The 562,054-nt window shown below is 41.0% G+C and overlaps 1 protein-coding gene and 1 long non-coding RNA gene across 7 annotated transcripts; both read right to left on the bottom strand.

Annotated features, from left to right (window-relative positions):
* Positions 1 to 114,423: 114,423 nt before the first annotated feature.
* LOC142068444 (uncharacterized) lies at positions 114,424 to 117,356 on the bottom strand. The gene is made up of 3 exons (XR_012664275.1): positions 117,180 to 117,356; positions 115,765 to 115,841; positions 114,424 to 114,648 (listed from the first exon to the last, which is right to left on the bottom strand). It is a non-coding gene; the product is annotated as an uncharacterized LOC142068444 (long non-coding RNA).
* An 8,481-nt stretch (positions 117,357 to 125,837) lies between these two features.
* GALNT13 (polypeptide N-acetylgalactosaminyltransferase 13) lies at positions 125,838 to 486,294 on the bottom strand. 6 transcript variants are annotated; one of them, XM_048869443.2, is made up of 12 exons: positions 485,447 to 485,757; positions 460,227 to 460,473; positions 351,015 to 351,183; positions 309,270 to 309,436; positions 307,118 to 307,325; positions 304,401 to 304,571; positions 291,036 to 291,153; positions 276,331 to 276,511; positions 198,428 to 198,567; positions 183,411 to 183,509; positions 153,940 to 154,074; positions 125,838 to 130,588 (listed from the first exon to the last, which is right to left on the bottom strand). In XM_048869443.2, exons 2-12 carry the CDS (start codon positions 460,366 to 460,368, stop codon positions 130,448 to 130,450), a joined length of 1,671 nt encoding a protein of 556 aa, XP_048725400.1. In that variant the 5' UTR covers positions 460,369 to 460,473; positions 485,447 to 485,757; the 3' UTR covers positions 125,838 to 130,447. The 6 variants fall into 6 exon arrangements, with proteins under 6 accessions (XP_048725400.1, XP_048725399.1, XP_048725397.1 ...); XM_048869442.2 differs by lacking the exons at positions 125,838 to 130,588; positions 485,447 to 485,757 and adding exons at positions 137,237 to 137,445; positions 486,102 to 486,294; XM_048869440.2 differs by lacking the exon at positions 125,838 to 130,588 and adding an exon at positions 137,237 to 137,445 and having other exon boundaries at positions 485,447 to 485,767.
* Between the last annotated feature and the right edge of the window lie 75,760 nt (positions 486,295 to 562,054).

Below are 562,054 nucleotides of genomic sequence, written 5' to 3'. Positions count from 1 at the left end.
AAATCCTCAGAACACTGAACAGCAGCATCTAGCTCAAATATTGCCACTAAACTTTCAGAATTGAGGCCTGCATGAGCCCAACATGTTACACTAATGGTTTTTCCTTCAGGGATAATTACATTCCTTCTCCCTACTTTAAACACATAAAGAAAAGGAGTACTTGTGGCACCTTAGAGACTAACCAATTTATTTGAGCATGAGCTTTCATGAGCTACAGCTCACTTCATCGGATGCATACCGTGGAAACTGCAGCAGACTTTATATACACACAGAGACCATGAAACAATACCTCCTCCCACCCCACTGTCCTGCTGGTAATAGTTTATCTAAAGTGATCATCAAGTTGGGCCATTTCCAGCACAAATCCAGGTTCTCTCACCCCCTCACCCCCCTCCAAAAAACACACACACAAACTCACTCTCCTGCTGGTAATAGCTCATCCAAAGTGACCACTCTCCCTACAATGTGCATGATAATCAAGGTGGGCCATTTCCAGCACAAATCCAGGTTTTCTCACCCCCCCACTCCCATACACACACAAACTCACTCTCCTGCTGGTAATAGCTCATCCAAAGTGACCACTCTCCCTACAATGTGCATGGTAATCAAGATGGGCCATGTCCAGCACAAATCCAGGCTTTCTCACCCCCCACCCTTTTTCCCGGGGACACACACACACACACAAACTCACTCTCCTGCTGGCAATAGCTCATCCAAACTGACCACTCTCCAAGTTTAAATCCAAGTTTAACCAGAACGTCGGGGGGGGGGGGGGGGGGCGCGGGGTAGGAAAAAACAAGGGGAAATAGGCTACCTTGCATAATGACTTAGCCACTCCCAGTCTCTATTTAAGCCTAAATTAATAGTGTCCAATTTGCAAATGAATTCCAATTCAGCAGTTTCTCGCTGGAGTCTGGATTTGAAGTTTTTTTGTTTTAAGATAGCGACCTTCATGTCTGTGATTGCGTGACCAGAGAGATTGAAGTGTTCTCCGACTGGTTTATGAATGTTATAATTCTTGACATCTGATTTGTGTCCATTTATTCTTTTACGTAGAGACTGTCCAGTTTGACCAATGTAAATGGCAGAGGGGCATTGCTGACACATGATGGCATATAGCACATTGGTGGATGTGCAGGTGAACGAGCCTCTGATAGTGTGGCTGATGTTATTAGGCCCTGTGATGGTGTCCCCTGAATAGATATGTGGGCACAGTTGGCAACGGGCTTTGTTGCAAGGATAAGTTCCTGGGTTAGTGGTTCTGTTGTATGGTATGTGGTTGTTGGTGAGTATTTGCTTCAGGTTGTGGGGCTGTCTGTAGGCAAGAACTGGCCTGTCTCCCAAGATTTGTGAGAGTGTTGGGTCATCCTTTAGGATAGGTTGTAGATCCTTAATAATGCGTTGGAGGGGTTTTAGTTGGGGGCTGAAGGTGACCGCTAGTGGCGTTCTGTTATTTTCTTTGTTAGGCCTGTCCTGTAGTAGGTAACTTCTGGGAACTCTTCTGGCTCTATCAATCTGTTTCTTCACTTCCACAGGAGGGTATTGTAGTTGTAAGAAAGCTTGACAGAGATCTTGTAGGTGTTTGTCTCTGTCTGAGGGGTTGGAGCAAATGCGGTTGTATCGCAGAGCTTGGCTGTAGACGATGGATCGTGTGGTGTGGTCAGGGTGAAAGCTGGAGGCATGTAGGTAGGAATAGCGGTCAGTAGGTTTCCGGTATAGGGTGGTGTTTATGTGCCCATTGTTTATTAGCACTGTAGTGTCCAGGAAGTGGATCTCTTGTGTGGACTGGACCAGGCTGAGGTTGATGGTGGGATGGAAGTTGTTGAAATCATGGTGGAATTCCTCAAGGGCTTCTTTTCCATGGGTCCAGATGATGAAGATGTCATCAATATAGCGCAAGTAGAGTAGGGGCTTTAGGGGACGAGAGCTGAGGAAGCGTTGTTCTAAATCAGCCATAAAAATGTTGGCATACTGTGGGGCCATGCGGGTACCCATAGCAGTGCCGCTGATCTGAAGGTATACATTGTCCCCAAATGTAAAATAGTTATGGGTAAGGACAAAGTCACAAAGTTCAGCCACCAGGTTAGCCGTAACATTATCGGGGATAGTGTTCTTGACGGCTTGTAGTCCATCTTTGTGTGGAATGTTGGTGTAGAGGGCTTCTACATCCATAGTGGCCAGGATGGTGTTATCAGGAAGATCACTGATGGATTGAAGTTTCCTCAGGAAGTCAGTGGTGTCTCGAAGATAGGTGGGAGTGCTGGTAGCGTAGGGCCTGAGGAGGGAGTCTACATAGCCAGACAATCCTGGTGTCAGGGTGCCAATACCTGAGATGATGGGGCGCCCAGGATTTCCAGGTTTATGGATCTTGGGTAGTAGATAGAATATCCCAGGTCGGGGTTCCAGGGGTGTGTCTGTGCGGATTTGATCTTGTGCTTTTTCAGGAAGTTTCTTGAGCAAATGCTGTAGTTGCTTTTGGTAACTCTCAGTGGGATCATAGGGTAATGGCTATTACCAGCAGGAGAGTGAGTTTGTGTGTGTATGGGGGTGGGGGGGTGAGAAAACCTGGATTTGTGCTGGAAATGGCCCACCTTGATTATCATGCACATCGTAGGGAGAGTGGTCACTTTGGATGAGCTATACCAGCAGGATAGTGAGTTTGTGTGTGTGTTTTTTGGAGGGGGGTGAGGGGGTGAGAGAACCTGGATTTGTGCAGGAAATGGCCCACCTTGATTATCATGCACATTGTGTAGAGAGTTGTCACTTTCGATGGGCTATTACCGGCAGGAGAGTGAGTTTGTGTGTGGGGGGGTGGAGGGTGAGAAAACCTGGATTTGTGCTGGAAATGGCCCAACTTGATGATCACTTTAGATAAGCTATTACCAGCAGGACAGTGAGGTATTGTTTCATGGTCTCTGTGTGTATATAAAGTCTGCTGCAGTTTCCACGGTATGCATCCGATGAAGTGAGCTGTAGCTCACGAAAGCTTATGCTCAAATAAATTGGTTAGTCTCTAAGGTGCCACAAGTACTCCTTTTCTTTTTGCGAATACAGACTAACACGGCTGTTACTCTGAAACCTTTAAACACATAGTTTGTCTGAATTGTTGTTTCTGATGGTGTTCCATTCTAGGGGCTGGTGCCTCATTAAGTACATTACAGTGGTGGTATTTGACTATCTCCTCAGTAACATTGTAGCTAATGATCAAGTTCTCTAATTTGTGTGAGTAGACCAGCACAGGAAAAGTCAAGATTTCATCATCTTTGCTTAATTGGAACTGGACTTAAATCCACCCTTTGTAAAGGATTTGGCAGCTTTAAGATCAAGCCCATCTTCTATTTCCAATAACCCTTCAAGCTTTCTAAAGCATGTCCCTGGGAGATTATCTTCCACCCACTGACTTGAGACCATGCCCACAATGCTCCAGTGTCCCATCAATCTTGACTGTTTACTTTATTGAGGAAACACCATGCTTGCCATACATCTCTTTCCAACTAAATTAGCTACTCTGGTTTGCTGTTTGGGTATTTGGTGGCAAATGAAGGCCGCTCCTGGTAAATCAGATGCAGTATCAGTTTGGTCTCTGCTTTCTTGTGATTTTCCTGCATGATATCCTGAGTGGCAGTGGTCTTTCCTGCCACATCTGAAACAGTGGTACAAGTATTGCCTCTACCAGATTGCCTACAGCTAGCACATCCTGTCTGCATGCCTGTTCATACCATTATCAGTTCCTTTGTCATGCACCTGGACAGCTTGCTCATATATTAATTTGAGTTTTCACACCTTTGATTTAATCAATTCTGGCCTATAGTTCCCATATCTCATTCATCAGTGAGTCACCTTTGGAGACTCCTTTTCTCTTGGGAGGAGGTGCTGCTTTACTCTGTGACCTGTGCTCTGTGTAGGGTGATTGCACAGACCTACAAGTTACTGCCTTAGTACATGCTCTATTCCCCAACTTCTGTTGTTTCTCTACTTCCTCACCTATGGCTGTGTGTAGCTTCTCAAACAAAGTCTCATCCGCAACCTAATTTTTTTTTTTTAAGTAAGGTCACATTACAGTCCGAATGTTGTCATTCTGCAGGCCTGTCAGGCCTGAAGGGAGGAACACGTTTTGTACAGGGACAGGGTCATATCTTGGGTCAGAGTCAGCTTCTTATGAGGCAAACAATACTTTTGTCTCAAATCCAGTGCTCAGGCTAGGAAATCCTGAGGTGTCTCTTCCGGCTCTTGTACTGCTTTTGAGAGCTACAGGAAAAGTTGAGATGCACCTTTTCCCTGGTAATAGGACCTTAAGATGCACCTCAGTTTTGGCAGGCTCAGATCAGTTTTGCCTCCAAGCCCCTGAGGCTCAGTCCTGGACAAACTGCCCTGATCATAGCTTCCATGATCTCTGCTTCAGGGTACTCCTTTTGAATGCCACTTTCAATCTCATACATCAAAATACTTAGGTGGGAGTCCCCACTCCATCCTGTTATTTTAAAGTCTTTCTTTAAAATTGGTTCTGTTTTCTGTGGTGGTGGTAGTGACAGATTTTCCATAATTTCTGTCATGCTTTCCTGAAACAGTATTTCAAGCAATCTTCATTTTTCAACATACCATTTCTAAATTGTCTGTACTTCAGTTGTTCCAGTTTGCTCCTCTTCTGATGTAGCAACAAGGTGTAAAATCTTATCTTTTAATGCCAGCAATGTAGACAACCTCTGATCTTCCAATTTTTCCTGCCTATTTAAGTAGCTTCTTATATATTTAATTACAGCAAGATAGTTTTTTGCTGCAGTTTCACTGCAACGTGTCCCAGAAATGCCCAGAGAGTCAGACTTCTCTTAAATGTTCATCCATTAACTGGTATAAAAGTCCTCCTACCTCCATATGCAGGTCCTTTCTTTCCCAGCAATAGTGCTTGCAAATAATTACATTTCCTCTGGCATCTTTTCCTGGAACAGTTTACACCAGCTTCAAGTAGGCTTTTCTTTTGGAGAGGTCAAATCATTGCAATGTAGCCTCTCCTGCCTGTGCTTGCCAAATATTACACTGGTGTTAAAACTAGAATTTTATTAAACTTAGTATTAAAAAAACAAACAAATACAGCTTTCACAAGCCCTATTGCTGCTCAATCCTTAAAGCATACACAACTTTGCTGCTGCAACCAGAGCCATCCCCTTTTACTCCTTCTCAGCAGAACTTCAATCATTAAAGGGGCTGGGAACAGGTAAATATAACCCTGACATTTCCTTATGAGTGCTACAATACCATCTGGTTCAATGGGTCTGATCTCTCTAAAACTACTATGAACTATTTTAACACTGCACATTTAAGTTACACTTCATCAGCAAAATTAATGGAATGTCATTTTCAAGACCTGCAGTGCTTTTCACGCTGGTTCAGCAGCGCAATTGTTTCCCAAAGGTCATCAGCGCCGTAACATCCATTTTGGATAAGTTAGAGGTCAGTCTGAAGTGCAATATCACATTTAAAGAGTCTTATCCAATTTTTTGACAAGTGATGATTTATTCCAACCATAGCACATTCAGTTCATTATCCAACAACAGATTACCAGCCTGTCTCATGATTTAGAGAGTCTGATGGATGGTAAGAAGTACAGCATTTACTGTACATAGAAATAAGTTTAATGAAATGAGCTAGCTTTTAAAAGACAAAGAACAGAACAAAAGCAAGGGTAGTCAGTGGAGGAAGAAGGCCTCATTCCATTAGGTGCTGTGTTTATTTCCAAACAGCCAGTGGTTTATATGACAGCTAAATAGATTAATACATACTCTCTTTTCACATTTATCATTTCCTCTTCAGCTATTTCAGCTAGTTTAGATTAATGCCCCCCAATACACACACTCTTTCTCTCCCCCGCCCCCATTTCTGCCCTATTGAGATCTTGGATATTCTCACTATTTATTGCTGATTGTATAGGAATATTCTTGAACAAATATACATCCTGCTAACAAACTAAATCAGTGCATATTCTATGAGTGGGACATTCTTGTACATAGCAGCAAACTTATACTAAAGAAAAATCATGTTGAATTTAATATTTTTAACAGCATAGGATGTTTTCAGACACTTAGTTTAGACAGCACCTTGTTGGAGAAGTGAATATTATCCATCTACATTATCTGGTTTTGTGTTGTGCAGTAGTAGACAGATGTTAGTTTTTCTTTAGTCAGATGATTGGCTATATTGAAATCACTGTGCTTTTGTAGCACATTTCTAGTTTTATTCAAGTGTCAACACATGCTTTAATTATGAAGGGCAAACAAGCAGCCATCTGCATCACCACACATCTCTCCATTTACAATGACTTTTAGACCAAATTCAGTCATATTTCAGTGCTAAATTTCCCTTGCATTAAAACTTTGTTGCAGACTAAATCAGAAGTATTATGATATGGGGGAGGGTGAGGGGGGGACCACACACTGAACCTGGAATTTTTTCTGTGTATCATGACATTTGTCCTCAATAGACCATAAAAAATGGCTTCTGAGATAACATGGTAATAAACTGCTACAGGCTGGAGACAGTGGGCCAATCTTTCTCTTAACACCTTGTGTAGTCACATGGAACTCAATTTGATGGAACTACCCAGGATGTCAGTAAAGGTAAAAATTGGCTGTAAACAATGAAGTGCCTTGATGTCTATCAATTCTAAATGTCTGCCCTGTAGCTATGGCTCTATATCATACTCTTATCCTATTGTGTGCTTTCATTTATAGTCATGCTTAATTTTTTTTAAACATTGTGATTCGCTATACTAGGAAAGTGTTTTGAATATTCACCTATAGGATATGGGAAATCTTTTATGCAACAGAAGGCCCTTTTTGGCTGAAATAAAAGATGTCAGCTGTGCCAGTTTAGTATCTCATATAGAATACTAATCAGCAGCTCATAAACATCAGTGCTCTGAGCTATTTTGAATATGGATACCTTTTTTAATGCTGGTCAGCAGCAGTAGGCAGGCAAAATGAAGGCCAAGAATCCAAGAACCACCAGACAGCTTGAGCTCAAAGAACATCAGTCATTCTTGGAGCAGTTATAGAATTTCTATATAGTTTTCCATTTTATAGAGAGTATTTCACATTCAAGCTCTTTGATTTTGCCTGTTTACAGGTATAGAGCACCACAAATTGAATAGTACCGGATTGTGATTTTAGCTACATCCATATAAAACTGGAATAACTCCACTAACGTCAATGGAGTTACTTTGGATTACACTGGTGTAATGGAGATCAGGGTCTAGCAAAATAGAATGCTGGCAACTAGTGCGTCCTTTCTTCAGTTGCTGTCACCACCTCGTTACAGGCTTGGCTGAGCATAAGCTCATTCCACTAGGTCAGTTTGTATAACTGCACAGAACACAATGCCACTCAACAGTGAAGACAGAAAAATATTACAAACTGCAACTTTTGAAGAGAATGTCATAGACCACAAAGTCTGGCTCAACTCCACTTGGAGCAGCACCGTGGGTGGCAGGGGAGGGTGCCACTTTCACAGCTTTCATACCTGCTCCCCCCCATTTCAAGTCTGCTCTAACTTGCATTTTCTGTCCATGGCCTCAAGAGGCTATTCAAACAGCTGGGGATCACCAGAGAACAGCAGCATTCTAATCACACCCCCTAGATTGGTACCAGGAAAGAGAATAATGTAGAACTGATATGCCATTAGTGACTTCTGCTATACCAGAAGAATCAACAGCTAGCTGCTTAAGCTGACTTTCCCCCTGCAATGCACTCTGTGCAGTGCCCAGAGGCAGAATCTGGCCCCAAATCTCTGATGCTTTAAGAGGACAGACAGTGTAAATGTTGGAACACTTCATACTTCGACATGGAGCAGGACTCCTTTGGTGACAGACGAGCAAATTAATTTTGTCACATAAATGCACATCACTCTTGGTGATATAATCCATCTTGTGTGGGAACCCAAGTTATGCCTGGCTATCAGAAGCTCACAGCCAAGATAAGTTGCGTGGATTTATCTGGCAAGCCTGACAAGGTTACATTTTCTTTCAAACAAAAGTATTAAATGTCACTGAATCTCCACAACTTACCTTGTAAAAACTGCATCACAGGCACTAAGTGAGGAAAGGGAATAACTCTGTCACTCAGAATACTAAACCATGTTTTGACATTTGCACAGAAAAAGAGCAAGAGATAGAGAAAGGAATCTAACATCTAACATCTAACACTTGAAGTATTGTCCTTTAAAATGCAAGCCTCAGTAAGATGTCATTTATCCTTTAAGCATGCAGGATGGTAAATAAATTGTCTTAGATAACAGTTTTATTTCTCAAATGCAATGACTTCTATGCTGTGAAAAGTAAATGGCAATGCAAAGCCACCTCTTCACCTGCAGTCAAGCACAATTTCCCCAATCTGCTTCGATTTAGCCAACTGTAACTAAAGGGATTTCCCCAACTCTCAGAGGCAGGTTCCTCTATGTCCCATCTGAAGAGCTTATGGAGAAAGATAAAGAAAGCAAACAGACTGGACAGAAAGCAGCATAAAAAGTCACTGGTGAGGTGCTGAAGACGGCTAAGTCAGAGAGCCAGGACAGCACGAAGTTGTGGAAGCTAAGAGAGGGGAGGAAAAAGAAGAGAAAAATGATGACAGCAGAGAGGCTCAAGGACAAGAGTATGGAAGCAGGAGGACATCTATGATCTTAAGTCAAAGAGTTTTGGTGAACTGGTGAGTTTTAAGAGACAGCAGTGCTTTCCAACAGTGAAGGCAAAAATCATGACAAGTTACAACCTGTGAAAAGATTGGTTACATCCTTAGATCTAGCTGAGATCTGCTTGGTGCAGGACCCAAGACATGGTGGTGATCAGGTTCTACGCTGCCTTTACGTTCACCCTGTAAAGAGACAGCCAGGGGCTGGCTCACTGCTGTCATAAATTAGAGTAATCTTAGGTTTGACAACACTTGAACCCAGATGGGTACGCTAGACCTTCAGAAAAACTGGGGATGAAGAAAAAGGATGGTGTCTAGAGAGACAAATGAGACTGAAGCACAACTTTCCTCCAGGACAGGTGAAATAAGACTCTAGCTATAATACTTGTTTTTTCTAAAGCATATATTAATACTGTAGCGATGTCACATCAGTTAAAAGACAATTTAGTAGAAACTTCTTTTATGTAAATTCTGCTGCTGCATGAGAGTAAACATAAATAAATTATCTGAATGGGTGAAATGTATTGTTCATTACTACAGCCCTGTTTCAAACTAATAATTCAGATTATTTCACAAACAATGTTATAAGAAAACCTGTTTTTCAGACACTGAACTTGATACACACACATTACATTTGTGTTTAGAATTTCAAAACCTATGCAGAAATTATACTGAAAAATATCAACAAACAGAAAGCTGAGTTGTTGTTTTTTTCAATTGGTTTAGGTCTGTGAAAGCAGTATGTCCAAACACCATCAGGTCAAGCAGGCCCGTCAATAGAAAATTGGGGCCTCAGTACATCATGTTCGCTGTGGCTCCACATCCTTCCATTTCACTTTATTTACACAGACATTACAAATGTTTTGGGGGGGGGGCAGTGCTCCGGGACTCACTACTATTGTTCCCATTTCTCCCGTCTCATCAGCCCGAATAAGACTTAAAGAGATGGTTTTGCAGTTCAGATATGTATGAATCTTAATTACTTCTTGATTTAGCAACTTTTATTTTTTTCTCTTTGAAAGGAGGTTTTATATGGGAGATTCCTCCCATTCTCCATATTTTACCTCCTCTCAAGACCCTGGTCCAAGTCCTCAAGTTTGGCAATACTGCGTTCAGCCCAAAAACATGAGGCAGGTGAGGGGATGAGGAGGATAGTGGTGGAATTAGCATTTTAGGGCGTCTCTACACGGGGACACACAGGAAAGTTAATCTGAATTAGTTGAAGGTGTGAATTTGAAGTGGACTAGTTAAACTGGATGAAATCCCTGTGGGGACATTGTTATTCAGAATTAAAGTGGTCTTAATTCAGTTTAGTTGAATTCATTTCCAAAGTGAGTTATTTTGGTGGCAATGGAAGAATTGTAGAAGGAGCCATTATAGTGTCAGTCAAGGGTTATTAGGAAAAAAGTTTTCATCTGTATTTTTTTTTATTTTTATTGTGAATCTGAGCTGGTAGAAAGTCAATAGAAATGGTTTCAAAGAAACCACTGCAATGTCAGTGCAAGTTCCAGTTCAGAAGTGTCTCTTTCTCTCAGTTTTGTCCTCTAGAAATGTGCCAGAGAATGGTGTATTCTCTTCATGCACAAAAACAAGACAGCATGGGCACTGACTGTGTAATTATCCCCCACAAAACCCTACCCATCAGTCTCATCCTTAATCTAAAGGGACCATATATCTAAGCTTGAGAAAGTAGTTCAGGTGTATTGCCTGTTTAAGGCCTGATCCAATGCCCTGTGAATTCTGCGTTTTTCCATTGATTTCAGCAGGCATTGGACTAGACCTTTAGTCCTCATCTTGACTGACACTGCTGAGAAAGTTTCAGTTGGTGCCAACTGTGCTGATGTGGATGGCTATCCACCAGGAAATGGACATAGCACCAAAGTCTTTCCTTACAAGCCATTGAAATGTCAGTCAGAGGTAACAATTTTCTGCTCAGGATATGACCTGGTGGTGAAAAGGTCTATATCTCAACACCAATTCAAAACAAAAACAAAAAACAAACAAAATAAACAGTTCTTCTAACTTTTTATTAAAAAAAAACTTTAAATATCTGTTTAATTTTACCTTAAGTCAGTGAAAGTAAAGAAAATCTCAGTGTTGCTAGGACTCTGGCTTTATTACACTCAGTGGTACTTACCAGCCTGTTGCTGGGCAGGCTGCAGTATCCAAGGTGAACCACTGTTCTGGGCTTGATTCTGATCTTGCTGACACGGGTGTAAAATAGAAGTGTTTGCAATGAAGTAAACAGAGCTTCAGGGCATAAAACAAAAATAGAGTAAGCGAGATCAGAATCAGACTTAGGGCTAGATTGTCAGAGTATGAACTGTCCAGAGTAAAGGGCAGTGCACTCTTGTGCTGCTTCTGGAGCCGCTTGGGCTGTGACAATTGCAATCTCCCTCCTAGTCTCCCAGTTGGCCTGGGGAGTGAGTGAACTGCACTAAGTCTCTATCCTACACATCTGACATAACTATCGTAAGGCTGAGGAGTTACCTCCCACCCTTTCCGGCCCACTTCCAACAGGTGGGATGTAGTGGCTGTTCAGAACCTACTCCTCCTCCTCATGTGCTGCAAACACATGAGGCACAAAGGAGTAAAGAGACACTTTACACTCAGCTCTTTTCCCTTGCACCAGTACATTGGAAGGGCCAACATCTGGCTAGTAGTGAGCTGAGGTAGGGACAGAATGAGCAGCTTAACCTGGAATTTCTTTGGTTCTCCAAGTTGCAGTTTTCTTGGAAAGAGATTTTAGTTTGGCTGCATAATAATAATCTTTAACATTGGCTCCTGCATTTAAATAATGTCTGTTTCTTTTTACTAGTCCTATCTGCATTGTTAGATTCCAATTTGTTTATCATTTCTGTTATGTCTGTGGGAGACAATCTATCTTTCCCAGTATACAAACTGAAAGAAAAAAGAGAATCCATGGCACAATGTACTGCAAAACAAAACAAAACATAAAACAACAACAAAAAACCCTTTTAACCCCTCCCAAATTGTTTTATTTATTTACTTAAATCCTCTTTTGTTTTCTGGTCAGCTGCACTGATTGCTGTTCTATATAAGACTCTGAACAGCTCAGAGCATCAGCGTGTGTGCCCTTTACACATTACATTTCTAATAGTGAACAAAGGACAAATTTCCCAGTTCCAACCCTCATTCTTCTGAACTTCTGCCAACTGCACCATCTTTATAAATGAAATGGAAACTACAAACAAAAAATTACTTTTTCCTAGGACACAGCTCAATAAGACATATAGGACCAAATTAGTAAATTAGTCTCTGAATGGACTTCAGTAGAGTTTTGATCCATATTTATTGGATAAAACCGATGTCCTTTATGAGGGCAGGGAAGAATTTTTACTGGAAGTCTATGCAGTTAAGCTAGCAAAGACTCTGGTTACTAAAGTTTTGTTATCATCAATTATTCTTACTCATGGAACAAATGAGAGAACAAACACCACATGGCAGATGTGTAGTCATGTTGTTGAACACAACACTAATGGAAGACACTATAGTAATGAGTACAATATAAGCACCTATATAGAATACAATGGAATAGAATAATGAAGAAATAAATTAAAAAAATTAAAGTGAATAATTATAATTAATTTATCAGTTGAAGTTCATGGTTTAATATCTGTCAATTTCAAAGTAGATCAAACTAAAATTTGGTTTGAAAGATGTTAGTTCTGATGAAAGATTTAATCTGATATAAAGACATAGATAATTAAAATCTTTCCGTCTCTAATACTTCTAAAAACATATCCTACAACTTTTGAGGCTGCTCTCAGTTGTACCTAAGGATCATGGAAGTACAAACGAGGTTTTAACTTCACCCGCTACACAAGCTGCATTGAATATTTGCCCAATATTTTGACCCAAAAACAATTCTAAAAAAAATTAAGTCACAGTGCTGTAAAATTAGCTACTGGACACACACACCAGATAACTTTTGGAACATTTTTGTAACTACATAAATCTCTGCTGAAACGGAAGTGCTGGCAGTATTCATTTTTGAGTGGAATTAATATACTGGTTGTCATACAACAATCCTATTTACAATGGATTTTCTCCTGGCACAATGAGCTTTCAGTTGAACTGGAAAGCACTATTATTTCACTAGACGTTTCAATCATAAAAAATATCATGTAAGCAATCTGATGTAAGAAACAACTTAAAGAGAGTCAGATATAGTCCAGCTGAGAGAGCACCAGACTAGCAGTCAAGAAACCATTGCTTTGGTGCAAGTCAAGCTCTGTCATTGATTTATTGTGTTACTATTGTCCTCTGTGCTTCTCCATTTCCTCATCTGTAAAATGAGAACAATACCTGAACACCTTTAAGAAGTACTTTGTTATCTAGAGTTGAAAATCAATACATAAGTGCTAAACATTTTTATTATTAAAGCTACTTTAAAAACCGGCATAGGGAATTTCATAGTAAGAAATATAATTACTCATGAGACCAAAGAATCGATATAAGCAAATAGATTCTAAATAATGATGGCACATACATGAGTGTTTCCATTAGAAAGGACTGTAACAAATAGAGCTGAACATGACCTAGAATCCTGGATCCTAGCCCTTCCCCCTGAATTTCAGAAAAAAATCCAATATAGATTTAAATTTTGCATTTTGTATTAATCTTTGCAATAACTTCAAACCAGATCAAAGGATGCTAATTCCTAATCCAAAGTCCGTAACTCAGAGTTTCCTAATTGCTACATATCCTATGCACTTCAATGCACAGTGCAACACAGTATATATTCTTCCAAGTGCTACAACATCTTGATAGTCTGGAAATAGAAACAGATAATGAAGAAAAGAGACCTTTTGCTACTGTGTTCAGCTGCTAAACAGTGTTCCTTTACATTCTCAAAAATGAAGATCTTGGCAAACATTGTGACAATGTCTACCTACAATATTTAGTAGCTTGTAATTATTGATCATGTTTGAAGCCCTGGTGAATTTCTGAAAAACATGACATAATCTATATTGAGAGTCACAATATTTGGTTAGACTCAGTGTAATATAGTAATACAGCTGTCAAGCTTAGGATAGAAATAGATACACGGAGCTACATTCTGATCTCAGAAAATGGAAATCATGAGTAACTCTATTGATTTTCAGAGTTGCTGAGTACCTGCAACAAACATTTAAGACAACAGATTGGAGGCTGTGGCTTCTTTGTCACTGCTGAAAATCAGCTCACTTATTTAGGTGCCTAAATTTGGACTTGGATGTCCAATTCTAGGCACACGTTTCAAAATTTTGACCTAAGTGCTTGTGAAAGGTGTTAGTTTATTATTATTATGTATATTGTGGTAGCATCAAAGACTATCAGTTATTGTGTTAGGCGCTGTACAAACATAATACAAAAAGACTGTCCCTGATCCAAAGAATTTATAATCTACGGCTGACTTTCTGTCTTCCTCTCTGAATCTGCAGGACCGGCACAGCAGAAACAACACTGCAAGACTTCTCCCCAATGCTCCTCCAATGTGTCTCAACCATCACCTTAATGGTGGGAAACTGTCTCCATTATCTATACACAATGTAGAGAAGAACTCACTTAGACTATGTCTACAGTATGGGGGTAAGTCGACCTATGTTACGCAACTTATTCACGTAGCTGGAGTCGACATAGCTTAGGTCGACTTTCTGCGGTGTCTACACCATGCTAGGTTGATGGGAGACACTTTCTTGTTGACTTACCTTACACTTCACATTCTGGTGGAGTACTGGAGTCAACGGGAGAGCGATATGCGGTTGATTTAGCGGGTCTTCGCTAGACCCGCTAAATCGACCCCCGGTGCATCGATCGCCACAGCATCAATCCCCAGTAAATATAGACATGCCGTTACACATGCACAATGCACTTAATTTATGCATACATATAAAATGTGTGTACCTTTGGAAGTCACTATGCTCTAAATTCATTCAAAAGAATTTTCTTTCATTCCGTTTCATTTGATTATATGCTCACAGTACATTCCATTTACTTGCTCATAGCAGAGTTTGTGACCCAGAAAACAGTGCATTTACAGCACAGCAGCCCTGTCACCTATCGTTTCATGTAGCAGCTTAGACTGGAATAAAAAAGACTCTGTCCTTGGGCCTTCAGATTGTCATCTGTTTCTCTCATGGTTAGTGTGATAGTCCCTCGCATACTGTGTTCTCTTTTTAGACTCTCCCTCTGTATTTAAAAATAACTAGCCCTGAACTTGGGCATTCAGCTGGTCCTGTGTTTCCTTCTCCTAATCCCTAACTCCTTATGGAAATCTTTCCTCGAATTCAGGACCTGGATTTATAAGTAGAATTTGAGCCCACGTACCCTCAGCTCCTTCCAGTTTGGCCTCAAGTTTCCTATGGAATGTGGTCATGGACTTTGGGTGATTCCCTCGGTAAACAAATAAAAACTTTGGGCCCACTATTCAGCTACGACACAGCTTTAGTAACTGCAGCTGTGGCAAGAGAGCTCAAAGGTGGCTTTACATCCCCTTTACACTCCCCTGCTCCTTGGGACTGCCAAGGATCCAAATGGGTTCAGTTTAGTACTTAGAGCTCTTAATTGAATGACTTAGAGCTCTGGCTTGAATGACTCCTAAGGAGTTGTTATATTGTTCAGAGATTGCTGGAGTGCCGCGGAATCCGGCCACGCCCCTGAAACATCCTTCCTGGGGGAAGCCTCAGTTATCCAGTTAGGACCGTTCTCTGGCCTCTTTGCAATGCCAGAGTGGGATAAAATGGCTGGAAAAGGAGCAGAATCTGGCCCCTGGACTTCTAGCCTATTCTGTAGATAGCTAACATGCCACAGAGTTTCCACATTTTACCAGAAATGGCTGGGTTGTTTTTGTTTGCCAAAATCATGGTACACACAAGTAAAATGTGAAAAAGTTGCTGAAAATAAAACCAAACAAACTTTAAAAAACCAAAAAGAACAAGGAGTACTTGTAGCACCTTAGAGACTAACAAATTTATTTGGGCATAAGCTTTTGTGGTCTAAAACCCACTTCATCAGATGCATGCAATGGAGAATACAGTAGGAAGATATATATATATACAGAGAACATGAAAAAATGGGGGTTGCCATACCAACTCTAACGAGACTAATCAATTAAGGTGGGCTATTATCAGCAGGAGAAAAAAAACTTTTGTAGTGATAACCAGGATGGCCCATTTCAAACTGTTGACAAGAAGGTGTGAGTAACAGTAGGGGAAAAATTAGAATGGGGAAATAGTTTTTAGTTTGTGTAATGACCCATCCACTTCCAGTCTTTTTTCAAGCCTAATTTAATGTTGTCCATTTTGCAAATTAATTCCAGTTCTGCAGTTTCTCGTTGGAGTCTGTTTTTGAAGGTTTTTTTGTTGAAGAATTGCCACTTTTAGGTCTGTAATCGAGTGACCAAAGAGATTGAAGTGTTCTCCGACTGGTTTTTGAATGTTATAATTCTTGACATCTGATTTGTGTCCATTTGTTCTTTTGTCCGATTTGGCCAATGTACATGGCAGAGGGGCATTGCTGGCACATGATGGCATATATCACATTGGTAGATGTGCAGGTGAATGAGCCCCTGATGGTGTGGCTGATGTGATTAGGTCCTGTGATGGTGTCCCTTGAACAGATACATGGACAGAGTTGGCAACGGGCTTTGTTGCAAGGATAGGTTCCTGGATTAGTGTTCTTGTTGTGTGGTGTGTAGTTGCTGGAGAGTATTTGCTTCAGGTTGGGGGGCTGTCTGTAAGCGAAGACTGGCCTGTTTCCCAAGATCTGTGAGAGTGAGGGATTGTACTTCAGGATAGGTTGTAGATCCTAGATGATGCGCTGGAGAGGTTTTAGTTGGGAGCTGAAGGTGACGGCTAGTGGTGTTCTGTTACTTTTTTTGTTGGGCCTGTCCTGTAGTAGGTGATTTCTGGGTACTCTTCTGGCTCTGTCCATCTGTTTCTTCACTTCATCAGGTGTGTATTATAGTTTTAAGAATGCTTGATAGAGATCTTGTAGGTATTTGTCTCTGTCTGAGGGATTGGAGTAAATGTGGTTGTATCATAGATCTTGGCTGTAGACAATGGATCGTGTGATGTAGTCTGGATGAAAGCTGGAGGCATGTAGGTAAGTATAACGGTCAGAATTCCGGTATGGGGTGGTGTTTATGTGACACTTATTAGCACTGTAGTGTCCAGGAAGTGGATATCTTGTGTGGGCTGTTCCAGGCTGAGGTTGATGGTGGGATGGAACTTGTTGAAATCATGGTGGAATTCCTCAAGGGCTTCTTTTCCATGGGTCCAGATGATGAAGATGTCATCAATGTAGCACAAGTAGAGTAGGAGCATTAGGGGACAAGAGCTGAGGAAGCGTTGTTCTAAGTCAGCCATAAAAATAAAAACCAAAAACTATTTTTAGGATGTCTCACACAGACACCACAGCCCCCCACCCTCCATATTAACAGAAATGCAAGTTCTATTCTGTACCGCCTACTGCGGCCAAATGCCCTCAAATATGTAAGAGCATGAGCATGCATTTCAGTGTGCACTCAGAGTACAAATACAGACCCTTAAAAACTGTAGGGCACTTAGCCTTGGGAGGAAGTGGAGTGTTTGGGTGATTTTGTGGCTAATTTGCTCCACAGATACCCCAGGAATCTCATTGCATCTTATACAAGGTTTATGCAGTATGCAGTCTGGAGCTCTGATGATAATGAAGCCTTTGAATTGAACTGCAGAAGCAACATCAGCCGCAGGGAGAGAGCCCATCAACAAAGAGTAGTGGGAGAAGTGTTCCTTTCCAAGTAAGTGCAAATGTGCAGGCTAGTTTTTTTTTAGACAAACAATCTTGGCCATTCTTAAATATAAAGTATATGTACCAGGGGCTAACCTGGTGACCCCCATCTGATTATTTCTTGGTGCAAGTCTCTGTGTGTTTGATTCTTAGCAGTAGAGTGACAGTGCCTCTTCAGTAACTATGAATCCATTTTCTTTTTGCAGTGAGGATGTCAGTGTAACTTATGGCTGCTGCTGTTTTCTAAATCAGAACTTTTAGTAAAATTACATCGGACAATAGCAAAGAATTAGGACCTAAATTTTCAGAAGGTTTACTGTAATTTGGGTATGTTATATAATATTCAATAAAGTTATTGCTCTTTTAATATTATTTTTAGTCCACATTAGGAAGGACTGCTTTGTTTTTATCCATTTCTTTCTTGCCCTGTAGCATGCTGAAAAATGACATCTGGTCCTATTGCTCTCAAGTGGGTTGCTTGACATGTTCCAGAATGAGTACAATTATTTAAACATTTCTCATTCAAGCCAGCATGAGATATTGTTAAATGTTTTGCTTTGTTGGTCCTTTTAAAAATGAACTTAAAATAAGCCTTAAATTTCAAAGCAAAATTATTTTAAAAAAGCATGTCAGAAAGCCACCCACAGCAATGTCACATGAAACAAAACTTTGTAATATGAAACTATCACCAAAGTGGCAAACAGGTCACCTTATGCAATCAGATTTTGTATTATTTACAAACCCCATCAAACAAATACAGCATTAGGAAGGACTGCTTTGTCAGTGAAGTGAGCACAGGGCTGGGAGCTAGGGACTCCTGAGTTCCTTTACTGCTTCTGTGGACTTTGAAAATAATTGACTTTAATGGGAGCAGGACTGGACCCTTAATGTTTGTAAAGTGTTTTGAGGATGTAGACAGACAAGCACTCAGAAAAACAAATATACAAAAGTGCCTAAAGTGCTCAGATATTTAGCCCGTATCACCATAGTAAGTAGATAGATGGCTTGTGAGAAAAGGGGAGGAAAGGTGATATCAGAAGATAGATGAAAAAAGAGTGGGCCGAGAGAGGGGACCTATTCCTGATCACACTTATCATAGTAAGTTCACTGACTTCGGTGCAGGGACTCCTCATTTATAGAAGTGTAAGTGAGATCAGAAACTGGCCCAGAAATTGTAATGGGAAACATACACAGTGCCAGGTTCTGATCTCAGTTACATCCATGCAATTGCACTGAAATCAGGAGGGTACACAGGAGTAACGGAAGCCATAATGCGGTACCTTGGTTTAAACAAGGTGCAAAGCTAACTTGGTCCCAGCAAGTCTTTGAAGTTTCATGTCCATAAGTATATGTCAATTTTTAAATTTAATCTCTCTCAAACAGTCTTCTTAACCATTTGTTTTCATTTGCAAACACACCATCCATTGATTTATCTGTGTATTTATTTTGAGGACCAAGGTGGCCAAACAGCAATTTTCAGTGAGCTCCATCCTGTATATACAATGAATTTGATATGGTTGTTTCTACAGGGAATTAGTCCTATTCTATCTTATGAAAAAAGACAAGGCTTAGAAGAGAAATTGACAAGTATGTACATGGTGAGAAGTTGTACCTTTCATATTCTTAACAAAGAAAATACAATTTGTTGCTCCACCTTTAACATATAGAATATTTGATTTTTGTTCATAGATATGAGAATCATTTTTCAAAGAAGCTTAGCTATGTGGATTTTTTTTCTTAATCTTCTCTCTCTGGGATAGGCTCAAAGTGATGCACTGTACTGTGGGTCTGACCATATAGTCCTTTCTCACATAAAACTCAGTGAACAGACCCCATAGAGAACATAAATATTATTGGTTGCCAGTACAATGGAAATGGCAGTCAGAATCTTAACAATTATTTGCAAAGTATGGTTAAAAATGAAAACAAAGCATCAATAATGTGGAAACCTAAAAATAGGCACTTAATTCCACATCAAGGCATTCATTGTAGACACCATTTGTCTCAATGGGAGCCTCTGGGTGTTCAGAACCTTTGAATATCAGGTCAATTAATTAGTATTACATTCATATATTGTGTGTTTGTGTATATATAGTTGGAGCTTAGCATTAGAAACAAAAATGTGAGCGTCACTTGGTTTTATATAAATACATATTACCAGGATCAGCTTTAGAATATTGTCTCTGCACTCCCCCACATACCTAGCAGAGAAGCCAGAAATAGTTTATATTACTCCTCCTCTTCTCCCTATAAGTAAGTCCATGCCTAGTTCATAGCATGCAAACCTATATGCTCAGACACAGGCAATCTCACATTAATTGTGTCATAAGAATGTGTTTCATTGCCCCCAAAACTGCCTTTGCATAGTAGGTAGAATTAAAATCTACATGTACACAGCCAGATTTTGACCACTGCAAAGCAGCTTCACAGCTAACGTAACTAGCATCCTACAGCTTTCCACAGCATGGAGATATCTCTGGATGGTGCAGGACCTACTCGAGTAGCTTTATTTTATCCTCTTTGCTTCCTCCTTGCATAGAAGATATTTCAAGGGAATGGCTATGGGGAAAATGAGTGGAACACCTAGAGCAAAGGCTACAGGATACTTTTCACTGAATGTACAAATCAAAATAAATAATCTTCTGAACATTTTAAACAACTACAAACAGATTGGATGACTTAGGTTTCTGAAAACAGCCCTCCCGGGTGACATGGGATCTGTTACAAAACTCCCACTGACTTTAGTGGGAACAGGATTAGGCCCTGGATCACTCAGGGTCTGATCTTGGGAGATGCTGAACTCCTCTTGCAAGTTGATGAGTTCTCTCAACTCCTACTGAAGTCAAGTCACATCTCAGAGGAAGCACTCAGCACCTCTGGACTGGGCCAATACACAATAAGAAGAGCCATATTAAAATAGCTTTGAATTGAAATCAGACCAGAGATAAAAATCTTACTATGCATAGAAGAATAAATATGCCCCTGAAATGATTAAATTGGTAGGCACTCTGCTTGTATTATCTAGGAAGTAGTTTGCTAGGTTATTGCCTCTCTTGTAGACACTGTGGCCCAGATCCTCAGCTGGGTATATTCCATTGAGCTCTGAAACGGAGACAGTTTACACCAGTGAGGATCTGATCCCATGCTTTCTTGTACTGTGGTTGTCAAGTGTTAAACACAGACTCAGAAAGATACTGACACTTACCTGGCCTCCTCATTTCTGGAAAAATTGTCAAAACTAGAATATAGTCATAAAACTAAAGAAAACTACCTCGTTATTCCAAGAACTGCTCAGTTACTTCAGAAAACTGAACTGGGTTCCATATTTTCATTACACCAAGCTGAGAAAAAGTCTGTAAAAAAGTATAAATTACAGCCTGCCATTCTGACCAAACAGTATAGATAACAAGATATGAGAAGATACAGGCTTTCCCATTTTACAACGAGTTCTAATATTATTGATATGGACGATAGTATAATACTTTGCCCTTTATAGTGCATCTCAAAACACTCTACAAATATGCAATGGAGTATACCTCTCAACACCTCCATTGAAGTAAAGGACTATTATTAACCTCATATTGCAGATGTAGAAGTGGAGGCAAAGAGAATCAGTTCATCATCTTGCCCAAGGGCAGAAAGAAAGGCGGGTGTAAGTCCTGAGCGAGTCACAGAGCTGGTCTCTTACTAGGGTGACCAGATGTCCTGATTTTATAGGGACAGCCCTGATATTCAGGGCTTTTTCTTATATAGGTGCATATTATCCCCCACCCCCATCCCGATTTTTCACATATGCTATCTGGCCACCCTATCTCTTACATGTTCTACGAGTATGTCTATACTGCAATTAAACACCCACAGCTGTCCTGTGCCAGCTGACTCAGGCTTGCAGGGTTGGACTAAAGGGCTGTATAATTGCAGTGTAGATGTTTGAGCTAAGCCCCCAGGAGGGAGAGGCTCTGGGACCCCAGGACTGGGATGGGGGAGGGGTCCCAGGGTCAGTCCAAGCCTGAATGTCTACTCAGTAATTAAACTGCCCTGCCACCTGAGCCCCAGTCAGCTGACATGGGCCAGCCACAGGTGTTTAATTGCCAGGTAGACATCCCCTTACTGACTCAGTAGGCTATTTTAGCAGAAGTGCATCAGCTGGAGGTTGCAGTTCCCTGGCCACAAAAAATACAGTTCTAAAACTGTAAAAAATACAGTTATAAAACCAGGCTACTGCTATAACCCTAGTTTTCACCAATAATTAACACATATATCAGAAAATATGAGCTTTACAATCTCCCACAAGATCCCTCACAGTCCCTCATAAATGGTTCTTGAAGAATGTACTACTGAAGGTTGATAAGCTATCAGTGTTTCAGACTGGGAAAGCAAGTTCCAAAGCTGACAGGGCCTTAGGGAGATCACCCTCTGCTCCCTCTCGCTAATTCTGATGGGGATCTGGCTGGGGTGCCTCTGCTAATTACCAAGACATCAGTATTGTACAGGGAAGAGAGGTAGTCTTTCCAACACATAAATCTCAGGCTATTTAAAGCTTTATAGGTCAAGACCAATAATCTATGCTCAGCAACATAGGACTAAAAGTAGTAGTTATATATTTGTCTATCTAGATGTGTATATGGTCCCCTATTAACATATATGGTCCCCTATTAACATAGTGTCCAAGCATTAGAATTTGGGAGGATTTAAAAAACAAATAAATGTGGAATATAAAGGCCGGTGGTGATTATCTCTTCTCATTAACATAGCGATAGATTGAAGACACACAAGGTGTGCTATAAAACACCTTACAGAACAAATGTGTGCCTGCCGACATTACTGCAGTTGAGCATTGGTGAAAAAGGGACTTCACAGGCCATTAAGTCTATATTTTCCCACTGTATCCAGAGACAGAAAACCTGTGCTATACAATATTGTATTGATTTACTGGGTAAATTCATACAGCTAGCTTCTGCTCTCAGTTACATAGGCTAAGAGTTATTCAAGATTTACACTCATTAACTGAGAACAGAATTTGCCTTTTAGTGTTCAATAGTCCTCAAAATGTTTTCGTACTTACCTGAGAATGGATGATCTATCATTGCAGAGTCAGGTCAGAACATAAAACATGCAGCTGCATTTAGGCCGTGATTCAGCAAAGCACTGAAACAAATGCTTAACTTTAAGCATGTCTGCAGTATCTTGTGCTTAAACACACGTTTAAGTGTTTTGCTATACTGGGGCCTTAGATCAAGTCCCCTTAAATGAATATACTGCTGGCGAGGTACATGTATAATTAAAGTAACACTATATATTATGTCTCATCCCTTTTTTCAAATAAATGTTTTGTGATGCTATTGCTATATTTATATAAGAACACTAAGGTTCAGAAAAATACTTAAATCAGGGAGCAAAAATACAAGTGCTGGTTTAGAGCTCACCCAGTGATCACATTAGTCTCTTCTGAAATGAAATAAATAAGGCTGTCATAGCTTGTCTATTCCTGGCCTTTGTTGAACAATTAAAACAAGGGACCGTAAGCTCCACCTGGGTTATCATAAAACTGAGGAATAATTACCTAATTTATATCGCAAAAACAATAATTTTCTGGTTTCCATCCCTTACATTCTTTGTTCCTCTGTCTAGATAAGCCATTCCTTTCCATTTAATCTTTTTCCTGTTTATCTAGAATAGCCAAAAGAAACAGTTACAGTTATGTGTCTGTGCCAGAAGGATTCAGTCACTGCTGTTCAACCTCCTCCACAGGCTTTATAAGGTATCTTGCTTTCAGTTTATATTTTCCCAGTCCAAAATTGAAAAGCTGCTCAGGTTTTTGGTGACTAGGGCTCTCAGCACAGCCTCATCACTGTTCTAATTTTAATGAAAACAGGTATTGCATCTTTATGTGTATGTAGATAGATAGATAGTGAGGAAGCTGTTCCACATATAGTTACCTAGATAGATAGATAAATAGTGAGGAAGCGTGTTCTTGGACATACACCCCATTTGTAATATTTTTCTATGTTGAAATACCTTGACTGAATAGTTCAATGATTTATCTGTCTAACTATGCACCACCTTACTTCTAGTTCTTTTCTACCTATGGCTCTCCACAGAACAAGTTTTAGACATGTTGCTGGACCACATCCGTGGCTGGACAACTGGATAGTGATGCTCTCATATGGTGGAACCAGTTTTACAGCCAGCCTGCAAGCCAGCCAGCACAGCACAGTGTCACACAAACAAAATCTGCATTTGGTAAAACAGACAGGGCTTGGCATATGAAGGCTGGTTACTAAGCCATCTACAAAAATATAGATTATGTGCCCATGAACGTTTATACACACACAATTTTGGGGGTTTAATTTTGAAGACTGACATTGAAAATTGAATTATCGGACATGTATAATCTGGAAATGTAATATAAACAATGTATGAAATATTTTACTATTTTACACACTTAACACATATTTGTACAATAAAAAATTACTAGTAGTATTTCATACTGTGTTATCTCATCATATTATGAAAGGAGTGCATATGCAAACAGCAACAGGCATATAAAACCATAGCAACCTTAACTCTGAATTTACTTTATAAATCCAACTTGGCTAGTCCATTATAATAGCTTCTTCCAGTGAATTAGAGCTGTATGCAGATCATCTTAGTTTGTAATGGAAATGCTAATACCAACTGAAAAGAGTTACAGTTAGGCCACAGAAATTAATTCCTTATGGACACTTGGATTATCGGGGGGGGGGGAGGAATAAAATTTGAAAAAAAATGTTGATTTGGATATTTTAGTGTTAAAAGGCCAAAATGTGAATACGTAGCAAATGAAAAGCCTGATTCTGCTGTCAGTTGCACTGGTGTAAATCAGGAGTAGCTCCATTGAGTTCAATTGAGCTGCACTGTTATAGAACCAGTTTAAGTGATATCAGACCCAGAAGATTCACTAGAGAATGAAAGTCTAAAAGAAATGAAGTCAACCCTCCACTCCAAATTAGGACTGTATTCCTTAACACAGTACGCTATCATATCCATTTTGGAGCCATTAAGATCTACTGCTTTCATCCTAAGAAGCAGCCAATCAGAGCTGGTAATACTGTTCTTTAAATCCTGCCATTCATCACTGAGAAGACATACATCTTTGTAGTTAACAATTGCTGCCTGTGTTGCAATACATGTGGTATATATGGGAGATCTTGTAAATGCAAAAGCACAACTATAGGAGAAAAGCACTGAATAACAGAACTAATTGAATTTCTTTGCTTTCATGCGTTTAAGTGACAATTTAAGCATCAGACTGTTTTCTGCCTGTAAAACTGAAAGACAGTTATAGTTGCTCCTTAGTTGATCCATAAGAAGACATTCAAGTCTACACCCTGTCCTAAAGATACATGAGCTGTAATTATGATTACATCTGTATTTGCTCTGTAAAAGCTCAGAAAGCAACATTCTTTCTTCTACATTTTAAATTAATAACTATGTGTCAGAAGAATGATAGAACAGTAGTGATCGATGGAGCATGTGAAAAAGCTCCCTAAAGGTGCTGTACTGGAGGTACTGTTGTAATAATTGGGACTAAAAATTTACCCTAATTGTAAGCTCAACCGTAAAACGTACATAGAAGTTCATAAAATGTCACAATAACCTATAACAAAATAAGGTACAAAAGGGAGACAGAAAAACTGAATTAGTCTAAACAAAAAGGCCTACTGATACAACTCAATGACTATCCTAAAATCCTACTTGGTAAAAAAACAACAACAGAAGATGTGGAACTGGAAATTAATAAACCAAAATAAGTGTGTCAGATATTAGGACTAATTGGTGGGTAAAATAATGAGGGGTGGGCTATTCCACTCTCCACTCCCTTTGCTCGTCCTTAAATAAAGACATTTTGAGGGGGAAAAGATGGAGCCTACTGGAGCAAGATTCACCATCTTGGGGTCATGGCTGCTACCCCCACTGTTTCTTGGGATCCTGGGCTTTCATCATCCTGATCTTGACAGATGTCCTGGCCAGACCAGGAGTGAGAGAGGGATCCAGATGACATCACCACCTCTACCAGTACCGGCTGAATTCCAAACACCCTCTGAGACCGTATGGAGTTGGGCTCTAACACTTATGGGAAGTGAAAAGGACCATGTATGAATAGTGTAAACTTTTACCCTACACAAAGTTTAGGGTACCATTTCACCAGTGTTTACAGATAATCAGTGAGTGGATAGGGGGAGAATATACCTATGTTGCTGAAATCAGAAAATGGAATGAACAGAATAAACGTTCTACAAACATTGTAGTAGAATTAATATTAGTTGATTCCAGTTGAGTAAGTAAAGCTGAAATGGAGTGAAGAATTTTTACCTGGGAAAAGTGGGGTGTAAAAGACTATTAGCTGAACGCAGGTACTCAAATACTCTCCAGTTCTCACATCTGTTATATTAGTAAGCATTTTCCCAATTTACCTTAAGATAACAAGTGCAGGTACTGAGAGATCATCTTATCACAAGAAAATGCTGTTGGCTAAAGGAAGGTTGTTACTGAGGCTGAAAAATAGTAGATATTTTCTTCCAGTGACAGTAATAGCATCCTTGTAGGTCATGTACAATGCAAAGCAACATCATTTCAAGGCACTCTGGACATTGCTTTGACAATGATGCCTGAGTAGAATACTACCCTGTGAAGTCAGTTAACAAGAATGACCATTGCCTGAAACGAAGCTTCATATCTGTTAGTCTCTTGTTTAGAGTCTGTAGATATTCCTGAAAATTAAAATTAAATTGCTAGAAGTTAAGCATAAGCAAAAACATTTCCCATAAAAAAGCAAAAAGAAAAGGAGTACTTGTGGCACCTTAGAGACTAACCAATTTATTTGAGCATGAGCTTTCGTGAGCTACAGCTCACTTCATCGGATGCATACCGTGGAAACTGCAGCAGACTTTATATACACACAGAGAATATGAAACAATACCTCCTCCCACCCCACTGTCCTGCTGGTAATAGCTTATCTAAAGTGATCATCAGGTTGGGCCATTTCCAGCACAAATCCAGGTTTTCTCACCCTCCACCCCCCCACACAAATTCACTCTCCTGCTGGTGATAGCCCATCCAAAGTGACAACTCTTTAAAAACTCTTTTAAAAGTGACAACTCTTTTAAAAAAGCAGTACGGTTTAGACAAAAAGAGTAGAGTTTGTTAGTTTTTTTTTTTTATTTTGATTGCAAAATCTTCTAAATTGACTAAGTAGTCTCTGGCCTCTTATAATTTAGGTAGTTCAGCCTGTTTCATGACATTAACAATAAAAATATTATCTTTGTAATAAATGGGTCTATTTATCTGAAAGAAGTTCTGTAATATTTAAAAAAAAACTCCCACAGTGCGCAGTTACCACAGTAGCTGCCATTAAAAAGTCACCATTTACCAACAGTTACCAAAACTATCTGGTTATTCAAGTCCGAGAAACACCAATGGTATCACGGATTCCAGCATGTGGTGGTGAACACGCCTTGGCACCCTTGCTATTCCATCCAATAAATAGCCTTGTTTCCTTTCTTATGAACTTTAGTCATAAAGCTATATTACTCGTTTAAAAAATCCCTACATAAAAATATACATTGGTTGTAGAGACACAGCTGTGAATATATTATGGATACATTACACCCTCCCAGTCACATGCTATGTGAGCTCCTTCACAATGCACTTTATGGTTGTTAAAAAACAGATTTATTCCATTATATTTTTCATACATTTGGTTTCTCTCTGTAATTCCTTAGCTGTAATCCCTCTCTCTGTGCTTGTTTGTTGTGTTTGTGAAGTATGATGGATGTCTTTTTTAAGAGAAATTTGTCATCAGACTTTTCCATTCATTGAAATAATGTAACAGTTTACCACATTGTCTGATGTGGCCATGTTCTGCTTTTAGTTGCACTCATGGTAAACCTGGAATAATTCTACTAGTCCTGATTTTCTTTTCACTTAAACTAATTTTACATCCCAGGAGTTATTCCTGAATTGCACTGGAAAAAAAAGGCATAATACTTAATGTTCCCATGAAATGTAAAAATACTTTATAAAAACATATTTTATGGATATTCCCCCCCTTTTTTTTTTAAAGTGCATAAGTGCATTTGTGCCCACAAAATGGAGGCATCAGCATTACTTTGAGCCAGGTATAGTGGGCAGGCAACATATGCGAAATATCTATCCACTCCCAAAACTCTGTAGGATTTAAACCACAGGCCAAATTCTCTTCTCCTTCATATTTGTGTAAGTCTGGAGTAACTCCACTGGAAGCAAATAGACTTACTGTGTGTATACACAGCTGAAAACAAAAGCCGGATTTGTCTCCATTTCCAAATATAAAAGGCTAGTGCAAAAGTCCAATGCGTGACCTAGACCAGGAGTGGGCAAACTTTTTGGCTGTGCCTCCCCAAACAGCCAGCCATGGCTCGGCCCCCGCCCCCATCCAACCCCACCCCCCACTTCTCTCCCCCTGATGGCCCCCTGGGGATCCCTGCCCCATCCACCACCTCCCACTCTTGGGCCCCTGATTGCCCCCGAATCCCTGTCCCTAACTGCCCCCCGCCGTCCCATCCAACCCCCCACTCCTTCCTGACTGCCCCGCCAGGCTCCCTGCCCCATCCAACCACCCCTTCTCCCTGACTGCCCCTGGACTCCTTGTCCCTAACTGCCCCCTGCCTCTCACTGTCCCCCACCACCCCATTCAACCCCCCCCCCGGCTCCCTGCCCCCTTACCTCGCTGTCTGGAGCACCAGTGGCTGGCAGCGCGGCTGACCCAGTACAGCCGCACCGTGCAGCACAAAGCACCGGCTCAGGCCGGGCTCGGCAGCCCTGCCACCCAGAGCATTGCGCTGCACAGCGGCGTGGCCGCGGGGGAGGGGGAACAGCCTCCCGGGCCAGGAGCTCAAGGGCCGGGCAGGACAGGCTCGCGGGCTGGATGTGACCCGTGAGCCATAGTTTGCCCACCTCTGATCTAGACTTTGATTCCAAGAAAGTTCTCTCTTTCTTTAGTAGAGTAGGCAGTTTTACAGACCCCTGGAAATAAATATGCACAGCTATCAGGAGTAATCTTGCTTTTTTCCTCACGAAAAATAGAACCTAGGATTAAATTTCATTTTTATTATTTTGTTTTCTTCTAGAATAGTCACAAAGAAACCTCCCCTGGGGTACACCTACAATAGACTATACCTAAGTATTCCCTTTTCTCTTTGATGGAAGTGTACAGTTTTTGATCAAAAATAGAAGTAGAAAGAATATAGGTGGTTGTATCCCTGCAGTGCAGCTACATGAGTTTCCTCTGGAATGAGAAATAAAGAGTAGTATTTGAGTGATGTCTAATCTAATCTAGGGATGCCAGGGGGCATGCTACCCTAGAATTTTTTAAAGTAGTTTCTTGTATTGTGAACTATAAGTACTCATTTTAAAGCAGGCTACTTTGTGAACTAGGACAAAAGCAGATTTTTTTCCCCCTTTGTGTTTATATGGTATTTGGTCTTCTCCATCACTTTTCATAGAATCATAGAACCATAGAATATAAGGGTTGGAAGGGACCCCAGAAGGTCATCTAGTCCAACCCCCTGCTCGAAGCAGGACCAATTCCCAGTTAAATCATCCCAGCCAGGGCTTTGTCAAGCCTGACCTTAAAAACCTCTAAGGAAGGAGATTCTACCACCTTCCTAGGTAACGCATTCCAGTGTTTCACCACCCTCTTAGTGAAAAAGTTTTTCCTAATATCCAATCTAAACCTCCCCCACTGCAGCTTGAGACCATTACTCCTCGTTCTGTCATCTGATACCATTGAGAACAGTCTAGAGCCATCCTCTTTGGAACCCCCTTTCAGGTAGTTGAAAGCAGCTATCAAATCCCCCCTCATTCTTCTCTTCTGCAGGCTAAACAATCCCAGCTCCCTCAGCCTCTCCTCATAACTCATGTGTTCCAGACCCCTAATCATTTTTGTTGCCCTTCGCTGGACTCTCTCCAATTTATCCACATCCTTCTTGAAGTGTGGGGCCCAAAACTGGACACAGTACTCCAGATGAGGCCTCACCAATGTCGAATAGAGGGGAACGATCACGTCCCTCGATCTGCTCGCTATGCCCCTACTTATACATCCCAAAATGCCATTGGCCTTCTTGGCAACAAGGGCACACTGCTGACTCATATCCAGCTTCTCGTCCACTGTCACCCCTAGGTCCTTTTCCGCAGAACTGCTGCCTAGCCATTCGGTCCCTAGTCTGTAGCTGTGCATTGGGTTCTTCCGTCCTAAGTGCAGGACCCTGCACTTATCCTTATTGAACCTCATCAGATTTCTTTTGGCCCAATCCTCCAATTTGTCTAGGTCCTTCTGTATCCTATCCCTCCCCTCCAGCGTATCTACCACTCCTCCCAGTTTAGTATCATCCGCAAATTTGCTGAGAGTGCAATCCACACCATCCTCCAGATCATTTATGAAGATATTGAACAAAACCGGCCCCAGGACCGACCCTTGGGGCACTCCACTTGATACCGGCTGCCAACTAGACATGGAGCCATTGATAACTACCCGTTGAGCCCGACAATCTAGCCAGCTTTCTACCCACCTTGTAGTGCATTCATCCAGCCCATACTTCCTTAACTTGCTGACAAGAATACTGTGGGAGACCGTGTCAAAAGCTTTGCTAAAGTCAAGAAACAATACATCCACTGCTTTCCCTTCATCCACAGAACCAGTAATCTCATCATAGAAGGCGATTAGATTAGTCAGGCATGACCTTCCCTTGGTGAATCCATGCTGGCTGTTCCTGATCACTTTCCTCTCATGCAAGTGCTTCAGGATTGATTCTTTGAGGACCTGCTCCATGATTTTTCCAGGGACTGAAGTGAGGCTGACTGGCCTGTAGTTCCCAGGATCCTCCTTCTTCCCTTTTTTAAAGATTGGCACTACATTAGCCTTTTTCCAGTCATCCGGGACTTCCCCGGTTCGCCACGAGTTTTCAAAGATAATGGCCAATGGCTCTGCAATCACAGCCGCCAGTTCCTTCAGCACTCTCGGATGCAACTCGTCCGGCCCCATGGACTTGTGCACGTCCAGCTTTTCTAAATAGTCCCTAACCACCTCTATCTCCACAGAGGGCTGTCCATCTCTTCCCCATTTTGTGATGCCCAGCGTAGCAGTCTGGGAGCTGACCTTGTTCGTGAAAACAGAGGCAAAAAAAGCATTTTTCTATTCTTCTTGTCTTCTTTTCTTTGCTCATGGAGTCCTGATCTCCCAGCTTCATTATGCATGCAGCTCTGGTTTCAAAGGGTATGTCTACACTACGGAATAAGGTCAAATTTATAGAAGTCGGTTTTTTAGAAATCGGTTTTATATATTCGAGTGTGTGTGTCCCCACAGAAAATGCTCTAAGTGCATTAACTCAGCAGAGTGCTTCCACAGTACCGAGGCTAGAGTTGACTTCCGGAGCTTTGCACTGTGGGTAGCTATCCCACAGTTCCCGCAGTCTCCGCTGCCCATTGGAATTCTGGGTTGAGATCCCAATGCCTGATGGGGCTAAAACATTGTCGCGGGTGGTTCTGGGTATATATCGTCAGGCCCCCCTTCCCTCCCTCCCTCCATGAAAGCAAGGGCAGACAATCGTTTCGCGCTTTTTTTCCTGAGTTACCTGTGCAGACGCCATACCACGGCAAGCATGGAGCCCGCTCAGGTAACCGTCACCGTATGTCTCCTGGGTGCTGGCAGACGCGGTACGGCATTGCTACACAGTAGCAGCAACCTATTGCCTTCTGGCAGCAGAAGGTGCAATACGACTGGTAGCCGTCATCGTCGTGTCCGAGGTGCTCCTGGCCACGTCGGCTGGGAGCGCCTGGGCAGACATGGGCGCAGGGACTAAATTTGGAGTGACTTGACCAGGTCATTCTCTTTAGTCCTGCAGTCAGTCCTATTGAACCGTCTTATGGTGAGCAGGCAGGCGATACAGATTGCTAGCAGTCATACTGTACCATCTTCTGCCAGGCAGGCAGGAGATGAGGATGGCTAGCAGTCGTACTGTACCATCTTCTGCTGAGCAGCCATGAGATGTGGATGGCATGCAGTCCTTCTGCACCATCTGCTGCCAGCCAAAGATGTACAAGATAGATGGAGTGGATCAAAACAAGAAATAGACCAGATTTGTTTTGTACTCATTTGCCTCCTCCCCCGTCTAGGGGACTCATTCCTCTAGGTCACACTGCAGTCACTCACAGGGAAGGTGCAGCGAGGTAAATCTAGCCATGTATCAATCAGAGGCCAGACTAACCTCCTTGTTCCAATAAGAACAATAACTTAGGTGCACCATTTCTTATTGGAACTCTCCGTGAAGTCCTGCCTGAAATACTCCTTGATGTAAAGCCACCCCCTTTGTTGATTTTAGCTCCCTGAAGCCAACCCTGTAAGCCATGTCGTCAGTCGCCCCTCCCTCCGTCAGAGCAACGGCAGACAATTGTTCCGCGCCTTTTTTCTGTGCGGACGCCATACCAAGGCAAGCATGGAGGCCGCTCAACTCACTTTGGCAATTAGGAGCACATTAAACACCACACACATTATCCAGCAGTATATGCAGCACCAGAACCTGGCAAAGCGATACCGGGCGAGGAGGCGACGTCAGTGCGGACACGTGAGTGATCAGGACATGGACACAGATTTCTCTGAAAGCATGGGCCCTGCAATGCATGCGTCATGGTGCTAATGGGGCAGGTTCATGCTGTGGAACGCCGATTCTGGGCTTGGGAAACAAGCACAGACTGGTGGGACCGCACAGTGTTGCAGGTCTGGGACGATTCCCAGTGGCTGCGAAACTTTCGCATGCGTAAGGGCACTTTCATGGAACTTTGTGACTTGCTTTCCCCTGCCCTGAAGCGCATGAATACCAAGATGAGAGCAGCCCTCACAGTTGAGAAGCGAGTGGCGATAGCCCTGTGGAAGCTTGCAACGCCAGACAGCTACCGGTCAGTTGGGAATCAATTTAGAGTGGGCAAATCTACTGTTGGGGCTGCTGTGATGCAAGTAACCCACGCAATCAAAGATCTGCTGATATCAAGGGTAGTGACCCTGGGAAATGTGCAGGTCATAGGGGATGGCTTTGCTGCAATGGGATTCCGTAACTGTGGTGGGGCCATAGACAGAACCCATATCCCTATCTTGGCACCGGAGCACCAAGCCGCCGAGTACATAAACCGCAAGGGGTACTTTTCAATAGTGCTGCAAGCTCTGGTGGATCACAAGGGACGTTTCACCAACATCAACGTGGGATGGCCTGGAAAGGTACATGACGCTCACATCTTCAGGAACTCTGGTCTGTTTCAAAAGCTGCAGGAAGGGACTTTATTCCCAGACCAGAAAATAACTGTTGGGGATGTTGAAATGCCTATATGTATCCTTGGGGACCCAGCCTACCCCTTAATGTCATGGCTCATGAAGCCGTACATAGGCAGCCTGGACAGTAGTCAGGAGCTGTTCATCTACAGGCTGAGCAAGTGCAGAATGGTGGTAGAATGTGCATTTGGATGTTTAAAGGCGCGCTGGCGCAGTTTACTGACTCACAGACCTCAACGAAACCAATATTCCCACTGTTATTACTGCTTGCTGGGTGCTCCACAATATCTGTGAGAGTAAGGGGGAGACGTTTATGGCGGGATGGGAGGTTGAGGCAAATCGCCTGGCTGCTGGTTACGCGCAGCCAGACACCAGGGCGGTTAGAAGAGCACAGGAGGGCACGGTGCGCATCAGAGAAGCTTTGAAAACCAGTTTCATGACTGGCCAGGCTACGGTGTGAAAGTTCTGTTTGTTTCTCCTTGATGAAACCCCCCCGCCCCTTGGTTCACTCTACTTCCCTGTAAGCTAACCACCCTCCCCCTTCTCCCTTCGATCACCGCTTGCAGAGGCAATAAAGTCATTGTTGCTTCACATTCATGCATTCTTTATTAATTCATCACACAAATAGGGGGATAACTGCCAAGGTAGCCCAGGAGGGGTGGTGGAGGAGGGAAGGAAAATGCCACACAGCACTTTAAAAGTTTACAACTTTAAAATTTATTGAATGCCAGCCTTCTTTTTTTTGGGGCAATCCTCTGTGGCAGAGTGGCTGGTTGGCCGGTGGCCCCCCCACCGTGTTCTTGGGCGTCTGGATGTGGAGGATATGGAACTTGGGGAGGAGGGCGGTTGGTTACACAGGGGCTGTAGTGGCAGTCTGTGCTCCAGCTGCCTTTGCTGCAGCTCAACCATACACTGAAGCATACTGGTTTGGTCCTGCAGCAGCCTCAGCATTGAATCCTGCCTCCTCTCATCATGCTGCCGCCACATTTGAGCTTCAGCCCTGTCTTCAGCCCGCCACTTACTGTCTTCAGCCCGCCACCTCTCCTCCCGGTCATTTTGTGCTTTCCTGCACACTGACATTATTTGCCTCCACGCATTCGTCTGTGCTGTCTGTGCGGGAGGACAGCATGAGCTCGGAGAACATTTCATCTCGAGTGCGTTTTTTTTTCTTTCTAATCTTCACTAGCCTCTGGGAAGGAGAAGATCCTGTGATCATTGAAACACATGCAGCTCGTGGAGAAAAAAAAAAGGGACAGTGGTATTTGAAAAGACACATTTTATAAAACAGTGGCTACAGTCTTTCAGGGTAAACCTTGCTGTTAACATTACATATATAGCACATGTGCTTTCATTACAAGGTCGCATTTTGCCTCCCCCCACTGCATAGCTACCCCCTCAACCCTCCCCCCTCCCTGTGGCTAACAGCGGGGAATATTTCTGTTTAGCCACAGTCAAACAGCCCAGCAGGAACGGGCTCCTCTGAGTGTCCCCTGAAGAAAAGCACTCTATTTCAACCAGGTGACCATGAATTATATCTCACTATCCTGAGGATAACACAGAGAGATAAAGAACGGATGTTGTTTGAACGCCAGCAAACATACACTGCAATGCTTTGTTGTACAATGATTCCCGAGTACGTGTTACTGGCCTGGAGTGGTAAAGTGTCCTATCATGAAGGATGCAATAAGGCTGCCCTCCCCAGAAACCTTTTGCAAAGGCTTTGGGAGTACATCCAGGAGAGCCGTGAATGCCAGGGCAAAGTAATCCTTTCACATGCTTGCTTTTAAACCATGTATAGTATTTTAAAAGGTACACTCATCGGAGGTCCCTTCTCCGCCTGCCGGGTCCAGGAAGCAGCCTTGGGTGGGTTCAGGGGGTACTGGCTCCAGGTCCAGGGTGAGAAACAGTTCCTGGCTGTCGGGAAAACCGGTTTCTCCACTTGCTTGCTGTGAGCTATCTACAACCTCATCATCATCATCTTCTTCGTCCCCAAAACCTGCTTCCATGTTGCCTCCATCTCCATTGAAGGAGTCAAACAACACGGCTGGGGTGGTGAACTGAACCCCCTAAAATGGCATGCAGCTCATCATAGAAGCGGCATGTTTGGGGCTCTGACCCGGAGCGACCATTCGCCTCTCTGGTTTTCTGGTAGGCTTGCCGCAGCTCCTTAAGTTTCACGCAGCACTGCTTCGGGTCCCTGTTATGGCCTCTGTCCTTCATGCCCTGGGAGATTTTGACAAAGGTTTTGGCATTTCGAAAACTGGAACAGAGTTCTGATAGCATGGATTCCTCTCCCCATACAGCGATCAGATCCCGTACCTCCCGTTCGGTCCATGCTGGAGCTCTTTTGCGATTCTGGGACTCCATCATGGTCACCTGTGCTGATGAGCTCTGCATGGTCACCTGCAGCTTGCCACGCTGGCCAAACAGGAAATGAGATTCAAAAGTTTGTGGTTCTTTTCCTGTCTACCTGGCCAGTGCATCTGAGTTGAGAGTGCTGTCCAGAGCGGTCACAATGGAGCACTCTGGGATAGCTCCCGGAGGCCAATACCGTCGAATTGTGTCCACAGTACCCCAAATTCGAGCCAGCAAGGCCGATTTAAGCGCTAATCCACTTGTCAGGGGTGGAGTAAGGAAATCGATTTTAAGAGCCCTTTAAGTCGAAATAAAGGGCTTCATCGTGTGGACGGGTGCAGGTTTACATTGATTTAACGCTGCTAAATTCGACCTAAAGGCCTAGTGTAGACCAGGGCAAAGATCTTATTTTTTTCCTTCCCCCTTTCACTTGTTTCTCTTTTCATTCTCTCTGGTGTTCTTCCCTTAATGGTCTTCATTTTTTTCTCTGTGCATCATTTTTTTTAAAAATGCCCCAGATAAGTTCTTCCATTTGCCTTTACATTTTCCCTATCACTTAGCAACATTAAAAAATTTAACTCATGTAATCTGTAAACCTAAACAACTAAAGTTTCAATATACAAGGAAATACACAGGTGAGGTACTCAGTTCAATATATGGTTGGGACATCTCCATATGTGTATGTGCACAAACATATGAGCCACGGGAGCAGAAAAGTGTTTGCCTTCTGCCTGGACATTGCTGTTGGGCTGAGTTTCCTGAAAGAAGGGATTGCTCTGCATGTTATTTTTGAGCAACTCCCTGCTTTCACCCAGCAGCTTGCTACCAGGTGGAGAGACCATGAAACCTGAAGGTACATTTGGAGGCTTCCCTTGGGCTTTGATTGGAGGAACACCAGAACATCTGACTGGCCAGGGCTTCCTACTTAAATCCAAAGAGTGGCACAGGAAGTTGTCTGAACAACTGGGCACTACTGGGCTGATGCTTGGACCCCTTGCCTGGCACTACAGATTCTGACCTGCCTGATTCCTAGTATTCTGACTTTAGCCTGACTTCTCATGCCCCAAGTAAGTGCCTGGCCCCATGCCTATTTCCCAGGAACGTGAACACAACTCTTCTGAAGTAGGTTACAAACCACTAGACCCAGCCTCCTACATGCCAGCCATGACATCCTATCCCTTAAGAAATCAATAACAATACTCCTAGCTGACAAGGAGTTTAAAGTCCAGAACACAGGAGGGAATAAGGTAAATCAAAGACTCACTGAATTGCGCTCTGTCTCTCAGAGCTTGCAAACTCAAACTCTCTTTCTTTGTTTCTAAAGTCAGGCTGCCACTTCTCCCGTCAACAAGCTGGGGCTGTGCAGCCCTGACTTGTCATTGGTCCAGTGGGCTGTTCATCCTGATCCCCCAAACAGAAACCTCTCTATTGGCCCCAGTAGGGATTTCCAATTCCTTCTGTCCCCACCATTGACATCAAGCACGCTGAGTATAGAGTCAAGGGGCTTTGGCTGCCATCTTAGTTGTAGAGAGCCCCCTACACACTCAGCCTGGAGCTCCAGGAGCTGAGAAATCCCATGTGGGGGTTATGATACTACCGACCCTGATCCAGCTCAGCACTTAATTGTCAAACACACAAGTAATCCCCTTGACGTCAAAGCCAATAGTGTTGAGTACTTGCCAATGCAAAGACTGCCAACACCATATGTGTTAGTGGTATTATTATTATGTGACTACAGGAACTGACATACTTGATCAGACCACATGTCCATCTGGCCTAGTATCCTGTTTCTGGCAGCAGCAAGTACCAGATGCTTCAGAGGCAGGTGCAAGTAACTTCACAGTAGGCAGTAAGCCCTGAGGCATGAGGTTCACCTCATGACAAGGAACCAAAACTGAGACCACCAAACTCATTGTACAAAGGCCACCAAAAGCCAGAATAATGGTAGGCTTTTAAAAAGTGATTAGCTGGACTCTCTCACTCCATGCATTTCCATAGATCATGTCTAAAAATAGCACATAGCAAGGGATATTTTATTGTGAACGGTCTTGGAGATAATTCATTTAAAATAAGTTTGAAGACAAATGAGAACGTCAGCATTTCAGCAGTGATGCTGCTACTGTACATTGCCTCCATGTTAGGCTGTTACAGCTGCAATGATGACAGATCTTTCTTCCTGGTGTTTATCCAGTGAGCTGGCTATAATACTTTATATCAGGACCAAACCTAGGATCTAAGATTTCCACAAAGAATGATTTTGGTGGTGGAGTGAGGATTATATTTGGGGTTTGTCAGTGTCCCTGTAAGCTAATTATAGTATTTCATTTTAACAAAGGAATCAGCATACCCTGAGTACCCTTGAAATGTGAGGCTGAAATTTTCAAATGGGCTGTAAGGCTGTTGCATATTCAACTCCTATTAACTTTGATTGGGACTTGGGCATCTAACTCCCTTAGGCTCCTTTGGAAATCCCAGGCTAAACCATTAATAAAACACTCCAGCTGCACTCCCTGGCCACTTTACATGATTCACTTTCTCTAAATAAGAAGTCTAAGTAGGATAGATACCTAAGACTGTGTTATAAAAATGAAATCTACTTAACAACAGTCTAGGATTATTTAGTCCTGCCTCAGCACAGATTTGATGGATTTGGGGCTGGATTTGATGACTTCTCAAGGTCCCTTCCAGCTCTACATTTCTATTATTCTATGACTGGACAGGTTACATTATAAACTTACCTGTTCTCAGAGCCTTCAGGCAAACTATAAATCTATATAGTACTTTCAGTTTTCCAAGGTCAGTGATTTCTCTTTCCTTTCAGTTCATACCTTGTGCACTGTAGGTTTGTTGTACTTGTACCTCATTTTCGTTTGGTTCACTAATTTTTTTCCCTTTTTGTTTGTGTTGTATTTTGTTTTCATACTTCATTTTGATTTCTCTGTATTTCATTTTGTTGTTGGTTTTCTTAGTATTGACTGTACTTTTTCTTCTTGCCCTTGAGAAGCAAACTGAAATGGAATCTGATGGCATGGATGAAACAATTCATCTGTATGGCTCATTGCAGTTTTAAAGGACTCTAAGTTCTTACATTCTCTGAAATTAGGAGACAGCATTGTTAAACTATGAAAACAATTACTGGGAAGAGAAAAGCAATATCTAGATATTCCTGATCAACTCATGGAATGAGGTCATAGTATTCTCCTACACTATGATAAGAAAACAGACTACCTCAGGATTTTACACTGTCACAACTCTTGGTGTGGTTCACAGGAAAAATATATTAAAATAATAAGTAACCCCAATTGGATATTGTAAGGTGATAAGTCACTCCTGTGCTGGGCTCAAGCCAATCTGCAAGCCAGGAACTGGTCTGGTGACTCCCAGGGCAGGTATATAAGCCCCACAGGAGGAACAACAGCTCAGTCTGCTCAATGTCACTCCAGGGCTTGGAACTCACTCCTGCCTGATGGTGACAATAGACTCCCCAAGCCTTAGGCTGCTCCAGCCGTGCTCTTGTTGCTGCCCTGGTCCAGCCTTGCTGTCACTCCAGCCTTGCTACAACCCAGCTCTGGACTCCTGATTCCAGCTCCAACCACTAGGCCCAACTGCTATGGCTCCAATCACTATATCTGACTATTCCCATTATGGTTTCTGACAGATATGATGCTGGACTATTTCATAGAAGCAAGCAAGCAAGCTGTGTGGTACATAGCAGGAATAAGAAGAATGTGAATAGTGGTGAAAAACATGGATATTAAATATGCATAAAGAATAAAACAGAATAATTTAAAGAACTTGAGAAGGTTGCAATAGAACCATCATTTCCGCTTGGCCATCAGAACAAAATATGTCCTGCTTATAACTAACATTATTCTCACCTTCCTGTAGCAGGACCAAGGATATAGTGTAAATTAAAGGAGGCAAGTTCCCTTTCTATCTATCGCTTTTCCCTCTACCTCTGTTTAATCCCCTCTGCTAGGGGACATACTTAAAATCTGGCTATTAGAAGCAAAGCTGCAGCCATGGATAAATATTAGTAGTATGAATGATCACAGCCATAGCAATACTTCGAGGCACAGAAAATTTATTTTAACATGAAGCAGGAGGGCTCATTACCTCTGCTCCCCTCTGTCTCTCCCCTAGTAAATTGTCTTAACTTAGACAAATCTAAATTTTCTACTGCCAATTTTATATTGAACTCATACTTTTAAGTAGCATCATGAGCTGCCTCTCCTAGTCTGTAAAGTTCAGCCTTGTCCTGTTTCCTTCCTCTGAGTCTGTAACTAATTATATGAATTAAATCAATATACTGCACTGAAGGCACGAGAGATGGAGAAATTAATTCTGCAAATACTGGATTAAATGATCCAACTTTCAGTCAAGCGAATGGGAAAAGTTAAAACAAAAATAGCCAAGGCTTGGGAACTGTAGAATTGCCTCCTGCTGAGGGGAGTGTTAAGGCCCCCATGGAGGGGCTAGAGGATTTGCCTTATGGCCAAGTGCTGTGGGTAATTCAATCCCCATCTGCATTGCCCATGCATGGAGGGCCATCCTCTCCATGTGGCTCCTCAGATTCCCTGCCCCCAACTGAATGACCCCATTAAGTGGAGTAAAAAGCTGCACAGCAGGCATTAATGCTGAATCTAGCAGCGTTAACTACCACAGGAAACTTTGTCTCCTTGTTTCAGAGTAACAGCCGAGTTAGTCTGAATTCGCAAAAAGAAAAGGAGTACTTGTGGCACCTTAGAGACTAACCAATTTATTTGAGCATAAGCTTTCGTGAGCTACATCCGATGAAGTGAGCTGTAGCTCATGAAAGCTTATGCTCAAATAAATTGGTTAGTCTCTAAGGTGCCACAAATACTCCTTTTCTTTTTGTCTCCTTGGAGATCTGCAGGGCTGCACGAGAGGCATTCCCACCTTCCTAGCTGTGTCCCCCAGTAGCTGGCCATTTAACTTCCCCAACCCCACAGGGAACTCCAGTGTTAACAAGGAGGGACATCCAAAGACTTGGATGGAAAAAAGGGTGATTCCCCACTCTCCCATTATGTGTGGACCATTTGCCATACCATTGTTAACATTACTTTCATCTGTGCTTTGCACGTGTGAAATCAGCGCAGAGGATCTGGCCAATTAATTCCAATTTCTTTTATCTAATCCAATATTGTTATCTCTGGTGTTGAAGCAAAAGTAGCACACTTCCAGTATATCTTATACAAGAGTCTCCTCTTAGGTTTTTTTTAAACTTAGTCTTATTTTTTATTCTTATATTCACAAAAATCAAAATATCCCCTATAGACCTGCAAGAATTTGACTTGCACAAAGGTTTTTGGTTTTTAACAAAGGCTCAAGATATTTCACAGCTTGAGTTTAAAAATTATGATTACAGTCTAATAAACAAGGAATTATATTTACCACAAACAAAAGCAAGGTATATGGGATAAGACATCATTGTGACGTGAATCAAAAACATATCCCCTTTCCCACACTTAATTGCATGGTAGTGATACATTGAGGTCAGTGTTCTCCTTGAATTACTCCTAAAAACCAGCACTGCTGCACAGGATTGTTGTAAAAATAAAGCATACTGATAAGTGCAGTAGATGCATATGTGAACAGTAATATGCTAGTAGATGATATCCCCTAATAAGATATATAATGATTCTCCAGTGGCACATTCTGCCAAAAATACACAGGGGGCATTTGATATACTTTTGCAAAACAAAAACTATTTAATGTTATTTGAATATTTTTATAAAGCCAAACTATTTTAAAGATATATTAAAAGAGTTTGCATTTCTTTAATGAAAACAGGCAATGAACAACCTGCATGAAATGAAAATTCACAAAGGCAATAGATTCCTGTTACAGTATACGTAACACTTCTCATCTTCAGATGCTTTACAAGCATTCATTAATCCTCCCAACCCCCTGGGGAGTCACGGTTGGTACACTAGTGAGCACTATTTATCCCATTTTATATTTCATATTTCCGAAGTGGTCAGTGAAATGTCCAGATTTAAAATTCTAGCCATTCTGTAAATTGAACAATTCTGCAAATTGTACCCATTCTGCAACGAACACAAGTGTGGGTGCACCCATGGACCTGTGTGGAACCCCATGATGTAAACACAGCTGCACTGGGACGTAGAGATCCACCTGAAAAGAACTCATTGTAAGGTTGTGGGCCCTAGTTCTTAATTCATAACTACAAACCACCTATTTGATTGTTTCAAGCACCATTCACACCCTGTGGCTGAACAAAGAGTGTACAACAGGTATTTTTCAGTTCCTCATGTAAACTAATACATATGTTTATTCAATAAATACATATTTAGTTGCCCTAGTGCAATTCTTACAATTTTTAGAAATATTGATTTGCTGCGAGAACTAATGTAACTATCTGTCATTGTCCACTGGAAACCTGAGATAATTATTATTGTTACCACCACTGTTGGAAAAGTAACAACTGAACACACGGTTTTCCCCCACGTAATATCAAATCACACTTCTTTGCAACTCTGTTGCTGAGGAACAAAGATTTAACTTGTTACTAATAGCAACTGTATATGCCTATGCCAGAAGCTATCAGTGCTATGTTCATAGATGCTTAGGATATATACACAGCAGAAGAAAAAGGCCCTGCAACAGTAAGTCTCAGAGTCTGGGCTACAGACTGAGGCTTGAACTACGGTGCTAAAAATAGCCATGTAAATGTTTGTGCTTGGTCTGGAGCTCCAGTTTTTTTACAAGCTTTTTAAAATGTGGACATGAGAATTCTATGCACCATCCCAGTATTGGTGTCACCAATGCCATATACAGAGATAAAAATCACCTCCCTACTCCTACTCCTGTTTATACATCCAAGTATCTCATTAGCTCTTTTTTCACAACATTGCATTGAGAGCTCCCACAGAGTTGCTCTCCCATTATAATCCCTAAATCCTTTTCAGAATCACTGCTTTCCAGGATACAGTCCCCTACTCTGAAGGTGTAGCAGTCCTCAGAGGGCTTGGGGGTGTGGGGGAGGGGACTAGTGGTTAGGATCCACTGAGGCATAGGGTAATGGTAGGGCACTCGGGGCCCAACCCACTCCACCAAGCCCTGATCCAGGGCCCATGGAGAATGGGGGTGTACCCTCTGAGTTACCCTCCCTCTGCTTCTGATCCCAGATAAGGAAAAAGAAAAATGGAAAAGGTAACTAAACCATCAGCCCCAACCAGGCTCAGCACACAGTCCTGGTACTTCAAGAAGGTGACTCTAGCCACTTTTGGCAAGAGCCTGCAGGGTAGAGTTGTACTCCTCCCAAGCCTCCATCCTTCTGAGTTGGGTAGGTCCTTTTTCAACTCTGTCTCCAGTTGGAGCATGCTCTTCAGAGTTGGAGGGGTAGGTCTAGCTGGACCCAGTGCTGTCCTTTAACCCCTTCCATCCCAGTGTGGGGTTTGTAGCCCCATCCCATTAGGTATGGCCTGCATTCCTTGTTCCTGGATGTATAACTTTTTATTTGGCTGTATTAAAATACACTTTGTTTTAATGGGTCGATTGTACTAAGTGATCCAATTTGCTCTGTATGACAGGTTAGACAAACATGTCAGGCATAGTCTAGGCATATTTTGTTTTGTCTCAGTGCAGGTGGCTGGACTAGATGACCTCTGGAGGGGGCCCTTCCATCCCTCCATTTTTAAGATTCTGTGACTGCAAAGTTGTGGTCAACATTGCGTATTAACTTAGCTCAACAAGGTCATGGTCTAACTTGATGAAATTTTGTAGTAAAGAGAAAGAAACACACTCGGCAAGAACATGACCCTGTTCGTCATACGCTAAAGGGGGAAATTTTGCATCTTGATAAAACATTGGAAGCACATCACTACAGTTTGCTTACTTCACAGGATATTTGAGCACCGATTAAGTAGTGTTTGAAAAGCACGGTTTAAATGTTAAGCATTCTCATGATTCAGAATATCACGTTTGTATTATTAATATGTATGCTCAGCACATAGATGGAGGTGCTACCCATGTAATAAATTGCACAGTCAAGTGATTAATTTCTTTATCATAGACTCTGGGCCACTTGTACTAGCACTTCACCCACTAATCCATCTCTCTAAGATTGATTTCTGCCACCGTGCAGAATCTAGCCCATTGCAATTTCCCAGGATCTAGAAAGTTACGCTATCTGGGTGTACACATTTTGGTTTCTAGTACGATGTTGCCTTTATTTTGCTTTGGACATTATTCCTTGAGGACGATTGTTTGCGATGCTGAAATTTCTGAGAAGTCAGGAGAAAACTAAAAGAGTAAGCTGACAAATATGTGGAATGTATTGTGAGGAAGAAAAAATCCATCTCCTGGTTGGGATGTGGATATTCATTGCCAAGACCCAGAGAAACAAGATTACCTACGCCTTAATTCCCAGTAATCTATGGGTATGCCTATGCTGCAATGAAAGACCCGTGGCATAGCCATGGCTGGCCTGGGGTCAGCTGACTGGGGCTGATGGGGCTTGGGCTTTGGGGCTAAAAATTGCAGTGTGGACATTCAGGCTTGTGCTGGAGCCTGGATCTGAGACCCTGCAAGCACCTGGGCTTAGGGTGACCAGACAGCAAGTGTGAAAGATCGGGACAGGGGGTGAGGGGTAATAGGAGCCTATATGTGAAATAGATGCAAAAATTGGGACTGTCCCTATAAAATTTGGACATCTGGTCACCATACCTGGGCTCCAGCCTGAACATCTACTCTGCAGTTTTATAGCTCCGCATCCCAAGCCCCGTGAATACAAGTCAGCTGACCCAGGTTCTGAACCTCAGTGCCATGGGTTTTTTTAACTGTAGTGTGGAAGGAGATGTCTACATCATGCTGCAGTGCAGACTACAAGGGTCTGAATTGCAGAGCAAACCAAACTGTTGTACTCTATCTGCCCCATGTGGATGCTGCTGCCACAAACTAAAAAGGACTTCACATTAATGTAGTCTTCTGGTCTATGCCAGGAGTATCCACATGGGGATTAACCAAGTCCAGAATTGGTATGAGAGGGAAATGGCGATGCATCCTTATCAGGCTGTCTCTGCCTTTTCTCAGGGAGGAACCTGTGTGCAGTTAATTAGGGAGAGATTCTGCCTTCCCTCAGCTCTTCTCTCCTGAAGCTGCAGGTCTGCTCTCGTCTCTGATCTGTCACCAAATGAGCTGCTCCCCTGCCTTTTAACTCCTCCTCCAGTTGGCGCATTTGCTACAGGTGTGGCGGGATGAGGCTGGCTGGACCGAGAATAGTTCCTTAACCCCTTGCTGCCCAATAAGGGGGTTTGAACACCCCATCACAGGCAACTCTTCATACGGAAGTTTATCCACGTCACTAATATTGCTTGTTGCTTGTCTCTGAGCCACCTCTGGTTTCAACTACATCATTTTCGTGATAGGAAGGTCCAGCCTGAAAACAGTACTCCAGATAAAGACATAGCATATTAAGATACAATGGCATTATAGTATTTTCAGTATTATTTTTCCATCCTGTTCATTATGCTTTGTAACATTTTGTTTTGACTGCTGCTGTCTGAAATGGCATTTTTTGTGCCCCCTTTACAATAATGTTACACCATTAACACTAAATTTTGTAAGAACACTGCTTGTATTTAACTGATTAATAACAAAGATACATACATATTACAGAGAAACTATATTTTTAACACAAAGTTTGCTGTCTTAGTCATATACATTTATTTTGTAAGTTATAGAGCTTAAGCCTAATTTTTGAAGCTTCAATTCTTTAACTCTTTGTCAGATGAACTTAAGACTCTGACAAAGATGTACAGTTCCCTTTTTTCTGGAATGTAGGCTGCTAAATATATATCCAATTATGTTTGTCTGTAAATGTCAGCAGAAGCGTGTCTGGATATTATTCCTTTCTTGTTCCACCTTTTATTTTCAGATAACCTACCATGGTTTTATTGTCTGGCAGAACTTATTTTATTTGTTCAGGTAACCTAGGAGTGGAATTGATTGAAGATCTTGCCACAGCTTTGGTGTCCTTTGAAAAGTATTTAGGAGGAAAGGACAACTCCTCTTTATGTCAAATACAGATTAAAAGAGAAGTTAACCTATCACTGGTTCAGGTCACACCCTTAAGGCCATGCACAAAGGGTAATATCTGTGTGTGAATCATATCTCTCCTGTATGGGTTGGAGGGATAAGAGGAATGGAGTGTACGTTGCTTCCAGGTCACAATTTCCACAAAGGGATCCCCACAGGGTCAGGATCCATGCAGGGTTACGGAGTGGGTAGCTCATGGTGCTGGGGCGCACACTGTCCCCTGCAGTTCCCACAGAGATTATGTAGAATAACTACTACTGAATTTATACCTTTTCTGTAGAACCCCTTTAATGCTGGAGAACCTGTTTAAAGGCAATCTTCCAGGGACAGCCATGGAAGGGAAATCCTTAGTTAGTGGGATGCCAGCCAAGCTATCCTGTCAGGGAACGGAGTGGGGCATGGAAGGTAAGGGATGTGGAAAGCCCCAAAACCAGAACAGAGGCACAGGATCAATATGCAGATGCCTTTACGCACTTGTCAAGCAGTTCACAGAATCTGCTGCATTCATCCCAGACCCACAGCTTATTTGACAGGGGGACAAATCCACCCTCTTGGAATTATGTGGATGGCATTGTGCAAGTAAATCTTCAAGCAGCTTCTCTCACATCAACCCCTTTCTGGCCTTTGACCCTAACATCTTTCATATATCCTCCCCCACTATCAATTACTGTATCAGTCTCTGCATTGGCCAATAAACAGTAGATTCAGGATACCTAGCTCTATGACTGATCATCTTGCAGTCTAGCAAGCTATAACAAATCTATATAATACTTAATTATCCACAAAGAAATCCACTCAACCCAGATCACAAAGTAGAACAGCTTTGGAGTTTTGTATAACACCTGGCATTTCCACAGTACCTTTCTTTTAAGGCCCTCAAATCATCTTACAAACATTAATTAAGCCTCATTTTACCCTTGTGAAATAGATAAGTATTATTATATACAATTAATAGATGGGTAAATTGAACCACATCCTTTGATTTTGTGTTTTTTCTGCTAAATGTAAATGATTAACATTACCTTAAGGAAAGGGTATTTTCATATGCTAATAAAATGGGAGAGGACAGGAGAGACATGCTCCCTGCTCTCAGTTCGGGGGTGGGGCTCAGTGGTTTGAGCTTTGGCCTGCTAAACCCAGTGTTGTGAGTTCAATCCTTGAGGGGGCCATTTAGGGATATGGGGCAAAAACTGGGGATTGGTCCTGCTTTGAGCAGGGGGTTGGACTAGATGACCTCCTGAGGTCCCTTCCCATCCTGATATTCTATGATTCTATGTGTCCAGACCCCACATGGTCTGCTGTGGCTCACAGCTGCAATTGTAGAGAAAGTCATGCTCAGTGTGGATGGAAGCTTTGGGGGGAATTTATCTGCTAAAATAAGTCTCTGAGCATGTGTGAACTGTGATTTTTCAAAAGCTTATGACTTGGACGGATTTGGACAGATTTTCATGGGCACAGCAAAAGGTACATCCCAGACAAAAAGATCTCCCCTGAAAAATTTCAAGTCCCTGCTCCAAAGCACATAGAAAAGATTTCCAGAATTTGTTAACATGAGAAAAACAATGTCTTTGTCCCAAGTTTTGTTCTTAGAAGTGGCTGAACCAGTTTGGCTGAAATTTTCCAAAATCTTACTCAAATCTTACTCAATTTCAAGAGAATTTTAGAACTAGACATTGAAGATTCCATATAGGTAGCCTGTTTAAACAATTTTATATGATTCAAAGCTTGCTGACATCTCTGAGTCATGTTCAGATTAATGTGATGGTAACACTTTAAATTAAGTGCCCCATGTGAAAGTATTTAATTTAGATTTAATAGATTTTTGGGTGAGTTCTTTTCTTTGAAAGACTCACAGTGTAATGTGCATTATGAAATGTGGTTTCTGAAGCTTACAGCTAGCATTCAATCTTATATAATTTGTGTCAACATACCCTGTTTAAAAAATGCTTTTTCTTTGACAGTCAATACAGAAATCTTATACAATATGTTTTGCATGTATGACAGTAAGAGTATTCAGAATTCTTCAAAACCTCCAATTTCTCTTTTTGGTGCTTCTGCAACTCCCCCTTTAAGTTTAAATAAATTATAGCCATGACTCATCCTTAAAAGCTTTCCTTTGTCCTTTGAATTATAAAATAAATGTACATCACATGGAAGAGTAAAATGGAATAAAATGTTATCACTGCTTATACTGATAGAAAAAGGAGCAAAACAAAGATACTCTTTACTCTGGATAGGAGCCTGGTTAATTTAAAATATTTTGAAACTGTAATTTTCTTTAAATATTATTTTGGTGATTCCCCATTAATTTTGCCTAGCATTTCTTTATGACTGTGGCTGAATCTCTATCCTTCACTTAAGATTTAGGTTGTAATAACCTATTCAAAATATTTTAGCAGTTTTTCCTCTTGAACAATCTTTCATCTGCCTCCTTTCCTTACTCAATGTGTTTCAATAGCATTCCCAAGAAAATAATGCCATAATAAAGCTATCATGCAAATCTGATATATTGTTACTTTAGTAACCTCATAGAAACATTACAGACAAAGCCATAAAACATTAGAATGTTGAACTAATATTGTAGTAAATTCAAGTTATTCATGGAAAGAATGCAGTCAAAGCTTTAGGAACTGGTAAAGTTGTATAGTTTTATGTAGAGTATGAGTATAGTTACAGCGCCATCAACTGAAATCAGTGAAAAGCAAAAGCTAAACATTTTGTAGGTGTAATCTCCATTAACTGCACACAAAATGCCACAGAAAACGTACATGAACTTTTATGCCCAAATCCAACAAAACGCTTAAATACATGCAAAACTTTAACCACCTGATAGCCTCATTGACTTTAAGGGGACTACACACATAAGTACATTGATACTTTTAAATAAGTCTTCACTGGATCAAGGTGGAGATTTTCAAAGGTGAAAATGTCAGTTAGGCCCTTATCTCCTGTTGACTTGCAGTAGGAACAGGTGCCTAACTACCATTTGTGCCTCTGAAAAAAATCTATCCTCCAGGCCTTTGTCAAAGACTATATGGTGTTATAGGTGGGGCTGGTAGCACCCCTTTTTATTAAGATTGCCCGACACTTCCCATTATATATCCTTGTTTCCAGTTGCTTTTAACTTTGCAAATTTTAACTGTTTTATTTGAAATTTTATGTGCTGGATGAATTGTTCTGAAAAAGTTCAGCCAAAACAATTGAGCAGTTTCTGAAAACAAGGCTGGGGGAAAATACTTTGTTTGGCCATGTTAAAAAATTCTGGAAACCTTTCCTTTAAAAGAACAGGAACTTTAAATTTGTCAGGGGGTGGCTTTTGCAATCTCCATGAAAATCAACCCAAATTTGGTCAGGTCATAAGACACTGAATAATTGCCGTTTGCACATGCTTAGTAGAGACTTGCTAGCACTTGCTGAAATCTTCAAATATTTCATCCTCACTGGGCATGCTCAAGCCTCTCACAGCTCCTATATGTGACTGAACTGTGCATGCACCATCCACACCGAGAGACTGAGCATGTTCAGTCCGAGGCTATGGGGGCTCAAAAAGACTTTCCCTGTAATGACTGCTCCCACTGCTCCCAGCTGCTCTAAGTCAGAGGGTGGGGCTGGGCACTGGCCCTGGGGGCATGGAGTATGTATCTTCTGTGTTCACAATGATCCTCCTGCTAGTGCCCAGGCAGCATGGAGAAAGAAGCCATCTTATTCAAATGCAGAGGGGACCAAATGGGGGAGGGAAAGGACAAGGAGTCTGGTGAGACTGGGACTTGAAGGGGGAGAAACTTGGATTGGGAGTTGTGGGGGGTGGGAGGCTGGGACTGACTTGGCAAAGAGACTGGGAACTCGGGGGGGGGGGGCAGACAGGTTGGAACTGGTTGGGCAAGGAGACTGGGATTGGGAGCTACACGGGAGGAGACTAGATGGCGAGCTGGTGAGGGAAATGGCAGGGAGGGACTTGGAGCCAGCTGTCGGGTGGTGGTAAGGAGAGCACTGAGATTGAACAATGAGCTGAATTGTGAGGGGAGAAATGTGGCTGGGCAAGAACGCAGGGAGAGGCTGGGGGTGTGAAGTGAGAGAATGAGGAGCCCAGTGGGTAGAGATTCTATTGGGAGCCAGTGAGGTAGGAAGGGAGAGGAAGAGAGATTGGATAAAGAACCAGGAGGGGGCAAGTGTGACTGGCTGATCAAGGAGACTGGGCGCAAGGACAAGGACATGGGATGGGACTGTCAGAATTGGGACTAGCTGTGCAAATTGACTGGGATTGGGTAGGCTCTGGGACAAGGGGTTGGGTGCAGAAGAGACAGAACTGGAACAGGGACAGGTGAGAGAGGATGGGGCAGAAGGAGAAAGCTTGGAGTACACTGGCAGAAGTGTCTGTGCTCACTAGAGCTCACCCTCCTCAAGAGCCTGGAATAGAACCCACGATTCCTGAGTCTCACCATTCCTCAGATGCCAGCAAATATCTTTGAAACCCACTGGCAAAGTGTCTCTCTCATCCCCTTTGAGTGCTGGTTCACAGAGGATGAAATCCTGCTATTGCTGTCACTTACTGTTAGTTCAAGTGGCAGAGGCCCGTTCAAGGGACCTAAAGATTCCCAGCCAGTGGACAGACCATGTGGGTGTCAATATAATGGAATTTCTCTTTTTTCAGTTTGCTTTTTTAAAAACTTAGAAAATGACACACACAAAAAGAGAACATTATTAACATATATTATAAAATATCATTACAAACATTATTAAGTTTGTAAAGTCAAACACTCAACAGTTAGGAAATTCCAGAACTAAGTTTGGCTGTTCAACCATAGCTTGGCCCCCCCTTATAGATGCCAAGGACCAAAGGGACCACTGTGATTATATAGTCTGAATTTCTGCATAGCCCAGGCCACAGTACATCCCCAAAATTATTCCTCCAGCATATTTTGTAGAAAAACACCCAATCTTGATTTTTAAATGGTTATTGATGGATAATCCACCACAATCCTTTGTAAATTGTTCCAATGGTTAATTACTCTGACCGTGAAGAATTTATGCTTGATTTCAGTCTTAATTTGCCGCTGAATCAGACGATCCTTTTTCTGTTAGACTGAAGAGCCCATCATTACATATTTGTTCCCCATGTAGATGGCTTGTCACCCCTTAACCTTCTGTTTGTTAAGCTAAATAGAATTGAAATTGCATTTAGGTCTGTAGCACTGTTAAAAAATGTGTGGAAAGAAATAATGACAAGGCTGAATAATTTAAAATAAACATCCATCCTGTCCAGTAGATGGCAATCTAGAGAATAGCAAGGTGTTGAAAAGAATGTCCACCACTTTTTGGAAATGTAGTAAAGAAGATGAGACTTTAATGCTAATGCTCTAGGACTGTGAAAAGCTTTTTTATTAAAAAAAAATCTCTTTAGAGGATAAACTTATTTGCTGTTAATATTTTTGTTTCTCCACAGCAGCCTCTACTGCTGAGAATAGTGTAATTTTTCACAGCATATGTTATTGCAGTTGTAACACTTTTTTTCTGAAAATGTTCTTCAGTTACATAAAATAATGAGTGAACCATAATAGTGTATTCTAGGTTTACTGCAATGTTTTTTCCTTCATGACACTTTCATATGACCTAAGAGATATTATCACAGCAGGAATCTATAATGTTGGAATTTGCCAATGTGGATTTACATCTGAGGAATCAATATGCTAGCTCACCATTTTCTGATCCCTGGGATATCCTTTTTTCTGAGCTTTCCACTTTTCAAGTAGTAATTGGTTGAGGGAATGATTGCCATTACCTAGTATAGAACTATCTGGTGTTTTTCTGCTTGCTGCAGTTCCTAAACTTAAATTTGACTGGCACAGACCAAAATTAATTTGATTTTCTTTAGAGCGCTGTATTTTTTTCTGAAAACCTCATCAAATTGAAATCCCTTTATGAGCTGTAGTGTACATATATTCACATGGACTCCCTGAACAATTACAATTTAAATAACTGTTCTAAATTTACTGATGTTTTATGAAATATTGAAATGGTCAATTTTCTGTCTTTGTAATTTATCCAACTCTTTACTTTGGCTAGACTGATAAGTTCAGAATTAATGTATTATATTATATCTTTGCAGATTCACAGGATCCAGAATTGAACGACTTATCTGTTAGAGTACAACAAGCACTCAATGAAATGGAAACATAATGAACAACAATAGCACTTATACGTAAGTATACACATATTATATTATAGTAAAATATATATTCACACTACCTCTATGAAGAAGGGAAATAAGTATCAAGTGTATAGGTTTAGCTCTTTACTACTAACTGCTATGCCAGAAATATTTACACTGTAATGAACTAATATACCACCATTGTGTCAAATGCTGTTCCATATTCAAAAGTGAACTGTACAAAATTTTATAACTGCATTTTTAAACCTCTTTAAAATGCTAAACCATGAACACAGTTTATGTGAAGCCTTTACAATCGCATTGACATTTGAAAATAAAATCATATTTAAGAAGTAATTTCATTTTTACTCACATCGAAAGTTCTGCTCTCGGGACAAGATGAATCTGCCCCCATCTTATGTTTCCTGATGGTTTCCCTGGAAAAAATCCATTGTGTCCATGAAAAAACTGGTGATAACTGTTGGATGGGTCATTGCGAATCTAATGGACATTGTTTTGTAGCCGGTCCAGTAGTATTGTCCCAGTTTCTGTGGGCAAGCTGTTTGGGGAAAGGCCTGAGAAATCATAAAGGGTTTACGACATCCATTTTTGACCTTTCATGTTTAAATTCTAATATTCTAATGTTAATTTACCCTCTTTAGTCTATAAAAATGGTCAGTATATTTGTTTATTTTGTTAGTAGCAGGAGCAAGCAAGTCCACTTTGCCACACTGCTTCTGAAACGTGTGTCTGCAGTAACCCATACTGGGCAATATACAATGGTGATTTGTTGTAGTCTCCAGCAAGGCAGAGCAGGAGTTGTGGCACCATACCATTGGGGTTATGGCATTTCACTTAGCCGTTTGTTGTGTAATTGCTGAAAGAAAGAAGGAATAACTGCAAAAGGACAAGGAGAACAGAGCAGAGCCTCTTCCTTTCTTTCCCCTTGTTGTCTGACCCATTCCTCTTCTTTTCTGTATCAGCAAAGGGACACGAGGGTTGCTATTGATGGGGGTAGGGGTTAAGTCTTCAAAATGGGTTACAATGTCTTTAGAAGGATTAAATGTCACTCTGTGCCTGACATATTATTAAACTGGTCTTCTGGATAAAGGTCTCCCTGTGACTAATTGACAGGAGTTTCTGCTTCCAGCAGAGCTGATTCAATGGTGATTAGGCCAGACAGATAGATTGGGTCATTACCAAGAAGATGATTTTAAAAGGACAAATGCAATAGTAAGAGACGAAGCTGTGTATTACTCTGGCTATAACTATACAGTTGGTACACAGTGTCTTTTCTGCTGAAAGAGAATGTGATGCATACATACCTGGGTGTGTCTACACTGGGAGCTGGGGATGTTATTCCTGGCTTGATGAGACATACCCATGCTAGCTCTGATAGAGCTAACTTGCTAAAAATGGAGTTTAGCTGCAGCAGTGGGAGGAGCTAGCTGCCCCAAGTACTGTTCTGTGTGAGACCATAGGCACATACTTGGGGAAGCTAGTCCCTCCCGCTGGTGGCCGCTGTGGCTACATTCTGTGTTTAGCCAAGCTACTGGGAGAACGTCTCCTCCAGTTTGGAATCACACCCCTAGCTCCAAGTGTTGACATAATGTCCGTGTTGGGTGTTGGGTGGGGAGGAAGAAGAGGGGTGGTAAGCACCCTGGAAGAAGGCAAGCTAATAGACTACTAGAGCATAACAATAACTTTTGAGAGTATCTTCACAATTAATATATCTGTGGATTCCACTAGTGTGTAACTTACATTCTATAGGAATAATGCAGATAAAAGACCAGATTCCCACTTAGTTGCACCTTAGTCTTCAAGTAATCCCATTTCATGGAACTACTTGAGCAATAAGGTACTACTCAAGGTACATACGGGTATTAGAATCGGGACCAGCAGAAATAATCTTTTTTTTATTTTTTGTATGCTTTACTTTGTTGTATCTTAAAATAAGTGCTATGTGTGACAGATTGGGGGTATGACTGTGTCAAATTATGAAGCCAGGTTTGCTTCAGGGCTCTGCATTGTATTGTAACTTCCTGTGATCCTCATGTTGTATTGCAACTTCCTGTGTGGATTAGAGCAACCGTTTTATAGTTGGGCTTGACACCTAGTAGAAAGAATAGGTCCGAGAAGATATGGTAGAGCCATCAAAACCCATTAACATTGAATGTCCCCTATTGGAACAATGGGTTTGCTAGTGGTAGGGCCATTGACTTTGTTTGACTCTCTACACAGAAGCTGAGCCCAGAATTTCCCCCAGCTGAAGCACCAGGGAAAAAAAGAAGACAGATTCTGTTTTCAAGATGGATGTTTATCTGAGCTAAGGGGGCCAGACCGATGATACATGCAAAAAGACAAGGCAGGAAGAGTTGCCTGGCCTAAGGACACTGACCAAACCCAGGATGCACCAGCAAAGTGAGATAAGATATGAGGACCACCCCAATCCCACCTCTACTTCCTCCCTTTTCAAACCTTACTACACCTTTAGGGAAGCTTTAAATCTATTTCATACCACCAGAGTGGCACAAAAGGGACCTAAAGGGCCAATGGTCTGGCCATTTGATTCAGAACTCAAATATCTTTAACTAAAGGAAAATGCAGAGAAAACTCACTTCTGTTTCCCCCCAAGATGTTCTGGCGTGAAAGCCCTACTTTGAAGGGGTATTCATTGACCTTAGTGTCTGACTCATGAAGAATTAGTCTAATTTTTCTGGAAAGACTAGCTCTTTCCAATCACTAACAACAAACATACAGCAATGCAAATGCCAAATCTTGCAAAGAACATTTTGGATTCCTCCCCATGGCTATGAATGTGGACTAAATAGGAATGCTTTTGCTGGAGATGTGGCAGAGTAGGCAGCATCCTGACTAATATTATTGGATCATGCCCCAAAGGAAATGATTAACATAATCGAAAAATAATTGGATTATAAACCTACACTTTATAGCAGATATTCTTACCACTTTTTTCAGCACTAATAGATACAGCTAAATGATGGATTTTATTGCACTCTCTCAATCTTGGAGGTTTAGAGCGGTACTTTTCCTGCAATTAAGGATTGGTATCTGGAGATGGCTGAGGTGGTTCCTTATGAGCACTTGATATAGAAAATGAATGATAAAATGTCAGATTTTGCATGTTTATAAGTCATCCTGGAATGGAATCATGAAGGGGTCAGAGAGTGAAGCACAGAGGAAAATGGAGTCAGGGCAACATGCCCTTGATTTTCTTCTTTCCTGTGGGCTGGAATGAAAGATTGCCAAGAGTTTGAGTTTAAACCCATGAAAACAGTTTTGCCCACTCCAATTCTCTCTCCCCTGAGTCCCCCTCCTCCTCCATTCCATATAACTGCATTCATTCATTCCCTCTCTCCTCTTACTCATTCCATACCCCATATTTGTTAACTCTCCTCTTAACCCTCATTCTCAACCTCCTCATCCTCCTTTTCAGTTTCTGCCTTTCTCCCCTTGCTACATAATCTCCCACTGTTTGGGTGGGAAAAGGAGAGAGGAAGTGGAGACTAGAGAAGGGGAGACAGAAATTGAGAAAAAGACAAGGGACAGAAGGAAAAATAGTTCTGGAAGCCTCCCCCCTACACCAGCAGCATGATAAATGGAAGCGAGAACTCTTGATTCCCTTCCCTCTATCCCCAGACCACCAGCAGCAGAGATGACTCAGAGAAATGTGATATCTCCCAACCTGACCAGTGTTACGAATTACACCTTGTAGGACACACACACAAGTGCTACGAATTACACCTGGTAGGACACGCACACAACTGCTGTGAATTATACCTGGTAGGACACGCACACAAGTGCTACGAATTACACCTGGTAGGACACGCACACCAATGTTACGAATGACACCTGATAGGTCACGCACAGTTCGAATCTAGGCTGAGGCACAGAAATAAAGCCCACAACTGCAGAGTTCCCAAAAGACACTAAGTTTATTACTCTCGAGCGTGGTGCCCCCCTGCTAGCCAGGAGGGGACCCTGAATGCAGATTATACAAAGGTTATACACCTTTTAGCAAAGCATGTTGCCCTCGTGCATCGGAAACCTTAGCCAATAAACAAACCCTTGTCTTATCTACCACCTATCCCTGCTTGGTGCATTCCTCGTGCTATACCAGTATGTTAATTACACAGCATGGTCTTAAAGCCATGCATCAGTAACTTTTATTATCAGGATGAGAGGCCTCACATCAAGGCCAAGAGACAGGGAGTCAGAGACTGACAAAAACCAGATACTGGGAGTCAAGGCAGGCTGGAGACAAGGAGGAGGATTTTCACAGGGATTCAGTATCTAAGGATTACTCCTCCTGGTGTATGATGTGCTGGCATTTAAACAACGGTGGGCCCCAAACCAAAATGGAGTCACATGTGCTAACTTTTCCTTAACACCAGCAGCATCAGAAGTCACGGGAGAAGGAGGAACTTTGAGCCCTTGCCAGCTGTGGTACAAGAAGCTGCTGTGAAAGGGGGGACCCCTAGAGTTCTTTGCCTTCTTCCTTGATTAATGTCACCCAAGTGGCAGTAGGAAAGGGGGTCCCCATGAATCCAATAGCCGGACTCTCCTCTGGGTGAATCCTGACTGTGTGATGGTGAACTGGAGTTACCTTGTAGGAGGAGTGCTATATCCTGGGCAGTAACTCCGGGGCCATCTCTCTCTGTGCTTGCTAAGTGTTTTGCCATTGTCTGTTGTCCTTTATCTGTCTGTCCTGACCCCTGATTGCATTAACATTTTTCAGAATGTAGCCCTCAGCTGCTGCTGCTGTGCCACAGGGGTTGTTCTGGGAGTGTGGACTCAGCAACACAGCCTCATTGGGGAGTGTCACAGTTCAGGGCAACTGCATGTCTAGACCCCTTCTTCAGCTGTTTGTAATTCATTTCCCGTCTTTCTTTTCACTATACATTTAAGAACATAAGAACATAAGAATGGCCATACTGGGTCAGACCAAAGGTCCATCCAGCCCACTGTCTACTGACAGTGGCCAATGCCAGATGCCTGAGAGGGAGTGAACTTAACAGGTAATTATCAAGTGATCTCTCTCCTGCCATCCAACTCCACCCTCTGACAAACAGAGGCTAGGGACACCAGTCCTTGCCCATCCTGGCTAATAGCCATTAAAGGACCTAACCTCCATGAATGAATCTAGTTCTCTTTTAAACCCTGTTCTAGTCCTAGCCTTCACAACCTCCTCAGGCAAAGAGTTCCACAGGTTGACTGTGCGCTGTGTGAAGAAGAACTTCCTTTTGTTTGTTTTAAATCTGCTGCCCATTAATTTCATTTGGTGGCCCCTGGTTCTTATATTATGCGAACAAGTAAATAACTTTTCCTTATTCACTTTCTCCACACCACTTATGATTTTATATACCTCTATCATATCCCCTCTTAGTCTCCTCTTTTCCAAGCTGAAAAATCCTAGCCTCTTTAATTTCTCCTCATATGGGACCCATTCCAAACCCCTAATCATTTTAGTTGCCCTTTTCTGAACCTCTCCTAATGCCACTATGTCTTTTTTGAGATGAGGGGACCACATCTGTACGCAGTATTCAAGATGTGGGTGTACCATGGATTTATATAAGGGCAATAAGATATTCTCCATCTTATTCTCTATCCCTTTTTTAATGATTCCTAACATCCCGTTTGCTTTTTTGACTGCTGCTGCACACTGCGTGGACGTCTTCAGAGAACTATCCACAATGACTCCAAAATCTTTCTCTTGATTAGTTGTAGCTAAACTAGCCCTCATCGTATTGTATGTATAGTTGGGGTTATTTTTTCCAATGTGCATTACTTTACATTTATCCACATGAAATTTCATTTGCCATTTTGTTGCCCCATCACTTAGTTTTGTGAGATCTTTTTGAAGTTCTTCACAGACTGAGCAGACTGCTTTCCCGAGCAGACTGAGACTTTTCTCTGGGCTTTTCCCTTTTAGAGTACTTGCTTTTACTGGCCTTGGCATAAATGACAATTCACAAGGTCAAAGATCCACACATGCTCCCACCATATATGTCACACTTCAGAGCAGCTGCACCGGTATGCCCCCTCTGTGGTCAACCAAAGGCACCCAATCTAGGCTCCCATCTCCTTAGCTGTCAGCTCTGTTGGGCAGAGATCTGCATCTCTCCCCATCCTGACTTGGATTTTTCCAGGCTGCACAGTTCTATGCTGACACTGAGTTCCCCTGAAAGCCAGACTGCCTAAACAGGCCTGTGTTGGTGCTTTGCTTTCTCCTCAGAGGCTATGAACAGCTGTAATTGCCCACGGTTAAAAGTTACCACATGGCTCTTTCTAAGCAAGCACATTTATTCCCAAGGTGAAAGCATTACCAGAGATCACCCGCAACTCCAATAAGAGCCCTGATAGGTGAAAAGTCGTTCAGCCCTCTCACAGGGTTCTTCTGTGGTTACCAGTTTGTAACTGCTTTTGCTTAGAACAAGAACACACATGGATAAGTCAGTCTTTCCTTTATACAGCTTTGGCCTCTGGTTTTCATGTTTAAGAATAGGTAATCAGCAGACAATGGTTTTCTGTGCAGGGCATAGCTTTAAGAGGTGGGAATTTGCATTCACCTCCCCCCCCCCCAGGTATTTCCTTAACTTTGTTTGTCCCAAAAGTTCCATCTTGTCTGGCACATTGATTAAAATAGTTTTTGAAGCTCATAACACTTCACAAGGGTAATGCTGGCCACATCTCTCTCCTGCAATCCCACAATAATACATAAACTTTGCATTCAATACAATGGACTCCAAAGATACTTAAACTTATTCAGTAAGGTTTTTCAAGGATATTGAAGTAAATTGTCCTGTCACATGGAGAGAAAGGCACCAGGAGGGCTGCCTCCCTGATAGCTCTGTATGGATCTGTACACTTCAACTTCCTCTGTGTGTTTCACACTCACTATCCTCACTGGATCCTGTCTCATGTATGGCTGATAAATCACTGCAAATGGAATAGAGATAGATAGGAAATATATCAGATGTGATTAGTGATCCTATAGCCCAGTGTTCTGTCTCCTACAATGGTCACTATCTGATGATTCACAAGAAGCTCTGCAGCGGACAATTGTGTAGTAACCTGCCCACAGTGGAAGTCTCTTCCTAACCACTGTGGTTAGAGATTGGCTTATATCCAGAAGGATAAGGTTCCCATCTTATTTCTTTTAAAATCCTATGGCAAGTGCACTTGATTCCTATTAGAGAGAGAATGTTCTCTTCAGGTGATGTAACTACTTATTGTTGCTCTTTTCTCTACACACCTGCAGAGAGAAAAATGTTCTCATTATGTGACCATTTCATGGCATCTCTTACTTTTGAAGAAAGAGTTGGAGAAAGCCAGCTGGGATTGTGGAATAGGGAATCCATGTAAGGGAGTTGGCATTTTACCCACCCGTGTGCCCTTATTTTACTTGCACACACCACATATATTTTTTATGAACACAAAACAAAAAAATTCCAACCAGACAAGATGCGTGGGCACTTGTATGTATCAATTGATGTAATAAGACTAATTTAAATGCAGCGTATATGTCTGAGACATATAGTGCTCTCTCTACATGTAGATTTTAATTTAGGAACTGAAACAAAACTGCTAGTTTGACTATTGTGACTGTGTACAACAGATCAGTTTAACTGAGTGTCAATACTTCCAGTAATCAAACTAGCAATATTTTGTCTTAAAACTGGTCTCCCTATAGTGGAGTAACCACATTAATCTTCTTATCTTTCTCAGAGAGCCAAACATTATTAAAACTGACCTGGTAATGCAAACTCAGGGATACATATAGTATTCTGGCAAAACAGGGATTGCAAACTATATAAAGAAGAAAGACTACTTTGCAAAAATGCTACCACCAGATCATATTTCATAGGCCACATTTTGCCCTTATTTACTGACTAGTAGTTTGCATAAGTATAAGTGACAACTGAATATGGCCCTTTATCTCTCTCATGCATTTGGTTTTGTTTCCCTGGCCATGAGAGAGAAACTTTTACAGTATATGTCCAACTGCCATTCATGGCCTAATGGATTGTCACCACAGATTCTATGGTATTAAAGGACTCATTCTTAACTTGTTTGGAAAAATGGCTATTTGGAAATGAGACAAATCACATATTTTTCTAATTTAATATGGAAAAGGAATAAAGCAAATGAAAGCACACAAGCTAATGTAATTTCATAATTTAATTTGTAGCTCTTTTAATCAGAAGCCTAGAAGAACTTTACAGACATGCTTCACTACATCAGTGATTAACCACTGGACCAAACCTCCAAGGAAAGTAGTGGATTCTCCATAATTTCTAGATGCTTTTCTGGAAGATATGCTTTTTTTCAAACACAAGTTATTGAGCCTAATACAGGGGTGCCTGAGTAACAGGGGTGCCTACATTAAACAGGAAGTCAGACTAGATGATCTAAGGGTCCTTTCAGGCCTTAAAATCTATGAGGAAGTTAAGTATTATTGGTCCCAGTTTACCAAGGGGTTGAGTGGGATTCTTAAAGTTGTACAGCAAGTCAATGGCAAAGCCAATAATAGAACCCTGGAATATCAACATCAGATGCTGTGTTCTGAAGAATACTCCCAGAACTCTATGTAAAGAATAGTAGTATCTGAACTGAAATACCAATTGTAAATTTTATGGTTGAATTTGAGGCATTATGCACAACTGATCAAATAACCAATTTCCTTTCATAATAATTGAACTGCAAGCCTGCACACAAAGTAAACCATTTTTGGACTGAATTATCTCTGTATGTGCTGAATAACTCCAGTAGCCCTTATGCACAACAATTACAACAGTTTTTTACTATAGCAAATGTCGATCCACTTAAAAACCTCACAAACTTCACCCTCCAGCTGACAATGCTTGTTTGGCAGCGTGGGACTTGCTAGAACTCAGTATCTAAAACCATCAGCTAATGGATACTGAAGGAGAAATATACTGCTTGCTTGGTGGTACTTCTCTTCACTTAGTGGACCTGATTCATTTCTGTATTACTCCAGATTTATGTAGGTGTAACTTCACTGAAATCAATAGTTAAACTTGTCCAAAACAGAAGTAACACAGTGGCGAATAAGATCTAATAGGTTGTTAAAACGGGTCTACTATACTGCAGCCAAATTATTTTCTATGCGTTTTCTCCTGTAAATTATGCTGTTCTTCAAAATTAAATCATTTAAAGGCTATTACTAGAGATGTTTTCATGTAATATTCAAAAGACTATATATTTCTGAATTCCTCTGAAGCAAAATACATCACCTGTAGCACTTACATTAGTGAAGTCCTGAAGCCTTAAAATTCCACCTGACCTGCAGAATGAATGCCATTGAACAACAACAAATTCCTGTAAAAGAGACGCTAACTGGAAGATGTAGTTTGAGGGCTCCAGGCCTGCATAAAGCTTTTCTGGTGTAATGGGACACAGTGTGACAAGGGGGGCAGGGGAGGAGAAGGGGAAAGTCTCTCAAACAAAATAAAGAAACCTTTAAACTTTTAAAGTTAATTTTTTATTAATATGGTAACTGAAAATATTAATAAAGAATCTCCAAAAATCCTGTTAGGATACAAGAAACAATGATGCTGCACAGTTAGCACAAATAAAGATTACAACAGAAGACAGGAAAAGAGAATGGGCCTATTGCTCTATTGTATTGTAGTCCCTTCACATCACTATAGTGGTCCACAGTATTCATAAAGCCAGTGGATATGGCTACTAGGGAATTATTTGGGGTTGGGGTTGAGATTGGCTGGGAGTAAGAGTGGATTCCACTCCTTGATCCATTAAATTCTGCTTCACTTCTCTTGGTTCCTAATGTTTTATCTATATAATAGGTCTAAGGTGAGTGGGGGAGGGGCACAAAACAAAACAATCCCAAACCCACCCAAATGATCATCCTTTTCCCATGAACTATATCTTTATCTTGACTCTTCAAAGGGGTAAGACTTTTCTGTTAAAACATAATTAGCAACTAGCTACCACCGCAAGAGGACCATTAGAAATGCATACACAGATTAGATTAGATGATGGCTTGGATGTAAAATCCATGTAAAACATTCCCAAAATAACAAATGGCTTCCATCAGTATATCAATACCTATCATGACAGGTTTCAGAGTAGCAGCCGTGTTAGTCTGTATCTGCAAAAAGAAAAGGAGGACTTGCGGCACCTTAGAGACTAACAAATTTATTTGAGCATAAGCTTTCGTGAGCTACAGCTCACTTCATCGGATGCATGCAGTGGAAAATACAGTGGGGAGATTTATATACACAGAGAACAGGAAACAACAGGTGTATATAAATCTCCCCACTGTATTTTCCACTGAATGCATCCGATGAAGTGAGCTGTAGCTCACGAAAGCTTATGCTCAAATAAATTTGTTAATACCTATCATATGTACTTTGCAGGAGAACATTCACTCTCTAATATTTTTACCTGCCTTCCCAGCAAGATATTATCTTCAGTAACATCTTTGGATTTGTGAAGTAATACTCACCAACAAAAAGTTAACTCCTGAACCTTTAAATCACCTTGCTCAGCTGCCTGTGGGGTTCTGCCAGTTTTCCCTTCCAAAGTATTTTCATGCCTTCAATTTTTTTCTGTCACAATGCATATTCAGAAGGGGGTTGGATTAAGGCTGCACAGGCAACCTTAATTCTGGCATTTCCTAATTTGAATGTTTGACTTTGCAACGTTAATGTCCTTTTAACATAGCCTGTTTTGTGTTACATAATAACAGTAACACTTCTATAATGCCTGGAATGGGAGGATTGCAAATTGCTTTGAAACCAAGTCTTACAATGCCACAGTGGCTCATGTAAGTGTTCCTTACTTTATAGGTAGGTAAACAATATGGAGATGGTAAGTGGCTTGCCCAAATCACAAAGCAAGACCGTATCATCAGGGACAGACTCCAGAACTTTTGATTTTCAGTCCTTTGCTTTATCCACTAAATCATGCTCTCTGGACCTAGTACATGAATCATTCACAGACAGCCTGAACAGGGCAATTCATATTCAGACAGCTGGGGAAGAAGCACAGAGGCTGAAAGTTAATTTGGGTTTTAATTGAATGTGCTGTTAGAGATGCACCAAAACATATCAAAATGGCTCACATTTAATTTCCTATGGGGACAACTTGCCAATTTAGCCAATACAGAATTAACATCTCCTATCTTTCTTCTGCTTTTACTTGTTCCTTCTAAACAACACTGCAGTAGTTGCTGGCTAGCAAGGTTAGCCAAGGGACCAGCTTCCCTGTCGCTATTCTCCTTATTCTGTCCCTTACTAGGCTGGTAAAAACACGTTAGGCCTGGAGGCATGTGCAAGTATTAACAGAGGGGTGGGGGGAGAAGTTTATCTGTCACTCTTGCATCCGTTCATGAATAGCAGGGTAGTGGTGCAGCTTCTTCTCATTCACAGTAATAGTATGAATATGTATTACATGCTGTTACTGCATTATTAAAATTCTATTAAGGAAATTTATTAATTTGATTTCTGCAGGAGCTTTGAGCTTAGATTTTTTTGTAGAAAAATGAAACATCTCTTTTCTGCTTGTTGGTTGAAAAACCACTGTGAGTATAGAGGACGTGCAAATTTTTATAACAATAATACTTTGTAGCTTCACTTGGGCCACTGGTAGTTATTCAGCACTTGACAACTTGGACTATATAAGTACATGAATGGCCATTGTATTGTGTGTTTGATACATTCCTACAGACTGCATTGACTTTTGATTCTACATGAGTCTCTAATTTTTTAAAATAAGTTTTTTGACAATTAAATCACTTCTTGTCCTAATCAAAATCTCTCTTCCCTCATTTGGTTTAAGCCATTTGACTAAAGAAGATGTAGTAAAATATACTGCTTCAAGTACTTTGCCCTTCCCTTATCACGAGTGACAAGTAGCCATTAGAAAAGCAAACAAAACAATAAAGAACCCTGAACATAATTTCAGACCTGGAACCTTATACAAGCATAACCATCAATATTATTCCATCCTCACCATCAAGAACCATTGAACAATAGGATCTTATTGTAACAAGACAGAGAAACCATTACTCTTCAGAAGTCCAAAAGATGCAGATGCAGTAGCAGCAGTCCAGCCACCCAAGCTTTGCAATGCAGTTGTCAGGCAGAAGCAGATCCTTTTGAAATTTGGCCCTCCATTCTTACCAGCACTTCTCTGGTTGCAGAATTTCAAAGAAAATGGTGCATTTGATCTTCCACCTGGGCACTGAACTCTTTGTTCTACTTCTGAAACATGAGAAAGTATACAGCTAATTTTTTTTAAAAGTGCAAGGTGAAAAGGGTGACCATGCTGTGACTGTACATCACCTTTTCTACTACTTTTAATAAAGAGTTAAGAAAAGGTGTACATGGTGGCTTCTCTTTCATTATGTTCAAATCCAAAAGCATGCACATATATCTTTAAGCCTCCTTTGTGCTTCCCCAATCCTGAGCTATTCTGGGGGCTGCAGGGACTCATGGCATAATTTAGACCAGGGGTGGGAAATTTTTTTGGCCTGAGGGCCACACCTGGATATGGAAATTGTATGGTGGGCCATGAATGCTCACAAAATTGGGGATTGGAGTGCAGGAGGGAGTGAGGACTCCAGCTGGAGATGTGGGCTATGGGGTGGGGCCAGAAATGAGTTCCGGGTGCGGGAGGGGGCTCCGGGCTGGGGCAAGGGATTGGGGTGCAGGAGGGGGTGAAGGCTCTGGCTGTGGGCTCTTGGGGGGGGCAGGGATGAGAGGTTCAGAGTGCAGGAGGGGGCTCCAGGCTGGGGCAGGGGGTTGGGGTGTGAGGGGTGAGGGCTCTGGCTGGGGGTGCGGGTGCAGGAGGGGGCTCCGCAATGGGACTGAGGGGTTCAGAGGGTAGGAGGGGGATCAGGGCTGCAGCAGGGGGTTGGGGTATGCTAGGAGGTCAGGGATGCAGGCTCTGGGCAGCGTTTACCTCAAGCAGCTCATGGAAGCAGCGGCATGTCCCCCCTCTGGCTCCGCACGCTGCCCTGTCCGCAGGTGTCACCCCTGCAGCTCGCACTGGCCATGGTTCCCAGCCAATGGGAGCTGGGAGCTTATACTTGGGGCAGAGATAGCGTATGCAGCCCCCGGCTGCTCCTACACATAGGAGCCGGAGTGGGAGACATGCCACTGCTTCTGTGAGCTGCTTGAGGTAAGCGCTGCCCAGAGCCTTGTGACCTTGTGCAGCCATGTGGAGCTGCGGCATGTGCAGAGCGGGGCAAGCCCCCAACTTTGCTCTGTGGCTGGAATGCCAGAGCTCAAGGGACAGATAAAAGGTCTCATGGGCCAGACGTGGCCCGCAGGCCATAGTTTGCCCACCCCTGATTTAGGCTGCATGCCTAAGATATGGCAGCCTCCCTGGGCTGCCCTGAGGATCATGGAGCTGCTGCAAATTTCTGCAGCACTGCATGCTACAAACCCATGCCCAACACACCCTTTATGCAGTACTTGCAAGGGGGTCCTCAGAAAGCAGCCATATTGCGATCTTCTGCAGTAGCTGAGCCTGGGGGATCTTCCCACAGCCAGAGCCAGCACTTTGAAAGCCCATTTACACTGTTCTAGCCCTTTTATCTGGTGTAAAGGTGCCAGAGTAGGGGGTGAGGACCTCACATGTAAGGTTGAGTATGAATCGTCAAACCTAAAAACCAAACCCAAACTCCTTCCAAATACAGATCCAAACTAGCAAAGAACTTTTTTTTCCTTACTTTATCAAAGACAAGACAAAGAGGACATGGTCTCCTTAGAAATACAAAGACAAAGTACTTGTAGGCTTAACTTACAGAGGCACTTCATCAGTACAGGAGACATTCAATATAATTACACTTTGGAATGGATGGGAAATGGGTATTGATACAAAGCTGGATTGTGACTCGGAAGCAAGGTCCAATGAAGAACAAAAGCAACAAATTAAGGTGTCATTAATGGAAGATAGAGTGAGAAAGGTGGCCTGGGGAGAAGAATCTAAAAAAGCAGAAACTACAAAGGTATGAGCCACATTAGTAAAGGTATCACAACAATCACTTAAGTAGCTTTTGGAATAAATGTAATATTGAAATCCCTTGAAACAGAGCCTTTAATTCTCACTGATTTCCCAAAGTGGCTCACCAACTGTATTACAAACAACATTTTGTCAGATGAATTTCAGTTTAAGTAGCTGTTCTAGCTACTTTGGGCCAAATTTAACCTAAGTGCAATTCCACTGACTTCAGTAGAGTTATACTGGAAATTAACTGGATAGTTCTTTAAATATCCCAAAGGGTCTATTTGTAAGTGACTCATGTTTTTTTACACAAGATTTTTCGTATAATTTACATGGGGGAAAAAAACTTTTAAATTGCCTCTACCAAATAAGTTAAATAAAACAGATTTTCATTTTAGAACACATGCTAGAGGCCCTTCAGTCCATTAAAAGATGGACAAGAAGGAAAAAGGGGAGGAATTATCATGCACCAAGAGTGTTGTATTGATTTATGAGTGTGAAATTCACTAATTATGGGAAGAAATTCATAAGAGATTTAAATCTGTTAAGGTAGTGAAATGTGGATGATCACGATGGCCTCTTCTGACCTTAAAGTCTATGTGCTATTAAGGCCAACCAAAGTTATCTGCCCTATAATTATACCACAAGCAAAATGAAAGAATCTAATATCTGATTGTGTCTTTAAAATCAGCTAATCTGGGACTACAAACACTATTAACCATTATTATAAATGTATGGTTATTACATGGCATCACTACAAATGCAGAGCTATGGTTGTCTGAGTACCTTGACTATCTGGACTATTCTCTTCCACACTTGAACATGTTTGAATTTCTTTTAGGTTGAACCTTCATGCTGAATTTCCTATATTTATAATATTTATAATATTTGTTATTTTTTGATAAAGGTAGAAATATTGCAGGGATGTCACAACTAAATTACTGATTTGTACAAAACTTTATGTTAACACAGTATAATTCTAGGATAAAAACTAAGGGACCTATGTTTTGAGAATGTGTGTGAATTTGTAAATTCATTTTAGGTTTATAGTTATACTGTGTCCAGCTTTTGATAGTTGATTTAAAAAGAAGTTTTGTCTCAGATGCTTTGTAGCTGGTCTGGTTGAAGTCAGTGGAAGTTTTATCGACTTCAAGGAGACCAGAATTTGATTGTTGGAATTCATCCCAAAATAACCTAACAAAAAATATAGAACTGCAGGAGTAAGAGCAATAACAATGGAAAAATATGCAGGTATAATGAGATCATATCAATTTTATCTCATTTCTGAGGCATACATGAAGAGAAATGCATTATAGTGTTGCAGACTATGAATAGTGAATGGAATGCTGCCATGTAATGATTATGTAATTTAAGAATTTTGCATTAGAATTATTAAGCAATTTTCTCTGATGCTAATGTTCAACACTGGGAGGCAAATTTTCCTTTCTGTGTTTTGACTAATCAACATCAACTTTCATACTTTTTTAAGCCTTTTGCTCAAATTGTAATGAAGCTCGTTAGTCACCACAATAGACTAATATGATACTAGTTATGAGGCAAGGTAAACAGAATGACATATTGCACAAGACGTGCTGATTCAGATACAGATACAGCCGGGCTCATATTTAATGCAGATTGATTGTGTTCACTGCGAAGACTTTCTACCTTAGAGTTCATTTTTAATGCAACAATATAAAAAAGAATATTGTACCTATTTATGTCTAAGGAATGTTCAAATCAGCTGATCTTTTCCCTACTTAGTTTTCTCTATATAGTAGTAAAAAATTATTTCATTTCCTGGGGCCATAATGTGTGTCATTCAGTTAAGATATAATTGGAAAGAGCACACATATTCTGGCTTCCCCCCCGGTGCTGAGGCCAAGTCTTATTAGTTAAATTATTAACTCATATTTCCCCTTAAGAAAAGCCCCTTTTAGAGCAACACACTGGGGGCAGTAGTTGTGTCCCAAAAGTTGTGAATGCCAAGTGGCATTAGATGCTACTACTGCTTCAGTCCTTCCTTCTGCTTCTTTAGTATCCCTTCCCCTGCATTGTAGTGGGGAGGAACAGTGCATGTTATGTCTGAACTCTCCTTTCATTTTAAATTTTGAATTAGTTTGCCCAACTACATAGGTTGATGTGTTCACAGAGCTCAAGGATTTTCATGAAAAATTCATTTTCACTCAAGCAAATTGATAAAGCCAAAATTGGCAGCATTACCCCTCACCAACAGCGATGTTTTTTGCAGCAACAGCAAATGGAGGATCGTTTGCAAGAAAAGCATCTGTAATCCCTGTGCAACATAATGCTTTATCTTTTGGTCTTCAAAACAGTTCTATGTTACTTCTGTGTGTCTCCTCCCGCAAGTAATTTGAAACAAAGGGACACTTGAATATAAGTGCATTGGTTTAATAAACATTCAGCTGAAATAATTAGTGTTGTTTTTTTCCCCAAAATCAAGGTACAAGCTGTTCCATGTTAGCGTAAAATGCATAAAGCAACAAAATTAAGCTGAAGGCACAGACTGCAAACCTAAACCAATGGGTATTAAAATATTCTGCTCTCAGAAGTGGGAGTGGCAAGGCTAATTATATATGATCCTAAGTGACAAGAACAGGCAGAACAGAGTGATGAATAAGGAAAAACAATTTTATATTCACTACAGCAAAATCAAGAGTCTGGTGCTCTGATAAGCACAGGCAGAAGGGAGCATTGCCAGGGGATTTAATAATTTTATTAAGATGATGTTAAAGTAAAAAGAAAATGGTACAGAGTTTAAGCATAGAAGTTTCTGGTTATCAGGGAATAAGGTACAGATTATCAAGAGGTGCAAAATTCGGTTTAGGAACGGGTGGCGTAAAGAATACATAATCTGCAATCTCCCCGATTGGGGGTAAAAGGTTAATGGGTCAAAGTACAGACATTGAGATATGGGGGTATGTTGTTCATATAATGGCTATGTGTGTGGAGTATAATGAGTGGATACGATGATGAGGATGGATTTACCCTCATTTGGTGGGATTTAATGTTCAGTGAGTTTATGGTTCTAGTTCATATGGTCCCATGGAAAAAGTCTCTCAGTCCCTTTCCCATAGTTGATGCATGATGTCGTACCGGCTCCCTGCTGCTCTTTCTGGTACTCAATTGTTATTCTGGGGTGTTGGCCAAATCTCACTGAAGCTGGTGGGCATAACCACCGCCCTTCAGTCAACATAAATGTAAGAAACAATCAAGCTTCTTTTCAAATAAATGTGTTAGTCTCTAAAGGGCCACAATAGCCCTTTTCCTTAAGCTTCTTTATGTAACCAGATGGATGAAACAATAGAAGCCACCACCCAAAACACAGGAACATGGAGAAGTTGACCCACATGGCCCAAGAGGTTTCCCTGGAGACTGATATACCAAACACAGGGACTGAGGCATTGACTAGCGGAGGTATGTGTGTGAGAGAGACAGAAAGAGAACAGAAACACACAGCAGTACTGAAAAAAGAAGCCAAAAAGCCGAAACACATGCAGAGAAGCCCTGGTACAATAAACCTGAGGGAAAAGTTGAGAGCGTGAGCTTAGGGGTAAAGTACTGGCTTAAAAGGGCTTGGAGCTGTGCGCAAAGACACTGGTTCCTGTTGTATTCAAGGAAACAGGATTTTGTGCTTTCTTTGTGAACAAAGAAGATTGCATCAAAGAAATATCTATTCCATCATCAATTTATCCTAACAGAAGCAGCCTGCTAGCCCTCAAATTTGGCTAGCCACTGGGGTAAAAAAGGGGTAACAATATGTTGACCAGCAAGCGGGACTCCAGCAAACACTTCCTCACTGGGGATGGCATTACCTGTTCTGCCGACTGGCGGTTCATCCACCGTGCCCAGCTCACCTGCATCCCGCTTAACGGAGCCATCTGCCACGGGAACCAAGACAAGTGTTGCAGGAAGTGCGGCTACTCCAACAAGACCCTGCCCCATGTCCTGTGCAGCTGCAACCCCCACTCCAGATCCTGGCAGCTGTGCCACAACGCCATCCAGAACCGCCTGGTGAAAGCCATCGCACTGCACCTGGGGGAGGTCACCGTGAACTGCGCCATCCCCGGTACTGACAGCCAGCTGTGACCTGACATTATCATCACCGATAAGGCCCAGAAAAATGTCAATGTCACGGTCTCCTCTGAGAACAGGACCCCGGCCTTTCGCGAAGCCCAAGCTTGTAAGCTGGAAAAGTATGCTCCCCTGGCTGACACCCTGAGAGCAAAGGGCTATGAGGTGCAGATGGATACCCTGATCGTCGGAGCCCTGGGCGCCTGGGACCTCTGCAATGAGCATAGAATCATAGAATCATAGAATATCAGGGTTGGAAGGGACCCCAGAAGGTCATCTAGTCCAACCCCCTGCTCGAAGCAGGACCAAATCCCAGTTAAATCATCCCAGCCAGGGCTTTGTCAAGCCTGACCTTAAAAACCTCTAAGGAAGGAGATTCTACCACCTCCCGAGGTAACGCATTCCAGTGTTTCACCACCCTCTTAGTGAAAAAGTTTTTCCTAATATCCAATCTAAACCTCCCCCACTGCAACTTGAGACCATTACTCCTCGTTCTGTCATCTGATACCATTGAGAACAGTCTAGAGCCATCCTCTTTGGAACCCCCTTTCAGGTAGTTGAAAGCAGCTATCAAATCCCCCCTCATTCTTCTCTTCTGCAGGCTAAACAATCCCAGCTCCCTCAGCCTCTCCTCATAACTCATGTGTTCCAGACCCCTAATCATTTTTGTTGCCCTTCGCTGGACTCTCTCCAATTTATCCACATCCTTCTTGAAGTGTGGGGCCCAAAACTGGACACAGTACTCCAGATGAGGCCTCACCAATGTCGAATAGAGGGGAACGATCACGTCCCTCGATCTGCTCGCTATGCCCCTACTTATACATCCCAAAATGCCATTGGCCTTCTTGGCAACAAGGGCACACTGCTGACTCATATCCAGCTTCTCGTCCACTGTCACCCCTAGGTCCTTTTCCGCAGAACTGCTGCCTAGCCATTCGGTCCCTAGTCTGTAGTGGTGCATTGGGTTCTTCCGTCCTAAGTGCAGGACCCTGCACTTATCCTTATTGAACCTCATCAGATTTCTTTTGGCCCAATCCTCCAATTTGTCTAGGTCCTTCTGTATCCTATCCCTCCCCTCCAGCGTATCTACCACTCCTCCCAGTTTAGTATCATCCGCAAATTTGCTGAGAGTGCAATCCACACCATCCTCCAGATCATTTATGAAGATATTGAACAAAACCGGCCCCAGGACCGACCCTTGGGGCACTCCACTTGATACCGGCTGCCAACTAGACATGGAGCCATTGATCACTACCCGTTGAGCCCGACAATCTAGCCAGCTTTCTACCCACCTTGTAGTGCATTCATCCAGCCCATACTTCCTTAACTTGCTGACAAGAATACTGTGGGAGACCGTGTCAAAAGCTTTGCTAAAGTCAAGAAACAATACATCCACTGCTTTCCCTTCATCCACAGAACCAGTAATCTCATCATAAAAGGCGATTAGATTAGTCAGGCATGACCTTCCCTTGGTGAATCCATGCTGGCTGTTCCTGATCACTTTCCTCTCATGCAAGTGCTTCAGGATTGATTCTTTGAGGACCTGCTCCATGATTTTTCCAGGGACTGAGGTGAGGCTGACTGGCCTGTAGTTCCCAGGATCCTCCTTCTTCCCTTTTTTAAAGATTGGCACTACATTAGCCTTTTTCCAGTCATCCGGGACTTCCCCCAAATGTGCTGCGGACCTGCGGGATCGGTCGATGCTACGCATGTTCATGCAGTGCCTCATGGTCTCAGACACCATCCGATGGTCCAGGGACATCTACACCGAACACATCACCAGCCACCGACAGTACCAGGAGGCATGAGCTGGAGCGACATCGTGCATCGACTACAAGAAAGGGACCGAGAGATTTTGCCCATTGGACCATATGAACTGGAACCATAAATTCACTGAATGTTAAATCTTACCAAATGAGGGTCTATCCATCCTCATCATCGTATCCACTCATTATACCCCACACCTGAACATAGCCATTATATGAACAACATACCCTCATATCTCAATGTCTGTACTTTGACCCATTAACCTTTTACCCCCAATTGGGGATATTGCAGATTATGTATTCCTTATGCCATCCGATCTTAAACCGAACTTCGCACCCCTTGATAATCTGTACGTTATTCCCTGATAAACTTCTATGCTTAAACTCTGTACCGTTCACTTTTTTTTTTTAAACATCATCTTAATAAAATTTTTAAACCTTTTCTTCTTAATGGCCACCTCTGAGAGAAGCTAGCTAACAGCCAGAAATATTTCTTTGTAACTGATTCAGGGGAGGCTCACTGTAAGCAAATTCTGACAGAGCCACAGGTAATACAAAGTATGGATTTTGTCCTCCAACTTCATTTCAGCACAAAAAATTTCAGCACAAGTGGGGACATAGCCTCCGTCTCGTATACCAGATGATTTTCTGAGAAACTGGACAGTGCAGTGGCCACATGAATACTGCTCTGACAAATATTGGCATTGCCAGCACCCACTGGCCTAGCTCTAGACTAAAAAAATCACTTGAAGGCATAGTAGCAGTAGTGCGGCAGCTGCTCAATCTCAAACTCACTGTTGAAGGATTCCCTTCTACCTCTTTTGTTGAAAGACTAATCAGGTGTTTTGGACACTGCTCCTTGCAAATCTGAGCAGGATGAGCAAAGCAGCCATCATCATGCTGCTGGCCACTTGAACATGGACAATAAACAGCCATTGTTCAGGTAACATTGTTACAGTCAGTCTATGAAGCGAGAACTACATTTGGTGCATGTGTGCATTAATTGAGTTTTGGAACTACTCACTTTCAGTCAAAAGACAGGGGAACAGCTCTTTTATTCCAATTCTGCCGGCCTAATCCTAGAAGTGCAGAAAAGTTAGCTCAACTTTTCATATGTTTACAGGTTCAATTCAAGTTTTAACTGAAGATTTGTATATAGAGGCACTTATAATGGACACATGCTAGTCTCTGTATAGGTGAGAGAACTTTACCTGAACTTGCTCATCCATTACTAGTGACAACATTGTAAGAGCTAAGAGCTTTTGGCACCACTTGAGTAACAGGTTGATTTCCCAGCAAGGCCATATTTTCAATAATTATATCATTATAATATATTCAAGTAATGCAAATACATTGTGATGGGCAGAACAGGCACTTTGGGACCACAGAGGGGGCCAGCATCCTCCTGGTGCACCAACATCACAGGCACTGACTTTTGTTTTTGCCGGTGGGTACACCCTCGCTCCACCCTGAAGCCCTGCTCCCGCTTGGTCTTTCCCTGAGACCCCACTCCCACTTGGCCTCTTCCCACTCTCTCTCTGACCCCTTGGCCCCACCTGCCCACCTACCGCTCGCTCCTCTTCACCCCCTCCCCTGAGGCTTCCCTGCGCACCCACCGCTCTCTCCTCTCTGCTCCCTCCCCCAAAGTTCCCCTCCCGCCTGCCCGCCACTTGCTCCTCTCCAACCCCTCCCTCTAGCGCCTCCCACCCACTCCTCTCTACCTCCTCTCCGCCCCTTCCCTCGCCTACCTGCAGGGGAGGTCTGGGCATACCTGAGTCACAGGCCCTTTTTCCCAGATGAATTGTCACCAGCCTTCCACACTTGCAATGTGAGAAAGCCAAATGGTGTTGTTAAAACCTTGTGCTTTTAGAAGTGGAGAGAGGAGTTGTGTGACAAAAGTAGCTATAACTACTCTGTGAGTGGTCCAAGTAACAGATTTCTGTTCTTAGGAGGGGGAGTTTCCAGACAGGATACAAGTTATTCTAAAGTTTGGAAGAACTAGCATGCACATGGGACTGTCATCAAAACCTAAGGATGGAGACCAGAGCTGTCAGAAACAAAAAGGGAAACACAGGGGCCCACTGGAGGTGTCTCTGGCAAGATCATTGCTAGCTGTCAGTCCCCAGGGCAGGGACACTAGTCTCACCAGTCTACTGAACTCATTGCTGAAGGCATTAAAACATTTGCCATCAGCTTTGAGGTGCCACCTCTTTTGTGCCTTAGGAATAACCATAAAAAGTTGGTCGCCAATTAAAGTTTTCTGCCAAAGCTCACTTTATATACAGCACCTGTGGTGTCGGAAGAACTGTGGCAAACCATAAATAAAATTAAAGCCTCAGAGTGGGAAGCGTAAAGTATTGTGTCCATTATGATTATTAGAAAGAAATTGCTATCATTTTCTCTTTTACTTTCCACTTATGTTATAGGAATTGTCTAGAAGTGGGTGAATATTTCACAGCATGTTTGAGGAATATAGAGCCCTATTTGAATACTCAAATAGTCATGTATTCTCTTTGGCTATGTTCATCTTTTTGTGTTTGCTTCCCATGAATAGTCTAATGAACAAGTTTACAGGCAGGAAAGTTTGCCAAAACAGCACATTTTAAGAAGTTATTAGAAAATACTCAGCGAAGACAAGTTTTCAACCAGTAAATTTGAGTATTTCACACCAGAACAGGGATTCTGGCCCAGGTTCAGCAAACCAATTAAGCTATGCCTAACTTTAAGTATATAAATAGTGCCACAGAAGTCAGCAGGTTACTCACATGCTTAAAGTTAGACATGTGCATAATTGCTTTGCTGAATCAGGACCTCGAATGGAGTTACAGTCATATAATCTGGGAACAGAAACAAAATAATATGAACCTATGTGCTCAGTGAGAACTAACCAACACAGATTTAATTTCAAGTGTAGAACACTCACATGATCAGTCATGAAATTATTTGGTGAACAGTATGTCATGAATAAATTTGAGACAACCACAAGCTGTTCATAGATAATTTACGAATAGAAAAAGATAGCCTACATTTGCTGAATAACTATTTCCTACAAGACGCATAGAGTCTGAGGTCAGAGAGACCTTCCTGCACACTGCAGGCCACAGAACCTCACCCACCCACTCCTATAATAGACCTTTAACCTCTGGCTTTGTTACTGTCTTTTAGCATGGACCATGATTATTTACAGGGGAGGAAGAGGCAAGAGCTGTGTAGGTTTGCCACATGCAGTTTTGTCAAAGGAAAATCAAGGTCTAAATTTTGTATTATATTGTGGTAAATATCTCCCAGACTGTATTGTTATAGAAACAGAAAGGAGAGGGAATGAATGGAGTTCTACAGAACAATACTGATCAAAGGAGAAATTTCACCATTTATTCTCTTGAATATCACCACCTCATAAGCCCACACTGTGATGACTGGTACATGAACACAATAGCTTCTGCTTTCGTTGCTATGAGAACATTGATTATATTTGTTGTCTATTACATATTGTAAGTTTCTCACTGTACTGCTTTAAATATTGATAAAAGAAAAGCCGCAGGACTGCATATTATTCATTTGTACCCAAGTTCACAGCAGGAGAGGTTGTTGGCCAATGCAATGAAGCTTATGAGTCTGTAATGAACAGTTGTTCCTTTGAAATAGTTTATGCATCATGTTAAATGTTGTCTAGGAAACAGTGATACCTTGAAAACCCTATAGAGAAATGAGCTGAACTAGTAGCAAAAAGGAAAATAAAAATACTTAATTTCCTGTTTCGGAGTTTATGAGTGTCTCGATAAAGGTTTCTGAGTTACCGGCATCTATCATAGCTACCTGTCTATATCAGGCCTCAAAACAGGCAGGGAGGGGAGAGAGCACAAGTATTCTCCCAAACTCCATCTTTTTGAGACAGATACCAAAATGGGACATACGATACCCTAGGCTTTGTTGGGCTTAACTCCCCAGGTGGGGCTTGAATGTTCTGTAGGTAGTGTTGGACTAAGCTTACCATCAGTAGAGCTTGGATACCCCTCAGCTTGGCTCCTCCATGGTGGGCTGTAAGTGCCCTCACCCTCAGCTCTGCCAAGCTCAGCTCCTCCTTGGGGAAGTGGGGGTTGGGGTAGCTGGGAGGCCTTACTGGCCTCTGGATGAAGTTCTGGGTTGCTGCCTATGCAGCTGCTCCTGTTCCTCCTGCTCTGGCTCAGCCACTGTAGCCCCTGATACTTTTCCCATCCCTCACCACTTCCATTTCCCATGCTGCTGCCACCCCAAGGTTGTTTCTGTTCCCTTTTGTGGGAGGCAGCCCTTGGGAAGTGGTTTTTGCATTTCCTTTCTCTGTCCCATCTGGGGTTGCTGTGTTTCCTTCATCATCACGCTCTTGCCAGGAGCTGGGGTGAATGAAGTGGTGATGAAAGAACAGGCATCATGAAAGGGGTCTGCTACCCTCAAGGGTGGGGCATGCCCAACCCTGCCTGAAATCTGCGGGGGCATCAAGGAGACCTTACCGGCAGATGACCAGGAGTCCATGGACTCGGTTGAGTCCACAGAGATCATGGCTCCCAACACGCTACAGAATGAGCTGTGCCTGTTCCTGTCAGACACGTGTGGCTCCAAGAGAAAGGTACAGCTTGCGCTCCAGCGATGGGGGGACTTCCATCTGGTCCTTCAGGCCATGAGAGCCATGTTAGGGGACAACAGGGGGACCAGAAAGCAGGATGCTACAGCCTTCCAGAAGGCCTGCAGCTTCAATGATTCCCTGCTCACCTTTGGGGTTGACCACAGGTTGTTGTGAGGCTCTGTGGGGATGGCTGGCACTCCTGGCCATGAGGCTCCTCTACCCCACTCCCCAATGAAACACACCAGCTTTGCCTCCCTGAACACCCAGGTCTGTAGAGTGGGTCTCTGCAAATGCTCTTCTTCCTTTGGGTGGGGGTGAGAGGGTACTCTGTTATTTTCCTGTAGAAGACCCACACAGACCCAGCTGCTGAAGGTGGCTGGAGTGAGGGGACATAGTCTATTTCAGCCACCTCACTGTGCTCTCTGGTGGGGTGGCCACCCTGCTCTCCCTGGACCTATAGCCCAGGGTACTAGAGGGGTCACTGAGGTTGTGTTAACTCTCCTGCTGCACCTCCCATCCTGCATGGAGGCGCTGATGCTCAACCTCATTAACATCAATGCCCCGATACTAGGTCCAGAGACGGTGTGTTTCTTCTGGCCGGCATCTGCCTTCCTCAGCGCTCTAGATTCTCACAAGTACCTGGTCCTGGACAGGGACTTCATGACCACACTGACTGCATGGGACCCTCTCAGAGCCGAGGGGGAAATTAGTTGTTGGCTCCTTCACAGAACCGTGAGCATGGGCATGTATCTAATGTGGTTCATGGCCTCACTCCACCTCTGCTTTTCTGGAGCAACACGGAGACCCTGGGGCACATTTATGGAGGGTGTGCTACACTGCAACCCCTTTTCCGGCTCTTCCAGAACCTCCTCCTGAAGTTCCAACTGCACTTTCCCTCACACCTCCTGCTCCACGCATTCCCCATCCATGGCCTCACAAAGTCGCAAGACCGCCTCACCAACCTCCTCCTGGCACTGGCCAACATGGCCTCCATGCAGGTTGACAAGGAGGAAGCTGGATGGGGTGGCATTGGCGATTGTGGGGCCTACTTCCAATCCCTCCTTAACTTATGTCTCCAGGCAGAGTTCCTCTAGGTGGTGACCGCTGCCTCCCTGGATGCCTTCAAAGAACAGTGGGCGCTGCCTGGGGTACTCTGTTTGGTGTCCTCATCTGGCTTCCTGTGACCTTTATTCCCACCCCAGTTTTTTTCACTTGTTGTCCCCTTGGGGTTTGTTGGGGTCTATAGCTCCTCTCCTTATGCTGAGGTGGGGGTCTGTCTTTAGCAATGGGCAGGCTCACACCCATCCACCCTCAGTGCCACAATAGGTGCTCCTCCTCTTCCACTGACACCAATACCGCCTTCTCCCAGGCAGAAAGAATTGGTAGTGTATTGCCTAGCAATCAGAAATTAATGACAGCAATGAATAGCAACCTCTACTGAGGTTGCAGTTAGTAGTAACAGAAGGACCTGGCATTGGTACTTCAGGCAACAGCAGGGGACCCTTCAGATTGTCAATGACTCCCCCTCGCCCCCGGACTTACAGCTAGGTCTTTAAGGTCAGGTGTGTCTTTGTAGTCAGTACCACTGGAATTCTGGTGAACCAAAGGCACAACAAGATCATAAGATGGCTCCAGAGTGACAGCCAGGCAGTGGGGCAGGATTGGGAACAAAATAAAAAAGGTAGCCCCAAAAAACCAAGCTCACTGAGCAGACTTGAGCTGTCCCAGTGAAAGCTGTGACCTAGGTATTTATAATGCAAAAATCACTGCAAACCTTGTGGTAGCCTAGCATGTGATGGACTGGACATTGTGATAATTGTTCCACTGTGTCATAAACTACAGCCAAGTCAAAATCCCTTACCTTCCCGCTCTGTTTGGCTCCCCGGCCCTTCTCTGTCTTTTTCTTCATCTCCAGTCAGCACTCTTCCCTGGCTCCTTGTCCTGCTCAGCTCTGGTTCCATGTCCAGTCTCTATTCCCATCCCACAGAGCTCTTCACAGTTCTCCCTGCCGTCCTAGAGACTGCGCTCCCTTAACCCCCCCCATTGGGGGGTCTCTTCCTCGCCCTTCCCAAGCTATTTATGCCAGTTCCAGTCTCTTTACACCTCTGCTAAATGTTTAGTCCCTACTCCAAGTCATAGAGACTTTAGAGTTTCACAATACCAAATGTAAGAATTTTTTAACATTGGCAAAACAATGGATTTTCCCCAACCTCATTCTGACAAACAGTTGAACCATTTTAAGCTTAAAAAAAAAGTCAGCCAGAAGCAGACACCTGGCACAGAAGACATTAGCTGAAACACCAGAAGTCTGTCAGAGTTCTAAGCAACTGAAAACAGTTTTACATGGGAAGTGTCACGCAACTTCAATTATAGGCATCTCTACTTGCTCTGCCTATAATCGTGATGGTTATCCACATACACAAGGTTTTGCATTTTGTTTCCACCTCCTCCTCAAGTTCCTCCTTCCTCCTGAAATACAGCTTGTCTGTGAGAATGTGAGATGATGCTGTGTAAACTTTCTCATTCTCTCCAAGACACATAAATCTTGACATACCTCTCCCTACCCGGTGAGTAAACAAGTTGCCAAAATATCTGCCCAAGCAGCTGGTTCCAAGTAATTGGAATTTAAGACCCACAGGGAGTGCAGAGGACTTGAAAGCATGCCTGTTATACTGCAGCAACCACAGGAGAAGAAATGAAGATAAGGTGCTCATCTTCATTCATTTTTAGCTGAGTTATACACAGTCCATACGGAATTTATTTTTCAAGAATGATGATAATCCAGGTATAAACATGTTTTTACAATTTATCCAGCTACCATACTTGTTGGGAAAAAAGGTAGAGCATATTTCAAACGTACAGGAAATGCAGCTGTAATCTCGCTGATAGGAAATAGAAATTCTATGCTATCCTTAATGTTCAGAATCATTGAGATGTCAGGAAGGGAATAATACTGACAATACTGCATGATTCATATCTAGAAAACAGAACACTTTGCCTTATTCAAAATGATATCAATGGAGGCAGCTGAAAACATATGCATAACTCCTGAAGATGCTGAAAGGATTTTCCCATAAACCAAGTGCTAGAAGACATAGCATCATTTTACTCTGCCTCCTACAGAACTCTCCAGGATCCAGTCATCCCTATCTTACGACACAAACTGAGATAAGGAGTACCTGAAATCTCATCACAGCAACATTGGTGTAAGAGAGATAATAGTAATAACTGTCACAGTATCTGCTTCTAGGTGCTTAAAAAGCTTTGTTAGGTTGTGAAAAAATATACAGCTACTACGAAGGAAGATTCTTCTTTATCCTCCTCATCTTTTGTTGCTCTGACCATCTGATTTTTTACAATAGAAAACATACAGGGCTCACTCCCAATTTCTTATTCATATGAGCAGTATAATGATTGTGTGTATATTGTATATATATAGGTTGCAGGATAAGCCATAGCATGCTGAGCACTCTTTGTTGGATTTGTTTTAACTCGGTAACTGTTTTTAACTCTCAGTCATTTATTTTGGAATTGCCAAGTACCAAATCCCAAAAGTGTAATGATGGTGTGAAAATAAACCAGTTTTAGCTGAGGGGGAGGGGAGCAGTGCATCTAAAAATGATAACCTCCTATATCACTTCTGCACTCCTGATCATCTTGATGCAGTCACATTATTTATTTAAATTTTACTGGAAAATCACATTGGAGATGTGATAATATCAGTTGAGTTCTGGCAACATTTTTAACAGCAAAGCTATGAATCACTGTGAATTAAATATGGGCCCAAGCCACATAGTTCTGAGCCAGATGAGAAGTTCCCCAAAGGGGTGTTTGGATCTAGGCTTTGGTTTTGCCTAACACAGATAAAGTGGTCAACTGAAAAGTTTTAATCCAAATCTGAATTTTCCCAAAAATCATTGGTATTTGGATCTGGTAATTTTTTCAGATCTACCTCTATTGAAAATTGAGGTTTTGAACAGACGTTAAAACATATGTAATTATAACACCACTGTTTTACAATGAGCACTGTCCTGACCAGGCTGAGCCAGAAAGAGATGACACGACCACCTCCACTCACTCCAGCTAAATCCTGAACACTATCTGGAATGTAAGACTTTGTCATCACCACCCTTGATGTGTCCTTTTCCTTCCCCACATTATGTCTTCTCTTTCCTATCTCTTTCCTTTTGCCCTCTGTTTAATAACAGTCTCACTTAGCCTGCCAAGAATTTTTTGGAACCCTGGTATGAGCCTGTGATCAGAAAGGCAGTTATAAGCAATGCCCTAAACAGCCTGATGCTGGTACAGGTTTGCCAGGTCTTGAGACTGGCTGATAGATCATGTCCTGTGCCTGTGTTTTTACAGCAGTGAGGTTGCAAGTGAGAGTTATCACCAGAGACAGAAGCTGCATTTTCTAGCTTTGCTGTTTTTCTCTTCCCCTTTGTGTGTTTGTCTTGTGTTCAAGAAAAGAGGATCAGACTTTAACATGTCCAGCCCATCTCAATAAATTTCTTCTCTCTTCTTCTACAGTACAGTTATTACCATCTTTAATACCATTTAAAAGACTTGCAAATGGGGGGAAAGGGTCCTTTCCAGCTAGAGGGAAAGGAAAGGAGAGATGTTGTTAAAATAAAAGCCTTACTTATTACTTTACATTTCAAATGCTTACATGTTTTTTCTTCTATAATCCCACTTAATTTTCAATGTTCCATAGGCTCTTCTGATTAAAAGAAGGAAGGCAAGACTAGATATTTTTATTGGAAAAAAAGAACAATCTTTTTTGGAATAAAAACTCAAGAAGAGCAAAATACCTTTAAGTCCTTCTCCTTTTATCATTAAACAGAAAAAAGGGGTTTTGTGTTTTTTTTGGTTTTTTTTTTTTTTTTTTTTTTTTAAACTAACAATACGGTATTTGGCATTTCCCCTTTACAGTTCTTGTGGACAGCTGACATATAGGAAATCTGAACAGCTTGAGAATAAAACTTTTTTTTTAAACAAACCTCCAAAGACAGGGCTATGAGGAAATGCATAAGAACTAGTAAAATGTGAGGGAGGGTCTACATGGTGGGGTTATGTGCTCCACAGGGGTATGATTTTTAAAGTGAACTAAAGTGGTATGCATTAATTGGTCCATGTAGACCCTGCTGGTGTGCTTTATCATAGTACTATTTGAAGCAGTACTAAATTAAAGAGCACTAGGAGACCTTTAGTGCACCACCATGATCTACATGGACCAGTTAATGTGCAACACGCTAGCGTGCTTAGAAATCATACCCCCAAGCCCTAAGTCCTTGTCATCACCTTCCTCCTATGAACTTGACTGTGTTTTCCTCATCATAACCTGCAACAAATACTATACGCAAAAGCAGTAGTCCTGGAAAAGGTGCTGAAGCACTGAAAGAATGCTCAGCTGGCATTCTGACTGATAAAGTGTTCTGTTAATCAATGGTGTACAAGATAATGAAGTTATTATTAAAGCTGGCTGTTATCTTTTGGCTAACATTATCGCAGTAAGATTATACAATCATGCACTCACAGAACAGCTTCTGCTTCTTGGTTATGGTTAACTGCTCTAATGATAACTAAAATAGACACCATAAATCATTTGCTGGGAACCTAGGTTCAAATCCTGCTCTCACTGAAAGCAATGGCAGTTCTGAGTCCTTGGATGTCAAATCTAGAGATTTATGTTAGTCATAAGTGCAGCAAACAGCTTTCTAGGCACCAGGAGCTTAAAAGATTAATCTCTAAATCAGTAATTGTATGCATCCCCAAAAATATACTGGGCAAGAAAAATGTTCAGGGGGAAGGGGCAGGGGCAGAGGACCCATGGCCATGAAACAAAGTTTTACTTTAATAATTTTAACCCTTATATGTGGATGTAAGTGAAGCACATTTCCACTAGACCCACACACAGAGGGTACTGTTACTGTAAATGACTATAATAGTATGCAGTATCTATTTAGCTATTTAACTATCCTAAAGGATGTAATGGGCCTCCAACAAATTATGAAAGCCATTTTGATCCAATATCTAGTTTCAGTGTCCATAGCCGGCAGGCAGATATCTGAGCTAGCCCAAACATAGCCTAATTTTTGGAATGGGTTGTGTGCATGAGTGTGTGTGTTAATGCTTACTTTGCAAAAGCACACAGCATTGGCCTAACTCCCCTTGACGTCAACAGGAACATAGTTATGCCAACAATGAGCATTTAACTGAGCCTCCTTGAGCACTTTAATCTGTAGTCAGCCTCACTTCCTAGTCTTCATGCAGTAGCATAATCCTGCAGTGTCTGGGCTTCTGGAGAAAGTATAAATACAAAGAGTGAAATTCTGTGCTGCACTTCCAGGAAGCATGGCACTGAAAGCACAGTCCAGGGGGAAGGATGCCAAAGGTGGCTTTAAATCAACCTTTGCACCCTCCGGATTCTGGACTGCTGCAAGGGAAGCAGGGTCCCCCAGGGAAACTTGAACAGGCGTGAAGGCTACTTTAATTTATGGCAGCCTCCCTGATGTTGTCTGTAGCTTGCAGTACATGCCAGAAGAGCCATAGCAGGTGTGCTATGACCTGATACCTCTGACTCCTGGCTTGTCCTCTATTCCAGATCTTGCATTCGAGTGGTCTAACAATACCTGCACTAAGGGAATTCTCCCTGCTCTTGGCATGATGTTTACCCCTTTTCAATGCCATCATATCTAGTTCTTAAATAGCACTTTTCATCAGTAGTTGTCAAAGCATTTTTCAAAGTAGTTCAGCGACATTATCCCCATTTTATAAATGGGGAAAGTGAGGCAGAGAGAGGTGAAGTGACTTGCCCAAGGTTGCCAGGCAGGCCAGCAGCATAGCTGGGAATAAAATCCAGGTCTCCTGAATCCCAGCCCACTGCTCTAGCCACTAGGAAATACTGCATCCTTTATAAGTATGTAGGCACCTTATAGGACCTGGGGGGAGGGGGGAACAGCAGAACCTCTTGCAAACTATTTTCATTTAAATTTTCAAAAAGAAAAAAATATTAGCTTTGATAAAGCCTATGTAAAAGTTTCGAATAATGCCAATTTAATCAGCCACAGTAGCTAATATGCACAGCTAACTTTCTGATATATGGCCATAAACAGTTCAGAGCTAAGGCCATAGCATAAACAACAGCAATGAAGCTCAGCATGGCAGAAAATAATAAATGATGTATGTCTGAAATGAAAGAATTGCTGCTTACCCAGGGAACATATCAACAGTGCTCTACAATCATGGCTCTACCAAGTTGTTTGCAGTAATGTTTAGCTCAGATGTAACCTAAAAATCCCCCCTGAAGTTTTGAAGACTGATAATAAACAGTAACAAAGAGCTCTTGACCCTCTATTTTTCCTCTCCTTCGCTTGCCTTTCTGTCAGACTTCACTGGAGATGCTGATTTTTTGCATTAGGTGTTGAAAAGGGTAGAAATGGCTCCTTTCAATGCACACCTAGGCCCCCCTTCACAAAACAGTGTCTCTAAATAAAATGCTTAATTATAGAGACCCTGTTCCTCCAGTTTATTAGTTCATCAGCTTGTAAAATTGGTGTTAACTATTGGTCTCTTCTGCATTATGATGTGAGAGATGATCACTAAACTCAGCCTTGGCATAAGTGGGTGCAACTTGATTGACGTCAATGGAGTAGTTCCCATGTACACCAGACTGCCCTGGACCCTAAAATTCAGTGACAGACTAAAGTGATTGTAGAATATTTTGCATCTCCTTAAGTAATTACCAAGGTTGGTTACTTCCATATCCTCCTATTCTGAAGCCCAGACCCCAAAAGAAGACAAAACCAAAACCTAGTATGTTAGTTCCCAGGTAAAAATAATGTAATTCCCCCAGCATACCATCCACACCACATACAGAATACTTTTAATGACGTGGGCCCTTACCTAAAAAACTTTAAGATTGAAGGGAAAAAATTGGTGTCCTTACTTTCCCTTTTGAATTCTCTCCTCTCAGATACATGCTAGTGTAAACTTGTCAGCAAAAAAAAAAAAAACAACAACACACACACACACAATTTCAAAGGGAAGAAATAGGTAGATATTGGATTTGTCAATCATTTCTTTCCATGCAGAGAAAACTACAATCTGCATAAAATGAGTTACCAACCATGCTAACATCATCCAACTCCCTCATTGCTGAACTAAAGCTAACCTCGGGGTAAAATAGCTCCCAATAATAAGGACTGAGGAAAGAAATAATATCTTAGGTGTTGTTAACTTCCACAGAGTTTAATCCTCAGATGTCCAAATGAAAAATTTCGGATATCCAACCTAGAACCTGCTCTCATTTCAACATTGTTGATCCCACAAGAGAATTAAGCACCAAATATCCATGAAAAAATGTATCAGAGCCACAGAGTGAGACTGAGACCATGTGGTAGTGAATGTACACCCCATCTTCTTCGGGGTGGATTGCGGGTGTGGTGACACCGTGGTTACAGTCCACCAGACTGTCCTGGGACTCACAACAGCACAACTCAATGGCCAGAGTCAAAGCAACTAACCTTGGGTTCTGTGCTGCATGGCCTAATGGACCAAGACAATGTGGCCATCCAGGATTGCAGGGCTGTGTGGCCTAGTGGTGTCAATATGGTGGCCCCCGAGTGCAGGGCTGTGCAATTTAGTGGCCAGAGTCAATAGGGCGGCACTCGAGTGCAGGGCTGCATGGCCTAGTGGCCAGATCCGGGGGCTGCCACCAAAGTGGGGGTAGCAGCTGGGGAAGGTGTACCCAGGTCCACCCGACTCCACCGGGTCTCAGCCCAGGGCCCTAACTGTGGCAGAGTGATCCACTACTGGGTCAGTGGGGAATCCAGATATAACATGCTGACTTTGTGCAGGTGGGAGATACCACTCTCTCCACCTCCCTGGGCACCTTCCTACCATGCTTCCTGCAGCTGTAGTCTGTACGACATCAGTCTCCTCGGCGCAGATAGCTCCCTGTGACTCCAACTCCAGCCATTCAGCTGTAGGCGACAGGTCTCCACTCTGGGTCTCATGGCTCCTGCATGCAAGGGCTGTAACGACTCCTGGGCTGGAGCCTCTACCAAGCATCTTTCCTCCTTGGTGGTCAGCCACAACTGAGCTGAGCTGCTCTCCCTTATATTAGCTCAGCACAGTTTGGGGGGCGGGACTTCCTCTGCCCACAGTCTGGGGTTAACCCTTTCCTGCCTAGTGTGGAGTATGCATAACCTGTCACATACACCTATACATACAATATGTGGAGAAGATTCATAGAATTCTAATTTTATGAAATGCAGCTTGATGCAAAATAAACCACAGAAAAATAGGGTTTTTCTGCACCAATTTCTACTCCTTTTTCAGAAAGTAGAGAGGTAGCTGTCCTTGGAAGAAGATACCTTTCAGATGATAAAGTAAATTAGCATTTTTAAAATAAAAATATTCAACACTTCTTAGCAAATCTGTCTTTAATACTGTCACGGGGTAGGTACACTCCGTCACAGGGTGTCAGGCCACATGTTCACAAGCGAGGAAAGAGGCTGTGCTGCAGCCTATTAGGTCCAGTGCTAATGATCCTTACTATGAAGCAGGGTAATACGGCCTAGTGGCCAGAGTCAATAATGTCGCCCTCCCACACAGGGCAACATGGCCTAATGGCCAAAGTCAATAAAGCAGCCCTTCCGCTAAGGGCAGTGTGGCCCAATGGCCAAGGTCAGCAAATGGCCCTTTCACTAGGGCAGTGTGGCCTAATGACCAGAGTCAGTAAAGTAGCCCACCTCTGCCTGGCCTGTTTGCCCGCAGAGGGAGTGGGGCCCCACTCAGGGGAATGTGACACCCTGGGCAAGGGGACTCGGGCCCTTCCTGCTCCTCCGAGTCACAGTCCAAGGCACTGGCGATGTTGGGAGTGCTCACCACTGAGTCAGCAGGGGTCCTCCTGAAACAAGCTGACTAGTTTCCCAGATCGCTCACTGGTAAAAAGTTTTAAGTCCCCTGGGCTGCTTCTTACCCTTTCCCCGTCGTCAAAGCTCCCCAATACCTCTGGGTCTCAGGGGTCCTCAAATGGCTGGGCTCCCACCAGTGCAGTCCCTTCTCGGGGTTCGTCGGGCAGCCTGGAGTCTGTCTGTCACTCTATGAGCCGGGGTCCCACCATCAGGGCCTGTAGCAACTTCCTGGAGAGAGCTTACAGCCTTCCTCCTTCCCCTCCAGCAGCCTGCCCAGAGTCAGCTGGGCTGCCACCTTTTATATGCTGCCTCCAGGCTGAGCATGCCCAGCAGGTTCAGAGGGGTGGGGCTTCCTCAGCCTGCAAAGCAGAGTTAACCCTCTTGGGGCTGGTGCGGAGTAGGTATGTCCCGTCACACATACTCATAATTTTACTAGGGGATCTTTAGTAATTTTGAGCTAGATTCTCTGCTCCACCTTGTTTCCACTGGGCACAGCAAAAGAGGAAAGGGACTGCAAGAGACCAGATTGCAGCTGCCTAATTATCAGGCTAATTCTATGCCAGTTCCACTTCCAGTGTAGATTAGTGGCAGCTTGCTATAGTCCCCAATGGGCCATCCACCAATAAGGGATTACTGAAGAACAGTACACTCTGACCACATGCTCTCCACTGGCACACTGACTACACCTGAGGTTACAGAGTGGAAAGATGGTACAGAAGCCAACTACAATGGCTCTGTGTTTGCTGGATAGTCCCAGCTGCTGAGGGAATCCTCAGCTTGGGAGATCCATTAGTTTCTAGTCCCTGGCCCCTTTGTGCCACTGGAGAAGACCAAAGAGGACAGACCATGCTAGGGAATCTTGCCCCCTATTTTAAAGTAGAAAATTCTTCCTACTCCACCAGAAATAGGATAGAATATAAACACTTAAAATAAATCCAAAAGCAGCTATTAGAGCTAAAGTTCTGTCAGCTCTAATAAGAACAGGATGTCTGACCCACAGGAAATTCCTACATTTCAGCATTTGTTTTTGTCCAGATAAATAAAGAGGTTATGAAGGAGTTCATTAATTATTAGAGTTATATTCTTTTAATGGCTGAAAGTGGCATGGTAAGGAGTAAATATTGGTCTACCCTACTACTTGTTAACTGCTGTTACAGTTAAATGGTGAGCTGTACCTTTGGTCTGTCTTTCAGTGGGCACCCTTTCCAAGTGACAAGCTGTGATGCGGTCTACCAGGATGCCACCTAATTCACTCAAATGCTAATAGAATTCAAAGGAGTGTCACAAGGTACTGTAGTATAATCAGGTCAATTCACTTGTGTGTATAATTCAAAGGAAATGTTATTCGTATTGTCTTATCTATAACCCGTTGATTGCTATCGCATTACATTATTTATATCCTGGTAATTAGTTTACCACAGGTCAAAGGTGTGTTGATGTAAGAATGTAGTCGGGTGTTAAAACTTCATGAAAATTAATGGAATGTTACCTGTCTTGTTTTCACTTATCTATTCCTATTATAATATAATGGCAGGCATTTAGATTCTGTATATCCTTGAAACTAAATAACCCATTAAATGCAGAGGAAGCCTTGGGGAAATGCAAATGAAGAAGAGTGCTAACTTCAAAGCAAGGGCCAATGTTTGCGACAATGGGAGTTCATAGACTCTAAGTGTATTCCTCACTCACCATCCTCAAAAGAAATGCCCATGTAGTGAGACTGTTGGTCGGCTGGCTGTGTGAAAAAGCTATAAAATGAATTTCAAGGAATGAGCCTTCATCACTGGACTGTTTGGATTCTAATAGGGTGTAATATCTGGACAAAAAGAGAGAGATCCCCGGAATTATTCTGGGTAACCCCGAAAGACTTTTGTGAAACTGGTAGTTTATTACTTCTCCGCTATCATTTTGGACTTACAAACTTTGACTCACCTGTTAATGAATTTTACTTGCTTTAACCTCTCTCAATAACTCTCATTTCTTTTTCTTAGCTAATAAATCTTTAGTTTATTAGAGATTTGACTTCCAGCATTGTGTTTGATGTGAGATCCAGAGTACCAGTTGATCTGTGATAAGTGACTGATCATTTGGGATTGGGAGTAACCTCATGTGGTGTGATTTTTTGTTTTAATAACCTTTTATCACAAAGTTCAGTTTGTCTGGGTGGCAAGATAAACTGGAGATCCTAAGGGGACTGTCTGTGACTCCATGGTAAGGCTGATAAGTGATCCATTTGCAACTGGCTTGGTGAAATCTAATTATAGAATACACCACCAGTTTGGGGTGTCTGCCCTGTTTCTGACCGTCTGTTTTAAGATTGGCACTCACAGCTGTGAGCCTCTCCAGACAGTGTGAGAATTGGTGTAGTTGGCAGGATTCACATGCCACGGGTCAACTGGGCTTAAAGATCAGAACCCAATGCTGTTAAAAAATTAAATTTGATATTGAGAGTTTTAAGGGTTAAAGATTAGTCACAATGGGCGAATCACAATCATATGTGGTCTTGACTCAAAATAACTTAAAAAACTATATAAAGAAAGGGGGAGATCTGTTAAGAAGGAAACTTCTGATCAGGAACTGAGTGCTGTGCTCTTGGACTATGACCATAAAGCAGGGTCTGGACACCCCCATGACCCAGATGCTGTAGATGCAGAAATAAGGATGCTGGAATTCTGAATAATGGAGAAGAAAGAAACTGCTGAGATGGAAGGAAGCTGTGGAGAGAGACAGAGTAGCCCACTACAGCTGCATGTAGCAGCTCGCAGCTGAGAAAGAAGCTCATGTGATGCAGCTGGAAATTCACACAGGCCTATAACATCATCTCTATTTTTATTATCAGAATATTTCAATAGAGAACATTTTGAAAAGTTATATTAATTTGTAGCCTGATCTACCTGACTCAGGGCAGTGTGAGTTTTGCCATTGCTTTCAGTGGGAGAAGGAGTCAATGTTGTGTGCTGAGGTTAATGCTTAGCCAGTCATGCATTTTAGAGCCCATTGGGAACATTTCTAGCAACTCCAGTTGGAGTTGGCTGAAGGCCTTATTGATGAGTTGGCTTATCAAATTATAGTTAGTCTTGGAATTATTAGATTTTATCAGTAAATGTTGACAGAGATCAATTTCACTGTACACACAAACAAATGAAAAAATATTTCCATTCATAACAATCAATATATACAGACAGACAAAGAAAGGAAATGCTGCTTGAGAATTTCGAGTCTGATTTAAGGCCAACATTTTGACATATGTTGACAGTTTGTGTTTTAATGGTTATAAAGCTTTTAACTTTTTGAATCTCAACCTCTGTTATTAAATAATTATTGTCTGTTCCCTCCTTCCAAATTCCTGCAACTGTGAAAATTTAAATAGAAAAAATGTTTATAATCAATATTATCCACCAAAATGATAATGAAATAAATACCTAGTTAAAATAAAAACTGCCACATCTACTTATACAGTATTTCACATGGAAAGAACTCTTTCCAATACGAAGTCCTTTTCAAATGATTCAGCAGAGTTAACAAAGTAGTTAATCCTGTAAACTTTGTGTGCAACAAATTACTGACTTGTGTCTAAAAACCAGCATTTGATACTAGCCTTGACAGAACTTTTTAGCAAGTTTTCTGGAGATAAGGTCTTCTGCAGTAGAAACAGGATACCTGTTTCAAATTGCCAGGGAGCTTTGAAATGAAATATTGATTGACTTAGTCATACAATACCAGGGCAGGTCAAGAGATTGCTGGAATTCTTTGTAACTTGTAATAAAAAAATATTGATCTTGTTCAATATTTCAGAAATATTTATGAGATGGTTGAGGTTGATTTATTTACATTCCAGTAACATTTGTTACCAACTATTTCAGAATCTTTAATAAAAATTCCAAATTAAAAAGTGTACTATTTTTTTCCAAGCCACAAGAAAATCAAATCATAACTGTTTGCAGGTTTGTCTATGTATATGCTTTACTTTAATCAGGTAAATAATCTCATTGACTTCAGTGGAACTAAATACAAAATTTCTTTGGGATCTGCTAGCATGGGTCCCAATGATTGTGTAGAGTCCTGCCGGGCATGGGGATCCATGCTAGTGGATTCACTGTGCATGGAAATCAATGGTAGTGGACTACCTTTGCATTATCTTAGGTAGCAGAGTGTGTTGGATTATGTTTGTGCCAACAAACAGTGTGCAGTTTGTTTGATCAAACTAAGACTATCACCAAGATATCAAACCACTAAGATGCCATGGGAATTAAAATAATTTTCACAATATGTGCATTAAGTAAAAAAATGGGTCAAATGTTCATTCTGTTTACTCCTCTTGAAGATGTCCATAATCAGTGCAGCATTAATAATACCCTGATGCAGCTATAATTCTAACCTCTTAACATTGTTTGTCCACATATATATAATTTATTGAAGACTTTCTCCAAATGAAAAACTTCTCTCTGGCTATGTATATTTCCTTATTTTGGTCACTCTTTTGTTTTCTGAACTTGTTAACAATAAGATGAAACAGCTGCAGGGGGCAAGAAGAGGGTCAGAAAAGACTCATTGGTCTTCTTGTCTTTCTGTTTTCTTATGTACTTTCAAATCTGTAAAGAAATTAATCATCATATGGAACTCTGTTGCAAAGGCCCAGTGGGAATACCATTTTGATAGATTTTAAATCTGATATCACCACGACTATACAGGTAACCTGCATTGACTGTGCCATATTTTCTTCAAACTACCTTTTAATATCTACTATTTTTTCATTAAATACATACTGCATACAAGCCAACGCTGTCCTACAAAAAATCCAAAATGAAAACAATTGTTGCCAAAACACAAACCACATGTTTCCAAGTAATAGCAGAGATGTCTTTCATATTGTCTCAGATACCTAAATATTTAGACCATACTCATCTCCATAGTATCTTATCTATCTCAAAATGGCAGATTAATCAGTGGATTATAATATTTCTGAACAAAGAAAAAAAATACAGACACATAGTTTGTTTCAGCAGGGTATATTCAGTTACCGTGTAAGTTTTAGTTTCTATTGAATATATGAATTGGTTTTGCAAATATTGTTCAAAATATTCGTGTTACAATGTTCAGATGCCATATTACAAATTTGATTAAAGCAGCTCTTTATGTGCTGCAGTCACATTCTTTACGTTTTCTTCTGACAATGAAAAACTGAAGATAGGGTTTTTTCCCCCTAAACTATGTAAAGCAGAGCTGTTATTTTAATGATTCCCACTAAAACTGTCATTTATACAAATTTACAGGACTTATAAAAGAGCCTAAAGTCTTATAATAAAATCCAAGTGTTTTAAAATTGCATTCTTGTAAAAGAATTGGTATTTAGTTAACATAAGAAATAATAAAACATTCAGCTGATGAAGGCATTTCCAGGAATTGAAGATAATTAGGGTACAAGAAGAAACTTAGAAATCAGACAGCTTTGAGTACCAGTTTTAAGTTAGCTGATAGAATGTAGTTTTGTTTTGAATTGGCTCTTCATTACTTATTTTACAGGCAGATAGGATTCAGGAGTTGATATGAAGAATAGTCTCTTCACCTCACATTGCCAGTGATCTCCTCCCCCTTGCATGTAACCAGTGTCTCTATCACATCGAACATAAGCCATCTGTCTTGACTTTCAAGGCCCTTCATGGCCTATCCCCTCCCTGTCTGTCATCTCTCATTCACTATGGAGATATCAGTTCCTGCCTCCAGTCAGCCCAAGATACCAGCCTCCTTTGCCTACTTGTTCCATTTTCAAACAAGCATCTTTGTGTCTTCTGCTGTGCTGCCCCTCACACTTCGGAGTAGCTCTCTGTAAACATTTGCAAAGCTACCTCATTATCCATCCTCAATCTTTCCTTTTCTGTGATGCCTACGAAAAATCTGACAGTTGGTCTGCTGGTGTGCTGAGCCCACTGCTTATTCAAGCTGACCAATATTGTCTCATTGTTCACTTGCACTTCCACATCTATCTGTCTGTATCCATCTCTTGTCTCTTGTCGTGTATATTTAGACTGTTAGCTTCTTGGGGCAGGGACCATTCTTTTCATTTTTAGAGCTTGTCCAGCAACTATCACAATGGGCTTCTTGTCCTGACTACGGATCCTAGGTGCTACAGGAATATGAATAAATAATTTCCTTTCAAACTAGTCTCCCAGTAAACACTCTCATAATTCCCTGTCATTACAACAATGGTCGGATCCACCAGTCTCTTGTGAAAGACAGAATCATTCTAACATTCAATGACAAACAGCTAAACAAAATTGCTCAAACAACAGGGAACTGTGCATAATTTCTATCAATTCTAATGGATGTTAAGCTTTTTCAAACAGACAATCTATTTTCTTTGTACTTTAACTCGAGGCCAGGAATGCATTATTTCATTTGATAAAATATATATGGAGAAGTGAGAAGTAACTGACTATAAGTACTGTAGATTTGGTAAAGTACATGTCATATTCGGTTTCTTACACCCTCATCCTGCAAAGATTTATGCAGATGCTTAACTTTATGTACCGTGAGTTGTCCTACTGGCTTCCATGGAACTACTCACACGCATAACCATTTGCAGGATCTGAGCCTTAATCCTTCAGAAGAATCCTGTTTATAAAAGTCCGCCCCAAATTTAGGCTCTGTAAAATCAAGGAATTTTCTACATACAGAATTTAAGGCTGATAGATTTTTTTTAATGTTTAATTTCTACAGAAGCAGTTTCTAAAACCAAATATTTCCTTGTAGAGTTTGCAGCTCCAAATTGCAGCACTGTGCTCCTTAATGAAAACCTGAAAGTGAACATGTATAGGAACTAAGGTAGAAGGCAACAAAAGGAAGGTCTATTTTGTTTGCTTAAGAAGAGGCAAGTTCAAATAAGAATGTGAGCAGTAAAAATCATGGAAGAATTTAAAATATATTTTAACACTTAAAGTTATTAGTAACATTGGGCAAAACTAAGGTAGGACTTGCACCTGCCCAGGAAAATGAAGTGGAGTAATACCCTTCCCCTCCCCTCACCTCTTACTTCCCTGCATGACTACCCAGAGATTGGGCTTGGGGCCTGGTGCACAGAGTTAAGGAGCATTTACTACCCTCTAAGCCTGTGGGCTGGGAATGATTCCACCACCAAACCCCCATTACTTTGGCCAGTGCTAGTGTGCTGGAGGTAGTAATTTACTGCTGGCACATTGCCAGAGCAAGGGAGTGGAAGATGTGGAGTGTGTGGGGGTGCGGGTTGGGGGGGTGGGAATTGTGGCTCCTGGTATTTCCTCCTGGAGCACTACACAAACATGCTACCCCTTTCCAATAGTACCTGATAACAGAATAATATAAATGAGACACTGAAAGATCAGTGAGGTTATTTAATTCATCCACCCTGCCAATTCAGGCATTTATCTTAATGTATATTTTCCGGTACCTTTTTCCAATCCAATTTTAAGTGACCCAAATGACAGGATTTCCACATCTTCCACTGGGATACTATGCCACTTAAGTCTCACTGTTAGGACATGTTTCATTCTTCCCATCAATCCCTCCATCTCATTAATAATTTTCCCCTCTTTATCTGCCTCTTTTGAGATATACACAGTATTTGCATGGAAATATGTGCTGAATTCAAGGTTTTCACCAGTGCTGCCATAAGACAACTCTTTCCTCCTTATAGCATGATGACCTAATGCTTTTACATATGTACCCAAATTTACATTGGCTTTTTTATGCCATATTACAATGCAAACTCATGCTCTTTGCTGTCCTCTCACTCACTTAAACCTCTTTTGTTTTTCACATTACTGCTTTTCAAATGTGTCATTTTAATTTAATACAGGTAAATTCCAGTTTTACAAAGTGGACATCTAAAACATTGGTAAATTGGAGTTTCCAGTGCATGACTGGCATTCTACATCAATTTCAGAAAAGAGGGGAAAACAAATTTTGGATAATCAGGGTTCAGAAAAATTAGGATTTACCTATATTTATCTTCCTGATCATTTTCTACCAGAAAATAGCTGGCATTTAGTCAGGTTGAATATAATCATTTTGTTGTTCCCTACCTATGTTTTCCCTCCTGCATCTCTGTGAAAAATGGTGCTGCATTTCTGTGCCCTAACTACTGTTTGCAATGTCTCCCAGCGTAGGATCACCATAACTTTCATTAATATGTCTGTTCTTTATTTGTTTACAGGCTTTTCTGTGGCACTCATAGTATCTGAGAACCTCACAAGCATTAGTAATTTACCCTTACAATCCTCAGTTTCTAGATGGAAAAACTGAGGCATAGAATATGTAATTATGACCAGGATTTCACCCAGAGAAATCAAATGACTTGTCCAAGATCACACAAGAAGTCTGTGACACAGCCAGGAATTGAACTCAGATCCTCTTAAGGTCCCAGTCCAGTAGCTCTACCACAAGAATTCTCCCTTCCACTTCAGATAAAAAAATTAAGATGTTTAATAAGATTGGACCACCATACACCAATCACTGTGATGCCCCACTAGAACCTCAATTAGAATCATTGTCTTATACCTTTGTTTATATTACTCTAATCAGTTGTCAGTCCATGATTTCAAACCGATAGAAATGCTTAAAGATCACAAATTCAAGCGGCTCTGATGAACATCCCTGTAATTACCATAAAATCCATATCTAAAACTATATTTTAAAGCTGATATGAAAACAAAATTGGCAGATTTTTAGTTACTTCAGCACCGTATGCTGGGTAACCTCACAAGCCAAGGCTAGGAGGGGTGCTCAGCATGAGAACAACTGAAAGTTTACCTTCCCTTTTAGAATGCCTGAAGTCACAGTGGCTGGTCTGTACTCAAAGTGCATCAGGCTCTGAGAGCTGAAATACTAAGGAAATTCTGCTTGTCCATAGCAACTGCAGTATATGACAGGCAATGGCTTTCAAAGCTTCTTTACCAACATTAATAAGGCACTCTAAAATCCACCCCATTAGTGGAGGCATTCAGTGCATATCGCTGAAGAAAATGAAATGTAGCATGTTGTTTGTAGATCACTTAAAAATAAATCCTGATCAAGAGACTCCCATCATATGTAGAGTCCTCACCACAGCTTTACGTTAGTTTGAGTAATGATGTAGTGCATTCCAGAATTTCACCGTGGACTCTAGGTGTGCAGAGAGCAGGGTACAATTTGATAACAAGCAGGAAAGTGATTGCTCTTGCTCTTTTCCTAATACAGACATTAAACAGATTTCTTGATTTCTGTCTTATAATGAAGGGACATTATAGACCTTTCCCTGCCAACATCAAAGCTTCTTCAGATTTTGTTTTCTTCTTCCCCCCAAATATTGCTTAATTCCCCCCTCACAATACTTTTGCTAATGCGGAACGTGATGACAGAACCAACACTTGTCATACACCAATGGACTTGTAAGTCCCTGTTCCGCAAATGTTTGCTTACATTTACATGCAGGCATAGTCCTATTGACTACTCCCTCAGACAAAAGTTACGTGTGTAAACTGTTTGCAGGCTGAAGACCTAAAGCCCTGTCTACATTAAGTATGCACCAATATAAATTTGCACTGATGTAAAGTTACTAGAGTAAGCCATGCTGGTGGAGTCAACCGCACTTTACCTCAGTGCAGAGTTTACACTAAGGTAGCTACACTAGTGCAAATTTCTGTATTATAGACAGGGCCTAAGAGGCAGCCGGTGTTTGGTAACAAAGGGAATGGGATTATTTATCTACATAAAGTTAAGCATATGCATAAATGTCTGCATGTACAGACAGCAGTGTGGCAAACACCTAGGTTTCTAAGGAGGCAAGCCTCACCTGCATGAATCGAATAAAGGAGGAAATTCCAAACTGCTAACTGCAATCTAATTTAGTTACTGCAACAGCATGCAAGTCTAATGTTTGCACATTTCAATTAGTGTTTACTTTCTAGTTACTGCATTTCCTTCTCTGCTGTGTGAGACCCTGTACGTATTCAGGTCAGATGTATGATGCTCTATTTGTCTTTTTTTTATATAAAAATGGGAGAGAGGCTGGATATGTGAATACAAATATTACAGGGCTTGGCACCTTTAGGTCACTGGTTCAAGTTCATCCCAGTTTAGTAGTGACCAGTTATTAAAAGTGGGTGGCTGTTCAGTGGCCTGTATTAAGGGAGTTGATGGTCATAGTCCTGTGTTTTATCTTAACATTGTCTGCTCAATGTATCAAAAAATCACTGGAACCAGTTGCTACAACAACACTGCAAATCATCAAAAAGTGACATTTGCTGGCCATCACAGGCAGTTCTCTAGAGATGGCTTATTCAAACCAAGGTTAAGTCACGTTGGAGGGATAGTATGGGGGAAATTACACTTCATAGGCCAGTACTACTATCTATTCTAGAGCTAACCATTGAATAGAAGGTTTTAGCCTTTATTGCTAGTAATCCAACACTTTTCAAACATACCAAATGACTAAAGAAATAGTGGGAGGAGGGAAAAGAAGCTAGGGGTACAATATCCTTTGTTCAGGAAGGCAGTGGCAGACCTGAAGGCAAAATTATCCTTCAGCCATATGCTGAGATCCTGCAAGCCTCAGATTCCCATTGACTTTAATGAGCTGTAGATCAGGCCCTAAACCCTGGAAATTCCATTTACTAGGGGATAATTCTCCACATAAGGCCTGATCCAGAACCCAGCGAAGTCACTGGAAAGACTAAATACTGACTTCGGTGGGCTTTGGATCAGGCCCATAGTGGCTACCCACTAGAACCTCACCTCCTCCAAGCTGACTCATATTCCTTCTGAAAATGAGTAGTGCCTCACTACACTGATTTTGGCCTGGGAATCAGTGGGCTATGTGGTGGGGAAGAAGCAGCCTCTTTCACATTTAGCAGGCAGATTTGTCCAATAATTGAATTTTATTCCCTCCATACTGAGGGGTGATATGGCCTTGAATGCTTTTCAACACTGTGTGACTTACTCATTTTCACACACACACACACACACACACACGTGGAGGATAATATATGCAAGTTTCATTGGCAGTAGTCTGCCAATGCATCTTTTCTAGTGATGTGAGCCAATTCATTTGTGGTAACAGACCTCCCACACTATTTTTTCTTCCCTCTCCTAAGGCAATGTGGCGACCTCCTTTATGAGCAAGTCCCCCACTCCAGGATAATGCCAATCCAAACCAGCAGTGCTGATAGTTCTTAATTTTTTTCTTTGCCACATGGAGAATGTGGGATATTTAGGAACCAGCTGCAAAGAGTGCAAACACAAAACCACATTCTTATTCTTAAACAGCATTCAAACTGTTTGTTCCTTACACTATGCAATTTGTCACCGATCATAACTGTGGCCAGAATCAATTACAGGCATAGGGATAAAACTTATGGCTGTTGTTAGTTTATTCTTAAGTCTCCTGCCATATTTAGTAGAGACCTTGGAGAGTTTAAAAGACTGAGAATCATTATGTTTTCTTTCTGCAATATTGAATATGTGAAAAGCACACAAAAAATGTAATTATTGTGGCACTTTAGTTTCAATATGCTAAATTCTTGTAGCTTTTGTTGAATGACAAAACAATGTCCCCAAGTAAATACATTGTTACAGTTTATCAATTGAATTGGAAATACAGTTTTTGCTAGGCAAATAGAGTTTTGTTTGAAAGAAACATTATTTATCTACAACTTCCAAAGGAGGAACAATATAATGCAAAATAAATTGTGCCCTTCTCCAGGAAGGGATCTTATCAAGAGTCCAAATTTTTTAGCGTGTGCCTGAGGCAGAAGAAAGTGCTTTTCTCAACAGTATTTTAGAACTAAAAAAAGGAGCCTGGTAGAATGGATTTCGTCAGGAATGTGTTGAAATGACACAGGCATCATGTAAGTTTTTTTGAGCTAACTTGGTTATTCTTAATATGTAGTTACACTTACAAATTATTAACATTTTATTATCTTTAATTCAATGATTTTATAATTGCTACTGAATATATGGGTGCTAGGAAAATGGTGTTACTATCTTATTTGTTTTAAGCACAAATTTCAATGCAACCTTAAATATGGAGTCTCCATAATTAATGTGCATACTATTATCATACTAAAATCTTGTTCAGAATCCTTCAATGGCAAATACATAATAGATTGTTACAACTTAGAATATAGGTACTACAACTGCCATTTAGATTCAAACAAAATGGATCTCTCACTAAATTCCATACAGAATACTACATTAAAATTGTCAGACAATATTAAGCATTAAATAGTCATGAAATTATTTTGAAGTTTGCACATGCAAGCTTAACTCTGTTTCATAATGCATACAGCATGTATACGATAGAACAATCTGTAGTTACATGTTCATGTGCTATTTCTCAAATAGTAGCTTAAAATCATAGCAGTGTTGAAAACAATCTACACCTTCTGCTATAACAGCTCATAAAGCAGCTCAGTTTAAGATGTAGCAAGATATTCTGAAGTATAGTGTCCAGTGACAGTTCCTCCCTAACAAAAATGATGCCTGAATTTATAATAGGAGAGTATTGACATGAATCTACACAATAAAGGAGAGATTTTCTAAGGCACAAAGGAAAGTTAGGGACCCAACTCCCATTAACCCCAATGCTCATTGGATGTTGTGTATCTAGCTGCTCTTGGTGCCTTTGAAAATCATCCACTAGCACAGCAAAACTTCACTTACAGGACCTGATTTTAAAAAGTCCTTAGCACCTATGATAGGAGTTATATATTCTCAAAAGATCTCAGCTCACATTTAGCCTCTTCAGTACAGGCATCGGGTTTTCAAAAGTGCAACCTGCTACTCCCATTGTGATGTTTATGGGCAGATTTTCAAAAGAGTCCAGTGCACTTGTCTTTTGTGTGTATTCAACATCTAACCTGGTTGGGAAGGGGATACAGGAGCCATTCTGAATTGAGAAGATTTAAAATTGTGCTAGGATTCCTTTCTGGAGAACAAGGACACATTTTATTTTGAGCAAATTCTTGCCCCTCATTCAGGACTGAATATTAATTTATACACATCTTTCCATTCTCTCCTTCATGCCCCCCCCCCCGATATCATTTTTAAAAGAGTAAACAACAGTTATAATGGAATATTCTACCAAGATTAAAAATGATCTAACTTAACTGCCAAACACTATTCCTGAGTGTTTTGAGAGCAGCATAGGTTGCAAAACATGGAAAGTTAAACAATCCTTAGGAAAGAAGGAAGATCCTTTCATGGATTAAGAACTAGTTAAAAGACAGGGAACAAAGGGTAGAAATAAATGGTAAATATTCAGAATGGAGGGGGTAACTAGTGGTGTTCCCGAAGGGTCAGTCCTAGGACCAATCCTATTCAACTTACTCATAAATGATCTGGAGAAAAGGGAAAATAGTGAGGTAGCAAAGTTTGCAGATGATACTAAACTGCTCAAGATAGTCAAGACCAAAGCAGACTGTGAAGAACTTCAAAAAGATCTCACAAAACTAAGTGACTGGGCAACAAAATGGCAAATGAAATGTCATGTGGATAAATGTAAAGTAATGCACATTGGAAAAAATAACCCCAACTATACATACAATATGATGGGGGCTAAATCAGGTACAAATAATCAGGAGAAAGATCTTGGAGTCATCGTGGATAGTTCTCTGAAGAAGTCCATGCAGTGTGCAGAGGCAGTCAAAAAAGCAAACGGGATGTTAGGAATCATTAAAAAAGGGATAGAGAATAAGACGGAGAATATTTTATTGACCTTATATAAATCCATGGTATGCCTACATCTTGAATACTGTGTACAGATATGGTCCCCTCATCTCAAAAAAGATATACTGGCATTAGAAGAGGTTCAGAAAAGGGCAACTAAAATGATTAGGGGTTTGGAATGGGTCCCATATGAGAGAGATTAAAGAGGCTAGGACTTTTCAGCTTGGAAAAGAGGAGACTAAGGGGGGATATGATAGAGGTATATAAAATCATGAGTGCTGTGGAGAAAGTGAATAAGGAAAAATTATTTACTTGTTCCCATAATATAAGAACCAGGGGCAACCAAATGAAATTAATGGGCAGCAGATTTAAAACAAATAAAAGGAAGTTCTTCTTCACACAGTACACAGTCAACCTGTGGAACTCCTTGCCTGACGAGGTTCTGAAGGTTAGGACTATAACAGGGTTTAAAAGAGAGCTAGATAAATTCATGGAGGTTAAGTCCATGAATGGCTATTAGCCAGGATGGGTAAGGAATGGTTCCCTAGCCGCTGTTTGTCAGAGGGTGGAGATGGATGGCAGGAGAGAGATCACTTGATCATTACCAGTTAGGTTCACTCCCTCCAGGGAACCTGGCATTGGCCACTGTCGGTAGACAGGATACTGAGCTGGATGGACCTTTGGTCTGACCCAATATGGCCATTCTTATGTTCTTAAAATGACAGTCCTTCAAAACAGTGGCAAATCCAGACTACTAGGGTGTTAGGGATTTACGAAAATTCAAATCCCACCTGCTTTTTTTTTTTAAATAAAGACTCAGTAAAGTAAAATACATCTCAGCTATTGACAGCACATTGATCTTACTCATTAGTTCATCTGGGAGAAAGGGAGTCCTTGCCTCAAAGTGACAATTTTTTTTTAGAACAGACCCTATAGTGGGAATAAATAATACATTCATAGCTAGTCATTTCCATGGTCAACCATTAGTTTTCATGCTCACACTGACTGAGAGGTCATGAACTATGGGAGGGCGTGAACCTGAAATTACACTTGTAAATGGTTTAGTTATCAGCTGTAGATCAGCTTTTCTCAAAGGTAAGGGAAAACAAAGAGCTCCTTAGTATGCCCTGAAAGTCAGCAAATCTGGGGTGATTTCCCCACTGATGTCAATGCCCCAGGCATTTTGGGCCAGGAGCTGGAAGACATTCCAGAACTCCAGGGCTGTTGTGGAGAATGTGCTGCCAACTACATTCTCTGTATTATATCAGTGGTAACATTCATCAGAATCTCTCCTGGCTGTAACTGTGTCAGTGTATCATGGAAAAAGAGGGAGCCTCTCAGGCAGGCTGTTCCCAGGCCACTTAGGGCTTTTATAGATCAAAACCAACATCTTTAAATCTATCCAGAAGCTTACAATGCAGAGCCCATGGCACAGGTGTAATTCTCTCTCTACAGGGCACCCCACTTACCAAACAGGTGGCTTCTCATATACCAGTTCCAGCTTCTGAATCAGTTTAAGATGTAGCTCCACATTCAGTGCATTGTAATGGCCTAATTTTAAAGTGAGAAAGGCAGGGGTGATGGCAGATGATTCAATATATCATAACGTGTTTACATCACAATATTTAATTATAACTTTTTTCATTTTAAAATGTCTATTATTAAATTGGTTTTGATCATGCTACAAGGATGAGGATGATCATATGGAGTAGGGCAAGCATTCACTTAAGGAGATAAATGGAAAATAACTGAAAATATTGTAAATAAAATAATTTTAAATGAAGTCACTTATAGTGCTCTAGATTCTATCCCCCTTTCTCCCGATTGCCAATACCATTGAGAGAGGTAGAATCAGTGGAATATTGCTGTCACTAGCAAGCCTTTGATAAAGTTTTTACAATATTGTCATGTGACATCCCTGCCACAGAATGACAGTGAGAAATGCCGTTAGACAACCATTTGAACATGATGCTCTTAGACATAGGCTGACATGATCAGTTTGCTTCAACAGAAACAGCCAGATGGACTTTATAAGTGGTTTTGTTTTCTTCAGTACAACCCTCTCACCAGCCAGTTTTTGTAGCAAGGCTCCTCCAGGCTAAAGATGAAGTGAAAATACCCCCTGTCCCAGTCCAGATGTGGATTATTCTCCTTCAGACATCAACCCTCTTCCATAAACTCTAAGCTCTGCAAGGGGAGAGAATGGAGTCAAATTGGGCTGGGGTGGGATTTATGGAGTGAGGACTCCACTCCAGCCTAGTAAAGTTAAACAGAAAAGCTAATAACTTCACACTGGATTAGCTTTTCTATGGATCATTCTCTCTCACAACAACCATTTTTCATGGGCGCGCTTGTGGACAGGTGGAAGTCTATAGTAATTAGTGCTTACTATTTGATTAGTGTATTTAATTTCAAAGGAGTTACTGATTTTATGATGGCAGAGATACTTTCAATTTTTTCATTCCTTATCCCTTTCTCTCTCTCCCTTTTTATTATTTTTTAAAAGTTGTTGAATTTCTTTGTGCCTTGCTATACCAACAGCTTTTCCTTTCACACCTAATTTCCCCAATCTGTGTAAGTTACCTTTTGAATACCAAGTGTTCACACTGTCTGGAAAGTACAGTATGAGGAATTTTGGACATTATGCTGGAGCTTTTCAAAAGACCTGAGCCAATCTGGCTTTGTACTGGTAGGATGAGGATTTTTACCATGTTGAGCTTGTCTCTTAATCCCTGATTAAAATAAACTCTTCTTCAGCTAAAATAGATCAATTACTATTTCTCCCTGCATTCTCCCCCCTTCCCCAAAAAATAATGCTCCTCCAGCTCAGAGAACAATTTATGATTTTCTGGATCTTTGTTAGCTTTGTGAAACTGACCAGATGTTCAAATAATGCTGTAGTTCCTATAGCACAATTCTCCATTGTGTTGCCGTTAGAATCCCTTTCAGATCCACTTCACAAGTACTGAGAAAAGATAGCAGAAAGCACTCACGGCAGGCACACTTTCCATCCAGTTCTAGAGAGCCTGTCACTATAGTATTTAGGTGCTGACTTTCACCCAAGAACTAAGCCAAGGCCAGTTCTTGAATGACTGACAGATTGAAGGGAGAATGTTTTGTGTACTGTGGTATTAGGATGAACAAAATCAAATCTGAATCCCATTCCTGTAGCTCCTGCACAGTGCTTGGGGCACAGACATGCAGGGAGCCTTACAGAACCCACTGCTGCCAAAGGGAAAGGAGAGTTAGTCTCCAACAACTGCCCCTCATTTGTAATTGTCCTACTTCTCCTCCATAATGGGAAGGAGGGCAGAGAAGTAAGGAAGCCCAGCGAAGAGAAGTAGTATAGAAGAATACTCAGTAGCTGCTGGTCTAATAAAGAGCAGGGTAAAAACACTGGAAGCTAGAGGGGAGGAAGTGGAGAGAGAGACACCAGGGTCTAGGAGATGAACAGCTAATGCAGTTTAGGATGCACATTTTGGACACAGTACATTCTTCCCTGCTATGGCTCCATTATGGTTCATAGAGAGGTGAGAGTGGCATAAAGGGACCTTAAATGCCCATAACCAGCAGGAGGGGAATTTCCCCAGCAAAGGCACAGCAAAACACAGCTGTAAGCTTCCCTCCTGAAGACTCCCTTGCAAGCCCAGGTGGGAGAGATGTACCACAGGGCAGGGCAGTGGCCCAGAGGGCAGCTCAGGGAGACTATAGTTTAAATCCAATAAACCATTATGGTGGTTTTAACATGGTGGCTTAAAGCCACCACAGCGTCCGCCTCCCACCCGTCTTCTCCCCAGCTGAGAGTTCTAAGAGGTGCAGCACAGAATCTCACCCTTTGTGTGCTTTGTATGGGTGACAGAGGACAAAGTGTGTGTGTGTGGGGGGGGAGAATATTTCAGAGGATTGTGAGTGTGAAGAAAATCCCACTTTGGCTTTTTGTTTGGGTCCTTTCTAACTTTGCTATGCAGTGGACAATAGAGTCAAAAGGGAGGAGTGCAGCTCCCCTTCCCTAGCTAGAAAGCACCCCCTTCTCTTCTTGTGCACGCTCACTGCTACAGCTGGCACCCCTTCTTGCCTGGCACACAGAGTGCTCCCTTTCCTTTTGCACTATGGGATACACCTCTGACTTAGGAAGGGAAAAATAAAGTTAAATAAAATTACATACATTTAAAAAAAATTCACCCTAGAGTCTGAGGAAGATTCCAGTATAACTCCCCTCCTCCCGCACACACACACACACACACACACTGCAATAACAACATGTTGGACTGCTTGTTTATCCACTTCTGCCACAGCCATTTTTCACATTTCCCTTTACACATAACTTTCACTCCCTGAACTAGCCCTTAAGGCCATTGTTGTCTTTTCATTCCAATTCCTCCTCAAGACTCCCTTGGTATCTCCAGGAAGCCAGGCAACAAATAATGACTAGATCAGGGGAAAGAGAGAAACAGAACTCCCACCATATTTGTAGTGGATTCAGAACCATCAGGTAGAGGACATATCACTAGCCTACAGGACTGCAACATTCCCCTTCTCCTTTGTTACAAGAGACAATACGTGAGTGTCTTAAGAGACATTGTACGCTTTTCAGAATAGGAACCACATCTTTTTGCAATACAAATAATACATAAGACAACTGAAGCAAATCTAAAAGGATGGAATTTAACCAACAGCAAACACAACTATAAATAAAGTTAAATAATCCAGTTTATTTAAACTAAACCCCCACACATTAAATAAAATAAGAGAATAAATTCAGTCCAACTATACATCAATAGAGGTTAGTTCTCTTAATTAATAAGTCTTACATCCTTTTAATTCCCTTCCGCTCTGCCTGACAGAAGGCTGCCTAGCAACCACCTGCTTTATACCCTGAAGTGGGTTCCCCTCAGGCTCTGCTCTTGGAGGGGTACTCACTCTTTCCCACAGATAACTCACCCCTGTTTTTCCCTATTCAGAATCACTGAAAAAAGGGAAGATGGAACAAAACAGAAGAACAAGAAAAATGGTTTGATGAGGAAAGAATCAGTAGTTACTGCAATATAGACACCAAAAAGCATTTTAAAAGGGAAGCAATCTTATCACAGTCACCACACATCAACTAGAGGCTCAGATAATTATTTTCACCTGATTATTTAAAGAAACAATTCTGACAAAATTGGGACAATCACAGTTAACAACAATACACTAGCAAGAGTAACTTTTTGTAAATAATCTGTAAAAGGGACCTTGACAATTTAGTTTAAAAAAATACTACTCCACAATTTTTTTTAGAACAAAGGTGTTTTTTTAAAAAATAAATAAGATTATTGTGGCACCTGGCACCATTTCTAAATAAACAGCTAAATATTTTTTACCTATTTGATTTCCCCATGCATTTTAATATCAGAAGTGAACAGATTTGTGTCCTGTAATTATATAATATTTGGTGTAATCCTATCCAAGCAGAAAAAAGTAATCTTTTAATTATATTACTGATCCATTAAAATTACATGACTTGATTTCTAACCACTTCCTACTGTATTTTATAACTAGATAGTAATCTGAAGCCCATATAATTGGTAAACTGCAGAAATCTCTCTGCATTCTATATAGAGGAAGTAAATGTGAGATCAGTGTTTTTAGCAAATATGATTAATTATGTGCACACTACAGAAAGAACTTAGTAGAGAATATGCACATGCACGTCAAGGGCTGGTTAATAACATTATTTAAATACATACAATAAAATAAAGTCAAGTCAAGTCAAGTGAAAAAAACCTGCCTTTAAAAACTGCTTAAAATAAAAATTCAGTTAGCATAAAATAAGGTGGTCTGCCTACTTACTGAAGCAATTTTGATCAAATAAAGTCCACCTGTGTGCAGTGCACTGCCTTCTCTTCACAGATGGGTACAATTCAAGGTCCTGTTTTTAACTATAAAGCTCTTCATGCTGCCAGACATGACTTCATGAGGTAGCATGACCTGTCTCACCCTGCCATCAGGATGACTGGAACCTTCTGAAGTGCTCATCTTGATAGTCTGTAGATATGGTCTTTTGAGAAATGGAGGGGGGGGGTTCTCTCTGAGGAGTCTCACTCTGTAGAGCTCCCTCCTTCACAATCTTGAATGTATTTATGATGTAGGGAAGAGTTATCTCCATTTTACAAAGGGGGACTGGAGGCACAGAGAGATTAAGCCCTAGATCCTATTTAGGTACCTAGCTCCTATTGAAATCAGTGGAAATTGGGCACTTAAATATTTGAAGATCTTGGCCTAAGTGACTTGCCCCAGGAAGTCTGAGACTGAACAGGAATTGAACATGGGTTCCTTGTGGCCCAGGCTAGCACCCTAACTACTGGATCATCCTTCCTCTCTAAGCATCACTTGAAAACCTGTGCATTCCTATTTAATAACTGTCATCTGAAACATGCTGTCCCATTATGATGTGAGAGTCTTCTTTGGCATCTTCCCCTGAACCCCTGAAATTAAAATAAAATAGCTAATGTAACTCTTACCCATGCATGCATACATGCACTCTCTCTCTGTGTATAGAAAACAATGCAAAAATATTTTAGACAAAGCTCTCTTCAACTTGCATTATCAAATGCTCTCTTAGAAGTTTTGGCTGTCAGCTGTTTTTAAAACTTTCCTCCCCAGCCTCAGTAGGGGTGAAAAAAATCTCTCAACAAAGGATGAAGTGCATTTGGAATTGTTCTGTAGTGTTATACCTTCGTATATAGCTTAGCTCTAATGGTAAGAGAGACAGTTCTGAATTATGGCACACCTCCCGTGAGCTGCATGAATTTTCATTAACTGGCTCACTGGGTGATTCACTTCAAACTCACTGATCTCTTCTCCCAGGATTTTAAATGCTCTCTCTCTCTCTCCTTGCTTCCAAAGCTCCATTTTCTCTTCTCCTTGGTGCTCTCTCTCTCTCTCTCTCTCTCTGATTACGGGACTTAGTTTCTCCCTTCACCCATGGTGGTTTCATCTAATTCTTCACTATTTTCTGGGCTTGTCTCTCTAGTGTCAAGAAAGTATATCTACATACAGTATTAAGATTCCAGTGCCCACCATCCAGAATACACAGATTCAGACAGACAGACTCTTGAACTGAAGAAATATGTCATTTATTTGCTACTTCAGTGAGATTCTGACAAAATTAGGGTTAAATGCAAGTGCACCCCCACACTCGGATGCTTGCCTTAAGTACACTGTTACAAAATTATTCATTATATATTGTATAAACACTTTTTCTGCCTACCACTAAGATTAGTATGCTGACCTATCTGTTTTCCTGACTGTTCTCTTTCCTTGCCAGAAAAGCAGGAATCTTTTCACATGTCCCAATACCTAAAGTATACATTCCAATTATTACATCCTAAATTTAGGATTGTCACCATATGTCACTCAGAAGCCTAGAATGCCTGTTGAGTCAGTGTCATGTGAAGGAAACAGCCACACGCATGGCTGAGAGCTCTTTTCTTCAGAATATCACCAGGTTCAATCATCACTGGGATTCACAGTCTCAGCCATTTTGACTTTATCAATTACTCCAGTGTGAGCAGAAGGGCATGTATCTATTCCATGCCAAGAGTCCTCGACCATTATAATATCAGAGGTAACATCAACCAATGACTACCCTTCACTACAGCTAATTTGCATGCAAGAATCCACTAGCTGTATGAGCAAGACTGCACAGATGGTGGATTACTTGGCCCAACTGCCACTCCCATGTGACAGCATGAGCTTTCAGCTGCTAGTTAGTAAATAAGATTTACATCTTCTAGAGTTAGGAAAACCCACTAGGGTTGAATCTGTAGACAACCACTTGGAAATGCACTGAATGTCTGACCTTTTGGGACTCATTGTTTTCCTTTTTTGCTCATGTCCTCCTAAAATCTCCTCTCTACTCGTAGGAGATATCTTTCTTCCCAGGGACCAATTCCTGTTACAAACTTTCTCACTCCATTTGTTGCATTTTATTTTCTGTCACACCTTCTGGCTCACACAGAGCTCTTGAAAGGACTCCATGTAAACTGAAATGAAACCTTAGTGTTTGTTTTAAATGAAATCCCAATGAACTGTTGCAATTTGTGTGGTTTAAAAACATTATAAAAAGCAATTGCCCTGGAACAGAGACCCAGGGGATGAGCGGAGACGCATCTGAGAAATAAAGTAGCTCACATATTGTGTTAGTGTCACTGACCTTTATTTCCTTTGGCAATATTAAATGTTTGACTGTGGAGTTCCATTCCAATGTTGCTTTAATGCCTAAGCCTACCCAGCATGAAAACCCGATGAAGTGAGCTGTAGCTCACGAAAGCTTATGCTCAAATAAATTGATTAGTCTCTAAGGTGCCACAAGTACTCCTTTTCTTCTGCAGCAGTATCTTTAGCTACAGCTAATACATGCAGGGTGCTAGCAATACTGTATTATGATGGGAAATTGAGTCTCTTGCAAATAACTACATTTTTCCTGATGCACTGAAGAAAAATAGAACTTAACAGTTCTGGTTCCAATGCTCCCATAGGGACAAATAAAAGCTTTATTTTGTTGACTATCATCATATCAATAGCAGAAAACTGTGTTATTTCTTATTTGTCTCAGAAATCTTCCCCCAATGATAATAATGGATCAATTGCTATTGCCATTATAAATAAGAAAAAGGATACTTCTAGTTTAGATACCTAAATGTCATAGTACAGTTGCATTTGCTAACTTATTCTGCACCATACAATTCAGCACTACCTGTAGTGCATTGTAAGTTATTCCTCAGCTATTACTTGATTTTGATATGTCAAAAGACAACTATTGTACGACTTAGTATTGCCATACTGTGCAAAACATGTCTGAGAATTTTGTCCTAAAATAGGAACTGCACAAAGGATATTTTAAATGAAAGTAAAGCTGCCTAGTAAAAGCCAAAGAATAAGTCCTTGAAAGATACTGTAACTACCTCCTACATATGATTAACTTCTGAACTCTGAATAGATTACTCAGCAAAAGCTTACTTGCTGTCAGTGTAATTACCTCCTAAATCCATCTCTGTATTATGTTGTCCAGCTCTTGAGCCAGACATTCTTATTGACTAGGTGACAAGAGCAGGAACTGGAAACAAGACAGGATGGAAGGATAGTAAAATAGCATCTGTGAGACTGGAAAGAGAGGCAGAGATTCAAGCAGAAGGACACGTATGACTTACAATTGAATGTAAGTGATCAGAGATGTAAGAATTCCACATAACAAAAACATATCCTGTTACCCTACACACAAACTTGTAGGTAAAGTTTGGATCCTCATCTAGTGTTCAACTCAGTGAGTTTGGTTCAGCCCATTACAAAAAGCAAAGGGTTAGGACACTTACAGAAATGGGAGGCTAAGCCAGACAATGATTCACACCCCAACCAAGCCATTCAAACAAAAGAAAATCAGAGACTAAAACAAGACCGACAGAAACTCTCACTGTCCTCTCACCATTAGCAATATAACAAAAACAAATAGCCAGAAGTATTATTTCACCATAGACGCAGAGTGAAGAACCATAAAGCCACAAAGAGCAACACAAAGCATAAAGCCAAAATTTGACAATGCTCTAAAAACACAAACCCCATTGAGGAAGCAGGGAAAGGGAAACCAAGCCCTGCCAAACCTAGCCACTAGTCCTGCCGCAAACAGCCATTGCTCAGGAGCACCTCTTTGGTTATGTGGTCTGATTCTATGCGCTTTCCTGAGAATCTGCGGCGCAACAGCAGCCGAGCTCAGTCACATGAGGTCCTCCTCTAAGCAGGAGCTTGGCTTTTAGTGGCTACCTCTTTGGCAATGGTATAATAAAGCGACCTCTGTCAGGCCTATGGTGTGCTCCTCTAGACAAGAACTTGACTGTTATGGGTTGTCCATACAGCCACAGCAGGGCAAAGCCATCTCCGTGAGGCAGAGTAACCTCTGGGCAGGGCCCTGGCTTTTTACGGGTGTGGTCTCAGTCACCCCCACACAAGGGGGCTGGAACAATATGTATAGTGGGGGTGCTGAGAGCCATTGAACCAAACTGTAAACCCTGTATATAATGGAAACCACTTCAAGCCAAGGGGTGCGGCAGCACCTCCCACACCCCTAGCTCCAGCACCTCTGCCACTGAATGTGCTAATTCCTCCCTCCAGAGGTTTTGTCACTACAGAAGAGCAGAATGGGGGGGAGGGGTGGAGGTGGCAAGATAAAGGAACCACTTCATCAGGTCCCAACTCAGAGACAGCAGGAGTTTATTAAAGCAACTAGCCCAGTTATTGGGCTACTCCCAAATTATATTTGCCCCAGGTCACTTCCTAGAGCACCTCAGTTTGGGACATATTTTCTGGCTTAGCAGACTCTCCTTGGTCTCTTAGTGTCCTGCTCAATCTCTTTTAGGGCTTTAATCTTACAAAGAGAGGGAGGAAATCCAAGCCCCTTCCATTAGAGCAGCCTTCACAAGCCTGTTGCCACTTCTGACACAGCGTCAGCCTTGCTTCCAGATGTCACATACAACTGATTTCACCCTTTTCCCCAGGCTACTAATGTCCTTTTAAACTGTTCCTCCATTTGGACTAGACCCTGCACCTACTGAGGGGTGGGGCCTCTCTCAACCAATATTGCTCTACTCCCAGGCCTAGTTTGGTGAGGGGCCCATACACCCCGTCACAGGGCTCCACTGAGCTAAGCATAGGACATAATGAGACACTCCCCCTGTCCTGGAGAATTTACAACCTACACAGATGAATATCAGTTTTCTGTGAAGGAAAATATCATCTGAGACTGGGAGGCTACATGAATTTGTATGCAGGTTTTTCCAGTACTTAATCTCTGTAATAAAGAATTCTTGTATTAAGAGAATTGAGACACCTGAGAATAGGCAGGAGATTCCAGGTCATTTGACAGTGCGCCTCTTGCACATTACTCATTAAAACCATCACAAATTGTCAGCATTGATAAACTGGTTACATGTTTTTTCAAATTGTTCACAGTGTGCTTTGTTTGTTCAAATTTGACATAATCATCAATAATCTTGCTCCATTAGTAGGAAGCCATTCAGGGCAGCTATTGAGTAGAGTACATATGTAGGAGCTGAAGAACCTGCTCTCTCCCCAAAGCCTTGAGTCTGTCACTTGTGGCTCTGCTTCTAATACTATTATTCCTCCCCAGAAAAAGCATTACACTTAAACTCCCACTCTCAAGCTGCAGCAGAGAGATCACCACATATTATCAAGAAATATATGTATAAAATGGAAGGATAATAATTCAAGAAGCAAACTCCTCTATATTAATGAAAGATGAATTATAGAGCACTAACTTCATAATTTCCAACTATGACTAATTCCTTCTGGTAGGCATAACCTCATGGAATATGAAGGAGATATTACCATAGGAGCAGCAAAGAACTGAATTGTTCAGATTAAATGTCTAGTACCTACAGACAGAAAATTTGGTTAGATGCACAGAACTGAATTTATTACTCACAAGCTCCTATTGAATGGAATGCATGAGGTTATTAATTTAAAGAGAAAAAAAAGATTCTCAGGGTCAGATTCAGAGGGGAATCTAATGTATTTTTATTAACAGCTTCTTCTGGATCTTCAGCATAACTAAAACTCCCCTTTCACTTACATCTGGTTACATAAATCCTCTGAATATGGAATTCAGTCTTTGTCAAGGTCCCATGCTTTTAAATATGTCTCCTGTAATGTAACCTGTCTACTTCCCCAGACTTGCTTTCTTACCTTTCTTAGGGTTTTTATGTCCATCACTGTAATACCAAAGTACTTCCCAGCTAAGTTTGATTGTCCACTTGTATGAACTATATGGAGTTGTCTGTGCTCTGCCTTTCCCTGGGTACAGGAGGTTCTGAATCCATCTAGGCCCAGGTTGGGGCATTGTTTGTCTATCTACACAGTTACTGTGTGAAAGCTTTCTCAATGAAGAGGGTCTTGCAATCTGTCTTAAAGGTAGTTACCTCCCAGAATAGTCTGAGTTCCTGTGTGATTAGCTCACACCTCACATGCCCCCTATTCCTACATTGGGCTTAAATGTAAATCAGGAGTGTTCAATATTTACAGCAGCCAGGGATACATCTTACTTTGCAAAATAGCTGTATTCCATTTGTCATCTATTTCTTATTAGGACACTGCTGTTTTATCAGACATTGTTTATTTGCTACCCATTCATCTGCTCTGTTCTTTTAAATTGGGTTTATTGTCCATTGTGTGTAAACTTTTGTTCTGCAGTGGAAGTTTGTTCTATTTATAATTGTATTCCTTTAAATTTTATTACTTTAAAAGGGGGCCTCACTATATGTTGTCTATTTATGATTTAGAGCTTGTCTACATGGGAGTTAGCATAGAGTAAGCTAGGTTGTGAATTTAAAGCACACTAACTATTCTGTACTAACAACCCATATGGACACTCATAAGACACCGTAAAAGTGCTTGTGTGTGTTTTACCTTAGTACACTTTGAAGTTGCTACAGTAATACAAATTAGTTTAAATTATACTAAGCTAAACCACACAAAGCTACTTTTAGTGAGCAGAAAGAGTGTCTATGCAGAGAGCAAGTAAAGAATAGCTAGTGCCAGCTTACTCACCAACTTCCCACGTAGACAAGCCCTTAGTTGGACATAGCAAAATAAATTTCTATTAATGTCAGTTCGTCTCTTAGTGGAACTTACTGTTCTACAAAAATCCCTTTTTTTCTGAGTTTAATGGACTAAGATCTGCCATCACACCCTTCTTTACATTTTCTTCTGGCTGTGGGGCACACACCCATAATTCACTAAAGTCCAGATCCAAAGCCTGCTACAGTCCATGGAAGGACTCCCATTGACCACAGGGGGGATCTGGATTATGCCCTAGGCTGAAAGTGCACTGCACTGCAAAAGTTCCAAGTTAAAACAAAGAAGGTAGAACATTGGAGGCTCCGTGCAAAAATCATTGTAGAGTTATTAACTCTAGTTAATATTAATATTATGATTTACTACTTGTATTCCTGCACCAACTAGAGATCAAGATCTAAATTAAGGCTCCATTTTGCTGAGCACAGTATATGCACACAGAAAGAGAGTCTATACCCCAAAGAATTTACAGTCTAAATGGAGACAGGAACTAAGGCATATAGGGTGAAGATGATCTGGATGATGGGATGGATTGCACCCTCAGCAAGTTCGCGGATGACACTAAGCTGGGGGGAGAGGTAGATACACTGGAGGGTAGGAATATGGTCCAGGGTGACCTGGACAAATTGGAGGATTGGGCCGAAAGAAATCTCATGAGGTTTAACAAGGACAAGTGCAGAGTCCTGCACTGAGGATGGAAGAATTGCATGCACTGCTACAGGCTGGGGACCGACTGGCTAAGCAGCAGTTCTGCAGAAAAGGACCTGGGGATTACAGTGGACAGGAAGCTGGATATGAGTCAACGGTGTGCCCTCATTGCCAAGAACGACAATGACACATTGGGCTGCATTCGTAGGAGCATTGCCAGCAGATCAAGGGAAGTGATTATTCCCCTCTATTCGGCACTGGTGAAGCCACAACTGGAGTACTGCATCTAGTTTTGCCCCCCTCCCCCCACCACTACAGAAAGGATGTGGACAAATTGGAGAGAGTCCAGCAGAGAGCAACAAAAACGATTAGGGGGCTAGGGCACATGACTTATGAGGAGAGGCTGAGGGAACTGGGGTTATTTAGTCTGCAGAAAAGAAGAGGGAGGGGGGATTTGATAGCAGCCTTCAACTACCTGAAGGGGAATTCCAAAGACAAAGTAGCTAGGCTGTTCTCAGTGGTGGCAGATGACAGAACAAGGAGCAATGGTCTCAAGTTGCAGTGTGGGAGGTCTAGGTTGGATATTAGGAAAAACTATTTCACTAGGTGGGTTGTGAAGCACTGGAATGGGTTACCTAGGGAGGTGGTGAAATCTGCATCCTTAGAGGATTTTAAGGCCTGTCTTGACAAAGCCCTGGCTGGGATGATTTAGTTGGGGTTGGTCCTACTTTGAGCAGGGGGTTGGACTAGATGACCTCCTGAGGTTTCTTCTCACCCTAATCTTCTATGATTCTATGATTTTGAGCTGTGGTTCTGAGAAGCGCAGCACAGAACTCACAGCCAAGAGGGAGGGGGACTATGGTTAAGTCACCAGTATGACCTCTAGGATGCTACAGGCCAGAGACATAATTTAGGCAGTTTCTTAAAGCTAAGTTAGAGCAGCCTGTCCCCACATGACAATGAGTAGTAGCACTGCCCAGAATCCCCATAGCCCTATGTGCTGTTGCAGTGGCTGCAGCCTCAAAATACTCTTCCCCCCTCAACTTTTCACCTGATAAGTCCTATATGCCAGGGCTTGCTAGGGCTTCCTCAGAGGACAGCCTTTGGCTGTTTTGGCTGTTTTTGTGCCTGATGAATTCTCTCCCTACTGGATCCAGGGCTTTTAGCACCCCTTTGCCTGGTGTATAGGGGCCTGAGGGGTGATGAACATCTCATCCACGGAGAAAAGAGTCTTCCTGTGTGACCTGGGCAAATCTATGGCAGAACACTGAACTGAACCCAGATCTCTTGAATCCCAGTGCCTTAACCAGAAGACTGTCCTTCCTCAAGAAATTCTCTTTTTCTTTTGATTGGTGGTGGGGGCATTTGCCAGGGAATTGGGGGGAAAATGGACTAATCTGGACCTGGCAAAGAAACAGGAAGTAGTGGCTCAGGAGTTTATATATATTTATTTAAACAGAAGATCGAGGGAGCTTAATCAAAAGATAGAAAAGATACTGTAGGTCTGATGCTGATCTGACACCAGGTCCACACTAGTCTAATTCTATTGACGGCAGCAGAATTATTCCAGTGTAAATGATAGCGGAATCTGGCTCTTTATGTACTAACTCTAGGTCCTGTGATAAGGCTGATAAAACTGAGAACAAATCTAAGACAAAGATTAAAAAATAGTGTTTGATTCACACCTCCCTTCTGCCTCAAAACATTAGACTGTTAAATCTCTGAGCTTAGAATAGACATAGGACCTAAGGATACAGGAGGATTCATCAGTGTTGGTTAACTGGGTGCATCGTCCAAGTACCTGCTGGAGTCCTGGTGATTGGGTGGTACAGTATGCTGGATGGTACAGATCTCCCAAATGCCCATAGATTTCTATGAGAATTTCTGTACATACATGGAAAGGCTGAAGTCTTGTGTCTTGGTTAACTGAAAAGGCAAAGAATGCAATTAAAAACAGAATTAAGGACAGGAATTATATCCAAGCTTCAGAAAGTTATGAGTGACACTTTGCCCATGTTGCTTCTATCTTTGCTTATATCATTAATTTCTTGAAATCAACTCTATTCAAAATTATTTCTAGCCCTGCTTTGTAAAATATTCCCTTGAACAAACATAGCGAGGACAGCAATGCCTTAAGCTCTGAGATGTGAATCTTAGTACCTAAGGCACTGTTTACAACATGGTTTTGTTTAGTGGGTTATAGGCATGGCCCAGTTATAGTACCTGAAACAAAATAAGAAAGGGCATATTTTCAAAGCAATGTGCAAGGTTTGCACAGTGCATCTCCCACTGCTTCTGTCCTGTGAAGTGCTGGGAAAAATTATACCCCTCATGGACTCCAATGACAAACATACACTAGCTTCAAGAACCTATCAAAAGTCAGTCAGTGCTTATCAAAAGGATTTTATCAACATGGCAGTAGCTTTTAAAAAGAAAATTTAAAAATACTGTTGAATTAAATTGAAAGCTGTTTAATGTTTCTAGATTCTCTTTTCTTCATACAGAAGAGCTAATGGTCGTGAGTGAATCAATATTGAACATTGCAGTTTCTTTAGTAAACCAATATTTAAAGATGGCCAAATATATACAAAACTAGAATCTTTTAAAAGAACCAGGTGCCAGGCCATTTGGGTCTGAAACTCTTTTGCCATGTCACCACAAGCAGCCACTTATCATATAGGTGGGCCAGTACACACCAATGGCCTGAGTGGCTGGCTAGTCTGAGCTGAAAGCTTAGGCCTCTGCCCCGTGTATCCAACAGAAATAAGAGGGCAATCTATGCAGAGTGTGAAAACTGACAGAATTTATGATGGTGGCAGACAAGTCTGATATCCAGACCGGGTCCTCTTATCTCTTGAGAGTCCAATAAAAGACCCGGTGAATCAGAGAGCAGCTTCACCTTCACCACCATATTCCACCAACTGGTTAGCCCACTTGCCCATTTGTGGGTATTTGGGATGTGCAAGAATCATAGATGGTCGAGTACCTACAGTAATTTATCATGCATTGCCTATAGTAAAGGATGCAGCGTTAGGCACTTACTATAGAATTGTTGCGCAGCTGGTTTATGTGGAGCATAACCCATCCCCCGTTGCATTTCCAGAGCACAGACGGTAGTCCTGGGGAAGAACAGGAAAGTTAAGCAGTGTGAAAGAAGTTCTAAGTTACCTCTGACATTTCATATGCACTTGCCTGGTCTACAGTAGAAAGACAATTGGGGTAAGGGCTGACTGGTACAGCATTGAAGGAGAGCTGGTGCACCTGCAGGCTGCCACATTTTAGACCTTAGGTGACAGACCCAGATCCTAGGAGCCTATAAGTGCAGCCTTTGCCCTACAGCAAGGGAGTCTGAGGCTGGGAGGTGACACAGGCCAATGGTGACCAACACCCATAAAATTCAAAGCCCTATGCTGAATCTTCAATTCAAGATTTCCAAAAACAGGAGTCCACTTTTGAAAGTCAGGCCACTTAACTAGATTCCTAACCTAGTATTTAGGTGACTAACTTTAATTTCCCATTTTTGAAAATCTTGTCCTCCATTCTTAACGACCGACTACTGCATCCTTCCCTCTTGAAGATATTTGTATTGTTAGTTTCAAACATTTTTCCCCATGTCACAGATTAGGTATAACATTTGTTCATTTCCCAGATCATAGGAGATACATTTTGATTTGGTATAAAAAGTTGAGTCCAAGTTTGATGTTCTGAGTGTCAGAATGAGGGAAATATCTGGCTCCACCCAGAATTCTGTCACTTGTAAAAAAGAGCCTAGACTGGTACAACTAGTGGTAGCTTTCATTAAGCCCTGCATCCTTGATAACTAAAGGCTATCCTGTTTTGGAAACATGATTTATGAGTTTTCAAATGACTAAGTTTCCACTTATAAACATTTAGAATCCCTTATTGACCTCTGAAATCAGTCATAAAAATACTGCTGTCATTATTCCCCCCTGAAAGGCTACATGTTAATGCAATACAGGATAGGCAGACTACATTCAAGTTTAAAAGACAGTGTTACCTGCTTTATTACAATACAGCAAACTATTCTGACCCCCCCGACTACAGATCTGAATAAGAAAAGATTATTTATTAGTAATTGTTTGTCACAGTCCTACCTTCTCCTATCTTACCTGATACCCATTATGCTCACTATGTCTCCATCCATCAGGAAGGAGGAGGTAAGTAATAACTGGCAATCTATGTGTTGACCTCTGCCTGCTTACTTTCTACTAGTTAGGCACTTCCAGTGTGAAAGAGTTTGTTCGAATAAGAAAAAAATATGTTAAGAGATACTTATGACTTAAGTGATACTGTCTAGGCACATCGGGGTGGATGTAGGCTAGGAGAAGAGAGGACTATGACAAGTAATTTTCTTCACTGTATAGCCATGTCTTCACGTATCCTGCATGATAATTATTACACTAACTGAACACATAGAACAGTGGCGGAGTACTTACCTAGTGTGGCACTCAGAGCATTGACCAGCTGAACTCTGATTCTTCTGTAGACAAGAGGTCCAGTTGATAATGGCAAGTGAACATAGGTGGAGATGACCCAGGGCTGCCTAGCAGATGGAGGGGATGGATACTTTAGCCTTCCAAGCCTGTGAGATGGCCACAGTGGAGTCCAACCTGAGAAACTGCAGAATGATTGTATTAGCTTGGTCCTAAGCAAGGAAGATATAGTCCTTCATCTACCTGGCTAGGTCCAGGAATTTTAGGTTTAGCTGAAGCCCCATGTTCACTCGCAGAACAATTAGTACTGGAAACAAAATCCCCAGTTTTTCTGTCAGGAGTGGTGGGATGAGGCAGAGGGATATTTTGATAAGAAGAGTTCCAATAGTTGCCTCCTGAGCTTGGGTTTATTCCTGATCATATAGTCAGGCCATTGGCTGGGAATCTGTGGACAGGGTGGCAAAGAAACTGCTAGCATGCAGAGATCACTACTGTTTTTCAAATCTAGAAAGTTAATGAAATTTCAAATTTTGAAAAAAACAGGGTGTTTTTTTTCAGAATATCCCCATTCCTTCCCTGTTTAACCATCTTTACTAGCACACTTTAAATTGATCTCCTTTTGCATCCAGTTATTGGAAGAGGCATTGACTCAGATCCCTGCTCTGAGATGGCTAAAAGAAGGAAGGTACAGTGCTTTCCTTATGTTTCCCTATGCTTTCTTGATGTAGAAAGCAAAAAAGTGGACTGGGGTATATCTAGATGATTGACATTTCTTGCTTCTTGATACAATAGATGGAGCTGTAATACTGAACATAATGGCTACTGGTTCGGATAAGAAGACAGAATGACATATGACAAATAATGAAATTCTTTGTGTAGAATGTTTAAATCATCCTACAGAATGTAAGAGATAATAATATCCTTGCTATCAGTTAATTGAATAATTCTACAGGAAAAACAGCACTCTACAAAATTCTGTTGGACTTTTTCATTCGGGCGATAACAGGCTTTAAAAAATAATAAAAAAAGTTCAGAACACTATACTTTCACTATAAAAACTATAAAGACTGAAAACGGTTTGGGTATCATGTTACACAATGCTTGTTTCGTCTGTCTCTGAATAGTATAGATGAAATTAAGCTTTCTTATACATTTGTTATATTCAAGTATACACTGGCTATAATTATAATCAAAGGATTGAGAGTTGAACCTGTTGTTGATGAATCAAAACTGGAAGTTTTACTGTTAATGGGATTGGCTTGGGCATTTAATTTACAATTATGATGGCAACAAAAATGATTAGGGGTATGGAATGGCTGCCATATGAGAAGAGATTAATAACACTGGGACTTTTCAGCTTGGAAAAGATGACTAAGGGGAATATGATAGAGGTTTATAAAATCATAACTGGTGTGGAGAAAGTAAATAAGGAAGTGTTATTTACTCCTTCTCATAACACAAGAACTAGGAGCCACCAAATGAAATTAATAGGCAGCAGGTTTAAAACAAACAAAAGGAAGTATTTTTTCATACAACACACAGTCAACCTGTGGAATTCCTTGTCAGAGGATGTTGTGAAGGCCAAGACTATAAGAGGGTTCAAAAAAGAACTGGCTAAATTCACAGATGATTGGTCCATCAATGGCTATTAGCCAGGATGGGCAGGAATGGTGTCCCTAGCCTCTGTTTGCCAGAAGCTGGGAATGAGCGACAGGGGATGGATCACTTGATGATTACCTGCTCTGTCCATTCCCTCTGGGGCACCTGGCATTGTCACTGTCAGAAGACAGGATACTGGGCTAGATGGACCTTTGGTCTGACCCAGTATGACTGTTCTTATGTTACATTACCCTGTAACGATGACCTTTTGCTTGACACTAAGATCCAGTGGGATTCAATCAGTACTCTGACCTGTGCTTTTTCATCTGGGGGTAGTTTGCATGTGCAGAATTGCATAGGGAACAAGCTGAAGAATGGTAATGTGGTGCGTACCCTCGGCATCAAACACAAGACATCATTGCCTGCTGGAAAGCTACCTTAGTCTACGTTAAGATCCTGATTCAGCAAGGTACTGAAGCATATCAGTTCAATGGAACTACTCAGATGCTTAAAGATGGATGTGCTTAAGCCCTTGGTTGAACTGGGGCTAAAACAGGAGAGTTGATACAAGACAATTGGAGCAGATCAAAGTACATATTGACTCCAACGCTTTAGCTTTAAGATGCGTGCTAGCATCTATAGTAGTTAAGTGGAAGGTTTAATTAGAGATTTCTCAGCACACTAGTGCAATAGCAATGTGGCAAACACTGATGATTTAGGCAATCTAAGAGATCAGAAAAATGCTTAGTACACAGGCTGGTAAAATATCTTAAATTGCTTTTAGAACTTTTTGTACCCCCAGAGGATGCCTCTTTACAGAAAATAAATGGAAAACCATGTACTATTGCCCTCCAGGGCGGGTACTTATGCTGTGAGGTTGATTCTACTGAAGTCAATCACTTGCAACAAAGAGGCAAAAATGGCCAAGGAAACCTTGAGAAAGAACCATCCCCACATCCTCTGTGTCGATGGCAAATGTAAAATCGGTCCCTGGATCTGCAAAGCGGCTATATCCCTTTGGGATTTGCCTTGATGATGATGTGCTACTGCTTACTTAGATTAGAGGGCTCAGTCATTTCAGAGAATACATGCTAGAAACTACATTTTTAAAAGAATAATGTATGTGAAACCAGGGGTTTCTATTTCCAAAATCACAATAGTGTGATGGTATTTGGCAAATTAGAGTATGTAATTATGAATTTGTGACTCATGTAAACATGGCTGCAAATTTCATAAAAAGGAGGAAATATGATTAATTTACATAATTTCTTTAGGATTGACATGTTCTCCTTATTCCTTAGAATCTCCCTTATGGTAGCCATAGGGAACGTATCTCCATTTTCCCAACTCAGGGCTCTGAAGAACTGCATTAGAAGTTCTTGTGGCTAATATCCCTGCTTGGGTATGATTTATTACCATAAACACTCAAACAGTCCTCAAAGTCCCAAAATACCATCCATTAATACAGCACATATTAAGTTCCTGAGACTTCTGCCAGTCTCAGGGATGTACTTCAGTTCCAGTCTGGTTGTTTATTTGTTGTTGGTTTTTTTTTTTGCCAAATAGCCACCCTGGCCCCATCTAGCTGGAATACTTCCTTACTTTTCCCAGCAGGAACTCCCTGGTCTTCCAACCTGCTGTTCTTTTGTTCCCCAGGAGGGGGTTCGACACTCTCCTGGTTCTGTCTATTCTTTGGCTTGGACAGGTCAGTAGGCAAACCCTCTGCTGCTTCCCTGGCTCTCAGCTTTCTCCAGCCTCAGGAGTAGCCCTAGCCATGTTGCCAGTGAGGTAGAAAATGCTTTTGTGCCGACCCTCCACGAATGGCTGAGCAAAAAAAGCCAAGAGGTGCAGCAGTAGGGCTGGTGCCTCCTGGAAGTTATACCCCTGGGCCATCACCCTGCTCACCACCTAGAACCAGTCCTGTCCAGCCCCATTCCTGCCTCTGGCTCTGCAAACTTGGGACTCTCTCTCACTCTCATTTCTGTCTCCCTTGAATAGCCCCAGATGCCACCTAGCCTTCCTAATCAGGTCCAGCTAGGGAATATCTCTTCTAGCGCAGGAGAGCTGGGTCTGATATTTGAACAAGGCTGGCTGGCCCTGGGGCCTTAAAGGGGCAAACCACTCTATTACAAGGTCACATTACATTAGTCTTAGGTGAGACTTCATCAGTTGCAGGATTGGAGCCCAAAGGCCTGATACAGCACCTTGGAGTCAGTGGGAGTTCTGCCATTGGCTACAATGAGTGCAAGATCAAGCTCTAAGCCAGTAGAACCATTTGTGTGAATAAGGTAAGATTTGGCCCTCCAATGTTTAATTGACACATTAACATGACTATACATTAACTATCTGTTACCATGTGTAGTGTAGCTGGAGTTACCTAGAGAACAGGTAAACAGTATAAATAAATAACATTTCAGTAATAAATAAGTTTTGCAGCTTGAGTTTATCTTTGTTGGTTGTAGTAAATCTGTATTAAAATAATAGGAATTGATACCTTGTGACTTAAGACTAAACATCAAATGCAAGTCCTTAGTGCAAATCTAATTAAATTTATGGTATAATCACTCTAGAGCCTATTTTATGTCTGCTTGCCTGCATATTACCTGTAAGGAGAATCTTACACATCACATTACAGTGAGAACAAATTGTAAGTCAGATTCAAGAGCCTATTGAAAATCTAGGAAAAATTACCAACATATGGCTTTTCTAATTGTAGTCCAGGAGAAGTTCAAGGCTGATTGTTTGCACATGTATCATGTATTTTAGTTCAAGCAATGCTGCTTGGGACATTTAAAACAATATTGGACAAAAACTAGTAAATAATCAGCATGCAGCCATCCTGCGGGGGGCAGGACCGACTGAATGAAATAATGGATCCTTCCACCTCTAATTGATATGGTTATGAGAATGCCCAAATGATATTTCCAATACACTGTGGAACACCATGGCAGTTATCACACTAAAGGTTCCTCCAAGGATATTTTCAGTGAGTAGTCTCTTTGCAGCAATTATATCTTGGGGGGGGGGGGAATGGTGTGGGTGGTAAGATAGTTGGGAAGCGCTGAGCCATTACTGGCATGGATTGTCAGTGCCCACTTGAGGGAGGGCAAGATGCCAGCTTTTCTTAAAGAAGGTATTTTTATACCTTCCTCAACAAACTGACAAACTCTCCAGCTCTCACTGTCTTCAATGTTCCTTTTCTGGGGGGAAGATTTTCCAGGTACTTGTGGTGAGGACAGCCATCAGAATTAGGGTTCCTCTGTCTTCTGAGTCTCAATCAGTTTAGCTTTAGGTCTGAGCCATAGATTCTACTGGTTATGCTAGTTGATGAACTCCTGCTACTGATGTATGAAGATTAGAAGGTGAATGTCTAGACCTGTCAGCTGTATTCGGTATCGTTCACCAGAGGTGTAAATGCACTGGCAGGCCCCAGAAGGGGGAGATGAAGTCAATCTGGATTGTTTCCACTACTTTTTTGCTGAAAGATCTGAGGTTGTTAGCACTGGGTAGTTGCTTACCCGCATCTACCTTTTTCTCATTCAGGGTTCCACATTCAGTCACATCTCTTCAGTGTGTACAAAGGACAGCAAAGAAGGGTGGTGAGGAAGTACAATGTGGGCTGGCAGCATCTTCAGCATGTGGAATACTCTCCGCATTCTATTTCCATTTTATCCACTCTTGTTGATGCAACTGAGGGATTAGCACTCCCAGGGAGCTTAAATTATGCCCTTACAGAGTGCAAGCAACAGTGGGAAAGGGAGTCTAACACATTAAGTAAATTCAGGAGTCAATTGCTGCACCTGCTGCCTTGTCCCACTTGATCGTAGATCCTGGATCAGGATCAACAGGCTACTCACTCTCTGGCTTCATCAGGGTTGCCACAACCATGCACCAGGTTGTCTTAGAATGTATCCCTAGAGGTCATGTAGTCCAGCCCCCAGCACTGAGGCAGGACCACATACCTAGACCATCCTTGACAGGTGTTCGTCTAACCTGTTCTTAAAGATGCGTATTCAAAAATAAAATCTATATAAGGAAATTGTAAAATCTATATAAGTAAATAATTTAATTCTGTTCCATACTTACAAACAGAGACCCTAATCCTGCATGTACCTTTTTATGATGTTCCATGGACTATTCACATGGGATCATCCTACATAGGATCAGAGCATTAGGGCCAAATGTTGCAGACCCTACTCAACAAAACTCCTATTAAAATAAGTTTTCGGACTGAATTCTGAGACCTGCAGAGTGTCTGTGGAATAGAGACCTGATCATGTGAGTTGCTGAGTGCCCTCACCTCCACTAACCCCCTCAGAGGAGTTTTGCCAGCATAAGGACTTCAAAATTTGACACATTGTGCCGGGACGAGAGAAAATATATATTTTTATTAAGGAAAACAAATTGTTGACTGTTGCTCCTTCTCTAATTTTAGCATTAACTTATTAACTTTTTGAGTGCAGAGCAGAAAAGAAACATACCTCAATTTCTACATTCATTACTCACAAATAGATTATTTGGTGACTCATTTATCAATTCACATACTGTAATTAACATGAGCCCTACAGTTAATTGCATCTTTACAAAATAGTTTCATAATCACTGTAGTGGTTTCAAAATCATCTATTAATCTCATAGATGTGCTGAATGTTGTATATAAACAAGCGTTCATCAGAAATAAATAGATGAGTAAACATTTCTGAGGCAGTCTAGATAATTTGAGAATGAGAAAATACTGATGGTGGTGTACTCTGACAAAGAGCTGTTTAAAAGATATTTCTGCCTCTATATTTGAATAGACAAGGGTGCCAGCATTCAGGGAGATATTTTGTTAATTGGGATGATAAACTACGAAGAAATCAGTACAGTTTATAATGTCTGCATTATTATACTACAAAGGGAAAGTCTGAAAGAAGGATTTTTTTTTTGTTAAATCCATTTCTGAAATTGCTGCTATTAAAAAAATCTTCAGCAATTCTGTATAAATAACTCAAATTATTGCTGATCAAAGCTAAATAAATAAAAAAATAAAAGTATCACTTTCCCTTGACATTTCAAGAGGTTAATACAAGGAGATTTGGGTTCATCAAGCAATTAGAATTCACAATAGAATTTAAAATAATCTAATAATGGTTTGCCATTATTCCTCCTAAAATTTATTATGAATCACTTTCTCTACAGAGTAGGAGATTATTAACTGGACTAGTATTCTTCCTCTCCTAGTCTCCTGAGATGGATTTAATTTTGATTTTATTCACAAATTCTTTCTTTTCTGATAGCCTCTCTCTTTGCCTCTTGCTAGAAATTATCCTGTCAATGCACCATCAAAATGTTGATTTTTTTACCTCTGGTCATTAACATAGACTATACTGAATATCTGTTGCTTTAAGTATAAAAAGATTCCAGATTTCCCTTATTTCTCTGTAATCAGAGACTATTGTTATGAGCTATGGATGAAAAGCATCATAAATCAGCAATCATAATTGTGGTATAAGATTGTCCAGCTTGGTCCCTTTGCCAGAAGAAATGAGAAATAACACATGCATTTGGATGAAAACTATTTCCTTCCCATTGACAGAGTTTTTGAAAATTGTACATTTGATTAAATATATGAACAGGATGTGCCATGCAATTTGGATTTAGGAAAGTTGATCTATTAAGAATTGATCTGTATGACCCAGACTTTTATATATTCCTTTATTTTGGTGCTATTACAATTTTAATCATGGACCATGTAGTGGAGAGTTCACTGTGCTTTGATGCTGCAAGCTGAACCTGGAATTGAGCTATAAGAAAAGAGGTACTAATGTATGTCTTGATTTCATTTTACCAGCCACCCTTTTTGAATAGCAGAAAGGAATGACCCTCTGGGACATTGGCAGGAATGCATGTGACAGACTGCCAGTGTCTGTTATGATGTTAAGGCAGGGACAGACCAGAACAATCCTTATGACTGATTATGATCACCCTTTTGTTTTAGGATAAGTTATAATGTCTACTCTGGTTTCCTATATGTATTACAAATTAGGCACTCTCGTTAAATATACATTTCTTTGTTTTAAGGTTTAATAAGTAAAAGACTGGATCTTGTATTGTGTCTATGTTAAGGAGATTCAAAATAAACTGACACTGTTTGTATTCTCAAAGGTCTCTGTAAAAAGACTGTTTGTGTGAATGAGGAATGTATGCATCAGGACAAGATAAGGTGTGAAGGCCATTTTTATATCCAGATGGTCAAGGAAAAAGGAGTAAAGAGACTTAACGACACCAGAAAATCATCAACACGCATCCATAATGAAGGAAGGGCACATTGATGACCCTGAGGTGAAGGCTGGCACCCCTAAAGACGGGACAATTGATTAAATCGGAACCAGTACAGGATAACCCTCTCAGAGGTGTATTGGAATGTTTACATCAAAAGATACACCAATTAAGAAGTAACCGGTCACAAACTGACACAGCAAAATCCATAGACTTCAATAGAGAAAAAAGACTATAAGAACAGAGTGCTTGCCCATGGGACTTTGGGTTTGTCTTGCCACACTCCAGGAGCATCGGATTGCAACCGACAGAGCCCTGCTTCCCTCTGCGACCAATTTGGCTGGCCACTAGATTGATCCAGACTCTGGACTGGTAACTATCAACACCAACGGGCAGGACTCTCTCTCTCTGTGTGTGTGTGATTGAAAAGCATATGCTAACTGTTGTATTCTCAATAAATGCGGCATGCTGCCTTCTTCCCTATAAAGATCCTGTGTGGTTCTTATAAGTATAACAGAGGGTTAACAGATCTATTTCAGCTTCCAGGACTGGGGTCTTGGATAGTACAACATGGACAGTGCCGGCCATTTTTGACTGAGACAGTTTATATGCACTTCTTTATAGTACACCCAGATAGCAATAACCATTCTGGATATTTCTGTGCAAATTTACGATGTGCATAAAGGGCCTTAATGTAAATAGTATGTATTTGAAAATAATAGTCTAGTTCATAATATAGATCAACAATTGAACATGAAAGACATAACTGTACAGCTATCAAAAGACAATATACACCAGAAGAAAACTAAACTGGTATATTTTTATTCTACAAAAATGTATAAATATTTAAATTTACAGCAAAGAGTACCAGACCATTAAATAACTGTTACAACATTTAAAATGTGTAATTCTTTATTCACAATCTACCTTTGTAAATTTCATTTGAGTTTGTGTCTCAAGCACTTCTTCAGGATGCTTTATAAGTGAGTCCTCTAAATAAACTGACATCCCAGCCTCTTCTAGTTCACAGAGAACAGAAAATACACAAGAGTCCATACTTTATAGATAACTTTCTTTTTAAATAGAGATATACTATTTTGTATACTTAAAATCATAATGGCTATGTTTGAAAAGAAACACACTTATCAAGCTCTCCTGAATATATGCTATCTGAGAATGAAATGGGGGCTTCAATATATAAGAACAAGACTTGATTTAAGAAGTTATTGAATGTAAGAAGAACACTGACACTAAAATTCACATAACCTAGTTAAAACACATTGCTGGTGTTCATTCAACACCTTAAGATCATTCAATAGCTTATATTTAGTAGCAGTTTAAACATGGTGTAATCTTACCAGATGTGTTCTGATACCATACAGTATAACAGCTAACTTTATCTATTCCCTATATTGAAATACAGAAAACAGAATGATGGTTAGTGGTACACAAAGAGAATTCTGAAGTGATAGCTGTCACAATAGCTAATTAAATCTTTGATGTCCTGCTCAATTATGGGCATTAAAGATTTTCAGATGATGGATATAATGCGTAAGGATTTATGAATTGTGACATTTACCAACACTTAAGTTCTTTTTATTTCCCCACACTGTTCATACCATTGAAAGCAATACAATCTACAGTATTTAATAGCTCTAAGCTTAAGCATCTGACCAAGGATTGCTGAGGACTGTATTCAGCATCTACAAATCAGATGCAACTAAAATGTATGTGATCAGATATGATCTTTGCTTTCAAGTGCAAAATGCAGAATACGTAGGTTAGAAGTACAGTACTTGTCCTTTCTTAGATATGTTATTCATACTAGTTTGCAATAAAACAAAAATCAAACAAAGAAACTAACAAAAAATATTCCAAGGAATAGGGCATTACATCAGTCCAGATCGACCCTTCCAGTCAAAACTAACTCAATCTGTTTTATAATTTAACTTGTTCTCATATTTTACAACAGTTCTCTCCTCCCCAAGTAATTCCTGAAGGTACAGGAGTAATGAGAAACTGCAGCACTTTTGTCCTATTTACAGTAATAACCTGCCCTTCAAAACGCCCACTTTGTTCAATGCTGTTAACATGTTGCTCTAGCCTTGTGTCCGGCTTTCATTCCCTGAAAGCAACTCTTGGAAAATATGAGAACTGGAATTTCTGTTCCACTAGTAGTCATAATAATATTCAGCATTTATATAGCTCTTTACATTTTAAACACACTGTACAAACACTATTTGTTAATCCTCACAAGACCCTGGGAGGTAGGGAAGAATTAGCTTCATTTTACAGATAGGGAGACAGATTCAGAGGTTAAGGACTAATTTTTTCAAATATGGCCTTTAATTGTGGGTGCCTCAATCTGTGGGTATCCCACTTTGGATAGCACAAATGTATGCAACCAAAATTAAACACCGCTTTTGAATAATTTTGGCCTAAATGACTTGCCAAGGCCAACAGAAATTCAATTGTAGGATTTGGAATTAGAACCTAGAAAGTTCCTAGTCTTATGCTCATTAAACTACCCTCAGTACTAAGGACACGATATACCACTGCTGTGCTGAGAGACCATCTCTCAAACTGCATGAGAATTTAAGATGGCCCTGGAGTATCTCAAAAGCAACACAATAGCCAGTTGGTGAGTGGCAGGACATCTCTCCTCAGCCAAGTTGCTTATATTAGATTTCCTTTTGGTGGCTTATTTGGTTCCTATACTCCTTAAATAGGGAATAAAATTTAGGGCTTAATCTCACTGAAGTCAAACAGCATACTTACAGCGCGTAAAGCTAAGCACATGTGTAAGTGTTTGAAGAATGAGGCCTTATGTTCTAGCTGTAATGCAAGTCTGACAAGCCTTTGAACTATATTTCTGCTCTAAACATGGTACTGTGCTCAGTGTCATTATCCATCAGGAAGCATAAAATAAAACAAACGTATTTTTTTTCTTTTTTCGAAGTCAAGCAGCTCATATATAATAGAGCAGTGCAGTTGTTGATATAATAAAGGTGCATCAACTGTAACCAAGGAGTATAACAGTCCATATTCATTGCCACAATCCACTTTATACAGAGAAAAAGTATTAAACACTGTAGTACAGCATGCCTAGCAAAGAAAAGTCTAACAGTTTCATGATCTGTATTTGAGACTCAGCTCTTGAAATCAACCTAGATATTGTACCACTCTCTCATTACTTTCCAATAATGTCAATAATACTGCGCAATCAGAAATGTATAGTGCAACTGCACTTAGCAACCTTTGCAAGTTGCAGTTAGATAAGTGAGATATTATTTAATAAGAATATTAGAGGTTAAAAAAAGATGGCAGGCACCATCATATGCACTCCTCTGATATTGCTAAATGGTGTTAGACATGATAGTAGTTCCCACCAGCACCACTATTGTTACAGGGGCACTATCAAGGTAAGTAGCCAAATAAGTGATCTATCAGCATGAATTTCAAAATAAGGGTGTGAATGGGCCAACAGACCTTTGAAAGGTGACGACTGAAAAATGCAATAATTTGTTCTGCATTAAGCTTGGCATTTAAATGATTTTGTTTGTGATTTTGTAATGTTCCTTTCATGTAGTAAAATTATAGCCCTGTTCAGTTTTGATAGCTGTTAAGCTATAATGTGAACAATTTGTGTGTGTGTGTTAAAAAAAGACAAGATATGATGGCTTGAAAAGCAGCTACTGGGTATGCATAGTAATGATTTTTCAAATTTAATATGCATTTGGTATTCATTTAATGATCCATATCACGAAAATGTGCATGAAATATCAATCCATAGTATGCAAATACATGGTACTGGTAATACACATTCACCAAAGGAGCCAGTACACAGAAAATGAAGTCAGTTTCATCTTCCCGCTCCTAACACAATGCAACAGGCTGTGTTTGGGGAAGTGTGGGTGGTTGGTTGGGATAGAATTTATCCCCTATCCCTGGGTAGGATGCTGCCCATATTGCTCAGCAGCCTTTCTGTGGCTGCTGCTCTATTCCCGGCTCTGCTGTGCTGGGACCTCCCATGACCCTTATGCCCCTGGGCAAATGACATACATTAAGCCTATTGCACAGAGTCCAAGCATTGTAAAAGCCGATCCATTATGTGGCGATACGCGCGAGAGGGTTTAGCTCAAATGTCGGTGTTATGAACATGTATTAAAACAACACAAAACACTTTTGCAAACTCTTACTGTATTTGTTGATATGGGATTGGTTCCTATGAAGCCTTTGATACTACAGCTTGTCAGCAGCACATTTTTAATATCCATGTTAAGAAAAGAGAATAAAAGAAATTAAGAGACAAACTATTATTTTAAAATATAAATAAGCATCTATCATAAACCTATTAAAGCAAGAAAGTTCAGAGTCCTTCCATAGCCTGTTCCTTTGTGCATAGGTATTTTAGGGATCTCCAAACTTTGGATCCCCTTGTATACATTAGGCAGTCTGCTGCTATATTTATGCTCAAAGCAAGAGGCTACAGATTGAGCTTCAGCCTAACTTTTGACTCAGATGGCCAAATTCTGGTACCAGTTCCATTCTCCATCCATGAAACCATTTGGGGTTAATGGAGGTGCACACGGGTAAATGAGGCCCATAGTGATTTGTCTTCCTATTGTACAGGATACATGGGTAATTCCATCTGCATTAAACTGGGTTACTCATGTATGTTGCCCACTTTCTTTAATATCATTCAAACATTTTTTGCTGAAGTTTCATTTATGATACAGTTTCCATTTCTTACTGCATTCTTTGTTCAGTTTTGCTGCTTTTATAAAGAACTGTTATGTATAGCGATTTCATTGTTCCTGGCACAAAACATGAAACATTTGTTATGTACAGTAAATTTACTGCTCAGTAACCCTTTCAGTTTAATACTTCATTGAGTACCAAATGACACTAGATAGCAACTAATATTCTCATCATGTTGCTATGGAGGGCCAGAACAAATACATTACATTTATAAAACAACTGATATAATCTTTCACAATTAAGTTAGTGTCATAAGGCATTTTACATCATGTCACTTTCAAGCAATATTTTGTGACATAACCAGAAAACAAAACTCCCAAACCTTTTGATATTAGGCTCAAAGGTTTTTCTGGAATTACTTTTCCAAGTGCGTCTGGTATTGATAGTAGCATATATTATGCTATTTATAGCTTCTAATGTGCTTCTTTTGAATGGACACAACTTTCAAAGGGGCATGTGGAAACATGCCATAACAAGCAAAAAACCAAATGACTTTGCTCTGATCATTGGACTTCTAAGAGGGCTTCAAAGCCTTTCATTTCACCAAGAACAAAGGAAGGGGAATATCCTTTCCTCTGATTCAAATAAGTGAAGAATGAAAGCCTAGACACGTTACAAGGCCTGAGGGAACATGGGAAGTCTCTTTAGCTTTAGGCACCCAAGGTCATGTTACGTAGCAGCCACTGCTGGGAACGCCTTTCACTGCAGTCCTTCATGGTTGGAACCATTTTGTCCTCCTCAGATGGCTCATCGAGGCACTGGTTACTGTTGACATGCCGCAATGTGAGCCGCTGTAACAACAAACAAAAATAAATGAAATAATTGTCAAAAGATAATTAATGTTGTGAATTGAATATTTAATAATTTTAATCTTAATCTAGCTACTTTAATGGTCATGAAAAACAAGTGTTTCATCCTAAAGCATATGTCCCTGTTCAAACTGTGTGTCATCCACTAAGTAACCACTACCACTTGTACAGCTCTGACACAGTGAACACCAACACCCTGTATCATGCCACTTTTCACATTTTTGATTAAAATAACGGGCTCACCTTTTTTAGATGTATGTCAAGGCCATCCCACTTAAGGAGTGAGGGACTGTGATGTATGTGTAAAAAAAAGTTCAAATTAAGTGCAAGTGAATATTATTACAAAGCAATTATGTTTAGGTTCAAGGAATCAAAGGTCCAATCCAAAGTCGTGTCTCCCTTTCCATATTCCTCACCTTTACATTTGTGGGGATTATAGCATGTGCAACTGAGGGTGGATTTTACACACATCAGCAGTCAACCATTGTTTCCAAAAAATTAATCCTTAAAATATTTTTCAGTTCTCTTCTCAAAAAGTTTGATAATGCAATCACAGTGCACTAAAATGATTACCACTACTATAATACTGAGCAGAACCCCAGAGCCAGCACAGTGGCTCAACAGGCCAAGGTAAAATGTCTCTGGATTGCAGTGCTGTCCAAATTGCATTCCCCCAAGGATTTTACTTCGTGTGATTGTGGTAGGTCTTTGGTTACGGGGGGTTAGTCAAGGTAATGGCAGGGAACTAGATTTGGCAGCATTCCTTCACACACTGCTGATCTGGAGCTAACATTGATATGACGGCAGTCACAGGGAAGTGCAGTATGGCTCCAAGCATATTCCATCCAGGAAATGTTTCCCTCACATCCCCTTCACAGGAAGGTGCCAATGGAAAACTCTGAGTGAATTGGAAATTATTTGGGGAGGCCCCAAAATACGTGATCAGTCAAAATATCTGCATTTGATTTCTGATTACAACAGACTGTCTTACTTCATAGCATATCAAATCAACACCATGTGTACAATGTTGCTTACACACACACACACATACGTGAGCAAGAGAAAAATTAGGTACACTTCAAGTGTGTTACATGAGTGAGCATACCAAGTGCTGGACGCTCTGTGTTAAAGTACCTCCTAAGGAAAGCAGATAGCCTTTCCTCCCTTGAACTCTGTGTACAAACTTTTTAAAATATGCAGCATCTTCCTATCTAAAGATCATATATTTCCTTTGTTGGGGGAGCTAAAGGAGACTGAAACAAAGCATTAGGAAACTGTTGTACTTACTAAAGAACTTGGTACCAGTTTTGAAACACCTAGTACTCTATCCACAGATGAGGTAACATTCAAAAGCAAACCTTCATCTCCATGCATACACATAAATACATCCTAAATTTCTCATCTGTGGGAGAATTATGTAATTCATATTTTAAAATGTACAGTAGCAACCCCTGACTGTAATGTTGTAGAACAGCAGTGTCAAACATATGACCCAAGGTTTCAGAGTAACAGCCGTGTTAGTCTGTATTCGCAAAAAGAAAAGGAGGACTTGTGGCACCTTAGAGACTAACCAATTTATTTGAGCATAAGCTTTCGTGAGCTACAGCTCACTTCATCGGTGAACTTCACCGATGAAGTGAGCTGTAGCTTTCACCGATGAAGTGAGCTGTAGCTCACGAAAGCTTATGCTCAAATAAATTGGTTAGTCTCTAAGGTGCCACAAGTACTCCTTTTCTTTTTGCGATGACCCAAGGTGAAATTTAATCTGTCCTTCCAAGAGATTAAATATCAGCTCAGCTGTCCCCCACAGCAATGGCTCATTCAAAATGTCAATAAGCGTCTTGCTCCAGAACTTACTGGAACACTGGATTATTGGATAGAATCCTATCCCTCCTCCTCCCCCAGAAATCAGCATGTAGATGGGAGAGGGATTTTACTCAAAAGAAGCTTAAGATCTCTAATTTAGACCAATCATTATATCATGTATTGTTAATTATCAATGGCCTTTCAAGGTTAGTGTTTATTATGAACTCAATACTTCTCCAGTAAAAGACCCCCTGTTTGCTGAAGTGCCTGAAAGAGAAGTTCTCTTCAGTTTATGAAAATAAATGTAAAGGCTTTCCCCACCTTTTTGCTCTACAGTATTGTATAAAGCATTCTGAAATGCTTATGTGATGTGATCAAACAAGGCTAGAACCATTCAACCTTATACCAGCTAAGGGATAGAATGTGACTAGCCCTAATGAGGCCACACATGGAAACAGGGGCAAGGGATTCTTTCCTTATATAACCACGTTAAGGCTAGCAAGATCTTGGCATTAGGTCGTCAGGAGAGTGCAGGGGTCATGTGCCATATGATCCCCAAGGGAGCAAGTGACAATGGATTTGGTTAGCAGAGTTATCTGGCCCAATGGGGGGAGGGGGGAAGTAAACTGCAGCTTGATAAAATCTGTAGCAAATTACATCCCTTCCTACACACTGTCAGGAATCAGGGCTTGCAATGCACCCAGTCTGCAAGCACGGCCTGCAACATAGGATGTCTCTGGGCAATCTATGGAGCACAGTTGACCTGGAGTAGGCAACCTGATTGGCTGCACCACCTGATTGGTTGGAAGAGTCAGCAGACTGGCTCTTAAGCCCAGCAGCAGCAGCTCAGTGGCTGCTCAAAACATCTACCTGTGGCTGTGATAGTCTTTGCTTGTTCCCTGTTGTCCCATTCCAGGTAACCCAGTTCCGATCCTCAACTCTGTCATCTGGCCCCAGAAAAGTAACATACAGCACAACCAAGACGCCCAGGAAGAATTTTTCCTCTGAGATACGATGCCTCTAGAGCTGGTGCTGCTATGTAATGACCCTCACTCAAAGTGCACAAAATGTACAATCGAGCCCCAAATTTCTCCTGTTAAATGTAATGTTAGAGGGTGGCCAACATATCAAAAAACACACAGTAGTTGTGAACCAAACAGGAAATTTGCTCTGTGTTTTGGGCATGCACAACCCTTTCCCTAAGAATAAAATCAGCCCTACTGTGACTCCAACTTGTGGACAATCCCAAATGAGAGAGTAATCTGAGGATATGTCCTCACTCTCCCTTTCCTCCCCCCAAAGTTAAAACAGCAGTAAAGACACAACAATTGGGCTGCTAACTTAGATTAGTAGCTTGAGTTCAACCTCCAGCTTCCTTATAGGCTTCAGCTCAAGCTGCTAATGTAAGTTAACAGCTGAATTGCTGGGTCTTCACTGCTATTTTAACCTGAGTTAGTTTATGCAAATTAGCAAACGAGTTAAGAACACACCTTTATTTTTTTGCCATGAAGACTTATCCTGGGAAACAAATGACCCTGCTCAACCATTTCTTCCCAGAAAAGTACACACAAAGCTTTGAATAAGTTATGTCTTATTTTAAATGGGGGTGTGGGGGTGTGGATAAATGAACTATCATCCAAAGCTACATCTAAATTGCTGCCTGGAAGTTTGTATATTGTATGCTGCCTTCTGCAGTAATCAGTGTACAAGAGCTCTTACAATGGTAACCAATGTATCTCAGAGATGCCTGCAGCATCTCAAAAAGCTACTTAATAAAAATCCAGCAGCCAATAATATTTTACATTCTCATAGGGCTTTTCAACCTTACGGTTCCAAGGTGCTTTACAAAAACCAGCATTTTCATACACCACACTGGATCACAGAGAGGAGAGTACCAACCAATTGGAGCATAGAAACAGTGTGTGTTGAGGGGAAATTTTGGCCAAGCACCCGGGACAAGCCCTAAGTCATACAAGAAATGCAATGGGAGCTTAAGTGTCCACATGAAGCAGTTAAAACCTGTTTTTAAAGTCTTATCTAAAAGACCTTCACACATTAAACTGCATTCTCAGCGTATTTGCCTCAGAAATATGAAGGGCTGAGTCAGACCTGCTGAAATCCAAGCCTAGTTCTAGGGATGCTAGATATTTCCAAGGCCAAAAACAATCCCCACAACTCAGGTTCAATGTGCTATGGTGCAGCTGAGCTGACACGGCATCAGGAGAATGTTGTGGGACAGCATCCAGCTTTGTATTGGGACACAAAGTGCTGGAAACTTGGTGGCAACATCACTGCCAAGGATGGACCCTATTATTGGGTACAGGAATGAAGACCAAGCTATGTAATTCTCCCCAGGGGGCAAAACTGTAAAAAGAGAGACTTCTGGTATGGGGTAGGATATCTCTGGAAGCTGGGCCACTGAGTTGCTCATAGGCATGCTGGGCCACATTGATTAAGGGACCTCATGGATTTAAGCTGCAAGTTAATAATAAATAATGGATTATTTACTGGTTGATCACAGTAATGAAGTTGTTGTCAATGGTCTTTAACTCAGAGATTTGTATCATATTCTGCACCCTCCTTAGGTGGCCCTCAGGAACCACAGTATGACATGCTGCCAATTACAGTACCTTGACAATGTATATGAATTTCAGTATATCCTTGCCAATTCTATTTGTTAAAACACTTTTTTTTTAAAGATGCTATTTTCTCCTAAGACTTGAGCAATAGCAGTAATTATATTATCCAAACATCTCTCCACTCTACTGCAGAAGATAATATTACTTTACAGTTCATGCTGGATTGACATATGTCACATTTCAACATTTTATGCAGTGCATGATTTCTCCTGGGTCTATTCTTTAAGTAAAGCTTCCCCAGAGTCCTGCTCTTCAGTTCAAAACAAACTGTTATACAATTCCCAAAGAAAAGCCTACATCTGTTTTACTAAATCATTCAGGGCCATTTAATACTCATTCAGTGCTGGGAGATAAGCCATCTTTCACTAATCACAAGAGGAAAGAATTAGTAATGTTAACAGAAGTAGCTTGTTTATTAAATAACCCTCTTCAAAGCATTAAAGATATTTCACTTATATGTTTTTAAGATCAATTAAGCTTCTGTCATTCTCTACTATAAACCAGAAATGCAAACAAATCTAGAAATGATACTGCTGCCTTCATCAGCTGTTCCTTTTTATTCAGTGTACAATTTCATATAAGGCTAGCATATCACTGAGCTTTTCAATTGTCTCCTAAAAGCATTTTTCTCCATTCTATCATTATTAATGCTATTACAGAAAAGGCTCCTTTGTTTCGAAAACAATCAATTACACTGGGTAATATACCACACATACAAAACAGTCTGGATTTTCCTTTTAATGTCCAGAATCAAAGAATGATTACACTGAAGTAGCTTTAGTTATATAAACACTCAGAAGCTTAAGAGCAAGTCTCTGTATGTTCTTACTCACCAAGTATATGTAAACAAATATGTTCTGATGAGCATACAATTCACATGCATTATGATAAACGTAATAAAAATTGAAGTTCCCTTTACCCTAGCAGTTCTAGCATGTAATTATAAACATCAAAGTGATGGAAAAATAGTTAAGTGTTATCAAACTGCTTAGAGGAAATGATTATTATGAATCATTTTACTTGAAAAGATACCAATGAAATGTTATTTAAATGAAAGGTGAATTAACATTTAGAAATATTTTTAAAATGTAATACTGAGAAACACAAACAATCTCAACAATTTTTTTTGCTACCCAGCTGTTTTATATATATACACTGAGAAAAAACATCTCAGTATACTACTGCAAAGCCACTACATAGCAAAACATTTTTTGCAATGACCCATTTATTTTGCTGATGGAACATATACCTGAGTCTGCCTTCTGCTCACTCACAAACACTGTACACTATAAAATCTTAATTTTTTGCAATAATGAAAATTAACCTTCTCCAGAGACTAAATCTCAGGAATGAGATTCTGACAAAATAATATTTTAAAACAAGATCAGTTAAACATAAATGGATAAAATTCTGGAATCTATCATCAAGCAACACTCCCATATACTTTAATGGGAGTGTTGTCTAAATGAATAAATACTATAGCCCTGGTTCAGCAAACTCCAATGCCCATAACTTTAAACACATGAGTAGTGTCATAGGGTGAAATCCTGATTCCATGGAAGTCAATGGGAATTTTTCCAGGACTTCACCCAGAGATTTCAAAGATACTACTCTTACGTTTAAAGGCAAGCATATGCATGTTTGTAGGATCAGGGATGCATGTAAGAAATTAGGGCCAAATCCTGCTCCTGTTAATGGCCCTACTACTTCCAATAGGACCTCTTGGTGAGTAAGGCAAGGAGCATTTAGCAGGTTTGCTATGACTCAGTCAATGGCAAATGGTTACTTAAATTATCCATTTTGATAACCGAAACACATTTTGCTCACATTTTGATAAAAGAAACATTTAAAAATAAATATGAGTTTCTGAACATATTTGTCTGTAACAGAGACTTTTTTTTGGTAATAAGTAGTTCCTGTCTATGTTGGAATATACCTCTATAAAAGGATCCAGATCCTTAGCTGGTGTAAATTGTCAAAGTTCCATTAAACTCAGTGGAACTCAGATATTTTAACGCATCTAAAATTGCATTTAACTAATAATAATCAACTTTGTCTCTCTATAATATTAGAATATTTATGAGTATAAAAACAAAAAAAGGACGTGAGATGAGTTAACAAGTAGAAAATGAAAGACAGCATTATTCAGGGAAAATCTTAACTGAAATACATTTATTTTGCTCTTTAATACCAACCTCCAATAATTTGCTAAAGGAAATAGTCAGTGGGGCTGTAAAAAATATTCCTAAAAACTTCCAGCCTTGTGTAGTTTCTTAGCATCCACATTTGTAAAGGGCTACCATTACAAGTCTCCACGGTGGGACCATGGGTGCCATCCTCTATTTTGCTTATTGTCAGACACGATTGGGTGATTATATGAAGAAAGGTGTGGGTCTGCATGACAGAAAAATTTTAAAAGCAAATATAAAGACAGCAAAAACAAATAAAAGAAAATTAAAAACTGTACTATTATGCACCTATAACAGTACATCAGGGAAATTATGAGAAAGTGATACTCTCAAGTCTAGCTGCATCTGTGAGCACTGTTTTATTGTTGGAGGATATTCTTAAAACTTACAGCATTTGGATAGTTTTAACCCACAGACGAATGTGCACAACCACAAGTTTAGGGTCTGATCTTTTCATGAAGCTCTGGGTCAGCAGACCCTTCCAATGGGACTTTTCTTGATCTCAGGAACCTGTCCACACAGAGCTCCATGCAAGAGCTAGGACTTGGTGCAAATGAACTGGGAGCAATTACCATGAGGCACAAATATTAGAACAAAACACTTGACAATGCTGGGCAAGTGGCATGCTGAGACCACTGCTCACTATACTTATTTCACTTGTTCTCTCTCCCCCAGCGAGAGAGAACAAGTGAAATCCACCTGTTGTCTCATCATATGCTAAGACTGGGGTAAAGATTTTTTTTTAATTGCATGTCTCCAGTGCCTAGCACAGTTGGTCCTTGATCCGTGATTGCTACTGAAATGTAAATAATAAATACTATAATTACTAATATGTGCATATGTTTCAAATAAAAATGCTAGATGAGAAGAATTTGACTGCCAGCCATAATTTTAATTCTTGGCCCCTATATTTCCATACAGAATCATAGTAAATTGAGATGGGAAGGAGCTATTATGGTAACAAGTCCATCCCCTGATAAAACTGCAGGATTTAGCATATTATGAAACACTTGCAGGACACAGTACAAAGCTTTTTATCTGGTACTTTGTATTAAATTACTGTAAATGTTGGCGCCGATCCTCCATCATGATATTATGAAAAATATACATTTTCCCATAATCTACTGTTTAAGTAGTGCTCAACAAGGAGCTTTATAGAGATGCTATTCTATTTAATGAATGCACTGAATATGTATTTCCTTCTGCCTCATGTTAGCATTTGTTGTCCCTCTATAACAAACTCATGAGGCTGTCTTCCAGCAGAGTTCATACTTCAGGGATTTGCTAATCAACATAACAGTGAGCCCACTCAGACTGAGTCCAGGTTTGATGTGTTTTGCAAAGCTGGAGGTAGGATGTTCACCAAGTGGAGAATTCAGAGAACCCTGCCTCCTTCTCAAGCAGCTAACTGGCTTTGCTGCTTTCAGCTACCAACCTAATGACTGCTAGACTGCTCCTGTCATCCTGGTGTGGGGAAAGGAGCAATCCTTCCCTCCACAGACTCACAATAACCTCTGGGGAAGTAGATTCTCTGTTTTGACTACAGTCAGGCAAAGCTTAGTGGATTTTACTAAGTTTCACTTCTACTTCTTGTGCTGTGTTAATCTAAAATTCAAAACTCAAGTGGTATGAAACCCCATGAGGGAACATCCTGCAAACCTAAACTTATGAATTGCAGATTGTTGGATGGATGAACAACAAGTTTGTGCAGCGTATATAGAAGACGGGTATCCTTTTTTGAAACAAACAAGAGAATTTAACTTTTACTGGGAGGAAAATGTTCATGAATAGCTCCCATAAATATATAAAAGTTGCACCTTAAATCTACAGAACCATAGCCTTCTGGAAACCTGTATAGAGTTCTGTGCATGAAGAGTTTAAATAGCTGCTTTACTTTTTTTGTCACTTGAAATAAAACTGACTAGAATACAGTAAAGCAACTTTTTAATGTCTTGAACCAATATACATTGCATACATCTGTATAGTATGTTGGGAGAGTCAATAATATAGAGTTTATATAGGCTCTGGAATTTAATTGCACGTTTTTTAAAAATTAGTTTAATATTAATAGAAAGTACTGTCATTAAAAACAGAAAGCGCAGTACTCACATAAATTACAGCTAGTCCTGAATGAGACCTTTCTTTGAAGTTATATTTCATATAACCCCATAACAAAATGCTACTTAGTATTTTATGTATAACTCATTGCAGCCATCCCAGTTTTTGTTCCAAAGTAAAAAATAAAATATATGGAGGCCACAAAGAAAATTCAAGAACAAACGTCTTTATAATGTCACTTTGAGTAACCAGCATGAACATCAATTTTTGTTTCATTATGTATCATTGCTTCATGTTCATATCCCTCTCATTTGTCTACTTCTCTATTAAAGGAAAAACAGTGTTACATAAACAAATTAAGGAAAAGATTTAATATTCTCAATGTATTACATGTTTAAATGTACATACTATATATTTGGCAGATTCAATGGGAAGTACATATACAGTGATGCATTATTTTAATGGACAGACCAATGTATTTGATTTTCTCCGACAAGCAGGGTCAGAGCTGGCAGCTGGTGGAAATCAGCATAGCTTCATTGTCTTCAAAAGAGCTATGTTGACTTATGCCAGATGAGTGTCTTCCCCTATTGTTTTCCTTTCAGTTAAATGTGTCCTTTTAAAAACATAAGAAAGAAGTGCAAAATCTGGGTTTTCTTTCCTTTCAAAAAATGCATGGGTCCTTTTAGATCAATTGTAATCAGACTGCAATTTACCTAAAGATCTGATTTATGGGCCAGATCCTCAAGCTGGTATAAGTTAGTATGCCTTCATTGACTTCAGTTTATGAGCTCCATACATTTACAAAGTGTCAGATCAGCAAAGGCTATAGTTATTTTAATGATGCGCACTGGTAAATGTGAAGTTAATGACACATCACTGCATGTTAAGTCAGTCATGATTGCAAAGGCTTATTAGACTATTCAGTCAATATACGAATAGTTGCTTAAATTAATTGGAAAGATATGCTTCTAAATTTCTCCACTGTCACTCTTTATGTTGTATTGTTGGGAAAATGTATTGTTTTAGAACAGTTTGTGCTTGCTCTTGCATCACTGAAGTCAATGAAAGCTTTGCTACTGACTTCTGTAGCCATTAAGCCCTAAATGGGGTTTTGTTTGGCAAAGTCAGTTATGGTTTCCAAAGGACATAATTACTGCATTTGATTGGAGAGAATCAGACTTGATATATAAATCTACTCCTCATGTTCCAATAATCAACCAAATTCTGTTCTCTGATACATTCATAGGGCCCTGACTAAATTCTGCTAGGTGCCCTGGATGCTTATGTGAGGGAACAATTTGACTCAGTACACAGGCACTTGTGTGTACATCTTCCATCAACAACAGATTTTGAAGTTGTACCCCTGAGTTATCAGTCTCTCTAAAAACTAATGCATTCCACAGAAAACATTTACACATATAGGTACTATACACTAACTGAAAAGTTAAGATCTATCATCTTGAAACACAGTCTACTGACAGATACCAAGTAAAGGTCACTTTTGTACCATACTGCTACAAGGACAGGGAGATACTAAACTAGAATTTATTACAGGAACTGCAAGCGTTAGTATACTTACCTCAAAACTATATTCCCATTTACCTACATACTGACGGAAGCACAGAAATATGAAAGAAACAATGACTCAGGACAAACACGTCTTTTTGCAAATCCCTCATCTTTCCAATAGGTTTATACAATGCTTATCCTATAGGTTTATACTATACTAATGTCAGGTGATGCAAACTTACCACAAAAATCTTGAAATCTTTATTCACGTGCTATATATATAAATAATTATATTTATAGTTATTATTTTCAGAAAGTATGGCAGGTTTATAATAGATAAAGGTTTACAATTTTTTTCTTGTACATATTTTCATATATTGTAAGAGATTCCATACACATTACAGCCACCTGGATTTTTGGGTAGAAATGCCATTCTGTTTGCCAGTTATATGAGCACAGGTACAGATGTGTTTCATGTGGTTTTCATACGTATTTCATGAGCCTGAATGCTACTGTAATATAAATATTATATAATAATTCAAGCCAGGAATGCCAGAAGCTCTTGAAGATTGTGAGAAGTTCAGATAGTACACTAATATGGGAACGAGAGAGGGAGAGAGAAGTTATGGGGTTTGGCTTGACTCTGCAAGCCACAATATAAGATGAAGCATCAGAGCTCGCTTCAAATACAGAATAAAACAAAGCAAGAGAGATATCTATTTAAATCTATCACCATTATAACATTTATTAGATGGTGTATTTTAGCCTAAATTTTGTAGGATAGCCCAAAGGAAAACTGGGAAATTCTATTTTGTCTCAACCTATGCATATAGCATATGGTGAGGTTGCCCTTGTAATTAAATAGTCAGATTTCAAAGGGGAAGGAGTGCAAGAATCTTAATGTGCTTTTTGAGAAGTGCGAAATAACAGCATTAAGAAACAATGAAGAAAAATAATGGATTAAAAAAATCAAATCAAACGAGTTTCCTGCCAAGATTGAATTCGCAGAACAAATAAACAAAATACTTCATGAAGAAATTAGAAATTAAGTAGATTGCCCTGCCTAGCATTGCCTTCTTGGAGAATAACTTTTTCAAGTAGTGGTCTGCAAGCTGCAAGTTTACTTCCATTATTGTTTTCAGTGGCCTCAGACTCCCCTAATTTGGAATGTTGCTCTCTTAAAATTGAACTGTGTCCCTATGATCAATTATGCAGGTAAAGATTTTTTTTAACTTCCAAAGAAAAGATTTAATGTTGGACTTTTGTTCTGTTTTTATAGGAAACATTATCTACATGAGCTGCTTTTGCCCATAAAGATGCCAACTGGAATGAGTCAAAATGATGATGTTCAGTGAGGATGACTTTCTGGGAAACAGCACACAGCCTAAATAAAAAGGTTGTGTTCCTGTGTGCATGCATGCAGGTCTCAGAATTCCCAGTCCCAACCTGTAGCAGCCTGCATTGTATGGACAGTAGTAGTGTCCACAGACTGATATTTCCATGCATATATTTTTGTGGGCAGTACATGCATGCGATTCATGGCCCCCCCGTCTATAACCCCATTCTGCCCCACCATGCTGTCTCCTTCTTGACTCTTCCAATGAATGAGCCATGATGGCACTTGTCCCTAGCCCAGACAGTGCCTAGTCTACACTCTCACTGGAACCATGCCAGTTCTGTGTTTTTCACAGCCATGAGGATTTCATTCCAAGCATAAGAGGCTTATAATAAACATTATAATTGTTTCACAATAGGGATGGAAACAGCTTCGGACAAACAAAATGCCACCTGGGGTGGATGGTCTGTGAGTGCAATCACTCACTCAGTCTTACAGGAGGTTGTTTGTTTCTTTTGATCCTGTCTGGAAGCTGCTCTGTTTCTTTTTTCTTTTCAGTCACTGCAAAGAAAAAACAAGGTGACTCTCTCCATTTTTTTGAGGGTAGAGAGAAGAAAGGGCCTGTTTCAATCACCTCTGACTGTTCACTTAATTATAGGACGTGAAAATAATCTTTGTAACTGCAGACGTAACCCCAAATGTTAGTGTTACCGTGATCACTGGGGTGCTGGTACTACAACATGCTTCCAGTGACTGGGAGAATGGGTTGACAGCAATGGAGTGTGCCTTGCACCTGGAAAAGAATGTGAACCAGTCACTGCTTGATCTGCACAAGCTGGCAACTGACAAGAATGACCCTCATGTTTGGGACTTCACTGAAACTACAGCATTCAGCGATCACTTTCCAGTTTTTAAACAATTGGTGATGACAGCTGTGATGACAGTTCTTAGGAGGAAAAAATCCTGTCCACTGGCTAATATTTGATAGATCTTCAGTCACCCTTTGGTCCGCTTTGTAAGGCAGTATTTAAACTCAGATTTATCTTCTCTCCTCAAAAGGTGTGCATACCAGGTCAAGCACTGCAACCTGTGTATGAGATGCTATGACACTTCCACCAATTCAGCATCCATTATTATTGATCACTTTAAGCTACTGCATTTTTGCTAGGCTCTAATACATGCTATAAAACATTGTAATTGGCCCCACTCAATGGCTGGGCTGAAGTGATGTGATAAACCAACCTGTAGCAGTTACTTGGTAGCCTGCCAGGTGAATCTAACCTTGAAGACAGGCTCGTTAGGTGCTAAAGCATATAGGGCCAGATTTTTAAGGGAATTGGGAAGCTTTTAGAATTCCCAATAGGAACCTATCTACATCTTAGATGCCTACATGCCTTTAAAACTCTGGCCCATAAGGACGAGATCTTCAGCTGGTTCAAGTCAGTCTTGGCTCGTTGCAGTCTATGGAGTGAGGCTGATTTACACTAGCTGAGGTTCTGTCTCAAGGGCTTTAGCACCTTCTGGGTCACCTCTAACACACACATGCATGGCTCAAACAAAAGGATTATTCCCTAGGTCTAGCAGAAAGGAAAGGGTGGAAATGCCTTGGTAGACTGGCTTAGTCAGTGTCAATAAAAGATAGATACTGTAATTCCTAATTCAGGGCAATCCAACAGATGGTGATTTTACTTGGTCTCAGAGTAGCAGCTGTATTAGTCTATATCCGCAGAAAGAACAGGAGTACTTGTGGCACCTTAGAGACTAACAAATTTATTAGAGTGTAAGCTTTCGTGGGCTACAGCCCACTTCATCGGATGCATAGAATGGTACATATAGTAAGAAGATATACATACACACAGAGAAGGTGGATGTTGCCATACAAACTGTAAGAGGCTAATCTCACATACAGGTTGCAGTACTTGACCTGGTATGCACACCTTTTGAGGAGAGAAGCCCACGAAAGCTTATGCTCTAATAAATTTGTTAGTCTCTAAGGTGCCACAAGTACTCCTGTTCTTCTTACCTGGTCTGACTGTTCTAATCCATCCGTCTTTTAAAGAGCAATTGAGTATTGGCTTGTAGGTCCCACAGGCCAGGGTTCAGTCCCATCCCTTGTCTGTGATCAGAGTTGGCAAACCACCAAAGTTCAGGCTGGTGTAATTGAGTTAAAAAAAATCCTAGTTTTGGCTCATCTCTAGAAGTCCAGTGGCCTACGGTATAAAAAGGGTGATACGTGGTGTGTGTGTGTGTTGGGGGGTGGAGGTCCATCTGATGTGCACCCAATAAGCAGGCCACATAAATAGATGTGGAAGGAAGGTTTCTTAGGTTCTAGTCTTCAGAGAAGGACTTAAGTGATTAGAGGAAAGAAAATGTACAGAATTTGAGAGGTGACCACAAAACACATGAAACTGCATGCCGGTGATCAGAGTAGCATAAAGAACAACTTTGCAAATGTCCAGGAAAGGTACTTCTTGAGGAGACACCATTGATGTTGCTTGTGCTCTTTTAGAATGAGCCCTCACTCCAGGAGGGGGCGGACAATGTGACAACATATAGGGTAAGACACAGCATGAGATCCATTTAGAAGTCCTCTGTGAGGATGTAGCTTGCCCTTGGACTCATTCAGCTACAGTCTGAATAATTTTCTGATTAGCTTTGTCCTTTGCAGGTGAAAAGCTAAGGCTCATCACAGGTCAAGGTAATAAAGTCTCCTTTCTTCTCCAGATGCATGTAGTTTCAGAAAGAAAAAAAAACACAGGTAAGTGGAGCACAACTGGATTGACTGATTCAGGTGAAACTCCAAAACAACTTTGTGGGTGAAAACTCAGGATGTAAATGTAATGAGACTTTGGCTTTATGGAATATGGTGCAAGGTGGATCTGCCATCAGTGCTCTGAGCTCATCTACCCCTCTGGCTGAACTGACAGACACAAGCCATGAAACCTTACTGGTGGAAAAGATCTGATTAGCCCTCTCCAGAGCCTACTACTCAGGGGCTGAGCAAAAATGGAATATCCATGTGTCATAAATATAAAGGGAAGGGTAAACCCCTTTGAAATCCCTCCTGGCCAGGGGAAAGCTCCTCTCACCTGTAAAGGGTTAAGAAGCTAAAGGTAACCTCGCTGGCACCTGACCAAAATGACCAATGAGGAGACAAGATACTTTCAAAAGCTGGGAGGAGGGAGAGAAACAGAGGGTCTGTGTCTGTCTGTATGCTGCTCTTGCCAGAGACAGAACAGGAATGGAGTCTTAGAACTTTTAGTAAGTAATCTAGCTAGGTATGTGTTAGATTATGATTTCTTTAAATGGCTGAGAAAAGCATTGTGCTGAATAGAATAACTATTTCTGTCTGTGCATCTTTTTTGTAACTTAAGGTTTTGCCTAGAGGGGTTCTCTATGTTTTTGAATCTAATTACCCTGTAAGATATCTACCATCCTGATTTTACAGGGGGGATTTCTTTATTTCTATTTACTTCTATTTTTTATTAAAAGTCTTCTTGTAAAAACTGAATGCTTTTTCATTGTTCTCAGATCCAAGGGTTTGGGTCTGTGGTCACCTATGCAAATTGGTGAGGCTTTTTATCCAACATTTCCCAGGAAAGGGGGGGTGCAAGTGTTGGGAGGATTGTTCATTGTTCTTAAGATCCAAGGGTCTGGGTCTGTAGTCACCTAGGCAAATTGGTGAGGCTTTTTACCAAACCTTGTCCAGGAAGTGGGGTGCAAGGTTTTGGGAAGTATTTTGGGGGGAAAGACGCGTCCAAACAGCTCTTCCCCAGTAACCAGTATTAGTTTGGTGGTGGTAGCGGCCATTCCAAGGATAACGGGTGTAATATTTTGTACCTTGGGGAAGTTTTGACCTAAGCTGGTAAAGATAAGCTTAGGAGGTTTTTCATGCAGGTCCCCACATCTGTACCCTAGAGTTCAGAGTGGGGGAGGAACCTTGACACCATGAGAAGATGGGTGGTATGCACTGACTGCTGCCAGGTGAACCTGTAAAGAGCTGATGGAGACACCAGTCATTCTGAGGTACAGAAGATAGTCTAAAATAAGACTGCTGATATCTGCTGACTCTGTGGATACAAATTTTTGTTGCACCCAGATGGAGAAATGCTTCCATTTGGTCAAGTAGCATTTCCTGGTGAAATCTTTTCTTCTACTAATAAGGAACAGGAATCTCTGGACACTGGAGATTCTAACTCAGGACATGAGATGGTAAGAAGGAAGTGGAGAGAGATGATCTGTCCTGTCCACCTTTTATCCCTTGGTTTGGAGACACAAGGAGAGTTAGGGTGCATGCATGGACCAACGGATACTGCTTTCAAAATTTATCTGACTCCAGACACATGGAGTGCATCTGTACACCCAAAGTGGAACACACATGGGAACTAGCACTCAAAGAAGAAAGTATTTTATAAATAAATATATCATAAATTAATTCCTGCTTTGTCCGCCCCTGATCCTGAGAGGTCAGTAGTGGACCTTTTCAGTCCTAGAGCCAAACTTTATTTCAGAAAGGTCAAGGGGCCACAATCAATACTTTAAAACAGATTCTCAACCCTGTTGTGCTCCCTTTGCACCACTCAGGTGCAGATGGTGTATGGTTTTTATGGGTCTGTCTCCAGCTGCCCACAAAATTCTTCAACTTGCCTGGGGTAGAGAAATAGGGAGCCAAAATTTGTTGTTAGTCTCAGCTTCTCTTTCTTTTCCCCTCTTCTGGGTTGCCCTGGGTATATATGTGGGATAGGGCAGTCATTGTTCACTATGTAGTCCCCTATGATCAGGCAGTCAGTCCAGCTTCTATCTACTCTTCCTAGGGTTCCCACAGCCCAGCAGGGAGGGCAGCAATGGAGCTACTCTATCTTCCCTCTTCTACAACACAAGAGAGGACCAGTAAGAGAGCTGCTAAGGGGCTGTGATAGGAACCACAGCTCATGACACTTACAGCTAACACCAAAGCTGTCCCTGGAGCAGCACCCTGGAAATGGTGCCCACTATTACTTCCCACAGGAATGGGGCTGATTTAAACACTTCCGTCTAACAGCCACAGTGTGGGGCTAAGGGAGCACATTTTCAGTTCATATAATCAAATTCACATTTCCTTGTTAACACAGTTGTCCTCGGGGTGACAATTTTTTAAAACCTTGAGGGCAATGAGTGGCCCCTAAACACAGGCTGGCTGTCAGTGTGATAGATGCTGAGTACCATGGCTCCAGCCTTGGCAGAGCCTGAAGTCCTGCTCACTTCTTACTCAGGCACAAGTGAACAGGGAAGGTTACCGAGTAAGGACTAAAACAGGACTTCAGTATGTGTCCTGCTGACTTGCAGGTTGCAGGTGCTCAGTGCCTTTCCCAATCAGGCCTTTTAAAACAAAATTCTACTTTAATCCCTTTAGGAGCTAAGACGTCCTATCTTTAGTTCACATCACCTATTGCACTTTAAAGAGTTTGGGAGTGAATTTAGGGCTCATGAAAGTGATGGTCTCGTAGTGCTGAAGTGACGGTTAGTGCTGTGCAAGATAGCTCATACAGCTTAGCCAATGCACCACACACCTGACTGCAACACCCATGCTATGCCTTGTCCTCTGTTTCTCTTAAGCAAAGACTGTCTATTGTGTCACACTGTGTGGCGTGTCTTTGATTGTCACCTCGCTCCACTTTTTCATGTACACTCAGTGTAAAGTGGTCTTACTAAGGAGGGGCAATACATATGACAATTCCTAACTTCTGATTTATATTCATGATGGGCATTATGTCCTGAGCCAAAGGTCAATTATTTCATGAACATTGAGAGTTACGTTTATATCATCATAGTGGGTACTTTGATGCTTTCTACAGAAGACATAGAGAGACATATGTTTAGATAGCAATTTTATCCTCAAAGATTTATATGTTAAGCCTAAAGGGCAATACCCTTTTCTTTCAGCATTACACACAAACAAATAATAGATACTGCATACAGTCTCTGTAGCTTTTGGCTACCGTTTTTATCCAACATTCTGATATTGGGCTTTGGAAAATGTGTAGTAAGGAAGCTTCTCAAAGCATCGAAGTACCCACTATGATGATATAAACGTAACTCCCAATGTTCATGAAATAACTGACCTTTGGCTCAGGACATAATGCCCATCATAGTTACCTTTTCCCAGGTTGTAGCACAAAATCATGCAGTATTGCTTAATAATATTTCATTAGTAAACACATGGAATACAACATGTAGTACTAGGGGGCCCAATCCTCCCCACAGATATCTAGGCTGGGGAGAGAATATTCAATTTAAAATGTACCAAAACCCACTCTCATAAGGCATAGAGGAGATTGAGAAGAGAACTATGTCCAGTATCACAAAGAATCACATAACCTGACAGATACTGCAATGTCTTCTATAAAATGGAGTCCATGAAATAAATCACATAAAAAAATTCTATTTCTCTACTTAATGTAACTGATTGTGTTTTACATGTAAAAACAGATGGCAAAACAAAGCAGTTTTCACAAAGTTCTCATATAAAACTGATCAAGAAGCATGGTGAATATTTCTTTTTTATTAGCGCCATCTAATGGTTGATTTTGTTTTATAAGTAACTTATTAATTCTTCTATTATGGACCTTTTATGTTAAATCCTTTCAAATAGAAAAAGATAGCATTTTAAAAAGCAAGTGATAGCATTTTCTGTAGTATGGAAGATATAGAGAATAAGCTATAAAATTTATATGTAGAATAATGAATAGAATCAAAATAGTTTTCCAAACAATTGTTTAGGGTGTATAATAATGAATAGAATCAAAATAGTTTTCCAAACAGTTGTTTAGGGTGTTATAAATCCGATATTTTTCTAGCCTTACTCCAAAAAAAATCCAATTTGCCTCTTGTTAAAGCTCAGAAGAAAGTCACAAGCAATGCTCCCTTGACTCTAGCTAATCAGATTAAGAACCAGATTCTGATCTCAGATCTGCAGAAATGTATCACTCAGTAATCTGTTAAATCAGCTACTGTTGTCTATTCATATACTAGGAGGGGGAACAAAATTAGGGCCATTGTCTTTGTGGAAGCTTATTTTAGGCCAAAATATTTGGGAGGGAAGGTTCCATATTTATTAACAAAAAATGCCTCTCTGAGTTTGATTTGGGGAATAAAATATTTTCTCTGAAATAAAATCTATTTACAAAAGAGAAGTGAAGTGAGGGAGGATAGACTTAGAAACTTCCATGGCACACTTGGTTATCAATATGAATGCTAGGCACTATGGGTACCTCACCAAAATCAATGGGAGTTTTGCCATTGACTTCAATAGGGTCAAGATTTTATAATATGGGTAATGTGCTCTCAGTATTTTTCAGATATTAATGAGAAAGGGAACATACTAAAAGTAAGTTCCAGGAAATACACAAGTGAAGTTTGGATCCAATTAATACACATTAATTTGTTAGCCTCTGGCCTTGGATAATTTAAATTGCCTTCAAGGATTCACTAAAGATCCAGCCTGGTTGAAGTTAAATTATATGCACAGATTGCAAACACATTTTTTCAATACACCAGTTGGCTTGGATTAACTAGGTCTGACTGCTTATGCGCATGAAAAAGAAAACACATAAAATGATAAAATAGGTCACTGTGAGCATCAGGAAGTTATATCAGAAAATTCCCCAGAGGTTTTGCTCTTCCTAGCTTCAGATTCACTCATGGACAGAGAGCTCCTTTTCAAAAATAAAACAATTAAAGTTAATGACAGAAAGTCTGTTTTACCATTTGAGCTGTGTCTCAGATGAGCCTGAAAAACCTCAATCCAATAGCCTGAAAAACTGACATTTAAAGTAAAGTGATTAATGTCACTGTACTTTAAAACTAAGAATCATGCACATCAGTGGACACGGGTTAATACTGCTGTGATTTGAATAATACTGATACAAAGTGCTTGCTATGAGAATGACAACACGAGCCAGACCTGATAAAATCAACATCAGTGATGAAAGAGCATCAGCGCAGCACAAACCTTTAATTGGTGGGCCTACCCATGATTGCTTGTCTAGTGTCTTATTCTGTTTTTTTCCCCTGCTAATAATTCTCTTTTGTCAGTGAAGGAGTGAACATCTAGTATATCCCTACTCACTCCCCCTGTCCTGCAGACACACTGAATATAGTCAAAAAGGGACCCTGATACCAAGTGGAAGACAACGGGACATAACTCTAACCAAAACCTAGCAAAGATAATAAAAGCATCATCCAGAGGGAAAATCCTATATGAGTAGAACAATAGGAGGCTGAGCATACTTTGTCCACAGTGCTTTTATGCCTGTCCCCCTGGGGCATTTAGGACAAGAATCACCATAAAGCACTTAAACGCTGAGGCCACAAGCTAGCACCAGGCTGCTCTTGAGTCTGTTACCCAATTTATAAATAGCTATAAAGGAATTCATCATCCATTTGGATATATCAATTAATATAACTAAGGTGGAGTTACTTTGTGTCATCACATCTTGGGTCTCAGATATTATCCATGTCACCTCAGTGCGTGAACACACTCCAAAATGTAGCTAAATAGAGATCCGATTAGAGAATCTTTAAATATTGCTTATATGAACAAAATGATTCCCTCCTAATGAGGGGACAGTGGGTTTACATTCTGCTGTTATACTATAGAGTATATTTATGACATCAAAGACCTATGTAAGTTAGACCTCAGCCAAGATCAGTTCTACAGTAATTTTTCTTGTTACTGCTTTAATTGCATGCATTGGATGGCCTATATATTCTTTGCATGCTGCCTTCTACGGTCTTGGATTAGACATTTTTTTTGTAGAAGCAAATTAAATTCACACTTTGGTGAATTTCACTCTGCAAAACTGAAATGTACTATTACATTTTTAAGAACCTTCCCCTGGAAAGGTCTTTAGGAAACTTGTGCATAAGATTCTCTGCACAGGCAGACCTCTAGATCTGTGTGAAGTAGGGTTACCACCTGGCTGATATTTGACTGGCCTGGCTGGTTTTTTTATGGATTTGCCTGAAAAATAATTTGATCTGCCTTTTTTTTTCACATGGGTCTCAGTATTTGCACTATCATCACAATATACCATGGTATCTAATGTTAAAGGTGTCTGAGTCCAGCTAAAGATGCTAAGATGTTGCCATTAAAAATAAGAAATTGCTGGAAATAGCAAAAACAAACAGCAAATACAAATACAAGAAATAGACTCATTGGATTTTCTTTACGTATAAAGTTCCCAAACATTCACATTCGAGTACATAGTTAAAACACAGAATCAGTGCAGTTTGGGAAAAAATAATCTCTGTGACAGATACAAACAAAGCAGCTTCGAGAAACACAACCAAGGTGAGAAAATGATGTTATCAATCTTATCTGTGTGTGTTTCTGTATCTCCCTAGACACTATAAGTGTCTGTTCAAGGGGTGTGGGGAGGAGCTAGGGGTTGCAGAGCTACCCTATGGTTGGGGTTGTAGCGGGCTTGCCTTGTCTGTGGAGGATGCCTGTTATTTTGCATTTCAAAGATGGTAACCATAGTGTTAAGCCCCATTTACTTCAATGGGGCTCCACACAAACTCAGGGTTCTACACATGGGGAACCGCTGCAGGACTGGAGCCTTTATTTGCTATTAGAGTTGGTCACAATTTGTCAGATTGCAATATTTCAAAATTGAAAATGAAAGGGAGAAACGTTAATGAAGTTTTCATGATCCCCTTCATTTTTTGACTAATTATAAAGCTGATCAACACTTTCCAAATTTGATAATATTTCTATCAGGAATCAGGGCCTGCAGCTGAGCCTGGCACATGCAGTTGAACATCCTAATCAGCCAGACTCTCCGATTGGCTGGAGGGGGAATCATAGGGCCTGCTCTTAAGCCCAGCAGCAGCACTAGGTTATGTCTGCAACAGTGACTGCTTCCATGACTGCCTTCTTTCCTGCCTTCTTGCAGGCCTGCTCCACCCTACTCCCTTGGCTGAGGCTCTGACCCTTGGTTCTGACTCTTGGTCCCGGACTCTGAACCACTAGGCTTGACCACCTACACTCTGGTTCTGCCAATTTCAAATTTCAAAACAAAACAAATTTTTGAAACAAATTTCAATAAATTTCTTTTTATTAACCAGCTCTATTTGCTGTTTCAGTAATATATTACCACTGAGATCCAACCCAATTTACTCTATTTTGTACTGAAATAAAAACAGCATCACAATCTGGCCCTGAGTCTCCAAAAGTCTCATCAGTTTTGAGAGCTGAGCTCCCTTTCAAACCAAGTGAGTCTCGTTCCACTACATCCTCACAATGTTTTAAAGACCTAGTCATCTTAATTTTATTTCCCCACAGCTAGTCCTTCACACTCCCACAAAGAGGACATGTCCCATGCTCTGGGAAGGTGTTAAATATTGCAAGTAAAGCACTGCAGATGAGGGAGAGCAATATGATCTCAGAAGAGTTCTTCTGGGTATGAATGGAATTTTAGCAAGGAAATAGCATTAAACACAGGCACTTCTAGCTTGCTGTGAAAGATTTAATAAGTTTATACTTAGAATAGTTCAGAATTTTTGCATTTGTTTCAGAGCAATAAACTTTACCAATTTTCACTTCAGTTTTACAAGTCTATGCTCTATATCTTGCATATAATTTATAACAATTTCAGAGATGAGACTTTAGATTTTTAGTATAATCTAAGACATCTTCTAATCTCAGTTACTCTATTGATGCAGTTCTCTATATACTGGTGCAACTAATAGCAGAATCTAGCTATAAAACTTTACTGTATTGCGTAACTTCTGCTACATGACAGTTAAAGCATTCTTGAAATATGGAACAAAAACTCATAGCTTAACAATTTTGGGAATAAGATAACATTGGAAACTAAGGTAAATCTATTGCCTAACAGAGCAACTGATCCAAATATAAATGACCATTTACAATTTGCAGTCCCTTAAATTGCAGAGATGAGTGTTAGATCAACTCTTACAACAAGCAGCCTACATTTACAAAAGGTATACCAAACAGTAGACTATGCTGGAAAAAATTAACACTAAGGACATGATTATGCAAGATATTGAGCATTCCTTTTGAATGTTCGCAGAACTGAGTCCTTCAAGTGTTTCATCCACATTATGGGACTGATCCTGTGAGGTGCTTAGCACCTTCTGCAAGGTTCTGTCCCTTTTCAACTCCAACTGACTTCAATATGAATTGAAGATGTCCAGAATCTCTCAATCTGTTGCCTACCATGGGACTGCTCACACTGTGTAAAGTTAAAGGTATATCATTTTTTTCAAGGTCAGAGTCTTATAAAGAAACCTGCATATCACAGTGTTTCAGTCACTAAAATCCATATCCAAGCATCTTCCATTTAAGAACTGGTAGAAAAACAAGTAAAAATTTCAGAATTTTACTGTGTTTTTAAATATTTAACATTTCAATGAAAATTTTTGAAAATCAAAACATTGCATCATGCTCTATAACCGTACAAAAATTGAAGTTAATTCTCATCTTATTTTTATTTTTTTGTAGTTTTGAATGAAAAATTGAAATTTGAAAACTTTTCAACCAGCTCTATTCATTTAGCACTTTGCATTCCTGAACTGGAAGGACACCATCACATCATGATATAAATATGATAAAGTCACTCCACCGTCAGCTATCACACTCACAAATTATCTTCTGTCACAAAAAACTGACAAAGATATACTTATTGCATCCCTGTGTCAAACAAATCCAATTGAAATTAAAATGGGTAACAATAGATATGAAACACTGGACCTGTATTTTTCTGCTCTAATTATGAAATAATTATATACCTCAGCATCATACTCCCAGAGCTGATTTCCTCTCATATGATGGCACTTCAACATGACCACAGGGCCATTGAGTCGAGAAACATCCAAGCATAAATCATCTGTGCGGATCTCTTTATCAGCAGTAAAAGAAAATACCTGAAAACAGAAAATGATTAAAGTTATAGGGGATTAAAGACACACACCTATTTAAACGATTACTGACTTGTAACATCCATCATTTTGATTTAAGTTAGTGACCTGCCAGCAGTTCCTTCTTCTACACTGAGAAGGACTAAACAATGTTGTACTGTGTTTCACAGAAGTTTACATAAGGTTCACAGTATGACTTTAAGAAATGAATGTTTTATAACAGAAAACTAGTATAAAGCCCTTATCCAGCAAAGACTTTCACATGTGTTTAATTTTGAATCAAAGGGACAATTCAGTGGATACAGTTAAATAAGTGTGTGAGTCTTTAAGCTGAGAATAGTACAAAAGGACAAAGTAATAATACATGATCCTATATATGGATATTTCAGAAAGCATTTCACAGGATTTTTTTTAAAAAACAGGATTTAGATATTGACCCTATCATTTGAAGAATCAGCGTGTTCTTAGCCGAAACACTCAACTTCCCAATTTACTGTACCAAAGATTATCATGTATGTATAGAGGGCTATATCTTGGAATAAGAAATATGGGGTACTTTGATAAAATTATGGTTGAAGAACAGGAAAATAATGGGTCACCATGAACAAAACTATTTTAAGCTAGGTTTCAGTACCTGCATTAGAGGAAGTGCTGTTTTACAACATCTTGAATAAAGGATAGCGAAATCAATTTTTACAACTTTTTAGATAATAAAAAAATGGTAGAAGCAGTAACTGAATAAAACTATTACTCTATAAAGTCTTGCACAGCATATCTCTACTTTTTTGCTCTTTAACTGTGGATATCTTCAGGTAGGAACAAACAAAAGGCTCCATGTTTTGACATTATGATTATTAACTCTTGTGCATGAGCAAATATGTAAAACAAACCATGCCTATACTGGCAACATTTACCATAATTATTTTCACATCACATTTTAATACACAAGCAATGATCTTTAGCAGTACACTTCAATAGTTAAGATATGGGGTGAGATTCTGTTGCTGCACCTCTAAGGGATTGTGTACATGCTGACTTAGAGCATGGCAAGCCGGGGTGTGAATCTATGCTGCTCTAGCCTGCTGTGCACTAACTGGCCATGCAGACCCTGTTACCATATGCAGAAGTTCTGTAGCGCGCTTTGATGTACTGCTGTTTCAAGCAAAATACTGTGAATACCACGCTGAGTAGTAGAATGATTTGGTCACATAAATGTCTATACAGAAAAGTAATGTTTTATAATTATATTGGATAATGTCTAATAATGCAGTTAAAATCGTATAGCATTAAATGTTTCACTTAAAAAGGGCAAATGTAACTTAACAGATATCAATACAAATGATTAGAGTATATTCAAAAATATCAAATTTTGATGAAACATGGAGGTATGATACATAGCTACTAAAAATGTTTGCATAGTTACTGTAGGACAATTCCTATGGGATTAAACCCAATGTGTTAAAGTAGGGAAAAAGTTAAGTATGATAATGTCATGCATTGCCAGGGGAATACAATCCAAATCAAAAAGTTGGGATTGGTATACAAACCCCAGATAACTCTCACCTAGTACAATGCTGTATCTATTGGGAAGGCAAGTGTACTTCCTAAATTATGTAATTGCCCTTGAGATATCTAGCATCATACATCAGAATGAAACCATTTTTCAATGAATTATGAGAAAGATTGAAAAAGCTGGCCAGATTCTATTAGGAAACCATGAAGCTTTGCTGTGACTCAACTGAAGATTTTAAAACTAGGACAGGCAATTTCATCTAACTGACTTTTTGCACGTAAACACACTACACCAAGTGCACAAGAGAATAGGGCTCAAACTTGGGAAATTGAAATTTAGGCAAATTTATTTTACACAGATGGTAGTAAATCTCACAGTATTAAATAAACAGCCAAGGGGGACACTGAAGCAGCCAGATGAAGAGACAACTAAATGAGTTTCTAAGTAAAGAGGAGAGAGAAGCAGGTTTAGAAATAGGCAACGGGGAATGAGGAAAGCTAAGAAGGACCAGACATGATGGGGATCAGTGACCTTTTCTACTTTTTCAAATTTCATATTCTCAGACACATGTAATAAGCAGTGTTCTTTGTATGTTGTGTACTGGCCAACCTCAAACCACTGATTAATACCATATTTACTGAAGGACATGTTATGCCCTGCAGAAGATCATGGCTCACATATTCATAGTCAAAGGCAGAATTTGCCCCCTTTTACAATATAAACATGTTAAACAAGTTCTGCATTTTGTCTGAGAATTTGTCCTTTCAACTATGTCTGTGCAAACTCCGCAGGCTTCAGTTTATGCATGTCATATGAATTGAAAACTGCACATTCGCTTTACTTTGGGAAGGCAGTGGACTAACCCTTGCAGGTTCATTTTGGAGGTTTGCCCAGAGAGTCTGTGGTAGGGACAGAAGCAACTCCTAACTAGATTATTTGCTCCTTATTTATACCTTCAGCAATAGACCATGTGAAACCAGATATTATAATATGGTTAATTAGGAAGTGGGGAGGGGAGTGGGGGGTGTTGTTTTTGGTTTTTCGTTTTGCAGGCCAAAACACTAGGTTACCCCTTAATCATTTGGAAAAGTATCATGAACTGTTGAACTTTCACCTAGAGTCAGGTAGAAAGGACTTTGGTTTAACATCAACTGTGTAGAAATGCACCTTAGTGTAGCATCCCCCAGACTTTATTTTCAGAATCTGCCATGAGTCCATGAGGGACTGCCACAGGGAACTTCAATTTACAGCTTCTGAGTTTTGGTTTAGCAGCCAAACTATATCAACGGGATTGTTCTGTGACCCATTACAATGGGAGATACTGAATCATGGTTCAGTGACAAGGAATTAATTGTGCCTCTGCTATTTAAGTGGATTAAGAGCTTCCAGGATCCTGCAGGTGTTATAAAATACCAGCCACCATTTGGGAGTTACTGTTTGACACACAAATACCCTAAGCCACTTCTGAAGTGTTAATAGTCTTATTTTCACTTGAAAACACATATAAGCACAGGCAAATGTTCAAATATGTTTCCAAGCCCTACAGATTACCAGGTCCAAATCACTTCAGACACTGTTTAACGTCAACTAGAAATACATAGGTACAAGAAATATGACAAACCCCTGTTAATAGATATTTGAACATTGTTCATAATGTGCTTTGTTACATTCTCAAAACTAAGAAAAGCAATGCACTCAGCTACTCGCTACAAGGCTGTCTAATGCTCACCGCTTTCTCATTAAGACAATTTCTTCAAGGGAGGTAAACAAAAGTCCACATAATGGGCTAAAACCAAATCTGGAGCTTTTGAAAAATAAAGCTATTTGCATTATCAATGTACAACAAAGCATATGAAAAATACTTGTAAATGGGTTAAAAAACAACAACTTCCCCAACCCCTCTTCAGTAACACAAAAATGACTGCAGAAATTTCTAAATCAGCACAACCACCTGCAAATCACTTCTAAACTAATGCCCACATGAGAAATTTCAGCACAAAAGGTACTTTTTGGATAAACTTATAAGCAACTAAAAATAGGGGTTAGAATGAAAAGGATATTGGTGCTATAAATCTTAATAAGTACTGATATAAACATAGCACTCTTTTGGCAGAACTGGAACTGCAGCATGGCCTGTAAATTCTAAACAAAATTATTCCAATTATAGGTGAAATATTCCTTACTTATCCAATGGTGCTATTCGTATTGAGAATATTCTTCATAAATTTCATAGATATAAATTTAATTCCTTTCCCCCCGCACCAAGACTGGAATCCATCAAAATTGGACAGATTTTGTTTGACAGGGCTGGATAGTATGTATTTAAAATGTTACAGACCTGCCTTTAAGAATCATTCATCAAAATAAGCTATCCTAATATATGCCTTTGATGGCCAACACACATACATTTGAAACCAAGCAATTATATATACATACAGGGAGAGAAACTGATTACTTTGTGTTGGCCATAAAATGCAATAACTGAAATAAAACAGAATGGTTGTCTGTTTTGGATTTATCTGAAAAAACACTGGGACTGCTCATGACATAAAGGTACTACTTACCGAAGGTAATGCTTGTATATTCCTACCTCAGAAGCCCTCTTGTACTCATATAGAATGCACACGAGTTTTTATTATGTTCATTACCCTAAAATTCATTAACTCAGTTGATGTTGTTAATTTTCCAAGAAACAAAACCTTTAGCCCAAGGTAGCTGGGTAGCATTAACTGTAATTATAAAACACTGACACTTAAAAAAAAATAGTTAAAAAGGGGAACTAGCATGAAAAGTGTAGATCTAGATCCAAACATTCCCACAGTTTGGGGGTACTGAATGGCAAAGCTTCAGCTTCGGCTCATTTAACCTGAAAGCAAAACATCTCAGTCACTTTCATCTTAAAACCCAAAAATCTGTTTGAATTTGGCAATTTTCTTCTCACTTCTAAGAGATTTTTGTATTTGTGTTTTATGAAAAGGAAACCATTATATTTTGAAGTCAATTTCTAGGTGCATTTTTCTGTTTCCTTTTTTTATGTTCAATAATCGCAATACATTGTTTAAAAACATGCGGTGTGAGAAAGAAAACGACGTACCAATTATTGTTTCAAATTATCAGTCAGTAACAGTTTACTAACACGTGAATTAATTTCATAACATAAAAAAATGTAGGGCTAACTGGAGCCTTTAGCCATGTGGAATGGATGGTGCATAGCTGTCTGTTCCAAGAGGAGCCCATGGAGTGATTCACACTCAGGCACAATTCCTTCCCTGCCTGTGTTGCCACAGGAAGCCATTTGCTGTAGCCCTTTTTTCCAACGTAACTTACTTGTCAGTGCATTGGATGCTACGGTAGGGTTATCACCTGTCCAGGTTTTCCCAGGGTTGTCCCTTTTTTTGGAGGTAGGTCTCCCAGGAAATCTGGAAGTGCACTCAGTACACAAAGCCATCTGTCAAGTTTTATTGGCTAAGGATCAACACAGAACATCCTAGTTTTTTGTACCTCTGAGATGGTAAGCCTATGCCAGAGCATGACTCCGAGACTCCGTCTATTCCTCATCTACATGCTCTGTGAATGTAGGTGGGGAGATGAGGGGAAGAGTACTGGGCACCAGGGGCATGCCCCCCAATAATCATCGGGGGGGGGAGGGGTTGGTGGTAAAGGGCAAGCTCTTCCTGGCCCCGGCATGGGCCATGGCAGGGGCACAGAACGTGCCCTTCCAAAAGGGACCCAATTTAAATGCCTGCACTTGCCCCTGCTGGGTACACAGCCTCTACACTTACCCTCACCCGCAGCTGTGAAGTGGAGAGCACTAATGTGACTGCACATGCGGGTGAGGGGGATCTTACTCTCCCTCACTCACTACGCAGCTGTGCAAGTCTGGGTCACAATCCAGCCCTTACTTTCTAAGAATTCATTTCAATGTACTGAACATATAAATAGGGCCAGATTCTGCCAGCCTCACTCTGATGAAGTGAGCTGTAGCTCATGAAAGCTTATGCTCAAATAAATTTGTTAGTCTTTAATGTGCCAAAAGTATTTCTTTTCTTTTTGAGGATACAGACTAATACGGCTGCTACTCTGAAACCTCGTTAAGTAGTAACTTACCAGACAAGGAGTCCCACTGAGTAGTCAGCCTGAGGTCAGCAGAATCTTGCCCATAATTAGGAAAATTTTACAACTGTGCATTATGCACACCAAAGACCAGAATGATATCTCCCCCGCCCCCAGTAAATAGTTTGTTTCTGTGGCTACCAAATATGCTAGAGATACAGCATGCAGTAGTCAGAGGAAGAAAATTAAATATTATAATTGATAAATACTTAGCAAAAGCACAGACATAACAAATGTTATTTTGTTGGTTTTCTCAGACATCTTTTTACAAGGATAAAATATTTAACTAAAATAATGGCATGCTGCAATGTCTAAAAAGAAGATTTTAAATGTTTTGGTATTAGTGAGGCTCAAGTGCTTTACCTATTGCTCATAAAGCTGTCTTGTCTGCCAGATGCATAGATTAAACTGTGCACATATGGTATGGCACCTATCTATACAGGACATACTTCTTGTATTATCAAAAGTCGCACAATTTCTAATCCAGTAACCATCTTTACTGCTTAATAGTAACAAAACTACTGGAGGGAAAATTACTACAGTGCCAAGAGAAAAATCATGTGTCAAATAATAAACAATAGCAAGTAATTACTTAACAAAGAAATTAAAGGAACTCAAGTCTGAAAACTTATATCTCAGAAATCTCCCATAAAATTTTTATTTTGTTTTGTTTTGCTGCTATGTAAGGGGTCATTAGATAGTACTTTTACACGTCGCCCCAAGTTCTTTTCCTTAGCATGTGAGCCAGCTTTTAGACTTGAAAGATAATGCTGTGATGTTGCTGATTTTCTGATGCAGTTTATTTGCAGGAGCCAGCAAGAGCAAAGAAGCTTGGCCTCTACCTCAATCTCACTAACTAGAGATGCTCTCTGGGAACATATATTTGAACAGAATTACTTTTAAAAAGTTTAATTCTAAGAGGTTTTCCAGGATATTTTAAGATTAAAAGTTTTTCCACATGGAAATATTTGGGTTACTAGAAACTCACACCTATTTCACTGTAGGGCTGAAGCACTGTTATTCCGAATGCAATGACTGTCGTCATCTTATTTTGGTAGAATTCTTCTTTGTTCCTCAGATGCTAATCACATCCAGTGGAATGGAACTGAACCAAATGAGACATAATGGAACAGAACAAGATTATCTGGAAAAGAATCACAGCATTCATTTCCCAGTCCAGGTTCTAGTGATTGTATGTGCTGGTTTGTTGCCCAAGAAACCTTACAGTCTGTTACACACATAATAATATGATATGGTAGGAGTTATATAAGGTGATATAACAATGATTTACATCTAAATCACTCATGCTGAATGATTCCAAATTGGCAAGAGACAGAATTCCTCCAAAGACAGTTCCAAACAATAAGATATTATTCTGATATCCCTGGTGATATTACATACCTGTACTGCCAATTATATCACTAATCTCCCACAAAGGCGATTCATCAATTTATAATTTTACTTTCACCTTCAACAACTATTCAGTTTTTGAACTTGTCTACGAACAATTTTTTGGCCAGGGACCAATGTTGCATCATGGGTGCAGATAATAACTGACTGGGTACCTGAATCTACAGAATCTATGCCCAATCCATCTGTAAATTAGCAGACCACAAGAAAGAAGCAGTTGTTATTGGCCCTACCCCCCAAAACCCAAGTTTTTCCTGGAAACACCTCCTGTCTCCCCAAGATCCCCCCACCAAACAGCAAAAAATCCCCACGGTACATATCTGCACAGTAACAGTTCTTCAAGAGGTAGATGCCGATGTGTATTCAATTCAGGGGTTGTCCATCTTTGGCATGCTGGGCACGTGCACACCTTGGTGAAACAGACATCTGCAATCACTTGAAGAACAAAAAATAGATAATTTTCATTGCTCTCCTAACAGCTCATAAAGGAATAGAGCTGACACAAACACCAGAAAGGAGGAAGTATGGTCAAAGTGCAGATTCCGAGAGTCAAGTTTTTATACAAGCATCTTAGTTCTCAGATGAAAAAAAGGATAAGTTTCTAACCCTCACAGTGGTGAAGAAAAGCTTAAAAATGAAGCATACAGTTTCCAGCATCAGAAGGCAAATAAAAAGAACCCAACATTTATTATTTTTAAAACCTCTGGTTTTTAAGCCAGTCTCATGATTTTGGGAGCCTGATCCATGATTTTTAGTTATTGGAGCTGGCAATATGCAAAATATACAAATGTGAAAAAAACTGTAAAATGTTATTTGATGTTGTTGACTGGGGAGACTATAAAGCAAGGAGGGAGGGAGAATCTGCGTGTGAGGGTGGATACAGGATGGAGTAGGAATTGAGAGAAAGTGACGGTTAAAACGCGTGTGTTGGGCAAATGATAGAGGAAACACCTTGAAGTTTTTGCAGGTTCACAATATTTTGGTGGAGCCGGATCCTATTTAGGTTTAATCCTTGTCTGGACTGCAAAGGAAAACATGAGAAGGCAACAACACAGAACATTCAAACTCTTGTGAGGCTGGAACAACATTCTTGTTTTCTCTTTTTGGTGTGTGTTAACTCTTGCTTGTTTTTCTAATCAGTACCCCTGCAAAAATGCCCTTGAAGGGTCCACATCGCTGAATAAAAATAAACCCCTTTTTATTCTTTGTATAAATTAGAAGAACTACTCTAAACTAATAACTAACAGGCCCCACAACTGAGGATAATCAGGAACATTTTGAGTGGGGTTCAGTGGCACCCCTCTTCAGCGAGTCTAACTGCCAGGGCTTGTACTAGTGTGTGCAAGTGGCTCACATGCTCCCAGACAGGAGTCCCTTCCATGCGGCGGACTGTGTCTCCTGTCCAGGAGCATGCGAGTCGCTCACGCACACTAGTGCGACCAGGTACAGCTGCCGGTGAGCCTGGTGCACACCCCAGTGGGCAAGAGCTGCGGGGGAGTGGTACAGCCATGCCGGAAAAGCTGCCCATGTGGGGTGCTAGCTCTTGCGAGCGTCGGCCCAACGTGCTGCTGCTTTCGCTGCTGCAGTTCCTCGTAGAGTTCTACAGCTCCTCGGATATCCACTTTATATCTGTGCATATCAATTTTGTGTCCATGCAGGGCTCTACTAGTAGGCTCTAATTCTACTGATTTCAAACTGCAAAGGAAAGACATTTCTTGAGGGGACCCTCTTATTGAGTTTTGGAAACAGGTGGTGTTTTTAGGCAACCATTGTCAATGATAAGTAACAGTCATATCTAATTACTGAAAGAAACGGACACAACTGTGGACTCTGCATTTATTTGCAAAGACAAATGTTGTTGATGAGAACATGTGAGTCACTTGAGCCACAGTAGTGCTAACAGATGTTATAATACTCAAATGGCCAGAGAGGAGACTAGACTCCGTGCATCTCTCTCACAACTACACACACATTTCATTTGAAAGACTTGACTATGAAAGGTTCAGTCTGGATCATAGACCTAGTGGGTTTTTCCACTCAATACAGCACAGTGGGAATGGTCCTGGGTTGTAAACTGAAATGCTTCCTTAATACATATCTAAGAAAAGCTCAAGACATGGAGCATATTTGAACTAATATGCCAATGTTCCATAATACTGGAGAATTTTTTGAATTTGCTTCACAGCACTCCTTTATGAACATTTGACATTTCAAAGTAATACTCCATGTTTCTTGTTTACAGTAATTAAATAACTGTTTCCCCGTCTTACTTAGGTTATCCATAGCTATAAGCTAAAAACGCGAAAAGGTATTTAATTTTTAAAGACAACAGCTAGAAGAAGCCATTTTCAGGGGTATGGGGTAAATCATCTACATTTTTGTAGATTCCAAGGGCCGAAAGAACCATTCTCATCATCTAGTCTGACCTCCTGCACATCACAGGCCACAGAACTCACCCACCCATTCCTGGAATAGACCCATAACCTTTGTCTCAGTTAGTGAAGTCCTCAAATCATGTTTTAAAGACTTCAAGTTACAGAGAATCCACGATTTACTCTAGTTCAAACCAACAAGTGACCCACGCCCCATGCTGCAGAGGAAGGCAATCCCACCCCCCCTCCCAGGCTTCTGCCAATCTGACTAAGTGGAAATTACTTCCTGACCCCAAATTTGGCCATCAGTTAGACCCTGAGCATGTTGTCGAGACCCACCAATAGACACCTGGGAAATAATTCACTGTAGTAACTCAGAGCCCTCCCTATCTAGTGTCCCATACCCAGCCACTGGAGATATTTGCTACTAGCAGTCATTGTAGGCAATCATACCATCCCTTCCACAAACTTATCTAGCTCAGTCTTGAAACCAGTTATGTTTTTTGCCCCCACTATTTTCCTTAAATGGCTGTTTTGGAATTTCAGTCCTCTGATGGTTAGAAACCTGTGTCTAATTTCAAGCCTAAACTTGTTGATGGCCAGTTTAGATCTATTTGTTCTTTTGTCAACATTGGCACTTAACTTAAATAACTCCTCTCCCTCCCTGGTATTTATCCCTGTGATGTATTTATAGAGTACAATCATATCTCCCCTCAGCCATTGTTTGGTTAGGCTAAACAAGCCAATCACCTTAAGTTTCCTCTTATAAGGTAGGTTTTCCATTCCTCTGATCATCCTAGTAGCCCTTGTCTGCACCTGTTCCAGTTTGAATTCATCTTTCTTAAACATGGGAGATCACATTTCCACACAGTATTCCAGATGAGGTCTCACCAATGCCTCTGCTACTTCGAACACAGATGTCCCCACCTTATAGCAAAAATTCTTGTTATTAGTCCCTAGGTACATAACCTTGCATTATTAAATTTTATCCCATTTCTATTACTCCAGTTTTCAAGTTCATCCAAATCTTCATGTATGATACTCCGATCCTCCTCTGTTGAGGCAATACCTCCCAACTTTGTGTTATCTGCAAATTAAATTAGTGCACTTCTACTTTTTGTGCCAAGGTCACTAATAAAAATGTTAAATAAGATTAGTCCTGAAGTGGTTCCTCAGTCTCAAGTGGGGAGGGAGGCCACTCCGCCTCGCTGTATGAGGCACCAGCGCTTGGACCGTGCTGGCAGGGCCGAGTTGAAAGCAATCTATAGTTCTGTGGCCGCCTAGCAGAGGCAAACAAGTAGCAATAATCTAAGGCTCTTGCCCTCCTTCGGATGTGCTAGGCACCGAGCAGTCTTTAGCCTTCAGCCTGGCAGTAATTAACTATCTAATGCTCTGGCCCTGTGGGTGGGGCAGAGCAGGGAGCAGGCTTCAGCCTAAGCTTGTGGGCTAAGGCAGCCTGCAAACACACAGTCTGTGGCTCTGGCCCTGTGGGCAGGGCAGAGCAGGGGGCAGGCTTTAACCTGAACTTTCTGGCTAAGGCAGCCAACAAACACTCAGTTCAGGATTTGGGTAGGAAGAGCACCCACACAGTCTAGGGGCTCCGGGGGAGGGGGGGGCACCAACCAAGTCTAGCATCCTAGTTCGATGGACAGTAGGTTCACACAGGCCTCCTGGCCTATGGTGGGAAGTCGGCCACCCCAGGGGTGGGGTAGCAGGGGGACGCGGGCCTGCCCGACTCCACCACATTCCAGCCCCGGGCCCTAACAGTGGCAGAGTGGTCAGCCCCGGGTCAGCTGGGATCCAGCTGTAACATGCTGACCTTGAGTCAGTCAGCAACATAGCCGGACAGTCATCGGCTGCCCCTGGGCTACTTCCTACCTCCCGGGGGTTTGGTACCTTTGTAACCCATAGGTCCTCTGGTTCCTCCGGGTACACAGTGGGCGTTAAAAATCCTCGCTATTGGGCTTGCAATTTCATGCGCCAGTTCCTTTAATATTCTTGTATGGAGATTATCGTGTCCCCCCGATTTGGTCCCATTAAGCTCTTGGAGTTTGGTTTCCACTTTGGTATTTCTACTTCCGTATTCTTGTTTTCATTAACCGTAATGCCACTGCCCCTCAACTCCTCATTAAAAACCAAGACGAAGTATTTGTTTAGGTGTTGGGTCATGCCTAGATTATCTTTAATTTCTACCCCATCCTCAGTGTTTATAAATCCTATTTCTTTCCTTATTTTATTTTTATTTGTATGATTGAATAACCTTTTACTATTGTTTTTAATTTCCTTTGCAAGGTCCAAACCCACTTGGCTTTTGGCAGGTCTCACTTTTCCCCTACACTTTTTAACCTCCAAGAGATAGCTTTCCTTGCTGATCCATCCCTTCTTCCATTTGTTATAGGCTGTATTTTAATAACTTGGTTCAGATGCTTGCTCATCCAGTTTGGTCTGCGATTCGTCCCTACAATTGCTTGGTATGCAGGCTTCTGACAGTTTCTGTAACTTTGACTTAATGTAATTCCTAGCTTCCTCCACATTCAGATCCTTGAGTTGTTCAGTCCAGTACACTCCTACTTCTCTTATTTTTTTTAAGTTTGCCCTGTTGAAATCAAGAAGCCAAGCTGCAGACCTATTTTTGTTTATCCTTCCATTTAGTTTAAGATGAATTAACTCACGATCATTTGAACCAAGATTGTCTTCCACAACCAGTTCTTCTAGGATGGTCCTCACTACTTATCAATACTAAATCTAAAATGGTGTCACCTCTTGTCGGTTCTATGATTATTTGGTGAAGAAATCTGTCAGCTATCACATTCAGGAATATCTGGGCCCTACCATTATTAGTAGCACTTGTCCTCCAATCTATATCTGGAAAATTAAAGTCTCCCATAATCACATAATTCCCAGTAGGATTTATTTCATGAAAATACTAAGGAGGTCTCTATCCATATCCAAATTGGATCCTGGCAGAATTTACAATACCCCAAGCACTGTGTTAGTGTAGGGATATATATATATATTTTATAGTTGCCTTCACTTCTCTTCTAAACCAGGTCAGATTTTTAACCAGTACAGCCCTCTTCCTCAATTGTACCTTTTTGGGAATCTAATAAGGTGTTCTTACAAGATTCCCATCATTTACATTTTTTTGATTAAATTCTTCCTCCCAGTTGACTTGGTTCATAATTGGTTTTCAGCTTTTCATCAAAATTTCTTAGACTGTAAGCTCTTCAGAGAAGGGACGGTTTCATCCTCTGTGTGTTCAGTGCATAGTTCATTGTGGACACCATCAGAATACAATAATAAATAACATTCATATTTCATCCGATTATTTTAAGAAGAAAGAATGACACTACTTTATAAAAAGGTTATCTCACGTACCCAGAAAATAAAATCTATCAATTAAGTTATGCACCAAGCAGAAAGTGAAGAATCTTCTGAGTGCCTAAGTATTATTCTCTGAAGACCTAAGGAATGGTAGGTATTTCCTTTTATTTAATAATAATTCTAACCCAGCTCTATAAATTACAGAGTATTATCAGTAACTTTTATATACTGAATTAGGGTTAGTTTAGCTAATTAATACTTTTTGGTAAATTAAGAAGACCTAATTCTATTCCCTGATACCACAGATACCCAGATACTATATCTGAAAAATGATGTCGCCGAGGGCTGACAACATCCATTGATCCTGTCCCCCACATTTGTGAAGCCAAATCACTGAAACGGCAGCCTACTTAACAAAAGAAGTCAGTTTTAACAAAACCCATAAATTCTGTTTTGCTGTATAAAAATCACAGTTTTGAAAGCAGTTAGTAATGTAAATTATAAGTTTGCCTCTGGACTCTTCACTGATGTGTAGCTAGTAAGGAGTTCTCTATATACCTGAAACGTTACATATAATTCAGCAAAAGCAGAGATCCAAATGCCAAACTGAGCTTTTGTGGATTTGGTTAGTGATGAACCACCGTCCAAAGGCTTGTTTCTGATGTGCACCCACAAGTTTAGATGCTAAATTTAAATACTTTGGTCTAGAAATTTCACAGGATCACTGCCTCACAAGATGTTTCAAGTAGGACTGACAGGGCACAAATAATGGTTCTTGCTGCTCTTTCATAGTATTCCAACTTTGCATTTTGTGTTGCAATAACAATAAAGAACTGGGGATAAGATCAGCGATGTTAGATAATGTGATGTAAACACACAAAGAGATTGGGCACAACAATTTCCTACCATTAGTTCTCCATTTAGAAATGCGTTCAGTCAGAAGAAGGCCATACATGTGTTTAACTTCCTGGGTCTTTACCTTGCAAAATTTGCTTTTTGTGAATATTTCTCAAATTCCTTTTTGAATATGTTTACCCTTTCAGCTTTTGCTGATGCCTTTGACAGTTCATTCCACACATACATGACCCTCTGTAAAGACATTTTTGTTAATATCCATTGTTGCCCAGGCCTTTCATAGCTTCAGTTCATGTTTTCTTGTTTTTGAGCCCGTTGAATAGGCAGTTTGAAGAGCAGCTGGCTAAAGCTGAACCGAGGCAAGACTGACTGGATACTAGTAGGAAGATGGAAGACCTTTGAAGAACTTGCTACCTCTATACTATACTCTTCTATTGAGGACATCTGCCCACTGAATGTTAAGCCAGGTTGCTGCAACATTGGGCTCCTTTTGGAGATCTGAGCATTTTTAGATGCTCAAATAACAATGGCAGCACAGAACATCCACTTACTACTGTTAGTGGACAGAAGAATACCACTTGCCAACAGACTCAGATCTAGCCACAGTGATACATACATTTGTGACTTCTGGGCTGGATTATTACAATTGATTATATCTGGGATGACATCACAGACCCTGAAAAATCACCAAATAGCACAAAACACAGCAGCTCGTTGTTTAGCAACACAGGTCACTGTGCACAAATCTCCTAGTTGCTTTTTTCTATACACTGACTCCCACTGAAAACAAAGTCTAATTTCAGGTCTCTGTCCTCATATTCAAAGCCCTCAATAGGAATGGGTCTGTATTCCTCAGAGGCTGCCTCTCTGTGCAATCATAACTTCCCATGATAGCTAGCCTCTGCCGGAACCATGAAAATATCAACAAATAGAGACAGGCTTGTGAGTGTAGGAGACAAATCTATCACAATTGAACCTCAGGTAAGAATGATTTGGGGCCTTCTTAGTTCAGGACTACCTGCAAAACTTTCTTTTTTTCTTTCTTTCTTTCTTTCCATAAGGGCTTCATAAGCACATAGACCCACTCCTTAACACACACATGACTAACTAAGCTATTTTTCCTATAGGCTGTGAAGAAAGAAAGAGAAAGATATATATTTTTTCTTTTATTTTTAAAACAGAGCTTATCAGAGAAATGGAAAAAAGCTATTAACATTTTCAACCAACTCTAAATTTTAAGTATTGTGGGGAGGAGCATACAAGTACGTAGATAAGATATAATAAGATAACTATTATTCTATGAAATGGCTTCTACCTTTTCTACCCCTATCTGAATAGCCGATAGCTTTTTCTAATTAATGCAGTTCTGACCCAGACAGTAGCTATGCAAACATACCCAATGGCTTTATTACCTGGAAGCTTCTGTGATCAATGTGATTATCTTATGTACTTTTCTCAATGTTTAAATATTACCCCTGTAATGTGACACCTAGAACTGTTCACAGAACAGCAACTACATAATCAGGAATGACCGCCATGAAGCCACAAGCATGTCAAAGCCTATGCTTACTGCTCACATACCAGCATGACTATGAAATGACAGAGTCATTTTGTGTATTATTGACATACAAAGAAGCAGACCAAGTATTCCACTCTGCTTGAAGTGAAAGTCTGAGAAATTAACTTGATTGGTCAACACTGGTAAAATTCAAAGCAACACAATTAACTCTTTATCCAGTCAAGTATTGGTACACATTTGTACCAATTTGCCTATATTGGGATTTCAAGCAATATTTAAAATTCTATTATTATCTTTCTGTTTGGACTATGAAACCTGGTGTTTATTATCTTCTGCATTGAACATCTACATCAATAGCACATTTACCTCCACAGACCATCTTTGGTGGGTGCAGTCTCTAAGGGGAAAAGAATATCAATTTAAATGATCTAGAGTTCTTAACACACAGTAAAACAAAATTAATGTGATTAAATTGATTATGCCTTGATCTGCATGCTATTATGTTCTAAAGATTGTGACAGTAAGATTATTCTAACTAAACACTCCTGCAGAAATATATAAAGTTTCTGAACTTGGTAATATGGATAAGTACAAATGGTTTGTACAATCATAGGATCAGATTTAAGATTAACATATACTTGTATTTCCTTTTGCCTCAGGATGGACAAACCAAAAGATAAAGGGAATATGATCCCGCAATTAAATGCAGTGGGTCTTTATCTGGGCAGATGAAAAGGAGTGATGGCCCTTTGAAAAGTCCCCACTGCCCTGGGTTATGAGAGGAAGTAAAAGGGGGCAACACCTGAGGTGAGCAAGATAGAACCAGAACCCCAGCTCAGATGAGATAGCACTGACCTACCAGAGGGAAGGATATTTATATCTTATGCCCTCCAGGTGGAAACCTTGACCTGCCGACTACTGAGAAGGAGGTAGGACAAATGCTGATGGCATGATGCAGTGCCAAATAAGCATGTAGCTTCAGTCATTTATGAACAAAACTCTCCTCTCAGATCCACAAGACATTACTGTATGGATCTGAGGGGAGATTTCTGGCAAGTATATTTTATCGGTTCTCTGAGGATTCCATAAAATAAGAAGTCTAATGCCCAGGATAGGAAATATACTTTTTAAATACTATGTGGACTCAAACAGTGAAGAAATGTTCTCTCTAAAAAAAAGTGTCAAAATCAAGGAGCAGGTAAGGGTATTCACTAACTGGACACCTCTCAGAAAGAAACACTGCATATGGGCCTAATCACATTTATTCTTACTGCCATATTAACTATCCCAAGCTTCCCAATTATTTTGCATTCACCTTTCTTAATTGATTTAAAGCATTCTAATAAAAGCTACAGGGAAAGTGCTTTCTCTTCCCTCTCACATTATGCTGATGCACAAAGACATTAATTGATGAAAGCCACCTTAGGCAAAGCATTCAAACTGAAGTTGATTATACTACCAATTAAAGAATACACGCAAATGTTACCAAGTTTCCAATTAGGACATTTTAGGGGGCAAAATGTTACAGCAGATTTATGCATACTCTGCTTATTCATTTTCAAACTCGATAGTTAATTATGAAAATCTTGTAGTTCACTGAAGTATTTTAGCATATGGACAGATCCAAAATATAAATGTAAATATTTGCGATTGAATAAACGAGACAAAGCATAATCACATATTTGGCTTCATTTTACAATAATATCTTAGTATGTTTAGTAACCACGACTTTTGCAACACTATGTTGTTCAATGGACAAATCAGTCAAGTGCCGTGTTGAACCAGGAACTATGCCAGAATATTTAATTGCATGAAATTAACTCAGATCTCATCTAACAGATTTTTGTACCAATAGCAGTGATCTCAAACTTCATCAAAGCAGAGTTCATTTTGCAAAAAAGACTCATGGAAAATTTATTTCACTGTTTTCCAGCTCCAATAATAATCATGAATATTTGTTTGTTTATTTAGTTATTTTTGGTGTTCATACCCAGATGCTTCTAAGCATATTAAAAACCTAAAACCAATCATTACTGTAAGGTAACAAGGCCCAATACTCAGAGCCAGTATAAAGTATAAAAATATTAAACAAATAACATTAAAATAAAAAATATCCAGTTTACACTTTTTGTGAGGTAATTATTATCAGTTGATGACTTTGGAAATGTTAACTATATAAACAAGATTCTTTCCTTTACCATCTGAAACAGATATGATGCCTAAAGACCAACCAAGAACGGAGCCCCTTTGTGCTAGGTGCTGTACAAACACAGAGTATTAGGCAGGCCCTGCCTTGAAGAGATAACAACATAAATAGATCAGACAGCCACAGTGTGTGGAAAGGGGTGTACGACACAAGTGGAGTGAACAATGTAATAGCAGCTGTCATGAATATAAAGGGAAGGGTAAACACCTTTAAATCCCTCCTGGCCAGAGGATAAAACCCTTTCAGCTGTAAAGGGTTAAGAAGCTAAAGATAACCTCGCTGGCACCTAACCAAAATGACCAATGAGGAGACAAGATACTTTCAAAACTGCAGGCGGTGGGGGGGGGGAAGGGCTCTCTCTGTCTGTGTGATGCTTTTACTGGGAACAGAAAAGGAATGCAGTCTTAGAACTTAGTAAGTAATCTAGCTAGATATGCGTTAGATTCTGTTTTGTTTAAATGGCTGATAAAATAAGTTGTGCTGAATGGAATGTATATTCCTGTTTTTGTGTCTTTTTGTAACTTAAGGTTTTGCCTAGAGGGATTCTCTATGTTTTGAATCGGATTACCCTGTAAGGTATTTACCATCCTGATTTTACAGAGGTGATTCTTTTACTTTTTTTCTTCAATTAAAATTCTTCTTTTAAGAACCTGATTGCTTTTTTCATTGTTCTTAAGATCCAAGGGGTTGGGTCTGTGTTCACCTATGCAAATTGGTGAGGATTTTTATCAAGCCTTCCCCAGGAAAGGGGGTGTAGGGTTTGCGGAGGATTTTGGCGGGGGGAGAAAGATGTTTCCAAGCAGGCTCTTTCCTGGTTATATATCTGTTAGACACTTGGTGGTGGCAGCAATAAAGTCACTATTCTGTGATACTTTCTCTTACGTAAACTCTGCAAAATCACCAGCATGCCTTTCTTTGACATATGACAAATTTCTTACTTTAATGTCCAATTACGATTAAATAAACTATTTTGCCCTTTTGAATTAATGTGTTTAAAATACATTTAGATGATTGTATAAAATGTTAGAATTATTGCTACATAATTAAAATAAAATATATAAAATGTGACTAATTATTACACTTATAAGGACATATTGTGATTTTTCAGCAGAACTCTCTATTCAAATTCAGTTTCTCTTGTGCTTAAAATCAATGGCACAATATGGCTCTTAGTCTTTATGATTTGGCAGGGTATTTACTGAGTAAAAAATTACTCCACATAACATACCTATAATTGAGAATTTCTATTGTAGAAAATTCTCTAGAGCAAGATAAAACATACATTTATAGTTATAGTCAAAATTGAGCAGATTCTCAAAGCCAAGCATATCTTCCAAGCATCAAGATTTTTTTTACATGTAGTTGTGTAGAAACCCCTCATACTCACTAGCATGTTACAATTACCTATCCTGTTGTTAAGTGTGCATAGAATGAGAATTCCACAGATGGATAACAATCCCTAAAGATTTGTTACTTAGAATTCTACGTTGAGAAAGGGTTCTGCATCACTTCCTTCAATAAACTATATGCTTTTTGTCATTCAGTTTCTAATCTAAGCGGACAGCAGACATAGGGGGAAATGGTTATCTCATATATATGGTAGCTAAAAAACCACATAATATGCCTGTTCTAATGTCACTCTGCAACAACTGTTACCATGTGATGTTTGATTACGAAAAGTAAAACTAGGGAAAAATCTGGCTGTTTTCATTTTGGATTCACTAAGAGCCCAATTCTGCCCCACAGAGGAAGTACTCAGCATCTTGAAGAATTGGGTTCTAACTGCCAATGAACCAACAATGTCCCTGGGCTCAGTCCTGCTAGGCTGTGAGTGCCCTCAACAGGAGTGCAGGGCACTCAACACCTCACCTGCATGGAGAGTACTCAGCATTTTGCAGGATGCAGCCCTAAGTGACTGAAACTCTCTTAGCTGTATCTTGCTTTTATATTATTATTCATAAAATATTCTTCTTGGGGAGGGTGGAATCATTTTGAAACTGGAGAATATGGTTTAGATATAGGCTATACCTGTGTAATGAAATAGCATTTTTAATTGCTTTACATTGCACGACTTGCATATTATGCTGGCCTGTTCCCACTGCTGCCCCTTCTTAGGGCACTGACATTAGTGTACTGTTATGACACTAATGTTGCCCGTCTGCCAAGTGGCAACAGATCTCCAGGCCAAGACCATGCAGGTCACCTTACCTGTGGAGGAGCAATCAGTCTATTATATATATAACTTGCTATACAAGAACTAGATATTATTATTTTATTACACGTATACACCAATCCTGGAATAGAGGTGGTCAAATGGCAGGTAGGTCGTCTCTTCTTTCAGGAATCTCAGTCCAACACCAATGCCTGATTTCCAGGGGGCAACTGTGCCTCAGAGACTCTGCCTCTGACTTGGATCAGAGACCAAGACAGAAAGCAAACTCACCTGCTGCTCTCACAGATCCCTCTCCAAGGCCCACTACCTTGGAACAGAACTGTGCATAATCAAACTTATCAACACCACAGCATGTCTTCCAAAAACTGAACATTTTTTCACATACTAAGAAGAACATGAAAGACCATAAACTCCACCTGATACCTGCCAAAACACTATGTTCCTGTGTTCATTATTTCACCCCGATATCCTAATTAAAAATAAATTGCAAAAGGCTAAATGCTAACAAAAAGGTGCTTAACAAATCAAACATACTACGTATTTTATGGTCATCCTTTAAGATTATATGTAGAATATAAGTGAAAAAGGCAATGGGGACATTTGCAGGTTATTTTTTTATTCTCGGGCTCTGTTCAGCTTTTAATTGTCTGCACAGCTCACAGAAGATTTCTGAGAGTCGTTGCTTTCATAGCCATCAATAACAATGAGGAGTCCTTGTAGCACCTTAGAGACTAACAAATTTATTTAGGAATAAGCTTTCATAAGCTATAACCTACTTCATCAGATGCATGGAGTGAAAAATACAGCAGGCAGGTATGTGCTGTATATTTATACCTGCCTACAGAATTTTTCACTCCATGCGTCTGATGAGGTGGGTTCTAGCCCATGAAAGCTTATGCCCAAATAAATTTCTTAGTCTCTAAGGTGCCACAAGGACTCCTTGTTGTTTTTGCTGATACAGACTAACACTGCTACCCCTCTGAAACCTATAGCCATCAATGTTGCCCTTTATTCTAAAGGTTACCCCCCTCTCAGAAGCAGCTGCATATAGCTGAATCCAGTCTTACATTGCTCCTTAATTCTAACTTTTTCTGTACAGGGCAGTGGAGCTCAATGAAGGCACCACAGAGCAATTGACAGTCAGTTCTGAAAGTGGAAGTTCTGAAATGGAGCTGGAGCTGCCAGCAACCGGCTCAAAAGTCTGTGTTCTTCCTCTACAAATGGTGATCACCAAGGAGGGAGCCCTATATGGAGGGAAAGAAGGCAAGATTCCCCTCACCTTGTCTCCATAGCCAGTGAAAGGTGCGATGAGCCCCAAACCTCTGCAGCCAGTAACTTTACTGGGTGAAGGAGATCCAAGCCTCAACATGTATGGTCACTTTTTATTTTTTTAAATGTAAAAGAGGTCCTGAATAGAAGCAGATTTCTCTGGCCACACAACTGGGTTGACTACAGCTCCCCACACTTCTCTTCCATAGCCAGCACTGTTTACTGACCCGGTGGGTAACCTCGCTTTCTGCATGGTTAACCTGGAGCATAAGAGCCATATGAAACCTTTTAGAGCTTCTGAGCCTTAGTAGCACTATAATGCAACTTTTAGTCAGAATAAAAAAACTTTCTTTTTCAGATTTCACTTAAGGAAAATATCCAGCTCAACCTAGACAGCCCTTGGGACCTAACTTACAGCAGGTTCTGGGGCTACTCTATGGACTGCAGCATGGCCAAAAGTCTCCACAATGTTGCATACTGCGACCTCACCCCATATTGTCCCTCCTCCCCAACCTATACACCTGGCAGGTCCCCTACATCAGTGCTGGTATAGGAGTCCTCAAAATGCAGACTTCTGGATCCTTCTATAGCTCTTGCACCAGGAGAAACCTCCCTAGGCTGGACATGGGGCATTTAGGGCTCCTTTATGCCTCACTGGCTGGTTTACCTGAAGTAAAAAGGCTAGAGCAGAAGTGAGGATCTCACCTGCAGTCTCCAAACTCAATTTTTTTTTAGTTCCTTACAGTCTGACTCTACAAGGGGCTGCACATTTCCAGAGATGAACTGAATGCTGCTCACAGCACCATGGAGGAAGATCTCAACACCTTGTAGAACTCACTCCAAATCAGCAACTGTAACGTATAATTTAAGTTGACTATGCATTTATTATTCTTAGAAGAAAACAAAACCCCAACTGACGAACTGAAAGAATTAAAAAATTGAATAGGGCAATTGCTGAGGAGTGGTTCAGTTTACCATATTTATTCCCTCATTTGGATAGCTCAAATTTTTACCTGGATGCAACAAAAAAAGGATTTTTATCTAAAGCTTACATAGCCCTATTATATGGGAATAGTCATTTTCTGCTTTTGCTTTTACTAGTCTCAGATTTACAGTCAGCTATTACATAAAATATCCTTCTTATTCATGAAATTTAGGAAGAGTACTTTGCAAGGTAAAAAGATTTGGTAAAAGCATCAATCTCTAACATTGCATTAAAATAAAGCAGAACATCACCTCGAATAAGCCAGCATCTTTAGAAGAAATCAGCTTTCAGAATTACCATGTAACACTCGTGATGTTCCATTACAGCAGGACAGGATAGAGCTGAGCAACCATGACTAAAGATTCCCAGAATAACGTTCTACAATATGGTGGAGTGAATGCCAAATAGGAAAGGATTGCCGAACTGTGAGGTTAAAATGGAGAAACAGGGATTGCAAAAGTCACCACAACATCACTGCATAATACCTTTAGAGCAGTGGTTCTCAAAGCCGGTCCGCCGCTTGATCAGGGAAAGCCCCTGGTGGGCCGGACCTGTTTGTTTACCTGCCGTGTCCGCAGGTTCGGCCAATCGCAGCTCCCACTGGCCGCGGTTTGCCGCTCCAGGCCAATGGGGGCTGCGGGAAGGGCGGCCAGCACAGCCTTTGGCCCGCGCCGCTTCCTGCAGCCCCCATTGGCCTGGAGTGGCGAACCGCGGCCAGTGGGAGCCACGATTGGCCGAACCTTCGAACGCGGAAGGTAAACAAACCGGTCTGGCCCACCAGGGGCTTTCCCCGAACCAGCGGCGGACTGGCTTTGAGAACCACTGCTTTAGAGGACTTTAGAAACACTGGGTCAAATTCACACTGATTTACAACAAACAGCAGGCCTTTGGCAGTGTTTTGCAAGGAAATTCACCTCCTTTCACCATCAACAACTTCCCTGGAGTTTCATGGTGTGAGGTGAGTTATGTACATATTATCATCTGCATTTTTCTGGTGGGGAAGCTGAGGCAGAAAGGTTAAGCGGCTTGCCTGAGGAGAGAGAGGGGTTCAGTGTTAGAAATGGAATTAGGACTCATGAATTCCTGGTATGTGAGCCTCACCTCTGCTCCAGACTCTTTCAACTAGGGAAAAGGACCAGAGTGGGGTAAAAGAGCCCTAAAAGTATCATATACAGCTGGGGAAGGTGACCCCAGTGCCAATACTACAGAGATAGCTGTAAGACTCCAAGGACCTCACTGCAAACCGTGGCATGGGGGAAAGTTGAAGAAGGGCTGGAGGGCAGGAGGCAGTGCTTTATTTGTGCAGGGCTGAGTCCCGGCACCTCTAGACTTAGCAATCCACAGCCCCTGGGCTTGCTGCATCAGTTATGAATGCAAAAAAAAATTGCTTGAGCCCTGGCACCTCTTCCATTACAAGTTAAGCACTGGCAGGAGGTCTTTGCTGGGTGGGGGGGAAGGGGTGGGGGAAGGAATGGAGAGGGGGAGATCTTTAGCACTAAGCAGAATTGAGAGTCTGGACAGCCATATGGCAGCCCAAAGAAACTGCTGTAATTTAGACAGTCCCTTGAAGCTGTGTAAATTATGTGCAGCCTCTTGCACCTAGAACAGTCCAGGATTAGGAGAATACAAAGGTGTCTTCAAGCTACTTTAGTCACTACCCCGGAGCTGTGAGTTCTGTGCTGTGCTTCTTAGGGTATGTCTACACTTCGAGCTGAGTGGGTGTGACTCCCAGCTCAAGGTGACATACTTGTGCTAGCTCTAATCGAGCTAGCATGCTAAAAATAGAGTGTAGCCACAGCAGTACCCCGAGTATGTGCCTAGCGTCTCGGAAGGGCATGTACTCAGCGGCTAGTTTATCCTGCAGCTCATGCTGCTGCAGCTACTCTCTATTTTTCGCAAGCTATCTCAAGCATGCCTCCTTGAGCTGAGAATCATACCCCCACTTTGCCACTTACATAGCTGAGTTGCAACTGTAGACCAGGACAAAACAAGTTCAGCACAGTTTCAGAAAGTCATCGTTTAAACCAGCTCCAGCATAAAATTAAATATGTAGCAAAAGAAAAAGAAATGCATTTATCTACTACTGTGTACATTTCATAGCTCACTTGGATTTTTCACTGTTTTTCTCTCATTGCATTTGCCTTCACCGTTCCCCCTGTCAATCCGACATCAATCTGTGTTTATATTTTGAAAATATAAAATCTCACTCCTTAATTTTAACCTGCTGCTAAAACTCAGAAGACTGGGGGAAAAAAAAAAAAAACACGGCACAGGGTCTCTTCTAATCTAGGCTTCTCAAAAGGTGACCTCTTTTGTTCATTTAGTTCTGAAGATTTAGTGATTAAAAAGAAAAGCTAAGAGGTATTACAAGAAATGTCTGTTGATGGTTTTAAATTTATTTTTATTAAAAACAGCTCACTGGGAGAAAGGCAGGCCTTTTTGCTATTATACTGAATGTGTCAAACACAATACAACCACTGGATCTCAAGAAAGGAATTCAAAATAAGAGAAATGAATGAATGATGAACCTTGAAATTCAAGCTTTTTTGTTTATTTGACTTACCTTTATAAGAGAAAAAGAGTGATTGATTATATATTCTTGCTCTTCCTACAAATGTGTGTGGCTAAGGGAGACATTTCCCATCTATTACCATAGAGAGCCAATATCATTAAATTTTAATGTTTAAAAAGAAAGCTTCTTTTGGTAAAGCTAACATATAGGAGTAGCAATTGTAAACTTCCATTAATCTCCAGTTCAGGCTTCTTTTATTTCTTTTTCTTGGGTGTGAATGAAGGTAGGATTAGATTATTGTTATGAGCAGAGGCTCTATTTCTGAATATACACAGTAACAGGAACCGCTTCCATGGTAACATAATACAAGAGTAGCCAAAGCCATGATGCCTATGGAGATGATTCCAGCCGGGCAAATCACATGGCTGACTCATTCTCTAACTGACCAGTAAAATCAACTGATTTAAACTAAAATAACAAAAATCCTAGAAGTCAGCTATTGCAAAAGTGGAATGACAATGAAGGGGCTTTACCTAATGTCTGATTTTGATAAGCATTAATAATTCATTTTCCTGTGTGACTCACTTATTGCCAGTGTTCCATCGAATCAAAAATCTATCTACAGGTACAGATTTAATTGCCACCTCCCTCCCTCCCCGCCCACCATCAAATGGTGAGAAACTTAATGGGGCCAGCAATGAAAGGGATACAGTCCCAGGAGTAAGGAAGAGAGACATTTGTCAAGGTATAATAGGTAGCTCCTCCCCCTGGGAGTCTCTGGCACCCACTGGCCAGCTAAGGGAGACGGGTGCTGATTGGCCAGCATTCCCCAGGTTCCAGGATTAGCCCAGCACAGGGGCCACATGGACCCCTTTCAGGTCCAGTTCAGCAGCCCACCCTACCCATCTGAACTAGGAATGGGAACCCAGCCTGACAGATGCTGCAGGGTCTAGCCAATTGCCTGTTTAGGGAGTCAGGAAAGAATTTTTTTCTCCCTTGGGCCAATTGGCAGACGACCAGGGAGATTTTTGTCTTCCTTGCAGCACCTTCAAGCCACAGTGGGTTAAGTAGGAACATGCTTAGTACCCAGCTGAGTTACTGGGGTGGAGTTGTTTATTCGTCACAGCATGCAGCCGGTTTCCAGTGCAGCTAAGAGAATAAAATGAATGGTTTCCAAAGGTAAAAAACCTAATATTTTGATGATGGTCCTTGGGCTCATGTGACAGGGTGAGACCTTTTGGCCCTCGCAAGCTGAGGTCCCCACCCTGCTGTACAATTTGTCCCCTTCACACGGGTTGGGGGGGGAGAGGATGCTAGGATTCAGAGAACCGAGTCTTGGGGGGTAGTCTGGGGAGATCCTACCCTGTGTTATGGGTTATATGGTACAGAGCCCTGTAACCTTTCCACTGGAACCAATTAAATGCCTGATATAAAAGAGGATGGGTGATGGGGAGGTAGAGCCCCTCCTCTGTTTTAAAGTTTAATACAAGTTGTGGCCTGCCACTTAATTTCATGCATGTGTCCTCATTTTGCTGCTGTGTCCATGTCAAAGTGTATATGCTCTTTCCACTCAGACATCAGTACACAAAATCTATTGACTTTATTTAGAATCATTTCCCCATAGCAGAGGGCAGTATTTGGCCCCAGACACTTTAAAGTTTTTCCCTGGCACAGAGGCCAGTTTTAAAGTTGCAGTAAGTTGTTGTCATAAATATAAAGGGAAGGGTAAACCCCTTTGAAATCCCTCCTGGCCAGGGGAAAGCTCCTCTCACCTGTAAAGGGTTAAGAAGCTAAAGGTAACCTCGCTGGCACCTGACCAAAATGACCAATGAGGAGACAAGATACTTTCAAAAGCTGGGAGGAGGGAGAGAAACAAAGGGTCTGTCTGTCTGTAGTCTTCTTTGTCGGGGATAGACCAGGAATGGAGTCTTAGAACTTTTAGTAAGTAATCTAGCTAGGTATGTGTTAGATTATGATTTCTTTAAATGGCTGAGAAAAGAACTGTGCTGAATAGAATAACTATTTCTGTCTGTGTATCTTTTTTGTAACTTAAGGTTTTGCCTAGAGGGGTTCTCTATGTTTTTGAATCTAATTACCCTGTAAGATATCTACCATCCTGATTTTACAGGGGGGATTTCTTCATTTCTATTTACATCTATTTTTATTAAAAGTCTTCTTGTAAGAAACTGAATGCTTTTTCATTGTTCTCAGATCCAAGGGTTTGGGTCTGTGCTCACCTATGCAAATTGGTGAGGCTTTTTATCCAACATTTCCCAGGAAAGGGGGGGTGCAAGTGTTGGGAGGATTGTTCATTGTTCTTAAGATCCAAGGGTCTGGGTCTGTAGTCACCTAGGCAAATTGGTGAGGCTTTTTACCAACCCTTGTCCAGGAAGTGGGGTGCAAGGTTTTGGGAAGTATTTTGGGGGGAAGGACGCGTCCAAACAGCTCTTTCCCAGTAACCAGTATTAGTTTGGTGGTGGTAGCGGCCAGTCCAAGGACAATGGGTGGAATATTTTGTACCTTGGGAAAGTTTTGACCTAAGCTGGTAAAGATAAGCTTAGGAGGTTTTTTCATGCAGGTCCCCACATCTGTACCCTAGAGTTCAGAGTGGGGGAGGAACCTTGACAGTTGTACTGTACAATTTGCAGCTTTTTAAAAAAGCGGTTCGTAGTTAACTCATCAATGCACCACAATTAGTGGTTAGCAGTTATCTGAAATGCACAGGTCTGCATGACCATGAAGCCTATCAAAGTATTATATCCTGGCAACATTGCTAAAATGTAGGATCAAATAAATCTAACATATAGTACTATACATGGCTTCATAATCACCAGAGCTCATTTTCTTAAGACTTTAAATGCAACATTTTTTGTTAAAGAAATGTTAAAATATATGGTCTTTTCTAATATTTTAGCCTTAAAGTCTCTTGAAATGCTTTTGACATGTTACAATTACAAAATATTTTTAGCAAGATTTGTGAGCCATGAGATATTTGTCTTTGCCTCAAGCTGGGAAAGCTTGTATACTTTTTGTTCAGAAATTCTAACGAGCCTGGTATTATTTTTGACATCCTTTTCGATCTGAAATAGTTCAATTTCATAGCTATATTTTGTTAGCTATACAATCCCTCTAGCACTTACATTCTGTCCTATTTTTCTGTCTCATTATGAACTCCCATTAATGATAATAGGAGTTATGTATGAGTACTAAAGGATAACGGACCCCTATATTAGGTCAAATATGAATGGCTCAGCAAAAATAACACCAGAAATATAAGATAACTAATTTGCATAAGCAAACATAGGGATTTGAAAGTGCAACGGGTAAATGCACACTCTGCATGTGCATCCACTGTGCTTACTTTGGAAATGTCGCCCCTAATGTGCATGTATGAGGGACAAAAATAATCTGGAGATTTAAGAATCCTTCAGTGGAGTGTGACACCAGCCCAGGGGAGCTCAGAATCCGCCATTGCCATTCATTAAAGAAAAATATTAGAGCCCAATCCAGCAAACACAACTACCAGGCAAAGCTTTGACTGCCCTGAGTAGCCTCATGAATGCTAGTGGGGGTCACTCATAGTGGTAAGCACTGTTGTGATAATTGGGTTTACAGATTTACCCTAATTGGGAGTTCAATTGTAAAAAGTCAGTGCTAGTTCATAAGCTGTAACAATAACCTACAACAACAAACATTGATGGGAAAAAGTATGAAATAGTCCAAACAAAAAGACTTATTGATCTAACTCAAAGACTTTGTTAAGATCATGCTTGGTTAACAAGAAAAGTGTAAAACCAGAAATCAGTGAGTCAAAATTGGTGTGTTAGAAACTAGACCTAATTGGTGGACAAAATAATGAGGAGATGGGCCATTCTCTTTTTGGGTTCTTTAAGAAAGACTTTGGGAGAAAAACTGGCTACTGGAGTGAGCTTCATCATCATGACTACTATACCCTCACCTCACTTCTCTTTTCCCAAAAGGGACAGTTATTACCCTCTGATACCATCCCAGAGACTGCCAGACAATGGTTTTTTTTCCCTTCTAAAAGCTCTCTCCAGCTAAAGGGAAAGGGAACAAGGGATGTTGTTAAAGTGAAAGCTTATTTAATACTTTATATTTCAAATGCTATAACTGTTTTCCTTCTTCCTTTATCTTTAATAAAAGGTTAATATTTTTAATGCTGTGTTTGCCCTGGTACTACGCAGGCTGAGGTCTCTGTATACCAAACCCTGGACCTTGTTTAACACCGTTTAATGCTGGACAGTGACTGGGTTATATTAACGCCTTTAGCCCATATATTCCATTTTAATTAATACAACAGCACACATTTTTAAAAATTATGACTATGAGGTTGTAAGCCATCCAAAGTCTCATCCATTTCCATAAAGGATATTTTTTCCATAAGCAAAAAAATAAGTAAACATTCAGGACCAAATGTTCAAAGCTGGTGTCTACATTGCACCTTAAGGTCTTTGTTTGCTTACAAAGAAGAAAAATGTATCCACTCAAGAGTTTGGCCAGAGCTGTAAATGGTGGTCTGTGTGTACAATTTATAGGTGTTCAAAGGGTACAGACACTATCTGAAAATTAGGCCTTTTGAGTATTGTTAAAATTCATAAGTGGCAGGAAGTTAAGAAGTAAGTTTGGAACTCTGTCTTTATCTTTCATTATTTTGCTCAATAATTGCAACTATAGCTTTTGTTTTGTAACCTCTGAATACCGGGTGATTCTACACACCAACATTTCTGCTGCAATACCAAAGCACAATTAGGTAAGTAAACTGTTTCAATGCTGCCAAAAATAAAAGGTACATGGGACAACACATGTTGTTGCCCTGTGAACATGAAGCATAATATTTAAATACCAGCACTTAAAAATACCATCCCATTCTGCATCAGTGAAGAAGCAACAGTGAAGTACTGAAGGGAGAAATTTTAGCTTTGACTCTTTTTCAGCCTCAGCATTACCTTCAGTGAATTTAAATCAGGCTGTTTATATTATTTAGATGATTGTTGTGCCTTAGTTTCCACACCCGCAGATTAAAGAACATCATTCTTTAAGCAATTACTGTGTAGCTATTTTTTTTTTTACCTGATTTCCTCCCATGCCATGGCAGTTGAATATACCCACTTTTTCATTTTCCTTGCGGCCCATGTTATCCAAACATTGGTTGGTTTCAACATTTCTGATCTGAAGAAAACATAAAGGTGAAAACAAATGCAGGTAGTTAAAAGGAAGAGAAAAAGAAAAGAAACCAGAAGACTCTGCAAAAAACATTAGGATTAAATTTGTAGACCTAGATACTACAGATGCTCTTTGAAAAATGTAATTCCAAACCTCACATTTATGTGTGAAAATAAGATAACTGCATGAGCAACTACCCGTCTGAATGTTCAGTTACATGATCCGAATGCACCAATGTTTTAACCTGCAACATGTATGTGCATTCCCAGCTTTGAACAAAGAACATCTCCAAGCACATGAAAAATATCACAAAGCAGCGCATTGTGATTTAAATGTGTTACTTGTATGTATAAAAATTCACCTCTCCTTCTATGTCAATGGACTGTTTTGCCTTAATTATCTAATAAAATATTACCTTTCCTGAAGAAAGTGATATAGGACAAAATTATTTGTCTTCAAAATTGGTTGTTGTTTTTCCAAGTGAAGCAGGGCTGACTCAACTCTCCATTTTTCCCAGGTAGATCCGCTGAGTAACACACAGTTCTGTGTGTGGTCGTTTCAGATAAGACCTTAAAGACTGAGGCCCCACCTGCTCTGCACAGACTTTAACAATCTTATGGCACTTTCATAAGTGTAATGGTTTGCCTTAATGCCCTTTGACTAAAAGTGGTTTTCTCTCCCCCACTGTAATACAATATACTGTGCAGTGGGTTGTCACCAGCATGTGTTGCCCATATTTTAACACGGGGCTCCAACTAAACATTCCCCCTTACTCTGTGACAACCCTTCCATCTTCATAGGCACACACAATTATAGAGGCCTGAGAAATTTGGAAATCTGTTTATTTTCTCCATTTAAACAAAACCATACGATCAGAGCAATAAACATGGAATAATGCACTAAATGGGAAACTTTTCTTCAATGCACTTTAACAGCATATTTTATAGTTTGCTCCTGAAAATACAATGATGGCTTGACTTTCCGTAGTGCTGAGCATACAGAGTTCCCACAAGAGTCAGTGGGAACTTAAGGTGCTCAAATCTCTGAAAATCAGACCATGAATATATTGATAGTTTATCACAATGTCTAACAAATGCAATTGTGTGTGCACGTGCATGCATGTAATAAAGCAAACGTAGCAGATACCCCATATAGAATCTATCACCCCCCCCCCCCCGGGAATACTTTTTAAAATATAGTTGGCACAATCTGGTGTATTCCTAAGGCAAAAATATTTGCTCTTCAAGAATTCTGGTAAGATGATTTTCTAGTATCTGGGTATCTGTCTAGGTCCTTATATTGCGTCCATCAACATGGTGCCTGTGTGCCTACTTACCAGACAAGTGGGTGAATTCAGAAACAGTCTCCTCAACCCTTGCCTTCACTTTGCAGACAGAACTGAAACAAGTGACACTACAATCCCTTTTGAGGCCCCATCAGCACACCACGTGATACTGTCTGGCACCCCAAAGTTTCAATGAAGCTGCATGTACAAAATGTGTAAAGTTCTCATCATACACAAAAGTTATTCTTTTATTTATTACCCTTCTTCAGAAGAAAGGAGCTCAGACCCTAAAGAATGTGTCTTACAAATAAAGCGTTTTTTCCCCTTTCAGTAGGAGAGGGGGAATTTCCAACAGCAATACACAAAGTACAAATGCATCTTTAGCTCTCATGCATCCTTTATGAAAAACCATTGTGATACTGCATAATTCCAAAATACTTCAATGTCTTGATTAAACATTTACATGTAATACAATTATACATCAGCTGCAATTACAAATACCACTTACTGATGCCTAACTGGTATTGTATGTACGGGATAAATCCAGCTGGAATGTAATTAAATCAGAATTAAATCACCGATACAAGTAAAATCAGATTATTTTAATATATTACACAATACCAAGGAGGATTGGAAGGGGACGGTCTTTACAACCTAACAACATTGCTTCTTAATCAGCTAAAGGAGGTCACTATTCACAAACACAAGGCTCTCATTCAGATGCTCAGTGGACTTATTTTACAGCCCTCTTAGGCCTTACTGGCCCAGGGGAAAAGTGGCTCTGACAAGAAATTCAACTAGGGAATCTTGCATGGTGACAGGCTTATCACTAAGATATTTGAGATGATAAAGATATTTCTGTTTTTAAATTGCTTTCCTTCCCTCAGAGAAAACCATCAGGGTGTTTGTTCTTAAACAGTTTATTTATTTTATCTCAGGCTTGTTTAAATCTCTTCTGTGCAAGTTAGATGTGTGGCTTTCTGGGGATCTGAGATCCCTAAGGCTGTGTAATATGCCCACACATCAGCCTGATCTCTTTAGGGACAGGTTGATCTGGTGTATATGGAAACAAGCCATCTGCTCTGGGAACAGGAGCTATGAAGCTGCTTGGGGGATTGAGTTCATTGATAAGTAAGTAGTGCTACTCCCAGTTCTAGCCCTATCCTTCTTCATTGGCAGTCCACAAAATGATTGCAGTGCAAAGTCTGTAGCAGGCTTCATGTCTGACTCCAATGAGGGGAAAGGGAAGGTTCCAGGACTAGGTTGTTCTATTATTAAAAAGCAGAAGCAGCTTCAGCTGCTGGAGACTGGGGACTACTCCTATCCGGAGACTGGGGCAATTGGAAAATCTGTTCTCCATGTGTGGTGGGGGAGAACCCTCTCTCACATGGTTGTTGAAGGAGGCTCTCTGTCCAAGCTTTATTTGCCTTTTCACACCAGCATTACATTATTCACTCATATTAAATGTGTGATCCGCTAGAAAGGCTAGACCCTTTTCTGCAGTACTTCTGCCTAACCAGTTATTCCCCATTTTATATTTGATTTTTCCTTCCTAAGCATAGTATTTTGCATTGTCATTATTGAATTTCACTTTTGATTTCAGACCAATTCTTCAGTTCATCAAGATCATTTGAATTCTAATCCTATCCTCCAAAGTGCTTGCAACCCCTCCCAGTTTGGTATCATCAGTAAATTCTATAAATATGTTCTTGTAACACACTGCTGGGAATACCGACAGCTGGGAGCCACTGTTACCTCTCTGCCTGAGCAAGAGTGAGTTTTGCTGGTGATTAGACTGTGTGTCAGCTCCCTGCCACACCAGAATCCATCACCAGCAAACTCCTTAAGGGCTCTCCTGGCCCAAGCCTTGCCTAGCAGGCAACAATCAGTGAACTCCAGACACCAAACTCTGCAGATATGTTTCTCTGCAGTGCATTGCCCCTGCCATTGTGCATTCACAGAAGATGTTGAGTTCACTGTTCAGTACATCACTGCTCATTAATTTAACTGGGGTACATATAGCCTTCCCTTCAAACAAAGCACTGAATTGGTTTATAGTAAAAGTATACAAAAGAGCCCTGATTAAATGATACCAAGTAAAAGGGATCAAGATAGAGATGTCACAAGCAAATACAAGTGAAAACATGCATCCAAAAGTCTAAAACTTAATCTAGCAAAATACAGTCTTTGTTCTAGATGGTTTCTCTCACCACCATCTCCGTTCCAGCTTTTACTGGCCAGCCTGGCTAGGACCTATCACAGAGATCAAATTGTTTGGTTTCTTTGTCTCCTAAGGCAGAGGATAAAGATAATCTCTCTCGCTCTCTCTCTCTCCTCCTTATATCCCCAAAGGGATGTTTTTGTCTTATAAGTCAGGAAGGCCACCGGGGGATTCAGTCTCCTCTGCAGTCCGGGGGATTCAGTCTCCTGTCTGGGGTGAAGAAGCCCTATTAATTATCTGCATCTCAGGTTCAGGATCTGGATAGGCCCTGCTGGTTTAGCTTGATGGCTTTGTTTACTGCTAATTGAGGTAAACCCATATTCCTTTGTCTGGGACAGACCTGTTTATCACTTTTACCTAGGCTAGGCTATCTGGCCTTAAACAAGTTAGTAACATCATACTAAGGGAATTCATAACTCACATATAATGTTAACATATGCATTTTACAATGATATTAATAATCAGCATGTTAGCTTTCATATGACACCTCACAAAGCATAATTTGTACAATTATTATTACGGTAGTGTGTATGCTGTGAATACACGGGTGCCTAGCATCACAACGCTCAACTCCATCAAAGTAATTAATGAAAATATTCAATAGTAGTCAACCGAGGACAGACCCCTGCAGGACCCCACTTGATATGCCCTCCCAGTTTGACAGAAAACCATTAATAAGTACTCTTTTAGAATGGTCTTTCAATCAGTTGTGAACCCACCTTAGAGTAATTTCATCTAGACCATATTTTCCTAGTTTGTTTACGAGAATGTCATAGGGGAATGTGTCAAAAGCTTACTAACATCCAGGCATATCAAATCTACTGCTTCCCCCATCCGTTACCTTGTCAAGAAGGAAATAAGATTGATTTGGCATGATTTGTAATTCACAAATCCATATTGACTATTACTTACCACCTAATTATCCTCCAGGTTTGAACAAACTGATTGTTTAATAATTTGTTCCAGTATCTTTCCAGATATCAAAGTTAGGTTGACTGGTCTATAATTCCCCATATCCTCCTTTTCTTCCCTTTTGAAGATAAGAAATGTTTGCCCTTCTCCAGTGTGTTGGGCCTCACTTGTCCTCCACAAGTTCTCAAAGATACTCTCCAATGAATAGTTCAAAGATTGCTTTAGCTATTTTTGTAAGTACTCTAGGGTCAAATTCATCAGGCCCTGTGGATGTAAATACATCTAACCCAGCTAAACAGCCTTTAACTTGTTCTTTCTGTGTTTTGGCCTGGGATCCTTCCCCCGGTTGTTGTTGTTAATTGAGTTAAGCATCTGATTACCATTAACATTTTTAGTGATGAATGAAACCAAAAATGACAGGTTTCAGAGTAGCAGCCTGTCAAGTTTCCTTCCCCACTCTGAACTCTAGGGTACAGATGTGGGGACCTGCATGAAAACCCCCTAAGCTTATTTTTACAAGCTTAGGTTAAAACTTCCCCAAGGTATAAACTATTTTACCTTTTGCCCTTGGACTTTATTGCTGCCACTACCAAGCATCTAACAAACATATAACAGGGAAAGAGCCCTCTTGGAAACGTCTTTCCCCCCAAAAAATCCTCCCCAAACCCTACACCCCCTTTCCTGGGGAAGGCTTGATAAAAATCCTCACCAATTTGCATAGGTGAACACAGACCCAAACCCTTGGATCTTAAGAACAATGAAAAAGCAATCAGCTTCTTAAAAGAAGAATTTTAATTGAAGAAAAAAAGCAAAAGAATCACCTCTGTAAAATCAGGATGGCAAATACCTTACAGGGTAATCAGATTCAAAACATAGAGAATCCCTCTAGGCAAAACTTTAAGTTAGAAAAAGACACAAAAACAGGAATATACATTCCATTCAGCACAGCTTATTTTATCAGCCATTTAAACAAACAGAATCTAATGCATATCTAGCTAGATTACTTACTAAGTACTAAGACTCCATTCCTTTTCTGGTCCCGGCAAAAGCATTACACAGACAGAGAGAACCTTTGTTTCTCCTACCCTCCAGCTTTGAAAGTATCTTGTCTCCTCATTGGTCATTTTGGTCAGGTGCCAGGGCGGTTATCCTAGCTTCTTAACCCTTCACAGGTGAAAGGGTTTTTCCTCTGGCCAAGAGGGATGTTAAAGGTGTTTACCCTTCCCTTTATATTTTTGACATACCCCCCAAATCACAGATAGGATGAAACGCTGGCTGTGATTTCTTCCTGGAGCTCTAGGAGAAAACAGAGTTAATAAGACACATGCACTTCTAAATATATGACCAAGTATATAAAGACTAACAATATTTTCCACCTCTCAAGGACGATTTTAACCAGTTGATTCTGGGAAACTTTCACGGGAGAGTGCATCAGCCACTTTGTTAGAAGCTCCTGAGATGTGTTGGATGTCGAAATCAAAATCTTGGAGAGCTAAACTGCACCAAATAAGTTTTTTGTTACTTCCTGCGGCGGTACAAAGCCACTGTAGCACAGCACGGTCGGTTTGCAGGTGGAAACGCCATCCCCAAACATATGGGTGTAGTTTTTCCAGAGTGTAGACAATGGCGTAACATTCTTTTTCACTGACTGACCAGTTGCTTTCCCTCTCAGACAGCTTCTTGCTGAGAAACACTACAGGGTGGAATTCTTGATCTGGTCCTTCCTGCATTAAAACTGTTCCTACACCACACTCGGACGCATCTGTGGTTACTAGGAACGGTTTGTCAAAGTCTGGGGCCCTTAGTACAGGGTCAGACATGAGTGTCAATTTAAGCTGGTTAAAGGTCTTCTGACACTCTTCGGTCCACTGAACAGCATTTGGCTGTTTCTTTTTGGTTAGGTCTGTCAGTGGGGCGGCGATTTGGCTGTATTGAGATACAAATCGCCTGTAATAACCAGCCACGCCTAAGAAGGATTGAACCTGTTTCTCTGACTTTGGGACAGACACTTTTGGATAGCATCCACTTTGGCTTGTAGGGGGCTGAGAGTTCCTTGACCCACCTGGTGTCCAAGGTAAGTCACTCTGTTTAGGCCTATTTGACACTTCTTAGCCTTAACAGTTAGTCCTGCCTCCCTTATGCGCTCAAGGACTTTTTGTAGATGTTCCAGGTGTTCTGCCCAGGAATCCAAAAATATGGCCACATCGTCAAGGTAGGTGACTGTATATTCTCCTAATCCCACTAGGAGACCATCTACAAGTCTTTGGAAAGTGGCGGGGGCATTTCGCAGCCCGAAAGGGAGTACATTAAATTCATACAGCCCGAGATGTGTGGTGAAGGCTGACCTTTCCTTGGCGGATTCATCTAGCGGTACCTGTCAGTACCCCTTGGTTAAGTCCAAGTTAGAGATGAACTGGGCCCGTCCCAGTTTCTCTAATAGTTCATCTGTGTGTGGCATTGGATAGTTGTCTGGGCGAGTTACAGCATTTAGCTTATGGTAGTCCACGCAAAAATGTATCTCCCCATCTGGTTTGGGAACTAGAACCACTGGAGATGCCCATGCACTGCCAGAGGGGCAGATTACACCCAGCTGTAACATATCCTGGATCTCCCCTTCTATAGCAGTTTTAGCTTGAGGAGACACCCGGTAAGGTTGGACTTTAGTTGGGTGAGCATTACCTGTGTCAATGGAGTAGTATGCCCGTTGAGTCAGTCCTGGGGTGGCTGAGAACGTCGGCGCATAGCTAGTGCACAACTCCTTGATCTGCTGTCACTGTGTATGCCCAAGGGTCATGGAGAGGTTCAACTCTTCCACGCCACCAGCACTTTTCCCTTTGTAGTAGACACCTTCAGGCCACTCAGCATCATCTCCTCCCTGGGCTGTAAACTGACAAACCTTTAATTCTCTGGAATAAAAGGGCTTTAGAGAATTAATATGGTACACCTTAGGCTTTTGGTTTGAGGTGGGGAATGCTATGAGATAATTAACAGCTCCCAGGGGCTCCTGGACCATGAATGGCCCTTCCCACGACAATTCCATTTTATGGGCCTGGAGCGCCTTTAAGACCATGACCTGGTCTCTTACTTTGAAGGAACGCTCTCTGACATGTTTATCATACCAGGCTTTTTGCTCTTTTTGAGCATCCTGTAGGTTTTCTTTCGCAAGGGCTAGAGAGGTTTGGAGGGTGTTTTGTAGGTTGGTTACAAAGTCCAGAATGTTAGTTCCTGGAGAAGGTGTAAATCTCTCCCATTGCTGCTTCACCAACTGTAATGGCCCCTTAACCTCACGGCCATATACGAGTTCAAATGGTGAAAACCCTGAACTGGGATGTGGTACAGCTCTGTAGGCAAAGAGCAACTGCTGCAACACTAGGCAAAGAGCAGCTGCTGCAACACTAGGTCCCAATCATTGGAGTGCTCATTTATGAATTTACGTATCATGGCCCCCAAAGTCCCATTAAATTTCTCCACCATGCCATTTGTTTGATGGTGGTAAGGAGTGGCAACCAAGTGATTTACCCCATGAGCTTCCCAAAGGCTTTCCATAGTTCCTGCCAGGAAATTAGTCCCTGCATCTGTGAGGATGTCGGAGGGCCAACCTACCCTGGCAAAAATGCCTGCTAGTGCCTGGCACACACTTTTAGCCCTGGTGTTGCTCAGAGCTACTGCTTCCGGCCATCGGGTGGCAAAATCCATGAAAGTCATTATGTACTGCTTTCCTCTGGGTGTCTTTTTCAGAAAAGGACTCAGAATATCTACAGCTACTCGCTGAAATGGAACTTCAATGATGGGGAGTGGCTGGAGAGGGGCTTTGACCTGGTCTTGGGGTTTTCCCACTCTTTGGCATACCTCACAAGACTGGACATAGGTAGAAACATCCTTGCCCATTCCCTCCCAGGGGAATGACCTTCCCAAACGGTCTTTGGTCCTGTTCACCCCAGCATGGCCACTAGGATGATTGCGGGCTAAGCTCAAGAGCTTGACCTGGTACTTAGTTGGAACTACCAACTGTCTCTGAGGATGCCAGTCTTCCTGGTGTTCACCAGAAAGAGTTTCCTTGTATAAAAGTCCTCTTTCTACAACAAACCTGGATCGATTAGAAGAGCTGAGAGGCGGTGGATTGCTCCGTGCTGCCGTCCAAGCTCTCTGGAGGCTTTCATCTGCTTCCTGTTCGATCTGGAACTGTTCCCTTGATGCTGGAGACTTCAGTTCCTCATTGGATTGTGGACCTAGGCTTGGTCCCTCTGGAAGCGATGTAGGGATGGGGCTGCTTCCGCTGACTGTGAATCGCTCTCCGCTGGTGCACTATGTTGGGGTTCAGGCTCCGGCTGAGCCTCTTGTGTAGGATTATCGGCTGCTGCCGGTTCAGGTTTGGTGGGGCCCTCTGGTGTTGGGGTTGCAAGTACTGGATTCAGTGCTGGCAATGGGTCTGGTGCTGGTTGTTCCGCCGGTTCCGGTTCCGGGACTGGTTCCGTCTGGGTCTCTGGGACTGGATCCACTACTGCTGTTGCAGACATTGGCTTGGGGTCCGGGTCCACCTCTGACTGGGTCCTGGTAGAAGTTTCCGGAACAGACCTAGGCATGACGGCTTGTTTAGCCTGGCTGTGGATGACATTCCCACCCTCTTGGCTAGCTTCACATGATTGGCCAAGTCTTCCCCCAACAGCATGGGAATGGGATAATCATCATAGACTGCAAAAGTCCACGTTCCTGACCAGCCCTTGTACTGGACAGGCAACTTGGCTGTCGGCAAATTGAAAGGAGTACTTGTGGCACCTTAGAGACTAACCAATTTATTTGAGCATGAGCTTTCGTGAGCTACAGCTCACTTCATCAGATGTTTACCGTGGAAACTGCAGCAGACTTTATATACACACAGAGAATATGAAACAATACCTCCTCCCACCCCACTGTCCTGCTGGTAACAGCTTATCTAAAGTGATCAACAGGTGGGCCATTTCCAGCACAAATCCACCTGGATTTGTGCTGGAAATGGCCCACCTGTTGATCACTTTAGATAAGCTATTACCAGCAGGACAGTGGGGTGGGAGGAGGTATTGTTTCATATTCTCTGTGTGTATATAAAGTCTGCTGCAGTTTCCACGGTAAACATCTGATGAAGTGAGCTGTAGCTCACGAAAGCTCATGCTCAAATAAATTGGTTAGTCTCTAAGGTGCCACAAGTACTCCTTTTCTTTTTGCGAATACAGACTAACATGGCTGTTCCTCTGAAACCTGGCAAATTGAAAGAGTTGGACTTGAAGGGTTGAATCGTCACTTGGATCTCTGGGTTAATTAAATGGAAGCATGGATAGCTGACACCTGTGCTCCGATGTCCCTCCACGCGGTGACCTTCTTCCCGCCCACACTCACAGTTTCCCTCCGCTCCGAGGCTATCTGGGAGGTATCTGGGCCTGAGGACCTCTGGTGTGATTTCGGTGCAATGAACTGTAATCTGTTGGGGTTCTTGGGGCAGTTGGCCTTTACATGCCCTGGCTCGTTACATTTAAAACACTGTCCAGCTGACGGGTCACTGGGGCGAGGTGGTTTTCTGGAGAATGGTGTGGCAGGACGATAAGGTGGCTGGAGGGTTCCTTGGGGGGTAGTTGGGGCCTTGGGCTGCCCCCGGTAGTAGGGTGTGGTCTGAGGTTGTCCCTTCTCGTATCCGCTCCAACTGCAACCAGTTTTTTTCTTTTCTGCCACCTCCACCCATTTGGCTCCAATCTCCCCCACTTCGATTACAGTTTTGGACTTCCCATCTAGGATGTATCTTTCTATTTCCTCAGGAACACCCTCTAAGAACTGCTCCATTTGCATTAGGAAGGGCAAATCTACTGGAGATTTAACACTTGCTCCCGATATCCAGGCATCCCAATGTGGTAGGCATGTCGGGTAAATGACACGTCTGGTTTCCACCTTAGGGCTCTGAACTGCAGACTGGAATGCTCGGGTGTTAGCCCCATTCTGATTCTCGCCTTGGTTTTAAACAGTTCATACTGGTTCATGTGGTCCTTAGGCATTTCAGCCGCCACCTCAGCTAAGGGTCCACCGAGCTGCGTCTGCAGCTCTACCATGTATTGGTCTGTAGAGATGCTGTACCCAAGGCAGGCCCTTTTGAAGTTTTCTAAGAAGGCCTCGGTATCATCGCCTGCCTTGTAGGTGGGGAATTTTCTGGGATGGGAAGTGGTACCTGGAGAAGGATTGCTAGGGTTTGTTGGTATATTCTGCTGAGCCTTTGCCTTCTCCATCTCCAGTGCATGCTTCCTCTCTTTTTCCTTCTCTTCCAGTTCTTTGTCCCTTGCCTCCATTTCTTTTTCCCTTGCCTCCATAGCTCTCCTGTGGGCAGCCTCTTGGTTCTTTTCTACCTCCATAGCTCTCTTGGTTTTTTTCTGCCTCTTTCACTGCCTCCATTTCTTTGTCCTTTGCCTCCATAGCTCTCCTGTGGGCAGCTTCTAGGGCTTTTTCTGCCTCTTTCACTGCCTCCAGTCTGGTTAACTCCAATTTGTGTTATGTCTTGGTTTCTGTCATGTTTGCCTCTCTGTTTTTAACTAACTTTACACCCTAAAGTTAGAAATAAAACAAACAAAAAACTTGGCTTGTAAAATTTTGCTCTGCTGTAACCGGATACCTATGTTCTCTGATAGTGATTGTCAGCCTACAGAAAAATCCTTAAAAAAAACAAAACAAAACAAAACAAAACAAAAAAAACTTAACGCCTTTGTCTCCAGGCAAATAGACGGAAAATCCCTCTAGTTGCTCTTAGGTTAAAAAAAAAAACAACACTTCAGGTCTGTGAAGACTTGTGAATTTCCCTGCAGGAGGTTAACTACCCTGCCCTTAGGTAGAGAGAACTCCAGCTCACCAAAGACAATTCCCTTTTGTCTCTGCTCTGGCCCCCAAGCAGAGACAAAAAGAAAACTAACTGCTTTCAGCTCAAAACCTGCTTTCCAGCAGCCCAAAGGAAAAAAAAAATCCTTTTAAAATCTGTGCTTCTGGTTCAAAAAATCAAAATGATTTCAAGTTAATCCCACCGCTCTGCCACCATGTCAAGGTTCCTTCCCCACTCTGAACTCTAGGGTACAGATGTGGGGACCTGCAGGAAAACCCCCTAAGCTTAGGTTAAAACTTCCCCAAGGTACAAACTATTTTACCTTTTGCCCTTGGACTTTATTGCTGCCACCACCAAGCATCTAACAAACATATAACAGGGAAAGAGCCCTTTTGGAAACGTCTTTCCCTCCAAAAAATCCTTCCCAAACCCTACACCCCCTTTCCTGAGGAAGGTTTGATAAAAATCTTCACCAATTTGCATAGGTGAACACAGACCCAAACCCTTGGATAACAATGAAAAAGCAATCAGCTTCTTAAAAGAAGAATTTTAATTGAAGAAAAAAGCAAAAGAATCACCTCTGTAAAATCAGGGTGGTAAATACCTTACAGGGTAATCAGATTCAAAACAGAGAATCCCTCTAGACAAAACCTTAAGTTACAAAAAGACACAAAAACAGGAATATACATTCCATTTAGCACAGCTTATTTTATCAGCCATTTAAACAAAACAGAATCTAACGCATATCTAGCTAGATCACTTACTAAGTTCTAAGACTGCATTCCTTTTCTGTTACCGGGAAAAGCATCACACAGATAGAAAGAGCCTTTGTTTCTCCCCGCCCCCCCCCTCCAGCTTTGAAAGTATCTTGTCTCCTCATTGGTCCTTTTGGTCAGGTGCCAGCGAGGTTATCCTAGCTTCTTAACCCTTTACAGGTGAAAGGGTTTTTCCTCTGGCCAGGAGGAATTTTAAAGGTGTTTACCCTTCCCTTTATATTTATGACACAGCCGCAAAAAGAAAAGGAGTACTTGTGGCACCTTAGAGACTAACAAATTTATTTGAGCATAAGCTTTCGTGAGCTACAGCTCACTTCATTGGATGCATTCAGTGGAAAATACAGTGGGGAGATTTATATACACAGAGAACATGAAACAATGGGTGTTACCATACACACTGTAACAAGAGTGATCAGGTAAGGTGAGCTATTACCAGCAGGAGAGCGGGGGGTGGGGGAAAAGTGGACACTACGGTGCTAATAAGGTGAGGCCATTTCCAGCAGTTGACAAGAATGTCTGAGGAACAGCCGGGGGAAGGAGGGTTTTACTTTACCAGTCCAGACAAGAGATCCACTTCCAGGATAGTCACATAAACACTATCCTATACCGGAAACCTACTGATCGCTATGCCTACCTACATGCCTCCAGCTTTCATCCAGACCACACCACACGATCCATGGTCTACAGCCAAGCTCTACGATACAACCGCATTTGCTCCAACCCCTCAGACAGAGACAAACACCTACAAGATCTCTATCAAGCATCCTTACAACTACAATACCCACCTGCGGAAGTGAAGAAACAGATGGACAGAGCCAGAAGAGGACCCAGAAGTTACCTACTACAGGACAGGCCCAACAAAGAAAATAACAGAACGCCACTAGCCGTCACCTTCAGCCCCTGACTAAAACCTCTCCAATGCATCATCAAGGATCTACAACCTATCCTGAAGGACGACCCATCACTCTCACAGATCTTGGGAGACAGGCCAGTCCTTGCTTATAGACAGCCTCCCAACCTGAAGCGAATACTCACCAGCAACCACACAACAGAACCACTAACCCAGGAACCTATCCTTGCAACAAAGCCCGTTGCCAACCGTGTCCACATATCTATTCAGGGGACACCATCATAGGGCCTAATCACATCAGCCACACTATCACAGGCTTGTTCACCTGCACATCTACCAATGTGATATATGCTATCTTGTGCCAGCAATGCCCCTCTGCCATGTATATTGGCCAAACTGGACAGTCTCTACGTAAAAGAATAAATGGACACAAATCAGACGTCAAGAATTATAACATTCAAAAACAAGTTGGAGAACACTTCAATCTCTTTGGTCACTCGATTACAGACCTAAAAGTAGCAATTCTTCAACAAAAAAACTTCAAAAACAGACTCCAAGGAGAGACTGCTGAATTGGAATTAATTTGCAAACTGGATACAATTAACTTAGGCTTGAATAAAGACTGGGAGTAGATGGGTCATGACACAAAGTAAAACTATTTCCCCATGTTTATTTCCCCCCCTCCTAGTTTCTCAGATGTTCTTGTTAGGTGCTGGAAATGGCCCACCTTGATTATCACTACAAAAGGTTCCTCCCCGCCTCCTGCTCGTAATAGCTCACCTTACCTGATCATTCTCATTACAGTGTGTATGGTAACACCCATTGTTTCATGTTCTCTGTGTATATAATCTCTCCACTGTATTTTCCACTGAATGCATCCAATGAAGTGAGCTGTAGCTCATGAAAGCTTATGCTCGAATAAATTTGTTAGTCTGTAAGGTGCCACAAGTCCTCCTTTTCTTACTTTTTTTTTTAAACCAAAAAGGCATTCAACACATCAGCTTTGTCTGTTTCATCCATTATTTTCTCTCCTTCCCCATTAAGTAATAGACATATACTGTCCTGTGTCTCTCTCACTTCTGCTTTTTTCAGATTTCCAGTATTATTATCTATAGGTGCAAAAATCCACCTTTGCTGCTCAGCAGGCAGCCAGCAGCTGAAATTGACAAGCAAGAGTTTTAGTTCACAGATGCTGCCTGAGTTTTTGTTCCCGTTTCCATAGAAACTGAGGCCATATTGATGAAAATATGGTGTTTTTAATGACTATTTTATAATTTTCACATACCCAGGTTTACCATTCTGACATTCTCTTCCAAAACTCTATTATTTCATGCTTATTAAGTACGTTCTCTCTAACACCATGTTTGACTTACTTTTTAAGTAGTTAGACTAAAAAGCTTACTGTGGATTTTACTTTGCATAGCAATTCCAAATTCTTACAATGTTGAGGTTACTTTGCTGAATGTAAGAAAAACACAAACCCTTTTGATTGCTGTTCTACCAGTAGTTATCTTTTTGCACAAGTATTTAGAGCTTTTAAAAGTCAGCTCAGATAAAACATAAAATAATATTTCAAATAGTAAATTATCTGACATTTAAAGAGGTCTCTGCACTTTGTTGCATTAAAATCTGCTGTTTGTTAGGAATGTTTGTGATACTCACCTGTAAACTACACCACCAGATGACAGGGCATAAACGAATAAACCGATTTGTCAAAAATGACCTCACTTATATTACCACATAAATGCTACTGGAAAGCATTTTCTCCAACTAATGCACATTATTTTCATTTTAAAAGTATTAGTCACAAGCATTATTTTTCCAACATGCCATGCAGTTAAAAATATAAACCTTTAGATCTGAACATTTATGAAGAGGCATCCCCTTATGAAGCATGCAAAAGAAAAGCAGCAGTATGTTTAAAATAAAAAGATCGGGTGTGGGGAACATTTCAAAGCATTTAATTGAGAATGCTACAGAAATTCTAGCTATTTAGCAATGCCCCCATATTCACAATGTATTTTAACTTAACCAAAAGAAATAATTCATACCTCACCAAGTGAATAATAGCGTCTTGGAATCTGGGAGTCTGGATAGATGTTTTCTAGGTACCATGAAAAGGGTTTACACTTCAGATTTTCTCTTAGTGCTTTTCTGACTGACACATCACCATAATCCACTTTGACAACACCTGGAATTTTTCAGAGAAATACATAATCAATGTATAGTATTCTATACAGCCACACAAATATGTCACTGATCATTTTATCATTTTCTAATTCTTATAATTATAGATCAACAAGATACAATTGTATGTAGCAGCTGTTACAACACTGATATTTTTGCTGCCATCCACTTTAGGAAATTAAGGGCTAATAAAAACAATATTTGTTCTATTTATAATTTGCTAATATGGAAAAATATAGCCATACAAATGTCTTGGTTCCCATGTTGGATAGTTAATTACATATGGCATGAAATATTATTAATTTACTATCTCAGAATCAAAATTAAATTTGAACTAACCTAAATGACTGAAATCAATATCAATTTATCCAGCTTCATTTTATATAAAAAGATTTCAATGCAGATTATTTTAAGTGCTACGGTTTTCTTTTGCTTTAGTTTACCAGTGGTTCTATGTGCTTTGATTTTCTAAGAAAGAAAGAAAAAAATAGCCATCTAATTTTTAAGTACAGATTTAAAAGGCATCTTGCTGGGGTTTTAAAATTTAACTAATTGTTTTGAGAAAAATAACTTGAAAGGAAGATGGATTATTTTATCAAACCCTCAAAAATTAGTTCATTGTCTTTAAAAAGTTGACCAACTGTCATAAAGAACCCACTCTCTTACTACAAGTATGGAAGTAACAGTGCTGCTTTTTTCAATCAATTTTGTTATTTCTATGGGAGAAAATCCTGCCTTTCTTTTCCGCTACTCTATGGGTGCATGCAGCCCATGAGGCACTGAGAACTAATGCTCCACACCTGCAACATAACAACCAGCACAAGCTGGTGCAGACAGTCTCATAATTTGCTCTTGTTATAAACCAACAGCAAATTACTACCCCTTGGAACAAGAGAAACAAGGAGGAGATTGTGCCTTAAAGAGGTGTCCCAGAGGCACAATGCCTTCTGGTGCTACTGTGGCATGGTGCAGTGTACACATTGCCCCTTACTCACGGATGAGCCTAAAGGCACAGTCAAGTGCTAATATCTGTTCATTAAAATAAACACAATCACGATACAATCTGCTTTTCTACTCTATGATCTTTCTTTCTGCTTACAGTCAATATATGCTCAGAAAGTCATGTTCTCAGCAATCTAATTTGCATCTTATTTCCATTTTTCTGGTTATAGGATTTGACATTGCTATTGTCATTCACAGAAGTTATAACACAAGAAAGTGATTTCAATGGTTGTGGGATAAATTAACATTCCTACTTCTTAAATTTTACACTTTTATGTTTGCAATCTAAATCTGGTTGTTATTATTCATTCTCCCCTCTCCCTTTGTGTTTGACTGTTTCTAAAGGACTTCTCTGGAAAGAAAAGAACGGACCAATATACTGACAGGTTCTCTGGAAACTATACAGGTCCCAATTTCTTCTCTCTGTTACATCTATGTAAATCCAAAGTAATTCAATTGATTCATTTACTACAGGATAATAAGAAATCAATAAGATGAAATTCAATAAAGACAAGTGCAATGTACTACACTTAGGAAGGAAAAAAATCAAATGCACAAACACAAAATGGGAAATAACGGGCTAGGCAGCAGTACTGCAGAGAAACATCTAGGGGTTATAATGGATCACAAATTGAATATGAGCCAATAATGTAATGCTATTGCAAAAAAGGCAAATGTCAATATAGGGTAGTATTAACAGGAGTGTCATATGCAAGAGGCGGGAGACAATTGTTCCACTCTATTTGGCAGTGGTGATACCTCAGCCAGAGATCTGTGTCCAGTTTTGGGTGGTATAGTTTAAGAAAGATGTGGACAAACAGAGTACAGAGGACAGCAACAAAAATAAGAGGTTTAGAAGACATGACCTGTGAGGAAAGGCCAAAAAAAAATTCATATTTAGTCTAGAGAACAAAAGGCTGAGGGGGAACCTGATACAGACTTCCAATACGTAAAAAGTTCTTATAAAGAGGATTGTGATCAATTGGCCTCTATGTCCACAGAGGGTAGAAGTGGTAGTAATTGGCTTAGTTGGCAGTAAGGGAGATCTGGGTAGATATTAGAAAAAAACCCTCTCTCTTTGTAAGGACAGGTAATCTCTGGAACATGTTATGTAGGGACGCTGTGGAGTCCCCGTCATTGGGGCGTTTTAAGACTGGTTAGACAGACAATGGTCAGGGATGGTCTAGGTATACTTAATCTTGCCTCAGCATTGGGAGATGAACTAGATGACTTCTGGAGGTCCCTTCTAGCTGTGCATTTTTATGACGCTAAGATCAATGTAATTATTCAGTGAAATTTGTTCCACTGCTGCTAAACAGCTATACTGTTTCCTGAGGCTCCCAGCTTTAGAATGGTTGATAGCTATTTTTTTTTTAGGTTTAGAGTTTCATGAGATAATCGATTTTAAACTCACAACATTCTAATTACCTTTGTCTCTCCCCTTTGATTTTGACATGCCTTTAGTACTGGTTATCTTGAGAGCTATTAAACACAGAATCAGTGGTGTAGACCATACAAAAGCTTGTAACCTCAGCTTTCAAATGGTATAAAGCATAGCTCTCTATGCCCTGGTCTACACTAGGACTTTAGGTCGAATTTAGCAGCGTTAAATCGATTTAAACCTGCACCCGTCCACACAATGAAGCCCTTTATTTCGACTTAAAGGGCTCTTAAAATCGATTTCCTTACTCCACCCCTGACAAGTGGATTAGCGCTTAAATCGACGTTGCCGGCTCGAATTTGGGGTACTGTGGACACAATTCGATGGTATTGGCCTCCGGGAGCTATCCCAGAGTGCTCCATTCTGACCGCTCTGGACAGCGCTCTCAACTCAGATGCACTGGCCAGGTAGACAGGAAAAGAACCGCGAACTTTTGAATCTCATTTCCTGTTTGGCCAGCGTGGCAAGCTGCAGGTGACCATGCAGAGCTCATCAGCACAGGTGACCATGATGGAGTCCCAGAATCGCAAAAGAGCTCCAGCATGGACCGAACGGGAGGTACGGGATCTGATCGCTGTTTGGGGAGAGGAATCCGTGCTATCAGAACTCCGTTCCAGTTTTCGAAATGCCAAAACCTTTCTGAAAATCTCCCAGGGCATGAAGGACAGAGGCCATAACAGGGACCCGAAGCAGTGCCGCGTGAAACTGAAGGAGCTGAGGCAAGCCTACCAGAAAACCAGAGAGGCGAACAGCCGCTCTGGGTCAGAGCCCCAAACATGCCGCTTCTATGATGAGCTGCATGCCATTTTAGGGGGTTCAGCCACCACTACCCCAGCCGTGTTGTTTGACTCCTTCAATGGAGATGGAGGCAATACGGAAGTAGGTTTTGGGGATGAAGAAGATGATGATGAGGAGGAGGTTGTAGATAGCTCACAGCAAGCAAGTGGAGAAACCAGTTTTCCCGACAGCCAGGAACTGTTTCTCACCCTAGACCTGGAGCCAGTACGCCCCGAACCCACCCAAGGCTGCCTCCTGGACCCAGCAGGCGGAGAAGGGACCTCTGGTGAGTGTACCTTTTAAAATGCTATACATGGTTTAAAAGCAAGCATGTGAAAGGATTACTTTGCCCTGGCATTTGCGGTTCTCCTAGATGTAGTCCTAAAGCCTTTGCAAAAGGTTTCTGGGGAGGGCAGCCTTATTTCGTCCTTCATGGTAGGACACTTTACCACTCCAGGCCAGTAACACGTACTCGGGAATCACTGTAGAACAAAGCATTGCAGTGTATGTTTGCTGGCATTCAACCAAAATCCGTTCTTTATCTCTCTGTGTTATCCTCAGGAGAGTGAGATATAATTCATGGTCACCTGGTTGAAATAGAGTGCTTTTCTTCAGGGGACACTCAGAGGAGCCCATTCCTGCTGGGCTGTTTGCCTGTGGCTAAACAGAAATGTTCCCCGCTGTTAGCCACAGGGAGGGGAGAAGGTTGAGGGGGTAGTCACGCGGTGGGAGGAGGCAAAATGCGACCTTGTAACGAAAGCACATGTGCTATGTATGTAATGTTAACAGCAAGGTTTACCCTGAAAGAGTGTAGCGACTGTTTTATAAAATGTGTCTTTTTAAATACCGCTGTCCCTTTTTTTTTCTCCACCAGCTGCATGTGTTTCAATGATCACAGGATCTTCTCCTTCCCAGAGGCTAGTGAAGCTTAGAAAGAAAAAAAAACGCACTCGCGATGAAATGTTCTCCGAGCTCATGCTGTCCTCCCACACTGACAGAGCACAGACGAATGCGTGGAGGCAAATAATGTCAGAGTGCAGGAAAGCACAAAATGACCGGGAGGAGAGGTGGAGGGCTGAAGAGAGTAAGTGGCGGGCTGAAGAGAGTAAGTGGCGGGCTGAAGACAGGGCTGAAGCTCAAAGGTGGCGGCAGCATGATGAGAGGAGGCAGGATTCAATGCTGAGGCTGCTGCAGGACCAAACCAGTATGCTCCAGTGTATGGTTGAGCTGCAGCAAAGGCAGCTGGAGCACAGACTGCCACTGCTGCCCCTCTGTAACCAACCGCCCTCCTCCCCAAGTTCCATAGTCTCCACACCCAGACGCCCAAGCACGCGGTGGGGGGGCCTCCGGCCAACCAGCCACTCCACCACAGAGGATTGCCCAAAAAAAAGAAGGCTGTCATTCAATAAATTTTAAAGTTGTAAACTTTTAAAGTGCTGTGCTTAAAGTGCTGTGTGGCATTTTCCTTCCCTCCTCCACCACCCCTCCTGGGATACCTTGGTAGTCATCCCCCTATTTGTGTGATGAATGAATAACGAATGCATGACTGTGAAGCAGAAATGACTTTATTGCCTCTGCAAGCAATGATTAAAGGGAGGAGGGGAGGGTGGTTAGCTTACAGGGAAGTAGAGTGAACCAAGGGGCGGGGGGTTTCATCAAGGAGAAACAAACAGAACTTTCACACCGTAGCCTGGCCAGTCATGAAACTGGTTTTCAAAGCTTCTCTGATGCGTACCGCGCCCTCCTGTGCTCTTCTAACAGCCCTGGTGTCTGGCTGCGCGTAACCAGCAGCTAGGCGATTTGCCTCAACCTCCCACCCCGCCATAAACGTCTCCCCCTTACTCTCACAGATATTGTGGAGCACACAGCAAGCAGTAATAACAGTGGGAATATTGGTTTCGCTGAGGTCTAAGCGAGTCAGTAAACTGCGCCAGCGCGCCTTTAAACGTCCAAATGCACATTCTACCACCATTCTGCACTTGCTCAGCCTGTAGTTGAACAGCTCCTGACTACTGTCCAGGCTGCCTGTGTACGGCTTCATGAGCCATGGCATTAAGGGGTAGGCTGGGTCCCCAAGGATACATATAGGCATTTCAACATCCCCAACAGTTATTTTCTGGTCTGGGAATAAAGTCCCTTCCTGCAGCTTTTGAAACAAACCAGAGTTCCTGAAGATGCGAGCATCATGCACCTTTCCCGGCCATCCCACGTTGATGTTGGTGAAACGTCCCTTGTGATCCACCAGAGCTTGCAGCACTATCGAAAAGTACCCCTTGCAGTTTATGTACTCGGCGGCTTGGTGCTCCGGTGCCAAGATAGGGATATGGGTTCCATCTATAGCCCCACCACAGTTAGGGAATCCCATTGCAGCAAAGCCATCCACTATGACCTGCACATTTCCCAGGGTCACTACCCTTGATATCAGCAGATCTTTGATTGCGTGGGCTACTTGCATCACAGCAGCCCCCACAGTAGATTTGCCCACTCCAAATTGATTCCCAACTGACCGGTAGCTGTCTGGCGTTGCAAGCTTCCACAGGGCTATCGCCACTCGCTTCTCAACTGTGAGGGCTGCTCTCATCTTGGTATTCATCCGCTTCAGGGCAGGGGAAAGCAAGTCACAAAGTTCCATGAAAGTGCCCTTACGCATGCAAAAGTTTCGTAGCCACTGGGAATCGTCCCAGACCTGCAACACTATGCGGTCCCACCAGTCTGTGCTTGTTTCCCGAGCCCAGAATCGGCGTTCCACAGCATGAACCTGCCCCATTAGCACCATGATGCATGCATTGTCAGGGCCCATGCTTTCAGAGAAATCTGTGTCCATGTCCTGATCACTCACGGGACCGCGCTGACGTCACCTCCTCGCCCGGTATCGCGTTGCCATGTTCTGGTGCTGCATATACTGCTGGATAATGCGTGTGGTGGTTAATGTGCTCCTAATTGCCAAAGTGAGCTGAGCGGCCTCCATGCTTGCCTTGGTATGGCGTCCGCACAGAAAAAAGGCGCGGAACGATTGTCTGCCGTTGCTCTGACGGAGGGAGGGGCGACTGACGACACGGCTTACAGGGTTGGCTTCAGGGAGCTAAAATCAACAAAGGGGGTGGCTTTACATCAAGGAGTATTTCAGGCAGGACTTCACGGAGGGTTCCAATAAGAAATGGTGCACCTAAGTTATTGTCCTTATTGGAACAAGAAGGTTAGCCTGGCCTCTGATTGATACATGGCTAGATTTACCTCGCTGCACCTTCTCTGTAAGTGACTGCAGTGTGATCTAGAAGAATGAGTCCCCTAGACAGGGGAGGGGGGGAAGCAAATGAGTACAAAACAAATCTGGTCTATTTCTTGTTTTGATCCACTCCATCTATCTTTTACATCTTTGGCTGGCAGCAGACGGTGCAGAAGGACTGCATGCCATCCACATCTCATGGCTGCTCAGCAGAAGATGGTACAGTACGACTGCTAGCAGTCCGTATCGCCTGCCCGCTCACCATAAGACGGTTCAATAGGACTGACTGCAGGACTAAAGAGAATGACCTGGTCAAGTCACTCCAAATTTAGTCCCTGTGCCCATGTCTGCCCAGGCGCTCCTGATCGACCTCACAGAGGTGACCAGGAGCACCTCAGACATGACGATGACGGCTACCAGTCGTACTGTACCGTCTGCTGCCACAAGGCAAGGGGTTGCTGCTACTGTGTAGCAATGCCGTACCACGTCTGCCAGCACCCAGGAGACATAGGGTGACGGTTACCTGAGCGGGCTCCATGCTTGCCATGGTATGGCGTCTGCACAGGTAACTCAGGAAAAAAGGCGCGAAATGATTGTCTGCCCTTGCTTTCACGGGGGGAGGGAGGGAGGGAACGGGGGGCTGACGATATGTACCCAGAACCACCCGCGACAATGTTTTAGCCCCATCAGGCATTGGGATCTCAACCCAGAATTCCAATGGGCAGCGGAGACTGCGGGAACTGTGGGATAGCTACCCACAGTGCAACGCTCCGGAAGTCGACGCTTGCCTCGGTACTGTGGAAGCGCTCCGCCGAGTTAATGCACTTAATGCACTTAGAGCATTTTCTGTGGGGACACACACACTCGAATATATAAAACCGATTTCTAAAAAACCGACTTCTATAAATTCAACCTAATTTCGTAGTGTAGACATACCCTATTTCTAGCAGTTAATGAGAAAAAATGGCTGCCAAAATATGCTGTAATCATGCACAAACTACCTTTCTACTTGTCAAAAACTATGTAGGGTGCCTTTCTGTGCAGAAGCTTTAGTTCCAAACTTGATAAAGCACAAGGAGATGCGGTTGACAGGCAAGTCTCTTTGCATTTGGAAAAAGAGAATGGGTCCTCGGTCTGGGGGTAATTAGCAGAAGATAAATAAAGGTTATAATCCACTACAAGATACATTTGCCTCTCAGTCACAGTCTAGATCAGGTTTTCCTAAGGATAGAGATGTCTGGAGGCTGCAGTGGAAAATATTTTAATAGAGCTCTGGCTTAAAAGAGTTTAGTTGTTCAAAAAAAGTTTTGGATAATTTCTTAAAATGAAGACAATCTGTATAAACCCAGAAAAATGAACTCTGACAATATATTAGCCATCTAATTTTTTATCTTTTGAGTTCATTAACAAAAGTGTGTTTCACAGCTACGAAAATTTTCTTGACAGTTATCTGATCATATTAATGATGCACACCAATGGTAATTTTCAGTTTATACAAAAATAATCTTGCTGAGTTTGCATTTCATCAGCTTTCCTATTTGTTAATACAAAGAGAAAGCCTAATCATGAACGAATGAAATAAAAAATACCTAATGTGACAGTGGAAAATTACTACTACTCTGTCTCATCTTATCTGAGAAATAACGTTCTAACTGACTTTATGGCTCACCTTTATTTGGAATAAAAAGATAAGATATTTTGTGAGGTTCAGACTTGAATGAATAAATGTTTCTATTTGTTATTTTATTTACTGTCAAAATTTAACAGCTGTTCAAAGTGATAATTACCTCATTTTTGCACGTATATTTGGAAATTAAAGAAATAAGTTTAGCATTTTGTTCGGAAAGTACTAAGGCCCGTTTTCATTCTCGACTTATCTGTTGTGAGAGTAAGTTCTATAGTCCAGGGCTAGCTCCTTTATCGTCCACTAATGAGCCTTGCTCTTCTGGTCAACACTTTCATGGTTCCAATGGAATCTACCTGGTGTGAGTAGTCATAACTGAGGAGGGAGAGGCACTCCCTCAGATACCTAGGGCCAGTTCCATGGATGGCTTCGAATGTTAGGACTGAGACCTTCCAAAGGCCTCTCTATGCAAGAGGAACCCAGTGCAGAGAGCATTGCTTGGCTGAGATGTGTTCATAGCAACCCATGTTGCTAAACTGGATTACTGAATTCTCTACCAGTTGGTGCTTTTCAGGGTGTGCTGCTTCATCCCTAGAGATAATGGGTTGGAATACTCAAACGTACAAGTCATGTAGCCAAATCTATGTCCAATAGAATGGGACAATCTCTGGTCACTTATACATGGCTATAGGTTTGTTTTTTTGCCACCGTGGTTATATTGACTTCAAGAGGGTTGTGCATGGCCATAGGGGTCCTCCCATGCAGATCAGATTGTATGATTGGGACCTAAAACAGAGGTTCTCAAACTTCTTTACAGTGTGGGATACAACTCAATAGGCAGACTGCCTCATGGATACCTTCCTTCCTATCGACCATGAGATAGCATCCATCTGGCAATGTCAGTAATTAATTATATGTAACGGCATTAACAGATAAGAACTCAAAGCATTTCAAATGAGCTATAGTGAGCAGCACAAGAGCATGCAATACTCTGCAGAACTTCAACAAGGGATCCACAGCTCAGTTTGAGAACTGATGCACTCAAAACACAAAACAGATGAAGGGATAGGGGGAAATCCAAACAAGTAAGGTGGCCAGATGGTGGCTGGCTACATCCTACTAGTAGATTCCCATTCAAATTAAAGGAATATATAGACTGTCTCCAACTATCTCACAACTTCGCAATATTTAGTCTATTGATTTCTTCTGGATATCATGGTAGATGAACATGTACAGGAAGGATCTGAATAAGAAGGCGATAGTCTTGTGAACCAGATACAGGTGGGTGTTCCATATGTAGGAGACAGCATGGAAGAAACCACATAAATGTCTGCAGTCAAAGCAAACAAATATATATTATGGGCCTTCTGCCCTTGATAGCATGCAAATTAAGAGAGAAGTCCACATCTGAGAGCAAAATATGGCCCCAAATCTGAGTTATGACTTCACAAACAAGGAATTTCAAGGCTTGCAAGTGTTTCTACAGCCTGTGATTACTACTCCCTTATTTAAATTAACTGTTTTATTTCAATTAGTTTACCACATTGCAGACTAACATTGAAAAATGAGGCATTAGCCACTTGAACCGATTATTTTGTTTGCAACACAACAATCTGAATCTTCATTTTTAAATAGCTGTACAATAGTATATGCTATTGTAACTGCCAATGTATTGCCCAGTTGCATTTAATTTCCTAACTATAATGCATCTGCAGAAGTGACACTACCCAGAGCAGACTGGCAATTACTGTAGCCTTTACATGTTCTCACATGGTTACTAGAAAGAAATCCACACTGTAACATTCATATATGTTTCACGGAATAAGCTTCCTGACAATCAGTCAATCTCAGTAATAAACACATTTGATGCTGACTATTGACAAACTATGCAATACAAATTGGAAAAGGAAGTATAAATGTTTTCTGATTGAAATTTGATTTCAAAAAGTTAACTGCACATCTCTTGCTATAAGAGCAGGCTGTGTATGCTATTAATTGGCTAGCAGGGGATGTTACGCAAACACGTATTGGAAACTTCTTTTTGGAAACAAAGCATGCCATTCCTTTGATATGCCCGGGTACAAATGGGGAAGACGGAAGAGTCCTAAACATGGGTCTTAGGATAGTAATTGTGGTTGTATGCTGTTCCTTGACTGGGCAGTAGCAATATAATATTTCATCCCCTCTCAACATTTTCTACTGTCAGATATTCCACAAAGGGTGGTAGTTGTAAAAGCACACAGTGTTGGCCCAACCTTGCTACCATTGCCTTCAATGGGGAAAGAGTCAATCAACCCCAGAAGCTTTGGAAAAGCCCACCCAGAACATATGCTGAGACTGTATAAGGTACAACTGATGAGGTAATGTGCACACTGCTCAGCTTTAGAACTTTTCAACAGCTAGTCAAAAGAACAAAATCCAGTCATAATGAGAAAAGAAGTGTGTCAGGCATATAATTTTAGTACCAAAAGGAGGGAGGTTTTATATAGCCAATATCTTAACCTTTACACAGGGAAATGTGATAAGCTGACATTCTTTTCATTTTCTACTTCCTTATCAAGTTGACTTTTTTTGCAGGTTTGCCTATAATTTGTCAAAGACGACCACAATAGTCATCTAATGACAGGCATTGCCAGTTCTGCTGGCACCCTTCTAGGCCTCAGGGAAAGAATGGGCCAGTCAAGGTGCATTGAAATAATGGGAAGAAGCATGCAGGCCATTCCAATGACACCGTCTAATTTGAGTTATTTTAAGACCGGGAATTAAAAACAAAAAAACCCAATGACTGACTAAAGCTCATGCTGAAGAAGTAAGTGCCTATATTCTTGAGTCTACTCTAATTTTATATGCAGTACAGTTATAGCTGTGTCGGTCCCAGGATATCAGGGAGACAAGGAGCGTGAGGTAATATTTTTATTGGACGAAGAAAAAGAAGAAGCTTGTGGCTCGAAAGCTTGTGTAGCTTGAAAAGCTTCTCTCTCTCGCTAACAGAAGTTGGTCCAATAAAAGATATTATATCAGCCGCCTTGTCTATCTAATTTTAGATGACACCTACTAGTGACTGGGCTTCCACTGTACCTCTTGAAAAACTATTTGTCTGTTTAATTACACGCAGTGTTACCAAAAGTTTGATTCATCATCTTACTCTCAGTCAGAACCCCTTGGACTACCCCAACAATCAATTCTTTGGTGTTTGCAGCCTTCAAATACTAATAGTTACTATAATCACTTGAGTCCTCATCTAGTCAAGTTATACTTGTTTAGCTCAATTATTTTTGTCCTTGTCTGAATTTCATCCACTCTCTAGATACCATGGGGTAGTGAGATGTCTAGAAAATGTTTTTTTGTTGGAAAATGCAGATTTGATATTTCCAACACACCTCTGAACAACATACTAATCCACAGAGACCTCCCTACCAACACTACAAAAAGAAGGATTCTAGGTGGACTCCTCCTGAAGGTCGAGACAGCAGACTGGACTTCTACATAGAGTGCTTCCACCAACATGCACGGGCTGAAATTGTGGAAAAGCAGCATCACTTGCCCCACAACCTCAGCCGTGCACATCACTGCCATCCACAGCCTCAGAAACAACTCTGACATCATAATCAGAAAGGCTGACAAAGGAGGTGCTGTTGCCATCATGAATAGGTCAGAATATAAACAAGAGGCTGTTCGGCAGCTCTCCAACACCACTTTCTACAAGCCATTACCCTCTGATCCCACTGAGAGTTACCAAAAGAAACTACAGCATTTGCTCAAGAAACTCCCTGAAAAAGCACAAGATCAAATCCACACAGACACACCCCTGGAACTCCGACCTGGGATATTCTATCTACTACCCAAGATCCATAAACCTGGAAATCCTGGGCGCCCCATCATCTCAGGCATTGGCACCCTGACATCAGGATTGTCTGGCTATGTAGACTCCCTCCTCAGGCCCTACGCTACCAGCACTCCCAGCTACCTTCGAGACACCACTGATTTCCTGAGGAAACTACAATCCATCGGTGATCTTCCTGATAACACCATCCTGGCCACTATGGATGTAGAAGCCCTCTACACCAACATTCCACACAAAGATGGACTACAAGCCGTCAAGAACACTATCCCCGATAATGTCACGGCTAACCTCGTGGCTGAACTTTGTGACTTTGTCCTTACCCATAACTATTTTACATTTGGGGACAACGTATACCTTCAAATCAGCGGCACTGCTATGGGTACCCGCATGGCCCCACAGTATGCCAACATTTTTATGGCTGACTTAGAACAACGCTTCCTCAGCTCTTGTCCCCTAATGCCCCTACTCTACTTGCGCTATATTGATGACATCTTCATCATCTGAACCCATTGAAAAGAAGTCCTTGAGGAATTCCAACATGATTTCAACAATTTCCATCCCACCATCAACCTCAGCCTGGTCCAGTCCACACAAGAGATCCACTTCCTGGACAGTACAGTACTAATAAATGATGGTCACATAAACACCACCCTATACCGGAAACCTACTGACCGCTATTCCTACCTACATGCCTCCAGCTTTCATCCTGACCACACCACACAATCCATTGTCTACAGCCAAGCTCTACGATACAACCGCATTTACTCCAGCCCCTCAGACAGAGACAAACACCTACAAGATCTCTATCAAGCATTCTTATAACTACAATACCCACCTGCAGAAGTGAAGAAACAGATTGATAGAGCCAGAAGAGTTCCCAGAAGTCACCTACTACAGGACAGGCCTAACAAAGAAAATAACAGAACACCACTAGCCATCACCTTCAGCCCCCAACTAAAACCCCTCCAACGCATTATTAAGGATCTACAACCTATCCTGAAGGATGACCCAACACTCTCACAAATCTTGGGAGACAGGCCAGTTCTTGCCTACAGACAGCCCCCCAACCTGAAGCGAATACTCACCAGCAACCACATACCACACAACAGAACCACTAACCCAGGAACCTATCCTTGCAACAAAGCCCGTTGCCAACTGTGCCCACATATCTATTCAGAGGACACCATCACAGGGCCTAATAACATCAGCCACACTATCAGAGGCTCGTTCACTTGCACATCTACCAATGCGATATATGCCATCGTGTGCCAGCAATGCCCCTCTGCCATGTACGTTGGTCAAACTGGATAGTCTCTACATAAAAGAATAAATGGACACAAATCAGATGTCAAGAATTATAACATTCATAAACCAGTCGGAGAACACTTCAATCTCTCTGGTCACTCAATTTCTGATCTCAAAATGACTATCCTTCAACAAAAAAAACTTCGAAAACAGACTCCAATGAGGGACTGCTGAATTGGAATTAATTTGCAAATTGGATACAATTAACTTAGGCTTGAATAGAGACTGGGAATGGTTGATTCATTATAAAAAGTAACCTATTTCCCCTTGTTTATTCCTCCCCCCACCGTTCCTCAGACGTTCTTGTTAAACTCTGGATTTGTGCTGGAAATGGCCCACCTTGATTATCATACACATTGTAAGGAGAGCGATCACTTTCAATAAGCTATTACCAACAGGACAGTGGGGTGGGGGGTGGGGAGAAAACCTGGATTTGTCCTGGAAATGCCCCACCTTGATTATCATACACATTGTAAGGAGAGTGATCACTTTCGATAAGCTATTACAAGCAGGAGAGTGGGGTGGGGGGAGAGAAAACCTTTTGTAGTGATAAACACCATTTTTTCATGGTCTGTGTGTATAAAAACATCTTGTGTATTTTCCACAGTATGCATCCGATGAAGTGAACTGTAGCTCACGAAAGCTTATGCTCAAATAAATTGGTTAGTCTCTAAGGTGCCACAAGTACTCCTTTTCTTATTGTAACCTGTGTTAGTTAAAACATGTTAGCTAATTTTAAGATGTGTTCGCTATCTTTCTAGTCTATAAATGTCTGAGCTGTAGGTACATGGTATTAAGATTCACACTTGGGATCCATTCACTGCCTAAATCGGAATGGAAAAAAATGCTAAAACAAGCTACTGAACAACTAGGATTTAGACCAATTAATCCTGGAACATGCTCAGTAGAAGTACAAAGATAATGTTTAGAGCAGGGGTGGCCAATCTGTGGCTCCAGAGCCACATGCGGCTCTTCAGAAGTTAACATGCAACTCCTTGTATAGGCACCAACTCCTGGGCTGGAGCTACAGGTAGCAACTTTCCAATGTGCTGGGGGGGAGGGTGCTCACTGCTCAACCCCTGGCTCTGCCACAGGCCCTGCCCCCACTCCACCCCTTCCCGCGCCCTCCCCTCAGCCTGCCGTGCCTTCGTTCCTCCCTCTCCCTCCCAGAGCCTCCTGCATGGAAGGTGTGGGGAGGGAGGGAGGGTGAGGCTGATGGGTGGGGGAGCTGATGGTGGGATGCTGATGTATTATTGTGGCTCTTTGGCAATGTACACTGGTAAATTCTGGCTCATTCTCAGACTGAGGTTGAACACCCCTGGTTTAGAGAAACTAAATAGTAGGCCTGGTTGAAATTTTTCCATGAAAAGTTCTTTCATTGAAAAATACCCTTTATTTCAAAATCAAAAGTTGCACAAAATATTGTCAATATATTTCATGCCATGAAAAAATGTGCTTTCACTCCTAATATTTTGTTTTCCATTTTCTTTTTTATTAAAAGCATTATTGAGAATATTATCAAGAAAATTTGTTTACTAAAACTGTTTTTTGTGAAACAAAAAATTTCAATAACCATTTTGATAAGTGTTTTGGAGAGTATTTTTGATCATTTGGGGGGGAATATTAAAGAAAAAAGAGGGACAGTTGAACGTGTCAAAACAAAAACAACCTAGAAGATTTTTGTGAAAATATGTTTGGCCCCTAACTAGCAATGGTGCAATCACCAAAGCTAAATTCACCTCTCTGTGGAAAGCTGGGGTAACACCCTCCACACCTGAAGTGTGGCTGTGAGGGAAGCTACCTCAGAACGGCCCATCAGGGTGACCTCTCCCCCTGCAGAGTACTGAATAAGGGCTATACATTGATCCTATATATAGGCCTCCATAGAGGGAAACATTGGGGTCAAGTCAGGATGGAAACCATAAAATATGCTATCAGGCAGGATCAGTGACTCTAACACCTAAAAGTGGTGCACAAAGGTTAGTGGTGCTGCACCAGACAGCAGAATGGAATAGTAGCTGAGATGATTGGCTGGGATGGGAAGGTGGCTACCCTGTGACCTCCTGGCTCTGGATCCACACATTGCACACCTCACCTGCATAAACTCTCCATTTCTGTGAATGAATGTGGGTAAAGTGAATTTTACCCTGACAGCAGGTAATAAAAATAAAACCTGTAAAAAAAAACTTAAATAACATTGTGCTTCCCTTATACATTTGAAAATATGCATTATGCTTTGATTATTTTTGTTCACTTATTCGTTAGTTAAATCCCCCAAATAAATATATCCTAGATAGGTCAGCATTTAGAAAACAGAAAACTCTAGATAGACTATGTAGCAGTTCTACACTACACGTATAGTGCTTACTTAAATACATAAATGCACTTGTGGATACAGTGAATTGTACACCGTCCTTTACACACAACATCCAGCAGATGGAACTGTTTTCCCATTAAAAACTGGAGCCTGGTAGTCAAAATTCATTAGAGATGGATGGAGATGAAATACATGCTACTGGTAGGTACTGCTACTATATACGCAAACCTGTAGGTCTTACTCAGGCAAAGCCATTGAAGTCAATAGGATGAATCCTGCAGTCTTTATTGAGCCAAAATTTTGACATGAATTCTCAATGAGGATTGTTGGATTAGATCGTATGCGTACAGCTAATGCGGCAATGAGTCTCTGCTCAAGCGTTCAGCTATTTTATATCTAACCCATACAGTAGCAATGCCAAATGTAATACAAGCCTCTCAATATTTGAGGACTTTCTTAAACTCCCAAGTCCTGGAATCATGTTATTATCTGATATTCCTTTCTTCATACTGTCCTTCCTTTAAAGTACATTTCTAGGCATTACAGTTGTGGAGAAAAGCTCAGGCAAACAAAAAATTCAATTAAAAAAACTCATGATTGTTAAGCTAATCTTACAATTGCTTGTGGTTGACTAATAATATTTGAGCACTTAGGGGAGGAAATACCGTCGTGATGTTCCAAAAATACAAGAGTATAGCTTTTCATTTCAATTAGATTTTGTTGGGGCGGGGGGGGGTGGAAAGAGCGAGAGAGAGCGTGAGATAGCATGCGTGCATGCACAGGGTGTCATGGTGAAAGAAAACTAACAACATCTTTGAGTTGTTAATATAATGATCACTGAATTCTCTTGTGCTGAGAAAGTCCTGTCACCTCATAGCATATAAGCTTTTATGTGAGAAAAAGGACCATGTCCACTTGCATTTTTATTTTATTTTATTTTTAAATTTGCTGCTCTCTGTGCATCTTTGTTCTCTATGTGTCAGACTCTCAGGTCTGTAAATGGAGGACACAGCTAAATGAGGGAGGAGGTTCAGCAAACCAGCGTATTCCATCCCCACTCCCTAGGACTTGCGGAGGGAGGGCAGTAAAAGGATCTGCACAGTGGGGCTGGGACTGAGATTGCTTGAGAATAGGAAGAGAGCTGTGGGGTTGGAACCTGACAGGGCCTCTGGCCCCAGGGTGATTCTCTGGGAAAGGCAATACAGCCTGTGATAGTACTACCTGTTCTGCAGAACCTCTTTCATGATAGTGAACTCTAGGGCAACCAAAACCAGGGGGAGACCTTGGTAGACCAGCTCCCATTTGAACTGTACTGTTGGGGAATACAGAGAATGTAGAGCCAGAATAAAGACAGTGGCGTCTATGTAGATTGTCCAAGCATCTTGCAGATCCATGCATCTTGCAAATCCTCCAGATTTGAATGTGAGCAAACCACACACCCAACTGGAACAAGTGAAGATAACTCCACCAGTGGACTCATGCAGAGTTTTCCTGCTGTTGAAGGGAGCAATCTGGCCCTGTGTTACTTAATAACTGATCTGAAAGTATAGTTGATATCATGGCTATGGTTTTGCTCTTTTTCCTGAGCTTTTGGTTTCCTGACTCAAGTCTATTTTATTTGTTCTTATTATTTTACCTGTGAATTTGTATTTTAAAATGCATTTACAGTTTGGTGCACAGAACAATGGCTAATTAGGTACATGGGTCAATATGATCATATATGCATGGTAAATATACGGCTAAATGCTATATCATGTTGCTTTTGGAACAGCATCATCATATACAAGTTGGTACCAAGGGATAAACCAACAACTGCAACTGGACACCCACCCCCCACCTTTTAATTCATACATAATTGTGATGAGAAGAAAAACACCAGAAATTTGTAAAGAAAATATTGCTTTTTGCTCCAAAGTTAAGTGTTCCTTTGTGGGATTGCATTCAAAGCAAAGACATGAACAATGAGTTGTTCCTAGCTTTAGAACCCAATAGCATTTGAGCATACATTCTCAAAGCCAGGCAAATATAAGAAAAGAAATGGAAAAAAAGGGAATTATCAGACAAACTCTTATTCTGCTAAATAAATCCCTGCCAGTCAACTTCTTTAGTTCTGTAGCCATTATACTTAGTCCATGACACATTTTCTGACATTAGGACTCTGAGAATAAAAAAAATCCACAGAGATGTGACAACAATATTGACTACAAATTCAGACTGATGGTACGGTGTCATCATACATACGTTTTTGTAGTGAATTCAATGTGTGAAAGGTTTGAGAGTTTTGCAGAACAAAGTCCTTTGTATACAGGACAGTTAGACCTAGATTTTCAAAAGTGAGTGGTGCTGAGGAGTGGGGGTGCTCTGTTAGGATACCTTAGAGGTGATCTGATTTTTCAGAGGGAGGGTGCTCAGTGCTCTTTGAAAATGAGGGACCAATAAGGTGTCTCAAAATGGTTACCCAAAAATGGAGGTACCCAAAGTCATGAATCATTTTGAAAATCTGAAAGACCTTATATTATGGTCAACAGGGGTATTGGCTTCCCCCATACTTCCCCACTTATAGAAGGTGAAGAGGGAATTCAGTCTCCATCTCTGTTCAGTCATTAGTATTTCTGCTAACAAGAAATGCCACCCACCCACATCAAAGTGTGGAGGAAATTGATGGGGCTGGCGCTGAAAGGGGAACAGTCCCAGCAGCAAGGAAGGGAGACACTTGCCAAGGACAATACGTAGATCCTCCCCCCGCCCCTGGGAGTCTCTGGCACCCATTGGCCAGCTGAGGGAAAGGGGTGCTGATTGGCCAGCATTCTCCATATCCCAGGACTTAGCCCAGTGCAGGGGCCCCGTGGAGCCCCTTTTAGCTCCATTCCAGCAGCCCGCCCTACCCACTTGAACCAGGAATGGGAACCCAGCCTGACAGATGCTGCAGGACCTAGCTGATCTCCTGTTTAGAGGGTCAGGAAGGAATTTTTTTCTCCCATAGGCCAATTGGCATAGAACCAGAGAATTTTTTGCCTTCCTCACAGCACCTGCAAGACACAGTGGGTTCAGTAGGAACACACTTAATACCCAGCCAATTTACTGGGGTGGAGTTGTTTACTTGTCACAATTGGGGCCAATTTCCCATGCAGTTAAGAGAATAAAATGAACAGTTCCCAGAGGTAAGAGACCTGGTATTTTGGTGATGGGCCTTGGGCTCATGTGACAGGGTGAGAAGTCCCACCCTGCTGAACCCTCTGTCCCCTTCATATGGAGAGAGCTGAGTCCAGGCTGGGAGGGTAGGCTGAGGAGAGCCTACCCAGTGATATGGGTTATATGGTAAGGAGACCTGTAACCCCAGCACTGGAACCAATTAAATCCCTGGTATAGGACATTATGGGTGATGGGGGGAGGGGTAGCGCCTCTCCCTTGTGTTAAAGTTACCGCCTGCTGCTTAATTCCAAGGATATGGCTGTGCTCATTTTGTCACTGTCCACATCAATGCCAGTTACAGTCCATTCTGAAGGTCATCTTATGATGTGGAAACTTGTCCAGGAGATATATTTTAAAGCTCCAATTTATAAGCAGTTCCATGAGGTAAAGGGGTGCATAAGTACACTTTCCCTCATTAGTCTCTGATGGGTTTAATGTTTCCCAAATAGGTTATTATCCTAGGATAACTGTTCCTTTGCAGCACACTGAGAGCCTTCTCTTTCACCTCAGTGCTTAACCCTGTGATTCAGTTAATTAGCATCTGGTTAGTGTGTATTTCTTTTGCTGAAGTTCTGATTACACATGTTGAAACTCCCTTGTCAGGAAGCCTGGTAATATAACTACTGAAAGGCAAACTACAATTATGGTTCTTCACCTCCAAGACCATGCAGTTATTTTTGACAACCGTTTAGAATGAACGTAGAATCAAGTCTAAGAAGAATGTCATGTTCAAATGTCTGAGCTGTTGCTTGGGAAGTGAAATGTTCTCTTCTGCAATTTTCTATGCTAGATCAGAGCAGTGTATTCAAATATGACAAAAATGCCATTTAAGGGAGTTAGCCCAGACCTAATGGTAACGTGAGGAGCTATCACATTGGAGACCAAAGCTTATCTTGGAGATTGTTTCCTCACTGTCAGACTGATATGGAAACAGGAAATGCTCATGTTAGCAGCAGTACCAGTATAGCCCTCAGACAGCCTCTGGGAAACGGAGACACAGCTAAGATATAGATTAGCTTTGCTTTAATTTTGCGAAACATCTGTTGACTGACATACTGACCACTCTGCACCTTTAAAGCAGGTGGTTTTTTGGCTGGTCTGGCCGAGTGAAGGGAACCGGGCTTTATGGCTGGGGGTTGGGGGAGTATGAAAACTCCTGCAAAAGGGGCAGGTAGAGTGGTCACTGACTCATCCCCTGGGAATGCAGGGTTTGAAAAGGAGTAGCAAGGCCTTCCTTTTACATGGACCAAGGCTGAGGCAGGACCCACCCTCCCTCCTTTTTAGGTGGCAAAATATCCAGTTTAGACAACACCTGCTGTAGGCATTACACTAGCTGTCCCTTTTTTAAGGGGGCTGGGAAGGAATTTTTCCCTTACCACCATATTGGCTTGGGTGCAGTTGGTTTTTTTTCCCCGCTTTCCCCACAGCAAGTTTCAGAAAGGGCTTTGTTCATGCATGGCATGACGGCAGGTAGGCCATATGTCACAACTCATTATTTAAGTGTATGGCAATTGTCCAGTGCAGGTACTCCATAGAAAAGGTATAGAGTGACTGGATAAATGGCTTGGAAAAGAACTTAAAAAGAGGTGTTCATTAAAGGAAGGAACAGGGGAGTGGTTGGGGACTCCTATGGTTGGTATGGCAGGGAGCCAACCCCCCATGCTTATAGCCTACCTTAGCCCTCCTACGAGCCAGGTGTGGATGGTAAGTTCCCAGCAATGGATTTGCTGGAGGAACATGGATGAAAAAAGAGGGGGAGCTGGTAAAAGCCCCCCAGGTAATTATGGAATAAACATGGGGGTTACCTGCACTGTACACTGTTATCTGCTGGGTAGTCCCAGACATCTAATAATAAAGTTGCAGCCTAATTAAACCGATGTCAAATGTCTCATGTCCTCCTTTCGGCATAGCCAGACAATTAATATCCAACAACAAAAGAAAAAATATTTATGCTTTAAGATGCAATATTTTGTGATGCAGCAGGTCAGGGAAACTGTATAAATACATTAGGAACAATAAACTTTTCCAAGCATTGTTCCTGGGTCAACACTCAAAAGGAAAATGCATTAGTCACCTAGTGTCAGAAACACCACATGCCAGCATGCTTACTTATCTGCACCCAGAAACTACAATCCCTAAGCATTCTTACCTGCACCCACTAACACCTACCAATCCCACCTGCCAGCTGAAAGGCCACCATTTAAAATGCAGTATTGCTCTGAAAAGGAACTCTGTAGAACAAATCAGACCTTGTGACTTTACTGACTAAAATAAGTATCATTTTTACTCCTTTTACCACTAAAGAGGCAAAAGAATTGAGAGTGTATGGATTGGTTTCTACTCTGGCTCATGCATCATCAACAGAATGGTTAACTAAATTCTGTTTGCAAAATCTTTGTTGTTGATAATCAAAAAGAACCCATCTTGAGATTCAGAGCTCTGGTGGAATTTGTAGGCGTGGCAGTTTGAGAAGCCTCTTGTTAATTGTAAACTCTGCACATTTGACGGGGAAACCACCATTTTCACTTTTTGAAAAAAGAGCCACTTTTCAATGTCAAACAACATTTTAAAAGAAAGTATCTGATTGTATTGGGGTTGGGGGGTGAAGGAGAGTGCTTATTTGACTACTTCAGGGAGAAGGCATGCTTGTAGTTCTTTTTCTTGTGGCTTAGAATTCTGGTCTGTGACCTAGCCAGCCCACTTTCGGGCAGAGGCCTCAATTTTAGAGACTTAAAAGCAAAATACAAATATTGTTTTTTTCAGTGTTTTAATATTTGCAGATAACACATTAAAGCTGAACATCAAGGAACAAAAGATATTTAAATGATTATAACATTTAAGATCACAAGCAATACAGGAGAAGAAACTTTGATGTTGTTCTTTTTATGATCCAAATCAGAAATGCTGCCTCTCAACTCAAACACCATGTGACTTATAGGAACGACGTCTAGTTTTTGTTTCACTGGATGTTTCATGCTTTGCCTTTTTTCACTGTGATCTGCTAATCTCCGATTAACTACATTCTCAGTGTGATCTCACTCACAAATTGAAAATTCTACCACAGTACATACAATCAGGAGATTTTGACAGCTTCTCCTTTGTATTCATAGAATCATAGAATATCAGGGTTGGAAGGGACCCCAGAAGGTCATCTAGTCCAACCCCCTGCTCGAAGCAGGACCAATTCCCAGTTAAATCATCCCAGCCAGGGCTTTGTCAAGCCTGACCTTAAAAACCTCTAAGGAAGGAGATTCTACCACCTCCCTAGGTAACGCATTCCAGTGTTTCACCACCCTCATAGTGAAAAAGTTTTTCCTAATATCCAATCTAAACCTCCCCCACTGCAACTTGAGACCATTACTCCTCATTCTGTCATCTGCTACCATTGAGAACAGTCTAGAGCCATCCTCTTTGGAACCCCCTTTCAGGTAGTTGAAAGCAGCTATCAAATCCCCCCTCATTCTTCTCTTCTGCAGGCTAAACAATCCCAGCTCCCTCAGCCTCTCCTCATAAGTCATGTGTTCTAGACCCCTAATCATTTTTTGTTGCCCTTCGCTGGACTCTCTCCAATTTATCCACATCCTTCTTGTAGTGTGGGGCCCAAAACTGGACACAGTACTCCAGATGAGGCCTCACCAATGTTGAATAGAGGGGAACGATCACGTCCCTCGATCTGCTCGCTATGCCCCTACTTATACATCCCAAAATGCCATTGGCCTTCTTGGCAACAAGGGCACACTGCTGACTCATATCCAGCTTCTCGTCCACTGTCACCCCTAGGTCCTTTTCCGCAGAACTGCTGCCTAGCCATTCGGCCCCTAGTCTGTAGCGGTGCATTGAATTCTTCCGTCCTAAGTGCAAGACCCTGCACTTATCCTTATTGAACCTCATCAGATTTCTTTTGGCCCAATCCTCCAATTTGTGTAGGTCCTTCTGTATCCTATCCCTCCCCTCCAGCGTATCTACCACTCCTCCCAGTTTAGTATCATCCGCAAATTTGCTGAGAGTGCAATCTACACCATCCTCCAGATCATTTATGAAGATATTGAACAAAACCGGCCCCAGGACCGACCCCTGGGGCACTCCACTTGACACCGGCTGCCAACTAGACATGGAGCCATTGATCACTACCCGTTGAGCCTGACAATCTAGCCAGCTTTCTACCCACCTTATAGTGCATTCATCCAGCCCATACTTCCTTAACTTGCTGACAAGAATACTGTGGGAGACCGTGTCAAAAGCTTTGCTAAAGTCAAGAAACAATACATCCACTGCTTTCCCTTCATCCACAGAACCAGTAATCTCATCATAAAAGGCGATTAGATTAGTCAGGCATGACCTTCCCTTGGTGAATCCATGCTGGCTGTTCCTGATCACCTTCCTCTCATGCAAGTGCTTCAGGATTGATTCTTTGAGGACCTGCTCCATGATTTTTCCAGGGACTGAGGTGAGGCTGACTGGCCTGTAGTTCCCAGGATCCTCCTTCTTCCCTTTTTTAAAGATTGGCACTACATGAGCCTTTTTCCAGTCATCCGGGACTTCCCCGGTTCGCCACGAGTTTTCAAAGATAATGGCCAATGGCTCTGCAATCACAGCCGCCAATTCCTTCAGCACTCTCGGATGCAACTCGTCCGGCCCCATGGACTTGTGCACGTCCAGCTTTTCTAAATAGTCCCTAACCACCTCTATCTCCACAGAGGGCTGGCCATCTCTTCCCCATTTTGTGATGCCCAGCGCAGCAGTCTGGGAGCTGACCTTGTTAGTGAAGACAGAGGCAAAAAAAGCATTGAGTACATTAGCTTTTTCCACATCCTCTGTCACTAGGTTGCCTCCCTCATTCAGTAAGGGGCCCACACTTTCCTTGGCTTTCTTCTTGTTGCCAACATACCTGAAGAAACCCTTCTTGTTACTCTTGACATCTCTTGCTAGCTGCAGCTCCAGGTGCGATTTGGCCCTCCTGATATCATTCCTACATGCCCGAGCAATATTTTTATACTCTTCCCTGGTCATATGTCCAACCTTCCACTTCTTGTAAGCTTCTTTTTTATGTTTAAGATCCGCTAGGATTTCACCATTAAGCCAAGCTGGTCGCCTGCCATATTTACTATTCTTTCGACTCATAGGGATGGTTTGTCCCTGTAACCTCAACAGGGATTTCTTGAATACAGCCAGCTCTCCTGGACTCCTTTCCCCTTCATGTTAGTCCCCCAGAGGATCCTGGCCATCCGTTCCCTGAGGGAGTCGAAGTCTGCTTTCCTGAAGTCCAGGGTCCGGATCCTGCTGCTTACCTTTCTTCCCTGCGTCAGGATCCTGAACTCAACCAACTCATGGTCACTGCCTCCCAGATTCCCATCCACTTTTGCTTCCCCCACTAATTCTACCCGTTTGTGAGCAGCAGGTCAAGAAAAGCGCCCCCCCTAGTTGGCTCCTCTAGCACTTGCGCCAGGAAATTGTCCCCTATGCTTTCCAAAAACTTCCTGGATTGTCTATGCACTGCTGTATTGCTCTCCCAGCAGATATCAGGAAAATTAAAGTCACCCATGAGAATCAGGGCATGCGATCTAGTAGCTTCCGTGAGCAGCCGGAGCTGTATTGTATTAAAAAAAACCAGAACAACTCAGCTATAAATACTTTTCATTTCACACTACCTAAACAGACTGGCTTATCCAGAACTACATCACACTATACACATGCACACACATATATTCTTTTTACTTTGAGCAAGAAACTAATTTGTATTGATTTTGAGTAATCCTTTATATTCCCCTCTGCTCAACTTAAAACCAAGCTATTATGAATCAATACATTAATGTCACTGTGCACCAAATAATCAAACCTGTCCTTGCTGGCAGCAGAGTGAAAGCATCGCATGATTTGAACATAATATTTGAGGCTATAGAAAAAGTATAGTTTGTAAAAGAATGGATTTGAATATTTCAGGAAAGAGCTGTTTAGATGAAAAAGCAGATGATTTTCAAGTGGTAACAAACTAGATGATATGGGGCATTGCATTGCACCTACTTTTGTCTAACTGGAATATACTGCAAATGGTTGGAAGGAGATATAGTTTCAAAATTGGCTAAATGTACTGTTTTTGTGAGACAAGATGGCATAAACTAATTCATAATGATAAAGATAGAAGTGACATGCCTTTGAAACAAAGTACAAGGTGATGAAGCTGGGGATTTTACTATTTATTACCATAGTGCTTAGAGCAGTGGCTCTCAAAGCCAGTCTGCCGCTTGTTCAGGGAAAGCCGCTGGCACGCTGGACCGGTTTGTTTACCTGCCACGTCTGCAGGTTCGGCTGATCGCGGCTCCCACCTGCTGCGGTTCGCTGCTCCAGGCCAATGGGGGCTGTGGGAAGCGGTGCAGGCCAAGGGACGTTCTGGCCGCCATTCCTGCAGCCCCCATTGGCCTGGAGCAGCAAACCACGGCCAGTGGGAGCTGCGATTGGCCGAATCTGCGGATGCAGCAGGTAAATAAACTGGTCCGGCGCGCCAGGGGCTTTCCCTGAACAAGCAGTGGACCGGCTTTGAGAACCACTGGCTTAGAGGATTAGGGCCCTGTTGTGCTATGATTTGTACAAAGAGTAAAAGACAAGCTTTGTCCCAAATAGCTTATATTTTACAAGTCTCAAATGGAGAGCAAAAAGGAGGGGGACAGACCAGGAATGGAATCTTGGGATGGAATCTTGGGGTGATTTTGCAACTTATTTAAAGGCATCTGCACAATACTTCACAGCATTTATTATTTTTAGTGAAATCTGTCCCCTTACTAAGCAGCCTGCTGTCTTAAGAGATGCATGTGAGGAGTGGGGAGTGGTATGGGATGTATCAACATTTTGATGGCATGATTTTAGGGCAGTTGTAATTCCTCATGAGTGGCTAAGGTACCAGCAAGTGATCCAGGTCATTATTCAAGTTTTTCCCCCAAAATAATTTCCACTATCCCACACCATCATGTAATCTGTGTATGTCACATATTTTGCAGAAAATATTATTTAGAAATCTACTGGAGAGTTTTAAAACTTGATTGACACGGTCTGCAAACCTGAATTCAAAAGGAGAGGAAAGTTGGCTGAAATGATCTTTAGAAACTAAAAATTCTTCACACTAGCTCTTTGATTCATAATAAGTATACTCATTTGAAGATATGATACATTAGAACCCACCAGAAAAAGAAGTGTCATATCCCACTGGAAACACTTGAAAGCTGGTATAAGCAGCAGTGGAAAGCTCTTCTTTTTTCTCCCTCTGAGTCAGAGAGTAAAGTTCTGCAGTAGAGTAATCTACAACCACCACCCTTTTTTGTTCATGAATATTTGTCAAGAGATTTTGATATTTATCAATTTATTCAGTAACATTTAACAGTGTTTCATGCACATAAATGTCAGTTTACAGTTTGCATACAAACAGCGTTTACGTCTTTGCTATTTGCTATTACTACTATGGCTGCAACTAATTGTTTATGTATCTCTCTTTCTCTGTCTCACACTCCTCCTACCCCCATCATGGGATGCATACATGAAATTATTGTATTTAAATGCATGGCAAATATTTAAGTTAAGATTCCATCTTAACTTAAACTTGAATGGTTTCAGAGTAGCAGCCGTTTTAGTCTGTAACCGCAAAAAGAACAGGAGTACTTGTGGCACCTTAGAGACTAACAAATTTATTAGAGCATAAGCTTTTGTGGGCTTCAGCCCACTTCATCGGATGCATAGAAAGGAACATATAGTAAGAAGATATATATACATAGAGAGAAATTGGAAGTTTCCATACAAACTGTAAGAGGCTAATTAGTTAAGATGAGCTATTATCAGCAGGAGAAAAAACTTTTCTAGGTGATAATCAAGATGGCCCATTTAGACAGTTGACAAGAAGGTGTGAGGATACTTAACTTAGGGAAAAAGATTCAATATGTGTAATGACTCAGCCACTCCCAGTCTCTATTCAAACCGAAGTTAATGGTATCTAGTTTGCATATTAATTCAAGCTCAGCAGTTTTTCGTTGGAGTCTGTTTTTGAAGTTTTTCTGTTGCAAAATTGCTACCCTTAAATCTTCTACTGAGTGGCCAGAGAGGTTGAAGTGTTCTCCTACCAGTTTTTGAATGTTATGATTCCTGATGTCAGATTTGTGTCCATTTATTCTTTTGCGTAGAGACTGTCCGGTTTGGCCAATGTACATGGCAGAGGGGCATTGCTGGCACATGATGGCATATATCACATTGGTAGATGTGCAGGTGAACGAGCCCCTGATGACATGGCTGATGTGATTAGGTCCTATGATGCAAAAAGAAAAGGAGTACTTGTGGTACCTTAGAGAATAACCAATTTATTTGAGCATGAGCTTTCGTGAGCTACAGCTCACTTCATCAGATGCATACCGTGGAAACTGCAGCAGACTTTATATATACACAGAGAATATGAAACAATACCTCCTCCCACCCCACTGTCCTGCTGGTAATAGCTTATCTAAAGTGATCATCAGGTGGGCCATTTCCAGCACAAATCCAGGTTTTCTCACCCTCCACCCCCCCACACAAATTCACTCTCCTGCTGGTGCTAGTCCATCCAAAGTGACAACTCTTTACATAATCAAGTCGGGCTATTTCCTGCATAAATCCAGGTTTTCTCACATCCCCCCCACTTTGTTACTTTGGATGGAGAGCAGGAGGAGGGTGGAGAGTGAATTTGTGTGGGGGGGGTGGAGGGTGAGAAAACCTGGATTTGTGCTGGAAATGGCCCACCTGATGATCACTTTAGATAAGCTATTACCAGCAGGACAGTGGGGTGGGAGGAGGTATTGTTTCATATTCTCTGTGTATATATAAAGTCTGCTGCAGTTTCCACGGTATGCATCTGATGAAGTGAGCTGTAGCTCACGAAAGCTCATGCTCAAATAAATTGGTTATTCTCTAAGGTGCCACAAGTACTCCTTTTCTTTTTGCGAATACAGACTAACACGGCTGTTACTCTGAAACCGGTCCTATGATGGTGTCACTTGAATAAATATGTGGACAGAGTTGGCATCGGGCTTTGTTTCAAGGATAGGTTCCTGGGTTAATGTTTTTGTTGTGTGTGGTTGCTGGAGAGTATTTATTTCAGGTTGGGGGGCTGTCTGTAAGCAAGGACTGGCCTGTCTCCCAAGATTTGTGAGAGTGATGGGTCGTCCTTCAGGATAGGTTGTAGTTCCTTGATGCGTTGGAGAGGTTTTAGTTGGGGGCTGAAGGTGACAGCTAGTGGTGTTCTATTATTTTCTTTGTTGGGCCTGTCCTGTAGTAGGTGACTTCTGGCTCTGTCAATCTGTTTTTTCACTTCAGCAGGTGGGTACTGTAGTTGTAAGAACACTTGATAGAGATCTTGTAGGTGTTTGTCTCTGTCTGAGGGATTGGAACAAATGCGGTTGTATCGTAGAGCTTGGCTGTAGACAATGGATAGTGTGGTGTGTAGCTGGTGCCCCGCAGCTCCCTACCACTCCTAACTGGTGCTATCCGAAGTCACGGAGGTCTTTGGAAGTCATGCATTCCGTGACTTCCATGACCAAATTACAGCCTTAATCATCAGTGATGTTTAAGCCCTTCCCAGCACTGCAATACTGTCTGCTACCACTTAAGCTCTAAGACTCAAACAGGACTAACTATGTTAGCTGGCAGCAGCAGAAGTCTATAGAGGGAGAGACTGTTGGGTCCAGGTCTGAGTCTGAGTCTGAAGGGTGATTTAGGTGAGGGGATGGAACCCAGCCCAGCTCTCTTCTTCCCTCAATGCCTTCTGCTACAGCTGTTCTAGCAGCTCCCATGTGTTCCCAGCACATTGAGTATTGCTGTTGCTAGGGCACCAACCCAGCTAGATAAAAAGTTTGTGTGATCTGTTATTCCGGTATGCTGCCAAAAATTTCCCAAGGAACAAAATCCAGAAAAAGGAAATGGCAATTTTTAGCATTTTGTCTGAATGGAATTTCATGGAACAAAAAATACATTTTGGTAGCCTGAGGGCCTCCTGCCGTACACACAAAAACCGCACACAAGGAGGTGTGAAAGCTCCTCAAAGAACAAGTCACAAAAATCTTTTATAATGGAAAGTGGGAGGCAATTTAAACATAAAGGACACTACCAATTCCTCCTATAAGATCATTTTCCTTGGTAGCCTAGTTGACTGCCTGCGTGAACACATAGCAGGAACTTTTTTCTTTTATCTATATTTTTCCTGTATTATATCTCTGATACTCTTGTGGTTTGGCATTACAAATAGCTAGAGTAATGGGATTGATATAATCCATTTTAGGCCTGTCCTGCAATTCACTTCAGCTATGCAGAGGACTACAGAAATCAGTGTGCCTCCCTGGAGGTGGAGCAGTGTTTCCCATGTGCAGTGTGCTGCAAGATCCGGTTCTTAATTATGTTAAAGACAGAGAAAAGCAATATCAGGGGAGTGCCTTCCCTCCCCCAGCTCCTTTCTTTGTGATGTATGAAGAAGGTAAGAAGTTTTTGCTTTAAAAACATATACTTATTCTTTATAAATTCAAGTCTTGTGTACCTTAGCCAATGAAAAATGCTGATGTAAGGTGTGTACTTTAAGTCCCACCACTCTCATGGAGTTTGGCACTTAAGTCCAGGCTGAAGGGAGGTGCCAATCCCTGCTGGCAACTCACAGCCAAGAATGTCTCTCCTGGAGTCAGGCAACTTAGGTGCCTACGGCTTTTCTTGTGGGGCAGGTGGCAGTACCTATCTTACAGCTTTTAGTCCCGTGACTGGAGTACTCACCTGGAATGTGGGAAACCCAGGTTCAATTTCCCCCTCTGCCTTAGGGGAAGAAAGGATTTGAACAGGGGTCTCCCACCTCTGAGGAAAGTGCTCAGAGGCTGGGCTATAAGATATTCAGTAGCCACTGGGCTATAGGATATTCTGACATGGGCTTCCTATTTTCCAGTTTCTCCTATTGACAGTCTTCCACTCTGTATAAATACTTAGAGTCAAGGGGCCAGATGACAAGAATGACTCAATACTGTGGTAGTTAGGAGACCCAACTGGGAGGAGTTCAGTCCCCCCAATAATTCCAGTTATTTGAAGCTGCTCCACTGTGCATAAAGGAGACTAAGGAAGCCCCATATCCCATAGCTCAGTGTTCTTCTGAGATGTGTGGGAGACCCCTGTTCAAATCCTCTTCCTCTCCTCACGCAGAGGGGAAACTCAAGCCCTGGTCTCCCACATCCCAGGTGAGTGCTCTAACTACTCTGCTAACAGTTATAAGGTAGGCTCCATCTCCTGCTTCTCTGCCAGATTTTGAATTAGACCCATTAGGTAGGTGGCCTCTGAGTATACCTAGCAGATCAGCCCACCCAGGCAAGATATATCTTCACTCAAAAAAGAACTAGATAAATTCATGGAGTATAGGTCCATCAATGGCTATTAGACAGGATGGGCAGGGATGCTGTCCTTAGCCTCTGTTTGCCAGAAGCTGGGAATGGGCGACAGGGGATTGATCACTGGATGATTGCCTGTTCTGTTCCTTCCCTCTGGGACAGCTGGTATTGGTCACTGTCAGAAGTCAGGATACTGGGCTAGATGGACCTTTGGTCTGACCCAATAGGGCCGTTGTTATGCACTCACCTATCTTCCCACAGTTTGCTCTGGGGTTTAGGTGCCCACACACCTAGAGTAAGGCAGAAGCATGCATACGCATTAGCAGAAACTAGGGCATCTAGGGAATTTTTACTCTGGAAACTTAGGTGCTGAGTGAATTTAATTTTCTATGGGGCTAGGTGGCAGATGAGTGAGAGTATTGTGGATCACAGTGAAGCCTAAAAATGGGATTTAGGCACTTAAGTACCTTTGTGGATATGGGTACTAGTGACCTACAAGCACATCCCATTGAAAGACTTGTAGTCCTAGGTCACATAGGCACTTTTGAAAATCTCCATATTAGTTTGCTTTTGTCAATATTATTTAACGCTAACAAATTTAAAATGCCTTAAGAATAAAGAGCTAACATGGCAAGATTTTATGTGAGAACAATAAGGTTGTAAAACTTCAATTTAACTTTTAATATTCCCTCAATGTACTTTTCCATGGGTGCTTGTGCAGCAAACACACCTGTACAGAATTTACAAAACTGGAAAAAAAAAAACCTGAAGAAATTTAAGGGCCTAATCCTGTGAATCTTCCAACATGCAAAATCCCATTGGCAGTCCATATAAGTGCCATGTGTAGTGAGCTTGCAGGAATAAGCCCACAGTCTACAAAATTGTACTCATCACAGTTCTCACCCTTTCTATCTCAATCTGCTATGCTTTTCTCCTTGTGCTCATAGCTGCCTTCCCCTTAACTTATAGCAACACCTGATTGTGACAGTTTGGGTTCCATTGCAAGGTCTCACTGAGCAGCCCTGACTGTGAAGACAGAGGCATATACTGAGCTGATTATGCAAAGTTTCTCTTAATTTTTCTCTCTCCAGTTTATCTATTCACTTAATTGGTACTACCTGCATGAGTAAGGATTAAACGTGAATACAAGTTTAATATCAGGCCTTAAGACACTGATTTTATCTTTCGATAGGATAAGTGGAAAATCAGAAGAGTTTCTGTTGCAGGCATATGTCATTATAAACAGATGGCAGTACATAGATGGTTCAGGAGAACAACTATTCAAGACAGTTTATGGTAAGGGACGATCATGGCCCATGAGATATTTTAGGCCTGATGCAAAGGATAAGCAAACTGAAGAGTAATTTGGAAGCAATTGCTTTAAGTAAATCTGTTCAAACCTCCTCACACTCAATCACAGAAGTAAAACTTCCTACAAATCTCAGGCCTGACAACTGAGTCAGGTTAATGAAGACTAAATAAATATTTAGTGGCCAGGTGGAGAAGACAACCACCCTCTGAGGGGGGAAAAAAGTCAAGGAATAACAATGCCGCTCCTCTTCTTGCTGAAGGGATAATGAAAAGGGAAACAGAGAAGAAAGGAACAAATTACAGTGGAAAAAGCAACCAAGTCAGGGCTCGTCTACACTAGAAAGCTTTGCCACTTTAATTATACTGGTACAGTTACAGCAGCAAAACACCTTTAGCGTAAACACAGTTATACTAGTATAAAAGTGCTTACTGGTGTAGTTTATTTCACTTCAAAACTAAGAATAAACTATAAATCAGTAAAAGACATCTTTATACCACTCATAGCTGCATCCACACAAGGCCTTATACTAGTATAAAACTATACGGGTAAAAAAAAAATAAGAATAATAATCACACCACTAACTGACATAGTTTTATACCAGTATAGCTCTTCTAGTGTAGACCAGGCCCTAGAGTTAAAAAAGCAACCCAACAAGCCATGATTACAATTACTAACCTAACTGTTAATGCCCAGAGTTGTCATTTCCTACTTTAAGTCCATAAATAAATAAATAAATAAAACAAACCTTACCGAAGTTTTATTACTCAGAAATGTATATAGATGCTCAATGACAAATTTCAAGCCATTTTTTTAAAATCTAAAAATATTACAGAAATGCATGTCAGTGCATCTCTCTGTTTACCACAATGCTCTCTTAATTTGAAGTCGCAGTTCATCTTGCATTTAATTTTTCAGTATGAAAAAAGGTTTTATCAGGAGACTACTCATAGCTTCAGCGACATGTACGATGACTTATATAGTTCTTGAACAAACTAAATTTTATGCCAAAATCTTACAAAGATATGCCCAGAACCCCATCTTTGGGAAAATTAAAATAAAACATACAAATTATACTGTATTTCCTATATTTGTGAAATGCAATTTATTAAATATCATCAGATGCAAATCATGTCCACTTAAAAATCCAGTGCATTACAGAGCAAGTGTGGCTCAATGCCATTGCTTCTAATCCCTCAAATTCAGTACTAGATTTTACTTAGGTGGCATCTTACTTAAGAGAGGCTAGACTGGCTTAATTTTCAAAAGTGACAAGTTATTTGGAGTGCCTCAGTTTTGGGGCAAGCAACATCCAGTACCTTAAAGGGGCCTGATTTTCAGAGGATGGTTACTCAGCATTTTCTAAAAATCAGGCTCCTTTAAGGTTTTGACCAAACACAGAGGCACCCAAAGTCACCAGTCACTTCTGGTCACTGCACTGTACTTAGATCAGGAAAGGATATACACAATCTGTCACATTAGCGCACAGATAGAGCACACGATGTTGGATATTTTGACAGAAGCTGGCAATGGGTGATGGGGGATGGATCACTTGATGATTACTTGTTCTGTTCATTCCCTCTGGGGCACTTGGCATTGGCCACTGTCAGAAGACAGGATACTGGGACAGTTGGACCTTTGTTCTGACACAGTATGGTCATTCTTATATTCTTATTTCAAACTTTGGGTGACACATACAGGAGATTATCATTAATATTGTATGAGAAGATCGTATTAAATGTCATGTCTGAAACTTGTTTTCCGGAAGGAGTATTTGTAATGTAGTCTCAGTGAAGGTCACGTGAATCTTGCCTTAATGGAACATTGGACTTTTTCCACAAAAATCCATGTGACATTATCAAGGTGAATCTTTGGGTAATATTACACCATTTGGGTTTTCTACCGAACTGCACATAATTAACTACTTCTTTTTATTATAGTAAGTGACTTAATCTTTGCAACCAGGTGTATTTTAATTAGAAAATGGAAATTACCTTCATCTCAGCAGAACAGAAAACTGAATTAGGTCTGGCATACTGCAGAAATGCAAAAGATAACCCTAGAACTCAAAAATAATCACCATACATTACAGGATACATGGTCTAACTCAGGAGTCTCAAAATCGCAGCCTGCAAACCTCCCCAATGTGGCCCGTGGGGCTCCAGCAATTTTGAGGCCAGGTCTCTCCCTTGGCCTCACCTGCCACTCCACGTATCTGCCGGTCCCTCCCTGCAGCCCCTGGGGAGGACAGAGCTGTGCCTCTGCGCGCTGCCTCCGGCACAAGGGCCCCTGTGGCCAATGGGAAGAGGCACCTGGGGGTAGCAGGGAAGTGCTGCAACCCCCCCCACCCCGAGCCTGCACCCCCTCCCACATGCCCCCTTCCATCCCCAAACTCCCTCCCAGAGCCTGCACCCCTCCTCCTGCACCCCCACCACTTGCCCCAGCCCAGAGCCTGCACTGAGCACCCAAACTCCATCCCAGAGCCAGCACCCTAGACCCTCTCCCTCACCCAAACTCCCTCCCAGAGCCCAACCTCTCACCCCTTCTGCACCCAAACTCCCTCTCGAAGCCTGCACCCCAAGCCCCTACCCCAGACCTCCTCCCCCACCCAAACTCCCTCCCAGAGCCTTAGGTAGGTGGGGGCAGAGTTTTATGGGGGCGGAGTTTTGGGGGGTGGTTCTGGGGGGGCTTGAGTGACATTATTGGCCCGCTGGGAGGATTTGAGGACTGGCACTGGCCCTAAGGTAAATTGACTTTGAGACCCCTGGTCTAATTCATTGAAATCATGTGCAGAGTACAATGATTTATTGCAATATGTCTTTTGTGCTTCTCTGAAACTTTATACGAGGTGGCTCAGTAAAGAATAAATTTAAAGCAAATTACACACACTTCTGAAATCCAGTGACCTTTATTTCACACCTGTATCAGAAGCAGACATGTTAATTGGCAGCTCATAAACATTCCAATCAGGGAAAATACTAATGAACTTGGCTGTGGAATTCTCAGTTGTGCTTCATTTGCACTGCGCAAAAAATATGCCCAACTGACAACAGAGTCCAAAATACCTGTCTGAATGGTTCTTAGATCACCCTGTGAGCAAAACAATATAAATGATTGTAGTTTAATTAGTGTGAAATGTAGTGACTTAGGCAGATTCTAAATATATGAGAAAATATATGTATTAAGCTATACAATTTTAGAGACTTTTTAAATTCTTTGTCATTCTAAACTACTATTACTCAAGAAAGTAAATGGAAAATGTCAGTACTTCTTTCTACAAATAAAGCAGCAGCAGCATCTTTCATACTTATATAGTGTCTTCTATCCGAGCTTCTGAACGCACTTTAAAACATTAAAACATTCATTAATCCTTGCAACACACCAACTAGGAAGGTTAATATCATATTCCTCTTTCAGGTAAGTAAACAGAGGCTCTGAGAGGTGAACTGATTTGCACACAGTACTAACTTTGGCTCAGATCCTGCAAACACTCATGTACTTAATTTTACTCACCTGAGTAATCTCTTTGAGGTGAATGCATTATTCATGTCACCAAAATTAAGCGTGTGTGTTAATAAGCATCTGCAGAACCAGGACTACAAAGATCCAGTTCCGGAACATACTTAAGATACGCTAAACTTCCCTATTTAGAAGAGCACTAAAATGTGCATTTAACTTTAAATATGTGCTTAAATCTGATTATGAGATTTAAGGATGTCTCATGTAGGCCCATGGTGACTAAGTGGCAGAATAGAAAAAGAACTCAGGAATCCTGTTTCCCTGTCAGTCTTGTAGTCCTTACTCATGTGAGCATTGTTAGTGACATGAGTCATGGTTGCAGGATTGGCACTAGGTTAGGGGCATGATGGAGGGCTGATTTATTTAAAAAGAAATATGTTTCAAAGAACATAATCAAGACTGAAAAATAGTACAAAAATCTATTTTCTCACTATTTGCACATTTATTTTCCACTGCTGTTCACTGGAGGGTAAAACATCTTATTGCTAGTTGTGTTATTGATCCATGTGGTTAGAAAGACAATATTTTCATGTAATAAATACATATGAAGCTATTCAATTTTGCAAGAGATTTAATGTATACATTTTTAAACACTCCTTTAAATTATATCCAATTTTTAGCTAGGTTCTTTGGTATTTCTCTTAGGCTCACCCATGAATGACTATATTTAAATATCTAAAATAGCCTTATAATATCTAAATATCAGCCTACACATACTCCCTAAAACTACAACAGAGGGAAACCTGGGGCTGTAAGAAGCTTTACTCTAGCCTAAGAAAGTGATTAACTTTCAAACCAACAACATACTATACACAGACTGCAGTTATTTAAGAGAACTTTCTGTCGCTACTACCCTCCTTCTTTTCAACTATTTTTTTTCTGCCTCTTCAGCCCCATCCTCTCTCTTATCTCAGCCTCTGCACAGTAAACTTTCAACTATATCACCAATAGGGATTAAAAAACCTCAATAGATTTGTCTTTGGTTCAGTTGGTCCAGGAGTCTGCATGATTATCCAGAACTTATTCAAATTTTCTACAAAACAGGAATTGGAAAAATTGCACTGGACAACTCATCAGAATCGCCACGTTGCTAAGATTTCCAGAACTTTCAGCTTCTGTTCAAGCCAAAATAACAACTCAACAAACAAAGAAAACAATACAACACAACACAACAGCAGGCTACTTCATGTTATTTCCCCCTTTATCATTCTGATCTTAGATTAGACTAGGAAGTTTAGAGATTAAAAGAAACTGAAAAATAATGGACAAAAAGTAATCTCACTTTTTGCAAAACTCCAGCAAAGTCTGAATCCATCCCTGTTCTCAATTAAATGGTTCACTCATCCTTAAAAGCCCTTTTTCTAACTGGCCCCACAGCCTCAGAGATACAAGTCTGCATCTGTCTACGAGTGACCACCTCCAGAATCCTATGTTCCTGTGTACAAGTACCATCGCTATTGTGATACACCGCTTGCAAGGATTCTGGGATCAATATGGAGCAGTCTGAACAGCAGCAAGACACAGACCACAAGCTTTATTATGAAGGGGACAGAATGACAGATGATAGGAAGAAGAAGTTATAAAATTGGAACATTTTGCATACCTTCTAGTGAAGTCTCTCAAACTGCTTTCCAACAGTTAATTAAACCTTACGGTGGCTATGAAATTGGTAACTATCACCATCCCTGTTTTACAGGTGGATAAATGGAGGCACCAAAAGTGACTAAGTGACTGAGCTGGGAACAGAACTGACTCCCTGTCTTCTGCTCTGAATGCCAAGACTCTGATCTTGCAATTTGTTCCACGCGAAGGAACACCTGGACTCCCGCAAAGCTCCAGTGAAGTCAATAGGGTTTGATGTAGTGTCATTGGTCTGCCTACCTGGAACAAGTTCCAGGATTAGAGCCTACATTTCTTCTTCTCTGCAGTTTTCCATGACATCTAAGTCTTCCCCCGAGGTTTTCCCATCTCTAAATTTCACCTAAAAATAAGTACACAACTTTGATAGCAAAGTATTAATGGTATGCAACTAATAGAATGCATTATTATGATAGTGAACATATTAAAACAGTCTAATCAAACAAGTGTGCTGAAGTAACTTATATGTCTGAGCATCCATGCAAAATAGGATTTTCTTTTTTTCCAAATCAGGCTGATACATTTTAGTTTAAAACCCCTCAATATATTCCAAATATTTATTTCATATTATTTTATACATTACTCTCTTGCACACACTCCTTCCATGAACATGTTTTTACTCTTCTTTTACTCTTGTTTTTTTATGCCATTCTGATTAGGGAAGTAACATACTTTTACTTATATATCCTTAAGCAGGTAAAATCTGTTATTTATCATTTAAGAGATAAAAGGGAGCACAACATGATGGCTTGTTAAATGACTGTCATATAAAGCAATAAACATCTATTCATAAAACATATGCATACTGCATGGTCTAACTTGTTGCTTTCAAAGTTGTAAGTGCGAAGGTTATTTGATCAGATAGTAATGGTAAAGCAAGTTATTTATATAGTAACATGATGGTGACTCAAGTTATCTGCATTTGGGGTATATAAAAGAGGGATTTGTACAAAAGAGGGTTTTGTACAGTATTGCCTTGAGGCCCAAAACGAAATTGGGCCACACTGTGCTAGGCTCTGTACAGCCATCATAAGAGGCAATCTCTGCCTCAAAGATCTAGCATGGCAGACAAAGGACAGCAATGGAAACTGAGGCACAAACAGGTGAAGTGTCTTGTCCAAGTCACACAGGAGGTCAGAGGCAGACCCAGTAATAGAATGTGTGTGTTGTCCAACTCCCAGTACAATATCCTAGCCTCTAGAACAAACTGCCTATAGTATGAGTAAAAATAACGAGGAGTACTTGTGGCATTGTAGAGACTAACAAATTTATTTGGGCATAAGCTTTAGTCTCTAAGGTGCCACAAGTTCTCCTCGTTGTTTTTGCTGATACGGCTACCAACCTCCCCTATCAGCTAACAAGCTACATGAGATCTGAGCCCTTATAGACCTTGCTATGTAGCTCATGATAGAACACCAAACTGAAAAACAAATTCTAGAATGGTCTTGTTTCCCCCATAAGCAATGATCTGGGAATCTCCTCTCTCTGATTTTACTTTACTGGAAAAGTAATTGAGTGCTCTTTGCAAGCACCAGACTGTAGTAAATGACACACAAGATAAAATAAGATTTTGGGTTTTTTTGCTTCATGTATATTTACTATGTATTGTGTCACTTCTCTTTTTGATGTACAAATGTCATGTTCGTCTTGTAAAACATTTTAAAATAACATGATAAATGAAACAGGAGCACCTACGAGAAAGAAAAGTTTTAAGCTCTGTTTTTCAACTGATTGTGGGTCAACAACACAGATTGCATGAAGTTAGGAAGATATGGACAAGGGTAGGATCATGAGAGTAAGTGGGGGGTAAAAAAAAGCTAAACTTTTACACCCTACATTTAATTAAACTTGGCTGTGAATTAAATCTGTTGAGAATTAAAGCAACAGTGAGGCAGTTGCTGGGTTAGATAACTGGGTACACAAGTACCAGAGAAAGAAGTGGATGTAAGCCAAAAGGAAAGGGGAGAAGAATATTTCATGGTCCAACAATACTCAAAATATGGCATCATTCAGTCTGGGGATGCAATGCCAGCTCTGGGTCTTGCATGTTTTTCCATCAGGAAGTAAGGCAGTTTTAACCACACCCTCACCCACCAAAATAAACATCCTGCTTTACATTTGAACAACAGAGACTTGCCAGTTCTTTTAGTTTCATCACTTGTCTCCCATTTTATCATTTAGTGATCATGAAATGGTAGAGAATGCAACTATAAGGACTGGTAGGAGGCAAAACAGCACAATAAAGACAATGGATTTCAAAAAGGCAGACTTTAGCAAACTCTGGGATTGGGTAGGTAAGTTCCCATGGGAAGCAAGTTGAAGGAGAAAAAACAGTTCAAGAGTTTGCAGTTTTTCAAAGAGACATTATTAAGGGCACAAGAGCAAATTATCCCACTGCATAGGAAAGATAGGAAATATGGCAAGAGACCACCCTGGCTTAATGAGGAGATCTTCAATGATCTGAAGCTCAAAAAAAGAATCCTACAAAAAGTGGAAACTAGGTCAAATTACAAAGGATGAATATCAACAAACAACACAAGTATGTAGGTACAAATTAGAAACACCATGGCATAAAACGAGATTAAACTAGCTAAAGAAATAAAGGGTAACAAAAAACATTCTATAAACACATTAGAAGCAAGAGGAAGACCAAGGACAGGGTAGGTCTGTTACTCAATAAGGGGAGAAAAACGATAACAGAAAATGTAGAAACGGCAGAAGTGCTAAATGACTGTTTCAGTTTTCATTAACAAAGGTTAGTAGTGATTGGACGTCTAACACAGTGAATGCCAGTGAAAATGAGGTATGATCAGAGGCTAAAATAGGGAAAGAGCAAGTTAAAAATTACTTAGACAAGTTAGATGTCTTCAAGTCACCAGGGCCTTATGAAAAGATATCTGAACCATTAGTGATCATCTTTGAAAAGTCATGGAAGACAGGAGAGATTCCAGAGGACTGGAAAGGGGCAAATATAATGTAAATCTATAAAAAGGGAAAAAAGGACAACCCAGGGAATTACAGACCAGTCAGTTTAACTTCTGTACCCAGAAAGATAATGGAGCAAATAATTCAGAAATAAGTTTGCAAACACCTTGAAGATAATAAGGTCATAAGTAACAGAGTCAGCATGGATTTTTCAAGAACAAATTGTGCCAAACCAACCAAATAGCTTTCTTGACAGAACAACAAGGCTTGTGGATGGGGTGGAAGCGGTAGATGTGGTCATTCTTGACTTTAGTAAGGCTTTTGATATTGTCTTGCATGACCTTCTCATAAACAAATTAGGGAAATATGACCAAGCTGGATGGAGTTGCAAGTGCTTTGGAGGATAGGATTAAAATTCAAAATGATCTGCACCAACTGGAGAAATGGTCTGAAGTAAATAGGCTGAAATTCAATAAGGACAAATGCAAAGTACTCCACTTAGGAAGGAACAATCAGTTGCATACATACAAAATGGGAAATGACTGCCTAGGAAGGAATACTGCAGAAAGGGATCTGGAGGTCATAGTGAATCACAAGCTAAAAATGAGGCGATAGTGTGACACTGTCACAAAAACAGCAAACACCATTCTGGGATGCATTATCAGGAGTGTTGTAAACAAGACACGAGACGTAATTCTTCGCTCTGCTTTGTGCTGATTAGGCCTCAGCTGGAATACTGAGTTCTGGATGCCATATGCAGTTCTGGATGCCATATGCAGTTCTGGATGCCATATGCAGTTCTGGATGCCATATGTCAGGAAAGATGTGGACAAATTGGGGAAAGTCCAGAGAAGAGCAACAAAAATGATCAAAAGTCTAGAAAATAGGACCTGAGGAAAGATTGAAAAAATTGTTTAGTTATTTACTCAGTTCTAGTAGGGAGGCTCTATTACCTCTGTATCTGGCACCACTAATGGAATACTGTGTCCAGTTCAGAATTCCAGGGTTCAAGAAGACTATTAATAAATTGGAGAGGGTTCACAGAAGAGCCACAAGAATGATTAAAGTATTGGAAAATAGTAATAGACTCCAGGAGCTCAACCTATTTAGCATTACAAAGAGTAGGTTAAGGTTAACAGAGAAGATCAGAGGTTATAAGTACCTACATCAGGAACAAAAAACTTGACAATAGGCTCTCCATTCTAACCGGACAAAGTATATCAAGATTCAATGGCTGTAAACTGAAGTTAGACAAATTGAAACTGGAAATCTGATGCAAGTTTTTAATAGTGAGAGTAATTAACAATTGGAACAATTTACTAAGGGTTGTGGTAGACTCTTGGTCACTGGCAATTTTTAAATAAAGATTGGATGTTGTTCTAAAAGATATGCTCTAATTCAAAAGGAATTAAGGGAAGTCCCATGGATTGTGTTATACAAAAGGTCATACTGGATGATCATAATGGTCCCTTCTAGCCTTATATCTCTGAATCTTTGTTTGGAATCAAGAAATGTACATAATTTGTTTGGAATCAAGAAATTTACAGTAAATAATCATGTACTCTACTGAGGGTATCTAAACCTGCATGTTGCTCTGTAAGACCATGTTTTAAACCAGTAGCTTGTGGATGCAATATTACACACTGATTATTTCAAAATAGTGGATTGCAAACATACCAGTCTCATTACTGCCTATATGACTGAAATTTAAGTCAAGACAGCTATTGTTAAAATCAGAGTTTAATAAAGTCAACCTATTCTGAAAGCAAGAAAACGCATGTAAACTGCAATTTACAAGGTATACTGAAGCAATGTGTCAAATTTCTAGCCAGCAATAAGCTTTGAGCATTGTGAACATACAAAGCCCTTCCAGGCATTCTGGAATGAGCCATTAATCTGAGCTGCTTCTCCTTGTTTACGCAAAAGGAGAGAGGGTCAGATAGCATAACTGATCAGCAAAAGGAGAATGTAATGCTGTTCAAATCTGTTCAAACAAGTTTTTTGGGACCTATAATTTATATCAAGATATTTTCTGAACTCTGGTAATTCAATTTCCACTGTTAATATGTGTGAACCTGTTTTTGTTTAAACTGGATAGGATTCAAATTTAAATCCTGTGCTGAAACATTTAGTCTAAATTTTTATTTTCTCAGATAATTGTTTCATGGATAGCAAATTATTTACAAAGACAGTTTATGCATGTGAACTAAATATTAGCACATGTATGAAATGTCAACATTTGCTTTTCAAACTGCAGGCAAATTTTTAAACATAAAGGCTGATGCCTGGCAGACTGACAGATCTTAAGAGAACAAAACTCACTATTGCCTGGCACAGTGCAATATTCCCACTCACCTTTCCAAAGAACAACACTCCCCTGAAACTCCAGTAGGGGACTCACTGAAAAAAAGGATTGCTACTAGTCATGACAAATCACCACATTATATGTCATGGTTTTGTGCTATAGACAACTGAGATGACCAAACTGATTTTACTTGTAGCTTATGCCAGTTACTCCATTCCTCACTCTGTGAAGATGGATGACCTTCCAAGCATTGTTTCATGCATGATGCAGCAAACAAGAGTATAGTTTTCACAACTTCATTCTTGTATTAGAGATTAAGCTTTAATGTAATTACATAATTCTCTCTGTATGCATATCACTGTATTATATAGTGTATTAATAGGCACACTATTCAGGAGAAGAGCAGATACCTACAGTATCTGGGAGAAGTATGTTCTAGTGATGTGAGCATAATTCTAATTCTGAGCCTGACAGACTCCTTCTATGACCTTGGGTAACTAACTTTGACACTACCTAGGGCACGAGTGGCAGAAGCTCCCTAAAACCAGGGGGATTATGTGGACACCTGGCTGTTGTGTTGGCTAGCCTCTTGCCTCTGGGGAACTGATTTGTGCCTGCTTTTCTAAACTTGGAGCATAACTCAGTATAGTCATACAGTAGAATCTTATAACTTTACATACAATAAGAAAAGGAGTACTTGTGGCACCTTAGAGACTAACCAATTTATTTGAGCATAAGCTGTAGCTCACGAAAGCTTATGCTCAAATAAATTGGTTAGTCTCTAAGGTGCCACAAGTACTCCTTTTCTTTTTGCGAATACAGACTAACACAGCTGCTACTCTGAAACTTTACATACAATGTTGCCACACATATTTTACCATGACAATAATGGTCAGCAGATTATGAGTTTTCAAATGATACTTCACAAGGTATACTTTGTACAAAGTTTATCAGAGTCTTGTATAAAGACTGAACATAGAGATACAGACGGTCACACTCACTCAACATCTCTGCCTCAGTTTCCTTTTGTTTAAAATATAGATAACACTCAACTACCTCAAACAGGTCTTGTAAAAGAATAGTTAATCTTTATAAAAAGTGTTCTGGAGATAAAAAGGTACTATATAAATGCTACTCTTTCTTTTCTTAATGTCAAGTAATTCAGTCACATAAGTGAATTTAAAGCTTAACTGAACAAAGAACTAGAGAATATACTGTAGGGAACAATTCTGGAAGTGAAATGAAAAGATGACCTAACAATTTCCAACCCTAAATCATTAAACCTTTTCCATCCAGTGTTTTTATGATTTTATTATATCTGCTTGACATGTCATTACTGTATTTTTCTTCCTTTCTTTACCATATTAGGCAAAAATGAATTAAAATGTTTTTGCTGTAAAGTACACCTTATTTCTGTAGTTATTAACCTTTCAGCAAAGGATCTGATATTCATATTTTCCATATAATTTATATTCTTTTCCACTTAGAATATATCAGAGTGTCAACAACAAATGAAAGTCTTAATGGAACAGCATGGACCTTTATTCTAACTAGACCAGGTGAAGAATATGTAATATATATTTTATTCGAAGAATTTAACCTTTTTTTCCTTCTTCATGAACAGATTGAGAGAATGCAAACCTGTATTGTTAGAGAATTAGAGGTGATACTAATTGTATGTGTTTACTTATATCTTGTTAGATGTTAGCCAGGTAAACAGACAGTTCCTGTCTATTACTATAGCTATTGACTCAGAGATCAAAACGGAATATTACATTTACATGAATCTTGGGTGAAATATCACTGTGTATATGTCTCTTTAAAGTTTGTGATAAACTGCTTAATGGATAAATTGCCTTATGTTAATCCATGTAGTTAATTACTGTGATGTATGGTAAAGAGGCTGCTAGAAAACTGTATAAAAGACTCTTGGGACCTGATCCTTCCATCTCAGATCTGCTTGATGCTTTATGCAGGGGAAGCCTAAGTCGTAAAACTGAGATCTCCAGTCCCACCTGGATCACCCTGAATATGAACACTGGACTAATAATTTATGGACTAATTATGAAATAACTCTTTGCAACTACAAAGTTCACCATCTCGTCTATAAAACTGATCTTAGAATTGCACTCATCTCTGTATATATACACTGATCTTTTAACCAATACTCTTCTTTTTTTAATAACTTTCAGAATTTAAAAATAATAAATTTCAGATCATAAGAATTGGCTGTTAGTGTGTATTTGGGTAAAATCTGAAATATTCATTGACTTGGGAGGTAATGTGTCTGATCCTTTGGGATTGATAGAACTTTCTTATATGATTAATATGATTTTCAGTAATCATCATATTCGACTTGGGTGTCTGGGTGGAAACCCAAGGCTGGGTTGCAATAAGGGAACTGTGTTTTGGCTTCTGTGCAACTAGTAAGGAATTGTAGAAGCGGTTTTGTGCTGGCTTGGTAAATCTAAGTATTGGAATATCCAGCAGCTTTGGGAATTATCTGCCCCATTCTTTGCAGTTTGCCCTAATTGAGTAACCTCAGTGTGGCGCCCCCCCAGACACAGACACAAAAAGATTCTGATATGAACAGTTGCATATATGAACTCAGAATTCACTTTCCACAAATACTTTCAACTACTTGTCTAAATGTTTCTGTTTCCACAAACATTCCAGCTAGTAAACTCATTTTTAGAACATTTGCTGGAAACACACAACGGGGCCACTCCAAGTGACTTAATTTAAAAATGCAAACACAGAAATATGCTGCACAGCTCTAGTTTCACTATCCTCTCCACCACTCACATGTTACTTAAGTATGACCTTTAATAGCAAACTGTAATTTTTTTTAAAAACAAACAGGTCAGTAAGGTCAAGGAGGATTCTGAAAATCAGAGAAGGTTCAGAGAAGAACCACCAGAATGCTTAAGGATTAGAAAATCAGCCTTAGACTCAAGAAACTCAAGCAGTATATCTATTTAGCTTAACAAAGAAGGTTAAGGGGTGATTTGATTACAGTCTAAGTACCTACTTGGGGAACAAAAATTTGATAATCGGCTCTTCAATCTAGCAGAAAAAGGTATAACAGTCCAATAGCTGGAAAATGAAGCTAGACAAATTCAGACTGGAAATCAGGTGTATATGCTTAACCGCGAATGTGATTAACTACTGGAAAAAATGACCAAGAGTTGTGGGGGATTTTCCATGACTGACAATCTTTACATCAAGATTGGATGTTTTTCTAAAAAATATACTCTAAGAATTATTTTGGGGAAGTTCTATGGCCTGGGCTATACAAGAGGTCAGACTAGTTCAGTGGTTTTCAGCCTTTATTCATGTGTGGATCCCTAAAAAAATTCAAATGGATACACGGACTCTTTGGAAATCTTAGGTATAGCCTGAGGACACCCAGAGGTCTGTGGACCACAGGTTGAAATACAATGGACTAGATGATCAGTGTTCCCTTCCGGCATTGGAATGTATGAAGTAATAGCCACTCTACAGGAAATACTGAATAAGCACTATATTAATAAAATGTTTATACAGTTAGGCCCAATCCTGTGAGGAGCTCCATGTGGGTGCAGAGATCCACCTGCATGCATGCATGAGTTCTGGATGCCAGTACCAAAAAATGTGAATATATACAGAAATAATTTTCATGCTATGTAATGAAGTATACTTCCAGACATAGTGATGGCCTTGAGACAATTAAATATGCAGAACATTTTACATGAAAACTTGAGTGAAATATATGCCATTAATTCCAAAGGGACTTACTCTCCCCTTGGATATGCATGCACACTTCTCATGGGACTTCGCTGGGAGTTACATGGACATAATCAAGGGCAAGATTGGGCTTTTTTATGTGTGTAGTTTGTCAGGCAGACAACACTATACGTTTAGAGATAGAATTATATGAGTATATCTCAAAGTGTCTCATTTTCAGTGTGGCACAAGGGGAATTAGTTGTGTGACTTCTATGGAAATTAATAGAAACCAAATAGCCTTGAGCAAGCTGAAACTGTGATTGGACTAAGAAAAGGAGTACTTGTGGCATCTTAGAGACTAACAAATTTATTTGAGCATAAGCTTTTGTGAGCTTCAGTTCACTTCATCCACTCCAAGTCTCTATTCAAGCCTAAGTTAATTGTATCCAGTTTGCAAATTAATTCCAATTCATCAGTCACTCATTAGAGTCTGTTTTTGAAGTTTTTTTGTTGAAGAATTGCCACTTTTAGGTCTGTAATCGAGTGACCAGAGAGACTGAAGCGTTCTCTAACTGGTTTTTGAATGTTATAATTCTTGACGTCTGATTTGTGTCCATTTATTCTTTTACGTAGAGACTGTCCAGTTTGACCAATGTACACGGCAGAGGGGTATTGCTGGCACATATCACATTGGTAGATGTGCAGGTGAGCAAGCCTCTGATAGTGCGGCTGACCGTGATTAGGCCCTATGATGGTGTCCCCTGAATAGATACATCGACACAGTTGGCAACGGGCTTTGTTGCAAGGATAGGCTTCTGGATTAGTGGTTATGTTGTGTGGCTTGTGGTTGCTGGTGAGTATTTGCTTCAGGTTGCGGGGCTGTCTGTAAGCAAGGACTGGCCTGTCTCCCAAGATCTGTGAGAGTGATGGGTCGTCCTTTAGGACAGGTTGTAGTTCCTTGATGATGCATTGGAGAGGTTTTAGTTGGGGGCTGAAGGTGATGGCTAGCGGCGTTCTTTTATTTTCTTTGTTGGGCCTCTCCTGTAGTAGGTGACTTCTGGGTACTCTTCTGGCTCTGTCAATCTGTTTCTTCATTTCCGCAGGTGGGTATTGTAGTTGTAAGAATGCTTGATAGAGATCTTGTAGGTGTTTGTTTCTGTCTGAGGGGTTGGAGTAAATGTGGTTGTATCGTAGAGCTTGGCCGTAGACAATGGATCGTGTGGTGTGGTCAGGGTGAAAGCTGGAGGCATGGGAATAGCGGTCAGTAGGTTTCCGGTATAGGGTGGTGTTTATGTGATCATCGCTTATTAGCACCATAGTGTCCAGGAAATGGATCTCTTGTGTGGACTGGACCAGGCTGAGGTTGATGGTGGGTTGGAAATTGTTGAATTCCTCAAGGGCTTCTTTTCCATGGGTCCAGATGATGAAGATGTCATCAATGTAGCACAAGTAGAGTAGGGGCATTAGGGGACGAGAGCTGAGGAAGCATTGTTCTAAGTCAGCCATAAAAATGTTGGCATACTGTGGGGCCATATGGGTACCCATAGCAGTGACGCTGATTTGAAGGTATACATTGTCCCCAAATTTGAAATAGTTATGGGTGAGGACAAAGTCACAAAGTTCAGCCACCAGGTTTGCAGTGACATTATCGGGGATACTGTTCCTGATGGCTTGTAGTCCATCTTTGTGTGGAACGTTGGTGTAGAGGGCTTCTACATCCATAGTGGCCAGGACGGTGTTTTCAGGAAAATCACCGATGGATTGTAGTTTCCTCAGGAAGTCAGTGGTGTCTCGAAGATAGGTGGGAGTGCTGGTAGCATAGGGCCTGAGGAGGGAGTCTACATAGTCTACAATCCTCCTGTCAGGGTGCCAATGCCTGAGATGATGGGGCGCCCAGGATTTCCAGGTTTATGGATCTTGGGTAGCAGACAGAATACCCCAGGTCGGGGTTCCAGGGATGTGTCTGTGCGGATTTGTTCTTGTGCTTTTTCAGGGAGTTTCTTGAGCAAATGGTTTCACTCGATTACAGACCTAAAAGTGGCAATTCTTCAACAAAAAAACAGACTCCAACAAGAGACTGCTGAATTGGAATTAATTTGCAAACTGGATACAATTAACTTAGGCTTGAATAGAGACTGGGAATGGTTGATTCATTATAAAAAGTAACCTATTTCCCCCCCCCCCAACCCCCACCCCTCACTGTTTCTCAGATGTTCTTGTCAACTGCTGGAAATGGCCCACCTTGATTATCACTACAAAAGGTTTTCTTCCTCCTCCCCCCCCCCCACCCCCCGCTCTCCTGCTGGTAATAGCTTATGTTAAGTGATCACTCTCTTTACAGTGTGTATGGTAACACCCATTGTTTCATGTTCTCTGTGTATATAAATCTCCTCACTGTATTTTCCACTGAATGCATCCGATGAAGTGAGCTGTAGCTCACAAAAGCTTATGCTCAAATAAATTTTTTAGTCTCTAAGGTGCCACAAGTACTCCTTTTCTTTTTGCAAATACAGACTAACACGGCTGCTACTCTGAAACCTGTGATTGGACTGTTATTTTAATGTTATTGCTTTAATTCCATTTCTATTTTTGTCAACCAATACAAAGCTGTAGACTAAAGAGCTGCACCTGAAAACACTAAACTTCAACTGAACTATACATATATGCACAGACTGTTACAAGAGTAAGGGACAGAGCCTTAAAAGAACCAAGAATATTAACAAAGTGTAACTGGGCACAGGAGTAATAACAGATCCCAACAACAACAAATTAATTATAGTTCAGTTTTCCTCTCCTCTTTTACAGGTGCCCAAAAGAAGGGCTGCAAGAGTGGTCTTTGGGAGACGCACTATACACTTGGAGTCAAAAAGCATCCTGTGAATTTTGGCCCTAAATAGTAGTAACTGCATCAATGCATTTAAATTTTGTCTTTAGTAAAAGTAACTCCTAACAGCATGACGACTATTACCATTGTGGATTTGATCTTGCTTTCATTATATATTCAAAATTCTCAGTACAGTCAAAGGGAGATTTAGTTATATAAGAATGAGCCCTTTTGGTGGCTAGAATGTGGAATAAGTAGTGTTGAATTCTGTCTCACATTCTCCATCCACAGCATGACTACTTTTCATGGAATCAAAGGACTGGAAGGGACCTCCAGAGGTCATCTAGTCAAGTCCCCTGCACTCATGGCGGGACTAATTATTATCTAGACCACCCCTGACAGGGGTTTGTCTAACATACTCTTAAAAATCTCCAATGATGGAGATTCCACAACCTTCCTAGGCAATTTACAAAAATTGTGGTGGTTAGAAAGCTTTTCCTAATGTCCAACCTAAACTGCCCTTGCAGTAATTTAAGCCCATTGCTTCTTGTCCTATCCTCAGAGGTTAAGGAGATCAGTTTTTCTCCCTCTTCCTTGTAGCAACATTTTATGTACTTGAAAACTGTTATGTCCCCTCTCATTCTTCTCTTTTCCAGACTAAACAATTTTTCAATCTTTTCCCATAGGTCATGTTTCCTAGACCTTTAATTACTTTTGTTGCTCTTCTCTGGACTTTCTCCAATTTTTCCACATCTTTCCTGAAATGTGACACCTAGAACTGGATACAATACTCCAGTGGAGGCCTAATCAGCACAGAGTAGAGCAGAAGAATTACTTCTTGTGTCTTGCTTACTACACTCCAGCTAATACATCCCAAAATGTTTCCTTTTTTTGCAACGGTTTTACACTGTCAACTCATATTTAGCTTGTGATCCACTATGACTACCAGATCCCCTTCTGCAGTAGTCCTCCCTAAGCAGGCATTTTCTGTTTTGTATGTATGCAACTGATTGTTCCGTCCTAAGTGGAAAACTTTGCAGTTGTCCTTATTGAATTTCATCCTATTTACTTCAGACCATTTCTCCAGTTTGTCCAGATCATTTTGAATTTTAATCCTACACTCCCAAGCACTTGCAACCCCTCCCAACTACATATCATCCACAAACTTTATAAGTATGCTCTAGGCCATTATCTAAATCTTTTATTAAGATATTAAACAGAACCTATTTCTTACTATACAGCCCATTATCAGCAACAACATGATTAAGCAGTAAAAGCTAAGAATGCTTTGTACATGTGGAGTAGCCACTCGTATGCTATGCAGTTGTTTTTAAACCTGAGTCAGTATGTTAATGTCCTGCTACAGAGGTACACAAGATTAGCCCTACATATCCCATTACAGGATCAGGCCCTATTGCCACAGGTTAAAAGTGTTTACTTTGGAGTTATTTCACTGCATAACTCCAGCAGTCTTTAACACAAAAATTCAAAATGGTTGAAGAAAGAGTGAAAATGTTTATCAAGGTTTCTTGTTCACTAAACTAATACAAAAAAAGAAAAGGAGTACTTGTGGCACCTTAGAGACTAACCAATTTATTTGAGCATGAGCTTTCGTGAGCTACAGCTCACTTCATCGGATGCATACCGTGGAAACTGCAGCAGACTTTATATATACACAGAGAATATGAAACAATACCTCCTCCCACCCCACTGTCCTGGTGGGAGGAGGTATTGTTTCATATTCTCTGTGTATATATAAAGTCTGCTGCAGTTTCCACGGTATGCATCCGATGAAGTGAGCTGTAGCTCACGAAAGCTCATGCTCAAATAAATTGGTTAGTCTCTAAGGTGCTACAAGTACTCCTTTTCTTTTTGCGAATACAGACTAACACGGCTGTTACTCTGTAAACTAATACAGTCATCATCAACCTAATTATGTAATTACATTTGAAAAAAAGCATTGCACATCATCTGCTGAGTAAATCTTGGTAAAACACGAACTCATCTTGCAATCCCAAATTAAAACTCTAAAATTAGTATATTTAAATTTCCAATAACACTTTATTTACAGTGCTCTAAAAACACAGTACCTTTGTATTTATCTTAGATTTAACAGGCTAGGTACTATGTGTTAATTGTATACTAACTGATTATTAAGAAGATAAAATGGCTTAGCTACGCAGCAAGGACATACAGGGACTGAGCTGTTACACCTTGAAATATTATGCGCCGGATTTTTCTAAATTGCCTCTGTGCAAATGTGTACATAAAAATATGCAATTGCCTGCACAAATTAGGTATCTACACACACACAAATAGTCATTGGAGGCATAACTGTCCATTTTTAGGGTCACAAAGGGTGAATGGAGTGAGTCATGGCGAGAGTGACTGGTTGAGAAGATAAATGGTGATGACTGACAGATGGTGAGTGAGATGATTGGGGGAGAGAGACAGACGGACATCTCACAGTAGAAAAAGACATACAGCACAAAAAGACACTCCTGGACTTTAATTATGACCTTATCAGCCTGCTCCCTAGCTGTACCAGCTGTCCTTTCCCAAATCATTTTAGTTTGGATAATCTATTGAGTGGGGTTGTCGATTAATCGCAGTAAACTCACGCGATTAACTCAAAAAAATTAATCGCGATTAATCGCAGTTTTAATCGACTGTTCAACAATAGAATACCAATTGAAATTTATTAAATATTTTGGATGTTTTTCTACATTTTCAAATATATTGATTTCAATTACAACACAGAATACAAAGTGTACAATGCTCACTTTATATTATTTTTACACTGTGAAATGAAAAAAGAAACAGTATTTTTCAATTCACCTCATACAAGTACTGTAGTGCAATCTCTTTATCATGAAAGTGCAACTTACAAATGTAGATTTTTTTTTGTTACATAACTGCACTCACAACCAACATAAAACTTTAGAGCCTACAAATCCACTCAGTCCTACTTCTTGTTCACACAATTGCTACGACAAACAAGTTTGTTTACTTTTATGGGACATAATGCTGTCCGCTTCTTATTTACAATATCATCTGAAAGTGAGAACAGGCATTCAGCTGGCACTTTTGTAGCTGGCATTGCAAGATATTTACATGTCAGATATGCTAAACATTCGTATGCCCCTTCATGCTTTCGCCACTGTTCCAGAGGGCATGCTTCCATGCTGATGACACTAGTTAAAAAAAAATGCATTACATTTTTGACTGAACTCCTTGGGGGAGAATTGTATGTCTCCTGCTCTGCGTTTTACTCACATTCTGCTATATATTTCATGTTATAGCAGTCTTGGATGATGACCCAGCATGTTGTTCATTATAAGAACACTTTCACTGCATATTTGACAAAATGCAAAGACGGTACCAATGTGAGATTTCTAAAGACAGCTAAAGCACTCGACCCAAGGTTTAAGAATCGGAAATGCCCTCCAAAACCTGAGAAGCACGAGGTGTGGAGCATGCTTTCAGAAGTCTTAAAAGAGCAACACTCTGATGCAGAAACTACACAACCCGAATCAGCAAAAAAGAAAATCAACTTTCCATTGGTGGCATCTGACTCAGATGATGGAAATTAACACGCGTCGGTCTGCACTGCTCTGTATCTTTATTGAGCAGAACCTATCATCGGCATGGACACATGCCCTCTGGAATGGTGGTTGAAGCATGAAGGGACATGTGAATCTTTATCGCATCTGGCACATAAATATCTTGCAACACCGGCTATAACAGTGCCATGAGAATGCCTGTTCTCATGTTCAGGTGACACTGTAAACCAAAAGTGGGCAACATTGTCTCCTGCGCATGTAAACAAACTTGTTTGTCTGAGCGATTGGCTGAACAAGAAGTAGGATTGAGAAGACGTGTAGGCTCCAAAGTTTGACATTGCTTTATTTTTGAATGCAGTTATATTTTTATGCATAATTCTACATTTGTAAGTTCAACTTTCATGATAACGAGATTGCAATACAGTACTTGTATTAAGTGAATTGAAAAATACTATTTCTTTTATTTTTACAAGGCAAATATTTCTAATAAAAAATAAAAATAAATTGAGCACTGTATACTTTGTATTCTGTGTTGAAATTGAAATCAATATATTTGAAAACGTGGAAAACATAAATATTTAAATAAATGGTATTCTATTATTGTTTAACAGAGCGATTAATCGTGCAATTAATTTTTTTTAATCGCTTGACAGCCTATTCAGTAATAATAATCAGAATCACAATAGGAATATGGCTACAAAAACATATAGTTACAAACTACTTAAAATACATGAAATAATTAACATTTTTGATTAACTGAGCTGATAAAAAACAGGTATGCGAATGGGAGAAGAGGGAGCTAGTGAAAAAATAGAACAGGCAGAGCACTGCTTATATATTTTGTCACACACCTTGTATATACTCATAGCTACTTACCTACCAACAAGATACATTTCTTTGCATCCCCTTTGACTGTTCAGTGACTAGACTATTCAAACTTGCATGGAATTTTACTGATATTATGTATAGGATTTACAATAACTATTGCATAAATATGACAGAAATATTATTATACCTCAGTAAATGTGACCTATTTCCTCAGTCATCCAATGTTAAGCTGGTAGGATGCCAAAAATAGATGTACTTGGCATAGAAAGGTTAGGGCACTAATCTTCTGAGGCAGATAATTTGTTAAAAAAAATAAAACTTAATCTACTTATTTAGATTTCACATAAACTGTGCGTATTCTTTCACATTAAGAACTATAGATCTGGCCTGACATGAGTAATGAACACATGAAGAGAGGCCTCCTTTTTTGCAGAATAGAATTAGGGAGGTAAACAGATCATTAGGCTGAAATAAATAGGTCAGCGGGCTAAAAAGACAATGTCTGAGCCAGCTAAAATAAAAGGGAGAATACCCAGGGAAGCATTTATTAAAAATGGACAATATACTTAGGGATGTAAAGAGGAGGTCAAGCATGGACAATGCATGAACTGAGCATGTTGTACAGGGATTGTTTCCTGCAAAGAGACCAAGCCAATCAAAAAATGTGTGATGTAATACTTAGTAAATGCAATGAGAGCTGCATCTGAAGGGAGAGGATTCTGCGTAACTTTGGGTGTGTGGTACACCCTATGCTCAACCCTATGCTTCAGTCTGATCAACTCAGCATAGCTTTGCTGTATGCCAAATAAAAAAAACCTGAGAGTGACAAAATGTGGAGTCAAACTGAGTTTTCTGGATCTCAGAGAACTGGATGAAGTGTTCTCCCAGAACTGTACCAGACGATCTGGATAAGCCAAGTGGAAAAGGCATTGGAGGGAATCCCAACAAGAACCTACATCATTATTAACTTAGACCTAGTGTCATCTAAAGTTTAAAATATTACAGAAAGTTGTCTGAAGGTTATTAACTTCTAATAGAAAAAAAATTAGCTTGTGCAAACGTGAAGGCACACAAAACTATTCCTTTCCCTTGGCATTTTCATGAGAAAATCCAGATCTTCAACATAATTGCTTCTTTTCAAGGGAAATCAAGGGAACTCATTCAACTACCTACAGTTCAAACACTGAGTAAAGGCTTGTATATACAGTTTGTTCCACTATGACTAGATCATCTTAGGACTTGGCTACACTTGGCATTAAAGCAGCAACCTAACTCCCAAGGCACGTAGAGCACCTAGACTCTGAAGCTGGAGCGCTCCTGGTAATCCACCTCCAAGAGAAGCATGAAGCTTTCTGCAGCCTGGCTGAAATGCCCAGGTGTCAGTGTGGATGACATGTTGCATTACTGCACTGTGACTGGCCTCTGGAAACGTCCCATAATCCCCTGAAGACAAGCGGCCACTCTTGTTTTGAACTCGGCTGCAGGCATGCGGATATCCCCTTTCAAAGCTCCGTTTCTGACAGCTGGCATGCTCATCTGCTCTGGGACAAGGCAAACCATTACTGTGGAATGCTGCTGCTGTGAGTGTGTGAGAGAGAGAGAGGCGGGGGAAGAGGGTCTGCTGCCGTCTGAACTTACAAGACAGCATGCTGACACACTCTATGGCCCCCAAAACACACTGTCTCTTCCCCCACATACACACAACACACTGTCTCTTCCCACACATACACACAACACACTCCGTCACATTCCACTCCTCTCCCATTTGAAAAGCACGCTGCAGCCACTTGTACACTGGGATAGCTACCACAATGCACTGCTCTTTGTGGCGTTGCAAGAGTTGCTAATATGGCCACCCCAGTGCCCTTGCAGCTGATAGTGTAAACACAAGAGAGCGTTTTCCCTACTGCGGTCTGCAAAGGCTGGTTTAACTCCCAGCGTTCTACATCTGCAAGTGTAGCCATGCCCTTAGACACTCACATAGTTAAAGTGGTACAACCTCCCACTGCAGATGCAGTTAGAGCAGGATAAAGGTGCCTCACAGGGAACAAGATATAACGATAAGCACCCTTATTCTGTATTCACACTAAGGGATTGCAACTCTTTAAGTTGGTTTCTAAACAGATATAGTCACAGTGATACAAAAACTGCCTGTAGACGAGACCTACTGGAGTTGAGACCAAATTAAGCCAGATATGCAAAGACCTGCATTGAGTCAGTTTAGAGCCACCCATCCACAAAGGGAACATGGGGAGCAATTGTTCCTCAGGATATGTAATCCCTGTCTGAGCTGCTGGTGACTATGGTAGGTGCCCACATACCATCCCTTTGGGTGCTCCAGTGTCTTCCCAATCACCATATATGGCTAACACTGTGGGTCAGTAGGGCATGCTAGGGCCATTACCCCACCACCTCTGTCATAAATAAAGGGAAGGGTAAACCCCTTTGAAATCCCTCCTGGCCAGGGGAAAGCTCCTCTCACCTGTAAAGGGTTAAGAAGCTAAAGGTAACCTTGCTGGCACCTGACCAAAATGACCAATGAGGAGACAAGATACTTTCAAAAGCTGGGAGGAGGGAGAGAAACAAAGGGTCTGTGTGTCTGTCTATATGCTGGGGGTTTCTGCCGGGGATAGACCAGGAATGGAGTCTTAGAACTTTTAGTAAGTAATCTAGCTAGGTATGTGTTAGATTATGATTTCTTTAAATGGCTGAGAAAAGAATTGTGCTGAATAGAATAACTATTTCTGTCTGTGTATCTTTTTTGTAACTTAAGGTTTTGCCTAGAGGGGTTCTCTATGTTTTTGAATCTAATTACCCTGTAAGATATCTACCATCCTGATTTTACAGGGGGGATTTCTTTACTTCTATTTACTCCTATTTCTATTAAAAGTCTTCTTGTAAGAAACTGAATGCTTTTTCATTGTTCTCAGATCCAAGGGTTTGGGTCTGTGGTCACCTATGCAAATTGGTGAGGCTTTTTATCCAACATTTCCCAGGAAAGGGGGGGTGCAAGTGTTGGGAGGATTGTTCATTGTTCTTAAGATCCAAGGGTCTGGGTCTGTAGTCACCTAGGCAAATTGGTGAGGCTTTTTACCAAACCTTGTCCAGGAAGTGGGGTGCAAGGTTTTGGGAAGTATTTTGGGGGGAAAGACGCGTCCAAACAGCTCTTCCCCAGTAACCAGTATTAGTTTGGTGGTGGTAGCGGCCAATCCAAGGACGACGGGTGGAATATTTTGTACCTTGGGGAAGTTTTGACCTAAGCTGGTAAAGATAAGCTTAGGAGGTTTTTCATGCAGGTCCCCACATCTGTACCCTAGAGTTCAGAGTGGGGGAGGAACCTTGACAACCTCTCCACTCCCTTTGGGAATGGATATTATCCTGGGTGGAAAGACTCCCTCCCCTCATCCCCCAAGAGCACCCATGCTAGTGCCAGGCCCTTAGTGTAAATGAAATAGTGTGCAATACACCTAATCCTGTTTCCATTGAAGTCAATGTCAAAACTCCCACTGATTTCAGTGGTGGCAGGATTGAACCCATAATCAGCAGCCCATCTGTTTTCCACCGTAAACTAAAGTAATGAATACTGTTTCTACTAAAGAACATACATTAGTTTTTCTTTAACCAGAGCTGCAGAGACATTTGGTGCATTTTCTGAGAGCACTGTAAAAACCATTAACAAAAAAGTATTTTGTTCATGAGTTGTTTGGGCACTAACCACTGACCCTAAAAAGAGAAGCTCAGGAAGCTCTTTATCTACACTACAGGCACCTTTGGGAGCTTCAGAGACAGCTGTGCTCATCATTTTGGTGTTGTTAATCATGATGTTGTCCAGTTATTTTGCTTTTGAACACTCTTTGCTAGGCTCTCTCATTGAATTTTTTAAAGGTTTGTTCACTTCTCTCTCTCTTCTATGAATGATATTTTGAATCATCCCTATATGGTTTCCTAAGTATGTTATCAACATAATTCTTCAGACCAATCTTAGTTTTCTTAGTAAACAGCATATTTGCAACACTGATAATGGCATTCTAATGTGAATTGCCCTTTTCTTTGTGTTTTGTGTCTGGAAAATAACACTATGGATATACAGAACAACTTCCCTTTTCACTAGATGAAATGAAACTGCTATTTTTAACTTAAAGTAGTATTGTTAAATTACCATATACAGTATCCTTTTATACAGGAATTGCTGCCGTAACTTAACACACAAGAAAATCTGTCAACATTTTCTCCCTAACAGGTATTGTGTCTATAAGGAATCAAAGCTCTCTCATTTTAGACAGCTGGAGGAGGGAGGCTTGCTGATCAGACAGGAGAAATTATCGTTTAAAGGGTTTTGAGTGAGCTACACTTCAGAGTCAGTGTTACTAGATGTATCTATACGGGCTCAGTCTTCAAATTTATGAGGGAACTATAGTAGAACTCAGTACTACAATTAGGTACCATTGGCCAAAGTACATTAGAAGCAGCTTTTATACAGAATCCTGGAAACATTTAAAGGTCTAAATGTCTGTGAGGCCAACTAAAGAAATTGCAACTTCTATAATTGATTGTTCCTGGGTTTCTGGAAATTATGGATTTCCCTTAATGGGGGTAAAACCTAGTTTGTGATAGCAGAATTGATATCTGGCTACGCAAATTATAAAGCATACCTCTCTGGCCACCTGGATCATTTTAACAGTCACTCAGCAAAAAACAACAGTTTTGGCTGCATAATGGCTGCAGGATCAAACCCTTAATCTGTGACACCAGCACTATGCCTGAATTTACTAGAGTTTATGATCTAGATTCCATGTTTCTTAAGGCCCCAATGGATATAAATAATGGGAGACTGTATCATCTCCTCCAGAATCGGAAAGGGAAAACATAACTGGAGTCAAGAATACTTACCAGCTGAAAGAGTGAGATGCAGGAAGTGGCATCAGTAGTAAGGCAGCAGCTGCATAACTTTGCCAGTTGAAAGGGCCAGACTCTAAGAACAGCATGCTGGGGGTAAGTTCCTGTAAGAGGACAACCCTACATTGGGTAAAGTCAGTGAAGACCAGAGAGTTGCAAAGGAAGGGACTGATTTGATTTAGTGCATGTCACGTAAATAAAAGCTAGTAGTTGAGAGCCTGAGCTGTCCCAAGGGAGTGTCAGTTGGGCCAAGTAATTCACCATCTGTGCAATCTCCTTCATTCAACTAATGAGATTGTTGCATGCAAATTAGCTGTAAAGTAAGGTGTGGGGGGGGGGGGTGAAGAGTTGAGTTATTGCTGATATCACAATGATCTAGGTCTCCTGGCACAGCATAGATGCATGCCTTATTGTAGCTGAAAGCCAGTGCTTGATAAAGTCAAATGACCAAGAACTTAAAAATTGGAATGTAAGAGATTGTGAATCCTAGTGAGAATTCAAGCTGGTGATATTCCAAACAAAAACACCTCTCCAACCCTGTTTGTTGCTGTTTCCATCATTTCATACCTCAGATATACTTGTCTTCAGAATGAGACACAAAGTGACAATCCTGGAATCTTATTATATAGATAATATGTATTTGACTGTTTTTCTCCCTTGCTATTTGTTTTTAGCTTGGTTGCTTAAGTGGGAAGCTTTTTTATATCAGGAAAGAACAACTTACCTTTGTTTGTCCAATGCCTAGCATTAGAGAGTCCTGACTGGGGACACTAGATTTATTGACTATTTATCGTAAATATGTTACTCAACTTAGAGACTACTTCCTCCTCTGAAACATTTTCCATTTACCAAAACTATAACAAAAGAGTGCATCCTTGGGCTTTATTGTTTATGACCTCAGTATGGTAGCATACAAGAGCTTACTCTATTTGAAATGTCACTAAACCAGAACTCCATATGCACTGTCTACAAAAGCTTCCAGCTGATCCATGATGGCTTCACAAAGAGTGTTGCTTCTAGGGATGTGTAGCTTTCTGGAAGTATTTGTTCAATCAAAAAGAAAATGATACATGTTGCTGAGATGACCTTTTAGAAAATTCCTCCAGTTCAGACACAAGATTTTCTCATAGAAAGTTGTCTCACAACTGCAGTTAATTAACAATACTGATCTTTACATTTGAGAGACTGCTCAAATTATACACCATACCCATGCACTGAAAATGATCAGCCATAAAAACTGTATTTTATGCATTTAGTGCAGGATCATAATTTCCAAATAATTATATTATATAAAACTATATACGTGAATACTTTAAATATATTTATTGCACTCTGCAACAAACAGCATCCCACTTTCTAAAAGAGGAACACAAAAATGCCTTATTTACCTTTAGGAGTATAAGGCACTGAGGGTGGGATTGCAGAAAGCAGCAATAGACATCACACTCACAGGGTGGCTCAGACAGATCGGAGAGTAACACATTCCGCTGGATCCCTAACAGCTGCTCCGAACAGTGTGAAGTGCCTATCCATGAAGGTAATGTAAGTGCAGGGAGGTATGTACCTAATCCTTATGCGTCTTAGACTCTGACTGCATTACATGGAAAACTTGGCCTACCTTGTAAGCCACAATGTTTTGTCAAGAACTTGACCTACAAAAATTCATAATCGGAATTTTCTTTAAATCTTTTAAAACTGTGCTTATTTCAAAACTCTGGTTCCTACAGACCCTACATCACATACTAGGTGAGGAGAGCTATTTTATCTATAAATTGAGCTAATAGGTTGTGGTTATCAGTGGAGTCATACTTCTCTGGTACACAGCCACAAAACAGGTTTCAGAGTAACAGCCGTGTTAGTCTGTATTCGCAAAAAGAAAAGGAGTACTTGTGGCACCTTAGAGACTAACCAATTTATTTGAGCATGAGCTTTCGTGAGCTACAGCTCACTTCATCGGATGCATACCGTGGAAACTGCAGCAGACTTTATATACACACAGAGAATATGAAACAATACCTCCTCCCACCCCACTGTCCTGCTGGTAATAGCTTAGCTAAAGTGATCATCAGGTTGGGCCATTTCCAGCACAAATCCAGGTTTTCTCACCCTCCACCCCCCCCCCACAAATTCACTCTCCTGCTGGTGATAGCCCATCCAAAGTGACAACTCTTTACATAATGTGCATGATAATCAAGTTGGGCCATCTCCTGCACAAATCCAGGTTCTCTCACCCCCTCACCCCCCTCCCAAAAACCACACACAAACTCACTCTCCTGCTGGTAATAGCTCATCCAAACTGACCACTCTCCAAGTTTAAATCCAAGTTAAACCAGAACATCTGGGGGGGGGGGGGATAGGAAAAAACAAGGGGAAATAGGCTACCTTGCATAATGACTTAGCCACTCCCAGTCTCTATTTAAGCCTAAATTAATAGTATCCAATTTGCAAATGAATTCCAATTCAGCAGTTTCTCGCTGGAGTCTGGATTTGAAGTTTTTTTGTTTTAAGATAGCGACCTTCATGTCTGTGATTGCGTGACCAGAGAGATTGAAGTGTTCTCCGACTGGTTTATGAATGTTATAATTCTTGACATCTGATTTGTGTCCATTTATTCTTTTACGTAGAGACTGTCCAGTTTGACCAATGTACATGGCAGAGGGGCATTGCTGGCACATGATGGCATATATCACATTGGTGGATGTGCAGGTGAACGAGCCTCTTCAAAACTTCAAATCCAGACTCCAGCGAGAAACTGCTGAATTGGAATTCATTTGCAAATTGGATACTATTAATTTAGGCTTAAATACAGACTGGGAGTGGCTAAGTCATTATGCAAGGTAGCCTATTTCCCCTTGTTTTTTCCTATCCCCCCCCCCCCCCCCAGATGTTCTGGTTTAACTTGGATTTAAACTTGGAGAGTGGTCAATTTGGATGAGCTATTACCAGCAGGAGAGTGAGTTTGTGTGTGGTTTTTGGGAGGGGGGTGAGGGGGTGAGAGAACCTGGATTTGTGCAGGAAATGGCCCAACTTGATTATCATGCACATTGTGTAAAGAGATGTCACTTTGGATGGGCTATCACCAGCAGGAGAGTGAATTTGTGTGGGGGGGGTGGAGGGTGAGAAAACCTGGATTTGTGCTGGAAATGGCCCAACCTGATGATCACTTTAGCTAAGCTATTACCAGCAGGACAGTGGGGTGGGAGGAGGTATTGTTTCATATTCTCTGTGTGTATATAAAGTCTGCTGCAGTTTCCACGGTATGCATCCGATGAAGTGAGCTGTAGCTCACGAAAGCTCATGCTCAAATAAATTGGTTAGTCTCTAAGGTGCCACAAGTACTCCTTTTCTTTTAGCCACAAGACAGCAATTCATAGCTCAATTCAGCAAGATTTTGCCTCGAGGCATAATATTTGGTGTATTCCATGCTTATATTAAAGGATATATTTAACACCTTACCAGTGTGAATAACCTCAGTACCTCTCTCTCTCTTAAGACATAATGTAAGTATTCAAGTGAATCAGTTCCCAAAGAGAGCAGGGTAGATAAGCATGTGCCCAATAGATAATCGCTTCAGAGAACTAATTACTAATGTAACCCTCTTTGTTCTCGAACAGTATTATCTAGAAACCTATATTATACAGACTAATGAACTATGAAAGATCTGTATTGGATATAAGCATAAAAAGAATTTTAATAATATTGATAATCTTCTGACATCCAGAAATGACCTATAAAAGAATAAGCTATAGTTACTTAATATTTTATCTACACGTTTCTTATAGAGAAGGTCATCTTATAATTGGTAACTTTATTTTCAATTTTCTACATGAACTTGATTACTTTTTTGCTCCATTTGCAGCCATCACCCTGATGAAATATGATGATCACATTGTCTGCTACTAAAAAGAAAAGGAGTACTTGTGGCACCCTAGAGACTAACCAATTTATTTGAGCATGAGCTTTCGTGAGCTACAGCTCACTTCATCGGATAAATTGGTTAGTCTCTATGGTGCCACAAGTACTCCTTTTCTTTTTGCGAATACAGACTAACACAGCTGCTACTCTGAAATCTGCTACTAAAGGGGAGCAGTGCCAAGTTGGTGAAACAATCCCTTAGCGACATGTGGATTAATGAGTTTAACAGTTCAACTAGAAGAACCTCTTATACAGGCCCTAACTCCTCACTGACTGTTCCCGCAAAGTTAAGGGCTTCATGGTGAGGTCTTGACTCCCAGCATATTTGATTTTGATGCACAGGAAAGACTCCCAGGCTGGCAGGCCAGTGTTTCTGGAAACAAACCACAGGCTTTTTTCTTGCTGTATAGTTTATGGCTGTATCCTCAAGCATGATTTGCATCCAGCAATTACAATCCTACCTTATTATACTTTACCAGTGAGGGACGACAGCTGGAGGAAATGTTCTCCATGGATTTTTTTTCCTGTGACATTTGCCAGGTTTTGAGTTTGTAAAAAGGCAGCAAACAAAATGCTTGGAATAAAAGAAATGGGTAGAAATTTTGATCAGGAGTAGAACTGGGAGAAAACATGTGTGTGTTTTGTTCTGACATTTTTAAAATGAAACATTTTTATCTGAAAGGCCATTTCATATTGAATTTTACTGCAATGTTTTTTTTTTAAAAGTTAAAGAACCTGAAAACATTTCATTTTGGGTCAAAATGTTCCGTTTGACTGAAACTTCTTAACTTTTTCAGATCACTGAAAATTTTCTAAAAGTTTAATTGGCACTAAAAATTAGTTATTTGCATAGCTCTAATTAGCAGTACTAATGTTAGCATTTTAGATCAATGAATGATCAAGGTAGCAATCTCTATGCCCACGCTAACATTATCTGTACTTATCCCTGGCACCATTCTCCCACCTTGAAGTTTTGCACTACTTCATTGATCAAATTTGTGAGCTTTTGCTTGCTTTGCTATGAAAAGCAGTCTCAAAATTTTGTGAAAAATAAAACTTTGGGGTGGGAGTGGAGGAAGCAAGTACAAAATTGAATTAAATGAACAGCCAAAACAACACCACATCACTAAAATATTTGTGAAAGAGTATTAGCTAACTTGGGCTGGTTCTCATCATGACACACTCACTATTATAGATATATCTTTCTATTGCCCAATGACTACTGGGATTCATTGGATCCTGCAGAGATTATTAAATTCGCTCCAATGCAGGAATCCCAAACCATTTAAGCCTGACATAAAAGGCTTAAAGTGATGTGGGTGTTATTGTGCAAGGCCCTCTACGCTGGAATGAAGAATTGCACAAGTTAACATACAAAATCTTGTATTCAGCTAGTCGTAAAATTCCTCCATGGAAATTTGTTTTGGAAGTCTACCTGTTTATGGTGTTGTACATTTACTTATCCTACCTGAACTTAAAAAGGCCACATCTATTTAATTACTGAACTATCTGAAAAAAAGATGGGGCAGATGGGATGAACTGGTGAGGAAAAATAATAGATATAACTTTTAAAACAACAGTATCTATATTTGCTGCAGTTCAACCTTGTTGCCTCAGCTCTGTTATGTTCCCTTTTCTTTTATGGCTGAAGTCAATGAAGAGATTCCTGTTATATTTGCCGCTCTTCTTATGTAAGAAAACTATGCTTATTTGCAACAATTCTGCTTGTATTTTTACTTTGTTAACCATATTTATTATAATTTTATTATTTATATTTAAATGGACTTTTAAAAAGACTATAAACTAGTGAAAATTCATTCAAAGATTAGTTTTGTCATATGGTATTTTTTCTTTGTTGTTGAAAATGTGTTTGAATACAGACCTTTCCCTACAAAACCAATCTCTTCCTTCACTTGAATCCTGCAGCGATCTCCTATTTCTGATATCACAATGTTAAAGTCTGTGACTAGTTACGCCAACGTAAATCAGGAGTACTTCTGCTGATCTTGGGACTTACACCAGTATAACAGAGCAGAATCAGGTCCAGTAGTTTTTAGAAATGGTTATTAACAGTGCAAGTTTTCTGCAGGACCAACACATGTATCTTTGGCCATTCAAAAACACGACTAAAATAACATTTGAGGCCTATGGGAGGTAAATAAATCAGTTTCAAAGTATTCCTCAATATATAAGTATTGTAGGGTTTTTTAATCCAAAATATAGTTCAGAGTTTGATTCCTCAGTCCTCCATAGATGCTGGAGCTACGGGTGCTGAGGATGCTGTTGCACCCACTGGCTTGAAGTGGTTTCAATTATATACAGGGTTTACAGTTTGGTTCAATGTCTCTCAGCGCCCCCACTATACAAATTGTTCCAGCACCCCTGCAGTCCTCATGCAGCCAAAATCCCACAAATTTCAGAGTTCCTGCATGTCTTAAGACTGCACAATTAGGTACTTTAATGTTGTATTCACACTTCTACTTTGATTTCTGTATTTAAAGTATGTGAAAGGCCATGTTCGAAAATAATTTGAAAACTAACAACATTGCATGCCGGGGGAGGAGAGGACAAGGAGAGGGTGGTGATTTTCAGAGTGAGTGGCATTTTTTTCAATACAATTTTAAGAGAAAGTAATTTAATGATTATAAATGCTTACATAGGAACATAGGTTTGTAATTAAACATTGTGTCTAAATAAGCCTGAAAGCTAGATTTGTATTTTCAATATCCATTTACTTAGCCTAAAGCATTTGCTTTGTTTCTGAAGTAATTAATAAATCTAACCTCTACTCTCTGCTTTAGAAAGCTGCAGCTCTTATAAACTTACTATAATTAAAAACTTCATCACAATGTAAAATTCTGCAAAAGCAAATCACAATTTAACACTGAATTATACAATGTGTAAAGCTACCCACTCATCCTAATTTTCCTAGCACAGAAGTAGTAATACAAATTGAATCTTTAAGTGATAAAAAGCTTTATAGAACAATATTGTTATCCAAAGTTTATCCAAATCGTTAAACACATAAATAATCATTTGAGAACAATACTGACCTAAGGGTTAATATCCTGGGCCAAATTCTAATTTTGAGACAGGGACATATTTGCACAAAGCAGATGCCATTAATGAAAATCCACTGAGCTCAAAGTAGATTTTGCAGGTGCCTTTTGTAATGTAAGATGTTGAGAGTCGCAGGCAGATGTTTGTAAGCCAGCTAGCTCATTTGGGGTTGGGACAGTTTGACAGCAAGATCAGGGACGCTTGCCCTTATGGAGAGGTAGATGGAGGAGCTTATCATTTCATCATCTAGAAGGGGATAGATGAGTGATAACCAAGAAGAAGCTGGATCCTCACGCTTTTTCAAGATATGGACAGCTCCTTGTAAGTCTACTGTGTTGGAAAGGTTGCTTCCTTGTAGGGGAGCTGAAAAGGTGAGCCCCAGAGCGGTGCACTCCACCCATTGGTCTGTGGAGGTTACCTAGAGCTATATTAATGTTCCCACAGATTCCCCCCTCTGGTGCGGACTTTAAGGGAATCCCACGGACCAATAAAACAAGGCGAGTTCCAAGTGGTTGAGTTCCACTGGAGCCAACTGACAGGCATTGTTGGGATTCCCTCCAAGACCTCTTCTACTTGGCTTATCTAGAACACCTTGTCCAGTTCTGGGAGAATACCTCATCCAGATCTCTAGGATCCAAAACACTGGATTTCACCATTCAGGTTCCTTTATTTGGCATACAGCAAAGCGACAAGGAGTTGATCAGACTCAAGAGTAGGGGGTGGCTATGTGCATACCACACATCCAAAGTTAGACAGAAAGCCTCTTTTATGTACATTTACACATTACATTTGCTATCCATTACACCACACATTTTTGGATTGGTTTCCCTGTACACCTACTGTTCATGTGGAACCTGATCTTTACTCTTGTCCATAGTCCCTAGCATCAGGCTGTTGCTGCTTATCTTAGCTAGCACACACATCCTGAGTCCAGCATACTGTTTCTCAAGAATTTACAATTTAACCTTCCATTCACCTTCCCACTTATGCCCAATAAGAAATGAGGCAAGTTACTTATGTCAAGCAAGGTCTACAGGGACTGGGCCCGGGTTAGGAAACTCTGGGGCTCAAGGACCTTGATTCTGGGATTTCCCAGGCCCCATAGTCCATTTTGTGAAGGGGGAAATAACTCCCCCTCACATAATGAAATGATGTTGGACACCACATAGTTGCCACTCCTTTTAGCCCCTCCTGAAGAGTTTACTGCAGAAAAGGGCAATCCAGCCCCTGGGCATCAAGCTAAGAGACAGTACACGGAACAGCATTATGCACTGAAGACAAACTCTTATTTATACCTATCTTTGGGCATCAAAGTACAAGTCACTTGGCTTGCAAGGGCATGGGATTCCTGCAAATCTCAGTTATTTCAATAGAATTAGTGAGTGCTTATCACTTCTGAAAATCTGGTGATGTATATTTATGTGACTAAGTATGGATTTGGGTGGTGAAAATAACTTCTCACCCTACATGCTGTATTCTGCAGGATTGTAAGCGTTGTCACAAAAGGATCCAAACATGACACCAGAAGAATCTCTTTTGTTTTTCTCCTTGTCCAAGATAGAAGTTCCTGTGAGGAAGCTCTAAAACATTCATTCATTTAAGCTCTTAAAGGACAGGTGCTCCACTACAAGAGCATCACTCAATGGCTGTGTGTGTCAAAACTTTCAAATAAGCCATTTTCTATTTAGCTAAATAATGGGATTGTTAAACAATTCACAACAATGGAGGCTCATTAATGTTCCCCCATCCTGCCTAAGGCAGGATATCATCTATCTACTCAATATATTGTGAAAAGATCCATACACTAAATATATCACCACAGGACCCAGCATTAAGATATCCTTATGAATAATTCTGTTGCATAATGGGGTAAGGTGTCTAATTCCGTATACCAATACTTCCTACTGTACTAATCATATCAACATTCAAAAGCAAACCTTATATCCCAAACACCTAACTCCACAGAGGTTTCACAAGACTGGGAAAAAAAAATCTATAGAGATAAATTAGGATATACAGTGCATGAGGTACTTTTCAAACACATGCTCTGAGGGAACGAATTAGGCACTTTTAAAATACATGTTGTGAAAAAATAGTGTAGTTCTTTTGCAGAAAGAGATTCTAAATCTAATTAGCATCCCAATTGTATGCTGCTTCATGCTTTGGGGTCTCCTGAGTATTTGAGACAATTCCCAGTGAAAAATATGTTTGCCTCTTGCTCACCCCTTGAAATACATACTTCTGGCAGCAGATCTCAGAAAATCTATTGATTTTATCCCTTGCTTCCTAAAGTGGGGCACTTGGCTATTAAAACTTACCAGAATGAAACACTGAAGCAACTGCAAGGTTACACAGTCATTTGACATTACCAACACCCACGTTTTTAATACATCTACTTTCTAAAGGGCTGCATCCATTTTTTAAAACATTATATTTTGTCTTCTCATATAAAAACATCTAAGGCAAATAATACTCTTGGTTTTTATGTGATACTAAACTATCAAACTACCACCTTCGGGGTATTAGTCCCATTTTCCATTGCATTTGTAGACAAAAGGCTGGATCGATGAGGTGCAGACTGAGAAAGCACCACATAGTGTAGACACTTTGGGCCAGCCCTATTAAGACTGGCCAGAAAATATTCATTTTAGTCAGTAAGGTTTAATTGTTCTATTAACTATCTTTGATTCCACATGAACATTATTTTGGGAGTCTGACAATTGGCCACATGATTAACAGAGGTCACAGAGTGGGAAGAGTTTGGAAATAGGGCACATACAGGTTTGGGGAGCAAACAGAGAACAAGCTGAATTTGTGAAAAACAGGCAAAATTTGGATCTACTTTTCCATTCCGCTTTTTTAATTAATTTGTTTATACTAGTGACCTCCTTGGGAGGGAGGCTCAAATTACTACATTCCCCTATCACCCAGTTCAGTTAAATTCAGTGGGAGAATTATGTAAGAAGGTATACAAAATAAAACCCAGTGTGGGAGTCTACTGTAATCAAGATGCCCTAAATATTGAAATCCCCACACTAAGCAGAGAGGCAAGGGAAGACAAGTAGAAAATAAAACAGAATGGGGGACAAAGGAAATCATCAAGGCATGAAACAGTATGATGGCATGAAGAGATCCTACACTAGCTCTGGCAGATATGGAATTAAACCCTCTTCCCAAAATATCCAAGTGCCGCTGCACTCTGCTAGCCAGGATCAGTGAAGAGGGGGTTGCTTCTAGGAGTAAAATAAAAATGGCACAGGTTGGCTAGTCTTCATAACTGAAATGCTGACAGACTTGTCTTTAGTACTAGGAATGACTATCACCATTGCTAGGCTGCAATTTCATTCCAGGCCCTTTTTGAAAAATAGAATAATTTAACTATTCCATTGTCTATATCACTATCCCAAACACTTACATAATGAAGCTTTTTACCAATAATGTATCCACTTCAGAATGTACTTTCTAAAGTATTTTAGAATAAAACGAAGGTTAATGTGATTTTCTAATACATTTTCAGTGCATTATTTCACCGAAATGCATTAAACAACTAACCCCAGTCAGCCTTGAGCACCTGCTGGTAAGATGTAATGCAAAAGCAGCTAGAATGTCAGACACCTAGGATCAAGGTATTATTATTTCCTTGTTTCATACCCCTATAAACCAAACTGTATTCTTAATTGATATTATTAAAACCATTTATTGTAACAAGCTCAGGTGGCCCTTGCAATGGGATCTTTGTATTATCAAACTGTATGTGAAAAGAGAACTTGGAATTATCCATTCTTTTAGAAAATATACCATGATACAATAGGTGATTTTTTTTAAAAAACTACCTTAATTTGGTCAAATGCACTGGTAAATCATATCAAAGAGTCCTTTCCCTAGCACAGCATCTTTATTGTTCTCAATCCATTACATCCTCTTCCATTTTTGATCAGAAAAACAAACATAAAATAACAAATACAGAAAAACCATAGCTAGTCTGTTGCAAATATGTTGATGTTGATTGGTGGGGAATTTTGTTGCTTTCTAAAAAATATTTTGGATGATATTTTTACTGGGTGGCAGGGTGAATAAGTATCTTTTAGGATGTTTAAAATGAAATTTAAAAAAATTAAGGGGTTGAGACTATTCTCTCTCACTCAGCATACCCCTTTTTTGCACATGCATGCCATGGCAGTCATAGGATACTCATGTTAACTCAACCACAAATCAAGTGTCTTCAGATATCATGAGAGCCACCTGGGGCATGCTCAGAGTTCCTGGAGGCCAAATTTAGGCTGCTAGGTAAGAGATTAACGTCCAAGACCTCCATGGTAGCATTCTCTGAAATGCTTCCAGTTCCATATACAAAGCCAATTAGACAGGCAGAACCGCAGGGTTTCAGTGCATGGATGAGATGCTAGTGTAGGAAGGACAACTTTAGGTTTATTATGAACTGGGAAACCTTTTGGAAAAAGGAGGAGCCTATATAGGATGGATGGGCTCCCCTAAACCAAAACAGAACCAGATTACGACCTTTTTAATTTTACATGCCAGCAAACTAGAGGCTGGGGGAAAGCCAACAGGTGTGGAGGAGCACATGGTTTGGACAGAGTCATCCCATGGGAAGGATCCATTAACCAGGATTCTCTGTATCTTAGTAAAGAGGATAGAAGTTGATAAAATACAGGTAGGAACTGAAGAGAAACAGTCAAATGAAAAAGAGTCCCCATTCAATTACATCATATGATGGCAGACAACTAAAAAGTGACAAATTTTAGAAGTGCTTGTATACAAAGGCTAGAAGTCTAAATACTAAGATGGGTGAATTTGAGTACCTGGTATTAAATGAGGATATTGATATAATAGGCATCACAGAAACTTGGTGGAATGACCATCAATGGGACATGGTAATACTAGGATACAAAATATATAGGAAGGTCAGAATAGGTTGTGCTGGTGGGAGGGTAGCACTATATGTGAAAAGCATGGAGTCAAATACAGTAAAAATCTTAAATGAATCAAATTGTACCATGGAATTTCTATCCATAGAGATGCTATGTTATATGAGTACAGTAGTAGGAATATTATACCTGCCACCTAACCAGGATGGTGAAACATTCAGGGAGATTAGAGGGTCTATAAAAATAGAAAACTCAGTAATAATGGGGGATTTCAACTATCCCCATATTGACTGGGTATATGTGACCTCAGGACAGGATTCAGAAATAAAGTTTCTGGACACCATTAATGACTGCTTCTTGTAGCAGCTAGTCTTGGAACCCACAAGTGGTAATTCTTGATTTAGTCCTAAGTGGAGAACAGGATCTGGTCCAAGAGGTAAATATAGCTGAACCACTCAGTAATAGCAACCATAATATAATTAAATTTAACATCCTTGTTGGAGGGGAAATACCAAAGAAGTCCACCACAGTAGCATTTAATTTCAGAAAGAGGAACTACAGAAAAATGAGGAACTATCGTATACACTCGTTCATAAGCTGAATTGTTTTAGTAAGAAAGGGAAGCATCAGAGAAGGCGGTCGGCTTATGAACAGGTATAGAGAGGGAGAGGTGGGACACAACCCCTCCCCCCAACGGGGGGGGGGCAAGGAGAGGCAGCAGAGCTAGAAGCGAAGAGGCCGGGCCAGAGTCTCTCCGTTTCTGGCCATGCTGTTCTTCCCCAGCCTCCGAAGCAGCTGCAGCTCCGGGGCTAGCAGCCTGCGGCCGTGCCGCCCAACCTGCCAGAGATAAATGCATATTGGAAAACATAATCCCAACTTTACATACAAAATGATGGGGTCTAAATTAGCTATTTCCTCTCAAGAAAGAGATCTTGGAATCATTGTGACCAGTTCTCTGAAAACATCTGCTATATGTGCAGCAGCAGTCAAAAAAGCTATCAGAATATTAGAAACCATGAGGAAAGAGAGAGATGATAAGACAGTAAATATCATAATACCACTATATAAATCTATGGTATGCCCACACCTTGAATATTTCACGCAGTTCTGGTCAGCCCATCTCAAAAAGAGATAGATTAGAAATGGAAAAAGGTACAGAGTAGGAGAAATTAAACAGACTGGGACTATTCAGCTTGGAAAAGAGATGACAAAGGGGGGAGAGATGATAGTGGTACTCTCTGATGGACCGCAACCTTGTTGCGGTGGAGAGGCTTCCGTGGGCTAAAGATCCTCGTCTGGAGTGTTTATACTCCTGATAGGGTCCCCCTTGGTGAGCAGGTCTGAGGCGAGGCTCCTGACTAACCGTGGTCCAAAATTCAAAAGACCCCAACAGCAGAACAGGCACATATAGAGGACCTAATAGTACCCTGCAGCTGTGAAGGCTGCAGCAGGAAGGAGGCCCTTGGATCTCCTTGCCACTGGATCAGTGTTTTCCTCCTGTCAAGTTTTCTGTGGTCACTGCCTGCGCACCGGTTTCCCCACGTTAAAAGATTTCATGCACAGGCCTCTGCCAAAGGGTTCACACCCACACAAAGTCCTATGGCGACAGACAAGTCATGGTCATTTTGTGCTTGGTTGAGACAGAAGTGCATTTCGACAGCAGTGGCTGTGACTGAGCAGGACTTTTCAGGGGGAGGGGGTTAGAAAAGGTGCTCCAAACACAGGCTGTCTCTCACTCCTCTGACTGGATGGCCGTATCCAGTGCGATCACTCAACTCTGCAGCTGAAACAAAAGATACAAGACAATGAATTTTGCCACCTGGACTGTCCACACCCTTATGGACTCTTAGCACAGCGAATGTCCAGAAAGAAGAACTGACATAATTGCCAGAGAACTGACAAGACTCAACATTGGCATTACAGCTCTTAGTGAGACCCGCAAGGCCGATGAGAGCCAATTAAAAGAGGATGGAGGTGGCTACACCTTCTTTTGTAAAGGACAGCCACCCGAAGAGAGATACATTCACGCGATTGGATTTGCCATCAAAAATAAGATTGCCAGTCAGCTTTTGGAGCTTCCCGGGAGGATCAACTAGCATCTCATGACTTTTCGGCTCAAGTTTAGCAACAACCAATATGCCACAGTCATCAGCGCATATGCCCCAACACTCGATGACGAGGAAGACAATAAGGAGAAGTTTTGTAGAACTCTTGATGCAGTCCTCACAACCACACTTAAGGCAGACAAATTCATCCTCCTGGGAGATTTCAGTGCCAGAGTCGGACGGGATTCCCAACTCTAAAGTGGCACAATAAGCAAATAAGGGGTGAGAAAGGTAAACCCCAATGGTATTCTCTTCCTCAGTATGACCTCCTCATCACAAATACCATCTTTAGGCAGAGTAATACATTTAAGACCACTTGGAAACATCCTCTGTCCAAACACTGGCACCTCCCTGACTATGTTATAGTCAGAGCCAGAGACTATACTGACATCATATAACACAAGGTCTGAGAGGTACCGATCGCTGTTGGCCAGACCATCAATTAGTAAGATCAGTCATAGAATATCAGGGTTGGAAGGGACCTGAGGAGGTCATCTAGTCCAACCCCCTGCTCAAAGCAGGACCAATCCCCAACTAAATCATCCCAGCCACGGCTTTGTCAAGCCTGACCTTAAAAACTTCTAAGGAAGGAGATTCCACCACCACCTCCTTAGGTAACGCATTCCAGTGTTTCACCACTCTCCTAGTGAAAAAGTTTTTCCTAATATCCAACCTAAACCTCCCCCACTGCAACTTAAGACCATTACTCCTTGTTCTGTCATCTGCTACCACTGAGAACAGTCTAGATCCATCCTCTTTGGAACCCCCTTTCAGGTAGTTGAAAGCAGCTATCAAATCCCTCCTCATTCTTCTCTTCCATAGACTAAACAATCCCATTTCCCTCAGCCTCTCCTCACAGGTCATGTGTTCCAGTCCCCTAATCATTTTTGTCAGGTACAGCAGCTTGCTCCACCACACCACAAACACCCAAAGACTAAGCAAAAGCGATATAATGTCAAAGCACTTCAAGACCAAGCCAGCTGCAAGACATTCCAGCAACATCTGACAGAAACTCTCTAACCTGCCTGACAAAATCATTGACATTCAAGAGCGCTGGGATCAACTTAAACACCATTCACAATGCATGTGCTGAAATCAAAGGATATTCCACTCATCAGCACCAAGACTGGTTTGAGGAAATCCTAGCATTAATTCAACAGAAAAGAAATACATTTTGTAACTGGCAAATTGATTCCTCTAACAAATGAAAACATGAGGCCTATCACCTGCTTAAAGCCAAAGTCCAAAGGAAGCTACATGACATCAAAAACAAGTGATGGCAAGAGAAGGCCTCTGAGTTCCAGGGTTTCGTAGACCAGGATGACATGAGAAGCTTCTTTCAAGCAACCAAAGCTATGTATGGGCCAAGCTCCAAAGGCCCAATCCCCTTACATTCTCAGGATGCCTCCACCCTCCTCAGGTACAATGCATCCATTAAACAACTCTGGAAGGAGCACTTTGAGAGTCTACTAAACCACAAATCCATGGTCTCTGAAGACACCATTGAGTTTATTCCACAATTCTCAGCAATGGAACACCTTGCTGATGCCCCATCTTTTGAGGAAGTCCAGCATGCCAGCACTCAAACAAAAAAAAATCACAAGACACCAGACCCAGACAGCATCCCAGCTGAGGTTTTTAAAGTTGGTGGAACAATGCTCCAGCACAAACTTTGCCAACTCCTCGCCAAAATCTGGACCTGCGAAGAAATTCTACCTGACTTTAAGAACCCAAACATTGTTACATTAAAGAAAGGGGATATATCTTTGTGTGCGACCAACAGAGGTATTACTCTCCTCTCCATCACTGGAAAGATTCTTGCCCATATCCTACTAAACCGCCTCCTCCCCCTTGCTAAGGGACTCCTCCCCAAACCAGTGTGGCTTCAGGCCACCCCAAGGCACAACCGACGTGATCTTCGCAGCACAACAGATTCAGGAGAAGTGCAGAAAGCAACACCAGGAACTGTTCATAACATTCATCGACCTAACCAAGGCCTTTGACTACCAATCGTGATGCCCTCTGGAAGGTGCTATGTAGGTTTGGCTGTCCACAGAAATTCATTTCCATCATCGGACTACTCCGTGATGGGATGACTGCCAGCATTCTGTGCAATGGCTCAGAGACCGAACCATTCATCATTCGCACTGGTGTCAAGCAGGGCCATGTCATTGCTCCAACACACTTCTCCATTTACCTTGCCGTGATCCTGATTCTCATTTGCGACCGCCTTCCTGATGGAATCGGGATTGAGTATCATATGGATGGCCAACTTCTCAATCTTTGATGTCTCCAAACAAAATCTAAGATCACAAGAATTAGCATCACTGACCTTCAGTATAGAGATGAGTATGTCATTCTTGCACACAGAAGAGGCTGGCCTGCAAAGTACCCTAAATCTTCTTGCAGATGCCTATCACAGCCTAGGTCTCTCTCTCAACATTGGGAAAACCAAGGTACTCTACCAGCCCTCACCTGCACAAACTACCTGTGGACCATTTTGCATACCTTGGCAGCCACCTCTCAAAAACAGGCAACATTGACACAGAAATTGAATACAGGATCCACTGTGCCAGCACATCCTTTGGAAAACTACTCAAACGAGGATCATAGTGGTCTATAAAATCATGAATGGTGTGGAGAAAGTGCATAAAGAAGTGTTATTTACATCTTCACAGAACACAAGAACCATGGGTCATCCATTAATAGGCAGCTGGTTTAAAACAAACATAAGGAAATATTTCTTCACAGAATGCACAGTCAACCCGTGGAACTCATTGCCAGGGAATGTGTGAAGGCCAACACTATAACTGGATTAAAAAAAAGATTTAGATAAGTTCATAGAAGATAGGTCAATCAGTGGCTATTAGCCAAGATGATCGGGGATGCAACCCCAGGCTCCAGGTGTCCCTTAGTCTCTGACTGACAGATACTGAGACTGGACAATGGGGGGCTGGATTACTTGATTGCCCTATTGTGATCAATTCCTTTGAACCACTTGGCATTGGCCATTGTCGGAAGACAGGATACTGGGCTAGATGGACCACTAGTCTGACCTAGTATGGCCATTCTTATGTTCTTTTTGACTGAACTCCTGAAGTCCTGGAATATTCAGGCAGTGAAAGCGTGTGTGGCACCAATTAGGCTTTTAAAATGAATGGATTTGGTTAACAGTCTAATACATGGTGCAGAGGATTAGACACAAAACTCCCACTGATGATAGGATTTTGGAATCAAATTCTTCATGAACTATTGTGTAAATTTTATCCCGGGGATTCTGTTGCTGTAGACTCAAGGTACGTTATCAACACGAGAGTGGGGAGACTACTGAGAGATTCATGATAAAACATAGGAACAGCACCTTCAGTTTATGACTAGCCAATTCTTTCAACATTTTAAACAATGATTTCTAAAAGCTGCAAAATATAATGGGCTTCCAGATGTGAGGTTCTGGCTTTAAACAGATATGATTTGGAATCTGTGATTTTAAGGTATTAATAAAACCATAAAACCAAGCTTGTCTAAAATGTAAACCACCTTACACTGGCATTAGATTTTATACAAAAAAAATCTTAAAAATGTATTATAAAATAGATTTTAACTACCCTTATTTTTAGGGGGGGGGGTTTCAGCCAAAAAATGAAAACACAGGTTTAAGCTCACTAATACTTTAGTTCATAAAGCCTGTGGCAGCTTTCAGGAGACTGGCTACTACCAATCAAGAAACTATTTGAAATAAAAGAGGGGAAAAAACCTCTTTATCTGAAACATTGACTTGCTGGTAAACACTTATTTTTTCTGATCACAGCCACAATTTAAAGTTTTCAATTATTGTCTTTGATGAGGGGGGAGGGAGGGAAGAGTTTTCCATCTGAAAGGTTGGCAGTTCTGTAAAAACTAGTTCCTTTTTGAACCACTAGGTTTAAGCTGAGACAGCCAATATGCCGAAAACCGCCACAAGCTTTAAGAGGCTACAGGGTTGTTATATGTTTTATAAAAAGCTATGGTAATTTAATATTTTCATAAAAGAAACTGAAAATGGAATAAAAGGGAAAACAAAAATATGAAATACATTTTAAAATCACAGGGGAAAGAAAAAAAAACTTATGGGACTTCACAGGTACATCTTTTATGCACACCAAAGCAAGGGTTCTAATCTGCCTAGATACAACTCATCTCAATAAAGGACACATTATATTGACCAATCATACATTTAGTATGTCTGATATTCCATAACAACAGGGCTGCATGATAGGAAGAAGAAATTTCCTAGGATAACTTCATTATGGAACTCAGTAGGGGAGCAGAGAACGGGGTCTATCAGGTCAAAGTTTCCTCCTTTAAAAATATAAATAAATCAAAAAGCACTATGATGGAAGAAGGCATGATTGCTCATGCACTTGCACAGACAGAGTACAGAAAAGCCCTGTCTTAAAGGTGGCTGAGGATGGGGTCCTCCAGCGTCATTACTGGTACCAAGGTCAGTAGCACCTGAAATGGTCTTGAATTATTATTTTTTGGTCAAAAAATTGCTGATTCATCAAAACCTAAGCTTTTCACTGGAACATACCTGTTTTGACAAAACTTTTGTCAGGAAAGGTTTCTCAGGTCCAGGACGAAATTTCTGGTCATACTGAAAAAGAGACAAAGACCCATCCCAGAAGATCCAAAAGTCTAGAGGTCAGGGCACTCACCTGGGATGTGGGAGAACAGCATCCCAGGTGAGTGTCCTGATGACCTGGCTACTGTGGATTGGGTCTCTCTCTCTCTCTCTCTCTCTCGTTTTTCACAAAACACTTTGAAAAGTTGCTGTTTCAGCCTGATGTGGAATGGGAACATTTCTGAAATCCTGAAAAGTGATGTGGGACAGGAAAGCCTTATCCTGATCTACTCTAAAAGCACTTCCCCTCCAACCCAAATCTTCTTGGGATGAGAAGGGGAAGGACAGGGCAGAGGCTCGACATTCATTCCCCCATCACATACTGTGCACCTGACAGCTTTGCTACACCAGTGTGTCAGGGAGAATATGCTGTGTTGGACATAGACTTGTCACAATGCACTCCTTCCCCATGGCAGTGGTGAGACCAGAAAGGAGACTGTGTAACAGTCTCCCTCTGGGCTTCTCAACAGAGCTGCGCTCCTTGCTTGAGGCTTGATTTTAACATCACAGTCTAGCCCTTAATAAATGCAGTAACACTGAAGATACTATACCTTCCAGGTGCTATAAACACCAACTCTTCAGCTGATGTCTTAAATGACATTTTTGACACGCTTTAGTACTTATGTCCTTATATTCTTATTTTTGCTATTTTATATATTTTTGAACCAATAATTAAGTGACTCTTATTGAAAAATGTTGCATGTTTTGTTCATAAGGGAAAAAAATACTGCATATTTACTATCTGTATACTCTGTGATCCCTGTCAGTTGATTGTAAATGTACTTACAAACATTTGTGCAATTATTTTTACATGTTACTGAAATATAAAAATCATAAATACAAGAACATGTTTAAAATACAATAGTTTACATACATTACTCATATCTGTTGTACAGGCATTTCAATTTCTGTATGATAAGTTATAGTAAGATATGCATTATCTTAGAATCATTCCTTCATTTCATGATTTTCTTGAAGTTCTTACTCTGGACTAAGTGAAAACATGAGTCTTTTCCTTGACATGCATAGAAGAGAGAAATATTAATGGGAGCTATGCATGTACATCAAATGGAGGAATTAGACTCATGTTTTCACTTTTTAATATTTTGGCTCCCTGATTGCCAGGCCACTGAGTACTGCTATAGTCCAGTGAGCAATGCAGAACAGTTCTAGAGCTGCTCTAACTTGCACCAGTTGCAACTACTTCCAAGGGATCACCAGAATGCAAGACTGATCTGACTACATCCTCTTTTTCTTAGAGTTAATAGAGCCAAAGAACTTTCCCACTGGTTTGAAAATAACATGCTAGAAATTATCTCAAACAAGACTTCTTAAGACCTTCAATTTTTTCTAGACTTAAATAGGCAATATTTTTTCTTTAAAAAAAGAATATAGAAGGATTTGACACTTGAGAAGGAGATGCAGAAAGAACTCTAACTATACTCTCCCACGCCTCTCACTCACATACATATATATGCATATTCATTTTTCAGATAGATCCACATTTCATAAAATGATCACAAAATGGTTTCTTACCTGGGGATATTATATAGAAGAAGTCTTTAAACTCATCCATCCAGACCTCTGCTAGTCTCCTGTTGTTCTTGTTGATTACATGTCCGGTGCCACCAGGAAAAGTGTAAGGTGTTGCCTTACGGAACACATGTCCAACATGAGAGCATGTTACAATCTCCAGGGAGCCTCCACACTGCCAAATCTGAAATTAGGCAAAATATTTTAAAACTGTGTATGAAAAGTATCCTGCAAAAATTCTGTTCCAAGAAGCAGCCAGCTCTAAGAAAACATTTGACAGATGACTCCTTATTTTGTTTTTTCATCCCAGAAGTGTATAGAGATTTACACGTCAATTTTTAATGTAATTATACAGGTCAAATTTCACTAATGATAAAGTACGTGCAAGACCATAGACTTCTGTCATCTTGTGCAAGCTTACCTGACTTGTAGACTCAGCCCTATCATTTTAGACACACACACACACACACTTTTTCGAGCACCCTACACTATAAATGGTGTAATTATGCTATGCACTAATATTCAATTCAGGATGTCAGTTGTTCTTTTCTTTGTAATGATTTTGAGTTTCCAAGAATTTCATTCTGCAATTCATAGCGTTTTATAACAATAGAAAAGAGCATTGGTAATTTTTACTGGCATCGTGTTTTTTTGGCTATTTAGAAGATGGTACAATGGTCCTTGACTGTAATATTATAGGTATAGATATGCATATACACAGTCACCATGGCCATCATCCTGCTACATACATGAAGCACTAGGCCCAAATGTATGCTCTTTGGCTCCAAAACCAGTCCCTATCTGTGGTGAGATAGGCAGCTTTGCTACCATAGACTAGCAAGAAGAAACCTATACACACAAAAGAAAATCTGATAATCTCCATGCAATGGAAATTACTGGTTTACTTAAGTCCTGGAGCCAAATTCTACATTCAGTTACATCAGTGTAATTCCACTTATTTCAGTGGGATTGCACTGGTATAACTGAGGGCAAATTTTGGCCTCAGGCTTTCAATAGTCCATCAGACCTGCAGACGTAATTACACTGAACAGCAGCAAGTTCTCACAAAACAAGATCCACCTGCAGGACCAAAGTAATTTTAAAGTTCCAGGACTATACATAGGTTAGCGTATTATATGCTCTTGCCTGTAATCTTGCTGTTCCTCCCCAGTCTCCATGCAGGCGACTTGGGGAGATAATAAATTCTTCCTGTCTGTCTCCTTCTGCTTCCCAGCAATGTCTCTGGAGCTGCCAATGAGCCAAAATTAGGGCATCAGCTCTCAATGACTCATGTATGTTCCTATTTAAAATGTTAACTTTTTAATATTAGAATCTAATAACCTAATATTTGATTCTGTGCAATAGACCTCAATGAGAACAGTCCAACAAATCAGATTTTTCCCCTTTCTACTTCTTGTCTTTTTTGGCTACCGAATAGTAAAAAAAGCACTGGAAAAATTCAGAAGTCTTTAACATCTCTTTCTGGGGACTCAGAATTCACTCCTACGTTTCAGCATCCAGTAGCCCTGTAATTTGGTAAAAAAAATATTCCACGCGGGTCACAGACCTTGCCGACCAATTTTGAAACTGTTATTCACAGAAGCACGGAGTGGGGGGAAATGAAGGGTAAGGATGTATCAACAGAAACTTATCGGCAACCTTCAGTATGTAGTGCTACTGCCGCTGAATAATCTGGACTGACATGATTCCAGAAATGGCGCGAGTTTAGTGGGGTCACCATTCCAATGTAGACATTTCACTCTATCTACTAGTTACCTCTGCATAAATCGGTGAGGTGGTTACTACACGTATACTTTTCAGTTTTTCACCTCACAATGCACTTAATCATATCCCTCAGAACTACTCCCTTCTCTATGTTACCTATATTATGTAGTTTCTTTGGGGCTCATACTTAATTGACATTCATTCCCTTTTTTGCTGTAAGCAAAGAGAGCGGCCACCGTCGAACCCATCCACCTTCTATGTCCACTGACAGTATAGTTTATGAAGTCAATTTACAGCACTTCCTGATCACTAAAAAAAAAAAAAAAAAAAAAAATACAAAAACTTTCTGGCATCTTTGACAAGAAAACTGTTACATTTTTGTATTTAGTACTCCTTGAAATAGACATAACATTTAAGAATGAACTGTATGAATAGAAATGTTGTTGCCATAGTAACAATATAGCTCTTATTTAATTAAAGCTAAACTCTTTTGTATAATTTCATTAGTATGCTAATGAATGTATTCTGGTGGGATTAACAATGACAACAACAAAACATTCTTGCGTTTAACATCTTGTGTTTTATATTCAGTGACAATTAGTCAGTATAGATGAAACTTCAAGCTGACATACTACAGAACAGTTGCGAACTTTTTTAAGAAAGGGAATTAAATTTACATTACTGTATATATTTACAAACCATCACCAAAACAATATATTTCATGTATTTCAACATTATGCCTCTCATTAAGCAACAACACTGAGATACTTCTCTAGTATCAGATTTTCCATTCCTCCCCCTGCTGATTATACTGTCCACCAGGAAATTCCCAAAATATTTGTTTTAAATTTATACTCCTAACTTTTCATTGCTCCTGATACAACCTCCTCTCCAGTAAACTTGTTACAGGACTACAGAGGTGTCTAGATTCCATTGTGAAGAACAGCATTTTAACCTTTCAGTCTTTTTTTTTTTTTTTTTTTGTAAACTGCTTTTAAGCATTCATAGGGAAATTGACTACTATTAAAAATGTAGTATTTAAACTATATGGAATCTGTGTAGACATGACCAAAACTGGGGTGACAAGCAACCTGTTAATATTTTGTTTTGATCACTGGTTAGTCATATAACTGCACATGAACACACCTTTGAGTTGGAAACAAATATGGTATTCATGTGCAATTATATGACTAGCAATTGAACTCTGCTTCACAATACAGCAATTATATTTTGCTGACTAGCTACAATTCCTTTTAACTTACTGTATAGCAGGCCTTTAATTCAATTTTTTTTCTGGGAGTGCTGGAATTTGTATTCTACAGCTTCCTTCAAGTGAGGGCATGTAAAAATGTAATAGGAGAGAGTCTATTCTTGAATTTGTTGTTGTTATCAATCCTATTAATGCCTTGCCTCCATTACTGTAGTATCTAAGTTCCACACAATCTTTTAAAGTATATTTATCCCCCCAACATCGTTGTGAGGTAGGGAAGTACTATTATCCCAGAATCTTTTATACGAGAACTGACTATTGTATTAACAGTGAGAATTGACTGGATCAATAAGTTAATCCATTTATTCATGTTTGAATATTGGTGACATCATAGCAGAATTTTCAGAAGCCTTCATGAGCCATCACTAATTTTGAACACTTAGCAGTGACCTTTCACTGATCTGCCGCATACCATCCATCCATCCATCCATCCACCCACTTGCTACTCATCCCCTACTATGAAGGCCCTTCACCATTCCTTCCATAACAATTTTCTCAAGGTTATTTCCATCTCTGTGCCTAATGTGACCAAAGTTTTTATGTTTGTATCTGTTGATTTCCGACATCAGGGTTTGCTTCTCTCCAACAACATTTCTAATATAGGCATTCATTCTTTTTTTTCCCATCCAAGAGATATACAAGAGTCTTCACCAAAACATTTCAAAAGCTTCAGTTTTCTTCTTATCAGCAGCATTAACTTCCCACTATGCACATCCACAAATTGCTATGGAAAAAGTTAGCCTTTTCACCAGTCACACCTTTGTACATTTTGAGATGTCATGGTTTTTCCACACTTTCTTAAGGAAGGTCAGCCCAGGTGGTCTTCTGATTTCTTTGGAACTGCTGCCTCGGTTGTATAAATATGATCCCAGATAATTAAATTCACACCTCTATAGCTTGTCCATTAATTGTAATGTCTGCTTGCATCCTGTTTTTGTTAGTCATGTTTTGTAATGGCAAGATGCTATAAACAGTACAGTTTAAGGCTAGGAGGGGAGTAAAGTCCAAAATCAAGAGTCCTCAACTGAGACATCCCTGCTGCTGGTGTCAAAGAACATCTAAGCCAAACTCACCTGCGTGCTAGTGTAAGAAGTGACCTTTCAGATGTTTAAAGATAATCACAAACACCAGGAACGGTACTGGGAAGCAAATAAGAATCCAATGCAAAAAACTTTGTCTACTGTTATATGCTCATCGCTGCCTCACCTCCTCTTGAGAGGCAGACAGCTAGATTCCACACTGCCTGAAGCCTCTTGTGGTCTACAATATAGCACTATAGTGTTTCATCCTGAAGGTGACAAACGTGTGAACGACAGTGGTAATGCCCATATTAGGAATGACTGCAGTTGCATAGATGATAAAAGACATTTTGGGCCAAAGCTGCTAAGTGAAAACAGCACGGGACCAAAGCATCCCAGAATACAAACCAATTTGATAAAAGATGTGCACATCTTGCTGATAAATGATGGAGATCCTGACTTATCCCACCACTTCGTGTTTTCTCCTTCCACAAAGCTTCATTTCTGTCTTGTCAATACCAAGTCAAAGCAAGATCACTTACATTCAGGTCCCTGTGTTTGCAATATACACACCAGCAACCAATCTATGGATGCCCAGAAGTGAAATATCTCCTACAACCATTTGTCCTTTATAGCATAAATTACTCTGATCTATTTAAAAAGTCACATGATTTGATTCCATTTTTTAAACTACCCTTATAGTTGCTGAGAACAACAATGATACTATTGGTCTTTGTACTGACTATTGCACTGCAGGTAGAATATCCAGGTCTGACAGTATAATCATAGTTTAGGCTGCTATAGAATTCTCCAACAGTTACCATGGATACTTAAACTTGACAATTTAATAAAAATTCAGTAGATATTTGATGTCTGGTAGATCACACTGGGGCAAGCAAGGCACAGTCAGCTTCTTACTGCCAAATACTCATCTGTTGATACAGCTGCTTTACGAATTGACCATTCTAATTTCCAACCTTTTAAAACAGAATCATATGACTGAAAACAACGGAGGTTATTAGAAATAACACGTCTTAATTGTTGGTAATTCTTGAAGTCACAACTCTTCTGCATGCTTAATTTCTCTTTTCATGGTGAAAAACGCATTTTAGGTTAAGATTTCAAGAGATCCGGATAATGAAAACATTTTACATGCATCAGTAATCTGTTTCACAGGATTTTAGAAAGGGAAATTAATACTTTTTTTTTTACTTGAACATGTTTATCAGAGCATGTATTGATGGTTCAATTAGATCATTCATCAATCACAGTTTACACACAGGCATTGAAATCACAGTACAAAAAGACATGTTTTCCATCACATGAAAATGACTATAATCAACACAAGAAACAGCTGCTTTGATAAGGAAATATGTAGAAAATTTATTTGAAAATAGCCATTAATAATAATAATTAAAATATGCTGTAATAATGAAATTAGCTATTTCAATGTCCTTTTGATACTTCCAGCTAACTTTTCACAAAAATGAATCTGAGGATGAAGTATAGATAGCGGTGCACAAATTTACTTTTAGAATAGAGCTTAGGTGCACAAACCTTATTGCATGCCCAAAGGAAAGAGCAAAAATAAGTGGGAGTCCTGAGTTCAGGGATGTATATTAAAGCATGTAAGCACATGTTCAGTGCGTTCTGGGTACAAACTGTGCTCCTAAAATTAGTCAGCAGAGTTGAACACTTATGGAATATTGAAAAACCCTTTGGGCTAGTTTTTTAGAATGACTGTTTGACAGGTAATTAGAGAATCAAAATTACACAAACACTTAAAATAATTTTCAGTGTCACCATCTACTTTAGTTTTACTTCTGAAAAGTAAGCATGCATGCAACTTTTCCAGCCTGACTACGAGTTACACTGGCTCACATTATTTTGTCCATAATTATATAGTGCGGCTTAGGTCTTTTCGACAGCTAAATCAGTGACTGTGCCTAAAATAGTGTATTTAAACATTTAAATCACCTGTGTAATCACTGCAATTTTTCAGGTGCAAAAATAAAGACTCAGATAAAGTCAGATTAAGGATCTGGAATTAATAATCCTTTCTGCACATTGGGATAAGCATTACCCACATTAGTCAATGGTTGTATCAGGAAAGCAAAATCCAGTAAAGTGGTGCAAGCTAAGAAGCAACATATAAAAGAGCCTGAACACGGTACAGCTGTCAGACATGTCCTTGGGCATCTGAACAGTGGTCATGTGTTTTTCAGTGTTTGCCATAGTTAGGCATATAGTAAATGGGGTGGGTTTTGGTTATGCAGACCCCCTTACTGTTTTTCTGGAAAAGGCTCTATTCTGCAGTGCTGTGTGGCTGTTGCATAGTGATTTTGATGACTGCTATAATGTGAGAGAGGTATTACCCAAGTAACACAACTGAATTAAACATGCTTTCCCCTCATTGATTTATTTGGATTTCTACAATAATAAAAAAGGTGTCTGTACAAATCTCTAGGCACACACAATACTAGGCACAAAAACAAGATTAAAGAATATCTTATTCTCAACACAGTATGAGTTTAATTTTCTTTAGCCTTGACACGCTCCATTTTTCTAAAGGACAACCCGTTTTCTGGCTTAAACTCCCTATTTAATGCTCCACTCACCTCAGAAAAGCCCACCTCCTGCTATTTAAGGCTCCTTTTCCACTATGAGGGGGCTCTGGGCATTCCCTTATGAAAAAAAAAACCCTACAGAACTGAATAAAAAATGAAAAATATTTGAAACATCCTGTAGAATTTAAGGGAAATAAATCCTTGCTATAGAAATTCCCTAGAATGGATTTTTAAAAAATCCAAAGAAAGAATGTAATATAGAATAAGATCCTAACAGGCTTTAGAGTAATTCCTATAAAACTCTATTAAGTGTCTTCAAAACACTGGTGGTTTCATCCTTACTAAATTGCTTAGAACTTTTTAAGAAAGGTCTCAATTATGCACTTCGGCCAGTTACACTATTTAGGTGCTTAATTACACTCACCTAACTGGTTAAAAAATCTTTTACACCACTGGACTATTTACTCCTGAATGGCTAAATGTTCCACTTTATTTTTATATGGTGCAGTGAGCAAAGTGAAAAATTAGCAACTCCCAAGCCTTCACTGTATGCAATCCTCTTGTAACTATAGCATGTTGTTTTACAGCCCAAGGCATTTAGTGAAAGATGAATGTGACAACTCGTGATGTGTATACTGCTTTGTTAAATCAGTATCAGAAAGCTATACAGGAGACAGGTGGGTAAAGCTGTAGGCATAAACTGTACACTACAGCAGAGAGACAGAGGGATAGATTTAGGGATATTTTCTTTTGTTAGACTAAAGTTCTTTATTCTGTGTGAAAGGAGATATTGCATCATATTTTGCCAAATTGCCATTGTTCTATGACTTGCTACAAATAAAATCATTAAAGAGAAAGTACCAAAGATCAGTAGCACAGCTAAACGATTATATTGATTTATTTGAAAATACAAAAGTCATATTTAGTAACTTGCATTACCATTATCTTGTGGAATATTTTATGTGGAGTTGTGTGACTGTTTTCCCAACAGAATACCTACACATTTCATTATGTATCATTAATCTGTATTATCTGAGCTAAGCCTTGTATTGTTACTGCAAGTAATAAGGGAAATAGGATGGCTCCAATCTCTATTTTTGTGGAAATGAAAACTTTGTGGAACCATTCCATTTGCACACATTCACTCCACAGCTCAAGGATCTCTGTGCAGTGCAAATAACTCCAGCTGGGTAATTCAATATACTAAATATTAATGTCTACTGATTACACTCCTAAGCCTTTTCTGAAGTGATGAAAACACTAATCCCAGTTCCTCATCCATCAGGATAAAAGCAGGTTATTGAATACTGATGCACCTTCTTGAAGCCAGTTGAATAACAGAGAAATCAGCTTACAAATTAGCTGTAATATCTAGTCTAGATTTACTGTGGACAAAGTATTGAGTGAGAAAGAAGCCATATAGTCCAATTAATCCATTTAATATTTGTGCTTATAGATGATGCCATCTTCACCAGGAAGTGGGTGGACAGGCAATGGGACTCAAGAAAGCAGTTGTAGACATCAGCCCAAAAGACAATTGTAGTCTGCAAAACTTTTATAAATAACCATTAGAGGAGATATTTAGTGATCCTGATCCTTTTGTGTTTGCATTCCTAGGGTGGTGCCTTCTTAGTCAGAAATGACACCAAGAATGCACAGTTTGTTCTTGTGATTTGGGAAGTGAAGGACCCTCAGGGTACCCTTTCCCTCTCAACTCGAACATTGGATGAAAAGAGAGAGAGGTATTAGAAGATCTGAGAGATGTTAACAATGCCAGTTGTGGCTGACTCCTACTCACAAGACTTTTCTCAATTAAATGTTTGGTTTTGAAGTTTTCCGAGGATAACACAGGCTCCTGCAGCAAACTTCCTGCTTTACTATCATGTTCATCATGCTTCTGGTTGGTACACACACACATATCTTTGACTCTCTTGGGACAGAACAATAATTAGTCTATCTTTGATTTCCTACAGCTTTTGAAAAATGTTCTTATCCACCACAATTTTGTTTTTGAAGTTTTGCTGATAATTAATACATGTTGAGCTTCAACGGGAGCTAAAGCCAGTCTTTGGTAACAAAAAGTCTGCTAAGGGAATATGCCCACATCCTACCCTTCAGAATAATTAACTTTCAAGTGGTCTTGTTTCCATTTTAGGCTCTATGGGATCATTTTCTGACAAAGAAACATTAAGGAAACTGTTTTGCCAAGGCACCTTTGAGATTGAAATCTCTATGCCAAGAAAAGCAATGTAGTGCATGCTTGCTCTCATAGAATGATACAACCATTACCTTAATGATGTCTCAAGTGCACAGTAACGAACAAACTAAAAAAAACAACCCCAAAATATAAGTGCTCCTTTCATCTGAGAAGTGTTTTTATTAGAGTACAGTCTGCATACTATGGAGTGCATTATTGAATTAATAAAATTTGTCTCTCTCTTCAAATAGTTTTCTAACATCTTGACTCCTTCATCTGTACATTGTGGCAACCTTTTGTTCATTCAGATCTAAAAAAGAAATCAGCTTGGCCACCTCAAACATGGCCGTAGGGACTCTTTTTCTAGAGGAGGGATTCCAACATAGCCACGACGTTATAACCAATTGGTACAAGCATGAATAAGTCAAATGAACTGTAAGAATTCTCCAAGTCTATGGCAGAAAGGGAAACAATGGATGGCAGTAAGAGATTACCATTGGTAAATTATGAAGGATGTTCATTCAGGAGAAAAAGACGCACACACAAAAGAGTATTAACCCCCTTGAGGCTGCAGGAAAATAGTGAAGTAACAAGAAAATCATGTCAAGCGTCTATCAAACCAGGAGTCCCAAAAGTACATTTGCACTAGGACTCTGCATTTTTTGCTCATTTTGCACCAGTGCAACTCAGACCACGGTTAGATGAGGCAATGATAAAGACGCCTGAATGCGCCGTATTAGTGCTTCCACTGATGCTAGCACCGGTGGAGCTGAACTGGGGCTGGAGAAAGTGAAAAACGTTGACAAGCCTTCGAAGTTTGCCATCTATTTCCAAAATGTATTACATGCTGCATCAATCGGCGCTTACAAAGATGAAGCATAACAGGATAATATGCACAGTGACAAAATTATCTTGAGTGTAAAAACTCTTCTACGCAAAAGGGAATGGATGCGCTTTATGAAAGAACAGACCAACAGATTCCCAGTTCTGTAACTGACAGGTAACAGTTGGTAGGTGTCAATGGGCACCTATTATTATCATATTTTGCATTTGAAGAATTAACAGGCATGAGTCAGCACAAGGTTAACTAGTGTTAACTCTCCTAGTGTTGCAGAATGAATGACCATACCTTCATATGTACTAGCATACACCTTTCTAAGTGTATATGAGTTGAGGTAGTCCCAAGACTTACAAATCTTATCCATTCTTAACTTCAAAAGGAAAAAAACCACTTTATTTTTCAAACTTGTCTTGATTATTGGTAAAGCAGGTCAAAAAATTTCTAAGTTTCAATTTTTTGACGAGAGAGAAAGAGAGAGAGAGAAAAGGGGATAAACGTTTTGGAAAAAAAATTTCACGCACATTTCCCCAAAATTTCAACCCATTTTAAGCATGTGCTTACATGCTTTCCTGAATGGAGTGTTTGACTTCGTTTGGACTACTCAATACTTAAATTCTTTCACTGAAGCTATGTTGATTTACCCCAGTTGAGTATCTGGCCCTCAGAGTGTAACTCTTTTTGAGTTATACCTATGAAAACAAAAAGGTAGCCAGAATTTTATTTTTTTCATATCCAGAAAATTGTATATTTCTAACCTTTCATGACTCCAGAAGAGCTGAAATGATTTTTATTATTTAACTTATAAATGTTTACCTTTGGGTAAACAGCCTCTAAAACACCTGCCCCCAAAGTGACTGTTCTGTTATGATCTTAGATCTGACTTCTCCTTTCTTAAGCCTTTCATTTTCCTCCCTGTCTTTGTGGAGACAAATTCTCTTATGCATCCGATGAAGTGAGCTGTAGCTTATGAAAGCTTATGCTCAAATAAATGTGTTAGTCTCTAAGGTGCCACAAGTACTCCTTTTCTTTTTGCGAATACAGACTAACACGGCTGCTACTCTGAAACCTGTTAAATATATATATGTAACTCTGATTTGGGGCCTGATCCTTTTGAAGCCCATTGTTTTCAGTCCCTTTTGTCAGAGAGATGGACAGACATTGTAATCTGATTTTCAAAGGTAATGAGTATCCCCAGATCCTATTTAGTTCAAGTGCTCAGCATTTCTGAAAACGTCCTATTGTTTGAACATACCATGCTCACCTCTTTGTAATCATCCAATTATTGTTCTTCATAAAAAAAATTCTATGGAGCTTGCTTCCCCTCCAATGTGGCAATATAGGAGTATAAAAGGGATATACAGGGCTAGTGAAGATTTATCCCTTAAATTTATTCATAAGAGTGATGCCACAGAATGTCCATCATGGGGCAATAGGATAAAAAGGGATTGTTTGGTGGTAGGTTTTGAACCACTTACCATTAACTTTTAGATGCTAGCTAAAACTAAGCTCTGGGACATGTATTCCAAAAATAACAACATAATTAAATAGTATGACACCAACTGGTAAAAGCCAGAAAATTCTAACTTTGGATTGACGCTCCACCTTTTCATTAGGTTGTGCATCTGTTTTCAGCTTTAAGTGGGGATTCCATTCACAATTTTTAATTTCTTAGATTCTGATAGCAAGAGTGTCATCATTAACATTATTCAAGCCTACTGCTTATTATGTGTTGGTAACTATTCACAGACCAAAAATAACTCAATGGCAGGCACCTGTAGGTCTTGAGATACCCAGAATATAGTTTTACATTCAGCATAAATTCCTCAAACAATAACATGAGGAGTCTATAATCAGAAGCTTGCAAGAGGAGAACCTATATAGAATTCTGAAAACTTCCTCGACAAAACTACATCCTGGTGGAATTCTCTAGAGGGAAAGTCCACCACAGATTTGAGAGACACAATGTGCCAACACATATTACTGCTAGATGACACAAAAGCTTCAGATTATGAAATATTCTTTTAAGAAAATGAACAAACATTCACCACTATCCCTGGCTAGTTGTCTTCACAGACAGGCCAAGCATTTCACAGGTGAGGAGACTAAACTTCGCTCTCACCATAAAAGGTAATCCCTCCAGAACAGATAGAGAGAGGCACATTACTGAGCTAACATAAGCGAAGGTTTTGTTGTCTCTTACCATACTGTGCTCATTTTGTGACTAAATACTGATTCAAGCCACCATAACTATCAGTCTGGCATCTTCCAGAAAAAAAAACACTTGCATAAAATAAATACTGTAAACCTTGGTACCATTAGACAAGGCCTCACCTGCTGGTACCCGTACCATGGTAGCTACATCACTAGTTTTGAACAGAGCTGGTCAAAAAGTACAGAAAACGTCATAGAAAAAAACTGAAACTAGAAATGTTTTCACCAGCTTTAGTTTTTAATTTGTTCCCATTGGTATTTTATTAATCAATTCCTGCTTGAGGTCTAAAAACTTTGTTTTAATTAGGTCACACTTTGCCTTCTTTTAAAATGTAAAGGCTCTGAATACCGAGAAATAGCATAGTATTAATGCTTTCCATTTCCATGGTAATCTCATTGCATTGAAAACATATTATTTTATTTCTATTCTTGATACCTTGCTCTCATTAGTTTGTTCTTACTTTTCAAACTGGTGATTTTTCTTGAAGTTTAAATGTCTTCTGAAGTAAGACATGAAATAGCTTTTCCTAATGTGATGCCTGGAGAGTTCATCAGAAAATTCATAAGCTTATTTTGCCCAGTTTTAATGAGTAAGGAATATAGCTCTGTTTGCGAAGCTCCCTCTTCTCCTTACTACCAGTGCATCTTTTAAAACTAGCACTTGCGTTACTGCCTTTGACCATTTCAAATATTCTGGAGTGGCATTTTTAATCTGAATTTGGAATTTAGTGTCTAATGAAATAGTCCCACAATTTATATACCATGGGCCAAATGCTGAGGTCTTTACTTAGACCAATTCCTATTAACTTCCCTGAATGGGAGCAAAATACAAATTGAGCAAGGACCTCAGGATTTGATGGTATATGTCTAAAGAAAGTATTAAAAGGGGGAAAAAATGCTATAAACTGATGCTCTGCTCTCCAGAGAATGGAATATTCTAAGACCAGCCAACTCACATCACAAACCTAAACACACAGGGTGAAATCCTGGCCCTATTGAAGTCAATGGGAGTTTTGCCCTGGCCCCATTGAAGTCAGTGCGGCCAGGATTTCACCTGATAGGTAGTCATGTTCTTTAAAACAATTCTCAGTTTAAATAGGGTTATATTTCCCTAGGGACATCTGTTAGGGAAAGAGTTATTGACTAGTGCACTATGGTTCAAAGCAGCTAAATCCTCGGAGTTCTTGACCTCTGTCTGGGTAAATACCACAGGAATACCCCAACTGCCTGCCAAGGAGCTGGGAAAGGCAAGGCAAGGTAGAATCAGCAGAGGATGGAGACCACCATTTTTAAGACATTAAACCCCTAGGAGCAAGTTTTTAAAATATAGGGCCCTGATTCAGGTAAGCACACACTAAGTCTATCTTTATTGAAACTGGTTCTTAAGTATGTGCTTAAAGCTAAATATATGTGTATGTGCTGTCCTGAATTGAATATTACACTTTTCTTGAGAGGTAACAGGAGACAAAAAAAGCTTTTATCAAATGTCTAGGATTAGAGCTTTAAGGAGCTAGATGCTGCAAGATGAGGGGCAAGCAATTTTTCCAGGTTTCCCTCTTGACAGACATTACAAAGAGATCCATGGAGAGAATCTTCCTGAATAACAGGACAGAGTCCTTCTCAAAGACAATGGATGAAATACCCTGAAAATAGAACTTCAATAGGTAGAGCCCTGCAAATCTGCAGATATCCACAAAAATGGTCTGCGGATCGGATGCAGACACAAATTTTGTAACTAGAGCCCTGCAAATCCAAGTATCCGTGGACCACTTTTGCGAATTGGATGCGGACACAAATTTTGTATCCATGGAAGGCTCTAACAATAGGCTGTTCCTGGACAATTATAGACTATTGTGTCCAGGTTCACTGGGACATGGTTTAATTTACATCAAAAACTTTAGTTTTAAAATGCTCATCATAAGTCACAGACATTCATTTACTTTTATACCCAGCAAAAAGTGAACTGAATTAACAGGTACATTTGAACACACGCGCGCGCACATATACACACAGTATTGTACATCTGATACTTTAAAGCAAAAACACTCAAGGCAAAAGAAGTTTAGGAAAAAAGTCTCTATCCTTCTACTTCACTGAACAACAATGTATGCTTTCACTATGTAGTTAAGATACTGCAAAGCCTCAGCTGATTTCTTCTAAAAGTAATAATAATGTCTGCTTGTGTTTTATGCGTAGAAAAGGGGTTTATTTAGTTTTATTTTGCGAACTACTTTGCCTTGTAAAGATTGCAATACATCATATAATATTAAGTCATTTTTCACATCCTTCCTAATCATTTATTCATCAAAGCCCCACTTTTCCAATCTTCATTTGATTTTAAAAGATAATTTATAAAACAAATGCATTTCATTTTATTCTTGTCAGGGGCAATATGCTGATAGAAATCAAGTCACTATTCTGCAGGATATTGAATTCCTTAGAGAGTAGGGCTCTCATATGTAAAAACAATAGAAATCCCAGTCATAGCTTGCAAATCCATGAGAATATACATAGTTGAAAGCTTCTGTTGAAAAGCATTGCAGTATTGAAAATCCAACTCACTTCTTTACTTAATTTATGTCAATTGGCATCCCTACTGTTTCAATGAAAGCCCTGGGTTTTTAATACAAATATATTAGTAAACCTTATGATAACTTTAAAATCATTATCTAAAAATCTTTCAGAACAAAGATAAATGTTGCATGCAGTAGAAAAAGAGCCCCTGAAACACTATCACGAGGCATCTCTAGTTATTTTTAGAATTTTAAATTAATCCAGAACTTGCATTTTAGCTAAAACAAAAGTGCCTCATCTGCAATGTACATGTCATTATAGTATAACTGTTGGTTGTCAGAAAATGAAGTAAAATGGGAATTACCCTAAAAGACATTTCAAGATTCTCGCCACCCCAGATATCCATTCCTGCATCGTAAGTTCCTATCTCTTCAAAGTAGTTTCTGTCAATAGAAAATAGGCCACCAGCCATAGTAGGGGTCCTAGTTGAAAACAAACAGAAACAAAAAAAGAAAAAAGAAAAAAAAGAAAAATACCTTTTGAAAGACACTGAAATTTAATAAAATGATACTATAGCACATATGCCTCCAGATCTTTTGAATATAAAATATATTCCAAGTACATTAATGAAAATATATAAAATAATAATATGGTTTAGAATTTCTACAGCTCTGCTCCAGCTGTGGGCCAAATAATGCAGTTCTTATTCAGGCAAAACTCCCACTGACAACAGGAGTTTTACTGAGGAAGAACTGCAGCATCACTCTGTACGTGAAATTCCACTTAATATGATGCACCTAAAAAAATAATCAATTTAAATGGATGGAATATTGGCCTTTTGCATCTGGAATAGCAGTTTAAATCCAATCTGAAATGCTTAGTGAAGAGAGTTTAATGCCTTTAGCTCTTTCCTTAGAGAGAGACGCTAAACGTTCATAAAATTACCAGGCATAATCTCCCTTAACAGGATTATAAATCTTTACAACAGGCAAATCCAATCAGAGTGCAAATTCACTATGAGTAAAAATATCCTGTTTCCCTGGAAAGATTTTTTAGAGTTTAAATCTACATTAATGACAAATGTTTATCTGAGATAACAGAAACATACATTATTGAAACGGTACTAATTTCAGGCTTCACGGACACTTGGCTTTGGGCTTCTCTTCCCATCAGAATAAAGGCTGAGATAATTTCATAATCAATGCTTTCATTAGTGCATCTATAATACTGTTAACCTAAATACTAGTGCACAGCTAAGGGGGGGGAGGACAGAACTAGCTAGCATGGAATCTAAGTTAAAACTTGACCCTACAAACATGGCTATGCAGAACTTTAGTCATATGTTCTAGTATTTATGTTCTATATTCTCCCTCACTGAAAAATTGGCCCTCCACACTTTAGTTAATCTATTTGTAAATTCCTTAGGGCAGGATTGTAACCTGTTCTTACAACACCATACAAGGGAATAAGAAGGTGCAAGGCTCTGCGTTAATCCTCTGCATGGGTTATCTACATGGTGGGGCAGTGTGGGAAAGAGAGCAACTATTGTGGAAATGCTATTCCACTATTGTATAGGTGAGCAGGCAGGGGGTGGGGAGATTGGCAGGGTGTTCGCTCTGACCCTCTCCTGCAATCCACTAGTCAGCAGATTCGAGTCAGTGTGGAGGCTACTGGTATAGACCAATAGCAGATTACTTCCCTCCAGTACAAAAGGGAAGGCAGAGAGCAAATGATGGCAACTAATTCTCTGATCTGCTCTGATGGTGTAGCTAAGCCCTGCCCCTTACTGAAGGCAAGTTCTAATGTTACATTCTAGTAATGTAACCCTTTCATATTTAAGGTGCTGATGTGACAAGGCACTTAAGCTTGAGCTTAACTTTAAGCAGCCCCATTAAAGTATTGAGGTCTTATGTGCTTTGCTGGATAAGAACAACTGAGCACAAAAAAATTAGAACTACTATTAATTAGGGACTGGTGTTCAAATTTGGAAATTGAATAGTGGTTTTATCCTCAGAATTAAGAACAATTACAAAATGAATGACACTTAATTAGTGTTTAATTTTGAAACTAATCTTTTCTATTACTCTGTATACAAATATGTATATAGACGCACATACAAACAGCTTTATTATTGAGCTGAGTCAATAATTTAGTAATTCATAATTAATTTATTCAGCAATTTTTCTTTTATACAATGGATTATTTGTAAAGATTGAATATCAGATACTCAAGTACAATGTTTAAAATTTGTAGTTTCCTCCTTGTCTTTTGTCAGCTATGTCACAGGCTTCTCTTCCCTGAATGGATAAGCAATGCAACTTCCAACACAAATACCTGTGTGTGTGAATTTAAAATTCAGTTTCCATGAATGCTTGTGAATGTGACATTGCAGTTGGCTTTGTGAAAATGTGGATGTCAATTTGATTGCTCAAATGAGCATAGCTCAACAGAATTCATTCAATAATATGGGTGAGTATTCAGGGAAATTGTTTGCCTTACTCATCCAACTCTATTCAACCACATATATTTATACATAGACAAATATCTGGAAACACATACACCCTTGTGCACACCGAGGGACCTCTTCCACTGTTATTTTAGCACCAGCACAACTTCACTGGTGTTTAATAACATTGGGAGCACTAGTGTGCATTAGCCACCTCTTTCTAACCGTTCCGGTGGTAAAGAAAGCTGGCTACTGGTCTACACTAGCACTCCCGCCATTGCTAGCACCAGTGAAGCTACACTAATAAGAGATTTCCTTGAAATCCTCCATGTTACTCTATAGTATCAGCTGTATATGTCGTACAAAATATATGTATAGGTACATAGTGTATAACTGACCATATTAAACATAACTGTGCCAGTAATAACCTCTCATTTAGCAATATATTTAATGAATCAAGGAATTTGCCTTTGCATAATTATTTCCTCTTCTGCCAGAGTTTACTATCATAACTCCTAATAAGACAGCATAGTTCAGTGAAGAGCAACCAAATGATATGGAACCTCTGCATTTAGCTACATTTAATAGGTCTGTTTTTCTCCCCATGCTCTCTACACTGTAAACTCAGATAATTAACTGTCTGTCATTTCAATATACTTGAGCCTTTCTAGGTCTCAAAGCTGCTTAACTGCCCTCAATCTTGCTATATTTCTGCCACAAGTAATATCGTTGACCCTCTGAGCTATAATGAGGAACAATAATGAAACTGAACAGATGGTAATGATTTTTGGCTATGGTCCCCTACCTGATTGGGGCATTTCATTGTACGATATTGTAATACTATAGGTGAGTATCATCAAGCAGGAGAAGAAACAAAAAGTCTTGTAATTTGTATACACTTCTTATATATACACTTCTTATTATATTTTGGAGAGTGCTTACCAATTTAAAAATATTAGCTTTAAATGACAATTATATTAGTGGTTAGTTAAAGATCTCTATTTCTGAGTGAAACCACTACACTGAAACCTAAAATCACTGTTTGCTGGGCTTTATTTACATATATGAAACTTCATCAACTTCGGATTCATCAAGAGATCACCAAGATTCACAAATGTTTTGCACAAACCTGAATGTTGCAATGCATGAACAAATGTGGGCCAGCATATGAGCCCTGTTTTGCAAACATACATATAGGAGACTCTCTTACTAAAATGAGTAGTCCCATTGATTTCACATAAGTAGAGTTACTCATCTGTGCACGGGATTGCAGTATCAAGCCCCGGTGTTCTGCATCAAAATCATGTAAAAATTTTCATTTCTGCAGATTAGTTGTGAAAGCAGGTGACTCTTGGCAGTTTCAACTGAGTTTTACTTTGAGATTTGTGGGGCTTCTGAAATTTGATGGCGGGGTTGTGGGTGTAAGCAATATTCACCTCAATCCTTACAAACTGAAACTACTGAGTATTGTACAGGTGTACTGTAAAATTTACATACACATCAATAAAGGAGTTACCTAAATAAAACATGACAGCCAAAACTATCATCAACTATGTAAATTGAACTTGTTACCTAAAAAATTGCTGTGCAGCTGTCATTATAAAAACAACTAAAATAGTGATAATAGAAAGAATAAAGTCCTATTGATCCTTGTTGAAATTCAGCTGCTGCCACTGTATGATTATCAATTTTTGCCCCAAATGGCCCCCTCAAGGATTGAACTCACAACCCTGGGTTTAGCAGGCCAATGCTCAAACCACTGAGCTAGTGCATTGTGTGTGTTAGGTGTTGATTGTTTAAGAGTAAAGGTAGTATATTATGATTTTATTTTTCTGGTCTTATTTGGTTTGGTCTTTTCTGGTCTTATTTGGCTTTTTTGGTTTGTTCAGTTTTTGCCAACCCACTGAGATAGACCAGGGAAGAAGATCTGGCTCCTTGATGCTGGGTAAAAGGAGCAACAAGCATAAAAGCACCCTAAAAACCCCATATCCTGATGAGGGACAATTAGTCAGTGCAGGGCCAGTGGAAGACTGCCCCCCAATGATCACCTCGCAAGCTAGGGCATCGGGACAGAGAGGCATGCTGGTGGGGAGGCTGCAGAGATTCCAGGCAGCACTGTGGCCACTAGGGGAGCTGCCAAAAATTAGATAAGGCCTCCAGGGCTGTCCAAGTTATGTTGGGAGTCTCCTCAAGCCCTGGAGCAGCCTAGAACGGGGAGGGAGGAAAGGTGGCTTAAAGCTGCCCTACGCCCCCCTGCTCCTGGCTGTGAAATCTGTGCTGTACCTTTCAGAAGAGCAGCACAGAGTACTACCCATTATATTTAACACTGGCTTCAAGAATTCTAAGAGGCAATTAATGAGTTACATATTTTTACACTGACAAGATGGGTGAAATTGTATCTTTTACTGAAACAACTTCTCCTGGACAAAGAGACAAGCTTTCAAGCTTCTTCTGCAGACCTCTGGAGAGGAGCTCTGTGTCAGCTTGAAGCTTGCCTCTTTCTCCAGGAGAAGTTGGCTGAAAAAAAGATATTACTACATCCAACGTGTCTTTCTAACATACTGGGACCAACTTGGTTACAACAACTAGGGTGACCAGATGTCCCGATTTTATAGGGACAGTCACGATTTTTGGGTCTATTTCTTATATAGGCTCCTATTACCCCCCCTTCCCCACCACACTTGCTGTCTGGTCACCCTAACAACAACACTGCATACAACATATTTTACAGTCGTAAATTGCATGACTCACATTTCGCAACATGAGGGACTGCATGAGGGAATATGGACAAGTCATCATTTTCCATGATTCTAGGAATTATGAATGAGACATAAAGCTTTTTGTTCCAAAGTCATTAGTTCAACGTTAGCATGACCAACAGTCCTTTTCATCTTATGGCCGTGCCACTCTATGCCATATGATTTGGTGGTCTCAGTCCAATTATTAATGAGAAGGTGTCCACAACCCAAAAAACAGAACTATAGTTTCACCAACTAGCATCCTTGTTGACTGCCTCAACAGACAGCCAAAAGTGAAAACTATATACCACCTTAAGGTATGTAAGATAAATAAGGACATTATATGTAATCTGGAATAAGGATTCTATTTATATAGGTTTTTATTAGTATCAGACATCATCCAGTTGTTGGGATGGAGAATGAGAAAGGGATAAACAAGGTATGCTCCCTACTTTCTGTATATGTTAGTTCTCTTATTTTTATTCATAGTAGTTGGCATAATAATAAAATGCTTAGGAAGAAAGCAAAAACATCGAAATAAAGAGTGACTCAATAGATTTTAGCACCTAGTGAACCGAGCTTTTAAGAAAGGATGGTGAATATGGTGACATCCAGTAAAGATGTACTGGCGTGGACAGCTTTAACATGCACAGCACAAAAACATCTGGTATGAAGACACAAGCTGTGTTTAAACTGTTCTCAGCACAGACAGTATTCTATTGCCTGAAGGTTGATAATATGTTGGCACGCTGACAGAAGGAGGAATGAATTTTCTCAAACACACCGTGAGCTCTGCAGAGTACAAATAGTATGCAAAGCTATTTAAAGGAAAATATTAAGGAAGTAGTTCTGCTTAGCAAGAGTATGTGATTTGGTTAACCCTCTCCTTCATCATTTGTGCAGTGGTGGGATACAACAACCTGACAAAGGTGCACGGTTCAAAATTCCCTGTGGTGTTTGTTACTCCATTTTAATTAGTCACAGATAGTTGTTGGCTTGATGCCTGTAATTAGTTACATGAAGCTCTGATTTGTACTTTTTCCATTTTGTTATCTAGAGCTAAAAAAGAATAGTGGTTTGGAAATTACTATAACTGCCCCTCAAACATGCTCCCATTGTCTTTTGATTTCAGAACTCCTTCTAATGTCCAGTACATCCTTTCAGCCAATGGCTGCTAGTTTTATAACCACCACATTGGTTGCAATCATCAGTGGAGTGAAACCAATGGCTGTCAGAGAAAATGTTGAAAGACAAAGGTATAGACATGGTGTAATGCATGCAATGTGGCTGTAGTCTAAAGCCTGATGGCTGGAGAAGGCTACAGAGGGCCATATTTGATCACACCTCCCACTTGTAGGGCAGAAGATCTACATATCAATGCGTCCTCCAGCCACACCCCTTCCATTTTTCAAGCACAGCCATGAAGGGAGCTTAGTTGGAGAAGAGTTCTGTGGCTTTTCTCCTCTTATGTGCCCCTGGCATCTAGCCACCCTCTCTCTCATTACATAGCTTAACCCCACTGGTTCTGTAGCCTGAGCAATCTCTATACTCATGGAAGAGGGAACTGTGTATGACACTATGTGTATGTATAAAAATAAAGCATTTGGAAAAGGTCCAATAATCTATTGCAGCTCTACTGGGCCTAAAGTTATTCCAGTGAAAGACAATGGGAGTTTTGCTATTTACTTAAATGGGAGCAGGATAAGAACTTTGGAGTCAAATAGAAGCTTAATTAAGAGATATTGATTGACCGTCCTTACAACTTATTCTATTTCAGATAAACAAAGCACCTTTTTAAAGGAAGTGTCCTGCAGTAACTTCCACAGGCTGCCTGGGCCCAGACAATATTTGCAATGCTTGTCTAAACTACTTTGTCTCTGGAAATCAATCTACTCTTGGGGATTTCCTCTCTCTCTCGCACCCTCCCCCCCTCCCTTTTTCCTCTTCGCTCTGTAATTTCAGCCACAGATTTTCTGTTGGTGTTGTGGTGCTTTTGTTACAGACTAAAATAATTACATCTGTGGAAAAAAATAGATAACAACCAAGCCTGAGAAAAATCCAGCTAATTCTTCTTGAACTTTAGAAAAGGTTCTGATTCATTTCTCTGTTTGAATTTTGGTAGAAAGTTGGTTGATTCTTATTATTATCCAAAAATGTTTCTTTGTCCCAGTGCAAACCTATAACCTTTACCTCACTCCCCAGCTGAAAGAGAAATAAAGAATTTGTTTGGAATCATGAACAAAGTAACACAGCTTAGTAGATAGTGTAGAGGACAGCAGGTTGAGTGAGCTGGATTCTATTCCAGGTTGGCTGTGTGGTTTTAGGCAGGTCACTTACCACCTATAAACTGGAGATGGTATCCACCTTTGTAAAAGTGCTAAGAGTTCTTAGGATGAAATGCACCATTTAAGTGCAAAATTATTATTGGAGGAGATAATATACTATGGTGACCTTATAAAAACCTAGATAGGTAGACTTCTTGACTATGGTGAGGAGGAAGCAGGAAAGGGAACAAGGACACTGGAGCAGTATTTTGGAAACAAAGAAGAAAAATATGGGATCAAAACAACAGGGACACATTTGTGAAGAACAGTGACAGCAGTGACTGTACATCAGATCAGGATATTTTAAATTTGCTGTAACTGAATTCTGAATCTTTGTTTGCTACACTAAGCATCATTATTTAATATAAAATAAGAGACTTATGAATTCCCACAGCTACTATTCATTGCAGGTGATTTTTTTTTAAAAGCTATCTGACTGAGCTTCTTTTTCAGTTATAGTTTACACTAAGAAAGTTCTCTTTACAACTGTATTGGATGACAATTATCTGTAGGCTTTTACAACAGTCATTGAATTAATTAACCATTTGCTATAAATTCTAGAAACTTCAGCAATGGCAGATATTTCTGTTGCTTCACCTCTTCAATCATCTTACAGAATTAAATTTCATGAAACAGTTTCTTGTAATTTCTAGGGCAAACAAAGCAAGTGAGTCTAGTGCTTATTTCCATCGACTGAAGAAAAAGAACCAGATAAATTCTACTGCTTAGAGTTTACAGTAAATTTCACATTCAGCGTATCAGGATTAATATACACAAAATACAAGATGACTGAGCTCTGTTAAGACTCATCTTCATGAGCAAGTTGAGTGACTTATGAGTGAATTATCCAGATCTTTCTTACTAAAGGTGGTAAAGGTCTTTGTTGATCAATATTGACTTATTATAGATAATAAATACCCTGGGAAACATTCTTCTTTCAATTATATGCCTACAACCCCCTTAACTTTCAGTGTGCCAAAGAGAAGAACTTGGGTGCAATGACTATTATACACATATTCAAGAAAACATAAAAGTCAGTGGTGTTATATACACCTATTTCATCAGTTGGACAGAAAAACAGATCTAGATACACACTCAGTACTTAACCCAGATGCTTATAGAATGAGAAAATCAACCAGAAGAAATGGTTTGTTGCTAAGATTTGCAGTTTGAGGGTCTTTTTTGGGGGAGAGGGATCCCCAGTAGCTTCTGAAGTAGCAGTGGTTGCCAAAAACACTTTAGGCTATTTGGCTAGAATATTGCATCATTTTCTTTTGGATTCAGACCTTGTTACTGCTATCCATGTCTTTAACATCTACAGGTTGATTTACTGCAATAAGCTCCATATGAGGCTATGCTTTAAAATCTATTTGAAAATTGCAGATAGCATCAAATACAACAGATCACTAATTAAATGTTATTTCCAGAGGAAGCCCATTGTACCTGTGCTCAGGACATGCACTAGCTGCCAGCTGATTTCCAGTTTCACATGCTGTTTTGACTTATGAAAAAAGAATGGGGTGAGGGTAAGGGTCCTAGCTACTTGAGACAGCCTTTCCCCCACATGGAACATCACAGCAGCCATGCTCACCTGTGGTGTCTGAGCTAACATTCACTTAGTTTAAGTAGGAGTAACTGGTGGTAGGTGTTCTTGATAAGAGGCCCTTGCCTCTGAAACTCTCTTCTCCTGGTACATCGGGGCCTGGATCAGGTGGTCATCAGAACAAGATGCAAGACTCACTTGTTATCCCAATTTTTTCCCCAAGGCACAGGCAGGAGGGGAATGGGGTGGATAATTGAGGAATATTTTGTTTTGAAGCTGGGGAGGATTTTAGGCAGGTTAATATTTTTAACATATTACAAATTCAATTGTTTGTGAATTTTCAAACATGTCTAGAGTTAATAATTTGTTTGTAAATCAAAATAAACCCACATACTATAATTTACTCTTATCATGTACCTCTGCCTATACTTTGCTCATTAATTATCTCCAACGGGCCTACTTTTAACATTTCAAGCAACCTCAGCTAAAAAAAAAAGCACCTGCCAAATAAGTATCTTATTCTGTCTCTTCCCAACCTCTTCAGGATTTTTATTTTAATAAAAGGATTTTTTAAAATTAAAATCCGTTGACTAATTTTGGCTCAGGACCAATCTATAAAATAATGCTATTTGACTCCAAGAGAGGGAAATAGGATATCAGTAGTGAAGTCCTACACAGACCAGCCAACATACCAGCAAGTTTCTCACAAACACTTTCTCACTAAAGAAGCTGATAACCATGGAGAGGAGAGCTGGTGCCACTAGCATTTTTTGAATTTCTTGAAATTCCCCACAAGTCAGTGCTAGGAGCAGGGAGAGTGGATAAGTCGAGTGAGGTGGTTGACACACAAAGCACCAAGCAGGGATGTGAGGGAACAAAGATCCAGTACAGGAAGGGGCATGGAGGATGGAGCCACCAGGTGAGGAGGAAAAGAGGCTGAGCCAGTAGGGGTAGTGGTAAGAATTAACTCTTGGGATTTTACACAAACATCTCAACATTAGTGAACAGCTATTGAGGGGCTTTTCAGATAATAGCAGTAAAATTTGACCTGGGGGAAAATAGTTTCCTTGTTTGTTGTGTATTTCCCTCACCATTCTAATTTTGCTCTTTCAGACAATATTTGCTCGAGGCCAGTCCATCAATACATGTGTACACACACGTGTGTGTGTACGTGTGTGTGTGTACACACACGTGTGTGTGTGTACACACACGTGTGTGTGTGTACACACACGTGTGTGTGTACACACACGTGTGTGTGTACGTGTGTGTGTGTACACACACGTGTGTGTGTACACACACGTGTGTGTGTACGTGTGTGTGTGTACACACACGTGTGTGTGTACACACACGTGTGTGTGTACGTGTGTGTGTGTACACACACGTGTGTGTGTACACACATGTGTGTGTGTACGTGTGTGTGTGTACACACACGTGTGTGTGTACACACATGTGTGTGTGTACGTGTGTGTGTGTACACACACGTGTGTGTGTACACACATGTGTGTGTGTACGTGTGTGTGTGTACACACACGTGTGTGTGTACACACATGTGTGTGTGTACGTGTGTGTGTGTACACACACGTGTGTGTGTACACACATGTGTGTGTGTACGTGTGTGTGTGTACACACACGTGTGTGTGTACACACACGTGTGTGTGTACGTGTGTGTGTGTACACACACGTGTGTGTGTACACACACGTGTGTGTGTACGTGTGTGTGTGTACACACACGTGTGTGTGTACACACACGTGTGTGTGTACACACACGTGTGTGTGTGTACACACACGTGTGTGTGTACGTGTGTGTGTGTACACACACGTGTGTGTGTACACACATGTGTGTGTACGTGTGTGTGTGTACACACACGTGTGTGTGTACACACATGTGTGTGTACGTGTGTGTGTGTACACACACGTGTGTGTGTACACACATGTGTGTGTACGTGTGTGTGTGTACACACACGTGTGTGTGTACACACATGTGTGTGTACGTGTGTGTGTGTACACACACGTGTGTGTACGTGTGTGTGTGTACACACACGTGTGTGTGTACACACATGTGTGTGTACGTGTGTGTGTGTACACACACGTGTGTGTGTACACACATGTGTGTGTACGTGTGTGTGTGTACACACACGTGTGTGTGTACGTGTGTGTGTGTACACACACGTGTGTGTGTACACACATGTGTGTGTACGTGTGTGTGTGTACACTATATACTATGCAGTATGTATACATTTCTAGAACATTTGTGTGGGGTACCTTTTAACTACAAACAGGTCATTTACAAGTCTACATTATGGGCCTGAATCTCCAGCTGAGCTATAGCCCTTTTGCACCATTTAGGTACTACAAAAGGAGCTATAATCCAGCTGCAAACACCCAAAAGAGAATTCACCTGACAGAGGCACATCTGCACTACAGTCAGGCCCTGAACCTCTGGTCTCCACACCCTCTAAGGTCAGGCTTGACAAAGCCCTGGCTGGGATGATTTAGTTGGGGATTGGTCCTGCTTTGAGCAGGGGGTTGGACTAGATGACCTCCTGAGGTCCCTTCCGACTCTGATATTCTATGATTCTATGATTCCTGGGGAGGAGGTGTATCATGGGCGGGGATGGCACCTGGCTGAGCTTTGCTCTGCCACTGTACTCCTCGACTGCTGTAGGGTCCATAAGGATCCATCACTGGCACATGCTAGTGCCGCCAAGGAGCATCTTGACATAGCCTTGGGGCTGGAATTAGCTCCAAGAATCACAGAGCCAGAATCAGCTCCCTGACAGCCATCCCCGAGCCCACGCCACACCCAGCAGCGCTGGAAAGCATTAAGCCCTAAATGTGAAGTATGGCTAACATTTACAGTGGTCACTATTTTAAAAATCAACATTTATCACCTATGGTACTCATGGTACTATTTCCCTACCACAATTATTGCCTATTTCTAGTGTATCCCCAATATCATGTTGTGGTAATCATCAAAAATTGCTGGCAGTTTAAATAGGGCCATTATATACTCTCCAGCATCCAATTCCCCAAAGCAATTTCCAAACAGAATTTGGTGCATGCTTTCTAGTCAAAGATTTAAGAGCCATATCCTGGTCCCCTTAAAGCTTGAGAGGCAACTGGCATGGAGGAGACCCCAGGTGGTACAGAGCAGCGACAGCCAGCCCTACCCCGCTTCTCCTGGCCCTGGCATAAAGGTTTACTCACAGGTATGGTCAATGCACTGGCTCTTCTGAAGAATAGACCCTTGGAGGTTGGCTGCAGCAAGGTGCAGTTTGGACTCAGATTGAGGGGACAGAAAGGTGTCTGAAAGCCACCTTTGATCCTCCCCCTCTCAGCTGTGCGAAAGCATTTAATCCTTATATTCTACATACCAACATTCTGTAGTTTTTCCTAATAAATAAGTGGAAGAAAAGATGGTACCTGATAACTTCATTGTCAAGCAGAAATATATTAAAAAATCTAAACCCACAAAAACCCAAGACTCTGAAGAAAATAGATTTCTGCCCTTTCAGATGTACATAATTATGAAAATGTCTCTAATTATCCATTGTCTTGTCTGGAAACCTTTCTTTTGGCTGCATTGTGAACTATTTCAACCTGAGCTGGCTCTCTCTTTATCTGCCTGTTGCACGCAGTAATGGGACATGCAGGAGGGGAATTTCCCCAACTTCTTTATGCCTCAGACATGTTTGAAATCATTATTTCAGCTTTTCAATACTTTCATTAACTATCATAAGGACCATTATAGCTATCAGGACTGAGCAAATAATCCATAGCAAATAATTTAGTCAATGAATGTCACCTCTTTTTTCTGTTCCCAAATTTTCTACAAGCTGATAGCAAGTTTCTCAAATGTGTTACAGTGAGTCACCAAATACTTTTTGTGACTAATTCTTAGTCTGTAGCTCATTCATGAGCAATTCATTGACAGGTTCAATACTAGAATGGGAGATATGTTTGTTAGATTTGATAGGACACGTACTGTAGGTATCAATTCTGTTCCCTGACTGGAAGAGCATGAATTTTAGAATCAAGTTTCTAGGGAAAATATTTGAATTTTACAAGTTCAGAAGTTATTCTCCACAAGTACTTTCTAATATTAGCTTAAAATTCATTGTTTTCATGAACATGCTAACCAATACACTTCTTCACTAGAATATTTGAAGAAAAGTAATGCAAAGGGGACAAACACATCCAAACAAATTCATTTTGTATGTTATTGAATACTCACAGAAGAACTTTAAGGCATTTGCTCAGTTCTGATAACTATATTGCACACTGTGAATAGGTGAGAAAATGGTCTTCTATTGTTTTAATCTAAAAGGTTTCAGAGTAACAGCCGTGTTAGTCTGTATTCGCAAAAAGAAAAGGAGTACTTGTGGCACCTTAGAGACTAACCAATTTATTTGAGCATAAGCTTTCGTGAGCATAAGCTGTAGCTCACGAAAGCTTATGCTCAAATAAATTGGTTAGTCTCTAAGGTGCCACAAGTACTCCTTTTCTTTAATCTAAAAGGTGTACCACACCTTTATGCTTTTTGGATATGTATACATTTGAATTTCAGTAAAGTCTTAATAATTAAAAATGATTATCCACAAATAAAACACTGCAATGCTCACAATTATGCAATGGAGTCAAAGACAATACAATAGCATCCTTTGCTCATTCTCCTTACCTTACAGGCAAGGTTCTGTCCCCTTTCCTTCTGTCCATCTCTCTCTGAGGAACAGGATACCAGCGAAAATTAAGCTTCCAGTTAAACCCTCCATATGTCATGTCTGACCCAGCCATGTATTCAAATGTGTCATCACTGATCACATCAATGATTGGACAGACAACAGTTTTTCTATAAGAAAAAAAGATTACTTTTTAAAATATGCTAGAGACCCCTTTCTGTTGTGGCTTCGCAGCATAGAAATCAAGACCCACACCAGAGATTTTATTTGGAAACAAGATTGTGCAAAATTAGTTTTCTCAAATTGTCAGATTTTTTTTGCAAACCCTTTTTTTTCCACCATTTTGGTTTACATAGATAGGCTTGCACTCCCTGAGTTTCACTCCAAGTTTAGCCTCCCAATTTCAAATCACAGACCAGCTTTAAGCTACCAGATTTCAGGACTAACTCATGGTAACCAAATAGGTGGTCCCCACAGTTTCCATCCAAATGCATTAAGTTGATGCAGGTTAGGTTAGGTGCAGGTTAGGTCAAAAATTCATCTAGGTTCACTCAAACCTCAGCAAATCTGTCATGAATTTCAGATTTGGAATAAAACCTGAAACCTTAATGAAACATTTCATTTTCATTTCATCACTTACTCTGTAAAAGTATTTTTCCAGGGCTTTTGTACATATTTCCATTGTTCAAGGTTCTATAACACAGTGCGTTAATTGACTTTCAAGCTGATGTTCATATTAATAAAACATCAGCTTAGAAGGTCAAACATGTTATAGACTATATAACGGCCATAAACAGCATAATCTGTGTATTTGCTTGAAACCATGCAGAGTAACAAATGTGTTTCTTAGTGTCCTCTGCATCAGTATGGGCTCTAGCTAAAGAGACAACCCACAGCTGAGCCAGGCAGATTTTGAAATACACCTAAATTTTGCTGCTGATGTGCCAAGCTGACCTCCGTACCACATAGCTTTAACTTTTCTGCAGCGGGTGCCATATTTTATTTTATCCCTAGTGAGATAGCTTTTCTCTTTTGCTATGCTTGATGTTTTATCAGTTCATAATTTGTAACATTGTTTATAACATAAGGGTCACAAAGCGCAAACTGTAAAAATCCCCTATATATTAGAAAAGTCTTAATGAAACATTAGAAGATGCAGTTAGAGCACCACAATTTAAAATATTGTGCATTTCCCTAACACTCCAATAACAGTTCCGTGCAAGTTATTGTAAACAATTTGTAAAGTATATTATATTAAACTGGATCCATAAGGGTGCAGCAGTCAGCTCTCTTTCATGCCTCTTGTGCATTTGTGATCTTCTTACAACAACAAAATTATCTTTAAATTGGTTTGGTTCGGACACACGTGATTTCATTATCTCTTAGCACTGAGATGATGATGCTGGGGGAAGGCCATCAAACGAGAAGCATCGAGCTTAGATGCACTACACAGTGAGTTATGCAGCCTTGGCACCCCCTCCTCCCCTGCCCTCAGCAAACACCAGGTCAGACTGCTGATTCCTATCCCCATGCACAGACATCCCCCTCCTTCAAGTAAGCAGGGACATTGCTGTCATTTCTTACCCCAAGAGTAAAACTGAACTGATATTGTAAAGTTTCTCCATTTCTTTGCTCTCCACTTATACGCACAGTTCCCGCCCATCTCCTTTCCCTATACCCTCTCCTCTGTAGAGACACCCTCCACATAAACCCATACCCTCTCTCTACACAAATAGCAAAATAAACTCTTTAGTTGTTGCTGCAGCATTCAATTGATGCTGTGAAGCTGCTTTCCTCCAATGGATAGCCCTGCCCCCCCCCTCACTCTGACACGTCTGCCCTCCTCCCCACAGTCACCCATCATCCTGAAAACACAAGAGACACTCCACCCATCTTTAACCCCTGAAGCTGCTGTAGTAACTGGTTGCTGTTGCCCCTCTGCTCTCTGGGTCACTCAGGGAACATTTTGTGGAGACCTCTTGCAATCCATCTGCTTCACAAATAGAGGCAAAGAGTCTTTTTTGGCCTTGAACACAACAGCATTTGTAGATAGGTAGGCAGGCAAGCAGGTATTACACACACACACACACACACACACACTTGCTTCCTCAACATAAAATATAAGTGTATGGAATTTGCTTTTTAGAACAATAGCAAAAAGTGATGATAGCAAGGCTTTCTGCTTTGATTTCTGTTTGTGACTGGACATTCACTTATGCACATAAACTGAGCAGGTACACATTGCACCATCCACTTGGAAGACAGGATAAGCATAAATTCCAATTGCTTGTGAGCTCACAAGAGAACAGATGGGGAGAGTGGAGGAATGCACCGCATACACAAGCACTCATGAACCAAACAAAGGTGGTGGGTTAGTTTGCCAACCAAAGATTGGATAAAAGGCTTCATTTATTAACTATTATTACCAGTTACACTAACAGAGACCCTGTAGGAAGAAAGATACAATAACTATTAAAGCATCTTATCCTGACAAAAATATTGATTGAAAAATTACTGAACCATTTTTTTAAAACTAAAAAACGCTGTTGGGTTGATGACTTGTTTTCAATGTGTTCAGGCCAAAGAAGATTCTTTTTATAGCCAAAATATAATCACACTGAAAATAAAGGGTTATAAAGGAAACTCTGACAGACCCTTAACTAGAGCAGTGTAGCAGGCATTGTCATCATGCAGAAGGACATATATCAGCCCTTACCTGTCTTCCTTTATTCTTGCCAGTAGGGGCTCAAGCCAGCCTAAAGTGCATTCACAGTGTGCATCCAGGAAAGTTATGACCTTGCCCTTAGAAGCCGCTGCTCCTCTGAGCCGAGCACGGATCAGTCCTGACCGTTGTTCCATCCTAATAATTTTTACTGGCACTTCCAAATTTTTCACATAATTTTCTAATGAGGCTTTCAGAAAATCTGCCAAATGCAATTTAAAAATACAAGAAACCTTTTGTTCAAACTAGATTCAGTAGTCAGTGAGGAGTCAAAATAGAACTGTATGGTTAATACATCATACTGGTCACTCAGGTAATTCTTGGACAATATTCTCATGCATGAATATTGAAAGACCAAAGGTCCTGAAAGCACAATTCAGGAAATACAGTCTGAGACATGTTTGTCAATTTTCTGAAGAATGAGAGATAAGTTTCCAGGTCATGGAGATTTACATTAGGACACTGCTCACATTCTAGGATTGCAATATAGTTCTGGTTAAATGGGTCCCATGAGAAGACCATGCAAATAAAAGATTTCAAACGGAAAAAATTATGATTAATTTCCTACTTATAGCACTGGTCAGTCAAAGCTTAGTATAAATTCAATCCAGAAATGTGTACTTTGATTAAATATATGTTTTTGCTATTTTGTTATAGAGTCGAAGTTTAGTTTTCAAATATATCCATTTTAATAAGCTTCTTCAGCAGTTTGGGAGCTTCCATAAATACCCTTTCCCTATGTATGAGGGTCATGTTAAGTACTTTGACCCCGTGCTTCTCTTTGATGTCTGATTTGGAAGGGAGCAACAAAAAGTACCGTTGGGGGAAAAACCCAGAGCAGTGGAAGCAAGGTATAGTGAAGCCAGTGCAGCATACTTTTCCCTCCCCCCAACCCCTTAGTAACAGCTGCACATTGTGAGTGTGAGCAAGAGAGAGCATGCTTCCCCTCTACTCTTTGAAACGGGGATATCTAGTTGGGTAGCCATGTGGATGTTAATGCTACTTAGGGCAGCATTAACATCAGCTCTGTACCTGCAATCCCTCCAAGGGGTACCCTGCACAGAGTAGAGGAAGCCAGTACAGGAGCCATACTGCATGGTCTGAAGTTTTCAGTCACAAAAAACAGCTTTTGACCACTTTAATAGTTTGGAAGAAAAAAAATCCTAAAAATGTGGAACAGGGGAAAACCAAAAAAATTCAGCTGCTTGGCATGTCACATCAATGGCACAGCCCTGCCCCTGATATTAAGCGACAGCTCTATAATGCTGAACAGGATATGATGCTGTAGCTAATCAGTGGATTACAAAAGACAGTACCTTTCATACTGTGCAATAAGTTTCAAATTCCCCTGCATTTATTTTTACACAGCTGCAGATACAGTAACGTATGGTAAAACCTCCATGAGGAGGACAGAAGACCTAGGGAAATCTTTGAGGTGCACCTTGCAGTGTTTGCTGAAGGTTTCCCTCAGGGGACAGGTTTTGGCACCCGGAGAGAAATCAGGCAACACAGCTTCCAAATCCTCCAGTCCTCATGGTGCCGTGCTGTGCAAACATTTTGACATCCAAAGCAAATACATTGACATTTTTTGGCTTTTCACCAGTTCCATTATTTTAGCATTTTTTTATTTCTAAAACATTAACATTATCAAAAGCAGTTTTTGTTACTGAGCAAAAGCAGTTTTTGCTTTTTCTACCCTCAAATAACCTCAATTACTAGTTTAAAAAAACTATGTGAAACTCGGGCTCAAAATAAATTAAAAACAAAAACCAAAGAGTAATCTGAGGAAACTGTTCAAGCTTCTGACATTTAAACAAGTTTAAACCTCAAGAGTGAGTCATTTCCTTGTTAGGAGAGAAATGAGCGACGGAGACATAGGACACTATATTCTTGATATTCTTTATCGGGAATATTGGCACAGCACTCATAACATGGTCACTGAAAAGCACCATTATCACTGAGCTACTTAATCCAGAAAACTGCCCCTCTCTGAGTTGGGGGGTCAAATTCATTACTGGTTAAAACTTTATTGATTTACAATCCCTTCTGCAGGCTTCTCAAATGTGACACTAACAAAATATGTACATTTTAAATCTCTATCAAATTATTATAACTATCCACAAGAAAATTAGAGCAAGGGTCATACCTCTTTCACTGGCATCATCCACCAAGATAACCTCAGAAAGCAAATGGTGTGGGGATCTGTTTATAACACTGTAAACAGTTCGAAGCAAAGTACTCCAGGCTTCATTATGAAATACTATAACTACACTTGTATTTGGGAGTTCATCAGGGTAGACTTTTGTCTTGCATCTGCCAAAGAGAAAAAAAGACAAGTTAATCTTTTTTATAAATTCATTCTCCAGTGCTATGTAACAACATGACGGGTTATCAAATTCTGGAAATTGAGCTTCAAGATTGCTGGACAGCTCACCATTCAGTAAGATATGAATCTCTCCAGACGCTCCCCGCCCCCCCATCCATGCCCCCCTCAAAATACAAAACAAAACAAAAAATCACACGGAAATTCTCAGGCATGGGGTTTTGAATACTGTACTCTGGCTAGGAAAAACTATGAGTAAAAAGACTAAAGCTGCAAATAAAATTTTGTACCAGATCTCCTAAATGAAGAATTAACATTTACATCTAAGAAATAATACAGTGCACACACATATATACATACATACACACACACCCAAACATGTGAGTGACGACCCCTCAAGTCCTACAGCTTGGATAAAATGGGACCCAGCACTGAGCAACACTAGAAGTTTCTTAAAACTAAAACCTAAAAATGAATATTTTTTAAAAAAACTCCAGTTTGCTCATAATACAGAAGGATGGAACTAAAACCTTTTATCTCTGTCCTCTAAAATTTGGGGCGAGGTCATGTAATGGTACCCTAAATACCAACCACTCCTGGTTTGAGTAAAGAAAATTCACCTGCGGTGTTTTGCAAATCCCAAATCAAAATACAGTCTCCTCATCCCATCCCCAATACATGCACTTCACGTGCACAGGCAGCTATTATAAAACCAGCAGTACTTGTTATCAAAGCCAAGATATTTCATTCTAATATTTTCAGCATTGCTACTTAAAAAAATCTTTTAGATATATTGATAAATGTCAGCTATGTACTTAAAATCATTTTCTAGCTCTATTTTCATCTTTGTGATCCCGATTTCAAGAAAGCACTTAAACACATGCTTACCTGTAAGTTCAGTGCTTACTTACAGTGACCACCCATCCCTAATTGGGTGGCACAGTCCCAAAATGTAAATTTCAAGTTCTGGGCTGAATGACTGTGGGACATCATTTGGTCTGGATTCCCTGTAGTGCCTATCCTGGCCTGCCTGAGCCTCAGGGGCATTGCCAGCCTCTTCTTGGTGGGGCTGAGGTGGGGCCTTTGGCCCCCCTTGCCATAAGACCCTGCCCGTCCTCCTCTTCCCCCCAAGGCCCTGCCCCTGGACACAGGCCAGGGGCTGCTCTTGGACACCCTGATCCCACACCCAGGGCAGGTGGAGGGTCCAGGGCTCCCCACAGCAGCCCGGGCTCCCTGGGTGGCTCTTACCACTGCCAGGCTTCTGACCTGGTCAGGGGGCAGGGCTCCTGCATATGTCCAATTTTTGCATTTTGGAAAGCTGGTCACCCTATGCTTACCTATCCTGAGGCCTATACGTGGTATTTATTTTTTACTAAAGATAAGCTAAGAACATGTTTATACATTCCTCTTTAAACATTTTCTTTTAAATGTTTTAAATCTGAAAATGTATGTTAACTAATGTTACAAGCAGAGAAACTCTTTTGTAGTCTACTGGCCTTTTCTGACTTGGTGTCCTGTAATTCTCACACAAGAGCAATGTATCACTGTGGTCCATAATATTTTAATACTCACCATGCTGCAGAAAATCAGTACAACTAGAACTATATGTTGTGCTATCTCCCTAGTATTTACACTGGGTTAGTCTGTCAAGTTACTTTTTGATTTAGGAGTCAGAAGAATGACAGAATTGGGGCACTGAAGAAACATTAAATGGACCTTGAACTCTTCCCCCCCCCCCGCACTCATCATAACAAAACTCTGTAAAACTTTCTATTGCTTCACTGACATGAAAACTTACATAAAATAGAGTCACAATGACAGCCTTCAAAATTTAAGGGTGACATTTCCAGGTATGAAATATAGAAGAAAGTCTATTAGTTCACTGGTTTCCATATTATAGTCACAAGTCCATAGTGTGCTCTAGAAACCAGAGCAAAGAACCTCTCTTGATTGCTTGTCTTATCCATGTGGTACATCTTGCCCATTATTGCAGGAGAGTAAAACCAGGAGCATTGTGATAAGTAAGCAGCTCTTCTGCCAGGTGAGTTTCAAAAAGAATCTCCTCCCAGCCGAGCCAGGGGGAATCATGCTAAATTTGTATGAACTGGAAATTGTTCTTTGCAGATTTTATAGCAATGTACAATTTGGAAGCAATCACTGAGGAAGTTAGTCAAACAACATGGCCTTAGAGCAGTAAGCTATTCATTTGCTTAATGAGCTTTAAAATCCATGGAGGAAGGTGGTACATATTGTTTTCCTAACTACTGCGGGGGCCTAATTAACTATACATTTGGGCATCTATTATGATTTAGATTTACAGGGTTCATGAATAATATGGCTATTATATTATCATCTGTGGGGATGGTGGTAGTTTAGTTAGTGTAACCCAAAGAAATGTGACCAAAACGGGGCAATGTCTCAGAAAGGGAACATTGTTTCCTTTGCAGAAGTTAGTAAATGTTTTCCTAAAAACATATGATGTTCAATTGCCCCCCGAAGATATATGGTGGCCAAACCTGATAACTAAATTCAGTCAATGAAGTGTGAAATGGAAGGACTTCAATGCAAAACACAATACAACTTTAACAACTAGTGCCCTCATAATATAATGTCATTGTTGAAGGGGTTATTTCTGTACTGTTTTTTTTTCCTTTTTCAGATATTGTTAAACATTTTTTATTATTTCAGTAGTGATTGGTATTTGATTTTAAACAAAAACAAACTAGATTAAAACTACTTGAAGTGAACTATTAAAATGAGATTGTATAGTCTAAAATATTAAAATATTTTTATCATGGTTCTAGAATGGCAAAAGCAATAAGAAAACATATCCATGTTTTTATAAATTGCCTTCATGGAGGTGGATATTTATTTGAAGGATTTTTCTCTTCCATGTTTTTAGCACTTTATTTTACAGTATATATCCCCTCTGCTAAACATTCAGTTTGTATAATTATACAGTATTAGCCAGGATCATGTAAAGAACTCCTTTACTATTAATTACTATTCTAAAAGATCTGCTGTAGCTCAACTAGAAGTTATAGGCTTAATGTAGAAATTACTGGGTGAAGTCCTCTGGCCTGTGTTAAAGCCAAAATGTTTTTAAAAGAATATACATTATCTCCGTTTATGTTGTAAAATGTTAAAGCTAACGAAACATTTCAAATTTGTCTCCCAAGCACAAGAAAATACCATAGACGTATTACTCTCAACATGTGTACATAAACCTGCACTTAAACTTCATTTTGTTTTAATTTTTATACCATTTTCTTCTGTGTTGTGTTTTAAAAAAATTGGTTATTAAAGTTTATGCTTGAATATAAGAATGGCCATACTGGGGCAGACCAAAGGTCCATCCAGCCCAGTATCCTGTCTACTGACAGTGGCCAGTGCCCCATAGGGAGTGAATCTAACAGGTAATGATCTCGTGATCTCTCTCCTGCCATCCGTCTGCACCCTCTGACGAACAGAGGCTAGAGACACCATTCCCTACCCATCCTGGCAAATAGCCACTAATGTACTTAACTTCCATGAATTTATCCAGTTCTCTTTTAACCCCTGTTATAGTTCTAGCCTTCACAACCTCCTTGAAAATATTTACAAAAGCAATATTAATTGCTATAACAAACAAATTAACAAAAACTTAAGTAAAAATTCTATTTGTTAGTCTGTTGCTAAAACCAAGTGCTGGGGGCAGGGAGCAGAGTAAGAAGTCGTCTCACAGAAGATTGTGAGTACCTGTTTTAGCAATCCAGCACTACCTTTATCATGGAAAACTACTAACATGTTAAGGAAGTAAAAATGGATTTCTTTATGTAAAAACTGAAAAACCATCTAAAACAGGTACATTTGTATGTGGCAAAAAAGATTAAGAAAACCAGGACAAAAAACCAAAACATTATTTTAATAAAGGAATAAAAAATAGAAATAATTAAAATATAGAAAACCAGGTCATGTTTCTGTTATAGGCTATATAAAAGCATTATTTGTGTCATTAGTTACCATTATATTGTACATAAACTAAGTTCATTTGTGTATAAATTTGGGTTACTGAAAACAAGAGAAATAGGGAAAAAACTTATGTTAACCAATTTAAGTGGTTTAAGGGTGCATCCCACAGATTGGAGACACCAGAGTGTATCAATGCACAGTACAGAAACACCTGGATGTAGACAAGAAAAAAGATAAACCTACAAGTAACAAACAACTACATTTCAACCTAGCGTGTATGTACAATTAAGTATGCAATCACCTATAGAGACATTACAATGGCCTAAGGTAAAACAGGGCTAATGTAACAGTTTGACTGCTACATTCACACCTGGGACTTTGATCGGTAATGTACAATTAATGCATACAGCTGTCATTTTGAATCTTTTTTATTTAATATGACTGAAATCTATTATTGTGTACTATAATTATATAATTTCTTGTTATTCAAAACAGACAAAATGACATTGCTAATCTGTTTCTGTCTCTCTCTCTCTCACACACACACATACACACACACACACATATATATATACACATACAAATTAATGAACGAATGAATCATAGAAAACAATAAGAAAGCAAAGAAAACAGCATAGGTAGAGAAATTATGTGCATGTGAAAGTGATCATTCGCTTTCCAGATCAGCTTATTCTGGATAACTCCCATGAACAAATTCTGCAGTGCACCAAGTGATGTGCTCGGATTTGTCGACAGCTGAACCTCTCACTAGAAACTAAATTAAAACTACCCAATTCATTTAATTTAGGATACTTGATTTTAGTGGAAGTCATAAAGGCTGTTACTTTTCCTAAGCTGCAGTATTAAATCATAATTTGCAATGTATCATTAGTTGTCATTTAGAAAACAGGTAGCTGCCATTAAAGTACTCAGAGGAGTTTTTAGTCCACTGTGGATTATAAATTGGGCTCTCGGTTTTCCTCTCTGCAATACAGAGGGGAACACAAGGGAATAAAAAGGGGCAGAAGTACCTTAAGCAAAGCAGTGGTTCTGTAACACATTTAACTCTTCTCTGCTTTCCTCTGCACTAGCATGAGTTTGAGGCTCTACATTTAGGACTGCGGTCAGTGTATTTACTCAGCATCAGCATTGCTAATCCCAAGCATTCAAAAATCATGAGTCAGGCCCCCAAATTTTGATTTTTTTTCCAGATAAAAAATATCTTTTAGATTTTCTTCATTTGCATTCTAGTTTCTGAGTCTTTATGGTGCACTCAGGACAATTTTTTTTCCTAAGCTTTTCAGCCATGAAGGCTAGCCACTTACTTCTTTCGTGAAAGATAAGGTTTTCATGCAATCTCTTGATTCCAGCAGCTAGGGCTTTAAGAAAAACACTAAATATCATAAAACACTATGGCATGCTCTCTGCAAACACAAAAAGAATTTCTGAGCAGAAATCCAGCAGATATTTAATGCTGTATTAACTTTCCTCCAAAGCCTCTATTCCCAGTTAGAGAAGGACAGTACACAACTATGAGGAGGGGGAGAAAGCCAATGACAGCAAGGAGAGGGTAAGTCTTCTGCATGGCTGGTGTCTGCTTTTCTCACAGATCCTGAGTCTTAAAGTGAGCCTCCTATTCACCTCTTTATGGGGTTTCCAATCCCCTTTTCTGTTGGGAGCACGTGGGTAAACTCCAGAAAGTAAACCTTTCAGAGTGTTCAAGCTAGATTCTTGTTTGTACATCCTGCAGGGCTTATCAGGAGGGGCTTGTGGGTGCAGTTGCATGGAACAATATAGCCTTAATACTTACTCCTTTTAACAATATTTTTCTTGGTCTATATCCATTTATTGTATAAGACCCAATTCACTGAAAAATTTTCTTACATCAATGTATGGCAAAGGATCCAACTTTTTTGCAAAGCAGAGACATTTATAACTCCTTAGGCCAACTTAAAAGAGACTCTGCTTTATGCATTTGCAAAATTTGCATGCATAAACAGTTATTTGCACAGGTGACTACATGATTTACATTTATGACGACTTCTGCTTTGGTCACCAGCATGATTTAAATACTGGGAACTTCAGCATCACAGCACAAACATCTACAACTTGAGCTAAATAAGGAATATCAGCCAGGAGCAAAGAATTATGCCATACTTACAGGATGGGGGACTCCATCCTGGGAAGCAGTGACTCCGAAAAAGATTTCGGAGTCATGGTGGATAATCAGATCAACATGATCTTCCAGCATGACACAGTGAGAGTTAATGCAAAAGAGTTAATGCAGAGGAATCTTCAGCAGAGGTAGAGTAGAGAGGTTATTTTACCTGTGTATTTGACACTGGTGTGACCGCAGCTAGAATACTGTGTCCAATTCTGGTGCCCACAATTCAAGGAGGATATTGATAAATTAGAGAGGATTCAGAGAAGAGCCATGGGAATATTAGAGAATGTACCTTATAGTGATAAACTAACCTGAGCACTTTGAGCCTAACAAAGAGAAGCTTAAGAGGTGGTGATTACAGTCTGTAAGTATGTACATGAGAGACAAATATTTAATAGGCTCTTCAATTCAGCAGAGAACGGTGTAGCATGATTCAATGGCTGGAAGTTGAAGCTAGACAAATTCAGACTGGAAATAAAAGACAAATTATTTTACAATGAGGGTAATTAAGTACTGGAACAATTTACCAAGAGTTGTGGTGGATTCTCCATCACTGAGTTTTTAAATCAAGATTGGATGTTTTTCTAAAAGATCTGCTCTATGAATTATTTTGGGGAAGTTCTCTGGCATGTGTATTACAGCTGTGGTTCTCAACCAGGGGTACGTGTACTCTGGGATATGCAGAGGTCTTCCAAGTGGTACATCAGCACATCTAGGCATTTAGACATTTACCTAGTTTCACAACAGGCTACTTAAAAGAACTAGCAAAATCAGTACAAACTAAAATTTCACACAGACGTCTTGTTTCTACTGCTCTATATACTGAAATGTAAGTACAATATTTATATTCCAATTGATTTATTTTATAATTATATGGCAAAAGTTAGAAAGTAAGCACACTATTATTGAAAAATTGCTGTGACACTTTTGTATTTTTAGGTCTGGTTTTGTAAGTAAGTAGGTTTTAAGCAAGGTGAAACTTGGGGGGTACGCAAGACAAATCAGGCTCCTGAAAGGGGTACAGTAGTCTGGAAAGGTTGAGAGCCACTGTATTACAGGAAGTCTTTCTAGATTATCACAATGGTCCATTCTGGCCTTGGAATCTATGAGTCTATAAGTCTGTTGTGGTAGTAGGCTGCTATGGACCAAGTCAAAAGAAAAGGATGCTAAACAAACTGATAATGTATTACATAGCACTAACTGATAGTCATTGTAATCTTTTAACTGTTTGAAGACCTATGTGAATTAAGTTTGGTGTTCTTAGTACTATTAGAATCATAGAATATCAGGGTTGGAAGGGACCCCTGAAGGTCATCTAGTCCAACCCCCTGCTCGAAGCAGGACCAATTCCCAGTTAAATCATCCCAGCCAGGGCTTTGTCAAGCCTGACCTTAAAAACCTCTAAGGAAGGAGATTCTACCACCTCCCTAGGTAACGCATTCCAGTGTTTCACCACCCTCTTAGTGAAAAAGTTTTTCCTAATATCCAATCTAAACCTCCCCCACTGCAGCTTGAGACCATTACTCCTCGTTCTGTCATCTGCTACCATTGAGAACAGTCTAGAGCCATCCTCTTTGGAACCCCCTTTCAGGTAGTTGAAAGCAGCTATCAAATCCCCCCTCATTCTTCTCTTCTGCAGGCTAAACAATCCCAGCTCCCTCAGCCTCTCCTCATAAGTCAGGTGTTCTAGACCCCTAATCATTTTTGTTGCCCTTCGCTGGACTCTCTCCAATTTATCCACATCCTTCTTGTAGTGTGGGGCCCAAAACTGGACACAGTACTCCAGATGAGGCCTCACCAATGTCGAATAGAGGGGAACGATCACGTCCCTCGATCTGCTCGCTATGCCCCTACTTATACATCCCAAAATGCCATTGGCCTTCTTGGCAACAAGGGCACACTGCTGGCTCATATCCAGCTTCTCGTCCACTGCCACCCCTAGGTCCTTTTCCGCAGAACTGCTGCCTAGCCATTCGGTCCCTAGTCTGTAGCGGTGCATTGGGTTCTTCCGTCCTAAGTGCAGGACCCTGCACTTATCCTTATTGAACCTCATCAGATTTCTTTTGGCCCAATCCTCCAATTTGTTTAGGTCCTTCTGTATCCTATCCCTCCCCTCCAGCGTATCTACCACTCCTCCCAGTTTAGTATCATCCGCAAATTTGCTGAGAGTGCAATCCACACCATCCTCCAGATCATTTATGAAGATATTGAACAAAACCGGCCCCAGGACCGACCCTTGGGGCACTCCACTTGATACCGGCTGCCAACTAGACATGGAGCCATTGATCACTACCCGTTGAGCCCGACAATCTAGCCAGCTTTCTACCCACCTTATAGTGCATTCATCCAGCCCATACTTCCTTAACTTGCTGACAAGAATACTGTGGGAGACCGTGTCAAAAGCTTTGCTAAAGTCAAGAAACAATACATCCACTGCTTTCCCTTCATCCACAGAACCAGTAATCTCATCGTAAAAGGCGATTAGATTAGTCAGGCATGACCTTCCCTTGGTGAATCCATGCTGGCTGTTCCTGATCACCTTCCTCTCATGCAAGTGCTTCAGGATTGATTCTTTGAGGACCTGCTCCATGATTTTTCCAGGGACTGAGGTGAGGCTGACTGGCCTGTAGTTCCCAGGATCCTCCTTCTTCCCTTTTTTAAAGATTGGCACTACATTAGCCTTTTTCCAGTCATCCGGGACTTCCCCGGTTCGCCACGAGTTTTCAAAGATAATGGCCAATGGCTCTGCAATCACAGCCGCCAATTCCTTCAGCACTCTCAGATGCAACTCGTCCGGCCCCATGGACTTGTGCACATCCAGCTTTTCTAAATAGTCCCTAACCACCTCTATCTCCACAGAGGGCTGGCCATCTCTTCCCCATTTTGTGATGCCCAGCGCAGCAGTCTGGGAGCTGACCTTGTTAGTGAAGACAGAGGCAAAAAAAGCATTGAGTACATTAGCTTTTTCCACATCCTCTGTCACTAGGTTGCCTCCCTCATTCAGTAAGGGGCCCACACTTTCCTTGGCTTTCTTCTTGTTGCCAACATACCTGAAGAAACTCTTCTTGTTACTCTTGACATCTCTCGCTAGCTGCAGCTCCAGGTCAGATTTGGCCCTCCTGATTTCATTCCTACATGCCCGAGCAATATTTTTATACTCTTCCCTGGTCATATGTCCAACCTTCCACTTCTTGTAAGCTTCTTTTTTATGTTTAAGATCCACTAAGATTTCACCATTAAGCCAAGCTGGTCGCCTGCCATATTTACTATTCTTTCGACTCATCGGGATGGTTTGTCCCTGTCACCTCAACAGGGATTCCTTGAAATACAGCCAGCTCTCCTGGACTCCTTTCCCCTTCAAGTTAGTCCCCCAGGGGATCCTGGCCATCCGTTCCCTGAGGGAGTCGAAGTCTGCTTTCCTGAAGTCCAGGGTCCGTATCGTGCTGCTTACCTTTCTTCCCTGCATCAGGATCCTGAACTCAACCAACTCATGGTCACTGCCTCCCAGATTCCCATCCACTTTTGCTTCCCCCACTAATTCTACCCGGTTTGTGAGCAGCAGGTCAAGAAAAGCGCCCCCCCTAGTTGGCTCCTCTAGCACTTGCGCCAGGAAATTGTCCCCTACGCTTTCCAAAAACTTCCTGGATTGTCTATGCACTGCTGTATTGCTCTCCCAGCAGATATCAGGAAAATTAAAGTCACCCATGAGAATCAGGGCATGCGATCTAGTAGCTTCCGTGAGCTGCCGGAAGAAAGCCTCATCTACCTCATCCCCCTGGTCCGGTGGTCTATAGCAGACTCCCACCACTACATCACTCTTGTTGCACACACTTCTAAACTTAATCCAGAGACACTCAGGTTTTTCTACAGTTTCGTACCGGAGCTCTGAGCAGTCATACTGCTCCCTTACATACAGTGCTACTCCCCCACCTTTTCTGCCCTGCCTGTCCTTCCTGAACAGTTTATATCCATCCATGACAGTACTCCAGTCATGTGAGTTATCCCACCAAGTCTCTGTTATTCCCAATGTACATCACACAAAAGTCATCACAGCTAGTCATTAAAGTTATTTGCTAGAGCACATCACAAAAGCCACCATCCAAATTGCCAATAACTGTCATGCACAACAAAGATGGCATGGAGATTGAATTATGCTCTAGTTCAAGGTTGAGACTGGTCAGTATGGGAAGCTTGTGCTGTCACCACCTACACTAAACTTTGGCGGATAAACTAAGACTGATTAGTTTTCAGCACACACACTTTCATAAGTATTAAATTCACTTTTAAAAAATTAAAGAACAAACAGTAACATTACACATACGGTGGGTGTATAATCACTAGTCTTGTTCTTACCGTAATTCACATTTTCAATTACCGGAAGTGCAATGGAAAATTATCACAATCTATAATAAAAGACATCAACTGTTTTAGAAAATAAAATTCAGACAAGTGACATACTTGACAATTTTCAGTGAATATTTTCATCCCAGATACATTAATATAACCACGTGTGAATGAGATATATTCAATGAAAAATGTAATTACTGTATATTTTAAACTTGCTTCCAGATGACCAAAGTACTGTTCTAAGAGTTATATAAACAATTGTAACAAACCTGTGTGGAGTTTTTATATGACTATTAAAGAAAAAATTTAAATGATACATGAAGGTAACAGTATAAAAAGATACATGCTCCACAGTTGCAATACAGAGCGGTCTAAGGTAAAGTTGCATAAGGTAAAGGTATTACAGCATACAAAGTTCTTGTTGCAATGTACAGATAGCAATGTTGCCAAGTAATAAAAGCTAAAAGACCCAACCGTGATTCCCTATTCTCAAGGGGTTGTTACACAAATAATGGACCTGTTGTTCTGAAGTTGTTACTTTGTTACTTTCCCCTCACTAAACTGAAATAACCACTCACTATCAGGGAATCTAAATGGCAGCCAGACTTCCAAATGTTCTTTCTTAGTATTTTTGGCAGGTTAATTTTTCCAATTAATACCACCTGCCAGATGGTATGATTTATAATGCAGCACACATGTCCAGCGGAGTTAGTGATGTCACCAAATAAGGAGTTTTGGGACATTGTTAGGATACAGAATTTCAGGTGAAGGAAAAAATATTTTCAGAAAAGTTTGCTACAACTGTTTAGAATCCTGGAGTTTTAAAATGTTACCAGTCCTGCAACAAGGGAGTATCTTTCTTACAAGAACTCGGTAGACTCTACCTGTCCTACAGTGTACAGTTTCAAGGTTCATGGGCTCAAAAATGCTGAATATCTCCCACAGCCTGAGGCTAAACTCCATTAATCTTTGTAGTTCTCCTTTAACAGTGTCTTAATTCTGAACAGTGTATCACTTGATTTAATGACATTTTACTCACTTGGTACTATATAGAGATGTTCAGAAGTTAAAGACCTTTCACTTTATATTGCTGAAATGATTAAAAGGATTCATGTTGTATTTTTTCCTATTTAAAGGTGCACCACATCAAAGGTGTAGTGAATAAATCAGCTGCTATTGATCGTGAAATTATAAACACAAAGGAACCACTCTCTGCCTTCTCCAGATCATTTACAATCCATTCTAATGGTTAGAAATATACTAGTGATTGAAATGTTTTCCTAAAAACATCACTTTTGCTTGTATAGTTCTCAGATGTTGCTTTAGGAATACACATGAAGTAAATACAGCTGTTTAAAAGTGAAAAAAGACATTTTCCAATGCCTAGGAGAACTATTTCCTCAGCAATCTCCTCTGCACCACTGGAAGATCCTCAGGAGAAAATTCAGTAGTACTTCAGGGTTCTCTCTCAGGATCAAAGAATTTTTCTCTTCCCATCAACTATCAGCTTTGGTATGGAGGCACAGAAATAACCCACGGGCCTGCCTTTGCAGCTACTATGAGTGAAGGAAATCTTGGAATCAGTGATTTCCAATAATCTTTCACCTCCAATAACCAAGAGGCAGTGCCTGGAGGTGAAGCTTGATCTGAGCCACAGGGTCATTTACATGTTTTGACACTGATTAATGTCTGAATGGAGGTGAAAGCAATATTACTTACTAAGACTGGCAGCCAGTGAACACAAGTCAAGCTTCATCATCTTCCTTCTAGAACTAAACATGAGACAAGATGTCCTTCTTCACATTCTAAAGCAAAATTAACATGGAAATAGTGCACTATGGACATTGTAATGGAAATCCAAAAGCAACTGTGTGCGTCAACAGAATCCTCAGAGATAACATTATGTGCATGGGATGGATGACTATCAAACAGGTCGTGGGCAGTCTGACCTAGTGGTCGGAGCAGGAGTCTGGCTAGTTCAGATACCAAGAGATCAGAGTCTGAAGCAGGCCAGAGGGCAAAACCAAGGCCCGGTCTACACTGGAGGGGATCGATCTAAGTTACGCAACTTCAGCTACATGAATAACGTAGCTGAAGTCGACGTACTTAGACCTACTCACCGCAGTGTCTTCACTACGGTGAGTCAACTGCTACCACTCCCCTGTTGGCTCTGCCTGTGCCACTTACGGCGCTGGAGTACAGGAGTCGACGGGAGAGTGCTTGGGGGTAGATTTATCCCATCTAGTCTAGATGCGATATATTGACCCCCCGCTGGATCGATCGCTGCCCGCTGATCCAGCAGGTAGTATAGACATACCCCAAGAGTCAGCGTCAGGAGAAAGAGATCAGTAGAACCAGGTATTGCAGAGGAAGAAGTCCTAAGGAGGGAAAACCCAATTGCATGAACAACTTTCTGTTTCTGTTCTTGGTTTAAATAGAATCTGTAAACCCATCAGGACCACCAATGTTTTGCCAATCAGATTCCAGGACTGGAGTCCTCTGCCGGAGTTCAGGTTCTATGCTGGCAACTACAAGCAGCTCCTATGAGCCCCAGGGACCAGGGTTCAAGACACGTGGTCACAGATGGATTGTGAGTCTCACAAAATTCCATAGAGTCTTTTTTAGGTAGTAGCACAAAGCTTGAGCCGTACTTTCTAGGAAGTCTTGAACAGCTTTAGAAAATGAATGAAAAGGGAGCCTTTTGCTTAGTGAGTACTCTAATGAAACAATGGCTTGCTCAACACTCAGTTGTAATGGAAGGGGCTCTTTCTGACTTCACTTCTCTAAATAAAAAATTGACACAGCCAAAATCACGGTCTTTTCTTTTAAAACATTATCATTGAACTGCCAAGTACATTATATGAAGCCAAATAAAGTCCTGATACGATTTACATTGAATGTATCTACTATAAATAATACCTAGAATCAGAGGTTAGTGATCCTCATTTTCCTTTAAGTAGCACTTAAAGAAATAGCATTTCTTTGTCACAAACTCTGATTTACTGGGTCTGAAGAGAGTCATGTTCAGATAATTTCTAAAAGGGAGCTTTCTGAAAATTATACTTCCTAATAAGCGGTTAGCAGATTTAAAAAAAAAGTCAGCCACTCAAAGTGCAAAAATTTCCTTATAAACACAAGTTGGAGTGAACACATGTGGCTCTGTGATCATGTTTACTGTAAGCCTATTGTTTAAGATAGATTTTTCACCCAGAACAGTTTATACACAATCTAGAAAGTACATAGGAAAATTGAAACATTATACTGGACCAGATAAGATTCTGAGAATGAGAGAAAAAGCAAGTGTGCTTCAATTCCCATGTTCTGACAGGTATTTCAACAATTTAGGTTTAATCAATTAATTATGCTTTCCCTTCCCCATCCACCATAGCTGTATGTAAGTCTCAAATCCCACAGGAACTACAGAAGTCAACTTCTGACAGCTATATGGAATGAACTATCTGTTTCAACCAGGCACCCTAGACAAGAGAAAATAATGTAATGTCTTAAAATATATTCTGTTACAACATTTCAGTACGTAGAGGTTTAGACTCAATTTTAATTACATAAATTACTCAAATTGCAAAAGTTTGTATTTTAAAACAAATTCAAATGAAATGTAAACAGAATTTTTTTAAAAAGAGATTTACTTCACTTACAGGGAAGCAGCATCATAAAGCAATTGCATCTACATTGTGTTGCTGAATTTTATTGAACCAAAATACTGTAGAACCAATCAATTTTTATATCCAGCAGAAGACAGATGTGAAAATATGTCATGAAAATGTCTCTCTGGTGTTCCATTATGCAGTATAAGCAGGTACATTGCAGGAGCAAAGACCCTTCACTCACACCTTCAGCTGTCACCATTCATAATGATGACATACTTTGAATGTAGCCTTGAATATCAAAACTTCCTTAGGGATTTCAAACCCTAAATACAGCATTAATATTTTAGTAGTTACTCAATGCAAGAATGTCATTTACTAAAAGCTCAGAGTTATTTTATGTTTGAGTGGGAACAAGGTAATGTAGACAAAGTACTACTTAAAAACAAACACCATAGTATAGAGGCCATTTCATTTCTCTGTATCTTTAAGGTGACTTAAGAGGTGGCAGGCCTCTTTCTAGACTCTCCAAACCTATGTAATCAAAGCTGAATGGACACATTTGCAAACACAAGACCTGCACAACTGAAGTCAAGGGGAATTTTACCACTAACTTAAAGGGGGTAGAGTCGAGGCCTAGTTTGTTAAAACAGGAAAGCGTTAGCAATAATGATTTGACCAATAGCTTAATTGGAACAAATCTGTAATGGAAATTATAGATCAGGAAAGGCTTTTTCTTAAAACACCTTTGATTGCTAATTTTTTCCCCACCAAGTAAGATGACCCTTTGGTTTAATTTCCAGTCTACCTGTTGATACAGCATTTTTTTGTGCCTTACCGAGAAATCCTCACCTTTTCTGTCTTACTATCATAGAAGATTAGGGTTGAAAGAGACCTCAGGAGGTCTGGTCATCTAGTCCAAGCCCATGCTCAAAGCAGGACCAACCCCAGCTAAATCTTCCCAGCCAGGGCTTTGTCAAGCTGTGCCTTAAAAACCTCTAAGGATGCAGATCCACCACTTCCCTATGTAACCCATTCCACCCTCCTAGTGAAATAGTTTTTCCTAATATCCAACCTAGACCTCCCAAACTGCAACTTGAGACCATTGCTTTTTGTTCTGTCATCTGCCACCACTGAGAACAGCCTATCTCCATCATCTTTGGAAACCCCCCGCTTCAGGTAGTTGAAGGCTACTATCAAATCCCCCCTCACCTTCTCTTCTGCAGAATAAATAAGCCCAGTTCCCTCAGCCTCTCCTTGTAAGCCATGTGCCCCAGCCCCCTAATCATTTTCGTTGCCCTCCACTGGACTCTCTCCAATTTGTCCACATCCTTTCTATAGTGGGGGGGCCCAAAACTGGACACAATACTCCAGATGTGGCCTCATGAGTTCCAACAGAGGGGAATAATCACTTCCCTCAATCTGCTGGCAATGCTCCTACTAAGGCAGCCCAATATGCCGTTAGCCTTCTTGGCAACAAGGGCACACTGCTGACTCATATCCAGCTTCTCGTCCACTGTAATCCCCAAGTCCTTTTCTGCAGAACTGTTGCTTAGCCATGGGATTCTTCCATCCTAAGTGTAGGATTCTGCACTTGTCCTTGTTGAACCTCAGATTTCTTTTGGCCCAATCCTCCAATGTCTAGATCACTCTGGACCCTATCCCTACCCTACAGTGTCTCTACCTCTCCCCCCTGCTTCGTGTCATCCACAAACTTGCTGAGGGTGCAATCCATCTCATCATCCAGATCATTGATGAAGTTGTTGAACAAAACCGACCCCTGGGGCACTCTCTTTGATACCGGCTGCCAACTAGACATCGAGCCATTGATCACTATCCATTGAGTAAGACAATCTAGCCAGCTTTCTATCCACCTTATCGTCCATTCATCCAATCCATACTTTTTTTAACTTGCTGGCAAGAATACTGTGGGAAACCGTACCAAAAGCTTTGCTAAAGTCAAGATATATCACGTCCACAACTTTCCCCATAGCCACAGAGCCAGTTATCTCATCATAGAGGGCAATCACATTGGTCAGGCATGACTTGCCCTTGATGAATCCATGTTGATTGTTCCTGATCACCTTCCTCTCCTCTAAGAGCTTCAAAATGGATTCCTTGAGGACCTTGCTCCATGATTTTTCCAGGGACTGAGGTGATGTTGACTGGTCTAGATTCTCATTCTTCCCTTTTTTAAAGATGGGCACTATATTTGCCTTTTTCCAATCATCCAGGACCTCCCCCGAGCCGCACAAGTTTTCAAAGATAATGGACAATGGCTCTGTAATCACATCAGCCAACTCCCTCAGCAACCTTGGATGCAATAGATCCAGACCCATAGACCTGTGCATGTCCCGCTTTTCTAAATAGTCCTTAACCTGTTCTTTCACCACTGAGGGCTGCTCACCTCCTCCCCATACTGTGCTGCCCAGTGCATCAGTCTGGGAGCTGCCCTTGTCGGTGAAGACCAAGTCAAAAAAAGCACTGAGTACTTCAGCTTTTTCCACATCATCTGTCACTAGGTTGCTTCCCCCATTCAGTAAGGGTCCCACACTTTCTCTGACCACCTTCTTGTTGCTAACATAACTGTAGAAACCCTTCTTGTTACCCTTCAATCCCTTGCTAGCTGAAACTCCAAGTGTGCTTTGGCCTTTCTGACTGCACCCCTGCATACTCTATATACTATGAATCATTATATATTCAAAGTATGTTTTAGAAAGCGTTCAGTGCTGAAACAAAGTATTCTGACTTATAACTGCAATAAGGGAAATAAGAGAAGAGGAAAATCAGCAATCATTTTCACATGGCACCATTAATGACATTTTGTATGCTACAGACTTAATCATGTCCTCATTTTATTGCTCTGTGATAATCTACAGAAGCTAGGTTTGGAGCTATTAGCTGAGAGGCAAAATTGTGTGTCACTCTGAGTAAAGAGAAGGGAGATGATATAATTTATGACACAGTCACTTAGTTTCTTGTTCAGTGTTAGCTAATAGGTATAAGGTAGTCTTCAATGCCATGCTTCATAAGGCAGGTAACAGATGTATTAGTCTTAGAGCTTCTTCCGTAAATTGGATTTCTGCCAAGATAGCAACAGCAACACATGAAACAATAGTTCTATGATGCACCAGATTTTTCAAATGTACCCAGAGCAAATCACTGTGATGCAAGGCTCACATCTATCGTCTTGATTAACCACAATCCAATTTTGTAAATTCACAAGCATTAGTATTGTTATTGTGTCAACTCTCCTTGTACAGGTATCTGTCATCATGACTTCTCCATGCTGATTAGATGTACTGTTGAATGTCTCTTGCAACTGCTAATTAACAACTACAAAATTTGGAAATGCTGTTTTCCAGTTCTGCATATTATATAAATATGTTCTGCTAGCTTCTCCACAATGAATGAGCATTCTTAGTAGAAAAGGCCTTATGCTCTTACTTGTGAATAGTTATAGTGTAAGATGTATATTAAACTACAACGTATGCAACATTATTGCTTATTATCTCTTTCCCTGAATAACCATCCACACCAAAAATGAGAGGACAGCTTTCTTTAATAAGCACTTAAGGCCGAAGCATGAATTGTCTACAGAGGTTTTGTTTCCTAGAATTCTGGGAACTACTCCAAGTTATTCACTGTAACACCGAGTGAATTTTCTGGGTGTGCTGTCAATAGCGTTAAAAAAATAAAAAGTCCATTAACTCAATAGAATAGAATATTTTCCTGAAGTGTGGAAATAACCTGCATCACATACAATAACCATACATAATAAGACAGATGCCTAAACCTTTCTCCTTAAACTAAGCTGTTTCCAGAGTTTCCCTCTCCAGGCCTAGGACCGGAACCACCACTGAAAGAGGGCTCCAAATGCTCTTATATTCTCTGGGCAGCCCCCACATGGGTGCTCAAAGAACTATGAGCCACTCCCTTGCCCTCTTGTGCCCCTACAGAGAGCCAACCAAAAACTCATTTGTCAGCATACTCCCAGGCCCTGGCTAGCACCTCATCAGACCCTCACTTTCTGAAGAGGAAGGACAGAACTTTGATTCCACCCTCTCCACAATACGAATACTTCCTGATCATTGTCTAACGTTGCACCCACTCAAAGATAGTGGAGCTGCTGCTCCAGCCTAATCACCACTTCATTTCAGTTCATTATGTCCAGTACATTTCTCTATACTATGCAGAAGCCCCTCTGCGCAGTTGCTGATAAAAAGTTGGACTGCGAATCACTTGCACTTTGGCTCTCCACGCTTAGCATTCAGTTACCTTCAGGAGCAAACTCTCATCACTGGAGGCTTTTAAGAGCAGGTTGGAGAAACACCTGTCAGGGATGGTGTGGGTTCACTTGGTCCTGCTTCAGTGCAGGGGGCTGGACTTGATGACCTCTCAACATCATTTCTAGTCCTACATTTCTGTGATCAATATTTGTGCCATGGTCTGCAAGAGTAGTGTCTCATACTCCTGTTCTTGAGCTTTTCATTGTCTATTCATTTTTAGAATAGCATAAAACAATGTAATGTTACCATTAAAGAATAGCTTTTTAAACAAGGAAACGGATAAGTTAGCTTCATGTTGCTGAATGTAATTGCATGCTCTTTTCACCTCTGAACAGAATTTGGTGAGTTATTCTAACATTTCTCTCTTGGGCCATGTAAAAAAGCTTAACTTTGTTAGTAGCAACAATTGTTTGGGGTCAACAACTGTAATCACAGTAAATATCAAGTTTCTGAGCCTTGACTTGCCAGGCAAAAGGGGATTGCTCTACATGAAGGAGGCAATTTCATGCTTGAATAGCCTTGCACTATTAAATCAGAAAAATCGAGCCACTGTCAGTTCACAAGGAAGATGCTGCTGCAAGCAAATCTACTACCAATGTATCCGTCTACTGTGTATGTGTGGGAGCTTTACATCAGGAACAGCACACAACAAAGAGGAACCCCAAAAAATTGCATTCATGGAAAATAGTAAACAAGGTACGTTTATGATTCTAAATAAATGCATATTTTAGGTGAAATCTGTGCATCCTCAGGAGTTTTATAAATGTCTTATGTCACTATTTCTGTTCTTTGTTTAGATTTATAGGAAAACTAAAAGGGTGCTTATGTGGCAGGTACCCTTGACAGATATTTTTAAGTTAAGAGGAACAGTAAAATTATTAAAAAAGGTAACCAAGCACCAGTTAGCCAAGCAAAAATTCAAAATCCTCCTCCACCTTGAACACTTAGCCACCTTTACTATTCTCCCCTTGACCTTCAATTTGTCTTGGAGGTGGGGGAGATGCATTTTAAGGTGCTTTGATGTTAATCAGTTTCAAGCTATGATGGAGCTAGGAAGACGCTGGGGAGGCAAGATTCTTTGCCTTGGCTGCGGAGGCAAAATTGCAAGAGTTATGATTTTAGTTAAAAAAGGAAGAAAAGTTTGCCATACAACATGTTAATGAAAAAGTTGTTTGTCATGGGAAAAATAAGCAAAGTCAAATATTTGTTATTTTACATAAAAATTATCAAAGCCATTTAACAATATGTAGCTAATAGTTAAAAAAAACATTTAAAAAACCAGCAGGTCTGTACCATTTAACATACACAGAGCCAAATTTGTATTAAAAAAAAAATCACAGAGGGTCTGTCTCACTATTAGGTTGGCCAGAGCAACCAAAACCATGATTTTTACAAAAAACAACTAAAAGTCATGTTTTTTGTTGTCAGTGGAGTCATGGTTGATTAATTCCCCAAACTCCTCCCTTCTCCTCTGCTTTGCAGTCCCATTGCCTACTCTCCTTGCCCTCAATCCTTCATTTCCTTCTCTTCCTTGCTCCCTCTTCCTGTTTCCTTTCAGGGTCCCACCTTCTTCTTCCTAGTCCCTCCTCCAATTAACTCATTTCCTCCCACCTTCCCCACATACATCAACCTTCTCAAGACTTCATAATATATTTAAATAAAGAAATAAACTAACAGAGAAAAATAAAAACAAAAACCAACAAGGATTGTGGAAAAGTAACCAGAAATAGTGTAACAAATCCAACAAATTTCAGAGTAACAGCCGTGTTAGTCTGTATTTGCAAAAAGAAAAGGAGTACTTGTGGCACCTTAGAGACTAACCAATTTATTTGAGCATGAGCTTTCGTGAGCTACAGCTCACTTCATCAGATGCATACCGTGGAAACTGCAGCAGACTTTATATATACACAGAGAATATGAAACAATACCTCCTCCCACCCCACTGTCCTGCTGGTAATAGCTTATCTAAAGTGATCATCAGGTGGGCCATTTCCAGCACAAATCCAGGTTTTCTCACCCTCCACCCCCCCACACAAATTCACTCTCCTGCTGGTGCTAGCCCATCCAAAGTGACAACTCTTTACATAATCAAGTCGGGCTATTTCCTGCATAAATCCAGGTTTTCTCACATCCCCCCCACCCCCATACACACACAAACTCACTCTCCTGCTGGTAATAGCTCATCTAAACTGACCACTCTCCAAGTTTAAATCCAAGTTAAACCAGAACATCAGGGGGAGGGGTAGGAAAAAACAAGAGGAAACAGGCTACCTTGCATAATGACTTAGCCACTCCCAGTCTCTATTTAAGCCTAAATTAATAGTATCCAATTTGCAAATGAATTCCAATTCAGCAGTTTCTCGCTGGAGTCTGGATTTGAAGTTTTTTTGTTTTAAGATAGCGACCTTCATGTCTGTGATTGCGTGACCAGAGAGATTGAAGTGTTCTCCGACTGGTTTATGAATGTTATAATTCTTGACATCTGATTTGTGTCCATTTATTCTTTTACGTAGAGACTGTCCAGTTTGACCAATGTACATGGCAGAGGGGCATTGCTGGCACATGATGGCATATATCACATTGGTGGATGTGCAGGTGAACGAGCCTCTAATAGTGTGGCTGATGTTATTAGGCCCTGTGATGGTGTCCCCTGAATAGATATGTGGGCACAATTGGCAACGGGCTTTGTTGCAAGGATAAGTTCCTGGGTTAGTGGTTCTGTTGTGTGGTATGTGGTTGTTGGTGAGTATTTGCTTCAGGTTGCGGGGCTGTCTGTAGGCAAGGACTGGCCTGTCTCCCAAGACTTGTGAGAGTGTTGGGTCATCCTTTAGGATAGGTTGTAGATCCTTAATAATGCGTTGGAGGGGTTTTAGTTGGGGGCTGAAGGTGACCGCTAGTGGCGTTCTGTTATTTTCTTTGTTAGGCCTGTCCTGTAGTAGGTAACTTCTGGGAACTCTTCTGGCTCTATCAATCTGTTTCTTTACTTCTGCAGGTGGGTATTGTAGTTGTAAGAAAGCTTGACAGAGATCTTGTAGGTGTTTGTCTCTGTCTGAGGGGTTGGAGCAAATGCGGTTGTATCGCAGAGCTTGGCTGTAGACGATGGATCGTGTGGTGTGGGCAGGGTGAAAGCTGGAGGCATGCAGTTAGGAATAGCGGTCAGTAGGTTTCCGGTATAGGGTGGTGTTTATGTGGCCATTGTTTATTAGCACTGTAGTGTCCAGGAAGTGGATCTCTTGTGTGGACTGGACCAGGCTGAGGTTGGTGGTGGGATGGAAATTGTTGAAATCATGGTGGAATTCCTCAAGGGCTTCTTTTCCATGGGTCCAGATGATGAAGATGTCATCAATATAGTGCAAGTAGAGTAGGGGCTTTAGGGGCGAGAGCTGAGGAAGCGTTGTTCTAAATCAGCCAGGAACTTATCCTTGCAACAAAGCCCGTTGCCAATTGTGCCCACATATCTATTCAGGGGACACCATCACAGGGCCTAATAACATCAGCCACACTATTAGAGGCTCGTTCACCTGCACATCCACCAATGTGATATATGCCATCATGTGCCAGCAATGCCCCTCTGCCATGTACATTGGTCAAACTGGACAGTCTCTACGTAAAAGAATAAATGGACACAAATCAGATGTCAAGAATTATAACATTCATAAACCAGTCGGAGAACACTTCAATCTCTCTGGTCACGCAATCACAGACATGAAGGTCGCTATCTTAAAACAAAAAAACTTCAAATCCAGACTCCAGCGAGAAACTGCTGAATTGGAATTCATTTGCAAATTGGATACTATTAATTTAGGCTTAAATAGAGACTGGGAGTGGCTAAGTCATTATGCAAGGTAGCCTGTTTCCTCTTGTTTTTTCCTACCCCCCCCCCTCCCCCTGATGTTCTGGTTTAACTTGGATTTAAACTTGGAGAGTGGTCAGTTTAGATGAGCTATTACCAGCAGGAGAGTGAGTTTGTGTGTGTATGGGGGTGGGGGGGATGTGAGAAAACCTGGATTTATGCAGGAAATAGCCCGACTTGATTATGTAAAGAGTTGTCACTTTGGATGGGCTAGCACCAGCAGGAGAGTGAATTTGTGTGGGGTGGTGGAGGGTGAGAAAACCTGGATTTGTGCTGGAAATGGCCCACCTGATGATCACTTTAGATAAGCTATTACCAGCAGGACAGTGGGGTGGGAGGAGGTATTGTTTCATATTCTCTGTGTATATATAAAGTCTGCTGCAGTTTCCACGGTATGCATCTGATGAAGTGAGCTGTAGCTCATGAAAGCTCATGCTCAAATAAATTGGTTAGTCTCTAAGGTGCCACAAGTACTCCTTTTCTTTTTGCAAATCCAACAAAATTGCACTTGAGAACTTTTCTTTTTTGAACTTCATTAAGGAGAGGAGTTCTTTATGCCTCACAGAGTGATCCCATTTAGGATCTCACTAATAAAGCCATACGGTGGCATCGATGCTGCTGAGTGGCTTGGAACATTTTCATCGCACATTTTCTATTGGAAACAGCCATATCCATGAAACTGAATATTTTTGAAAGATCATACCAGTTTTCATTAAAATTTCCTTTGAAAGGATTTCAGACAGCAAAAATGTTTCAGAATTATTCCAAAATTTTATTTTAAAAAATATTTTTGGTTTGAAATTTTTTAACATTATTTTTATATTACTTTTATTTTGTGGGGTGTCAGTACTAGTAGTGCATAATATGACATGTTATTACGTAATAACAATTAGAGGAGATGCTGTATTCAATATCCTTGTGTTAGACAGGACTCATTTTTTCTAAATCCTAGGATACTGAAAATAGCTGCTCCTCTAATTAATACTGAGCACTGATCTTTTCTGGATGAAAGTGCTGAAATGTCAAACTGTTTTAATTCAAATACAAACAAGAGACATATTGAACAATTACAAAATCAGAGTTTTTCATCAGTACTAAGAAGCAACTACCTTTAATGATTTTAAAAATACAATAAAATATTTTGATATGTCAAATTTGATAGGTCAGTAGTAGTATTACAGAGTATGACATGACCTGACGTGACATATTATCCACTACTTCTACTTACATGTCATGAAACAATGTAAGCAATTTTTTAAAATATAAAAATAAAGGGGCGATAAATTCTGAAACATTTCAGATTTTTTCCAAATTAAAATTTTCAGAATTCCTATTTTGGAGGAAGGGGGATTTGAAATATCAAAATTTCAGATGAAATAGAAATTCTGAGTTTCAATCAGCTCTGGACATATTTTTGCACTTTTAGGCCATTTAATTATTTAGGGATTCTCTGAACAAAGGGCATTTTCAAAAGTGGACCTCTTCACCCTAAAAGAGAGTCATTTGAATGAATCAAATATCTCAAAAGCCAAGCAATGTCTAAATCCTTCATGTAATGTATGCTTTTTATTTGAATACCCACATGGCTCAAATTAAAACATACCAGTATATCAATATTTGGAAGTAAAGCTATCATGTACACTTTCCACAAAATTGTCACTACTAAATATCACAGAGTGCCATTGCACTCTCCAACTTCAGGATGAAAACCCTTCCCTCACAGCACGGGGTAAAACCATATTACTTATTTGTATTACCATGGCTCCTAGGAGTGGTTCTTATGTACCAGGACCCCATTGTGCTAGGTGCTGTACAAACATAGAACAAAGAGATGGTTTCCCTTCCCCAAGAGCTTATTAATACAGCTGCACATATAGAACTTTGAATTATTATTTTATTGATGCTGGTGACTGATGCAACCTCAAATTATATTAGCCATACACAAATACTCCTGATGAACATTCATGTTTTCTTGTCCTCACCCATCTTGGTGCTCAGCTGATAATGCTTGAATCTGAAATCTTAAGTTTCATAGCTATGGCAGATGTAAGATGTTGCATAATGACCCATAGTCCCTCACTTGAGCCATAAATAATATTATTTTTATATAAAAAAAATCTTCAATTCTAATAAGAAATACAAAGAATTCATTGCACATTGTGTTAAAGACAATTTCAAAAACAGTCTTCCTGGTAGTAGTCTACTGCAAAGTAAAATCTGCCAGTCTGTATTGAATCTGGCTCTAGGGAGGCATTTCAGTATAAATCTATAAAGACAAGCTCCAATAGTTCTATAAGGCTGCATACAGACTAGAGATTTTCTTACACTGAATAGCTTGAGAGTAGATAGGATAGTAATTTATTTTTTAATTTTAGAACCAATTCTACAAAGAGTTAGTTAGTGAAACACTTAATATTATAGATTTATGCAATTAGGTAAGAAATTATTTATATTGCTAGTATGTTCAGGTCTCCTTCCATGACTAAAATAATTTCCTGTAACTGAGTTCTTAGGCATATTGGTATCAAGATTCCAAAGCTGTCATATCTAGAATAAGCTATAGAGCAGTTTTGCATTGCTGTAATGAACACTGATTAAGGTTTTGTAGTTGCTACTAAAACGGATATATGATTAAGTTATTTGGGCTTAAATTATTTTGCTGTCAGGTTACGCACATTTTTAAACAAATTATCAAGTAATTAGTGAGAATGTTTTGTGCAGTGTGAGGATGAGGTTATGCACCTACACTACAGGAATGTGTTAGAGGAACAGAAAGGGACAGAACTTAAAAAGACCATTCAGCAGAAGAGGTTGAACAAGTAGTTCTGGATCCTTTCTTTTCCATTCAAAGCTTATGAACATCCATGTCCTACAACTGAGGGAGAGTCTGGAATTTAGAAGATTTTAGACAAACACAGCAAAACTGGGACAGCTCCAAAGGGAACTAAAGAAACTCTTAAGAAGTTTAGAATGGGAATTGAAAAAGAGAGGCTTTATAGTTTCAAGAATAGAGAACAGGGTTAAGGTTCTGTGTCCCTGCCCAGATATTCTGAACACTGTTGCAGCTCCCTCCTTCAGTGCTTGGATAGCAGCCTCCTCAGCGTGCTTGGGGAGCATGAACACTGCCCTACTCCTTCATGACATACAGCATGCTCCCCTGCCTGGCCAACTAGCTTTGCTGGTTGACACTGTCAGATATAGCATTTCCTAGAATATAATTGGGAGACCTTATTGAATTAAGTTTAAGTACTAAATGAATGATTATGTATTATTGTGAACTGGGATTGTATGTAACCTCTCCAGTGGGGAAATGTGACACCTGGTTGACAACTAGACACCTGGTTGTTCAAAGATCTATGCTGAACAATGTGCCAGACAAAAATAGATTTTTGGAACAAAGAGTGTTAAATGGTTTTCCTGGGTTATACCTAAGTGATGGTGAATTCAAATTTCCCACCTCTGGTTATGCAGAAACCCAGCCTTTTGACGCTATGCCCTGAAAAGTAGGACAGTGCCTGCTGACCAGCTGTTACAAGAAGCCAATATCAAAAGACTCAAGCTGTATAAAGAAAAGACTGAACTGTCCATGGTTGTTCTGGATCTGAATCTGAGACAGTTGTGAACTTGTAACCATGGGAAAACACAGTTGTGTGTTCTGAAAGAATGACATCGAGCAGGGCCTGAGGCTGAAGTTGGGGTGACCTCTGGTAAGCTTTTTAACAAGCACATAAATTCTTTTACTGTTTTCTCTGTCATGCTTCCAGGCTAAGAATAGATGTACTTGCTTATAAAGAGCTCTTTGGTACCTGCTGGTGAGTAGAGTTATCCGTAGACTATGGAGAGAAAGCAAAGTGCAGACGCTGGCCTGTGTAGATGGTCTGCTTGCCAGGACTATCACAGTGCTAACTGGAACTGTCAGCACGGAAAATATCCGGGAAGGGGAAGAGATGCAGGTCTCTGCCCGAGAGGCTGTGACTAAGGGGCCATGAGCCTAGGGTGATTTTGAGGTATAAAAGAGTAGGAATACAAGTGCAGTTGCCCTGAACTGAGAGACATCCCTGATGAGGCTAGAGCTATGGTTCTATTACTGTTTAGGGGGAAAGAAGAGAGCAATCCTTGAACTCCTCTTAAGTGTAAGGACTGGATTTTTGCCTGGCCCTTACGCAAGCCTTCTAAAGAAGTGCAGGAGGAAGCTACTTACTCCTTCTACTTCCACTGCACACCTGGGTAAGGGGCCAGCAGAATCTCTCTCTATATGGAACGGTATTGTGTATATTTGGGCAGGAATCTGGAGAACTAGAGGACTATTTCTACGCATCTGTGTAATGTCTATTTATTCTGAAAAAAGAAAAGGAGTACTTGTGGCACCTTAGAGACTAAACCATTTATTTGAGCATAAGCTTTCATGAGCTACAGCTCACTTCATCGGATGCTGAAAGTACTCCTTTTCTTTTTGCGAATACAGACTAACACGGCTGCTACTCTGAAACCTATTTATTCTGAGGTACTGGCTTTTTCACAATTAACTCTGCTTTAGTGTTACATAGTTAGATGCCTTTTCGGGTAAATTTTCAAAGTACCTTACCTGCAGTATTTCAAACCATCTCTCCTTGACATAATCAGAACTCTTTTTAGCATGTCATGTTTCTTTCTACTTTTACCCCAGACTACGTGATCAATAGAAGCAGTAGTACATGTTCTCTCTAACATTGCTGCTAACTTAAAATTCCTTAAAACTCTCCTTTACCTGGAGGTCTACAAAAAAAATTGACAAAAAGGGTTCAGCAGCTGGTAAGCTGCTTATCATTCCGGCCAATAGAACTGGTCATAAATTTGTGTCAGAAAATGCAAAATTTGTCAAACCTGAAATGTTTTGCAGAAACCTATTGGGTTCACAATCATCCAACAAACCACAGGTTTCCTGACAGCTGCCCGGTTTCTCACCACCTTGCCTAGAAGGCAACTGGGGTCCACAGCTCTGGGACAGCCTCACCATGCAGACTGCCCCAGGGCTGGGGACTCCAAGGCTTCTAAGCTCTCGGGCCTACTGGCTCCCCAGGCTGCTCAATGCTTGTGGCAGTCATCTCCATGGCCTGTAGGAGGCAGGCAGCCAGGGGAGCCAGCTAGCTCCGGCATCTGGAAGCCCTGGGGGGCCATAGGAAGGCTGCCTGGGAGCTGTAGAGGGTGGAAGCCTGTGGTAGCTAATTGAAATTGACAATTCTTATCAGTTTCACGGGGATCACCACTAAATAGCAGGGGTGAAAGTGATCACTGATGACCAAGTGAACATTACAAGAATCACGTCCATTTCAATCAGCAGCTGGGTCCCGGGAAGCAGATATACTTTCAAGGACATCATATGTTGGTGTTTCCAAAATGAAACATTTAAGCAATTTCCATTTTTGCAGGAAATTTCCAAAATCTGACAAACTTCAAAATGTTAAAATTTCCCATGAAATGGAAGTCCCAAATTTTGACCAGCTCTACTGACCACTATGGTCTCATTGTACTCCACATCTGTCCCTCTGTCTGTATTCACCTGTAGTCTCTTGTCCTATACTTCGATTACAAGCTCTTTGGGAAAGTTTTTGTTGTTGTTGTGTATGTACAGTGCCTAGCACAATGGGGTCCAAGTCTATGACTGGGGATCTTAATTGCTATCTCAGAACAAATAATAAATAACTTACTTTGGACATTTCTAGGGCATAATGGTTACCAGGAAAATACAGTAGCTGTCAAATGGCATAGAAAATGGGGTTAATGTGGAATTTTCCTCATCCAGGCATATTTCCCCAAAATCTGCCAGAGGCCTCCAAAACATGGAAGTATGTAGCTTGAGCCACTCCCTTACTTATTTTTTTCCCCAGAGCTAGCACCAGACAGGGACTTATTTTTTTTAAAATAACTTCATAACGTTTCTTTGAATTTAGGCATGTTCTCTCAAACTTAGGGCATGATTCTGCTCTCACATGCACCAGTCTAATCCAGAAATAACCTGGAAACAATACATTCATATGGGTATAATACTGATGAAAGTGACAATGGAATCAAGCATTTATTTCTGTATTGGGATAACAGCAACTAGATCAAGAGAGACAAAAGGAAAAAGCTGCAGATTTTAATTGTTCCATTTGTCATCACTCTTATCTTTTTTCCTGACTTAATAGTCATTAGCTAATTTATGTGTTGGGAACTCACTTTGATCTCAGTCAGGGTATCTGTTTATATTTTTTCTCTTCCCATTGGCAGTCTTCCAAGGTGATGGATTGTGTTTGTTTGTTTTGCTTTTGTGTGTTCACAAGGTAGGTGCATTTTCAAACTTTCATTTAACAATACTTTCTAGCAGAACTAATTAATTTAATCTCTGTAGGCTTTCAAATCCATTTTCTTTTTCAAAAGATTATACAGTTTGAGACAGGTAAATGAGAAGAACTGAGTAGTCTGTATTTTTTCTCTGCATATCTTGTATGCTCAAAAATAAACTAATGGGGTAGCTTTTAATCTTACAACTTGAAGCAACTTTCAAAATAAAGGAATTCTGGAGAGGTTGACCCAGCATGACTCAAAAACTAGGAATGAAACAACAATTGATGGTAAAAGACAAACAAAGTGGATATATGACCACCACTGCATAAAACAATTTATCCAAGCGTTAAGTTGTGTGAAGGTTCTCCTGCCAAGTGTTCCCTTCCTAGACAAACAGCCATCTAACCTATAGGATTCATCAACACTTTTCCTCCCGAACATGTATTGAGGTACTGAAAGCATTTTCATGCTACCATGTAACACTACAGCCTTCCCAGCAGAATGGAGCTTGCAATCACTGACTGCTGCTGCCACTACCCACAGTGAATGCTTTCCTCCCCTGGGACCATGCACCCAGGTTTTCACTGTCAAAAGCCAATGTAAACCATGGGGTGGGGGGAGGGGTGTGAACTTAGCCCAGTACAATGATGTAGATGATAAAGACAAAAGCACCCAAAACCAAATCCTCTCTTCTCCCCCACCAGCCCCTCTCCAAAAGTAGTGGTAAACAAATACTTTTTGAGTACTACCTACCACACACACACACACACACACACACTCCCTACAAGGAGTGTGAATATATTTCACAAGAAGGAAAAGTAGTTCCATGAACAGACATTATGTTTATTTGTAAATAATTCTAAGCTATAACAAAAACAGAAATATGCACATAAAGTAATTTTAAGTAAATTTTAGAAACCACTGGTCACTTTCAATTATCAGTGGTATCTATAATTGGGATCTTTATGTTAAAAACTGTAATGCACCTTACTAAATGGCTAATCCCTGTGAGTAAGTGAACTGTACAATCAATTAAGCACCAAATTCCTATAAACGATGCTGTGAAATCCGTTTTCAAGTAAGTAATAAATAAAAATGAATATCAAGTGAGCTAAGGAATAACGTGCCGAAAAACCATCCGCCTCCCCAAGTAGCTGATTAGATATGCAGTCAAAGTGTTCTTTCAAAGATTTCCATCACACACACACACACGCACACAAACAAAATAAAAAAGACCTGGGAAGTATACAGATTGAGAATATAAAGTGTGCACTACTTAAAATCCTCCTTCCTAGTCTTTGAAATCAAATTGGAAGCTCTCCCTTACCTCTTCTATTTATAAATGTCAGAAGCAAGGGGCAGGCTTTCAAGTTGCCATTCAATGTATTTAGCTCGGACATGGAGAAAAACAAAACCCGAAACCCAAACATGTGATTTTTGCATCACAATGAGCAATATTGGAACAGTTGAGTATTTTAACTGGAAATTCCTGTTAATTGGTTGCAAACACCTAAGGAGCTATCTAGATTTGTGATAACCAAGTCAAGGCTAAAAAAAATTCCAGACAAAATACTTAGATCAGCTAGAATTAGAGTTGTAGATATACAATCATTAAGGATGAAAATAAAATCTTTAGAAGAGCTTTGGTAGTTTAAAGGGAAAAAAAGTCAGAATATTGTAGGTTTTTGGGTTTTTTTATTAAAGAAATTGTTGCCAAGTAAAGCAAAATAAATCAAAAATGGAATTTCTTAACCAAGAATTTTTGAGATACTATGTTCCAAAAACAGCTACAAATATCACTTGCAAAAAATGATAGGCCTCTGATTCCTTCACAATGTTTGTCCAATGATCACTAAGAATTCTTAAAGAATGTCCCCTCTGGCTGAGAAGCCTATATCTGAATTTTTTTATAGATTAGTTTTGTTATGGAGAAGTTAAAAGGTCAAGTCAAAATTGGATTTGTAAGAGAGAGTTTCCATAGTTAACATTGTGACTAGCTTTCTATCAACTCAATAGCAATTCTTCTTGCAGTTTTCAGAAACATCAAAGCGAGATGGAACATTCGTTCACCATATGGCTCAGAAAAATTTATTGGTTATTATATATCGTTCTTTCATGAGAAGTTCTGATAAAAAATTAATATTCAGAGGCTGTGTTAAAGCGAATGTTAAGGTCAGCCAACAAAACAGTCAGTTTGACCACAGACTATTAAAGTTTTCAAGCTCTGAAATTTCAGATGATAGTACATATTCATAATACCTTAATATGACCTGGAATATTTTTATTTCAGACAATGCTCAACTGTTGTGGTTTTTAATGAAGGATATAAAGAAAGTAATACACAATACCATCTGAGATTACACTTAGCTGCTTCAAACGAAAGCGTTTCCAGAGCAGAAAAATAAAAGCCTCACCATTTTGTTCTCATGTGAATTTTTGTGATGAGAAACAAATTCACATGAACCTAAAAAGATGAGAAAAATCCACCTCTAGTGGAATATACTGTATATAGAATACTCTTCACAGTCTATTGTCAGAGGCTTATCAATAAAGAGAGATTAAGGGTGATATTTTTAAACTGCTTGAGACAATTCTTAGAAAGAAAATGAAAACCATGATTTTCTATGGTGAATTAGTGTAATTTTCAAAATGTCATACTAGTATGTGTGCCAAATCAGACTTGGAAGAGAGAAAAATTCTGAAGATGACAATTCAGGATAGAAATTCAAAGGATATGTGCTGTTTTCACTTGAAACACTCTTTTGCAGAACATACAAGACACACAGAGGTGAATCCACAAAGGGGATTCAGACTCAGTATTGCAAACACCTAATGTTTAGGTGCCTTGCCACCCACTGGAATCCACAGCCCTGAGTTACCTTAGTTAGACTAAGGTGCCACAAGTACTCCTTTTCTTTTTGCGAATACAGACTAACACGGCTGCTACTCTGAAACCAGCACTGAGTTAGACACCCAGGTTTCCTACCCAAGGCTAGGAGAGTTAGACTTCTAAGAAAGGGATTCACAGGAGCCAGCAAGCTGAACAGGGAGCTAGCAGTAGGAAACCCCCGGAGTCCTCCCCTCCCCCCCAGAAAAGGGAGTTATGCACCTAACCCTGGGCCAGAGGGAGTTGCTTCCCTCTGCTCAAGATTCACAGCTGTGAACTCTCTCCTGGAGATATGCATCTAAGCCGTTAGTCCTGTCTCAAAAGAGGAGATGCCACTGCCCTCCCACCCTACCCCTTATACCTAACAGCCTAGTAGTTAGAGCACTCACCTAGGTTCAACTCCCCACTTTGCCAGATGTGGAGCAGAGACTTGAGGCCCAGCGTTCTACATGCCAGGTGAGTGCCCTGACCACCAGGCTATTTGCTATTTTGGAGTGAGTTTCTCTCAGTCTCTCCTGTTGAAACTGTTTTACTTTGTATAGAGGTACCACAGAGATGGACCAACAGCCTTTCTCTGACAAAAATATTGAACCCTTCAGCAATAGCATATGCCTCACTATTCTACAGCTTAGACCACAACAGGAACAGAGCCTAATGAGGAACTGAACAAATACGATAAATGACCAGGAAAAAAAAAAAAAAAAAACAACAACAACTTGGCCACCCTACATGTTGCCTTCTTTATATTTCCATTTCTCAACAGGCCAAAAGTCAAAGAGCTGATGCTTTTTGCAATAAACTATATCATAAATGAAGAATCAGGTTATTATATGAGAATTAACAGCACATTTTGTACCAGGTTTCTTCTGTTGGCCCACCTGGTTTGCAGGTGTTCAGAATAAATCAGTTCACTGTCGCACACAACTCAGTAACTCTACCCTAGATACAAGGATGGGAGGAATGGCAATTTGGGCAGTAGAAACTTTCCTTTAGGATGCACACACACAAACTTATCACTCTTGTAAACTCAAGTTTTGCCAGCTGCCAAAGCCCCATGGTACAGGGAGCAGTGAGGGAGAAGTGGAGGGTAGACCATTCTGGCCATGGCCTCTTTCATATAGTGTGCTCCCTAAACCAAATCCAGGCTGAGTGGTGGTATAGGAACTGCTACACCAACTCTACCTTCCTAAATAGTCAGCTATGCTGGCTGTACACCAAAAACAAAACAACAACAACAACCACCCACGAACAATGTCATGCAAACCACCACCACTGTAGTGGAGAACCAGGTCCTTGGTTTTCATAAATGGATCTTTTCAGCTCTGAGCAATGAAAAAAATCCACTATCCTAGGACTAATTTCACTATAAAAGCTCATCTGCATGTTCATACGATAACTGCAGCCATCACTGTACAAGATAAATTAAGGTTTGCCAAAATTTACCACACAATCACCAGAAATATTGCCTTGTAGGGGAAAAAATATTGATACAACTTTGTCATAACGGTTACCTAGTGGCTGTCTTTCAAATGACTACAGTTCAAGGAGGTGCATACATGCATGGTTTATGCATGAGATTTACCCTAATAGCAGTGTGTGTGTGTGTGTGTGTGTGGTGGGACATGGAGGCGTTGCTTGTTTTATTTTAAATTTCACTCAGAGCTGGAGAGATTAATGTTTAAACCAAATATATATATGCAGGATAATTTATGCTAAGTGAAGATTCAATTTTAAAAGCATGCACAATTGGAGATTTAGACATCTTGACAATGTGTGTGTATTTAATTGTTTTCATTTCTCTGAAAAAATGTGTTGTAAACTAAAATAATTGAGAGTTAAGTGTAGGTCATGATATTCTAGGAACATGATTTTTCTTAAATGAGAAAATTTAAAATTGATATTTTTATAATTTAATTCAGTTTGCCTCACACTTTTCCTAAATAATCTAGTAATCAATCCTGAAGACACTCACATGAGTAAATCAACTCGGGAGTACTCACATTACTCATGTGTCTGAGCATTTGCAGAATCAGGCACTAAATTATTAGTAATAAGTACCAGCCAATCAGTTTGACTAATGAATATTGTTCTAAGGGAACCCTGAGGGATTAGGGAAAATACAGTAACATAACTGAAATGATCCTGTTCATATGCCAGCTGTTGACACTCTTGCAGAATGATGAGCCTTAAGGTAGATGAACTACTTAGACAAGCTTTCTTGTCCTTCCTTATCTGTTCAGATAGTAGCCTTCATGTGGTGACTGATACCCTATAATTCCCACATCAAAACAAAAGCATATGGAATACATAACACATTTATTTAACACTTAAATGTTTAATTTACTTTTTCAGTTGCTCTTTTAGCAGGTTTCTTAAAAAAGAAAAGCATTCAATATGAATATGCAAATAAGTGTGTGAGATCAGGAATGCACATGGATTTTTAACTACACAGAATCTGATCATTTTAAAAAAGAAAAAAAAAAGACTCCTTGTCAAGGAAGGAAGAGCTAAAGAGTATCCTATCAGAAAGTGTCTGTATAGGGATGGAAGGTCCAGCAAATCTAAGGTAAAAGTGGGATCCACAGTGGGAGTCATTTGAGAGAACAAATTTAGCAATTTATTACATTGATATGTGTGCCATTATCAGAGTATCTAGGTGGCAAAATATAGAATGGATGAGAAGTAGAGAATTAAAAGGGGGAAGATAAAGGTTAGCCAGCACCATATTTCTGTATGTTTTAAGTGACCAAAATAATATTTCTTTCCCTCCCCGCTCCCCCCAAACAAAAACAAATACACAAAACTAATCATCCTAGTCGCACATCCAAAAATGGTTGGACCCTCATACGAATCAAGCACCGCCCAGACTGATCTCTAGCTAGGTCCGTAAGACTGGCTGGCAGTTCAGTCTATGTCTGTCACTGGTGAACCGATCACACCATCAAAGCTTTGGGCAACCATGTGATTGCTGACTGTGTAGTAGCAGTCCTTGGTAACCATGCTTTGTAATAGGTCTTCCATCCTAATATGCCTGTACCAAGTGAACCAGTGTTGATGGTGAATATGGAATAGGTCTTCAATCCTAATATGCCTGTACAAAATGAACCAGTGTTGATGCAGGCACTCACTGGGTTTCACTATGGAAAGCTTCATTGCTGATCTTGTCCTGCCACTTAATACGGAGCAGCTGATGAAGCCAACAAGAAGCAAGAACACCAATCCACCATTCTTCAGCCTTTCTCTGCTCCCATGTTTCACTGTCATACAATAAAGTTGGTATAACCAGGGTTCTGTCGATCCACAGCTTCATCGTAAGCTTTATGCTGTGACATCTCCACAGAGATCACTAAATGGTCTGGAATTTGGCTGCTACTATATGAGCTTCTACAACTTTCAAGCACTCCAGCACTGTCTGCAACACAGCCAAAGTATTTGACATTTGCCATCTGATCTGTATGCCATCTGGTCAGGTTAATACTGAGCTGGTTGTAATCTATTGTCAAAGGCTCCTTCAGGAACTTACTTCTGTCTGATAACCAAACCAAAGTGTACTGGTTCTTGCCCTACCAGATGAGCTATCAACTAGAGTGATTCACAAGATTGATCCAACAAGACAAATGTCATCAAGGTGTTCAAGGTATCAAAGCAAAATGGTGTTCAGCTCAACATCACTGACAGCTGCCTTCTCTAGCCTATCCATCAGCCAATCAATATCAAATATTGAACAAAGACTGTGATAGGATCTACGGGCACAAGGGTCTGAAGATTCAGAGCAGGCTGCACAGCTGGGACAGGAGGCCAGTGAAGAAATTTGGCAACATGTGACCTCTAGAAGAAGAAGGGGGAATGTCCATGTACCAGCAACGCAGATACAGGTAAGTAACCATGTTTTCATATTCTCTCCACAGGTACCATTGCGGGGAGTGGCCCAGATGATACGTCTGGGGGAAGGGAGCAGAAGGAGACTCCACAAGTTGAAAGGCATGAGATGCACTGTCCTAAGGTTGGAGGTTCCACAACCACCACTCCCAAGAGAAGGAGGCGGGTGGAGGTGGTCGGGGACTCTCTCCTCAGGGGGACTGAGTCATCTATCTGCCACCCTGACCGGGAAAACAGAGAAGTCTGCTGCTTACCAGCGGCTAAGATTCCCAATGTGACCGAGAGACTGCCGAGACTCATCAACCCCTCGGACCGTTACCCCTTCCTGCTTTTCCACGTGGGCACCAAAGCTACTGCCAAGAATGACCTTGAGCGGATCACTGCAGACTAGTGGCTCTGGGAAGAAGGATAAAGGAGTATGAGGCGCAAGTGGTGTTCTCATCCATCCTCCCCGTGGAAGGAAAAGGCCAGGGTAGGGATCGTCGAATCGTGGAAGTCAATGAATGGCTATGCAGGTGGTGTCGGAGAGAAGGCTTTGGATTCTTTGACCATGGGATGATGTTCCAAGAAGGAGGAGTGCTAAGCAGAGACGGGCTCCACCTAACAAAGAGAGGGAAGAGCAGGCTCTTCGCGAGCAGGCTGGCTAGCCTAGTGAGGAGGGCTTTAAACTAGGTTCACCGGGGGAAGGAGACCAAAACCCTGAGGTAGGTGGGGAAGCGGGATACCGGGAAGAAGCACGAGCAGGAGCGTGTGAGAGGGGAGGGCTCCTGCCTCATACTGAGAATGAGGGGCAATCAGCGGCTTATCTCAAGTGCCTATATACAGATGCACAAAGCCTGGGAAACAAGCAGGGAGAACTGGAGGTCCTGGCAAAGTCAAGGAATTATGATGTGATTGGAATAACAGAGACTTGGTGGGATAACTCGCATGACTGGAGTATGGTCATGGATGGGTATAAACTGTTCAGGAAGGACAGGGAAGCCAGAAAAGTTGGGGGAGTTGCACTGTATGTAAGGGAGCAGTATGACTGCTCAGAGCTCAAGTATGAAACTGCAGAAAAACCTGAGAGTCTCTGGATTAAGTTTAGAAGTGTGAGCAACAAGGGTGATGTCGTGGTGGGAGTCTGCTATAGTCTGCTATAGGGGGATGAGGTGGACGAGGCTTTCTTCTGACAACTCGCAGAAGCTACTAGATCGCACGCCCTGGTTCTCATGGGTGACTTCAATCATCCTGATATCTGCTGGGAGAGCAATACAGCAGGGCACAGACAATCCAGGAAGTTTTTGGAAAGCGTAGGACAATTTCCTGGTGCCAGTGCTGGAGGAATCAACTAGGGTCAGAGCTCTTCTTGACCTGCTGCTCACGAACCGGGAAGAATTAGTAGGGGAAGCAAAAGTGGATGGGAACCTGGGAGGCAGTGACCATGAAATGGTTGAGTTCAGGATCCTAACACAAGGAAGAAAGGAAAGCAGCAGAATACAGACCCTGGACTTCAGAAAAGCAGACTTTGACTCCCCCAGGGAACTGATGGGCAAGATCCCCTGGTAGAAAAACATGAGGGGGAAAGGAGTCCAGGAGAGCTAGCTGTATTTTAAAGAATCCTTATTGTGGTTACAGGGACAAACCATCCCGATGTGTAGAAAGAACAGTAAATATGGGAGGCGACCAGCTTGGCTTAACAGTGAAATCCTTGCTGATCTTAAACACAAAAAAGAGGCTTACAAGAAGTGGAAGATTGGACAAATGACCAGGGATGAGTATAAAAATATTGCTCAGGCATGTAGGAGTGAAATCAGGAAAGCTAAATCACACCTGGAGTTGCAGCTAGCGAGAGATGTTAAGAGTAACAAGAAGGCTAATGTAGTGCCAATCTTTAAAAAAGGGAAGGAGGAGGATCCTGGGAACTACAGGCCAGTCAGCCTCACCTCAGTCCCCGGAAAAATCATGGAGCAGGTCCTCAAGGAATCAATCCTGAAGCACTTACATGAGAGGAAAGTGATCAGGAACAGTCAGCATGGATTCACCAAGGGAAGGTCATGCCTGACTAATCTAATCGCCTTCTATGATGAGATTACTGGTTCTGTGGATGAAGGGAAAGCAGTGGATGTATTGTTTCTTGACTTTAGCAAAGCTTTTGACACGGTCTCCCACAGTATTCTTGTCAGCAAGTTAAGGAAGTATGGGCTGGATGAATGCACTATAAGGTGGGTAGAAAGTTGGCTAGATTGTCGGGCTCAACGGGTAGTGATCAATGACTCCATGTCTAGTTGGCAGCCAGTGTCAAGTGGAGTGCCCCAGGGGTCGGTCCTAGGGCTGGTTTTGTTCAATATCTTCATAAATGATCTGGAGAATGGTGTAGATTGCACTCTCAGCAAATTTGCGGATGATACTAAACTGGGAGGAGTGGTAGATATGCTGGAGGACAGGGATAGGATACAGAGGGACCTAGACAAATTGGAGGATTGGGCCAAAAGAAATCTGATGAGGTTCAATAAGGATAAGTGCAGGATCCTGCACTTAGGACGGAAGAACCCAATGCACAGCTACAGACTAGGGATCGAATGGCTAGGCAGCAGTTCTGCAGAAAAGGACCTAGGGGTGACAGTGGACGAGAAGCTGGATATGAGTCAGCAGTGTGCCCTTGTTGCCAAGAAGGCCAATGGCATTTTGGGATGTATAAGTAGGGGCATAGCGAGCAGATCGAGGGACGTGATCGTTCCCCTCTATTCGACATTGGTGAGGCCTCATCTGGAGTACTGTGTCCAGTTTTGGGCCCCACACTACAAGAAGGATGTGGATAAATTGGAGAGAGTCCAGCGAAGGGCAACAAAAATTATTAGGGGTCTGGAACACATGAGTTATGAGGAGAGGCTGAGGGAACTGGGATTGTTTAGTCTGCGGAAGAGAAGAATGAGGGGGGATTTGATAGCTGCTTTTAACTACCTGAAAGGTGGCTCCAAAGAGGATGGATCTAGACTATTATCAGTGATAGCAGATTACAGGACAAGGAGTAATGCTCTCCAGTTGCAGTGGGGGAGATTTAGGTTGGATATTAGGAAAAAAATTTTCATTAGGAGGGTGGTGAAACACTGGAATGCGTTACCTAGGGAGGTGGTGGAATCCCCTTCCTTAGGAGTTTTTAAGGTCAGGCTTGACAAAGCCCTGGCTGGGATGATTTAGTTGGGGATTGGTCCTGCTCTGGGCAGGGGTTGGACTAGATGACCTCCAGAGATCCCTTCCAACTCTGATATTCTATGATTCTATGAGGATGTAGCCTCAAATTCCCATGGAAACAGGAAACCATGCTATATATCTACCATTATCTCAAAACACAGCTTTCTATTTCATTATAGAACTCTATTAATAATGTTATCTTCCCAGGGATGCAGTCATGTCATCAAATCCTACAGGATCACCTGATGCACTGAATCAAAGTCTGATTATAGTTTATTAATAAAGTGCTGCACATGGTTTATTGAATTCAAGCATCTTCTCAAAAAGCTGTCTCGTGGTAAAGATTTAGTCAATAGGGAAATTACCAAGTTTCGTGCCTTTGCCACAGAGTTCAGAACTGATTCAAGACATTAACTCTTTCCCTGGGACCGACAACAGCATAAAACCATTATAGTGACTATTACATCCAGCCTTATTGTGTTTTTCTAACAAGAGGCAGAACACCACCCTTCTTCCAGTGAAAAATTATATTAGTGAGCCAGATGGTCTGGAAGAACCTGCGCAGTCGTGGAACAATACTCTCACCTGTCTTCAGTAACTTAGGTTTGAGGTTACAAAGCCCTGGGGCCTTCCCAGATTTTAAATTTACAGACCGCAATCTACAAGTATCCTTAAATGGATACCGACATCTGTAGAACTTGATTTGTTCCAAACGTCAATCCTTCATGCATGTAATTTCAATTGAAAACCTCCTTAGAAGGACTGAGCCTTTTTAAAAAAAAATAAAAGGAGGACTTGTGGCACCTTAGAGACTAACAAATTTATTTGAGCATAAGCTTTCGTGAGCTACAGCTCACTTCATCGGATGCATTCGCTTATGCTCAAATAAATTTGTTAGTCGCTAAGGTGCCACAAGTACTCCTTTTCTTTTTGCTAATACAGATTAACACAGCTGCTACTCTGAAGCCTTTTTAAAAATAGTATCTTTTTTATATATATCCAAAAAATGAAGTTAAGAAATTAGGGGACTGATTTTCCACTCCATTACATTAGCTTTATGCTTCAAGGCCCTTCATTTTTGGTTTTTATTTTGTTTAAAATTTCCCAGGAATTTATAGGTGGTGTTTATTATAAAAAAAATTAAAATGGGAAAAAAATCAGTGCTTCAGTTTTCTGGGTAAATATCAGGAACAAGAAGAGAGAAATAAAGCAACAAATAGAGAAGAGTGGCCTCAGAAGTGGAAGAGGTAGAGGAGGGAAGGGCATAGTCTCCTCATGCTGCCTTCTCTACTCTTCCACTTCCAGGCCTGTTCCAGAAGGAGAGATGGCAACTCTGTTACTTAGGATTCCCAAGTTACTAAGCTGCCATCTCTCCTTCTGGAACAGGGAGCTGGGTTCAGGGAGCTCCAGCAGTTCTAATTTTAGGACTCAAGCATCGAGGTACATATCTACGCATACGTGCATACATCTTCCATGACACTGTCTTACTTTAACTTTTAATTAATTACTTTTAATTAATAAAAAAATAATCTAACATCACACACACCTGCCTAACATCATGTGTTAGATTTTCTTAATCCAATTTTTCATGTAGTTGAGTGATTGAATAAAAGGTTTTGTCAAACCTGGCAATGTTTCAGGAAAAATTGGTAAAAACTGAAAATGAAAGGCCTTGCTTATGCTGCAGTAACTCCATTATTTCCTGGACATATGGACATACACATGTTGGGGGGACAAGAGGAAATTCTTATTCCTATCCTCTCATATATACACCATTGCCATAGTTGGCCAGGTACCAAATGGAGTTTTTTCTACCTTTAAGTGAAGCATTACATTCAGCAATGAATGGGGAATTTTATTTGGCACAACAACTTAGCACAACATACACTGCAGACACTGACAATTATTATATAAATCACATGTTCATGCATACATACACGCAGAGCACAATGGATGGCACACTTGTCCTTTGACTCTGTTAAAAATAGGCCTCTTGAACTGAAGGAGAGTTGCGGTACTGACACGCGTAGACCTCAAAGCCGCTACATGGATTTACAACTTGAGGGCAATACACCCATTGACACCCAAAAAGCCAGCACGTTACAGAAAATTCCTCAAGGCAATTTTGCAATGATGGGAAATCTGAGCCAAGTTTTTTGTAACATAAAATCTCAGTAATCAAAGCAGTTAGGACTTTACAAAGACCTTATGATGTAAGCCAGCATGCGGTCTCAGGATAGTTTACTTTTCCACCATTAGTGCTTCAGTGCTAGGAGCTATCTATATGCATAATTACTATGAATTTTCAGATAGTAAATACAAACACTTTCATAACATATTCAGAAGTACCCCTTGGGAAAAAAAGTAACTATGATCCCAGTGATGTGACACACACACTAGATAACTATGTCATATGCCATGATATGAAGTGATTGATGCAACCTGACATTGTACAGTGCTTCATAAACTACACTGTGTGGAACACTAACATTTTTTAATACATAAAAGTTTGTAGAAGACTCCAGAGATGGTATTGGAGAACAAGTGTTGTCACGGACTTCTCAGGACATCTTTCTAGCCTTTGGAAATAGTTCTTACTACCTTTTTTTTTTTTTTTTAAAGTAAGGTTCTGATTATGCATACATATGTTAAATCTTTACCCAAATATGTTTCAAGCAGAATTATTAGAGATACTGTTTTTCCCCTCAGGTACTATAGCTGGTAACTGAGTGCTGTATAAATTGCTCAGTGCATGCCACAGTTGTCCGCTGATAGCAATTTAAAAAAAATACAAATAAAAGGCAGCTTTAGAAAATGTGATTGAGGTCTAATTCTCCTCAGTACACCCCCTACACACACACACACACACCCCTACTGCCATTGACAAAAATTTTGTAAGTAAAGGGAATATAGAAGATAAATCATTATGTTTTCAAACAGCTTCTTCAACCAACCACTGAAAATAATCAAGTATTAAACAATCTAATATTGAGCCCTATCATGCCCTGAAATCAATTAGGAATTCCGGGCAAATATCTACTGGTAAAATGTGGCCCATAGTATGATTTTTGAGCCATATGTGTTGAAAAGTACACAGCGCATTGCAAACTCACCCTTCTAATCTTACATCTGGCAAACTTCTGTTAAATGCAATCAAGTCACTGGCCATAAGGTTAAACTGGTTGATTTTAAACAGCTCTTTCATTTTCTCCTGTTCATCTTTGGGAATGAGCACAGCCTTTCCCATCTCTCCAGGTCCTTCTTGGTTTCTTGAAATAACAGCTGTAACACAAGATAACAAAATACCCACTTTTAATATTTGTGTGTTGATTTCATTCTGCACTAATAGGAGACTTATGTCATCTATCAACATGGGGTAATTTAGAGAAAAATAAAATGTCTGCACTCCAGCCTGAGATTTCACCCATATCTGGACCTGAACTTAAATTCTAAACTTTTTTTTTTTTTTAAGAAAAAGTTTAGAATTTTCAAATACATTTTTCCACCCACTTCTAGTTTCTGCAGTGACCACATATAACAGCAATGAATTGTTATTCTCATTATATCTATACATATGATTGTGTCACAGTATCATATTCCCAGTGAAATTTTGCAGACACAAGAGATGTCCATGAGATTTATATAAGCATCCAAATTATCTGATGCTTATGAAAATTGAATCCAAACTCCTAACCTTTTAAAATTCACCCTTGACTGCTACGCACATGCTACTAAATATTCTAGCCCTAAAGAAACTAATCCCAGAGCGAGAAGATTGTAAACAAACATTATCCCAATGTGAATTATGCTACAATATTGGTACAGTCTTAGAATATATATTTTATATATCTTTTATATACTTGATGAGAGGTATTTGTACATACAGCACATTTTAACCTGTGTCTTATTAGTTTTCTAAGTTTCTCAGTATCAAAATAAAAAGTATATTGAACTTGAGATATAATTACATCATCATATTGTACAAGACAAAAGAGTGGCAAGGAACATTCTCCTGAAAAACAATGTAATAAGTACAATCAATTTCACTATGTACCTTCAATGTGTATTTAAATAAAAAATAAATCTTCAAGAAAACTAAGTTTTTATATTACTAATTATTTGCATGTTAAATCAATCCATAAAACAAGAGCATTCTTTTAAAAACAATCAGCATAATAAAATTGCTAGTTCTTCAGTGTCAAGATTTATCTGATGACGACGACGTGAATAATCAAATGAAAACATTGCCACTGTGGCCCTGATCCTACAATCAAACCTGCATAGGCATTTGACTGCAGGATTGGATTAAAAGAAAAGGAGTCCTAGTGGCACCTTAGAGACTAAGCAATTTATTTGAGCATAAGCTTTCGTGAGCTACAGCTCACTTCATCGGATGCATTCAGTGGAAAATACAGTGAGGAGATTTATATACACACAGAACATGAAAAAATGGGTGTTATCATACACACTGTAAGGAGACTGATCACTTAAGATGAGCTATTACCAGCAGGAGGGCGGGGGTGGGGGAGAAAACCTTTTGTAGTGATAATCAAGGTGGGCCATTTAGTTTGTTTTGAAGATTTGGTGAAGGAAGTTCTTAAAAGTTAATCAGAAAATACCGAGGGATATTAGTGTGACATAATTTGCCCAGACATTGTCACACAACCGCAGAACCCATTTCCTAGAATAAAAGAAACAACAAAATATTTTTAACAGAAGCTTCAGTTACTGTTTAAAGTCTGAAACCAAGCCATACCTTTATTCAGGTTTCCTAAACCTAAGATTGACCTCACCTTTAAGCGGAGGTGGGGTGCACAGGGAGTACAGTTGTCCAGCTTGCTGGGGGATGGAGGGAAAAACAAACAAGAAGCCACTTTGATCAACAACCCCAAAAAAGCTGGATCTCAGGAAACTGTACCAAAAGCAAGGGAAGAGGAACTCTCCTCTGAAGCACTGATGTCACCTCTGGCAGGAGCAGGAGCCAGGTCTTACTCGCCTGGGTGAAATCCTAGCCCTAGTGAAGTCAATAGCACGACTCCCAAGAGACTCTCATGGGATCAGGATTTCACCCCAGGCATGTCTCCATAGCATTCCTATGAAATAGACTGCTTAATGGGATATCCTAAAGGATGTCCCACTTATTGAATCCAAATTGGGCAGCTTGATCTATTAGCTTGTCCACTGACAGCATTAACCTGAAAATTATCTGTGAGAACCCCACTCCCATGTGAAATATTTAAACCATAATAATAGAAAAAAGTACTCTTTCTTAACTGTATTAATTGTGTGACAGAACAGTCCTACAAACCGTTACAAAACCAATCAACCATAGTGAACTCAATAAAGCTTTTTGAAGGAGAATTGTACTAACCAATTAGCTTCTGATCCTGAAAAAAATCTAACACACGCAACAACCCAGTTTTCTACATTAAATTGCAGAAATGTATCATACAATATTGGTCCTCAGTTTCCTGTTCAATTCCATCCATACTTGGCTTGAAAAAAAAATATGAAGGTAATAAAAATGGAACTAGGAAGCATCAACACAGCAGTGTCTGCTAACAACTACATGTAGGTAAATGAGCATAAAAAACAGCATTTATATCATGCCATTTAAAATCTGACACAAATCAATAAAAACAAAATCTTCAAAAATCCCTCCACCTTACCTCATTCCCTGATACAGAGAGAAGTCTACCAAGAGAGAAATGGAATACATGAGAGTGTGATCTGCTATAAAAATATCATCAGAATGAGTTTGGGATGGTTGCATTACCCATGACTGGCAAAGCCACAAATGAGTTATGCAAGTCATCACAAACTAGTGTAGATAAATGCTTGTTATAACATACATTCAGTATATGTCACATGTTATGGGGGTAGAGCCCACAGTTGCAGGAATGGTTAAGGGAGTTTAAATCTTTTTATAGGCACTACAGAAATAATTTACAAGTCCATACAATTTAGTAACAATATCCTTACTATAGGATGTTTACCCATTCCCATTTTGCATAGGACTGTGCCCCATATGGAAAAAAGTCTCATAGAATTTAATTGGGGTCTTTAGAAATATTGTGTGCCCGTACATACAACCAAACTATCTTCATGCTTAGCTTGCCATTTAAGTTCATGAATCATGACTTCCTCCTCAGCAGGCTGGGCAGTATCTGCAGTATTCCAATCTCCACATGGAACTCCCAATATTTTTCTGAGACTACAGTGGCTTACTTTTCAGAGCTGGGAACCTTTTATTTCTCTGTTTGTGTTTTCAGTTCCTTAGCATGGGAACGAACTGGCTTGGTTTTGAAAAAAAAAAAATACAGAGCATAAATGCCCCGAGGGGGGCTGTTACTTATCAGAGCCTCTGTAGCCAATTATTCATTAAAATTGCTTATTCTTGCAACAAAGAAAACGAACACCTGTAAAAGAATTCCAAACCATCATTGTTCCACAGGAGATGAAGGACTTCAGAGAAGATTGGAGAACTATGGGTTCACTAAACAAATTAGACATTAGTCCTTATTAGGTGAATTTAATAGAAATGAGCTTAGACATTTGACTTTTTTATATATATTATGGACTACAGATAGTGTAACATAGCGTATGACCACACCACAGAAATCTTGTCTCCCCAGTTCTAGTTTACACCTTAACTGAACAAAGAATATAGTACAACTCATTTAAAAGAATCCATCTATTATGCCCATTTTGATCAATATCAGCTGTGACAAAGTTCCTTCTCTACCTTGGTGGGTCTTGCACTTATTGGCAGATTTGCTCACCTTGGAGCTTCACGGCAGCCCTCAGTTTGGCCGTTTTCGTGAACCCACAGTCCAGATCCTGTGTCTGACACAGTCCTGTGTCTGACGAGGAGTTGGGAGGTTTGGGGGGAACCCGGGCCCGCCCTCTACTCTGGGTTCCAGCCCAGGGCCCTGTGGAATGCAGCTGTCTAGAGTGCCTTCTGGAACAGCTATGTGACAGCTACAACTCCCTGGGCTACTTCCCCATGGCCTCCTCCCAACACCTTCTTTATCCTCACCATAGGACCTTCCTCCTGGTGTCTGATAATGCTTGTACTCCTCGGTCCTCCAACAGTCCACGTTCTCACTCTCAGCTCCTAGTGCTTCTTGCTCCCTGCTCCTCACATGCGCACCACAAACTGAAGTGAGCTCCTTTTTAAACCCAGCTGCCCTGATTAGCCTGCCTTAATTGATTCTAGCAGCTTCTTGATTGGCTGCAGGTGTCCTAATCAGCCTGTCTTAATTGTCTCCAGAAGGTTCCTGATTGTTCTGGAACCTTCCCTGTTAAGGAGACGGAATCGTTCTTCACTCGCTCCTGAGCTATCTGCTTTCCTTTCTTTCCTAAAGCCCCCCGGCCCGGATTTTTCACACTTTTCCTTTTGCTTAGTTTCCCCCCCCGCGTTTGGGCCGGACGCTTTGTTTTTTTGGTTTCGTTTTTTCCCGTTTTTTTGAGCTGCGTCAGTGTGCTGGCCGGTCGCCAGCACCCCCCCCTCCGATGCCTGCTTTTGGACTTTGCTCTTTGCTAATTTGAAACCCCCGGAGGAGGGGGGGAGGACTGCCGACCTGTTGTCCGGAGAGGGGAGTGGACCCCCCCAGACCCAGCTGTTTTGTTTTTTGCCTGGACTTTTTCCGAGAGCCTTGGGACAGAGCCAACAGCTGTAGCAGACGCCAGAGGCCGGAGAATTTCTCCCGGGCAGCTATGAATCATCGTGGAGAGAGGCCGTAAGACTGAGGGATTTCTTTTGAATTTCTACCCTCCGGGGGGGGAGTTGACTGCATTTCAGCTGCGTCTGCGGCGGCACAGGGGTGTAGCAGGGAGCTACCCCCAGATCCATCGGTGCCCCCAACCCCCCCACCACTACTACGACTATCACGGCCCCCGCTGCTTCGTCCCTGCTGGCAATCTGCCATCTGCCTTCGGATCCAGCTGTTTGCTTTGGACTTTGCCTTTTGGACCGGCATAATAACCGACCAAGCGAGACTCTTTGGACACTTGTGGTGGGTTGTCCTCCCTCCACCCCCCCCCCCGGACTGTTTACCCCATAGCCTACCCCTACTGCCGGACCCCGATTTTTGCCCCCCCTCCCCCTCCCAGTGTTTCCCTGTCACTCCCTGCTTACAATGGCAGAGAAGGAGGGACGCAAGGCCCCTCCACCGAAATTGGTTGCCCCTTCCTTATCTACCCTCCTGCCCACCCCTCAAGATTTCCCCACCGCCTCCATTGTTAGAACCCCTGCCACCGCCCCCGCTGGGGCATCGGCAGTAGGAGGCACCGGGGCGCTTACTACTGCTGCTCTGGTTTCTGCCCCATTAGATTCTAGGAACCCCCCCCCGGTTAGACGGAAAAATCGAAGCGGGCCAAAAGGGAAGGGCCCCGCTAATGCCGCTGGACCCTCCGTGGCAGAGGCCGCCCCCACCACAGTGGCCTCGTCATCGATCGCGGCACCCCTCCCAGCTGTTCCCTCCACCAGCTCTGCGATTATCCCTCCCCCGGCCCCCAGGACGTATGCCCGGGTGGCGACAGGCCCCCCCTCACCTGCCGCCTCCTCATCTCGCCCACCCACTGCCTCCGCTGCCATCACTAGCAATCGGGGCCCTTTTCCCGCCCTGACCAGGAAGCACGGTGTCCGTTGCCTCCTAGTGCCCGCCTCGCCCCACGTGGAGGCATACGTGCAGGCGTTGGCGAAAGTGGTAGGACCCATGGCCATTGTGGCGGCCTCCAAGATGTATGGGAAGGTCGTTTTTTTTCTGGCCTCGGAGACTGCCGCCCAGGAGGCGGTGGAGAAGGGCCTAGTGGTGGGGGGGGTGTTTCTCCCCCTAGAACCGCTAGAAGATTTGGGCGTTCGCTTCGTCCTCACCTCCGTTCCTCCCTTTTTGCCTAATGTTGCCCTGTTACCTGCTCTTTCCGCCCTGGGGAAGCTTGTCTCTGTTATTAGCCCTCTCCCGTTAGGCTGTAGGGACCCCGCCCTCCGTCACGTCCTTTCGTTCCGCCGGCAAGTGCAGATTTCACTGCCGGCGGGGGTGCGTGACGGAGAGGCGCTCGAGGGGTCCTTCCAAGTTCCCTACCAGGGAGCCCGCTATAGGGTCTTTTATTCCACCGGAGAGGCCCGGTGCTATCTCTGCCGCTCGGCAGGGCATGTCCGCAGGGACTGCCCTTTGGCCCGGGGGAGAGGGGCACCTGAGACCCCCGAGACCCGGCGGGATATCGGCCCTGTTGTTGCCGACACCCCCGGCCACCCGGCACCCGACACCACCCCCCCTCCCACCCGATCCACCGCTGCCCCCGTCCGGGCCCAAGAGGCGCCCCTCCAACAACGCCCGGGCGACCACGGGAGTCCCACTCTTGCCGTAACCACCTCGGCAGAGTCCATGGAGGGGGGTGTGGCAAAGCTTTTGCCGGGTGCAGGAGAGGGCTCGCCCCACGGAGAACCCCCCGCCCCTAATGCTGCCTTACCGCTACCCCCCCAAACCCCTGAACCTCTGCCTCCGCGCCCCGCTCCGTCCCCTGCTACTCAACCCCCGGACGACGCCATGGAGGGCTGGACTGTAGTCCAGGGGAAGCGAGGCAAGCGGAGGGCTCGAGCTCCGCTGCATTCATCTGACGCGGAAGCCCCCCGGAAGACCAGGAAGGGAGGTACCGACCTTGAGCCTCCCGCCTCGGCCACGAGTGAGATCCATTCGCTGGTGTCGGGAGGTGAAGATAGACCAGCATTGGAGGGTGGAATCCCCCCTCCGCGGGGGACCCTCCCCTCCGAAGCCCCGGGGGAAGCCCCTTCTAACCGGATACCACCTGAACTCCCAACGAACCCCGACGTGACCGTCGAGGCGGGCCCTAGCGGAGAGGCCCCTGGGGTGGTGGGAGTTGGCCTCTCCTCTGTGTACGCAGAGATTGAAGCCCTTGATTTGACCCCGGTCACCCAGGGAGGGGATGATTTCCTGCCGGCCGGCCTCGATTTGGGCAATCTCACCCCAGGCCCCCTCTCCCCATGTTCTCTCCCCCTGACCGCCTTTCCGGGTGAGCACCCCACGGAAAGTGGTTTACCACCTGAGGCCATGGCTGCCACGACCACCCCGGAGCCAGTACCTAGCATTCCTCGGAGCCCCCTCCCTTGCCCCTTAACCCCCGACCCTGCTCGGGAGGCACCTTCTTTTTGTTGCTCGCCTCCTGAAGCCCAGGGCCTTACCTCTGCCCCTGCCCCCACCCCTATTCCGGTTCCGTTTCCCTCCTCCTGCAAGGCTACCGCCGCCCCTGGGGTTATTTCTTTTCCGCCTTTTGCAGATTCCCCCCAGGGAGCAGTCTTTACGTTTTCTAGTTGCGACTCCCCAGGAGTTGCACCTTTCCCCCTGCCATCCCCGTCCACCCCAAGGCATGAGATGGAGTTAATAACCCCAGCCTGTCAGACACCCCGTCGGCGGTCCGCACCCTGCCTACCCGCCTTAGCGGACCACGAGGCTGTATCAAAAGCCCCACCAGGGACTGCTCTGGGAATTGTAACCCTACCCCCCCATGAGCTGCAGCACGCACTACGGGAGTTCTTAAAACAATGCCGTGGTGCCCGCGATAGGGCACAGCTGGCTCTCCAGCAATGGGGGGACTTTGATCGACTCCTCCGGGCCGCGAGAGCCCTTATGAGGGAGGGTAGACGGCAAGGGAAGGGCGGTGCCGCGGCCTACGAGCGGGCCCGCAGCTTCCGGAAAGATTTACTTACTCACGGGATGGGACACGGGTTGCTACGCGACCCGCCGGGGGCCTTGAGTACCCCCACCAATGAGAACTCCCCATTCCCCCAGCCCTCCGCATGACACCTCTCACTATTGTAACCCTGAACACCAGGGGCTGTAGGATGGCTCTCCGCAGGTCCCAGGTGCTCTCCTACCTTCGGGAGGGGGGGTACTCTGTGGTTTTCCTGCAGGAGACCCACACGGACCCAACCGCCGAGGACAGGTGGCGGCTGGAGTGGGGGGACGGGGTATACTTCAGCCACTGCACGGCTTGGCAAGCTGGAGTGGCGACCCTGTTCTCCCCCACCCTGCGGCCCGAGGTGCTAGGAGTCACTGAGGCCGTGCCGGGCCACTTGTTGCACCTCCGAGTTCGTCTGGAGGGGCTCGTGGTCAATCTTGCTAATATCTATGCCCCGCAAGTGAGTTCACAGCGGCCACAATTCTACCAGCAGGTGTCCGAATTTCTCGACACCCTAGATTCACACGAGTGCCTGATCCTGGGAGGGGACTTTAACACCACCCTCGAGGAACGGGACCGCTCGGGGGCCGAGCCGAGCCCGGCCGCCGCGACCATTCTCTGAGACATAGTCGACTATCACTCCCTAGTGGACGTCTGGCGTGACCATCACCCAGATGATACTTCCACCTTTACCTTTGTTCGGGTGGAGGCCCGTCGGTCACACCGCTCTCGGTTAGACCGTATTTACCTATCCCGTCTCCATCTCTCACAGGCCCACTCCTCCACCATTCGGCCGGCCCCTTTTTCCGACCATCATTTAGTTGCCGTCACGGTCTCCCTCCGTGCAGAGGGACCGGGGCCGGCTTACTGGCATTTTAACAACAGCCTGTTGGAGGACGAGAGCTTTGTGATGTCCTTCCGGGAGTTTTGGCTGGCCTGGCGGGAGCAGTGGCGTGCCTTTCCTTCGGTGCGGCGCTGGTGGGATTTAGGGAAGGTACGCGCCAAGCTCTTCTGCCGCAACTACACTCGGGGCACCAGCCGACGGAGAAATGCGGCGATAGAGCAGTTGGAACGGGAGGTCTTAGAGCTGGAGAGGCGCCTGGCCGCCAGCCCCGGGGACCCGTCCCTCTGCGGAGCGTGCCGGGAGAAGCGGGAGGAACTTCGAGCCCTCGAGGACCACCGGGCCCGAGGTGCCTTTGTCCGGTCCCGCATCCGCCTCCTTCGGGAGATGGATCGCGGCTCCCGCTTCTTCTACGCCCTGGAGAAAACGAGGGGGGCCAAAAAACACGTCACCTGCCTTCTAGCGGAAGACGGCACCCCCCTCACGGATCCGGAGGAGATGTGTGGGAGGGCCCGTGACTTCTACGCAAACCTTTTCTCCCCGGATCCGACCGATCCTGGCGCTTGCGGGGTGCTCTGGGAGGAACTCCCCACGGTCAACGTGGGCGACCGAGACCGACTAGAGCTGCCTCTCACCCTGGCCGAGTTCTCGGAAGCCCTCCGTCGCATGCCCACCAATAAATCTCCGGGCATGGACGGGCTGACCGTGGAGTTTTACCGCGCGTTCTGGGACATCCTTGGCCCAGACCTAGTTACTGTCTGGGCTGAGTCCTTGCAGGGCAGGGTCCTCCCTCTCTCGTGCAGACGAGCGGTGCTCGCCTTGCTGCCGAAGAAGGGGGACCTCCGCGACTTACGAAACTGGCGTCCCCTCTCACTCCTCAGCACGGATTACAAAATCGTAGCGAAAGCAATCTCGCTGCGGCTAGGGTCCGTGATGGCGGACGTGATTCACCCAGACCAGACCTATACTGTCCCGGGTCGCAGCATTTTTGACAACCTCTTTTTAGTCTGAGACCTTTTGGAACTCGGGCGGAGAGACGGTCTGTCGTTCGCCCTCCTGTCTCTCGATCAGGAGAAGGCGTTCGATAGGGTAGATCATGGGTACCTCCTGAGCACCCTGCGAGCGTTTGGATTCGGACCTCAGTTTGTGAGTTTTCTCCAGGTGCTGTACGCCTCCGCGGAGTGTCTGGTTAGGCTCAACTGGACCCTGACCGAACCGGTCAGCTTTGGGCGAGGGGTGCGGCAGGGGTGCCCCCTCTCAGGCCAGCTGTACGCTCTGGCGATCGAGCCCTTCCTCTGTCTCCTCCGCAGGAGGTTGACGGGGTTGGTGCTGCGGGAGCCAGAGCTGCGGCTGGTCCTGTCGGCGTACGCCGATGACGTCCTCCTCGTGGTCCAGGACCCGGGCGACTTGGCGCGAGTGGAGGCATGCCAAACCATCTTTTCGGCAGCCTCCTCCGCCCGAGTCAACTGGGTCAAGAGCTCTGGCTTGGCGGTGGGGGGCTGGCGGCAGGTAAGCTCCCTCCCACCCGCGCTTCAGACCATCCGGTGGAGTGCCGGCCCTCTGCTCTATCTCGGCGTTTACCTTTCTGCCACGCACCCTTCTCCGCCGGAGAACTGGCAAAATTTGGAAGGCGGCGTGATTGAGCGGATCAGGAAATGGACGAGGCTACTCCGATGTCTCTCCCTTCGGGGGAGAGCACTGGTGCTTAACCAACTAGTCCTGTCCACGCTCTGGTACCGGCTCAACACCCTAGCCCCGGCCCCGGGTTTCCTGTCCCACCTCCGGAGATTGATTCTGGAGTTCTTTTGGTCAGGATTGCACTGGGCCCCTGTTGGAGTTCTCCACTTGCCCCTGAAGGAAGGAGGGCAGGGCCTGCAGTGTCTATACACTCAGGTCCGCGTTTTCCGCCTCCAGGCCCTGCAGAGGCTCCTTTATAGTGCAGGTAGTTCGACGTGGAGCATATTGGCGCATGCCTTTTTACGCCGCTTCCATGGGCTCCGATATGACCGACAGCTCTTTTATCTTTGTCCGAGAGGTTTTCCGCGAGACCTCTCCGGGCTGCCGGATTTCTACCAGGACCTCCTCCGGGCCTGGAAACTGTTTTCAACGACCAGGTCCGTGGCGGCCATCGTGGGGGCAGATCTCCTCACGGAGCCCCTGCTACACAACCCTCAACTTTGTGTGCAGGCGGCGGAGTCCCGCACGGTGCGCCAGAGGTTGGTCCTGGCGGGAGTTACGAGGGTCGGGGACCTCCTGGACTACGACCGGGGGGACTGGCTGGATCCCCTGACGCTCGCTCGACGCATGGGGCTCTCCAGCCTTCGCACCCCCCGGCGCGTGCTTCAGGAGGTGGAGGCCGCTCTGACCCCCGCCGCTCGGGCTTATGTTAGCCGAGCCTTGCGCGAGGGCGCACCCCGCCCATCCCTTACCCCAGGCCCGCCGGACCTTTCCATCGGGCCCCTACCCTGCCGATCCCAACACACCCCTCATCCTTTCACTGCAAGCCGGCTGCATGAACTGCAACCGGTCGGTTTTCAAGTTGCATCACGGCAATATTTATATATACTCACGCTTCATACCCTTCATGCCCGCACCCTGGTGTCCCGCCCCGATACAAAGTGGCGAGATCTCTTACCACCTCTGGAGGGTGAGCAACCTCGGTGGGCCAGCCTGTACTCCACCTTGGTCCCGAGGCCCGTCGGGGACATCAGTTGGCGGCTCCTTCACGGGGCTGTGAGCACGGGCGTGTTTTTGACACGTTTTACCTCCCTTCCGGAGACTTGCCCTTTTTGCAACGTGAGGGAAACCCTGGCGCACGTCTATTTAGAGTGTGCCAGATTGCAGCCTCTTTTTCGGCTCCTCACAAATATTCTTTTGTGCTTTTGGCTTCATTTTTCCCCCCACCTCTTTATCTATACACTCCCCATCCGTGGCCCCACCAAGTCGCGGGATCTCCTGGTTAACCTCCTCCTAGCTTTGGCTAAAACAGCCATTTATAAGACCAGAGAGCGGAGGTTGGCTCATGAGGCGTCCTGCGATTGTGAGGCCGTTTTCCGACTCTCAGTACATTCACGTATCCGGGCGGAGTTCCTCTGGGCAGCGTCCACCGACTCCCTTGACACCTTTGAGGAGCGGTGGGCGCTGTCCGGGGTTCTCTGCTCGGTGACCCCGTCCGGTTCCCTCCGTCTGACCCTCTGATTGAGGGAAAGAGCGAGAGCCGCCAGCCACAGCCGTTAGTTGCTGTGAATACCATCATTACTGTCTTCTAAGAGGGGTCCTATAATACATGGGTGTACCCCCCTCCCTCCCAACCACCCACCCCGCAGCCGTGCCCATCTTGTCGGGCACTCTCAGGAGAGGGAGGGTCGGTGACCCTGGGCGTGGCACTAGGTAACTCGAGAGGGTGGAAGACCACGAGTGTCGAGGAAGCCCCCCCGCTCTAGGCCACCAGGTAACTCAGGAGGGTGGAAGACCACGAGTGTCGAGGAAGCCCCCCCGCTCTGGGCCTGGGCTAACCTGAACACCTCTCCCTCCTGAAAGCTGTTGTGTTATACCTTCTGATTGCGTTGTTTTGTTGCTAAGTTTTTTTTTATCCTTTTGTATTCTCTGTAACTGTTACAAATAAATTTCTTTTCTGTTTCAAAAAAAAAAAAAAAAAAAAAAAAAAAAAAAAAAAAACCTTCCCTGTTACCTTACCCAGGGAAAAGGAACCTACTTAACCTGGGGCTAATATATCTGCCTTCTATTACTCTTCTGTAGCCATCTGGCCCGACCCTGTCACAGAGCACATTTATACATTGCAAGAGGAAGAATTACAGTAGGTTTCACTGTGACTGTAATATGAAATTATCAGAGGGATTCTTAAACTGCTTAAACTGGGGCCACTTTAGAACTGCAAGTGGTGATTCTGAAATTTTATGTCTGCTCCATAAAGTTTCCTGTTCCTATGTGTATATGACAGGCTCACTGTTTAACGTGCATCAGGGTCAGCGGCATCCTCCCCAGAGCTAAATACACTATGCACCAGAACTGCTACTAAATGCTCATTTGACATTTTATAAAATAGTTTTTCTGAGTCTGGGCAGTTGCTGGTTCTCTGGATCTGGCTCTGGGGAAGGAATGATAAGAACTTATAGTGCTCTATATGCTTCCTAATCATCAGATTTTATCTTGGAAAATATACCTAGCCCACAAGAGAGAGAGAAGCAGTCATGTATGTTGTTCTGCTCTTTTAGTTATCCCTGAACAGCATTTGGCAATCTCACCCCACCAGCAGCCACATGCACATTATTTATTGTTAACTTTTCATCCTGCTTTAAACATCCCACTGCATTATAAAAAGCATGTAAAATATTTAGGTTGGTAGCCACTAATGTTGAAGCATACTGTATCCTTGGCCCTCACTTTTTGGAGAAAAGAGAGGGTCAGACACTGTTAAAACCCAAACATGTATTTAAGAATTGTAATAGGGTACAGTTTTTACACACAGCCTCAGAATCCCTTCATCCCACCCTTCTTACTGGAATAAGTTCTGTCACCCATTTGCTGAAGATGTCAGAGTATACGCCCTTCTCTAGACCAATGGTTCTCAAAGCTTGTTTTAATGGGGTTGTCAGGGCTGTCTTAAACTTGCTGGGGCCCAGGGCCAAATGCTGAGCCCCATCACCCAGAGCTGAAGCTGAAGCCCCAGCTTTGGCCTCCCCACCTGGGGCAGTGGGGCTTGGGCTTTGATCCCCCCTCCTGGGATCATGTAGTAATTTTTGTTGTCAGAAGGGGGTTGCCGTACAATGAAGTTTGAGTACCTCTGCTCTACACAGCAGCATGAAACTGGCCATAGGATGCAGCAAGACTTAAGAAACCAGGGGAGGAAAACATTTTGGGCAAAGGAAGGAGCAAGATAACTGCCCTACCCCCCAAAATGTAGCATAAATGGAAAGGGGGAGAGGATGAATCCCCCAGTCTGAGCAGGGCTATCTGGGGAAATGGCAGAGTGAATATGTTGTAGCAAGTCTTCAAAGTGTTCATATCCCTTTACCACCAGAGAGGTGGGTGGGGCATACACCTGGCCAGATAGCTGCTTTCCACATGCCCGTGGTCTCCTTCCTCTCTATAGCAGAGAGTCTTCCTTACAAGTGTGGTGAAACTAGGGAGGAAGTTTGTCCCTATCCCCTTCTGCAAGGCAATCAGGCCAGGAAAGAGGCACCCATTTCTTCTGCCTCCACCCCATGAAAAACTAAAATAAAATTAAGAAATGGACCTACATTGGTCCACAATACCCCTAAATAGGCCAGGAGAAAATCATGCTAATACTTCAAAGGTTTGTAGTTATCAACAGTTACTCATTCTTAGACTTAGAAGAGACCTCAGGAAATCATTTAGTACAACGCCCTGCTCAAAGCAGGACCAACCCCAACTAAATCAATTATGCTTTGGAGTGAAATATGCAATCTACCTGGCAGGGAAACCTTTCAGTTTAGGACCTGTACCTAGTTGGTGTGGCTGTTCCAGTCAGTAGATTAGGTACTGTACTATATGACCTATACAGTGTTTCCTTGCTGGAGATGTGATCAGCTTCATAACTAATGTTCAGTGATCACCGAGGAAGCAGCTTTGCTGGAGAGAGGGAGAGAGAGAGACACAGACAGACAGACAGCATATGATAAACTGAACAGGCACCCAGCTCAGACTGAGTCTGCTCAGGCTTGTAGGAACACCAGTGGACATATCATCATAGAACATCAGGGTTGGAAGAGACCTCAGGAGGTCATGTAGTCCAACCCCCTGCTCAAAGCAGGACCAACACCAACTAAATCATCCTAAATCACATGCTCAAAAGCTTAAACATGATTAACACAGTAAAATTAAATCATCCATAAACTATAGCTGGTCAGAGGTTTCCCACTTTCCTCTTCCCCCTGGCTGGAAATTTAAACTTTTTGGTTAAAAAAAAACAAAAACAAAACAAAACCACATGTCCAATTTGGCTGAAACCCAAAACATTTCACTCTGGAAATACTGCTGCAGTATTTCATGGCAGCTGTAGTGCCTCATGCCGCTGGTTCAGCTGCACCTCCCATGAAGTCCCCCACAGTCTCCATTTTTGATAGGAGGGTGGTACACTATGGGAGTCCCTTGGCACAGCATGAGAAATAAGGTCCAACTGAGGAGCCGGGCCCATGTAAGAGAATGTGGACACAAGACAACCAAGCTATAGTTCCCATTATGCACTGTGGCAGCAAGTCTGAATCAAAATATTTCAGGTCTCAGTTGAGAGGTATTTGGTCTTCAGATTCCTCTTTTTTACAAAAATTCTGCAGAAAGCAGAAATTTAATGGAAATTTTTCTTTAGCTGAAACCAGCTGATAAACTTTTGATCAGCCCTATCATTGATCTAGTCACTGGCAGTGACCTGATACCTATCCTTGCAGAACCTCATCTCCCATTAAAATGTAGTTAAATACAATCTGTGGGATCTGTTCCATTATCTGCTGTGACAGGGTGTTTCACTTCCTAGCACCAGACTCTAACTGGAAGAGAAATACTTAGTATTTAAAGAGACTAAAACCTAATGGAAATTCCTGAGATAGTGACATCATAATTCAGACTTAATAGCAATTTGTGCAAACAGGTAAGGTCCAGCAATACAAAACAGCATCAGTGGATGGATCCAGGAATTTCATGGCAATAGCATGGTATACTACTGAACAATATTTTCTGGTTGTCATTGTGAACATTATAAATTAACAAATAAGGCACAGAACAGGCTTGCAACTTGCACATTCATTCCTGAAAGCTTGAACTATACACTCATCAAGCTGGAGAACCACAGCAATCTGTTGTTGCTCTACAGTTATTCACTGAAGTCCATCAGGGTGAAACTTCAAAAGCAGATTTTGCTATATTGTAGCTTTTAATCTGCAAAGCTACATAACTTCCTACAGAGTCTGTGTTCATGCTGTGTACTGTAACTAAAATAGATTAAATTTCATTCTTAGATAACACATTCTTGCCATGAAGAATTACAGCTCTATTGTGGTTAAAATGCAACAAAGCCAACCCATGTCCAATCTTTATGTAAGATATAAAATATATTTAAGCAAACCACAATTCATTAGCACTTTTTAAAATAAAGCTGGATATATAGTCTAAATCAGATGCATTGGTAACATAGGAAAATCTATTTTTATTATGGCTCTAAAATGGATGCTATCTTCTCTCTCATGTTTGAGCAAATGGATTGTGCCCAGAGAGTCTGTAAGAAATAATCCCTGACTGTATCAAATCCAGCAGACATTAACTGTAGTCCTCAAGAGGGCATCTTCTGATAGACAATCAATACTGTAGCACATTTCTACCAGCAAGCAGAAGGGGTGAGAAGACTCCACCCAAAGTAAGTTCGACATTGTTTATCGGTCAGGTGAGGGGCACTATTAGAGCAGATAGATCATCAACTGAGCCCCAGAGACCAAGCATGTAACTTTTGAGTATATTTGAACTTCATAAGTCCAGATAGCAAGAGTTTGAGTTACTAGTAAACTCAGATGTCATGCATGGTTGATTGGCAACGAACCATTAAGCCCGTCGGCCTTATTCCCAAACTATTAACATGATTTAGTTATTAACACGATTTAGTTTACTCTTTAATGTTCTCCTAATTTCCCTATTACTCCAGTGTCCCTCCCTTCAAAACAACACACCAACCTCTCCATGCTCATCATCAGAAGCAAGCTCCCCACAGACCCGGACACCAAGTCAAAGTGGCACGAGACCCTGCCAGAACAGTTGCAAGTCCTGCAGACATATCTCCACTGCTGCAAGGATCAACACCCCCCACAACACACGTTTCAAGATCCATGCCTATCACAACATGTGGTGACCTCATCTAGTGCACTAAATGCCCCCAAAGCAACTACATTGGTGAAATGAGACAATTACTATGCTCTTGAATGAACTCATAGAAAAATGACAGACAATACCACCCCATCACCTGTGGACGGGGTGGAACCCTTTTCACAAAGCCATCACTCTATATCTGACCTTTCAGTCCTCTTCCTCCAAGGAAAACCTACAAAAAGCTTTCAAAAGATGAGCCTGGAAGTTTAAATTCATAACTTTGCTACACTCTAAAAATCATGGATTGAATAGACACACTGGATTTATCACTTATTACAATCTATAACCCACTAACATCCCCCCCCCACCTACCATCTCCTCCCTACTCCCGCCATGACTGGAGGGCTGTTAATGAACCGCTTCACTTTGAATGGTCCCTTGAAATGTGTTAACTATTTCTGCTAAACAATTTGGTCCGTCCTTTATTTTGCTTTGACACTCTGAATGGGTTTCCCAGACCTGAAGAAGAGCTCTATGCAAGATCAAATGCTTCTCTCTCTCTCTCTCATACCAACAGAAGTTGGTCCAATAAAAGATATTACTTCACCTACCTTCTCTCTTTAAACTCAGACCAATATGGCTACAACACTACATACTATCCCCACTGTCATTCTGAGGTCTGAGTGGCAATGGTGTACAGCATAACTGTTAAGTTCCTAGATGGCCTTTGATTTGCTACAACACAGTCATGAAAAATATATGGCCCATATTTTTGAGAGTTTGCAGAAGGAACAGCATGATTTTCAGATGTGTCACCCACAAGTTGAACTGAAGTCAACAGGACCTGTGGGTTATCAACACTTCTAAAAATCGTAAGATTTAGATCAGACATTTTCCACGCTAAAGGCAAAATGACAGCATATTCTGTCCCACAAAATTTCAACATTAGTGTGGAAAAAAATGACATGTTCATACTGCATAACGGGGTGCTCACCATGCCCTGCTAGGTTCAACCTCCTGGCCCCGTTCCCCAATGAATCAGGACCACTCCAAGCTGGTGCAACACCCATGCTCTTTATTCCTGTGACTGGTCCCCACCACCAAGCTCCAACTATTTACAAGTTATTTACAGGTTTGGCCTAGCACAGGCCTTCTGAGCCTACTCTCCCCTCCTAGTCTTCACACCCTCCAACCCCCTTGGACTCACTTCCTCCCAAACATTTAGCACAATAACGAGGCTGGCAGGTGGGGCCAGTTTCCAGGCCAGTCCTAGCTAGTTTCCCGCCCCAATCCATTTCCCTGATTGGGGCTGGAGTGTCAGGAGCTGATTAGGGCTTCCCTTGCCACACCCTGCAACAAAGATTCCTTGAAGAAACTGAAATGAATATTGGAGCGTAGTGAAATTTGCAAAGTGCTTGTGTGTTTTATGTGCATAATATGAACAACTACACATTTTTTATATTAACATTTTTTCCACCAAAAAATCTATTAACCCAGGGACCCTTAGCTGTCAAGTGATCCTAATCTACCTATGGGGAGTTTAAAAAGAAAGTGTAAATGTTTTCTGTTGACCTTTATGTGGATTATAACTCCGTGCAGTCAGAAGACTTGTAACTGCTGACAAAAGGATGAAAAACTAAGCAAACCAAGAAAGTATGTGAAGTTAGCAAGATATGGGATAAATGAAGGGCAGATAGGTTGTCAGGAAGTGCATGGTTGACCATGGGATGTATATTAGTATGCGCCAGATGTACCTAGAAAAAAAAAAGATTGAAGAATCATGACATTCTAAATGATGGTGCCTGTATTTACTTTATTGTTAATACTTCTTAAGAAATCAGATATTTTGATTTATACACATCCATTAAAAATGGAGTGCCTATCCCTTGCTCCAAATGTTCTTAGACCTCCTTTGTACCTCCTTCTTTGGCCATCTAAAAAAACACCAACAATAACCTCGTAACAAAACCCCAATTTAAAGTCTTTAATATCTCCCATTAGAGTCTTTTGTTTTCTGTAGCTGAGAGGAAATACAATGGCCTTTGCAGTATGCTCTGAAGGTCAATAGACTGGGGCTATTTTGGACAAATGGGAGAGTCATTTCCAAAGCTTTGGGTCCTTACTATTTATCTTTTATCCCAGGGACTCCAACTTGGGTACCTCCGCTGATTTCAACTGTGGCTGCCTGGAGAAGTGTGGACTTTCTGGCAAGGAGGTTCCAGGTCATTTTAGGGCTATATCTGTCAAAACCACCACCTTGTACTCTACCCACTGATTACAATAGTTCAGTTCATTAAATGGGAAAAAAATATTCAGTGGGGGTAATTGATGTTAGGTGGGTACATGATTAATCCATGATTACATGCTGTCCCTCAGCTATCCTGTACTTCCATTATAACTATATTTAGTCACTATTGTGTCTTTGGTACTTCACTGAATCTTAATGTGGGATCAATATTGAAAATACTCCTAATAGGGAAGCTATGACTTTTTTTTTCCCTACAGAAACTTCAAATCCCACATTAGCAGTTGGGCTAATACACATTTGCTGGCACCTAAATTGGAAGCACACCTGCAGTACTGCAGTTGGTGAAATTCAAGTCAAATAGGTATCTCAAATCACCCAACTTGGGGAAAGCCCTGAGATTCTGCGGCGTAGCATGAGCACCTACAGAAGAGGCAAACCAGGAGGCTCCACTTCTTCTACACATGGCAGAGCTGGGCTCCAAGAGTACACTTAGACTACTCCTAAGCAAGGTATGCACATTCCAGCATAGGGAAGGATTTGCGTCAAGTTGGCCTGTAGGTCAAAATACCTCCACAGGGAAGGTGAAGGGGGCCTACCCCCATTCCTTCCTAGGGTACCGGCTGCAAAGGCGGGTAAGGGGCTACTCTGAAAAAGGGCCATGTACTGTGGATCCCACAACCCCTGGATAGTTTCCTTTCACAAAGCTCATTTACACACACACACTGCACAAAACATGAGTAAGTTTCATCCAGTGAGAAGTGCTGTTCTTCTTAAAAGCTATTTAACCTGCTGGACTTTGGTGGCTGTACAGAGGAGAGTAAAAGATTCCATTATACTTGTTGAAAAGAGCAGGAGATAAGCTTGGCACTCTAGCCAATGTGCGTTCTTTCAGTAAATCACGTCCCAACATCCAAGGATGAGTGAGCTATTGTTCAGCTCACATAATGGCTACTGTGTTTGCTTACACAGCCATTGCATTACCAATATTCAACTAATTATTTTTAATATGTTTTGTGGTATTTTGAGTTGTATATATTATTTAACTTGGCCATTTGAAAATAAAAATGCACTAGCTATGTTTTCACTTACAGGGTTGCATGAGGTCAAAATTTAAATAAACTGGTTGAGGTATAGCTGTGCTAGTCCCATTTCCATTTTTAAGCTTTAGCTTTCACAAACCACCACAGTTTACTGTTTTCTATCAAGTGCCAAGCACTCCCACACCCCTTTTTTCAAATTGAAAACCACTATAAACCAAAAGAATACATCACCATTTTACCAGTATTATGATTTTGTAGACTGGTACTTTCTCTTTCTGTACCACCATTCAAATCCATATGAAATACTGCAGAATGTTTTCATATCCTAAATCTCCATATTATAAAGGGGATTTTTCACACAAGCATACACTTATTCACCAAGACTGTTATTTCCTACAGATTAAGTTGGGGTCTACACTAAAGTAGCTAATAATGTTTCTCAGAAGATAAGCAATACAACTGTCCTTATTTTCCTGTAGCTGCTTCTTAGAACACTTCATTTGTTTTATTTCTTTGCATATCATTTCTCCTGATTTTACAATGATGTTTTTGCTTAGGGTCTCACTTTTTTTCTCTTGCATTTTTCCTTTATTAGAGTTCCCTGGAACTCCATTTTCAAATCATCATCATATTTTTCTTTGCCTTTATATTTTTAGTAATGCACTTTCTACTAAGAAAAGGAGGACTTGTGGCACCTTAGAGACTAACCAATTTATTTGAGCATGAGCTTTCGTGAGCTACAGCTCGCTGTGCCTTGAACTGTGCCCTGCTGACCTGAATCAATTTTCACAATATATGACTGTTGTATTTTTGCACTATGTAAAAAGAATCTAAACTTCTCTTATAGTGTTCCTATAATTGAGGATGTTAAATCCTATTTCTGGAAATTCAGCTCATGGATTTTAGTTTATGAATGCAGTATATAAAGGTCAGCAACTGACTCCAAAATAATCTCAGAGCATCTCAAAGCTTTTAGTTCAGAAAGCCAACAGGAACTTTTAAAGCCCAGAATAAATACATTTGGATTCTTTGTGACAACTGCCGTTTACCCAATTCTCACAAGTACATTAAGAATCAAAGTCAAATTTATAAAAGGCACATTCAAATGGTATCATTCACTGGAGACCTATGCTATAGGTAAGCAATTGCAGTTTGCAGGCAACAGCCACAGTAGGTTTAGCATGTTACATTTTATTGTAAAATATCTGGTTACTTTTACACTTTCCATTCTAGTTAAATAAAACCTGTAGGATAAATATGCTTCTCTTATTTTCAAGAACAACTGTATACTAAGGACCTGGTCCAGACAGTTTACTGAAGCTAATGAATAAAACTTCCACTGACTTTAAATAACTAGATCGGGCCTGCAGTTCCTTGGTGATACCACATACAAAGCTTCTGAAAGCAAAAGTACTTCACTTCAGAACCTACATTGGGGAAAATATCCCTCATCCTTGTAATGAGATACCAGGATTCAGAGAGGTCACAGCCAGCTAACCAGAAAGCCAGTTACTTCTTCCAGAGAAGTGAAGATCTGAACTGAATCCTCTTAATGTAATGGTGTCTGAGGGTTCCTGTGTGTGTAGAACAGGTGGATGAGAGTTCCTATTCCCTCTAACTTGTCTGGATTTGAGGCAACTGTGGTGAATTAATAGTTAGCTATTCTTGACAGGTGGCCACTTTAATGGAACCTAAAAAAATAACATTTTGGTTTTGGAATGACAGAGGGCAAGGCCTCCAGCTGTGAACCCCTGAGAAGTACAAGATGTTTTATGTTGAGAGAGAAGTCCTCCTTATTCAACTCTGAAAATGTGATTAAAATCAGTGAATCTAGAGAACCATGCCAAATTGGGCTGCAAGATGTGAAATCACCCTCATTTCCCCCTCAACTATAAACACAGCAGGGTAAAGACAGCACACTGCGCAAGCTGTCAATCATTTTATTTATAGTCTATTATGAAGCTAATTTTTACATCCACAAAAGTAAAAAAGAAATCGATCATGATACTTAGCATATTCAAAGCACAGTCCAGACACCAAGGTCAGGATCCTCAGCTGTTGTGAACTGGGAATTAATTCCATACATTTCCATGGAGCTCTATTGACGTACATGAGCTGAGGATCTGCCCCTATGTATTAAATGCTTAAACCACCACTGTAAGATAATGTCAACCTATTATAGCCTTGTATGGGTGCAGAAACAGAAAAGGGCACAGTGATTTTTCTTTAGGGCCACACCAGTGTGTCACTGAGCCAGGATTACATGGTAGGAAGAAAAATCCATTAATTTCAGCTATTTCTTCAGAACATTATCTCAATCTTTTAATATCCAGTTTGAATTAAACTGGAGGGGGGAATAATTTCTGCTGGAAATCAAATCTGCACACAAAAATCAAACCATTTGCAAATTATGAAAAAAGATGTCTCCACCATACAATATGGACAAATTACTTACAGATACAAGTTAGATTTGTGTCATTGCCCACCGAAGCAGCCAATAGCATACATAGGTGGGCAGTATCTGACAGCCACCATCTGTAAACAGGGTTATTTTTTCAAAGTGAAAATTTCCCCATCCTGTGGGGGCGGGGGAGAATGGTGGAAGGAAGGAGCTTAATGTTTCCACCTTTTAAATCTTTAAATTAGTTACCATTTTCACATACAGACTGAAATTAGGACCCAATGCTTGCTGTTCAAAAAACAAAGTATATTCAAATAGGTATTATATTCATGCAAAATACTGCAGAATGAAACAGAAGCTCAAAAATGAGAGTAACACAGAAGCCCCCTAAAAATAAACCAGAACAAAAATGATGGATTGAGGAGGGATTTAATACCCCAGCCGATACACACGCAAAACATGGCTTTTTAAACATCCCTTTCCTCGAGTGCAGCCAACGCTGCAGCTATGTGCTGCCTGTACTTCTACCTGGGTCAGAAACCTGGACCATCTTACAGGCAGACTTTGAAGCAACTAGAAGCATTCTGTATGTGCTGTCAGCACCAAGTCCATAAAACAGTCCAACTTTGTGCAAAATGCCATAATCTCACAGATCTGGCCTTCCTCTGATAGCTCACTATATTGAAAAGCAGTGTTGCATGCTCTTCAGCCATGCTGCCCAGATGGACAAGCCCACCATGCTCTCAAGCTCTCCATTGATGTGCATGATTTGACTTCACCTGGCATCACCCAGGGGGCCACCCCAGAGATTTGTGGATTTGTAGAATTGTACCATATCTGGAACTTCACTCTACAAAGAGTAGTATAATGCCATCAACAGGGGTTGCTCTGGCTGGCCCAGTCCTCAATAGACTATGCATGTTTTATTACCATGAAGATTATGTACACTGTAGATACTTCCTGCAGGTTGCGTGGAAGTATGCATCCTGCAAGCCAAGAGCCTACGTTGCCAGCCCTCCAGGATTGTTCAGGAATTAAACATTAATCTTTAATTAAAGATTATGTCATGTGATGAAACCTCCATGAATATGTCCAACCAAAATTGCCAACCCTAATCTTGAGCTGTAGGGATAGGATGATGGAAGCAAGCATTTATGCTCTGAGTGGTGGCACCAGGATGTGCTCTGTGCAGTCACAGCCCCAAGGGCCTGTGCTGTAGCATTCCAAGCTTGCACACATTTGGATCCCTAGAGTGGGATCCGCACTGACATACTTGAAGAACAAAAGTTATTAGCAGTATGAAAGGACTTTCATATGAGGAAATAAAAATATTAGGACAATTTAGTTTAGAAAAGAGATTAACAGGGAACAAGAACCAGTTATATATAAAATAGTACAGAGAAAGTATATTGTCAGTTTCTATATAGTCTTCATACGAGAAGGAGACATTCAATGAAATTTAGACAATCTAACTAAAGTTGATGAAGGGCACTATTTTCTAGTGGAGGAGAACTCACTGCTACAATATTAGTGAGGCAAAGGCTTAATAGGACTCAGTAAGAAGAATATTCATAATTACACTAGCCAACATGAAACGTTTAATTTTCTTGATCACCAAGTAGATCTATCAGCAGATTAGCTCCTAGTTATACATAGCCACCATTGCCACAGTATTGGAGCCTCCAGCTCCAGATTCCCAAGCCAGTGCCCTCACACAATTTACAACATCTAAGATTGGTCAGATGTTGCCCTGTGTGGCTTTCTACTCTAAACATAAACAATGTGCTCTCCTGCTGCATACACCTTAACACAAGTGGCTTTACAATGTGCATCTCATGGATTACTTAAGAATGTAACATTGCAGTGTAGACATACCCTATCAAAAATTCATGGCAGGGCCATGCCAGCTGACTTGGGCTTCTAATAAGGGACTGTTTAATTGCGGTGTACACATCTGGGCTCAGGCTGGAGCCCAAGCTCAGGGGTCCTCCCACCTTGCAGGGTCCTACCGCCTGAGCCCAAAAATCTACACCACAATTAAATAGTTCCTTATCCTGAGCCCTGCAAGCCTGAGTCAGCTGACGCAGCCCAGCTGCGGGTTTTTAATTATAGTGTGGACATACACATAGACTCCTCTACATTCTATAAAAGACTGTTTCCCCACGTCTTACCTGGATTGCATCAAATTTTAGTCCCTATTAAACATTTAACCATAGTTGACTTGCAGCTAAGCATAGTCAATGCCCCCAATCCATTCACATAATACATGTATGTGTTTTATTAAAAGTCACGTTATATTCTTGTTATTTTATGTAATGCCTATGTTTATAAATCACTGTTTTCAATGTACTCACTGCCCTTATTGACTTTAAACAATTTTAATTGCAGTATTAAATTTTCAGATGCCACAATCATTTTGGAGAGAAAAATTGAGGATGTAAGGCAGAAACAAAAATATTTTTCATGTGGCTTCTCATGTACCTGTGTCGAAAAAATTGTTCTCTAAAATCTTTTATCAGAATCCTAATTATTATAAGCACAAGCAACTTGAAGTTGAACGCTGAATAAAATACTTCACGGCCTTATGTATACAGTACTCTTTCTTGATAATAGGGAAATGCTAATAGACAATTTTAAAAGGAAAGCCACTTCATAGACAAAACAAACCTATTTACATAGTGATACTGGGTGCCTCAATTTTTGTATTATGTTTTTTGAGACACCTGAAAGGAGCCTGGTTTTAGAGAGTGCTCAGCTTCCAAGACCCTCCAAAAACTAGGCATTTAAGACGTTTTGTTAAACCCATTTCAATACTATCAGCAAAGAGTTATCTAAGTCAAGAAAGGCTAACAGAACAGAAGTGACACCAGAGAGTTTCTATGTAAAATCCTCCACACAGGCACAAAAAAAAGGAAGTTAGAGGGAACAACATTAGAAGTTCAGGCAAACATTTCCATAAATCTTGAGCTGCTTCTGCACTATGATTAAACACATAGGCTTCATTCCAATAATGCTGCCAGCTATAGAGAAGGTATTTTATGCTTGTGTCCCTGAGAACTAATCTTCATATTTCATTACAGGTCATCAGATTTTATTAAATCTTTTCTATCTCAGTACATCCAATGAACTTCCCATTAAAGTCTTACTGTAATGGCACTATAGGAAATTTAAATTTAAATTTAAAAATCATCCAGAACTGAATCAAAAACAATTTAAAATACAAAGCCAATGCCGTTAACAATGCAGTGGGACAGATGAAGTGCTCTGACTAGATTTGGAGGGGGGGTGCAAATGCTCATCTCTTAGGGTAATCCAATAGGGGTTTAGCTCTTGGGGGAATTGTTGTTATAAATCTGTGGTCTCTTAGAAATGTTGGTGTTAATATCCTCATGCTAGCCTGGCCACTCTAACTCCATAGCAATAGTATTAAGAGAATTCATATGGTTCTGCTACAAGAGTAGAGACCCCTATCACTAGAGTTAAAGGAATAACTAATAGCTGTTAGCAGTGTAGGAACTAAGGGCATGTCTACACTTACCGTAGAAGCTGTGGCGATCGATCCACCAGGTGTGGATTTAGTGGGTCTAGTGAAGACCAGCTAAATCGACCTCAGATTGCTCCTCTGTCAACTCCAGTATTCCACCAGAATGAGAAGCATAAGGTAAGTCAATGGGAGAGTTTCTCCCATTGACCCAGCATGGTGTAGACACCACAATAAATTGTCCTTTAAGCTATGTTGACTCCAAGTATGTTATTCATGTAGCTGGAGTTGAGTAACTTAGGTTGACTTAACCCCGTAGTGTAGACCTGCCATAAGACAAGAGGTGAGTGTTTGAGATTCCATCCATTAGAGGATAGAGGTCTACACCTACACAGTAGCCAGTTCATTATAGTATTTCTTTATTCGCTCTCCTTTTTCTTCTTCTCTTTAAAAAGCAATATAATTCAGTGGAAAGGAAATAGTAACCTGACTTATGTAGTTAAAATAAAACCTCCTGCTTAAACTTGTAGCAACGTAGTTTTTGAACATGTAACTCTGAAAGCACAATTTATCAAAACATGCATTGCAGGAAAAATATACAATCATTGGCCCCCTCATGTGAATGGAGTAGTAAGTTACTTTAAAAACATATATTGTAGCATTCGTCTAATATTTGCAAATTTCTATTAAATTTTAAATAAAAAGTTTCAAGATTTTAGCCTCACTCATATTCAAAACACTGTTTATAATTGTTTTACATTGCACTTTAGGCCCAGATTCAGCAAGATACTGTGCTTAACTTTAAGCATGTGAATAGTATCATTAAAATTAATGAGATTACTCATGTGCTAAAAGTTGCATCTAAGCTAAGTACCTCATAGAAGGGGATATTTAAGTCCTTGATTCAATTTAAGTTTGGTGATTTATTCTAAGACAATCAGTCAATTTAGCTAAAGAAAATAAGAATCTTTCAAGCATAGAAGTGTACTACCTTGTTGTCCCCTCAGTTAACATGATCTGTAAATACGCCCATGAACTGGCAGTTCGGGGTGTGAAAGACATCAAAAATTACAGAGCAACCTATACTACCACATGCCATTAGCACAGAGCAATAGCATTTAGAGCAAGAGAGATTTGGAAAGTAGTGATGAAATGTAGCAGCAGGAAAAAAAATCGAAATCAGATTCCTCATGAAGTACTAAATGCAAATTTAGTCCTGATTTTCAAATCTGTTCTGTTACGAGTGGAAATTAAACTCACAAAGAAGCCAAAATGGCAAATTGGTATAAATTATCAAAAAAAAAAAAGAGCTAAAACCATTTATTTTTGTATGTACATAAACCTCCTAAGGAAACAGTTGAGAAAGATGGAGAGGGCTGATAAGCTGAAATCAAAAAAGGGAGCTGAATTTGTACATGCCGAACTTATTTGCTCTTATGAGATTTCAAATAAAAATCCCCTATTTTTGCATACTTCATGAATTTCTGGAGTATTTTTCCCTCCCCCCTGACTGAATAAAATGAGTCTACAACCCATAATGCTCACGCCACAGGTGCATACGACATCCCCAAATACATGTTGGTGAGTTCACAAAGGGTAAATAATGACAATCTGAGCGAATGACACTTTAGCAAATCTCAAAGTCAATTAACGTATTTTAGTTTTAATTAATCATTCTGTGTAAATAGGGTTATTTTACAGAGATTTGTTTTTAGATACATGACAAAAAACTTCACTCATGTATATCACACAAAAGGCTGGCGAGACTGAAGTATTTCAAAATTTACAAAGCTTAAACTTCCAGGGCTTTGACTTCACCCAGAGCTAACTGGCTGTAACAGAGAAAGAGCAAAAAGCAGGATCGATATCTAATGGAGTCTTGAGATTTAATGCTATCTACATCGTATCACAGAAAAGAAAGCCAGATGACTTGTGCTTCAATAGCCTGAGATACCATACAGTGAATGTGTGTCTTACAGGCAGAAATAATTTCTGTATTTTGTCAGGTTTCAGACAAGATCTCTATAAATCAGAGTTGGAAAGTACACATTGGTGACAGATATTAAGAAAGATCATGGGTTATACTGGCAAAATAAGTCCATGCAATATTGGGGAATATATATATGGAAGCACAGCATGGACCAGAAATGAGATAGTTTTTCCCCCTGCCCGTCACACATTTCTGGGCACCAAAGTAGCCCAATGAGGATATTGACAGTTTGGAAGAATTCACGGAATAGCAAAAGAATAAATAAAAATTTAGATCATGTTGGGGTAAAATGGGAAAGAAATACATATTAAGGCTTGGTTAAATGATAAACAAAGCTAGTAGGAGCTCTGGCTGCATGTGGATGTCACTGCCTTGATCCCACATAGAGCTGAGTGCATACTGCAAATCAAAAACAAACAAACAAAAATCTACAAATACTAGTTTGAAACAAATATTTTAAAGTGTCCCCCTTTTATGTCTACTTTCTCCAAACATCCTAGTGACTCAAACTTTGAGTCTCAAATGCTCATTATTTAGAATTATGAATAAATGCAAGAAAGTTTGCATATACGTTACACACATGTAGGCCAACAGAAAGAGGTAAAATGCATGTAATGAAGTACTCATGATTTATTAACGCAGGTCCAGACCCATGGAAAAACATGGCCACCATCCATAAACCAACATGGAATAAGAAACATGGGACTATGAGAACCAATAATCTGTATAAGTATTTGAATGGTGGGCCAAGGAGTCAATTAGAATAAAAGGGACAAAATTTAGCAAAGGGGAATTTAGACTGAAGACACAGAATAATTTAACAAGGGGCAAAATTATGTGTTGGTAAAAGTACTGGAGGATACAGAACATTCTAGCTGGGGCAGAGGGATGGTCTAAATGAACAAAGAGGTTTCCTCCAGCTCCCTAGTCTGTTATTTTATTATCATTATGGTATCCTGAAAGATTAAAGGCATGAGCTGAAGTCAATGGGAAAACTTCCATTGACTTCAGTGAGGTATGGATTAAGCCCTAAGAGACTATGGGCCACGTCCTCAATTGGTGTAAATTAATGTAAGTCCACTAAAGTCAATGGAGCAACACGAACTTACACTATCTGGGGATCTGGCCCTACATTTTTAGAATTATCTTTCATGATCTTGTCACAAAGGCAACCTAGAAATATCTGCAGACTGCCACATCTTGCAAGTCTTACTAGGCATACCTGTATAATTACAGTAGGAACTATATATACACTTTACATCAGAAATAGGCAGAAGTATGAATCTCACGATGGCAGGATTAATTTTATTTCATCGGTGCAATTAAAAAATAACACTAAGTCTTCTTAATATATTCAAGCAGGCTTCAAGTACTTTTCAAATATGCTTTCTCAAGCAAATTTGTCGATCAAGAATAGTTTAACCTTCAAGCACAAGATTAACAGCTCATCCCTTCAATGACCTGTTTGGCGCATGCAGGGATAACAAAGTGACATGAAGCATGCCCCAAAAGAATAAAAATGCTACTTTTCCAGCACTCTGCCTACAGACATATTTCATCATCTGTCACAACAGATAGGCTTCCTTTGGAAGTGAAAACAACCCACTCAAGGGCTTATTACAAGTGCTGAGATCTTTGGTGGACTGCAGAAGATAAATGAGTGGGGGAGGCAGTAGCCAGTGGATTTCAAAACAGGATTTAATGATTCAGAAAAGGCTTCAGACAGGGAATATTGCTGAGGTAAGTATGTGAATGTTCAAATGATGCCAGGGCTCAGTAACACATTTGACATGTTGACATTTAGTTTTATTTAGAACTTTCATGTGCATATTTAAGTTGTGACAACTGTAGCTTGGGTGTAAGTAAATATTAATGAAATCCAAGTTTGAGGTACACTACAGGTTTTTTAATTTACAGGTTTTTTTTACTGTATCTCCTACTGCCCAATTACCTTGTTATTTCTATTGACAAAAATCTGACTGTATCATAGCCAGCTACACAGAAAGTAGAAGAACTCGACTCTTTTCGGTCTTTGGTACCACTGGATATAGACCACTAGCCCCCCCAAAAAAACCAGGTCCCTCAACCTAGCAAACCTTCAACCAAACAAGTCCTCAGTGTAGATGTAAGAATGAATGCTAAGGAGGCAGGCTGCCTACCTCACACAAAGGCAATTTCAAGTTTCTTTCCTCAATGAAATACAAAGATAGTAGTGCAGATAACTGAAGAGCTTCTTGGGTAAGTAACTGGCAGGAATGCATTGGACAGTGAGGAGATATTTTGTTTGTTGGGAAATCTTCAAACCATTACACAAGAATGATAATTAGGGCTACAATTTTGTCATGGAGGTCACTAAAGTCATGGATTCTGTGACTTCCAGAGACCTCCATGACTTGAGCCTGCAGCGCTTGGGAGCTGCAGGGTCCCCCCGTCGCCCGTGGTGGCTGGGAGCCGCCACAGGCTGCTGAGGTGCCCCAGTGGGATTGCAGGGGCTGCCTGCAGCTGGCAGCTACAGGTGGTGGGGATGCTCCCAGCTAGGCCCCAGGGGTGGTGTGGGGACCCCGCAGCTCCTCATTTTATCATGCATATTTTTAGTAAAAGTCATGGATAAATTCATGGAAGCCCGTGACCTATCCATGACTTTTACTAAAAATATGCGTGACAAAGTCTTAGCCTTAATGATAATTGAATAATAGTGTATAAACTAGCCAAGGAACACAATTCATCAGCATCTCCTGTTTAACTTTCCTGCTTTTCTTCTTCCATACTGTGCACCCTTTCTTCTATAATGCCTACACAACAATATTGCTGTTTTTGGATTAAAGCACTGTCCTATTTGACAGTCCTCCATATTATTGCTTTCAACAGGTTAACTCATTTAGTTACCACAGTCAGCAAGTGACTGAGTTTCTTCCATTATATTAAATGAGTTAAATTAAATATTAAATTATTACAGTGAGTTTGGTTTTTTTGATAAAAGAAATATGAAAGGCTGTGCACCCTACATTCTTAAAAAAAGATTTGAGTTATGTAGAATTGTGGGATTGGTCATTTGGATACAAAAATGTTCAAAAAACATTTGAAAAGGGAAAAAATGTCAGTCTCAAATTTGATTTTTAGATTTGAGAATTAGTTCTCTGAAGAAACCATTAAAATCAGTGTTGTACTATTTTTTAAAAAAAAAATTAAAAAAACCCTCAGACTTTTTCAGAAAGAGAAAGAGCTGGGAATATCACTTCATCCTTATGTGATCTATTTATAGATTGTGACACTCACAATCTTGGCCAATACTACTCCCAGGGAACTGCAACTAAATGTCACTTTAGATGTCCCTTTTGGGGATCAGACGCAAAGGGTGATGCATAATACACACTAACTAGTGGGTTACATACTTCCTCTGGAGAGAGGAAACACCCTGAGCATCTAAGAGCCATGGATTTGCACTAGACAAATCCCCACTTATATGATGGGTGCCTTTCTTGGCCAACACACAAGGGATTGAACCAGGGACTTCCAGAGTTAAAACCATGTAAAATGAATCTCACCCATCCTGTACCTCCAGGTAATTTGAAGGAAAAATTCCAAATATATGGGGAGACTGAGAAAACATTTGTCTGGTTGGATAATTTTTTTTTTCAAATAGACTGTTTTGGAAGTTAGTAATTCCGCCTTTGGGATGTAGTCTATGTGGAAAGGGCAGGGTAAGTTTATGGTGCATGATACATTTGGCTCTGTAATCTCTTATGTATGTTGCACATTTAGGGGAAGACCCACACCCTCCCTTCCCCCTCCCCCAACATTTAAAAGACACATTGACCAGTAAACCATTCCACTTTGCTAAACAGAGTTTCATTTCTCCTCTCAAAATAAATAAAATAATAAAATAAACAAAATAAACGTTGAAATAAATTTGGAAATAAGTATAGACTAGAACTGAAATGTGTAAAGTATATAAATTAAATAGGTAGTGGAGCATATATATCTAGAAATTTTACTACTGACTGCTTGCTTTTCTACGTTTCTATTTGCCCAATTGCCTCTCTATCAGTCCAAGCACTGTATCTATCCATACACAGTTTATGCATTATGCAGTTCCTAATTATCATGGATTTATTTTTTATTCCAAAACAAATGTGAGTCATAAAAATCAATCTTTCCTGTCTCATTCTCAAAGGAATTGCATGAAAACTGGTTTAGGCTTCAGTAGTACTGCTTCCAAAACAAGTCCCAGAATTAAATACAGCTAAATATGAAAGTTTAAATATATAGGGATAAATCATCAGATTACAATCTGCACTGAGTAAGGGGTGGCACAAAGCTGCACTAATCCAGATGCAGATCAGGGATGCAATTGTGATCCAGAGTGCCTCTTACATAAAGGATGGAAGCTGCGACAAAGTTCCAAGCAGTTTCATTCTATTTTGTAAATTTCATATTTTGATGTAGAAAGAAAAGTTTCAAAATCATGCTTAATTTTTCTGAGATACACCAGTAGCAGATTATATCCCCTGCAATGCCATCCCAGCAGTATTGGCTCACACCGTGGGAATGGAACCAAGGCATTGCATATTCCATAACCATACCCACCACCTGCATATCAACGGAAATACCAGCTCCAAAGAGATTGTTGTCCTTCCCCAGGATAGCAACATAGCAGATCCTATACCATACAGAGGAGTCAGGATTCCCTTAACATTCTATGTGGGTACATAGGGCAAGAGACAGTTTTGCCCATAATCTATCCCTCTGTGTGCACAAATTGATTTAATACATTGAAACTTTAAAACATAGAAATTGGCAGCTCTCTTCTACAGCAAACGGAACTTACAAAAACTGCATGGAGCTTCTCCGTTCAACAAAGCACAAAATTGATGGATTGTTAACGTTAAACCATATATACACAGACAATGCTGAAGCCAAAAAGAAAGCCGATTCTGGGATTTAGTTCCAAAATCTTGCCCTGTGCTACATGAATTGGCTGACGACAGCTGTGAGGGCAGAAACGAGCCAGGATTTCCTCAGAGTACTCATACTGGACCTAATCCACAGCCTGAAATCAATGGGTATGTTGCCATTGCCTTTCATGAGCTTTCAGTCAGGCTTGCCTGGAGGATGGTTCCCAGCTAACACATCTGGCAACACCTCATGGGTTTGCTTATACAACACTCAAGTCAACAGGCATTTTGCCACCGATTTCAATGCGAACAAGACATTCTCATAGTGCTGTGGTCTGCACAGTTTCAAGTTGGCAAACTACCCTACCCCTCAGACCTTTGTAAAAGTTGTGTGACAATGAACTTTAATGGGAAAAGAGACTGAACTCTTTCAATGTTGTCTATGCAATGAATAGTGACAGAAAGATCTGACACTGAAGGAATCAGGAAAAGTTTATTGAGCTGCTACTATACTGCTCTCTTGCTCCCTACTTTGGCACTCAGAAAAAGTCAGCAGATGAGCAAACTCAGTAGACAGAGGGCTAAGAAGTAGTTACGTAAGGACACAGATTCATTACAGTTATACACATATGCTGCAAATTGACAGCATGCACTATGGAGCGTGCATGTTGATTCTTCACTGGAGCAGAAGCAAGAGGTGCTTCAGAATGTACTTTTCTTGGCCCTCTTAACCATTCTGCTGTGGGAGAGAGCGTATGGATGGATGCACACATTTATTAATTAGAATCATAGTAAGCCCATAATACCAGAAGTCAGTGCTCAAAGCATGGTGCCAGAGTGTGCACCTGCCTGATATTTGGCTAGCGCTCCCCTCTTGATGGTGATGGTGTCATGGTTCTGCTTCTCCACAGCATCTCCATTGTTGGGGCAAAGTTAGCGTAGTAGTTTTATGGCATCATGAGTTACTGAAGCAGTGGTGGACCTAATATTGAAAAGCAGGAACTGCAATTTGATACTAATCCTCAATGACAACATCATGGTTGATGTGGACTCCAGAGGCTATACTAAGATAACCTCACAGCATGCTAGTGCTGTAGGATCAGGGTTATGAACACTGCCTTTATACAGAGAATGATATAAATTACTGTTTTGCTAAGCCATTTCGAAGAACATAAAACCCAATTCCTTGTCATTTAGATTGTAGTCTAACACCAAATGTGCTAGGTGCTTTCTAAGACCCAGCACCTGCCGCCAAAGAGTTAGCTGGTAACAAATGCAGGTGACACAATACCTCATATCAAACAAGGCTCAGAGCAGTTCGATACACTGGAACCCACTTATAGCAGGGTAGTTTTGGTCAGGAATAATTTCTACATAGCTGTTATTCGGACCCAAACTGAAGGAAGGCGGTCCACACTAATAGGAATTGTGGAGGAGATGGCCCATGAGGCTATTGATCTACTGCTGTGGCTTAGATGATGAATAGCTCTACAGCCCCTGCATTAAACTGTGGCTCATTTTTGCTTCATTACTAATGAAGTTTCGCTATAATTCAGTTCACAGAATTATTTGTATTGCTAATTCACTTTACTTTCCACCATTCAGATATACTTTTAAATATAGCAGGTGCAGTTACGTTATTCTCTCTTCCAAACCATTTTGCCTGAGCAATCAAAATAGTTCTGTGGCCCGCTTCAAGTTTCCCTTCCTCTCAGTACGGCCAGCAATAGCCATCTTATTAGCTAAGGCATTTTTGTCATAAACAGCCATAAGAATATCAGTTAGCAATCTCCATCTTGACTCCAGAAATAAGTTGAAAAACATTTCAAGCAAAACAAAAAAAAACTATTAGAAATTATAGTACAGGTACCAGTCTTGTATCCCATTCCTGTTCCATCATCTGCTACATACTTCAGGCTCTAAGAGTCATTAGAAGCACCTGAATATCCTTTATGTAATACAATACTTTATACTTTAATGCATCTGAGTCTGCATGTTAAGGTGACCTGCTAATAGCTTGCTACTAGGAGGTTTTTTTCAGCATCCTGGGCTGATAATTCTCTGTTACATCTCCACAATAAATCCAGGAATAGGAAAGGAAACCAGTATTGCATTCCATGGAGCACACAGAATTTCTTGCCATCAGCTCTGCACAGAATCCAATAAACAAAAGGGTCAACCACAGCCAAACATACTCATATGTTGTTTATGACACATTCTTTTTGCTGCTCACAGCCTCTAATCTTAAATCCAGAACATAAAGACTTCTAGTTTTCATTACATGCTATGTCAAAATCCTGCACAAGTCAAACATCATTAATTTGAATAATTCACTTCACAATATTTCTCTGTACTAGCATTTCACATTGTATAATTCTGAAAAATCTGTAGCTGCTGTTCAATAATCTAGTTAAATGCACTAGTAATCACTGCAGCCTCTCTTGTAAATATATACATTTTTCAGTGCTTCTACTACAAGTGCTGTCTAGAGATATGCCAAACTGCTTTGGGTTTCCTGTTGGCAGTTTCAAGCTAGACAGCTTGAGGGGTATAAGAAAGACAGTCTTGGATGCCGGAGGGGAGGAATTAAATTGGTGGCTGGGTCTGACTGACAGAGAAATAAATTCCATGAAGCAAGCAGCAGGTGAAAAAAATCACCTTAGGACAGCTATAAACCTATTTAAAGAATAATGATTGCAAACTTTTGGCGCAAGGGTCTGAGAAGAAGCATCTAGTGTCTCGTTAATGTGCCAGGTGATGACCCACAAATAAGGAAAGTGAGAGTTTATTCCTCCATATACACACACACGTTCATACTGATGCATTTCAGTATTTGCATTCTATGAAATCAGGCCAATTACAGAAGGTCTAACCAGTTATCTTCCTTCTAAAGTGGTAGTTTCAGTGTAAATCTTGTAAGAGGTATTTTACCTACTATGATAGTCATGGCTCTGATCTAACTTAGCTAAATGGAACACCCAGTAAAATGTGACAAACAATGTACCGCTAAGAAAAAACCTCACCATGAATGTCAGCGATTGATAGGTGCAGTGCACGAACACTTTGGCTGCCTCCCAAGCCCCTCCCAGACCTGAGGTCACCCTGCCTCAGTTTCCTCACTTCTCAGGGCTATCGGTGAAGCCCACAGCACACAACTCCTGGGGGCTGGATTCATTAACATAAAATAACTCCCAAAATAGAGTTCTCAAAAACTCCCATCCTTACCCAATCTATACTTTCAGTCCCTTCCCACAGGGGGTCTCCCAAGCATCCCTGCCTGCAGCCCTTTTCCCTGCAGGCTCAGCATTCCCTGCTGGAGTCTTATCAGTTTCAGTGCATTCCCCCTCTTCTCTACAGCTTCCGGATACTCTTTATAGGGGAATCAGCTCTGTACCAGCTGCTTCTACTAATTAAACCCCACACACTATCCCAGGTCTGGTCAGCTCAAGACCTCTGGCCTTTATAGGGACAGAACAGCCAATTACCCAGTGATTGTTTTAATTTTAAAACAAAGGTCATAACGTGTGGGGTGAAGTACTGAAGGGATCTAAGACCTTATTTTTGTAAAGTATTTAGCAATATCAGTGAATGTGTGTATGCATACACAAACAGCATAGTAATTGCATGTGCAAATAATGTAGTATTTGTAAGCACAGATGAGGATCAAATCAAGGACAAAATATTCACTGTGGTAAGCTGCTTTAGCTATGAGTCTCCAGATTTTCCCATGGTCGGGAGATGCTGATCTATGAAGTGTCAAGAGCATTGATCAGCTAGAAGCTGTTTGTACAAGCTCGCGCAAGTAAATGACTACATCACTTTTAAAGTAAAATGTTTCTACTGGTATAACTTTTATTTGTTTTGTTCAAGAAAATAGCTCTGACCAAATACGCTCCCACAAATCTAGATTTTGATGAAAACTCAAAGTCAAACTAAATATTAGACTAGTTTGAAGCAGTTCAATAATCTGTTTTTAGTTGTTCAGCAGTAATTTTTAAGAGAGGAAGTCACAGATAATTGAGCTGAATATTTAAATTTTTCTCAAAAGGATAAAGACACCCAAAGGATCAAACTTTTCCTCAAGAGGATAAAGACACTTCTCCATTACTGGGCTTCCTATTTCCCCATATGATTTCTAAACAGAGAATGAACACTATCTTTTATCACAGGAGCACACTGAAAAGGGAAATATTGAAATGTTTTATGACCACTGGCAGACTTTGTACATGCTTTAATTATCTAATATAAGTACTTTAAGACAGTGCAGTGAAATATGAGATCTCTGACATGTGGTACTCAGGGCAGCTCTGCATTGAAAAATCATAATATGAAAACTTAAATAGTCTCTGTACCATAATACATGCAATATCTAAATTGCCGTATCTTAAATAATCATGAATGAGAAAGATCTAAACATATCATACCAATTACATTGTCACTCATTTTGTAGTAATTGTAATTATCTTTTTTCTCTTGTACATATAAAATTTTGTTACTGGAAGAGAATATTTAACCAATGACAGATTATAAAATAAATTGTTCATAGTGACTCAGATCAAACAGTAATAGTTGTCTTATTTGATATCTTTTTATATGTGGCAACTAATCATATGCATGCATTTTCATTGCCATGGGGCTGCTTGAAGCACCAGTGAAGCACTTCTGCAGCTGGAAGAAAAAATTGCCCTCTTCCTCTAGCTTCCAATTGTATCCCTATTAGACGGAGGACAGGTTAACTGGTGCAACATTCAGAACACAGTAGGAATTATTTTTTCACGTGACTTGATTGTTACCAGCATAGATATTAAGTTTCTCAATAGCAGCCCACAGAGTAAACGTGAAAAAGGAGGCAAGGCATTAGCCAACTGTCATGGGGTCCACTCACCACACATGGTGCCTCCTCCTGGTGGCTCTGGGGATTAGCTCTTGTCAGGTGTTGCACCCTCCTCTGGCAGAGATCTCTACCCATTTTCTCTTTCACCCTACAGCCCCTCATTTCCAAAGCTGCAGCTTCCCGTTCATGGCTTCTCCCTCCAGCCAGGTCACTAAGGTCCTCCCCTTCCAGTGATATCAAAGTCCTTCCACTTTGAACAGCTGGTGTCTCCAACACCCTGTGCCATTTTCCAGTGGCTGGCAGGGGAACCCAGGCCTGCCCTCTATAGTAATGTCCAGCCAAAGGATCCTATAACTCGTAGCCAAGGTCTGTACAGTCCTACCCCTTGCTGCAGTTTTCCTTGGCTTCTTCCTTTCTACGTACCTAGCTTCCTCCTCTTTTAGGGTTTGCCAGCCCAACCTCCTTCCTCCCAGGGAGTGACTGCAAACTACTTCTTATAGCCCCTTCCTGCTTACAGCTCCTGGGCTTTTATACAGGCCCCTCCTGGTCCTGCCCACCTGAGCACATTTCCAATTAGTCACCTGCTCCCTGTCTCCTTCAGGTGGAGCCTGGACAGTTAATTGGCCTGCCTAGCCACTTTAACCCTCCAGTCATGTGTGGAGTGAACACCCCATCACATCGGTCCACACGAAAACAGGAATCTAGGAGAAAAAGTAACCAAATGCAAAGGGTAAGAGTAAAACACTCATCCGGTACACTGAAGCCCAATGACACGTCAGCAAAAATAAATGGTAAAAGAAGAGATTATCTGGAGAAACACCAGATACAACTATTTTATACTCATGAACTAGGTGAGAGGTCTGGACAAGCTGAGATCAGTGTGCAGGATGACATCCCTGAAGGAGATGATCTGGAAAACTAAGAAATTACAAGAGTGAGTGTGTGTATGTGTAGAAATGTGGGATTGGGTGAAGAAAGAAGGCTAATTACCATACTAACTGCTGGTGGTGTGTAAACAAAGCTCTCCTGTCCCAAACCAAAACTATTAGGGTCAGACGGGAGCAAACATCCTTCCGGATTTTCTGTCACTCTCCAAGTGAAAGGAACGGTAGGAAGACTTGAATTCCCTCTACAGAACGTGCACTATTCTGGGCCCTTTTCCAAGCTTTTCTGCTGCAGAAGTAAGGAACTGGGAAACTGGTACTGAGGACAAACAGATCCATTTGGTGAAAAAAAAAAGAGTCTGATTCATCACCACACTACTGGGTGTTAACTCCTACTGCTGGAGAGCCATGATGGAGAATATGCAATTCTGCCCAAATTTAACAGCAAATAGTACTTTCCTAAGAGGAATTTCAGATTTTCTCTAGAGTTCCTACATTTAGCAATTCATTCTTAAGACATCATCAGCGCCCTACAAACAATCCAGTATACATTTTGATTTGTGCTGTATGTTTCTATATCCATTGTACTCCTATAATATAGGTAAATTATGGAATCTGGAACAGAACTTCTTTTGCCTGTTGCTCAGAATGTTTCTGCTGCTCCCAGAATGAAAAACCTACTTCTAAAAAGTGGACCATTCCCTATAAAAATTGCATTATTTGCAAGATTTTTAATCATTCCTCATTTACAGCTGTTTCAATAACACTGAATCATATTAAAATATACTATTCCATATTGTAAATGATAATTAAAACATGACAGTTCCATAGTAAATTAACTACTTCTGAATTAAATTTTCAAGACATAATACAATTCTCCATTTTAAAAAGGGACTAGAAGAACATGGAGGGACAAAACTGAAAGGAAAAAATTCTCAGCATGATGAATGGAGATCCCAACTTACAACTCCTATTAATCATAGGATCATAGAATACCAGGGTTGGAAGGGACCTCAGGAGGTCATCTAGTCCAACCCCCTGCTCAAAGCAGGACCGATCCCCGACTAAATCGTCCCTGCCAGGGCTTTGTCAAGCCTGACCTTAAAAACTTCTAGGGAAGGAGATTCCACCACCTCCCTAGGTAACCCATTCCAGTGTTTCACCACCCTCCTAGTGAAAAAAAGTTTTTCCTAATATCCAACCTAAATCTCCCCCACTGCATCTTGAGACCATTACTCCTTGTCCTGTCCTCTTCTACCACTGAGAATAGTCTAGAACCATCCTCTCTGGAACCACCTCTCAGGTAGTTGAAAGCAGCTATCAAATCCCCCCCCATTCTTCTTTTCTGAAGACTAAACATCCCCTGTTCCCTCAGCCTCTCCTCATAAGTCATGTATTCCAGTCCCCTAATCATTTTTGTTGCCCTCCGCTGGACTCTTTGCAATTTTTCCACATCCTTCTTGTAGTGTGGGGCTCAAAACTGCACACAGTACTCCAGATGAGGCCTCACCAATGTTGAATAGAGGGGAACGATCAAGACCCTCGATCTGCTCGCTATGCCCCTACTTATACATCCCAAAATGCCATTGGCCTTCTTGGCAACAACAGCACACTGTTGACTCATATCCAACTTCTCGTCCATTGTAACCCCTAGGTCCTTTTCTGCAGAACTGCTGCCGAGCCATTCGGTCCCTAGTCTGTAGCGGTGCATTGGATTCTTCCATCCTAAGTGCAGGACTCTGCACTTGTCTTTGTTAAAACTCATCAGATTTCTTTTGGCCCAATCCTCCAATTTGTCGAGGTCCCTCTGTATCCTAGCCCTACCCTCAAGCGTATGTACCACTCCTCCCAGTTTAGTGTCATCCGCAAACTTGCTGAGGGTGCAATCCACACCATCCTCCAGATCATTTATGAAGATATTGAACAAAACCGGCCCCAAGACCGACCCCTGGGGCATTCCACTTGATACCGGCTGCCAACTAGACATGGAGCCATTGATCACTACCCGTTGAGCCCGACAATCTAGCCAGCTTTCTATCCACCTTATCGTCCATTCATCCAGCCCATACTTCTTTAACTTACTGGCAAGAATACTGTGGGAGACCGTGTCAAAAGCTTTGCTCAAGTCAAGGAACAACATGCCCCCATCCACAGAGCCAGTTATCTCGTCATAGAAAGCAATTAGATTAGTCAGGCATGACTTGCCCTTGGTGAATCCATGCTGACTGTTCCTGATCACTTTCCTCTCCTCTAAGTGCTTCAGAATTGATTCCTTGAGGAGCTGCTCCATGATTTTTCCAGGGACCGAGGTGAGGCTGACTGACCTGTAGTTCCCAGGATCCTCCTTCTTCCCTTTTTTAAAGATGGGCACTACATTAGCCTTTTTCCAGTCATCTGGGACCTCCCCCGATCGCCATGAGTTTTCAAAGATAATGGCCAATGGCTCTGCAATCATATCCACCAACTCCTTTAGCACTCTCGGAAGCAACGCATCCGGCCCCATGGACTTGTGCTCGTCCAGCTTTTCTAAATAGTCCCGAACCACTTCCTTCTCCACAGAGGGCTGGTCACCTCCTCCCCATGCTGTGCTGCCCAGTGCAGTAGTCTGGGAGCTGACATTGTTCGTGAAGACAGAGGCAAAAAAAGCATTGAGTACATTAGCTTTTTCCACATCCTCTGTCATTAGGTTGCCTCCCTCATTCAGTAAGGGGCCCACACTTTCCTTGACTTTCTTCTTGTTGCTAACATACCTGAAGAAACCCTTCTTGTTACTCTTAACATCTCTCGCTAGCTGCAACTCCAGGTGTGATTTGGCTTTCCTGATTTCACTCCTGCATGCCTGAGCAATATTTTTATACTCATCCCTGGTCATTTGTCCAATCTTCCACTTCTTGTAAGCTTCTTTTTTGTATTTCAGAGCAGCAAGGATTTCACTGTTAAGCCAAGCTGGTCGCCTGCCATATTTACATATTTACTATGTAGACGCCCTCTACACCAACATTCCACACAAAGATGGACTACAAGCCGTCAAGAACACTATCCCCGATAATGTTACGGCTAACCTGGTGGCTGAACTTTGTGACTTTGTCCTTACCCATAACTATTTTACATTTGGGGACAATGTATACCTTCAGATCAGCGGCACTGCTATGGGTACCCGCATGGCCCCACAGTATGCCAACATTTTTATGGCGGATTTAGAACAACACTTCCTCAGCTCTCGTCCCCTAAAGCCCCTACTCTACTTGCGCTATATTGATGACATCTTCATCATCTGGACCCATGGAAAAGAAGCCCTTGAGGAATTCCAACATGATTTCAACAACTTCCATCCCACCATCAACCTCAGCCTGGTCCAGTCCACACAAGAGATCCGCTTCCTGGACACTACAGTGCTAATAAACAATGGTCACATAAACACCACCCTATACCGGAAACCTACTGACCGCTATTCCTACCTACATGCCTCCAGCTTTCACCCTGACCACACCACACGATCCATCGTCTACAGCCAAGCTCTGCGATACAACCGCATTTGCTCCAACCCCTCAGACAGAGACAAACACCTACAAGATCTCTGTCAAGCTTTCTTACAACTACAATACCCACCTGCAGAAGTGAAGAAACAGATTGATAGAGCCAGAAGAGTTCCCAGAAGTTACCTACTACAGGACAGGCCTAACAAAGAAAATAACAGAACGCCACTAGCCGTCAACTTCAGCCCCCAACTAAAACCCCTCCAACGCATTATTAAGGATCTACAACCTATCCTAAAGGATGACCCAACACTCTCACAAATCTTGGGAGACAGGCCAGTCCTTGCCTACAGACAGCCCCGCAACCTGAAGCAAATACTCACCAACAACCACATACCACACAACAGAACCACTAACCCAGGAACTTATCCTTGCAACAAAGCCCGTTGCCAACTGTGCCCACATATCTATTCAGGGGACACCATCACAGGGCCTAATAACATCAGCCACACTATCAGAGGCTCGTTCACCTGCACATCCACCAATGTGATATATGCCATCATGTGCCAGCAATGCCCCTCTGCCATTTACATTGGTCAAACTGGACAGTCTCTACGTAAAAGAATAAATGGACACAAATCAGATGTCAAGAATTATAACATTCATAAACCAGTCGGAGAACACTTCAATCTCTCTGGTCACGCAATCACAGACATGAAGGTCGCTATCTTAAAACAAAAAAACTTCAAATCCAGACTCCAGCGAGAAACTGCTGAATTGGAATTCATTTGCAAATTGGATACTATTAATTTAGGCTTAAATAGAGACTGGGAGTGGCTAAGTCATTATGCAAGGTAGCCTATTTCCCCTTGTTTTTTCCTACCCCCCCGCCCCCCAGATGTTCTGGTTTAACTTGGATTTAAACTTGGAGAGTGGTCAGTTTGGATGAGCTATTGCCAGCAGGAGAGTGAGTTTGTGTGTGTGTGTGTGTGTGTGTGTCCGGGAAAAAGGGGAGGGGGGGTGAGAAAGCCTGGATTTGTGCTGGAAATGGCCCACCTTGATTATCATGCACATTGTGTAGAGAGTTGTCACTTTGGATGGGCTATTACCAGCAGAAGAGTGAGTTTGTGTGTGGGGGGGTGGAGGGTGAGAAAACCTGGATTTGTGCTGGAAATGGCTCAACTTGATGATCACTTTAGATAAGCTATTACCAGCAGGACAGTGGGGTGGGAGGAGGTATTGTTTTATGATCTCTGTGTGTATATAAAGTCTGCTGCAGTTTCCACGGTATGCATCCGATGAAGTGAGCTGTAGCTCACGAAAGCTCATGCTCAAATAAATTGGTTAGTCTCTAAGGTGCCACAAGTACTCCTTTTCTATTTACTATTCTTTCTACACATCGAGATTGTTTGTCCCTGTAACCTCAATAAGGATTCTTTAAAATACAGCCAGCTCTCCTGTACTCCTTTCCCCCTCATGTTATTCTACCAGGGGATCTTGCCCATCAGTTCCCTGGGGGAGTCAAAGTCTGCTTTTCTGAAGTCCAGGGTCTGTATTCCGCTGCTTTCCTTTCTTCCTTGTGTTAGGATCCTGAACTCAACCATCTCATGGTCACTGCCTCCCAGGTTCCCATCCACTTTTGCTTCCCCTACTAATTCTTCCCGGTTCGTGAGCAGCAGGTCAAGAAGAGCTCTGACCCTAGTTGATTCCTCCAGCACTTGCACCAGGAAATTGTCCCCTACATTTTCCAAAAACTTCCTGGATTGCCTGTGCACCGCTGTATTGCTCTCCCAGCAGATATCAGGGTGACTGAAGTCTCCCATGAGAAAAGGGCCTGTGATCTAGTAACTTCCATTAGTTGCTGGAAGAAAGCCTCATCCACCTCATCCCCCTGGTCTGGTGGTCTATAGCAGACTCCCACCACAACATCACCCTTGTTGCTCACACTTCTAAACTTAATCCAGAGACTCTCAGGTTTTTCTGCAGTTTCATACTTGAGCTCTGAGCAGTCATACTGCTCCCTTACATACAGTGCAACTCCCCCACCTTTTCTGGCCTTCCTGTCTTTCATGAACATCCATGACAGTACTCAGTCATGTGAGTTATCCCACCAAGTCTCTGTTATTCCAATCACCTCATAATTCCTTGACTGTGCCAGGACTTCCAGTTCTCCCTGCTTGTTTCCCAGGCTTCGTGCATTTTATTAATATTAATAGAAACCCTTATAAAGGATGAAAATGTATTTCAGGGCAGGGGCTGAGGATCTGGCCCACTGGCTCCTCCTGTTTTCTTCATACTGATGCACAGTCCAGATATCATTCTGCCCAAATTTAAAATCCTTTCTCCCATGCATTTCTTACTTAATGCCATGGCCTAGAACAGTGGTTCTCAAAGTAGGCCAGTTGTTCAGGGAAAGCCCCTGGTGGGCCGGGCCTGTTTGTTTACCTGCCGCATCCGCAGGTTCTGCCGATCGCGGCTCCCACTGGGGGCTGTGGGAAGCGGTGCGGGCCGAGGGATGTGCTGGCCGCCCTTCCTGCAGCCCCCATTGGCCTGAAGCGGCAAACCACGGCCAGTGGGAGCCACAATCGGCCAAACCTGCAGACGCGGCAGGTAAACAAACTGACCCAACCTGCCAGGGCTTTCCCTGAACGAGCAGCAGCCCTAGTTTGAGAACCACTCGCCTAGAATATTCTGTAGCCATTAAAACCAACCCTGCTACTTATTTCAGAGAAAAAGAGATTATCCCTGAATAAATCAATTTATTTATGAATAGTGGAATTACTTATTTTCTGAACTGCCATTTGAATCAACACCCCGTGGATCCACAGAAAAGTTGCATATTGAGCATTACACATTATCCCATGTGATATTTGATACAAGATTCACTGTGTAATTACATTAAGTTTAGCAGCACAAATCAGTAACTTGTTCATAGAAACTACGTCTTTTGGTCTAGGCTTGAGAAAATGTTATTTGAGTTAAGGTTTCTCCTTTTTAGGAGAGCCTTTGTAGTACAGCAGAATGAATAACTCTTATCCGGTAACTTATTCAAGAATTTTCACCTCTGTCCTTGTTCGTAAGCTTCCTGCAAACAAATGGCAAAATTCTGAAATATATTAATTATAATTTTTTCTTTTTTTTTCAGAGAATAAGCCTTGGTCTGAAGTTTAGTCATAGACAATTCACTGCAAAAGTCGCATTGTATTATTACTTCAGTATATAAGTCATCTGTGGGTCTAAAGGCTGAAGCTTTAAAAATGGTATTGAATGAAGTCAGAGATGGTATTGGATGATGTATGTAATGACAAGCCAGCACTATCGCCAATTTCAGCTTGTATACTATGAAATTGGCTTTTGTCGAAAATTTGAGAATTCAAGTTAACTTTCAGTTTTCTGCAATTTTTCACCCCAGTAAAGCTTGTTTCTTAGACTATTCACAGAAAGTGAACACAAAACAGGGTCTGAATACAGAGAAAGTGAATTCATTCCAAAATTGGAATGGATATTCTCAGAAAAGTTTTTGCAGCAGTCACTCAGCCCTACATCATGCTACAGGGCATTCTCTGGTCACAGAGATATAGGGTAAGATTCTAAAACCTGCCTAAGGGACTTGAACATCCAATTCTGATTAATCTCGGCATCCAAATCTGTTAGCTTTGAAAGGTAGGTAGCTTTGAAAATCTCAGACATTAATTTTAAGCGCACAAAACAATGGCTCCATTCATGCCCTATACATCCATATACAGAAGGGGTTCTCTTCTCACAGATCATCCTCCTAATGCTGTGGCATGTTCCCCACTCCACTCAGCTATGCAGAAGCACCTCACAGGATTCTAGTTAACTGGATTTGATGTAGACAGGGAGCCAGTGGTGCTCTACCAGCATCTTCCCCAAATCATATGGGGGAAGTTGGCATAATCTATGCCATTTCTCATCCACAGTTTAGACCACCACCTTGCTTAAGGGGATCACCAGGAACACAAAGCCAGGTGACCTGGACAACAATGCAGAGTCAAGAGAGAGGCATGTGTGTGGAAGCCCTTGTTTCTGCTGTATCTCTAAAATCTGTGGCAAGGAATGTCTTGGGGAATCCATGAGTTTGGATGTAAAACCTGCAGCTTCTTCAGTGGGAGGGGTTAAGGATGGGAAAATGCTGCCAAAAAAACAGAGGGCATTGTGCAAACTGCAATTTGTGGAGTTTCCACTGCCCATCACAGGCCATTCTTACAAAAGGGTATGTGCGGTGCTTTGTTAGTGACAAAAGAACACAGAAAGCATGAGTCACATCCTGTCACATAGGCTATTGATATATTCTACTCAGGGAACTGGTTGAGGATCTTTAATAATTTTAACTTAATTATTGGAGTGGTATGCATTAAATTTGGCACTAGTTATTGTAAAACCAATATGCCTAACTTCTGAATAAATACAGCAGTTAATTAAATTTTAATGCAATATAATGGCCATTTTGCCCAATGCAACCATAGTTCAGTTTTTTTTATTTTATTTTAATTTTTAAGGAAAGCTGCTGTAGCTGTTTTTACCATACCAAGAAAAGGCCTAACTTTTAACGTCTGGGGGCATAGACTATTATGACTGCTTGTAAATAAAGCTTATTTCTAAAACTACTGCTACTTTGTAACTTACTGGGTTTCTATACAATCCAGTGAGTTACTAAGCCTGAGGAGATATTGCAGAGGAAGAAAAGGAAAGTGACAGATCTTGGATATCAAACTGTACAGGTTTTAAAAGTTGTACATTCTGTTAAAATGTACTTTTTATACCTAAGTGCTTATTTTTATATCAACAAGGACAACTCCAGGCCTGAGTAACTATTATAATACCACAAATATATTTCCACTGTTTGTACCCAGCACAAACATGATCAGTTACTTTGTATATGTTATAGTCATTAACAGCTACTCCTGTTGAAATTAAAAATCAAAATTTTAAGCAGGTTCTTTATAAAAGCAGCCATGGAACACAACCAAGTAGAGCTACATCAAAATGTATAACTCTGTATCCTAATGTTCTTTAGAAGGACCTTATTTTTCTATGAATATATATGTTCTTTTGCTTGTGTAAAAAGTGGCAGTCCCTGATTGCCATTGGTGTAGATGGATTGCTGGAGGTAAAGTTATTTAAAATGCTATTATACTCCCCTTTTCCTGAACCTCAGCTTAACTCTTGCTGAAAAGGATAAGCGAAAAGTGCGTCTTTTCTGGACATTTTGGAAAGCATTACAGAGTTAAACCTTCAGGGCTGGTGTGTGCAGAAAGCTGAATACAGGTAGATGTTAACAACAGCTTTCACTTAGCTTTAAAGAGACTGTGCTATCAAAGCATACTGAATAAATATTTAACACAAAAAAGTTGTAAACATTATTTGGAAAACATGAATAACTTCTTTAAACAAATGCTATTAAATAGTAACACTATTGGTGTTTCTTATACACACTTCCATCACTCTGCTACATATATTTCAGTGTAAGGCTTCAACATAACGTTTGCACTTCTGTTCTTTAGCAAGCATATATAAACAAACACATTCCACATATTTTGCATTAATATATAAGAATAAGATTAATGCAAAATATATTATCGACCGGAGAAGCTGAAAGAAAAAAGAATGTGCTTTTATAAAGTGATTTACATACATGTTATGAATATTACACATAGAAGAACATAAATTGTTGGGCAAAAGCCAACATGGTTTCAGTAAAGGGAAATCATGTCTTACTAATCTATTAGACTTCTTTGAAGGGGTCAACAAACATGTGGACAAGGGGGATCCAGTGGACATAGTGTAGTTAGATTTCCAGAAAGCCTTTGACAAGGTCCCCCACAAAAGGTTCTTATGTAAATTAAGTTGTCATGGGATAAGAGAGAAGATCCTTTCATGGATTGAGAACTGGTTAAAAGACAGGGAACAAAGGGTTAGGAATAAATGGTAAATTTTCAGAATGGAGAGGGGTAAATAGTGGTGTTCCCCAAAGGTCAGTCCTAGGACCAATCCTATTCAACTTATTCATAAATGATCCAGAGAAAGGGGTAAATGGTGAGATGGCAAAGTTTGCAGCTGATACTAAACTGCTCAAGATAGTTAAGACCAAAGCTGACTGTGAAGAACTTCAAAAAGATCTCACAAAACTAAGTGATTGGTCAACAAAATGGCAAATGAAATTTCATGTGGATAAATGTAAAGTAATGCACATGGGAAAAATTAACCTCACCTGTACATACAGTATGATGGGGGCTAATTTAGCTACAACTAATCAGGAGAAAGATCTTGGAGTCATCGTGGATAGTTCTCTGAAGACGTCCACGCAGTGTGCAGTGGCAGTCAAAAAAGCAAATGGGATGTTAGGAATCATTAAAAAAGAGATAGAGAATAAGATCTATATATATAAATCCATGGTATGCCCCCATCTTGAATACTGCGTACAGATGTGGTCTCCTCATCTCAAAAAAGATATACTGGCATTAGGAAAGGTTCAGAGAAGGGCAACTAAAATGATTAGGGGGTTGGAACAGCTCCCAGATGAGGAGAGATTAAAGAGGCTAGGACTTTTCAGCTTGGAAAAGAGGAGACTAAGGGGGGATATGATAGAGGTATATAAAATCATGAGTGGTGTGGAGAAAGTGAATAAGGAAAAGTTACTTACTTGTTCCCATAATATAAGAACTAGGGGTCACCGAATGAAATTAATGGGTAGCAGTTTTAAAACAAATAAAAGGAAGTTCTTCTTCACTCAGCACACAACCTGTGGAACGCCTTGCCTGAGGAGGTTGTGAAGGCTAGGACTAGAACAGGGTTTAAAAGAGAACTAGATAAATTCATGGAGGTTAGGTCCATTAATGACTATTAACCAGGATGGGTAGGGAATGGTGTCCCTAGCCTCTGTTTGTCAGAGGGTGGAGATGGATGGCAGAAGAGAGATCACTTGATCATTACCTGTTAGGTTCACCCCCTCTGGGGCACCTGGCATTGGCCACTGTCAGCAGACATGATAGTGGGTTAGATGGACCTTTGGTCTGACCCAGTATGGCCATTCTTATATACTTATATTTCCCTTTGATCTTCTTTCAGAGATGATTTCTTAGTCTCTCTCTAAATGTGGCCATAATATGTAATGTGGATTCCTGGATATTTCAAAGCTTAAGAAGATGGAAACAACGCCTCTGTTCTTTTCCAGATTCTTCAGAGCCTTCTCAGTAAACAAAAGTCTGGGGATCCTTACAGCTAAACAGCATTCCAGTTCTTAGGTTAACAGCTGACTGGACTCCTCATTTTCTGGTGTAGCTTGTATCCCAAGTGCTACAAGTATTGGGATCAATATATAAAATATCCCTTTCCCTAGATTTCTATAAGGCTCTTACTTTATAGGGTACTATATTTCCCCCATAAACCTAAATCAGGTTAGGATTTACAAACTCTCACCTGACTGAACTCTGCCCCCTGCTCTCTTTAACTAAAACAGAATCCCAATTTAAAGCAGTTAGTTTATATCAAAGCATAGTTTTCACAGTCCCTGTCGCCTCTAGGGGTGACAAATGCTCCCCCTTACAGTTCTCCCTCTAGGTACATGCACTATGGTTGACTATAAATTAGTTTTATAGACTAATAAATTAGACAACCCTAGTAAGTAAAACTGACGTAATACTCACTTGTATTCAGAATGGTATAGATATTGGGATGCAGCCCTCACAGCAGACACATCTCTTGGTCCTGCATTAATCACCCACTGAGTCCACAGGATTGTATTTCTCTCCAACTCCCATAGTTCTAGTCTTTCCTTTCTGAACTCTAATTGTCTCCGCTCTCAGATTATGAAAATGAGCGAGGCCTGTAAGACTGCTTACCCTTATTGGAAACTTTCTAAACTGTTTCAGAAACAACTATTGAGCATGTCCAGGTTCTGCCACACCATGAGTCCATTTAGATCCTTCAAGATGAGTTGCCCTGCCCTGCTCTCTGCACATGTGTAGGGAATAAAGGGTTCAAACAAAATAATCCATGTCTTCTCCCCATTGCTTCTCTCCCTTTCTTTGGTCTTACAAATCAATTGCTGCTGTACAAAGTGTGTGGGTTACACTTGTAATACAGTAAATGACATCCTGCATTCCCAACATGGGACTATATCAAAATCATTCAGGATGCCAGATCTAACTCCATTAGGGAGGGTGTAGCAGCTAATTTGACTACTGAGGACCTGATGATTCTATTTCCCCTGGCTCCAATTGAGCTGGAACTCTCTTCATCCTTCTCTCTTTACTTGGGCACAGAGGAGAAGATTTGGGCCATACCATGTTCAAAAGTCAAATCGGAAAATTCATGAAGCTTTACTGAGCTGATCTTAAAAATGATTTTATTGTGACTCTAAAGGCTGAAGCTTCAACAATCCTAGCATGTGGTATCATTAAATGATGTCAGAAGGACTTCTATACCCAGAAAGTGTCACTGAGTTTTCATCTTGAATTAACACCCAATTCATATCTATTTAAAACAAAAAGAATTCAACATTTTCAAAGAAAGTAATACAATGATCTGAGATATTAACAGGTTGCTTAAGTTACAAATGTTATATGTATAACAAGATTTTTTGAAAATTTATCGAATCAAATACTTATTTTCCATCATATAAATGATGCTCTTACTTTGTATAACATTCAGGGATCTAGGGTGCCTTTGTGATCTATAAAAACAACGAGGAATCCTTGTGGCATTAAATAATAAAGAAAACAAAATCAAACCTATGTAGGATGGGCAGAAAGGAAGAAGGAATATAATATTTCTGAGTTTAAACTGGAATTACAAAGGCTTCTTAATTGCAAAATGTGAGGTAAATTCAAGGTTTGGGCAAAGACTAGGCATATGCCCAGAAAGAAAAGGCACCCCAAACCTTGCACCCCAAAATCTCAGTGGTTCACAGTCCACGTCTTGACCTCCTTAGCTAAAGCTGCATAGAGGACATTCTGGGCTCCATCCTGTGTTCAAAGTGCATGGCCTACTTGTTGTATAGTGTTCCCAAGCCCCCAGCAGTAATAATCTATGCAGGGACTAGAATGTAGCAGACACGGCAGTGCTGATCATGAGACCACATTGACACTAGTTTTGCATTGCGTGACAAAGTTCCTCCTCTACCTTGGTGGGTCTTGCACTTATTGGCGGATTTGCTCACCTTGGAGCTTCATGGCAGGCCTCAGTGTGGCCGTTTTTGTGAACCCACAGTCCAGGTCAACTCCTCCTATGTTTGACCAGGAGTTGGGAGGTTTGGGGGGAACCCAGGCCCACCCTCTACTCTGGGTTCCAGCCCAGGGCCCTGTGGAATGCAGCTGTCTAGAGTGCCTTCTGGAACAGCTGTGTGACAGCTACAACTCCCTGGGCTACTTCCCCATGACCTCCTCCCAACACCTTCTTTATCCTCACCATAGGAACTTCCTCCTGGTGTCTGATAATGCTTGTACTCCTCAGTCCTCCAATAGCATGCGTTCTCACTTTCAGCTCCTAGTGCCTCTTGCTCCCAGCTCCTCACACGCGCACCACAAACTGAAGTGAGCTCCTTTTTAAACCCAGGTGCCCTGATTAGCCTGCCTTAATTGATTCTAGGAGCTTCTTGACTGGCTGCAGATGTTCTAATCAGCTTGTCTTAATTGTTTCCAGAAGGTTCCTGATTATTCTGGAACCTTCCCTGTTACCTAACCCAGGGGAAAGGGACCTACTTAACCTGGGGCTAATATATCTGCCTTCTAGATCCCAATAGGATCATTCTCCTGTAGCCATCTGGCCTGACCCTGTCACAATTGTTAACATCCACCTGTGACCAAGGTGAAAGTGTTGGCTCCTAATTTGTATGCAGTACCTATATTCAAAGATAAAACTTCAAAAGATTGACTTTCTAAACCACTGTGTTTTATTCAAGGTTTTTTCAGTACTGTACGCAAGACACTGTCCTACAGCAAATCCTGTCTTTTTTCTGTTGCTTAGAAGTCTTTACTGTTTTCATTCTATCCCTAAATTCATATCTGTGCCTCCTGTCCACGCATGTTTTCTATATACACAAAAGGTAAAGTGCCCAAATAAGCAGCATCATGGTCAACTAAGATCTCTGAGGCAGGGAAATAAGCAATCAAAGAGTCATACAGCATGATCCTCAGCTAACAAACTGGCATGAAATCAATGGAGCTACACCAATTTACCTGAGGATCTGGCCCAAGGTCTGTAAAGGAGGTTATCCATTTGGTCACATTAGAACTGAAAACATAAGAATCTTTGTATTTGATCTTGAGGTATTATTTTATATATTGTGTATACATTTGATCAGAACTTATGTTACAGTACAATGTACAAAATATATAGGTTTTACTGCCCAGTAAAACCAACCATATGGTTCTAGTTTGTGACAAGCCATAATGCAGGAGAGCAAGGAGATAAACAGATTTATTCTTTTGTACTGTGTAAGGTTTATTACATCAATCACAAAGTTATTGCCATTAAAAAAGAAGCATTTATCTTTTAAGGTATTGCTTTTATCATGATAGCCCCCTCTATTCGACATTGGTGAGGCCTCATCTGGAGTACTGTGTCCAGTTTTGGGCCCCACACTACAAGAAGGATGTGGATGAATTAGAAAGAGTCCAGCGAAGGGCAACAAAAATGATTAGGGGTCTGGAACACATGACTTATGAGGAGAGGCTGAGGGAACTGGGATTGTTTAGTCTGCAGAAGAGAAGAATGGGGGGGGATTTGATAGCTGCTTTCAACTACCTGAGAGGTGGTTCCAGAGAGGATGGTTCTAGACTATTCTCAGTGGTAGAAGAGGACAGGACAAGGAGTAATGGTCTCAAGTTGCAGTGGGGGAGGTTTAGGTTGGATATTAGGAAAAACTTTTTCACTAGGAGGGTGGTGAAGCACTGGAATGGGTTATCTAGGGAGGAGATGGAATCTCCTTCCTTTGATGTTTTTAAGGTCAGGCTTGACAAAGCCCTGGCTGGGATGATTTAATTGGGGATTGGTCCTGCTTTTGAGCAGGGGGTTGGACTAGATGACCTCCTGAGGTCCCTTCCAACCCTGATATTCTATGACAATGTTATTAAATGTACTGAAGTATCTTCTAGGACAGGGATTCTTACACTGGGGGGGGATCGTGACCCTTTAGGGTGTCATGGGGTTATTATGTGGAGGTCATGAGTACATGCAGAAAACAGAGAGAAACGACAATAAAATATATAATGTAAATCTAGCAGTTTAGAAAATAACACTGCTTTCTGTCCCAATGTAGTGTATTTACTTCAAAAAGTATTGTAAACACATGAAGTGATCGCTGTTCCCAAACAAAATATATATTTGTACTATCACCACTTTAAGAAAATTGGACTCTGGGGATTGTATCCGTACATGCAGGTTTGTTGTCTTGAGACTAAAAGGGTGGGACAGAGGGCTTGATTGTTCAGCAGCTGAAGAGCTGCATTAAACTGCAGACCAATCAGAACACTGAGATCGGCAAAAAATAGTAATGTATAATTTGACAATCATGCAGGCAGGGGCAGCACTAGCAGGACTTGCGGGAGCTATAGCCACCCCAAAATTTGCCTTTGCCTCTCCATTGCCACCCCTCCCAGCACAAAGATCAAATGTTACTTCTGCAGTTCTGCACTACAGCTGGCAGCAGTATGGGTTTTTTTACCCTAAGAAAAGAATGTTTAGGGGCATCCCTTAAACTCATGAAAAATGGGAAAGAACACATGGCATGAGTAAACCAACTGTGCATTCAGACTAGCATATTCTAAAAGTGGTCTACAGAGAAAACAGAAATCTTGGTCTCCCTCTGTAGTAGAAAGTGTGCCTTTGAAAGGGTACAGCTACTACTGTGGAAGAAGAAGAAGAATGGCAGACATGGCCCAGTACTCCTATTCTTCACCATGCTAAGTGTTGGACCAGGGGATTATGTGAGGGATGAAACAAAACCTAAGCAGCCCACCTGGATTGACCACATTTTGTTTCTTGGAATCCACACTGCAAAAACATAAAATGGGGGAGAAACACTAACTGCTTCCAACTGGTCTTTAAAACATCAAGCACCAGAGATGAAATTATGACAGCAATGCAAGAAAAGACATTTCAAGTAAATTAAAAATGTATTTTACCCACAGCAAATTTGTCTTATACTGACAGTTTCTAACTGGATCCACAGATACTGGTCAGATGTCTGTCCAAGGGTTTAAATCTTTCAAAAGAATACATCAATACAGTTAGACTTCTATCCTTTTAGTGGTTACAGAAGTGACGCATTTAGCCAATTAAACTGAAGCTTAAGGCTTTCAGAGGAAATACACTGAGTCATTTAGTTTCTCTAGGTAGCCGCCCTACTTTAGCTTTCTCATGGGAATGCACTTATTTGGTGTCCAAATCAAATCCTACATCAAAAAACAAACTGCTTCACAAATGGGCTAGCTAACTAGTCTCTTTCTATATGCTTTGCCATACGTGTCTCTGTACATCCAATCACTTCAGGAAAACACAATGTGGGGGACTGCATAACTGATTCCATTTGCTCAGGGCATCGTGTCTATATAACAGACCCCAGAGTCAAGACTCCAGGATTCCATTCCCAACTGACTGAGATCTTGGGATCATTGCTTAAATTATCCGTACCTTATATTATCCACTTGTGAACTAGCTGTCAAACCTATGTCACAGAAGTACTGTGGGGCTTGAATTATTGTTCTTTGTAAAATAAAGGCACAAAGTATTATTCAAATATTACATAACCGAACTAATTCTTGGTCACATGATTCAGGTATCTAAACTGGACCTTGGATTAGTTTTGAAATATACAGCACAAAGCAGACATTAAAATCTTTAGTAAAGCATGTATCAGTTCATTAGAGCCAGGAGAGAATAAATTTCTTAAAAAATATATTTCATTGTTCTATCTAGTAGTTCAATTTACCACTTAAAAGTTTTCATTTTCTTGCAGAAATTAAAGAGGAGTCAAACCTACAGAATATATAGACTTTACAAGAGTCAATTTCTCAGTTCTAAGCAGGTGTACTAAAATATTTAGTTTACTGCATATAGCAACACTCTCCAAGCTATTTAAACTCATAAATATTAAGAATCATAATTAGGAGCTTCATATGTAGAAATTAGTGCCCTCTAGGTTAAATTACTCAGGCTATAAAACAAAAGATTTTGAAACCTCATCTTAATGCAGACTTCTCTTCCATGCCCACAGCATCAGTCCTTGATTAAACCAGAATCTCTCAGGCTCAAGCCCCTAGCTCACAGCCAGCATTTAAAAAATACTTTGTACTTCTTGCCTTTTTTCAAAGATTCTTACTTCACCTTGTGCTACAAAAGATTAAAAATCAATTGTCTGAAGTCCATGCCTATGTTAGTGTCATCTCCATAAACCTCAATGCTAGTTCCATTTAAGGATTCTCTATGCCAAAGGTTTCTGTATCATGAAATATATTCCATATGTGGATACAGTTACACAGGGGAGCAATAACAGTATAGAATAGTTTTCTGGAACTGGTGTTTGCAGTGTGTCTTTGTTAAGACTGAATCTGCAGGTATTGGATGCTTGGGTAATAGCACAGAAACAGTAAAAATATCTGAGTCTTGGAAATACTAGTAAATATTTTAAATGAATCACTTTGAATAAGGAATGTGTAAGAAAAACAAATGTGTGTGTGTCTCTCTCCTTTCTGAGGCACCTAAATGCATTTTTGTTAACTCTCTATATATCCAACTCCAAATATTTTTCATATATTATATCAAAGTTCTCAAGAGTTATGAAATTATTTTGTCCAAATTCAGCTGCTCAGTGTCCCTGGATTTAAACATAAAAAACAGGATTCCACCGTCTGTATACACTGCAAAACATCAAAAAACAAATACACGCACCTTACGTTAATGCAAAATAAAGTTTACATTTTTTAACAAAGGCCTAGATTCCCTATTCCAATGTGATCTCTTTACTCTCCTCTAGAAAGCCAGTGGAAATGTCCCCTGAGGGATATTCTGACATTATGCCACTCCTGTGCCCTCTCACCAGCTCTAGATAAGGGCTCTAAAAGGCAACTGCATCTAGGGTGACCAGCTGTCCTGATTTTATAGGGACAGTCCCAATTTTGGGGTCTTTTTCTTATATAGGCTCCCCTCCCACATCCCAATTTTTCACACTTGCTCTCTGCAAAAAGAAAAGGAGTACTTCTGGCACCTTAGAGTCTTCTTTTCTTTTTGTGGATACAGACTAACACGGCTGCTACTCTGAAACTTGCTCTCTGATCACCCTAACTGCATCTGAGCCTAAATTAGAGCAGCCATGAGCTTATACTTTCCTGATGCTTTAAAGTTCATCTCTTATATACAGCACATGGAGAGAACTAGTATTAAAACATTACAAAAGAGGCAAAGGATAACACCAACAATGGCAGCAGCAATTTAGATTCTGCATTACAAAATGTAATGTACAAATAACACTGGACTTCACTGTACTGATCTCTCCCCAAAGATCAGCTTTTACTTTCAGAAAATTAGGGTAGTCATTAGACAACAAATCAAAACCAATTGTTCTTCTTTTAATATCCTCATCTTACAGTTCTAAATCTTGTAAGACCTTCACATTGATGGCAGTAATCATTGAAAAGACCAAGTTCAGAACCACTGTCCAACCATGTCTAATCTAAACTTTACTCCTGATTAATGTTTCGTATAGTTTCTATGAAGCCAGAAAGTCCCATTTTGGATTTTCCAGTGTACCAGCTATGATTTTAATCACTCTCAGTGGAAAGAGCAACTCTAAGTGGAAAGAGCAACTCTAATTCTCAGTTTATTCTATAGGAGGGACTGAAATTGGTAACAGAAAGTGAAAGGTTGAATCACAATGTCCCAAAACCTTCTATGCCCTTGGCTACTGCTCCTACCCTCTAAAATGTAGAATTTCTTTTAATGTAAAAAGATTTTTGTAAGTTTCATTAATAAAGTATTTATCCTTGATTGCAACCTTTCCTTTTCACCAGATCCAGGTTTTTGCTTTGTTTTTAAAGCTGTGCCAGTAACCCTGATAATGTGGAACAGAAAATTTGCAGGTATGCAAAAAGCCATGACGAGCATTTACAATATAATAATTATTTATTCTAAAATATATATGAATGAAGTATTTTTGACATATGGGAGCATGATCCTCTATTCAACTACATTTTTATGCTTGTGTCTTTCCATTAAAAATACTAAATACATTTTATAATCTGACAATACATCATCAGGTATTCTTTCCCACTAGTATTGCTGTAATATATATTTACATATAAGATATAGATATATCTACTGTAACTCTCAGTTGCTGTAAACACATTTTTGCTTTCTTTCTCAAAGGAACTCCTAAAAGATGTCTGTTTAAAAAAATTAATTATGGAAAACAAAAATGATAAAGAAAGCATCAGCTTTAGAGTTAAAAATGCAAAAATTCTGCTGTTGTAACTCATTATGTGGAGAGAAAAAAAAATCCACTTCAAGTATAATGGCTTCTCCAGTTAAGTGCCATCCACTTTCAATAAGGTAAGCCCAATACTCTGCTTTGTAAAATCTAGTTTATGCCAGTGCGATCTCAATAATTTTTTGCGGCCAATGCCCATAATCATGTTGATGAGGCTCTTCCAAATATGAAACTAACAACACTTACAGTAAAGTACACCTCTTGAATGCAAACAGTGCATTCACTAAGTGGGTGGTGGTTTAATCAAAACATCTTTACTTTCTGAAATGGACCCAACTAAACTTAAAACATTGCCTGCAAAAACAAAATCAATCTGATAATGCTGTGTGCTAGGCTACTAATGAAGACAATGAGAATTCAGAAGTGCTGAAATTTTGTTTTTATTTGAAAATACAACTAAACTCTACTCTGTCAGCATCATTGTAATTAACTGATTAGTTGCATACCACATACCATGACTGCTGCAGAGCATGTGACAATTGTAAACAATGAGCTAAATTCAACCCAGGTATAATTCTTTTGAAGATGACAGAGTTATACTAGGATGAACATGGACTAAGCGTAACTGCTTGTGTGGAGGCTTCGGGAAGAAAAAAAACAAGACTTCTCAGAACTACAAAGCAAAATGAACATTCACTATGATATATGAATGGCAAAGACGACAATGCTGTATCTGGGAACCTACCCACTCCAGAAATCCAGATTAAAACCTATCCTGCAGCAATCAATTTTCTAGGAGAGTTTAGGGACTTTTGTTCATAACAGAACATACGTAATTTCTGCCCTTATATTGACAAATAACATTTGATAGCAATAGCCTCAAAACAATCCAGGACATTTTTACTGTTGTCAAGTGTAAGGAACATTAATGTTTTATACTTTGCCATATATAATAGTGCTTTGTTCAGAGTTATGACTGGTTTTATTTAGTTATAAAACTACCTTGGATTAAAAATATACTCTCATACATCAGCTCTTTACTGTGTTTGGTTCAGAATTATAGGATATTTGTTAATTTTATTTCTGTAATACACCTTACAATAGGGCATATGATAGAATACTACCCATTTTCTATTGTGTAGACTACAGCATTTACTAAAATAATCATGTTTTTCTAACCTGAGGCACTTTCTTACTGCTTATGCCTATATAAAAATATGAAGAATGACTTAGGTTATTTATTAGATAGGTACCAATGGTGGCTGTTGTTAAGGCAGGTTAAATTAATTCTGCTGTGTTACAAAAACCCCAGTCTTCTCTATTGTTACTGAAGAGCAGGAAGGCATTTAAAATTACCCCCGTTATTCCTTACATTAAATTGGTAAAGGTACTTAATACACAAGTACTTCATTTTCATTTTATCCCAAATACTGGGGAAATGCAGCAATATTTCCATAAAAACCCAGAACTAACTTGTTATTTACAATATACTGTTTTTATTTATGTACAACTGAATGTTACGATGCTAGAAAAAGACATAGCTCTGCTGTGTATGCAATATCATTTCTGACTATCAAACAGAATAAACTGGGCAAAGGCAAACACATGGCTTCATATTCATCAAGATCTGTGATTACAACATATACTTTAAGAATGCAGTTTAAGTGTAGGGAGCCTGAGGCAGAGCAGGAGACTAAACCCAGGTCTCCGGGCTCCTAGGCTAGCAGACTAACCAGTTTTCCATCCAGCTTCTCCAGTATATGCTCCAACTGGGACTCAGGAAGGCCCAATGTTCACCAAAAGAGCTATCCAACGTGACAGAAATTTTAACTTTGCTACTTAGATGACTGAAAGCACACAGGTGGATAATCAGGCAGGAATTTCCCCAGGTGACCTTATGTGTACAGCCTTTTCAGTCTGAACATGTATAATTTCAAAAAACAGTCAATACTTTGGCTAAAATGATCTCCCCTAGGTGCTTCACTGGGCTCTGGCAGAGCCACTCAAGCTCTTATGCTTCTCCCTCTGAGCCTCGCCCAGCTCAGGAGGGACATAGGCAATGGACTAACCAGAACTACTCCCCTGTGATGGACAAGACAGCCACGGGGGGAACTGCAGAAAAGGAACCACAGATGCTCATAACTAGAAATTTTTTTTACTTTTTGTTTAAATGAAAAATTGCCTATTTTCAAAACAATTAGGGAATTTTTTTTTATTTCTTTCAAAGATTTAAAAACCCCAACCGTCTGAGATTTGGGTTTTCATGAAGAAAAACTCCAGAAAAATCTCTGCACAAATTTTCAAAACATAAAACATGTTCACCTCAAATTGTACCTGCACAATAGAGAGCCTTTTCTGGCTCAGGAGCACTAGCATAAGCAGCTATTTGTGTCTGACATTGCTAAGCAGCTGGGTTCTGTATTCAGTGTAGGTTCCATGGGGTTCTTAAGCAAAGTGACAGGATAAAACGGGGACATGCTAGCCATGATAAATGTACGGTAAATAAGATCAGATTTCTGGGAAAAGCCTTTTTTGTTGTTGCAAAATTAGATTTTCTACTTTTACAAGGTGTATATGTTGAAGTATAGAGAAAGGCCATTACCAGTGTGACACTGAAAGGAGCTATTTAATACCTTACCACATCAGAATTAATGTTCAGTGTACCTTGGACTTCTAAAGTAATCTTTCAACCTAATTAACTGTCCCTTTCTTCCATCTTTTATTGCTCCTGATTTTATTTTTTTGGATTATTTTATAAGGTTATTTTCATAGCCTAAACTGTTTCTTCCCCTCTTTTTTCCTCTTGACAAACAACTAGGCTTGGTGCTCAGCTTTTCAAAATTCTTTTAAAGATGTGGATTTGACAAACCTAGCCATGTGTCCATATTAGACTTCAACTGAAAGACTATGTTTAAGCAAGCTACCTTGATTTTCTACCATCAAAATAACTCTAAATTTATTTAGAACTGCCTGCCATTGCTGCTGAGGAAAGAATGGAGGCCAGTGAATCTGATGGGACTTGTTAATCTTCTCAGCACTTGTGAGTTTTGCTGCCTAGCTATGTGGCCAATAGCGGGAGGAAAGAGACAGAAAGGGAACCAATCTCATAGCCAGAGACAAAAAACTCATCTAACTGTTCCTTCTCCCTTTCCTTAATGTTTTTCCCTTTTAGAGAAATACACCAACCACCACATATTTTAAATTGTGTTTATTTATTTTCCTAGGATCAATATAGTCATTTGTATGAAACATACACTCTGTAAAATAAAGCAGTGGATGACGAAGTTCATGTAAAGTGTATTTCATTAATGCAGTCTGGAGGTGATAATGGCACTGTCCATATCGAAGAGAAGCCATCACAATCACCACAACACAGACGAAATAACGGCTTTCTGGCCCCTGATACTACTAGTAACTTGATGAGAAATCAGAAGTATCACCAAACTGTGGACCTAACTTACAACAGTTGGACTTGAAACCCTTTCTTCTCCACAGTAATGAGAACAAACACCCTCCCTAAATACTCCAAAAGGCCAGCTTAAGCCTATACTCCACTTAAGCATATTTTGAGCATTTACAAGAGACTGGGGTGGAACAAAGGCGCCTCGCACAGGGATGAATTTCACCCAACATGCATCGCACAATCAATCAGTACAATCTCTGTTTTATATAGACTGAAGTTCAAGCTGCTCACTCTCAGTTGATGGCAAGTATTAGATCTTCTCTAATTACCACGAACAAAGAGGAGACCCCTTTGTAAATTATTATATTGAGAAAAATTCACGCTGTGCAGACAGTCAGCGCATAGACTTGCCTACAATTGCAAGATGTATGGACCATTTAAAAGTCACTTGAGCCCACCTTGTGCTGGTTCTTTGTTCAGGGTGAGCTTCAGCAGATTAAATGTACCATATTTTTTCACCTGAAATGAATTTCCAGGAAAAAGCATGAATAAATTCCGGGCACAAAAATAGAGGCACAATTTACTGTGGGGGCAAATTGCCTTTTCTATTGGTTTTTTATAATTTTTTTTAGTGTTATGGGGATGAATTCTAAAGGTGGTTACAAAAGGACACTGCTCTCAACTAATCTAGGATTGGGATAGGGCTATTTCAGCAGCAAGTGGTCTATAAAGAAACCGAAGTGGTCTATAAAGAAACTGAATTGTAAGTAAGTAATTTAATGTAGCATGCTGTGCAAGCTGTAATACAAAAAACTGGAAACCTCATTTATCTAATGACTGAAATTTACAGGAAACAGGGGCCTATTGTTTGTCATGCTGCTACGTTTTAATTATTCACTTTTCTGCCCAAAACATCACTATCAACTATGAGGCCCGTGATGCGAGAAAAGGGATGCAAGAAAATGTATTCTTCCATAGTTAATACAAGATTAAGGATCAGAAGAAAAAACATACATCAAAGACCAGTATTAAGAAATATTGATAAAAAAAACCTATCAAGTTGAAAATGGTTAGGATTGTTAGAAAACATTTGCTAAAACTTGACACTAAGTTTAAACTTCAGAATGTTTTCTTGGAAAATCATAAGCACATTAACAAACAGCATCACTTTTCAGCAAACCGTCCACATTACAAGGGCATAAGCTACAAGAAATGTTATCACTGGGTCTTCAATTATCAGAGCGGTAGCCGGGTTAGTCTGGATCTGTAAAAGCAGCAAAGAGTCCTGTGGCATCTTATAGACTAACAGACGTATTGGAGCATAATATTCACTTTCGTGGGCGAATACCCACTTTGTCGGATATATGTATGCATGTGTCAATGTTAGAGTTATCAAGAAAACTTGACTGGCTTTTTTTAAAAAACCCAGAACAATACAGCCTCGATGAACACAAACTACCAGCATTCTGTTAATGGGTGAAACACTGCAATTAATGTTCTCTCAGAAGAACACAGGACAAAAATAGTCACACTTAGCACATAGAGTATTGCATTGTGCAAGTACTGTGTGCAGCTTTAGAACAATAATGTTTTAGACAAGATCGTCACTTCTCTTTTTAATACATTACCTACACACAAGCTCAAGCAAAGCATTCCTTACTGCTGCTAGTGTTACGAGAGAATCTGACTAAAAGACAAACCCCAAACAGATTTTGGCAGAGATCACAGGAGAGTGCGCTGAGTTTTCTGTCCTAACTGCCTGAACTGTAGATGTAGTCAACCATGTAAGAATGTGGCTGTCTTAATTAGACTAAGAGGTCCTAAACGGGAGCCAGCTCAGCCATGTAAGAACTAAGGTTGGAAACTAATTACATCAATGGGCAAGCAATCAGATGCAGGAGACAGGAAAACTGGAAATGTTGTACACTTCTGATAGGCACTGGGTAAAGAGAAGGTGCTATTTGTTCACTACTGGGAGGAAGGTTAACTCATACGTCATTAGGCTGTTTTTCTTTTAGTCTGGTTATATTCTGTATTTACCACTAAGGCTGCTTAAAGAAGGAACCAGTGCTGGAGTGCCTGCAGCATAGCCTACCCTTGGTAATGGACTTTCAGTCCTCTTTGCTGTGATCTGTGAAGCACAGGAATTCATTTAAATAGTCAGAGCCACATAGAGTGCCATAGACGTACAAAACACTTTACAATAGTGTTCATGGAGGACAGGTCCATCAATGGCTATTAGCCAGGATGGGCAGGAATGGTGTCCCTAGCCTCTATTTGCCAGAAGCTGGGAATGAGCGACAGGGGATGGATCATTTGACGATTGCCTGTTCTGTTCATTCCCTCTGGGGCACCTGGGATTGGTGACTGTCAGAAGACAGGATACTGGGCTAGATGGATCTTTGGTCTGACCCAGTAGGGACATTCTTAACAGCAAAAACAGCAAAATCTATTTTATTCAAAACAGAACAAAGTCAGTGGCCTGAAGAGCTTACAATCTAAACACCAACCTCACATTTATATCCCCAGTCTCATTCATGTTTTGTTTGGGTTTTTTCCACCCTTGATCCACTGACATAGAGATGACCAGTCCGAAACACTGACTCACTAAAAAGAACAGTTACTGGCCAATGCTAAGCTTTATTCTAACATAACTAGATTACACCTTTAAGTACAGGTATGCATTAAAAGTGTGCCTGAGATAGCAAACTAATTCTTCTCTTTTAAAACAAGCATTTAAACTGTGCTGAAAAACAACAAATCTTTGTGTACATTTATCTCCCTCAGACCACTGAATCACTCCAGCAATCATTGCTTAGATCAAGGATCACACTTTAAAAACAACGAGTCCGGTAACTCCCTTTTCTTCATGTGTCAGTATATTTATGTGTCCATCTGTAACTTTCACTCCATGCATCTGAAGAAGTGAGGTTTTTACCCACGAAAGCTTATGCTCAAATAAATCTGTTAGTCTTTAAGGTGCCACCGGACTCCTTGTTGTTTTTGTGGATACAGACTAACACGGCTACCCACTGATACTTTAAAAATGTGGCTTCCATGTGTGCAGGCACAAATAACCATGTAGATATTTTTCTAGCACTAATGCCTGAAGGCGCTATGTCTATTTGAAGAAGAATGTAGAAATGGAGGTCAGTTTGAGGTCCATTTGAAAACGTGGTCCTGTACTTCTCATCCAAATAAATGTTTGTATACAACGTGCAATTCAACTTCTAAACTATTTGAATTACAATAATATGATTGCGGTGTTTTTCAAAATAGTGCCAAACTTTATTTTAGTATGTTTAAAGATAACCCTGTTTGTTTTTGTTAGCTTTACTTTTTCATATGTACTAGAATGACAATATTTTAATACATTTTCATTGATTCCTCCATATATTAAAACAAATATCACATTGGAAAATTTAGAGTCAATAACTTAAGTAATGGAAAAATGAAACACTAAATATAAACCCAAGTGTAAGGAAATTAAATTGAATGTTAAGAGCTAAAAAGCGAAAAGAAAGGATACTAAGAAGTTAAAACCACCAGGATAATTTTATTGATCAGTTAATGTATTAACTACATCCTAATGTAATCTGATCAATATTCTAGCTTGTATTTAAAAATGTAACCACCACCAAAGTGCTATTGGGACTATTCTCTACATGAATACAATAAATGATTTCACAAAGCTGTTCAATAATGATTCATTTTATTAAACTTTATTACTTTAAAAAACAGAATAAACTCTTATGCCTTTAAAATTTAATTACATGTCTGAAGGTTTATAATCTTAATGGATATACAATACACTAAACCTTCAGGCCAGTCTTAAGTGAACGGATACTGTAGTACATAGGAAAGTGTACACAATCTTTAATCATTTGGCAAAGTTCAGCCTTTTAAATTAAAAAAATACCAATGACTGCATCAGAACAGCAGATATGGGAGGAATAAGGCCAGAATAATAACTGTTTCACAAGTTCAGATATTTCTGTATCTTAACTTTTTGTCATCCCAACCCTGTTCCCACTGAAATCAGTGACAGACTTTTCATTCACTTTAAAGGAAGTTGGATCAGACCCATCCCACAACATCTCCAATTTACTGAAGAATGGGTTCAGATTAAGGATGGGTGAACTAGTTCCAATTAATAATTGAGAATCAGCCTGAACTTTAGCTCAAACTGTGAAAACAAGCTATTATTTTAGGTTATAAAAAGTTTAGATGTGTACTTTAGCTCCTTTCCCATCCAGGCTGCTTACTATAGAGTTCATCTCTAGGAGTAAAAAAGTCTGATCAGCTGCTTTCTTCAAGTACTGATATTTTCCAGGACATCTGTTTCAGGGGACCTCCATAGGAAGCTTACAAATCATTACTCATTTGGCCAGAGTCCGATAGAATGAGTTTGAAAACTGAATCCCTTCATTCAATATCACCCCCAAGTCACCTGCTAGTGTTTGAAAATGGGTGATTGGGGTAAGGGAAGAAAAACATCTAGACTGAAGGATAGGAAGTGGAGACTAACAGAGAGAAAAAAGAGACAGATTTCAAGAGTCAAACTTTCAAATAGCCTCCACAAATATGCATGCAATATTTGCCAAGCATAATAACCCAAATGTGCAAAGGCCAGACAGCTAAGGAAAAAGCTGAAAAGTAAATCTGAGAATGTTTGACCCAGTTGATATCAAAATCACTCAGACATGAGTACCTATTTGTCTTCAGGAATTCAGTAAAAATATACAATCAGTCCTGCCTTCCTCAGAAATACTGGGCCATTACTCTCTTTTCCATGCTCCTTCAACCCAGTACTCTCACATCAGTCCTCTCCCACAAAAAACTGTTCCACCTTAAAGACTGTGTTCTATACTAGACAACACCTGCTTTCAGCATAGTTGTCTAGAGGTAGACTCAACCCCTTCACATAGGATTTTATACTCTAAATTAGACAATACAGTTCTGACATATATAATACACTGGATAAAAAAAAATCAAGCATAGAGGTTTATGACTCTGCTACTGCTTCCATCTTAAGAGAGCCAATTCTTTAGCTCAAATGGTACAGGCTCATGCTTTTACATACGAAGGTCCTCACTCATCACAAAGTACTCAAACACGGAGCAGTATTTGTTACTTTAAGCTACACTATCTATAATCACTAGGACACATTGGATATGCCTACACTGCAATTAGACACCCACAGCTGGCCCATGCTCAAGAGGGCTCAAGCTAATTGCGGTGTAGACGTTCCAGCTCCGACTCGAACCTGGGTACTAGGACCCTGCGAGGTGGGAGGGTCCCAGAGCTTGGGCTGCAGCCCAAGTCCAAACATCTACACCTCAGATAAACAGCTCCTTACCGCAAACCCTGTGAGTCTGAGTCAGCTGGCACAGGCCAGCTGTCAGTGTCTAATTGCAGTGTAGGACATACCCATTTTGTTTCCAGAGCCAAGAACAGAAACTAAGAATCCTAATATGAAGTGTTCCACTGCTGTCTCACAAATAACCCACCGGAAAATGTTGTGTCTCCCTTTAAGGGCTACTTAACATATGGGATAATAGGATGCTGATGACCCATGTAGGGGTGAAAAAAATTATACAAGTATTAAAGTTAGAATAACATAAGTACCCTGCAATAATTGTTGTAATTAGTTTATACTGAGCAGTTAATTTGGAGGCTGTGGTATGTTTTGTTTTATGCTGCATTCTCAGCGTTTGTATTTTGGTTAGGGGCACAGTGTGTGGCACTTTATTGTAAAGTGTGTGTCAAGGTTCCTCCCCCACTCTGAACTCTAGGGTACAGATGTGGGGACCTGCATGAAAAACCTCCTAAGCTTATCTTTACCAGCTTAGGTCAAAACTTCCCCAAGGTACAAAATATTACACCCGTTATCCTTGGAATGGCCGCTACCACCACCAAACTAATACTGGTTACTGGGGAAGAGCTGTTTGGACGCGTCTTTCCCCCCAAAATACTTCCCAAAACCTTGCACCCCACTTCCTGGACAAGGTTTAGTAAAAAGCCTCACCAATTTGCCTAGGTGACTACAGACCCAGACCCTTGGATCTTAAGAACAATGAACAATCCTCCCAACACTTGCACCCCCCCTTTCCTGGGAAATGTTGGATAAAAAGCCTCACCAATTTGCATAGGTGACCACAGACCCAAACCCTTGGATCTAAGAACAATGAAAAAGCAGTCAGTTTTTTACAAGAAGACTTTTAATAAAAAATAGAAGTAAATAGAAATAAAGAAATCCCCCCTGTAAAATCAGGATGGTAGATCTCTTACAGGGTAATTAGATTCAAAAACATAGAGAACCCCTCTAGGCAAAACCTTAAGTTACAAAAAAGATGCACAGACAGAAATAGTTATTCTATTCAGCACAATGCTTTTCTCAGCCATTTAAAGAAATCATAATCTAACACATACCTAGCTAGATTACTTACTAAAAGTTCTAAGACTCCATTCCTGGTCTGTCCCTGGCAAAGAGCAGCACACAGACAGACACAAACCCTTTGTTTGTCTCCCTCCTCCCAGCTTTTGAAAGTATCTTGTCTCCTCATTGGTCATTTTGGTCAGGTGCCAGCGAGGTTACCTTTAGCTTCTTAACCCTTTACAGGTGAGAGGAGCTTTCCCCTGGCCAGGAGGGATTTCAAAGGGGTTTACCCTTCCCTTTATATTTATGACACGCCCCACAAATCTCAGCTAGGGTGAAACACTGGCTGGGATTTCTTCCTGGAGCTCTAGGAAAAACAGAGTTAATAAGACACATGCATCTCTAAATATACTACCAAGTACATAAAGACTAACAATATTTTCCACATCTCAAGGACGATTTTAACCAGTTGACTCTGGGAAACTTTCACGGGAGAGTGCATCAGCCACTTTGTTAGAAGCTCCTGAGATGTGTTGGATGTCGAAATCAAAATCTTGGAGAGCTAAACTCCACCGAAGAAGTTTTTTGTTAGTTTCTTTTTCCAGAAAGCAAGACTCATCCTCAAAGATACATGAGTGCTTCTGGAGCACTGGATTCCTCCAGGTATTGCAACAGATAGCTTCCTAATAGCAGAACTTAGAAAATTAGCCTTTCAGGAAGTGCCTGATGAGAGAAGACAAATATGTGGAGCAATGACTAGAACCTGCACATGGCTCTATCTCTTTTTTATACTTGAACATTGAATGTGGTATCAGAAGTGAGTCAACTCCTGTAGGTACACGAAATCAGAAACTAAGAACATTACAAACCCACTCCCCTCAAAAGAAAAAAGGAGAAAACAATCACTGCATCATCCCAGATTCCTCCAATGAGTTTACAATCTAAGTAATTATTATTAGATGATGATATAGACTTTATGGGGGTATAAGAGAATATTGAGTAAACAAGCAGATTATGGTATTCATGTTTAATTTTGCTACATCTAATAAACATGACAAAAAGGATGTTACGATAAATAACTTATGAACGTGGGCATTATAGTATGATTTCATATAGGAACTTAGAAAACTATCTTAATGAAGTGCTTGATGAGAAAAGACCGTATATGTGAAGGAACAAGTAGATCCTGAATGTTGTACTGTCTTGGTTTGCTCTCCTTTAGGTTGGGATACTAAGCATTATCTTTCATAATGACAATGACAGAGACAGAGACAGAGAGAGAGACTCTGTAGCCTGGTGGCTAGGACACTGCTCAAGTCCCTGCTCCAGTGACTGGTTTCTGAATGTTATAATTCTTGACGTCTGATTTGTGTCCATTTATTCTTTTATGTAGACTGTCCAAAAACTAGTCAGAGAATACTTCAATCTCTTTGGTCGGAGATTGTCATTGTTATGACTCTGCAAGGAATTGCTAGCCAACTACTTCAAAGTCTGATGGGTTTATTATATGAATTCTCTGTAAACAGACTGCCAGTTTCCCCATATTGTATTGTGGATGCAACCAACGGCGGTTATGTTGGTGACCTGTTATCACTCCCCACAGTTCCAGCCAGCTGCAAAAGAGAACAGGCATCAAAAGTGAAAAATCCTTTCCTACCTCTGCTCTCGCCTGCTCCCCTTCCAATCTCCAGAGCCCCGACCTGTTCCTGCTATAAGAGAGTGAATCTAGGGAGAGAACAAATACTCCTGGGGGAATTCTGTGCTAGTGCACATGTGCATAATTAATGAGACATGCATACTTTTAAGTTTTTGTGCAGAAAAAAGCTTCTGCAAAAACGTTGCTGCAGTTCCACCTTTTGCCCACCAGAGGGTGCTGTGGCAATAGAACAGGCATTGGGGAGGACAGACTGGGGCAGGAGCTGAATGGGTGTGGAAGCACAGGGCCACAGGGCGGTATAGGGCCATATGGTGATGGGGAGGGGTACAGAGCCACATAAGGACAGAGGCTGAGTGGGAACACATGGGGACAAGAGAGGGGGTACAGAGCCACAGGGGCAGAAGGGTGGCTGAGTGGGGGCACAGAGACACATGGAGACAGGGGAAAGGTGGACAGGGACACATGGGGACAGGGACACATAGGGATGCAGAGTGGCTGGGTGGGGGTACAGAGACACATGGGTTGGGGAGGACACACAGGATCAGGGGTGCAAGGACACATGGGGGTGCAGGAACACATGGGAACAGGGACAGATGTGCCTGACTGAATGGGAGAGACTAGGATTCAGCCAGGGTATGAATGGGGGAAGCTCCCTAACAATCCATCCCCGTACCCCCTCAGCCCCTCCCAAAAAATACTTTTCCCACCCATACCCAACAACCCTTCAAGTTCACACCCAGGCTCCTTCCTACTTCCCTCTCCATCAGCTCCTCCATTACCGCTGATTCCCCCAAGCCATTGCACCGCTTTTGGGGGGGTGCAAGAAATATGGTTCTGTATTGTAGTTTAAATGAATTACTCAGATTTCTGTATTAAGATGCCTCGTAAGGAATCTGTTTGTCAAAAAACATTTCCTAAATCTTTTTTGTTGTCTGTATGTATTGTTACGGACATACTTGCTGACAGGTACTTTGAAAGAAATGACCAAACATAATTAACATCGGTATGATTATATTGTGTTATTTTGACAAATAAAATATGCAGAATTTTGCAGAATTTGAAAATAGTGTGAATTTTTAATTTTTCTTGCAGAATTTTTAATATTTTGGCACAGAATTCCACCAGGAGTAAACTAAGACTGTGTGAGCAAAAATAAATACAGGGGAAATGTCTGAATATAAATGAGATGGTGTGGGAGGACCCACTGAGGTGCATATGTGAATGAACAGCAACAGGAGAGAGAGTAATGTGATACAGCAGCACCAAAGGGCAGCAAAAGAGTGATTGATGGGAAGTATATAAATCCCAGGATGATCAGAGTCTTATTCCCAGTGGACTGAAAAGAGGTTACTACAAGTCAATTAGAGCACCTGAAATCAATTAAGGGCCTGCCAGGGACCTAATTGAAAACCCCAGCTTCAGTCAGATGGGAGGAGGGAAGGAGAGCTGACTGTAGTTGGAGGAGTACTGTTGTTGACCAGAGGATCAGAGTACCCGGGGAAGGGAAATCCTGCTCAAGCAGAGCAGAGGGACTCCCCAGGCACAGAGGACCAAGAGAAACCCTACCCAAGCAGGGAGAGAGTAACAAGCTGAGAAGCTGAAGGAGCAGGGCAGTAGGTAGCCAAGGGGAAAGAAAAACAGCTCCAAGTGCTTAGCTGCTGTCCATAGGACCCCTGGGCTGGGACAGAGTAGAGGGTGGAACCGTGTTCCTTCCCACTCCCGTTTCCTCCCCCACCAGGGCACTAGTGGAGCTGTCCATGCCCAAGAATAGGCACCCTGACCTGTCACACAAAGGAAAAGTGCAGGACACACCATAATAGCGCCAGCCATTTGCCACAGTAAGAAGAGATTAGGATAGTCTCCATATTTCTAAATCTAATTTTCTAAATAAACAATATTCTACTGCTGTGTCTGTTTGTTTTTTTTAAGAATATGGTTGCCCCTATATATTACATTTTTATAAAAGTGACTGTTCCCAAGCCTTAGACTGCTATCATCAATGGTAACATTTTCTGAAGGTGGATGTCGAGGGCATCTATTATTGGGTCTCTTAATGATGAAGAAACTGATGAAGTGAAAAGATGTGCATGTCTCTTTATGACAAAGAAGAGAACACTACAAAGCTAATCATGCTCATTCTTGATAGAGCCAGCTTGCTGTTTTAAATTAAATATATTTTGTTGCGAGACTCAGATTTACAAAGAGTTTCTTCACAAAAAATCCCCTTAAGTTAGTAATGTGAAATATTTTAAACAATTTTGCTGGTTTCATCAGGGTTTGTGTGTCTCTCTCTCTCGGTCCCTCAGAAGGGTGATGATAGCGCTTGAGAGTGTCACATCACAGCTTGAAAATGAGACCTGGCATATTTGAAATTCACAACACACTTACACAAAAAAACAAATAGAAAAAAGGATGAAAAAAGCTTGAATATACTTCAAGAAGAAACAGTAAGACAAATGCCAGTTAAAGAAAAAACACTACAGTATAATTAAAAAGCAACATTGTGCATTAGCTTAAGAAAAGTGAGGATATGTCAAAGAATAAAGAATGATGAGAAAAATCAGAGTCATAAAAATTAATCTGGAAAGAGGGACAGCAAATGCATTATCAGCAGAATGCTGATATACAAAAATAGAAAGATAGTAGAAATACAAAAATAGAAAGATAGTAGTCATTGAGCTACTGAGATAAGAGATTTTCAGATTCATCTTAAAAACAAATAGCTAGGAAAACAGGGCTCCATATAGTAGGTATTTCTGGGCAAGTAAAGTTAATTACTGCTCCAACTTATATTTCTAAAACTTAGCAAAACATCTATTTTCAGTGGCACATGAAAATTAGAGAGACTGCATCAAGAGAATATATAAATGTTTATTCTTTTGTACGTTTATGAAGCTGCGACATCTTCGTAATGTTTCAACAAATATGTATGAACATAACATCAGAAAAAAAAATGTCCAACATTCATGAACATAAGGTAATTTAACTGATTTGCTAGCACCACCATTATGGCAATGCACAATGTAGGGTCTAAAGATTAACAAGCTGCTAAAGAAATAAAAATGGGCCATCACGTAAAAATGAAGTAATAGGTAGAATAATGTGTATAAAAAGGATGAAAACAAAATGTCAATTTCTAATTGAAAGAGTACACCTAGGGCCCGCACTTGCACACTGCACAAGGAAAACACGCATTCATATTGATGATGTCAAGGGGTATTTTGCCAGAGCATGTACAAGTTCAAGCACTTGATGTTCAGAACTTTTTTTCCTCAGTGATGAAATTGCAAAGAATAATACAGCCGTATTTTGAAAGATTTTAGAGCACTGAGAAAGGTAAGGAGTACAAAATGAAAAATGGAAAAACAAAAGGTTAAAAGCAGAGATCAGCAACCTTTCAGAAGTGGTGTGCTGAGTCTTCATTTATTCACTTTAATTTAAGGTTTTGCGTGCCAGTAATACATTTTAATGTTTTTAGAAGGTCTCGCCCTATAAGTCTATATTATATAACTAAACTATTGTTGTATGTAAACAAGGTTTTTAAAATGTTTAAGAAACTTCATTTAAAATTACATTAAAATGCAGATCTTATCAGTTTAGTGCAGTGGTTCTTAACCTAGGGTGCACGCACCCCCTGGGGTGGGCGTGCGAGACATGCGAGATTTTTTTAGAAGGGAAATCATCGAAAACACAAATTGAGCACAGGCGCATAAGTAACTACTTTATTTCATCAAACTTATGTATTTATTATTATTTATTTCTTAACAATTACTGTAATATACAAAGTTTTTAAGTACGTTTCTAAGCTAATTGTAGTGTAATTTTTGATAAGGGCTGTCGAGCGCTGGACCCAGGCCAGGAGCAGAGCCCTGGGCTGGCTGCCAGTATCCCAAGCTGGCAGGAGGGCTGAGCAGGGCCGGAGGCCTGGACCCCAGCTGGCAGGGGGCTGGATGGCTGGAATCCCAGACCAGCAGCGAGGATAGCAGGGCCAGCGGTTGGTATCCCAGGCCGGCAGCAGGCTGAGCGGATCCGATGGCTGGGACCCCGGCTGGCAAAGGGCCAGCGGCCAGAACCCCAGATAGTCAGTGGGCTGAGCTGTGTGGGGGATAGAACCCCAGACTGGCAGCTGCTCACCCACTGCCGGTCTGGGGTTCTGTCCGCTGGCTCCTGCCAGCTGGGGTCCTGGCCGCCAGCCCCGCTCAGCTGCTGCCAGCCTGGGTTTCCATTCACTCAGGCTGGCAGCGGGCTGCGCGGGGCCAGTGGCCGAAACTCCAGCTGGCAAGGGGCCGGCGGCCGGAACTCCAGACAGTCAGTGGGCTGCGCGGGGCTGGTGGACAGAACAGCCAGGGTCCCAGCCGCTGGCTCCACTCAGCCCGCTGCCAGGACCCCAGCTGGCAGCAACGTGCCAGTAAAAATCGGTACGTGTGCCGCAGGTTGCCAACCCCTGGTTAAAAGGATAGATTGAAAAGGGACTTTAATGCTTCACACTTCTAGAAGGCCTTTCATTCAAAGCACTTCACAAACATTAACTAGTTAAGCCTCACAGTGTCTCTGTGAGGCAGGGAAGTATTATCATTGCCATTTAACAGATGTGAAACAAGGCACAGAGAGATTAAGTGACTTGCTTACAGTCACACAAGAAGTCTATGGAACAACCAGAAACAACAAAATCTTCTGATTCCTACTCCAGTGTTTTAATTTCCACATCAGACTTCCTCTTGGAAGTTGAAGTGGTTCATAGAAAAAGCTTTGAACCCCAATAACGTATAGGAGATTAACACAACATTTTAACAGATAATATGCCTGAAACTCTCATTTCCTTGTTTATTGTGTAACAACTGAGCTATTTAGAACACACAGGGATTATTTTTTGTGACTTAAATAGTTTCATGATTCTATTACTATTCCAAATTTTAGCTATCATAGAATCATAGAACTGGAAGGGACCTCCAGAGGTCATCTAGTTCAGTCCCCCGTACTAGAAGCGGGACTAAGTATTATCTAGACCATCCCTGACAGGTTGTCTAACCTACTCTTAAAAATCTCCAATGATAGAGATGCCACAGCCTCCCTGGCAATTTATTCCGGTGCGTAACTACCCTGACAGTTAGGAATTTTTTCCTAATGTCCAACCTAAACTTCCCTTTCTGCAATTTAAGTCCATTACTTCTTGTCCTATCCTCCAAGGTTAAGAAAAATAATTTTTCTTCCTCCTCCTCTTCACAACCTTTTACATGCTTGAAAACCATTGTCCCCTCTCAGTCTTCTCTTTTCCAGACTAAACAAACCCAATTTTTTCAATCTTCCCTCATAGATCATGTCTTCTAGACCTTTAATCATTTTTGTCGCTCATTTCTGGACTCTCTCCAATTTGTCCACATCTTTCCTGAAATGTGGTGCCCAGAACTGGACACAATACTCCAGTTGAGGCCTAATCAGTGTGGAGTAGAGTGGAAGAATTACTTCTCATGTCTTGCTTACAACACTCATGCTAATACATCCCAGAAGGATGTTTGCTTTTTTTGCAACAGTGTTTACACTGTTGACTCATATTTAGCTTGTGGTCCACTATGACCCCCCGATCCCTTTCTGCAGTACTTCTTCCTAGGCAGTCATTTCCCATTTTGTATGTGTGCAACTGAATGTTCCTTCCTAAATGGAGTACTTTTACTTTGTCCTAATTAAATTTCATCCTATTTTCTTCAGACCATTTCTCCAGTTTGTGCAGATCATTTTGAATTGTAATCCTATCCTCCAAAGCACTTGCAACCCCTCCCAGCTTGGTAACTTCTGCAAACTTTATAGGTGTACTCTGTATGCCATTATCTGAATCATTGATGAAGATATTGAACGGAACCGGATGCAGAATGGATCCCTGCTATGAAGAGCTAAAGCTATCAGCATCATGAGAGGTTAAGACTGACTACCCACATACGTAACTTTTAGAAAATGAAAACAAACAGTAGTGAAACCAAAAGAGATGCCTTCTCATGAGATATGATTTCCAAAGTAGCTGATACCACTATGTTAATATCTTGTAAAAATGATTTCCTTATAAGAATAATTTGTTTGATAAAAGCTCACGATTGATGGAAACAGCTTGGCAAATAACTGATATTTTGATCTGCTGGCAGTTCAAAAATATCTGTTTTGTTCACAGTCATTCATAATGACAATGAATGGTCATTGAGTCAGGGAAAGACAGTGAGGCTTACTCTAAAGACAGTGATTCTCAACCCACAGCCCAATCAGCACACATCTGCTGCCCATGTGACATCCTCAGGGCCATACAAGTAAATAAGTCCATAAGAATGGCCTTACTGGGTCAGACCAAAGGTCCATCTAGCCCAATATCCTGTCTTCCGACAGTGGCCTATGCCAGGTGCTTCAGCGAGAATGAACAGAACAGGTAATCATCAAGTGATCCATCCCCCTTCGCCCATTCCCAACTTCTGACAAAACCAAGGTTAGGGACACCATCCCTGCCAATAGCCATTGATGGACCTGATTAGAAAGGAGTACTGTGGAAAGGAATCAGGGGGTCATAGTCGATCACAAGCTAAATATGAGTCAACACTGTAACACTGTTGCAAAAAAAGCGAACATCATTCGGGGATGTATTAGCAGAAGTGTTGTAAGACAGACACATGAAGTAATTCTTCTGCTCTACTCTGCAATGAATACAATACTCCACTGGAGCAGTGCTTCTCAAGGTATCTGATGTGGCAATTTTTTTTTCCAATGTGTGCGCAGCCCGGCAGCCGATGGCTCGCGGACCGGCACTGGTCTGCTGACCCCCACTTTGAGTAGCACTGCATTGGAGTATTGTGTCCAGTTCTGGGTGCCACGTTTCAGGAAAGATGTGGACAAACTGGAGAAAGTCCAGAGAAGCACAACAAAAGTGATCAAAAGGTCTAGAAATGACCTCTGAGGGAAGATTGAAAAAAATTGGGTTTGTTTAGTCTGGAGAAGAGAAAACATAACAGTTTCAAAGTATATAAAAGGTTGTTACAAGGAGGAGGGAGAAAAATTGTTCTCCTTAATCTCTGAGGATAGGACAAGAAGCAATGGGCTTAAATTGCAGCAAGGGCCATTTAGGTTGGACATTAGGAAAAGCTTCCTAACTGCCAGGCTAATTAAGTACTGAAATAAATTACATAGGGAGGTTGTGGAATCTCCATCATTGGAGATTTTTAAGAGCAGGTTAGATAAACACATGTCAGGGATGGGTCGATAATACTTAGCCCTGCCTCGAGTGCGGGCGACTGAACTAGATGACCTCTCAAGGTTCCTTCCAGTCCTATGATTCTACGACCAGCACTGGATGAGTCATTGCCTGGTACATCCCAGATGTGAAACTTAATTGTGGCTTACTTAAACCATCTTTCTGGAGTCATGTCTTTCTTCCTATAGTGTCAGAGACAAAAAAACTTTACTCTTACAATGCACACTTTGTGCTTGATGCTTGGTGTAAGGTTTACCAATGAAACAGTAAGTGACATTTGTAACTTACTCATAATCAATTTGAATAATCTTCTGAACAGGTTTTGATAACTTACATCTCCAGAGGGTTTTTTGTGGGTTTTTTTTTAAATCCTGGACTCCAAGCCTCCTGAATAATTAACTGTATGCCTATTAGATACAGAGTCTCCTCTTTAGAGATTTTACTCTGTTTCTTTTTGATAGAAAGGCTTTGAAGTGTGAAGCCTCTGAGTGAAGATGTGAGTATTTCTACGTGCTTGGATTAAATTAACCAAAAGGGACCACAGCTGGATAGTTACATCTTAAGGAGTGTAAATTAAGAAAGATCAGGGGTATGTAGCAGTGTGCCCTTTGACATTCGTGAAACAGATCAAGGGGCCTCATATACAGGGAGTCCTCAGAGACTAACGACATAATGCAATTCTGAGGAACGAATTGTAAGTCGAAACATTGTAAGTCAAAACCACTTTTCCCATAGGAATCAATGGTATAAAGTGGGGATTGGTTCCTGAACCAAGGCTTGATACAAAAATTGCAGAATTTCCCATAATTCCTTGACCTGATCAATGGGGGACATGGATGTAGGTTGAATCACAATTTACTGCCTGAGGTCTCCTCCTGGTGGAGCAGATGGTTCTTTTTTCTCCTTTGGCTCCACTGTAGTCTATTCAAGTTGGCTAGCATCTTCCATCCACTCGCATCTCCATGTCCATCCTGTCAATGAGATCCTCAGGCTCCTAGATACTACATAGATAAGCCAACTCTTCCTGCAGCTCTCTTTCCTGGTTCCTGAGGTATTCCATCTACAGACACCTCTTACACTAGGTGGTTCCCCAGCCTTTCTTCAACAGGAACGTGCAGGCCACATCCCCAGCAAGTCAAGACCAGACTATGCATGGAAGTTTCCATGGTCAGGATGCCTGTCTGGCCAGGGTTGCCATGTATGCAGGCAGAAGAAGAGCTAACAGTGGTGTTGTCAAATTTGCCCTTTTCCTCCCAAACTGAGTTCTTCCTTGTGGAGTATCTACAAGCTAAAGAAAAACAACCTCTCCGCTTTCCTCTGCTGCTAAACTCAGCTAGCTAACTGCTCCCTTAATCTCACAGCTGCCTTAGGCTCACCAGCCATGTGTCTTACCAACCACTGGGAGCCTGCATGATTTTTTAAAGCCAGAGCCCAGAACACAATATGTATTTAATTACAAGACTTGGGCCCTAATTTGTAAGCTGTGCTAGGCAGTAACCCAGTTTTTTGCCTATTCTGTAAATTACTGTGTACATTTAGTGCTGATTGTCATTCTCAAGCCGATTGCAAAGGGGGCAAATACATCAGAGGAATCAAGGTGATAATGGAGTTTATTTTCTATAATTTCTACATTTAATCAAAAAGGAATTTAGAGACTGAGGGTACATTGGAGATTTTTACTAGGGTAATTGATAGGCAATTAACTTGCGGTAGTTAAAAACGTCTGTTCCAAATGAGACTGAGTAACCCTCAAATGTTTGATCAAGGCTGTAAACATCTGTAAGTTACACTATGCGGATTTTTAAGGAAAACCGTGAACATTTATAACCTGGAACAAATATTTGGCAAAGCATCCAGACTAGCCTTTACAAAGGTATCAAATACCTCGATTTTATTGGCTCAAGGTAAAAACTCTAGTGAAGACAAGGCCTCATGGGTGGTAATTGGAGAGGTGAAAATGTTTGTGGCTGACAAAACAATTTATGCTAATCAAGGTAAAGGAGAGAGTGAGGGGCTTCAGAGGGCTATAACAAAGCTAGGTTGAACGGACATCTCCTGCAGTAGACTGCTCTTTCCATGCCCAGCTCCAGCAAGTGGAGCAGTCAAAGGAGAGGGAGATATATGGCCTGACTGTCTGTAAGCAGGCTCCACCGCAGCAGGAGGAAGTGCAGCTCCTCTGGAAGCATCACATTCAGAATGAGGAGAGGGCAGGTGCGACAGGGCTGCCAAATTGTCACAGGAGAAGACTGCCATTATATAAATCAATACTGCACCCTTACTTGGAATATGTTAGGTTCTGGTCATCCTATTTCAAAGATACAGTATAAACAGAAAGATAGAACAGGGAGAAGTGCTTGAAAATGGTTAGTCATTGAGCAACCCCATCTGCAGAGAAACTGAAAGTTGGGCTTGTTATTTAGAGAGGAGTTAAAGAAGGGGGGGCATGTTATATGAATAGAAAATAACAAATGTTGCAGACAAGGTATATTGTGCTCTTCTATTTACCCATTCCCATAAAAAGAGAATAAGGGGAAATTAAATGAAAACAAAAAGGCAACAAGTTTTAAAAGCTCATGAAAGCAAATACTTTTTACATAGCATATAATTAAACTTGTTGAACCCACTGCCACAAGATAAAATTGAAGCTAAGAGCTTGGTAAAGTTAAAAATTATACATTTATATGGATAATGAAAATGTCCCGTTACAGTATACTAAATTGAAGAAAATGTTTTTATAGGCAATGCAAACCTTTATGCTTCAAAGTAATCACTGGCAGGAATAGGAAAAAAAACTTCCCGTCTAGGCAATTATTCTATAGCTGTCCACTGTGGGGTAACTTGCACCTTACTTCAAAGCTAAGATCATCATCAGAGACTGGGTACTGAGCTAAATGGACCAGTGGTCTGGTCTGGTATTGTAATACTATCTACATCCTTAAGGTGGAAAAGAAAGCTGGGAACTTCATTGTGGTTACCGTCCTGTTCTAACTAATACTGATGACTAACACATAAATTATTTTCCTTTAACAGATTACAAAAGGTCAGCACCATCAACTCTAGTAGTAACTGCTTAGCCAGCTAATATTAGGGTCCTAATATGCTATATTTAAATTTGTGATTTCCAGGGCACAACGGATAACAGAAATACCATTTAATCAGTGTAAAATATGAAAAAATTTAACAGTTAAATTATTCCTAAATCTTGAAAGACTGACAAAATCCTTCTATTACAAAGGGCTTTGTTATCACTTAATGGAGAAAATCTTTTATCCTTAAAGCTTTATTCAACATTCAGATACCAACATTTACATGATGAACATTATACTTGTAATTCAGCACAGTCTGGAGTGCAGAAGCTCTCTCAATATGTTTATAATACTTACAGTTTAATTTGCCAGAATGTCATACTATATTGGCCATTGTGAAAATCCAAATTTTCGTATTTTTTCTATTTTTCTTTCAAAGCAGTTCCACTAAAACAAATGTATTTTCTTTAAATGTTTTATGTAAGTGAGAGTTACCACAATAAAATCTTTTCTGCATATTGTGCTCTTCTATTTACCCATTCTCATAATAAGAGAACAAGGGGAAATTAAATGAAAACAAAAGGCTTAGAAAGGTAGCCTCACATGGCTTAGAAAGGTAGACAATTTAGAGAGGCAGAAAATGTAATCTAATATCCACTCAACTAATAATATTATTAAGTACTAATTGGGCAAGATGTTAATGGTTCTAAAATGTTGCCATTTATTTAAGCTCCCTTCTCCAGTGCAAAAGTTAGACACCATTTAGTACTTGTTAAAGTGATCAAGGTCACTAGGAGATTACACAAGGAGATAGAAAGATTATGATAGAGCAGCTGGAACACAGAACTTGCAGTTAGAAGTTCTGGGGCCAGATCCTCAACTGGGGTACACTGCCATACAGTGCCACTGAAAGTAAATTTCACTGGTCTTCAATGGAGCTAAGACCACTTACACCAGCTGAGGATCTGCCCCCAAGAGTCTATTCTTAGTTCTGCCATTGAATTATTGTATAATCTTGCACAAGACACAGTCTTGCTGTTTCCACATTGAGATATTTGGATAATATCTACAGTATCATCTCATTGGGGTGTTGTGAGGGTTAATTTCTCAAGTACTCTGAGATCCTCTGATTCAAGGTGGTACAAGGGTGTAAAGATACCATTTATTAAGTTCACTCACAAAATTAAAATATAAACTCCAAAATTAGAAGGTAGTACTGTTGGGTAAAGCTTAATCACATGCTCAAGAGTCAAATGGATTTTTAAAAATTAAAATTATTGAAAAACTGAAATAGTGTAAAGATAAGTATTCTCCATTGCAATCTTTGAATCACATTATTTAAATACCATATACTGTAAATAAATTCAAATAATATAATTAAGTTCTTTACATATGTTCCTGAAATTCATTCCATGTCTCACTAGTGGATAATTCTGAAGATCTTGTATTGGTAATCTCCTTCACACTCTCTCTCTGACTATATTGGTCTAGTTCTAACTCATTTTAAAGATGTTTCTAAGAGGACACCGGAATCCACAGTGAATTCATTATCAGATAATAACTGACAGCTCATGCTCACTCTACACGCTCTCCTGCCTCATAGGACAGGTTTCAGAGGAACAGCCGTGTTAGTCTGTATTCGCAAAAAGAAAAGGAGTACTTGTGGCACCTTAGAGACTAACCAATTTATTTGAGCATGAGCTTTCGTGAGCTACTGATGAAGTGAGCTGTAGCTCACGAAAGCTCATGCTCAAATAAATTGGTTAGTCTCTAAGGTGCCACAAGTACTCCTTTTCTTTTTGCCTCATAGGAGTTACTGATAAATTCCTGTAGAAGCCAGTTGGCCATGTTAGTTTCCACACCATCACTGAAGCCAAATTTGGTATACTAATTTTAATTCCAAATTACCCCTGTATCTTAGAAATATACAATGCTTCTCTAAATGAGTTCATGTCAGTCATCAGGTATATTATTTATCTAGAGAGGCATGATTTAGTGCATTAATTAAGTAAGCTGAATCAACTGAACAACAGGATTGCATTGCTCATTATTTACTATTTTATACTACCCACAAGTGTGCCAGAAACATCTTTCAGTCTAAGGCATTAATCCTGCAATTGGATCCACATAGGAGAACCCTTGCACCCACACGGAGTTCTCTTGAAGTCCAATGGGATTCTGTGCGCACCAGGATCTATCCACATAGGCCAACCCCTGTAATGAGATTTAATGTCACAATATCATATAATATTTAAGCATGCACAAACTTTAAGCACATGCTTAAATTTCATTGGCTTCAGTGGTACTTAAGCAAGATCTTAAGTACCCTAGGCCAGGTCTACACTATAAACTTACATCAGTATAACTACGTTGCCCAGGTGGATGTATGAAAAACCAGCACGGTTGAGCGATGCAGTTATACTGACCTAACAACGGTGTAGACAGCGCTATGTTGACAGGAGGGCTTGTCTTGTCGACATAGCTACCACCTCTTGCGGAGGAGGATTAACTACACTGAGAGGAGCAGCTCTCCTATTAGCATAGGAGAGTCTTCACTGAAGCGCTACAGCGGCGCAGCTGCATCGGTGCCGCTGCTGGGTTTTAAGTGTAGACCTGCCCTTACTGAATCAGTCCTAAATGTTTTGCGGTCTAAAGCACCAGATTTTTTAAATACCTTGACAAACTGGAATCATAGTTTCTAATCCTGTAAGTGAAAAGTTAATTTTGTTCAGTGAATGCTTGAAAAGCAAAATGAAAGCAAGATTTAAAAAAAAAAATCTCATTTATCAATAAAACTTTGGTACATTAAAAGAAAAACGATCCAATGCCTCATCTAATGCAGGTTTTGTGCTTTCAATTACAGAATAAGTTTCAATTTGAACTGTACACACTGACTATAAGATAGTCTGTAAGTTCTAATGTTTTATATGCAAAGTGCCCCAATTAAAAAAATTACTAGAACAAAATATCTTCAGTAGATGAGTGATAAAAGGGAAATCCAACACATTCTACCAATCATAATGAAGAAGTGGGGATCTAATTTATTTTACTTCAAGATGAGCAGAGAAAAATACCACATTATACTGATGTTTAAATGTAGTCAGTAAAAATGAAAATATTTCCAAAACTTATCAACCTGAAAAGAAATGACCTAGAGATTGTTCTTCCACTGATATGTATTTATATAAATTCCTTTCCTTTTAAAAGGCTCAGCAGTAATTGTTCATCTTAATTGTATAGTAATACTGTACATGAGTTACTGAAGAATATGCTGGTACTAAAAAATGCCCCTCTCTTGAAAAATATATCTAAAAGACTTTTCTTAAAGTCTTAAACCAAATTTAGCCCCTGATGTAACTCAACTGTGGAACAGATTTATCATCAACTATCATTTGTTACACTCTGGAAATCATCAAAATACAACACCAAAACCAAACAAGATTTATCAGAGCTGCGTACCTTCAACATTACTTTATAGTGCAGAATGCTGTGGAATGAGAAAGTATGACATGTCCAAACTGTCTTTGTTCCATACATGTTAGTTTATCCAAGTGTGTAAATAGACAATATTGTACCAGAAACAAGCAAACTACATACAAAACAAGCTGAATTTAAAATATAAATCAGTACAGGTGACCAAGTCTTATTAAAATATGTAGAAACTGTTTGGCCCACACAAGGTTGTTCTTAGTTTATGTGACCATCTGTGTAATAACACTGGGCATCGCTGGACTAGACCTTGATGCTCCCTTCTAGCCTTAAACTCTATGAATATACATGGAACAGGTGGGTTAGAATAACCCAATTTTAATTTTAAAGTACACAGAAAAAGAACAGTGAGGAGGAGGCAGACAGTGTTGGTTCCATTTTTGTTTCTGTACATATGTAGAGAATGGAATAGGAAGCATAAGTGCCCAGGAGAATCCATTAGAGGGGATGTTGGTAGTTATTAAGCAGGGCTATGTAGCTGCTTGATGCTAATATTGAACCATTAAATTAAAGGGAGACAATTATGTAATGTCATGTATGATGCAGGAGCAGGAAGAGAAGTCAGATGTAGATGGCATGCCTCTATCTATAAGCTAAAAGAACAGGCTTTTTGGTGAGATGGTCTCTAGAGCCCTTAACTTGACAATGATTTAAGGAAACAGGTTGAAAAACAAAAAGGTATAATTCTGAGATATAAATTGTAATGCTGAGTAACCAAAGCAATAGCACATAATATATACATTTAAAACACTTAAATATTGAGTAACTTGTCTACAATGCCATAAGGAGAGAATGAGATCTGTTAATGACAGCAGATGCTGCAAATTCATCAAATACTCATATGATTCCAATTTCCTGACACAATTGTGTCCATGGCATTTTAAAGTACAAGACATAAACAGAGAATATCCTTTCATGTCAAACTGCCATTTATCTTAATAGAATATATGAGTAGGCATCGTGTCTAAAAATAACCTTCAGACACTTCTGATTTAAAAATAATTAAGTGCATGATTCATCACAAAAGAGTATATTGCAAAGTGGGGGAAATATTTAAGATCCAAACCTAATTATTCTACAAGAAATGTAGAACAATTATTGATTTTACTTTTGAGAGGTAATTCATAAATTACTGCATCTTTCATATTTGGAAGGAGGAACACTATGCCCCATGTGATAGATTACAATTACACCTGTTAATGTACTGTAGCTAAACTGCTTAAAGTACTACAAAAAGTACAAGTATTTTATTCAATTCCTTTTGTCAATGATATAAAACCAGTCATAGATAACAGGGATAAAATGATCTTTCAACCAAAAATAAAGAAGGCATGAATTACAGATTGGCATTATACTTGCATACTTTTCCTTCTACAAGGCTGGAATTAAAGCTTTACTGGCAAACTTTACCACACTTCTAGCTTGTATAGTTAATAAAAACAGATATATCCACTAAGATAATGGAGTTGACTCATCTTCGAAAAAATAGTCCCTTCCTAGTGCATACTTCTGTCAGCATAGGTACAGTAGGTAATTATCCACTCTTGATTATAAAGCAGACTACTACTCAGACCTAAAACCAGTATCACATCTGTCTCTATGAGGCAAATGTAACAGAAGTCCTAGTTCAAGCAAGAAGAAGGAAATGGAGTACAGAAGCCACCCTGTTTTGTGGGGTGGAAGGAACTTACACTGCATCTACATTTGAGCTGGGATATGTGAATCCCAGTTTGTGTAGATGTACCCACACTAGATCTGCTTGAACTAGTGCCTAAAAATAGCAGTGTGGCTATGGTGGCAGGTCAGCCACTTGAGATAGCTGCCCAATCCCACCGAACCCCCTGGGTACTTACTTAGGTGGCTAGTCTGAGTCGCCATGGACACAATGCTGTTTTTAGGCACTAGTTAGAGCGGGTACATCTATGTGAACCCAGAATCACACCACCCAACTCCAATGTAGATGTACCCTTACAGTGACTTCTCGAAAGGGCATAATCATGCTTTCTATTTTCTTTCACTTGCTCACTCTGCCCAAGTGATTAGATTTCCAAAAACAACACTGAATATACTTGGTAAGTAGATCAGCTGTGGAGCATGTAATTAACAGGGACAATGGGGAGGAAAAGGTTTCTGACATAGATAACACCATACTTCCTGGCAGTAGGGTTCTGCTAGGATTTAAACAGCAGACCTTTCCGTAATTGTACGCCTGAAGTCACTACTCTTCAAGAATATATGGATAAGTGAAATTGATTGTGTTACAATTAAAAATGTATCTGCCCAAAGTAGGGCTAGACCAGTTTAGCCAGCTGAAAACAATTATTTTTAAAATAAAAAGGTTGTGAGAACATTCACTTAAAGTTATATTGGCAAGTATTAAATGTTTAGGTGCTTATTGTTACCAATTTACTAACTTCAAATTTAAATAGAAACCAAAACAGATCTATACAAGACCCAGCTTGGTTTATAAATAAAACAAGGCATGCTGCATCTTAAATAAAACTAGACAATGGTTATTGATTGAGGATAAAAACCTGGCCCCACTGAACTTAATGGAAGATTTGTTTTTAGTTTAAAAAAAACAAACGAACAGTGGACACACCCTAATTAACAACCATTCCTCATGTCTAACTTTTCTTAAATGTGTGTAAAATTGCACTGCAGTTGTGCGTACCTTTGCAAGGATAGTTGTAATGTAGAAGGTTCTGACTGGAAAGTTATAAATCACATGATGTAAGTTGTGCACTAGGTTCTGATCCTGCTCCTATTAGAATCAATGTCATGGACAGCGGAGTGGATCCTTTTGCTAACAGACAGTAAAATATGTTGTGATAAATTCATTTCATTTTCAAATGACAGTTCTTGCTAATTTAAATCAAAAGTGTGCAAAGAGAATTTGAGATTAATACATATATCGTTTTAGAGTATTCATATTTGAAAACGTATACAAGTCACAAGAACCTAAGAAAACATATTTTTACAGCAAAACATTTTTGACTACAAATTACTTTTTATGCATTGGGTAATTCATTCAGTGAGCTTTTGAAACCTTTATTCTGCAGAAACATAAGTCAGAATTCAAAGGATTTCCTTGAAGAAGTCTTTTATATTAAAAATAAAACTTTGAAATTAGAAGTGACACGTACAATCATACAAGATTAATAAGTGAACTTTATTGATCTACTATGTTGTCATAGAACATTTAGTTTTACTATTCTCTCTACCCTATTCTTTTCCTTTCATAAAAAACCATGATTTTTTCTTTTACCAAATATTTGAAGTAAATGACACCTTTCTGTAAAATGCCTCCACTAGCTGGCACATTGCAAAGGGATCAAGGTACCAACAAGCATCCTTGTTACTATATGGTGATTGGACATTCAAAGGTTGATTGATTTTTTTCAAAAAAGAAGCACAGAATCCCAAGGATAAGAAGGATGATATTGGAATACATTTCACTCTGATTCTTTACTATGTAAATGAATGTTTATTTAGCTTGTATGATTTGGCAATCATGGAATGTCTAGAGCTTAAATCTTCGATTATGGTGCACATGTAATTATAATTTTAAATTCCATAGTGTACTAATTTTGAGGTAAAAGTTCAAATGTGTTTTCTACTGGTAATCTTCATTAGCACTCATTTTAAAGTTTCCCCAAGAATGTTGAATGACAGCTGTTAGTGTAGAGAAGACAAATGCAACAAACACTTCTCTGAAATTGGAAGATGAGGATGCAACATGTTGCATTGTCAACAATGCTATATCATCTTAATACCCTACTTTTTCTCTTACTATTTCTAATGTTTTCAATGTCTTGTTTTGTTTCTTAAATCCTGTCCAGTACCATTCTCAGGTGTTAAAATCAGAGAATAAAACCTCAGCATAGCAGAATAGTTAACAATACTGAATGAAGTAAAAACAATCTGTCAAAAAGCATGTGTGTTATATATAAACAGGAGTGGGAGAACCTGATGGTAGTTTGGGCTACACAATTGAAGGTCTTAATCTTGCAATCACATATGAACTGGGCTGACACCTGAACTTGTATAGAGCCCCCCTTAAGTCAATGGGTCAATGACTGCATAGCTCCAATCACAAGATAGGGACCACAGTTTTATACCACATTCATCATTACAATCTCTGAAGCTAGAAGTCAGTTGTGTTTCTGTAAAAGTTTTCACTAAATGTTTTTCTCCTAAGCTACTGTTTTTCAAGGGGTAATATATTTTACACGTATATATTTGTAATCAAATGGGGGTGGGGGTGTTCGGCAGATATCTCATACTCAGATTTGAATGCAACACTAGCTCCATTTCTCTGATTTACCTGGGAAATTTAAAAACAAAAACACAAAGAAAAACGTACAAAAAACAGCCTCGAAGGCGCATTTTGCCAAAGCCAAAAATAGATCCTCAAAAGTTTTGAGCATCTGTTCCAAATATCTCTGTGGCATCCTGAGGTGAACAATCTGCAGAAAGTGTCAATCTACACACGAGAGAATGGCTTCTTTGCCCTGCCTCCCAACTCAGATGGCTTTCATATTTTCCCTTCAGAAACATGATATTATAACAAATTTATTATAGAGAATAATGCAAACTCAAAACAGATATGTTGTATACACTCATATCTGCACTAAGTGTGTGCGTGCGCACACTCACAGTAAATGTGTAACCGCTTTATTCTTTTAAATTAGTGATCCCTTGAACAGAAGATCACACAGTGAAGAGCGACTGTTTTCACTACAGCTATCGCACTATACAATATGCTTGTAAAGCCAACCAGCAGTAAGATCATTTAGTGTATTTCATTTTCTTAAAAGTGGTAAGTGATTTAAAAATATTTAGTTTATTCATACTTTAGATTTCAGATGATGACCTTGATTCAAAAATTAACATTTACAAAAATATCAGTTTAACTGAAAACTAAAAAGTTACAGGAGCTAAAATATCACTTTGCAATATAATGATCACAATTTATACCACAACCTGGAATTTGGGGTGGGGTAGGGGAAGTGTTTTTGTTTCGTTTCTATAAGCGGTCCCATTTAAAAACACAAGCTTAACTTCATGCACAGGTTTCTGTCCCATTAAAGACAGTGGTGGTCCACATGGGAGCAGGACTACACCAGTACACACACTATTGTAGGACTGGGGCCTAAGACAGAATAATGAAAAGGAATAAACATAAAACGCTAGAATAGAAAAATAAGAACAAAAGCCATTGAAACAAAGCTAAAGGAATATCTTTACAAACAGTACAACTTGATAAACTACACCTTCTGAACTATAATAGAGAAGAACAAGATAAGTACTCTCTTCAGGAGGCTACCACCATCTGTGCAGGATCGGAGTATGCTCTCAGGAGAAAAAGAGCATATGGTAAAATAGATGGCAGGGATAATATTTGTTTTCAGCATGTTGCACTATTGCACTCCAAGTCAGTAATGAATGTTCTAATTTAAAATATTTTTGAGGCCTACTGCCCTAAACTTCTGTAAAATTAAGTAAGTAACTAGCGCTGACAAGTGTTATGTATTTTATTTATATATTTTAAATGGACTGAGTGTACAAGGTTTAAAATAATTATTAATACATCATTTACCACATCAATCAATACCAACCAAAGATTCACCCAATCATTCATTCCAGGAACATATTAAACAGCAGCCTCCCACTCCTGGAAAAGCCTTATAGAAGAAGGGAATTTTATGCTATGCCCTTAGGTAAATAAATCTGGGGACTGGCAGACTAAGAATTTAAGACAGGTGCCACGAGCTTTAGGGTCTTAGTGGATCTCAACTATCAAAGAATCACATATGGTGAGAAGTGGTCTCTAGAGCAATGCTCAAACTTTAGGGGACTTTATAGGTTAAATTCAATTTATTAAACTTTATCTAGAAATCAACTGATCAGTAGTGCAGATCACAGATGTAATATACTCCTTATTGCGGAAACTGTTTAATAGATGAATAGCTACAAATTCTAGATGGCCTGAAAGTGCAGCCCCCATGTAGAGCACATCAGAGTAATCCAGCATTGAGGTGACAGAGACATGTAACGAGGTCTACGTCCAAAAGAAAACACCACTGCTTTCTTGCTAAATGCCAAAGAGAAAAGGCATTTTTGGCAATTTCTGATACTTAAACATTCAGTAACAGCTGAGAATAAGAGAGACTGTTTTGGTATCTCTTCAGTAATTTTGCTCCACATTTATGCCACCATCACTGAGATCAGAATTTAGCTCAATATACTAAAAAGGTACTACACAATATGACAACTACAGCATACCACGTTCTAGGCATTTCTGACTATACAAAAAATGCTGAATTTATTAAATCCTTGTATTGCAAACAGATCAATATATGAGCACATATAACTGACTGTATTTACTAGGATGAGGATGGTGTGTTTTCATCCTTGTAAATGGACCATGACATTTTATTCAACAGTGTAACAACTTTTTTGCAAGCCTGTCACTTTGATAGTTACTGTTTCGCTTGCCTAAACTGATAAATGTTGAAAATGCATTTGCTCTTGTGAATGTCAGTGAAATAGGATAAAGATGGTATTGTTAATTCCTACCAGCACATGTTTGTTAAGAGTTTGGTATCAGTTTGAAAGAGTGCCATCAAGCAGAGATGATACCACTTTATTCCAGTTAGTCAAGCAGAGAGTAATTAACTGTCCTTCAAAGTAAAAAAACCCCACAAGCATAAGTGACTTTGCTAATAATGATTTGGTAAAACAGAGCGAAAGTCACAACACAACATTCACAGTTATTCAAGAATGTTTGCAAAATTCTTCTTCACACGTAGCTGTATAAGAGTAACCTGTTGGGGTCATTCTGTGGCACTCACTCCTCTGAGAGTGCAGGCCAATACCTCCTGGTCTTCATTTGAAAAGCTGGAAATTTTTCTACCTTGAGCAGCCTTGCTACTCATGTGACAGTGTACAGGAGTCACACACGACTGTGTACAGGAAGAATCGTAAAGCACTCTAACTTTTGGTAAGCCACAGGCAAAACCTCCGAGGACCGGATGATTCAGGAAATTGGTGATGGAACATGGAACCTTTCAGGTGATTAAATCCAAAACCATCTGTCTAATAAATCAGAGGTTGGCTAGTCATTTCTCTATATGAAGTGAGTTGTGGTCTCCACCCAGTACCAATAGGTCTGCAACATTAAAAAAATACTACAATTAACAGTATCTGTAAAGAATTCAGGTTTCAGAGTAACAGCCGTGTTAGTCTGTATTCGCAAAAAGAAAAGGAGTACTTGTGGCACCTTAGAGACTAACCAATTTATTTGAGCATGAGCTTAACCAATTTATTGGTTAGTCTCTAAGGTGCCACAAGTACTCCTTTTCTTTTTGTAAAGAATTCACAATTTCTTTTCTACTTACATTGTTGTTCTTGTTTCTTCCTGTTTCCTCTTGCTCCTTCTTCTCCACTCAAGTCTTCTTCCTAATTGCTCCTTTTAACCTTTCTTCTCTCTGGCTTTGTTCGTTCCTCCATGCTTTCAATAACATTTGGAATAATCTTGCACTTGAATGCCACTCTACTACAGCAGTAATTCAAATCCGTCCATGAAGCATTTCTCCCAGAAAGACTTTCAATAACAGTCCTCCTAAACATTAAACTCTAGAAAATAACTCGATATGTACAAAAAAATGTGAAACAAGACATCTTTTGCAACTGGAGCTCCATGGGAACAAAAATCACATTCTCCAAATAGCATTATTCCTCCACCTCCAGAATAGTAATCATCGTATTGTGTCCTTAACATGTTCGGATTGTAAGATTCACGCATCAGAAATTGTCTTACCTTATCCTTTTTTTATCTTGCATAGCTGTTGCACTACAAAAATATAACAAGAGCAGGCAAAGGACTTAATGGACATGGAGAATGAAGTGCCCTTTTGTCCCTTATGGTGGCACCTTAGAGATACAATGGTACTTGGGCAGGGCAAGGAAGCTTATGCAGCTACTCCCCTTGCCTATTCCAAAAATGGTAAAGTAAGTTCAGACTACAGTGTTGTCAGTATGATGCATTTCATTAACAACATTTTAAAAGTCTCTCACATGTCATTCTTAAGAGTTATGCACAACATAGGAATGTAGAGATCCAATTCAAATCAAAAATTTATTGCAGAGCTCTTCAGAACCCAAGAAAAAACTTACTAAGTCTCAAACACTCACGCTACTAAATATACTACATGATCAAGTCACTATGGAAGACAGAATGGAGAGCAAAATGAAATAGACAAATAAAAATGAGATCTATGGTTGGTCTGACTACTGTGAGAACAAGGTGCATGGGAGAGAAAAACGTGCACTGGTGACTCTTAAAGAAACTGAAAGACAGATTCAGTCTTCCTCTGTAGAAACTGGACCTTGACACAGAATGAAAAAAGAGAAGGAAAATGATCACAGAGCTCTGTCCTTAAGCAGCATAATTCCTCACCACAATTACGAAGGTCAACTGAATGGATTAGAGAGAACATGTGGAAGATAAGAGTGACGTACGAACATAGGATGAAAAGGAAATTTTCCAGAACTTCTTTGAAACATTCCACTGGTATTAGGCTTTGTGACAGGTTACAGTCGGTCCTCCGAGCCCCTAGCGGGCAATGGAGAGCTATGGTCCCACTGGCAGGCCTTTGTCACACCTTTCGGGCACTGGGGAATTAGCGGGGAAGGTGCGCCGGCCCAAGTCTGCAGCGCGCCCCTCAGGCGGGGAGAGCCGGTATGGGTTTGTAGCGCACAGTTCTGCTACCCAAGGCAGGCTGGCCGGAGTATGGGAACTCAGGCCCACCCAACTCCACTGCGTTCCACCCCAGGGACCGGTCAGTGGCGGGAGGTGAAGGTCCTGCCGCTTGGGTCAGCGGGGGCCATCCGCGCCCGCTGACCAAAAACACCCACCCCACGGTGCAGTTCTGCCCTGGGCTACTTCCTACCCGGTCTCTCAAGCGGGTCTCTCCGGTCCCTCCAGCTTGTCCGGGTATTCTGCTGCTGGCAGCTCCAGCTCCCACTCTGTGTCGGACTCACGCTGGCCTGGGCTACTGCCGGGCCCCTCTAGGTCCTCTGGGTATTCAGCGGCTGGCAGTCCTGGTTGCCACAGGCCTTCCTCCCGGTCAGGTTCCTCCTTGCCCAGGGCTTCCCCTGGGTCAGCAGCAGGATCGCGAGGGAGCCGCCAGCAGCCTGTGTCTGACTCCCTCCCTGGTGCTCTCCTCACTGGACAAAGGGCCCCGCCCTTTGTACTTCCTGTCCCACCCCTCCCCTTCCGGGGATTGGCGGAAGCTTGGTCTGGCCCCGCCCACTCAGGCTGAGAGGGTGGCTCTTTACCACCCTGGCTTCCTACATACCCCACCCCTCAAATCCAGCTCCCGATCTTCGGAGCTGGCGTCCTCACCCCCTCCGAGGTGGGATAGGAAATCCGCATTGGCGTTGTCTCGTCCTGCCCAATGGTGAATTGTGAAGGCATAGGGCTGCAGAGCGAGATACCACCGCATCAGCCTGGCATTACTGTCCATCATATTAAGCCACTTCAGGGATGCATGGTCCGTAACCAGTATAAAGGGGGCCCCGAGGATGTAGTAGCGGAGAGCATCGATTGCCCACTTAACTGCTAGGACCTCTTTCTCCACGACGGAGTAGTTCCGTTCTCTGGGGAACGGCTTCCAACTGAGATAAACAATCGGGTGTTCCTCCCTGTCCACCACCTGAGAGAGGACCGCCCTAAGCCCTACCCCTGAGGCATCAGTCTGAACAATAAAGTCACGATGAAAGTCAGGGCTGAAGAGTATTGGATCGCTACACAGCCGTTCTTTGATAGTTCAAAAGGCCGTCTCGCACTCGTTGGACCAATGCACCCGGCGGGGACTGTCCTTGGTCAAGAGCTCCGTTAGTGGGGCCGTAATGCTTGCGAAGTGGGGTACAAACTGCCGATAATAACCAGCTAAGCCCAAGAATTGATGCACCTGCCTCTTCAAGGTCGGCACCAGACATTCCTGGAGTGCTTGGACTTTCCCGATGAGTGGGCGGACCTGTCCCCAGCCCAAGGTGTACCCCAGGTAAGTGGTTTCCTCCTGCCCGATTCAACATTTTTTTGGATTGGCCATAAGCCCGGCTGTGCGGAGGTCCCGGAGGACTGCCACTACTTGGTTAAGATGTTCCTCCCAGTTATTGCCATAGATGACCACATCGTCCAGGTAGGCCGCAGCGTACTTTGTGTGTGGTTGCAACACCCGGTCCATCAAACGCTGGAAGTTTGCCGGGGCCCCATGTAGGCCGAAAGGCATCCGGGTGAAATGGTATAACCCTGAAGGGGTGGCAAACGCGGTCTTCTCCTTGGACCTGGGATCCAAGGGGATCTGCCAGTACCCTTTGGTGAGATCTAAAGTGGTGATATAACAGGCCTCCCCGAGCCGGTCGAGGAGCTCATCGACGCGGGGCATCAGATAGGCGTCAAATTTTGAAATGGCGTTTACCCTCTGGAAGTCAATGCAAAACCGCCGGCTCCAATCTGGCTTTGGTACGAGGACGACGGGGCTCTGCCACTCGCTCTGGGAGCACTCAATAACACCCAGATCCAATATCGCCTGGACTTCCTCCTCTACGGTCTCCCGCATTCGCCTAGGCAATGGCCGGGTTGTCTCTCGGACCACCACCCCGGGTTCCGTCTGGATCACATGGTAGGTGAGCGTAGTCCGCCCGGGTTTCATGGTGAACGTCTTGGGGAATGCCCTTACTAAGCAGAGTGCCTGTTCTTGCTGCTCGACTGTGAGTGTCTCTGCTAGCTGGGGCTCACCATTATCCGACTCCTCGGGCGGTTGGGGCCCCAGTTCCGGTTCGGGGGGGGGGGGATATGGGGCAACTAAGAGCCCTTCCCGGTCCTGCCAGGGTTTTAAGAGATTTACATGATAAATCTGCTTTTCCTTACAGCGACCAGGTTGCCGAATCTCGTAGGTGACTGGCCCTACCTGGCGGAGGACCTCATACGGACCCTGCCAGTGGGCAAAAAGCTTTGATTCGTCCGAGCGGAGCAGGAGGAGTACTCGGTCCCCCGGCCCAAATGATCGAGCCTGGGCGCCCCGATTGTAGTGCTGCTCCTGGGCTCTTTGGGCTGTGTTTAAGTTCTCCCTCGCGAGCTCGCCCGCACCAGCCACCCCTGTAGTTGTAAGACGTATTGCGAGAGACCCTGTGTTGCGGACGGGTTGTGTTCCCAAGTCTCCCTCAAGAGGTCCAACACCCCACGGGGTCGCTGCCCATAGAGGAGCTCGAACGGGGAGAACTTCGTGGACGCCTGTGGGACTTCTCGAATTGCCAGTAGTAAAGGAGGGAGCAGCTGGTCCCACTGGCGGAGGTCCTGGGTGGGGAAACGCCGCAACATTCCCTTCAGGGTCCGGTTAAACCGTTCGACCAATCCGTCAGTCTGGGGATGGTAGACCGAGGCCTGCAATTTCTTAATCCCCAATAGGGCACATACCTGACGGAACAGCTTAGACATGAAGTTGGTCCCTTGATCAGTGAGTGAGTATCTCCTGTGGGAGGCCCACCCTTGCGAAGATCTTCACAAGCTCCGCAGCGATAGTGCGGGCGGTGATACTTCTTAAGGGGACGGCCTCGGGGAAGGCTCGTAATCAGGACGAGGATGTACTGATGGCCCGCCTTACTTTTTGGAAAAGACCCGATCAGGTCCATTGCTACCCGCTCAAATGGTACACCTAAGACTGGTAAAGGGACCAGGGGGGCCTTCCGTACCCCTGCCGTGACTGCATGTTGGCAGTCCGGGCACGACGCACAGTAATCCTTCACCTCACGGTGGACGCCGGGCCAGAAGAACCTGGCCAGGACCCTGACCACAGTTTTTTCCTGCCCTAAATGGCCGGCAGCCGGGATGTCATGTGCAAGCTTCAGGACAGCCCGACGATGAATGCGGGGGACCACGAGTTGGGTCCAGACCTCTTGGGTCTGGGGGTCTCGGTCAAGGCGGTAGAGCCGCTCATGGTTGAGTTCAAACCTGGGCCATTGGGTGGTGTGCCGCGCTTCCACGACCTCACCATCCACCTGGGCCAGCTGCTCATAGGCAAACCGGAGCGTAGGGTCCTCCCTTTAATCCCTGCTAAAGTCCACCAGGTCAGGAGGGGGACCAGCCATTTCCAGGCCATTCTGCCCAGGGGTGGGACCTGGGTCAGCTCCAGGGTCGGAGCTCGAGTCAGGTCCTGTCTTCTTCTCAGGCGGGGCTCCCTCGAACGTCTCTTTGGTGGGTAGGGATTGGAGCACCTCGACAAAGTCTGGCCAGTCACGGCCCAGGATCACTGGATAGGCGAGGGATGACGCCACCGCCATATTCATTAACTGAGTTGCTCCGTTCACCGTGATGGGGACCCGAACCGTAGGGTACGATTTTACGTCTCCATGGATGCACTGAATCTGTACTTCCCCAATGGTCCGCTTGGTGTCCAAGAAGAGCGCCTGGCAGACAAGGGTCTGCCCACAGCCCAAATCAACCACGGGGATCCTGGCGACTTCCATGGGAGCTGTCAGTTTGGCCACGGAGGGCAGACGGGCCCATCGCTCCCCGGCGCACACCAGGGCAAAGTTGCAATCCATTGCAGGACAGCCCCGTTGCAGATGACCATACTCGCCACATCGGAAACAAGGTCCTACCTCTGGGCACGCCTGCCGCGTGGGGGCACAAGTGGGGCTGCAGAGTGGGCTGGGGCCCGGTGGCCGGGTTAAGCGTCCAGGGCCGGAGAGTGGTGTGGACTCAGGGCGTCGGCAAAACTCGGTCCTGCTGCCATCTGGTCGTCGGGTACGGTGGGGTGCGTTGGTTTGGGAGGTGGGCCCCCTCCGTTCAAGTTTCTGTGCATTGGGTCCAGGGTCTGGGGGGCGGACGGACAGTCCTATCGGGGCCTCTGCCTCGAGAAAGTCCTCCATAAGCACGACGGCCGTGCTCAGACTTTGTGGCCAGTGCCGCAACACCCAAGCCCTCCCCTGGGGTGGGAGGATGTGCACGAATTGTTTGAGGATGACCTGTTCAGTCACCTCAGCTGCGGTTCGACGCTCAGGTTGGAGCCATCGGTTACCTGCGTCCTTCAGTTCCTGGGCCACGGCCTGGGGTCTGGCGCCCGGTGGGTAGACCTTCTCCCGAAACCGTCGCCGAAAAGTCTCCGGGGTAATGTCGAAGGCATCCAAGATAGCTGTTTTCACTCGAGCATAAATTCGGGCCTCATCATCTGGGAGCCCACGGTAAGCCTTCTGGGCCAGCCCCATCAGATATGGGGTTAGGAGGGTTGCCCATTGGTCAGGCGCCCAACCAGCCACTGAGGCAACCCGCTCGAAGGTCACTAGATAGGCCTCCGAGTCATCCTCAGGCCCCATCTTGGCCAGACGGATCGGTGGGGCGGGAGGGGTCGGGGTGGCTGCCCGCTCCGGTTGAGCACCACCATGGCCCGGCCACAGGGTTGCAAGCTGCTGAAAGCATTGGGTTTGTTGTTCATGGTGCTGGGCCCCCAGGGTTTGAAGCAACTGCTGCTGGTGGGCGCCCAGCTGCTGTACGAGTTGGTGCTGCTGCTGGCTCTCAGCCAGGAACTTGATAAGCCTTTCCATCTCCATCTTTCCAGTAGGGGAGCTTCAGAGGCCCCCCTCGCACTAACCCCTTTCTACAGGGATAGGGATCGCCTGTCCTCCGAGCCCCTAGGGGGCGATGGAGAGCTATGGTCCCACTGGCATGCCTTAGTCACACCTTTCGGGTGCTGGGGAATTAGCGGGGAAGGTGTGCCGGCCCGAGTCTGCAGCGCGCCCCTCAGGCGGGGGGGGAAGGGGGGGCGCCGGCCCGAGTCTGCTACCCAAGGCAAGCTGGCCGGGGTAGGGGAACTCAGGCCCACCCAACTCCACTGCGTTCCACCCCAGGGACCGGTCAGTGGTGGGAGGCGAAGGTCCCGCCGCTTGGGTCAGCGGGGGCCATCCGCGCCCGCTGACCAAACACACCCACCCCACGGTGCAGTTCCGCCCTGGGCTACTTCCTACCCGGTCTCTCAAGCGGGTCTCTCCGGTCCCTCCAGCTTGTCCAGGTATTCTGCTGCTGGCAGCTCCAGCTCCCACTCTGTGTCGGACTCACGCTGGCCTGGGCTACTGCCGGGCCCCTCCAGGTCCTCTGGGTATTCAGCGGCTGGCAGTCCTGGTTGCCACAGGCCTTCCTCCTGGTCAGGTTCCTCCTTGCCCAGGGCTTCCCCTGGGTCAGCAGCAGGATCGCGAGGGAGCCGCCAGCAGCCTGTGTCTGTCTCCCTCCCTGGTGCTCTCCTCACTGGGCAAAGTGCCCCGCCCTTTGTACTTCCTGTCCCACCCCTCCCCTTCCGGGGATTGGCGTAAGCTTGGTCTGGCCCCACCCACGCAGGCTGAGAGAGTGGCTCTTTACCCTCTGGTTCAGAGGGGAGCCACCCTGGCTCCCTACAGGCTTAAAGGGCCACTGAAATCCAATAAAACAAATGTCTTTCAAATTTTTCCATTTAGAAACAATTCTGGTCATTGCATCTACCTGCATTTCTGAGAGCACTACCGGAAGACTGTTCCACTAGGACTACCCGAGAGAGACAGATGCCTTCAGAAATGGAAAAAGTCATCTTTTCAGTTATCTCATCAAAACGCTTCCCCTGCCCTCCTGGATCTTATCTGGATTGAGCTTTATTGAGCAACCAGCCATGTCACAAAGGCACTGCTATCTAGGGCAGATCTGTAGAAGTAGATATTGTCCATCTGAGCTCTGGGTAGCTCACAACCTCCTTTAATGGCCTTGTTTGAATTATGAATATAACAGAGGATAGGAATGATCCCTGAAAAACTCCACATCTGAGAGCCTTTGGAAAAGAAAAATTGTTCATTGCAACTCTCCAGAATCTATCCATAAGAAAAGAACCAAGTTAATGGATTTATTATACGAGCTGAGAGTATATCTGAATGCTCATTAACTTTCTCTTAGTTGTTCATTTCTATACTGTTAAATGCTTTAAAAACCCCTAATAGTATAATCATCCTTGATATATGTTCAGAGTAGCATAATTAAAGTTAACAAAGTTTTCTGTCCATTAATATGTGAAGGAAAAGGCTACATGTACAATGTGTTTATGCAGCCATGTAAATTGCAATACATTCTTTTTAAGTTTTCTACAAAACTATATACTTCAGAATCTCAATTTTCATCTAAAAAATAAAGTGCAGGTCAAGATTTTCAAAAGTGACTAGTAACTTTAAACAGACCCAATTGTCAGAATGCACTGAGCACCCACCCTCTGAAAATTGGGCCTCTTTTAGATTACTTATAGGGTGACCAGATGTTCTGATTTTATAGGGACAGTCCTAATATCTGGGGCTTTTTCTTATATAGGCTCCTATTACCCATCCCCCAGTCCCTCTCCCAATATTTCACACTTGCTATCTGGTCAGCCTAATTACTTAAGATGAGCACCCAAACGTGGAGGGACCCAAAGCCACTAGTCTTTTTAAAATCTTGTCCTCACTCTCTAGCCCTTATGGTTGCAAATGTATTCTTAGACTTGTGAACTAGCTGTAAACCAATACAGCAATGTTTGCCTGAGCCTGCAGATAGAGGAAACAACAGTTCTGAGCAAAGCATGAACTCTCCCCACTCATCTAAATGAAGGGTTAGCTCTGAAACCTAACAACAACAGGTTTAAAATATGAACACATAACTATGTCAACACTAATTATTTATGAAGAAACATCAAATTTCTTGTATATATTGGTATTGTGACAGATCTCTGTCCTTGTCTCCATGCGTCCCACGTTTCCTGGCAGATTTCGCTAGCCTCAGAGGCTCACTGTGACCCTTCACATAGCCCTTCTCTCTCTGGAGGCAAGGGTCACAGCCTAATGAGCCATTTTCATCAAAAGCCAGTGAGGGAGGTGAGGAGAGGCTATCCTCCCTTGCAGTGTCTCTGTTGTCTCCCAGTCTCAGTGATTAAGCGGTGGGGGCAAAGAGGGGAGCCTGGGCCCGCCCTCTACTCTGGGCTCCAGCCCAGGGACCCTAATAGCATCAGTTATGGTAGCTGACTTTTTAGAAACAGGACGCATATAATTCCCTGGGCTACTTCCCTATAGCAGCCCCCACTTCCTCAAGCTTCACTTCACCCTTGCCTCAGGGCCTCCTTCCTTGTGCCTGATATGGTGTGTACTGCTCAGTCTCTCCAACAGCGCAACTTTCTCCTACAGCTCCTGACATGCACGCCCACCTGACTAACTGGGAAGCTTTTAACTAGTTTCAGCCAGGCCCTGATTGGCTTCAGGTGTTCCGATCAACCTACCTGTCTTCCCTGCCTTCTGGAAAGATCTTAATTGGCCCTAGGTGTCTTAACTGACCTGGAGCAGCTGCCACTTGTTTATCCTGGTAACAGGGATTTGTTTAGCCTGTGACTAATATATCTGTCTCCCACTACTTTACTGTAGCCATCTGGCCTTGCCCCATCACAGTAGGGGTGACGTGCAGTGGAGCAGGTCATTTTTTTTTAATAAAGGCTTACTAGTGTGGGCAGTGGGGCATACAATACCCTCCTGTTCCCCAAATACAAATTCACCACTTTCCTTTCCCAAAAGGGAACAGAAAATAGAAGATATACTTCCTCCCCCATACATAAAGCTTCAATCAGCTTCTCTGGGATGAAGATTCCCATGCCTTCAGAAACTTTGAAGCCCCCTGTCAGCTGCCAAAACAGACTGGTTCCCCCTAACAACTTCTACAGTACAGTAATAAGCAAAACCTGCACCACACTGAAAACATGAGGCACTTTAAAATAAGAGTCATATTTAATTTATTTAAGTAACAGTAGCACCAAAAGATCCTGAAACTGGCAGTGCCACAATTCCAATGTTTCTGCTGTATAATTTAGGTTTATTGTTCAAAAGCCAGGGGATCGGACTAAGGATGTGATCCTGCTTTTACTGAAGTCCATTATGAAACTCCCATGGTCTTTAGAGAGAACTGGATCAGACTTACATTTTAGCACAGAGTACCAAAGCTGAAAAGTTCAGATACAGATTTGGACTTGGGGGTGTCTGATCTGTTGTGTTGGTACGTCATTTTTAAAATTATGACCTAGGTCCAGGTTTGTATTTTGAACAGCCATAAATCTGGATATATTCAGACCCAGGGTTTTGTTCCCAGCTGTAGTTTGCACCATTATACAGTATGAAGTAAGGTACCACCACAATGTTTGTGGGGAAGGGATGGGCAGGCAGACACACAGTGGACTTCCTCTGCCATTTAAAGGCCCTGAATACCCTACAATTTCCAAACTCCAGACATCGCTTCAGGATATATGAAATTTGTATTCAATATATTACTTTCCCATTTTTCCTTCCTGTACTTTACCCCACCTAAAGTAATGAACAGAAAAATCCGGGGTGAAATCCTGGCCCTATTGAAATCAGTTGAAGTTTTACCATTGACTTCAAATGGAGCTGAGATTTCACCTGCTGCGGTTCTTAATTAGTGTTGTGCAAATGCAGGGCAGGGTTTGCAAAAGGAATCTCAAACTGAGCCCTATAGCTTTGTTTGTAGGGGCTGAAAGTGAATCTGCTCCCTGCAGATACTCTTGGAGACTGGAGTTTGCGAACTTGAACCTATAGCTTGTTCTCTCCTTACCCCCAGGACCATCATCTTTACTTTAGATGTGTTTAGGAAGGTTTGTTCAAGGAGGAGGGAATGGCTGCTGAGGTGGTGGTAAACTGGGGTCAGGAAGTTAGTTCCCCTGGCTTCTCAGCTATGCAAACTACCACAGTCCATATTCAGATTTCAGGAACATGGCTGAGGTTTGGCAAATGCAGGCTGGTAAAGTATGTAAATGAAAGGAAAATTACCCAGCACAGCATTGGGACTTCGCTGCTGAATAAAATCCTCAGACTGCCAGCTGTTATAAATATGTTTCACAGCCTTTATATAAAACATAATAGCAGTAAGTTCTTATCAGAATAGTATTAACAGACAGTTGTCCACTGGTAACATAATGGTACTTTGTTTACAGATTTGGGAATGGGTGCCAGGCCAGCATCTGGACTATATTATAGCTGTATCATTCTAATATATTCTGGAGAAAAATTCTAAGAGTAAGATAAGCTGACTTCCATCTTAGCACCACAGTGAATGTGGGATCATAATGGCTCCAAAGGTATCAGATTATTACTACAACATGGTAATTCATTGGTATGATACCCCCAAAAAGAGAAATGTGCCAGAGACTCCATGAAGTCTATTAGGAAATTTGCTATTGCTATCAATTTTATGTGGAAGTTTCTCAGACACTGCAGTGACAGGCAGAAGTACAAAACCCAATAAAAATTGAAGACCGGTAATGTAAGGTATTATAGGGAACATTTTGTAAGGGATCCTTTGTAGGGAGCGATCTCTGAATCTCTAAGTTCCTATATTAACGCAGCAAGTCACACTAATACTAACTGAACTTAAAAACCTTCATCAAATGACAAGACATACCCATTAGAAAGTATTTATCATTCTTTTCTATACCAAACAGTGGAACGTTAAAAGAATAGTCATGTACCATGACAACTTAATAAATTGGCATAGCGTTAGTATTATGCACATTAACATAAGCATGAACCTTTTTCGATTGTACTTCTCAATTTCCAGTTTAATGTGTGTTGGGGGAGGACAGAAACACCTATGTGTTGTGTTTCATGACATGCAGTGGAATTGAGCACATCAGATTTGCTTTTATTGCGCATTAGGATCAAAAACCAGCAGTTACCTCTCAGACATGCAAGAGCCTTCTTCATTAGTGCAGAGCAGAGTGGGTGACCTGTTCATTTATAGCATTAGGGGAGCAGAGGTGGCAGCAGAAGAGCTATTGGGATAGAATATATTTATCAAGGGAGGAGACAGCGCACCAAATTGTTTAGTTGGTTGCTTAATTTTATTTAGGAAATCAGAAACAATGGTGGAGTGTGGGGAGGTTCAGAGCTCAGAAATATTTTATTAGAGAAGTGTGAAAGGGTATTTAATATCTAATCGCCAACACCATAACTTATTTTGGCCACCAGATGCATCTGATAATAAATGAGACTGCAGATACACTATTTAGTGCTCAAGCAGCAGTATTTATGGCAACATGTTTCCAAGAGACATAAACATGAACCATGGTTCCCAATACAATATTTGCTTATTAAAACCTATCCCACAATAAATTCCTTCATTTTGACAAAAGAAGCTGCTTGGCAGTCATACTTTCAATATCTTTAAAAATAAGTAACTTAGTAACAACTAAATTATTGTCGCTTCTACAGTTACAAATAATAGTAAGTCCTATGATATATTTCCATCCAGTACTTGAAACACAATGATATTCCTTGACAGGGACTCTATAAATTTCAGTCAGAGCTTCCATTTATTTTTAAATGCACAATCAGAGAAGGTGTCTATGTAACAGTTTTCTCTCAACCTTTAGAAACCCTATTTCATGAGGTATATAGCAAAGATCTATAAACTTAATGCATTTTCACAATAGACAAATCAATGTTTTAAATCTTGTCAACAAATTTGTGACAAGATTTCTGTTTAACAAATATTTCTTCCATCTATTATACACATATGGTATGTTGTTAAAAATGTGTGCTACCATTGTAAATGCAGAGTGTCCAATGCATACAGTAGTTTGTCAGATAAACATGTTTCTATGGAAACTACTGAAATGAATGCCTCATTTTCTAAACTTGGCCATAACCCCAAACTTTTATTACAGCATCCAAATGTTTCATTAACTTGATTCACATGATCACAACACAGCCTGTTTCTCTTTAAAAATAGGAGTACTTTATCAGTTTAAATAAAGTAGAGTTACTGTCACATTGAGAAAATTTTCCTCCAAAATAATATTTTAAATAATTTGTCTAGCAACTTCAGTACCATTACCCTCTATTTATAGTATTGGACATAATTAACATTAGCATAGTGTTTACTACAGCTTAGCCTACATCTGGGGTGGGGTGGGGGGGCAGAGGGAAATGGAAAATGTGCATGCACACTAAATACAAAAAAGTTACAACAGTAAAGAGCTTCTGGCATCATATGGATATATATTACAAACAAAAAAACTTAATTAAAAAACATTATTAAGGTTGCAAAGTCAAGTACTCACAAGTTAGGAAATAGGTTCCTAAGCAATCTGCTATTAAAAACCCAAGAAGTCTCTACTGAACACGTGCAAACTGATTTTTCAAAGGCATTTAACTTGGCCAAATTTGGGCAGATTTTCACAAAAGTGACAGTAGATAAATCCCTGTCACAAAGGCCAAATGTCAAGTCCCTGCTCCCAAGCATTTTTTAACATAGGCAAAATCATGTATTTTCCTTAGCCTCGCTTTCAAAAATGGCTGATCCATTTTGGCTGAATTTTTCCAAAAACGTTCAGCCTGAGTCAGACACCTGGCCTGGAAAATTTCAGCCCATACAAGTTTGGCAGTTTTAGGTAACTGAAAACAGTGCCTTATAATAGGAAGTGTTGGCAACTTAGCCCTGCCTATAATAAAAAGTATTTAGCAACAGTTCTGCTTAGTTATATTTTCTGTTTCTTCTCCCCCACCCCTTTTTTTTTTTTTATTACTAAGGCTACTAACACTGATGCTTATAAATTCTTCTAATCCTGCATCTTATTCTTCAGTTTGGGTTTACTCCTAACACCATTGAATTGAACAGCACCAGGAACAAGCCTGTAATGCTTATTTGTGACAAATCTCAGCTAATTATTTCAAAATGAGATATTTAGGGCTTCAGGCAAATTAAGCAAATGAACTTGCAGGCAATGAAGTTCCTATTTGATGTCAGCATCCCATTAATTTAAAACGGGAAAGAGGAATGCAGATTAGATTTTTTTCCCAATGTTTTCTATAAGACACCAGTTACTGTTTAATGATTGACAAACTGACTGAGTAAAGGCAAGGGAATTTTGAGGTGGAGACACCTGGTTTTATCTAGAGCTGGCCAAAAACTGGAAATCCCTTCCTGTGAAAAAATTCTTGGTTTTCATTCTGAACTGGGACGAAATGTCAAAAATAAAAAAATAAATGAAATTTTTCACAGGGATTTCAAGCAAAAATGTGATTCAGGAGAAACAAAACAGAAATTTTTGGCTTGCCAGCTGCCCAAGTCTATCTACCTGGACTGGAAGGCATGCTCCTAGCTGCTGTGTAGATATACCCTGAGTTGCATGTGGTCCAGACCTAGTGACCTCAGATTAAGGGGTTTCCCAAGTACAGGACACAGACAGGAGAGGAGGACAGGCAGTATACAGAGATCAAGGGGGCTAGGGCGGGGAGAGAGAGAGAGTGTTTTATTTTGAACATTCTGTTCAAAGTTAACAGCCCTTGTGTGCATTTATTTAACTACAGGCAGATCTGGTAGCTACACCTCTAGTTAAGGTTGCCCAATACTTTGCTTTAAGAATCCTTTTTCAGTTATGTACAACTTTCTGAAATTTTAACCTTTGAAGCTGAAATTTTCCTGACTACCTCAAGCTAATTTCCCCACACATACACCTCAGAAAAGGTATGGCCATTTCTACAGATTAGTTTAGGAAAAATATATTATTTTGCCCTTTTTCCCCCAGCTAGTTCATTGAGAAGGAAGCATTCTTAGAGCAGGGACTTGAAATTTAGGGGTGGGATCAGGCAGAGGTATCCCTGGTTTCAGGGATGGGACTTTTACTTTCCCCATGAAAATCCATCCAAACCGGCCAAGTTATAAATCTCCAAAAGTCTCAATTCACACATGCTCAGCAGAGACACGTTAGAGTGTGGCAGCTAAATTTTTTCAAAGACTCCTTCTGTACTGGGGGCCGAACAAGACTTTTACCCTGCAATTACTCCTCCCAGTTTATAGGAGGTGCTCTGTTTCTCCAGTGCTCTAAATGCTGGAACCTTCTGGCACCCAAGCAGTATGGAGAAGGAGAAGTACTACAAAAGACCTAGTCATCAGTCATCAGTGTCTATCCAATGAATGGGGAACCAAAAATCTGTTTCTACTCAGTGAACAGGCAACAGCAAGCTTCTTTAGGATGGATGTTGAGGTTAATATTTAAGGCAATCAGATAGAACAAATTATGAGCATTTAAAATGAGAGAACCCCAATTTACCTTTTTCTTCTATTTCTTAAAAATAAATTCTTGATGTGATCCAGGGGTTACTTTAACTTCTCTCCAACGAGATGCTTGCTCAAAAAACAAGAACAAACATATAGCATAAAGAAAGCATTACTCAAATATCAACTCCAGTTTAGGATAACATTTGCATCAAGATGAAGAGATCATTCAGTTGATCCCACCAAATACAGCAGACACTATTTCTTACCACTTGGCCTCCACTATACTGGCTAGCAAACCTAAAGATGTACAGACAAATGCTAGTGGATAATACTAGACAAGGATGTGCTGTTCCATACTGCCACTGCCCATAGTTTAGCAACAGTTGTGCTGGTATTAACTTTTTTGAATCATTTAATCTAATGCCTCAATCGGCACAAGAATACTTGACACCTTAATTTAGGAGATTTAACAATTATCGCAGATTAGAAGGCATGGAATAACTATTTGTTATTTTACTCATGGCTAAAAATATAGTTGTACAGAAGTAGCAGTCCTTCCCTCCTACTAATTAACTACAAGAGTAATGGATTATATGACCTTACAATAATTAGTACATAGATTCTTGGTCTACCTTTGAAAATCTATTTTATTAAATAATGGGTATAGGTATATCAATTACCTGTGTTGGCTTTTATGTTTTACAGCTATTCTACACTCTCTTTTGGAAGTATTCATAAACTTATTTTACAAGAATATCACAATCAATAAAATATTTAAAAACAATAAGATGTTATATGCAGATGCAAGTACAAATTTAGACAACACCTGTAGAGCAAAAGGGTCTTTATAGACTTACTGTTTTTGTTTTCATTGTTCCATTTTTGTGGTACTTATTAAAAACTCATTTTTTAAATTTAATGTTAGAAAATGTGGACATTTAATAAGCACTCTAGACATATATAATTAAAATTTTTGCATAGCTGATAGTAAAAGAGTATGTAAATTTATTACATTTATATAGAATTAAAACATTTGCACAAAAAACAGTCCTGGTCCTGTAAACTGATGGACACAAGCAGACCTCAGGGTTCTGTCTATATGTAGCAGTTTGTAGAACTACAGTCTTAAAAATATTTCTAAAAAGCCTATATTATAGAGTATTTCAAACAAAAAATTGACAACATATAATTTTCAAGAGGATTAAATGTGATGTGCAGCAGCAGCTCAAGAGAAAAGATTTTAGTACATCCACATTTTGAATTTGAAATACCTGAGTTAACACATCTTACTGGATATTCTAAATAAAATATTTGCAGCATTCAACAGACCCGCTCCCACTGAAGCTGATGGCAAAACGGATGTGATCTTTATTCTGAAAGGTAGGTATTCATGTGATTCAATATATATATATTGATTTGACTACTCTGGAAATACTACTGGCATCAAAAACTCCATATGAGTGTCAGACATTTGGATTCCCTAAGTTACAGCTGCCAGTCAGGAGAAGAGAAACAAAAAAAAGTATGCAGCAATTATTTATGCAACTATTCATTAAGCAAAATAACTGCTGTAGTTTGCACAGTACAATATTGTCTTTAAAACCAAAAGCTTTTTATACAAATGCTATGTTAACAGAGCATATTAGACTTGACATTTAAAAACAACTAAACCAGGCAATTCCAATTTAGAGAGTTGCTTCGACTTCACTCAGCATGTGGTTACCAAGTAAAGTAGAGGGTCTCAAAGGGCATGGTTCAAAATTCATAGAAACTGAAATTACTAGGCAGAAGCAAGCAGCTAAAGATGAAATTAGACTGTCATCATTTTGTTACTTTAAGTCAGAAGTTTAATGTAATTTTAACAGACTTTTTAAAAAAAACATGCAATGCACAAGAAATCTTCCAATGAAACTGTAGAGTCCCTGGGTCCCTCATACAACATGAATATAATTATTAAAGTTCTGCAATGAACACTGTTATAACTTCAAGTATTTTTCTAGGAGCAGAGTAACACACACACACACACACACTCTCCATATTGTATTTGCCAAAATTCTGAACAGGAAGGTTATTACTACATATTCTGTAAGACTCTTCCTCCACAAAACCCAGACACCCAGTTGCAGTAATACTACAATACAAGTTTAATAGCTTCAGTTGCAATGGAAAGAAAAGGAGAATTCTGCAGAGAAATCTTGTCACACCTATAACACATTAAATCCAATAAACTGAATATTAAAAATCATGAAAAGTAGACACCACGGTTTACAAGAAGATACCGACTGCAGTTTAGTCACCCAAATTACTTATGAAGTAAAATCTGGTAGATTATGTAAGGGTTTTTTTTAAATAATTTCTTTAGCTAATCCATACAGATTAGCAAAATGTTTAGCCCTGTGGTGATCAAATGCATACATTTCAATATAAATTGTGAAGAAAGAAAAAAAAAAACCCTAAATAAACCGACATAAAAAAAAACAAGCACAGACTTAACACCAAAACAAAAACCATTGTAGAATTGCCTCATTTTTTATTTTACAAAGAAATCAGCAAGCAAATAGTTAAGATTAGTATAATTATCTGTGAAAGGCATGTTCTGACAACAGTACAGTATCTTTTGAGAAATCTCTACCTTGTACTTTAGAGCAGTGGTTCTCAACCAGGGGTCCAGAGCCCGCTGTGGGGCCACGAGCAGGTTTCAGGGGGGCGCCAAGCAGGGCTGGCATTAGACTTGTTGGGGCCAAAGGCAGAAAGCTGACGCCCCACCACATGGGGCTGAAGCCCGGTGACTCAAGCCCCACCACCTGGGGCTGAAGCTGAAGCCTGAGCAACTTAGCTTCGTAGGGTCCCCTGAGGCATGGGGCCTTTGGCAACTTCCCTGCTTGCTACCCCCTAACACTGGCCCTGGGTCTTGTATGCAGAAAAACAGTAGTTATGGGCCGTGGAGTTTTTATAGCATGCTGGGGGGGGAGGGGGGGGCTCAGAAAGAAAAAGGTTGAGAACCCCTCTGCTCCTCTTTCTGCAGCTCACGATAAAGGCAAATCAATTTTTAGTTACAATAGGCCAGATCTTGATCAAGTATTCCCACTAAAATCAAACACACTAGATTACCCAGATCTAAAACCTAAATGCAAGAAATTAAAACAAATAAGAAAATATCAAAATAGATAGACATACCAACATATCCATAGGAGGCCTTTAAGCACCTTTATTATTTAGTTAGGGCTTTTGGTTTATTTTTATTTAGTTTTGTTTGGTTTTTTTTTAAATGGATGAAATCCTCTACATCCTTTCTCAGACAGAGGTATTATTGACCGAAGTCTTTATTCAAATTTTTGTAACAAATCCAATTCATGTTCCAAGAAAGAGACATTATACTTTCATTTATTTTACAACTGAATATTTCAGACATACAAAACCAACTCAATCACTAGTTTTAGCCTTTGCAATAGAATTCTATTTATTTATTTCACTATAAATAAATGAAGCTCTAAACTCAGTATAAAGACAGGCAAACCTATGTCTACTGCCTTAGCCTGGCTGAGAAGCTAGACAGATTTTTGCTGACTCAGGCCAACTGCTTTTGGCAACTGATCTGACTGAATCAGTTCAACAAATGACAAACTGATCATTCCAAACTGAAGTGATCCATCATGAGGTATTTCAACTTTTAACAGAAACAGCAATTGAACTGAGCCTTACACACACACACACAAAACAAAAACAAATGGCAGGATTGATTTATTCTCAACTTTTGTCCACAGATCAGTGCATTAATCCACATATGCATTTATTATAAAAATGATGGCCTTGTACACTCTCTTTTGCATACTCTCAGCAAAAGATACATTATAAATATAGTAGTTAAATGGGACTTAAGACTCAAACTACTTTGCCTCCTGCATAGGCTGTACCTAGACTCCCTAAGAGGGGTGAGCAACTAATTCATAATGAATAATTTATTTGACAAATTTTACTTCCTCTTCTGTTTGTTAATTTTCCACTGATTAAGAGTCTCCAATGTATTCATTAATCAAAATTCTCTCTCAAATAGCAATGACTTATTCTTGGTCTGGGAGGTTGTTTTCGAACAAGTATCAGTCTGCATTTGAATTGTGTTATTTGAACACATAAGACAGATGGTGCAATGCTATTCTCTTAGCCAATGAGAAACTTTAGAACCAAGTTTGCAGTACAAATATTCACAATTACACATTCAAATTTGCTTTCCATGACTATTTCTGTTATAATCTCTTAAGATTCAGTTTCCATTTAGATAACTGCCAGTAAAGCAAATTATTAAAATACTGAAGAAAGCAAAACGGACAACTCTAGTTCATTTAATCATCTGAATGAACATTAGAGGAAGGGAGGTTTCTGGGTGGATGCTGGGGGGGGGAGGGGAAGGGGAGTAGGATGGAGGAGAAAGGGTGGCTAAATATTTGCCAGTCTCTACCCCCTGTGCAGCTACAGTTAAATCAAACATAATCCTGATGGCTCTGTATGGAAGAAAAGGTAAAAAAAAATGTTTTTTCTTTTTTAAGTTTTGTGACTAGAGTTAAACCAAAACTTTTAATTCAACATGTACCATAATAAATGCAGTTATATAGACTCTGCATATCAACTGATTTGCATGTCAGTCAACAGTTTTTCCTTTATGAAAAACTCTTCACAGAACTGTGGTTTCTCCTACACAAATACTTACATATAAATGGGACTTGTATATTTAATTTTGTTTATATCAAATTGTCTGAGCTGCTAATATGCGAAGCGTCTAATACTAAAATAAATTAACATAACCAACAAACTGAACCAATATAGTAATATGAACCAGAATGCTTAAGATTCTGATATTTTGCCTTTCTAATTTTGAACAATACATAACATAACACAGTCCAAGTTCCAGGTCAGGACAAATTCTTCCAAACAAATCTGTGACCTTTGTACATAATTTAGAACTTGGGCTTACCCCTTAGAGCAGGCAGCAGTGACCTCTCTTTCTTGTCATCACATTTGTTACATTCACTGAAGTACAAGAGTAAAAAGACATCCACAAGCACCCACATCAGAGAGGTGGCGAGAACCACCTTGCAGTAGACAAATCTCCTCATCTCGTCTTGGTTTTTAGTTCACACACTAGTAAAGATGGCTATTGCTGGGATGTGTCCAAGCCACACAGTTAAATTCCAGTATGAAAGTGAAGTCGAGAGCATCCACTGTAATTAAAGAAAAAAATATTTGAATTACCTAACAAGTATACATGGTTTAAGATCCAAAAATGATACAAAAACATATAATGCTGAGATGTTTTTACTCAATTTTAAAAATTAATCTATTTTCTTTTCTCCTGTATCTAAATATCATCTTTGATAATGTTAACCCATCTTACAAAGATTTGTTTCCTTTGCTTTTGTACAGAGTCCAGTTCTTCTGATTTTTTCCTGTGCTGGATTATATTTTACCTAGATGTCTGTAAATCCAAAAAACTGAGTGACCCTGCCACTGAAATTTAGACCACCACTTGAGCACCAGATGTCACTGAAGGAAGACTGCCACTAGATACTCTATCTACTTATGTGGAATACTGCCTTGAAAAGAGTATGTTTGGGAAGGAGGATTAAACTTAACTATTTGTAAGCGGGTGAATAGTCCCACTATTTTGGGGAACTTTCCTGGCTTCTGCACTACGCTGGTGAAGTGGGCTAGCGAAAGGATCTGAGTCCTCGCTCCCTCTTCCTTTACCCAGTGGCCTCCCGGCCCTTGAGGACTCCCCTTCCACCCTCCTGTCTGGCAGAGTCATAGAATCATAGAATAACAGAGTTGGAAGGGACCTCTGGAGGTCATCTAGTCCAACCCCCTGCTCAAAAGCAGGACCAATCCCCAATTAAATCATCCCAGCCAGGGCTTTGTCAAGCCTGACTTTAAAAACTTCTAAGGAAGGGGATTCCACCACCTCCCTAGGTAACCCATTCCAGCTTTTCACCACCCTCCTAGTGAAAAAGTTTTTCCTAATATCCAACCTAAACCTCCCCCACTGCAACTTGAGACCATTACTCCTTGTCCTGTCGTCTGCTATCACTGAGAATAGCCTAGATCCATCCTCTTTGGATCCACCTTTCAGGTAGTTAAAAGCAGCTATCAAATCCCCCCTCATTCTTCTCTTCTGCAGGCTAAACAATCCCAGCTCCCTCAGCCTCTCCTCATAACTCATGTGTTCCAGACCCCTAATCATTTTTGTTGCCCTTCGCTGGACTCTCTCCAATTTTTCCACATCCTTCTTGTAGTGTGGGGCCCAAAACTGGACACAGTACTCCAGATGAGGCCTCACCAGTGTCGAATAGAGGGGAACGATCACGTCCCTCATCTGCTGGCAATGCCCCTTCTTATACACCCCAAAATGCCATTGGCCTTCTTGGCAACAAGGGCACACTGTTGACGCATATCCAGCTTCTCGTCCACTGTCACCTCTAGGTCCTTCTCTGCAGAACTGCTGCCGAGCCATTCGGTCCCTAGTCTGTAGCAGTGCATTGAATTCTTCCATCCTAAGTGCAGGACTCTGCACTTGTCCTTGTTGAACCTCATCAGATTTCTTTTGGCCCAATCCTCCAATTTGTCTAGGTCCCTCTGTATCCTATCCCTACCCTCCAGCGTATCTACCACTCCTCCCAGTTTAGTGTCATCCGCAAAGTTGCTGAGGGTGCATTCCACACCATCCTCCAGATCATTAATGAAGATATTGAACAAAACCAGCCCCAGGACCGACCCTTGGGGCACTCCGCTAGATACCGGCCGCCAACTAGACATGGAGCCATTGATCACTACCGTTGAGCCCGACAGTCTAGCCAACTTTCTACCCACCTTGTAGTGCATCCATCCAGCCCATACTTCTTTAACTTGCTGACAAAAATACTGTGGGAGACCGTAACCCCAACAAGGCTCGTAACCCCAACAAGGCTCGGCCCAGGATTCCTGGGGCGCTCAACCCCCAACCCTGCTGTGGTCACCTAGGACTCAGGCTAGGGTGTCCCCGCTCTGGGGTACACTCTCTGCACTGGGCACTTCTCTGACCCACTGACCATTACATACAAGTTAAAGCAAATGCAAGTTATTTAATCAACAATTAATTTTAAAAAGAATAAGGAAAAATGGGAAAGGTTAAAGGAAACACAACAACCCGCTCTGTGGCAGGGAACATCATAAACAGTGTCTCTGGAACGTCAGGGCAGTTCACAGTCTGTTCCTTGTAAGTCCCAGGCCTTCTTCTCAGGCCCTGGCTGTGCTGCAGGGATGCTGTGCGTTGGACACTTGGCTCTGGTGGTGGCCACACGCTCTCAAGCTCTAAGTGGTAGGACCCTTCTTCCCAGTGTCGCCCCCGCTCTGTCGGGGTTACAATCCAAGCTTGGCCTGCAGAGCCTCTTGGCTGAGGCGTCTCCTTTTGCTGGTCCCGCTGCCCAGGGTCCCCCTCGCTTTCCGCGGCTGCTCACCGCACCCAGCTCTGGACTGCTCCAGCCCCAGCTGCACCACTCTATCTCAGCACTGCTGCTGCTCTGCCTCCAGCTCCCTGGGCTGCTCCTTTAACCCCTCTGCCTCTGGTTGCTACAGCTCTGCTCCCAGGACAGGTCTTCTCTGCAGGCTGCTTCTGTGACTCTGCTCCCAGCACTGACCTGCTTCCTGGGCTGCTTTTCTGGCCCCTCTGGCTCTGGTTGCTGCAGCTTTCTTCCCAGGGCAAGTCTGCTCTCTCTGGGCTGTGCCTCTGGCTTTGGGGCTGCAGCTCTGCTCCCAGAACAGGGTCTGCTCTCTCTGGATCTGGCACGGCTCTGCTCCCCAGCTTAGCTTGGACCCCTGCTTTCTCCTTAGCTCAGCCCCACTCTGTCTGACCCAGGCAAATCCAGCTCACACGGAGGATGGGACCTCCCTGGCCTCCTGACTCCCTGATTAGCCTGCCTGCCATGTCATTCAGGCTGACCTGGAGCACTGGCCTCTCCCCATTGTTCCTGGGGACTATCAGTCTCAGGGTCCTGATTTCCCATAGACCCTTCCCCTTTTAGGACAAGGAGCTAGCCAACCAAAACACCCCCACTGAATGTTAGTAAGGGGGCAACAGTCCCCTTACATATTCGTCGTTCTACTGTAATATATTAACTTAGATTGTAAATTTAAACTTCCACATCTATGACTACAAAGAGCATTCCACGCAGAGATGGGAAATCGTATAGGACACTTCCTATATTGATGCCAGGTTTCAAAAGCAGTGTCCTAACATTCAGCAGCTAGATACCTTACAGGGCCTAACAAAACAAAATATGCCATCTATTAGCACTTACATACATGTCTTTTCCAAAAATAAATGACAGTTTAGAGAGAGCCCTCATTTGGAAGAGCGTGCTCCACTGTGAGGATCCAAATTTGAATCTACTTAAAAGATCGTATTAAAGAAAATGGTAAACTACCTTCTTGATATTGGAAAAAAAAAATCTATTGGCTTCTCAAAAAGAGAGTAACAAGGCTAATAAAATTTCATCTTCTCTGGGGGACCCAACTAACTCAGCGCATGGATTACTTTACAAGTATGTGTATATATGCCACACTATCCCTCTACTACACTGGTCTGCCCCCTTCTTGTAAGAATCCTTCTCACTAGAGCACTGAAACAGGAGGATTCTTGTATATTTCAATATTCTCCCTGCTGATTAAAAACCAAAAACAAAAGCTGAGAAAGGATGCAATTCAAACATACTCTCCTTCAAACAAAACCATAGCTGGTAAGCCTGATTTTAGGCTAGTGAGCAATGAGCCTTAGAAACGTTTTCCGCTCTAGCTTTGCCCTTATCTAGTCCCTGTTCTGTATTCTTTTATAGTGTCAGCAGTGTGCTCAGAACTCTACAGAACATAGAAGCTGACACACTCCTTGTCCCAAGGATCTTACAATTCAGTTATGACTCAAAATATTTTTATGTGCCTTTGTTGGTGGATCACCATTGAATGGTTTCATTTTGTGGGGTGGGGTGGGAACAGGAAGAGGAGGAAGGGTTGGAAAAAAGCAGGAGAATCTGCTGCTCAGGCTCCATTACTCCTGTCTGGAGCACATTAAGAGTACTTAAATAGCCACGAGAAGAATCACAATGAAGGGAAAGAAGATTTAAAGAGCCCCCCAAACCACTTCCAATAAGGGATAAAAGCATCCTCTTAATTTTCAGCATAGCTCTGGGAATAAGATTAGCTGGTTAATTCATGTTCCTTAGAAGCACAAGGTATGCCTACATTGCAGTTAAACACCTGCAGCTGGCCCATGTCAGCTGACTCAGGCTTGTGGCATTCACATTCAGGCTCAGGCAGGAGCCCGAGCTCTGGGACCTTCCCCTGAGGCAGAACTCGGGCTCCAGACTGAGCCTAGACTTCTACACCACAATTGAACAGCCCCATAGCACAAGCCCAAGTCAACTAACACGAGCCAGCCACATTGCAATGTAAACACACCCATAGAAATGTAGGGCTGGAAGGGAGGTAGAGAAACTATTAAGTCCAGCCCCCTGCACTGAGGGGCAACCAAGTAAACATAGACCAACCATAACAGATGTTTGTCTAACGTGTTCCTAAAAACCTCCAGTGAGGGGAACTCCACAACCTCTCTCGGTAATCTATTCCAGTGTTTCACTATCCTTATAGTTTGAAAGTTTTTCCTAATATGTAACCTAAAATCTCCCTTACTGCAGATTAAGTAAATTACTTCTTGTCATAACTTCAGTGGACATGGAAAACAATTGATCACCATCCTCTCCAACAGCCCTTAACATATTTGAAGACTCATCAGGTTACTGCTCAGTCTTCTTTTCTCAAGACTAAACATGCCCAGTTTTTTTAACCTTTCCTTAGAGCTCAGATTTTCTAAACCATTTTATCATTTTTGTTGCTCTCCTATGGACTCTCTCCTAAAGTGTGGTGTCCAGAATTGCACTCCAGCTGAGGTCTCATCAGTGCCAAGTACAGCGGGACAATTGTCTTTTGTGTCTTACATATGACACTCTACCTTAAGTTTCATGAACAACTGCTCAGATTTACTTCCTTTTAAAAAAATATTTAAGCAATAGTGTAGTAAATTAAAAACATTTAGAATTGACAGAGTTCCCACACAAGGATGTTGGTATTTCAGACAGTTGAGATTTGGGCATAACTTGCTTATAGTATTTCATTTTTGTTGATGGTGGTTTGTTTTAACTGAGCACCCGTTTAAATGTTACATTTCTTTTTCTCCTTTAAATATACAATCTACAACACTGCACACGGTATGACTACTCCTCCCTCACCCACCACTATGTTTAACCAAAGCCCAGTAAAAACACTTCGCAAGAGTGCTGAATTTCATTAACAGAATTAATCACAATAAAAAATATAAAGTATAAGGTGACTAAGTTTAATTGCATACTAAACTGATGAGAAAGATAAAGATGGTATATATTTAAATATAACCCTTGAAATAGTTCCTGAAGTACCATGCCTGTACTTGATATCTGATGAACCTTTCCACATGTCCCAGTTCTAATTGTAGGGCCCCAACAGACAGAGATCTTTATTAAAAACAGGAGAAATGATGACTGATATGCCAGGTCTCCCCCATTCCCTACCAGTACGGAGGTTAGAATTAGCTTTTGGGATGCTTAGCAGAATCATTATGTGTTCAATACCAAAGATGTGATTGATGCTATATAAGACAAAAAGGCAGACCCTCCCCAAGGACCTTATAATCCAGAAGAACCTCTCTCTTCAATTAAGTTTACCTCTTTATATTAAAAATAATAATAAAACCATAGCTGTTATAGATTGGGCTGCATGAAATCTTCCATGCCCCAGGCTGTACAAGTTTTAACACTGTCTCTGTTGATGCAAGGGCTACTCCAACATGTTGCTGAACTTTTTTCCTTAACTGTGAAATGTACCTGTGGTCCAATAAAGCTTGTGCAATAAACTATACTGAGGTTAATGGTGAATGGTAATAATGAAAAATTAATTTTGGCAGTAAATTGCTCTTATGTTATTAACATCTGGACTAAAAATTACTACCTGGATTCTGCAGTTTAAAAAAGTCAAAGATAATTCAGGATATTTTTGTTCATTATGCAAATGGAGACTGTAATTTCAATCTGTGTAGCAGTGCATGTTGTGCATTGACATCAGATTCTTACACTTAAGACTAGACTAAGTACCTTAGATAGAATTTGTAATTTACAAACAGATAAGAATCATGCCTCCCATTCTTCATATCCTTTAAATCTCCATTTTAAGATGATAATTAACATATCTCAGAACTAGAGGAAGAGCCACCAGTGGATATTTTCATTTAACATCCGGTAATAGACCTAGCCAGTTATGTACCAGAAAGACACGCTTCTTATATATGTTGAAGATAAAACTGTAAGAGTCCATTCCAGTTTTCCTTGTTTCTGGCAACGAGCTAATGGATTTTCAAGTGTCTACTTGTCCCCATAAATGCTTTATATTAGAAAACATACATTTCTTTAAATGAAAAATTAATTAAAAAGTATTTAAAATTATCAGAAAGAAAAGGCTTAAAGCAAAAAGTTGGATACAGTGCTGCTAGCCCAAAGAATCAATGTATTCTGGTTAACAATCGTGTCAGGAGTTAGTATTAAAAACACACACACACACACGGAACTAACATTAGCAATGCAGTTTAGCATGCATCTATCACTTAGCATCTCTTTTTATCCCATTCCACACCACTCACTGTCTGCTTAGAATATAACCTCTTCAGGACAGGGACCTTGGCTTAGCTCTCACTGCCTTGCACACCACTGTGCCATAATATATATATTCCAGACAAAAAAGTACATTAAAAGAATATCAAGGTTGAAAGTCCAGCACTCAGAAGTTAAGAAACCAGAATTTTTTAATGGGAAAATAACTTATTTTTCCCTAGCCTCGTTCTCAGAAATAGCCAAATCCTTTTGGCTGAAAAACTTTCCAGGTTTCAAAAAGAAATCCAGCCTGAAATAGACACCTCGCATGGAAAATTTCAGTTCAAATGATTAAAGATCAGCAAAATTATAAGCAACTGAAAACAACATCTTATAAGGGAATTGTCAGACAAACTTCATCATAGGCAGTGCTACCAGCCTGGTCTATAATAACCACTAAGAAACAGCTGTAGTAAAAGAATTGAAGATTGCAAAGTCAAGCACTGAAAACATTAAGGAATGCCATTATTAAAGTTGTCCATGAACCCTTACATTTGCTCCCTTGTGTGTATGCATCATGATGACATATAATTTTTTTCATCAGTCTCTTGCAGCATTCCATGCACAGGATGAATAATGTTCAGTAAATGAGGTGGTTGTTCAAGGTTTCTTTTTATCCTCAACACTCTGCACTGAATAGAGGATTAATTTCTTCACAGGATAGTCTAGGACATTTCTTATCCTAGTATATGAGTACACAAGAAACATTATTAATCCATTTTCATTCACAGAGGAGGAACTGAGGCAAAGAAATTAAAACCAAAATTTCTAAAAGTTCATAACTTTGTGTGCCTTTGTGACTGGGTGAGAATAGAGCCTATTTTTCAGAGTATTTTACGCAGCCAAAGTTAAAAAGTGTCAATACAAAATATTTTTTGCCAGCATTTTCTTCTGTCACTTAAAGTGTCAAGTTCCTAGAACTCATTAGCTCAAATTTTGCAGAGTGTTCCAGTGGCATTATCCCAAAGCCAGGTCCAGCCACACTTCTCTCTTGGACAAATTCCTTGATCATCATCATCGGAATGTGGAGCATACAGACGTAGTCTTTCCTCTATTCAGGCAACGTGTTGCACGCTAACCTCTCAACAGGGCCTATACATTCAGTATTTTATCTAGTTTATCTGTTTGACCACGTGAATAAAAATACTAAATATACAAGATGCAATATGATATTTTGCTAAAGTGTTATCTGTAAGCTCAGAGAGAAACAGTCAAAGTGACAAATCCTTTAAAATATTGGGGAGAGTTTTCTTTGAACGTCCCTGTTGATTATCTTACTCTAGGTTCCTCTAGGGAGCATCCATTTCACAACCTGATTGTTCACTCCAACCATGTCCATAACACAACTAATCCTATATTCCAGTTTTTTTGTTTTCATATTTCATTAGCCTGCTTTCCAACAACTTCAGAATCTCTTGTGATTTTATATTCTGACTTGGCTTTTAATTGCTAAGGAGATAGGAGGATGTATCGCAGTGGCATCACTTCAGGGGCAGCAAGCACCTCGTGGAAAAGTTGTGTTCAGAAACAGCCACACACAAATGTGTCTAAATACATTTTTAGAGTGTAGATTTCTGTGAGACATTGATCAGCTGGCCTTTGAGAAATAGTTCCTACTACTGTGGACACAAATAAGAGAATTGACAACTGTGTGAATGAAGTGTCCTGAACCAAGGGCAAGAGCGCATGACACAAATAAATAATCACTACTCACAGCAACACCTTCCGAGAGTATTGGAAGCATTGAGTAATGTTAATGGTTTACTAGAGGAAGTGTAGTTTGAGTGCTAGAGCAGGGAACCTGAAGTTAGGCCTCTTGGGTTTAAGTTCCAGCTTGGCAATTCTGTCCCAGATCCTCAAAAGGTATTCAAGCATCTAACGCCTACTGATTTCAGTGGAAGTTAGAAGACTAAGTACCTTTAAGAATCTGGGCCTATGACTCCAGATAAATCACTTGATCCGTCTGTAACTTGCTTTATCCATCCATAAAATGGGCCTAATACTAAACAGCCTTTCTGGGGTGCTGGATCTCTAGTCATTAGTTTATTAAAAGTGCTGTTAGAACCTCAGGTGAAAATGCTATATGTACTCTTATAATAAAGCAGTGCAGTAAATTTAAATCAGCCAATTTATTGTTGAATTAATCTACTAGGTAGTTTTCTATCTCTAGCTATTTTGATCTTAATATTAGAAGCCTATTGGAATGTTGACAAGAGTTAATGCCTACTGGAAACACAATCTGATTAACCATATCTTATGGAAAGCGTTCTTATTTTAGTTAGATTTTTCTCCCCTATCCCCAACATTGAATTCATACTTCCTTCTGTTTGTGAGATACTTTCTTAGGTGAATCTATTTCAAGCATGATTGTGAGCCTCACTTTGCTGTTGCTTGGCAACAAAAATCAGCCGCCTTGTCCCTAGCACCCAATTCATGGTAGCTGCATTTCTCAAGGAGGTGATTTTTTATGGAATTCAGCTAAGTTTCCAAACCATTGTATTGTTTCATTTTAGTGAGTATTACTCACTAAAATCTTTTTTATTTGTACTTCCACAGCATGTCTTTTTAGTTTTGGTTTCAGAACTGTTGCAAGGTTCTTTTCAACAGCTTCAGATTCATCTTAGAAACCAAAAAGGTAGAACCTTTCAGGTATCCCAAGAGCTTTTTAATATCTAGGGTTAAAGGGAAAAATTATGCACTTAATAATCAAGAAGAAGAGCAAACGGTCCACCATTTCCAGGATTCTTGATGGTGTGTAAATTAAAAGAATAAAAGAGTATCCTCTAAAAGGCAGAGAAGGCGTCTCAGTTATTTCTCCTGGTTTAGTGTAATCTTAAATCGGTTTAACAGGAGATATCACTTTACCATATGGTAGCAAAGCTTTAAGTGATAAGTTATTTATAAATGGAGGAACACTGGATAAGGTTACCTCAACTGTTCTCCAGAAAGAAAACGCAACAAAGTGTGCACCATTAATATCTCCACTGCAAATAAAGTATGCTTGCTTTCCCATAGGATATTGGATGTAGAAACATCTTCCAGCTAAATCAACATCCTTACTCTATCCATAATAAAATACCAAACACTATACAAATATAATATAAGGTTTCACAATTAGAAACAACTGAAAGGCAGGATTTCAACACCACTTACTCAGCTATGTTGAACTGTAAACTCTACAGTATACATTTTGCAACATAGGAGTATATAAAGCTATACATTTTACCAGAGACCTATTTTCTAATGCCTCCCTATAATATCAAAAGACAACAAATTACAAATACACGCACACACCCTACTCTTGTTTCCTCCTTCCCCTCCCCCGCCCCAAAGAAACCCCAGATAAAACACAGTAAAGGGAAAAAAATACCATCTGGAAGAGCAGAAGATCTCTATTTGGTTGATTTTTTATGTACATATTAATAACTAAACATGTTGCTCAGGATTATAGGGGCAATAGGAAGGTGGATGAGTGAATAAATAAATGTAACTCATTACATGCCTCTTAGGACCTTAACACTTTTATTTCCAATCTTTTTGTTATTTAGCTGGGACACACTGCATTTTAAAATTGCACTAACACAATTTTAAATACAAGATGCCACTCGGGCCATAGTCTTCCAGTTCTGGAAGCCCTATCATCTCAATTCACCACTGCAATTCTGTCCACCGCCATCTCTAGACCTGTCTTGTAATACTTTGCAGGTTTTCCCATAATCACTCCACTGGGGCCTCAGGAGAGCCACAGACCACAGGCACTGGTATGGTAATATCTGTGTTGTGTGTTAACATGCTGCATCATTTTACAAAGAACAGGCCATACACAGCATGTCCACACAACAGCTGCAGAAACACTTTTTGTAAGCAATATTTTGTTGCAACATTCAACACAAACTGGTGCAGATGGCTAATGAAGATGGAACTTAAGAAGTGGTAATGGTGAAGTATTCAAACCAACACAGAGAATATGCCAGCAAAGCACACCACACAGAGAGCAGCATTCAATACTAAAAGTACACATAAAAATCTACAAGGTGGAAATACCATGTAAAACTCTGCCTTAGTGTCTACCCTCCCAATACTGACCTAGGGTCAATAACAACCTTGTTTTCAGCTTTAGATCCTGGCCTCATAAGTGGCCAGTTTAATAAATTGTACAAGCACACTTATAATGATGTCCCAAGAGTTTGAGGTCAATGGCAAGGGAATGGGCCAGGCAATTCCATAGCAGAGCACCTTCAGTGCATGAGAAATAAGCCAAGTCTACACATTCAACTCTGCTGTACAAGGTGCAGTTGAGAGTCTAGTTTAATCACCTGAGCTCAAGGCCATAGGAAGCAATTTCCAGTTTATATCCCAGGTGAATCACAAAATGAATGTGACTATCAGCCACTTAAGGCTGTTGTGGAATGCACTGAAGATGCAGAATGGAGAATATCACAATACTGCTTGGAGAAAGGGAACTCAACATAGACTCCGTTTATGCCAAGATCTACATCAGCATTTAACTTGGACATTAGTGCATTGGTGACAATTCCCAATCAGACAACATGAAGCAAGAAAACTGCACAGAAAATATATGTATATTGGAGCCACGAAAGCATAAAAGGTGATCTCATAGGCTAAAATAAACAGTGTGAAAGTGAGAATTAAATTTTTTGTTTAGTGTATCTTTAAAGTGTGCTACAATGCATGTGACAGATGTCTTTCATACTGTATCAGTTTTGCTACCGAAGCACAAACCAAACCAAACCACCACTTCAGAAACCTTCCTAGGTCGTTTGGCATTAATAAGTAAACTTCGCAACCTTATCTTCTTAAATTGTGATGTTTTGAAAGTAGAATGTGTTTTATACAGACTTCTTATTCCAGAGTTAAGACATGTTTAAGTTACTGTGAAACCAATCCTCAATACATTTTAATAGTCTGCAAATATCCTAGGAATAGATCAGAAACAGCATAAGGCATCATTGGATTCCCACAAGTAGTTTATTAATTTATGAATAATTATCTGCACAAATTATGATGGAACTGACACCTATCAAGAGCTCAGAACAGAGCCTTTTCACATTTGATAAGACAACAAAATTAGAATTCGGTATTTCTAGCTAAAAATCAGTCATCATTTTGTGTCTTTTAAGAATTCTTTTTAGTTTTTTTCCTCTCTTGAGAGTCTTCTACTTGACATTTTAAAATGGACTTATTCTTCATTTAAAACTCACATCTGTGACTCTCAGATATTAGAGTGAGAAAAGACCTTTGCGTTCATCTAAGCAACTTACTTCCCAATGCAGGACTATTCATTACAGCATTTGCAGTGTTGTAGCCATGTTGGTCCCAAAATATTAGAGAGACAAGGTGGGTGAGATAATATCTTTTAAGCTTGTCTCTTTCACCAGCATAAGTTGGTCCAATAAAAGATATTACCTCACCTACCTTGTCTCTCTATTACTTACAATATATTTTGTATTGTGATGTCCAAACCAAATTTTAGAGGCCCCAGTGACGAGGCTTACATCAATGCCTTTGGAAAATTATTCCACATTCTGATAGATCCCACAATCAGAACTTCTCCTTCCCTCCCCCAGTATTCATCCTAATCTAGCCTTAAAGCACTGGGGAGAGAAATACATTGACTAGTCAACACTACCAGCTGTGTTCCAAGCCTCAGAAGGGTGTATTGGCATCACTGGCCCCACAGTACTGGCAAACATTAGCTAAGATGCTATTTAAAAGGTGTAGTAAGTGATGCTGCCAGGCACATTTTCCTAAATGCCAAAAGGTGTACACAGGCACAGAGCCTCCCTCCATGGTGCTCAGACACTGTCAGGGTTCCCTCCCCACTCTGAACTCTAGGGTACAGATGTGGGGACCCGCATGAAAGACCCCCTATGCTTATTTCTAGCAGCTTAAGTTAAAAACTTCCCCAAGGCACAAATCCTTCCTCGTCCTTGGATGGGTATTGCTGCCACCACCAAGTGAGTTAGACAAAGATTCAGGAAAAGGACCACTTGGAGTTCCTGTTCGCTAAAATATCCCCCCAAGCCCATTCACCCCCTTTCCTGGGGAGGCTTGAGAATAATATACCAACCAAATAGGTAAACCAGATTCTTAAAAAACAGAACTTTATTATAAAAGAAAAAGAAAAGTAAAAGAAGCACCTCTGTAAAATCAGGATGGAAGGTAACTTCACAGGGTAATCAGATTCAAAACACAGAGGATTCCCCTCTAGGCAAAACTTTAAAGTTACAAAAAAAAAAAAACACAGGGATAAACCTCCCTCATAGCACAGGGAAAATTCACAAGCTAAAAACAAAAGATAATCTAAGGCACCTTGCCCTTATTTACTTACTCTTTTTGCAATATTGAGACTTATTTTAGGATGATTTTAGGAGAAGAAGTTTTCTGACCTGATGCTTCTTTGCTTCCCCAGAGAACACACAAACAAAGCCTTCCCCCTCCCAAGATTTGAAAGTATCTTCTTTCCCCATTGGTCCTTTTGGTCAGGTGCCAACCAGGTTATTTGAGCTTTTTAACCCTTTACAGGTAAGAAGGAATTCTAGGCTACCCTTAGCTGTATGGTTACGATAGAGGTCCTCTCCTGACTCCGAAGAGTCATAATTTATACCACAGAGAAGCAATACTTAGTTTTACTAAGTTAAAAGATTGTAACAGATGGGCTCAAAAATCACAAAGTTAGGAGGTGTCTAAATCCAGGGGTTTGGCTCAGCCCATTACAAAAAGAAAGGCCATTTACAAAATTTGGATCCTAAAATAAAGGCATGTTTGGATATGGAGTTTTGCTCAGCCTCTACTCAAATACAGAACCTTTAGTCTGGGTCCACCTTGAGACTTCTAGCCTTCGTGAGAGGGCGAGCTATTTCACCAGCCAGGGAAAGGACACAAACTCCACACCCAAGTCCTTTTTAAGGCCTTTTTTTCTTCAGGGCACAGTGTATTGTTTCTTATAAAGGACAAACAATGAAAAATAAAACAATTCAATAAAAAAAAAATACTAGTCAACCTCCAGAGGCTTTTTCATGGCTTTAACCAGACAGTCGGAAGCAGGATACATCCTTCCCCTGAACCCTGCCTCCTCTTCCTTTACCCTGCCCAGCCACGTGATAAAAAGGGTTAAGAGATTCTTGCCAAAGATGCCACTTTACCTTGTCACAGTCAATTAACAGTGTGCCTTGCAGAAGTGATGTCTTCCCTTTTTCCTCCAGATTACTGGTGCTGTCTCAATGTTCTGCAAAGGTGTATTAGAATAACATACACACACACACACACACACAAAGTTGATTGCTTGACAGATTCAGGCCAGATCCCCATGTGCACTGCCCATCCAAACAGGGATAAAATGATGCAGTAGCAGCCAGCTATTCAGATAATGACCTACGGGAAAGCCAGGGGACAAATACTGAAGTGAGAATGTAGAGCAGACTTATCAACTGTGTACCAAAGGATTTCTCCCCTAACTTTTGCAATTGTGTTACTTTACAGTATTCAATAGCACAGATGCTATAAAGTTCCACAATGTTGTGAAACTAGCCAACCTGCACACAACCCCAGCTGTGCCATCCCATTATTCTGCATGCAGTATAACTAAAAACTAATAACCTGTAAGTCGATGTAGCAGTTTGTCTTCTTTTGTATGCACAAAATGCTTATCGGCATATTCCCTATGTAACAAAGTTTTTAAAAATTGAACCTGTAAGCTGAATTGATATAAAGGTCCCAAGTGGCCTGTTGATGGGTTGGCAATAGCACTTCTTGCTGTTGCTACACTAGACTATATTGCATTCATTACCTACACTGTCCATCTTTTCTTTTGTAGATTGTTTCTGAGAGTCACATTTTCATATTTTGAGACTGCGCACTTACTGTGACTGAAATCTGGTCAAAAGTCACCAAATTACACACTCATAAGGTATTACAGCAACACTGAACAGCACATGTCAAATGCTCTTTTCATAATAAGCCCACTGATAAACAGAAAGTGACAAATGGTTGTATTCAGAGGTGAAAATATAGTTATTACAAATCCAACATTTTTTTAAATAAATAGTTGGAGGGCTGAACAGGGCAGGCTGCCGGTAAGTGAAAAATGCCGGTTAACAAAGAGGGAGGGAGTTTGGGTGCAGGGGGGCAGCAGGTTGGGGAGCAGGATGGGGATGTGGGGTGCCAGATCTGGGGAACACTCACCGTGGATGGCTCCCCGCAAGCGGCAACCTGTCCCAGCTTCTCCTAGGCGGAGGCGTGGCAGGCGGCTCTGCACACTGCCTCTGTCCACAGACCCCGCCTCCCCCATTGGCCGTGGTTCCCAGCCAATGGCAGCTGCAGAGCTAGTGCTCAGGGAGCGGCGGGGACAGGGCATAGTGCCACCTGCCGCATCTCTGCCTAGGAGCAGCCGGGACAGGTTGCCGCTTGCAGGGAGCCATCCAAGGTGAGTAGCCCACAGATCTGGCACCCCACCTGCACCCCCTCCTGCACCCCAACCCACTGCTCCAAGCCCCCTCCTGCACCCAAACTACCTCCCAGAGCCTGCGCCCCCTCTGGCACCCAAACCCCTGCTGGCCCTGTGCCAACTGGACTATAAACCAGAATTTAAATGAAGATCAGAAATGTAGGTTTATAGAGTTTTCCAGTTGGTGAAGGGCCAGATAAAACAGCTTTTACTGTACACTGCTAAACACTATAGGAACAGTTACCAAATAAAGAATGGACTTTATCAAGGTTTGTGGAGCTGACTCTTGTAAACAGAATATATTGGAGAAACAGCTTTCAGAAACAGAATTATTAACCAGAAAGATAAATTGTTATTTGCTATCTACCAGAAAATATATGCATCCCCATATCACTATTAATCACGTAATGTAAGTGTTCACTGTTGTAACTATAAGTGTGTTTAAAAGTGAGACATTATGTACCCAAAATAAGAAAGCAGTTAACAGTAAAGAAGTATAATACAATACTTTACATTCATGCTAAATTGTATCATTCTAAAACTGAACTACAGTTAGATGCTGTAACTTTCGCAAGACTCTTCTATTCTCCTGCAGTATCACACAACAGGTCTTAAGAAATACATTCAGGCCACCAGCCTTAAGGTATGCTACTATACCTGGTGTGACAAAGTTCCTCCTCTGCCTTGATGGGTCCTGCACTTATTGGCGGATTTGCTTCCCTCAGAGATTCACGGTAGCCCTCAGTTTGGCCACTTTTGCTAGTGGCTCAAACCTGCCGTTCACTCAGCTAACCTCATCACTGGCCAGCAAGGGGAAAAGGAAGGAGAACAATCCCCTCAGTCTCTGCTGATCCACCTAGTCTCTGATCCCCTCAGTCTCTGCTGATCCTTCCCCTCTGGTGGGACCCACAGTCCAGGTCAACTCCTCTTATATTCAGTAGCGGGGAAGAGGGATGGCGGGAAACCCAGGCCCGCCCTCTACTCCAGGTTCCAGCCCAGGACCCCGTGGATCACAGCTGTCTACAGTGTTTCTTTAACAGCTGTGTGACAGCTACAACTTTCTGGGCTACTTCCCCATGGCTTCCTCCCAACACCTTCTTTATCCTCACCACAGGACCTTCTTCCTGATGCCAGATAGCGTTTGTACACCTCAGTCCTCCAGTCCTCTCAGGTCCTTGCACACCCTTTACTGACTGAAGTGAGGTCCTTTTTAAACCAGGTGCCCTGATTAGCCTGTGTCATAAATATAAAGGAAGGGTAAACTCCTTTAAATCCCTCCCGGCCAGAGGAAAAACCCTTTCACCTGTAAAGGGTTAAGAAGCTAGGATAACCTCGCTGGCACCTGACCAAAATGACCAGTGAAGAGACAAGACACTTTCAAAACTGGAGAGGTGGGGGAAGGAAACAAAGGTTCTCTCTATGTGTTGCTTTTGCTGGGACCAGAGCAGGAATGGAGGTTAGAACTCCTGTAAAGGGCTAATAAGCAATCTAATTAGATATGGGTTAGAGTCTGTTTTGTTTAAATGGCTGAGAAAATAAGTTGTGATGAACGGAATGTATATTCCTGTTTTTGTGTCTTTTTGTAACTTAAGGTTTTGCCTACAGGGATTCTCTATGTTTTGAATCTGATTACCCTGTAAGGTATTTACCATCCTGATTTTACAGAGGTGATTCTTTTACTTTTTCTTCAATTAAAATTCTTTTTAAGAACCCGATTGCTTTTTCCTTGTTCTTAAGATCCAAGGGTTTGGGTCTGTGTTCACCTATGCAAATTGGTGAGGATTTTTTTCAAGCCTTCCCCAGGAAATGGGGTGTAGGGTTTGGGAGGATTTGGGGCGGGGGGGGAGATGTTTCCAAGCGGGCTCTTTCCTAGTTATATATTTGTTAGACGCTTGGTGATGGCAGCAATAAAGTCCAAGGAAAAAAGGTAAAATAGTTTGTACCTTGGGGAAGTTTTAACCTAAGCTGATAAAAATAAGCTTAGGGGGTTTTTCATGCAGGTCCCCACATCTGTACCCGAGAGTTCAGAGCGGCGAAGGAACCTTGACAGCCTGCCTGTCTTTACTGGTTCTAGCAGCATCTTAATTGGATCCAGGCATCCTAATTAACCTACCTGCCTGCCTTAATTGGTTCCAGCAAGTTCCTGATTGTTCTGGAACAGCCCATTACATTACTTGGGGAAAAGGGACCTGCTTAATCTGGGGCTAATATATCTGCCTTCTATCACTCTCCTGTAGCCATCTGGCCTGACCCTGTCACACTGGCTACTACAAATATGTCTTGCAGAAATATGGAGCTAAATAAGAGAAAGTCCCTCAGGTACAAAAGGTGAGATGTGAAGTACTGTAAACTCAACATTACGTATAGAAAAATTCCAGAGAAAAAGAACAAAAACAATTCTGTTGATGCTTAGCTAAGATATTTATAGCTGGTGCAGGATGTTTCTAAAGTTTTGCTGACTTTTGGAATGCTATGGTCAAACCAAAATAGGAAGCTGTTTACTGCAGAGTCTGTGTCAGCCTAGAAAAAAAGGCTTCCCAAAACACAAAGACAATAGATAAGAATAATATGTTAGGTCTGAAGCAATACAAAGAAATGGTGAAACCCTTATCGGTTTTAAACAACTTTAGTATACATAGAAATAAAGTGAACCTCAAATTTTGAGACAGCTGAACAACTGCACTGCTGCCTCCCAGACTGGTTGTCAAGATATTGGCCTTCCTTTCTGTATTATGCTATATTAATTTTTGACTAAATCTTTGATTAATCAAGGTGTTTAAGCCTCGCTATTTGACTTCTCTTGTTACTGATTTAAACTGAAACCGTAACAGTATGGAAAACCTCAGCACTAGAAGATCATATAAACCTAATCCCAGTAATATAAAATTGATAATTTTATCTCAGAAAAGAAGAGTCAAAGACAACTCTCACTATTGGCTACTAACTTTAGACTGAAGATAAGACTTACCAACACTGAGGTCCCGATCCAGAAAGTTTCCTAGCTTCCATTGATTTCAATGGAATTTAGGAGCCTAAATACCTGTGTGAATCTGGTCCTTAGTTACTACAGAAGGACATTATCATATTCCTTACGCATGCAGGACACACCGAAAATGGTTGGAGCTACAGCAACACAATAAAAGCTTATTATGATTATTCTGTTTAATGAAGAGACCATTATTTTTCTTTTTTAAAAAAATAAAAATAAAAATAACCTAGGTTGAAACCCTGATATCATCAAAAACAATTTACAGTAGTAACTTCAGAATATGAAAATACAAGACTATTTTTAAACCAGATCTAAAATGCTGTTTTCCCACTGCGTTTATTGTAAATTCAAAACTGCATCATTCCAAAATTAGTATACCGGAATGTTACAGTGTATATTCTCTCTTTCCTGTTATTAGCCTCAGTAATATTTCTCAAGCAATCATGCAGAAACAAAAGTCCTTTAAAAATATACAGCTCTCACAATATCGAACAGAAAATCTAATTCCTCGAGCTATTTTTCCTAGTGTTGTTCATTTAAGCAATTCATAACACAATAATTAATTTAGGCTTTTCAAGAGGAAGAAATTTAGTTCTCCCATATTTTCAAGAAAAATATATTTGTCCCCTTTTATTCTACTGTCTCATAAGAGACTAGCACTTGAAAGTCTTACAATAATAGTCTTACAAGGTTTCTTATTCTTTATTTCTTATATCTAAGTGTTGTCCCTAATTTTGCTGCTTTGTTGCTAAAGTTCTTTGTCAACATATTGAGAGGCATAATTTTCAATGTGTGTAGAGTTTACTTGTTTGTGGTTTGTTTGCATTGTGGTTCGTTTGTTTGTTATGGCTGGTTCACACAGAATACAGTATAGGATTTACTGCTACAAATAAAGTAACGTAACCTAAAGCGGCAAAAGAATTTCCAACCTAAATCAAGTTATAAAACTTTCCCCTTCATTATTTATACTTTCTAGGAAGTACTTTGCCAGCACGCCAAGAAACTTAAACTGATATAGCAGAGACTCAAAAATTACATGGTTATAGGACAACGCTCCAGATAGACATTCCAGTTATAGCATTGTCCTACTTTCAATAAGCACTCCATATAAATTAGAAGACAAAGAACTCAGTAACTTTCTTCTGAGGGTGGAGTGCATGCATTAGCATACTTACCACAACCGCTTCAGTTTCCTTCTTTGTACCTTCAGAAGGCTATCCAAATTACAATAGACCTGAAAACAGTGTTCTGTCTGATTTGGAAGAAGACTACACTAGAACAGTGGTTCTTAACTAGGAGCACGTGTACCCTAGAGGGTACGCAGTAGTCTTCCAGGGGGGACATCAACTCATCTAGATATTTGTCTAGTTTTACAACAGAGTATATTAAAAGCATCAGCGAAGTCAGTACAAACTAAAATTTCAAACAATGACTTGTTTATACTGCTCTATATATTATACACTAAAATGGAAGTACAATATTTACATTCCAATTGATTTATTTTATAATTATATGGTAAAAATGAAACAGTAAGCATTTTTCTGTAATAGTGTACTGTGACACTTCTGTATTTTTATGTCTGATTTTGTAAGCAAGTAGTTTTTAAATGAGGTGACACTTGGGGTATGGAAGACAAATCAGACTCTTGAAAGGAGTACAGTAATCTGGAAGGTTGCAAAACACTGCTCAAGACAGGGGTTCTCACAACAAATTTTTGGTGGCCTCATAGTGCAGCCACCAACTCTTGCTGGTGGCCGCTCTGACAATTTTTTCCTAAAATACTTAATTAACTTTGGGGAAAACAAATAAATATGCACATATACATGTCCAAATCATTGTAATTTATTTATGTAGGGGTGGGGGTTTTTTTGGGCAGACTCCATAAAAAAATGTACAGTTGGTCTCTCTGCTTTACTGGACCTAAACAGAATAGAAACACCAATAAGATGCTTTGAATGTTGTCTTTTTTTCTTGTTTCTTTGCTTTTTTTAAAGACTTGCTAGCTACTAAATCTTCTGTGAAAAGTGATATTAACATACAAACAAATATCACTTTTCACAGCAGACTCACTCAGTCAAGGCAAGCCTGGGGACAAATTAAGTCCTGAACAGGGAGGTGGGTATGGCAGCAGTGGGGGTTAGGGGGTGATGGGGTACTGGGGGGGCAGCAAAGGGCCAACAGTGATTGGGAGGGGTGAGCTCAGGACCAGAGCATGCCACCACATGGATGGGGAACTGAGCCCAAACCTCTGTGGCTGAAGCCTGCCACACAAAGGACGAAGCCTAACCTCCCTGTGCCTCAGGTGGAGAATTCACTGTCTGCCTGCTCCTCCAGCTTTTTTGTGTCTCCATGGGAAGAGAGGGGCAGGGCCCAAATCTGCTGGCGGCCCTGAGGGAGGGGCCACTGCTCTTCTCCCCCCGCCCCCCCCAAATTACCTCCCAGGAGGCTGTGGCTGCAAGAAAAGCCCCTGGTGGCAGCATGCACTATACCACTATCCCCTCCTTCTCCCCTTTGTGTTTGATATTGCTGAACTGATATTGAATTTTCAAACTAATTTTAAGCAATTCACTCATGGACAGAGAAGAGATCTGGAAATTTTCAGCCCAAATGATCTGCGAAAAGTAGAAGCAACTAAAAAGGGTCTCTTTACAATGAAAACACTCAGGCAACCTTAACTATCCAACTATTAGATATGCTGCTGTAATGTTATATTACTCTATCAACTTCAGATGCACTCGCTCACAATTCCTCTAAGATTTGCGATCAACATAACTCTCACCTTTTGAATTTCTTTTTTATTTGTTGCAATCAAGCTTCTCATGACTACCGAAACACCTTTCGGAACATACTCTTAGTGACATATTTGTATAGAAAGATGGGCTGATAGACCATATGTTTTTCATTTAATCTCTAAAAAAAATTGCCACAATGAAGAAATCACTGAATAAACCTATGAATGTAGTCAGGGGACCCAAACTTAGGTCTGTCTTCATTCCTGGAAATAAGTCCTTGAAACAGCTTGGCTTAAAGTCCATTCTTTCTAACCACACACCCAACACTTTGACTCGCTCAGTAAAACATTCAAAGCTGTTTTTTATGACAAAAGAACCAAAATACTTGTAGTAATGACCCTGGTTAAAGCGCAGTCTCACATAGTGATGACTCATAACTTAAAACAGGGGTCTCAGTAAAACATTTTAACTCATTAGCATCAGAATGTTTGTATGGTACTACTCATGTGCACAGGACACAGAGAAGACTTTTGGTTTATTAAGAGCTAAAATGAGGTTGTACTACTAACTGAGAATACAATGGAAAATAGAGATTTCATGGAAAATGTAATTGTTCTGCTTATCTCTTTGCTTAGAGTGCAACAGCCACCAAGCAGTTAAATGACCCTAATCTTTTCCTTTCCTGTGAAGTACTTAATTCTAATCATGCCTTACTCTCATTAATTATTGCTCATTTACTATTTTCAGCCATTCAGAAACACCCAAACAAATATTCTCATTCTGCAACAAAGGTGGAATAATGGCAACTCCAGCTGTTGCTTCTGCCTCGACTACTCCAAACTGATTATAAGTATTTTCTAACACATTTAAATTAATTTATATGCAGTTAACTTGAAATCAGGCTTAACCTGATCCATGGAAGAATAGCTGGCATGTGAACCTGAATTCTATATCTGACCTTTACAACTGACTCATCACTTTATCATGTGATGAATCAAAAACCTAGATTTGAAAACACAGAGGCCAGATTCTCTTTTGCCCTGTAGTTTGGGAATTTACACTCATTCAAAGCGAGTGTAAAAGACTACTAAATCAGAATGCAAAAAGAAAAGGAGTACTTGTGGCACCTTAGAGACTAACCGATTTATTGGAGCATAAGCTTTCATGAGCTACAGCTCACTTCATCGGATGCATACTGTGGAAAATACAGAAGATGTTTTTATACACACAGATCATGAAAAAAATAGGTGTTTATCACTACAAAACCAGCAGGAGAGTGGGGTGGGGGGAGAGAAAACTTTTTGTTGTGATAAACATCCATTGAGGTAGATATTACACCTTCAGCGGTAATATGGCATATGATCAGCTCTTGCAAATGTCTTTCCATATACTATATTCCCAGCAACTCACTAAGGTAGTCTCTTATTGTCTACTATTTTGGCACAGGAGTATCTCACTTGCTTTACATTTTTAACATCTTTAGGACTGTGGATGCCAATAATATTTTGAGGGCAAATTATACAAGTATCAGTTTACCACTACTGAAAACTTAAATAGCACTTGTGCAAATACATAGTCCAACTAAAAATAATTTAAACAGGATATTAATGTTCTGTCCAGTATTTGCTTCAACATAAAGGGTTTCAAAACGAGTTGAGCGTGGGCAGGATTATTTCCCAGGCAGAAAAAATGTCAGGCCCCAGATGACTAACAAAGGGAAAACTTAGTACAATGTACAAAAAGGGGACAAAGGATGATACAGGGAATTACAGAGCAGTCAGCCTAACTTCAATTTCTGGAAAGATACTGTTTAATAATTTGTTCAAATCAATTTCTAAACACCTAGAGGATAACAGGGTTAAGGAATAGCCAACATTGATTTGTCAAGAACAAATCATGCCAAACCATCCTAATTGCCTTCTTTGACAGAGTTACTGGCCTAGTTCATTGTGGGAAAACAGTAGTTGTGATATATCTTGATTTTAGTAATGCTTTGCAATAAGGCATAATCCAACATGATCGTCTCATAAGAAAACTAGGGAAATGTCTAAATGAAACTACTATACAGTGGGTGTACAACGATTGAAAAATCGTATGCAAAGAGTAATTATCAATAGTTCATTGTCAAACTGGGAGGACTTATCTAATGGGGTCCCACAGAGGTCTTCCTGGGGAGCAGAGAGTATGCTTATAAAATTTGTGGATGATACCAAGTTGGAGAGGTTGCTGCAAGCATTTTGGAGGACAGGATTAGAATTCAAAATGACCTTAATAAACTGGATAATTTATCTGAAATCAACAAGAGGAAATTCAATGACCACAAGCGCAAAGCTACACTTAGTAAGGAAAAAATCAAATGCACAACTATAAAATGGGGAATAACTGACTAGACAGTACTGCAGAAGAGGATCCAGGGATTATAGTGGATCACAAATTGAATGAGTCAACAATATGATACAGTTGTGAAAAAAGGCAAATATCTTTTTGGGGTATATTATCAGGAATGTCATATGTAAGCCCCGGAAAACAACTATTCGCTCTACTTGGCATTGGTGAGGCCTCAGCTGGAGTTCTGTGTCCAGTTTTGGGCTGCACCCTTTAAGAAAGATGTAGACAAACTGGAGAGAGTCCAGAATAGAGCACAAAAATTATGAAAGATTTAGAAAACCTGACCTAATAGGAAAGGGTAAGAGATCTGGGCATGTTTAGTCTTGAGAAAAGATAGCTGAGGGAGGACCTGATACTCTTCAAATATGTTAAGAGCTGTTAATAAGATGACAGTGATCAGTGTTCTCCATGTTCACTGAAGGCAGGGCAAGAAATAATTGACATAATCTGCAGCAAGACTGCATACTAGGAAAAGCCTTCTAACTACAAGGATAGTGAAGCATTGAAGTGAGATTGTGGAATCCCCATCATCGGAGGTTTTTAAGAATATGTTATACAAACACCTATCAGGGACGGTCTAGGTATACTTGTTCTTGCCTCAGTATGTGAGGATGGACTAGATGACCTCTCAAGATCCCTCCCCTCAGCCCTATATTTAAATGATTTCTAGGATATCTGACATACAAGTTTGTTTCCTGACTGACTTCTAATCGCACTCTCACCCTTCTCTTTCCACACAGCAGGAAATCTGCCCAAGTTGTTTCAGCCCCATACTGTACAACTGCTGCATGGCAAACAGCAAAAAGGCAGACATGTCTTTACATTAAATATTTAAAAGACAAAGTTGAACACAGAAAAATAAAAGGTGACAGAAAGTAGGTATACAAGGGCAACAATCCACTTCTGAGTTTCTGCATCTTTTTTTGCCATGTATTTGTTTTGTTCAGCAAATAACTGCAATAATTATCATAATCGGAAGACTCAGGTCAGGGTCTCTCTGGAGTCTGAGATTCCTCCACAGCACCAGCATCTCAGTGAAGATACAAGCGAACAAGTCTCTCCTGAGCCCCCTCTTCCACCTACCCATCCTTCTCTATAGCCCACCAACTACTACAGCCAAGGAGCAGATTTCAGCGGCATGCAGAGACCTAAAACCCCAATCCCATCAGCAATACTTAGTGCATCAAGGAGCTAAGCAAGGAAGACGCCCCCTCTCTCTGCCAGGCAGCGGTAATCAATGTCCCCGAGGATAAAGATGCCTAATTCCACACCTCAATCCCCTTCTTAGGCTGCAACTCTCCCCGACCCACAACCCATCCCCTACAGTGGTGCTGAGCGTGGCTGGGAAGGAAGATGCCCCATCTGCTTGTCAGGCAGCGGCGCACCTCCCTGAGCAGTCGCGGGAAGACTTTCTCCGCCCGCTGCCAGACAGCGCAGCCCGCCGTGCACCGAGGAAAGAAGATGCCCTCTGCCATGTCCCGCCGGGCGGACGGGGACGCGCCGATCCAGCCCTCCAGGCAGCCTCGAAGCACCGCTCGGCGCTGCCACCTTCCTCCCCCGGCCAGGCAGCACAAACCCGTGAGAAAGTTGCTGCTGCTGCCGCCGCCGCCGCCGCTTCGCTTTTGAGGCTCCGCAAATCGCCCTGTAGCACCAGTTCAGCCTCCGCCAGGAGCGACGGCCCCGGCAGCTTCCTCGCGCAGCCCGGGGCGCCCAGCCGGACGGCAACCCCCGCAGAAAGTTGGGAGCACCCGCACCGCTCCAGAGCCGCCGGGGCAGCCCTCGACTCACCGCACCGCGGCTGCAGGGCGCCCTCCCGCAGCCGGCGGAGCGGGCGCGCCCCGCGCTGGCGCCAGGACTCACCTGGACTCCGCTCGGCGGGGAGCGAGGGTTTCACACGCCCCCCGGGGCCGAGCCCCGCTCCGGCCTCTCCTCATCCACCAGGGGCGTCTCCATCTCGCAGCCGCGGGCGGGCGGGCGGCGGGCGCGCGAGTCAGGAGAGGTGAGGGGAGCGCGCCTGGCGCACTGTCACCTCTGGCTGAGCCACCACGGCGGCGGCTCCGGCTCAGCCACGCCCCCGCCCCGCTGCGCCTATCGCAGCAGCCGGGGGCTGGCACCTTTACGTCACCAGCTCCCTCCCCTCGCGCGCTGCGAACGCCTCCAGTCCCCCCCTCGCTAGCTCGCCCCGGCAGCGGCAGCCGTGGGGGTTGCACTGGGCTGGGGCCGCTACGTCACTAGTCTCCACCTCCCCAAGGGCTATGCGGGCGGGCACCCAATCGGCTCCCGCGGCTGGCGGGAGCGGTGCGCACAAGTCCCGCGATACGTGGGCAGGTAGAGCCGCAGAGTGGCCGCGGTGGGGCTGTGTCTTCCGGAGAGGAGGACAAACTTCGGGCTGCTGCTCTGCTCGCTGAGGCCCCGCGCAGCTCCTGCAGCACGGCAGGGAGCTGCCCGAGCCCCCGCTGACGGCCCGCGGGAGAGTCTGTCACCCACCCGGCCAACTGCAAGAGCCGCTGCCTACCCGGGCTCTTGTCATCGCGTGTCCGGGGCTTGGGGCGCTTCCCTGCACAGACGCGGGTGTTGTGAGGCAGCGCCTGAGAGCCTCGCCCAGCTGCCCCCAGGGGGCTGCTGCGACTGCTCAGCGAGACGCCGACAAATCCCCCTCGTAACTTCGGGAAAACTCCCCTCCGTCCCCTTGGCCGCCCGCGTACAGGCGTGTCTTGGAGTCGCTAAGCGGCGGGGTGAGCGCTCCTTGCAGCGCCAGGCTGATCCCCGCGGGAGGGGAACACGCCAGCCAGAGTCAGCCGTGGGCTACTCTTACATGAGGCTGGATTCTACTGTATTTTCACTGAATGCATCCCATGAAGTGAGCTGTAGGTCAGGAAAGCTTATGCTCAAATAAATTTGTTAGTCTCTAAGGTGCCACAAGTACTCCTTTTCGTAAAATTCTGTAGAAGCTCAAGCAAAAGACTTCCATATCAGTGTGGACACAGGGCAAAACAAGCGTACAAGCGATTAGGTTGCAGTAAGATACAGAGAAATACTGTTGTGTAAGTACTTGAATATAATTGTATATGCTGAGAGCATGCCCTCGCTTTGAATACTATGTCCATCTCAGAAATAGATGACAAAGAAAAGGCCCAGACAAGGGCAAGGAAAGTTATAAGGTGTCTGGAAGAGGAGAGACTTAAAAGAGAAGGTTTCAGAGTAACAGCCGTGTTAGTCTGTATTCGCAAAAAGAAAAGGAGTACTTGTGGCACCTTACAGAGTAACCAATTTATCTGAGCATAAGTTTTCGTGAGCTACAGCTCACTTCATCGGATGCATACTGTAGAAAATACAGAAGATGGTTTTTATACACACAGACCATGAAAAAATGGGTGTTTATCACTACAAAAGGTTTTCTCTCCCCGCACCCCACTCTCCTACTGATAATAGCTATCTAAAGTGATCACTCTCCTTACAATGTGTATGATAATCAAGGTGGGCTATTTCCAGCACAAATCCAGGGTTTAACAAGAATGTCTGAGGAACAGTGGGGGAGAAGGAATAAACAAGGGGAAATAGGTTACTTTTTATAATGAATCAACCATTCCCAGTCTCTATTCAAGCCTAAATTAATTGTATCCAATTTGCAAATTAATTCCAATTCAGCAGTCTCTCGTTGGAGTCTGTTTTCGAAGTTTTTTTGTTGAAGGATAATCACTTTGAGATCAGAAATCGAGTGACTAGGGAGATTGAAGTGTTCTCCGACTGGTTTATGAATGTTATAATTCTTGACATCTGATTTGTGTCCATTTATTCTTTTATGTAGAGACTGTCCATTTTGCCCAATGTACATGGCAGAGGGGCATTGCTGGCACATGATGGCATATATCACATTGGTGGATGTGCAAGTGAACGAGCCTCTGATAGTGTGGCTGATGTCTAGCTTAGAGAAAAGATGAAGAGGAGGTGATATTTCCAACATATGTAAAATAACTGATAATATAGCGAAGGCCAGGTGGGTGCTCCTATGATCCCTCTTTGTGAAATAGAAATAAAAAGAGACACAATGAAATTATATGGTAGCATGTAAAATAAATAAATTAACCTGTAGAATTCACCTCCACAATATATTATTGAAACAAATTGCTTGGTAGGATTTATAAAAAAGTACTCCATCATTTGCAGTCACAGTCAAGCTAAGACTTAAAAAAAATAAGACACGTAAAGGACATTCTGCAGGACATGAACTTCCTGTTGCTTCGTGCTTGGAAGCATGTTACTGCCATATTATCCATTGAGTGGGATTCATTCTGTGATGTTGCACTCCATATGTTTTACGGAAATATGCTAATGTGTGAATATAATGAAACTAGAATATACTTCATGCAAAAGGTCTCTTGTCAGGTATCATTACAAAGCTTATAATGTACTGAGTGTGTTCATCCTATTTGTATGTATCATTCTTGTATCTAAAGCTAGAAATATGAAGTAATATTCTGAAGTCCTATCGGAATTATGCAAAGTGTGGGCCATTAATGGTGGCTTGGAACCTTGATGGCTCCCATTGACTAGGACAATTGGTTGTAAATGGCTCTGTTTATGTGCAAGCCTTCTTGTGAGTCAGACCAGGAAGAATGGAGGCTTCGGGTCTCACAGGATATGTGACCATGTCACCTGGTACTGGAATCCATCTTAAACCTAGTGCTTTCCATTTAGAAAGAGGGGTGGGGACCCAGAGCAACAAAAGATTCCTGCCTTCTGCCAAAGATATAAAAGGGGGTGGAACAAAACAAAGGACTGCCAGTCATGAGAAATCCCCTAGTTACCTCCTGAGCTGGAACTAACAAGAACTGTATCAGGGAAAGGATTGGGCCCAGACTAAGAAGAAGTCTAGTCTGTGAAAGAAGCTTATTGGAACATTCTCTGAGGGTGAGATTTACCTCTATTCAGTTTCTTAAATGTATTAGGCTTAGACTTCTGTTTTGTTTTATTTTGCTTGGTAACTTACTTTGTTCTGTCTGTTATTAATTAAAACCACTAAATCCTACTTTTTATAATTAATAAAATCACTTTTGTTTATTAATTAACTCAGAGTAAGTGATTAAGACCTGGGGGAGCAAACAGCTGTGCATATCTCTCTATCAGTCTTATAGAGGGCAGACGGTTTGAGTTTACCCTGTATAAGCTTTATACAGAGTAAAAACGGATTTATTTGGGATTTGGATCCCATTGGTAACTGGGTGCTGGAGATAAGTGACGTGTTGAGAGCAGTTTTCGGTTAAAGTCTGCAGCTTTGGGGGCATGCACCAGACTGTGTCTGTGTTGCAACAAACTACAGTGTCTGGCTCAACAAGGCAAGGTTCTGAAGTCCCAAGCCATCAGGGAAAATGGGCTCACAGCTAATTTCAGCACATCAGGTGACAGTCCCAACGGGGTCTCTGTGACTGAACCCGTCACACACAGCTTTCTCTTAAGTATCTTGTACTAGCCTATTTTAGAGATAGAATAACAGAAAACCGGGTGAATGGTGATAAAATGACTCATGAATAACTTAGGAGCAGTATGGCATAAAAAAATGCTATTATGTCATTAACACGAACTAACCCTTTATACATCTAGCTAAATAATAAACAAAGGTTATTCGCAAAATTTAGGGCTCTCAAAGCAATTAAAAAAATTAATCGTGATTAATTCCGCTGTTAATAGATTACCATTTATTTAAATATTTTTGGATGTTTTCTACTGTTTCAAATGTATTGATTTCAATTACAACACAGGCTACAAAGTGTACAGAGATGTTTATATTTTTATTACAAATATTTGCACTGTAAAAAACAAAGTATTTTTCAGTTTACCTAATACAAATACTGTAGAGCAATCTCTTTATCATGAAAGTTGAACTTACAAATGTAGAATTATGTACAAAAACCCCTGCATTCAAAAATAAAATAATGTAAAACTTTAGAGCCTACAAGTCCAATCAGTCCTTGCTCAGTCAAACAAGTTTATTTACATTTGCAGAAGGTAATGTTGCCTGCTTCTTGTTTCCAATGTCACCTGAAAGTGAGAACAGGCGTTTGCATCACACTGTTGTAGCTGGCATCGCAAGATGTGCTGAAGATTCATATTGCCCTTGATGCTTCAACCAACATTCAGGAGGACATGCGTCCATGCTGATGACGAGTTCTGCTCGAAAACCAACCAAAGCAGTGTGGACCAACGATGTTCATTTTGATTATCTGAGTCAGATGCCACCAGCAAAAGGTTGATTTTTTTGGTGGTTTGGGTTCTGTAGTTTTCACATCAGAGTGTTGCTCTTTTAAGACTTCTGAAAGCATGGTCCACACCTCATCCCTCTCAGATTTTGGAAGGCACTTCAGATTCTTAAATCTTGGGTCGAGTGCTGTAGTTGTTGTTAGAAATTTCACATCTGATCTTCTTTGCATTTTGTCAAATTTGTAGTAAAAATGTTCTTAAAACAAACATGTGCTGGGTCACCATCTGAGACTGCTATAACATGAAATATATGGCAGAATGCAGGTAAAACAGAATAGGAGACATACTGTTCTCCTCCTCCAAGGAGTTCAGTCACATTTAATTAATGGATTTAATGAGCATCATCAGCATAGAACAATGGCTGAAGCACGAAGAGGCATATGAATCTTTAGCACATCTGGCACGTAAATATCTTGCGTCACCAGCTACAACAATGCCATATGAACACCTGTTCTCACTTTCAGGTGACATTGTAATTAAGAAGTGGGCAGCATTATCGCCCATAAATGTAACCAAACTTGTTTCTCTTAGCGACTGGCTGAACAAGAAGTAGGCTTGTAGGCTCCAAAGTTTTAGATTGTTTTGTTTTTGAGTGCAGTTATGTAAAAAAAAACTACATTTGTAAGTTGCACTTTCATGATAAAGAGATTGCACTACAGTACTTGTATGAGGGGAATTGAAAAATACTATTTATTCCTTTTACAGTGCAAATATTTGTAATCAAAAATATAAAATGAGCACTGTACACTTTGTATTCTGTGTTGTAATTGAAATAGATATATTTGAAAATGTAGAAAAACATCCAAGATATATAATAAATTTAAAGTGGTATTCCATTGTTTAACAGTGTGATTAATTGTGATTAATTTTTTTAATCACAATTTTTTTTAGTTAATCGTGTGAGTTAACTGTGATTAATTGACAGTCTAAAAAAATTATTTATGAACTGGTGGAAAAATAGTTTATTCTATACAATCTGCAAATGTTGTTTGACCGGCTCCAGCACCTGCTCAGATGAATCATTGGTCTGAATATGGTAGGTCTGTACTTCCTAAACCTGTATACTACTTTGTCTGGAAAGGTTTACAGAATATCTAGACCATGCTTTCTTGCACAGAGTCCCAAGTCTCTCATTCATATAGAGGAGACTTTCTGATTTCTTATCTGCTGTTTTGTTTGTGTATGTTGAGTATCTGCTAGTGATTAACAGGTGACAGTTTGCAAGAAGGAAGAAACAAGAATGGACCCAACCACTATAATACTTTGATATAATTAGATACCCATATTACAGGCCAGAGCCTCAGCTGGTATAAATAGGCATAGCTCCATGGAAGTCAAAGAGCTATGCTGAATTGCACTAGCTGAAGAACCTGCCCTACGCAGATTAACTAATGTCATTTCTTGGGTAATTATCATATAAAGAGGATGGGCATAAGCATAACGTTAGGATTTTTAACAGTTATTATGGCTAGCTAGTTTATGGGGCATTGATCTAATCCAGAGGTTCTCAAACTCTTTGTAGTGGCGACCTCTTTCACCCAGCAGGCCTCTGAGTATGACTCCCTCCCTTATAAATTAAAAATACTATTTTAAATCCTAAACTTATAGCTCTGTTATTTAAAATAATTTACCTTTTCTCATCATTTTTAAATTAATCAAACACATTCTTATCAAATTATTGTTATAAACAGAGAAGCTTTTTTTTAATAGTTACTGTTTAATACTGCCAGGGGCCACAAAGAAACTTTGTCAATATCACTTTTCACAGCAGATTTACTAGTGTAGACTTCATAGCATACTTGCTAGCTACCTGTTAGGCTGTGAAAAGTGATATTAACAAACATACAAATACCACTTTTCACAGCAGGCTTACTAGCTAGCAAGTCTGTGTTATACCAGTAAAATAAAAACCAGCAGGATCTTATTAAATGGGATTTTATTGTGAATACAGAAAGAATCATAGTAAGCAGTTAGTTATAGCTATAACATTCCATTCAATTTCATATTTATTCACACATTCATTCATACAAACACACACACAAACACACACACAGGTTCTGCAAGGTTGTTATCATAGTTACCAGCCTTAGAGGTGCTCATGCCAAGCCAGTGGCCAGGTGGCATGGACATGAGGAGGGAGCAGGGCCTTGTCAGATGCTCATCTGATGCTCCTGGAAGTTGGTTTGCAGAATCAGACCCCAAAGTTCTCACTTTCTAGAGTCCATTTTTATAGGAATTTCTTCCTATGCCAGTCTATGGGAATTGCTTCATCATGCTGTTGCTGAATCAATCAGCAGATGGCATATTCCTGACGGCTTCGTGCTGCCAGATGTTATCTTGTTCTTTGGTTCTCCCATTCTTGAGGCTGTTGGGTGGATTCCAGTCTGCCCTCCGGGGGTCCTCTGGTTATTTCCACTTAATGTCTTCTTCAGCCGATGGACACTGGATTCTTAGGCTGGCACCTCCCTGATCATTCAGATATTATCCATACCAAGCATCCATCCACATACATCCTCTATCTGTATTTTAATCACAATTGTTAACAAAGCGAGATGAATACAACAAAAGGTCGGGGAGTCTCTGGGTGCTGTTTCTGTTGTTACAAAGTATTGCTTTGAGTCTCTCTCTGTGTGAGTAGTTGTTATTACAAAGAATTGCTTTGAGAACAGACTCTGTCTTAGAATGTACTAACACTATTAGCAGCTTGCTAATACACAGAGGGAGAGAAACAGTACCAAACACCAAGAGACCTCTTAATTAGTAATACCCTGGAATTATTAAACTACGGGGAATCAAACTCATTTGGGATTTTAATACAGAACTTCTTTAATATGATCCAACATCTGCTGTGAAAAGTGATGTTTGTTAATATCACTTTTTACAGCCTCCCAAGCTCTGAATGCAGCACTGTCGCCAGCAGCAGTGAAGAAGCAAGGGTGGCTATAGGGCACTAGTAAGTCTGCTGTGAAAAGTGATATTGACAAACATGCAAATTTCACTTTTCACAGCAGACTTACTATCGCCCTATTGACAGGTTTCAAGTGAGCTGCAGCTCATGAAAGCTTATGCTCAAATAAATTTGTTTGTCTCTAAGGTGACACAAGTACTCCTTTTCTTATTGCCCTATTGCTGTTGGTGGCAGGCAGTGCCTTCAGAGCTGTGGTGGCCAGAGAACGGCAGCTCCTGACTGTCCCATGCCACCCTTCTGTTTGACTTGTATGCCGGGAAGGGTGGCTATGAGGGGGGCTAAGGTAAATTTGGGGGTGGCTATAGCCTGCACGACCTCCTAGCACTGCCCATCTGACTGTTAAATTATATGTTACTTTTTTTGCCTCGGTATTCTGACTGGTGTGCAGTTCATTTCAGCTGTTGAACAATCAAGCCCTCTAATATTGTCTAAGTCCCACCTTTTTAGTCTCAAGATAACAAACCTGCATGCACAATACTACAATTCCCAGAGTCCAATTTCCTTAAAGTGGTGATAATATATATTTTGTTTAGGAACAATGCTCGCTTCATTATACATTTGCAATACTTTTTGAAGTAAATACACTACGTTGCAACAGAAAGGTGTGTGTAATTTTCTAAAATGCTAGATTTAAATTACATATTTTATAGCAGTTTCTCTTTTGTGCATGTACTCATGACCCCCACATAATAACTTTCTGATCCCCTAAGGGGTTGCAGTCCCCAGTTTGAGACCACTGATCTAATCCAACCAAATGGCCCAGGTTACAGGGATGGCAGTGGTTTTTACCAGGTAAGATCATGGTTAGCTAGTTAGTCTAAGTTTTTAAGACATTTTCTATTTAAAAATTGTTCAAATCACACCACATTACACTTAGTTTTAGTTTGTTAGTTACATATTCAAATTGTGGTTACATAAAGCAGAAGATTTGTAGGGTTATACAAATAAAAAGTAAAGCTGTAGTGAGTATAATGTAATTATAATACTGAACATAGGAACATCTGTATATGTTTTTTTGGTATTTTCTCAAGGAAGTTATACAGACATGACTTCATTTTTCGATATTATATAAATAAGTCAAAATTCAGTTATATGAAAATGACAATAATAGAGAGTTGTAGACGAAGCATTAAGCAATAAGAAGCATGCAGAGATGCAGACTACCAGTCTATGTGGGCATGCTGCATTCTGTAGTAGAAAACCAACTTTGATGTATACTGAGCCTATTCCTCAGTTTTGAATGGATATATCCAAAGTTGGAAAAAAATAATTCTGTGCTTGCTGAACTTTCTAGAAACTTTTTATGCAATTATTTTTCCTAGTTTCCCAATGTAAACTGGTATAAGCCAGTATTTGCTAGCGCTCTCTCCTAAACGAGTTTTCCCTGGAAATTGCCAACCCTGCCAGAAAAGTGCTTTTCGCACTCCTGTGTACTTGCCAGGTGAACATATAGACACAATCTGACAAGAGCATTTACTTTCTTATGTGAGGATTCATTATATCCCAGCAGAGCAGTGGTTACATATAGACAAATGTTATGACATTTTTAATCTCTTCTTGTATCATCGCACTTAAACATATGAAATACTTCTCTCTCGTGATTAAGAAAATTTCAATGTGATTCAGTGATACATTTCAGTAAAATCTCACTTTTTTTTTTTTTTTTAAATCTCCCTCATTCAAATTGATAGCCTTGGCTTCATAGCTTAATAGCCATATAGGGATCTCCCGTAGAGAAAGTGTATCTGACTTTCCTCTGGGGGTTAGGGAAAATAATCTTTACTGTACCTTTTAACTAGAGAAACAACTGTCTTTGATTATATCTTCACAAACAAAGAAACCCCATTGAAATCCTGTCCAAAACTTCTATTTACCTGTAGTGTAAAATAAATATTACTAAGAGAGTAAAACCAAAAATTATGCTAGAATTTTGTAAATACAAAATGCATTTTCACTTGTATAACTGACAAGTACAGTTGTTAAAAGGAGTAAGTGAGTTTTCTCCAATAAAGGGCTCACATCTTGCTGACATTCATTACAAGTTTATTACTTCAATACTCTTCTCAACAAAGCTGTTTTTGACTTTATGGGAGTGTCTAAAGTACAGTTTTTCATTACCTGTGACTCGTCATTCATTTTAGAGTAGGAGTGATTTTCACTTAGAGTAGCTCTTAAAAACAGGAAGGACATAAAATATATGGCCCAATTAAGTTAAGAAAAGTCATTTAGTTTGGGGAGGGTGAGACAAAGATTTACTTATGATTTTCCCACATCATCAGTCTACCTACTCAGACTGGAGAGAAGGTGAATTAGTAGTTCTCAATTTACTATAGAATAGCCAATCGCTTCATGGATGATCCAGGGCCTTGTCATAGGATGTGGAACTTTTTAACTTCTGTTTTACCAGTGTGAATTTGGCTACATGAGTAGTGACCAAAAGTCATTATTATTGGACAACTGCATTCAGTCACTCATGTGAAATGATTTGCTGATCTCATGTATGCTGCAGTCAAATTCTGAAGGACACTCATTACTCCTGCATAGAGATACTTCATGCTGGGCTCACTGATCCTGAGAAGGATCAGGCTGACATGGCAGGGGGCACTGAGCAGTACAGCAGCCACCTACTGATCTGGACCTTCAGAGCCCTACATTGGGGGGGGGGGAGTTCATGCAAATGAACTGGTCCCAATGCCCTGACAGGTTGTCCATAGATCTTGTCCCTGTCTTCCGCAGGCAATGACAAAGGGGGTTATTATATGCATCTCTAAGGGCAAGAGAGGTGTGTCCGTGCTGAAGTTCAATCAGACACTTCCTCTGAAAGTGGCACTTATGGGGTGGGTATGGGATGCTTTGCTACCCGCTCCACTTCCCATGCCCTGGAAGAATAAGGTTTCCTGTAGTCTTCATGGATAACAGCTTCACTATGGAGTTCTTGCAGTCTTCAATGTCTTGGGGCAGGGAGGATGTTACCTTTCCCCATCTCCCTTTAACAATGAACTGGGTAGACCCAACTCTTCATCTTTGGATGTGGATTGTCTCCCTGTCCAGCTGCTGCTGCAGTATGTATTTATATTTTGAAACATTATAAAGAATATTTTTTTAAAACACTATCCTGGATTTTAGGACCTTTAGAATAGATTATAGAAATGATCACCTAAAACTCCTAACCCAGAAAATACCCAACCAAAGATTATATCCTTTCCAACACCTTCTTTTTATGTGGCATCTCCATTACTGGGGATTTGCAATCATGGTAGTCCATTCTGTATAATCCTCTGTTAATCTCATTGTGGATTAATAGTCCTTTTGATCCTCCCAGGATACCATATCATCCATCCAAGATCTTTTTTTTTTTTCTACCCTCTGCTCTTCTGCCATCAACTTTCCTTTCTGGTGCCCGTAAACATACATCACCCACTGAATCTCTTAAAATGTGCCCTGGAAATCAAATCTCATTTTACAAGATCGCTGACTAGTGTTTGCTGAGTTCCAATAATTTCCAAAACTTTTTCATTGGTTAGAGTATCTATCCATGATATTTTCAGAATTCTTCTATAACACCATAATAAATTTGAATGATCAGGGTTGATGATGATGATAATCTCACACCTCACACCCTCACAAATTTCAGCCCTTATTGTTTCCCTTCCTCCCCAAAAGCCTTGGTCCACAGATGGGCCTTGCAACATGCACTGAAGGGATGTAGATTTGGTCTCTTTTGGAATGAGATGTGGGGGAAGTAGGTTCCATGGTCACCTCAGGGGAGACACTCAGTTAATAACCTACTTTTTTATACTGAAGAGGCTCCAGCTCAGGTGCTGTTACACAGCTCCAGCTGTGGCATTGGCATGGGGAACAAGGCGGGTTCTAAGGAGGCATGTCCCAAGCTATTTATGTCTTTGTAGGCTAAAAAACAACACTTGAACTCAATCCAGAAACAGACAGCAATGTGAATAGTGGAGCACTGGTGCGAGGTGCTCCCAGGGGGAGACACGGATCAACAAACAGACTGCCCAGTTCTGCATTAACTTCAGATGTCAGTTGATGTAAGCTGTCACGCCAAGTAGAACACATAGCAGTCGTCTAGATTTTTAGGTGAAAAGGGTATGGAAAAGAGCAACAAGATCTCTAGCCACAAGAAATAGTCACAATCTCCTGACTTGAAGAAAAAATAATCTTCCTAGACATTATTGATACATCATCTAGCAAACTTTAAACAAAGTCAAATGGTGAGCATACATCTTCAATAAGAGGTTCAGCCATAATACTTGACAGATCTTCTGAATGCTCCTCCTAAACTACCAGCATCATCTCAGTCTTATCCCAAGTGACTGTCGCCAGTTAGCCCCAGTCCTAAACAGACATTAGCCAAGGCATTCACCAGTATTTTCTGGGTTGGATGAAATAATGAGTTTGAGAAAGCAGGGTCACACCAATATACTGAAAGCACCAGAGCCCATGCCTCCTCACTGGACTTTCCAATGGCCCCATCTACTGACTGAGCAGGACAAGAGACAAAATGGAAGCCTGTGGAACCCCAAATGACTTTAAGGATGATGAGCAATTGCTCAACACAAAACATCCCCATATGTATATGGTAGTGACAGAGCGAAGTCTCAGATTCTACCTCTAAGAACATGGCTTGGCATCTACAAAGTAGGACTATAACTGCTCCTGAAAGGGGCTTTCTTCCTCAGGATTGTGCTAGTACTTTCAGCAAGAAACATAACTAGGCCACAGGGCTGCAGCTGGCGTGCATGTCCACTCATCGCTTGGGGCAGGATTTCATCTTGTAAGCAGACAATCATTTTTGTAATAAATGCAGCCAAATTCCCTTACTCACAATACTTGCTTTTGATGCTCATGTTATAGCAGGTAATGTTTCTGACTAGTGGAGACTTAATTCAAAACAAAGATCTGTCACCATGCAGAATCCCCATAACAAGTTAGATCAGATAACTCCCATTATTTCTCAGGCTTGTTTAGGGTAAGACATATTTGATAGATAAAATTATTATTTTAGAAAAATGAAATTTTTCTTTGACTCCTGCATCCATCTCTGTCAATAAGATTTATGTTTTGGCTACTAAAACTTCCTTTTTTAGATCCCAAACCTCTGTCAGCACCATCATAGCAACCTCTTTTTTCCTGCCTCTACCCTTCTAATGTATTTCTCTGTGAATGGTAATTTTTAAGTCCAAATCTCATATAGAAACAATGGCTTTAGGAAAATCTTTTTATTTTAACACATACAACTCATCCAATTGTGACCTCACTTATACTTTAAAAATATGATTTCTTCATATACTATTTTCTGGAGATTAGTTTTACCGCCATCAGTAGCTACTGTTATACGCTAAGTAAGTTATCACATTTCCATCTATCTAACAACGGCCAACAATCTACTAGGTTCAAGAATAAATTGTGAATGTTCTTCAACTTAAAAATGAACAGTAATAAAAAGTGTGGTGTAACTTCTGTATCTCACAATGTATTTGAGTTAACTCTCCCTAATTGAATAGGGCTTTGGCCTCAGCACTTACAACAACAGAAGAAATGTGTAGAGAAGCAATGTGCACTATAAAAGAAAAAGCTAGATTTCCTTCGTGAGATCTGCTTACACTTATTTTCCCACGTCCTTATTAAATCGTAATTTATATTGTTTGCACCATTGCCACTGGAAAAATACATTAATTTGTTTCTTTCAGCACAGCATTTATAAATTGACTGATGAGGTTACTTTTCTCCACCTAAAAGATGTAACTCCTTAAAGCTTTTTTTCTTGTATTAAATAGATTTTCAGTGGCAACAATATAGTTTTATCAGTTTTCCCAGTTTGTGCACAACAGTACAACATCCTTCTGGGTAAAATCATTCATACATTCTTCACAACCAGTTAAAGTTCAAATCCAAGCAAACTACATACTGTATGTTTAAATATATCATGTATCAGTACAGCTGTAGCAGGACAGATGGCAAGATGACAATTGTGATACTACCCTCAGTAGCAATTAATCTGTCCAATTTTACTCTTGCAATTTTATAATATTAGAATTATGAGTATGCCATCGGCATAATGGAAAACCCTCAAATCCAACTGAGAGCAGGTGAACTATTTACAGCTAACAATTGGTTAGCTTAATTTAGCCTTTTCTCTGCTCATGAGTTGTTTGGACTCAGATAGCAATGTCCACATATTTTCATATTTGGAAATTATTCCAGAGTTTATGCATACATATTTCATCAGAACATAAGAAAGGCAATACTGGGTCAGACCAAAGGTCCATCTAGCCCAGTATCCTGTCTTTCTACAGTGGCCAATGTCAGGTGCCTCAGAGGAAATGAACAGAACAGGTAATCACCAAATTATCCATCCCCTACCACCCATTCTCAGCTTTTGGCAAACTAGGGAGGCTAGGGACACCATCCCTGTCCATCCTAGCTCATAGCCATTGATGGACCTGTCCTCCATGAACTTATCTAGTTCTTTTTTGAACCCTGTTATAGACTTGGCCTTCACAACATCCTCTGGCAAGGAGTTCCACGGGTTGAATGTGCATTGTGTTAAGAAATATTTCCTTTTGTTTGTTTTAAACCTGCTGCCTATTAATTTCATTTGGTGACCCTTAGTTCTTCTGTTATGAGGAGTAAATAACACTTCCTTATTTACTTTCTCCTCACCAGTCATGATTTTGTAGAATTCAGTCATATCCCTCCTTAGTCGTCTCCTTTTCCAAGCTGAAAAGTCCCAGTCTTGTTGATTTCTCCTCATACAGAAGCTATTCCATCCACCTAATCATCTTTGTTGGTCTTTTCTGAATCTTTTCCAATTCCAATATATCTTTTTTTGAGATAGGGCGACTATATCTGCACACGGTATTCAAGATGTGGATGTACCTTGGATTTATATAGAGGCTGTCATAGACATAAAGGGAAGGGTAAACCCCTTTAAAATCCCTCCTGGCCAGAGGAAAAAAAAATCCTCTCACCTGTAAAGGGTTAAGAAGCTAAAGGTAACCTCGCTGGCACCTGACCAAAATGACCAATGAGGAGACAAGATACTTTCAAAAGCTGGGAGGAGGGAGAGAAACAAAGGGTCTGTGGCTGTCTCTATGCTGCTTTTACCGGGGACAGAACAGGAATGGAGTCTTAGAACTTTTAGTAAGTAATCTAGCTAGGTATGTGTTAGATTATGATTTCTTTAAATGGCTGAGAAAAGAGCTGTGCTGAATAGAATGACTATCCCTGTCTGTGTGTCTTTTTTGTAACTTAAGGTTTTGCCTAGAGGGATTCTCTATGTTTTGAATCTAATTACCCTGTAAGGTATCTACCATCCTGATTTTACAGGGGTGATTCCTTTACTTCTATTAAAAGTCTTCTTGTAAGAAAACTGAATGCTTTTTCATTGTTCTAAGATCCAAGGGTTTGGGTCTGTGGTCACCTATGCAAATTGGTGAGGATTTTTACCAAACCTTCCCCAGGAAGTGGGGTGCAAGGGTTGGGAGGATTTTGGGGGGAAAGATGTGTCCAAACTACGTTTCCCAGTAAACCCAGTTAAAGTTTGGTGGTGGCAGTGGAAATCCAGGGGCAAAGGGTAAAATTAATTTGTACCTTGGGGAAGTTTTAACCTAAGCTGGTGAAAGTAAGTTTAGGAGGTTTTCATGCAGGTCCCCACATCTGTACCTTAGAGTTCAGAGTGGGGAAGGAACCTTGACAGAGGCAATATGATGTTTTCTATCTTATTATCTCCCCTTTCTTAATGATGCCCAACATTCTGTTCGCTTTTTTGACTGCCGCTGCACATTGAGTGTATGTTTTCAGAGAACTATCCATAATGACTCCAAGATCTCAGTCTTGAGTGGTAACAGCCAATTTATACCCCATCATTTTTTATGTGTTGTTGGGATTGTGTTTTCCAATGTGCATTACTTTTCATTTATCAACACTTGAATTTCATCTGCCATTTTGTTGCCCAGTCACCCAGTTTTGAGAGATCCTTTTGTAGCTCTTCGCAGTCTGCCTGGGACTTAATCATCTTGAGCAATTTTGTATCTTAAGCAATTTCAGCCTATAGACTGTTCATAAAGCAGTACTCACAGTGTACAGTTTAAGTATTTGATAGTAGAAATTCACAATTCAAGCTCGGATGATTGAAAGCATAAGACATGATGAATGGATGGATGTTCCCTGACTGGATGACATTCTTCTTCACAGGCCAACTTTGTAATTGCCCTGTGCTAAACAAAGACTGTGCCAGTCTGTGTATGGTGCCATGGTATGAACAACATGGAGCTGTTCTGTTTTACTTTATGAATGATATATGTGACCAGGTCATGGAAAATGTTTACTGTCTGATACATTGGAATGTTTACTGTATGTATATGGGAGTTTAAATTAATAGCTGAGCTGTTAGGAAACAAGCAGGAAGATAACACAATGGATCCAAATAAAGTATGCCTGGTAAACAGGTGAGGTGGTAAGAAACAATACCTGCACTGTTAGTTGTGAAGATGTTATTTCCAGGTGCCAGCTAACATTACATAGCTGTTTTGCCAATGCAGGGGACAGACAGATCAAAAGGACTGTTACAGTTAAAAACTGTCTCTGTAAAGAGAAGGGGGAGACATTTGTCAGGGAGCTGCTTGTAGGAGCAGACTCAGACCTCCCCATTTGGGGGTCCGAAGAAGTCAGGCTTTTCCTCAGCTTCCAGAGAGATAGTAAATTTAAAGTAAGACAAATATGCATACAGAATGTTTATTGTGTTTCAACCCTTTTCTCTTATGTTTTGCTGTTGCCATTGTTCAGATTAAACAATAGTTTGTTTTAAGAAGCTGTCTGATCACTGGATTAAACAATAGTTTGTTTTAAGAAGCTGTCTGATCACTGGATTAAACACTGGTGACAGCTCTCAAAGGGAAGACTTGCAGATGCTGAATCCAGTTAGACCTGCTGGGTAAACGTGGTTGGTGCACTGGTGCTTTAGCCAAAGACCAGGTCTAAGAGTAGGAATATCAAGGGATTCCACCCCAGAAAATGTGAGCACATGAAATCTTACTCCTTAGGAGTTTCACTCAGATATAACCAAGAGGGAGTAAAGTTGCAGCTAGTCCTGCAACCATGACCCATGATCTCCACAAAAGTTTGCCGTGAGAAGATTGCACACCCATATTCAAACTACAGGACATAAAATTATCAAATATTGTTAAAGAACTAAAGAAAAGGAGAGGACTGAACAATAAAAGAAAGGCATGAAAAAGGGTGGCGTTACCATCAAACCTATATGCCAGATGTAAAATTCCCATACTAGTGTTATTAATTCTTACACAATTCTTCTTGGTGGTGGAAATTTTTTTCTCTTACACAAATCTTTAGAAGCTCTGTGACCACTGGCATATCAGAAAACCTTCATCTGTCACTGGAGACCTATTTTTAAGATCTTGGTACATTCAGAAGATCTATTATGCCATAGTCCCACAAACCCAGACCCCCACATTTATCAGCTACTGTGATGGCCCTCAACCCAGTATGGGGAACAAAGGAATAATGCCAGGAAATTCAATGGATTATGGGCAAAGCATCCTTAAAAAAAAGTATATTAAAACCATTTGGAAACCATGCATTTGAAACCTTGAAGTTAATCAGTAGATAGGATTTTTAAAATCAGAATTAGGTGAAGCTTTATTTTCATCCAAACCTTACAGACATAAAATGGATGGATAAAATGTCAAGAAGATAATGATTAGGAGAAACATCAGAAACTTTTGACAAAATAAGCAGATTAAAAAAGAAATAAGTGGAAAATAAAACAAGATGAAGACAGAAAAGCTTGGATGTACAGTACTGATGAGGCATTATATTTTAGCAAATGATCAAACTTAATGAGTGAGATAAAACAAAAATCTTTAAAAATCCGTTAATTCAAGATACCATCACAAATGGAATTCTCAGAGGAAGGAGTAATTTCCTTTGAGATCAATATATTTTTCAAGACAACCACTTAAAGGAGATATGAAATAAGGAAATCATAGGAGCCACATATTATGTTATTAGAGCTTCCCTTTCAAAAAGCACAAATTGAGTGTCAGAGAGGAATTTCAAAAGCACTCTCCTCATGGCCAATAAAAAAGGAAATTTAATAGGATGTGGCATAAAATACTAATCACAAAAATTAAATAAGGGCTGAAATTTTGTTTGTGGAACTGTTCTTCACAAGGTCCTATCATGAATTCAGTGATTTCCCAACATAAAATGTCTCTCGGGGTAAAAGGGTCTTTCAGGATAGGTTGCATATAATGAAAAGAATTGCAAAACTATGTGAGACACAGTGTTAAAATATGCTTTAGCATATACAGACCCTGTCAAGGGCTGTTTGGCTACCAACATTTTTATCTCAGTAAACAAATAGTAATGAGATCAGATTAGGTTATTCTGTTTTTTACTGAGATCAAAGCATATACTGTCTCCTCAAAATAAAACAAATTGCCTATGAGCATTAAAAATGAATGAATGTTACAATTTTGCAGGAGAAAATTTGATTTTGAGATGCAGATGCCAAGCAACAGTTTATCTCTGAAATCAGAACTAATCAGCCAAAAAGAACATGGTCAAAATTAATTGGCTGTAGTGGGAGTCTGAGGACTTCAGATGAGAGAAAGGAAAATATTTACAAGGATGGTGCCCAAAGAAAGACAAAAATATTCATGGGATTGTGCAATGCAGATCAAAAAGAAAAGGAAATACCAGTCTTAAAAATATAAACCTCTGGACTAACAAAGATGAGGGGCTAGATTTAGCTCTGGGATAGGTCTGTGGGTTCAGGGTCCACAGTGGTAGAAAATCTGGGGTGGCACAAAGACCCCACAACACCCCCTCTACAGTGGAGCAGAGCCCCAAAATTTGGCGCACTAGCTCGGAGTGGGACATGCCCATCTATTCTCCTGTCAGGGTGAATTCCCAGAGGCAAAGCAGCCTCTGCTAGCTCTGGAAGGTGCCCTTTGCAGCAAGAATGGTGTCTAAGGCCTAGTCTACACAACGTTTTTGTACCACTTTAACTATTTGTTTAGAAACAGTTAATGGTACAACTCCCTAGTGTGACACAGTAATACTGGTAGAAAAGTGCAATGTCTGACAGTGCAGGAATCATTCAGATTTGGGGAAACAAGCTATATTGATAAAAGCACCTTTATAGTGCTATACAGTTCGTAAGGGGGGAGGTAGTGGAGGGGGGGTTGTACCATTTGATTATATCTGTTTCTAAACCAACATAGTTAATATAGTACAAAAAATGTGACTAGATAAGCCTTTTGGCTTACAATATGGGAAAAATTTTAAGGTAGGTAGGTCACTCCGCAGTCCAAACAAGAGTCTGTTTGAATTGCTGTTAAAGAGACAACCATACTACTGAGGCATTACATTTTAGCAGATGATCCCGAACTATTGTTTTGCCATGGTATCACATAAATGTTGGTGTTTGCCTGTCTCTGTTCTGTGATAGCTAAGGCAAAGCTACTGTGATGCTGTCATACAGAACTGATTTGGATGTTATTACAGAAAATTATTTAAGTCTATGTATCCCTGGTACCTTATTAGAGCAAGATGAAGGGAAGTTTACAAACCAAGATACAAAAATGCTGAAGAATTTCTGGTCAGAGGGGATTTTATTCCACATTTGGTGTGTGTTTTCATAGTTACAAAATAATTAAATTAAAATATGTGAACAGATTAATCTGATAATAGTGTGAAGTGCCTAATGATTGGTTTAACATTAAATGACTCAGTCTCTCAAATATGTAATACCCTAAGGCCTTGTCTACACACATGGATTGTACTGCTTTAACAATACCGGTATAGTTAAAATGGTACATGTCACAGTTAAAGGTAGCTGCACCTGTATTCCCTTCCTATGGTCCACCAAGGGTACCCATTCTCAGGCTTCCAGATTGCCAGCTGTCATCTCTCTTGGACAGTGAAACCACCTGTTAGCACTGAAGGGGTTAAAGAGCCTTTAGGCCCAGCTAACCCCACTCCATTATACCTGCAGCCAATGACAGGCCTGGAGGGGAGAGAAAAGGAGAGAACCTGGCTCAGCTAGGGGCTGACTAGCAAGAGGCAGGAGCCAGCTACATCCCTACGTGAGGGGAAGGGTCACTAGCCTGCCTGCCAAGGCAGCGCCCAGGAAGTAAGCCCTGTCTCCCAGGCTAAAGGAGACGGTAGAAGAGATGTAGGAGCACCTAGCCTAATAGATAATTGGGTGACCAAAGCACAGAGACCTTGCAGGGTTCCAGCCCCACCAAACTTACTTACGGGCTGGTCTTTCTGCAAGCAGTGGACAAAGCAGGCGGCTGCCAAACAACGTTATAAGGGAGCATTGCGTGATTTTAAATGAGCATGTTCTCTAATTCATCAGCAACGTAACAACGAAACAACATTAACTCGGACAACTGTAAGTGAGGAGTTACTGTACTATGGAACCTCTCTGTCTGCAATGACAGAGCCATTAGCAATGTAGTAATTATATCATCTGTCTGCAATGCACTGTGAAATGACGAGGCAGTGGGACTTGCTGCAATTATTCATAATTGGACAGACAAGCTGTGCCACTTGAGGATGTGACTTAAATAAACACAGCTGCAATCAGTTGCCAACTTTCACATGGTAAATAAGCACCCCTACTTTCACAATAAGCCAAAAATCAAGGTAATCCCATTTCAAAACAAGGCCAAAACAAGACAATCCCTAAGAACCCCAACACTTTGTGACTAGATCCCCCCAGTGTAGTCTGGGACTGTGGTGGGGCCACTGTGCACCCCTGACTCTCTCTCCTCGCCTTGCCCCTGCTTGTCCCCCCTTGCCGGAAGCCGATCAAAAAAAAAAAAATCAGCACCAAGCTGCAAGCCAAACAAGCAACAAGCCAAAAACTAGCCAACAAGCAACTGACAAGCCAATTAAGCCAAAAACGAGCCCAATTTCTGCATTTTTTCCGCAGGTTTGGCATGTCTCACTGCAATAGGTATACTGCCTAAATTAGAAGTGCTCTGTGCACATATTTCAAAGTGCAGAAGGGAGGAGAAGCTGGATGATGCAGATACCTGATGTAGGTAGGAGTAAATGTTATGATTTCCAGGGGAAATTATGATGTTTTAGAATCATAAATCATAGAAATGTGGGGCTGGAAGGGACTGCAAGAGGTAATTTAGTCCAGCTCTCTGCGCTGGCGCTGGACTAAGTACCCATAGACTATCCCTTACAGAGTTCGTCTAACCTGTTCTTAAAAAACTGCAAATGATGGCGATTCCACCACCTCCCTTGAAAGCCTATTCCAGTGCTTAACCAAACTTTTGTTTATAATAGCTTTATCTTTGTGTGGTAATTATGAGTTTCTTGCAATCACCATAGTTATATACATTTTATGAATTAAAGTGAGGGAGTTTACGGAGGACTGTACTGGGAAATGTATTAACGAAGCATTATATTTTAGCAATTATTATTAAATTCTTGCTATTAAATACTATTGTTTGCTTTACCGGAGGAAGATTTATTATGTAATTAGACAGTGTTTAATTTTCATATGATTTGTAAGAGTTAAAGTGATCACTTAATAAGGAGTGTATTGTGGATGTATTGCCATTAAAGCAGTATGCTTGATATACTATTTACAGAGATCTTTTGCCAAAATAAATATACCTGTCGCACAGACGTTCAGGCTCTGCAACAGATAGGGTAGAACCAAAGGATATAGGTTTCATTGCTATAAGGATCCAGTTGTGGGTTTGGTATCATGCTATTGTAGTGTGCAGATGATGTATGAACAGATGTAAAGGACCTATTCCTGGGACAGCACTGCAATCTCCTTTTGGCCCTTTATGTAATCGTTTATAAGTTCCTTACGGATCTGATGCTCCTGAAACCTCATTTCTCTGTTATGCTTGAAATAATCCATCATAAATATTTTGTCCTCCTGCCTAAATCTTTTCTGTCTTAGAAAAATACTTTTGATGTTTAACTCTAACTTAAATTTACTCAGACACACTTTTCACATCCCTCTGCATCTCCAAAAAATGGAGCTTCCCTTCTTTTCCTTGCACTCAGATTGGGAAAGCTTTTGTCCATTGTATTCATATAATGTCTAGTCCTTCATCTGCTTGGCTACAATGGGCGTTGTACCCATGTAACTGAGAGCAAAATTTGGCCATAAGTGTTTACATAGAATACTTGACAAACAGAAAGCCAAACTCTGCATGAATTTTCCTAGTTACAACCTCATTGAATGCTTCTTGTATATTTGCAAAAATTCTCTTAATACACATTAACCCAGGTATTTGGGACACTTCCTCTTTCTGTGCACATTCTTGACAACATTTTGCTCAATGAATGTTTGTGCAAAGTGAATAAAAGATCACAAATACCATCACAATTTTTTTTGCACTTTTCATTCAGGTCTAGCTTTACAATAAGTTTTTACCTAAAGATAAGAGGATTTTATTAACGGAAGATGGAAAAGGATGTGGAGAGATGCCAAGATGGAAGGTATTTTAGTAAAAGTCCAATTAGAGATTTGATGTGGCAGTTCTAACTATTTAAGAGAAAGTATATCCCCAGTTACTGTGCTAGTAATAGATTTTCTCCTCTTAAGAATGTCAATAGACATAAATCTTCTATCTTCTTATTGACTGTCCGTTAGGAAACAAAAGGTAACTGTAACTTCAAAAGTGTCTTTCTGAAACCTAACAGTCAGGGTGCCAATTTTGCATCTGCAACCATTCTAGATGTGTCTAATATTTATATAATTAACATCAGTAAATACTGCACCACTTGAAGGAAAATGCATGTATATGTAATGGTAACTTTTTAGGAACTCATTGCATTGAATAGTACTCAGAATAGTCATGTAATTTGTTAAGCAATGCCATCTAAAGATTTTATTTTCTTTGTTTAGACACTCAAATATGGGAGGAAATGTAGGTGGTTAGGTTTGGGTTATTGTGACACTAACATGAAAGATATGGCATAGAATGATTTTGTGCTTTGAGAGTTCCATAAGTAATAAACTACGGCAGCTAAAATGGTAAAATGTAGGATAGACATTAGGCGAGGTAGGAGGGAATGTGAAGATTAAAGAGCCAAAGATATTTTTAAAAAATTCTTTAAGTACATCGGAAGCAGGCAGCACTATAAGAGAATTGGTGGATCCACAAGGGAATAAAGGGAGTAGTTTAGTAGGATAAGGACACTGTACAGAAGTTTATGATTTCTCTGCATCAGTCCTCACTACAGAGGATGTTGGAGAGATACCTGTTCTTTTTAGTTAGTAAAGACAAAGTAAATAGGTAAAAAGGTAAATAGGTATTGTCACTGTCACAATGACTGAGGTGTCAGAAGAGTAGGCATTGGAACAAACTGATGAAATTAAAAAGTGACCAGTCACCAGGAGCTGATGGTATTCAGCTAAGAGTTCTGAAGTAATTTTAAAGAAATAACTGAAAGAATAGGTTAAACTACTAACAAAAATATGCATTTCTTCATTAAAAACAGCTATTTCATCTGAAGGTAGAAGAAGTTGTATCTATCTCTTTTTAAAAGGCAGTAATGAGGAATCCTGGGAATTATAGACTAGTGAGCCTAACTTCAGCACCAGGGATATCAATAGAAATAGTAATTAAAAATAAGGTTATAAAACATCTAGCTGATCAGGATCTGATAGGGACAAACCATCATGGTGTCTAACAGAAAACTGTGCTTGCCAATCTGCTAGAACTTTTCTTAACAAGCCAGCAAAATAGTGGATGAACAAGAACAGGTTGATATAACTCAGACTCTGAAAAAGCCTTTGACAAAATCCTGTGCAAGATGCTATTCAAGAAACAAAATAGAGAGAAAATTCTGTCAGATTAGAAAATGTCTCAGAAAGGGAAAAAGTGTAGGAAGAAATGATAATTTTTCAACATAGAAAGAATTTAACCTTGGAATACTTAAGGTCTTGGTACAAGGATCAGTGTCCAAGAGAAAAAGGTGAACAGAGAGGAAGCTAAATCTGCAGATGTTACAAAATTTTTGAGGTTAGTCAAGACCAGAGAAGGCTCCTAGAAAATAGGATAAAACAAAACAAGACAATTTAGCACGGGCTGGCAGATTAAATTCAGTGTTGACAAATGCAATGCATGTTGGAAAGAATAATCTGAACTACTTATACACACTGATGAGGTCTTACCTAAAACTACTCAGGAAAAAGACCTGTGGCTCATTGTGGATGTTAGGATATAGATATTCAGGCCCGTCTGTAAAGGCCTGTACTTTAAGAATTTAGGTATATTGTCAAGGTTCGTTCCCAACTCTGAACGCTAGGGTACAGATGTGGGGACCTGCATGAAAAACCTCCTAAGCGTCTCTTTACCAGCTTAGGTCAAAACTTCCCCAAGGTACAAAATATTCCACCCGTCGTCCTTGGATTGGCTGCTACCACCACCAAACAAATACTGGTTACTGGGGAAGAGCTGTTTGGAAACGTCTTTCCCCCCAAAATACTTCCCAAAACCTTGCACCCCACTTCCTGGACAAGGTTTGGTAAAAAGCCTCACCAATTTGCCTAGGTGACTACAGACCCAGACCCTTGGATCTTAAGAACAATGAACAATCCTCCCAACACTTGCACCCCCCTTTCCTGGGAAATGTTGGATAAAAATCCTCACCAATTTGCATAGGTGACCACAGACCCAAACCCTTGGATCTGAGAACAATGAAAAAGCATTCAGTTTTCTTACAAGAAGACTTTTAATAGAAATAAAAGTAAATAGAAGGAAAGAAATCACCTCTGTAAAATCAGGATGGTAGATACCTTACAGGGTAATTAGATTCAAAACATAGAGAATCCCTCTAGGCAAAACCTTAAGTTACAAAAAAGATACACAGACAGAAATAGTTATTCTATTCAGCACAGTTCTTTTCTCAGCCATTTAAAGAAATCATAATCTAACACGTACCTAGCTAGATTACTTACTAAAAGTTCTAAGACTCCATTCCTAGTCTATCCCCGGCAGAAACAGCATATAGATAGACACACACCCTTTGTTTCTCTCCCTCCTCCCAGCTTTTGAAAGTATCTTGTCTCCTCATTGGTCATTTTGGTCAGGTGCCAGTGAGGTTACCTTTAGCTTCTTAACCCTTTACAGGTGAGAGGATTTTTTTTCCTCTGGCCAGGAGGGATTTTAAAGGGGTTTACCCTTCCCTTTATATTTATGACATATATGTTTATCATTTAGCTAGTTATAGAGGTATAAAAGAAAGAATCTGTGTAAAGGCCTTCTCTCACTATGACAGTCTGAGGCCCTGTTCAAAGGCTAATGCCTTTGGCTAAGCAGCAGAGGCAGCCATAAACTGGGAAGCAAATGGTCACATCCTTACATTTCAAACTAGTCACATTGAAATAAGGTGCTATTGGACTGTTAGAAATACAGTCCTGTCCTGATAATGCTTATCACCTCCAGATAAAGGGAAGAGCCTAGAAGATGTAAAAGGAAACTTAGTCTGATAGCATTCTGTCTGGCTGTATGTTTTATCTTTGTGGCCCCCACTTTTCTATTGTTAATCTGTCTGGTTCTCTAATTGTTTCTGTCTGCTGTATAATAAAGTTTGCTAGGTGTAAGTTAATTAAGGTGGTGGGATATAATTGGTTAGATAATCATGTTACAATATGTTAGGATTGGTTAGTTAAATTTCAGTAAAATGATTGGTTAAGGTATAGCTAAGCAGAACTCAAGTTTTACTATATAGTCTGCAGTCAATCAGGAAGTAAGGGGGGGAAATGGTAATAGGGAATGGGGGTGGGGAATTGGAATCATGTTTTGCTAAGGGGGAATGGGAATAGGGACACAGGCAAGGCTCTGTGGTATCAGAGCTGGGAAGGGGGACACTAAGGAAGGAAACTGGAATCATTGCTTGCTGGAAGTTCACCCCAATAAACATCGAATTGTTTGCACCTTCAGACTTCGGGTATTGTTGCTCTCTGTTCATGCGAGAAGGACCAGGGAAGTAAGCGGATGAAGGAATAAGCCCTCTAACGTTTGGACAGCTCACTGAAAACATGCTCAGTGCCCAGTAGTGGTGAAAAAAGCAAGCGAGAATGCTAAAGATGTATAAAAAGTAAGACTGAAAATACTGAAATTATATTTCCATTGGTATAGCCTCACCTTGCCTCCTTTAGGGTCTTCTGACCTCAAAAGATGCTGTAGAAGTGGTCCAGGGACAACCAGCATAAATAGCTAGAGGAATGGATAAACTGGACTCTGTGAAGCTACTGAAAAGGATAAGGACTGTTTAGTGTAGAAAAGTGGAAAGTAAAAAAGGACACGACAGAGGCATATAAATATCAAATGGTATAATGTTGGGCAGGTGACAGCTCCTGTTTACCCTTTCTTAAATCAAGAGCAAAGGAACATCCAATGAAAGTTCAGAGGCAAAAAGACCATACAAAATGTTTGTATGAAACTTGAAACCCACCCTAAATTAGGGTCAAGCAGCAAACTCAGGCAGTGTTTTGGGGTTTAGCCCCTTCTCTTCAAAACTAGTTTAAAATAACTGAACACTTTAAGTCATGGTAAATCAAAACATATCTGGCAGCATTAACCATTGTCCTAATCCTAGACCATATTTCAAACAATGATGCCACTAAGGATCCATTCCTTTGTTTAGCAGTTAGCTATGCTTACATCCAGGCACAAACAAACTTTTCAGAGTAGCAGCCAAGAGGAAGCCTACTTTGATATGCAAATTAACTCAATGTAAATTCCAGTATACCCAAAACTCAGTAAAGATAATCTTGCCACTAGCCAAACAAGAGAGTTTATTGCCTTCACCTAAAGATCAAGGAGATTGTTCAGCTTTTGACATTTAACAATCAAAATGTAGCTTGCAAAAGTATAGGTATGAAGCTTGCTAAACCATATTTAAATCAGAGGAGGGTTTTAAACTGTTGATGGTGTGAACAGCGTAAAGAAAAAAATTTACAAAAGGGATGTTGAAGATGCTTAATGTGTATATGGAAGGTTTATGTTTTTACTTGCAGAAGAGGTTGATACTTCCCAGACTGGTTGACATACACCTGATGGACTTATTGGCTGCATGCTTAGGAACTTGTTTGTTTACTTATCTCAAGTAAATGGGTATATGCCAGAAATAAAAAGTTAGCATATCAGAACAGCAGAATTTTTTAGCGTTGTATTCTTTCATAAAGGCTTATGAAGATTTTAAAATAGGGCACATGGAGCTAAATGCAAGTGGGTGCACCAGCATTGCAGGCACTGTGTGGAATTCAGCAGTAGATTGAGTAGCAAATTAACGTAGCATTCACTAATTTGGCATTCTCTGGTCTGAAAAGCAAATATAACTTTTTCACTGATGGAGTCAGGAAAAGCAACTAACAGGAAGGTGTAAAGTAGACCAAACCTCTTGTGCCATATTGTGCTATTGATTTTTTTAAAATACAATGCCCTATTGATTAGAATGGAGAGTTCTGCTTTAAAAAAATTCTGACCTAATATGTACCCCCTACTTTAACTTATATCCAAACCATACCCAGATACCAAATTCTGCTTGAATTCTGTGGGTGCAACACTCCAGGGTTGATGCATTTTTCACAACCACCCACTTACCATTGCCCTGGTACAAATTACACTGTTACACCATCATTTACATGATGACTGAGTTCAGCTCTCCGTGTGAAAGGGACAGAAGGGGAAGGAGTTGTCCCTTTACTTACCCGAGTCACTTTTTCTAGCTACTCAAGTTCAACATGTGAACAGAACACCTGAGATGAAGAGAATATCCTGGGCCACTGTTCGGGGCAGGGGAGGTCAGATGAAGCAGAGGATTGGGGGAAATCAAGTTTTACGACGTCAGATGGGAAAACTGTCAAGCCTAGAATGAAAGCGGAGGCCATGGCTACGCAATATCTGTACTGTGTATCTCCAGAAAGTTAAATTTGATTAAGATGGGAGATTTTCTTGTGTAAAGTTTGGAAAACTGTATTGTAAGTGGCCCTATAAATTGAGGGAATTTATGTATAGAACAATACAATCAGATAATCTGATCAGCAGGCACATTAGATTAAGATATGAGCTATGTGTCATACTGAAAAAGTGAACCATTATGGCAGTGAATTTTGGTAATGTGACATCAGATAGAGTGGTTCAGCAAAGATGTTAGTGACTCTGATAGTGTCTTGCTGAATCATTCGAGGGGTCAAAGAAATAGAGAATTTTCTTGAAAAATGAATCCATTACATTCCCCTCCCATGTTTAACTACATGGAAATGAAGCTGAACAGCAACCAAAATGTAAATAGTTCTTGATTTATTCAGTGACTACAGAGTCTGACAAAGATAGAAAAGCTGTCAATCTTATGTTGCAGTATGCTGCAAGAAAGCCTCTACCTACTGATGTTAAATTTACATTTAGGAAAAATAGTGACACTTGCGCCATTGTAATCCAAATATTTATGAAAACTGCAATGCATAGAAAACTAGCACTTAGCTGATTTTTGTTTTTATTTTGTATAGAACTACTTATAGAGACAGTTGATTGGTGTATTACTAGATATAATGAAAAGACAGATATAAGCATTTGGTCACTCTATAAAAATCCTCAGGGGAAGTGTAGTGGAATAATAAAGAGACAAATTTAATAATTTAAATGCTGTTTGCATGTGGCACAGACTGTAGTTAAGGCTCAGTCTCAACTGTGGAAATTGAATTGCATGGATGGGAAGGCAGTTAGTGGCAGTTAGTTAGTTACTAACTTTTTATTACAGATGAATGAAAGTGTTGACAGTCCAAGGACTAAATCAGAAGATGTCACATATTCCAGACCAGTGAATATTGCAGAAAAGAGGCAGTATAGGTTGTGAGTTGCAATAAGTATACATATGATTAAAAAAATCATTGCTGTAACTTATCAGTTCATTCCACTTATTCAAGCTTCTCGGGTTCTTGAGTTTGATCTAATACAAGCAGTAAATTGTTTCATGTCTCTTAATTTTTATTCTTATCCTCTACAGTTGATGATATTCATTTTTAAACCACAGTGGTAAAGTACTATGGATACAGTCACAAGAATTTTGAAAGTTTATCTTCAGTAATTTTTATACCACCACAATAATAAGTATTTGGTGCTGGGAGGAGAGATATTCCTGAAATAACTCTTGCTTCCATTTTCTATCATCAGACCAGAAGAGAACTTTTATTTTGGGACCATCTCAAAATATTAAGTACAGACATACTGGAATTGCTCATTATCACTGTAATTTCAGCAGTCTCTCCACTGCTACCATTATGGAAATTGCTATAGGAGAAAACCAGAGTGGTGGTTGCAGTCTTAAGACCTAAGCAAGTAGTCGCACCCTTGCATGTGGACCCTTGCACCTGCAAAGATCTCCACTGAACTCAGGTGGCTCCAAGCAGGTGAAAGGGCTCTCCTAGCTAGATATGAGTATGGGAATGGGGCCTTAAACAGTTAGATATATTTATGTGTGCACATATAAAACCAAAACAAAATTCTCAAAGAAAATTAATGTGGCAAACAATTTTAATGCACAATCAAGGTAAGAATTGAAACAAGAAAAGGAAGAAAAACCAAGAAATTCTCAAAGCATCTAATCTGAGCTTTAGTAGAGCTGGTCAGATGTTAAAATTTTGTTTTTCAACAAAATACTAACAAAAGGGATTTTTAAAATGGAAGCATTTTCAATTAACTTGTTACAAGATTTTTTTTATCAGCTCTAATATTTATTTTTATAAGGATGTATGAAGTGCCCATCACTGTGCTCTCTTGTCTATTTGACATAGATTAGAATGCTATGATATCTTCCCAAAATATTTTGCAACCCTCTGATCAATTTTGCTAGGAGGATGCTTATGGCACCCTTATTCTGTATATTGTCCCATTTTCTTCACAGCAACCTTAAACTCTGTCTCCTGGAAGCTGGCTGAGATTTGTGGTATAAGGTGGTCTCATTCCCAGTATGGAGAGTGTATGGATATCAAAATCTCTGTCCTACTCTATATCGTTGTGGCTCATAGAGAAGACAATCTTTAGTCCATACATAGAGGGCAGGTGGAGGTAAAGGAACATACTTTTGATTAGTGGGGCAACAAGGAGAGCTTTAAGGTTCATGGGATACAAGTAAGGAGAGAACAAAATTAAGCTTGGTGTGGTCACCTTGGGTCAGGTCTCCAGCTTGTGTAAATCAGCATAGCTCCATTGACTTCAGTGGAACAACAGCAATTACCACCAGCAGAGGATCAAGTCCCTTGATGTATAGTTTCACATCATGTAAATAACAAATACTATTCTGCACTTCTCTAAGTGCTTTAAAATATTAATATATTAAGCTTAACACTGCCCTTGTGAGATAGTATTACCCTATTATCCATATTTGGCAAATGAGGAAACTGAGGTAGAGAGGTTGAGTGTCTTGCTCAAGATCCCACAGGAAATCCTTGGCAGCACAAGGAATTGAAATCTTAACTTCCAAGCTTATGTTTTAGGCACAAAAATAGATTTTCATCTGATTTTGCCTCTATGATGTTTGTGTTTAAATTCTCAGTCATGACTATGTATTAAAATGGGTTTTACTAAACTTCTTCTGTTTAATCCTATGATCAAATTTTGCTAAATCTAATCTGTGCACTGTGTGTCATGGAGGACTACATGCTTCAGAAGTTTAAAGCCATAAAAGTCAGTCAGTTCTGAGTAATTCCTAAATAAATGTTAACTGATAGTTAAATGGTTAGTTTCTGGTTTCATTATAAAAGATTTTCAAATATTTTAAACACCCATCAATGATACAAAAGAAAAAAGGGGGGGAGAGTAGTGATAGAAAGAATGGGCTGAGGAAAGAGTGCATAGAATTAGCAAAGTGAGAAAATGTTCAATATAAAGGTGAGAGACAAATAGGAAGAAGAGAAAACAGAGGAGCGAGGGAGAGAGAGGTACAGACAGGAGAGGATAAAACTACACAGTGGAGAGGAATCAATACTGGAAGAAAGGGAAGACAGAAAAAGTGAGAAAAATCTGACCTTCCTGAAACAACATCAGACAAAGACCGGGAGAGCGGTCTTCTGAAGAGATAATCAGGCATCAGGAAATAGCAGTAGAAAAATCAGGAAATCCCAAATCACCTGACCTAGATAAAACTGAAAATTAAAATTAAAGGGGTCAAGAAGAGAAGGAGAAATGAAAAAGGATTAAAAGGGAGTGCTACTCTTTTTTGATGTTATCATCGTATGACTCTTATAGGAGTAACAATACCTTTGTACAAAAAAAATTTTGGTAGTATTTCCTAACTCCCCCTGAATCTATAGCTAACCATTCTAGTACAAATCACAATGGACAGAGACAGGAGAAGATAATTCAGCATGGCTGGGCAATGGTTAGAGGACCTGTACATCCTAGCTCATTAAAAAAATTAAGCCCCCCCAAACAAGACGGAATGCATAGAACCCTTGTTGACAGTAAACTTTTCATTAAGCTGCACTCAATGTGCCACCTTTTGTATAGAATCTCCAGAAAATGCTTGTTGCAGTCAGAAATAGACAGCTGAGCTATTAAGTGTGGAGAGTTTGGTCATAATTAAGAAAATCACTAGCGAGATTCAAAAGATTGGTTGAAGAATAGACAGTTTACACAGAATACAGTAGGTTTGCAAGGCATGAGTGGCTGTAAATGAAGAGCAGCCTCCTAAGAAGCCACTACTGCCGCTCCTGTGCAGGTCTTGGCTGCACTAGGAAGATAAATATCTTCTACATCTCACTCCCCCCCAAAGAAAGGGGGAGCAGGGACCAAGTTGTGACAATCACAATTCAGTCTCTGCTCTGTTCCTGGAGTAGCACATGTCTCAGGATAGATTGTAAGGGGCCAGTTCAGTCCTTGATGAGTAAAGCAAGGAATGTCAGCCACATCACATCAATGACACTCTCATATAGTTAACAAATGACTTCAACACATTGACAAACTAAAAGTAGCACTGAATATGACAAGGGAGAAGGACTGAAACATCTGAAAGACGAAATCTAAGAATGTTTCATATAGGAGAAGCACAAAGCCTGACTGCACTAAGGTTGAAGTAATTACTGAAGTGTCAGGGCCACACAACAAACAGAAACTACAAGGATTTCTAGGGATGGTGACAGCTTTTCTCTTTTTAATTCTACAAATGTTCTTCATATCTGTGCACTTTAGAGGCAGCTATTACAGAAAGCTACAAAGCAGCATGCTAGAAGAAGCGACTCAAGCAATTGAGATGTTGAAAGCACTTTTCTTCACATAGATTTCAGAGCTGCAGTCAAGTGACATTTGATGTTTCAAAGAGTGGCAGAGGAACGGCAATCACACGACAATATCTTTCCTGTCACATACAGAACAGGACAGAACAGTAATTTATGTCTTATGGCTCTATTTAAATGATGCCAAAGGATAGCTCAAAGTTTTGCAGCATACTGTAATTATTAGGGTTCCTCTGTATTCCAAGCCCACAAATAGTTTGCTCAGTGTACCATATCTTGAAGGCAACCACTGTCGGCACAAGAACCTCCACAAGTTCTGCAGCCACTGCTCATCATCCCAAGCCTGCTTTACAGTATGATCCCATCAGTCAGTGCTCATGTCTCTGGCTCAGATGTGGTACTCCATCCTTTGCAGCTGCTCCACGAAGTCCACCAACAACCTTGAATTGGTTCGCTCTCTGTCCTACAGCCATCTGCCCTTCAGGAAATTGTCATGTTCTGTACGGCGATTCTTGCAGCTCTGCAAATACTGGAGGATCATGCATCCTGTTTTTGCAAGGCATGTGATGATAGCGCTAGGTGGGCTCCATACTTCTGTCAAAGATTTTAGACAGCGACAAGTCCTGTGCTGGATTTTCAAAATAGGCGTGAAAATTATGGGATGAGATGGCATTATGGGGTGGAGAAAAACTGCATGATGGGAACTTGAGCCTGCAGTCCCAGTCACCCCTGTGCTACTCATTTCTGCCCCATCAGACCTTGTCAAAACTTCCTCAAAGACAGTATGCTGGATGGTGGCGAGTTGGACACTGGATAACTACCCATGGTTCACCTCACTACACATCGAAACAAGCCCTCCTGGTGAATATGTTCACCGCGACACAAGGAGCCAAGTATGTACATGCACAGTGATATACTGACTGTGGCAGCTTTATACCAATGTAACTTGCATCACCAAAAGTTTGTAGTGTAGGCATGCCCTAAAATTGCAAGATTAAGTTCTCATGTCAGGAAATAGCACAATAAAGGTTAGCTCTGCCCCTCTATGCTAATATATTTCAGAACTGACTTTATTTACTATACCTTTTCTTTTCAACAAGCAACCTGGCACATTCCCTCATTCTGTGAATTGCATCCAGGGAAGGCTATCAAGTTATGTAGTCACTATGTTCCAGCAAATGTTCATTATTACTCTGTTATTATACTCAGGATGTGATTTTCAAAATCACTCAGAATTGATCTAACACTGCTCCCACTGAAGTTACACATTTGAAAAGTCCACTCACTCCCCATAGTAGTATCTGGTATAATAAGATAGTGTGAATTTCATATCAGTGAAATTGTTTGTCTCTTTGGTTCTTATATATCCATTATCATAGTAACTGAGCACTCACAGTCTAATGTATTCGTCCTCACAACTGTTCCTACCCAGTAAGGCAGGGAAGTACTATTATCCCCATTTTACAGACAGGGAGTTGAGACAGACATCAAGTGACTTGCCCTAGGCCACACAGGAAGTGTCAAGATACAAAATAGTACATCATTATAAAAGTTGCAGGAAAAAAATGTACTGTATATTGAGAAATATTTTGGTATTGTGCAGTTAAACGCCACAGTAATGCATACACGGGGGGAGAGTTAAAACTGTATACCAATAACTGTTGCTTTTTGGGTTTCAGTTCTTTAACTGTGCAACCTTAACATTTCCCCGATCTACATTTTCTGTATGCAATTTGCCAGGTTTTTTTTTAAACTAGAAAAACAAAAGGGTTAGTTGGAGCTTCTCTAGGATTGAGCAGTTATTCTGTCTTGAAAATAGCACCTGTAAATTCCATAATCTGGAACAATTTGGCTGGACAGCACAAGACCATGCCATTATGTTTTAGGAAGGCCCACAACAAGGGTACTCTCCTGCAAACCTTAATTGCTGCTCAGCTGGGGAAGGTGTCTTCGATTTTCCCTAGTTAGGGCGCTGCTAGTCATACTGTGGCTCCTGTCTGGGCTTTCTACACAATAGGCAGTAACATTCCTTGTGCACCTCTCTTGAGGAGCCCTTGCCCCAGATCCTGGGTAACTTGAAAGATACACAGGGACTGAATGAAGCAGACTCCTGTGAGGTCATTGCTTCATCCCCTGCATATCTTCACTGTCTAGTCAGTCACACATAGCAGATCTGTTCCTTAGCTTCACGATCTATGGGTGGTATTTACAAGAGCACTTTGCATTGTGCTAACTCTGCTCCCCTGTTGAATTAGCACAGTCAGATCAATGCCACCCTACATATTCAGCAGTAAGTGTTACAAATGCTCAGTATGTGATTTCAAAGGCTCATAACAATCAACCCTAAACGAATTTTCTTAGGAAAAATTCAAATTCAGGTAACCCAGGGATGACTAGTTCCTTGCCACTTTTAAATTTTCAACCAGCCATTATATCAGCAAAGTTCTTTAAAATAAAAATGCAACAACTTTTGTATAAAAGGAAAGCATTTATTTCCCCCACACACACACTCTCCTCATTTTCAAGAGCATGTATACAAATTTTGATCACCTTTACAAACAAAGTCACCTTAGAACAGAAACCAAGCATGGAAAATTTCAGTCTGATAGCTGCAAGTTTCAGAAAGTTATGTGCAACTGTGAATAGGCTTTAGAATGGAAAGCATTATGCAGTTTTTGCTGTTGCCTCTGCTATGCGAAGATATACTCACTGTTACCTTTTAACCACACCTGCACCTCATTCTCCTGCTTGATCTGTCAGTTGTTACCCCCCTGTGAGGGCCTTTAGGGATCACCTTCCTTGGATTGGATCTCATGATCCACTAGACCAGGGGTTTTCACAAACTTTTTGGTGGCCTCAGAGTGCGGCCACCATCTCTTCCTGGGGACCACTCTCACAATATTTTCCTAAAATACTGAATTAACTTTAGGAAAAACAAGTAAATCTACACATATATATGCCCAAATCATTGTCATTTATTTATGTAGGCTTTGCTTGTTTTTTGCAGACTTAATAAAAAAATAATGTACAGTTGTCTCTATTCTTTACCGGATCTAAAGAAAACACAAATCAGGCACTTTACACGTTCTTGTCTTTTTTCTTGTTGTTTCTTTTCCTTTTTTAGTTGCTTTTTTTAAGACTTGCTAGAGAGTAAGTCAGCTGTGAAAAGTAATATTAACAAACATACAAGTATCACTTTTCACAGCAGACTTACTCAGTCCCGGCAAGCCTGGGTACAAGTTAAACCCTGGATGGGGAAGTGGGTACAGAGGCAATGGGGGCCAGTGGTGATGGAGCACTGGGGGAGGCAGCAAGGGCCAGAGTGATTGGGGCCAGAGCCCACCACCGCACGGCCAGAGAACGGAGCCTGAAGCCCCATGACTGGAGCCTGCCACCCACCACCCTAGGGCTGAACCCTGACCCCACTGACCCCAGGAAGGTGAGGAACTCACTAGCTGCCTGCTCCTCCAGCTTTTGTGTCTCCAGAGGGGGGCAGGGCCCAACCACTACTGAAGACCACCCCTCACCCCATCACAGCCCAGGCAGCTGTGGCTGCAAGAAAAGCACCTGGTGGCCACATTTGAGAAACACTGCCCTAGAGTGAGTGCGTGGCTGCAGGCCTTCATTTAGCCTGCACAACACTGAATATCAGCTACCTGCTTTTTTATTCTCCTCTGGTATGGAAGGCAGGGTGAACTTCCTAGCAGACAGCAGTTCTTCTTTAAAATGAGCTTTATTAAAGAGTAAAAAGCATAGGGAGAAATAGAGAAAATAAAATTAAAAGTAAAATTTACAAGGTCCTTGACTACAGGATATTATATTACAGAAGAAAAAGATATACAGGTTAGGTCACTTCATGTCTCTTGAGACAAACTTAGCTTCCAGTTTCCTAGTCATCTAAACAGCACCCCTTTGTTCTTCTCTGAGTCCATGTCTTTCTCTCAAGAAGTTCATCTATGAGCATACACAAAGTTTTGTTTTTATTAATTCTGTCAGAAAGCAGATTTGAAGCCTAGAGCTGAGATTTGTTTAATCAAGAAACAAAGCTTTGTGATTAAACAAAATTGATTTCAGTAGAAATTAAAATAGTTCATAATTAGATCCATTTGGAGAACAAAAACGATAAGATCTGACTTCCGTGACAAGTGGACTATACAGGCAGTTTCACTTAGGCCAGTAACAAACCTGTTCAAAATTTACCTTGAATAATCTGTGGGACAGATTCACTGTCATGGCATGGGAGGAAATGATCCAAGGGGGAAATGTTCTCAGACAAAAACCTACAATGTTACACTATGAACTGTTCAAATAAATACATTATTCACCAAGCAATATTGAATGAACAAATGTATTAAAAATCATGATCTGTTCATATATCAAAGAGGAAGGAGGACTACGTTCCCCAAATCAGTTATTTGCAATGATTTATTTGACCCACTTTAGCCAGCAAATGAAGAGAGCTCTTACTGTAGCGAAAAAGATTGAAAGTCTAGAGCTCAATTCACTAGAGCTTAACAGTGTTTGTGAACTAGGTCATTCTATCAAATATATATCTTTTTTGTACACATCCTCCTCCCCAGGAATCTGAGCAACATGCTACTGTAGTCTCTCTCCAGTTTGGGGCTACATATTTCATATTTTCCCTCTGACCTTGCTCCAGAATCTAGCTCTTCATCTATAGCAGAGTAATGAACTACTGCCACTTAGCTCCAGGCTTGTTGATATCAAATGCAATTCTGAGGCAAAAACACTGCACCCATCCACACTAAACTCAGAATAAAAAAAGAATTGCATTTTATGTAGTCCCAAAACCAATATTACATGAAAGCTCCTAACAAGCATCTCCCTCACGCTCCTGCTATATGAACACCTTCTTACCAGGTTTTCCTTTCCTTGTCACATCAGTGGGTTTAGGGGGAGACTACTTGGAGAATTCTCTTTTCTCTGTCCCATGTTCTCTTTGATTCTTCCACTACCATCTAGTATTTCCTGTTCAACACCTCCTATAAATCGTGGTCCAATATCCCTTCAGCTCCTTTCACTACCATAAATTTGAAGCTCTTGAATATCTATGGCACAAATTCAGGCCTGAACGCTGAGTCTCATTCTGGTTTAGATAATCTCTTCACAAGAACAAAAACAGAGAGGAGGAAGTAAAGTTTCAGGCTGACCCCAGATGAAGTTTAAACCAGTCTCAGAGCTACTTTAATTTACACCTGGCTGCCTATAACCCTAAAAGGAGTATTCTGAGTGCCAGGAATAGCTGAAGTGCAGTAGCACTTCTGCCACATCTCTTCCCCTGGCCAGGCCCCTTCTACAAGGGGACTACAAGGAGGCATGGCGGAGAGCTATTATGCCAGTTCTATGCCAGTGGCAACTATCCCCTGTACCAGGGGATTTCCCTTAGTGGCTGAATCCAGTTGTTTTTATGCCACCAGAGCTAGAATACAATGAGAATCTGACCCCCAGTATATGCCGGTGCTGTATTAACTTCAGCCAAGAACTTTCCCTTTGATTTGTGGGGCTCCTCTGGGTCTGGCTGACATTATGAAATTGGAAAGATCCCTTTTGCACTTTTAATCAAAACTTCCACAAGCCCAGTGCATTTGAAGTATCTAGAATTCTTGGCATCTAGAAATTTTTTTAAAATCTGACAACTGGTTACTGCAATTCTAGTTCATTAGAGCTCAGAATAACTATCCTGCAATATTGTAGATCTTTATTTGGCTGTATTAAAAATAGACAAAAGATTTAGAATTAACTGAACCCAATAAATCAATGGTTTATTAGTATAAAATTCTACTAAACTGGAAACAAATGAGCTTATAATAAAGGTTTTATGGACAGCCTAATATTGCCAAGTTTTTGTTTTTTAAATTTAGGAAAACATAAGCAAAGAGAGGCACTTAAAGCTGTATTTAGAAGTACAATTTATAAATGTAAACATACAGTATACATCACTGAAATAAGATTTTCCATTTATTGATCTAAATAAAGCAAAATATTTATTTTGGTAATGGGCTTTTCCACAAAACAAGACATTATATCAGAGATGGTGACTTATTCATAAAATCTGCTTTAATGTGATTACTCTCTGAAGGCTAGTGTGTCTGTTGAGTGTTGTTTTTGTGCCTCTCAGCCATAGATGCAATTTTTCACTAATCAGGCAAGAAAACATAAGGATCTGAAATCTCTTTTGAAGTCATTTTTTCTCCCTCCGTCTTCCCCATTATGCCGCAAGCACCAGCATCAAACCACCAAATCCTCTGGGTGCAAGTCATGCTGATGGCTATTAGAAGTGATTACTCTCTAGCCATTGGAGGCTACAATGAATTTCAGATCATTGGCTAGAGGAGGACCCTTGAAAGTTATGAGAAGTGCTCCCGCCTCACAGAGACTGATGAATGTGCAGCATCCGTGATGCTCCCGGTCCCAGAAGTATGAGACTAAGCACTGTCTTGGACACATGACTACAGCACTGCAGTGTTACGACTTTGTCAGAAGACAGATATTCCCTATATTTAAAATGAGTATGCCTCCTCCTAGCAGTAATGCCATAACCTGTGGTTAAAAGAATAATTTTAAAGGACCCCCTCTTACACACACACAGCTTAGTATGAGTTGAGAAAGAAAGCATTCCTCATGAATGACAAAATTCCTTGATCCACCCTGGAAAGCCTGCTTCTCCATTTTTGTTTATGGAAAACCTGTGAAATATAAACTCCACAGATTCTGGGGAGCTAGGTACATAAAGGCAGTGCCCTGTCCCAGCCAGAGCTCTGCAGGAATGCACTCATTGTGTGTGGAACCTAAGTCCTGAATTTGTCTCTTTACAAGTCATAGGAACAACAGAATTGGTCAAAAATGGAGCTCCATCTTGAATTCTGAATTTCCTGGCTGTGCTTTTTAACCAATACCCATCTGGGATTCTTTCATAATTTAATTCTTATAATTATTTAATATAATTATCATCCTTTATGAATGAGTGTTTATTTCTGAGCAGTGAAGGACAATTAAACTGCCAGGGACTGACAAGTTTGCAGAACTATACCCTCTACAATTTATACATCAGGACCGCAGGTTCACAAAATCTAGAAAAAAAGAAATACCATTAAAATAAAAAGTTCTCTGGGTGTTTCTCCAGTGTAGCTAAAACATTATCACTGTTTTGAAACACCCTCATGTTTGTCCTCTGATAAAGTCTCTTCAGGTACTTGTTCTCATTAATAGAGATATAAATAAATATCTAATAAAATAATAAGTTCGCTGCCACATCTTGTCTGAAATGGGGGTGGGGGCACAAGGGGAAGTTGATTTTGTGAAGTGAAATATTTTTTGGTTCATCTCAGGTTTTTTAAGTTGGGGTTAGCATTCTTGGTCTGTTGTTTTACAGAAAAGTAAAAAAAAAAAATTGAAGGTGGAAAAATGCCATTTATCTGTGAAAAGCTGCCAGTTTTTCCACACAGAAGTTTCAGAATTTGGAGCAGGGTAGGATTTTATCTCTTTTGCCATGAAAGTCCACAGTTGCAGAAACAGCAAATTATGCCCCTTGATCAAGTATAGAAATCTTGCAAAAACTCATGAAAATCTCAGTTCTTGCACATCAGCAGCTCAAGAGGCAAAAATGGATAGCTTCACACACAGATCTCTTCATTTGTTATTGGTCTCAGGCTTCATGCCACACACACAACTGACAGTTTCTGCAGCAGAGAACCCTTGGCTCGAACTAGCCAAAGAGACAGAATTGCCACTCACTTTTAAAGAGCTGTGTTACCTTTAACGCATTGCTGACAATTTGAGACAGTACTGGATAATTTTCTCCATATTATCAGACTAGTGAATAACAGACTTCTAAGATATAATTTAATTCCAAGGTCTGTGTCATTAAAATAGAAATTCAAAAGACTTCATTCTGTAACAGGTTTCAGAGTAACAGCCGTGTTAGTCTGTATTCGCAAAAAGAAAAGGAGTACTTGTGGCACCTTAGAGACTAACCAATTTATTTGAGCATGAGCTTTCGTGAGCTACAGCTCACTTCATCGGATGAAGTGAGCTGTAGCTCACGAAAGCTCATGCTCAAATAAATTGGTTAGTCTCTAAGGTGCCACAAGTACTCCTTTTCATTCTGTAACAGTATATGCTGCCTGCCTGTCTTTCAATAGAGCTGGAAATGTTTCTGTACTTTAGTGCTAAACATTTTAGTGACCCCCCACACCCCATGCTACTACATCTTCTTAATTTTACTCTATATTTTGCTCTTACGTGTGAGAATTATAGATTTGTATTTAGTTACTGTTATATTCTTTTTAATGGTTTGATTTCTGGATTTATGGGATAGTTGTCTCCATTCTTTTACCCTTTTACTGCATATTAAAGTTACATTAATGTTCAGCTTTCTGTCATAAAAGTAAGGAAATGAACAGTTACGGTGCTGTACTAGACTCTGGTATGTCCCAATTGAAAGAATAAGGTTTCTTCCTGGATTTCATTTTAAAATAGGAATCCACTTTTAATTATAGGAATGTACAAAAACAACTGGAAATCTCTTATCTTTGAGCACTTGTAATTCAAAACAGAAACTATTCTCATTTTGAAGGACAATTTAAATCCCAAGGTCAATGTTATACTAGAACTAGAAACCTTTAGAAAAACAGAAAATGCAGGTTGATTTTTAATAGTGATGAATGCCAAACAAAGAACACTTACTCAAGACAAGAGAACGTTAGACATGATCTGATTAAACCATGGGGCAAAATATAAACTGCAGGGTCTTAAGCTGCTGTAACTTCATCTTCTTTACATGAAAAATTAAAGAAAATGGTAAGTGTGTTAAGAAACGTCAGATTCTTAAAAAAAAAAATCTTACCAAAAATCAAAATGTTAAATAGATGAATTGACTGAAAGATTGTTCATTCTCTGGCTCCAGCTCCCTGTTTGTCAGAGTACAATTACCCTCATTATTAGAATTTAGGTTACATCCTCATGTGTGCCTCTCTGTTCATGAATAAAAATCTCTTCATCTGAGCCCCTCCTACAAATAAATTCAACATCTCCCATTTTTTGTTCAGATGAATGGCGTGTTTATATACATACACAAAATAGAGACTGGGTTTAGGGGAGTGTAAACATTAATGCAGCTACAGATATTAGGCATGTGGAAAATATCCCTTTTGCCCATATAAAATACACATGCATTTTTATATGGCTTTAATAAATAAAATTGTTTACAAACATTCATTGCTCACTGAAGAACAGCACAAATCCTGCAGGTATGGTGTAGATGTAATACAAGATGACAAGCACTCCTAAGGGTGTTGGCATTCTATCAGCAGCAAAAAGACAAACATTGCATTTCCTTACATGGAATTCTGATGCCATTGTTACTGTATCATAAGATGGCTGATGTCAGTTACTACAGATCTAGGTGACTGACACAGAAGCCTTCTGGTAATTGTCTTGGTTTTGCCACAATGTTGGGGGAGAGGGGAAATCAAACTATTTCATTGGCTTCAGAGAAGAAAACAGAGGTAGTGGCATGGCTTTCAGAAATGAGAGTAGATGAAGCTGGGATAATAGAATGAAAAACCTGGGAGGAGGGAGACACTGGAGTTACAGGGGCTATAACAAATGCTGCAATGCAGCTAGGTAAACTACAGCATATTTTATTTTGAGTTGCATGAACTCAAAATGCACACAGTTCGTTTGTCCATGGCAACTGCTTGTACTCCATTGTATTCCCTGTTCATGTTCAACTGCTACCCATTAATACTCCATTAAGCTGCACACCTGCAGTGGCTCAGACCAGTGCACTGGTAACATTAAACTTCTCTATAACCAGCAGATCTAGATCCACCTGCACAAAAATCTATTTTATTTGTCCTTTTGTTGGCTTTTTAACCCTTTAAAGCAGCAGTTCTCAAACTTTAGCAACTGGAGGACCCGCATTTTGATTTAAAATTTTTCACAGACCCCCAAGGCTCCCGCTCGGCCCTAGGCCCTGCCCCAACTCCAGAGAGATCAGAGTTGAACAGATCATTTCAAAAGGTTCCTTCGCTGAGATAGAATGAGAAAACGTTTAACAAAGTGAAATACTAGTATGAAAATTGCAACATGATTTCTTTTCTCTATTTCCCAGGAAATGCAGTATATCCATTGTCCAGTGTTATGATTCCACCTTGATACACATTTCCTCGTTTTAGAATTCAGTGAAGAATTTCCCCCATAGCTTTACTCACAAAGTGTCACATACAGTTTAACAAGATGCGAACAAACCCCCAAGTGTGTGGTGATGTGGGGATTTCCCCTTCCTGATAGTTGCCTCTTAACACTGGCAAATTCTCCCCAATCCCACTTTAGGCAGGTGGAACTGACTCTGAAATTCTAGAACAAATGTACCAGACTTTCCCTCTGCAGCAGCTTTTGAAACTGAATCCGTGCCAATGATGTATAATATGTCATTGATAGAGTTCCCACCTCCCAGACACTGAACAACTGACCGCTGTCCCCAGTATGAGAATATTGTAGTTTGACAACTGGAATAAACCAATCCAGAACTTGTTTGCTACTTTATTAGGAACATGCTGCTGTTCACTTTACATGATACTACCATCCATGCTAAACAGACTAATTCATTCTGAAAGCGTCAAGTGTACATATGTATTCCTGAGGGAATTCTGCACCAAAAAAATGTAAAATTCTGTGCCAAAAAATTATGCGCACAATATTTTAAAATTCTGCAAAATTCTACAAATTTTATTTGTCAGTAAATAAATGTGGCTCCAGCATGGCACTGGGGAGCACAGGCCACTGGCTGCATTGAGGTTGGAGATCACCCTGACGCCCCATGCACCGGACCTTGACAGTGCAAGGGCTGGGCCTGCTCCAGAAACACCCCAGAGCCCTGCCCTTTTGTGCCAGGTGCACCAGATGTGGGTGGACAGGCTCAGCCCAGCAGGATCCAAGTGTGGAGGGGCTTAGTGTTGGTGGATCCAGGTGTGGGGTGAGAGGTTTCTGTGTGGGGTAATCTGGGTGCGGGCAGCTCAGTCGGAGATCTGGATACACAGAGGCTGGTTGGGGGGCTCCAGGAGCAGGGTCAATGGGACTCTGCAGGGGATCCAGGTGAAGGTGGTTGGGTCTCAGGATGGGGGTCCTAGGTGTGGGGAGATGGGGCTTGGAAGGGGGTCTGGCTGTGGGGGGCTCAGTATGGGGGTCGGATGCTGGGGGAGTGGGGCTAGATAGGGTGGGGGTCCAGGTGCAACTGGTTCGGGGATCAGTGGGGTGGGGGTCTGGGGGTGGGGGGCTCAGAGGGGTCCAGGCATAGGGGGGTAAGGCTTGTCAGGGTGTAGGTTCAATGGTTCTGCTTAACAGGGGAGCCCCAGCTGCTGCAGAGGGGATGCCACAGCCCGAGCTCCCGTTCCCCCCACCCCATGACTCCCCTATCCATCCCCCTCCTTCACTCCCCTCCCCATGCCCTATTCCACTCTCCCTTCTTTCCCACCTTCCCCCCACCCCACCCCCCTTCCCCATCCCCACCCCCACCCCCACCACGGGCACTCACTGTTGCACAGAAAACAGGCTCCCAGCACACAGAAGGGGACGATGACTGGCGCTAGGACCCAGGATGTGGCGTTCAGCTGCAGAGTCAGGGGAGCCCAGACACAGCCTCCTTCGGCTGGGCAGCTCTGCGCTTGCAGAATGAGGGGGGGCAGAGGCATGTAACCCCGTGTGCCCCTCCCTGCCTCGCCTCTGTTTTTAGGGGGGCGTTTCCCTCACCCCCCCCCCAAAAAAAACAACTGCGCCCATGGTCCCCCCTGCACGGCTTCCCTGCTGTTTCCAGCCGGGGAACACAGGAAACCTGCGGGGGGCATTCTCTGCGGGCACGCAGTCCCGCACAGCCCCCCAGGAGTACATAGTGCTCGAGTATCATTGAACTTTAGGCTGGGGAAATACTGGTGAAAGTTCTTCATCCCCATCTTTGCAAAAACCAACTTGGGATTCAGTCCAACTTGGTCTGTATACTTTACAAGGTTAGAGGCTGTAATTTCACTCATATGGGAAAGATTAATCCATAACATTTGCTTCAAGAACCTTAATGGCTGGGAGGACTTGCTCTCAGGTTGAACAGACAGCATTAGTTATTTTTAGAGTAATTAATTAAACGTATTTAAAGCTTTTTTTGAAAAGCCCTTTTCCTTGATCATTTTTCATAAACTACTAATAAAGATACTGGACTTCACTCAGTTACATCAGTTTTAAACCAATGCTATTCCCGTTCTGGAAGCAGTCAAGATGCAAAAGCACAAGTTTAAATCTTAGCTGCATATTAGTCATCTTTTATAAAGATCAGTACTTAAGTTAAAGACAAACATTTTAAATAAACAGCTCCCTCAAGTAAAGACTCCAGGTTCCAGTGGGTAGAACAAGGGAGGGGGCAGTAGGGAAAACTGTGTTCTAATCCCAGCTGGGAGTGACTAAGTGAGTGACTTCACTTCTGTGCCTCTATCTGCTCTGTAAAATGCATTAATGGATGACACAGGTAACCATAGGCCAGTTAGCTTGATATTAATCCTAGGCAAAATCATGGAAAGGCTCATACGGAATGCAATCAGTAAAGTCTTAAATGGAATTAATGCCTATAAACCATGCGTTCCATTTTGCAAAACATTTCAGAATTTGTTTTCTTGACACATCAGGATGAAAACGTGATCTTTGGAAATTCTTTTGCTAAAAAGCAGAAAGAGCTCCAGAATGGCCCAGTGGTTAGAGCTCACTGGGATGTGAGAGACCCAGCTTCCAGTCTCTGCTCTGCCTGAGTCAGTCTCTCTCTCTTTCTCTCTGGCCCAATGATTACTTAAATTTATACAAAGTGAAACAGTTCCAACATGAGAAGTTGAGTCTATGCCCTAGCTAGATCACTCACCTGTGATGTGGGAGAGACAGGCTCAAATCCCTGTTCCAAATAAGAGACTAGAATCTGCATCTCCCACATCTCAGGTAACTGTCCTAAACACTGGACTATTCTGGGGTCTCTCTCACATGTATCAGTAAATGAGAGGGAGACAAGGAGAGCTATTACAGATGGGGAAACAGTACTTGTTTACTTCAGAGGGTTGTTGTGAGGATAAATATAAAGATTGTAAGTCACTCATATGGTACAATAATGGAGCTATATAAATAGCCAAGATAAATCAATCTGGATCATTTGGTAATATAGGCTCATTTGAACATGCGTCTTAATACAGGCAAATACAAAGTCATATGTTTAGAAACAAAGATTATAGGTCACACTTACAGGACGAAGACTATTTTGGAAAGCAGTGACTATAAAAGGGATTTAGGGATCATGGTGGATAAGCAACTCAGCATGAGCTCCCAGCGTGGTGCAGTGGCTAAGAAATCTAATTTGATCCTTGAATGTTTAAACAGGGAAATAAGAAGCGATATTACCACTGTATACAGCATTAGTGAGACCATTACTGGAATACTGTGTCCAGTTCTGGTGTGTCTAGCTTAAGAATGATGCTGGCAAATTGGAAAGGGTTCAGAAAAAAGCTACAAAATGATTTAAGGTCTGGAAAACCCATCTTACAGTGAGTGTCTAAAGAAGTGCAATTTAGTTTATTCAAGATAATGATAGGAGGTGACTTGGTCAGTTTATAAATACCTGCATGGGGAGAAGATTTTCTGTGGTAGCAGATTCATTGATCTAGTATTCAAAGCCATAACAAAATCCAATGGCTGAAAGCCAAAGCTAGATAAATTCAGACTAGAAACAAGATGCAAGTTTGGGTTTTTTTAAACAATGAAGGTAATTAAACATTGGAAGAACTAGGGATTTGGTTGTGTCCAGCACAGCGGGGTTAAAGAAAATCATTGGGTTCAACAGGCCCTACCCCACTATACTGCAGCCAATGCTTGGCTTGGAGGGGGAGAAAAAAGGAGCCTGGCTCAGATAGGGGCTGACTGGTGAGGAGGCAGGAGCTCTCTGTCTGCCTGCCCGAAGGGACCAATCAGCAACTTGCCAGCCAGTGCAGCCACTTGAGGCAAGCAAGGGCTCCTCTGCCACAGGGAGGCTGCAAATAAACCCCAGCACTCAGGGCAACTGGATTGTGGGGCCATACCCCAAACTGAAGAGACTTGTAGGAAGTAGCCAGGGAAGCGGGTTTTGACGACCCGCCAGGAGGGAGACCACATTTCCCCTCTTTAGGGATTGATCTACACAGGGCCCAGGGCTGAGACCCAGTAGAGAGGGTGGGTCTGGATCCCCCTCCAACTCCCTGGCCTTACAGACTGAAAGGCCAGTGATCTAGCCACTAGGCCACCCAGTCATGGAAGACTCTATCACAAGTGGTGGACAATGTGGGCATTTGCCCTAGTACCTGCCAGAGGCAATTTAAAAAGACCCTTAAATGGAGATGGAACAGCTACTAAAATGGATGACCAAGCAAAATTCCCACCATCAACAGCAACTGCTGTAGCAGATGGCATGCAGCAGCTTATCCGCAAATTGGCGGCCCAGCAACAGCAGCACAATATTACACCCAGCACTCCAGCAGAGTCAACTATCCCTGCCCTTATCGGGCTCACCAACATGGGACCCGATGATGGCCCTGGGGCTTTTCTGAAAACTTTTGAGCAGGTGCCTATGGTAGCCCGGTGGCAGTGGTGTTGGCCCCATATTTAACAGGGGTAGCACGGACCATGTATCGCACTTTAGACCCTGTAGCCACCCAGGAATATGCCCAGGTTAAGTCTGTTATTTGAAGCCCTAGACATCTCAGAGGAGACGTTCCAACAACATTTTTGGGGGGAGTGGTACCTGCCGGGAGCCCAGAAGCTGCAGGACTCATGCTGGAGGTGGCTCAAGCCAGAAACAAAGACTGGAGCGCAGGTCAATGAACTGGTCCTGCTAGAGCTGGTACTGACACCATGATGGATGCCATCCAGCTCACTGAGAACTACCTAGCTGCTAGGTCACCTGTGATGACCCCTCCACCCCCCGGGATCTGTAGGAACCAAGAGCCCCATGCCACTGAAAGACAGAACCACCCATGGACCCCAGCCCCTTGAGGAGCATAGCCATGCTACCCCCTTACCAGATCCCCAGATGGCACGAGGCCCGAGAGGTCCCAGGATTCCCTGACCCAGAGCCATTCGCTCACACCCCAGTTCAAGACTGGGCCACTGGAGGTTCAGAAAGGGGTATTGTTGGGAATGGAACTTGTGGATGCCCATGGGGAAGAGACCACCCAAATGACCAGACAGGGAATCACCCAAGATAAGGATCGGTGTTTCACGTGTGGCCATTCTGGGCACTGGTCAAGACCCTGTCCCTACATGGAATGCAGCTTCGGGAAGATATGGACCCTGGGGACATGAGCATGTCAAGGCAACCCAGCAAAACTAATCATCCCAGTGTGGGTTAACGGAAAAGAAGCAGTGAGGCTGGTAGATTCGGGGTGTGCCCAGACTCTTTTAACAAGTGCAGTGGTTCGTAACCCAGGACCAACTCAGGGCACCATCATGTTACAGTGTGTGCATGGAGACGTGAGGACCTACCCCTGCACTGAAGTGACTTCAGTGAAGTGAACAGTGGGGAGACGAGAAGAGTCCCTGATGGCTCTGATGCTTGCCTACCCAGTTATTTTAGGCAGAGATTGGAGGTATTTTTGGGAATTGTTAACCAAGCTGGCAAGCAAGGGCTCCTCTGCCAACAGGAGGCTGCAAATAAACCCCAGCACTTGGGGAAACTGGACTAATGGGGCCACACCCCAAAGTTGTAGGAAGTAGCCCAAGGAAGTGGGTCCTGACTCCCTGCTGGGAGGGAGACCCATCTCCCCTGTTTAGGGGTTGATCTACACAGGGCCCTGGACTGGGACCCGGTAGCAAGGGAGGGTCTCAGTCCCACCTCTGTCCTTACAGACTGAAAGGCCAGTGATCTAGCCACTGGGCCACTCAGCCACTGAAGAGACTATCACAGGTAGATTCTCCATTACTTGCAGTTTTTAAATCATGATTGCAAATCTTTGCAGAAGTTAGAATACCCTAGCACAAACAAGTTATGGACTTGAGGCAAGAATTACTAGGCATGGGTGAAACATATTATTTGCCTTTTGTTATAAGTTTGTTCTTAGCTGGTTTACATTTCAAGTTCTGAACAAATACCCCAATGAGTACTATTTTAAATACCCACGATATGGCCATTTCCTAGGGGTTTATATAGCTTTCTATTTGTCTTTTCAGACTATAAGTGTAACATCCCTTCTCTTGAGGGATTATCTATTTATGACTTATCATACTGAGATGAAAATAGCAGCTCAACAGAACAGTAACTACACATCAAAACAAAAAACACTGCTAAAAGAAATTATCTTTAAAATGTTCTGTCTAACCAAATGATTCCTTAAAATCTCTCAAGAGCACATTACAACCTGAAATAGCATCAAAGGGAGTAATTGGAAGACATGCACTGCAAATACAATAGTAAAAGAAATACCCTCTATAGTTGCACCTAACATTTATAATGTCAGCTTCCCAGGAAAAGAAGGATGGTCCAGTGATTAGAGTACTAGCCTGGGACATGGAAGACCTGGTTCAATTCCTACTCTCTGAACATCCTGTCCCATCCTGGGCAACTCACTTGTGAAACTGAGGCATAGAGAGACAATCTATACAATGGAGATAATAGTAACATCCTGCCTCACGGGGGTGGGGGCTTGTGAGAATAAATACATTAAAGCTTGTGAGGTGCTCAGATACTGTGGTGATAGGGGACCGTATTAGAAAGATAAAACAGCATTATACTCAACCCACAAATCTGTGAATTTAGAAAGTAAGTTCTTCATCTAAAAGTGATCGTGAAAGGATTTTTTAAATAAACTGTCTTGCTCCTTTATGATGTAATACAGAAGTCATGAAAGGTTTGTTTATTTCTTACTTTTTTTTAAACTTAGAAATATCAAGAATCATGATATGATTATGCTTGATCTTCACAGCTGGTGTTAAAGATTTAGCACCACCACACATGCTCTAAGCTAGGAAAGTGTGATGATGCTAAATCTTTAACAAAAGCTTCCTTTCATCAACATATTAATTAGTGTTACAGGGTAGGTACCCCCATCAGGGGGGTGCCAGGTTGTGGGAGAATTAAAGTAGGGATTTGGCAGCCTGAGTGGCCTAATTTCCTATGTGGCCGTAGCCATCCTCCTAGGAAGGGCTGGGTGGCCCCAGGAGCCAGGATCAATAGGACCACTCTCCTAGGCAGGAGAGGGCATCCTAGTGGCCAGAGGGGAGTGGGCCACCACCAAGGGATGAGTGGCAGCCAGGGTAAGGGGACCTACTCCACCAGGTCCCAGCCTGTCTGTGGCAGGTGTAGCCCCCATGAGCTCAGTAGGGGTCCTTCCAAAACACACTGAGTCTATCCCCACTTCTATAACCAGATCAAAGTCTGGTTCCTCCAGGCCCTTCTTACACTTCCTTCCAAATCTAGTAGTCTCAAGGCTTCCGCTGTCTCTCCTCATTCAGTTGGAGCCTTGCCCCAGCTGGCTTCTGCCTCTTGGTACTCTAGCAGTCTCTTTACAGGGGCCTACAACACACATCTTCTCCCTGTGGTGGCCAGCCCAGACTGAGCTGAGTTTCTCTCTTTTATACCCTCATTCCAGCTGGAGCATGCCTAGCAGGGCCAAGGGGGCATGGCCTCCTCAGCCCATAGGCGTGGTTAACCCCTGCTGAACCAGTGCGGTGTAGGTACATCCCGTCACAATTAGTCATTTACACTAAGTGTTAACAAAAGCAGATTGCCTTAAACTATGTGTGTGTCTAACTGAAAAGCCCTCTCTTTCTCAAGTGCTCAGGTCTTGATCTTGTCATGTCATTTCACCATTCTCCAGTCATCAGACTTTGTATACACGGGAGAAGTCTCCCCCCTAATTTCCACTGATTCAGCTGAACCAGAACTAAAACTGATGGCAGCTGCCGTGCAGGCAGAGCCTTAGCAGTCTGACCCCTTTGACCAAAGTTTCCAATACACTTGCTTTTTAATAAAGGCTTCTTTAAAAGAAAGATTTGCTTCTTGGCCTTAGCCCAGGATAAACCCTCTGGGCCTGCCCTTAATGTCATTCATGGCCTTTTTACAATGTATAGTTAGACACATACTTCTGGGCTAAGACTTCCCAGATCACTTCTCTTCATATTTTTGTATTTTGTGTAGCAATGAATGCAGAGTTATAAGAGCACCCAACTTCTTTTGTAACTATGTCCTTCATTTTCAAGTGGACCCTCTGTTCTGTCTGCAAAGACACTTCCTGTAGGTTTGTTTGCGATTGTTGCTATTAGTCAAGGCAAGGAAAGTGTGCAGCTCCCACTCCTTCATGAAAAGCAGAGGGAGATCTTCCCCCTCCTTCTTGCATAGTATTGTTCAAAATGTGTCTGTACAGTGCCTAGCACAGTGGGGCAAACTAGGCAAGACCACCAGACAAATAACAGGGAAAGCGCCTCCCCCTCCTGGTCTGGTGTGGTAAGAGTTCCCTTTAATCTGTATTGTTACAGAGTGAGAAACATGCGTCCCTCAAAGACCACATATTTTTTTCCTGTTTTATATTTCCCTCCCTCCCCCATTTCTGAAACACTTGGACCGCACCTGGTTCACAGGTCGCAATGGGTTTGTCTACACTGCACCTGGAAGCAAGCCTTCCAGCCTGGTTCCATAGATTTCTGCTACCAGGACTCAAAGTAGCATTTTAAAAATAGCTATGTAGACATTGCAGCTCTGGTAGAGCTCAGGCTCTGAAGCCTGGGGAGGAGGGCTTCAGGTGTAATGTCTGAGCTGTAATGTCAAAGCACTGTCTACACAGATATTTTTTTTAGAGCGCTAGCCTGAGTCTGTGGACCGAGACTGGGAGGCTAGCTCCCAGATGCATATTAGACATGCCCAATGTGAGTTCCTCAGCCTGCATTTCCAGATTACCTTAATCAAGCTTTGTCCGAATTTCTTGAGCCTGTACATTTGGGCTGGAGATCTTTCGGCATGTGGCATTCTCCTGCGATTTCTGGTGCTTTCTGCCTTAGGTTGAGGTGGAAATCCCAGGACAACAGCATTTCTTTTGGACTCTATCCCAATTCTGGTTCAGTCCATCACCAGGACATGGAAACCCCTGTGAAGATGAGAAAGAAGTTGTGTTTAAAAAGAACTATACCAAATTTCAGAAATTAGTCTGCTGTGAATTTTGACTAAGTTTGGGGAAAGAAACAGGTCTTGTTTTATTCAAACCAGCTCACTCATCTCTGCTATAAGCAAGCCAATCGTTATGCTGTTATAACCACTGAAAGAAATACAGTTTAAAATGTATATTGTTTAAATAATAACCATTAAAGTTTCTCTTGTTTTTGATATGAAGAATTCCATCAGGGTAAGAACGTTTGCAACTCATATGCTCAAATTCTATGTATAAGTCCGTTCCTGATGTCTTGTACATTTGATAATCTTTGTAGATTTTGTAACATTCTCTTGACCGTGAATTACTTCCTTGGAATACACATGACATCATGCTGCTTGTATCAGATTTTCCGAATAAAATATGTTCTAATCAAAGAAATAGAGGAAGCAGAAAATGAGTACAGTGCAGAACTAGTTTTTTTCACCTTATTTAGAGGTTATTTCTTATAGAGATTATTATTGGCATTATAGCAAGTAGTGGCCGTAGTCATGGCCCAGGATCTCATTGAGATGGGCACTGTACAAACACAGCACAGAAAGATGCTTAAATCTTTGCAAAGCTTCTTTGTTTAGTGTTAGAAAATCTCTCTATGTTACTGTCTAGCCATGAGATCTCACCTTGCTTACTACTGATGTGGCTTACTACTGTGTGATTTTGCACCAAAAAAATACCAGACACCACAGTATTCAAAGAGAATAAAAGTTAGGACCTTTACTTCCAAAGGGCCTGATACAAAACCCAATGAAGGCAATGGGAGCCATTCCATTAACTCCAGTAGGCTTTGGAACAGATTCTAAAAGCAGAAGCCCCAGTGCCAGAGTTAAAGGAGTAAGTAGCAGGCTGTTACAGGCAGTGGGGTCAGTCAGTAGGAATATGTCCACACTGCACTAAGGAGCAAGCCTGACAGCCCGGGTCAACAGACTTGTGCTAGTGGGGCTTGTGCAAGTGCTCTCAAAATAGACAGCTTTGAGGTTGTGGCTTCGGTCCTCAAGCCCACCCCCACTCCAGGCTTCAGAGCCCAAGCCACAACATCTGTACAGCTATTTTTTAGCGCATTAGCACAAACTCCGCTAACACATATGTGGAAGCTGACTCCAAGATGCAGTGTACACATGCCCTAGGAGGCATGATCACATGCATTGAGCATCTGTATTACACTTATTTCTAGTGAATGGGGATTATTCCTAGTAATTAGGGGTGGGATCTGCAAAAGTACTTGGCCTACAGAGTTATTCCAATGACTAAGTGTTTATCCACATTGGAACAATCAGTGGCAGAGAGGAAGAGTGAAGAAATATGAATTTGGGAATGACTGTACTGAAATGGTTAGGGCACGCATTTGGAAGACCCTGGCCTGGTACCGCTGCTCCAACAACTCCATTATTTATCCACAATGGAACAGCTTCAATAGGAGAAACTGAGGGAGCCCCAGCTCCAGAATATACCATAGGTCAGTGGTTAGAGTATACTCCTGAAAGGTAGAAGACCTCTGTTCAAATCCTTTCTCCCCCTCTGGCAGAGAGTGGGGGGGGGGGGACTGAACCTGGGTCTCCCAGATGAGTGCTCTAACCACCAGGCTAAAAGTTATAAAGTGGGCACCATTTCCTCTTCCAGCGGTTTAGTGTGGCAGCAGCAAGCCAGGCACCTAATTCATTGCTGCAAGAAATGCCTTACGACCTAAGCTGTCTGACTCCAGGCAGCAAGTGCCTGTTTCTGGATCACTAAGCAGAGATAGGCAACTCCTTGCAGCCTGAACTTAGGTGCCTATCTCTAAGAGAAGAGTGGGGCTTAGCACATACCTCTCTGGTCAGCATCTCCCATTGGCTAGTTTAGCAGCTCCCTGCCTAGCATATTTGTGGGTCACATTCTAAGGTGCCTATCTCTCCTCCTTCATTGTATAGGGAGTGTAGGCTGCTACCTCGTCTTTGTGGATTGCACTGTTCTTGCTGGATTTTCTAGGTTCTGTGACACTCACTCTTGCGTTGGTTCTCAAATTTCATTGCACCGTGATATCCTTCTGACCAGAAAAATTATTACATGACCCTAGTGCCCTGTGTTACTCAGAGTAGTATTTTAAATAAAAAATGCATTTCAAGGCTGTAGCTACAAAACGTAGCCACTACATATTTTATTCACAATACAATCACAAGACTATCTTTATATCCAGCAATAAAAAATACAAATTCACCTAATGGGAGGGGTGAGCTTGTATTGATTAACACAAATCCTTGAAGCGGGGTTCTGTGTGACTGAGGTAAAGATGGAGGTCATCTTCAACAGTAAGACGGGTCCTGTATTTGTTTTTCAGTAAAGTCAGTAATGAAAAGCCAGCTTCACACAAGTAGGTGAATGAAAATAGCATGAGCATTTTCAAGCTGCAGGTGACACCTCTGGATATTCTTCTCACATAGAAATCCAGAAGTTAGCAATAGGTTGCTCAGAAAATCTCAGCATCAATGTCTCATCACAGGAATGGTCCATTAATGTTTCTTTCACTGTAAGTGACATAACAACACTTGCAGTCGTTTCTGCATCCACACCTCTGTTTTCTGATCCCTTTCAAAAACTGCAGTTTAAGGCTTTTCAGGTGGCTGATGATAATGGGTTCCAAGTCATGCTTTGGCAAGGCATTTTCGTCCAAAAAGACATGCAGTAAAAAAAAAACCACCCTTCAAAACTGCCACTGGCCACATGAGCATATAAGGAAAGTTTTTTGATACAACTTCTGATTTTGTCAGTGAGAGAAAAGATGGAAGCATCTCGCCCTTGAACTGAGGTTGTGACATTATGCCCCACATTCTTCACAGAAATATTGTTATGATATGAATACAGCATAACTAAGATGTATTTTATGCAAGATGGGTCATGTGAGATATTTTTGGAAAGGTTATGATTTACTGAATATGATTATCCAATTTGTATGCATGTATCGTTTCTGTATCTGAAGTTAGAAATATTGACTATGTAATAATTGCAACTGTGTTTTCACCTGGGGAATGCCCACCAGACAGTATGCAAATAGCCTGGATGGGCCATTAGGAAGGACAATAGGACTTTGAAGACATTAATCTCCCTCCTGAGAAGTTTTCTGGGATGCTACTTTGACACTGTAGGGTCAGGTGATTGTGTCACCTGGTACTGGACATCATTTTTGACTTCTGGTATTTTTCCACTAGAAGGAGGTAGAGGTCAAACTAGGAAACAAAAGATTCCCAACATACGTCAATCCTGGGGAGTGAGTTAATATAGGCTCTTCTCCATTGCCTCTCTGCCCAAGAAGGAAGACTGTTGAAAACACCTGAAGACACAAAGGAACTAAGCTGGGGGGGAGAGGCAGGGGCTGAGCCCAGGCAAGAAAGGTCAGCCTGTGAAGGGTATATCTGGAGATTTAAGATGCAAGCCGTGCAGTTTATTTTCAAGAAACTCTGCAACCTGCATAAAACATTTAGGGTGAGAAATTACTATTTGTAGCCAATTCCTTTAATTTAAAAAGCCTAGTTTGCATGTTTTGTTTTATTTGCTCAGTAATTAGCTTTGTTCTGTTTGCTATCCCTTATAATCACTTAAAATTTACCTTTTGTAGTTAATAAACTTGTTTTTTGTTTATTCTATAACCAGTTTGTGCAATTCATAACAGCAAAAACCTGTGCATATCTTCCTGTCTATATAGCGTAAGACAATACAATTTTGGGTTTACACTCCAGAGGGTGTGTGCACCAGAGTACTGGGCAATTCCCTGAGCTGAGTCTTCCCACATAGAGCTGATTGCAGACTCTGTGTAATTCTACACCTGGGTGCATCCCTACCTCTGTGTGTGTGTGTGTGTGTGCAGTAAGACAGGCTGGTAGAATGGGTGGGCTCAGCGGGACCCCAGCACATCAGATGGCACCCCAGAAGGAGGGTCCAACCCATCACAGAAGCATTTAACACATTTAGGCATTCCAAAATGTCTGCCAACTAAGCTAGCAAAGCAAGCCACTTGGTATCTGCAAACTTTTCGGCCAGTGGGGAATCTTTGGAAGAGAAATTCTCATTTCCTCTCTGAGCTCTAATAAACGATTGAGAACCTTTCCCCGAGACAGCCACCATCACCAAACTTCTATGTGGTAAAGCAGCTGATGGTGCTCAGCTCCTATCTCATCACACAAAACTCCAAACAGATGTACACTCGGTGATCTACTCTTGATGAAGTTCACTGCAAACAGCTTCATTGAGAACTTGTCTTAGAATGGGTGCCTTTTTTTTTTTGCAACTAGGGCTTGTCTGTGTATAATAGAGTGAGTCCAAACTGCCTGAGGTACAACAGCCTGCACTCGGGTGACTAGCTCACTGTTTTTCCAATCACTGCACGAGCACTGGAAATTCCTACACGGCACTGCCAGTCGAAGCCAGAACCAGAGACAAAAGCATCCAAAAGTATGAAGAGCTGTTCCCCTGTAGCACACTATGGTAATGGCCGGCAGATCAGAAATTCCGCTTGGAGTTTTTCATCATTCTCCAATTTCAAAGGACTTTGCTTGATTTTAGCAATCATTTGTTCAGTCATGTCATTTGTCATACTGTGAATATGCCTGGCAATAGTGTTGTTAGACAGGGGAATTGAATCAAATTGAGTTGCTGCCCCTTGCCCCAACATAATCAAAACCATTTTCTTGGCATGTGACAGAAAAAAAGTTTCTCCAGTAGTGTGCGGTTTCACAGTTTTTAGCTATCCACTATGACACAGCAAAGATGCCTCAAGGGCTTTCTCATTTGCTGTAGCTGCCATTCTCAGTACTGTTTTCTGGCCCTTTAGCACTCCCAGCTTTCACTGAAAAAAATTGAGCAGTTTTAAAAGAACTGTGCCAGGTCTGCAAGTGCTGCAACGTTTTAGACAGTTTTAAGCTCGCCTTTGCCAGAACTGCACCACACACCACATACTGTGGCTATGGGTCCTCCTGAAAGCCAGTTCATGTAAATCCATATTCCAAATATTTTGGGTCGTATTTGCAGTTTCTTGGTTTTTTACTGTTGTTTGGATCCTCGCTGTCAGCCCTTCTTTTGCTGCAAGTGGCAATTGACTCCCCTTCGTTACCCTTCTTTCCTCCACTCTTCTTCAGAAAACGGTCCATTGCTATAATTATTTCTACAGCAACTTTTCAAACCGGTTTCAACACAACAAGTGCTGAGTGGACTGGTAGGTAAACACACATGCCTGAGTACAGCAAGTGATCCACAGGGCCTGCAGGAGGTGGGAAGCAGGGCAATTGCGGGTGGCCCAGGCTACAGGGGGACCTGCCAAGCCAAATTGTTCAGGCTTGAAGACCCACACAGCCCCACATCAGCCCCCAGCTGCCACTGAGACTTCAATCCCTAGCCATGGATTTCTCTCCTGGCGATCCCGTCGAAAAGGAGTTGCAACCCAAAGAACCATTTCGCTATTGCAATACCTACGTCCCTTTGTGGATCCCAGCTAGGAACCTACAGAGAAAGTTAGCAGAAGCTTACTATTTTGAAAAAATAGTTATAGGAGAGGAAAGATGAACCCAGCTCTGCAGGAAATAATGCTGTAATTCTTATAGTCAGATCTGGAGCCCAGCAATAAGTCATGAGGCTCTCCAATTCATCCCATCAAAAGAGCATTCATGATCCTTATTGAAGGAGGGTCTCAATCCCCTCCTAAACTGAGAATTGGTCACGGAGGGAAGAATTTTGGGCCCAGATCCATAAAGGGACTTAGACGTTGGATCGCTCAGCATTGCAGCACCTAACTTTTAGGTGCCTAGAAATCACAGGAACAAACTGCAATCCACAACGCCTGATTTAGGGCTGGAGCAGGATATCAGGGCCCTGTGTTGCAGACCAAGGCATGGGTGGTCAGAACAGTGACAGTCAGTAACTAGGAGTCAGAGTCAGAGTCAGGAACCCAGCAGGTGAACAAGGCTGGAAACAGGCTGGGAATACGACAGGTACACAAGCAATCACAGCTGCAGGCATAAAGCATAGTGCTGCTATTGCTGGGCTTTAAGAGGAGGACTTGTGACACCTCCCAGCCAACCAGGGTCTGGGCAATCAGGGTGTTCAGCAGTAGGTCAATTAGTTGGTCCCAGGATTTCCAGTACGGCCTTGATTCCTGACATACATGGTCCCTCATCTCCCTCTTTGTGTATGCCCCAGTGCGGATAAAGACTTAAATAGTTATTTAAGACTACTAAAACAATAGAGAGGGAATGATTCTGTAATGTAGGGGTTAGGGCACACACCTAAGAGGCAGGAAGGGCTGGGTCCAGTACCTCTACTACAACTGCTCTTTCATTTTTTTATGCATGATGGAACAGCTTCAACAGGAGAGAATGAGAGACATCCCCCCACCCCATTCAGAATATCCCATAGCTCATTGGCTAGCACACAGTCCTGAGACGTTGGAGACCCCTCAGGCAGAGAAGGGAACTGAACATGTGTCTCCCACATCCTAGGTGAATACTCTAACTATTGGGCTAAAAGTTGTAAGGTGGGCACCTCCAGTGGCCAGATTATGAATGGGACTCCAATCCAGAAGGCAGCCTCTGAGCATGCCTATCAAAATCAGGCCCCGTACACATGATAGGCAGGCAAATGCCTGTTTTCTCCTAGTTTGTGGATTGCTCTAGGCAGGAGGTAGGTGTCCAGATGCCTCGAGGGAGGCAGCAGTGCATATGTCCCAAGGCAGACACTTAGGGAATTTTTACCCAGAAAACTAGGTGCCTGTAGGGTTTAGTGGGAGTTTTCTGGATTGCACGGAAGCCTAAAACTGGGACATAGACTCCTAAGTACCTTTGTGGATCAGGGCCTTAGTTGCTAAATAAGTAGCAAAATCATCATGAATGTGTGATTTTCTTGCTTAAAATAACACATTTTAACTTCAGTTGTCTTCCCATATTCTTTTTTATTTCCATTTGTTGTCTATGCATTTCACGTTCAATAGTATAAAACAATGGATTTTTGGAGACTCAAAACTACGGCGATTTTTTCAAAGGGGCTCCCACACAGCCGCTATTTGTGCATGAGCAACTTTGTATGACAACATTCCCATGTGCATTTTTAAGCACCTGTTCTTCGCACATGCAGGCGATACAGTTTATACACACACCCCTTCTCAAACATTCATTCGACTGACAGACTGAAACATACCAACATTTTAAACAGAGTTGGTATCATAATAAAAAAAAAAAGATTCAGAATCCTAGATGACTACATTGGAATTACACCAGAGATGAATTTGGCAACAGATGAATGACCAAAAACATGGATTTTGTCACAAGGTAGAGAATATATTTTAAAACAACAAAAAGACAAGATTATTGGACAATAATTTACTCTGATGATTAGAACACCAGTGTACAGATTGGGGTAGTTTTATTTCTTTCATACAGTGGATAAGAAATTTACAACTACCAATGAATTTTTATAAGAAAAGAAATGCCATTTAGCCATTAGAGGCAGAGCTTGTTATTTAGTTGTAGAATCAAAAGTTCAGTGAACGAAGGCCTAAGTTCACGGAACCACTGACTTCTGAAAATGAACTATGATTCATTCATATTCTCATTTATCTTGATGGTTATTTGAATATTTTCAACCAACTAGTATGACCGCAAATGGAATTCAGTTCGTTTGTGAATCTGTTTTGCCTCTTATTCCATCTGCTCTCTTTAAAATGTTGGCTCGCTGTGCACACGAATGCTTAAAGGATTAGTATGTTGCTTTCCAAATGTGCTTTTAATGTGGTATCTAGACAACAGAGGATAAAGAACAGATGATGTCAAGACAATATGAGACATCTTCATTTTAGACTCAAAAAAGGGTACACTTTGTTTTGTTTCCTCCTTTAACATTAAAACTACGTATCATAAAACATTTTAAAAACCACTAACTTAAAAACACTTGATACATCAGGAATGAAAAATACTAACATTAAAGCAGAAATGTGTGATAGGGTGTCTACCCCACTCTCATTCTGCAAGGTTTAGTGCAGGCCAAATGGGCCAATTAACCAATTAGGCAGATAATTAAGGAGGCTGGGCTGGGCAGAAATAGGCAGGGCCTATAGAGCCCAGAGCTGAAAGCAGAAAGGGCTTCTGGGAAAAGGCAGACACTCCCAGGAGAAATGGAGGAGTGAGTGAAGATTGTAGGTTACAGTCACTTGCTCCCTGGGAAGAAGGAGGTGGTTTTGGGAACTGGTAGGCCCAGGAAGGAAAGGGGACTAGTGGTAGGAAGCTGCCCAGGGACAGAGCAGTGAGACCAAAGAGAGAAGACACAGATTGCTGAGCTGAGGGTCCCTTGGTTGGAATCCAGAGAAGAAGGTAGGTCCATCTTCCCCTAACAGTCATTGGGTGAGTGGCACTGAGGCAGTGAATAGGAAGACTGCCTAAGACTATTGAGAAGCTAAAGCCCCCGGAAGGGGGGAACACGGCCAGAGGGCTGAGCCACAAAGTGGATGCTTCACTTCCTGAAGCTGCCAGAGAGGCTGCAGGCAGATAAAGAAATGGAGTCACGGTGTGCAGAGTATGGATGGGGGGGCCTCTGCCTCCAGCTAATCCCCTGAGTGACTAGGTCCCAGTCTGGTGGGGAGTGATGCGCCCCATGACAAAGTGCATGAAATCATTAAATGGCTATGCAGAAACAGTAAGCTGAAGAGCGGAGTTTCAAAGGACATAGAAGGCATTTAATTTTTAGTTTCTTTCTAAGAAAACATCATTTTTGGCTTGATGATTCAAAAAATAAATCTATAAAGTAAGATATTTGAGATATGGGCTGTGTACTAAGATTTTTCTTTAAATACATTTATCAGCAGACGTGAATTTTGTAAACTGCAGCTTATTGAACATAACAAATATGACTCTGAAATATGTTAGAATAAAAATACTGGATAGATAAATTACCTAATCCTGTTAGTCAGCGTCTGCTCTGTTGGGTTTCATGTCGATTACATCTCAGGGATCTGTATCAATATAACTGTGTTTACAAATAAAATAATTTTTGCTTTAACTTCCATTTTTCTGCTCAGCCTAGATTTTCTACTTCTCGTGTATCACTACCAGTAATAATGAATTGTCAGGACACTGTAATAATTCAGTTATACTGCCTGTTGTCTGCAAATTATGGCCTCTTATACCTGTGAAATCCAATGAGCACTTCATCTGAAAGCACTTTCCATTTAAAACTCAGGAGCAAATCAGGATGAAAACTGGCTAGGAAAGCACATTTCTATGTGGTAGTAAGTTGTGGGGCATACTATTTAACACACAGCCCTGTGAAATACTAGCATGTTGCTACTGCTATCCTGGAGTTCTTTCTGAAAAAATAAAAACTGGCAAAACAATTAATTTGTCCAGTTAATTTCACTTTCCTCTTTGCTCCAGTTTATTGGCAGAAATTAAAGGCCAAATTATGGCTACTGCAGCATAGGTGTGTGCTAGGTGAGAATTGGTCTGGATAATTATTCTGCCACCAACAATCCCATGCAGGGGGGAGCCATAATGCATCTGCCTGCATTCCTTAAGACGGGTGGGCAAACTCTTTCGGGGTTGCGAAACTGTATGGAGGGCCAGGTAGGGAAGGCTGTGCCTCCCCAAACAGCCTGGCCCCTGCCCCCTATCTGCCACTTCCCGCTCCCTGACTTCCCCCCTCAGAACCTCCAATCCATCCAACCGACCCCACCCTCTATCCAACCCCCCCCCATTCCCTGACTGCCCCGACCCCTATCCACACCCCCACACCGTGACAGGCCCCCTGGACTCCCACACCTATCCAACCCACCACCACCCAGAACCTCCACCCCATTCAACCACCCCCTGTCCCTTGGAACCCCCTGCCCCTTATCCCTCTGCCCGCCCACTTACTCAGAGCAGCGGGAGCTCGCCGCCTGGCTGGAGCCAGCCACGCCGCCGCGCTGCCTGGCAGCAGCAGTGGGCCAGAGCACTGGCAGCATGGTGAGCTGAGGCTGCAGGGGAGGGAGGACAACAGGAGAGGGGCAGGGGGCTAGCTTCCCCAGCTGGGAGCTCAGGGGCTGGGCAGGATGGTCCCGTGGGCCGGATGTGGCTTGCGAGCCATAGTTTGCCCACCTCTGCCTTAAGAGCAAAGAGGTTCCACTCGCTCTGTAAGCAGCACACAATACCTTGTGTGCCTGGATGGTATGGAGAACAGCATTATTGAGTGCGATAAATGTTCTACAGATTTAAGGCCCGATTAAGATCCATACTCTTGATGGTGTAACTCCATTGGCTTCAGCAGAGCAAGGCCTAATTTATCCTGGTCTGAGATCAGAATCAGACCCCTAGTAATTGCAGGTGATGAGTGTTGTCATAAATATAAAGGGAAGGGTAAACACCTTTAAAATCCCTCCTGGCCAGAGGAAAAACCCTTTCACCTGTAAAGGGTTAAGAAGCTAGTATAACCTCGCTGGCACCTGACCAAAATGACCAATGAGGAGACAAGATACTTTCAAAGCTGGAGGGGGGGAGAAACAAAGGTTCTCTCTGTCTGTGTGATGCTTTTGCCGGGAACAGAAAAGGAATGGAGTCTTAGAACTTAGTAAGTAATCTAGCTAGATATGCGTTAGATTCTGTTTTGTTTAAATGGCTGAGAAAATAAGCTGTGCTGAATGGAATGTATATTCCTGTTTTTGTGTCTTTTTGTAACTTAAGGTTTTGCCTACAGGGATTCTCTATGTTTTGAATCTGATTACCCTGAAAGGTATTTACCATCCTGATTTTACAGAGGTGATTCTTTTACTTTTTCATCAATTAAAATTCTTCTTTTAAGAACCTGATTGCTTTTTCATTGTTCTTAAGATCCAAGGGTTTGGGTCTGTGTTCACCGATGCAAATTGGTGAGGATTTTTATCAAGCCTTCCCCAGGAAAGGGGGTGTAGGGTTTGGGAGGATTTTGGGGGGAAAGATGTTTCCAAGCGGGCTCTTTCCCTGTTATATTTTTGTTAGACGCTTGGTGGTGGCAGCAATAAAGTCCAAGGGCAAAAGGTAAAATAGTTTGTTCCTTGGGGAAATTTTAACCTAAGCTGGTAAAAATAAGCTTAGGGAGTTTTTCATGCAGGTCCCCACATCTGTATCCTAGAGTTCAGAGTGGTGAAGGAACCTTGACAAGTGCCTAAAAGCATAGGCCCAGAGCCTCAAAGCTGTTTAGGTGCCTAACTCCCACTGGCATCAATGGGAGTTAGGCACCTAAATATCTTTGAAAATCTAGGCCATTGTCCCTGTTCCTGAGCTCCATCAGCGTAATGCTTCCAGGTGCCACTGCTGGGGCACTGCACCTCCTCCTTCCCCTACATCACAGATCAGAACCTTAGAGTATGTCTGCACTTCAAGCTGGGGGTGTGATTCCCAGCTCAAGGAGTTAAACTTGCACTAGCTCTTATCAAACTAATGCGCTAACTATAGAAGGTAGCCATAGCAGCGTGAGTGTTGGGAGGAACTAGCCGCCCTGCATATGTACTTAGCATCTCTGGCAAGCACACACTCAGATAAGCTAGCTGCTCTCGCCACTCATGCTGCTGCCACGCCATTCTATTTTTCCTTGAGCTGCGAATCACGCTGCCATCTTGAAGTGTAGACATACTCTTAGAGCCCAGTATTGACAAACCCAAACATTCATAGCCTGCAAAAAAGGCTACTATAATTCTGGGGTGTATTAACAGGAGTGTCATATGTAAGACATGGGAGGTCATTGTCCTGCTTTACTTGGTGCTGGTGAGGCCCCAGCTGGAGCACTATATCCAATTTTGAGCACCACAATTTAGGAAAGTTGTGGACAAATGGGAAAGACTCCAGAAGAGAGCAACAAAAATGATAAAGGGTTTTTAAAAAACTGACCTATAAGAAAAGGTACAAACTGGACATGTTTAGTCTTGAGAAAAGAAGGGGAGCGGGGAACCTGATAACAGTCTTCCCGTGTGTTAAGGGCTGGTATAAAGAGGATGAGGATCAATTGTTCTCCATGTCCACTGAAGGTAGGACAAGAAGTAATGGGCTTAATTTGCAGCAAGGGAGATTTAGGCCAGATATTAGGAAAAACTTTCTAACTAGAAGGGTAGTTAAGCTCTGAAATCGGCTTCCACAGAGGTCATGGAGTTCCCATCACTGGAAGCTTTTAAAAAACAAGTTGGACAAATGCCTGTCAGGGATGGTCTAGGTTTACTTGGTCCTGCCACAGTGCAAAGGGCTGGACTTGATGACTTCTTGAGGTCCCTTCCAGCCCTACCTTTCTATGAGACTTTAAAAATACAAAATTTGGGGTGGTTCTTATGTGAACACTTATTCTTAAAGCCTTAGGGTTCTTATTTTCAAGCTTTTCTCCAGAACCAAAAGAGCCAGAAACTTTTATTTTTTAAATGGAAGCTGAGATTCACAATGACCTGATCCCAGAAGCGTGATGTTTATCAAAAACACTGAATGTTGTGAGACTTCCAATAAAATTACAATATTTGACACCACTGTGAGCCTTAAACTTTCACATTAGTCAACCTGAGCACACAGGTAGCAATACAGAAATCTCTAAGTTGTGCTGGCTTCGGTATTGTGCCACTTGTGGAATTAGTTTTACAATAGGTGAGAGATATTATACACTAAGCTACAAGGGAAACCATGCATTTCATGAACTTACCAAAAGAACATTATTTAGGTTTCGCTAGATGACTAGCTCGTTTATTGAAATAAGAACATAGGCTCTTCTATTGAATAAAATGTTTCCATGCTTAAACTTTAACATTTTTATATTTAGTGATCTTTGCTTTGTTACAGCCCTATGATAATTCTGTTGAAATAACTGATGTACTGCAATAAAAAATAATGGAAATTTGTGTATTTAACCGGGGGAGGAGGGGATTAGGCTTTATGAGTCCCATTTTCAAGCATGAAATATCTAAATAGAACTGGAAATTGAAGTGTTATATCCTTAAATTAATTCTAGCAGATTTCATCCCCATACTTCATACTTAACAAATAAATTGCATAAATCTCAGCTGTGTATCTACAGTGTAAGGTGTGACTGAAATAATCCAATCCATTAATTTACCGATTGCAAATTCTTGCTTACGATTAGAGTTCATTGAATCATGCTAAAACTTTTCCGTTTTTACTTTTGCCATACTCACACCTTTTTTCATTTGCTTTTCACAAAAATTCAAGCAATTGAGTTGGTCATCAATGTTCACGTAAAGTGCATTTCAAAATTCTTAGCTGACAGTTTAAGCCAGCTAAGGGTCTGCCTCAACATGTGAAGTTACACATAATTCACACAACTGAACTTGAAGAAAGCACACACAAAAATGTATGCTTCAAATGCTTGTGCACTCATCTAATCAGAAAATAGAAACAATACCACGTTATCTCTCCAGCCAATTACAGCTGAGCTAAGCAGTTTGAGTTTCGCATACTTATGATTGTTCCAGAGAGTTTAAAAAAATTGAAAGACTTTAATTCCATAACAGGTATATTAATGGAAATCACAAATCTGCTCACTAAATTGTAGCAGCAAGATTTATCAGCTGCAAGTTATTCACTCAGCTCCATTTACAATGGTAACTTGACCAAAATCCATCATAAACTATGTGCTAAATCTTGATATCCTAATGCCAATGGAAATGTGTATGAGAAAGGACTAAGGGAAAACTGCATCTCAGGATTTGGCCTGGATTATTTTTTATGAAGATGCGCTGCAGAAATTGGAGATCTAGCACCAGGACCGGCTCCAGCTTTTTTGCCACCCCAAGCGGCGAAGGGAAAAAAACAAAAAACGTTCCTCGTTGAGCTGCTGCCGAAGAGGAAGAGAGGGACTGCAGGGCCCGGTGCCGAATTGCCGCCGAAGACCCAGACGTGCTGCCCCTTTCTATTGCACGCCCCAGGCACCTGCTTCCTTCGCTGGCACCTAGAGCCGGCCCTGTCTAGTACTAGCAAGCTCTTATAATTTAACAAACAGAGGATAGTAAAGGAACAATAAAAGTAAAACTGCATCCTGCAACAGAAGAAAGAATTTTGCTTTTATGAGAAAATTATAACATCTCTATTGTACTTGTAGCATGTTAATGAAACTTTCTATTAGAAAGTAAGGAAATTGTTGTTCTGACTTTTTAATTTACCTTTCAGAAAAACAGAGACCAGTAAGGACTGAATACATATTCCAGAGTAGGGATCCTTTAAAATCATATGCTCTGAAATTCAGTCGTGTTACAAGGTTAAAATTTCTTATCTTAATGGGAAAGGAATGCTTTCTAAGCAAAAAGATCATGTGTAAATTTAATTAAACTGCTGTTTACTTCCTTGTCTTTCATTTGGGACAGGTTATGTTACTAGAAAATCAAGTAGCTAACAAATTTATAGTGATTATTTCAGACAGAGTTAAAAGTTTTCTGGTTCACATTAATATACAAAAAATCAGAGATCTGATTTTGCCAATTAAACAATTTGCTAATGGGTTTAATGTTTTGTATAACATGCTGGTTAGATCTTATTTAATAATTTAAAAATACTCCAGAAATGTGTAGCATTTAAAAATACTCCAGAAATGTGTGACATTTGCTGCTATTGGATATGCATCACTAGATATTGTTAATGGAGAATTATTTTATAATTAATTTAGCTGACTGTTCCTATTGTAGGAAAACTGCCTGTAAGTACTGTAACAAATATGGCAATATCCTGCCACATCCTTGGGAGATTTTACTGAATTAAGTTCAATTATCTTTGGGGTCCATTGTATTAATGAATGATTTATGTATTATTGTGACCCAGGATTGTATGTAACCCCTATATGTCACAGTTTCAGCGTAACTGCACATATATTCCCCATCTATAGTCTACCAAGGGCATCCATTTAAAAGATTCTCACTCCCAACCATCACCTCTCCTGGGTGGAGACCTGCCTCTCCCTCCCTCCTCATTGGGGTTTTTTAAGGCTGCAGAGTTCCCTGTTTTACACTGTGATATTCACAGCAAGCCAGACTGGCTAAGCAGGCCAGTGTCTGCAATCTGTTCTCTTTTTCAAGGCTATGCACAATGTAATTGCATAGTTACAAGTTACTACACAGCTCTAGCTAAGCAAGTACATTTATTCTTAAGGGGAAACCATGAGAGAAAACATACTAAAACAATAAAAGAACCTACATGCAGGAAAAAAAAACGGCTAAAAAAGCTCAGAAGTCACCCCAACAATGACCTTGGCCTCTGTCCTTTAAACAGGGTCAGTCTTACAGGTGGGCAACATGGGTGACTTCCCAGGGCACCGTGGTCAAGAGGCAAGGAGTGGGGTGGGCCTGAGGTACAAGGCTGCAGAAGGGAGCTCACAGCAACATGGTGGGAAGCCAGTGGGTCTGGGAGCAATGGGGGGATGGATGGGGAGGCAGCGGGGCCGTGCTTGATTTGTAATGAAAGAGAGGCTGGGGCTCAAGCTGGATGGTCAGAAAGTGGTGGTTGTTGGCTGGGTGCCCAGAGGTGCCAGGGCTATGAACTGTGAAGCCTAGAGGTGTCAGGGCTTAGTCCTGGCAAGCCCTGGCACAAGTTAAGCACGGTGGTGGGGGCCATGGGTGATGGGGAGGATGGGCCGAGGGAGGCAGTGGGGAGGTAGCAGGGACCAGGGGTGCCCAAATACAAGTTCACCAGGGTGCCATTTTCCCTACAGCCAGCCCTGCCTATGGTTACAAGTTCATAACTGTCTCAGATTCAGAACCAGAACCCAGGCTGGGTTTATTTCTATAGACAGCTTGGGCTTTTGATCTCCAGTCGCCAGGAACAGCTAATCTGCAGACAATGACCCACTCTTTAGAGCATAGCTTCATCAGGCTGTGTTTTTTCATAACCAGAGGTGGGGAATCCACTTAACATTTATTGTCCCAAAAGTGCATTCTTGTCTTGCACATTGTTTTGAATTCAACAAGATTAAATTCAATAAAGACAAGTGCAAGGGGAAACCAAAGGCAGAACTACAAAATGGGGAATAACTGTCTCGGTGGTAGTACCGTTGAAAAGGATCTGGGGGATATGAAAATGAAAACTACATGAGTCAACAACATGCAGCTTCAAAAAAAGGCTAATATGATCCTGGAGTGTATTAAGAGACCTCACCTCTCCACCCTAGAGAGTTTACATACAGTCCTGTCCCACACGAATACATAAATCATTCATTAATTCAATGGACCCCAAAGATACTGAAACTTTTCAATAGAAGTCTCCCAAAGATGTGGCAGGACATTGCCATATCTATCACAAGTACATCTAAGACTATCATAGACTCCATAGAATCATAGATATTAGACATTTATTGGGTTATTAAGGGATCTATCCTATGGAGTGCTGAGTGCCTCATGTTGATTTCAGTTGGAACTGAAAGTGATGTTCAACATCTCAAGTAATTAAGTCCTTCCAGGATCAGACTACTAGTCTTTCCTGTTCGCATGACAAAGGACAGGTTTTCAAACTGAAGACTGACCTTTCCATTTTGGATTTGGTATATACATGGAATTAAATGCACACTGGGCACATATGCACTTTCCAAACACTTTTGGAAAAATACTGATACCTAGAGCTAGGAGAGAAGCTGGGGTTTTTATTATTATTATTATTATTCATTTATTTATTTTAGAAATGTTCCTGTTTCTTTGAACTCCAAAATTTGAAAAATGTTGTCCAGGGTTATTGATAACATTATTGCCATCTTTTACAAAACCACATCGGTACGAACTTCTGTGCGAGAGAGAGCTCTCTGCAAAGTAACACACTAGCCAGTGTTTGCATACCAAAGCCCCCCTACTAGAACAGTAGCCCCATCCGAGTGTGCATTACAATTCGCCTTTACTGCTAGTGGCAGGAGCCTCTAATACTGGAATAGAAGGCCCTGCATTTTATCCCTGTTTATGAACATGAACATCCTGTGGGTGTCTATAGTGTACAGTCTAGTGACTTCTGAGTAGTCCTGAAGGTCAAAAAATCAGGGATGGCAATCCATCAAGTACTGTCATACATCGCTGTGCCTTTCACTTCATGCTTTACTGCTCTAAATTACATAAATTTAAAAAGAACAAATATTTTGGCACCAGGATTAATGACTGTGTAGTTAAATTTCAGTGGTCTCATTGAAATTTGTCACTGATAGACACTACATCTGTAATAAATAAATCTAAATACTTGCCAAAGGCTTAAACTAACTTTGCTTCCCCTAGAAAAGAAAGGCACGTGGTTCACAACAGCCTCCTCCAATCCTGCAGTGTGATTCATGTGAGCGAGTGTATCTTAGCGCCTGTCTAACTCACAGCAACTAAGTCTGGTACTCTGCCCCCTCTAGTGGTGGTGGAGCTACACATAGAGGTTGATGAGCCTGCTGTAGCTGCGGCTAACAGAGGAGTGTGTTTTTGCTCAGGCAGTAGAAGCTTATGCTTTTAGAACCAGAAGCCCTGGGTTCAGTCCCCACTGTCCACTACCCACTGAGGGCACACTGTTACATCTGCGCATAACCCCGAGATTCTGCACGGGTCCCAGGCTCCATACCTGGATATCTGATTATAGTTTCAGGGCCTCTGTATTCAGATATACAGGAGTATATAAGTAATAACCGAGTATGTATTTGATACATTTTTCTACAAAGGACTCCAGAAAGAGCTCCCAGAACTATTTATGATTTAGAAGTCATAGATAATTTGTCGGAAAACTACATTTTGAAACACAGAGACATTCAGTGGCCTTCTGGATTTCAGTGCCATATAAATTACCCTTTATTACTGTAATTATTTGAAAAATATTGCTTTCAGTCTTAGATTTCCCATACTGAAACCAAGACATGACTCGGCTAGTTGACACCATGAAAAAGAAGCTAAAAACAAATTTAGAAGCTAGATTGGGAGAGAGAGAGAGACAAACTACAAAATGGAGTTAAAAACACCAACAGAGATTTTATGGCGATAATGGTATTGACTTACTCTTGAGTCTTTCCCTAGCTTCTGATGGCACAAGTCCCAAAAGAGGTTCCCTGAGATGGAAAGTTCACTAGGGGAAATATTGCAATATATGTAGGGGTTTTGTAAGGAGTAAAAACAGGCCCAAATGTGAGCAGCAAGGGCCAGGAGGAAGGAGTGGCCCAAGCAACCAGGGGATACATTTCTATAATTTCTGTGATCAGTATAGGGCTGGAGGGGACCCCGAGAGGTCATCCAGTCCAGCACCCTGTATGTAAGTTCAGTGCATTCCCAGAGCAACCTCAGCCAGTAGTATCCTACGGAGCTCCTGTTAGGTATTAAAGCTGCTCCCTCACTCTATTGAGAAACTCAAGGAAGGACCCCACTACAGTAAGTGCCTGCCCTTCCCCAGGATGAATCCCCCAGAGGGACAAAGGGCCCTACTGGAACAGGATGGTGTGACTTACATGCTCCCTGTGAAGATCAATGAATATTGGCACTTTAATATCAATTATCGCACATTGAGCTGGTCAAAAATGGAAAGGAACTTCTGTGAAACATTTTAAAATAAGCCATTTTTGGTTTTATTCAAAAATGTTCATGGAAAAGTTATGGTTGGTTGATAAACTGAAAACCAACCTGTTTTGGTTTTCAAAAAATGAATTTTTTTTCAATTTCGGGGGTTGGTCAAAAAACTAGAAAATTTCAAGACAAATTTTCCACAAAATATTTTGGTTTGAAAAAAACCTTTAAATTTCAGATGAATTTTGACTAGCTCTAATCACATAGTATTCTGAATTTCTGGGCCTGTTTGGGAACTGGAAGAGAAAAAAGAAGTCCAAGGAAACCTATATGACAGACCACCATTAGACCATTTTTTGTCTTAAGAGATTTTCACAAAGACATACAGTATAATTCTGCTCCATTTGGTTGAAATACCAGCTCTGTTAATTAATTTTTGGTCACTACTAAAAGTTTCCCTATGTAATGACAAAAAAATTTAGTTTCTGATTGGTATATTGCCAATCACAGTAAATGGCTCTAAATGCGACCATTAAAACTTGAAAAGGCATTAATGTAATGATTCTGCCAGATAGATGCATCTATTTTACAATTAACTATAAATGTTACTTATATGACCATATATTTTTATTGTCCGTTGCAATGTTTTTTAATCACATTAGATTACTTAATTTCATATTCTAATAACATATGGTCTACCTGTCTTTCACAATACAGTGACTTCCACTTATTTTAATCATTTAGGGTCCCATGTTACTCAATGTGGGATGGCCAGCTGACGGTGGGGGGTGCTGATTGGCCAGCATTCCCCAGCTCACAGGATTTGGCCCCACACAGGAGCCATGTGAAGCCTCTTTGGGCTCTGTTCCAGCAGCCCACCCTACCCATCTGAACTAGCAAAGGGAACCCAACCTGACAGATGCTGCAGGGGTCTAGCCAATCGCCAGTTCAGAGAGTCAGGAAGGAATTTTTCTTCCATGGACCAATTGGCGGAGGACTAGGGAGTTTTTTGCCTTCCTTGCAGCACCTGCAAGCCACAGGGGGTTAAGTAGAAATGTACATGGTACCTAAACTAAGGTACTAGGGCGATGTTGCTTACTCATCACAACTTGTAGCCAGCGCTAGCACGGGTCAGAGAATGAATGGTTCCCAGAAGTAAAAGACCTGGGATTTTGGTGATGGACTCAGGTGACAGGGTGAGACTTTGTGGCCTTTGCAGGCCAAATTCAGACCTGGGGACCTCCTGGGCTGAGGTCCCCAACCTGCATCCCCCTCCTAGGATTAGAGGGTACTAGGACTCAGAGAGAGCAGAGTCCTGGGGGGTAGGCTGAAGAGAGCCTGCCCTGCATTATGGATTATATGGTAACGAGCCCTGTAACCAATGAAATGCCAGGTATAGGTGATTGCGGGGGGGGGGGGGGGGAGTAGCGCCTCTCCGTTGTGTTAAAAATTGTGGCCTGCTATTTGGAATCCAACTGTATTCAAAAAGCAAAAACTACACAAGCCATTTACAACATCAATTTTGCTTCTCTACAAAGGAAAAAGGACACTAAGCTATCTCAACTGCTACATGCCACAAGGAGCCTCAACAATATAGTTAATCTTTCCAGCTATACTCTTAGCCCAGCAGAAGAGTCTGTCCTATCTTGGGGCCTCTCCTTTTGTCCCTCCAGGCCCATGAACATGATACAGTTCTGTGGTGACCTAGAATCCTACTTTCGATGTCTCCGACTCAAAAAATATTTCCAACACACCTCTGAACAACATACTAACGCACAGAATCCTTCTTACCACCACTACAAAAAGAAGGTTTCTGCGTGGACTCCTCCTGAAGGTCGAAACAACAGACTGGACTTCCACATAGATTGCTTCCGTCGACGTGCACAGGCTGAAATTGTGGAAAAGCAGCATCACTTGCCCCATAACCTCGTGCTGAACACAGTGCCATCAACAGCCTCAGGAACAACTCTGATATCATAATCACAAAGGCTGACAAAGGAGGTGCTGTTGTCATCATGAATAAGTTGGAATATGAACAAGAGGCTGCTAGGCAGCCCTCTAACTCCACATTCTACAGGCCATTATCCTCTGATCCCACTGAGGATTACCAAAAGAAACTGCACCATCTGCTCAGGAAACTCCCCGAAAAAGCACTGGAACAGATTTGTGCAGACACATGCCTAGAACCCCAACCAGGGGTATTCTATCTGCTTCCCAAGATCCATAAACCTGGAAATCCTGGACGCCCATCAGGCATTGGCACCCTGACAGCAGGATTGTCTGGCTATGTGGACTCTCTCCTCAGGCCCTACGCTACCAGCACTCCCAGCTATCTTCGAGACACCACTGACTTCCTGTGGAAACTACAATCCATCGGTGATCTTCCAGAAAACACCATCCTGGCCACTGTGGATATAGAAGCCCTCTACACTAACATTCCACACAAAGATGGACTACAAGCTATCAGGAACAGTATCCCCGATAATGTCACGGCAAACCTGGTGGCTGAACTTTGTGACTTTGTCCTCACCTACAATTATTTCACATTTGGGGACAATATATACCTTCAAGTCAGTGGCACTGCTATGGGTACCTGCATGGCCCCACAGTATGCCAACATTTTTATGGCTGACTTAGAACAACGCCTCCTTAGGTCTCGTCCCCTAACACCCCTACTCTACTTGCACTACACTGATGACATCTTCATCATCTGGACCCACAGAAAAGAAGCCCTTGAGGAATTCCACCATGATTTCAACAATTTCCATCCCACCATCAACCTCAGCCTAGACCAATCCACGCAAGCGGTCCATTTCCTGGACACTACTGTACTAATAAGCGATAGTCACATAAACAGCACCCTTTTCCAGTAACCTACTGACCACTATACTTACCTACATGCCTCCAGCTTCCATCCAGGACGCACCACACAATCCACTGTCTACAGCCAAGCTCTGCGATACAACCGCATTTGCTCCAATCCCTCAGATAGAGACAAACACCTACAAGATCTCTATCAAGTGTTCTTACAACTACAATACTCACCTGCTGAAGTGAAAAAACAGATTGACAGAGCCAGAAGAGTACCCAGAAGTCACCTACTACAGGACAGGCCCAACAAATAAAATAACAGAACTAGCTGTCACCTTCAGTCCCCAACTAAAACCTCTCCAGTGCATCATCAAGGATCTACAACCTATCCTGAAGGACGACCCATCACTCTCACAGATCTTGGGAGACAGGCCAGGCCTTGCTTACAGACAGCCCCCCAACCTGAAGCAAATACTCACCAGGAACCACACACCACACAACAAAAACACTAACCCAGGAACCTATCCTTGCAACAAAGCCCGTTGCCAACTGCGTCCACGTATCTATTCAGGGGACACCATCTTAGGGCCTAATCACATCAGCCACACTATCGGAGGCTTGTTCACCTGCACATCTACCAATGTGATATATGCCATCATGTGCCAGCAATGCCTCTCTGTCATGTACATTGGCCAAACTGGACAGTCTCTACGCAAAAGAATAAATAGACACAAATCTGACATCAGGAATCATAACATTCAAAAACCATTAGGAGAACACTTCAACCTCTCTGGCCACTCAGTAAAAAATTTAAGGGTGGCAATTTTGCAACAGAAAAGCTTCAAAAACAGACTCCAGCGAGAAACTGCTGAGCTTGAATTAATATGCAAACTAGATACCATTAACTTGGGTTTGAATAGAGACTGGGAGTGGCTGGGTCATTACACATATTGAATCTATTTCCCTAAATTTAAGTATCCTCACACCTTCTTGTCAACTGTCTAAATGGGCCATCTTGTTTATCACTACAAAAGTTTTTTTCTCCTGCTGATAATAGCTCATCTTAACTAATTAGCCTCTTACAGTTTGTATGGCAACTTCCAACTTATCTGTATGTATATATATGTTCCATTCTATGCATCTGATGAAGTGGGCTGTAGCTCACAAAAGCTTATGCTCTAATAAATTTGTTAGTCTCTAAGGTGCCACAAGTACTCCTGTTCTTGTTGTATTCAAGTGGTTTCTTCATATTGGTTTTCTTGTTTAAAGAACAAGACACAACAAACATCTGAGCTTCATTTCATCTGAGCCTATTAACTGCCTAGCATTCCTGAATAATTGTGTGAGCAAGGTGACAAGATGAGATGAGAATTTAAAATTCATGCTGCTAGGTGACATCACAATAGACTTCTTACAGAACTGTTCTAACATGTTGTTTTCTCATTGCACATGGGTAAGTCTAGGAGCCAAATTTTGCTCTCAGCTTGCATAGTTGCTATGGTTACTGAAGTGAATAAGAGATGAATGTGTGTGGATACATATGGAGGGGGGAGAGGAATAGATATTTTTTTCTTATTATTTTACGTCTGACTGCATATCCACATGCTGCAGAATGTCCAATTCCAGTTTCTCTTGAGCCAGCCCTTCACTTTGCACCATTGAGCTAGTGATGTTGGAATGTAATTGGGGTGACTCAAACAGAGATGTGATACATCTGGTTTCTTTTGTTGTACATGATAAATCATAAAAAGAAAAGGAGTACTTGTGGCACCTTAGAGACTAACCAATTTATTTGAGCATAAGCTTTCGTGAGCTACAGCTCACTTCATCAGATGCATACTGTGGAAAATACAGAAGATGTTTTTATACACACAAACCATGAAAAAATGGGTGTTTATCACTACAAAAGGTTTTCTCTCCCCCCACTCTACTCTCCTGCTGGTAATAGCTTATCTAAAGTGATCACTCTCCTTACAATGTGTATGATAATCAAGGTGGGCCATTTCCAGCACAAATCCAGGTTTTCTCCCCACCCCCCCATAACATTTATAACATTCATAAACCAGTTGGAGAACACTTCAATTTCTCTGGTCACTCGATTTCTGATCTCAAAGTGACTATCCTTCAACAAAAAAACTTCGAAAACAGACTCCAACGAGAGACTGCTGAATTGGAATTAATTTGCAAATTGGATACAATTAACTTAGGTTACTTTTTATAATGACTCAACCATTCCCAGTCTCTATTCAAGCCTATTTCCCCTCGTTTATTATTCCCCCTCTCCCCCCCCCCCCGTTCCTCAGACATTCTTGTTAAACCCTGGATTTGTGCTGGAAATGGCCCACCTTGATTATCATACACATTGTAAGGAGAGTGATCACTTTAGATAAGCTATTACCAACAGGAAAGTAGGGTGGGGGGAGAGAAAACTTTTTGTAGTGATAAACACCCATTTTTTCATGGTTTGTGTGTATAAAAACATCTTCTGTATTTTCCACAGTATGCATCCGATGAAGTGAGCTGTAGCTCACGAAAGCTTATGCTCAAATAAATTGGTTAGTCTCTAAGGTGCCACAAGTACTCCTTTTCTTTTTGCGAATACAGACTAACACGGCTGTTACTCTGAAACATGATAAATCATGTGATTAATTCTTCAGTGGCTGGTTCAATCAAACATAGAATCATAGAATATCAGGGTTGGTAGGGACCTCAGGAGGTCATTAGTCCAACCCCCTGCTCAAAGCAGGACCAATCCCCAACTAAATCCTGATTGAATTAGCCAATAGTTGTATCTGAAAACACAATGCAAATTATCATTCCAAAAATTAAAAAGAGTAGTAACTTCAAATAAAACACAAAACTAAATTAAACTGAAGCAGTGTATGTACATATGTAATCTTATGTAAAACATAAGCAGCCTGCATTATAAATGTCCGCAGTCACAGAAAACCTCCTAGAAATCATGGTTATCAGTGAATTTGTGCACGTATGATATGAACACAACTCACATTCTCTTTCAAAAAATGGCTCAGCTACATGAGCTAGTGCAGCATTAGCTATTAGTTACACAGTTCATATTCCAGACAGGAGAAGGTAGTGGTGTGTATGCACATCAGCTAAGCTGGGATAGCATGACTGTAAGTGCTGAACTCAAAATACCTATCTTCACCACTGGGAATCTAAAATATCCCTCTGTAGGAATTGTTCTCCAGCAGAGGCACAGTGCCTTAGGGCCAAATCCTGGGCCTGCGATTTCAGTCCCTCCCTGTTTCTATGCCCATGGAGTGGTAGTGGTATGTGAAGGCGGATAAGGTGGGGAAAAATCCACTGAATTGCATCCACAAAATATGTTGGAGGGTTGGGTGGAGTCATTTCATTACTAGCTTTGAGTTTCTACTATCTAGTGGCATCAATAAATTATCATGACTTTCTTCTTTATGCTGTAAACTTTTCTTGATAATTACTTGTCTTGATAAGGTGAACATTAGTACAGTTGTGTAAGAAATATCCTGCAGCTTTCTCTCGTCAGGCAGCCCCAGTAAACTAGGGTCTGAACTAAGTCACCAGATCACCTCAGAACTAAATTTTATTGCAGTGCCGTCTCATGCATCACACTTATTTTGTCCATATCATTCCGATATATTACAATATACACTTTTGCACAAATGGCGATGAATAAGCTCAGATCTTCAGTTTCTGAATTTCTATTAACAGTAAACTGAATCATTGACATACATTATTTTTCCAGCAAAGCAGTAAAAAACAGTATGATGTATACAAGATGAGAGATTATGGGTGAGTTGAAGTAATACAGATTACAGGCTACAGATGAGTTTGATTTTATTACGCTACTATGCAGTGGATTAGGTAATCTTTCAGGGGAGAGCCACAAACAAGTGGATCTAACTTTGCAGTGCCTAACTTTAGGCTTCCTGTCACCCAGTGAAATCCTCAGCCCTGAGTTAGGTGTCCAGCTCCCTGTACAATGAATGGGAAGAGTTAGTGCCTAAGAATGGGATTCACAAAAGCCAGCAAGCTGAGTGTAGAGCTACCAAAGCTGCAGTAGTTCTCCATAGTTAGAGCACTCAAATGGGATGTGGGAAATCTAGGTTCAAGTCACCATGTGCCTGATTCAGTGAAGGAAATTGAACCTAGCTCTCCCACATCTCATGGGAGTGCCATAACCACTGGGCGGCAGGATATTCTGAAGTGGGTAGCTCTCACCTTGAAAATACTCCACTTTGTCTAAATAAATGTTCATTGTGCCAGAGAGATTGACACTATAACCCAGTGGTTATGGCACTCGGCTGGGATGTGGGAGACCAAAGTCCCTGCACTAACACATTTTATAGAAATTGGAACAGCTTCAACAGGAGAGATTTAGAGAACCCCACCCCAGAATACCCAATAGCCCAGTGGTTAGGGCACTCTTCCAGGATATAAGAGACTTGGGGTTAAACCGCTGCTTCTCTCAGGCAGAATGAGGACTTGAATCACCTTGTTGGGGCTG

This window comes from Caretta caretta, chromosome 11 (assembly GCF_965140235.1).
Source record: "Caretta caretta isolate rCarCar2 chromosome 11, rCarCar1.hap1, whole genome shotgun sequence".
In the NCBI taxonomy this organism is placed as follows: domain Eukaryota; kingdom Metazoa; phylum Chordata; order Testudines; family Cheloniidae; genus Caretta; species Caretta caretta.
This window is presented reverse-complemented; position numbering and strand designations above follow the sequence as displayed.

What these genes read in the sequence shown, in the direction of transcription:
- GALNT13 (XM_048869442.2), bottom strand. Translation starts at nt 460,368, where the DNA reads ATGAGGAGATTTGTCTACTGCAAGGTGGTTCTCGCCACCTCTCTGATG. An exon ending in GGATGATGCCAGTGAAAGAG is followed by an intron (nt 307,326 to 309,269) that starts GTATGACCCTTG and finishes TGCATTTGGCAG; the next exon opens with ATTTTCTGAAAGCCTCATTA. An exon ending in TCTGGGAGTATGATGCTGAG is followed by an intron (nt 137,446 to 153,939) that starts GTATATAATTAT and finishes TCTGTCATGCAG; the next exon opens with ACCCACACCTTTCTTCATAT.